The sequence below is a fragment of the Cyprinus carpio genome, chromosome B9 (genome assembly GCF_018340385.1).
Source record: "Cyprinus carpio isolate SPL01 chromosome B9, ASM1834038v1, whole genome shotgun sequence".
Classification (NCBI taxonomy): Eukaryota; Metazoa; Chordata; class Actinopteri; order Cypriniformes; family Cyprinidae; genus Cyprinus; species Cyprinus carpio.
This window is the reverse complement of record NC_056605.1, coordinates 26,011,741-26,588,456: the sequence shown is the minus strand read 5'-3', so window position 1 is coordinate 26,588,456 and position 576,716 is coordinate 26,011,741. Positions and strand designations below refer to the sequence as shown.

General features: G+C 35.7%; 9 protein-coding genes and 2 long non-coding RNA genes across 19 annotated transcripts; 8 read left to right on the top strand and 3 right to left on the bottom strand.

Moving 5' to 3' along the window:
- Positions 1-2,238: 2,238 nt before the first annotated feature.
- Positions 2,239-53,141, bottom strand: LOC109097552 (protein ITPRID2-like). 5 transcript variants are annotated; one of them, XM_042731754.1, is made up of 19 exons: positions 52,990-53,141; positions 33,900-34,098; positions 33,105-33,147; positions 30,544-30,593; positions 29,904-29,957; positions 28,135-28,177; positions 27,957-28,055; positions 27,155-27,363; positions 22,288-22,949; positions 20,570-20,630; positions 19,634-19,722; positions 17,197-18,774; positions 9,097-9,171; positions 8,824-8,939; positions 7,636-7,783; positions 6,422-6,487; positions 5,914-6,309; positions 3,678-3,781; positions 2,239-3,185 (listed from the first exon to the last, which is right to left on the bottom strand). In XM_042731754.1, exons 2-19 carry the CDS (start codon positions 34,054-34,056, stop codon positions 3,182-3,184), a joined length of 3,954 nt encoding a protein of 1,317 aa, XP_042587688.1. In that variant the 5' UTR covers positions 34,057-34,098; positions 52,990-53,141; the 3' UTR covers positions 2,239-3,181. The 5 variants fall into 5 exon arrangements, with proteins under 5 accessions (XP_042587688.1, XP_042587686.1, XP_042587691.1 ...); XM_042731752.1 differs by having other exon boundaries at positions 3,653-3,781; positions 52,990-53,140; XM_042731757.1 differs by lacking the exons at positions 33,900-34,098; positions 52,990-53,141 and adding an exon at positions 33,257-33,292 and having other exon boundaries at positions 3,653-3,781.
- Positions 53,142-59,604: 6,463 nt separating this feature from the next.
- Positions 59,605-62,678, top strand: LOC122138516 (neurogenic differentiation factor 1-like). Its single transcript, XM_042731751.1, has 2 exons — positions 59,605-59,763; positions 60,636-62,678. Exon 2 carries the CDS (start codon positions 60,645-60,647, stop codon positions 61,689-61,691), a length of 1,047 nt encoding a protein of 348 aa, XP_042587685.1. The 5' UTR covers positions 59,605-59,763; positions 60,636-60,644; the 3' UTR covers positions 61,692-62,678.
- Positions 62,679-64,487: 1,809 nt separating this feature from the next.
- On the top strand, positions 64,488-121,069 carry LOC109102378 (ceramide kinase-like protein). Its single transcript, XM_042731750.1, is given in 13 exon segments — positions 64,488-64,950; positions 77,394-77,627; positions 89,645-89,776; positions 94,826-94,889; positions 100,588-100,730; positions 109,201-109,275; positions 113,081-113,262; positions 113,494-113,549; positions 113,811-113,842; positions 114,494-114,602; positions 117,214-117,310; positions 119,639-119,838; positions 120,357-121,069. Coding segments are annotated over 13 exon segments (1,743 nt in total). The 5' UTR covers positions 64,488-64,613; the 3' UTR covers positions 120,439-121,069.
- Positions 121,070-121,372: 303 nt separating this feature from the next.
- LOC109063057 (integrin alpha-4-like) lies at positions 121,373-154,177 on the bottom strand. Of its 2 annotated transcripts, XM_042731748.1 has the most exons (32): positions 154,045-154,177; positions 153,129-153,359; positions 151,827-152,348; positions 150,479-150,658; positions 146,900-147,376; positions 146,061-146,173; positions 144,342-144,439; positions 143,351-143,480; positions 143,157-143,224; positions 142,948-143,077; positions 141,745-141,830; positions 141,145-141,207; positions 140,923-141,060; positions 139,675-139,783; positions 138,400-138,494; positions 137,460-137,550; positions 135,682-135,727; positions 134,493-134,647; positions 133,181-133,335; positions 128,927-129,079; positions 128,728-128,804; positions 126,929-127,076; positions 126,705-126,803; positions 126,555-126,631; positions 125,878-125,967; positions 125,694-125,781; positions 125,501-125,608; positions 123,669-123,794; positions 123,472-123,597; positions 123,255-123,353; positions 123,047-123,166; positions 121,373-122,659 (listed from the first exon to the last, which is right to left on the bottom strand). In XM_042731748.1, exons 5-32 carry the CDS (start codon positions 147,244-147,246, stop codon positions 122,573-122,575), a joined length of 3,222 nt encoding a protein of 1,073 aa, XP_042587682.1. In that variant the 5' UTR covers positions 147,247-147,376; positions 150,479-150,658; positions 151,827-152,348; positions 153,129-153,359; positions 154,045-154,177; the 3' UTR covers positions 121,373-122,572. The 2 variants fall into 2 exon arrangements, with proteins under 2 accessions (XP_042587682.1, XP_042587683.1); XM_042731749.1 differs by lacking the exons at positions 146,061-146,173; positions 146,900-147,376; positions 150,479-150,658; ... (1 more) ...; positions 153,129-153,359; positions 154,045-154,177 and adding an exon at positions 144,518-145,934.
- A 63,134-nt stretch (positions 154,178-217,311) lies between these two features.
- On the bottom strand, positions 217,312-260,210 carry LOC109096392 (ubiquitin-conjugating enzyme E2 E3). The gene is made up of 6 exons (XM_042731747.1): positions 260,062-260,210; positions 258,226-258,432; positions 257,194-257,244; positions 224,824-224,956; positions 220,562-220,709; positions 217,312-218,098 (listed from the first exon to the last, which is right to left on the bottom strand). Exons 2-6 carry the CDS (start codon positions 258,423-258,425, stop codon positions 218,001-218,003), a joined length of 630 nt encoding a protein of 209 aa, XP_042587681.1. The 5' UTR covers positions 258,426-258,432; positions 260,062-260,210; the 3' UTR covers positions 217,312-218,000.
- A 120-nt stretch (positions 260,211-260,330) lies between these two features.
- Positions 260,331-283,767, top strand: LOC122138515. Its single transcript, XR_006155644.1, has 3 exons — positions 260,331-260,497; positions 282,299-282,407; positions 283,218-283,767. It is a non-coding gene; the product is annotated as an uncharacterized LOC122138515 (long non-coding RNA).
- Positions 283,768-321,950: 38,183 nt separating this feature from the next.
- On the top strand, positions 321,951-370,049 carry LOC109093031 (pre-mRNA-splicing factor CWC22 homolog). The gene is made up of 21 exons (XM_042731746.1): positions 321,951-322,107; positions 326,623-326,719; positions 331,185-331,405; positions 331,888-331,940; positions 332,036-332,134; positions 332,253-332,513; positions 334,209-334,337; positions 337,073-337,241; positions 338,924-338,976; positions 339,061-339,197; positions 339,292-339,498; positions 341,150-341,212; positions 343,057-343,161; positions 344,802-344,886; positions 350,158-350,218; positions 363,962-364,039; positions 364,555-364,707; positions 364,891-365,018; positions 365,100-365,201; positions 365,284-365,492; positions 369,134-370,049. Exons 1-21 carry the CDS (start codon positions 322,045-322,047, stop codon positions 369,700-369,702), a joined length of 3,042 nt encoding a protein of 1,013 aa, XP_042587680.1. The 5' UTR covers positions 321,951-322,044; the 3' UTR covers positions 369,703-370,049.
- Positions 370,050-373,698: 3,649 nt separating this feature from the next.
- On the top strand, positions 373,699-495,700 carry LOC109096284 (zinc finger protein 385B). Of its 3 annotated transcripts, none has more exons than XM_042731742.1 (9): positions 373,699-373,840; positions 401,468-401,770; positions 462,877-463,019; positions 475,562-475,672; positions 486,191-486,371; positions 490,133-490,450; positions 492,312-492,496; positions 492,757-492,858; positions 494,376-495,700. In XM_042731742.1, the coding sequence occupies exons 2-9, from the start codon at positions 401,470-401,472 to the stop codon at positions 494,586-494,588; spliced, it is 1,554 nt and encodes a 517-aa protein (XP_042587676.1). In that variant the 5' UTR covers positions 373,699-373,840; positions 401,468-401,469; the 3' UTR covers positions 494,589-495,700. The 3 variants fall into 3 exon arrangements, with proteins under 3 accessions (XP_042587676.1, XP_042587677.1, XP_042587678.1); XM_042731743.1 differs by lacking the exon at positions 373,699-373,840 and adding an exon at positions 401,181-401,392; XM_042731744.1 differs by lacking the exons at positions 373,699-373,840; positions 401,468-401,770 and adding an exon at positions 436,961-437,305.
- A 9,143-nt stretch (positions 495,701-504,843) lies between these two features.
- LOC109096285 (SEC14 domain and spectrin repeat-containing protein 1) lies at positions 504,844-536,495 on the top strand. Of its 2 annotated transcripts, none has more exons than XM_042731740.1 (19): positions 504,844-504,976; positions 506,963-507,026; positions 507,650-507,735; positions 508,783-508,891; positions 510,173-510,263; positions 512,530-512,643; positions 519,068-519,181; positions 519,355-519,449; positions 519,677-519,732; positions 521,233-521,453; positions 524,709-524,831; positions 528,955-529,149; positions 531,925-532,039; positions 532,517-532,676; positions 532,777-532,858; positions 532,955-533,077; positions 533,312-533,503; positions 534,242-534,363; positions 535,303-536,495. In XM_042731740.1, the coding sequence occupies exons 3-19, from the start codon at positions 507,681-507,683 to the stop codon at positions 535,457-535,459; spliced, it is 2,124 nt and encodes a 707-aa protein (XP_042587674.1). In that variant the 5' UTR covers positions 504,844-504,976; positions 506,963-507,026; positions 507,650-507,680; the 3' UTR covers positions 535,460-536,495. The 2 variants fall into 2 exon arrangements, with proteins under 2 accessions (XP_042587674.1, XP_042587675.1); XM_042731741.1 differs by lacking the exon at positions 504,844-504,976 and adding an exon at positions 505,052-505,106.
- Positions 536,496-540,321: 3,826 nt separating this feature from the next.
- On the top strand, positions 540,322-564,937 carry LOC109090097 (coiled-coil domain-containing protein 141-like). The gene is made up of 27 exons (XM_042731739.1): positions 540,322-540,766; positions 542,890-543,012; positions 544,539-544,730; positions 546,365-546,473; positions 546,774-547,027; positions 548,308-548,427; positions 549,189-549,383; positions 550,728-550,900; positions 551,055-551,196; positions 551,967-552,086; positions 552,255-552,446; positions 552,545-552,724; positions 552,806-552,985; positions 553,138-553,263; positions 553,351-553,539; positions 554,119-554,280; positions 554,545-554,694; positions 556,459-556,599; positions 556,793-556,990; positions 557,275-557,458; positions 557,654-557,766; positions 557,883-557,945; positions 558,693-559,223; positions 560,136-560,959; positions 562,014-562,186; positions 564,327-564,467; positions 564,642-564,937. Exons 1-27 carry the CDS (start codon positions 540,635-540,637, stop codon positions 564,674-564,676), a joined length of 5,142 nt encoding a protein of 1,713 aa, XP_042587673.1. The 5' UTR covers positions 540,322-540,634; the 3' UTR covers positions 564,677-564,937.
- Positions 564,938-567,501: 2,564 nt separating this feature from the next.
- On the top strand, positions 567,502-569,907 carry LOC109090882. The gene is made up of 6 exons (XR_006155643.1): positions 567,502-568,087; positions 568,177-568,449; positions 568,546-568,809; positions 568,913-569,141; positions 569,221-569,479; positions 569,573-569,907. It is a non-coding gene; the product is annotated as an uncharacterized LOC109090882 (long non-coding RNA).
- Positions 569,908-576,716: the final 6,809 nt, after the last annotated feature.

The window sequence follows — 576,716 nt, the reverse complement described above, 5'->3', positions numbered from 1 at the left end:
CCTGCATTAAAAATGTTAAGCGCAAAGGACAAGCACGATCAGGACTAAAAAAAGAACAGTGTTACTGAAAAACGTAATCAAGCGTGATTAAAATACAGGATGGGTCTATTGGGTGCTTAATATTTGGAACCCTTAAAAAGGTTTTATATAAACTGGCTTTTAAAGGTTCCATCAAAAATGTTCTATATATGCAACATATAGAAACTTTTAGGGGTTCCAAACATGGAACACAGACTACTGTTCAAAGCTTTGCAGGCATGCAGTATGATTTTTTTTTTTTTTTTTTTTTTTTTTAAAGAAATTAACATTGTTAACCAAAAGTCACAGTAAAAACATTTGTAATGTTTTTAAAAATTCTGTTTCAAACAAATGCTGTTCTTTAGACCTTCCTATTCATCATAGAATCCTCAAAGAAATGCAACACAGCTTCTATGAAATATATGAATCAGCACAACTGTTTTCATCTTTGATAAGAAGAAATGTTTCTTGAGCATCAAATCAGCATATTAGAATACTTTCTGAAGGGTCATGTGACACTGAAGACTGAGTTAACGACGCTGAAAATTCAAAGTTGCATTCATATGAATAAATAAAAATTTTAAATATATTAAAACAGAAAACAGTTATTTTGAATTGTAATAATATTTCACAATATTATTTTTTTTTCTGTATTGCAGCCTTGGTGAGAATAAAATACTTCTTTCAAAAACATTTGTTACAAATCTTACCAACCCCAAACTTCTGAACAGTCATGTATATTATGGAATGTTTTATTGCCAAATTATATCATGGTTAATATTTTCCTGGATCAGCATCAACAAATGTACCCAAGATCAGATAAGAACATAATTAATACGATTTTAAGACATAAGAAACATAAGATTCAACACAAGTGTATGTTTACTCTCTGGAAGCAGAGTTACCTGATTAAACACTGTATATGGATTCCTGGACTGGGCAAGATTTTCAGTCATCTCTCAGAAGTTATATACACACACAGCGTGTAAAACTAATAAAAGATTAAAAACATGCTGTGAATAAATGCACTTGATTAAGAAGACTAATGAAATGTTGATGACACAATAAAAACAATCATTTGTAAATGTCATTTCAAACTCAATAAACCAGAAAGGAAAACATAATAATAATAATAAAAAGTAGGCATTGTAAATCCTTTTTATGGGGCAAGGCATACCGAAGGTTTGCAGAGCACAAATGTGCAGCTCATATTTTTACTGAAGTGCTTATATGAACACTTCTGTACAAACTTGAATGTTATTACAGCTGTAAAAGTGTCTAAATCATCCACACTACAGGGAATTTGCAGGGTAGAGAGGTAAACATTCCCTTTCCGGCATCCTTTCACATATCATTAAATAAGTTAAATGGTTTTAATAGTTAAAAATTGGGTGTAATTTTACATCGACAAAATTACTAAGCATTTAAAGGAATGGTTTCTGCAGAAGTAATAGTTACCCAAAAGTTAAAATTTGCTGAAAATGTACTCACCCTCAGGCCATAGATCAAAACAGATTTGGAGAATATGTGCATTACATCACTTGCTCACCAATGAATCCTCTACAGTGAATGGGTGCCGTCAGAATGAAACTTAAAAAAGCTGATAAAAACATCACAATAATCCACGAGTGATCTACAAAACTCCAGTCCATCAATTAACGTCTTGTGAAGTGAAAAGCTGTGTTTTTGAAAGAAACAAAACAAATTTTATTAACGTCAAACCTTTGTTTCTTGCTGAAGTACGAGTTCTCTATCCATCATATTGCTTTCTCCAGTGAAAATTTTGTCTCATCACCTACATCAGGAGAGAAATATGCACATATTTAGCACCGTTGATGAGCAAAATCGATCCAAAACCTTTCTAAACAAATAAGTCAGTAGATTTTTTATTTGAGAGGACAACAGGGGATGGATGCTTCTGCTGGAGGAAGCATTATTATGGATTATGGACTTTTGCCAGAAGCAACAGTTAAAACGCCATGGGGATGGATTTGTTTCATACAAATATGCTGCTTTTCACTTCTCAAGTTGTTAATTGATAGACTTTATTCGTGTGGACTATTGTGAAGTTTTTATCAGCTGTTTGGACTCTCATTCTGATGGCACCCATTAACTGCAGAGGATCCATTAGTGAGCAAGCGATGTAATGTTGAATTTCTCCAAATCGTACATAATACAAACACCATCCACCATCTCCAGGAACTCAAACAACTCAGCAAGTGTATGTATAAAATAAATAAATCTTTATTAATGATTTGCATTAAAGATTATCCCTCATGCATCCCAAGCGAAAAGGGAACATGTCCCCTTTGTCGCATAAATCAATTAGTATTACAGTTCATTACAGCTTAGATAAAAACAACAAAAAAAAAAAACTCATTCACACTGAGGAAAATTAAGTTGAACACTTTAAATCCTCATCAGAAGATTTGACAGACTATCCACTGCTGTTTGCAAGAATAAAAAAATATTTTATGGGCGTGCTGATGTGTATATGTGTGTATATATATATATATATATATATATATATATAAAATTAGTATTTAGTGCTTTTTCTTCTCACAGGACACTATGTTATGAATGTGCTTTGAAGTGTCTATACATACAGTATATGACAGACCATCAACAGGAAATGAAGACAGCGGTGTGCATTTGAGCAGAACAGTAGTTGTGATTGGTCAATTCAAGTTTGAGAGAAAAAAGTGAAATGTATTGCACAGTTAGTTTAGTTCCTCACAGAGGCTGAATTAGAAAACAAGTCTGATTACAGTAGACATTTTTGTCCTAGACAGACAAAGACACACTCACACAGAAAACTTTAGTCTCCCACAAATCTTTTCAACTGCTGCAAACATCCAATAAGACCTGCATCACATACTTAAATACATCCCAAAAGATTCTTTACATTGCAGTGATATGTACCAGATGGATACCACAATAAGCTGCGTGCCCTTTGTGGATTCGGACAGTGGAAGATCTCAACCACCGCAAACGTGGAATCTGGACTCAAACGCAGAAGCAGATTCCCTGCAGCTTTAAAGTCCAGAAGCAGTCGAGTCTGGAAGGGCTTCACAGACCGAACCAGAGAGAGGTGCTGGGCCGTTCTCAGTGCAAAGCTTTAACCAGTGTTCGTTGTGACTATTTCACAGGATTTACTTCTTCTTCACCTGCAGAACGAAACAAAACAGTGATATTGATTGATAAGATTGTTCCAAAACCCAGTGAGTTGCCTGCCTACTGCCTTCTACTGAAGGTAAAATTACACAGCCCATGCTCATAGTGGATAAAATGCTGAATATTTTTCAAGTGACTTTTTTAATATATTACTTTAACACCAAATCAGCATATTAGAATGATTTCTGATGGATCATGTGACAGTGAAGACTGGAGTAATGATGCTAAAAATTCAGCTTTGCCATCACAGGAATAAATTACATTTTAAAACATATTAAAATAGAAAACAGTCTTTTAAACTCTACTAATATGTCACAATACTATGTTTTACTGTGTTGTAATCAAATAAATGCAGATTTGGTAAGCATAAGAGACTTATTTCAAAAAGTTAACGTGTACATCTTACATTCAACAGATCAAAAGTTCTGTATTAAGCATAATGTGATCCATCAAAACCAACCTCCATCCTCTGTTATGATGCTTACACAGGGGGCTTCCTGGCTGGGAGAGGAGATCTATGCGGTGACACAGCAGCCAGAAGCTCGTTCACAATCTCCTGCCTGATTTCATGCGCAATACTTTCTTTAATCTGCAGGAGGATGAATAAGAAATGATGTTAGACTGCATTAAAGGCAGGAAATCAAACCTAAATCAAACATAAAATGTTGCATAGGGACTCATATCACTAAAAAATGTATCTTAATTTGTTTAACGTTTGGCAACACACCACTACTAATCCATCAAAAAAGTAGGTTCCACTTTATTTTAAGGTGTCCTTGTTACAGTGTAATTATACATTTAAGTACTGAGTAATATTTTACTAACTACATGTACTTACTACTGTATATGGTTAGGGTTGAGATTAGGATTTGGTTTAGGGTTACTTGCATGCAATTATGCATAATAAATTGTTATTATAACAGTTATTACATGTAACAAGGACACCTTAAAATAAAGTGTTACCAAAAAGTACTTTCTGGAATGTAAGTCTTTGCCAAGCATATTTGTGCCGAATGAGAGTGGTACACGAGCTAGTTCTGCATGAAATAAATTCATTTAGGCTTGGCGTTTAAAAGTCTTGTTACTAGAAAAGCAAAACTTTTTATTCTGAAAACAGTTAAACTGCTATCACACTGCTGATAAAGTTAAGTTACAACTTTAAGTTACAGACCAACATTGTTTGGGAACAGGTATCTACAGTATAAACATGCCATACAACAACAAGGTCATTTATGTTAAACAATTTGAACAGTTCTCCATATGTGAAATCCAAAGAACTGGCAGTGCTGTGCAGTGTCAAGTACATGTTGACACACCGATGAGGAACATCAGGTCTTGCCAGGCTGTTCCATCACTCCACAGGCCATGAAATTACCCAAGCGACTACAGGGATCCAATTCAGTCCAAGTTTCCCTTAGACCATCATGACAGTCTAGTCAATTTGCATAAACTGATGCATGATATTTCATGAGAAAATCTGTCAATCATCACAAACACCACCAAAAACCATTACGGCTACAAAGAACTCGCTCAAACAGTGCCAAAGACACAGTTATATATGCTTTTTCCGCTTTCTTTTGAGATGGAGAAGGAAAACATGCCGCTTTTGTGTTTTTTTCGTAGTTTTTTATTTATTTTTTGGAATATTATAGTAGTATGATTATTATAGCTTTTTCTTTTTGCGTTTATTTCCACAAAGGAACAAAAAATGAATGAATGAATAAATGAATAAGTACAGGTAATTATTAATTGTGACTTTTTATCTCACAATTTAGGAGTTAAAGCAAGATTAGCTGAATATTTTCCTCCAAATTTCGGAATCCAACAACCCTACTGACAAATGTTTATATCTCACAATTCAGACTTTTTTTTTTTCCTTCACAGATTTGAGTATTTATATCTCACAATTCAGACTTTTCTTCACTGAATTGTGAGTTTATATATTGCAATTAAGGCTTTTCCTCACAGAATTGGGTGTTTACATCTCGCAATTAAGACTTTTCCTCATAGAACTGAGTGTTAATATCTCACAAATCAAACCTTTCATCACAAATTAGTGTTTATATCCCACAATTCAGACTATTCTTCATAGAATTGTGAGTTAATATCTCGCCATTCAGGCTTTTCTTCAAAGAATTGATTGTTTATATCTCACAATTTAAACTTTTCTTCAAAGAATTGAGTGTTTATATCCCACAATTCAGACTATTCTTCACAGAATTGAGTGTTTATATCTCACAATTCAGGCTTTTCCTCATAGAATTGAGTGTTAATATCTCACAAATCAAACATTTCATTACAAATTAGTGTTTATGTCTTGCGATTCAGGCTTTTCTTCATAGAACAGAGTGTTTATGTCTTGCGATTCAGGCTTTTATTCACAGAATTGAGTGTTTGTATCTCGCAAATCAAAACTTTCCTTTCAGAATTGAGTCTTATGTCTCACAATTCAGGCTTTTCTTCTCTGTATGGCAATATAATATCCCACAATTCTGACTTTTTTTCTCAGAATTGTGAGCTACAAACTCAGAAGTGTAGAAAAAGTCAGAACTGTGAGATGAAAAGTCTCATCTTCTTTAAAAAAAATCTTTGGTGAAAAAAAGACCATACAATTCTGACTGGTCATTTGTGGCATTTAACTGTCAGATATTTCTTAATATTAGTTGTTGGCAATGCTGTATTTCAGTCCTCTTATCAGGGTAACTGTATTAGTTCTCTTACCTCCTGTATGAGATGTTGCAGGTCACCATTCCCTCCACTTCTACTCCTCCATTCGGTGGGACTGCAGACATCGGTCGTCCTGCTCCTGCGACCATCCAGTGACATCTCGTCCTCATCTCTGCTTAACTCCAAGGAAGCAGGTTTCATGCTCTCCTCCATCCTCTCTGGAGAAACGGGCCGAGCAACCTCCATTCCAGGCCGTGGAGGGACGGTGGGTGTGAGATTAAGGGTGGCCCGGTAAACACTGCCTCTCTGTGGGGAAGAAGAGCTAGACTCGAGTGTCCGGTTGAGTCTTCCAGGGCTGGACGCCCTCGATGAGCGGCCTGAACTGGGTGTGACAGCCTCATATCCCAGTTCAGACTGAAGGTACAATTGCTCCTTCAGGAGGTCCGTCACCTGTACATTCACATACAAGAATTTATAATGGATGAGAGGAAATTGAGAGTAGAATAAAGCATGCAGATGATATCTGATACAGGACCCTGTAACATGAGAATCATCCACTCACCGGCTCCATTGCCCGCAGTGCTGAAGAATTAGACAGGCTGTCCATGCTGTGACCTCTGTGCATGTCCTGCAAAACACATATCTGTCACTGAAGGTTCAAAAACATCAACAGTACCAATCAAAAGTTTGGAGTCTGTAAAATTGTTATTGTTTTTGAATGACGTCTCTTATGCTCTCCAAGGCTGTGTTTACTTACAAAAATATAGTAATAATGTGAAATATTATTACAGTTTAAAATAACTGCTTTCTATCCGAATACATTTTAAAATATAATTTATTCCTGTGACACAAAGCTGAATTTTCAGCATCATTACTCCAGTCTTCAGTGTCACAAGTTTCTCCAGCAACCATTCTAATATGCTTATTCACTGCTCACGAAACATTTCTAGTCAAGAAACTAGAAAAATTATTAGGTTACACTTAGGAATAGGGAACACTTATTCACTATTAACTACAAATTTTCCCTCAATAAATTCCTAGTTAGTAAGGTAGTTGTTAAGTTTAGGTATTGGGTGGGATTAGGAATGTAGAATAAGGTCATGTAGAATAAGGCATTAATATCTGCTTAATAACTTCTAATAAATGCCTAATATTCTAGTAATATGCAAGCTAATAAGCAACTAGTTAAGAGACCCTAAAATAAAGTGTTACCAATTATTATCAATGTTAAAAACAGATGTGCAGCTTAATATTTTTGTGAAAACTATAATACATTTGTTTTTAGGATTCTCTGATTAATAAAAAATATATAGTGTCTTCAAAGTAAAAAATTACAGAATTGCAGAATTGAGTGTTTATATTAAAAATTGAAAAAAACTTGAAAAGAAAGTGTACTCTTCACTTGACTAGTTTTGACATTTCAGTTTGCGCTAAGGGTGTGACCAAAATTGTGTATCACACTAACGTTTTAGCATCAATGTTTTAGCTATTACACAATCACAATGTAATGTCCGTTTATTGTTATTCTAAATATATCAGGTTTAGTGAAATTCACACTGGAATTCACATTTAGACTAGTCTGTACTTCCAATCCTGAGAGGAAACGATTTATGCTTCTAATAAAAAATGAGAAATAAATGTTTTATTCTATTACATTCTAACAGAAAAATACTTTAGGTTGCATATTAGGTAAAGCATAATAGGTCTAAGCTATGCTATTACATCATAATTACAGTATTAATTGATCATGTGGCAGTTGCAGTTACATGCACTGACCATGTGGTGTCGGTAGAGGTTGCTGTGCTGCGAGCTGCTGCGCATCTGTTCATTCAGGGAGAGCAGACGATCTTCCAACTGCAGCTCCAACTCTTGTAGCTCCTGCCTGACTGCAGTCCGCAGTGCTTGAAGTTGTTCTGCCTCCCGCCTGCAACATCACAAACCCAAATAAAAGATGTAAGGATTCAAGTTGATCATAGTTTGGCCAACAGTCAGTAAATACTTGACAAGTCGCTATTCGAGGAGGCAGAGATCATATGAATTTACGGTTGATACAGAAAAGCAATATAATATTATAACATTGTGATCATCCAGTACCAAACTGAAGGCCTTTATTTATTTTTCAACACTTTAGTATGCTTTAAAATCTCCACCTACTTCAACTACCACTTAATTTGGCTCTCATTTAAACTTAATTTACATTCATTTATTAAGTTGAATTCCATATAACTTCATTTTTTGTTAAAGTAATAAGAAAACTGCATTTTTTACAGTGTATTTATGTTTTGTTCACACATTTTTGGGTCATTTGTTTTACAATTGTTCAATTGATTGATTCAGTGCTACGGGAAATTAAAAACATAATATTGTAAAAACAGTGAAATATTATTCCAATTAAAAATATATATTTTAATATGTTTTAAAATATAATGTATTCCTGTGACGGCACAGCTAAATTTTTAGCATCATTATCCAGTCTTTAGTGTCACATGATTCTCCTTCAGGAATCATTCTGATATGCTGATAAATCATTAGCATTTATGATTTGTTTACACATTTTAGGGTCCTTTGTTTAATGATTAATTTATGGCTATATCCGCCTTTAGGCATGTAGTACAACAGGAAATTAATATAATATTTATATTTTCTTTAGACATTAGAACCGTGGTGCAAATATATACATAATCTTAAATTGAGTATTCACAGTTTGTTCTTTTTAAGGATTGAGTCTATTTATGTGAATGTTAAAAAATAAATAAATATTTACTTAACATCATTTACAGTACAAAATACATTTCGTATTATAATTTTGTGGTTCTCAGACCCCTGATACATGCCACAAAATAAGTATTTTTTTGCTTTCTAGACCAGAAAATCTTACAGTGTCTGAGATTTGGGCAAAAGGAGCCAGAGTGTTAAGCTTTTGCTCGTTGTGGCCTGTGATTTGGGAACCTATGAGTTCCTCACCTCTCATCTGGACTAAGATGTGTGAAGACCATTGACTGCTGTCTCATGAGAGCCAGCTCCAGATCCATCATCTGAGTCCGGAAGACATTCAGACTCCTGCGCCGCATCTGGAGCTCCTGCAGCACACAGCAAGTCAGCAGGGACAACAATAATGAGTTAAAGACTACTCTTGCACAAGCTATATGAGCATCTCGATTTCATTAGAGGCTTCTAGTGACGCAATTCAGGTTTATGAAAAAGAACTAGCTGCTTCATCTTTGGGAGATGATGTACCTCATAAAGCAGTTGGACAGAGCGCGGTGTACTGATCCTGTCAATGGGTGTGTGTCCTCCATGCACAGATGAGCTCTGCCAACAAAACCACAGATCGGTTATGACTTATGAGTCACACAGGAAAAGCATGTCTAAACTGAGACCAGGATAATGCAGAATGCTGACTTGGCTGATTATTTGCATTTCGGGTGGGATTCGCAAGAAACCGGAACACACTTCCTTGTTCTGCTTTATGCAGATATATGTTACTGTGCAGAACAAAACAGCTATTAAAGGTCAGAGGCTTACCAGACACGTATATGTATATATGTGTATGTATGTATGTATACACAGGGGTTAAATCGGGATTTGTTATGTGGGGGGGCTCTGTGGTTTCCGGCTTTTGAGGGGTGCACATGTGTATGCAAAGCCTACAAAATCAATTAACAAACAATTAACAATTACACTGTAATTATATTGTAACAATTAACAATTGACAAACTGTAAAATATAACAAATTGAGACAGCATTTTATTTATGAACACTAAAATGCAGATCAAAATTATTCTAGATGCTGGGAGTGTGCAAAGCTACATCTGTCTGCAGGATTTTTAAAATCAAATTTAAGAATTTTTAAGACCTTTTTTAAAATACAGGTTTTCACAAAAACAAAATATATATATAAAATGAGACACCTCACATTTCAGTTTTAAAACTATTTTTTTTTTTTTTTTAAGAAAAGAGACAGGTCAGAAGCATAAATTATTCTATTAATTTAAAATAGAGTTATATGGGCAGAAGGGGGAAACAGCAGACAGGCTTATTGAAAATCCAAAATCCAAACTGATTCTCTGCCAGTAGGGGGCGCTTCTGGAATGCCAAAAATATAGCATTTTCCACAATAACAGCTGTAAACAAAGCAGCACTGCCCTCATGAACGCTCCTTTATCAGATAAAGTGCAATCAAAACTTTTCTGATGACACTCGGTTCCTTTCAGCGATAGGCTACATATAAAAACACCCTCATCATATCATTGCTTGAATTAGTAAGAATAAGTAGTGTTTAAAACTATGGCCTATAGTCCTCTGATGAGTTACCAGGGTAATGTGCCGAGACGGCCCTGGCCAAATTTAACCCCTGCGTGTATATATATGTATATGTATGTGTGTATGTGTGTGTATAAGTGTATAAGGCAGATTATTTTAAATAAATCAATTTAATAAAGTAAGGATGCATTAATTTGACCAAAAGTAACATTTAAAACTTATAACATTGATACAAATGATTTCTAATTTACATTTAAAATAAACAGTATGTGTAGTGTTTGCATGTAGTCCTGTTCCATGTTTTATGTTCAACGATATAACTCTGATGTAAGCACGTCGTGGGAACAAGAAGCTAAGCCTGTGTGACGTGTACATGTTTGATAACAACTCTTCCCGTCTCCGCGATCTTTTTTCTCTTATGCCAAAAAGATGCTACAACTTGGCGACGAGTGATAAACAGATCTGAACCAAAACGCATAATAAACAATGGCTGGTTGTTCATCGCATCTCCGCAAGATGGCACTACGAGACGGCACAATGACGCTTCAACAATTACTAGATGCAGGAAGAGCTCAAGAAAAAGCAGATAAACAAGCAGCTGACATAGAAGAGATGCATGCAAAGTCGTCCAAATCATTTACAACACACGCAATAAGTAAAACAACTTTAAACAAACACAAGAAGAGAAATTATAAAACAAAGACTCTGTTTGAAAACACGAAATGCAACAATTGCGGAGGACATTTTCCACATGAAGGTGGGCAGAAAAATTGCCCAGCAAAAGGAAAAATCTGCAAAGGCTGTGGAAAGCTGAATCCTTTTCAAAAAATGCTGCAGGTCAACACGCTACACAAACAATAACTCAAATCCATCTAAGCCCAAGTTTCAAAAGGTAAACACTGTGCATACAGAGACACGGCACGCAAAACATGCCCTGCAGCATCAACAAGTTCAGATGAATACTACACACAGTTCAACATTCATAACAACCTCAGTCACAAGTAGAGATCGCAGAAGTGCCAGTGAAGGTCATCATTGATTCTGGTGCAAGCGTAAATATTGTCGATGCCACTGCATATCACAAACTAAAATGCAACATCACAATAAACTCATCTGATGTAAAGATTTTTGCAAATGGCTCTTCTGCTCCACTTCCACTAAAAGGAAAGTTTCAAGCCAAAATTAACTCCAACAACAAAGACAGTAACCACATTCTACGTAATCGAGTTACAGCACCACAACAGAACTTGGACTTCTTCAAATAGCGCAGTGTCTAACCAACTATCTGAAATTCCCACTGTAAATCAACTGCTAGAAGAGTACAAATAGCTTTTTCAAGGCATTGGAAAGCTGAAAGATCTTCAAGTGAAGCTACACATAGATGAGTCTGCAAAGCCAGTCATGCAACCACACCGATGAATTCCGTTCCATATCAAAAAGAAAGTGGAACAAGAACTTGAAGAACTTGAAAAACTTGAAAAACAAGGTATCATCAAAAAAGTCAGTGGTCCAATGCCCTGGGTATCACCTATAGTTGTGACACCGAAACCCAAAAATCCTGACAGTGTGCGCATATACTGCCCAATTGCGCCATCCAAAGAGAACGTTATATCACCCCGACAGTGGATGATCTGATCCATGATCTAAATGATCTAAATGCCGTATGTTTCACAAAACTGGATCTGAATGCTGGATATCATCAGCTTGAATTACATCCAGACTCCAGGTACATAACAACATTTACAACTCACGTAGGGCTCTGGAGGTACACTCGTTTGAATTTTGGAATTAGTTCAGCTGCCGAGGTGTTCCAAAATACAATTCAGCAAGTCCTTCATGGCATCCCAAATGTCAGGAACATGAGTGATGACATCATAGTCTATGGGAAAACACGAGACTAACACAACACCAGTCTGCAAGCTGTATTCTTAAGACTCACAAAGATAAGTGTGAGTACAGCTAGAAGAAATTAGATTTTTTTTGGATATGTGTTTTCAGACTAGGGCTGAACGATTTTGGAAAATAATCTAATTGCGATTTTTTTGACCAATATTGTGATTGCGATTTAATATGCAATTATTTTTTTAAAGCTCTTTATGTTCTGAATTATTCAACAAAGACGAGCTAAAAATCGTTGTATAGTATGACCAACACAATATTAGATAGATTAAACAGATATGTTCTTTTCTGTAGGCCAGGCCTATGTTACCATGAAATTAGGTAATGCATGAATTGATATGGATGACATTTTTATTAAACAACTACAATCACAGTAGTATATTGACTGATTTGTTGAACTTCCAACCTTGTAAGCATGTAATAATTATGACAACATAAAGCACTGACAAATAAGCCTGGTGTAAACATTAATATGAAAGTCAGTAACAAATCACACAAACTAAAGTTTATTGCAGAAATATAAAAACAAATCTGCTTTAACCCACTCAGTATTTAGGTAATTCAAAGTCACTATAATAAACATCTATAAACGTGTAATGTATTGCACTTTTTAAACACTGTCTGTTAAATTTAGACCAGTGGTTCTCAAACTTTTTTGGTTGCGCCAAATTATTTCACTAAACTTTATGAAAAATTATTTTTTTAATTTAAAAAACCTACAGGGAAAAAACACCTGCATCACACGAAACATTGAAAAATAGTATAGAGAGAATAACTGTTATTATTATTATTATTCTCTATGTTATTTATTTATTTTGGGTTTTATGTTATCTGCTAAGGCATAGGACACACACAGGCTTTCCTCCTCACCAACGACATTAAACACCGTGTCTACACCAGATGTGAGGGGCAAAATACAGTAGAACCCAGTGATGCTGTCTACACTGGATGCGGTGCGGTGCAACAAAACCCGACATTAAACTGATGCCTTGTTCTATTTATGACGTACTGACACAAAGTTAAAATCATTTTCAATGGTCGCTTTGTCGCATCCAGTGTACAGTAGAGCTGTTGCGGCGTGAGTCAACAACTGTAGTGTCCGTTATAGACACAGTGATTGAAGCAGAGAGCAAGATATGCCGCGTCATATTTTCTGCATTTAGTTTTTGAATGACCAGCATCTGCCTGGGTCTGTGCTACATCATATATGGCTTTTCTCTTTGCTTTCACAAACTGATCCATCTCCCATTCTAAGTTACGTCCTTTGGCTGTTTACTGTTTTATTTATTTTCTTTTCTGCTGATGGCCCATGCGCCCACACTTTGAGAACAAATGCTTTAGAAAGACTTTATAAAAAAAAAAAAAAAAAAAAAAAAAAAAAAAAAAAAAATTATATATTATATAATATATATATTACCTTATTATATATATATTATTTTAAGGTCGAAGTCTTCAGTAATGAAATGTCCCGTAACACTTACTGCTTGAGTAATTTCAATGTGCCGTTTTGAAGTACGTTTATTCATATTATATACACTTTCAAACATTTCCACGCGTAGCGTGCCAGGGTTGCCAGGTTTTCACAACAAAACCTGCCCAATTGCTACTCAAAACTAGCCCAATCGCGTTTCAAGGGGGGTCCACCGGTATTCCAGGGGGTAAAATACATGTTTTATAGAGGGGTTCCCCAAACTGCGGACTTGACAACACTGTAGCATGCTGACTTGATGCTTCCTCTGAAGACTGCTTACATATGTTCGACTTGAAGCAGCGCTAGACTGATCGGTCATGTCATCAAAGTACTGTGAGAGCTATAAGAGAGTAGAAGTCTCCTTATGCTTTCTCTCGCCATACTTTGATGTCATACACCGATCGATCTTCAAGTCAAACACACCTCTTTACTCTCGCGTGTCACATGACCGAGTGTAATCGCAGCCTCTGTGATTGAAAAATCATGTTTTTTCATATTGCGATATTATCGCAAATGCAATTAATCGTTCAGCCCTATTTCAGAAAAAGGAATTTCTGCAGATCCGGAAAAGATAATAGCCATCAAGAACCTTTCAGCCCCACAGAATGTGTCTGAAGTACGCAGTCTGCTTGGAGAGACAAAACACTGTTCACCTTTCGTTCAGGACTATGCAACGACCACACAGCCGCTGGTTGAACATATTTGTAAAGACCACACTTGGAACTGGGGACAAGAACAACAAGCAGCACTGGACAAGCTGAAATCTCAACTTATCCAGAATGCTACAATGTCATACTTTGATCCAAAGAAGACATCAACACTTCTTGTTGATGCAAGCCCAGTTGGTCTTGGGGCCATACTAAGTCAGCCAGGCACAGACAGTTCCGGTGAAGTAATTGCGTATGCCAGTAGAGCGCTCACATCTATAGAACAACGCTATTCACACACAGAAAGGGAAGCTCTAGCAATAGAGTCTTGGTATGTGAACACTTCCACGTATATCTGTATGGTTCACACTTCACAGTCATTATGAACCACAAACCACTGGAGCTCATTTTCTATAACCCTCGAGCATCTCCACCAGCCAGGCCTGAACGTTGGAGGCTAAGATTTCAACAGTACACATTTACAGTCCAGTAAAAAGTGGGAAAAAGCAATCCTGCTCATTACATGTCGAGGCATCCTGTGGACAGACAACACACAGACAACTGTTCAGAAAATGCAGAAAGTTACGCCAATTTCATAATTGACAACACAGATCCAAAAGCAATGACCTTGAATGAAGTACAATGTGAAACAGGAAAAGCCTACCTCGCTGTGTCAAAAAAACATCCAACTTGCGCATGTGGGACACATGGGCATCGTGAAGACTAAACAGCTGATAAGAAAAAAAGGTATGGTTCCTTGGTATCGATACAGAAGTGGAGAAAGCTATGCAAGGATGTATTCCATGTCAAGCAGCCACACTCCAACATCATACAGAACCCCTTAAGATGTCTGATCTGCCAGGAAAGCCATGGTTGGAAGTCTCAGTGGATTTCACTGGTCCTTTTACATCTGGTGACTACTTGCTGGTAGTAGTTGATGATCACTCCAGATATCAAGAAGTGGAGATAGTCAAGTCTACAGCAGCCAGTGCTGTGATTCCCAAACTGGACAAGATATTCTCAACTTTTGGCATACCCAAAATAGTCAAAACCGATAATGGCCCACCGTTCAATAATCACTGCTTTGCGGATTTCAGTTCGTATCTTGGTTTCAACACATTAAAGTAACTCCATATTGGCCTAAAGCGAACGGAGAACTTGAGTGGTTCATGCTAACACTCAAAAAGACAGTCATGACCACGAATGCAGAAGGCAAACCATGGAAGCAGTGCCTGTATAGTTTCCTGAGAAATTACAGAGCAACACCACATGGAACCAGCGAGAAGTCTCCCCCAGAACTACTATTCGGAAGAAAGATCATTACCACACTACCTTCAAACCCACAGTTCAGGCCAAAAACTGACCTTAGCGATACTGACCACATTGCAAAGCAAAGAATTAAAAGATATGCGGATCTTCGGAATGGAGCGAAAAAATTCAGGATCAAAGCAGGTGACACTGTACTCTGCTGACAACCTGTGACAGGAAAGCTGACAACTCTGTATGAGATGAAAGCGCACAAAGTGGTCAAGGTCAAAGGGTCGATGGTGACAGCAAGTCGCTCAGGAAGATGCATTACGAGAAATTCTTCATTTTTCAAAAGACTTTAATCTCATCTCACAGTTGAGCAGAATGAAACCTCTGATGACATTAGAGCACAAGCATCAGATTCAGACGTGTTCCAGGACAATGTGCCGCAAGGCACACGGCACATAACCACCAATCTGAGACACTCTGAACTTTCAAATACACCTCGATATTCCCTAAGACCCTTAGGGCACAAAGATATCTGATTAATGAAATGTGAAATGTTGTTTTTCAACATGCTACTACTTGTAGTTCATGAGTATTGATTTGCTTTATTGAACATTCCTGTCCTCAGGTTTTAACAGTGGTAGCTTGAGGTAATATAAAGACTTTAATCTTAGTTTGTCCTTCAGTGCGTTTGATTATAAAGAATGTAATTTGCAGTCTAAGATTCTGTGTTGCAAGTACATTCTCGTTCTCAAATAAGGGAGGGATGTAGTGTTTGCATGTAGTCCTGTTCCATGTTTTATGTTCAGCAATATAACTCTGACGCAAGTACGTAAACACGTCGAGAGAACAAGAAGCTAAGCCTGTGTGATTGCCATGGGGCAAGTGAACGGCATTAGAAAGTAAACTACACGTTTGATAACAACTTTCTGACGCCGTGATCTTTCTTTACTTATACCAAAAAAATGCTACAGTATGCTGTTTTTTTAATCAAAGAATCTTGACAAAAATATATTTCCACAAATATTAAGCAGCACAACAGTTTTCAATAGAGTGAAATATTATAAACACAAAACAAAAATTTATTTTAATGATTTTCTGTTTTTATTTTGAAATTATTTATAAATAATATATAAGAATAAATGTAATTGTATTTATGTAATAACAACATTATTATTATTATAATCATCATCATCATTAATAATAATAATAAAATACAACAAAAATGGCTAATTTTGATAATATTATATTAAAATTAATACTAGTTGCAACACTGCTTGGTAATCATAAACATCTAAATTCCACATTCCTTAAGAAGTTCTTTCTCATCTCGACTTGTTTGGGACACACCCCACTCTATGTTTCCCAATCACTGTTATGTGTAAATAACAGAACAGTTCAGCCCATGCAAATATATCTTCTGTGTTATAGCAAAAACCAGCTAACCTATTTCTACCATCAAATAGTGTATACTGTCATTCCACTCTGCTTTAACTCTTTCCCCGCCAGAATTTTTGAAAAAAAAATTGCCAGCCACCGCCAGCAATTTTGATAATTTTCACTAAAATTTGATGGCCTACATTATATTTTGCTGTATGAATATTTGAATATGCAATACACCAAAATAAAGATCAAAGCCTCTACTTAAAAAAAAATATGATTATCAAAGCATAAATCCAGTAAACTGGTTCCATCAACACCTCCAAAGCTCCAAAACATTTACCACAGGTTAAGATTATTTAGAGAGTCATGAAATCAGGTCATGTAATACGCAAGTATACAAAGAATTTTGGCAATTCTTACCTGACCAAGATTCTGCATCGTCCCACGAATGTCATGCAGGACCCTCCTGAGCTGCATCTCTGTGCTGCCCATCGCAGGTATGGGGGCAGGAGGCGTCTCAAAAGAGCAAGGGAATGGGGGAGATGGATAGTATGGATGACTGTAGGGGGCGCCAGGGTGATGAGGAGAACCGTTGTAGCCCAGACTGTAGGGGGCGCTGTGGGATTGCGCGAGAGGGTCGTGAGGTTGATACGGTCTGCTGTGCATGTTCAATGAGGGGCCGTAGGGAGCTCCCTGAGGAACGTGATAAGGTGAATAGAATGGGCTGTAAGGCGCACTGTGAGGATGAGCATAATGCATATTGTGCTGGGGTGTAAATGGGGCCCCCTGTGGTGGAGTAAATGTATTGCTCTGAAGAGGTTGAGGATTAGGTGAGCTCTGTGGTTGTGGGAAGGGGTTGTGGTGGGGAAGTCTGGTAGGGTATGAGGAGTGGTAGGCCACTCCTTGATGTGGAGAGTAGAAGGACCCATGAGTAGGAGGAGGAGGAGGAGGAGGGTGGCCCGGACCTGTAAATTGACTAAGGTTTGGGACGCTACATGTGCTCCAGTTTGGACCTTCTCCCAAGGGCCTCTGAGGCCAGTCTGCAGGGACGCTATAAAGCGAGCTGGAAGAACGAGTCAGATGCTGGGGTACGTTGAGAAGGTGTGGTGGTGTTCCCCTATCCATCTTTAAACCACCTGCTGGAGCAGAATTGAAGAGAATTGATTGGCCACCAGCATGATCTACTTCGTCTTCTTCCATAATGGAATCCACTTCTTCTCGGTCACTGCGATTCTCTCCGTCGTAGCGGTATGAGTATGAGGGTGGGGTACAGTGCTTGACCGAACCCTTTCCGAGTTGGATTCGCATGGAGGTGACCACTCGAGCTGGGCTGAGCGGAGATGTTGGGAGGGAGCTAGATCTCCTTAAAGGATTCCTCTCCAAGCTTTCCCTAAGCAAGTTCCTGTCCCTCACCCATACTCGGCCAGGACGTTCCTCGTCCACAGAGGATGACCTCTGATGGGCTGTTTGGAGGGCCATTTGTCTTCTTTGAGTCGTAGCGTGGCATTGCTTAAGATCTGAAGACTCTGGAAGATCTGAAGACTCTGGTCCAGAGGATGGACATAAATCCTCAGAGAAGTCTAGATCTATGCCTAAACCAGGCTGGGATATGTTGCCTTCATGAGCTACATCCAAGATGGAATCTGTTGCAGGATCTACCATTGTACTCAAATCCGCTTCTGGAGAGTCTGTGGTGGGTTTTTGCGATGTGGTGAAATTGGATTCAACTATGGAATCCCTATCAGAGTCAGGAGAAAGGAGCGGTCCATTGGTGCTAATATTGTCAGAGTCTGAATTGGGAATCTGGAGGCTGGTGATCTCAGGCACTTCTCGGTTGGCTCCACTCTGGCTAAATGTCCCTTTGTTGGACTGAGGATGGGCTTCCTCACCCTGCAACCTCTCAAAGTTGGGGTACTCTAATGCTATGGGTGTGCTGACTTCTCCTGCATGTGATGTCACTGTGGTTTCGCTGTCACAGCTATCTGAGCTTTCCTGTACCTAAGAAAATTCAAGAGAGAAGTTTCACTTCCATTATCCATGAAGGACTGGTTCTTAGAAACGTTGATGTTGAAAGAACCCAGAAATTTATTTTCATCCTCATTTATGTTTTGTAAATTGCCCTATGAACACATATGCCACAATTTTAAGTTCTGGTACATCTTAATTCATCACTTCAAGAACATTTTTCAAGATTTATTTTTATTTATTTATAGGGAGATACCAAGATTTCAGAAATACCAAATGCTGGGTGAGAATAATTAGATATTCCTATAAAACTTACTGAAGTCAATATTTTCACTGTTTGTATAACTAGTAGCTTGAAAGCATGTTCATAAATTACTAGACAATATTAATGAGGTTAGAAACATCCATTTTTAACAACATGTAGTTTAAACCAATAAGTATAATAAACATGCATTTTATTCTATAATATCTTTTTTTAATAACAGCTTAGTACAAATTTGGTTTATCTACATTTAATGGAATTTGAGATTTCTGCGGCAAATATATTCAGAAAAACACACTTGATTATGTTTCATTTAAATGGAGGCAATGCTAATTTATTTTATTATTATTCATGAAATGTGTATTTTAATAAATAAATTAATACATTTATAATGATTAAATAATTAAAAATAATATTTTTTTTAAATAATAATAATTTTCCTACTGTAAAATATTTTTTAAAAATACATTAAAAACTTTTAAATTATTCCAATTTTTTATACTTTTTACCATCAGTGCAAGCTAAATTCAAACATTTTTTTTTTTTTTTTTTACTGGGCTTGAGGAGAATGACAATTTTAGTATTCATAGGCTGTAGAGAGCCCAGATGGTTATGCCCACACTCACGTACCTTCAGGTGATTACCCGAACCGTCTGTGGATGGGTCCTCAGCAAACCCGCTGCTGTCAGACTGCTGGCTGGCAGTCCTCAAAAACCTCTCTGTAGGGAGACACAACGTGAGCACTAAAACTGAGTGTGACTGACTGATTTCCCAGCAGTCAAAGACTTTTCAAAATTCAAGCCAGTTATTATAATTCATGCTTATGAGTTTTAAGGCTTAGATCTCATTATTTAGGTCCAGTCTGCCACCTATTTTTGTTTTCCTATCACTGTTTTAGTGTAATGCCATAACCTACTTTGAGGAATGTTTGAATGTAGATGAAGCTTTGGTAGCTTTGGTTGCTTAAGACAGAACATAATAATGGCTCAACTATTTTATTTTGAAATTTTCATAATGACACACATGCTATTGATAAAACTTAACTTTAAGCCAGAATTCTTCTACATACTTGAATAGAGAACATCTACTGATTTCTACCACACGAGGGCAGACTTGATCCATACTTTATCTAAAACGCATATTAAAGTCTCCTCCAGCTCTTTAGGGCTGGGCCTTAAGGCAGCTTGATAAAACACATCACAGTTATGTTTAGTGTTTAAATAAGAAATGTCTTCCTCTGCATTCTTGGAAAAAGTGTCTGTGCTTTTCTTTGGGGAAATACAGCCAGATTTGATCACACGGTCATTGTGTTCTCAAGAGGAATGAGTCTGAAAGCATTTTTTTCTTAACTCAATCCCCCCCCCCACACACAAAACCTAATATAGCAATCCAAATCTCACAGATGTTGTGTACAATACCATAGCCAAACTAACAACACAACCTGTTGCTAAGAAGTCTCTTTTACATGATATTTGTTTTGACTCAAAATGGCAAATAGCTTTTGCCACTAATACAAATTCGGTTTCCTGGTAGCATGACTGATAACCGCAGTACGTCGACACTTACCGCTACCAGCTCGAGACATGCCACCAGGACCAGGAAGAGCTTCATCCTCATTACTCTGCAACTGCAAAGAAATCGATCTTTACCAGTCTGACAGATCACACTTGACACTTGAACATTGCACCAGTTTTATATACTCAAATTAAGCAACTCATGAGCCATCGTTAGAAAATGCAGTATGACCAGAGGCCAGCATATAAAATGTCCTGATAAATGTACTGGGTGGTTGGACAAACAGATAGTCACACCCCAAACTCACATTATAGGTCGAGCCAGTGTTACTACAGTATATCATACCCTGTCAGGATGCTCAGACAAATAGAGCTATAAGATACAAAGTACAGTGTAACAAGTGGTTTATTTGTAATTGTCTTAGTTTTTAAAGGGATAACTCCGCTAAAAATTAAAAGTGTCATTATTTACTCAATCTCATGAACTAATAAATAAATAAATAAGCAGTACCAATATTAATTGCACACTGATATTAAAAAGTATATTTATTATTACTATTGTTATTTTCTAATAATAGAAAATTACAATTATTATTTTTGATTATTCAATTCTTATAATATAATATATCACATAATAAATGCTTCCTGCTAAAAAAACTGTATAAAAATATTACTATTAAATGTATAAATAAGCAGTACCAATATTGATATACAAAAATGTTAATATAATATAATATATGCTTGCTGCTAAAAAATATACTGTATAAAAATATTACTAATAAATGAATAAATAAGCAGTACCAATATTGATATACAAAAAAAAATATTTAATAATATAATATAATATAATATAATATAATATAATATAATATAATATAATATAATATAATATAATATAATAATATATACTTCCTGCTAAAAAAATACTGTATAAATATAATACTAATAAATGAATAAATAAGCAGTACCAATATTGATATACAAAAAAAATAATATAATATAATATAATATAATATAATATAATATAATATAATATAATATAATATAATATAATATAATATAATATAATATAATATAATATATACTTCCTGCTAAAACAAAAATACTGTATAAAAATAATACTAATAAATGAATAAATAAGCAGTACCAATATTGATATACATAATGTTTTAGATAATATAATATAATAGTAGTATAGGGCTTTAAAAAAACTCTGTTAATATTTTTATTGAAACAATCGAATCGCATGATAAATCAGACTGAAATTAGTTCAGGAGTCATCTTCTAAATCATGGACAGAATCAGCTCAGATGATTCACTTGCTCAACTAAAGTGCATAATATAATATCAAACTCAAAATGAGTAAAGAACTTTTACTTTGTTATGTTGAAAGCAATGCTAAAATAGCAGAAAATGATAGGAGAAAATATTTTATCGTCAAAAACTGGACACGTAAGTTTTGGAGGCGATGGTGTTGGCCACTGATAAAGTTGCGGCAAGCCGGACTTGAGTATCACTGATGAACATTGTCTGCTATCAGGATCCAGCAGCATGGTTTAACATTATCAAAGACAAAACCATAATCCCCAGAACATCCTCCAGGCCCTCCACGTTCCCTACTTATTTTTAGCTCGGAGTGTCATGACCCTCTGCTGTTTTTACAACAAGAAAACTTTAGGAGAAGCTTGGAGATGATTGTCAGCATGAGAACTGGACAAGGAAAAGCAGGGAGGATTGTTTTGTTAAAGTGGAAGCAAGAGATAACCGTACCTCCTCCATTTCAAACGAGTCTCTGGGCTGGCTGAGTAGGTGGGCTATGTGTGGGTTGGGCAACAGGTTGGACGGTTCTTTATCTGGGGTGGAAGTGATGGTCTCATGGCGCTCAAGTTCCTTGAAGTCACTCTCGTCAGACACCCGACTGATGCTCACCTGGACAGGGGAATGTAGCATGTCTTTATCCAGAGCTGGTGTCTCAGTGGAGTGGTCACCATTCATTAACGTAGAGTCCTTGGGCAAAGGTTCTGGGACGTCTCCGTTGACTGAAGCCTCAGAGATACTTTGCTGGGCCTCCTCGGTCACTGTGGCCAGAGATGAATCTTTTTTCCTAAAGCCTTTCTGCTGTAGTTTGTGCTCGGTATCCATCAGTCCGGCCCGTACGTCAGAGTTTGCACCTTCTGTGTTGTCAGCTTCAGACTCTGAAAGCTGTTTGGCTGCTCCTTCCATGGCAGAGGCCAGCAGGTTCTGTTTCGTAATGTTCCGTTTTAGGATCTTGGCTACATTTAGAGCGGAATTATTCCTTTTTAATGGAGAGGGGGTTTTAGTCTCCGTGTCGCCGCTGCCGATTCTCTCCATGGGTCTTCCAGACACTTGGGAGTAGATCTCAGAGAAGACGTTTGCCACCGTGGCCAGAACTTCTGTTTGACGGAACCGACCTACAGAAAAAGAAGGAGAGCTTTAGAATAAGCCATTTCCTGCCTGTTTCCAACTGCAACTTTTATTTACTCGAGAAAAAAAGAGAAAAATTAAAGAAATTAAAGAAATTAAAACTGAAACGATAGAAAACAATAGAGAAATGTTCAATTTTAAACAGTGTTATCTATAATTGCTATGGCAATAAAAAAATAAAAAATAAACATAAATAAAAAATATTAATTGTACATTAATATACAAAAAATATAATAACAATAACAATAACCACAATTGTAATTAGGCTATATAATTTATTATATTATATTATATTATATTATATTATATTATATTATATTATATTATATTATATTATATTATATTATATTATATTCTTTTGTTGTTTTTGTTAATAAATGTAATATAATAATATATATATAAAATATATAATTGTTATTGTTAATATTGTATTTTTTCATATTAACACTCAATAAATAATAGATTGAATATAATATAATATAATATAATATAATATAATATAATATAATATAATATAATATAATATAATATAATATAATATAACATTCTGAATTGTATAGAACGTCAACAAATAAATGAATGAACAAACAAATTAATGATAACGGACAAATAAAATAATTTCTGAAATGGATTAACTGGATTACAAATTAGACTACTTTGACGGTAGGAATCATGGACAGAATTGGCTCAGATGATTCATTTGCTCACCAAAACCTGTCAGATTCAAAATGAGTCAAGAACCGTTTCTGTTTAAGGACTGGTCATATATATCGTTGCTCTACAAAATCGAGTCATTTCAATCAAAATCCATGCGATCTGGAAAATGAAAAAATTTCAGGGCTTCCTGTTGCAAAAAAAAATAAAAAATAAAAAATAATCCTGTACAAAACACGGCTTTTGTGTGACTTGAAGGTCTTTATCAACATCAAGCTCATCATTTGTTCTGACAGACATAAAGGAAAAGGATTTGACAATACTGCAGGCATGTAATGGAATGATAACAAGTGATATAAAGCCAGTGATGTGTGCTGTTCAGAAATCAATAGTCTTCATTTATCTCCTGCAATGCAGCCAGGCTGTCTGAGTCAGCGTTCAGGAACGGCTTGCAGGACATGTGCCAGAAAAAGAAAAGAGGAACAGAGAGCGTGGCTTTCTGTGAGAGAGGGACAAGCACGTCCAATTCAAGATCACAGCCCCCACAGATGACCATTTGGGGAGGAGGAAGCAAGACTTATGTAAGAAAAATCAACAAGACATGGGTGAATAAATCCTCAGAACACCTCACTGTAATGTGAATAAACGTTCACATACACTTCTTGGTTGGAATGCCCACCTAGTGGGTATTAGCACAAACAGTTGGCCTTAAGTGAATTAAAACAAGTGGCAGTAAAAAAAATAAATAAATAAATAAAATAAAGTCTCAAAACCTCTGCAGGGGTAAGCTAATAGGCCTGATGCTGTTAGTAATATTATTTGTTTGGTTACACTTTAATTTAAGTTGTCCTTATTACAATGTAATTATACATTTAAGTACAAAGTAATATTAATCAACTACATGTGCTAACTATATGTTTAGTGTTAGGATTAGGGTTATTTGCACTTAATTGCATAATTTATTGTTATTATAATAGTAAGTATATGTAATGTGTAACAAGAACACCTTCAAATAAAGTGTTACCATTTGTTCTATTGCTTGTAATTTGTTCCCTTCTTCATTATTTTATCATTTACTTTAATAATTGCTTTATTGTAATTACTTGTCATTTGTAACTTGTAATTAAATAAATAATAATTTCTTAAATAACTGCTGTAATAATTACTTAGTGTAATTACTAATATAATGTATTATGTAATAATTAGTTGTATCAATAACTTATTAATAACTATATTTACATGAGTGACAAATTGTTTGTTGATATTTTTATTAATATTTATAGATAAAGTTAGCAATAGCAATAAGAATAGATTAAGATTTTATTTTTCCCCATTTTATTTCATTTAACATTTTTTTTCTCTGAAATTATGAAAAATGCTTTTTTATGGTTTTAATTTCAGTTAACTATAATAACATACATATAAATAAAAATACAAAGACAGACAGACAGACAGACAGACAGATAGATAGATAGATAGATAGATGGATAGATGGATGGGATTCTTAAGTCATATGATAGTATGTGGGTTAGATGCAAGCTTTTATGGTTCTTTTCTTGGTTTGGAATGACATAAGGTTGAGTAAATTATAACCGGCATATTAATGATATTAAAATTGAAATTTTGGCCCAACAGTTCAAAGCCAGGCTAGTTAAAAAGTCGTTTTAGCTGCAAAACAATCCTGAAGCCAAAAGCAGTGCACTCCCAATCAAGCAGGCAAACAAAAACAGGCCTTTTTACAGACTTCACACATCCCTACTCTCACCCAGGTTCTTCCTGTTCCGCTGCTTTGTCTTGGCTCAGTGAGAATTATGCAAATGTAGGCCAATACACAAGCTGGCACAGAGCTGGCACACAGGCCGAATCCTGATGTGAGCGGATGGCAGAATCAGCTCTGCTTGACACTTTCTCTCTCCGTTGCCGTCTGTCTCTCCCTCTCGTTTCTGTGCCCATGGAGGACAATGGCTTCGTTGTGCTCTACTTCTATTGAGCTGAGTCTGTACAGCACTTGTAGTTGATCAGCGAGTGTTGGAAGGCTCAGAGCTCAGCGTTTGCTTGAAGATATATAGTTATTGAAAAATGAGCACAAGATCGTTCTGACTCCATGTTAACAACCAATAATGCAATTAAGGGTGAAGTGTTATTAAAATTATGTCTGATACCGATATGTAGATAAATATTTTCATGCAATGGCTGACAATAAAAATTCTACACTATTTTGTATTACGATTAAAACACTTATTTTAAATGCTACAAGTGAATTTGTATCATTATCTTACAATCTACAGTATAAAAACAAATGGATATTTACACAGTTAAATGATTATTTAAATGAATTTATATTAGGGAGACATTCCATTATAGTAATATTTTAATATTTAAATTTAAAGGTAAAGTGTGCAGTTTTCTGCACCACAAGTAGCATTAAATGGAAGCGCAATCTGTTTAAGTACATAAAATAATACAAATGTCACTACTATATCAAAAAAGTATTATTATAAAAATATTATCTAAAATTATAAAAATTAATTATAGTTACTGTTATTATTTTGAATTAGACTTTATATTTTTAGTTAAAGTCTGAGTAGTTTTGATGTTTTTGTAATTTTATTTTTTTTAAATATCTATGAAGTTATTAATTTTAATTTATTAGTTTAATTTTACTAATATTTGGTACTATATACTACTATAATACTTCATGTTAGTTAAAACATTTTAATATTTAAATATTTATAAAACTATTAACATTTTTGAAGATTAACTTTAAGCTTAAATGCACAATTAAATAATTGATGATAATAACAATAAAGAAAAAATGTGTAATACCAGTAATTAATACCAATGAAGAAAAAAAAAAAATACTGGTCAAAAGTTATAATTATCATTCATCGCTAAAATTGATTGCATGTCAGAAATATGCATCAACACTAATAGACTAGAAGCAAACCAAAATACAATAAAGATTTGTGAAACATTACAGAGATTATGAAAAATTATTCAGAAATACATAGTAGATCGGTAAATGCGCAAATTTTGCTTTCAAATATGAGTAGGGTGTGAGCGAGGAGCGAGAAATAGAAATCCCGGAGTGGAGTTATTGGAGAATGTTTTGCATGTGAGCCAAAAAGGAAAGTAATTTTGAAAATTAGACAAATGTATTAACTTTTTTATGATAAAAGATTTCTATGACAAACATTTTTTATTTGGTATGACATGCACAATAAGACTGAGAACGTGCATTAAGAAAGTAAACAGTCAATTTTGACTTTGTGTTGACTTAAAAGTTGTCCAGTTGCCTGGCTACAATGTTTTTTCTTCGCACCATGGCTAGCGAAACGAAACTATGATGTAATGATTATTATTTTTCCAATTAAAAACCGAGAGACAAACAGAAATTACTAAATGCTGTAAATGCTACACCCCTTCTTGCAGCATTTAATATTTCCTTTCATGCTTCCATGATTTTGAACGTGCACAGGCATGGTGGCTGAAGTACTATCAGATACCATGGATTGTGTTGACAGCACAGTCTACATACTTGTCAGGGCGTAGTTTGGGTTCTCCAGCTCCATGCGCTGAATCTGGGCTCCCAGGTAAACTTTGATGTCGATGCCCTTTGCACCAGAAGAGGAGTTGAAGAAACGAGAAGGGATTTTTGAGGCGATGTCGGGCTCCTCACGCCCAAAGCCAAGGTTGTACAAGATCTCCTCTGGATCCTCCTCATACAGGTCCAGAAGTTCTGACACACTGCAGGAAAAGCAGCAACTATTAAAGACACACACCTTCATCTACATGCAAACTGACAATCGATGTTTGCCAAAGCAATTCATTACAGTCACTGCATACAAAAGATCTTCAAAAAACTTTACCATGTGACCTTTCACAGAGTACATTTTAAATGTAAAAAAAAAAAAGTCAGCTAATATTTATATTAATATTTTGATATTAATATTGATTGATATTTATTGAAAAGGTAAAGTGTGCAATTTTCTGCACCATTAACAGTATCAAAAAGAATTACAATCCGTTTGTGAACATAAAATAAAACAAAACTAAGTAATCAAGTTACAGATCAAGGCTGCAAAATTAGTATTTGCTTTTTTATTATGTTGATATGTGAATCTAGCTCAGTTATGTAGGAAATAGGTTGCCATGGACCATATGGGTGTAGAATATATATGTATTCTACATTTTATATTATTACTATTTACTTAAATAGATTTACTTGTATGGCTAAAATTATTTTAAAATATATCAGATTCAGACTCCTTGCCCAATCACTGGTTCACTGGAGATTTTGCATGTGTCAATGACCGTAGTACATCATTCTTGTAAAGTACCTGGACACGGTGGTGCTGCTCTTTCCAGAGCCTGTGGAGTTCATACTTCTGCCCTTATGCTTGAACTGGCTCCTTTTGGCCTCGGCTGCGATTTCATAGCTGAGGAAAGAAGACATCGACCCACCTGTGACCAGACCAAAACAGAAAGAAATAGGAACATTTTGGAAGACCTACTTACCCATTAGCCGCTGTTTTTGTGCTGCTCTTCTGGAGGTGATTGGCTGTAGAGACGAGAGAGAAAGAGAAGCTTAACTGTGCTGGATTCCTACCTAATTTGATACCAAATTCCATTGAACCCACCTGTCGACCTTTGCCACAACAAGTGCAATTACCAAAAGCCCTGGCTGTCATTTTAGCATAGTGGGAGTTGTCAGAAATTCCTTACGAAAGAGCCTTACTCAACATTGTGACTGTGTTAATTTCCAAAAGTGATTTATTCAGCGGAGAACCATCCACTCCGGATGACAATCCACATTGTGGAACATTTTCCTCAGCACTTAGCACACAATGACAGAATTATATGAGCACACATCCTAACCTGCCAAACGATTCGTGTTACAAATCACATTAGACACCAGGTTTTAGTTCACTAAGGAGGACAGGATTGAACACAGAGACGCAGAGGACATTAGCCAGAGCTTTTCTGCCCTGAAGCGTTCCGTCTTACATGTACTCATCCATCAGCCTCAGGTAAAAATGCTCAACCTTAAATTTCCACAGAAATTCCAGCAACTGGTGCTGCCTGATTCCTGTGCTCTTGTCAATAAAAGCAAACAGAGTTTCAGTGGAACTAGTCTGGACTCGTTTCTTCACATACAGACACACTGAAGGGTGACATCTGCTCGACTGCAATAACACAATAGCTTGTGGAGAGTCTGTGAAGAACGTTTTCACTCGACTTGTTGTGTTGTTTAAACTAGTCATTCTAGGAACTGTAAAAAATACACCCACACATATAATATACTTTACCAAGAAAAAAAAAAAAAAAAAACTGTATTACCCAGGAAGCATAGCATCATAGAATGCAAGTTTATTTTTCCCTCTAGAAATGCTAGAAATGACATGTTAGTGTTTCACTGAGAAAACAAAACAAAACACACACACACACACACACATATACATATATATATATATATATTCATTGATTTATTTGGGTATATATTTTTATTATACACAACACACAATGACATGCATGCATCATTAGGGAATCAATTTTACATATATATATATAAAAAACTTTAATTTTAAAATATTTAAATACATAATATTTATTTGTTTTTAAACATTCTCTTTATAAAGTTAGTGGACATCATGTACAATATTAATCTAACAAATTAATTTATTTTTTAAACAAAAATTCAGCAAATCCTTTTAGATAAATAATTTAAAGGGGTGATGATAAATATTTATGATTGGAAAATGTTCCATTTTGGACCCTGATCATGCAACAAAAAAAAGGTGTAAAATAATTCCTGATTGCAAATAATTGTCAGCTAACAACAGACTTCTGCTACATTTCTGACATTGAGACCTTGTGGAATAAAAAGTGAGATGCAAAGTCACTTTTTTTTTTAAAGCGTTCCACACCCGCTAACACATGGGCCATTGGGTGCAAACCATGAAACCAGAGATAATTTATCTGATGTGCCAAGACCAGTCTTTTAACCTGAGTATCACATGCAAGTGTGTGCATGTCGCCCTGTGTCCTTGTACAAACTCAAAACAGCACATAATCCAAAGAGAAAACAAAGACTAATCAGCACAAAACTCGACAAATGATATACTACATTAACAACAAAACAACGGCAGCAGTCATTCTTGATTGTCGGTCGGTTCAACCTCAAAAAATCTATGTGGAATTCTTGAAATTATTTGTCAGATTCCTCACAAAGGAGCACACTTGAAAGCAATTACGTCAGATTGAGGCGGAAAGTGGAGAGTACTCACCCTCAGCTCCCAGGGACAGGTCATCTTCAAAGCTACAGCCATTCTTTAATGGTCCTAAAAAAAAGCAAAGAGAACAGCTTTAAGAGAGCAAACACTTTGCACTGACCCATTGTGCCAAACAAGTGATCATTTCCCCATTCTCTTCCCAATAAAAAACTCTCCAACACATCCAAGTAGCACTTCAAAGCCCGAATGTGGCTTTAGCTCGCACGCACTGAGAGGTTAACGGTAAATATTTACTCTTAAGTGCAATTGCCTTACCTAAGTAGTTATCTGAAATAATGCCAATGCAGTTTTGAACGACCTGATCCATAACACATTATCCTGCTCTTGGATTCGGTCCTGTTTAGCATTAAACTCTGAGGAAACATTCGTCTAATCAGGCACTTCTTTGCCTGGAGTGTGTGGGGGTCTGCTATTGGCCCCAAAGCAGTGTGCGTGTGTGTGTGCCAGTGAATGTGCATGCGCTGTAGTGCAATGTGAGAGACCTTGCTCCAAAGTTCACAAGGAGTGGTAGAGAAAAGAGTCAGCAGGCAGTTGAGTAACTTTTTGCAGTAAAACCTACTTCAGACTTACATAGAAAACATCTGTAAATGCAGATAAACACAGCAATTTCGTCTGAAGAAGATGATAGACTCACCTCTGGACGGACTGCCGCTTTGTTCGTCCAAAGAGGCCCCGAGAGGAGTCCTGTTGAAAGATCAATAACACGTCATATCCTCTTTCTACTCGCCAAATCTCTCCCTAAAAAATGTCACTCGAGCAGAAACACACAAACAAACTGCTTTCCCTCTCTTGAAGTATTATTTTACTTTAGCAAAGCGCTGACACAGATTCTCTTGGCATGAACTTGTCGTCTCGACACTTACAAAAGGCTGCCTTCGAAGTCCCCTGCCACTTTCATCTAGACACCTGGAGATCCGAACGGCGTGAGAAAAAACACACACCATGTAAAACGAGGCTAAGAATAGCTCGCGTTCTGCCGCACGCTGGCCATGTTTCACAACACCAGCGGCAGCACCACCGCTCCGGATATCGAGCAAACTCTCAGCAATAGAGACACTTACTTTTCCTGTCAGGCTGTAGGAGGATGTCTGTCTCGTGTGTGTTTAATGATAATGAGCAGGAATTGGGAATAGGACAAGCACGAGGTATTTTTATTGACCTAGTGTGTGGTGTTGATGCTCAAACATGCTGCATCTGGGTTCATTGGGGGCACTGACACTAGGAGCATTTGATTAAATCAACTGTGAAGGAAGAGATCAGCCCAAAAAATTAATTTTGCCATTATTTACTCTTAATGCCATCTCAAACTGGTTATTTACATTTAATAACAGGTAGTAGAACACAAAATGTGTATGAGTTTTGTTTTTAGTAAAAGTTATATATATATATATTTGTGTGTGTGTGTGTATTAGTGCTGTTATGTGTTTTGTCTGTTCATTTATTAAAGATTTTGTTTACATAATATATGTGTATGTACTGTGTATATTTATTATGTATAAATAAATACACACACATTCATGTATATATTTATTAAAAAAACTTGTTATATTTATACATTGAATATATTTATATATAATATAAATTATATGAATATAAATATATACATATAAATACATCTAAATAATTTCAAAATATATACTGTGTGTGTGTGTATTTATATATGCATAATGAATATGCACAGTGCACCCACATATATTATGTGAACAAAAAAAATATTTTATAATATTTTATAATATTGATGTAATCGTGATTAATCGTTTGACAGCACTAATATATAATATATATATATATATATATATAATATATATATATATATATATATATATATACACAGTATGATAAACAATTATATCCTACAATTTTATTACATATACTAAAGTTTCAAAAGTTTGGGGTATGTATGATCTTTTTTTTTCTTTTTTAATAAATAAATACAATAATACTTTTATCCAGCAAGGATGCATTAAATTGATCAACAGTGACAATAATGTTTTATAATGTTACTAACACTTTTATAATGTTACACAAAATAAGTGCTGTTCTTTTTAACTTTCTATTCATCAGAATTGATGATGATGATGATGATAAGAAATGTTTCTTTAGCACCAAATCAGCATATTAAAATGACTTCTTAAGGATCATGTGACACAGAAGACTGGAGTAATGGCTACTAAAAATTCAGCTATGCCATACAGGAATAAATTATATTTTAACATATAATCAAATAAAAAGTAGCTATTTTTAATTGTATAAATATTTCATAATATTTCATAACTTTTTTGTTAAAATAAATGCAGAATTGTTCAGCAGGAGGGACCTTTAAAAACATTTAAAAATTGATTTTTCAAACATGATGTGGGCCCATTTTAGTAATTTTCTTTACTCTGAAACAGCACCATAACTTAATTCTAAACAAGTTGTTTATTCCTTCACTGTACCAAAAAAAAAAAAAAAAAGAAAAAAAAAATACAGTGAGTACAGCACTTGGCAGTGGTCAAAATCACTTTTGGATTCATTCCAGCTTTTAAATTCAAAACTTCAAACAGCAATTAAATATGACATCATCAACAACAAACGGTGCTTACATGTTCTCTGTGAAAACGTGAGTAAGTGACGTTAAGCCAAATTACCTGCAAATTCAAACAAACATACGGCTTCCTTCTAGATCACGAGATGAAACGGATGACAGGGACACGTACCAGAAATTCTGGAATCTCTGTTTTGTTTTTCACATGGAAGGTTTATGTTGGTCATGGAGGACGTATATCTACTAAGTAAATCAATGGCTTTTTCCTCCTACGCTTCAGAGCTTAAAAAAACAAAAAGCAGCCTGGCAGTATAGAGAGAAAGACTAAAAACTCTCTGAGGAAAACTTCAGCAGTAATGGGCCCCAAAGGACTCAAACAAGCCACCAAAAAAACCCGGCAGCACAAAGAACAATAGTCAGTCCTCACAAGTAACGACTTTCCTGACTCTGGGAAAATCACGGTCTGAATCCACTGAACTATTCACACAAATCTCTCAAATTTACTGCTTGTCAGAGACACCAAAGACAAAGGACAGAATGCTTTTCTATGCCGCATCTGAGCGTTTTGTTTACTTACCAATTCACGTCATACTGTGGCGTGTACACAGATCATTCTCACACCATTTGCATTTGTATTTTATGAGCAGCGAGTTTGTTAGGTAACTCACCTGCAGGTCCTGAGCCAGTTCTCTACTTGATTTGGTTTACGACCTGAGGAGAAAAAAAATACAAGTAACTGTTCCGTGTAATAAACAAATTAATTTCCTTAAAAGCAAAAACAAGCAAAGAGTAAACAACAAATCTAACAGTGACGACTCACACAGAGTGGTTTTCTGAACTACCACTGTGGTCTGCGATTCTTTCGTTTTCCAGAAACCTTTACTTGCTCTTAATTGGTTTATTGTGACTTGAAATAAGAATCAAATGCCAAGCCCAGCAGCCAAACCTCTGTAATCTCTCCCTGCTGTGTTCAATACCGCATTACAGCTTCCAGTACACCTTCCCAAAGAGCTTCTAACCCCCAAAATCCCAGCATCGAGTTGGGAATCTCAGATATAAATGATAAAAATGACAACTGTATGGTTTGCATTTGAAAATAGAAATATCACGCCAATCTTTATAGTTCGATAAATGCTGACATTCACAAAATGCAGACTGTTATCTGTAGGCTTAATTCATGTAAAAGTATGGTAAAAGCAGCTCAGTTACATTTAAAGACAATACAATCCATAATAGGCAAATGTCCTGTTAAAATATTAGGTATTGGTATCAGCCCAAAATAAAAAGTTAATGACGTAAAAGCAATACACAATTGAATACACATTCTACTTATCTTAGTTCTTGCAATAAATATTTTGAATCTACATGGCTGCTCGATTAGTTTAATTTCTCTAGTATGTAGTATCTGTTAGTACAGAAACAAACAGATCTGAGCCGTTACGCCATTAACAGAAGCACAGTACCTGTTTCTGAGGCTGTCGAAGTCTTATCCTCCATAGGCTGGGCAGACAGCGGCTCCTCTGCGCCCTGGTCCTGAGACTCAGAAGCCTGCCAGGAGCCTCGGCTCTGAGCCCAGGCCCTCCTCTTGAATCTGGCAGGGGGGGACTCGCACTCCTCCATGTCCTTAGCTCGGACGGGATACTACAGTGGAGGACAGTTCACCTGCAGAGAAACGAAAAGGGACGGAGTCAGACCTGAATGACACGACAATAGCCAGCCCCCCTCTCTCCGGAGGGATTGATAGCAGGCCCAAAGAGCACTGTCTTGTGTTATATGAAGCAGATATGTAAGAATCTGAATGAAGTCACATTAACCAAAACGGTTCACAACAGAACTGCAAGAGCCAACATGTCTTTGATGCATTAGGGGTGAAAACACAATGTGTAACAGACCATGTGTCACACTGTCTGCAATCACACAGACACCCGAAATCAAGAGCCAAAATGACTGTACAGACAACGTTACCTAAGAAACGTGAATAGCATGATCCAAAACAGACTATAATAATATATATGCATTAGCCTAAATTTGTATGAATTCCAACATTCTGACTTTACATGATAATTAATGTGAATCTGTAATCTAGAGTGAGTGTAAAGGATATATCACAAAAGCAAAGTGTTAAAGGAAGAGCTCCCCCGAAAATGAAAATGTGCTGAAAGTTGTAGATGAGTTTATTTCTTTAGCGAAACAGATTTGGAGAAATGTAGCATTACATCACTTGCTCTGCAGTGAATGGGTGCCGTCAAACTGAGAGTCCAACAACTGAGAGTCCAAAAACATCACAATAATCCACAAGTCACACACATCAATGAAATAAACAAGAAACAATTCCATCATTAAGGCATTTAACTTTAATCTGTTACGTCTGGCCAAAATATGAAACCATAATCTACAATAATGCTTCCTCTAGTAAAAACGTTTATCACCTATTGTCCTCACACATCAAAACCCATGACATATTTCTTTAGAAATGTTTTGGAATTTGGAATGTTTACACTTGTAAACAGTGTTTTTATCTGTGCATATCTCTTGCCTGATTCAGACAAGATGACCTTTCGCCGGAGAAAGCAATACACTTGTATTTTAGCCAGAAGCAACAGTTTGAAATTAAAAACATCATAAAGATGTCAGATGTGTTGATTACTTGTGGATTTTTGTGATGTTTTTAATCAGCTGTTTGAACTCTGATTCTGACGGCACCTATTCACTGCAGAGGATCCTTTGGTGAGCATTTGACATAATATTAAATTTCTCCAAATTTGTTTTGATGAAGAAACAAACTCATCTACATCTTAGATGGCCTGAGGGTATGTACATTTTCAGCATATTTTCTTTTTTGGGTAAACTATTTCTTTAAAACAGCAATTATCTGTGGCATGCTTTTGTCCAATAATAGAAGATGGACATGCAGAAATGAGACACTGCAGAATTAAACAGCATAATCATCCTGACACAGTCAGCCTAAATAGTCTAAAGCGAACATTTTTTGCAATACATTTTATTTCTATATATAACATCACCAAAATGTGGTGATAACCCAAATAAACAACCTATGTCTGTCCAACAGAAATACATTTTGCTTAGCAAGAACAAAAAAATAGAGGGAACATTGATGCCAGAAATTACTGGAAAATCAAATAAGAGATGAAGGCCAAGTGAAGGCAGCAACAACAAATAACCAGCATGAGAAACTAATAACATCTACTGAGATTTCAGGATTTTTGTCCATAAGAAGCAAACCAAAGAAAGAGAGGGAAAAGGAGGGAGAGAGAGATGGGGGCGGAGCAGGGGTCTTAACTGGAATATATGGTAAAAAAGAAAGAGTCCAAAAAACAAGTTGAGCAGGAAATGTCTGTTTAGTTGAAAGATTACAAGCTGGTCCAGAGTCATTTCCTGTTTTGGATATGGCACTTTTTGAAGGAACAGATGAGCTTGATCAAATGGGATGGATTTATAAATCAGCGTTCTGATCTCCCAAAATTCACACACTACTATTAATAGCATGTGTCTATTTTCAGACTGATCATCGAAGTGTGACACATGTAAACCACCAGGAAACACCACCACATTTTATTACCAAAGTCTTGTGATAATAAGGAAACACATCAACACTGGGGAATATAGGCTACCTGCACGAATACACATTCCAGAATCAGAATCTACAGCAATGCTTCTCAAAATAAACCAAACAAGCATTAAAGTAAGCTTAAATCACTAAATCTTGAAAAATGCATATATGAGGCAGCCGAATTTGAAAAGATCTGGAAATGTCATGGAAAGCAATAAAACCTTATCATTTCAGGGGCATTTTTAAAATACATTTACTACTTATGTCAAGCTCCAAAATATTTATTGGGTAGAAACTGTGAGTAAAAAAAAATTTTTAAAATGTTATTTTGTGAGCACTAATGGCTTTGACTATACATCCGCCTCTTTAATAATTATATGGATACATTAAAAAAAGAAAGAAATGCACATGAAATATTAATGAGTGGATTTCCCCCCATTATTTTAGAAATAAAATTAGCAATACAAAAGAAACAAAACTACCACAGTTATGTCTGGAAATCATCTGACAGGAACAACAGTGAATACAATTATTTAACAGCCATCCTACAACAATATTTGACGGAAAAATACTGCAAAGCAACTAGTCACAATCAAGTATTCCATAGAGGCATGTCCTAATATTGTAGAATTGTCTACTAGGTTTTGATAAATAAGTCTAATAATGCAAACACAGTCTCAGTTTCAGCTGCATATCTGTTCACAGGTTCAAATCCCATCATAGGCTTGTTATTTTTGGACTCCTTCAACAGAATTGATGTCCAGTCTACTTGGTAAAAGTTAAAAGGAAGCAAACAGTATAGTACTCCAGAACGTAGACTCCCTAAAAACCATTTCAAACACCACTTTTCTCATTAAAAACAAATTGTTCACTCGCAACACACAATGATTAATTACATTACCACACAAACAGGCCCTCTCTAACATCATGTTAAGCGTAATTTATGCATCATTGAAATATTAATAAATACTGCAAGTATGAGTCCTACTACCAGTTTGATACATGGCTGCTCCAACAAAAAAGAACAAAATGCTAACCTAAATAGCGTGTTGATAAATTCAATAAAGAGACAACAAGAAAGTCTGTCAACAAGCCATGTAACAGCAGTCAAATATGAGAGTAACACGCTCCATTCCCTTTCACAAACAGCGTCGTTGTTTAATTCTATAAACACAGGAGGACTTGTGCTCTCCGCTCCATTTTGGACCTGCAATTTGTAAACAGTGCTGACTGAGTTACATACTCTGCTTTAAATGGATAGAGACTTCAGGAAGGAGGATGAGGAAAGCAGTGACTTTACATAAATAAGCGCTACTAAGCAACGTCAAGAATGCCGCTCATCCACCAATCACAGAACAGATGCAAAATGCTAACTAGGGGAAACCTCTGCAGTAAACCCCACACACAGCAAACAGTGTCCCAATATTCCCAGCAATCCAGCTGTTATGAACCTTGCATTAGATAAGATATATGCATTCATTCGGCTGTGATACAAAAACCCCAAAAAGTTGCATAAATTAAATTTCACCCTAACTATTTTAAAATGCATCTTAGTGTGAACAACTCATCTGTGCATATTATTTTTATTTATTTGTTTATTTTTAACTTTTTGACTTCGTAATGTTTAATCAAAACTAAACCTTCCATTTAAAATGACCTTCTCTGATGAATGCAGAACGTATGCAATCATAATTTAACCTTTAAGTAAAATAACCAAACTTAGACCCCTTAAAATGTAGTATATAAGTAAACATTTTGGTCCATATTGGTAGGGGTCACGTCTCAGTCCACTTTTTATTCATACTATGGCTTTGTGGAAACCAAAGAACTGTAATTTAATATTCAATACATTTATAATAATAAAAATAACAAGAAAAAGACAATATATGTATATATAGTGAACAGACTTTAATCAGATTTTTTTTAAAAACTGATTAAACCCTGATCCTTTGCCATTAAAGCGGACTAACCACTTCAAACACTGTAAACCAATAGAGTCTGTGATGAATAGCTGGATGTCAGAGATGTGAGGAAAATCAGTGGCCCCCTCAATTCCACAGAATAAACATTCTGTCGCTATCATCCTTCTCAAACTGGTCAACAAAAGCTTGTTTGGCTGAAAACGCTGACTATTTTTAAAATGCTGCATGCACCCCACACATGCTCCCGCTATGACCTCTTTTCTGTTGAAGTGAGGACGTCCCAGTTCCCACATCTCAATCCAGATTTGACCGGTTGCTCGATGTGTCCGTCCCCACGTCCCAAGGCCCCAAACAAAAACAGGACTGGGGCTCCAAGACAAACACGGCACAAACAACAGAACATCAAAACCCATCCTAAGAAACATCCCACAGTTAATGCATCATGCTTACACAGAGACCTAGTGATTTAAGACCATATCCGGTTCAAACAGGCTGATTCTCAGAAGAACCAGGCGATTTATTGAATATTCAGGATGACTTCACTGGAAATATAGCCTATATTTAAACATACATACTTTTGGATATTCAGGATATCACAATGTCATGATATTTTATTATGCTTTAAAAAGACAGTGTCATCAGACTAGTTTTCCGAATAATTCCTTGTCTCATGAGTATGAAAGCTTAAGACAGATGAAGTATTAGTGCTTCTAGTTATACATAAAGGTGACAGTATATAATGTATGTGCCACTAGCATCATCAAAAAAATTACAAAAATAAAACCATGTCCATTGGATGGACAAACTAGTAATTATTAAATATTCTTCAAGTGGAAAAAAGTGGTGGAAACACACTTTGATTAATGGCTGTTCGGTTGAAATTATGGTTCCAGACATAGCAAATGCCCAAATGTTGAAAATATATTTCATCATACATGTTGAAAAATATTGAAATGTAATTGCTTTTAGCAATTTTGCACAGCCATAAATCTCAGCACTATCTATTTTAACCTTTAAAAGGAGCTTAATCATTTTACAGACACCTACAGCTAAAACAATATCCTAGTGAGGAAAACACAACTAGCTTTAAGAAAGAATGGCCAGTGACCTGAAAGTAATGTTATCTTGCATCCATGCAGTGATATCATGAGCTTCAAAGCAGAACAAGATAAGTCTTACCCAGCAAGCTGCTCTTTTTGAACCACACCTGCAATGTTTTCTTCCCAAGTTAGAAACACAATATCCAGTTTGCGCCAGTGGCTTGGTGAACTGCCACCCTCAATGACCTTTGGTATTGGCTCTAAACACAAGCCCAAGGCCTAGCCTGTGAAATAACATTGCATTCTGACGAAGTCCTCCATTGTGATATTGTTTTAGAGACCACAGCATCTATGAAAGAAAAGGTTATTCTGTAGCCTTACCATAAGTCCCACGGGTGTGAGTGTGCTGCTGTTGACAAAATTTTAGGGCCAAATATAGAGCCCTGTGGTACGCCAAAAGCAAAACAATCCTATATTTCTCTAACTCAGCGTTTCTAAACTGATAATGTTCTACATATTACTATCACACAAATGTTTTTACAATAAGGTATTAATACTTCAGGATCTTTTATAATTTCTTTATTTCTTTCTTTCTTTATTTATTTTTTGCATTCAGGCATAGCATTTTCTACAGATCAATTGATGGTATGAAAATGGTGCATCACAGACTTCTATAAGATGCAACACTGGCCACAAGTGAAGCTAACCAAATGAGAGAGATTGAAAGTGATACCACAGATTCACTCTCTCTCCCACGCTTTAGGCCCAATGTCAATCCCAATCCAATTATGTAACTGTGATGCATCGCAATATTCTAAGTCGTGACACATGACGTGAATGATGAGGTAGTTGCTGATCCCCAAACATAATTTTAAGATAAGAACATTACATTGCATAGAGGACATTTCGGTAATTGTATAGACTATGTTTCTGGTCTTTCACATGCCGTGTGAATACCACAACATGTTGATATGGGCACCAAATTGTATGTGGTATGTGTCACATATGCACCACAGACAGGAAATACGTAGAACAGACCTAAACCTAAAACTGCCTCACTGCTTTCAGCTTAAAAAGAGATCAAGGGAAAATGTTTCCAAAACGTCTCTTTGTTATGCAAGTATTCACCGGAGGGCTAAAGTCTAAAATTCAGTCTCCTCTGAGGATGTGACAAGCTTTTGTTTTGAAAATGTGACAGTACTTACAGTAATGGCATTTTGGGTAATTCTCCCTCTCTGCTTACATTTGAGTCTTTTACCGCTTGTCTTCTGACAGCAAGTGAGAAGAAGGATCGTGACAATAAATTCAGACACCATCAAACTCAGAGTGTCCTCAAGAACCAGAACAGCTGGAAGTTTCCCTGGCACACACACACACATATAATGTGTGTTGTAAACAGTGAAGCACAATGAACTATATTTTTTAATGGATAGATAATATATTTAAAAGATATTTAATTAACAAAATATTTTTCAAAATGTATTTCAAAAAGAAAACATCTTCAGTCTTGCAGTATAGCCCACATTTAGGCTAAAAGTAAATCTTGATGGAATAGCTTACTAGTTATTATTTAAGTTTAATAATCTTATTTTTTTCATAAATTGCAATATTGCTTTTTTTTTGGGGGGGGGTTCCTCTATAATTGCACACACATTCATCACAGTTCTTTTACAGTGTTAGCAGACAAAAGCAAAATCATATCATGCAGTAATTGCATGTGTTATTACAGCCATTCTTAACAGTTTTTGCTTCAAGTTCCATTATAATTTCCACATCAAGTGGTGACCCAACAAATTAGCATAACTGTTTATGATACACAGGTAAACAAAACGGACAGTTTATAAACATTTATTTTACCTTGCATAGATTTTGTACGTTCTAATAAATCAGGCATCTGCCTAATTTGTCTAGTTTCTAAGCAACAGACGGACCAAAATTTTAATGTCAACATCAAAAGCCTACTCATTTTAAGATTGCTATCATAAATATTCCCCTTAAATCAGTGCAGAAAATGTGAGTACACCGATTCCATCTGGTCTTTCTCATTTTCCCCATTAGTTTAATGCTAAATATGTTTCTAATAGCAAGAGGCAGATAAAACACTGATTTGTGTTCCTCTCCCTTGCTGCACACTGATTAATGTTTTTTTAATCCAAGTGTGTTTTATGGCACACTTTGTATTCCAGACACTGTGTCCTGGAGCTTGGAAGCGAGCAAGGGTACAAGAGAGAAGGGGGTGCCAGGGTAACGCACAAGGTCAAACAAACCATTTGACAGCTCTTAATACTTTACAAGTGGCAAAAGCAACAGGACATTCTGTCACAGCTACTCTACCACCCAAGAAATGAGATGGGGAGATGTGGGATGTGATCTGTGTTTGGAGAGCTGATGATGTAACCTAATAATAACCTAACATAACCTACACAATCAACACAGTGCTTGTAATGCAGTGAAGTTAGTTATTATCTTAGACCTTAAACAACATACCTCAAGCTGTGTGAACCACTGCCGTCGTGCTACTTGTAGCAAAAATGAAGCCAAACGACATTGTTTCTTAACAGTTGATGTCCCTTAATGATTTGTTTAGTAGCCTACTTCAACAATAACTGATTGTATCATTCAAAAGTCTGGGGTCAGTAAGATTTTATTTTTTTTGTATTTTTTTTCTTTAAATTTTTTCCAGAAAGGATGCATTAAACTGATCAAAAGTGACAGTAAATAGATTTACGTATAATGTTAGAAATTATTTTTTTTTTTATTAAATGCTGTTCTTTTTAACTTTCTATTCATTAAATAATCCTGAGAAAAATACATTGCAGTTTCCATTAAAATATCAAGCAGCACAATTGTTTTCATTGTTGATAATAATAAGAAATGTTTTCTTGACCATCAAATCAGCATATTAGAATGATTTCGAATATGTTGATTTAAAAGAATATGGTATTTTCTTGTTAGGATTTTAATGTTTTTTTTAAGTGTTTAATTAAGCTACACTCTTTGAACAATTACTTACTCTAATTCAAGTGTCATAACACTTTAGTACACATAATACCATAATAGTCCTGGATTATTTAAGGTTGGACATGACGCAAGTAACGACATGCACCAAGACCGGAACCGTTTTGACTAGGGCTGCCCCTAATAGTCAACTAACCGTTAATCGTTCAGAAGAGGCTTGGTCGACCAAAATTTTATTAGACACTTAGTCGGAGAAAAAAAAAAAAAAAAAAGATGAAGTCACCCAGTCTGTGACGCACAGATCATTAATGATTGGTAAATTCAGTACATCAGACAGGATATCCAAATGCGCGTCTATCATTCATCGACCTCAAATATGGCTTGTCATCTGAAATATGTTAGTATTAGCAACTTTACATGGCTGCTCAATCTAATGTTAATCTTGAGAAATATGAGCTATTCAACTGTCTTACAGAGTGTGGAAGCTGAATAACGCTTCACAGGACAGATGGAAGCGCTGGTGCGCTCACTTGCTCTTAAAATACTCCCTCATTTTTGGTCATACAGATAAGAGCAAAACATCTCGAATTTGTAAAGACCCAACATTTATTTGTGTGCACTCACAATGGCAACAAAACATTGTGCTTTTTTAAAATAATGAAAGCAAACAGAATATGCGTTCTGCCGTCTCTGTCTTTGTGAACTTGAGCACAAAACTCTGTGTGTATTTGCCTTACAGATATGAAAACACACTGTAAAAAAATCCAATTAACAATGTTGGAAGGGCAAAAATATTTAAGTTGAACTAATTTTATTGCTTGTGCTTAGTTGAGAAGACATATTATATTAAGTCTGCACAAATATATTTTAAAAACATTAAATGAATGGTTATTTTCAAATCCAGTCAAATTCAGAATGCCAAAGTTTGACTGAACTTATTAAAATAAATCCAGCTAATGCTGAAATCATTCCGCACGTGCACGACCCTGAGTGACTTTGCGGGAGAAACAGCGCTGCCATCTTTCAAGTTCACGCGTTAGGTAAGTTCCACTAAATAAATGTTGTTTTTTAAACTAAACTTAACGAGAAAACCATGCAACATATTCAGTTTTTTGAGTGGATATTTAGAAAGTGTTTTATGAGTTGATGTGTGGATATTTAAGTGTATGTCAAGTTCAGGCGTCAGGTGAGTCAAGTGGCACTGAACAAATATTTGTACTTAGACTGAATTTATCAATAAATATATTAAAATGGTGTAAATGTTTTATTTAAAACATATATATTTATACACACATGTACAACAAATATAAAAACATCTAATAAGCATTGTATGATATGTCTGAGGGAAATTTAAGTTAAGGGACCGTTGTCTTCTTGTTTAATCCATAAAACACTTAAATGTCAAAAGCTGTTACTACAATGAATTTGAGCTTAATTTGGCTAAATTCACACCGGTTAAATAGTGCTTGTACTGCGCATTATTTTCGTCATTCCTGAAGGTTTCACGTTTTTTTTTAACTTAAAATGTACTTTTCGGTCTCCATCAGGGTATTAGCCAAAGTTTTCATTAGTGCTTTGTCATCATTGCAAGATTTCAAATGCAACCCAGTCAGTTTTTCCAAGGCACCAAACACCGACTATGTTTTGTTTTTAGTGATTGATAAACACCAGTTAATCATTTTTAATAATTTTGTTAAACTATAAAAATATATGAAAGCAACAACTAGGCCTAGTTCCCCAGCAATTTCTTATGATGCCCAAATAATAAATCTTAGTTGAGGTAACATATAAAACACATGGAGTAAATGGTTAAATTTTAATTGACATAACTTTCTGTAGTTTTTTAATGTTTGACCAATTAAAACATTTTAGCTGAATGGACTATAAAACTAGTTCAGTAAAGGTTGAGCAAACTAAAAAATAATTCAGGCAACACTTTGAAGTTAGAAATCGAATGAACGTAAAATTTCTGTGGAACTAATTACTAAATAATAATAATAAGTGGAAACAGCTTGAAATGTTTCACAGTGCATTTATAGAGAGCGAAATGTCTACTTTCAAATGAACCAATTCAAATGGAAAACAAATGCTCAGATGATGTAATCCGTATGAAACATGAATACAGGCGCATCACTACTGCGGAGATGACGAGTCAGTGTCACCGACTTCATCCCTTAAACCGAGAACAAAGAAAGCACTAGTTTATCAATGAATTAATAAAATGTTAATGCATTCTCCTTACTGTTTTTCCCCTGACACATTCATAATCATTACTTCTGCCGGTGTGATATCGCAAGCTTTATGAGTGCACTTGAGCGCTTATTAAGCTATGAAGGCAATTAAAAGCTTGGTATTATGATTTAAATGGTTTATTAATAAAAGTGTGATTAGTTGACTAATGCTTAAAATTAACGACTACTAGTCGACCAGAAAAAACTTTAGTCGGGGGCAGCCCTAGTTTTGACTGACTTAAATGATTCAAACTAATAACTGAATGGTCTTTGATTGATTCATTAAAAGAGAATCCGCTCAGAAGAGTCATTTGCTCATGAGATAGACTTTACTTAGTTGGTAAAACACAGTAAAGAAATCAAATAATAGAAACGGATTTCAGTTCCCAACCCAAATTGTTTCCTTATTTAAGGGCTGTATCAGATCTGTTGCACTACAATCATCCAAAAGAGGCACAATAGAAAAGCGACATACAAAAAAACTGATTATACAAGCCTGGGCCTCCTCATCGGCTGCCTGTTCCAGCAACAGAGACACACCATGTACCAGCATTACGATAAAACCGTTTAATCATTAGCCTGAACAAGGTCAGCGGTTCCCAGGGTTTCAATTTGCGCAGTGTGAAACAAACATATGGAGCGCCCAGGGTGTTATTGTTGGCATGCTAGCACAACAGACACCGGGATTCAGTCAGAAACAGGTGAGGCTCCGATTTCATACCTTTCAGCAGAAATCTCTGACTCACAGCACCTTACAGAGTAAAGCTTAAGTGAGTAATATTAATGTTTTATTTTTTCATAACATCACAAACGCACGCACACACACGCACACACACACACACACACACACTTGTGATGAATAGCACTGACATGGGACCCAGAGGAGGGCTGGCTGGAATCCCAGGAACTAGGCCTCGGCTAAGGATCTGATTATGAAAGAAATATGGAAAGCAATAAGAGGGAGTTGATGAGATAAACCAATGCGTGATCCATCAGACTACCACGCTTCTTCAGAACAGCCATGTAAACATCTCAACACATGGTCCTGATGGATTTATGAGCGCATTGCTTATCATTCCAGCTACTCTTAGATACTCAACGCGGAACCGCCTAGAGCACTGCCTGAAGTACACGTAGTGAATATTTAATGACAGCTCTTTCACATGAATTTCAAGCTTAGAGAGGGAGAAAAAAAACAAACAACAAAAAAACAAATGTCAAAGCTTAAATGTCATTATAAAACTTTAAATTCTGTTTAGAGGAGTCATTTTTAACGTCACTGGAAACTGTAGATAAACACTTGCGAATGCTGTTCTATTTTAATTAGTTTGGTGACAATAAACAATCTACAGTTAGGCTAATAAAATATATTCCTTGGCATTTTTATTATTAATAAACATAACTATTTGATGTTTCTTAATGGGAATGTTTACACATGAATGAAATTCTGCCATCAGTTGTGTCCACACAAAACTGAGCCCCATTGACTGTCAAAATGTGTTCCAAACATTTCTTGTATACATTTCAAATAAGTTAAATCATACAGGATTGGAATGACAAGAGGTTGAGTAAATAGTGAGAGAATTTTCATTTTCGGGCAAACTATCACTTTAATGTAATCCCATTTAAAAGCAATAAGCTTTACTCTGATTTTCCCACAGTAAAGGAGGTATAACATGCTCTGTTTTGCTTTAGCAAGCAGTACCCTAAGGGCTAAAAACTTTTGAGACCATGTAAACTAGTTCTCACTTTCCTGAAATGTCTCACCCGTCAGGATCACTGTCATCTAAAAAAATGTAGAAAACTGTGAGTGATGTGTCTTAGGCTAGCTCTGATGACATACAGTATACACCACTAAAAGCTGATATGATTAACATTTGGCAGATAAACCAACGCATAAAACTTTGGGGTAGGTAAGAGTGTTTTGGTAACACTTTACTTAAAGCCTTTATGTATAATGCATTATAAAAGTCTCATAAATAATTGTAACCACGGTTAATACATTATAACACTTGTCAATTCATTGTTACACTACACATTTTTAATTTGGTTATAATTATTTATGACAAGATGTTATGTATTATAAAACGCACATTATGAATACTTATAATACATTATACCCTTTAATAACCTTTATAATGCATTATACACAAAGGCTTTAAGTAAAGTGTTACCTTTTTTATGCTGATAAAAGAAGTCTCTTATACTCACTATGTCTGCATTTATTTAAAAAAACTGTAAAATCAGTGGTATTGTGAAATATTAGTACAATTTAAAATAATAGTTTTCTATATTAATATATTTTAAAATGTTTTTTTTTTCCTTTGATGGACACCTAAATTTTCAGTGTCACATGATCCTTCAGAAATCATTCTAATATGCTGATTTAGTGCTTAAGAAACATTTTTGGTCATTATTATTGGTAAAACTTTACAATAAGGTTCATAAGTTAATATTAGTTAACTACTTTAGTTAACGTGAACTAAGAATGAATAATACTTCTACAGCATTTATTCATCTTAATGTTAATTTCAACATCTACCAATACATTATTAAAATCAAAAGTCGTGCTTAACATTAGTTAGTAGTGCACTGTGAATTAACATGACCTAACAATGAAGGACTGTATTTTCATTAACTAAGATCAACAAAGATTAGTAAATACTCTAATAAATTAACTGTTCATTGTTTCTTCAGGTTAGTTAAAACATTAACTAACGTAACCTAATTTTAAAGTTTTACCTTATTATTAATATTGTAGGGATGCACAATAAATATCGGCATGATATTTAATGCACATCTCATCAGTAAAGCCAGTTCTGTAATCAGTGGCAAATCTCTACACGTGGGTGCTTTCACATGGAGCAGCATTTACTACACAGAGCCATTGTTCACTGACAAGCTGTGCAAAATCACAGTCGTATTTTGTGCATGTTTTGCGCAGCTTGTCAGTGAACTATGGCTCTGTGTAGTAAATGCTGCTCCATGTGAAAGCACGCACGTGTAGAGATTTGCCATTGAGATTCGGCTTTACTGATGAGATGTGCATTAAATATCATGCCGATATTTATCATGCATCCCTACAATACTGGAAACAGTTGCACAGACTAATATTATTTTTTGAAACCATGATACTTTTTTTTCAGGGTCTTTAATGAATAGAAAGTTTAAAGAAATATCATCTCTTTAGAACATCATAAATGTATTAACAATTTAATGCATCCTTGCTGAATAAACATACAATTTGTTTTGCCCTCACAATTCTGTATGGTAGCCTATATGCAGCATTCAAATATTAATAGCAAAATTAACCAAAAACATTAACACTCATGGATGTATCCATTTTTTAGCTTTCTAGAATGAGAATATCACTCCTTCTACATTTGACTAAAACTTCTAAAATTTCTAAAATCTAAAAACCTTGTCAAAAATTCAATTTCAATACATCCAAAAAGAAAAGAATTGTGTGTTGTAGTCATACCATTTGGGTTTATGAATTATTTGCCAAACCCTCATCTTACTTACAACTACTGAGTGAGTGATGCAAACTGTACAACACAACAGTGTCATTTCCCTCATGTCTCTTTGAAGCCTTTCTCTTGAGGTTTCAATAGGCCGGGTCTGTTTCAGGCCCCTAGCTGAATTCATTTCCTGCGGACAAAGCCCCCGATAGCATTCATAATTAGCCATATACGACCTTTTCTGGTTTGTTTTTATGCACATGGCTGAAACATAAGCCATTTAGGACTCGCTATTTTGTAAGATAGCTCTCTTAAGTGACAGACGGCTGCTAAAATGCACCAGAAAACTTTCTAACCTTCTTCGTTCTGTGTTACAGACTTCCTTCTCCATCATATAACAGTAATGCAGCATCAGTAGTTGGCGCGTAACAACAGTTTTGCATGTCTAATATGGGAAAATTACAGCTGATGGTTTAGAAAATTGTTCCTTGGATCTGAAACAGCAGGCATTAAGCCAAACTAATCTAGATGCCATCTAGACCTGGGAAGGAAATGCAAAATATAGTTGCAGTGACTGTTTTAAAAGCATCGATGGAAATGGTTCACTTTAATATAATCTAACTTCCCATTGTAAATAACAGTACTTTGCTAAAGAAACAGAGCCGCACCTTTTGTTTAGTTAGCGTGACACATTTTCCTCAAAAAGCAACTCGAGACCTGTTAACACAAAAACTCGGCTTACTTTTCCAACCACTAATACTGATTTCTCTTGTTAAAGAGATAGCTCACTCAAATGGAAATTTTACTGATTGCAATGCAGTGAGTTTGAATAACACAACCACAAATGATATTTCAGGGCTCTTCCAGTGAATGACGGCTTAAATTTCAGTCTATCCCTATAGTTGTAAATCTACAGAGGTGAGTAAATGTTTTTTTTCTTTTTGGATGAACTTTTCCTTTAAGAATGTGTTTACATGGTCTCTCCCTGTGGCAGGAATGCAGTAAATCATGCGACAACACGGATTCACCCGTGTTATCTCTGCAAATACACATCAGTATCTCTTGTTTGCTCAAACACACTCTTTTACACACACACACACACACACACACATATGTCAGCTGTGTTTACACCTGACCAATGTTATCTGAAGACACCCAGAAGACAGCACTCCTGCTTTTATGTTTGCATAGAACAGAGCTGCCCTACTTTTAATATTCACATAAAACTGTGGAAAAGTCACGAACATGAGAGAGTGCAATGAACTTTAAAGGAGACTTGAGAGCCACTAAATTTAACTAGGAAATCCTGACAATGGTTAAGAGCACTAAAGCGTCAGATCAAAAAAAAAAAATTCAAACTGCTGTCAGTGAAGCACTAGTGGTCCTTGAATGAGTATCTTAAAGTGCCCCTATTATGGGTAATAAAAAGTTAACATTTTGGTTTTGGGAGTCCTCAACAACAGGTTGACATGCATAGAAGGTCAAAAAACACTTTCATTGTCTTTTAATATGCATTTATTTTTACTTGCTCAACGACTCCCAAACGATTCGCTCGACGATTCATTTTTCCAAACCCCTCCTTTGCGTGACGCTAATCTATGGTGATTGGTCCGATTGGTCTCATTTTCATTTCATCATGTCTGTAATGCATGATAAAGCAGTGTTTGTGAGCGCAGTGCTGCTTTGTTTACAGCGTTACTAGGGAAACCACTATTTTTACCGCTTCAGTGGCACCTAGTGGTAAAGAATGAATTTGCATTTTCATTCAGACCAATGAGAAATGACCAACAAATATGCTAATGTTTCATGTTGATGTCAACATGAAATGGCTTGGGATTCGTTTTAAAAACGACTCGTTTCAGTGATTCAGATTTGACTCTTTCTTTTGAGAGACAATCCCTGTGTTCCTATCCATCCTAAATAGTATGTGAGAATAAAATAAGTGTGTCCCAAATAGGGCTGGACAATATATCGAACGATATGATCATGCGCATCTCGTCAGTAAAGCCGGTTCCATGATTAGCGGTAAATCCCCATCACCTGCTTTCAAATGGAGCTGCAGTTCATACACAGAGCCGTAGTTCACTGAGAAGCTACGCTATATCGAGTTCATTATTGAAGATGAATCGCCTTTGATAATGAACTCGATATAGCGTAGCTTCTCAGTAAACTACGGCTCTGTGTATTATCTGCAGCTCCATTTGAAAGCAGGTGATGGGGATTTACCGCTAATCATGGAACCGGCTTAACTGACGAGATGCGCATGATCATATCGTTCGATATATTGTCCAGCCCTAGTCCAAAAGCATAGTATGTTGTAAAGAGTATACCAGAAGTCCCTGGATGGTCTACTACTTTAGGTAGATTTTTGAAGTGTGGATCCGTGCACACTCTGATGGCTAATACTACCCACAAACCATTGCGCTATGACAAATGATTTGGTTCAGAACTACAAATACGAATTAAAAAAACTTTTAAAAACTACAAACATGGTAGATGTGCATGACTGACAGTTAAAGGGATAGTTCACCCAAAAATGAAAATTCATCATTTACTCACCCTCATGTTGTTCGTTCCAAACCTGTATTAGTTGCTTTCTTATGGTGAATGTAAAATAAGATATTTTGAAGATTGCTGGTAATCAAACAGTTGGTGGTTGCCATTGACTTCCATACTAGGAAAAAAAAAAATACTATGAAAGTCAATGGTAACCACCAATTGATTGATTACCAGCAATCTTCAAAATATCTTCTTATATTTTTTATTTTATATTATCTGTGTTAGGATATTGCATCTAGAACAACAATGTGAACTTTTATAAACATCCGTTTGCTCATTAACTTTTAAATGCATCATTATGCAAAAAATATGAACAGAGTTCTCTTCATAAAGACTCGCGACTGGCAGATCAACGTGCTACTTCATTTCTCTCCAATACGGTAGGAAGTTAAACGAAATGAAATGTGAAGGATGTTAACTGTGACAAGATGATTGACAGGCCAGTTTACGGTGACAGGGTGCGTGTAACTATGCGTCAGAGCGGTCTGTTAAAGACGCAATTGTATGACGTGATAGAATGTCCCAAAGCGTGCCTACTCTTTTACTACACACTCAAATGTTTACTTTTTTTTCACCAAAAGAGTACATACTTTAAGGGCGTAATACAAGTAGGCACACTGGGACGCAACAAATAACTTTATACATGGTGCAGTTTCAAATTTAAAACTAAAGTAAATGAATAAATAAGTAAATAAATAAATAAAAATAAAGCTGAACCATTCAAGGTTTTGGGGTCAGTAAAATTGTACGTTTTTGAAATAAGTCTTTGTCCACCAAGGCTGTGTTTATTTGTCCAAAAAAATACAGTTAAAATTTTAATATTGTCAAATATTAATACAATTTAAAATAAATGTTTTCTATTTTAATATATTTTAAAATGTAATTTATTCCTGTGATGACAAAGCTGAATTTTCAGCATCATTACTCCAGTCTTCAGTGTTCATTCAGAAATCGTTCTAATATCCTGAGCTTCTGCTAACATTTCTTATTATTATCAGCGTTGTGCTGTGTTATATTTTTGTGAAAACCATAATAACTTTTTTTTTTCAGGATGCTTTGATGAAGAGAAAGCTCAAAAAAAGCAGCATTTATTTGAAATAAAAAATTTGTGTAACATTCTAAACATTTTTACTGTCACTTTTGGTTAATTTCATGCATCACTGCAAAATAAATGTACTGACCGCAAACTTTTGAAAAGCAATTTACATAAAATAATTAAAGGTAACTGATAGGGAGCACCAACATTTAATGAATCAAGTGATTAACTCATAACAATAAATAACTGATCAAAAATAATTAATGATCAAGTGCTTTAGTTGTCTCACTTAATTAACATAACTGACAGTTATATGTCAGTCAGTGTACGAAAATGGTGGATCCAACTTCCAGCAACATTACGCATTCATAAAAGTAAGGCTATTTTGATTCAATAATGTAGTTTGCAAACTTATTTATACATTATGTAAGATAAACTGTTCTAGATGTTAAGTGGTCTGCAAGTTTGTGTGTATGTGTTTGATAGATAGATAGATAGATAGATAGATAGATAGATAGATAGATAGATAGATAGATAGATAGATAGATAGATAGATAGAAGTTTCATTTTGCCATTAATTGTAATAATCCAGTGAGATTTTTGTTTGCACAAGGAGCCAGTGCTCCAGACAGAGATCTGATCTGATCATCATCAGTCTGTCTGGAATGACATGAAGTAACAGAACAAACTGAGACAGATTCAGTCCAGAAGAACTGTGGCAACATCTCAAAGATGCTTTAAGAAACCTACCTACCTGAAAAACTATGCGCAAGTACACCTATAGGGAAAAATCTGCTTTAAACGTAAAGGTTTGTGACACCAAATGTTGATTTAATTTAGTTAACAGAAGTTAAGTGATGAAAAATCTATTTTTTTTTTTTTTTTACTGTTCAGTTGGTCCACCTTCAGAAAAAGTTTGAGATTCACTAATCAAAAAAAAACTAAGCTTCTTTTAACAGCACAAAGCATCAAATGAAGTACATTTTCCAAAAAAAAAAAAAAAAAAAAAGATCATCTGGGAAGGTCAACACAGCGTAACACAAGCATAAAGCCTATAACACTTCAGGTGAGAGCTTTGGGTGGCCCTAAATGAGTTCATATTTTCTTCTAGTCATCTAGCCTGATTAGCAATGGATCAAGAATGCAATAAGAAATATATCATCGTCTTTGAATGGCATGTCATTATCATTCCTATGAACATCACAAAAGCTCAAGCAAATCAACAGTATCTGATGAGGCTATAAACTCTACAGCTGGTCGCTTTCACAGCAGGTGACACGGACATGACCCACTAACATATCCATGATCATTCAAGAAAAGAAAGAGCAAATAATAATAATTATAATAATAATAATAATTATATATATATATATATATATATATATATATATATATATATATATCTATATATATATATATATATATATATATAGTTACGTCATCCGATTAGTTGCAAAACTGTTCCCCCGAACCTAAAAGTTCCCTTCACTTTGCTTTACAAAATATGAATACAAATATACCGTTTCGTTCACACGCGCATGCAAACCAACTCCATCAGACTCTGTAAATAAACTTTAGAAATGAACGCGAGCGTGCTGAAACGCCATATTACGCGTTAAACTAGCAAGAGCACTTAAATGTCTGTCTTTCAGTGAGCATCTGCGCGTAAAACAACTTCAATCCAGCAGCAAATACAGGAGAGCGCGCAAGATTAAAAACAAACACTAGAGAAAGAAACTGTTCCAGCCCTAAAATAGCAGAAAAATACATCTTACCATCTCACCGGGACGTGATGATGATCGCACGCTGATAGTTAGAAAGTATCTAGTACACTGAATCATCTGCCAAAACTATTCCAAAACTTCAAGTACCATGCTTCCGCTTCCGGAAAAAAAGAGTGAAAAGTAACAACATGGGCGAGACGGAGCCCAAAAATATGCCTGGCCTGAAACCTGCTGGAAGATGATATGCAGTGCACCATTCCTACCTCAAACTGAGCTGTCACATTTGACATTTGCAATGTGAAGTCTGAGTATTACACTGAAAGAAAAAAAAAAGACGTACAAACACTTTTCACTCACAAAAACAAAATACATTCAATTGAACGTGAAACTGAAAGAATGTGAAGTAGAAAGACTGAAACAGTATTTTCTGGTAAAAAATACTCTAATAATATTTGTTTTATTTACATTATTTAGACTAGTATTTACACTATTATTTAGACTACACTACAGATATGCAGACAGACAGATAGATAAAGTGTCTTCTTTGTGAATGTATAGCTACACTGTTTTGTTTCATTTTCTTTTTTCTGAGCAAAAATAATGACTATCATACATTTATACCATGATTTACAGAAGTTTTACTCATTCGTCTGCAAAATGTTTTTAATATATTTTAAAATGTAATAAAATTTGTATTATCTCTTTTTCTTTTATATATTTTAATAAGTACAGGTCCGAATAAGTATGTTGTTTCATTATTGTATGTTATGCTGAATGACAATGGAACATTATTTGCATTATCTGCTTTACCTGCATATAATATGCTTTCTTTGTAGTCACTTTCACACTCATATAATAGGATGTACGTCTGCTGTATCTATCTATCTATCTATCTATTTATCTATCTATCTATCTATCTATCTATCTATCTATCTATCTATCTATCTATCTATCTATCTATCTATCTATCTATCTATCTATCTATCTATCTATCTATCTATCTATCACACACGCACACACACACACACACACAAATATGTGTGTGTGTGTGTGTGTGTGTGTGTGTGTGTGTGATAGATAGATAGACGTTACAAGTTTGACACTTTCATATAAATGTATATATATATATGTGTGTGTGTGTGTGTGTGTTGAAAGTGTCACCTGAGCACTCTGCAAGATTAATATTAGACTCTCCTAGTAAATACGTCCATGAATACTGATTCTTTCAAGTTATGAATGTAAGTATACAACATTAATTTTCAGATTATTTTTTTAAGTCCGGCTGTTTGGTTATTGATTTTTTTTAACAAGATAGCTTTAAGGATAAATAAAGTAAAGATATGTTTATGAGAAAGTGCATGAAACCTTTAATGTCATACAGCCAAAAACAGATGTCTGTGAATCTACTGATAAGCTAAAAAGGAAGTTTCATCACTGAGCAAGGCTGGGAAGTGGTTAACCAACCACTCCATCTGTGATGAGGCACCTGTGATAGACATATAACCATGAGACTCCAAAACCATAATTTATCTTCTTCACTACCCTGCATGATGGTCAGTGTAAAAAATCTACTGCTGAAAAGGAGGCAGCTTATTTACAACACCCCTCAAGCTGTTATAAGAGCTATTCGTCAACAGAATAACACACTATGCTATGTTTCCAGAAGGGAAGACAAATATTAAAACATCTGTAATGTAGTTATTTCAGTTTATGTTAAGTGCTCCAGAATAATTCAAAAGATAAAAATGATTAACAATAAAATAAAATTTTTCGTATGTGATGCCTGTTTGTTTCAGCAAAATTAAAGTAATAGCTTATTCAACTCAATTGTATTGCCAACATTTCTCAGTGGAATCTTAATTACTGTTCTTTTGCCATAAAACAGATGGGAAGAGGTATTGTGTTCATGTTATTACCCAGTGGATGGTTACAACTTGATTTATAGAACACTGTCAGGATTTCTGAAGCAATATATCTCAGAGGTGCACAACAATGGTTATCCCTTTGATATTATGAATCCTAAATGTTTCCAAATATGATATATGAGCAGAATATGTTATCTGCCCCCTTAAAAAAGAAAAACATAATATACTTTATATTTACAGTGCTGGATAGATTTCATCTTAAATATCAGGTAAAACACTACTCATGGAAAAGGCAACATATGCTATAAAACTGCAGAACTGCATGAGTTTTCTAGAATTTTTGGACTGCCCAAATAATTATAATAATACATTTTTGCTTGTGAGGTAAAAACACAGTAGGTATTTAACAGTAAAATGGGTGTTCATGATTATTGAGGTAGGGGAGGCCAGGGCTAGTTGTCACACATGGACCAGACCTATATTTGAATTACTTTAGTAAGGTTTTCAGTTAATAGCCAAATTTTGCAAATGTTTGTTTGTTTTAGCAGTGGACTCTTATGTTACAAACACCTCTAAAGCTCTTTTAAATTACAATCAACTAATTTCAATATCAGCATTTTAACAGCTGTTGCATGAGTTAAAGCTTGAACTGTGTTTTCAGGACAAATGGGTTTAAGTCAGTTATTTCGAGTCTAATATCACTTTACATTTCCAAACATTCATTTTGCCATTAATTGTAATAATCCAGTGAGATTTTTGTTTGCACAAGGAGCCAGTGCTCCAGACAGAAGTAATAGAAGTTAAGTGATAAAGAAAATATATTTATGACATTCTTTTTGACAGCATCTTCATTTTACAGCATTTTTACACAAGTGCCTAAACCTTTTAACAGTACTTATATATATATATATATATATATATATATATATATATATATATATATATATATATATATATATATATATATATATATTTATATATATATTTCATGAATTATTGTATCAAGTATTCTATTCTAATTTAATGTTCAGACATTTTTAAAAAGAGAATACACTGTAGGAAATGATTTTATAATAAAATAAAAATAAATAAAATCATTAGATTACGTTTGACAAGAAAACACTATTTCAGTCTATTTAAATTTTTCACATTTACTTCAGCGTTACTTACCTTTTTTCTCTCAGTGTAGTTTCTCCATTTAATCAGAAGATGGCGCTCGTGACCATATTTAGACTCTTCAGACTCGTTGCTTGACTCTTCCGATCTCACACACAGGGTCCCTAAGTAAATATACCAGCATATTAAACGTAAAATGCGTTGACTTATAAGCATTTTAAATAATATAATATATTTACAGTACATTTAAATATAATAAGGTGAAAGCCAAATTAGCTGTTTATTTATTTTTATGTAGGCTAATTGAATGCACTTGGAATTAATTCCATAAATGACTGCTAAATACATAGAATGTTTTTTGTTAAACCTGAATACAAATGTTTTATATATTATACACGATAACTTTAATACAACATTAATAAACTTTATTTCAATAGAATGCACAGATCATTATTTAAAGATGAATAGCCTACATTTATATGTTAACATGAGCTACATGATAGGGCTAGGCCTACTGATGTTTTTATTAGGCTATATAACATTAACGACTTGTTAAAGGAAATTATTTTACCCCTGTTAGCCATTTATTCTCTTGTTAAATATGTGTGAACTGAAATGCTGTTGAAGCGAGCAGCAGACTGCCTCAAGAGGCCGCACTGGCCCCATATGCAGCAGGTGGACTTACCTGCAACCCAAACGAGCCCTTGAACTACAGTACAGAAACACTGAATCTTGAACTACAGTACAGACACACTGAATCTTGAACTACAGCACAGAAACACTGAATCTTGAACTACAGTACAGACACACTGAATCTTGAACTACAGCACAGAAACACTGAATCTTGAACTACAGCACAGACGCACTGAATCTTGAACTACAGTACAGACGCACTGAATCTTGAACTACAGTACAGAAACACTGAATCTTGAACTACAGTACAGAAACACTGAATCTTGAACTACAGTACAGAAACACTGAATCTTGAACTACAGTACAGAAACACTGAATCTTGAACTACAGCACAGACGCACTGAATCTTGAACTACAGCACAGAAACACTGAATCTTGAACTACAGCACAGACGCACTGAATCTTGAACTACAGTACAGACGCACTGAATCTTGAACTACAGCACAGACGCACTGAATCTTGAACTACAGCACAGAAACACTGAATCTTGAACTACAGCACAGAAACACTGAATCTTGAACTACAGCACAGACACACTGAATCTTGAACTACAGCACAGAAACACTGAATCTTGAACTACGTACAGAAACACTGAAACACAGAGCTGCACAGATGGGTCACCAGCCAAAACGAGTGCCTCTGCATGATTTATTGCGCCAAAATACCACAGAACTAATCAGCGGACAAACTAATTAATACAAATCTGCATTTTTGCATAAGTAATTACAGCAACTCAATGAAATAAGAGACAGGGATTTATTCAGTCGGTAGAGCCATTCAAGCAGAGAGAGATTTGGTTTGGATCCACTGTCCCAGTCTGAGGAAATGTCTGTTGGTTTAAGCAGAGGGCGTTAAAGGTCAAATAATTAATAAATATAATTGGCGTGACCTCGTATTGTGTTGTGTCAAGAGCGGAAGCTTACAGGAAGCGTTAAAGAACGCGACCTACTTCTGTTCTTTTAATACCGGATAAAATGTTTTTTTTTTTTTTTTTTAATAGGCTACAGCATAAGTAGCCTGTTTTTTTTAACCTGTTTTTTCAAACACACCAAAGATAGAATACAAGATAATTATGCTAAGTGCGCCAAACGAACTAGAACTAGCCTTTCGATTACGATATTTTACGAAGTCGATCCCTCAAAGTCATTGAATAATGCCTAAATATATATAATCGCAAATACATTATTTTATATATCATCTTAAGTAATAATCTGAAATTTAGCCCTTTATTCATTCGCCTCAGTTTTAAGCCAGAGGAAATATCAGTATGTGGAAAGCAATCTAATATGACATCATACATAATCTGTATATTTTCATGCATGTAATTTGTAATAGCAGATAAAATAAAAAAGCGCCAGTGTGTGGGATGCTGAAGAAACGAGGACTGCAAAAGCATGAACTAAATGCGACACAAGTCCACTGAGTTGCTGTCAGAGGTGCTGAAATCACTCTCCTCACATCTCTCGGTTTGCATGGCAACAGCGAGATACACACAGGCAAACAGACGGCTCCCTTTCGGACCTTTGGCCGGCACAAACTTGTCGATTTTTATGAGAAAGATTAGCAGCACTCAGAGCCCATGAGTGTTCGTGGACACTTCACGGTTACCTGGTTATCAAATGTCTGCGGTAGGCCATTAACAGATGTCAGGAGAGATAAGCACAGATAAGCAAACAGTGGAAATGAAATATTTTCCACGCATGAACAAACAGCACGGGAGGATAGAGACGAGATACTCAACTCGAAAATAATTGCATTACCTCAACGAAACAAATGTAAAACCTGCATGCAAAAATCTTTAATATGCTCTTATGAATTGGATAAATTCAAAGCTGAGCAAGCCCAAATTATACTAGTTTTCTGAACTGATTCTAACGCAAAAATAAACACATAACTCAATATTTTAAAGACAATGCTCTCAAAACTAACAACTAGCCTAACTACCTGATTAATTGATGCATGATTAGATCATGCACCCACTTTTACGGTGAAAAGGGTTACTTGTCAAATAACTCCAGGGGAAAATATAATCTATTAGGCTATATCTAATTTCCTCAAAGCACAAACGCTCCACGCGCGTTTAAATGCCATTGTAGTTATCCCCTCGTTTATGTTCTCGCCTTTTCAACGGTCATCAAGTTGGTCTATCCTTTTTTTAGGGGGGTTGGAGGGGCAATGATATTAAATTGAATAGAAACCAGCAGATTTCGGACGCTGGATCAGGTTAGTGAGCCGTGAAACAGGCTTTTTGTCAGTGCGCGTGTGACTCGCGTGCCGACCGAGCAGCGTTGAAAAGAATGGGACTCATTACCGGGGTCTCGAGCGAGACTTTGCAATCACTGTTTACAATCAATATCACGAGATCTTTGTAAGAGATTAGCGACAAAAGCACCCCAACAAACCACACATTTCTCAAAAATCACATAGGCTGTAATTCAGCATGAAATTCGATTGTTTTATTTATTTATGTTTTTAAAATAGGCCTAATTAGTCAAGTCAAATAATAATAAGTACGAAAAGTAATGATAATATAACAATATCCAAATACTTAGAGTTGAATTTGAATATTATATAATTTAGGCGTATTTATATTCTTTTAGACAGGACCTATTTCCACTCATAATTAGTGACAAAACCTACTGAGTGATTATGAGCTAATTTATGGACACGCATAAGGAATTGTCCGCATTAAGACAACGGGATGTATCCTAGCTAAAGAAAGAGCCGGTCGTGATTGAATGTGTCCCACGCATGAAAGGGTTAACCCATCCTGCGGGTACAAACAGGTCCACGGAGTCTCTAACTGGCGACAGATGGCCACTTTCTTTCGGCCACAAAGGGACGGAATACGGAGCTCTGGCGAATACAAATGGAAGAGATCACGTGACGCTCGAGGCCGTTTTCCTGACGTAGCCGGCCATATGGCGCGTGCCGGGGGAAGGGGCGGGGCCAGATGCCAATCACGGGCGCAGGGTGGGACTGTAGAGGCAGCCACAGACAGACATCCACTCGCATCTTCCAGCATCAGCAGCACCGCTATATAACCAGAGCATCCCATCGGCGCAGCCACATTAGGCTTCAATCCGCAGGACTTCCCACACCACCACGAGGGGCATGAAACTATCATAACAAGACATTCAACAAATCCTAGGTATGTCATGTTTCTCTCTCTAATAAATCTGTCTGCATTTCACATATTTGTGTTGAACTATTTCGCATTCAGATCATTCTTATGATGATGATAACGTTGTGGTAAACTCAACTGATCAGACGTTTAATTTAGATTATGTTTAGCTGATCCACTATAATGAAGCATATACTTCGTAAAACCCACAAAACAACCTATAAAACCTGAAAACGTAAATTAATTGTTACATTAGATAGTCAAGAAGTGCTAACTTGCAATGACAAGTTAAGTGCGCGTTTCAATTTAATTGCTGATGAAGAAAACTAAGTAAAAATTTGATTCTGTTAACAACATAATGAAAACATTTTTTGCAATGCAATTATACACTTCGAATTTTCCTGTAAAGGGACTAATAAATACAATCTTTACGATCTTAATGTCTTAACTTCTGATGTTGCTACAATACTGTCTTTTAGGGATACAATTCAAAACTAGTTATATCTTGCTGTTCAGTCTGATCGGTTAGGCAGGAAGGTAATACCAATTTACTTATGAGAATTCAATGCAATAATTTATTCTAAATCTAACCAGAAATTTGATTTTGTTTCTGAATACCTATAGAATAAAAAGACATAAAGATATTCCTTATTAAATGCCTTTAGTTCAAAATGAACAACAAGGGCTCTATCTGATTAGTAAACACTGATGATGTTACATAATAAAGCTGCATAAAGTAAGTAGCTATGATTCATCCACAGGTCATGTGTTGTTGCATTTTGGACGTGCAGCGTAGCGCATTTAATTTCTTAATGGTTGCATGGCTCTCATTTGAAAGATAATACAAAAAAAAAAAATGACTGAATGGACGTTTAAAGGCTTTATTTATCGCTTTGCAGAGTTCCAACATGACGAAATCTTACACCGAGGAAAGCATGATGCTGGAGTCTCAAACCAGCACGACCTGGACCGACAAGTGTCAAAGCAGCTCCCAAGACGAGCGAGACGTGGAGAACAGCAGCGTGCCCATGCATAAAGATATGGAGGACGACGACGTGGAACTCAACCGACTCGAAGATGAGGACGACGAGGAGGAAGAGGAGGAGGAAGAAGACGGCGATGACACCAAGCCGAAAAGACGAGGACCCAAGAAGAAGAAGATGACCAAGGCGCGTCTGCAGAGGTTCAAAATGAGGCGCATGAAGGCGAACGCCCGGGAGAGGAACCGCATGCACGGCCTCAACGACGCGCTCGAGAGCCTGCGCAAAGTTGTGCCGTGCTACTCCAAAACGCAGAAGCTCTCCAAGATCGAAACGCTCCGACTGGCCAAGAACTACATTTGGGCGCTTTCGGAAACCCTGAGGTCGGGCAAGAGCCCGGATCTGATGTCTTTCGTGCAGGCCCTGTGCAAGGGCTTGTCCCAGCCAACGACCAATTTGGTTGCAGGATGCCTCCAACTGAACCCCAGAACTTTTCTCCCCGAGCAGAGCCAGGAGATGCCCCCTCATATGCAAACAGCAAGTGCTTCCTTTTCCGCTCTTCCCTACTCCTACCAGACGCCCGGTCTTCCCAGCCCTCCGTACGGTACAATGGACAGCTCTCACATCTTTCACGTCAAGCCGCACGCGTACGGGAGCGCACTGGAGCCGTTCTTTGACACCGCGCTCACAGACTGCACCAGTCCCTCGTTTGACGGACCCCTTAGCCCGCCTTTGAGCGTCAATGGGAACTTTTCCTTCAAACACGAGCATTCGTCGGAATTCGAGAAGAACTACGCCTTTACCATGCATTATCAGGCGGCGGGCTTGGCCGGCGCGCAGGGACACGCGTCTCTTTACGCGGGCTCCACGCAGCGCTGTGATGTACCCATGGAGAACATTATGTCGTACGAAGGGCACTCGCATCACGAGCGGGTCATGAACGCCCAGCTGAACGCGATATTTCACGACTCGTGATTCTAACGGACATTTGTGAGACTGCTCGTCACGGTCTTCTGTTATGACTGATGCAAAAAGAGCAACAACATTATATGCTTAATCTTATGTACGTATTTATTGTTGTTACTGCCTTTAGGAGAAGAGAGAATTCGTTTATTCTCGTTCACCTTATGTATTGTATTCTATAGCGCTTCTACGTTGCGGTCACACACAGGTGGGAACAGGCGTGACCTTCTTCAGAATGTGTTAATTACCCATGCTACAAAATCACAAGCAATAATTTGGAATCTATGCAATTTTTAATAAAATACTGGGCCAATTATAGAAATTAATAGAGATTGATATATTTTTCAACCTATTACATTTTACTACCTATCTATCCCATACTGAATTATTTTGTTGTGATTTTGTATAGAATTGTTAATTTTTATAATGTCAGATCCCTGCATCATTCCATGCAACCACTCATGTTAATGTTTTATAAAACTGATTTATCTCTTGTTTATACAGAACAGTACTCAATCTAGTAATAACCAGCAGGCAAGTGCTTAAAAATCTGTAATGTTGCCTTAGCAATGAATTACTGTAAAATCATGCAGAGTTGCACAATCCCCATCCTCTGAATCCCGTCTAATGTTACGTTCAATCAGTTATCCTTTGTGAAATTGCGAATTGCTTTGAGTGCTGGGGGGAAAAATTCGATGTTAGAGTCTCAGTGTTGTACATAAAAGCTTGACTATCACCTTTTAAATTCACCCTATGTAAAAGCTGATCGAGAGGCCTGTCTTTCTAAGATGGAAAATAAATAATGGACTGAATTAGTCCGCTCTAACTATTCGGATATTTTCGACTGGAAATTTTAATTGGTTGCGAAGAAGGTACAAACAACGAAGATGCAACCAAGAAGAGGTTGATTTCAAAGTGATTCTAGTTTTGAGACTGTTGTATGTGTGTATCAGTTCATGATGGAGGTTTAAGAAATAAAACAAATGGTTTTCAATTGAACATTATTACAGTCATTTATGCAATTAACTCCCAGCCATTCAGAATTATGATTTGTGTTTTCTTTTAAACACATACTTGCTCTAATCTGTTTATTCAGATAGAAACACAAATATGGATGAACAAATATGATTCTTGTTAGTCTCAAAATCTAGGCTACAGTAACAAAGGTTTCGTGTGATGAATAGACATTTGAAACTGTTAATATTAAATCTCGAGGTCATGTGAATTTATACCGTTGAATATGAATAAACACATAGCCTATGTCCTAAAGGATATTCACTGTTAGTATGCTTTAACTAACCTGTATCGATTTAGAGCGCAATAAGTGTTTCTTACCTGAGCGCATTGCCTAAAGCTAAAATAAATATTAAATCAGCAAAGAGGAGCACAACGCAGAGCCACGATATAAATGCACCTCATAAAAAGTCTGAAATTATTCAGGTTTATGTAAAACCAGACAGGGGTAAAAAAAAAATAAAAAATAAAATCTCCTCAAATAACATGACATGCAGCATCACGAAATGTTGCTTAATGTCAACATCGCTGTTGCGCATTTCGATACATCTGCAAAAGGTTTCCATCTCTAAAAACATATTTGGAATTTCTAAATACAGACTATATTACCAAATACCTAGAGGAAAAATTCACATCATACATCAGTGTAAATGAATTTGTCCTGCTCACGCCACGCCTGCAAATCTTCTTAAAATGTATCAGATATTTGTTTTATTGAAATGCAGAAAAGCCTTTGTTCACTAAATTAAGTTTAAGTTGTCACACACGCAAAATATAGATGATAAAGAATATGAAAAGATAATGGTGTAAAAGAGAGTTGTTGAAATGTTAAAGATAAATTAATAAAACAAAGTTCTGTGTGAAGATCATAGAATTTGAAGATATAATATAATACAAATATTAAAAAGCAAAATAAAAATCTCGTAAAATCCTGTAAATTAGGCACCTGTTCCCTGAGTGAAAGATTTTTGGAGGCTAGATGGGAGAAATACAAGACATCACGACTAACACCGTCCTTTAGAAATGTGTTTAATTTATACGACTTCATTGAGATTGTTGACAAAACCTTAAAAATAAAATAATTTGGCATATAAAAAGCGGAAACATCCACTGGGAGTAAAGTGCATAGCCTCAGAAGCGCTGGCCACATCCAGGAACTGTCCAAGGTGCTGTGTGAGGAAGACTTTTTCACACCTGTTCACCTAGTACTCGGGCTAATTGTTTAGCACACCAAATAAACCAGTTATGCAGTCATTAGTATAAGAAAACAAATTCAGCCGTCCAAGTCTGAGGCAACCTATATATTTGTTAACATGTAAATACTGTTACATAAGTGCCATCAGTGTTTGACAAAATTAAAATATTTTTGTTAACTCCTTTTCTATTGCAAGATGTTGTTTATTATTTAACTAACTAGTATCTATTTATATTACTTTTAAAATTACTAGTAATTAAAAGTAATGCAATAGTGACTTTTTAAAATTAAATTCTATAGGGAAATGTTCACATATCAGCTATAGCTATAGGTCTATGCCTATTCATTTCTAGCAACTACTAACTACTATCTAGTATTTTTTTTAAAGTTGGTTTTCCCATCTTTTTTCAGTTTTACTAGCACTTTAACTGTTCATTAGACACCAAACATTTTGATACTAGTTTTATAGTAACATAAAATGGATAGTTTAAAAGGAATACATGTTAAAACGGCTTGTCATATTCCCACATAAATGTTATGTATAGTGGAAATAGTAATAACAGACTAAATGGGAGTGAGGGCAGCGCGCGTGCTCGGCTACTAAAGCCCAGCGGGCGCGCGCGCTCTAGAGGTGCACGGAGACGGGGAAGTTCCTCAGGAGCCTAGCGACCAAGAGCCGGTAAATTAGTACACAAAGGCGAGTTTGCCCCGCGAGCTTTGACGTTATGTTTGAATCCCCGTGTAAATCGATAGATGTCCTCAACGCGTGGTCGGAGAGTCAGGAAGAGTTGCGCGAGACGCAACCGGTGTCTCCTCGCGGGACAAGAAAGCGAGTCAAGGCAAAAAAGAAAAAGCGAAAACAGCAGCAGCAAAACGAGAAACGCTCCGTCTCGGCCCCGCAGTTATGCACGGATGACGCCAATAAGGGGCGAACAGAAAAGAAACATAGACCGGACGAACCGATTGTGAGAGGAATCTTCCAAATCGGGAAGAAGAGCCACGACGTGGTTCTCACGGAGACGCGGGTAACATGGACGCCCATTCAGCCCGAGACCCCTACAGGTGAGCAGCGCCGCGCTCTGTTTGCTGCCGTTTCCATGGTGATTGCATGCTACTCCTCCTGTTTACTTCCTGTGTGTCTGGCGCTCGAAGTCATACAAACAAATGTATTCATTTATCGTGTTTACAGACACGACTGCGCCTCGTGTGCACTGCGCAAGTGCTTGCTGAGATTTATTAGCACGTGGACTCAAAATAAGCAATGACTGTAGGCTAGCCTCTAAACTTTTAGAATGTTAGAATGAATAATTTCATTCGAAATTTATAAGGAATCATTTGATTTTTATTCCAGTTTTCCTGTTTCGGTTATGTAGGCCTATATGTTTCTGTCTTGTACATGAATATAAAGAAGAGAAAAGTGCTTACTGAGATTTATTAAGACAGAGACTGTAGAAACTTGGTTTTATGAATGTTTTCTCTCACATACTTTGGTTATGTATATATAGGCCTAACACATGATGCACACTTAGGCCTACAATTAAAACACAAACTCTAGAGTGACCTCTAAAATGACATCATTGCTTCAATAACAAATGTTGATCTAAGAAAGGTTGCAGATATGTAGCCAATGAGAATACCTGAAATTATCACTTATATAGAGAGATAAAAAACTTAAATTTACATTTTGTGCATTTGGCAGACACTTTAATCTAAAGCGACTTACATTGCAACAAAGGTATATATTTAATTAAATTATGCATCCCTTGGGAATTTAACTCATGATCTTGGTGACGCTAGGCTCTACTGTTTGAGGGGTCGTTTACAAGACTTTTAAAACAGAAAACTTTTTATGTGTTTTGGCTGTTCAATTACATGACAAGGGCGTTTTGTGGGCCTGAAAATGCAAACTGCAAACCGGTTTTTGAAAACGATACCATTATTATTTCAGTGTAAACATATGAAAAAGCTGAATAAATACGCTTTCCATTGATGTATGGTGTTGTTAGGATAGGACAATATTTGGCTGAGATACAACTATTTGAAAATCTGGAATCTTGAGGGTGCAAAAAAAAAAAAAAAAAAAAAACCCTTTAAAGTTGTCCAAATTATGTTCTTAGCAATGCATATTACTAATCAAAATTTACGTTTTGATATACAGTATTTACAGTGGAAAATTTACAAAATATCTTCATGGAACATGATTTTTACTTAATATCCTAATGATTTTTGGAATAAAAGAAAAGTCTATAATTTGGACCCATACAATGTAATTTTGGCTATTGCTACAAATATCACCCAGCGACTTAAGACTGGTTTTGTGGTCCAGGCTCAGATTTGTGAAAATGGTGACGTCATGCATATGCGTATTATGTGTTCAGTATGGGGGCGTAATGTTTCTTTAGAAAAAGACATTGCCAACTACTGGCCTGGCATGCATAATACAGCATTTTTAGTAGTTTTCGTGGATCCGTGTGAATTAAAAAAGCCCCCTTGTTGCAACATTAAAAAGGCCCCAAAAGATCCCTTTTAAATACTTTTTAATAAAAATACACTCATTTATTTTCACAAAAAGTGTGCTGCTCCATCAATATTCAATAAAATATGTTTATCATTGTAAACCAGAAGTAAGCACACTGTGGGCGGCCTTTAGCTGCATTGTACCCTACTGTAATAATTACACAAACAAAAGAGGGCTACAACAATATTACAATCCAAATAAAGGGGGGAAAGGGGGTAATGTTAGTCCTGCCAGAAACTCATGTGTAACAGCTGTGTTGGTAATGGACTCCGGCTGACTGTTGTGACCACCTAAAGTAGGGCATCTGTCAGTCTTGTGGACAGTTAGCAAATGTCCAAGTAAATGATACTCAAAACTACCATCTGCATCATTACACTAAGAAGATAACCATATGACTTTAAGAAGGATTTGATTTCATTCAATATTAGTGAAACTCTAAGCAGTGTAATTTTTCATTTTGGGTTTTATTTAAGGAATCCACCTACATTTTGAGTAACTAGAAATATATGCAAACATGAGGGGGCCTTTATATGGAAAATGCAGCAGTGTCAAATATAAATGTGAAAATAAGACCACATTTGCCGTCATCTTTGAGGCATTCATTAAAAAGCCCCTCCAAAATTGCTCTTAAAGAGTGGATTCTTGATTTGTGTTGTTTGATTGATCAGGGAATTAAACCGAATTGGGAAAATGAAACAATTTTGAAACACGCCCAGCAGTTTGAAGCTGAGGCATGTACTTCCTGTCTTTGGCTGTTATTTTGTGCAGGCACTTCAAAGCGTGAGCGCTGCCGAGTGCAAGAGAGACTTTCAGTCAGCGTAAGCTTTATAGACAGTACTTTTCATCTGTGATCCAAGCTAATGTTATTAAGCCAGAGCTCTCATTACACAGAAAGCATTCATCTAATAACCCCCTATGGCCTTTACCAAATGTTCTCTTGAAAATGCCAAAAAATGACAGCGAGATCCCGATATGCTGGGGTTCTCTATTTGACGCTCATGTGCTTTTTTTTTTCTGCCAAGGGATAACAGATCAGAATATTGCCCGTGATCCCTCACTACAGACAACTGAGAGAGATTGAAGGACATTAACCAGCAGACAAACACAATATCAAATTACATGATTGCAATGTGGCATTTCAGTGCTTGTTTCTATGACAACACTGTGTGTTGGATTTCAGTGATGATGTGATACCTCTGTTTACATCTCCCGTTGCTTAATTTCTGATTATGTGTCTTATTTGCAATGTCACATGCTTTAGAGCTACAAAACAGAAACAGCTCTTATCAAATTTACTTCTTAACATTTTAAACAGCTATGGTTTTTTCTTTTAAATGAGCATTTATATCAGGCTTCTATGTTTAGGTTCAGTGATTTCACTTTAATGGCAAAGAAAAAGTTGTTGAATGACTTCTTTTCAAAAATTATCCAATGTTATTTTCATAGGAGCCTGATAAAAATACACATTTACAAAAGAATCTTCTTATCAGCCTTAGAGGTTTTTGCAACTGAAATCTTGAATCTTATATATATATATATATATATATATATATATATATATATATATATATATATATATATATATATATATATATATATATATATATATATATATATATATATATATATATATATAAGATTTAAGATTTCAGTTTCAAAAACTCCCATTCATAGCAAACATATGAGAGTGGAGCAGCGTATCTGAAATGGGAAATGTTTCCGTCAACGGGCAACCAGATGAGACACAGATCCCACGACTGATCTAAAATATCCAAATAGAAATTCTCAATGGGAAAGTGCCCAAGCAACGTTGATAAATATATATATATATATATATATATATATATATATATATATATATATATATATATATATAAATAATAATAATAAAAAAAATAATTATTCCAAACGTTTGATCAAACGTGTGTGTGTGTGTGTGTGTGTGTGTGTATATATATATATAATATATGTTTTTATATATATATATACACACACACACACACACGCACACACACACATTTATAGAAGTTACATACATTCTTGGCCTCCACTGTAAATTTTACTCAGAATATGAGGTTTGTTTTTGAATACTTTTGTGACCCTTTTTTGTCTTTTGTCAGAAGACAGTCATGTTGGTTTGGAGTGATATGAGTAAATCATGACAGAAGTTTCATTTTTGGGTGAACTGTCCCTTTAAGACGCCACTAGCCACGGAGCTGACAACAGGATGAACCGTAAATAATATATAGAGTTTTTTTTTTTAGAGGTTAGCACTTTTTCTACTGTATGTATTAAAAATACCACTGAATAATTCTCTCATTGCATCAGCCGATCCAGAGTAAACAACATGCCAGTTAGCTCACCTTTTAGAAATGAAAGTAGAGCCGGGTGAATTGGCCTCATATTCAGCCACAACCACAGAAGCGAGCGGGAGACTGGGATTGTTTGCCAAAGGGATCTGGGTTTGACTTTTTGAACCCTGAATTTGCTTAGCATTGGCCTTGGCTTTACTTCAGTTTGTCTGCTGAATGTACAAACACCGTGATTTGATCTGGGTGCCAGAGCAGTTCACGCCTCCAGTCCACGCAGTTCATTTAGATCACTCTGGTGGGTTCACTCCATGTGTGCGCTGATTTTACCTCTGGCTCTATAGACATATACAAACAAAGCTCCTGGGTCGGAGATTGCAAATGTACGCTTTTATTTATTTTTTTTAATCATAAAACTGGATGCAGAAGGCAACAGTTTAAGTAAATGATGCATGTTGTATAAATACTGAGTTGTATTCCATCGCTAAAATGTTTGCACTGAATTCTACTGATTAAATAATGCCTAATTTCAGGAGATGAACCTATAGGAAAAAAATCACACTTGAGATTGCTTCATTATCTCAACTGATTCTCCTGAGAGCAATGAGATTATATGAAAGTATTTTATTTCTCAGATTTTGTACTGACAAAACATGAAATAATCTCACATGTCTGAGTTTCAGAAGTCTCAAATACGTGTCGCCATGTGAAATCTGAGATTAATACGAAATCAGTCATTATTTAATATTAAAATTTGCATAAAACAAAACTATATCTGTTATAACTGTTGTGTCCTAAGCAATTATTAGGAGAAACATCTGACGAAAGTCAAGCTAAGAACTCAATTAGGTCTTCTGAGATATGAAGAGCAACCTCTGTGCAATAATAATAATAATAAAAAAGAACATGGTTGGATTAAACTGCTGTTTTTAAGTCCATAATCAGATATGACCACTGTAGGGATTTTCTGTCTACGATGAAAGAAAAGAGGGAATAATACTTTAGATGAGAGATGCACAGTGCCATTCTTCTTCTATATGCATTTTAAAATGATTTTGTTTCAGATTAGATCCTAACATATTGACTTTAGTTCTCAGCTTTTATTTCATTGATCAGTAGCAATTTACATGAGCGCTGAGCTGAACGAGCATGTCATGCAAGCAAATGCTAGATGGTTTACCATACACAAGCTGCGGTACTAGATCTTTTAAAATGACCTGTTTTTCCCAGAACTCGGAGGACTTTGGTTGACCATTGCGGTCTGCATGGAGCATCTGCCCCAGTGTAGCTCTCTGGAACTGGACTGACTGGCTCAGCCTCAGATTTCTGAGGCTAATTGCACCGCTGAGGTTATCTGATCCCATTTCACAGTACCGAGGGACAGAAGGGGGACATTTTTTAGTCCAGACACATTCTCCATCCTCCGCATGGAAAAATTCTGGGCAGAGTCAACGTCAGTTCTCCATAACGGTACACTCTTCAATAAATATCAATCAACCAACAAAAAACATGTTTTGCAACTTCAGATATGCTGATAAGTAATGTTAATTTAGTAATTTAGCTACGTTAATGAAGTTATGTTACACATTTAAGCTATTCAGTCTTACAGATCACATTTTTTCCCTCTTTCATATCCGTAAATTATTTTGGCCGGGAGCATAATGAAAAGTAGGTGACGATAATTGTTTATTTCTAGAGCCTGTTTAAAAATAATGAGCAGAACATCATTAGCATCAATAATGAGTCATTATGCTGAGACATGCTCAGCTCTTCTACTAACACCTGAGACTCGGAGTAGGAGCCTCTGGTTACAGACCCATCGAGATAGACGTACATGCTTCCAAAAGTGCATGACAGCATAAGAATGAGCATAAGAGCAGTTTTGCATTGCATGAAATGCATCTCGCTGTAAGCCTGCAGTGTTTTCACCAGGGCAAATTGTTATAAACACAAGTCATTCTAAATTTGTATGACTTTCATTCGTTTGCAAAACACAAAAGAAGATATTTTTAAATATTACAAACAACACAAAACAAAACAAAACAAAAGTGTCAAAAAACCAAAACAAAAAAATGTAAACAAAATGTGGCTAAACAAACAAAAAAAAAGTGGCTAAACAAAACCACAAAAAAATAAACACCAATATTATACAACAAAACAGAAATCAAAACAAAAACATCAAAAGTTCCAGGCCTGTCCAGAACCATAAATTGGATTCTGATTAACTTTTGACATTGATGGATAAATCAGTAAAATGTATTTAAACAGTAAAGTGAGAGTATTACACTTATTGCTAAAACATATTTAATTTAATTAAAAACACAAGGGACTGTATGGAATGATGGAAATCTGCATGCACAGACCAAAACCAAAATATACAGTAATAAGCTGCACTGCACATGCAAAGCAGTGTTTTGTTTTATAGATTCTTTAAAATGCTATTTATCAATCAGATTGTCCCACACATGCCACTCAGCTGGCTTGTGTACTGAACACAGTCAGAGTTCAAGTGTGTGACCCCTCTGTATTACAATAGGGATATACAGTGTCACAGTCTAATTGCACACAGGGAAAAAGCAGACGCTGTCTCCTTTGTTTGCATCCTGGGGGCTTGAAAACGGCAATATAAAAATGTAAATATTGGGTTTTGGTGTGTGGGTCTGGGCACACAGGCTTCCACAGGCACAGGTGGAAAATATGCTCTCGGACGCCATGCTGGGAACCACATGGCCCCACACAACATGGGGGCAAAGAGTGGCTTGCTGACCTGGCACAGGCTTTCCGCAGTTGGACCCTTTTCAAACCACGGTATTAGTTTCATCTGTGAGAGCGTTGCACGCATCAACAACGAGTAGGGAGAAGATGAGACAAAGAGACCCTCTGCCAAACTGCACCCTGTGAATGCAGGTGAACAGATGAGATTTAAAAGATATTCAGGGATATTTTCTATATGGAGAAGTTACTATAGATTTTTATATTTTCTGAAGGAAAGAGTGGTACTTGAGCAGATTTCACTAGCATGATACTGGGGTGTTGTAGGTGGTTACCAGGGTTTTGCTATGCAGTTTCTAGAGGTTTCTATGAGGTTACTTGCTGGTCCAAGTTGAATAGCCTACCTTAAAGTCTTCACACTGCAAAATCATGCTCTTAAAGTTACATTTTCCTGGTTAAAATATCTAAAAATCTATGAAACATGATTTTAATTTACTTGAAACGCAAGCATCATTAGATATTAAGAACTGTTTTGTTGTATCTTTAATACAAGTGTATTTTTATCTTACCGCACTGGCAGATTTTTTAATTTATTTTACCATCTGAAAACAACTTGTTTTAAAGTTAAAAACAAGAGGAAAAATATTTTATGCAGTGTTGCTTATCTTGTTATCTTGATTTTTACTGAAAAACAAGTCTAAAAGTCTCTAGATATGTCCAAAAGTCTCTAGATATGACTTTCAAAGTGAGATTTTTTGACTATTTTATTGTCTAACCCTCAAAAATGGTTAGTCTAATCACTTAAAAAAGTAACAAAACACTTTTCAGCTAGCCACAGGTATCATTTATGTCTGGCTCACAAACAGTATGAGATGAGTAACATAGTACTTAGCTTTTTCATATAACTGATGTTAAGTACGAGCAATAATAAAAGTGATTCTTCAAGCACTGCTATTAAAATCAATGCATATACACCAGTCCACATGCATATTGAAATCTCACTGTAATAAAATCTAACAGCTCAGATCACTGCCGGTGTAGAATTGATTCTATTTGTCCATACATTAGTCGCATGATGACATGACGTCGGGCCCCCTGCGTCTCGCCTTTGCCGGAGCGCTGCTGAGAGGAAGCTTGTATCCATCTGGAAGCAATAAAGTTTTCTAGAAGAGTGCACAGTTTTATTTAATCTCCCCGTGTCTTACTGTGCCTCAAATGAAGGGCTGTTCCCATCTTGTCATCTGAAATCAGCCTCATGTGCGCCAGAATATGACACTTGCCACGCTGGGGGCCACAGACACATTGTTCCCTGCTTTGTTTTCTGCTCTCTGGACCTTGCGAGGTTCAACAGAATTGGTATTTTCAAACTAATTAACAGTTTCCTAGCATGCAAAGCTTTTATGACAACCAATTCTTAATTCTTAACAGAAAAAGATCATTTAAAATGATATTTAAATTCTTTTTGTTTTGCATGCATGATGCACAGTGCAGTTGTCCATGCAATTTTGGTATTTAGGTTAATTTTTGCTAAGACAGGCATCACTAATAATATTTATCATATGTTAAGGATTTGTTTAGATCACTAACCGAAAAAGTAAGGTGTATTGGGCATGGATAATCTTTAATCATGTGGCTTGTTGAAGACATTATAGATACTTGTACCAGTAAACAACCACCATGCATTGTCTGGTAAAAATAAATAAATAAATAAATAAATAAATAAATTCTATATAACTCTGTAACTTAAAAATACGCTGAGTCATACAGTATATGTTATGACTATAACACTGGATTGGATTGGAACTGATTTATTTAATTTCTATATTAATGATAATAAATCTCAAAGATGTTTGAGGCACAATTCCAAAACTTTAGTCTAAACATTTTCAGAAAAAAATGAGCGAGTGTAATTACTCGTCCTACTCTACTGAGATTCATTTCATCCAGCCTGATTTCATAATAATCCAGAAAACATGAATCGGCAGCCGGTGAGTGTGATGAGAGCATGTGTGTGCGTGTGTGTGTCATCGCTGGCTGTGAGGGGTGTCTACACACAGACACGCATGTAATTGTCAATGAGAGAGATGACATCTCTGGAGACGACAGATCCATAGTCAGTCTTCAGGAAGGCTCTGTGTTATATGACCTCGTGTGTTACCAGACGTGTCATATTGATTTGGCCCCTTGCAGCCCCTTTAGACCAATGACCCTGAACATATGGCCCTTCTTATTTGTGAACTTGTGTGCCCTGCAGCAGAGGCACCAGCAGCCAAAATCTTCTTCAGCCCCCTTCTCCATCCAAACTTTGGGTTTCTGTATGGATTACTCTCAAATCCCTTTTAGATCACACAAAAGAGGCGTGAAGGCTTTTACAAGAAATCTACATATTCTGTCAATGCATCTTAAAGGTGTGTTTTGCCTTTTTTAATTACTGAAATATAGAATCTTTCAGATTATATACTGTATGAGGTTGTGAGTGTGTGTATATGCAACCGGTAATCACCATCCACATGATCACATGATTACCTGTGGCATACGAAGGGACAATTTATCCCAAAATTAAATTCCAGTCATCAATTACAGTTGAGGTCAAAAGTTTTCATCCCCTTTTCAGAATCTGCAAAATGTTCAGAAGTTGGGATCATACAAAATGCATGTTATTGTTTATTTAGTACTGACCTGAATAAGATATTTCACATAAAACATGTTTACATATAGTCCACAAGAGAAAATAATAGTTTCATTTATAAAAATGACCCCGTTCAAAAGTTTACACCCCTTGATTCTTAATACTGTGTTGTTACCTGAATAATCCACAGCTGTGTTTTTTTTTTTTTTTTTGAGTCCTTTGTTTGTCCTGAACAGTTAAACTGCCTGCTGTTCTTCAGAAAATCCTTCAGGTCCCACAAATTCTTTGGTTTTCCTGCATTTTTGTGTATTTGAACCCTTTCCAACAATGACTGTATGATTTTGAGATCCATCTTTTCACACCGAGGACAACTGAGGGACTCATATGCAACTATTACAGAAGGTTCAAACGCTCACTGATGCTCCAGAAGGAAAAACCATGCATTAAGAGCAGGGGGGTGAATTTTATTTTGAATTTGAACATCAGGGTAAATTTGATTTATTTTGTCTTCTGGTAAACATGTAACTATCTTCTGTAGCTTCCAAAGGGCAGTACTAAATGAAAAAATAAGATATTTAGGCAAAATAAGAAAAATGTACACATCCCCATTCACCCCCGGCTTTTAATCCAATGTTTTTCCTTCTGGAGTATCAGTAGGCGTTTGAACCTTATTTAATAGTTGCATATGACTGAGTCCCTCAGTTGTCCTCAGTGTGAAAAGATAGTAAAAATAACTATATCCCTATAGGCCCTATATATTAAATATAAGGCAGGTTTGATATCATTGTGTTTGGTTACAACTTCTAGACACTATTGCCTATATCACGAAAAGCTCCCATTATTACTTAAATATTCCAGTAAAATTGATATTCAGAATAAGTTATTTATGTGACACAGCATTTCTAATATAGGCATATGCAAGCTTTCTTTTTTAGGATTCTTAATTGGATCATGATAATTGATTAGCCACCTTCACATGATGCATACATAATTGGAATATGACCAAATTTAAATGAAATAATCATGAAGAAAAAAAAAACATTCAGTGACTTTTATTGTGCAATGCTTTGACACTTCCAGTTCTCATTGTACAGAGAAACTGCAACAATCATTCATGAGCAAGAAGTTTTTTATCTTGGTTTTTCTTTCTTTATAGCATAATTTCAGCTTACATCAGCTTTCTAATACTTGCGTTAGTTTTTTAATTGCATCAGCAAAGCCACGTCAAGAGATTAATTTTGCTGCCAATTTTAATGTAGTTGTTAAAGTTGCATCATTATTTCCTTAAAAATAGATTAGCAAGTGTGGAGCTGTAAAGTGGCTAAAATACAATAGAGATATATATAAAAAAAAGTTTGTGTAAGCAAAAATTTATGGGCTCCCAAAAATAGAGAGAGCACAGTATTAGCAAAAAGTAAAGTTCCAATTGTGTGGCCTGTTTTTTGAGCAGATCAGCAGGAAACACCAGTCAGACTCATGCTTTACCAGGTGTATTATCTCAATCTACATCTCATTGCTTCTACTTAGCGGGCCGCTCATTTAAACTCAATTTTCCTGCTCTTAATTGGAGGGACTAATTAGGTCCTATTGCCAAAGACTAAAAAAAAAAAAAGTCAGAGCCCAGACCAACCTGACTAGTGCACATGCTGATAAGCGCGGCCTGAAAAGGGCAGTTGCACAGCAGCATTTGGAGTCTCTCTATTAAAAGGGTGGACATGTGCAAAAACTGCAACACAATTAGCATCAAGCAGATAAGTCCTTCTCTAATCCTGTTTACGGTCGGCATTAGGCAGATGTGCCAAGATTGATTCGGACAAGGCGCAGGCTTACTGTAATGTAGCAAGGAGAAACCCCCCTTTTTAGCCTCGTCCTGGTCTCCACCTTCCCTTCAAGACCCTCCCTCGCCCCCTCGGAGGAAGCTTCCTGTACACGGCCGTTAACACGGGCCACTTTGTCATTTGCCCCGGCTCTCGGAAAGCTCTGCCGGGAGAGATTATCTCCAGTTCCCACTAATTCAATTGACTCAGGGTTTTTGTAGAGTGACCACAATGAAACGCAGCTTCGGAGTTAAATAAATAGAGTGGTGGAGGTATAGAGAGATTCAAGCAGAAGCCTGAGTAGGAACAGATGGCGGCGGGTGTCCTGCGCAGTAATGTGAGAGGGTAGTTAATGTTCTGAAACGCAGAGGTGCAGCTTGGGGTGCTCCTAATGAAGAAAGGCTTTCAAATGAGGAGAGAGACTGTCATTTAGAGAGGCAGCTACAGAACTCTGTCCATCTTGAGGCTCGGCGACAGATTTCAGTGTGGTTTAATTGGAGTTTGCCTGTGGGTAATGGTTTACAGCGGGGGGTCAGGGGAGAATAGGAAACTCATAGCCCAATGTAACGCTGGGGTATCAAGTGCGGCGCTGTTGAAAATCTGAATTCTCACCCATTAAACTTTATTGTGTTGCTTATTTCGGTTCTCGTAGAAGAATTAAAGGGATAGTTCACTCAAAAATGAAAAGTCTTGTCATTGAATCATCATTTTGTTGTTCCAAAGAAGACATGTTAAACTTATTTTGTCTATACATTGAAAGTCAAAGGGGTCTGATACTGAGACCCCACTGATCTTTCTTGAATGGGCAAAAACAGTTCAAAGGTTTGGAGTCAGTAGTGAATACTTTTATTTAACAAGGACACATTAAACTTATCAAAAGTGACAGCAAAGACGTTTACATTGTTAAAAATTTCAAATAAATGTTGTGAACGTTGCTATTCTGAACTTTCTATTCATCAAGGAATTCTGAAGAAAAAAAAAATCAGTTTCTACAAAAAATATTAAGCAGCACAACTGTTTTCAATGTTGGTAATAATAAAAAAATGTTTCTTGAGCTGCAAATCAACATATTAGAATGCTTTCTGAAGGATCATGTGACCCTGAAAGCTAACGATTGCCATTGCAAGAATAAATACATTTTAAAATATATTAAAATAGAAAACAATTCTTTAAAATAGTAATTAGGTTTAATTTTTTTTTTTTTTGGTGAACTATGCCGTTAAACCCATTTAATTGTCAAGTGCTGCTTCCCTGTTATCAAAAAAAAAAAAAAAAAGTCAAACTTAAATAAGCCGGTGTCATATTTTTCATAAATCATATTTACTTGTTGTTTTGAAATAAAACTTTCTCCCAAGCACATATGCTGAAAGTCATTTTACTAACCAGGCCTTTAAGGATCAATTAGGGTGGGTGAAAAAAAATACATTAAGTTTTGCCATAACGTTAAAACCCAACTCAGAAGGAAAAAATGTGTAATATGAAATATATATTTTTAAATATCTCTTGTGTGTTTGCTTTAGCTGACCTTGATGTGAAGAAGCAGGAAGAGTATGTGGAGCTTAAGGACGTGTTTGCTGTGAAGGTAAAGCGGCGGCGCTCTGCGGGGCAGCAGACGGGTGGAACTCTGCTGGGCATCACACTCTTCCAGTGCAAGAAGAAAGGGGTCAAACTCAAGGAACATGCCATCCACCTCAGCAACCTCAGTGCGGACCACTGTGAGATTTGGTTCAAGAGCCTCAAAGAGATCCTCAGCGGTACGTTCACACACCAAAGCTGCTCAACATCCACCAGACACTGAAAAAATAAGGTCACAAATCAAACATTAGGCATTTTAGAATTACTTTATCTTGGAGCTTCAGTGAATTTTATGACATGCAAACATTAACCTGGTCAACATTTGCTACATTTTATTGTGTTTGCTGACATTTATTGAATAAAGATAGCCCAACCCAGTAATGAATCGGATACAATTACTCTGTACCTAAACCTAGTGCGTGTAGCATTTTAAGTGTGCTCTTGATGCAAGACAGTGTTAATTATGCTGTTTTCTAAGATACTTTTTTATGCCAAATTCTGTGGCAACATTACTCATTTGCAGTGAGGGCAATCTCATAATGCACTGAAGAGAAACAAATACTGTATATTGAAAATGATAGAGAAACTCAGGGAAATACAACAACCTTTAATTAATAAATATGAACCAATTTACCCAGTATTTTTGTGTGCTGTGTTCACTACAGCTCAAAAGTGTGAGGTCTTTTTTTGAATGCTTCAAATTGATAAAAAGTGACAATAAAGATGGTTCTAGCAAATAATTAAATATCTCAACTGTTTCAACATTGATGATAAGAAATGTTTCTTAAGCACCAAATCAGCATATTAGAATGATTTCTGAAGGATCATGTGACACTGAAGACTGGAGTAATGATGCTGAAAATTCAGCTTTGCATTACAGGAATTTAAACAGAAAACAATTATTTTCAGTTGCACTAATATTTCACAATTATACTGTTCATACTGTGATCAAATAAATGCATAACAGATTTTGTCAAATGTTTCTGACAAAATCTGTTATGCATTTATTTGATCACTAGAATCTTACTAGACAAACTTTTGAACATTTTGTGTATTTTTATGCTTGTTAAGAGTACTGTTTAGCAACGTGAACACCAAACTCAAATCAAGTTAGCTATTTGTATAACTCATTGAGCTGCTTATGTAGAGCATTAGACTCACTTGCTCATTAGGTTTTGGAACAGAGCCTTTGTATCACAATGAAATGATTTCTCAAGTATGCATCAGACCTACAAATATGATGTGAAATGATGTTCTAGGTGTGTCAGCAACATCCTGACTACACAAAACAGTCATGAATAAACTCCACGGACTGGATTATAAGGTACTCTTGTTGAGAAAACCGAGGGGCACCATCTCTTTTGTGTGATGACCGTATCATTGTGTGGTGTGCCTGAAGGGGGGGTGGGGGGTCGGAGGGGGTCTTGAAAGAGGTGGTGTTGGCCGCAAGGACCTGCTGGATCAAACTAGAGGAACAGGTTGGTCCTATGGCCTCCCTGGAGTTTGTAATTATCTGTGCTCCTCTCGCAAGCGTTCACTGCCAAGACGGGCCAGCGGCCTGCCTGGCGCTTCGCTGTGCTGCACGGGAGACAGGTGTCCTTCCAAATGCGTCAGAACTCTTCGTTCTCCGGTTCTCTAAAACTTGGGGGAGGGATGCAAGGAGGAGATTTCATAGCGGGGGATTCAGTAAAAGCCCGTCTGAGACTCTCCCGAGGACCAACAAAATGATTTAGTATAAACTTCCTTCGTCAGCTAAACAAGCGTTGAGCATTCAGATGATGCCTTTGTGAAAATGAGCATGTGTAATCTCTGTTAATCCTGGTCTGCAGAAAATGCAGTGCTGCACATTTTCACTGATTTAATCTAGCGTCACAATTAGGCTGAAAGTTCAATTTCAGAAATCCTTCTTTGCCCGCTGTGCACCCCACATAAATACCGGACACCATACAAGTAGTAGGCTATATTTAAAACCGGATTGGATGTGAGATGTGAGTTTGGGACTAGATAATGGTGTGGGGGAAATCTCTGGAAAGTGTTTTTGTCCGACGAGGGCCTAGTCATAATGCTGTATTAATGCCAGCTAATCCTTGGAATTTCAGTTACAGCACTGAATAAGAGGTGATGTAACAGCAGCAGTGCTCAGGAGGTGCATTACTCACTGGGATTTAAGGAGGGGATTGTCCAGGCCTCACAAGTTTATACTATCAAACCCTTCCCCCAGCTTGATGAAACAATGTTAACATTATGGCCATGTAACTTCTTTGCACGAAAGTTATTCTAAGCTTTAGACCTTTAAAGATTGAAATGCTGGCTTTTTGCTGGTAATTGTGAGTGAGGGCTGCATGTACTGTGGGTAGAATATGAATTAATTAACATAATTAAAGAATATGCCTTGAGGGAGCCCAGAGGAGAGAGGACATGCTTATTTAGTGCTGTGAGGAGAAAAATTAATAAGCAAAGATGAGATTCATTGTGGTGTTTCACAATTGAATTTTTGAGACATTTCAAAACCATTCAAATACAGTGTTTGAAAAAGTATATAGCCTGTAGATTTAAACTGTATATGTGTTGGCATAAAATTAGAATCACTTCTGGATCTTGTCTTTGTAAAGTTACACCCAGTCTTTGATATTCAAGACCTTGTAATGCTGTTAAACTTGGTCATTTTCCTCTCATAGGGATTGTGTCCACCTAGTAAAATAGCCACACTTTACACAGCTAAAAATTACTTCTTAATTAGATTAATCTTTAGTGAAAATATCTAAAAGTTAAATCTTAAAATAACATAAATTGACTTTTTTACTTTTACATCAGATATTAAGACTTGAAAAAAATCTACCTGAAAACACTTTCTATCTATAGGGATATAGTCACTATTCTCTGAAAACACATAATATCATAATACTTTTATATCCTATACAATGTGCTTTGAATGTAAATGTAAGGAGTTTTAGATATTTCAACTAGAAGATTTGATCAGCATTAGGATTTTTTGCAGTGCAGATCAAATAATAAACAGGTTTTTACTGAATAATTAATTTACAGATGAGGTAATTTCAGTGATAACCAAACAGAATTACAAAAGCAAATAAAAATACATAAAAAACGTGCATTGACTTGCAACCTGAGGAAGGTTGTTTGACAGATATGTTGCTAAAAAATATATGATGATGACACAAGTTTGAGTAGTGCAACAATATCATAGTAGCAATAGCATATTAGCAATAACATAGGCAGAAACAGTAAGGGTATAATGATAGTATGTTTTCCTGATTTCAGCCACAGAATTAAAACTCAAGTAAACATGCAATTGGCTGAACAAGCAATAAAAAAAATCTTACTTCACATATTCAGCTGAATTGTGCATCAGGTGTTTCTTTTTTAAAAAAAATTATGGATTTGTTTAACTAAACTCCAGAGCTATGACACATTTTTTTTGTAAGTCTGATTATTTAATGAGCAATATTTGATCATTATTCATTGTAAATGAAAAATTTCAATAATTTTGGGTCATGATAAATCCGTATATCAGTACATTCCCTCTTCTATATGTGACGCTGGGCCACAAAACCAGTCATAAGGGTCAATTTTCTAAAACTGAGATTTGAATAAATAAGCTTTCCATTGACGTATGGTTTGTTAGGTTAGGAAAATATTTGGCAGAGATAAAACTATTTGAAAATCTGGAATCTGAGGGTGCAAAAAGTCCAAATATTGAGAAAATTGCCTTTAAAGTTGTCCAAATGAAGTTCATAGCAATGCATATTACTAATCAAAAATTAAGTTTTGATATATTTACGGTAGGAAATTTACAAAATATCTTCATGGAACATGAATATCCTTATGATTTTTGGCTTAAAAGAAAAGTCTATAATTTTGACCCATACAATATATTGTTGGCTATTGCTACAAACATACCAGTGCTACTTATGACTGGTTTTGTGGTCCAGGGTCACATATATGTAATAAAGGAACATTGATTAGGGCCTGTATCTTTCCTTCTCTGGGTTCTGATAAGCAGCAGCACAGTTGTCATGTTCTACACAATCACCAGCTAAATTTATACCTTCACAAACTCATACAGTTGTTAATAAAGCGTGGCAGTTTGTTTGGACCTCATGGAAACCTCCACCCCACCCCCTGCATCCCATGCACATGGTCTCTCACGTACATGGACGCATGTTTTCCATAGCTGGATTATCTCTGTTATTTTATTGGCTGTTAAGCGAGTGCTGCCGAATCATTCGGCCTGAGGGGGGAGGGGAGAGCAGCCACACTGGATTACAGGGGTGCTCACCTGTTACAGTGGTGTTTCCCAGGGAGGCAGCACAATGGAGGGTGTGTCCCAGCTGACACTCGGCACAAAAGGTGAACGGTCCAAAAAAGAAACCCCAGACCCTCAATCCCTAGTGTGATTTTATTCAAGGTGAGCTGTGAATGCTGTCCGCAGCATCGCCGTGTTTTTCTGACAAGCCATGTGATGTGTGCTGACACATGAGGTGCGGCCGCCCAGCTGACAGATTAAACCCTGCGGTCTGAGAGCGAGCGCTCGGGCCAGGCCGCAGACCAAACGTGTGGGGAGACGGACGGCAACAATAGTAGCACCTGTACTACAGTCTACTCGGGTCCGACATAGTCATCGAGTCGAACTGGAATAGACTCCTTGTGTCCTTAAACCCTCTTTTGAAAGATTAGTCTAGGCAGGTCAATCATAGCCCGGGAAGCCCTCCGCGCTCCGCTCCGGACACATAATGCTCTTGGTGCTCTTGTCAAAGCGCGTGGTCACACTCCTGCGTCAAGCAGGACTTTATTGTTGCAGCCCCAAAGGGAGGAGAAAAGACAAACAGAGAGAGGAGAGAATTCAAGGGTCAAGCACCGGGTCCATCTCATTCCTCCAAAGGCTTTTGTGACCCATCTGAATTCATATGTGCATTTGGCATAAAGCACAACAGTGGCTATTGTGCCCCGTGCATGAAATTGCTTTGAGTTGTTTAACAAGATAATAGGGAAAGCGAAATCTCCCTCGGAACGCGATTTTAAAAAACGCGTTCGGCATTTGAAGGAAGCAGGGCCTTGCGCGGCCTTTACGTGAGCTGATGTACAATAGCTCGATAGCCGAGTGGATAATGTTACACATTAACAGGGTTTCCATTAAGTCAACCTGCGTATCCATGGTGACTCTTTCCCCTTGGCTCCTTGGAAACGGATCAGTCTGTGTATCTTATTGACTGGAGCACTCTTACTTCAGCTGGGATATTTTCTGGCCAGCCCATACTCTGTTTAAAGTCGCTTGCTTTGATCCTGTTTTACATTAAAGGCAAAAAAGGTTAATAAAGAGTTAAAGGTTTAGTTCAAGTCCACAGTGACAGAGTTAAAGGAAAGATAATTCTGGAATAATTTACTTACCTTCATATCGTTGCAAACTCGTACAATCTTCCTTCTGTGGAAGAGTAAATATCACAAGATATCACAATTTCAAATTGAATAATAAAACTGAAGTGTATAATATCTGCACCACCAGCACTGCCAAACAGAACTAACATTATTTTTTTTAATTAAAATGACAAGTTTCTAACACTTCCCTGTCTTCCATTATTCAGAAAAGTCAGTTTTCCTGCTCAACATGAATGTTATGTGCATCCTAATCATGCCACTCAAAGAGACTGCAATTCATGTTGGCACTACTAGTGGAGTAAAAAATAACAGACTTGACCTTTAAAAATTATGTTCAATGTAGCACATCAGTGCATTTGCATAGGCTTCACTTGAAAGTTGAACATGGTCATGCATGCATGACTACAGAAAATACGATGCTAATGAACAAGTCTGCTAAAAATCTAATCTTTAGTAAGTATTTAAGTCCTATTTTACACTTACAGTGTACACTTGTTTATAAATACAAATACAAAACATTTAAAAACTATGTCAGTGTAGTAAGACAAAATATACTTATGAAAGGAACAATCTTTGAAAACAAGTCTTAATGTCTTTTACAGCATTTCTTCTCAAGGAAAATTCAACTTATAAGGATTTTACCTGAAAAACAAGTCTAATTTAACTGAAAGTCTAATTCATATAGACTATATTTTTAAATTAATTTTCCTTTTTGCAGTTGAAGTTTGCTCATAAACTGTTTCTCATAATCTGTTTATAGCCTTTGTACCTTTAGTGTTACAACAACTTATCACTTGGGCAGGAGCCTTAAAGGGAGAACTTTGTGTCTTATCTACCTTTAAAATGTGCATATTTGTACCTTAGAGTAGTAATGTATATCCTAAAGGTACTACTATGAGCCCTTTAGGGGTAAATAAGAAACAAAGATGTCCCTTTTAGGGTACTGTCCAAGCTGTTAGTGACAAGCTGTTGTAACCCTAAAGGCACATTTTTAAAATTATTTTCCTGAGAGTGTCCAAATTAAATCAAATCTTGAGGTGCCTAAAGATTCCCACCCCTAAATGCCGCTGTGAGAGGTATCTGGGGCTCTGTCGGGATGTCTCAGGGTGGACAGATGCTCCTGTGGGCTCTGCTGTAGGTACGACTGCAGTATCACTTTCACTGAGTGCTGCTTGTGGATTTTTTCTGCGTATTCCCAACGGATCTTCCCCATTTCTCTGTCTGTCACACCCACCCCCAGATAGACGTGTATGCAGACATAATGGAGGCACCTAACACATGGTGTTGTTTTTTCCCCTCTCTGCCTAATATTAAGAAAGGTGTTATTGTCCACACCGAGAACTGCAATGGCTCTAATTGAACAATATGCATGTGCGTCCCACGATTTAACATGGAATAATTAATAGAATGCATTGCACACTTAATTTTCTTCTCCGAGCATCTCCGTTCGTCTCATTATATAGCGCCTGTGTGAATTAATTGTTCCAATGAAAGCAAGTGTATTGATTTGAAGCCCAAACCTCCACCGCAGTTCCCCACCTCGTCTAGCGGTTGGAGCAGCTCCTGCCTGGTGATGCCCCTGCTGGAGGGGACAAATCTGGAGAGGGCTGGGTCTCCCCCACTGCTAATGCGCGCTAATGCCAGTCCCTGACACCATGCCAGATGCTCCGCTCTTGGCAGAGGATCTAAGGAAATGTTGAAGCACTCGTCCCCCGTATGGAGATCTCACGGCCGGTAGGAAAGCGGGACGGGACACTCTTTTTCTCTCTCCCGTTCCATCTCCTGTATGGCCCCCAGATCTCTTACCTCCCCTCAGGCCTGCCGGATCCAGCTCCTCTCCGATCCTGACCTTTCCCACTGCAAGGCCCCAATCTGGGCTTATCCGTTGGAGGGCTCACTCCCCTCGCCAGCCAGCCAGGGATTTCAGGGCAAAAATAAGACATCTGTTCTTGAGGATTAGCAAATATTCCGTGCTCCCCAGAAAGCCCGTTTGGGTATTGTGGGCTCAGGGAGTGGAACGGTTTATGGGTTACTTAAGTGCAGTTTGATGGCTGTGTTATGTATGTTGTGACTCTCTTGTCCTGTATGTGCCTTTTTAAGTGGTCTTGGCCAAATTAACATACTGGTATTGTATAAAAATATACTTATTTTTCAAAATCTATCTATCTATCTATCTATCTATCTATCTATCTATCTATCTATCTATCTATCTATCTATCTATCTATCTATCTATCTATCTATCTATCTATCTATCTATCGAGTTGTTTTTATTTATTTATTTATATATGCTTCTCAAATCTTCTCAAAAGGCCTTTTTCCTCAAAATTTTCAAACAAGGATTTTTCAAGCTAATATTTAAAGTTTGACTTTATGAATTTCAATTTATTTTAATTCTACTTCCTTACATTTAAAACCAAGCAATTTATTTGGAATTCAAAAGCATTCTCCTTCTGAATTTTGCAGGGCACATAACCCAGAAAACAGAATGAATTCACAGTCACACCAATTATGCTGCACTGTAATATGAAGCATTAATGCCTTGCAATCAAACCATGACTGGACCGCATGGTCAATCCTCTCATTAGCGCAGTGGACGAGTGTTTACGGGCAGTCCTGGGGCTTTGTTTGTCTCTGAAATCAATGTGTAACCTGACCCTGCTTTCAGGTAATTTACCCCTGATTATGGGAAAAGTGCTCCCCTGTGCCGAATCATCTTCTCCACAGGGAGACCCTCTCCATTCAGATGCTCCTTACCTTTCCCATCAGCACCCTCTGTGCCCTGAGATGGGGGCTGGACAGAGACAGATGTAGCTACTGTGTTGGGTGACATTAGCCAGTCTTGATAGCCCTCAGGGGTAAAACAGCCTTAAGCCTCTGAGTCATAAGGCGGCTGTATCACCGCAGAACGTGCTGACCTCATGGAATGTCCGCAGGTGGCAGAGACACATGTCTGAAATGTGGACGTCACTACAAAGCTATTGAGAGGACAAACAGAACCAACTTGCTCACATGAAGGGCATAATACATTTAGGTGAATGTCAACAAAAACATGCCCAGGTCATATTTCATCAAGATCATATACAGTTTCAGAAAACAAGACATAAAGATTTCACTGAACAGTACCCTACGGTAAAAAAGCTAAAAAGTACATATTTTGTACCTTATTTACCTGTAAATGGTACATATTAGTACCTTAAAAGTATATATTAGTACCTAAAGTTTACACTATGTACCGTTTAGGGGAAAATGAGGTTCAAATATGTTCTTTTTAGCTTTTGTACCTTAGGGGACATAACCTAAGTGACACTGACAGTATATATATACATTTATTGATTTATTTATTTATTAATGGTAACATTTGTTATACAGACTTTTAATTTCTTATTTTTTTTTAATATACACTCTTACATACAATTTGTATTTTCTGGAATAAAAATAATTATTACTATTAATATTACTTGTTTTATTATAAATATTTATATTTTAACAACGAATTACTTATATAATATTACTTTTTTGTGAAATGTGACCCAGGCACGTTCTAAACATGTTTCGTGAAATTCACACATTTAATTGAAAAACAGGAATACCTTAAAGCTTTACCTCAAGACAGACTACAGAATTGATTAATGTCAGAACACAATATTTAGATGAGTCGTCTGGTGTCCCCACAAAGCTTATAATTAACGTGTGAACACAGGTTGTCTGAAGTCTTTCAGGCTGCTAATCACAGTGGCATTTTGCGGGAACACAAACAGTACTCATGGAGGTGAAACCTGAGTGTGGCCCCTTCGTCTGGATTGTCTTTCAGCGAGCTCCTGGGAGCCACTGTGCATCGCTCACACAAACATGGGATTATGTGCCATAGTAACACGGTATCGCGCATGCAGACGGGTTACGTCCCCACTCTCCCTTCTATGGTGTTTAGATTTACTGTATCCTGAACTCCAGCTCAGATATGATCATTAAAACAACAGAAACACAAGTTTCCTGTTTCAGTGTAATGAATTAATAAGAGATGAGAGCTCTGTTTCAATGCCTTGTGAGCTGTCTCACTGTCTGCTGCCTACATAGACAGCTACCTAGCAGGATCCTAACTGGAATAGAACCTACTGTAAACTGATTTGGAACATTATACATACAACTTTGGTCTTAGCATGTTGCTAAGCTAACAATGTAATATGCTGATAAACAAAAATTCATATACAATAAACTCTAATAAACTGAATAAAAAAAATCCAAAGTCAAGCACCAATACCATTCTTGCAAAAGAGGGAATAAATCCTGAAATTAATGAATGAATGAATAAACATGGTCATTATATATATATATATATATATATATATATATATATATATATATATATGTTTATATGTATATGTATATGTATATGTATATATATATATATATACATTATTTTATATATATATATATATATATATATATATATATATATATATATATATATATATATATATATATCATATATACATTTGTAAAAATCATTTATCTAATTTTTGTCAGCAATAATTTCACCAAGTTCACTTTTTGGGTAACATTAACAGTATGGTTATGCTACCTACCTTTTAGCATAGCCATTGCCTCATAACTATATAATATAATATATAATAAATAATGCTGTCTATACAGGTAGCACACAAGGTTTTGGAACAGAGAGCATCTTGGGAAAACCAGAGACTAAAAGGAGACTTTACAAATAGCATGATTTGTGTTGGTATTTTGAACTACCTTTATGAAACGATGATGCAAATGTGGCCACTACATCTGATGTAATAGTTGAGCGTTTCCTCACAGCGTTGTTTTCATGTGTCGTGTGGTGGGCCCGAAGCCCCCTCAGTGAGGATGAGGGTTACTGAGCCTCCTGAGCCCCATTCACAGTTATAACAGCAGCGGTGGTGCCTCCCCCCTGCACCTGCTCCCCGCGTGGACCCCACCGTCCCGGCACCGCGGCCCCCAAGAGCCACATAGTGGGAGATGGGATCAGCATCCCCACGCTGAGCGAGACTCGCAACCTTCTTTCAAGATACCAAATCCCCCCCAGCCTCCCCACCTCACATCCTGCATCTACTTTGGTGCACGTTTTGTGTCTATTTGAACTGTGACCTTGGGCACCCCCTGGAACTCCTGCACTGTGATGTCAGCAGGGGGTATGGCGGAGGGCAAGCCGAGGGTAGCGGCTCGTTAGCAGGTCGAGGGTCGAGAGCTTCAGGGGCCGGATTAGAGTAATGAGGGAGATGATGGAGGAAGGAGAGAGAGCGTTGAGCTTCACCTCAGCTTCCATCGATCTCAGGCACTCCAGGAAGGCCGGGAGAGATAGCAGCTCCCTAATTTCTGCTAATTATGATCCACTGTTACTCAATACTGGATTCTCCCTGCGAAGAAGGAAGAAGTACAGAAAATGGTCCTGGAAAAAAAAGTATCACAGTTTTCACATAAATATTAAGCAGAAAAGCTGTTTTGTACATTGATAATAATCAGAAATGTTTCTTGAGCAGCAAATCAACATATTAGAATGATTTCTGAAGGATAATGTGACAATGAAGACTGGAGTAATGATGCTGAAAATTCAGCTTTGCATCACTGGAATAAATTACGTTTTAAAATATATGAAGAGTTAATTTGCAAAAACAGATTACTTAGTTTTTAAAAACGTTCAAAAATCATGTTGTTTTATTTTTATCCTGCATTCCAATTAATATCAATTAAACTGCAGCTGGGTTGTTTTGATTAAATAATAATAACTAAAAAAATACAGCTAACTAACACAATAAAACACAATAAAAACATGATAAAACAATAAAAAAATTATCTATGAAAATTAATAGAAATTGAGATATAGTTTTTTTTGGCAAATAAACTCTTCATATGAAAATATGAAAACAGTTATTTTTAATTAATTTTTTTTCTAAAACATTTTTTAAAATATTTTACCGACCCCAAACAGGCCAGGTGCACATGGACAAATCTGCTGTTTGGGATTGACTACAGTATTTACTGACAGGTGCAACTGTCAAACTGTCCTGTTTGTCCTCAGATTGACCTGTTATAAGAGCAGCTTAAAAACAGTCTGAATGAATGAATAACCGAAATCAAGCACCTCTTCTGTTCTCGCAAAAGCAGGTAATAACCCCTGTAAAAAAATGTAAAATAATAATAATAATAATGAAAATCAAATACATATAATAATAATAATTTGTATTTTATTTTATCATATATATATATATATATATATATATATAATATATATATATATATATATATATATATATATATATATATATATATATATATGCATGCAGTATATTTCAGATTTAGCTCAATTCTTGGTACAAATTTGTACCCGTATATTCACACTGACTACCCCACTTTATAGTTTTTGGTATCACTCATCAAAACCACATATCACATATCAATCGACCAATTCTCCCACCACAAAAACGTGAACAGAGAGAGCCTACATGGTGTATTTATTCAAGCTTTCTCCTCATTCTTGGCAGACGTTCAGCCGCTGTAAACAACAGACACTGATCTGACCTTTTCAGTTGGTGGAGACTGAACTCACACTGTGTGAGAGCCATTCTGCAGCAAGGGTGGCAGACAAAAGCTGAACTCACGACAAGAAATCGTTATTATGTAGGACAGGGGCTTTGGCTCACATTAACAGATGTGCACTTCTCTAAACTGGATGAGTATCAAGCACTTAAATGAATGCCCATGGGATTCATGACACAAGGGGATTGATGAATCTTCCCGCTCTTTGTTGTTTGTTTTGCTCTACAGGTTTTAAGTACCGTCCCAAGTCTCTCAAAGTCTTTGTGAACCCCATCAGCCACAAGAAAGAGGCGTACCAGCTCTACCTGGACGAAGTTGCCCCGCTCTTCAAGCTTGCTGACATAGAAGCCGATGTGACCAGTAAGTCTCATGCATCTGCGCTGTACAGGATAACAAATGGTTACATAGGTAGCTTTTCTTCACTGTTTCAGCTTGAAATCATCACGCACAGGTGATTGGCGCCCCCTCAGGCCTCACTCGAGGTCAAAGTGCATAAACGTCTGCCCTTAGGGTCTGTTCACTCATAGGATTCATCCCTCAGTGCTCAACAATTCCCTGTATGCTAACAAGCTGGTGCTTTACGCCATTAGGCATTGGCAGTGGATCATAGGAAATCAATATTTTAGGGTGAGGAATGTCAAGGTCCCTATGTTAATGCATCATTTGAATGCACACTTAAAAGCAAAATTAATCATGTTTACCATTGTAATTGCCATCTTTCCATGCAGTTTACTAAAAACCAACGTTAAAGGAAAAACAAATATTAGATTTGACATAATATATCAGAATGTCCTGCACTGACCATTTTTTTTATTCTAAAAAGGCTTGAAATTAAATAATTAAACTTGTTTTCATAGATTCATAGTATGAATTTAAATACATTTCGTCTTATTGCACTAGCAAAAAAAAATGTTTCACAGATTTTGAAACCTTGTTTATACTTAAAACAAGTGGATAGAAACTGCCATTACAGTAAAACAAAATACACTTGTGTTACTGATGCATGCTCCGAAAACATATTAATGTATTTAATATGCAGCAATGCTTTTTAATACATTTATCTTGTTTGATATTTTAACTAGAAAATTGGACAAAACATTGCTAAATAAAGGGGATTAGTGTAGAATATTAAGAGTGGGCCATCAAGTAACAACCCAGCAACCACTCAGAACATCCCGGCAACCACATAGCATCACACTAGCCAACTTTCCAAACTTTATTATAACTGTGTGCTGCAGTTACATCATCTGCTGCTTTAAATGCTCAAGCTTTTTAAAGTCAGTTGGATTCTGATTGGCTGTCAATTTTATCATACATCATCTGAAAAAAAACAAAAAAAACAAGGTTGTGAAAGTGATACCAGTAATTTCCTTCCTCTGTGTTATAGATGTGATATGGACTTCCCTATTCTCATTGAATTAGAATAATTTTCAAAACGTCATAGTTATTGTTGTCATTCTTATTGTTTGAACAGCCATTCATTTGAATGAATTTGTACAATCTTATTCTTACATTTTCATACTGCGATCTGCTTACGCCCCACTGGTGGTTACATTTAGGGGAGAACCCTCATGCTTGCTTTGTTCTAAAAATCCTTTGCTTTCGTACGAATACAGATGAGTTTATCAAGCAATTTTTTATTTTTTTTTTATTTGTGTTGGCTTGCACTTTTGATTTGGGTTGCTGTAGCTGAAACAGTACAGTTTGGTGTTAACAACTCCAAAAATCATTCCTAGGAAATACACATACTGATCAAATGTACTATCTACCAAGTGCATACATGTAATAGTGATGCTTATGAATATGCACAAATGTTACATACAATCTGCTTAGGCCACAGTTAGGTTTAGGGAGGGACATTAATGTTTTTTTCTAGAAATTGTTTGCTCCCATATTAAATCATATTACACAAATTCAGACAAATTCACCACCCCATATACTACATATAATAGTTATTTGATAAAATTGATAAAATGTATGCGTGTGAATATATGATAAAATGTATACTATACCGAGTGCATACATGTAAATGTGTATGAATATGCACAAATGTTTTGTACGATCTTCTTATGTCCTGCTAACAGTTAGGTTTAGGGGAAAACCTTAATGCTTTTTTTTTTTCTCAATCATACGTTCCCATACAAATCACATTGTACGAATTCAAATGAAATCACCACTTCGTAAAATAGTTACGTTTTCCCATGAACTGGATTGAGTTAATCAAATTACTTTGCTTTATTACATTTGGCTTGCTGTAGCAAAAACTGATTAAATGAATACCATCTACAATAGAGTTATTTTGCTTTTTAAAATTTGTGTTGCTGTAGCTCAAACAGTAGAGCATGGTGCTAGCAAAAACATTCTCAGGAAATGCATGAACTGATAAAATGCATACAGATGTGATTCTTATGAATATGCGCAAATGTTTGCACAACCGAGCTCTCCTTTTCTTTTATTCCCACCTCTCTTGATATCTCTCTGCAGTATGTTTGAGGTTGTGTATGTGTGTGTGCTCATACTGGAAGTAGCAGCTGTACAACACTGCTGTGGATGGTCCTAAATGCATCTCACACTGATAATGACAGGAGAAGTGTATCCTCCGTCAGTAACCTGACCCAAGGGGAGGGACTGCACCCATCTGTTCTAACACAGTGCGGGACTCCCCCCTCTCCTCCCCTTTACCCACCTCCTCACACACACACACACACAGGACCCCATACTATATACACATAGACATCCACACACTATTACACACACATCCGAACACACACCAAGCGCCCCCTGCTTTTGGGAAGGGGACTCCACAATCTGTGCTCTAATGAATGTGGCTACCTGATTCCAGAAGCCATTTAAACAGTAATAGAATCCGTTTCCTGATGATGTGCTCCCAAAGGCAGAGGCTGAGAGCTCGAGGTGGAGCCATTAAACAACATTTTACCTAATAGAAATTAAATATCTCATTCTGCCACTCGGAACGCAAAGCTTTGAGAATATACGTGATCGAATTAGCTCTATAGACTGAGAGATGAACAGGCAATATTAGCGAACTTTCACAATTGAGAGAAGCAATTACAGTGTGTAACTCAAGGCTATTTTCTGATAACTAAAGCTTATACATGGATATCTCATTTTTTGCACTTTTATGGTCATTTAAGAGTCTAATTTAGCATTTTATGTGATTAGACCAAGTAGAATGTGGCTCAGTCAGTTAAATGTGAGAAAGGTACCTGGGTTGTGGTTTTGTTTGGCAAGGTCAGGGCCACGTGATCCTTTAAGTTCACTTTAATTTGCAAGCTCTCCCCCTGCAGGTCAGCACTTAGAATTGAACTCAGAATGTCTGAAACAGCATACTAACATATTGCTATTTCTAAAGGTTTGAAGTCAGTATATATATTTTTAATTAATTGTTTTATTCAGCAAGGACATGTTAAATTGATTACAACTTTTTATCATTTTTACAAAATTCTTTATATATATATATATATATATATATATATATATATATATATATATATATATATATATATAATAATAAATTATGTTCTTTTGAACTATTTATTAGGGCTGTGCAATATATCAAAATTATCGAAATATCGCAAATGTACATATTGCAATATGCATATCGCTACAGCTTGCAATATTTGGGGCCATGAACAAAAGACAAAGAGAAAATCACTCACTGCTCTTACCTAAATAACTTTTGTAGCTTAAATAAAATCAGTGCATATTGAATTCATAGAGTAAATACTAAGCAGTGTTTTATTTTTCGTTTTTATTATTCAGTTCCTAAAATTATTACACTAATGCTAAAATGACATTTTTATGTAATGCTAGAGTAAAACACTACTGTTCACTTTCAGAAGTTGTTGTAGGGGTGCTTTCTTATTAGAATCAGAATCAGAATGAGCTTTATTCACCACTTAAATATGTGCAAACACAAGGAATTTGTTGTGGTTTTACAGGAACTCTTGGTACATACATACATAAATACAAATAAACATATATATATATATATATATATATATATATATATATATATATATATATATATATATATATACATATATATATATATATATATGACACAAGATAGTTATAGAAGTTCACAGAACTGACTCAGCAACAGCTGAGTATAACTGTTTCATCTGAGCATGTGGCACTTTAAGCATTATCGTATCGCATATCAAATATTGCATTATTTAATGAGTTATCACATATTGCTTTTATCTTCAATATCACACTGCCCTACTATTTATTTATCAAAGAATCCTAATCAAATCAAATGAAATTATCGTTTCTTGAGCAGCAAATCAGCACATTAGAAGGATTTCTGAAGGATCATGTGACAATGAAGACTGAAGTAATGAAAATTTATTTTTTTCCAACACATGATCCAATAACTCACAATAAATACATTTTAAAATCTATTAAAATAGAAAAGTAATTTTATGTGTAGTATTATTTCACAGTATTGCTGTTTTACAGTATTTTTGATCAAATAAATGCTGCCTGGGTGAAACACCTTTCAAAAACATAAAAAATTCTTAGTAACCCCAAATGTAATATGTGAGTTTCAGAAATGAATAAAACTCATACAGAAAAAAAAAATAAACAGTTTAATTTAAAGCTATAATCACATGACCTTCTGTCCCCACAATTGTGCGCAGGTTCTGTAGTCTGTGTGCTTCTTGTTTTGGAGCTGGTACCAGGAATAGCCAGGCATGTCATAATGAACAGACACAGCACTTGCATCTCTGTGTGCATCGTGAAACACATTCTTAAACAACAAAAAAACATCCATCTGCAAGTGTCACATCAGCCACGGTGAGCCCTTTGATGGTTGGTCACAGCTGGGACCCGCTCCATGGCGGAGGTGCCCCAGAAAATGCTAAGTGGGGCACGGGCGTGCACAATACCATCTGCGGCATGCCACCCCTCTTCCCCCGCATTCAGTGGCCTTCTTCCGTGCCACACAGGCCAGGGGTTACTGCCACACAACACCAAACCTGAATCCACAATTCTACTGGATCAAGCCTTAATCCAACAAACTGACCACATTTAACCCTATTTTTTTGGACCCGTGACCCTCTGATTATCTTGTTACTCAAGTTATGTCACAGCACTGCAGTTGGACACAGTGGATGCTGGGAACAATCTTGACCTTGTTTTGTACAGCTTGAGCAAGCTAAACACAAGAGCGGTCGCCTCTTTGTACCACAACTCATATTCTTGATTAAAAATGCAAACAGCATGCAAGTATAAATTCTGCTTTACAGCCAGGACCATATGTTCGGCTTAAGCCATTTGCCAATGCCTGGAAAAGGGTACTAAAGGCAGTTTGGAATGCTTTGGTTTAAAAAAAAAAAAAAAAAAAGAAAAAGAAAAACATTAACTCTTTCTTTTCCACAGTCACCAAAAGAAAGGGCCACGCACTGTCCATTCTGAAAGACTGCAGCTTGGAAGACTATGATGGGTATGTATACTTCATGACAACAACAAAATAATCTCCAATAGTATGATTCAGTCTATGAAAAAATTTAGCAGTGGGTTGGAGCAGTGCATTTTAACGATCATAAATATATGCTTTGCTTTTAAAACAGATATATTCTTTTTAAATCTTGTGTGTTTTATATATATATATATATATATATATATATATATATATATATATATATATATATATATATATATATGCATGCTAATAATTTACAGCAATACAATTTTTTTTTTCTCATGGGGTAATTCTAGCTAAGTAAAACTAAAACCAAGTAAATTAAATAAATAAAAAATACAATAAAAAAAAAGAAATAAAAGAAATGTTAACTTAAATATTAAAAAAATAATAATTAAACTAGGTAGCTCAGCTATTTGCCAAGGAAATATTTAACATTTTTATTTTAACGTGATGTACTAAAAATAACAAGTCAAATTATAAGTCAATTTATAAGTAAATTATAAGTATAAGTATAAGTATATATAAGTATAAGTCAAATTATAAGTAAATTATAAGTCAATTAATGAAATATACAAAGTCATATTTAAAAACAAAACTAATAAAAATGATAAATACGACAAAATGAAAATAGACAAATAAAAACTAATTTAAAGTAATAAAAAAATAGCAAAAGTAAACTGAACTAATTAAAGCGATAGAATTCTGTCATGAAAAGTGTCATTTATGGTAGTTTATGTCCAAGTTGCTCTTTTCCATACAGTAAAAGTAAATGGTGTCAGTCAAGATTTTGGTCACACTTTAGTTTGGGGACCAGTGCTCACTATTAACTAGCTATTAATTATGACTTTTACCTCAATAAACTCCTAATTTACTGGTAGTTCTAAACTAGTTAGTACAGTTGTTCAGTTTAGGTATGGGGTAGGATTCAGGGATCTAAAATACAGTCATGCAGAATAAAACATTAATATGTGCTTTATTAGTACTAATAAACAGCCAATATACCAGTAATATGCATGCTAATAAGCAACTACTTAATAGTTAAAAGTGGTCCCTAAACTAAAATGTTACCAAGATTTTTATTTAATTTTTCCCATGCATTTTATGCCTTTACTGGATAGGACAATATAGAGATCAGCCATAAAAGTGGTGAACAGAATCGGCAAAGGACTCGAGCCAGAAAACAAACTCAGGTCACTGTAGGTATGATTGCGCTGTATGTCAGAGTGCAGCTCAAGAGACTTTTGTTTCCGATGGGATTTATAATGAATAAATACATTTTAGTCTATTCATCACAGAAAGCTATCATACGGTTTCAGGAATATTTGTAATATAGCGCACAAGTTGCATGAAATGCATGTAGTCCTTTTGGGAGTTTGTCAACCTATGGTCACTATTCACTCTATGGAAGAGAACGGTCATTCTTTTATATAAGACAGCAAGGAAGAAAAAGGATGACAAAAGGAGAACTATGCCTTTAAAGGCTGTTTTATGATGTGAGTGAAGATGGCATGGATTCAAAGCCAGATGACAGAGTAATCCTGCCTCTCTCGAGGTGACATTTAGCCTTAATAAATAAAGTAGTGTTTGGGACAGAGAGAAGAGAGAGAGAGAGAGAGAGAGAGAGAGAGAGAGAGAGAGAGAGAGAGAGAGAGAGAGAGAGAGAGAGAGAAAGGCAGAGGTGGATTTTTGCAAAATGAGTGATAATACTTTGATTGGAGCGGCGTGCCACAGGGCCCAGTGCGGAGCTCTCCGGTAGAGCAGGTCTCTCCGGTGCGGCTCGGCAGGTGGCTCCTTAATTACCTGTTCTGGAAGCAGTGATGAAGTACCGCCATCCAGCCGACCGCGGGTGCGGGGCATCGCTCACACCACATCGTACGGTCTCTCTCCGTGTGCTCCAGTACTTCTCACAATTAGCTCCTCTTAAATATCTCCGGCCCCGGCTTAACGCTCATCCGTTACTGCTGCCCTACTGTTCCACTGCATCCTCTGGGCTCAGTGGGAGGGGACATGCTGGGTCTGGCACAGTGGTCTTTGATTAAAAACACAGCGTGCAGGTTCACGGCAATGACATAGGGGCAAGGGCAAGCGCCGAGTGAAGAACACATTCACGTTGAATGGTGATTAATCTGTGGTGTATGAAGGTGGGAAGAGGGCTTGGTGGCCGGGTTCTTGCGAATCTAGAAATAAAGAGATCAGACACTGTAAGAGGTCGAAGTGGAACTTCAACAGTAAGATGAAGTTTGCACAGGAAGACGTAAAACCACAGGGTTGAGGATCAAAGACATGGTGTCGGTATTACTGTGAGGCCTGTAGGGCTGGGTGGTATCACAATATATTTACTGACGATAGAGATGTGTGCGGGACTGCTTTATATAATTTATATGTGAGAGTGATGAAGAAACATGGAGGGACGAGAAAATAGAGAGCATGAAGTATTCTAGATGAAGTCCAGATGAGGAAAAACGGGTCGATTTTTGTGGTTTATAGCAATTTGCCACATTAATATTCAATTTAACTGATGTGAAGCTGTTTTTTGCACCAAGTGCAGAAAAAAAGAGTGGAACATTTTTTTTGAAAAGAGAAAATATTTATGATTACTTTCTGCTTTAATATTAATAGAAATACATATTTCTAAAATTATCTTTTTGTTACTATTTGGGGTCTGTTTTTTTTTCTTTAATGTTAAAGTTTCTTAGGCTCACCATGGCTGTATTTATTTTATCAAAATGAAGTAAAAACTTTAATACTGTGAAATATTATTACTATTTAAAATAACTATTTTCTGTTTGAATATATTATAAATGTAATTTATTCCTGAGAGGGTAAGGCAAATTGACTGACTTGTACTGAAATGTACTGATATATAATTTAATACAAATTCTGATCAGATTATATAACTGCCTAAAAAAGAGCAATATTAAATCACAGATTAATGTAATCGATAAAAGTGATTACATTAAACCTACAGAATAAAAAAAAAAAAACCTCAACTCAAAGTAATGCTACTAAAAAATGTACTTATAGGTGAAGTGTGTAAAAATACAGTAACTGCAAATGTTTTTTCTAACACTGAACAAACAGAAACATCCACCTTGGCTGAGCCAATTTTACTGTGTAGAGCTGCTCAAACACTTCAACCAACAAATACCTTGTAGTTTTCTCTGCATGTTTAGCTGAAATGAGAGAAAACATTTTAACATTAAGTTAGTAGCAATACTGCTTTAGTTACTCCTCACTGTTATGACCTTGTGGCATCATACATCATATCTTTGCACTTATGCTAATAGATTTCATTACAGATAATAGATTTCTCTTGTTCCTGTACAGCTTAACGCTGACGATAATGCCTGGAATTTCGACATCAGTCATGATCTGTCTGTGTATTCCAATTTCACAAAGCTTATTCTTTATCGAGGATTATAGAAATGATGCTCTGATGATTTTTGTTGAAATTTAATTTTCTGTCAGCATGACAAATCACTGAGGATATCTAAGCTACTTAACCCGAGGGGAGGAAAAAAGAGAGAAAAAAAGATCACACTTTCTGTTGTTTGCTAAACAGGATAATCTTCAAGCAGGGAATTTGTCAGTACAATTGTTACAGCAACATGGGGCATGTTTCAATCACATGCTACTGCCACACATAGCGGTCTTCACAAGGATAGTTCACTCAAAAAATAAAAATTGTCATCATTTAGTCACTCTCATGTTGTTCCAAATCTGTATGACTTTCTTTCTACTGTAGAACACAAAAGAAGATATTTTGAAAAGTCAGTTATTGTACATACACACACACACACACACACACACACACACACACACACACACACACACACACACACACACACACACACACACACACACACATATATATATATATATATATATATATATTTCAGTAAGCTTTATCAAGGGGATAATACTAGCCCAGATTTTACATAACAGCTTGGCAAGAACAATTCATAGTGTTTTTTTATTAGAAACATTAAAACACACCATCTTCAACACCTCAGCAAAAGCAAAAGAAAAGAAACTTTAATAATTCCCCTCATCCCATTTTTCCCTGTCTAGGAAATGTGTTACAGCGCTCTAAACTCAGTCCCCTGTCCTCATTCCTCTGAACTCGATTAATTAACCTCTGAAGAATTAATTCTGCAAAGGTAATACTAATCACACGTTTTTTCATTAATAGATCATCACTCATTAATTACTTCAGCAACTGATGCTTCCACCAGTTTAAATGGAGTGCTGTTTCAGTTATGTCTCACGTGCCACACACAATAGACGTTAAAGTGATGGCACATCAGCGATAGATGCAATTATTCCCCTCACACATTTATGGTAATTATCAGCACCCTGAATGGAAAGACCTTATTTGTGCAAATTTTAATGCCGTCACATTGACTGCTGATAGATGTGAAGTGAGATAAGTGCCGCAATATTAGACTGACATACAGCGTTGAGGAACGTTACTTTTATGTAATCAGTGTGTTACGTTACTTTTGCATTAGTTTTCCTAACCTTCAGCTCTCCAATACTCCCTTTCCTTCAAAATGGAAGCCGTATGCTTGACTTTCAGGCATTTTTATATTGAAAATTATATTATATATTTTATAATATGCTCTCAGACAAAAAACAAAAGTACAAAACTGGGGCAGTACACTTTCAAAAGTTACTAATATGTACCATTGGGGAGTAAATAAAGTATCTCGATTTACCTTTGTACCATTGCAAAATCGTGTAATTGATCTAATTAACATTCATAATCAGTTGACTGCCCTACATGCAACATGTTAACTTCAACAGTGAACCTTGGTTAATGTGGAATGGGACTTGTTCATCTCGACCTCATCCGTCATTCCCATAAAGCTCTGCATTGTCTCTGCATGTCGTGTGTTTGGTGAGGCCTCTAGGTTGAAGCTTTAACCTCTACAGATGAAGATAAGGCACAGTCTCTGACACCTGCCAAAAGGATCACAGTTAGTCCCTTCCACTCCTCCATAAAATAACCCAAAGGTGAATAGGTGAGCTTTGATGTATCGCTTAATATTTACTATCCCGATTTGGTAGATTCGCAGCGTCCTTCGAGGCTTAACATATATGTCGGATCAAAACATTGCAGTCAGATTTATCCCAAACACCTGCGACTGCAAGGTCACAGAACTCATTTTGTGAGTGGCATGACTACTTGCTTATTAGTGCTGGCCGTGTCTGCTAAACAAATCTATTTGTGAGATTGTACAGTATTGCTAAAGGGCATTTCTGAATTAAATGTAATCAGCTTTACTAGGCTGTGTTCATTTATTAGTAATGTGCTTAAAGCAGATTAGTGGGCTCAGCCGTTTTTAATTATTTATTTTGCTGCTGAGATCTGACAGATTTTCTGCTATTCTTGAAAAAAAAAAGGACATTTCCCAATTAGAAAACACGCCTTCCACGGTTTAATCTATTGTTCAATACGACGTAATGGGAATTATGGTTTTCATTAATTGAAATGGATTCCTCTAATAAAGACTTGCTAGGAAATTTTAATCATATTTAAGGAATAACTGTGCCATGTGTTATCTGTATATTCAATCAAATACTCGTCCATATGGATTTACATTTATCCACATATGAGTGAACAACAGCCTAATTGTTACATGTGTGTTAGCCAGCCCTTGGCCATGAGTTTGGGTCACATGACTCACTGCCCATCCGTTTGCTTTCTCTCTAGTGTGGTATGTGTTGGGGGAGATGGCTCTGTAGCTGAGGTGGCCCACGGGTTGCTTCTCCGGGCCCAGATGGACGCTGGGAGGGACACAGATTCCATCTTCACGCCTGTCCAAGCAGCACTTCCTCTCGGCATAATACCAGCAGGTGAGGATCAGGGGTGGTGTATCTCTTTCTCCTGCAGCTGTCCCCAGTACAGCCCAAAACGTCCAGCTCTTCTCAAGAGAGTGCATGCGAATCAGCTCTCGGTCCTCGCTGAGTCAACACGAATTCAAAATTGACCCAATTTGCTTTTATTACACACGTTTCTGATCTTCCTGTGCATAATTCATCATATGCATTAAACACTTTACATATACAGTACATGTTATTCTGAAAGTAAGAAAAATTTTTTAGTTTTGCATATTTATATCAATATATCTCTGGCTTTTTCCAGATGATGTCACAAAACCAAATCTTTAACCCCTCCCCCTCAAACCGCCCGGCTCTATTCTAGTATGTTACACTCACTTTCCAAAACACAAATTCCCAGTGGTTATTCCTGTTGAATATCATGTTTCAGAAGTACAGCAGAGTATGGAAGTAAATACCAATTTTACTTGCATAATCTGTAAAAGTATTTTTATATATATATATAAATTAAGTTAAATATTAAAAACAAAAAAAATAATCATAATATAAATTATATATAATAGTTTCTGATACAATTGTCTATGTGCGTGTATATGAACACACACACACACACACACACACCAATTATACTTGAATAATCTGTAAATTTCATATTTCTAATAACAAATGTAATTTTCACCAAATAAATAAATACAAAAAATAACTAAATAATAATAATAATAGTTTCTTGTCTTTAAGATCAAGTATAAATTCTGTAAAATTATATTATACTATATTATCAGATTGAAACTAATTATACTTGAATAATCTGTAAATTACATATTTCTTGTAACACATATGTCATTTTCACCAAATAAATTAATACATAAATATAAAAAATGTAATACAACAACAACAACAATTATTATTATTATTACTATTATTATTATTATTATTATTATTATTATTATTATTATTATTATATGATTATTATTATTATATAAACACATTAATTATATCTTATGTTTTATATTATACAGTATTATTTATTTGAAGCCAACTTCACTTGAATAATCTTAAAAATGACATATTTTTAATGACATTTATTTTTTTATCAAATAAATACAAAAATACTTAATAATAATAATAATAATAAGTTTATTGTCTTATTGTATACTTAGATTAATTAATTATAAATTATGTAACATATTATACTATATTATCAGATCAAAACTAATTTTACTTGAATAATCTGTCAAATTAATTTTATTATTAAACTTAAAAAAAAAAAAAATTATGAGAACACTAGCATACGTTTACATCCTCAAAAAAGACAAAGACTAAAAGCCACAAACAATTTTGAGGTACTTAAATACATTCATGAGGTTTTTAAATGAAGAAACTAAAATAAAACCTATAATTGATAATCACAGCATGTCAAAATATGAGTAAAACATGATAATGTATAGCAACAGCCTTGTGGGTAAACCATGCGACTTTTTATGCTTCATTCCGACACTAAAACAATCAGAGGCGTGCTGCCAATTAAAAATCGAACCCTGTAGTAATTTCGGTCTCTAGTTTCTGTGCTGTCAGAATTATTTAGTTTGATTGTGTTCTGAAACTCCTCTAGCAAAAACAAACAGGCAGCTCATAACAGCAGCAAGCGAGTGTATCATTATCAAATTGATTTAATCACAGTCAGGCCTCTGAATGGCCCACTCGCACACTGAGTTAATTGCCTTCAAGAGTGTCTGAAATGGAGCATCCTCTATTTGACTCTCCTTTGCTGCCTTTGAAACGGACTCCATTGGCCTTGGATCAGCGGCCCAGAGCCCTGCGTATTGCACACACTCACACAGGACTGACTAAGCTCAGATATTTTCTCTTTTTTTGCGGGAGTGTGGCACAAACCAACCCCAAAGAGCTGCCAAACTGGGCTGGGAAGAGGAGGGGAGAGCAGGGTAGATGGGTACGGTAGCGGCCCGTACTTTTTTGGCCAAGAGATTGACCTTCACTTGTCATTTCAGGCACAGCAAAATGGAGTGCTGTTGTTAGGAGCAATGGAAGCCCTCCAACTCCACACCCCCTGCAAACTGACCGTACCAGGGTCATGCTTTCTCTTCATTAGTGCCGAATCCCAAGGGAGTATTTGTAAACAGTTTCCTGTCACAAATGCATAGGGGAAAAAAACGACCCCCTGCTTCTGCAGTTTTTTCTGTGCAGGTTTGGATGTGTCGTTTGGTGTGACATCAGACCCAGGTCAATCCTCAGGGATAGAGGAAATGGAGTCAAATTGCCTCTCTTTGTTACAGCTTTGCAAAAACACCCATGTAAACTCTTAAAAATAAAGGTTTCCAAAAGGGGGCTTTCACAGCGTTCCCTTAGAAGAACCATTACTGGACTTCTTCATTAATCAGATCCTAAAAGAACCATGATATTCTTGGTGTGAACAATATTTTAATAAGCTACATTCTTTAAGACAAAAGTTCCAAAAGGTTTTTTTTTTTTTTGCAGTAGAAGAACCATTTTGGGTTCTTCAAAGAACCTTTCGATTTTCTTCAAAGAACCTTTTTTTTTTTTTTTTTTTTTTTTTGTTAGTGTGAAGAACATTTTATAATCTAAAAAAAACTTTTTCCACTATAAAGATCCTTTTGTATAATGAAAAGTTTCCATGGATGTTAAAGGTTCTACATGGAAACATCAATGCCAATGAAGAACCTTTATTTCAAGAATTGAACAAACCTTTTGTGCAGTCGAAACATTCAATGGACATTAAAGCAATAGTTCACCCAAAAAAGAAAATTTGATGCCCAGGGCATCCAAGATGTAGGTGACTTTATTATGATTTTTAGCTTCAGGCGTTGCAGTCTCTCAGTTGTACAATGCTTGGCAAATTGTAACAGAATCTATGAGAGAGAAAAAAAGCATGCACAGAAAAATCCAAATTAAACCCTGTGGCTCGTGACAATACATTGATGTGTAAAGACACAAAACAATCGGTCTGTGCAAGAAACTGAACAGTATTTATATTGTTTTTTTACCTCTGATTCACGCAATGTCCGAACTGTTTTTGAAGGGATTTGAAGAGTATTTATTTTGTTTTTTCATCTTATTCTTGTTTGCTTTACGGTGGATCGCAGACTAGTAAGTGCATTACCGCCACCTATCTCTCAAGTGGACCATTGACACTGTGTTAATGGGCCATTTGAGAGATAGGTGGCGGTAATGCACTTATAAGTATGCGATCCGCCATAAAGTAACCAAGAAGAAGATATCTCACGCACCTGCTGCTGTGAAGTGTATTCACAAAAGTTCTAACAGTTCAGACATTGCGGGAATCAGTCTTTACACATCAATGTTTAATATGGATTTGTTTGTGCATGTTTTTTTTTACTCTTTTAGATTCTATTACCATTACCAAATATTGTACTGCTGAGAGACTGCAATGACTGGAGCTAAAAATCATAATTTGTGTTCTACTGAAGAAACAAAATCACCTACATCTTTGATGCCCTGGGGGTAAGCAGATAAACATCAAATTTTCATTTTTGGTTGAACTATCCCTTTAAAGGTTCCTAATGGAACCATTGATGAAAAGGTACCATGGATGTTAAAGATTCTACATGGAAAAATTGATGCCAATGAAGAAACTTTATTTTTAAGAATGTAAAATTTTGTGCAATGGAAAGGTTCAATGGAGGTTAAAGGTTCTTCATGGAAGGATCTATGCCAATAAAGAACCTGAATCAGCTATAGTGATTTACTGCAAGTAATTACCATGTGCACATCAATAAAATATACAAGAAATAAAATAATTATCTTAGCTGGAAAACAGACTAGCTTCTTTAACAATTTAATTAGTAATTTTTAAGCTCCTTTTTGTCAGTATCCATAACACAAGTCAAGTTGAACAAACATTCGAGTTTTTCTTTTTCGAAAGACTAATCTAATTACAAAGAGCGTTTCAAATATACCTTCTGTACACAATGCAGGATAAACATGCAAAAATACAGCACCCAGCCCAATTAAAGGCTTTCCCACTGCACCATAGTATATACTCCTCCTTGGTACGTATAGCATATAAATTGCAGGCTTCTAATTAATTTGCCTGCTTTTAAGGGTTTCAGGGGGACTGTTAATTTCTTTGATATTCCAGGCAAAGAACCAAAATGTTGGTGCAGTTTCCACGAGACTCTTAGACATGCTTGACTAGCGAGTCATTGCATCACATTCATCTGCCTGGATGAGGGAGACATTAACTGCCTTATGAATATTCATGCTGTCTGCTTAATTAAGTTAATTGTTCTGCAGAAGTGCTCGCACTTCCAAGGACAATTTTTTCTCTCTCTCTCTCTCTCTGTTTCTCCCCCACATCTCTCTCTTTCAAAGCCCCCTTCCTTCCTATTCGCCCCCCTACTCTAATATCTGGGCGCTACTACCATTCGTCACCGGGTTCTGGAATGGAGATGGGTAATATATGGAACTCCCGATGATGTTGGCACAGGCTGTTGCTCTGAGCCTTGCGGGAGAGACAGATGCACAGATGCTTGAAATATAGTGTTACTGCACGGCAGCAGTGCTACAGACACCACCCAACAACAAAAGAACAAAACGATCAATGTCAAACACCAAAAAACATTGTCTTACGTGCAGTAAATACAATGTGGAATGCAACAAAACTTGGGCAAACCTCAAGTGGGCTTTACCAGATCTCTGTTAGAAATGCTAATTTTAGCATTCAGATAATGAGTTTTTAATATCACACTCACTGAGACTGTTAAGTAACCGCATTCATTATATTTCTTTTAATTGGCGGTAGACCAAGCGCTCCTTATATTACAGATTCTCACATGCCTATTGCTTGCACTGGAATTTATCCCTGCAGAACTCACTTTGCTAAAGCCACAGCTTGACGTTTACGATGGGGAGTGATATCAGCTCTGTTCCGAAACCTAGTGAGCTGCCTACGTAGGCAGTATTTTAAGATGTAATATGCATGCTCCTGATGTGAAGGCTGTTTCAAAACGAAACTATGTGCATCAGGCCAAATTCTGAAGCATCTTCATGCTGAGAAGGCTAACCCATAAATGAGAGAAAAAAAATAAAAAAAATAAAATAAAAAAAAAATAAGATGGGGTATACTATATTATACTTTAAATATAACACTGTAAAAAATTGTGATCAATACTTCATGGTAACATGTTTTTCTATTATTTTAACTCTTCAATTTCACCTTTTTTTATACAAGATTCAGCTCAATTTTTTAAGTCAGTTTAATATGTCAAATTTATATAGCTATTGTGATTGTACTTAAAAATTTGAGGCAGCAACTGAACTTAAGTTAAGTAGGTGGGAATTTTTTACAGTGTACAGAAAACTATTTACAGTAAAATGTGAATTCGATTAAAAATTATTAAAATTATATTTAATTGTATTCAATTATTTTATTTTATATATTTTTTTCCAAATCAGTGTGCTATGTCTTTGTTGTTGACATTTTCATGACAATTAAGCACATTTTTCAAAACAATTGCATAATGACATTTTGTTTTCATTGCCAAACATTTTTTTTAAAGCTAGAATTAGGATTAATTCATTTCAGTACAATAAAACTACAATATCATCTACATAACATTTAAATAACTATTTGGGGAGAAAATGATCTTAATTGTATAAAAAAATAAAAATCAATCCTCATTATCACAATACAATAAATCTAATCATTACTGCAATGAGGGTGGGGGGGGGGGGTATAATTTTCATTCTCACAGACACTGTAATAAAAAGCACTTTTTTAAGGCAGCATGAATGAAATAAAAATTTGATTAACAGTCATGAAAACATCACGATACTCAAACAGCATTTGAATGGAATCCACTGAAGGGCCTACTGCGCTCATTATCAATTACCACTAAACACAAAAACATTAAATGCTCTGAAAGTTTATTAATTTAATATGGGGCAAATATCTCTTCTGCAGAAGGCTCAGAGATACAAATTTTCTGAGTGTTTTATTGAGTTTGGCAACAAGTATTGCCTTATGTTTTACCTTTTGTTTTAATTTTAATGGGACATATAATAATAAATATACAAAACACTTCTGAAAAAAAAAAGTCACGACTCGTGAAACAATGCCATGTCTGACGCATACAGGATGTACTCATCTGATTAATCTACTGAGTACTCATGTAAACAAAATGACTAAAATGTCCATCCCTAGTAGCTAGTAGACAGTACAGCAGCTCACTGTTTTGGAAGTCAGTCCGTCAGACGCTGTTACCTTTCCCGAGTCGAGGCTCAGAGCCGGGCTTTTGTGTTGAAATCATCACAACATATGGAAACTCCCGGAGAGGCCAGGAAGCATCATGGATGTGTTTGTGAGGGAGGGCTACATTACCAGTGACCTGGTAGGTGGGAAGAGGCACATGTACTTGCAGCCAAATTCAGTTGGAGTGTGAGTGTGTGTCCAGCACTGTAGGCCTGGCTGTCTCTATCGGCAGAAAGGGAGGGAACGGTTTCATCCAACACCTCCGTCCTGTTCTCATTTACAGACATTTGCTTTCATACCCTGTTGATCTGAGCAAACACACTGGCCAGATAACTGCATGAAAGGAAATGCCTACTCACCCGACAAGGACAAGCCTCTCTCTGCTGTTTGTCTCTGGTAGTAATCAGTACAAATACACACACCTGTTCTCCCTTCGCAAGCTGCCAGCAAGGTAAACCACCTTAATTGGCACAAGGCGATATTAACTTAAATTAATGCCCTTTAACAAAGTCCTCATCCTGTAATGATTAACTTTATCTCACTCATTAGATGGGCGAAGCTGCTGCTGTTTTTAAATCAATGCTGCGTCCCAACTCACATACAATCTAAACAGTGTGCCAGACGAGATTTAGTGTGTCCCAAATCACAGGACATTGACAATAATATTGCAAACTTGCCTGATATTTCCTAATGGGTGAATCTTAAGACCGTAAGACCTTTATTTCCTGTTTAACCTTAAAAACAAATATGTGGCACAGTATTCAAATGATCTCATAGACTCAGCATTTGTCTAATGAGAAAGCTTTATTTATGAAACAACATTGTGAAATTGACAAATCAAGTCTTGTGTACAATATTGTGATTATAATGGATAAAATATTGTTATTTTAATATACACTGTAATACAATTATCTACTGTTTGGACACAAAGGCAGCATACATTACATTACATTAATAAAACGTCTGTCATATTTATATACTGAATTCAAAAGGAAAAATATCTTCAGAAATAGTTGCATTTTTAGGATCATAATATAATATAATATAATATAATATAATATAATATAATATAATATTTTCTGCTTTTTTGTTGGTGGGGTTACAACCATTGGTCGACACAAGTTTTTAAAATTAAAGGCAACATAAATTATATATAAAAAAAATTATGATTATGTGTACTTACAAATTTCATATTTGACTATTAAAATAATATAATATAATATAATATAATATAATATAATATAATATAATATAATATAATATAATATAATATAATATAATATAATATAATATAATTAGCCTAATATTGCCCATAACTTCTTTTGCTATGACATTTGTGGACAAGTGAACAAGTATTTTTTTTGCAGTATGTCACAACAGCGTCACTACAGATTCATAAGCACTTTTCAAAGTACATGGTTTTAGTGCATAGTGTATCAATTTAATAGAAATAATTTCAAAATCAGCTGAAATGTATCTTTTAATATTGTTATGCTCTGAAAAGAAAACATGCTAAACAAAGAAAACTGCAATTAGAGAATATAAAGGCCATAGATTGTTGTTCACTTTAAATGAGCCGTGATTGGTCGAACAGAAATTGAATGGACAGGTTCCCATTCTGTTCCCTGTAGCAGGTGCTGGAGAACATTGATATGCAGAGGAGAGAGTCTACTATAATAAAGCAAAGCTACATTTTTTCACATTTCTGTAGCCATTCTTAATGGAATCTCATCACTCACTGAGAGTAAACAGTGTCTGTGCAGGGATACACACTATAGCAAACATCATGGGACCATATGCCACAGCATTCAGATGGTCTCATAGCATCAGCATCAGTGTGTGTCTAACGAGAAAAAGCTTTATCACAAAATCACCTGTGCGGAGAACAGAATTTATCCAAATAGAAAGCTTGCTTGTTTATGAAATGCACAAGTCCATTTAAAGGAACAGTTTACCCCAAAAGCAAATCCAAATCTGAATGCTGTGTCTGTGGCACACAAGAAAAATACTGATGAATCTTAACTCAAGTTATTTTCTTACCAAGACTCAAGCTCCAAAAAAAAAAAAAAAAAAAAAAAAAAAAAAAAAAACCACAATGCAAGTCAATGGGGACTATCTCTTTAAGTAATAATATTGTCGTATGAACTACGTTTTTGGTTCTTTTAGTGTGTTTTGGGGCTAAATCGCTATAAACTATTACACAGTGTTAAAATGTGTTTAATTATCCCTCTATAGGTTCTACTGATGTGGTGGCCTGCTCCGTGCATGGGATAAGACGAGCTGTGACTGCAGCCTTGCACATCATCATGGGTATGTTTTTTTTTTTTTAATTTTACATTTTCTTTCTCTCCTTCATGCATGAGCTTCTAGTTATTCTCTAGCCTGTACGCTAACAGTAAGGCCTCGAGGAACCATGGGACTCAATGGAGCACAAATATACATGACAATAATACGTAAATGGGATTCATATTTACTTTTCAATTCCACTGAGTTATGTGTGTAGGGGCAACGGTTTCATTTTCACCCATTAGAAGTCTCTCTCCCTCTTTTTAGTGTATCATAATGGCGGCGCATGCGGTGGCTCTCTGTAATCTGTTGTTTAATTAGAGTGCACAGACTGTTGTTATGGGGGCCGAGAGAAGACAAACCCCCCGCACGGGCTCTGCCTCTCCAGCTTTGGAGATCATGGTTAACAGGTCCCATGGAACGAGAGACAGTCCCGGGAGAGGTGGAGATACGTCTGTCGTCAATCACCCGTACGGTCCCGCCACAAACACTGAGTTTCTTTGACGTTGCTGTGGGCCGTCGTTGGAAGTGTTACTTCTGGCTGGCAGTGTTCACTTTGGCTTTAGTGCTGCGTGTTCCTGTCTGTCTGTCTTTCTGCGAGGCGTTTTTGAAGTTAGCACCAATATGTCTGGGCCATTGTGTCGACTGTGCAAGCTCTCCTGGGCTTAGCTTAACAGACAAGCGGATTTGGCTTGTGTCAGGGGATTACATGCACAAGCTAAGCTTGCATCCTCCAAAAAAAGAAAAAGAACATGTACTGGCAAAAAATTTTCTTTACAGCTGAATTACGACTGGGATGAACGCAATCAGAACCGCACAATAGAATTAGAGAATCAGTTGTGTGTCAGTTGAGCGAGTTAATGAGGATTTTTTTTGTTGTCACTGTATCGTTTTTTTTTTTTTTCTTTGTGGATTATTGAGAAATGATTATCTGGTTATATTTTTGTTTTCCAATAACAGGCTTCATATGAAGTTCCATGTTGCGTTAAATGAATGGTTCCCCCAAAAATGAAAATCCTGTCATCATTTACTCACCCTCATGTTGTTCCAGAACGCTTCTGGAGAAGACAAAAGGAGCATTTTAGGGAACCGTCATATTGTTAAATTTTCATACAATGACAATCAAACTTCAAAATGTACAAAAACAGCATAAAAAGCAACATTACCATTAGTCCAAATGACTCATCTAAAGCTTTGGGTGAAGAACAGGCTGACAGTTCACCCAAAAATTAAAACCCTGTCATTTACTCACTCTCATGTCATTACAGAATGCTGTATGCAGTTAGTTTCTTCTGCAGAAGACAAAAGAAGAATTGTTAGTGAATTTTCACAGGTCTTTTCCATAAAATGACAACCAGGGTTCAAAATTTACAAAAAACAAATATAAAAAGCACCATAAAAGTGGTCCATATGACACAAACACTATTCATTTGTCATTTGAAGTCATATTATTTATCATTTATCATTATCATTTAATTTAATTTAATTTAATATTATAGCTTTGTGTGAAAACAGACTGAATTAAAGGGATAAATGAAAATTCTATAATTATTTACTCACTCTTCCAGAATGATATATGCATATTTACATCTGTAGAAGACAAAAAGGAGATTTTAGGGAATCTTCACATAGCTTTTTTTAATACAATGACAATTAATATGACTCATGCACTATATTCTAAGACTTATAAGATATCTAAGACAGTTAACCCAAAAAAGATAATATTCTGTCATAATTTACCCTCATTTTGTTCCAAATACTTGACGTTGTTTCTTCCGTGGAACACAGATATATTGAAGAATGTCTGTGTTTTTGGAGTTCTATGTTGTTCTTTCATTGTATGGACAAAAAACGGTTAAAACATTCATATTTTTTTGGTGTGTTTCACAAAAAGAAAAAAAAAAGAGTCATGCATGTTTGTATAAACCCTTTAAAAGCACAAAACTGGATTGTGTGACAAAATGGGATGACAAACCCTCAGAACCGGTGCTGCCTAAAACTCTGTGGCCCATTTTTGTTCTCGCTTGGCTACAGACTCGGATGATTAACCGCAATCTGACCTCCACGTGTGCGAGAATGCGTCTCATCATTAAGTCCTAAGAATTGAGCCATATGGTATTGTAACTCATAGCTTTTGACTAAAGGGAGGTGTGAGTTTTAAGAACGAGTGCTGAATTTCTTTTGTTCGCTGAGATTGGCACCTTCTCTATGCACCGCGGTACGCTCGCCATCTCAGCAGGAACGTTCAGAAACATCCTCGTACGTCGTGATTAATTGCTCCATCAAAACATTGTGGCTCTCGGTACGAACCGCTGAGCTAAGTGTAGGCACTCGCTCAACAAAAGACAGCTTTTCCTTAGAAGACATTCTGACTTGCAGGCATTTGGTGTCTTATGTTAAGCGAACTGAATGAAAACCACGTTTTCCCCTTTCTGTACTACACAAAATGTCTGGCTTTTGTCGCTGCGAGGCACAAGAGAAACATCAACAGCACATAAGACACCTGACACGAATGAGAGCGTAATGCCCATTTAGGAGGACCAATATAGGGCTTGTTCATTTCTAATTAAGCAATATTTACGCATGTGAATAAGGCCAACTGGCGGGATTTGGAAGGATCGGATGAATAATTCATTAGCGGGGAGAGTGTATGCATAGGGAGACAGAAGGAGGTCAGGAATGCGCCGGGCTACGGGGACTGGACTCAACCAATGGGCCACCAGATCCAGTCATTCCTGTTCACTTCGACATATGCAGTGAATTAACTCAAGAGATGTCCCATTGACACTTGATAGATGACTCTATTGTTTCTAATGGACTAGAATTAAATTAGCTGATCATAGGATAAATACATGCATATACTTACTGATTGTACACTACCATTCAAAAGTTTGCTCAAAGGTTTGTCTTTTTTCTTTTGAAAGAAATAATAGTTCTGTTCAGGAAGGACACAATAAATTAATCAAAAGTGACAGTAAACTATATAAAAAAAAATGCTGTTCTTTTCTCATCAAAGTTAACAAAAACTGTATCAGAGTATCCTCAAAAATATCAAGCAGCACAACTGTTTTCAACATCGATCATAATAAGAAATGCTTCTTCAGTGCCAAATCAGCATAAAAGTATCAGAATGATTTCTGAAGGATCATGTGACACTAAAGACTGGAGTAATGATGCTGAAAATTCATCTTGGCCTCACAGAAATAAAATAAATTTTAAAATACATTTAAAATACAAAACAGTTGTTTTAAATTGGAATACTATTTCACAATATTCCTGTTTTTACTGTATTTTTGATGCAGCCTTTGGTGAGCAGAAAAGTTGTCTTTCAAAAATCTTACCATATATATATATATATATATGTTTGCATCAGTTATTATCATGCTCTCAATGGCTCTGTTTCAAAGCCTCATTGTCTACTACCCACATAGATAGCTACCTTTTAAGGCAGCATCTTAAGTGACCCATTTCATTTACTAGCAAAGTAGCGCTCCTCTCATGAAGTGCACAGGACACTCAACTGAGAAAATCAACAGAGTATATAATGGGGTAAAACTGTCAAATCTTGGGTGTACTTTTTGATATGGAATCCAATGCATTTCAAATTAACACCCAATCTCTTATCATATTTTTTCATCGCAATGCTTTATGAGATGCTATACTGCTTTCGAATTTGGTCTATTGTAACAGAACTATAATCTTCATTTGTAATGGGTTTGTGTTTAGCCCTCCTGTGGCTCTAGTATTCATTGTTCCTAGCGGTTTGTACTTTTTTAGGGCAGTGCCTTGGTACCTCAGCATACTGACTGCATTACGTGGCTTGTTCTAGGTCATCATCAGCCGGTGGACGTGTGCAGCTTTAGCTCTATGGGTCGCCTGCTGAGGTTCGGCTTCTCTGCCATGTTTGGTTTCGGTGGGCGGACGCTCGCACTGGCAGAGAGACACCGCTGGATGCCACCCAGCCAGCGTCGCGAGTTCGCTCTCATTAAAACACTGGCAAACCTCAAGTAAGCGCTCTTTCTTTCTCAGTTGTGTTGTCAGCTGTAGCTGTCTCTCATCTGGTGGGCTCCAAGGGACTGGCTGGTGCTCTATCAAATCTGGGATTAGTGTCAGAGCAGCCTGGCACAGCACACATGGGCAGCGTCTCTTAGAAATCACCCTCTTCTTATCATAACACTCCACCTAACGTGTTTGTTCTCTCTCCTCGTGTCCCTCCCCGATCGAACAACGGTGCCTGTGAAGCCTGAAGACTGCGAACTGTCCTTTATAACCAGCAGAGGAGCCGAGGATCAGACAAAGTGTGTTAAAGCACATTTTTAAGGTTTTCTCTCCCCTCATCCCCATCCAACTTTGAGCGTAATTATTTGAATGCTATTTTAAATAAACCACCCCTGCTTAATTGGCCACTGGAAAGAAATCAAAATGCTGGTGATGCTGAAGGTCACCCAGCTAATGCTAATAAGGCAGGATGCCCCTCACTGTGAGGTGCCCATGCAACTCTATAATTACCCAAATTCAGATAATGGTTGTGCACTAAAAACATCTCTTCTTTTACACAGAGCTGAGCGAAATGGAGATGGAGGAGACATTTGTGAGTACAGCTAAATTAGAAGATACTCTGAAGATATTGCACCACTAGATATCTGCTTCATTGGGCAGCAAATGGTCTTGGATAATAAGTGCCTCCTATGAACAAACAAAAGGGGTGTTTACCGGCCAAATTAAAGGCTGAATTCTCCAATGAGCTGCATTCAAATTTTAGGATATTTTTTTTTTTTTTTTTTTTTTGGAGACTGGAGATTTATACACAGTACAAATCTGAAAATGATTGAATAAAATAGCCTGTTATCACAAATGACTGTGATCGGTTCTGTATGGTCCATCTCTAGCAGCGCTGAGAATAGTAACATGCACCATGTGACAAAAATGTTTTACATTTTAGTTCAGCAGTGGTCTGGATGATAATCCCTTGCAATTAAATAATAATATAATATATACAGCATGTTAATTGCATTATATTACATTATATCATATTCTATTTTATTTTATTTTTTTTAATTAAGCTTCATCATAACTGACCATTTAGAAAAATCATCCAGATGGCTGCTCGACCCCCGCTTCAATGCTAGCTGCCATTCTACCATTCTTTCCTATTTCGATGAAAGTTTTCACATTAAAGACATTCAAGCGCACCTAAGAGTATTACATACACATGAAAAACTCTCTCTCCATTCTTTGATAGGTGAGGATGGATCCTGGCAGACCAGACAAGGCCTGTACCTGAATATCAGCATCATGGCTATTCCCTGCCTGTGCTCCATGGCCCCCAGGGGCCTGGCCCCAACCACCAGGTCAGAACTTCCTCCACACCACCTCAATCCCTTCATGGGAAAACGTTTTTTTTTTTGCAGTGATCATGGCAATATTCTTCTAAGTTTCTTATACTCACAGAGCCTGCATTTATTTGATTTAAAGTACAGTAAAGTATTTTTCTTTGCAATTTAAAACACATTCTCTATTTGAATATATTTTACAGTGTAATTTATTCCAGTGATGCAAAGCTGAATTTTCAGCATCATTACTCCCAGTCTTCAGTGTCACATGATTCTTCAGAAATCATTCTAATATGCTGCTTTGATGCTCAATAAACATTTCCAATCATTATCAATGTTGAAAATTCCTTTTTCAGATTTCTTTGATGAATAGAAAGATTTTAGTAGAAATCTATTGCAAAAATATAATTCTTTGCTGTAACTTTTGATCAGCTAAGGGCATCCTTGCTAAACAAAAGTATTACTGTCTTAAAACAAAAATCTTACTGACCTGTATATATTGGAAATTGATCTGATCACAAAATTGGCCTGTTTTTTTGTTTAAAAAAAATCTGGCACCTACTGTACACAATTAAATTCATCTATAATCTACATCTACTAATATGCCTCTGAAAGAAATGCAATGACCTACACATATGTTTCATTAATAACTTAAAAATCCTTATAAAAAGGAAAACAACAAGTAGTGATGTAGTAGCCTATAGCACATTTGCATGCACAAACTCAAGCTGTTAAGAGTCCATCTCACTTGTGTTTTTTACATCTTCCTTATTAGCAAAACAATCTGACTTATACATTAATTTGCCATAGTTTTTGCCAAAATTTTGCCAAAGATTTTGCCATTTTGCCAAATCATTGGGAAACTCACCACCAGTAATGTAGCAGTATATCAATGCATCTGTTCTACTGAATCTACATTACAAGCGACCATTGCAACTTAACAAAACCAGATCAGTCCCACTATGTTCAGTGAAATTTTCTACATTGCAAGTGCCCAAAAGCTATGTTAAATGTCAATAGAGTTTTTTTTTTTTTTTATTATTGTTGATTCTGTTTAAAACACTGTTTATGTACAGTAGTCAACATTCCAAGTGGATAAAAAAAGTTCAACACAGTTGTCCTAAGACAAGAACGGGTATTGTTTTGGTTTTAGGACAACTTTGATGAAAGGTTTTGATCCAGTTTAAATGTTGACTACTACATTTATGGTCTTGGTTCTTGTTCTGGAACCTCATAATGTACAAACAAGGCACTGCCCTCAATCCTTCAGACAGTACGGCTTAAAAGCAAGTAAGCTGATGTGAGTGTAGACTGTAAAACCTTGAGACCAGGTCAGTGTGTCAGCAACACGCAAGGCCAACGGAGTCTCCTGACTGTTTTTTGGTCCGTGTTGTGGGTGTTTGGTGCATGAAGCCGGCTAGAGTAGGCCATCATAATCCAGAAGATTGGAATCAGTGGTTGGATCAGACTCGTAAGGTCAAAGCCACCTAACTGAACTAATCAGCACATAACTACTCTGATTAAAGGGAGTGGCCGGATAGACTTAAGGACCGAGCATCTGTCCACGAGTGCTCAACAACCCTCTCTCCTTCCTGTCTTTACAGAGCGACACAAGTTAAGCTCAGCTTCTCATAAGCAGCATCTTTAGTGGGGGACAGAGTCCATGCGGTCACAGAGTTCACCCTGCAAGAAATCATTTCTTTATTTGATATTGTCTTGTTTTCCAGTACAAAAATCTAAACAACCCCAAAATCTAAATTTATTTGAAGGACATTGCATAAAATATGAAGACGAGCTTATTGAAAATATATCTTGACTTATTCTTAGCTCATTCACAATTTTTTTCTTCTTCTTCTTGTTTTAAGCAGAAATTGGACACAATTTTGTGATGCTTATGCAGAAAACAAGAAAAATGGAAAAATCAAATCTAAAAAAACTACATAACACATGACTTTTATATATATATATATATATAAACAAGTCTTAATATTTTGCCAACTTTTACAACTTTAATAAATGTTAATAAATGTGTGAACAGAATTTCTTTGGCAAAAAAAAAAAAAAAAAAAAAAAACTTTTCATGAAGATACCTCCACATGGTTCATATTTACAAGTCATCATTTTGTTTGGACACTCAAAATTGTACTATTTTTCACTTCAAGTTCCAAAATATCTTCCATATAGCTATAGATAACAGAACAACTGTAATATATATACTATATATATATATATATATATATATATAAATAAAGGTCAGAGCCATCCTTATAGCTAAAGACGACACTGGTCAAATCAATTGGATTAACTACATGTATAGTATAATAGATTCTATCAGGACCTGTTTATACCTTGAAGCTTCCATTTACATTTTCCTGTGACGTGTAGATATGGAACAGTACAAGTGTGAGTTACATCTATTTATAGACCTGTGGTAAAACAGAAGAGAAACTGGTTTTATTAAATCAACAACTCTCATTTCCATATGAAAAGAGTGTGGGCTTATTATAATGTTGAACTGGCTTTCTGGTCATACCACAGACTTTCCATACAGGACAGGCACAGAAGATTTTATTAACAAATGTACCACCTTAGCACAATAAACACAAATAACCTTTTCTGTCTACCGCAGGTTGAACAATGGCAGTATGGCACTGATAGCTGTTGGAAACACCTCCAGGTCAGAGTTCATCAAGCACTTGAAGAGATACAGCAGCACAAACAACCAGGTGAGCTCACCTGCCTACTGAGGGAACTTACTTACTTTACATAAGCCAGACACGTAGGAAATTCAGCCCACGCAAATGGAGTTAACAACCTCCCCAGCTTAAGCAGAATTAGCATACTGTCAAGTCAAATTAGTCGCTGATTGTCAGCTTCCCACAAAACACTTTTCAGGCTAATACAGATTAGCCCATTTCAGATCCTGTCTCTTCTTTTTTCTTAAGCAATCCAATCTAGTGCTGTTTGTTAACCCACATTCTATAAATAATCTGTGTACTGTAGGTTGCGGCATTGAGGTACTGTTCTTCATTCTCGCGTGAGATGTCATTGTGCCGCAGAGTAAAGTGGTGCCAGTGGTGGGTTTCGGTGCTGTACTAATGGGCCTTTATTGCCCATTTTAAAAGAGCCTGTGTTGTGTGTGTTCACCTCATTTACTTGTAGAAAGTCGTTAATTTAAATGTGGTTGAATCTCAAAAAGAAAAGAAAAAGTTTCATGCCTCAAGAAATGTATTCAAATGAAGTCTATTTTTAAAACTTGTTGCAAAAAAAAAAAAAAAAAAAAAAAAAAAAAAAAAAAAAACCCTTCTTATTTCAGTGTTGTGATTTATATATATTATTTACATTTTTAAATATTTATAAATCCTGGTAGTATTTTTTAAATAATTTAAACATGAAATAAAATTAATTATATTAAATTCATGTGTATCAGCATTGAGAGTTAAAGTCAAAAAGGGTAAAAACTGAAATATAAAACATCATTTACTTTCAACATAATATATTATTATAATGGGAAAATGTAATTAAAAGAGAAAATGTGCTTAATGCTTAAACATATGCTTCATATTATGTAGAGAAAGAGAGAGATCATTGTTTTCTCTCGCTCATGTTTTAAATAATATATTTATGATTGTTAGTCGATTAAAATGTTTAATCTAATTAATTACGTTTCGAATAATTTAATTAAGTACAAAATACATATGATAAGCTATTTTTGTTTTCAATGAGAAAATATCAAGTAGACATTAAAAATTTTAGCTTTAGAAAGAAATATTTTATTTGATTCAACATAAAAGTTATTACACATAAACATAAACTAAATCTGCCAGCAGGTGGAGGTAAATGTCGTATGAGTCATTCATTCATTTGAATGGCTAATTCATTCAGGAATGAAGTAAATGGCTCACTTTATGAATGGGGCTTTGAATCATTGATTCACACGATTCGTTCAAAACTCGGATTTATTCAGAAACTAAACATCGCTGTATTGCTCAGAGACGCACAACAATTCTGCTACGTCTTTAAAGGTAATATGTTCTCTGCAAAATCAAGTAAAAACATAATATTGTGTTTAAAATATAACTGTTGTATTAAATCACATTTAAACTCATGATATTTGGGACAAAATCAGAACTCGTCTGATATTACTCTCGCTGCTGGTGTGATATCACTTATCATATAAATGTGAGACAAAAACTTATATAGGGGCATTTTGTGCCAATATCTTGAATTTTAGGGCAGAACTGCATATATTGAGTTGTTGCCCTGCAACATATTTGTGTCAACTATATGAAATGTAATGTACAGATTTGGGATTCTGTATTAATGTACAGAATGTGTCCAGGTCACATTCCACCCCTGAATGATAGCAAAATGTAATTTCCTATCATTCGGGGGAGGAATGTGAACTGGAAAGGTTTTTTTTTTTTTTTTGATTTACAGTCAAATCAATTTGCATGTGAACTCATCACCCACTAAGACCCTAAACAGGAACATTCCTGTAGTTGATGCACATTGTCTGGGTCAAGCTTTACATCATGACTGCTGCGAGGATTTGGGTCAGAGCCAGTATTATTCCACCAAAGCACTAGGGTTAATATACATACTTTACATTTACATTAGATAAATGGTGCTCACATAAGACCTCTGCATGCACTTAAGAATTATAATGACTGCTAAGCCATTTATCTAATTAAGAATTTGATGGACATACCTGGTTATCTGAATAAAAGGACATATGATGTGATGGACTGAAAGGCCTGTCCTGGCCTGGTTCTGTATCCAGGTTCACTCCAGGTCACACACACACAGGACTGAGGTAAACCGAAGAGGATCAGCTGTTCATTACTGCCTCCTTGTGGACCTAAATTAAACTACAGCCTCAAATAAAACCAATTCAAAAAGAACAATAAAATAAATAAAAATGATGCGGTACAGTAAAATGTACTGTAGTGCATTATTAGAATCTAATACACTCATTTTTGATATATATATCGCTTAAGGTTTGGTAATTGCCAAAAACATGAAATGAGAGATTGTTCTTTATCCCTCTGCAGTTTGGATTCTCATTTATTGATATAATAAATTTATTTTTTGTGTATATGTGGCTTCGCTCTCAGGGAAGTTGGGCTGATGACGTTTCAGAGGAGAATGAGGAGTGCGAGTCAAAAATGGTGCCCATGATCTCCTCTGAAGGGACATACCCCTGGAACATTGACGGAGATCTCTTGGAGGTCCCATCTGAACTCCTGATAAGGTAAAATGTCAGTCAAACACAAATGTACATAAGTAATCCATTAGAGGACTGTGATTTCAGTGTTTCTGACTCATAACCATAGTAAAATCACTGTAATACATAACCTTGAGTGTCTTTTGCAAATTGCAAATACAGCAATATCATAAAAGACAAATATTCAATGTCCTAAAAGTATTACAAAACTAGCCCAAGTCAGAATTTTCCATTTCAAATCACTGAATTAGTCCCATCCCTATTTATTTGCAAAACAGTAGTCAAGATAGCCAGTGTATACTTGCAGAAGCTGAACTTCAGATGACCTGTGTAAGCACAGGCCATGTTGTTTGAAGACACTGCAAACATTATATGAGCAGAACTTGATAAAAAAATCTCAATTCATCTTCTTATAGGTGCAGAAATAGTGACAGAAGAATAAACAGAACAGTGTTGAGCTTCTAAGGAAAAGGGAGGGACGTGTGCGTATATCAGATAAATCCTTGTAATGTTTAAATGTCCTGACAGCTCTGTTTATTTTCCAGAGTTCACCCTCAGCTTCTCACACTTTTTGGAGCAGACATGGAGGAGGCGGAGGAGGCACCGGTTAAATGCAGCTGTATCTGAACACACACACAACCACATTAAAGAGAGATGGTGCTAGATAGTAGAGCTATGAGAAACTGAATGAACAAACTGCACAGAGCAAAGCTTTAACATTTATATAGAACATTTTATGACAGAGCAAAAACATATGACACATAGTACATTCCAGTGCATAAAAAATTAAATTAAAATTAAAGTTTTTTTTTTCTTTTTTACAAAAACTTGTATAACTTTTGAAGAGACAGGAAATAAAATGAAAACATTAACTTATTAAAAATAGTGATTTAAAAAAAAAAAATTATAATAATGTGCTTTTTTGTACACCATTCCCTGAACATTAGAGATTTGTTTTTCTTTTTTTTTTCTCTCCTTATATTTTATATAAAAAGCATGGACAAGCATCCCATCCGATGTGACTTCCCAAATCTAAAGATTATTTCCCACTTTTTTAGCTTTGATTATTTTTATTCATACACCAACACACTTTTTTGACCAGGCCCAAGCAAAACCAGCTGACTTTTCCATATTTTATGCATTTATTTTTGGAAAAAGGGATTTGTAAAATAATTTATAAATGTTTTATAATCTAGCTTAGAATATAAATCAAATGATAAAATGTTTTATTATTAACAACAGCAACAATAATAATTATATATATATATATATATATATATATATATATATATATATATATATATATATATCAGTTTAGTTAATAATTTTGTTTGTTTAAATATTCAGGAAAAAATTTATTCATAAAATGTCAGTACATTTTAGTTTTAGTTTCTTATAACAGCACCAAAATCATTTTGCATATGATGACACATTTGACATAATCAGGTTTGGAAAATTAAATTTAATTGAAAATACAAAAACTAACTTTCTCTGTAATTTTGTAGATTTTTTTTCTCTCTGTAATTTCTCTTTTTTTTAATTACTCTGCTGTTTTTTTTTCCAAATGTTTTCAGTTATAACCTTAAATATATATTGTATTGAATATAATTTTTCACTAATGTTTGAATTTGCCCGAGAGATTTCTGCAAGTGCGGATTCGCTATGAGCCTCCATATGAGTGAGCTGTGATGGTGCTTTGTATATTTGTGGATTTCATGCCCTATAAATAACCCCCCCCCCACACACACACACACACACTCTCTTAAGCAATGGCTGGGAGCCAGACACATGCCAATCCTGTCACTCTTTTGTAGCACAGTATAGACACACAACAGCAGCCTCCTTTGCCCCGTTTCCATGGCACCCAGCCAGAGCACACAGCAAACACTCGCTCCTTCCATCTGGTGTCTCAGTTAAACTTCTAACTATTGAACTCTGCAGTGAGAGTTTGGGAGGAGAGAGAGAATGCGTGTCATTTCTTCTTTTTTGCAAGAAGAACCGATACTGCAGTGATGCAAAGGTGTGAAAACCCCTATCGCAGCAATGTTCTGCTTCACAAAGGGTGATGGAAAGTGCCAGAAAATGTGTCACCTCTGTGGAGGGTATACTAACTTGCGGGCGTAAAAGAGCGAGACTCTCTTCGGATAAACACAGGAATAACCTTAGTAAGAAAAGCTACAGCAGTGCAATTTCTCCTCTACAGCAGGCAATCAGCCAATGTTCAGTGATCATAGGCAAACCTGTGATGAAACACTTAGGCTCCGTACCAAAACCTAGTGAGCTGCCTTGTTATCTACAGCCTAAATAAGCAGCTGTTAAGGCAGAATCCGAAATCAAATAGCACCTTATAAATTGTAATGCTGCCTTAAAATTTGGCCACGCTTCCTACCTTTAGGAACCGCCTCCAAAGTAATGCTGCCTACATAGGTTGCTCACAAGGTTTTGGAACAGAGCTGTAATGTTCTGTAGCGACAGTACATTCTGAATCCTTTTCTCCCTTGGCACAGTCCCGGAGCGATTCATTGAGCTCATTTAGTATGTTCCAATCTCTAAAGTGCATTGGCTTCATCCTGCTGACAGAAAATGCAGATTGTTTTAAAAGTCTTTGTACTCTTCATCGCTTTGTGATGAATGTTCTCAGCCATTACGGTTCATGGCCATAGGTTATAATGAGTCCAGCGCTCGATGTTGACAGAGCAGTAGTCCTTCATGGTTTGTCCCTTCTACTCTGACTGGTTTCGTCTGTGGTGTAAATCCCTTATTATGACACACTCTCTTTCTTAGGTACATAGTCCCAGCTGTCCCGGTCAAACTGCTCCTCCTTCAGCTTCCGCTCAAAGAATCCACACTAATAAAAGCAAGAGATTGCACGATGGTCAGTAAGCAAAAGTATATCTCAATATCAAACCCAACAAGTTAGATTTGTTACTCTTTGCTGATTTATTTGCTTAGTAGGGTACTAATTGGTAGATTGTCTCAATGACTGTTCAGTTTTAATTAACAACCATATATAATCGCGCTGGATTAGAACTGATTCACTTTCACCAGAAACCAATCAGAGAAGTTTCTTAACTACATTCTTGCATTGAAAAACAGCTAGTTAAACCATCTGTGAGATGGTGTATCTCTAAAAAAGCCATATCTTCGGATATTTCAGGTCTAGTTTTAGTGAAATGTATAAGTAATTCCTAAGAGTCTTGCATTAGAATATGACATTAAGTCATATGATACATACCTTCCAGAGGGCAAGGACAAGCAGTGCTAAAATGATCAGTCCAACGATCAGACTGGATACTAATAGAAAAATCTGCACAGCCATCACAGGATTATTGCTGTACAGAGCCTCCAAGAACACCTGAAACATTTCAAAAATTCAAGTTTAACAAAAAGCTGTAAATGCAGCATCTTATGTATGTCTGGCATTAGAGATTCAGACTACTTACTCTAGCAGAAACGTCGTCCCGTAGTAGGATGGTGTCGGCGTCCTTCACTGGTGAAATAAGGTCAATCATGCCATGTATCATCATGACATTGTGTCTGCCCTGTAGGAAATATACATGTATAAGGTCATGTGTTTTAGTTATTAAATTCAGGTAATCCATCTGTCAAACAATGGTTGATTGGGCCATATTATTTTTCTCATCTCTAACAAATACTCACTGGACTCATCTGGAGAACCCTGGGATTGAGCTCCACTTCCATAGTGATGGTAACTTCCTTTCCAACCTCCAAATCACCGAAATGACACTCCACCATCCTACAGGTCTTATCTTCAGGACCACAGAACTGCAGAACAACAGAGCGTCAGATATTTACACTAAACACACCAGAACTCAATACTATGACTATTATCTTACCATTATGCGCTTGCTTTTTGGGGAGAAAAAGAAAACAATTTCTTTAATATAGGAGGCTTTTGGGATGTCACAGTCATCAATAATCTGGACTGAATTGTTCCTCTGGAAGCAATGCCCAAGAGTTGTCTGCAAAACAAAAAGCAACTTAAGTTTAAGTAAAGAAAAAGATGTGTATATATAGATCATGTATAGTATATATTACAAGCTAAGTTAGAGGCACTGTTAGGAATAGTTTGTGTGTTTCTTCTGTGAATAAAGCCAGAGTTTTTCATAAAAGGTAAGCAGATTGTGATTTATAATACCAAGCTCCAGAAAGAATAATAAAACTTATTTAATTAATAATAAAGTGCTATATCTGACGCCTTCTGAAGTTGAACAACAGCTCTGTGTGAGGAACAGATGAAATTTAAGCCAGTGTTTACTAATAATCTTCCAAATTTAGAGCTTTTCAAACTTGACATGTCATGATTGTCACAATTCAATTTGGCTTTAAAGATGTCAAATATGCCATGAAAACACTAAAGCTGACTCATTTTTAACTAATACTTTTGTTCTTTTTTATCTTATACCATAAATCGCAATCCATTTTATTCTGCTTTCATTGTTTCCAAAGCAGAAGCACAAACATTCTGACTAACATCTCGTTTTGTGAAAGAAAAAAAATAAATGGATGGAATGACAGTGAATATAAAAAATAAAGACCATTTAAATTTTGGGGTGAAATATTCCTTTAAAATAATGTATATAATACACAATACACCAGTTAAGATTTACTGTAAGGTAAGGTTTTATTTTTATCATTATTATTTTTTTTAACAAGTCTCAATAAGTCTGTGTTAACTTGATCAAAGATACAGTGAAAACAGTAATATTGTAAAATATTACAATTAAAAAAATATGTTTCTCTTTTAATTTAATAATGTAATTTATTCCTGTGATGGCAAAGCTAAATTTTCCAGTCTTTAGTGTCACATGATCTTGATTTGCTTCTCAAGAATAATTTATTATTATTATCAATGTCGAAAATATGCTTAATATTTTTGTTCAGTATTACTATCAGTAACATTTGTAACAATATAAATGTCTTTACTATCACATCTATGGAAGTAAAATAATGCCATATGTCTTTGAAACAAAAAAGCATAGGCTACGGGAAACAGCGGAGATGTTGAATTAAACACACACACAATCATCTTTTCCATGTTTATACTGGCCCCGATAATCAAAACTACTACTTAGTGCTTGCTCCATTTCTCCAGATCAGTTTTTGTAAATGAATGACTTTATCCACCTGTTGCTTTAGTCTTCATCAACAGCCGCTTGCGCCACCTGCTGGTGAGCGACTGACAGCAGCTGGAGCCGAATTTTAACCACTGAATTTGTGGAAGCGAATTTGGAAAGTGAAATAAAATGGCCTGAAATTTGCCTGTCGAATATTAAACATCGTATTTTTAAACAGATTGAATATTTTGAAAGTGAATTCTGGAAGGTGAATATGAATTATTGAATTTTTAATTATGAAAGTGTGTGTGAAATATTTTGAATTGAAATATTCACAGCTTAAATAAACAACTATGCTAGATTTCAGGACCTAAAAATGCAAGCCCTGAAAATACAAGGCATTAAAATACAAGCACTGTTAATGCAATGCATTCTTTTTTCAGTTACAGCTATTCAACATGCTTTTTTTGTTTCAAAGACTTTTGGCATTATTTTACTTCCATACACATCTAATCATTTTAATGCATCCTCGCTGAATAAAAGCATTAATTTCATTCATTCAGAAACAATCTTACTGACCCCAAATGCATATTTGCATATGTAAATCTCACCTGTAAATCGGTGATCCTGATTAGCTGGTATTTGTATGGCACCAGCATCAGAGGCAGGCCAATCTTTACTCTCGCATCAAGAGCTTTACTAGGACCCATATTCATCACCTGCGATGAATCATAAAACAAATCATCTCAAATGATTCATTAGTGCTTAATGACATTGTTGTCTGTCTGATGAGTCCTAAAATACCTTGTACGTATAATTGAACTTCTCAGGATAGCAGTCGACCGGCATTGACTCTTCTTCTCCAATCAGAAATGAAGTCGGAGAGACAAATCTGCAGCAGAGGGATGAAGAGAAGCGTCCCGTTATTTGGCCTGTTATTCTTCCAACATCTACGGATTCACATTCATTAGCAAAACAGACAACTTACGCGTGGATATTGAGGTCAACTGCATATCTTAAGGGCAACGTAAGAACAGCCACATTGTCGTGCTGAAGATCTGTGTTCTCAAAGTTCTCGCTGAAAAACACACATTAGATTGGTTAACATTCACTATTAAGGAAACATACAATAGCAACAAAAATTAACTGGCCATTTTCTCGAATTTATGCATTTTTAAAAGTTAAAAATGGTCCTTAAAAGGGTGAAGTTAGTTCTGAGGAAAGCTCTAGCAGCATTTATTTGCAGACGCCACTTAGTTTGATAGTGCCCTATCTAATGAAATGTCATGTTAAGTGCAGTTTAAGTGTACAAATGCTTTTTGGGGTCATTGTATATGTGGGAAAATGGTTAATGAGTTTAATTATCGGAGTACAACCCTCATATACCCTGAGATTTCATTATAGGAACTCATTACACAGGCTATGTAGGCATCCATCTTTAGATCCACAGTTTTTCTTGTTTCTAACAGTAACACTGAAAGCACACAGTGTGCTGTTTATTGCCTTTGTTTGTCTTTTGCATTCTGATGTCAATTTACAACCATAAGCAGTAGTGAGATGCTCTCCACAAATGTTTACATTTGACTCAGATGTTTTTGTATTTGTGTAAACCATCGTTTGTAATGAATTCTTCAGATCTATGGCTGAGATCTCTAGATCTCTCACCTCGTCGCATTGATGTTAATGCTAAGGTTTCCAGCGCTGCTGTTCTGCATCACATCCAGTAAAAAGGTGATGTTGATCTGGAAGAAAGCAAGGAGATGTTTATATTCCAACAAGCAAATTCGTATATCTACCATTGCTAAAGACATTTACCTTTGAGAAAGGGGAGATGTATAAATTCCCAACATTGCAATCCACTCCAATGGCCACTTTATCCTCCTCTGCGATTTCACAGCTGATGTATTTATCTTCCTGAAATAATATCACAAATATTAAAGCACATCAAAGGCAAGATTGAAGTGAAGTGCATCAGAAATACATAGAGCTAAAAGCTGGCTGTCAGAAATCCAAGACAAAATCAAACAAAATTAAATTACCTCCAGCACTTTGATGAAATGCAGGTTACTGGGAAACCTCAGGTAAAGTTTGGGTAGTAAAGCATCATCTCCAATGTTGACCAGTGTGGTGTTTAACATGATGCTTTTTCCATTACCCAGCGCAAAGTATGGCATGTTCCTGTAGGACCTGTTGGGAAAACAGTTATTTAAAACATAAATTAAGCATTTTTATTCATTTTATAAATGAAGCATTTTTAATCCATTGTTTAGTTTCTTTAATTCTTAACTCAGAGTGAAGAAAAGATTCAGAAAAAAAAGTTGCAAATAATAATAATAGCTATTATTATTATTATTATTATTATTATTATTATTATGGTTTGAGCATAATTTTAACCACAGAAAATGTTGAGTATAAAATACCATTTTCAATATTTGAAAAATATTACACAACATTTTAAAAGATGCCAAATGAAGGAAGAACAATATCAGTTAGGGAAGAAAAAAAATACACAAGAAAAGACAATTTTGGTAATTTAAAATTAGCATTTTGCATCATTAATAAAATTATAAGATTTATAATTGAATAATAATTTTATGGCAAATGATGTGCAAGACAATTAAATACTTTAATATAAAAATTTAAACTGGGGCAAAAGCAAAAATTTTGTGTCACTGCAACCGTAATCAGCTCCTTGCAATCAACTCCTCTTTATTTCATCCCACTTTAAAATTTGAACTTAAAATAAAAATATACACATTTAAAATATTTGATCTGATCAATTAACTAAACTGACATAATTGTTAAAAAAAAAAAAATATATATATATATATATATATATATATATATATATATATATATATATATAATAGTTTATGTTCATTTTAGAATATTTGAAAGACTCATTATTGTAGAATTTAATGGGAAAATGTGCCAGTGTTTTTCCTGCATGTATTTGTGTACCTTGTGCAGTGAGGGCTAAAGCCTGATGTTTCTCATCTAAAGGCACCAGGTGCATCTGGGAGAGTGACAAGACACTCTCCCCCTCACTCACTTTCTTTCTCTCATACACACACACACACACGGGCCTTATAAATAATCAGATCATGTATTATCACCAATGGGTGGGTGGGGGTTTCCATAAATTAGTTTGCATACGGCTGCAAACATGATCCAAAATGCTAATGTGCACACTCACGCTTTCGCCTCAGTTGGTTGAGTCCAAGAAATGTGATGCATAAAATGCATCGATATAAAGCTTTGGCTGCTGTGCATGCTGGTTTAATGGGTGTATTCATGAGGACAGCAGATAATCTCAAAAGTCCTCCTGTTAGTCACGAACAACACCAGCACAACTAGAATATTTAGAGAGGTCTGTACCTGTTCACCGTGCACTTGAAAAGAAAAACAACTCAAGAAAACTATAAGTATTAAAGCTTAAGCTGTTGTATAACAGTATACATGTACAACATGTAATACAGTTGAGTAAATATCCTCATTTTATCCCACAATCAAAAGAAAGATTTTTTTCTTAGTAATTTTTAAGATGTTTTGTATTGTGACATTATAAATGTCATTTTTTTCTTTATGACAATTAAACATAATGCAAAAATTTTATGAAATAATACAGTAATGAAAACCATCATGTCTGAATGCAATTCTTTTTTTTTTTTATGAAAATCAGCATAAATTGAATTTAGTACATTAAACAACTTCTAAGATATATATGTACAATTGTAACTTTTGTATCATTTAAATCATATTAAATAACAAACAGAAATTTCTCTTCAATTTCCAAGAGATCCATCCACTTTGCACAGGATATATGTTGATGACTTACTGTGGTAAAACCAGATGAGCAGAAACCTGTAGGTTGGTCGAACAGTTTTCCCAGGAGCAATATCTGGCAAAGACGGTCTACAGAAACAGAGAAAGATTTCAAATCAAGACACATTGTGACCTACAATGAGGTTAATAAAGTGGCCACAGAAATTATCCACAATAACAAAACAAAGATTGAGAAATAAAGAAAAACATACATTGTTTTTCACAACGTTGCCATCTTCATCCTTCTGCTGTAGAATGGGTTTGAGGGAAGGCAAGCCCCCGGAGTCCCCCTGTAGCACGCGGTGCTCTCCAAGTTCATATTTCACCTCAAAATGGATGGGTGTGAAGATATCCCGGATGTCTTTCTGCACACATGAGAAATAAAACATAAACAAGATGTTCTGAAGAAAATGACTGGTGTTTGTCCATCCAAATTTTACCACTACCAATGCAAGGTGTTCCAATAGACTCTTAAAAATAAAGGTTCTTCACAGCGATGACATAAAAGAACCATTTTTTGTTCCACAAAGAACCATTCAGAACCATCTCTTTCTTACCGTTTTATAATCTGAAAAACCTTCTTTTGCCACAAAGAATCTGTTCTTCAAGGTTCTTCAGATGTTAAAGGTTCTTTATGGAACCATTTAGACAAAAAGGTCCTTCTATGGCATCGTGAAGCACCTTTATTTTTAAGAGTGTATGGTTGCTAAGGTGTTGCTAAGGAGTTTTTTGTTTTGTTCTTTCCTTTGGAATTTAATACTTTGATTCAGCAAGGATGCATTAAATTTGTCAAAAGTGACAGTAAAGACATTTATAATGTTACAAATGATTTTTGAATTGTTTCCAAACAGGTTTCCGAATCATTCCTGTTATTTGCTATTTGGTCAAAAAACCCACGTTTCAGTATCAAACTGGTTGGGGTCAGGGCTCAAGCTTTGGTTATTTCACATGATTCGATAGTTTCTACTGGTACACTAGTACTGTTCGAAAATCCGGAACCAGTACAATTTATTTATTTATCTTTGGAAGGAAATTAATACTTTTAATTCAGTAATACAGAAAATAAATGTTTGACATCACAAAATATTTCTATTTAAAATAAATGCTGTTCTTTTTAACTTTCTACTCAATAAAATCAGGACAAAAATACATCATGGTATCCACAAAAATATGAAGCACAAATGTTTCCAACATTGATAATAATTTACCAGCATATTAATATTATTTCTGAAGGATTGTGTAACACAGACGACTGGAGCAATGATGCTTTGCATTACAGGAATAAAATACATTTTAAAATATAACAAAACAGAAAACAGATATTTTATATTATAGTAATATTTCACAATATTACTGTTTTTACTGTATTTTTGAGCAAACAAATGCAGCCTTGGTGAACATAAGAGACTTTGTTTAAAAACATCAAAAAATCTTACCGACCCCAAACTTATGTTTGACCACTTTTTATTCCTCCCATCTTAATTTTCCTAACCTAAGTGCAGATAATTAATGCAGGTTTGCTCTGTCAGCTGTGATGGCCGTCCCTAATTGGGGGCTCAGTGGTTGGGAGTTGTCCTGTGGGGTCTCTCGGGCCTGTATTTAGCTGCAGGGGAGATGTGTGACCGGGGTTTTGGAACGCTCTTCCATGGCCAGTGTAAATGAGCTGGTCTCCAGCCACAACAACAACCTCACAGAGACACTAATTTCTGCATCAAAGGCTAAATGCAAAGTCAACGCTGTGAACTTGCATCCTTTGTCAGGATGTGGCTGCTAAATTCAGTTGTCCAAATGTGCGCATACGCATCTAGTGTGTCACTGGCATGTCTTATTTCATGGGTACAACCCATATAGACGAGTGATATTTAAAGGAACCCGTAGAATGATTTTATGAGAAAACTGCTGTGGTTCACCATAGGCAGTGAAAATGGCTTTACATGGCCATGAGAAAGACTGGGTGTTTCCTTCACACCTTTATTCAGCTCAAAGTTTATTTCACTCAAAACAAGAACTGTTCAAAAATTCAGGCCTGGTACATTTGCAACTCACAGTAACACACTATCAAAACAACAGCACTTTAACAAGGGTTCCATTCGTTTTGGGTGGAGGGGTGTTAAATGCAACTTGATTACCACACAAAATGATAGTGCACTATACGGTATTTAAAACCAGAAATGGAAAGCACTTTAATGAATTGTATAGTAAATAAAAACTATAGTAAAGCTGCCTAGACCACCATTCTGAGGTTGGACTCCTTTAACTTCACTTACAGTGCATCTCTATTTATGCATTTGGCAGACATTTTTATCAAAAGCAACTTACATTGCACTCAAGGTACAGAATACATTTGATCAGTTCATTAACTGCCTAGGAGTCAAGCCCATAGCTACATGAGATAAAAGTGCCTGCCAAATGCATAAAATGTAAATGTAGATGTCAAATTTCTTCCTGGTATTCTCACGTCAATATCACTTTTAAAACAGAGGCACTTAGAAAAATAATTTACTGGCCTTTCATTGCAATTAAATTATTCAAAATGTTTGTTTTTACAAATTGAAGGACAAGACTGAATAGTTTACTGTGTTAATCAACAGCACAAAGTGTCACTATTCAAAGCCCATCTATATGACATGTAAAAGTGGACAAATTACTTTACACAAAGTATTCTCTGTCCTCTAGGAAAGCATACTAAAAACTGATGATGAATCTTACACTAACAGAAATACACTACTATTCAAATGGGGTCAGTATTATTATTATTTTTTTTTAATATTGAGGAGCACAACGGTTGTCAACATTATTTATGATGAGAATTTAAATAAGACAAAGATTTCCTGAAGAATAAATCAGCATATCAGAATGATTTCTGAAGGACTATGTGACTTTGCCATTACATAAAATAAATCACATTTAAAATATATTAAAATAGAAAACATTTATTTTGAATTGAACTAATATCTAATAATATTACTGGTTTTGCTGTGCTGTATTTGTGATCAAATAAATGCAGCCTTGGTTAGCATAAGAGACTTTTTCCAAAACATTTTCAACAACATCTCTCTCACCAATACCCCCTGCATATTAGCAAGTAGCAAGCGACATAAACAAGACTACTGGCTATTTTTAAAAATGAACACACCATTCGATACGCCCATCTCAAACTTCCTGTTTCAATAATAAATAGTAAATATGAGAAAATATAACAGGGCTCGACTTGCTCCTCCGTCATTTTTTTAAAACACAGCACAAGGCGTCCGCCACATCTGCTTTGTTTTCCATTCATTACTCTTATTGCTCATTAATAATTAAGCTCTAAAAATACCTCAAATATAGCAACCTCCTTGTTTGGGTTTACCTCTGACAGATAATCACACTTGTTTATGGCCATCGTCTCCATCAGCGGCCCATTAATAACAGCGAAGCTATACACAGGCCTCCATTAATTACTGTGTAAAACATGAGCTGGATCAGATGGCCCTGATTACAGGAAGAGACAGAGGGAGAGGCGTCCAGAGGGGCCCACCAAACACCTGGAACATTCACTCATATTCACAGAGCCATCTATCCACACTTTATCAACTGTCTAGGTGTCTTTCTGTACCGTCCTCCCCCGTGCCATCCTGCCTGGCTCTTCCAGCAGCGACAACCTGCTATCGACTCCAACAAACTATCTGTAAGAGCCTCTTTATCATCCCGGCCTCCTGCGTGGAGCCCTGCTGTAAACCTAGAGAGAGTCACACCACCTGGACCTCTCAGAGAGGCTGATTAACTCGAGCATGAAGAGCAGAGTGACGTGGGCGAATCACAGCTGTGAAGTCCACAGGCTTCAGTCTGAGTCAGCACTCAGCACTTTCATATAAAGTATTTAAGTTTGGGACAAACAACAGGGGCGATCTAAGAAAACATCAAGACACATCTGGCTTTTTAGATGAATTCCATCCATACACTGAAATGCTGGAAGAGATTTCTGTACCTAAGGGATTTTCGTTCCTGTGCTCAGTCTAACTAAAGTTTCTCACTAGAGAATGGTAAAAGAACGGCAACATAAAAAATGGTATAAAGTAACTATAAGAAAGAAATTTTAACCCTCAGTGATGCAAGTGATAAAGCAAAAATCGAAAACTTCAAAGACAAAAATCAAAATCTAAGACATACAATCAAGTGATTAAAAAACATGTCCTACAACTTGCACGTTCGAATCACTTTAACCTTCAGAACTCTTTAATAAGTTCTCATGTTTCCATTTAGCTTTAATAAATTAAAGCTAAATGGAAACATGAAAAGTTTATAAAAAACAAAAAACACAAAAATCCAAAAAACAGTCAGGGTAACTTCTAAAACAAACATAATTATGAATCTGCCTTTGTCATAAAATGCACAGTAATTTGTTTAAGACTAAAGTCACAATGTGACAGTGTTAAAAGTAACATCCCCCAACACAGGTAAAGAAGATAAACAGAGTCTCGCACCTTCATGAAGGCCTGATGGGTGGCACAAGTGAGCTGCTCATGCTTGGCATTCACTCTGCCCACTGTAACATTGGATGTGCCATTTCCACTGAAATAAAATCGGTAAGGGAAGCCATCTTTGTGGTGAACATCAGCTGTAATGTTGTACTTCAGCTCTGCACAAGAAGAATATTGCATTCAGAGACAAAGTTACAGTTAGGCAAAGACAACCAGTTAAATCTTCAGAACAGTTCAGAATCTCATCTTATGATGAAGGAACATCAGGAGAGACGTGTAAGATGCTGAAAAACAGATTGTTCATGCAAAACTAAATTAAATAGTAAATATTTTAATTGCATTAAATGCAAAAAAAAAAAAAAAACATTTGAGCACTGAGGTCATACAGATTTTGCGGACAGAAAGGCTCTATGCAAATTCAACAAAAATTGGTCATAAATAACACCCGTTTTAGATAATCAAGTGAATTCAATGCTTTACAAATGATAAGTACAGTATCTCATTTAATTGTTTTCTTTTTAATGAATGCTAATCATTACAAATAAATGAAAGCGTGGCATCAGGGTAAAAACAGTACAACTAATAATATAAAATGGATATTTTTGATTATGAATTCAGATTGGATGAGCTGCAGTCAAAGCCATTATGATGTTCCTGTGTGACTGTTAATTAACAACGAAACTAAACAGTTCTACTCTTGTTTGGGACATCCCGCTCTTTATTATCTCACTTTTAAATAACACATGCAGCGGTCCTGTAAACTGACAGATATACTGTATCAATCTACTGTTGTATTAACGCTATAGCAAAATCTCTGGGCGGCACATTTTTGCTGCCGCTACTTCATATCAGTTTCAAGATTATGAGTATTTGTCATCAAGCACGGCTCTGCTGTTTACTATTTGGACAGAGAGCGTCGATCTATCAGTGAAGGCAGGCCTTGACACACACCCTGAGCCCTCCAACCGCCACAACAAAAGAGGGGATGTGGGGCCGAGATAAAGAGCTGGGAAAGATGTCTGAAACACAGCGAACTGCCACTGCCTTCAACACGTGCTGATAAGACCAGCCAACACACAACCTCTCGCAAACAAACGCTCATCCTTGAACTCTGAGAGCACGTGTGGGGAGCTCAGAACATCAGAGGTCACTTCACATCATGTCTAAAAAGTCAGATAGCACTGGAGGAAGTTGTTAAATGGTCTTGTATCACTATAGGGTTTTATTAAACAAATACTGTTGATTTGGAAGGAATTTTAAGTCAAAAGTACAGTTTTCAAAACACTTTTTAGTTCAGTGGGTATTACGGTCTTACCTATATTTCCTGGGATTGGTTTCCCTCCGACTCTAAAGCACACCTCAACTTTGACACATACAGCAGGAAGACCGTTTTCAGTGCACTGGGCTATGGACCGGTTCAAGCTCTCAGGCAGCAACATGACAGCATCCACCTTCAATACTGGACGCGTCCTGAAACAATTGGGTTATTGGGTTAGTTGACAAGTCAAAAAATTACCATGGGAGGCCAGGGCTATCCAGAGAATCTGTCATACATATTGTGATTAATTATTGGTATATTTTTTTCATTGTACTGTATTTTTTAAAATAAGAACTTTATCTTTTCCATTTAAAGTGTTGGTAACACATTACTTAAAGCGTTTATGCATAATGCATTACAAAAGTAGTTTTAATGCATTAATTATGCCTTGTAATGCACCTTACAATGCATTATATTGTCTCATGAATAATTGTAACCACAGTTAATACACCATCAATTCATTGTTACACTATGCATTTTAAATTTGGTTATTATTATTTACAACAAGATATAATGTATTGCACATTATGAATCATTATATTGCATTATACCCCTTTAATAACCCTTTATAATGCATGGTACAAAAAGGCTTGAAGTAAAATGTTACCAAAGTGTTTATTTTTTTTTTTTTCTTGATAAAACTTAGTTGAATTAGATGAATTAAGATAAATTATTAGATTTTTAATGGCAGGTTCCCATTATAACAGCTTGTCCCATACAATAACATCCCATGCCTGCTGAAGTGACTTTCCTCCATTTCAAAACAGTAACATTTAATGTTTCTTTCAATACTGTTTATACAGACTTAAACAAAACAGTCTCTGTGAATAATATTCATTGGGATAAAAAAAATGTGACAGCTAGCCCCAGTCTCCATTATAGCTAGGCCTTTTATGAAATACGCTACATAATATTTAGATCTTTTTGCATTTTCCATGCTGATTTTAGAAGATAATTAACATAATTCTATGGACTGTATTTAAATGTGCTAAATAGAGTTCTATAGTCTTATTGAAAACTGAAAACATCATAAAATTAGCTTAAGTAAACATTAGGAATGGAAGATGTATAGAATTGAATGATGGGCATTCACATTCAGTTATGCAGAAATAAATTCCTACAGACAATACCAAATCTTAAAAGTCACCAAAGCAATGTGTGAGAAAGATTCATCTGCTGTTTTTACCTGAACACCACAGCTGAGTCTGACAGGAAAGCTCCCACTGCAACATCTGAGTGAACCATAAAACACACCTGACTTGGTTATTCTTTCACACATTCCTAACTCACAAGTGCACTAATATTCTTTAAAATATTAAAAGTTCTATAAACAAGACTTCAGAAGTTTCAGAACTCAAAACTTCTCATTCGTCTAAAAACAGCTTATATTGAAGCTAGACTGCCAAAATGACAGATTGTGGAATGTACCACTCTGTGACGTAATAGTGTGGCTAAACACCACCTCCACAGAAGAAGATCAACGCCTCCTTCTACATCGCTGCCTCTTTAGCCCCGCTTACCAATTCATACATATACTGTAGTGCAAATAACAAGAGGCACGATAACATTATAAATGGACCTCAGAGAACAGTACAAAATAATAAATCAACCCCTTTAAATCAAATAGCGAGCCAGAAAACAGACTGCAGTTTGTTCTTAATGAAATTAAAGCTCAAGTTGAGCACATCGTATTGTGGGACACAGTATTCCACACACTGTGCTTTAATTGCATAATTGAGAAAAAGTACTAGGCTAGGTAATCAGGGTATATTATTCATACAGAAGATTTGCATACTGCTCACAGTATACATACTATTACTTTCTTTCAAAACAGTGTGTAGTACTTGTCCATTCTGGTACTGTGCATATTTTTCTGCCTTCAAAAAGTTTACTCTTCAAGACAGGAAACAGAGTCTGAGAACAAGAAGTTCTGACACATCTGAGAACAAAAATAAATAAATGTGTCAGCTTTATTTTGTGTCTCTTTTTGATTTGTGATACATACTCAGGAAGTACATCACAGCTGACACCCAGAGCATAGTTGATAAAAAAAAAATGATGGTCTGAAAACATGTCGCACCACGTCATTTCTTCTAAAGAGGTGTTATGATATGGCCATGTACACACACTAGCTTGCTGCTCTTCATTTGTGCATGCAGAGTTTGGTTGTTTACGGAAAGAGAAACCACATTTGACTAGTGAATAAACTCCCAAAATGTCAGGGAGTGATGACCACATTTACATAAAATACAAGTAGTGTGCACAAAACTGAACAACTATACAGTATGTCGAGGCAATAACACCACTCTCTTAGACACTAATATTTTGTCTGAGGTCTAATTTGCGATATATACTGCAAAAAATAGCTAATACCAAACAGTTACACTACCCTTCAAAGATTAGGGAAAGTAAGATTTTACTTAATGTTTTTAAGTCTCTTACACTAACCAAGACTGCATTTATTTGATCAAAAATACAGTAAAAACAGTAATATTGTGAAATATTATTACAATTTAAAATAAGTTTTCTCTTTTAATATATTATATATATTTTCAATTGTAATTTATTCCTGCGATGCAAAGCTGAGTTTTCAGCAGCCATTACAACAGTCTTTAGTGTCACAGGATCCTTCAGAAATTAGTCTAATATGCCTAATGTTAAAAAAAGCTTTATGCAGTGCTTTTTAATATTTTTGTGGATACTATGATACTTTTTTCAGGATTCCTTCAGGAATAAATATCTCAAAAGAACACCATTTATTTAAAATAAATATTTTGTAACATTATAAATATGTTTTTTGTGTCAATTTAAAAAAAATGCACACTTTCTGAAAAAAAATATTAATTAAAAAAAAAATAAAAATACTACTGACCCCAAACTTTTGAAAATAGTGTAGGTTGAACATGCTTCCTGTTTCCAGAGAAAACATATGCTGCTTATGTTTTTTTGTGCTAAAAGCGTTACCTGGGTAATTGTTGCTATCAACATCAACTCCTCCAGACACTGATTGGCCAAACATCCTGAAGTTGTTGCCCAACAAAGAGCCCGTTATTCTCTGCATTGAAGAAAGCACAAAGACAGCATTCAGAAGATATTTAGATTCCAAATTTGACATATTAAATGCCAATGGAGTTGCACCGTACTCCAAGAGACATGCAAATGATCTAATTTATGAACGTTCTTACATCTTTTTCAAGAGATCACATGTTAATATAATACTTAAACCGGAGGAAGGTAAACTAATTTGGCAATCCATAATGGAGCGCTACATTACTAGAAAGTTAGTCAAATGAGAAATGTTTTCTAATTGTTTTTGGCAAATTTAAATGCACATGCTCTCTGGAATACTTGATTTTGAAAGGTCAGTGACAGTTTATTTTGCAATAATGACAAGTTGCATGCAAATTATAGCCTTTTTTACTTTTTATAGAGTGACTTACATTTAAGTTCTACATTTAATTAGTTTGTACAACACTTGAATCAAACCCATGACCTTTGACCTTCATCATGCTCTACAATTACTGGAAAACCACAGTACTATCACAAGGCCACAAGAGCTGCTGCTGATCACTTCAAACATCCTGTATGTAATCATTTTGGCCTTAAGTTAATATAATTAGATGACGTTCTTCCTAAACATTTGTTTTTAATAACTGGATTCTCATGATTTGGATTTGTCCTGTTCACTGATTGAAATTAGACATGAAGAGAGAGGGATTTCTGAAAATTACTGCAATTAGACTGAACACTTAGTACTCCAGTGTGGAAGAGAGAAGAATAAAGACTCAATACAATAGGGCAGTTTGCACAGGATGGGTAGGACTGCTCAGGTCTGACCTTTCCCGCCTCCGTTTCATTCTTCCCTGCCCATAATATCAGCATAAACAGCAGCTGGGAAACGTACTTGAGAGAAACTCTGTGCAATACCACTTGTCCTCCCATTGTAGATATATATAGCACCACGCAGATCATCCTCCTGAGGGGCTCCGATGGCCACATCTGAAACACAAGCACTGTTGTGTCAGCTTTGTTCCAAAACCTAGTGTTCAGTCTAATTAGACAACATTTTAAGAGTGCTGCAAAATGTAGGAAGCATAGATGAGCAACCTTTTAAGGTATAGCAGTCAAAAGATTTTTAAAATGTTTTTGAAAAAAGCCTCACCAAGGCTGCATTTATTGGATAGAAATATAGTAAAAACAGCAATACTGAAAAAAATATTATTGCATTTTTTTAAATACTGTTTTGTATTTTAATATAATTTGTAAGTATTCCTGTGATGACAAAGCAACAATTAAATTTCAACAGCAACTACTCAGAAGTCACACAATCATTTAGAAATCATTTTAATATACTGTTTTGGAATTTAAGAATTATTAAGAAGAAAAATTATTATAAATGTTGTGGAAAAAGGAAAACGTTTGTTGATTAATAGAAAGAGATTAATTTGTTTATAAAATATGAATAAAAAACAGCACATATATATTTGAAATCTTTTGAATGTCTTTACTGTCACTTTTCGATCAATTTAATGCATCCTTGCCTAATACAAATATTAATTTCTTTAAAAACAAATGACAAAAAACAAACTGATTTTAGTCAAATGGTCAAATTGCATATATTATATAATATAAATAGCCTATGTGATCTTAGACCACAAAACCAGTCATAAGGCTCTTTTTTTTTAAGTGATATTTATATATCATCTGAAAGCTGAAGATGTGTGATTGTTCTTTCTAACCATGCTCTGTCTATAAACCACACCCACCGCTCTACCGAGAATTATCAAAATCATCTTTAAATCTGATTCAGAGATTAACAAATATCTAGCCATGAAACTACTCTAATGTCAAGATTGGGTTTCTATGACAGGAAACAGGCTTTGAAATATAAAAAAGATACAAAATGAGGAAGTGAAACATTGAGGTTTACCATGAATTTCACTCACCAAGGCACATGTGCTGTGGTGATGTGACAATAAAAAGTGACTTGACTTGAAATCTTGTTTGAGGAAAAAACAAACCCTTATAAGTACTATTTTTAAAATCCAGCAAACTATGATACAGTACACTTGGCCAGTCACATAAAGCAATTCAGCGTGCGAAACGTACAAAACTGAAGTGGTTTATAAAGGATCCATACTCAGACATTGATGTGTCAGTCAGACATATAGTACTGTACCTGGATATCCATCATCATCAATATCACCAAGGTTCATGATGGTTTCTCCAAAACGTGCTGCGTAAGAGTCACTGCCAACTAACTCAAAATCTGCCTCTTTCAATTTAGCCTGAGAAAGAGACACAGTTATACTGAGGATATTTTCAAGAGAAGTATGGTGTTAATTACTAAAAGCAGAAACACAATTGACCACAGTTGACCAAACTGTTTTTGTGCTTCAACTGTGACCAGAAAATGTGCAAACTATGGTTTGAGGTATCATAAAACAACACAGTAAGTGGTTGATCTTCAAGCAGTCATATGTGAAGTGCAAAAAGCATGGTGCTTTTTGGAATAGGTGGTTAATTTTTGACATTATGGGAAAAGGAAACCTGTTCTATTGATGTGGCCTTGGTGGTCACAATCAAAGCTAGAATACATACTTCTACACTGAACAAACACAGTAAGATAAAACAGTTCTAAATATATGCAGATGTAATTTCACCAGATGCATTACAATGGAACTTACCAATATAGTTAGGAACAAATGGGTGAATTGCATCAAACCCATCAAGGACACATACTAGTCATATTCCACCCAAAAAGCTTTATGGTTTAAAAAATTAAGCACAATTTCTCATCATCCCTTAACAATTTTTTAACGATGCAAATTTTCTAAATAATATATAGTATATATATATATTATTGTAATAACATATTATTTAGAAAAATAATGAAATAATGAAATATTATATAATATAAAATAATATACAGTTAAATAAACATAAAATAATATAATGTATATTAAAATTATAGATTTATTTATTATAAAATAAATATAATTGACTTCATTATTATATAAAAATACAATTAAATTTAGAAACAAATAATTTAAAAATCTAAACTGAAATGTATTAATGTTTACATCTTGGTAGAATTTGATCTAATGTCTTTCATTTATGCTGATTTTCATATAAAACAATAAAATAATATTATTTATTTATTTATTATTTTTTAATTTTATAAAAAAATTTATGCATGCTTATGTTTAGGTCTATTAAAACCACTTTTAAAAATTAATTTATGTGTGTATGTGTATACACAAAATTAGTTTTAGAAGTACTTTTGGTGGTCCTAAAAATAAACAAACAAACAAACAAACAAACATTATTTTATTGCTTTTATTTTTAGGCTAAACTATTTTTTGTGAGAATAACCCATAGGTATGTATCAAAACATAATGAAATGTATATCATGTCACTGTCTCACCTCTCCCTGGTTTATGTAGACATGAACACGTCCCTCCTCCCTGACTGAGCTGAACATAGGAGCTCCAACCAGCAGATCGGACAGTCCGTCTGCATTCAGGTCAACAGCACATACACTAGCTCCATAATAAGAGCCAATCTGTAAACAGGAGCAAACATCACTATTGTGTTCATTCAGCAGGAACATCCCCTAGGAACACTTCAAATTCTTGAAATTTCTTACCTTCTTGCCTTTGGTTTTGGCAACGATTTTCAAAGTGTTGCCCTCAATCCTGAATATGTAGGCCTGGAGTAAAAGAAAACACAGGAATTAGGAAATGGGAACTACAACACACAGCAGCCTAACAATGGATTGTTTATGCTGGTGAATGAAATACATTTTCGTATAGTTTCAACACAAATATGAATGGTAGCTCACTGATAAGCTTTTTTCCAGTCTCTGTTTCTTTGGTAAAATCATCAGACAGACACCATAATGTTACTCACAAAACTCTTAAACACTGCAAACTCAGCACATCTGCAAATAAAAACCTACTTCCTCTTCCGCACAGATGGAAGAAGAGTTCAGTTTAACTGTTTTACCGTTTCCAACTGCCTACAGAGTATAGATGCAAAGAGGGTCTCAAATCTGAATCCATTTATACACAACTACTGATATTCAGTATAGTGTATTCAGAAGATTGCTATTAAACTACAAAAACCTACAGACTGTGTCAAACAGTCTAACCGAACCAGAGAAATGTGACATTAAACTACTTCAAAATTGGGTCTGTTCTCATAATCAGATGATGATGGTGGCAGTGGTTGTGGTGTTAACCCTTACTTTGCCAGTCTGTTCATGCTGGGGAGCACCACCCACTACCTCATTGCTCTGAGGATCTAGAAAGTGTCCAGCACTAACAGCATAACCTGAAGGGAAGAAAAGCATACATTGTGGTGAAATGTCCCAGCTGCTCATTTTAAAGTTCACAAAAACACCGTAAAAATTGTAACAAAAAAAAAAGTAAAAAGCAATTATTTAAAGACCAAATCGTCCTAATCTACAGAGTTATTATGGTTAACTAAAATGTGAAATAAAATAAACATTAACTGAAATAAAACAAAATCTTAAAATTGTATTGAATATAAAATTTTTATATTTTATTTCAGCTAGTTGCCAAGTCAACATTTCTTATTTTTATGTAGTTTAACATGATGAACTAAAAAACTACATTTTAAATTTAAAAAATTGTATTACTGTATTCATGTTTTAAAAAATAATGATATAAATGACAAGATATTAAGATATTAAATATAAACATTTACATTGTTACATTATTATTATTAGTTGCTTATAGCTATACAAATAAATTTGATTTGACTGACTAGGAACCCACAAAATCACATGTGCAAAATACAATATCTATGACTAAAATGAGATATTGCTGATATGTATGTTTGTTTAGAAAGTATAAATAGGTTGCCGTGAGATCAAAACAAAGTGACACAAATGCCATATTTAAGCAACAATCTGATGCTCATAGATTTCCCAACGGTGTCTGTTTCCTGTTTAAATAGAAAAATGTAATGCCATATAACAGCAAAAGTCTGTATTCAGCTGCACGTCTTAAGAAGCTGATGATCCCTGGATTATATTTATCTTTTTACATGCTTAATAATAAACAATTTAGCAAAATTAGACGGCTGTATCTCTAAATCCCAAAAGGAAAGCACTTACTTCCTACCAACATGACCTAATACACAACTCTTAAAAAAACAGGCCATATAGTATTTCTGTTCCAAAACCTACACGGGCAGCAATTCACATACACACGCCTGCCATTATGGATGTAATGATCTTGTTATGCAAAAAGGATCTGCACACTGTCGTTCTCCCTTTATTTAGAAAAGTTAAAAGTGTCTTTTAACTTTTTGAAATAAAGGGAGAACAACAGTATGCTGATGCAGTCTGATACCTTATAACCTTGCCTATATGCTTACTTGGATTTGTAACAAAGAATACAACGTTATCAATTTCAGAACTCACCTAAATAGCTGCCATAGAGAACTTCACTGTCATCATTCACATAAGCAGCTAAACTGTTGCTTGTGGTGTTGTAGACAAGAACGGATCCGGTCCAGTATGAGGTACCAGGGGCTCCCATGACCATCATGTCCTACAAATACAATGTATTGTTACCAAATCGATTGAATTCAATGTCAGCTCAACCAAAATGTCATAAAAGCTCCATATACCTCTGTGAATAAATTTGATATTCCTGCTTGACATGACCCATAACCTTCACCAAACTTCTTTTGATGATCTAAGAAGAGAAAATTAACACTGGTGCTCATTTGACATTAAGCGACAATTAGTTTGCTATAGGATATGCTAGGTTTAAACCTGTGAACCACAACCTAACCAATACAGAAGTAATAGATATCTGTACCTTTATAGCAGGGGATAATATGACTGGCACGTTTCAAATCTGGGCTGAAACGGAAGCAAACACCATGCGGCAGCTTGTTCTGATTGTCTCTACTAGAGTAGTAGACATTCTTCCACCGATGTCCACATGCCTAAAGTTTAAACAGAATAGAGTGAACCAAACAATTATTTACTTACCATACCCTTCATCATACATATTCCAGACGAAACTATCATGAAACAATTTAATTCATTAACATTTCTGACTAAGAAGAAAGCATGAGATTTTTCATTTAAAATGAATAATTGTAGTGCATTTACTCACAACGTAACACCATAAAATTTTTTACCATCAGTTAAAATCTTAGAATAATTAAGATTTTTTTAAAGCATTTTTGAAAGAACTTGTGCTTACCAAAAGCTGTATTTATTAGATCAAAATACAATAAAACAATACTGTGAAATATAATAATTTAAGATAGCTGTTTTCTATTTATTATATCTTAACATCTTATTTATTACTCCAGTTCCTAGTGAATTTATTACTAATTCACTACTCCAGTCTTCTGATATACTGATTTGGTGCTTAATTACTATCAATTATTATTGGTGCTCCATTATAAATAATGTTTCTTATTATGACCAATGGTAAAAAACAGTTTTTGCTGCTTCTTCTTTTTTTTTTTTTTACATTCTACACCAAACATTTGAATGTTAGCATGTCACAGTTTCCATAAACACACACACATTTAGTGGCAACTGTTTTCACCATTTAAAATATTAAGGAATGTTTCTTGAGCACCATATTAGACTGATTTCTGAAAGATTCAGTGAGATATTTGGAGTAAAGGCTGATAAAAATTCAACTTTGTCATCACAGGAATAAATGACATTTCAAAACGAATTAAAATAGAAAACAGTTATTCTAACTTGCAATAATATTACAGCTGTATTTTTGATCAAATAAATGCAGACTTGGTGAATGAAGTGCATGCTTTGACCAAAAGACATACCAAAATGTGGCCTTTTGAGGGCTGCCGGGACAGACTGACACCGAGCCACTGGTTATCATTCTCTGCCAAACAGGTTTTTCCACATTGCTGTACACCTCCTGAAAGCATGCAGTCAAATTAATACACTTAATATGCCTAAATGAATACACAATCAATCAAGAGTCCAACCCGCTTACTTTGGGGAAATGTTAGAGACATGCAGTGCAAATGATTTTCATTTCAAGCAAATTCACACCTGTGGCTCACAAGCTCAATTCTGAATGACACAGGATGAGAAGCATGTGGTGAAACTTGCAAAAACAAGGCTACAGACATCTCTGAAAGTATCATGTTGTGATGTAAAAAGAAAGTGCTTTGAAACTGGGGTTTTCTGAGCATCACTTATGAACCATGTCCATTCCACACCATATTAAATCTTCTTGTAAAACTATTAACAGCAACTAGATTCTGACATTTGTGGCTTTTTTGCTCATGCAAAACTACACAGTGCGGTCTTTTAGATGGTTGCCAGGGTATTGCATGTGGTCGCTAAGGTATTTTGAGTGTTTTTAGCCTGTGGTTGCCACCCGGCCCAAGTGAAGAGGTCTCTAAGAACCAAATCTGGTCCCTGTGTATGGCTCAGTCACTCAATGAAAGTCTATTATAGTTCTTCTCTGTCATTTTATTATTGCCAGGGTAAACTCATATAAGCCTGATTGGCTAGAAAAGTAACAGCGCACAACTCCTCAAAAACCCATCTATAGCACATGTATCGCAGTGAATTATATGCTAAAGTTACAGTAGATAATATCAATTTGGTCAAACCAGTACAAGTAATAATAAAAGTGATACCTCTCTTAGCAAATGCTACTAATAATGAAACTTTCTCAGACACATCGACAATATCGAAACGAACGTGTTTGCACTCCAGCATGGCTTTTGGTGGAAATTATTTGTTTAATGCAATTTCCCGCTTTTTATTTGCGATCTATATATATCCTGTAGCTTGAACTAAAAAGAAGATTATCCCCCATCCCTTGTTTCGGGCTGGGAATATAAGCATCCTCTTCTTGACAGGAGGAAACCCTCCACAGTCTGGCTGACCCTGCATGGGGAATTTATTCACAGGACATTTTCACAGTCTACAAGGCAACACACAAGTTCAATCAGAGTGCTTTCAGAAAGTGTGAAGTCTAAACGGCACATCCTGGTCAAATGGAAATGCTGGATTGTTTAGAGTTGGTCTACAGCAAACAGAAGGACAAAAACGAGGGAAATCCACAGGAATCTAAGTACATGATGAAATGTCATTAACCGATTTATATTACATTGGTATGTTCTATGTTGTCTGAGACTACTATTGATTATATTTTAAATATATGATCAGGCTTTGGTTTGGTTATTTTCTTTGTCCCCTTTAGCATTAATGGCTGGAGCTGAAATGGACACAACCTGATGATCAAGTTCTCCATCATGATTTGAGAGCAATTTTTTTCAGGTTTAAATGGGATTTTAAAGTTTTGGTGAACTTTTGGACCCCACATGAACTGCTGATCTCTTAAGCATTGTATAAAAGTTTACTGATGCAAATTGTTGTTACTCCAAACTCATTGACAAATAACCACATATTACAAAACCTTTTTAAAAATGAACCTCTTACACAACTCTACCTTTCAGATCATTGATAAAAACATCATTCAGAAAAGCTGAATTTCTGAAGGTAAGGGAGGGAAGACCTACCAACAGGCAGCTGCTCACATTGGGAGCTCCACACACTGCAGTTGTAGATGGCTCCGGGATTTTTGGTATTAGGATAAAAGCTGGAATCTGCCACAGGCGCTCCAACTATCAGCTTAACAATAAATATGACATAAAACAAGTGTGTTTTGCCACTTTTGAAACCAACATCAAGATTTTAGAATGAATGATTCATGATAAACTGTCCATCAGTGTGACAAATGAATTTAAGTACAAATATTTGTATAGTCACTGAATTAATAAGATGTCATTAAAGCAGCAAGCATAAAATGCAGATTAAAAGAGTTTTAGATTGAGAAAAGCATGGATCCAGAGTCTAAAGATAATCGGGGCTCGGGGCAAAATAAACTCTCACAGATATGCTCATGTGAGATGCTCATATGAGCAAGTTCTTTTGCAAAATTTGATGCATTTCACAATATTCCGCTAGGCCTATCTAGGCTTCTCTATCAGTTCAGACTTTGAATTAAAAACTTAGAATAAAGTCATCTCTGAGACAATAAATGTGAAAAACCACTTCCCACAACTCTAAAGCTTGACACAGTGATTATTACATACTGTGTCAGTAGTAGACAGCTAATAGCTGACGAATGTATAAAATGTATGCTGGCAGAAAGTTTGATTGTAAAGGTGAAAGCCATAATTATTCACACGTGAGAATATATTTTATTTAATTGATTCAACTTGGCTTAGAAATACAAATGCACTAAAACTGTAGAAAATGCTCCTGAAAATCAGTCAAAGAGGGCAGACATTACAGTAGTTTAAATCACCAATGAATTACAACACCAAAACTTCTCAAGCATCTTTAATGCACTTACCATGAGTCCTCAGCATGCTGATGAAGCAGAACCGAGTATCCGAATAATGATCCATTGGGTCCATGAAAAATTAAAGGATGCTCCACATCCAGATTGTAGCAGTCACAGCGAACCAACAGGTACCACAGGATCCCAACTAAAGATCTCCACTTTAGCGAATCTCTAAGGAGTAGTGATGCATTCATCTCGTCAGCAGTCATAGCACCACACAGAACACAAAAGAAAGCCAATGCTGCCTTAGAACGAAAGTGCAAAGAGGTCGAATAAACTTTTAGTAAAGATATCAGGAATTCTTTGCAGTAGTGAGCTCGCGATGTGTGCTCGCCTGTTGCGCTCCTGCATCTCATCTGCTAGAGCGCGCCTCGCGTTTCATGACGTCACAGCGCTCTGAGTCAAGGGAAGCCTTTGAAGTGAGTGCTGGCGCGCCGCAGGGGCAGGAATGCGCGGACCCTTCTCACACGCTCCAGACTCTGGAAACTGAGGAAATGATGAAGAACACAATGTATAAACCGTCACATGTTCTGTTTGACCCCCCCAAACCACAGTGAACATCTCAAAAGTAACGCTTTTTCCCAACATTTAACCAGATTACTTGGATTTTTTCTTCTTATTTTAATGCTATAATTAATTTTAGTGTCACTGGGCCACCGGTGGGCCCAATTGTGCATTCGTTGTCTTTTTTTTCTCTTATCACATGTTTGAGTAGACTTATCATAATACATTCTGTGTCATTTAAAGCTGCAGTCGGTAACTTTTGGGGGTCGCGTCAGGCGGAAGAACATTGTAGCCAGAGCTACTTCTCTCCAATATAAACAAAATCCACTTCTGGTCCAATCAGCGCAGGACTGTGCCACAGTGTTGTTTTGTGTTGAAAATGTAAAAATATATAATGAGCGAGTACATCATGAATCCATTTTCCTTATCCTGAATCACTACGGTACACCTATAATAAGTGTTTATATTCGGAGTATTTTAGTCTGGTTGGGGTCGGCAACGCTGCAGAGTAGCACAGTACCTGCGTGACTCGAGCTCCGGCTACAATGTTCTTCCGCCAGACGCGAGCCCCAAAAGTTACCGACTGCAGCTTTAAAAGCTTAAAAACGCAGAATTCAACTTAGAATTCAAAATTAGAATCACAATTTTCTGGAGAGGTCTCAGTATTCCATATTTGGTGGTTATTTTTTGACAGAAGTAATACTAAAGAGAAATCTTTGGTTTGAAGAGACATTTGTGACACGAAAACGCATCAAGAAAATTCAGTGAGAGTATTGATGGCACTCGGTGGCTATTCGTGGTATAAATTAATGCCCTAAATAAAATCTCACAGGAACCTCTTTTTTTTTTTATTTAGTTTTTTTATCAACTTCAAATGTGTAACATAACTTATTTAAACATACTGTACGGCTTTCATTTTAAAGGAATTTCGGATTCAAAAATATTTTGTAAAATATTTATTTTATATAGGCTAAAAAAAAAAAGTACAGTGCATTTTCCGCATTACAAGGATGCACTGTTTCTACGTGTATTTAGCTTTGATTTGAAAGAAAACAGCGCATCCCTGTGGCGTGGATGATACAGAAGAGCATACGGTGATATGGAGAGACACAGAGGAGACTGTTCACAAAGGAATTGTTGAATAAAGTCATTATTTTTGTTTTCTTCGCCTACAAAGAGTGTTCCTGTCGCTTCATATAACCCAGATTGCACATCTGATGGCAGATGGAGTATTCTGACCACGACTTTCATACCTTTTATGGACCTTGACACTGTTATTTATTTGGCAGTCTATGGGACAGTCACAGGCCTTCCGGTTTTCATCCAAATTATCTTAAATTGTGTTCCGAAGATGAACAAAGCTTTTACAGGTTTGGAACAACATGGTGGTAAGTGATTAATGACAAAATTTTCATTCTGGGGTGGAGTATCCCTTTAAAGAAGAGTTCAACCAAGACAAGAGTCTGTATTCCAAAGCGTTCATGAATTATAACAGTTTAAGTTTGGATAGTGCACTTTCACGTCTATGTTCAAAAATGGAGGTTGACACTAATTCAAAAATAAACGAAATAAGAAAATATGTAGGTAATTATATTTTACTGTATATTTGGAATTACACTGCATAAGTGAATGATTAACCCTAAAAAGAGAATGTTAATGCTTGATAATCACCTTTTTTAAAATGACATGACTTATTGTGGTAAAACGTAGAGTAGAGAATTCTCAGTAGAGAATATTAAAAGAATTTGAAAAGTGAAAAATATTATTTTGATATACAGGATATTTTTCAAAACAATGGGAAAGTCCATTTTAACAGCACTTGTAATGTAGCACTAAAAATACTTTCAGAAAGATTTTTCAAGTTATATGGTTGACTTGAGACAAACTGCATACATTTGTTTATACAGTACATAAACTTTAGATTTGCACGTCAGGGAAGCAATTATAGAGGAATGCAATGGGTTTTATGGACAGATGGTAATGTCTTGCAGCACAAACAATGTACACAAATAAAGTAGTACTTTTTAAAGGCTTTGTGAAAGCTTGTTTAGTTTGGGTGATGTCTGTCTACTACCGGTCTATCTGACAATCTATCAGATTATTACGCACACACACGGCCTTATTAAATGTGTGAGTCTCAGGATGCCTCAGACACAATTCCCCTCTGAGTGATAATAGCGAGTGCACATGTGCTGTGGATAAGGAGCACAGTGTGAGTCCTGGGACATCATCAAGTCTCTCAGACACTCTTTAAGCACATTTGTGTGTCACTTTTTTTGCTCTGAGACTCACAGTTTGTGTGTGCATTTCTTTCAGTACCTATCAATAGTTACAGCCGCTCTCTCCTTCCTCCATAGGGAGGAATCCACAGAGACTCTTTAATAAGTGTGAAAGAGAGTCTTGTCTCTCTCTCTCTCTCTCTCTCTGTTTTTGAGAATGAGAGGCAATGAATGACCAGTCAGCTGCATCACTCACTTGGTTATTCTGGATGATGTATTTCACGTCTTAAAAGCGTTTTTATTTATCCTTTTACCTTAAGATATTTGATATTTTGAATAGCCATCAACAGAGAATTTAGCTTTTTCCACCCTTCATTTGTTTTAAAATAGGCCTCCAGTAAAAACAGCAATATTGTGAAATAATTTTACAATAAAAAAAAAATGCTTTTTATTTGAATATATTTTAAAATGTAACATTTCTGTGATACAAAGCTGAATTTTCAGCATTATTACTCCAGTCTTCAGTGTCACATGATCCTTCAGAAGTCATTCTAATATGCTGATTTGGTGTCCAATTAACATTTCTTATTATCTGTTGAAAACATTTTTGCTGCTTCATATTTTTGTGGAAATCGTGACAATTTTTCCTTCAGGTTTCTTGGATGATACTTGGTTTCTTGGTGATATTTCTGTCACTTTTGATCAGTTTAATGTATCTTTGTAAATTATACATTCCCAGCTTGATATTGCAACACTGGCTGTTTGTTTGACCAATGGCAAATATTAGGAGTATCTGGGAAACCTATTTGAAAACAATCAATATTTTTTACATTTACAGTAGAGGTGCTGAAATTATATGCTGCACCTTTAACTATGCTGAGAGTCGAATGCTTTAAAAAAAACATCTGTTCTGTCCAAGAGAGAGGCCCTGATATTTTCACCCTTGCTGATGGAGTTTATGAAATAAGTTTTTGGATAAACAAACAATCCTTAAAGTGTGTTGGGGGACAAAATGGGGCTGATTTGTGGAAACTTCTGGGAGGTCCTGAAAAAAAGAGAGAGAAAGGAATGAACAGAATTTTCAGAGGTGCAATAGTTGTTAAATTTACTAACACTTGCAAATGCAAAGAGCAAAAAAAAAAAAAAAAAAAAAAAAAAAAAGAGCAAAGGTCATAGAAGGGATGACTAGTTCTTCATGGGTATTTTGCATGGACATTGCGATGCATATTGCTGATGTTTGCGCAAGACACCACATGCAAAGCATGAAAAACACAAGCACATATACAGAATATATGGTTACACATTCAGCCAAATGCATTTCACAACTTCACTTTTCATGTTCCCCTCAACATCACAGTTCATAAACACCAGACACAACTTTCCTACATTGATTTAAGGGGAAAGTCTGCAAAGTGATGTTTAAAAAAAATATTTTCTTTTATCGCAACTTCAGCAAAACAAATAGATAAATTACATTTAATTATATGATATTTAAAAATTAGAAAATATTGTTAAATTATTATTATTATTATTATAATTATTACTGTTTGGTTGGCAGTGTTGTTACCAACTAATACACACACACACACACACACACACACACACACACACATACATATACATATATATATATATATATATATATATATATATATATATATATATATATATATATATATATATATATATATATATATATATATAGGAATAAAAAATATATAATTATTTGTTTTTAAGCACTAAAATGACTATAACTAAAAAACCTCAACCAAACTCTAGAGCACTTTCAAACAAGTGGTTTTAAACAAGTTACATTTTAATTTTAGTTTACATTAAAATGAAAATGACATTATAAAAAGATAATTAAAAATATTAATAAATACTATAACAGTACATAAATAATAATAAATTAACACATCCCAACCAGCCCAATAGCATTATCTTAACTAATTGCAGGATTATTGGCAGATATATGGCAGGCTGGTAAAACTGTAATTACACACTTCACATTTAAACATCCTAAAATGTGTTAAATGGAGTACAACAATCATATCAGTAGCTGATCGAATTAAATTAACTAATATATATTTAATAAACTATCATGTAAATGGGTGCACATAAAAAGGTACATTTATTAACATGCAAATTACAATAAACCAGTTTGTGCCATAGCCATGTTGTAGTAAACATTAATATTAAACAAAAAGCTTTACCATCACAGATTCCCTCCATTGCCCTGTAGGTCATGATCCTTCCAGTGATTCACAACCAGTTTGGGAAAAATGTCCATGCTAACACCAGCCAGATGGACCGCTGAACGTTTCCACAGTTGTGCTTATACGAACTATTACATGTATTGCAAATAAAAGCCATACATAATTATATAAAGGGTTATTACAGCATTAGGGGATTATTTTGAATCTGCAGATTAGTTAAAGTAGCACATGAGTGGAGTTATTATAAAATGTGACCCAAATTCCTCTATCTTTTGGAAAGCTCCCATTTTGAACACATTGAGGGCCTGCTATCTGATGTTGCAAACAAAGTGGAAAGAGAATGGATTTGTTAAGATAAAATAAGGATTATATTGTGCAATCCTGATAAGAGTCCATTTTCCTCTTTGCTCTGTGCTGTTATGGCCTCTGGGAGCAGAAGTAATGCTTGATGAATTGCCTTTAACATCAAAACGTCCTTGTTATGTGAAACACCTCATGACCCGGGTGACGTCTCTGGAGCTGTGATAGAAAAAATGGTTTTGCTAATCAGCAGGACAACAGAATTTGTAACTTTTATCTCACAATTTTGAGATTATTTCTTGCCATTCTAAATGTATAGTTAGAATTACAAGATGTAAACTTAAAAATGTGAAACATAAACTGCAAGTTCTTATCTCACAGTACTTACTTAGTTTGCATCTCACACTTGAAGTTTTGCTGAAATTTTGTAATTTTGAAACTTTTTATATAGCATATTTATGTTTATATCTCAATTACGGAGCTGCAAGTTAATGTCTACATCTATATATATTATATACTGTATATGAGACCTTTTTTATCCTATGGCGGATAGAAGCTTCCATATTTACATCATAATCATAATATTACACATATAACACACAAAGCATAATATATACACATAACAAAACTGATAAAACAAGCTGAAATTAAAGTAAACACTGAAAGTATAAAAATAAAAGAACAATTAAAATACTAATAAATACTACATAAACAATACTAAAATAACATCCCAACCAGCTCAACTGCATTAGCTTAACTGATTAAAGGACTGTCTGTTTGTCCAATTTATGAGAGATGGGGGTATTGTGGTGTGTTAGTGGAATAGAAATGTTATAAAAGGACCAGAACTAACTGTTTTATAATAAATATGTTTGGCTAATGCTTTTAGCCACCCATACAACTGTAGCATTCGCACCTTCATTTAACACATTTTAGCATGTTTAAATCCATTAGAAATCAGCGGAGAATGCCCATAACATGCATAGATTTCACACTGACCTGCTAATCAGTCTACAACGAGGCTTCAGATTTCTCAAAGCAGCAGAGATTCTGCAGGAGGCTGTTCTTGGCAGATATTGCTATCAGCAGAAATGCTAATGGGATTCACCTCTTACCTATGCAGAGCCAAGAATGTGGCCTCACAGTGGGATAGAGACCTTCCCTCCTTCCCCCGCTACCGTTCCAGAAACTCTTCCCAATGAGATCACTACCTTCATCACCTCTTAATTACTGACAGCAACATGTAAGGAGACATAAAAACATTATAGAGGATGTTAAAGTTAAGACCATTCAGACTTGCTGCCTGTTTGCATTTTACAATATGAGCTCTAGTTATTTACATTTACATGAAGAAAAATTTAAATGTTCTTGAGTTCCATTTCCAGTATGAACATAAAACATATGACCGGAAACCTTGTTTTGGATATATATATATATATATATATATATATATATATATATATATATATATATATATATATATATATATATATATATATATATATATATATATATATATATGAAAAGAATGTAGAACTTCCTGTGTGTTGATGGCCCTGACCTCCATGAAGAAACTATAACAAAGACTTAAATCAAAGACAAACCCACTTAGTTTTATCATTAAAAAATAATTTTCAAGGCATAAACTCTAATATCCATACAGCAAAAAAAAATTATTCTGGCCAAAACACACTTCATACAGTACATATGGTAAATATATCAAATTGAAATTTAAAATTGTAAATATATTTCAATTAAACCTCTGAATGATAAAATATATCAAAAAATGCATGTCAAGTGGCAAGAAAATACATTTTCAATCTAAAGATGCATTTTAGGTTAATGATAAATTTATGTATGGACAATATACAAACAAACAAAAAAATAAAACATCTGAGACAAAGTTAATACTTACATGAGACAAAACTGAGAAACCATTACATTTATGATAGAAATAGCTCAGAGCACTACGGTTTTACTCTGTTTGGGAGGTTTGGGGAGCTCAGGAGAGATATGATAAGAGGCAACATCAGTGATGGCACCCAAAGCTATCAGTAAAGATGAAGCCCAGCTGTGGCCGTGGCATGCCGTGTCCCAGGGGGCTTCAAATCTCTAAATCTTTCTATTTTTCTCTCTCTACGATGTGTTTGTTTAAGAGATTTAGGAGAAAAAGTGTTTTAGTGTTTTAATGAGTTGATCAGTTGTCCAAATGTTGTATCATCAAATGTAAACTCTATACAATAAATGACAAAAAAATGAGAATAAAACAACAACAACAAACACCTAAAATGAAATATAAAAAGTGATTTATATATAACCATGAACTATGCAAAATCAATAACATGACACATTAATTATTAGTCATACTACCAAGTGTTGGATGCACAGTCTTTTTCACTTCCCTTTGCTATCTACTGTAGCTAGATTTTACCAGAATTAAGCATTGTTTTTTCCCTTCTCTCTGTGGCCATTTTTGGTTTGCAACACACTGACAGAGAACCACTGGCTTAGGATTTTTAGTAGGCCGCCCAGCATCTCAAGAAAAAAGGGCAGCATGAAGTCATTTCTGAGAAACTATTTCTATGTAAAAATTTTATAATTCCAAAAAAGCCAGTAACAAACTAATCAAGAAAAATAAAAACGGATGTACAAAACCAGGCAACTCCAGGACCTTTGGGCAAACAAACGGTCACTAAATCGTCCACAGGCACATATACAGCCCAGCTAATTGAATCCATCAGCACATGAGCACAGCCATGGAGAATGTGAACCACAGCCATGGGAATAAGAACTATTTAAATCTTATGACGTTATGCTGCCGGGGACCGGGGCAGATCTCTCACGTGGGACTGTAATTAGTCATCATTACTTTTGAATCACTGGCTGTCGTTTTGAATTGACATGAGGGACTTTTCAGTTATAACTGTACTATCATTGGCCCCTGTTTCACCTTGCATTAAATGAATCATTGTTTCACCATATTCTATTACATCAGAGGTTACAGTTCCTTAAAATGTTCTGTCAGCTACCAACTTTAAATTTTTTTTTTTTTAAATAAATAAAAAAATAAATGCAGAAAATTCAAAATGCTTCCCCTTTCATTTTGATAGATAAACACAAGGTATCTGGTCTTTTATGCTTTGTAACTTTAAAAACATTCCCACAGTAAAGGATGCTATAGAGATATGAAAATGTGGAGAAAATTGCTCCACAAAAATAGATAAAATGGTGTGGTACATTAGCATTTACATTTCTCTATTAAAAAGTTTTTATAAATTGTAGATGACAAATTCAAAGTTTATACAAAGTTTAAAGAAACAAGTTTATAGGTTTAAAAAATAAAGTTAAAAAAGTTAGACATAACCAAAAACAATGATGATTTCACATAATGGAAACAAAAGTGTGCAAAATCTTAGATTAAAAAAAAACAACCTCTGAATTAATTACTTGAATTTATTAATATGTTAATAAAATGAAGAGCATTGGACAAATGTAGTATCGAAAAAAAATATTAAATTAATTCTTTGTTGACAATGTGCAATATTAAAAAAAAAAGATTCTTCACTTGATGCTTATAATGAGTGATTTAGTAATTATTGTGTCTAAAAGAAGAAACATGACAATAATTAAAGACTTGAATATCATAAAAAAAACAGTATCATTTGATTCCTAATGTGGTTTCAATGATCTAACCACAATCCAACTTGGATTTATTAAATGCAATCCAGTTGTGATCCTGAACAGAAAGCACATGTTAACTCTGATGTCACAATATCCATGTCTCTTTCTACCGGTTTCTTTCCACTCTCCAACTTCTCCGATCCAGCTTCCTCCCCTTCCTTCGTTCTCAGCTCGCCTCAGCTGGGACGTACCCAGCTGAAGGCGTGCAGCGGGCTGCTTCATCATCCGATCCTCTCATCTCATCTGATCTCCAGGCTGTGGAGACATTTGGCATGCGGCTCGCAGAGAGTTGCCGTTTCGGCTCGGCCCCCCTGATGAAGATGTCAGGGTGAGGGGCCCAGCCGAAACGGCAACTCTCTGGTTTCGGTGCAAGGCATTGCCGCCGGGAGGCCTCTCGCCCTTTCGGGAAGGTTACAACGCCCCGGTAAGCCCCGCAGTGGAGAGGGAGGCAGCGCCGGCCCTAGAGGTGCAGCCAGCCAGAGGAGCTCAGCTGTGGCAGAGCATTGGCACCAACCACTCGCCATATACCTGCACCATCCTGTGAATCTAATTGGCATTCAGTGGCTTGATAAATGAATTGGTATAATGGGACAATATACTTGACATATGTGGGGCTCTCTTGAGAAATAGGATTCATCTTTTGTACTTCACACGTCGACATGCTGCAGATACCGACACAGGCTCTTCCAAAACAGCTGCGGCCCTCACACTGACAGCCCCCTACCCATCACCTCGGCAGCCAATCAGCTCACAGCCAGGTTCACGGCCCAGTGCTTCCCTCCACGGGGGATGAGATTAGAGAAGAGAGGAGCCAAAGCTCTACCTCTCGCTTTCGCAGCTGCTTTCGATGCGACCCTCGAAAAATCCACATTCGTTTTCAGCCCTGTTGAAACATCCAGCGATCTGTGTCGCCGTTTCTTCCCGGGACTAAAGGCAGACAGCAAATACACAAACAGAATCAACCTCATTTGTCTCAGGGGCAGTGAATAACAATGAGCATTGGATCAACACATTTGCATATCCAATGAATACAATCCGGTCACATCTGTGAGCGGGACGCATCAAGGCTCTCTCGTAGGTTGCCATGGTGATGAATAACAGACGTGATATCGCAATAAATGAGGCGGTTTGAGTGCTCCGCTTTCCCCTTTTGTTTTTATTTATGTTTATTTGCTGGGAAATCATTGCGACTGCCATTAATTCAATTCAATTCTGGTTCTCAGTGGAACTGCCACTCGGAATTCGACCTTTGCATGTTCCTGGGGTCAAAGTTCGCAGCAGGTATTTGGTTTGGTTTGGATGATCCGTCGCTGTATAATCGGTTCAGGCCTCAGCGGATGGCGGTCTGAGAACAGACGCATCATCAGAAGAACTGACCGGAATAATGACATCATATGTGTCAGTAGATCTTATAGAGGAAACACAAGAGAAGCCTTTAAATCAGTGTTTGTTCATATATGTGTGTGTGAGAGAAAAAGCATAGGACAGATTCTAATTACTATGTAAAAACAACATATGGAAACTTCATTGTCCATTTCATCCTTCAATGTGTGCCATCAAATCGTATTTTTCTTGCTCAATCATCTTCAGCAGTGGGAGGGGCTTTCTTGCGGCGGGCCGATGATCTTATTTACTGTGGCTACCATTACACTTCAATTGATCCAACAACATTTCATACAGGTTTATTCTATCTATCCATATTGGAAACACATATAAAATAAGCCTGAACCACTTGTGATATTCCAATCCCGTTTTCCCCTCTTCTTCCTGTTATTTTTCAATACAAATATGATATCAGTATCAATAAATTGGAAATAAACACAAAAGAAAATTAAGGAACCTATAGGCCTATATATTGACCTATGTATACTGACAGAATATTTCCAACTAGTCCTTCATTAACTAATTAAATAAATAAAATAACCATCCTGTTCTCGGCCTGTTCATTTTATTAGTTTTTCTTTTTATTATTTTCATTTAGCTTTCATTTATTTTTATTTCAATTTTTGTAATTTTAGTTATACTATGGTACTAGTTGGTAAATTAATAGTTAGTAATATAACTTTAGTCCATTGCCGATGGACCATTTCTATTTCCCATTTTCATCTAATATTTATATGTCATTTCAGCTTTATTTAAATTAACAAACTTTTTAATAATTGCATTTGTTGTCTTTTGAAATGGTGTGTATACATGTTAATGTACATTTATTTTACTTCCATTGTAAGTATAATATGAAGATGAGATAAAATTTGTTACAAATTGTAATAAAAAGTGTAATATGAGGCATACATTTTAAAAAGTCAAAATACTTTGTGGAAACTGATATTTTACCACAAATACTGCAGAATTTGATAGAGCTAAACTTGTGTTGAACCTGATCTCAAATAGGTGTCATCTATTCCCATGGTCTATAGTTAACAAACTGATGAGTAAGAACACACTCATTTAACAAGGACTTTCCATTGAGACACACACACGCACACAGAGAGAGAGAAAGAGAGAGAACATATCCCAGGGAGCATCACATATACACCCATGTCTCTTGGTAAACCCAACCCCTCTTTCCCTCCCCCCCACTCCAGCACCACAACCTCCCCTCAAATATCTACCGTAAACCCCTCTGGCCACTGCAACTACGTCAGTTAATGAATCAGAAAAGAAGCTGGTTACCAGATGTCCCAGCTTATTAACACACACTATGTCTCCAGCGTACAATGTAATGGCATTCAGGGTTTAGAGAGAGACTGAGAGAAAAAAGTCCAAACAGAGAAAAACAAAGCGAGTAGGAGAAATGGGCAAAGACATAATCTTTGTTCCAAAAACTAGTGAGCTGCCTACCTAGAACTCATGCTTATCCTGCTTTTTTAGATAAAGTCTTTTGTCCAAATACTAAGGCAGTGCATGCATCAGTCACAAACCTGGTAAAGGTAATCTTATAATGCATTGTGCATCCACAAGTCAAGTCAAGTCACCTGTATTTATATGGTGCTTTATACAATACAGATTGTTGCAGCTGTAAAGCAGCTTTACAGTGTTAGACAGGAAAACAGTGTGTGAATAATGCAAACAAAATTCAATTATGCTGTAAAGCAGCTCTAAAAAGAGGACAATAGTAAACAGTCAATTTTTCAGTTAAAATCAGCTCATCGTTGATTCAGTGATGTCATTGTCCAGCTCGGTTCAGTTCTCTTCAAAAATGTCTGTGCAATCATGCAAGTCATCAATATTGACAAAAATGAAGTGTCTCCAACTACGCAAGCCAAAGGCAACAGTGGCAAGGAACCTAAACTCCATCAGTGACAGAAATGGAGAAAAAAACCTTGGGAGAAACTCAGTCGGGTTGCCAGTTCATAATGTATTCAAGGTGGTGGATAAAGCAAAATAAACATGTCGGCGCACTGCCCATGAGACTATCGCACCATCATGTAATGCAAAATTAAATTGACAGTTCACCCCAAAAATTAAGCATTTTGTCATCATTTATTCACCCTCATGTCTTAAGACTTACTTTCTTCCTTGAAAAACAACACTGGACCCCATTGACGTCCATTTTACCCAAAGATATTTTTAAAACTATCATCTTTTGTGTTCCGCAGATAACAGCCAATCATATGGGGTTGGAAGTAAATGAGTAAATCATCACAGAATTTTCATATTTGGCTGAACTATCCCTTTAAAGTTTCAAACTGAAGTTTTAAACTGAAGTCTGACACATTTCTAAATGCATGAAATCAAATTTGCACAACTAAATTCTAATGTTCAGCCTTGGAAGGTAACTGACATTAGGCAGGATACAGTATGAACTACTGTACGTTTGTGAGTACTATAGAGCTAATTTAAAACATGGGAACATGATTACAATTTTTTTAGGGATCCGAACCCCATATGTTCATAACCTGGGCCTGTCATATAGTCCTGGTCCTCCTCTACCACACTATACTGCTCATTGTGTAAGAGGCTATAAAACAGTCAAGCAACATCTTCACAAGTTTATTAAGACCTTCTCAGAAAAGTTCTCTTGTGTTTATTGGATTCTGAGGGTCAAAGTCATGGAGAACTACCCTGGGAGGTCAAAATGAAGTAGACGACAAGGGATGCAGGAAAGAATTGTGGTTAGCTGATGACTGTTTTCTCAGTACAAGATAAATGGAATGACATTGCTCAACTGCATTTGCAACACTGTCCACAAAATAACATAAAGCCAGTTTAACAAGTTCAATGACATGAAGTTACTCAACATCATCCATTAGAACAAAGAATGCGCAGTCACAGTTGGTCTATTAAGTACAGATGTCATTTAAACCACCCCAAAGACTTACAGTAGACCATCTTTGCTTAACAGTTTACCTTAAACTGCATGTCCAAATAAACAGGATGGGAATCTGACCTCGCACTGGTTTCTTTTGGGGGTGCTCAGTCAAGCACACACTGAAACCACCAAGGATTTTCTAGGTCTGTATACAAAGTCAGGGATGTGAGGGGAACACTAACTAGTGATACATCAATGACCTACTTGTGTCTTGTCTAAATAAACTGGCAGTCAGCAGGATCTGAATGCCGTTTAACCCCCCCAAGTCCAAAGCTGAAATATTCCCCAAAGATTACAGCTTCCTTCCTGACCATCGCAGACCACTGCACTAGATATGATATGCTTAGCTTTTGAAATTCTCAGCAAAACATTGAGAAACTGCTACATTCACCAGTGCTTAACCACTTAAGCACAGTGTTTCAATGAGTTCGGTCATAATACCATTTTTTAAATGTGCATAAATGCATAAAGCAATTTGCATCCTGTAGTGTTTCTGAAAAGAACAACATCATTATGGTTCAGAATTGGTACTAAAGTTGTCCAGTATACAAAAAGCCACATAACAACCATAGTAATGACTGTGAATGTGATTTATGAGCAAATCTGCAGGGAAACAAATTCAAATATAATTCAATGCCGCAGGTTAATAAAATTGCAGCAAGTAAATCCCCAGAAAGAATGTAATATGAATGCTGTGAAAGATTAAAGGCAAGTAAAAGCAAATGTAATCCCAGACTCACTGACTTTATAAAAGCGGAGGGATTGTGGGATATTGCAATTCAATTTGAAAAATGATTATTTGGGTTTTTGTGTCAGTATAGGGCAGGGAGCCCTAATATTATAGATTTTAGAATAAAGACAAGTTGGTGTGCTACTGTGTAAATGCGAGTTAAATTAATAATTAATTCCGTTATTTACATTCCAAACTTATTTTTGTTTCTATGCAAGGCCATAGGAGAAAATAACTTGGAAAAAACATGGAGCAACATGGCGTGATGTAATAACAATTAATGTTATTAGGTGAACTATTTATTTAGTTCTACACAGGAAGAGACTGGCTTCCTCGTTTTTTTGTGGGGTCATATCACTGTGATTTGTCGTAATACAGGACACTGACCTTTCAGAATTACAAAATCTCAGAAAAGAAGAAAATAATGTGCTAAATCAGTAGCGTCTGATTCAGCAGTTGTGGTTAAATTTTACATGATCAAGCAATATCATTAAATATCTTACTGTCACCCAAAATGGAAGTTTCAGAAAGAAATCAATTTTAAACACCCGCTCAACAGTTCACCAGAATATAGAGATTATTGCTTTTTTACACAAAAACAATTAAAAATGTCTTCTTGTATTTAGTTTTCTCATTTGTTCACATTTGCAAATGTGTATATATGTATATATATATGTGTACACAATAAATCAATCCATTTTTAAATACACTGATTATGCATCGATATTAATTTTTATACACTCTCAAAAAAAAGGTACAAAAGTTGTCACTGGAGCAGTACCTTTTCAAATATGTGCAAATATGTAAGATTTAGATACTACATTTTTCTTCAATTGCTAACAAGCGTTTACCAATACTTAAAGTACTTTTTTTTTAAACTGTTAACACAGCAACACACCTACATCACACAAATAGCCAAATAGTTAATTTTCTGGCCAAAACCAAATTTTGTTAAATAAATACAAACTCTACATTTCAAAATGCTGAATACCTTTTTCTAAATATACTAACTCTATCAAAACACGGCAAACCCGATTCAGAATCGAGTCATTCGGCCAAAATATTAGCACTAGTTTCTATCCAACAGAAACATATAGTCAATCATAGCACAGTGGCTGTCAAAATACTAACAGTTGAGATTTTGGCTTTACAAAAACTGCATTACTTGTCATGTTTCAGTTCTACCTGCATTAATAGACGATATAATAGATCCAGAACACCTGAGAAGAGATGATGCCAACCCCTCAGAGGACTTCAGATGATGCTAACCCAGAGACAACATGCAGAACTACCACATTTTGCTATAAGTTTGATTGCATAATTGCTGTTAATAGTGTTAATCGTCTGTTTGTTTACGTCTTTTATTGATTTTTCAGAACATTTCTGCCGTATGCACATAAACTGACAGTCATCACTGATAAGCTATTACTAAATATTGTAGAAACTTAATTTTCTGTAAAGTTGCTTTGCAATGATTTGTATCGTAAAAAGTGCTATACAAATAAACTTGACTTGACTTGACTCCATTGTTTTTTTTTTTACCTTCAACTGAAACCCACATTTCTAAGTGTCGAATGTGTTCTTTCTGGGCAACATACTATCTAAAACTGAATGAGTCATTACTTCATGGAATATACAATAGAAAAAAATAGGGTCCCCTATGAAGAAATTCAATGGGAACCTTGATTGAAATTGCTTTCCAGTGGGTAGGGGTTGGATGTGGATGGTGCCCCAATGGTATGATGCCAGTGATCAACAAAAATACCAACATACATGGCCTTTGGTTACTATGCAAGCTTGTTTCCCTCACAGAATAAAAAAGACCTTTTAATTGTGACCTTTTTATATCACAATTCTATTATTGGAATTGCGAGTTTATATCTTGCAATTAAGACTTTATCAGAATTGTGAGATACTGTAAATTCACAATTTCAAGAAAAAAGTCAGAATTCTGAGATTACCTTTACCCTTCATATTCCATGGTAGAAATAAGCTTTCATAGGTTCCACATGTGCAAGGGGAAAAACAAACAAGCATAAAAAATGCACAGTCCAACACACACAACACACATACTCCTCTCCCTCCTACCATTATTCCTCTCCCTCTCCCAGGCATTATTTTTTTTTGTTGATGTTCTGCATCTACAAATCCAATTCAAATAGGTCTTTTTTACTCTATGTTGTTGATGTAATGGAAAGAGCTTCAACACCTGACTGGAATCAGCTATTTCTATATATTTCAGTGATCTGTTACTTAAAAATGCTTATCAGTTGTTACAATATTTTATATAGAGGGACTTTTTCAATACTTTTGAGCCACTGTTGTTTCAGAAGTAGAAGCTTTATACTACATTTAAGGTGTGAAACATTAGGTCTTCATTTCTGGCATGCAGTGTTTAAGCATTTGTAAATAAGACTAAAAAGATCCATGGTTTTGGGTAACCTTGAATAAAAAGAAAATGTAAGCATTTTAGAAACATGGCAACTGCATGACTGCATATTGCGTGAAAACAACACATATTGTGTTAATGGTATGGTCACAACAGACTGATGTTATGCTAATTGTGTTTAGAGTTTTGAAAATGTGACTAGTGATTGGACAAAAGGATGCTAGAAACTGTAAAAAACTAAACTTTAGGTACTAATATGTACCATTAAGGTAACAAGATGCACGTTTTAGTGGTAAATAAGGTACAAAAGTGTCCCAGTCAGAGTGTAGGTGTAAAGACTGTTGGAAAAAATAAAACTGTAGCTTAAAATATGCATCTCTCAAAATGGCGCTATTAAAATCGAACAAACAAACATGAAAATATGTAACATGCATTACATGTTAAACTACAAAATTATTACTTAAATTGTTAATCGCATGGAAAGTCTTTTAGAAAGACCTTGTAGTGAATGGATTTAATTGCTCAAGTTCTTTTGCAATGACTATACGATTACAATATCCTTTCCCAGTGCCCTTCTAAGCCGCCAAAACACCATTTGGAATTCACACCGAGACTATCAGCTTAAAAATGGATAAATTGTGTCTGTTCTTCTGACTAGAGGACAAAAATCTTATAACCACACTACAAAGAGGTTACAAAAGTATCTTGACAGACCCTCTGTCATTTTTATATTATAAAATGGCATCATAACTTTTCCAAAGTGACAATCAGTCTTCTTTATTACAGAGTCAGATACCCTACAGAGATATTGCGTGCTGTCAATGTGGCAGGCTAACATCCAGCTTTAAGTAATGTGTACAAATGACCATACATGCATATTTCTCCCATGTTCTGATTTTATTATACATCTCTCACCTGCTTATTATTTCATGCAGTTCACAGGGATTTCACACAATGGTCTCAGCCTGTCGTTTATAATTTATTTCATGACAGCACAGCACAAATTCACTAAAGCATTATTCATTCGAGTGTTCATTAATTATGCAAATGAGTTGCAATTAACTAATCTCTTCATAAGACGCCATTTGCATGTTAATGAACTGCATGGTTGTGACATTATTTAATTGGGTAGATAGATACATTAAATGCACAGTGTGAGTCTCCAACTGATATTACAGTCGATGCTTTAAAACAAGTAAAAATTAATAATGTGTGTCACCAGAATTTGATCAGAAAAACACAAACGTTTATCTGCATCTTTAAAGAAATTATTTAGTACTCTGAAGATTTCTTTAACAGTGTCTATAATAAATACATACAGGATTTATGCACTACTGTAGAATTATATAGGGTTGTAAAGTCTCACTTGCCCTGGAGAGCTTAGGTTACAGGCCAGAGGGATACAGACAGACTAAACATGTCTTTGAATAAAGCGGGATATCTCCATGTTATCAGAGGTCTTTTGAAGAACATCTGCATTTGGAGAGTTTGTGCGGATTTCAGCTAGGCTGCTGTTTCTCAGCCCTGATCTTATTATCTCCAAGGACCTCCACCCACTAACAGACATTTCCGTTCATCTCCTCAGCAACCTTGCTGCTGAAAAACTTCCACCTTCCCCTTGACCTGACCTACACCCCCGTCTGCACTGAAGTGTTCCTGTCAGTTGGGAAGTGATGTGTTTCCTCAGGAAAATTAGGAGACATCATGGATCTGTGAACTGGGAAAGGTCTGGAGAACCAATATGGTCTGCTACCTGGAGAAACTGTCTAACATTCCCATACATCTCAACGGCAGTTGGTGAGACAGCCAGTTTCTGAACCAGCCACTTACTCCTAAACTAAAAATTAATTTCACACATTTAAAGGGATCGTTTACCCAAAAATGAGCTTTCTGTCATCATTTACTCATACTCATTTCCTTCTATGAAACACAAAATAATTTTGAACAATGCTGATGTTCAAATAACATCGACGGACAAGTAAACAAAGACATTTTTCAAAATATCTTCTTTTGTGCTCCACAAAACAAAGTAAACCAGAGCTGTTTGGAGCAACATGAGTGAATTATTAAGAGTCCTCCAAAGAAAAAAAAAACAAGAAAGAAAACATGAAAATGTTTGCAAATAATGCCCTAAAAATTCAATCACATCATTACAAACCTGTTTGATTTTCTTTGTTCTATGAAACACAAAAGAATATTTTAAGAACTTTGAAATTCAAACAACACTGGAATTTATTAGCTTACGTTTTATGGATCAAAAAACAAAGACATTTTTCAAAATATCTTCTGTTGTGTTCCACAGAACAAAGAGAGACATGAGTGAATTATTAAGAGTCCTGAAAATGTTTGCAAATAATGTCCTTATAATTCACTAAATATTTAATGTCCTTATATTTCACTTATATTTCCTTATATATCTTTCATTTGATGTTCTTTGTTCTGTGGACTCAAAAGAACATATTTTGAAAAATGCTTGGTTTTGTTTTGTCCATACAATAAACATCAATCAAGATGCTTACAAAAATCTTAACATTTCTCCGTTGTTCATTTCCGAAACAATGGAGAAATAGGCTTTTGCCTACATATTGGCCTAATTATGGTATATACCAGAAAATTAACCCCTGAAATTAACTACTAGTTAGATTTGATCATCAATCAGTGGCACATATTGTAAACACTTGCTAATATAAATGTTACTCTTGATACTCTTGAACAGACTATTTGTCAGTCTGCTTTTTCACCAAAGCTGAAACATACTGCACAACTAAAAAGGCAACTTAAAAATCTAGAAAGTAAGAAAGCCCTTTTTGCACGTTTCGCATTTAAGTAAAGTGTTGGAAATGACTCGGCTTGCCAAATGAACCCTGACTTCCTAGGGGTTTGGAAAACCTGGCTTAAATCCCCTCTCTCCAGATATCAACGAGGTCGGTGCTGTGACGTGTGGATGCATAATTAGCAGCAGCATGAGAGCGAAGTGGTATTAATTATTACGATTAAAACATTAGCCATGCAGCTCATGCGTTCATTGTGATGAAATGGGCCTGCGTCCCTCTGACCTACAAACCACTGCGCACAGGCACCAGAAGGAAGATGCGTAATTGTGTTTCCAGTTCTCCTTAAGACGCTGGCATAATTAGTGTGCTTCTCGCCTGAAAGAATAGAGGTGATTTGGAAAGTGTCCAAATTGCAAGCCTTAATGAAAACGCGCCGTCGGTGAAGGGTAGTCTGTCAAAGGAAGCAAACTTCTCTAGGGCGAATGCGTTCGTGTGACTTGGCCGTGTTTAAATGGGATCTAGCGGTCCCGTGAGACGTGGGAGACAGGGTGGTTTTGGGGGGGAGGGGTGCTGGATTTGGGGCTAAACTAAACAGATTTTGAGCCAGAAGGGCTCTTCAGTTAAAGTTTAATGAAACCGTACACACAATGAGGCATGAGTGTATGCACATAGTCCATGTAGTGTCCTCACACCCCCTAAACAAAACCAAAATGCTCTGTCAGAACAAATGGCTTTTATCTCCACTGATGTCCCTCCTGATCAAACGGCACACCCTGAAATCTGAGTTTATTATTAAAGAAATAAACCAAAAGAGCCCATGCATTACAGTGCGGCTGCAACGGTAATACAACAAAAGATAATAAAGTTCAATAAAATGTATTATTGACCTTCATTGTTTTGTTTTGGGTTTCATAGACTCTTTTTTCAATTTTAATATATAACATTGCTTTGAAGTAGAACATTTTCAACATTTCTAGGTAATTTTTGCTCAATTAAGTGCATTTTTTTTCATTCAACAATTCTTTCAGGGGTAGTGTATGTATATTTAAATAGAATAAAAACACAAAACACTGAAACATATTTGTTTATTATAATTAAAAATAACAACAAAAAAAATCTATGGTGCCTCTTTTCAGATATTTATGGTCAATTTCAAAGGACAGCAAGCCTATTAATTCTGGCTGTGTGAATTATCCAGAGACACTGAATGAGGATAAATCTGTAATGACTTTAAATTAAGTAATCGGCTTTTGAAAATAAAGATGTGAACTGAATTAATCACCATGGAAATCAAAAAAGTGCCCATGAGTGCAGCTGCGCCCAATGAAAGAGTTTCAGTTAAATGCTAAAAAATGTACATAATTTATCCACCCTTCTGAAAGGGCCTCAGCTTGGAGACCAGCATGAAAAAAGCGCCATGTAAGTGGTACAATAAAACGCACACGCTCGTACACGCAGGCAGTGACGAGTTTCACTTAAGGATCTATGCGCTAATGAAGATGCTCTAAACATAACCCGCAACTCTCTAGTTCTGACACCTACCAATTAACACTCCACAGTATGAAGCCTTCCATTACCAATAAACTGAGCAGGCAAAACACTGCCGTGGCTCCCCTGTAATGGAAAATAATTGAAGAGTTAAGTGGGTCTTATTACTTATCCACCAAGACTCTGCATGCTAACACACACTAGCTAATACCAGAGTTCATTGCCCAAAATGCCTTTGAAGATCATTTAATTGGCCCCCAACCGATGATTATTCTTTAGCTAGCCATTCAGCTCTTTCTTTTTGGAAAATAATGGAGAATCTGCAAAATAACAGTGCTGCAAGCTAGATCTTTTTACACAAACTGAAACAGGTTGTTGACATCATGGAAGTTGCTGCTAACCATATTTTTACAAGTAAAGCTTGGAAAATAAAAGAAAATATGACGTAACCCTCAAGCAAAGGCTAACGGTGCACTTCTGAACTTTAAAATGCTCAGAGGAACATTTACAGTTATTCATTTGGTAAAAACTATTAAAATCAACTTACAGTGCATTTAAGGCATACATATCATTCAATATAAATTAAATCTATGACCATTGCTAGTTACGGCTACAGGAAAATCGATGGAAGATAAATAGGGATTTAATGTAGACAAACAAGTTCATGATTATCAAATAGTCTTATAACAATCCTAAACATGCAATTTTATCACCAGACACAAAAACATTGCGTGAAAGCTGAGGGTGGAGCCCCCATGCTGCAGTAGTCATTGAAAGCCCAATTCATTAGTAGTCATCTAGGGACTTTCAGATGGCTTCTTGCCAATTCCCAAAACACATGTTTGCCTACATATACTAGCTGTCTGTGGTATCATGCTCTTTTGCATTAAACATATAGACAACACAGAAGGGTTCTGACTGATATGACAGACCAACACAATGACAGCTCATTTTATTCATTGTTTTTCATTTGTTTCCTGCTGATCTCAGTACTCTGTGGAATTGTTTGGGAATTTCTTGTGATTCACATATCACTACTATTTAATTAGAAAAGTACAATCATAACTACTGGAAAGTAGAAGATCCAAGAAACACTATAAAGTTAGGCTATAACTAGAAGTCTTGTTCCTGGCAAACAACTACTGAGTGAGTCAGGGTAATTCCCTTGGCTCTTTAAGAATTTTTAAGTTTGCTTTTTCCTCAAAAGGGATGTCAATCATTTCAATCGGCTAAAGCCTAAAGACTGTTGAATATTGAATTTTAGTACAAAAACTGCAAAATGAAAGCAGACTCAAAATAAACAAGTGGTATAAATCAGAACAGCACAAATAACGACTGCTTTCAAACACATCCAATGCAAAGTTTATTGTGACATTTTTAACCTTATTTTGACATTTTGATATTAGCAAACTGAAATCTGTCATATTATCTAACAGGATGCAATGTGTTAAAATTAGACAAACTAATACCATAAAACAAGAAAAAAATCCATTGAATACTCACTGATGTTTGTGCTGCTGGTTTCCCCCAATATGATGTCACTTCCTGCATGGTGATGTCATTAAGCAAGAGTCTTTTGTTGTATTACAAAAGACAAACAGGATGGAATAAGGTAACATCTGCTTTACCTAAACAATAACAAATAATAGTTGAATATTTCTAATATATATTACACATTTATTTTTTTATTTTTTAAAAAACGTTAAAGATACGGTGGATGCATGGGAATGTACTGCATAGCAGGAATGAATGATCTAGTAATTTATTGCAATTATAAATCCATATTAATGTTTCTTAAGGATACAAAATATGCTGTCTTATGGTATTAACATCAAAGATTATTCGATTATTTATGATTAATTGTATTTTTTGTTACATCATTAATTAAATTAGAATTTTAATTATCTTAATTAAATTACGTTTATTTTAGTATGAAAAATTCTACAAATTATCATTCATTTTCCACACAGAGGCTTGGACCAGATGCAGCTGTCACAGGTGCATTTATTTTGCCTAATATGTTTCGCTCGAGTTTGACAGTGATTTTCATCTGTGCTTGGTTGTTGTTACCCTGGCTCGCCCCGGTGCCCCGGCAACAGATGTGTGCTGCTGACTCAGTTTCCTCACATCCGCGTTTCCCTCTTTCCTCTCCTCCATCAAGGGGTCTGTCACGGCCTCTGTCAGGCTTCTAATGGATAGAGAGGTTTGTGCTGTCAGTGCTCTTGATGGGCCGTCAGATGATCCATAACACAATACCTCCTACGACACCACACGCTGTCAAACACAACAGAAATTTCACACTGACTGAGGATAATTCACAGCCGTGAAACAGACTTTCTGCTCTGATCAGCGGCGCTGTACATTCACGGCCACCCTGTCACCCTGTCATTCCCTCTGAAATGTGTGAAGTTACCGTGTTCAGCGCTCATGGCACACTTTGATAGCGCTGCTGTCGTGCTGATACTTCTTCACTAAATTGAATATACAGCAATAATACACGAAAGGGTCTACATTTTAGAGTGATTTTTTACCACAGATAAGCAGTGATTTTAGGCATGATGTGATGCATTGTGACTAACCGGTGGTAAAAACCATTGTGACATTTGAGCCTTAAGTGCTTTATTGCTTTAAAGAAGTTCAAATGATGCAAGAGAAATATCATAAGGTAGTCATTAAAAAATGTAAAATGTATATTAATAATCAGGATAAATTTATATAGCCTAATATATACATCACTGTTCAGAGGTTTGAGGTCAGTAAGATTATTTTAATGAAATACTTTTATTCAGCAAGCACACACAACATTGATATTAAAGACATTTAAAAGATTACAAAAGATATATATTGCCAATAAATTCTTTTTTACTAGTCAAGAAACAAAATCTGCTTCAAATTACAGTCACAGCTATAATATCCTTGAAAATTTGATCAATTTTTGATTATCTTTTCATTTAGTTCCTGTCATGCATGTTCTGCATATTTCTGTCACACAGGGCAAATAGACAACAAAACCTCCATTGATTCTTTAACATTGCTTTTAATTATATATGTTGTCATGTGATGTCTACACGAGGTTTACGTGACACCTAAATTATGATTAATAATGTGCTTGGCCTATACTTATTTGGTGTTTGTTATTATTTTGATTTGAATTTTTTTTTTTTTTATGTCTTTTGGTTTTTGTTTATTTATTTTATGTTTATATATATTTTTCCTATGTGAACCCTTATGAAACAAATATATATATATATATATATATTTATATATATATCATCCTATCAGCATTCACTGATCTCATTTCCGTGTCATGAACTCTACTGCATAGTCCAGTTATGTCCTCACTACTGCTCAGCTAAATAAAGTGGCTAAAGGTTGGTCTTTAGCATAACTAATGGCGGGTCGCACGGGGTGAGACACGCGACACTGTGGGTCTATTGAGCTGAGGGTGAGAGAGAGCTCTGTGGATGAATTGAACCAGAGCACGCTTTCGAAAATGTGCGTTTTATCTCTGTCCGGGTCCGTCTGAAGAGGATTAAGCACAACAATGAGAGCCTTGAGGAGGTTTCCTCTCACTCCTCTCATTTTCAATGGACTGGAGGAAAAGCTGGCCAAACAAGCAAACACGTTCAGAACTGAGACCTACATTTGTACATTAAATACATAAAGCTCAATGTTTGTGTAAAATGAATATTTTCAGAGACTGTGGCTATTGTTTAAGATGCACTTTTGTCTGTTTTTAGTCTCAGTTGTCCTACTGATTTCCTTTTTATTTTACTCAGAAACATAAACCAAATCTCATGGCCCAAATATATTTTTTTTTTGTAACAACTTATCAAGACAAACACAGAATGTTGGCTTGATAGAACCTTGCCTAAAAGATAAAAAGACGGACAGACTGAAAGACTGATAGATAGACAGACAGTTTTGGTGTAGATGAAACGCTTTTAAGTAAGTTTTGCTCCAGTAAGTCTTTTTAAATTTTTGAGTTGAGTATCCCTAGCATCGGTGTTGCACATCATTTAATACTTATTGATTCGATGATAATTAATATAAAATACAAAGACATTTCTTTTATTAGCCCCATCTGGATTTCATTTATAAATACATTTTCTATTAAAAAGACCCTTTTCTGACAGAATTTCTCCATCATTTACTGATAAATGAACCTGTGTCTGAAACCATAGACAGCTGCCTTGCTGCCTCACTGCCCAGTCAGTCACTGATTTAACAGACAGTGTTTTAGTACAAAGACACCTTTTAAAGAAACTAAGATACCATACCATCATGTCTAATGATCAAGAACAAATTCAGTTGAGCTTTAAAGATAACCAACCAAACATTTAATGACTGCTATGCTTTTTTCTTATTAGAAAATAAGTCATAAGTTAATGAAAATAAACATTTATGCCATACAGTATTTATTCTTTCAACCAAAAGGATGCTGTCAAAACTTTGTAATGTTTTAGTGTCTATCCAGCATACAAGCATGTACACCCTACATACTTACAAACAAAAATAAGAGGACCCTGAGTAAATATATAAATTATAAACTTATTAATTCATTCATTTATTTAAAGTTTTCTAAGCATATCTGGCATAGCCCCAACCTCTGCTAACCCCTGCAGTAATGACTGGGTCTTGCAAGGCGTGCCAAAAGCATTCGAGTCTTTCAGATAATTTGGGTAATTGCTGAGTCGTTGGCATTCAAGATTTGAGATTCTGTTTAAAGGGGGTGGTGGGGCATGCCTCATAGGAACAAGCTCTCAAAGTGCCTTTTCCTTTGATGTGTGTCTTGTAATGGAGTGTGTGTGTCTATAATTATCTCTCTGTTAGATTTTGCTGTGTCCATCACATGTCCCGATTCATTAGCAGGCGCGTGGACCACCCATATCAGCAGCTCAGAGTCTTTCATTACATCTTCAGAAGAGGTTTACTGGACGGTGACACCAAGGTGTGACCAAGTTTTACATGATGTTATTTCTTTATATCACATGAAAGCAAATCAATATGCATACATTCCCAAGAGGAAGAGAATAAACAGCACTGTGGTGCCATCCGCTCGAAAAACTCATAAGAAGTGTAAATTTATCCATAATGGATGAATTTGCCTGTTTACAAGGAAACGGTCATGTATTATAAAAAGACTAATTGAGGGCAAAACAAACTTGAAAGTGGTTTATCTACAGCAATCTGTCTCTCTATCAATGTATCTCTCTGTCTGCCTATCTATCTTTCTATCTGTCTGTCTATATGTCTATCAATCTATCTGCATGTTTGTCTATCTATCAATACATCTGTCTGTCTGGAATATATAAAATAAAAGAGAAACATACAAAATGTATTAGCATGGATATTACATGCAAAAAAACTGTGTTTGACGTTAACAGTGATAAAAACTATTTTAATAATGAAAGCACTGGGCCATAAAATAAGATTAAAATACACACAACTTCAACTTGTGAGGGATTAAAAGGACAAAGCAACTTCTCAAAAGCTCAAATAATGAAAGTATGATTACTGAATAGTTCATGCCAGTGCAAAAAACTGAGTTTCACATTTCTGCTTTTGAAACTTCTGGAACAAGTGTTTCTGAAACTGCAAATTTGATGTCTTTTATTTTTAATTAGGGGTGAGTTAACATTTTTTGAACTTTAAAACATCACTTCTGGACAAAATTCTAATAAATAATAGTTTACAAACTTCCTCCAGTGAAAATGTTCATCCCCTTTTGTCCTTTCACATTAAAAAAATAAAAATAAAATAAAAATTGTTTAGAACTTTGGACTGTTTTCGCTTGCTTGATCTGTGCATATTTCTTTTCTGATTCAGAGATGACTTTTTCACTAGAGAAAGCAATTACTATGATTAGAGGACTCATATTTTATCCATAGCAACTGTTTAAAGTTCTAATGATGTATTTGTTTAGTTTCTTACAAACACAGAGCACTTCCCTTCGAAGGACGTTAATTGATAGACGGGAGTCGTGTGAATTACTGTGATGTTTTATCAGCTTTTCAGAGTTTGGACTCTCATTCTGATGGCACCCATTCACTGCATGGGATCCACTGGTGAGCAACTGATGTAATGCAAAATTTCTCCAAATCTGTTCTGATGAAGAAATAAACTCAATTACATCTTGGGTGGCCTAGGGGTGAGTGAATTTTCAGCATATTTTCAATTTTTGAGTGAACTACTCCTTTAACTGTTCTTCCATCTCCACTCACAGTTTACAGAACAGAAAACTCTCTTAAATAAACGTATCGACTACAATATCTTAGTGAGCCAGATGCAATGGAAACATTGTTTCATGGGTGTGGTGCATCTGACTCAGCAGTTGAATAAGAAACAGACTCTTTCTTTCTCTTTATCCTTGACTGCTGCTTTCTTTCGCAGCTTTCCTCATCTGATCAGCCACAATGTAATTAGCACACATGTGTTTTCTTTCCTAAGCATCTCCTTAGACACAAAGCCATGACGCTGTCACAACAGTAACATAACATAAGAGGAACCGCAAAACAATAATCTACCATCAGCAAATTTAACAGCCGGTGCATAGGAGGAACCGATGCCTGTGAGGTCATCTCCAGTAACTGGGTCTGCTGAGTGTTGGCAGTGCTTGTTTTAACCATCAAAGATCAAGACTGGGGGGTTTGAGGGAGGAAGAATGCCAGATGTGGGCCAGAAAGCTGTGATTATGGATCAGATCACCCAGATCCCTGCAGGCTCAACAAAGAGGAAGGGTCAAGAGAGAGATGGATCCTGCGGAGAGAGACTGCAGTAGGGTACTGACAGCTTAGAGGACAGACTCAAAGACAAACAGGAAGCTGGAGCGATGCACAGAGAGTGGCCACTCTTTTCAGCTTGCACAACTGGGCACAAAGCCACAGGGTCAAAAGACTCCAAATTAAAATCAGAGCACTGGTTGAAAACTTTTAAGCTCTTGCTTTCCAGCACTAAAGGTTGAAAGGTGAATCCACTTGGATGATAAGTTGGGATTCGGTTATTCCAAACTTGGGCTGGTTTAAACTAAACATTGAAGGTGCATTTAGTTTGGTGTTGGATGTGGGTTAGATAATGTAGGCTTGCAAATTTCCATAGATTTGATTTACAAAATATATGCGTTTTGTAATGAGGGTGCTGGTTGAATAAAATTAAGTGTACGAGTTATCAGACCTGTCTCTTGTTCAAAGAACAGCTATATCCTGTAATTTGTGGTCATGAGTAATACTGACTAACTGTTGGACCTCAAAGAGGAAATGTGCTTGTAACAGAAAATCGTCTAGGACTATAAATCAAGTTTTCCTTAATGATTTGCCAAAAAGTTATATTTGTTAAAATGTACTTTAACTTACTGTATGCTAGACTAGACATTAACTCATAAGCTTGCTTCTCCTAAATCATAACAAAATGTACTACATTCTTGTGTAAAATACTGCATGCTTTTTAGACTCATTCATGTCTCCCATGGAGACATTTTAGCTCACGTAAATAATATGTGTGCAACTTGATTTTTTTTTTTTAGGTTTTTGAAGGAAGTTTCTTATGCTCATCAAGGCTGTAGTTATTACATTAAAATACAGTCAAAACAATAATATTGCGAAATATGATTACAAATAGTTTTAACAACTTGGATAAATAAATCACAGTTTGTTATACTGTAATTCTTTTCTTCTCTTGTATTTTTATGTAAATGAGCTGATGGAGACATGTCAAGGTCAATTGAATGTAGTAAAAATGTCAGTGTAAGCTCTCTTAAGCACACTTACAGCTCTATCCTGTACATTATAAGTTCCTGTTCTGGTATCCGAGAAGAGGCTATTTCCTATTCACTTCAAACTCTGCTCTCTCTCTGGGGCCTCTTCCTGACACACGGCCCTGGCCTCTGCTCCTTTTACCCATGCTGTCTTACACAATCCTTGGACCCCGGAACAACGGTCAATACAGATTGGGAAATAAGAACTGGGATATAAGAACAATTCAAACATATTTTACGAGGTGGCTAATTAATCGTACATATTTATATTTTTAATCGTACAATTCATATGACTTTATACAAATGACCTACCCCTAAACCTACCCCTTACTGGGGTCTAGAAAAATCTTACAAAATCATACAAATTAGCCACATAATAAAAAAAAAAAAAAAACTACAAATTGGACTTGTGATAGCTTTGCCATTTCTAAGTCATGTAGCAGTTAAGTAACGCTAAGAAAGCAGTTAAGTAACGTAAGAAATACAACCTTTTTCTAAAGTGATTTAAAATTATTTATATTTCTACATAAAAAAAAAAAAAAACATAACTATTTTACAAACAACACTGATGATAACTGTCAAGCCAGCACTACATTTCTCAAACTTAATATCTCAGCAATGGTAATACACAAAGAAAAGCAGCAATATTACAGTCAACTCTTTGCCAGCAACTAACAAAGAACACATTTTGCAAACCCATTTTATAAAAATAAAAATAAAAATAATAATTTCTTTGAGTAATTAGACACAAACCTGTTCAGAATTCACCTTGATGCAAAGTATGCTGGGTAGCCAGTAGCACTAATAGATTACCAATTATTAATCTGTACTTTTTATTGGACATTCAAGTCATGTACAACAGGTAAACACACCTTTTGCAAACACATTTACATTTATTACTGTAATTATCTTATTATTTGACAATAGATTTTCTAAGTTTATTCCTTACAAGTAAAATAATTGTTAATGGAACCATTAAAAAATTGGAATCGTTAAAACAAATGAGAATTAAAATCATTCAGTTCTATTAAGATTCTCATCCCTAATACAGTGTGTTAACAGGCTCAAACCTTTTACCATTTACTACTATACCTCTGATGTCATGCAGAAATTTCACAAATGTTTATTTCACCCTGTTCCCAAAAATATTCACTGAAGCATAAGAGCCAAAGTTCCATTGCTAAAATTCATGACCATATGTTGGAAATATTTGATATTCGGTTTCTGTCTATCACACCACTGCTTGACAGATGTGGGCCAAACTGCTGTGCTTCAGAGGAGGAGGTGTTCCCCGTGCACCATGGGAATTCAGCATACATTCAGGTGCCTAATGGGATATATGAGAATTTAAGTAACTGCATGGCTAACTCTCCGCTCTGCAGCGAGCAGAGGAAGTATTTTGTCTTAAGCTCGTGCAATGAGGAACAATAATCCTGCAGCAGAAAAGTGTTTGCCTTCAGCATGCAAGGCCTTGCTTTGTTTCAATGAAGCTGTCATTTCCTACAGAAGTTAGGGAAAATGGAGTGAAGGAAGTGAGGGAGGTGACTGACTTCCTGTTGTAGGGACACAACAATAGTACATGGCCCGACTGCACTGGATCAAATTACAGTAGATTAAAATGACCAAAATAGATTGGAAACCTTTGACTTGAAGGATTAGCTCATCCAAAAAAAATGAAAATTTTGTCATTATTTATTGGTCACTATGAACAAAATCCATACATTATTAATTATTGAAATAGATTACCACAGTGGTTCACTAAAAGGCCTCCTACTGTACTGACCCTCCCCCCCACCAAATATAAGATAATGTATTTCCTCATTTCAGAAACATCAGAAACTGGACATGTTGATATATTAATTTAATAAACCAAGATTTATTTTGTGATCCCAGAAGTTTCAAGAACTGCTTCTTCTTCAATAAAAATAATAGTTACTGAGGGGACAAATGATACACAGAAATATGATTTTTAATTTAGCTTAAGGTTATTTTAATAACAGCATTAATATTAATTGTATTAATAATATATCAAAGTACATTTAAGCCATTCTGTAGCCCCTTGATAAAAAAATGTGGTTTGGAAAGGCAAGAAGTTTAGTAAATGACAAGTAAGGTAAAGTACATCTCATTTACTGTATAGGGTGGTCTTGTTAGTTCAAGATTGTTGGCAAACAAACTGGAGTCTTTATCTCAAGGTTGTGTCAGTGAACCAGAAGCTGTAGATTTGAAATGTCTTTGGCCTTGAACACAACATCTTACAATAAACGACTCCCTGTAATTTAGTCATAAATCATTTCACATTCAATTTTCTCTGAAAATTACATTATCAGGCTGTTGCTGGCCTTAAGTTTGGAATTCACATGGCTTTTAAAATCTGATCTTAAAACACTAGGCATTTTACACTTACAGACTGTAGTCATCATACACTATCAGACTTTTTAGTTTTTCCAAACACTGCTAACATAGAAACAAACATGCGCCTCATAGGAGACACATGACAAAGGAAAACAAATATCAGCACAAATTATCAGACATGTTTGATATCCTCCGACTGGATGAAATCATATGTTGTGACCCAAAAGCAGCCGCAGCAAGACAATAGACAATGTCATTACTTACCTCAAATCAGTTCAGTGTTGGTTCAATTCAATAACTGTGTAAAGTTCATTCATTTTGAAAAAGTTCAGTTGAAAAGCTAATCTACTGAAGAGAGTCTAGTTATTCAGCTCAAGTCAGTTTGATGTTGATTCAGTTTATTCAGTAGCTTTATTTCAAGGCGTCCTTGTTACACGTTACATGTACTTCCTATTATAGTAACAATACATTATGCATAATTACATGTAAGTAACCCTAAACCAAACCCTAACCCTAATCCTAACCATATAGTAAGTACATGTAGTTAAATAATATTACTCAGTATTGAAATTACACTGTAACAAGGATACCTTAAAATAAAGTGTAACCAGCTCATCAATAATGAACAAACCGTTTTATCAAAACCTCTCTACTTAGCCACTGGTCTTGCTCAATCTTCATGCTTGTAGTTTTTTCATGCTTTTAATTCATGTTTGTAGTTTACAAGCCAAATTCTCCTCCAAAGCGTAATGGGTTGCAGGCAATACACCTGAGTGTGCATGGACCTGCACTTTTAAATTTTCATTGAATTTTGGAGATAGTATATAGACTATTAATGTACCTTTGGAATACTCAATTCAGCATACTACAATTTGGAACACATTAATTCTAGTTTTAATTTCTTAATTCTATTTAGGATGGATAGTATATCAATTGTGATGCAGCAAAAGTCTTAAACTAAAAAAAAAAAAAAAAAAAAAAAATCAGTGCCCATCATACACAACGTGTTTTTCTGTAAAAATCTGTCAACTCTGATTGCCCAAAATCTGCAGTCTGGCTCTGACTTTGAGCAACTGGAGTCAACTTGTCCAGGCTGCAAATCAGAGCTAAAATCTGGGCAAAACTCTTGTAGTGTATTCCAGCTTTTAGTATTTATTTGCAAAAGAGTTCGATAGCCAACAGTGTTGTCATCGAAGGCTGACAGATTTTAGGAACAACTGGATTCTACAGAATAATAAAAAAAAAGAAGTATGAATTGAATTAGCCAAATAAATGAAAACACAAATATATGTACATTTTTTAAAGAAAATGTTGCAGTAACAGTAATCTGCTGAATTTTCTACAGGCTCAGATTTCGTGTGGGCCTGTCTGCTGCAGAAATGATCCTTGTAAAGTAATCAGTGAGCTGACTGACTGTGTCCCATGGGTTGTATTTTGGAAACTGTCTTGCCATCTTTCAGTGAGGGAAGAGTGCTGACTGATTTTCATTGTGCAATATATCACATCCACCCAGAGGACTGAAAACCACGTTTTCTACACATTCAAGTGTGTAGCTCTTTATTACCAAAGCAACTCACAAGAAGAAGCCCTGCGATGAAGTTTTGCTGGAGTTTTTCTGCATGGAGAGTGGCAGCTGTGCTGAGGATGAGCATGACTGGCAGCGGTGCCCCAGTGCTGTGTACCCAGAATCCTCAGCCTCTGCAACAGCTGTTCCAGCCACAGGCAAAGAGATGGAGTCAGGACCGAAGAAACAAGGAGGGGCTGCTTCCACCCCTGGAGAGAGGAGAGAGAGAGAGAACAAGAGAGACAGATACCTTAATTGTGTATGTGTGTGTAAAGATGTCTGAACCACATTAAACACTTTAAAAAGTTACATTTAATATCTCTAGTATTCATCTTCAAATAAAAGATGCAAGACATTGTTTGTAATGACAACCAGCTGGTGTCAAGCTGATGTTTAGTAGATGTATGAAGTCAGCTCCCTTTAAGTTTAAAGCGTAGAAAATCCAGGTGTATTTCATCACATTAATTACAAGTTAACGTTTAATCAGTAAGTGTGAAAATGTTCACCTTAATTTAAAACTGCATATACTTCCACCTAGTTCCAATCGTTAAACAATTTTGTTTAAAAATTAAATGGTGTGTGTATATATATATATATATATATATATATATATATATATATATATATATATATATATATATATATATATATATATATATATATATATATATATATATTCATAATAAGTATATATATATATATATATATATATATATATATATATATATATATATATAGTATTGTATTGTATTGTATTTTTACATTTAAGGAAATTCTGAAAATTATGTTTAATCTAAGCAAAACAGGGTACAAGCTTATGTGCCTCCCAAAAGCACTTCAATAAAGGAGAGCAGAACAAAATATGGCAAAATAATGCTTTGCAGATAGCAGCCAACCAGAACTATATACTTATTTATGCTGTGAGACATTTTTAAACTGAATAGTATAAATATAATAATTAGTCATAATAATTCAGAAAGCTTTGTCAGTGCTAAGTCAAAATACCATGTCAATCAATCTTCTAGAATCAGAATCTTGATTCAAATCTTAACTGAATGTAAATGTAAATCAGTTTCCAAATCTAAAATGAAAAGAATCTTAAAGGTAACCCAAATCTTTATTGGAATCCACATTCACTTCCAAATCAAAATCTAAATGAATTTGAATTCAAATCTTGAAAAATTTAAAGCTCTCTTATTGTTTTAAAATAAATAAATAGCACTAAATAGATGGAACACATGCCTACATACATTTGAAGAGGCCACTCCTTGTAACAACAGAACATGCTTAACTCTGAACTTCCTCAGAGCGCAAAAAAAGGAGATCTTGAGTCATTTTGAGAGCTCATTCATGACATCATCAAAGTTTTGTATCCTCTTTTCCATTTACAACACCATAATAAAGCTGCTTATAGCTAGTACATATACAGTATCTTCTGATACCCTGATACATTTTCTCACATCATCAGCGATTCAAAAACACACCCATTGTTTATTTTGTCCACCCACGTTGTGACCAAGTTAAGCAAAAACCCATTTTAAACATTATATGTTGATACAGCTGGAAGCATGTTAGTGTGTGAGCTTCAAGTGTTCTGTACTATCTGTATGAATATATGTGCAGGAACTACACTAATTACTCTCCTAATTAGACACTGTATGGAGAGTAGGTGAGTCTATATTGTGATATGATCCTACTAGCTGATTTTTCTGCCAATTTTCAGTCAAATGCTTAATTTACATAGTAGTCTGAGAATTGAGTTAGCTTGTGGGATGCTGTCTTTTGGTTACGTGTTGTAAATTACATATTCACACTCAATAGAGTACAGTGGGTTTATTAATGTGCTAAAGAATGCAGACAGACAAGGAAGCGTGAAACAGTGGGAGTAAAAACTGGCACATGATCCCATTAGTGTAGCCCTTTAGTGTCACAGTCTGGCCCTCGTGGTAAAAAAGAGGGATGCTGTTACTGGAGTTTAAAATCACATCAGTGATTAGATATCTATATTTGATATCAGAGATCTATATTTATGTGCTGCTGTCCTTTCAGCATACACTCAGAAATGTACGACTTCATGAAAACATGAAACTGCCATGTAAACTTACACATTCGCAGAACCTGATTTTAGTAAGTGAGACATGTTCCTGGAACAACATCTTTGTTGATCCTGGAACAACATTGTGATTAACAAATCAGATTTGAAGAATCAGTTTATAGTTTTTGTGAAGTTTACACTTACAATCACTGTTTGGTGCTTGTACATCAGTGTCATTCATCTATCATTTCCTCTGATTTTAGGGATTACTCATTGTTGGGGTTAGGTTTAGGTGTAGGAATATGGTCAAGACCACATTTTTGGAGTAAAATGTTGTTCCAGGGTCAACAAAATATGTTGACCTAGGAACACATCTAACTCAGCAAAATCAGGACGTGCTTACACATTCTGTGGCAGAGATTAAGTACACTCCTAAAAAATAAAGGAACCAATTTGGAGTTTTCACAGCGATTACATTGAAGAAACATTTTGGGTTTCCCAAATAAGTTTTCGGTGTACTATTTTTCTTAGTGTGAAGAACATTTCAGATTGAAAGAACCTTTTTGTTCCGTTGATGTTGAATGCTTTTCATGGAGCCATAGATTAAAATAAAGAACTGTTATTTTTAAGAATTTACTGCGATCAATCCAATAAAATGTGATATCAAAGCAAAATAATCTCTTCCAGTTCATAATAAGCTAAACTTGGTAAAAGCCATTTTTCTTGAATTATATAAAGATGCATAGCATTCTTACAATAAGCACTCACCGGTAAAGCACTTTATATTTTAAGTTTTCCATAGTTCTTCAACATAATGGTAACCCCAGAAATTATTCTACTGTGCATCCCAACATAACAGAACATTGAACACTAACAAACTTCCCCTTTTTCATTTTGCTCAAGAAGGCACACAGAAAGACTCAATTTTATTTATTTTATTTTATTTTATTTTATTTTATTTTATTTTATTTTATTTTATTTTATTACAAGAGCAGACAAAACCTTACGATGAAGAAAGAGTTACAAAAAAATTTACAAAATACAAAGAAAAGGTTAATCAGAAAATAATTAATATAGATTAAGAACAACAAAGAAGTACCTATCTATAAGGAAGATTTATTATTATTATTATTATTATTATTATTATTATTATTATTATTATTATTTTCTCATTTCTATGTAGGCTATGTAGAAAACTAGAGAGGAGAGTACATTTTGAAAAAAAGGCCCGGTTTCACTGACAGGGCTTAGGTTTAGACAGGATTAGGCTATAGTTAAATTAGCACAATTAAGTAGCTTTTATAAACATGATTTAGATAAAAAAAACACTTCATGCATCTTGAGACAAAACAATATGGCACTGATACATTTCAAGATCAGTTAGGGCAAGTTTCTTTCAGTTAAGAAAAGCCCAGGCATGCATTTTAGTCTAGGACTAGGCTCAATTTCAAGTCTATGAAACCAGGAGTAAATGTTTTTGTATGCATTCTTGAGCAAGATAAAAAGTATTAAAATATATTTTGTATATATATTTTATTTGATTTATTTCCAGTTTATCTTGCTCTGTGAAAACACGATTCTCAAAGTACACTGAACAGAGTTCAATTGCTTGTATTCTAAACATGCTATTGAGGTGAATGGGATGCATAGCGATGTCCTTTGTCATGTTGTCATTGTATAATGTGTACATGGCTAAAGTCAGAAAGGCAGTATGGGTCACAAGGCTATAGACAACACGCCTCATTTATAATGAACTCTGCCTGCAGCACTGAAGGGAAAGAGAGAGGATCTGGAACAGGAAATAAGTGGACGCATAGCTCATTTAACACTCCTTCCTCTCCACCACACTTTAGTGAGATGGTATATCACAGGAAGGAGTGGGACATACCCCTGAGTGCTGGGCAGAGCTTGGGCAGGGCTGGGCTCGGAGTGGGCAGTCTGCCAGCTCATAAACATGATTAGAAGCCATTTATATTTGGCCAGTTGTCATCTCTGCAAACAATCTCACTTCCATACAAAAGACCTTAGAAGCAAGCCTACATCGTACATCATAGATGTTCATGATATAAATGGAAGCTTTAATTGTTTTCCAAATTCTCTCTTCCGGTTGGAGACGGCTGGTTCCCATGCTTTTTATTTAATGCTTGCATGCTCCGCAGTATATTTTCCCAGCAGTTATTAAAAACTCCTTCTATTCAGAGTGTTGTCTTATTTACCCCCAAAATAATCTCCACTTCTTTTTGATGCAGTTTAAATGATGGTGTATTTGGACTTAATAATTATAGCTGGATTGTCTCCAATGTGAATCTAATGTGATACTGCATTATGTAGCAGTTTAATTTTGATGAACTAAAATTCTCTGTTTCTCTGGATCAGTGATTGACAGCTTATGGGTTCTTTAAACAGAGCTTTAAAATATGCTTATTGATGCTGTGTTTTAAGCATATAATGACACAGACAGGCTCCCGTGTGCGTCATGCTTTTGACTGTTGAGATATATGTAAATTAAAATTAATGCAGGTATTAATTAACGTGAAACCTGCATAGATTTTATGTAATCTTTATGTAATGCATCATTTATACATTATGTATATAGGACAACAGGGGATGGACTTTTTCATAACAAGAAGCATTATTATGGATTATGGACTCGTATCTTGGCCAGAAGCAACAGTCTGAAGATAAAAACATCCTAATGTTGGATTTGTTTATTGCAAACACACAGCTTTTTACTTCATAAAACATTCATTGAGCAACTGGAGTCATGCGGATTACTTGTGGGATATTGTGATGTTTTTATCAGCTGTTTGGACTCTCATTCTGACGGCACCCATTCACTGCAGTAGATCCATTGGTAAGCAAGTGATGTAGTGCTGAATTCCTCCAAATCGTTTCCAATAAAGAAACAAACTCATCTACATTTTGGAAGGGTGAGTAAATTTTCAGCAAATTCTCATTTTTGTGTAAACGCTACTATAAACTATAAATACATATTGCATTACATTTACAGGCAAGTTGCATGCATGTGAATGTCTCAGTCTAATTGGGTGTTTGGGTGTTTAACAGTGTACATAATGGCATCTTCTAGCCTTGAGTGTTGAGGCAAACAGTATACTTATGGGAGGTGCGGGTGAGCATGTGTAGGCCTACATGCACATGTGTTTATGTGTGCATGTGCATTTGTGTGCATTCACGGAGGACGCGGTGCAGCTGTTAGCTCGCTGACACTGGAGGATCTGGGCTCTGGCCTCTGGAGGAGGGAAGTAGAGCATTAAAGCTGATGTGACGTGTTCGCCTCTCCCAGGCAGAGTGGTTCCAGCGGGGGCTGCCAGGTGGGAGCAGGGCTGCTGACTTCATGAGCTTTGTGCTGAAGAGCCACTGTCTTCTGAACCTGAATCTCAACCAGCTGCAGCCATGTCGAACACACTGCCACCACCATATCTTCTTCTGCTGCACAATACACTCACACATCAGCCAAGCGTGAACACACACTCATCAGTAATTATTTCAAAACAATGGCATATGCGTACATTCAAGTTAATGTTATTTTAATGTCACAGATTTACTACTGAAATTAATGAAACTATATTTTACTATAGTTTTATTCATATTTTTAATTAGTTTTCATTTTTATATTGTTTTTATTTTTCATTACATTTTAGTAACTTTTTAGTCATATATATATATATATATTTATATATATATATATATATATATATATATATATATATATATATATATATATATATATATATATATATATATATGTTTGTATTATTATTATTTTTATTATTATTATTATTATTATTATTATTATTATTATTTTAAAAATTATTATGAAAACCTAAAACAAAAATGAGAATTGTTGGCTTGGTAACTATAGCTGAAATAAAAGAAGTTAAAGATTTTTTATGTTCTTTTATTTCAGTTAACATTTATTTCATATATATATATATATATACGTATATACTGTATATACGTATATACAGTATACATATATATACATACATACATACATACATATATATATATATATATATATATATATATATATATATATATGTATGTATGTATGTATGTATGTATGTATGTATGTATGTATGGTATGTATGTATGTATATATATATATATATGTATGTATGTATATATATATATATATGTATGTATATATATATATATGTGTGTGTGTGTGTGTGAACAGTGTAAACATAAGGAATCAGTGTTATTTTAGTATCACTGATACACTGTAATGGTTTTAATCAATATTTTGAATTAGTTTACAGTTTAATATTTTCTGTTTTTATTTTTTAGTAAAATTGTTTTTTAATTTTGTTGTGTTTTTGTATTTTTAAAAATATCCCTAGGCTTTTTTTGTTATTGTTGTTGTTTTATTTCAGTTTTAGAATTTCATTTCCTAAACTAAACTTAAACTAAACAGTTTAGTTTTATATATATTTTACTTTATTTCACATTTATTTCATTTCCAATATATAAAGATTTTTTTTTTTTTTTTATGGTTTTAGGTTTAGTAAACAATAATAACCCTGATTTGAGTCTCTATTATGGGCCGTGTAAATTCTGAAATCATTTAGATTTAGTTGAATGATTCTATCAACTGATTTGTAGAGGGAAAAAAAAACACTGATTCATTCAGAAATGAAAAGTTACTCTATCTATGAACGAGTCATTGAATCATTCAGTCAACTTATTTGTTCAAAACTCTGATTCATTCAGGAACAAAACAAGTGAGACTGCAGTATGACAAATTTGAAGCTCAAATATAAGAGAGTTTTCATTTTTTTAACATTTATTTAACCCTACATAATTCCTATTCTTCTTTGTGTTATTACATAAATAAGATTTTGTATTCATCTAAAACGAGGACAACTGTAACAGTAACGAATAAGATGTTTATAGCTGCACATGCACTTTATAACCAATACAGCATGAAACATCTTGAGATTTTAATCTACATCTATTGTTCTTTTTTTAATACATTTCAGACGACTTCCCTACAGATTACAAAGTTTCAGATCAGCTTCCAACTCAATTGTGTGTGATACACAGAGAGATGATGTTTGTGACAGGGTGTGTTCATTACAGATATGTCAGGGGTTTTCATGCAACTCCTCTCTCTTCTGCTTTTCTTGCTTTCCTTTCCTTTCCTTCTGTACTGTGTACTGTAAGTCTGTGCTGGACTGCCTAATAAGGCAAGATAGTGAGAGAACAAGGGTCAGAGTGTTTTCCCACGCTTGCCTACAGAGTGAACTGCAAACTAGACATTCAACATTGTACTGTAACACCTCATTACCGACATCAACATGATTAGTCAAATCTTTTCTGATCAAGGGTGCAAATACCATTTAAATGTTTGGACCAATACAATCTTTTAATCATGCACACCAAGTCTTTTGTTGTTGTTGTTGTTATTTTCTATTGAATCTGAATTTTCAGCAGCCAATATTCCAGTCTTCGGTGGCACATGATCCTTCAGAAATTATTCTAATATTCTGATTCTAATATTCCTAAATCATTCCTTATTATCATCATCAATGTTGAAAACAGTCTTGAAACCTTTTTTTTTCAGGACTCCTTGATGAATAGAAAGATCTGAAGAACAGCATTTAAAAAATTTTTTGTAACAACGTGAAGGTCTATATTGTCACTTTCAAATAGTTTAATACATCCTTGCTGAATAAAAGCATTACTTTCTTTAAAAAAAAAAATTCTGACCCCCAAACTTGAATTAAACAATCAATTTTGATACTGTTTTTAATTGTTGTCTATCGTAAAATCTTGGCTCAACATAAATAAACTATTATTTTTGCCAAATAATTTACTCGTTAGTTTAAAAACAGACTGTTAACAGCTATCAAACAGCGTAGCAACAAGTATGTGTAGAATTTAAAAAATGAACCATTTTATAATAAATAATAACAATTAACTTTACATTTGTGCAGATGATTATGCATCACTTTGATACTACATGCAGCAAAGCATACTGGATAGTAACCAGGTCAAGGTTTTTTCTCCGCAGTCTGCATTTGCTCAGTTTTATGCCTCCAGTGACACTGCTGGGGCCAGTGCTTGGTCAATTCTAAGTGATGAAAACCTGAGCTACAACAAGGCAAAACCACAACAAGGGGCTGCAAACTCATGCTCTCTGTTGGAGTGTGGGTTTATTCGCACATACACTAGCATACACACACACACACACACACACACACACACACACACACACACACACACACACACACACACACACACACACACACACACACACACACACAGGCCCATTCCTGCATGATGTCCCATTCTGCTGAGGTGTGAAACTCACTCACATCATACTTTTGTCTTTATTCTAGCACATTTTATTTTTACGCTTTTGTTCAGAGCTGTTTTGGAATTTTGGTTATCATGCTGTTCGAACTCTGTATTATTTTCTTTCTCCCTTAAAATACAAAATGAAATGTTTTTCTGCAAATTAGATGATAATTTGTAGTCCAAAAGCAAAAACGCACCATAAAATTGTCATAAAGGTAGTCCACACAACTCCTTCCAAGTCTTCTGAAGTCATACATTATAGCTGAGAGGAATATGCAATTGCAAAAGACATTCAAAGAAAAGATCATCAATAAACACTTCAAATTTTCATATATTTCTCATATGCGCTTATATTATGGAACATTGTTTCTGCAACAGAAGAAAGGTCAGAATTCTGAGATAAAAAGTCATATAGTTACCTTTTTTTATTCCATGGAGGAAAAAAACTGAATTGTAAGATGTAAACTTGAATTCTAAGAAAACAATTTTATATCTCACTATTCAGATGCATTTCTCACAATTATGGGAATTCTCAGAATTGTGAAATAAGTCTGGAATGTGATATGTAAACTCAAAATTGTGAGAAAAAAACTCATAATTTTTTAAACATGGCGGAAACATTTTTCATATTTTAGGCATTGCAATGGCTTTGAACACGGCTCATCTAATGAGAATTTAGAGTAAGAATAATCAGTTATATTATAAATAATAGGAACTTGCTTTACATTTGTGGAATGGAGAACGTTTGAAACTAGCATGCAATCTGCATCACATTAGAGTAACCAGGTCATGTTTGGAAACTGTCCGATCAAGAGTCATACTGCCAAAGAAAAAGAAAACCATAAAAAGTGTCATTTGAAAAGTCCATACAACTTTTGCACTATATTCCAATTCTTCTGAAGTCATACATCAGCTTCATCTGAGGAACATGCAATTGCAAATGACATTCATACAGTAGAGGTGATCAATGAACACTTTAAAGACACTTTTTAGCTTCAGAAGACTCGAAATGTTGAAATGCGCTACATTTACGGTGCTTTTTAAATCTTGGCAGTTTAAATTCATCTTCCTTGTATGGAAAGAGCATCTTCAACATCCGGCCTCAGACTTGCTTTTGTGGATGACTAAACAATGAGAAATTTTATCTTTTTGGGTGAACTATTACTTTGAATTCACAACATTCCAATGGGAGACACTGACCATTACACCAGTGACTGATGCGTCTGTACATATTACTTTGTTTATTTGGAAACCGAGGAGTAATTTACTCACTACTTCAATTTGTCACAGGGTTATAAATGCGCTTCTTGTGAAATGACAGCAATAACATAAACAAATGAGGGGTCCTGAGGCAAGGCACTGAGACATGGCAGTCCAGCGCACACCCAGGTCGGCCCCAGCTGTTCTCGGGAGGAGCAGGAGGAGGAGAAAAAAGAAGGAGAAAAGAAGGAGGGGGAAACGATGGAAGAACATATGGAATATGCTGCCGACCGCTGTGTCCCTCAGAAAAGCTGCGAGCCATCACTGATCCGACAGCTGGAGGTCATTAGCCCGAGGGCCCAGTGCTACACACCACTACACGCACATAAAACACACTATCTGAAGTATGCACTGACAGAGAGGTATGCTGTAGCATGTGAGTGGAAAGAATGAGATAGAGACAGTGGCTGGTGTTCTGCCGTTCCCCTGCTGTTTAATGGAAGACTGTGAATATCTGGAATAGTTTTAGAAAGTTGTGTTAAACAGGGGCTAAGGAATTAGTTTGGCTCATGAATATTAATTAGGTGATGTAACATTTAGCTTAAAGGTCCCCTGAAGTGCCTTGAAACATGCAGCATTATTATATGTGGTGACGTAACTTCAACTGAAACAGGAAGAGAGGGTTGGACATATCATGCAGCGTCTTTTTATAGTGCCTTGGATTCTAGAGAGCATTTGACTAGTCAGAAGATTTGGTGAGAAGCTGAAGTACGAGGTGACGTCAAAAAAATCCTTGAGCCGTTTTGGCAGAAGTGACGAACTGCAAGCTTTGAATGTTTATATCTTCTAAATGTAAAATTTGTCACTGTTTTGGAGCACACTGCCTTATAGATAACCTTAAGACTAACATATTGATACTAACACCCAAAAAAAATTAAATTTGATTTCATGGGGACTTTAATAATGCTAACTGCTATTCTAGCCCATTCATTCAGGTTATTGTTGATGTATCCAGTTGTAAGAGGTTTCTTCTCATTCTGAGAGTAGCTAGTAAAGGGAAAGCTACAATTTTTGTCTTTGCATGTTGGCCAAATAAAAATGTAATATTATTTTCTATTTACGTAAAAAAAAAAAAAAAAATATATATATATATATATATATATATATATATATATATATATATATATATTAAATTATGTATACATTATAATATATAATAGTTTAATATAGTTCATATTAATATATAATAAATAGTAAATTAATCTACCATCATGTTTATATTATATAATATATATATATAATATATATATATATATATATATATATATATATATATATATATATATATAAAATAGTTCAATAGTTTATACAAATCTATAATAAAAAAATTATGTAATGCAAGCACACACACACACAAACACACACACACACACACACACACACACACACACACATATATATATATATATATAGATATATATATATATATATATATATATATATATATATATATATATAAATGTTCCAAATTAAGTAGATAAAAATAAATAAATAAAAAACTGATGACAGATTTCACATCTAATTTGAACTTGCTTCTCATTTAAAGTGGTTTATCTTACTAAAAGAAAAAGTTAATTTACATAATTTAGGCATAAATCATTTTGAATTTTTTGATAATTTAGTTGCTATCAGCAAATGAGGCTTTAACACATGGCAAAGTCAAAATTCAAAGCTTATGTAACTATCATCTGTAGGACTTCACACAAATCTTTTGCACAAGCAGGGGATTCAAAGAGCTGTAACGGGATATAATGCATGTCCTGACTCAAAGAAGGGTCTTTTCATTCCTAATTACTTCTCTTTCATATGCCATATGATCAAACAGACATGGGCCTGCTCCCTGTTTAGGAGGCTGTGGTCGATAGCCTCCAGCTTTGAAATAGAGGAAATGCAAACCATGCCCACCTCCTCCTTCAGTGCCCACCGAGGTCACCCAGCAGGGATCGGTCTGATCGGGGCCCACAGCTTGAATCTCAAACAAAACTGTGGATACACAAACAGCATCAACCTTTCTGAGATGCAAATGTTCCTAAAAAAAAAGCTGTTACAATTTGACTTAATATAGACAGCTGCAATGCAACTTACACAGGCCCAACAATATGCAAAATGAATAACATCACAAAGAAAAAAAAATCAGTTTATGAATGACTCTTGAATTTGTATTTTTTATGCCATCCATTTTACTTTCATAATGCTTAAGGCCACTCCATGACAGTAATATAATAAATAAAAATAATATATCATAATAAATACAAATAGATAGATGGATGGATGGATGGATGGATGGATGGATGGATGGATAGATGGATAGATGGATAGATGGATAGATAGATAGATAGATAGATAGATAGATAGATAGATAGATAGATAGATAGATAGATAGATAGATAGATAGATAGATAGATAGATAGATAGATAGATAGATATTATTAATACATTTTGGAAAATAATAAAATGAATGACATTAATGATACAAGACAGTGAAAAAAATAATGATACAAGACAGTGAAAAAATACATAATAATTAAAACTAATAATATCAAAATAATTGTATTATTTTATTTATTATTCCATACATTTGAATATGTAATAACATTGTATTATATAGTAGAATTATTTCTCAGTGCCTAAAAAAAAAGAATTAAGTAAACATACAATAAGAAAAACATGCACAAAACAAGTGATCAACACAACATTAGTACACACACATACACACAAACAGCGGTTTCAGTCAAAGGTTTCAGTTCTTACAAACTATCTTTAGTGCTTTGGTTTAAGTTAATAGGCCTATTTATTTTTCTGTCCAAACTATGGATGCTTCTACAGTTCATCAGCACTGTTTTTCCCATGCTATCCAAGATCAGAGTTGACCTATGACCCTCCACCGTCACAGACAATCTTTCAGTATGAGGGTCTTAGTTTTATGCAAAGAAGTTTGAGCAGCTTAAATGAGGCAGCAAACACTGTAATTTCATGTTGTGTTGACAGCATGGCTTTAAGGCAAGCTTATCTCCATGCAGAAGGAGCCCCATCTGAGCCAATGATGGAGTTCCAGACCCAAAACGGGGCATAATCCGGCTCCACGGGGAGCCTCAGCAGGACTGATTCACTTAACATTTACTTCCATTCAAATGAGGCCTACAGCCACTGCTTCAGGAGACACCATCATTAAGAGCGACTCCCTTAAATATAGGAAGTGTACGGCAAGTATTGCTGCAGGTGCAGCGAAACAGGATGAAACCGGCAGAAAGGGCGAAAGCCATACTGAGTTTGCACTGACCTTGCCTCAATGCTAGGTGTGAAATGAGGTCTTCAGGTCTGACCCCCTCATTCCTCCCTCGGCCTGGAATAATAATCATAAAAAAGGAAAAATGCAACCAAAAGCAGCAGCCCTGACAATGGCGCTCTATTATCCTGTCTGTTTGTTATACAAATGTACCACAGGGACGTAACAAAACAATGCTAACCTGTACCCACAGCGTTTCCCACTGTCAGCGGCCCTAAAGTAAGAGTAATCTAAATGAAATACCCCTGTGTGGATGAGAAGCAGCGGCTCGTTTATCACCGCGATCAAAAAGCAGGATGGCTGGTGCTGTCAGGGCCGCGCCACTGTACCGCCTGCTCCGTAATGACGGCAATAATGTGTTTATTTTGTGAGGAGAGCATGTGAGGGCACGAGTTTATTAATGTGCGCTCAGGTGAGAGATCGATGAGTAAGAGAAATACAAAAGAAGCACGGTCAGGCTGACGCTAAAATAAAGGAGACTGTTTCTAATTCATCAAACGTGAGGATGAGTAGGCGGAAGGATGTTCCGTTTGTGTGAGTGTGACTTGAACCTTCTGTGCTAATTGGTCCCTTGCAAAAGCGCAAACAATGTGTGTGGAAGTCATAGGACTGGTACAGCAGGACACACCAGCGGTTCCCAGGGACAATGCTAAATCTGGCCCCTGCACACATTAGAAGGAAGTAGATCTCTTGTTTGGGACAAATCTTGTCCTCCCACACTCTAATTTGAGACTCCTGCTGTTTTTAGACTTAATTAAATGACTTTGCCACATTTACATAGTATTAAAATATCTCCAGAAGCTATGTTTGGGTAAAAAGTAAGTCAGCAAAACAAAACAAGCATCTTTGTTTTAATATATCATCATCCCTTCGGCTTAAGAGCTCACATCAGAAATGCAGAAATGATTTTGTAGGTTGCTACGCCCAATTATTTTGTTTGTAAATCTAAATAATTCTTGCATGACAAAATACGCCTGCTGATGGGTAGAAGTGATCATTTATAACCATTTCAGAAAGCAATGCAACCACATTCATATTAAATGTTTTTAAGCATTAGAGCCACAAATCCCATGATTTAATAGTGAAAATTATTAAATATGAATTTGTCCTCAGAGGTCTTGACCTTTTAACAGAATCCAACATTTAAAATCAATTAAAGTGAACAACAAAGTTTGAAATAAAATTTTATTTATATTGAATTAATTGTGGGAAGTTTTCAGTTACTAACCAGTTTTAATAATACTTCCCTATTTCCCACATTTCTTTCCCATTGCAAAGATTTTAACATTACTTAAGTTTTTACAACATTTACAATTATTATCAATAATAATAAATATATTCATTCTTTTTATTTTAATTTTAACTTGTAGGAAATAACAGGGTTATAAAAGAAGAAAATATTTAGACTTATTTTGACTGTAATGTGTCTTCACTCAGAGTTTAATGTTAAACCTGACGAAAGAATAAAAGAATGGTAACAACACCCACACATTTTCTGATAAACAACTGAATTTATGATCTTAAGCAAGTTCTTAACCTTTCATTTGAGCACAAGCATATGGTACATTTAATGTTATTTAGCTCGTTTGGATTCAGAAGGTAGGCTGTGCAATTTTAATAGTGATAAAAGCAATCATATCCAGTCATGATGTCATTTTCCCCTTGAGAGATAGAGCTAGATGTTTGAGGATTTCTAAAAGGAGCTGTTTGTTTTACCAGAGTATACATAAGCAGGCTCATATTACTGCAAAAAGATGCATCAGACGCTAATATAAACATGACTCAGGGCAGGCTGTTCCTAAGAGAGCTGTCCCACAGACTGGGGCGCTGTAAAGGGGGGGTAAACGATGACGATTCTCGGGGCCCATGACTAAGAGGGGGCCCAGAGAAGCCCCCAATAAAATTGTGGTGCTAAAAAAAAATATTTGATAGTAAAAATTATTAACTTTAAATTATTCTATTTGCTGTTTCCTGGTTTCAAAAAAAGTTATTTGTTTAGGAAACACAAACGTCCGTGGGCCCCTCTCCCCCTCTCGATTATCATAAAATGGTTCAGTCCGCCCAAATTGTATCCAGTAACCAAGGCAACACAAACAGCTTGACTTCACTTATAGCGATGTGAAAATGCCTCAAAAATCTGGAAGTCAAAAACGGAAAGAGAAAAAAATAAGAGAAGTGAAAGAGGCAAAGGGTCGACAGTATGTTACCCAATATTTCACAAGAAAAGGTGGGTTTGTAAGTAGGTCTAAATTGTTAGTGGACCGCTCGTGACAATGATCGTAGCCTACGGCACTTTTCTGTGCGTACGCACGCTTTGTACATGAGGCCCTAGGTCTCTACGGTAGCATTTTTCGATAAGTTAGGACGTTTCGATAGAGCCGGGTGCAGCGGGTGCACGGCTTTGCCTCACATGCAGCCGGTGTCGGCATCTTTGTACGAGGCGGCGCCCACTTTCAGCACCCTGCTGCGGTCGACGCTGTTGCACCTGTCTTGCAAGCAGCCTAACTTCATGAACTCTGATAAAAATCCTCTGCCAGCTACTGTACAAACTACTATCAGCTGTTTGTGAGGTTTCAGTGCATCTCTTGAAGATGATGTGGAGTTGTATTACTACAATGTCCCCTATATTGTCAAATACAGCATGATTCATCTCTGCCAACCATCTTCACATAATACTTTCACATTATCTGATCCAGACCGTCGGCAAAACTCAATTTAAACAGCGCAAAATGACTGCCTGTGGACGTTATAGGTAGAAATGATTATATTTCTGTTTTTATTCACACAATAAATATTTAAACTAGTTTTTAATGAAAATTCATGTAGTTTTAGGAAAAGTCAGGGAGCAGCAAGGCTTTGTGATTTATTTAGACAAAGTTATTGACTATGCAAATTTCAAAACGGTCAAAATGATGCCTTGTTCATTCTAGTGTTAAAGATAATTACCATAAGTTTAAATGTTGCAGTTAAAATGACTGCTGGTGGCCGTTGTAGTGTTAAAAGTGCATGATAAGGGAACTCAATTTTCTCCCCATGTTAGGTCAAGAAAACGCTGGAAAAAATAACAATACACAGTTTTAGTTAAACGTTCAATGCAGTCAAATGCACTTTGTCAAAATCATGCCTCGTTCCAAACAGAGTCAAATGAACCAGCAGCAGCAACTGGTCCGGCTGTCTCCCAACCCCTAACTCCAGCATCCCCTGAATCAGCCTCTGCGATCCCACATGAAGAAGAAGGTGAGCGGCTATTAGTATTGGTTTAATGGCAACACATTAATGTCTGAAAGTGATACACACAAAATATAAGAGGCATCTGTAGAGTGGAAAAGATTGGCTATAGGAAATGCTATATACTTTGTCAGTTCCAGGACCCTCTTCCTGTTTGTCAGGGAGAACTGAGGAAGTGGAGGAAGAGATAGAAGAGGGTTCAGATGCAAGTGAGAGAAAGATGGCAGAGAGTGAAGATGGAGATGAGAATTCAGATGCCGAGGATGGACTGAATGTTGAGGGATTTGAAAGGGAAGAAAATATTGTGACAAACGACCCTGGTTTGTGGCCAGCAGTTTGTACTGATCAGGATAGGGAGGACATAGTCAGAAAATTGGCTGTGACCATGAGAGAAAAGAAAGTGGAAATGCCATCCGATTCAGGGGGGAAGCCGTTCCCTGAATACTTGAATTATACAAAGTCAGCCAATAAGAGAGAAAAAATTAAGAGAGACTGGCTTACTTTTAGTCAAAGCAATCAGTCACTTTATTGCATACCATGTGTGCTTTTCTCCAGTGTACAAAAAAAGCCTTCCTGTAGTGCACTGGCCAGTCAAAATGGGTTTAAAATGTGTCATGTGAAGTGGCGTCACATGTACAATAAACTCCCAATCCATGAGAGGAGTGATGCACACAGAGACTGCTACTTAAGATGGAAAAATCTGCAAAGATCTTTTGTCCAAGATAAAGGTATAGACTCTCTGTTAAACAGTGAGTTCCAAACAGAAATTGAGAAAAATAGGGCCATCCTGGAGAGACTGTTAGATGTTACCCCACACCTGGCCTCAAGAAACCTGCCTTTCAGAGGCAAAACAAGCGACTTAGATGACGTTCATAATGGCAATTTCCTAGGCACACTGAAGCTTTTGTCACATTATGATCCTCTGCTGAAAGAGCACTTTCAAAAAATCAGGGACAACAAACAAAAAAAAGAAGGAAAACAAACCAGGCTAACACATTATCTTAGCTCTGAAAGTCAAAATGAGTTCATCAACTTATGTGGCAGACGAGTTCTGAAAAGAATTCTACAGGAAAGGGAGGATGCCATCTATTATGCAGTCATCGCCGATGCCACACCAGACATTTCTCATACAGAGCAAAACGTGGTGGTACTACGGTATGTCAAATATGACAAAGAAAAAGACGAGTGGGAGATCACTGAGAGGTTCCTTGAATTCAAGGATTTTTACAAAAAGACAGGGAGTGAGATAGCAAAGATGATTGAGTCTGTTCTTTGTGAGCATGGGATTGACATCAGTGATTGCAGAGGACAGGGATATGACAATGGGGCAAATATGTCAGGGAAGGTAAAGGGAGTCCAAGCTGAAATACTGAGGAAAAAAACAAGCTAGCTACTTATTCACCTTGTGCCTCTCATACATTAAATCTTGTCGGCGTACATGCTGCACAATCAAGTCCAGATGTATCCACCTTTTTTGGCTGCATAAATCGCCTGTACACATTTGTAAGTAGCAGCCCAGAGCGCTGGGCAATCTACAAAGAGCAAACAGGTTCCTCATTGCATCAGCTATCTGATACCCGCTGGAGTGCAAGGATTGAGGCTGTTAAACCTGTGGCAAAGCACCTACCTTCTGTCATCAATGCACTTGATAGCATACTAATGACTTGCAGTCTCACCAATGAAGCAAGATCAGATGCTAATGGTCTCAGAAAATACTTCATGTCATTTGATGCTATTCTTCTTCTCACCATCTGGCTGAAAGTACTGCAAAGCATTGATGACAGGAATGTTATTCTCCAGTCAGGGAAAATCTCACTTGACATAGAGGCAGCCAATATCAGAGCCTTGACAGAAGAGATGCAGTCTCTGAGAGATGCATGGGGGTCTCTCCTAGCTGAGGCAAAGTTGATAGCTAGAGAAGCTCATGTTACTCCTCAGTTAAGCAAGGAGTGCAGTCGCAAGAAGAAAAGAAAGAGATTCCATGAGGAAACCTGTGAAGAGGAGACAACTCAGGAAGATTCAGAAACAGAGTTTCGGAATACTGTGTTTTACACTGCTATGGATAGTATCATCAGTGACTTAGACACTAGGTTCCAGAGAATTGCTGATATTGTGAACGAGTTTTATGCGGTTCTGAAAGTTGGGCAGATTAGTGAGGACAAAATCTCTTCTGTGTGCCAACCACTGATCACTAAGTATTCCAGTGATCTAACTCCTGATTTTGAAAATCAAGTAAGACACCTAAACCGTGTATATGCTTCCAACTTCCCCCCTAACCTGTCACCTCTTGAACTCCTAAATGCTATTTGTAAGCTGCAGCTGCAAAGCATCTTTGGAGAAGTGTGCATTGCTTTGCGTTTATTTAGCACACTGCCAGTGACTGTTGCTGGTGGGGAGAGGGCATTCAGCAAATTAAAACTGATAAAAAACTACTTGAGGTCTACAATGTCTCAAGAAAGGCTTTGCAGTCTTGCTATGCTTTCCATTGAGAGCGAGCTAGAGAGCTTGACTTCAAAGATTTGATTAATGATTTTGCAGCTGAAAAGGTCAGACGTTGGACTTTTGTTTTAGAAATGTTGAGCAAGTACAAGAGATTAGAAATGATGTGGAAAGAGTAACTCAGACTCATCTATGTTATACCTTGGCCATTCTTTGATATAGTATATTATGCAAGTTCTGCTTAAATTATTATAAATTTTATATGGCCATTTTGTTTTATGGTGGTGTTTTCTTGCTGAGATTTTTTTTTCACCACAGATTGTAATTCCTGTTTTTTTTAAATTGAAAAGTTCTATTTTTAAATTTCAGTATCAGTGTTGAAGCAAATAAATATAAATACATTTCATTGTATTAAGAGTGCTCAGTGTTTCCGTTACATTTCAACTGTCATGTTAAAAATATTAGGTTAGATTAGATTAACTTTATTGTCATTGCCAGTGTACAGTACAAATATGTACAGTACATTCATACACAAATATAAATATATGTGAATACACTATATGACACATGTACAGCTATGCACAGTATATACATTATACAGTACTGAAGTAGTGCAGTATTACAGAGGACAAATTACGGGTGGGGACATGGGATGGAGTTCAATTGTCTGATTGACTTAAATATATGAGAATGATAGTCAAAATACCATAAAAGCGCATGATTTTATGTAAATTAATATGAAAAAACTCTCAGCTGTGTTGGGGGCCCTGTCAAGATTCTTTTCATGGGGCCCAAAATCCTTAGCAGCGCCCCTGCCCACAGATCCAAGCCGTGCCTTCTCCTGCTGTGAACGTGGATGGGAATTTGTCCATATGAAGTAAGGCTTGAAATATGCATGTTCAAGACTCTGGACAGCTTAAGATCATACATTCATAACATACATGCTGGGAAAAAAACTCCTTGTACGACTCTAAAAACAACAACTAATCTAAACAAATTTATAGAAACTCTTTACTATGCCTGAAATGTGTGTTTTCTTTACTGAGAGAATTTGTAGACATTTATGTAATGGTCCCAGAAAGATCCCTGCCAGTTTCCACCCACTTTCAGCTTAAATTTCTTACCAAACCCACCCTTACTCCACGAAACCCCCCAGCTCCATTCCTAATGAAAGTATCTGAAGAAAAGATGGTCTGTGAAGGGAAAGACAAGCTAAATGATAAATAATCATTTGGATCACAATGCAAAAATGCAACAAAACAATGTTTCATGTTATTACATTTAATTTGTTCTTCCACCATGGGCTAAAATATAATATAATATAATATAATATAATATAATATAATATAATATATATAATATAATATAATAATATAATATAATATAATATAATATAATATAATATAATATAATATAATATAATATAATAATTTTATATTTTATTTTATTTTATTTTATTTTATTTTAATTTATTTTATAATTTTATTATTTAATTTTTTTTGTTTTTTATATTCTTGTAAGAGATGCTCTGTGAAGAGAAAGGCAAACTTGATGTCCTGGATCACAATGCAAAAAATAAAAAGAAAACATTTAATATGAACTTAGACATTTTGTCTTGTTTTTCATTCAAAATATTCTAAAAAGATATATGTACTTAGATAATTAATACGATAATAGATAATAAGATTTGTTTCCAAAGAATATATCTTGAATTAAGTTTATTTTTACAACACCATTTGCAAAATGAGAAAAAAAAAAACAGATTTTAATATTTCATGTAATTTTAATTGAAAAGCATCTTATCATCTTATCTATCTATCTATCTATCTATCTATCTATCTATCTATCTATCTATTATTACTATTATCATATTCATTATTTATTTTTAATAAAGAAATAACGCAATAATCCAAATCTTCTTTTGTTGTTTAGAAAAGAGCAGCTTGTTCATTTGGTCTGAAGTCTCCTTTTGTGTCCCACAGAAGAAGGACATTCATCTGGGTTTGAACATCATGAGAGTGAGTGACTTCCCTCAGCACGATTCTCTCATGTCCCACGGACACATTACTCCATTTGTATTTGTATTTTTATTAAAAGCTTACTTTTTTGTACTCTTCATAAAAGCCTCTCTGAGGGGTGTTACCCCAATCCCACTGAGTCTGTTTTCCCTTCTGTTCATGCTATTGTGTGTAAAACGCCTGTGGAAACAGGGCCACCGGAGCATTATTTATGTGGCTGTTGAAATATTCAATACCTCAGAGTATTGAGGTCTGTACAAACATACTGAAATCAAATAATGTTTTTACATCTGAGGAACAGCTACATTAAATCCACCGCATCTGCCTGCCGTCATACAAAGAAACCAATGATGTTGTGATTTTTATCATTATACTCAGCAAATTATTCATCTTTACTGAATTTGCATAAATGGAGCAAAAAAACAAAATAATGATCCATGCTTTTTTTTAGCATGGTCCATAAACCCTTTTAGTAATATTGTGAAATAATTTAATTTGTTTTAATATAAAATAATATTTGTGTATTTATGTATTATGTGTTTTATATATGCAGATTTTTATCATACATTTTTGTACAAAAAAGAAATATTTTTAAAAGTATTTAAATCTGTTTTGTATTTTTTCAAATATTATTCCATTTAAATTCTACTTGAATTAAAAATTCTAATTACAATTCTGCATTTGTTTTCTACTCTAGTTCAAATTTAAAAATCAAGGGAAATTCTTAGTTCATTTCAACGTAAGTTGATCATAAATTGATTACAAACCTAAAAGAGGCTGTGGATAGAGAAAGAGACAGAGCAGTCTGAGAAATCTGGATAAGGAAGTCCAGTGTTACCTTGCAAATAGACGTCTGGCACATTAAGCCGTTTTACGAACAGCAGCCATATGTAAAGGGAGTTGACTACATGTTTAAGTGAGAGTGGAAGGAAATGGGCTGTGGACCATCAGGGTCAGCAAGCTTTCATGAACCTCGTCTCCTTGGCACTTCCTGTTCGGTGAAGAATGCAGGGCTAAAGGAAAGGCCTGTTAGGACAGCTTCAGAAATACCATATACGACTTTGCAAAAGAGTAGTTTATGTAAAATATGCATGTTTACACATGCACAGCATTAGGGAGGATGCACATTTACAAGATAAGGGTGCAGGGATCTAGTGCAGAGGTCTAGTATCAACACTTGCAACATTTGAAATACACTGAAAGAGAGCGAGGTAAGATGGAAGTTTCAAATCACTTAATATTAGTCAACCTTTTTATGATAGAAATATGATCATTTTGAGAGGAGGGGGGGGGGTGAAAGTTGAGTGTGTGAATTACAGTACCTGCATCCGCATCTCTCTCTACAAACAATTAAGCTTTGAGTTTAAGTTAATTCAAAACAGCGATTTTACCTCCTCTTCGCAGAGAAATATAATGTACTGATTAATAAAAGTCGCACCGACAACAAGTTTCTGTGCTCCTGAATGTTTCTCTGTGCACATCAATGAAAGCAGCTTATACAGTATTTATATATCCATCTTGTTTTTCAAAGTGGAAGTAAGGCGTTTTCTGTGAATGTGCGAGACTTCCGGTTCATAGCCACTGTAGGGAAATAACGAGAACAATAACAAAGTGCAGTAAATGGTAGCATTGTTTGCACTACAAACCAGTGTCTCATTAAAAATTAATAAGGTGGATATGGTTCAAACAATTGCTACAGGTTTACAAGAGCAAGCAGTAATTCTACATTCATAAAGAATCAACAGGAAAAGTATTTGACTGGTAAGTTAAGTGCTAATCAGATGACAGATGTTCTGAAATGATTTCTGAGACAGGTGTCAGTGTGCAGCAGGACTGATCAGAAGGGGGGAACATGGATGGAGGACAGTGATATGATGACAGATTCATGACAACATGTCTAGCCCCTCATCTTCCACCCACACACGTTTAGAAAGGTGCCAAGGTTTGCACCTCATCTCATCTCTTCTCTTCTCCTTTTTTTTTTCCCAAGCACTTTGGCACGGCCTCTGATAGCGGATAGCTCACTGTTCTCATCACTTTATTCTCACAGGAAGGTGTCAAGGTTCCCACTGACGCTTTGACAGGCTTTGCCATTAGATGAGAGTGTGATCAGGGCGAGATCCAGTCGGAGGTGGTAATTAATGTACCAGTGCAGTTATTTATACCGTAATGTGCGGAGCTGTTCCATCAGTCATTTGCAGGACTCGGTTGGCTCCAGACATGTACAAGAGAGAGAATAATTAATTTTTTTTTTTGGATTTGGATTCCAATGCTAGGTGGTGTTTTATTTTTGATTGAGAGAGCAGAATGTATTCAGCTAGCTAGTGTGCATTAGCAAGCAGCAATCTTTCTCCAACTCCATGGGAAGCTTCTTCTTCATGAAGAAAAGTTCTGAGCAACAAACTGAGAAGTCTGTAACACCTGAAGAATATCCATTAGCATTCCTGTGCATTTCAGTGGATGTTGTTTGGCTAGTGCAGAACCGGCTTATGACCATCTTTGCTCATGGGCACTCAATTCTCGACACAGAAGTTCTTAAACCTATTACATCAGCCATAAATGTCATGTGACAATTCATGATGATCCAGTGCAAATAAATTCATTAACGGAAATAAAAATGTAAAAAATGCATAGTGATATAATATAATATAATATAATATAATATAATATAATATAATATAATATAATATAATATAATTGATATGATATATGATATGATATGATATGATATATGATATGATATAATAATGCACTAATAGAATAGAATAGAATAGAACAGAATAGAATAGAATAGAATAGAATACATGAAAACCATTATGTATTGTGTTATTTAATTTTCAGCAAAAAAAAAGAAAAAAAAATGCTGATAAAATATATTAAATAATCTCTAAAATAGTTTTTAATTCATTTATTAATTTAATTATAATGAATTTTTATTCATTTGCTTTTCAGAAAATATATATTACTGAATTTAGGTAACTGACACTCATAACAGTTTTACCGTTAGTAAAAAGAGGTAAAAATAAAAGAAATGTTTTTAAAATGATTAAATTATAAAATGATAAAATCTAAATTCTAGGGAGCAAATGTTGCACCCTCAAAACAAACAAACAAACCTAACATAACTGAGAAAAAAACTGACAACTGAATAAAAATGACAACTAATTTGATTAAGTTTGAAAACAAAAAAACAAAAACTGACACCTGTTCAACCCTCCTATATTATTATATTACATATAATTTACAATTTCCTGCTGGATTGACTAGTGAATATCTTGAGCTTTGACATCAAAGACTACAGCCAGGCAAAAAAAGTCTGGCAAAACTTAAACTACTATATAATTAAATCTTTATGATTTTTATTTGCTTACAAAGTTTTATTTCACCATTCAATGGAAAAAGATGCATTCTGGCAGCAGGAGCTCATACTAACCAGCCAAACCCTGACCTCTTAACAAAACAGATAGTAAGTTGTCAAGCCCTGCACCGAGGCCTCACTGCTGAAATACATCCAAACTAAACAAGGTAAAATAACTTGACGAAGGAGCAGTCTGTTAAAAATGCTAACTTCTGTGAAATCTCTCCTCACTGGCTTCTGTGGAGTGTCTACCTGACTTATCAGATGTCTCAGAGCAAGTCTTTGAGGCTGGACATTACACAGCACTGCTTCCCTGTCACGCTCAATTACAGAGTCCAGGAAAGCTGTAGTAGAGCAGTTTTACAGGCCTCTTCCCTCTTAAGCATGTCAAGATTAAAGCCGTGGCATATTAGCCCAAGCCTAACCTTTGGTTTAACCTTAAATGACATCAATAATCCACACAGAGCTAATGAGGACGACATCAAACAGAGCAACAGAACGGAACGGTGATTTGTTTATCTCAATGCATTCAAATAATAGGTTTTACTATTTTAGTGCTTTTTAGGCCAAAAACACATACTTTACAAATGTTTGCAAATGCAGATGTGAACAATCACTCAGTTTACTGAAAGTGTGTGGTCAAAAACCTCACCACAGACTTCTAGTGACATATTAGGAAATTTCCTAACAGTGAACTTACCAAAGTCAGTATTATTTTTAGAAGGTTCCCTTGAGAATAGGGTCAGAATTTAACAAGGGTGTGGGGCAAAAATGGCAAAAAAAAAATCATAATATTCAGTTTTGGTAACAGGGTTGTGCCGCTGACCGTATGCTTGCTGTCAGGTTTTGTACTTTTTTTTCTGTGTTTACAAATGTTGCTGAAAGAGGAACTGATAGGCACAGTTTTTTTTTTGCAGAAATATATAATTTAATATAATATAATATAATATAATATAATATAATATAATATAATATAATATAATATAATATATATATAATATAATATAATAAATAATAATCATAAACTTGTATATATATATGTATATATATAATATATATATATATATGTGTGTGTGTGTGTGTTTGTGTGTGTGTGTGTGTATAACTTTTTCACTCACTATTCTAATTCTGTTTAAAAAACAAATAAAAAATCTAACTACCTTTCTAATCTTTTTGTTTTCTATCTATTTTCTTCATTTAATATACAGTTATAAAAAAAAGACCTCTAACACTAGCTTGCTCTATTCTTTTTCTATTCTATCTGTTTTCTTTTTATTTATTATATTATTTAAAAGCCCTTGCTACATGTACTGCATTTAAGCTAACTGAGACTTCTTATATCACTTATATATCATTGCTCTTTTGTTGTTTTTGATTGCTTCCATTGTCCTCATTTGTAAGTCGCTTTGGAAAAAAGCGTCTGCTAAATGACTAAATGTAAATGTATATATATATATATATATATATATATATATATATATATATATATATATATATATATATATATATATATAGATAGATAGATAGATAGATATTTACATTTAGTTTAGTTTTTGAAAACATTCTAGCTTAAGAATAATAAATATTTTTGTAACAGAATTACATTTAGTCTATATTCTTTGTTAATTTTTATTATATTTGTTATTTTCTATTTATAAAAATAAATATAAAATATAATATAAATTAATAATTGTTAACCATATGTGTGTGTGTGTGTGTGTGTGTGTGTACATAGTTTACATTTTGAAAAAAGAGTTCTAATTTGCATTGTTTTAATATTAGAATTTATCAATTATGGAAATGTATATTATATTTACTTTTCAGCAAAAAAAAAAAAAAAAAATCATACCAATTCAACTGCCTTCATAACAATTTCAAATATTTGACTAAATTTGTATTGATGTTGATTAATTGATTTGTATGGATGATACATTGTTTTTATATTGTAAGAAAAAAAGCAGGGGAAAAGGTAAAAACAAAAAAATACTTGTAAAATCAGTTCTAAGGAACAAATATTGCACCCTGAAGAAAAAAAGTTCATTTCTGCCACTGCTTGACAATGTTTTTGCAACCCTCATTGCACTAATTCTATTACACCGTAATGTTCTTTGGGAATACAGTCTTTCAGTTGTGATATGCTGTTGTTTACTAAACAGGCAGTGCTTTGCTTTATCTCCCCAGTGATCTGCATTAACTTTAAGACTTGTACCCTGTGCTGCCAGCCTGCCACTGATGGCATTTATCGCAAGAGTAGCCAGGGGACCCGCGTGAAGCACATAAAGCTTGGCAATCTGCAGAAGTAATGTGCGGCTGAAACTCCAGGCTCCAGACATCCTGACACGCGTCCTCCTCTCTCAAAGTCATCAGCGCTGCTGGATTCAGTCGGCTGCTGAGATAGAAAGTGAAAAGTCTCTGCTAGACATCAGACTGTATTTTTCCCTGATAGTTTTAATGTCTTCTCACTGAAAGTGAGCTTGCTTTTAATTGCTCCTGAAATAATTTGGGGCTCTGCAGTTAGGCTAAATCAATCCAGGGAGCAGAAGGGGGAAATTATGATGGATTCCTTGTGTCTCCAGCATTTCCTCCTCTCTGATATTTCTCATTTTTCTACACGATTCACTCTCAATGAGTCATATGAGTTGATCTCAAGAGATACATGGTGTAAAGTGTGTCAGGAACATTCAGAAAACACTCTGTCATCAACTCATAGTCATAGAATGACTGAGCTGTAAAGGATTGGTTCACCCAAAAATGAATTCAAATTTTGTCATCATCTACTCAAGTTATTCCAAACTTGTTTGACTTTATTCTGTGGACCATACAATTTTTTCATATGAAATATAAATGTAATATAATGTAACAAAATAATTCAAATATTAAATAACAGTGTTTTTTTTAGTATCCTTTTTGAAGTCTTCCTTGTAACTGGACAGAAAATATCAACCAACAAGTATACAGTGGCATTTTAGTGCTATGGTAAAAAATAAAATAAAAATGTAAGATTATGAGAAAGTCGTAATATTTTGAGAATAAGTCAAATTTACGAGAATAAAGTCATAGCAATAAGAAAATAAAGAAAAATATATATATAATGTAACAAAATATGGATTAATAATATAATACAAAACAATACAATACAATATAATATAATAGTATAAAAAATATAAATATATAATATTGAATACAATATAATAATGTATTATTTTTTTATTTTTTTTAGTTTTTTTGTTTTTTTTTAATTTGTAAATGTAACAAATTAAGTAAAACATTAAATAATAGCATTTTTTATCCTTTTTGAAGCTTGAACACATCAGTCTTCATTCATTGTAACTGGACAGAAAATATCAACCAACAAATAAAGAAAATAAATGTTTTTAACATCATATATCATATCATATCATATCATATCATATCATATCATATCATATCATATCATATCATGTAAATGTATGCATTTGCATATGATGCCAGTAACTGGATAACATTTAATTTTTTAATAAACAATATAAATAAGAATAAATAAATAAAAACTGCATACCTTGAATGCAGTGTCACTTTTGACAAAAGTGTCTGCCAAATGCATACATTTTCTCCTTTTGTGTTCCTCAGAACAAAATCAAACAGGTTTGAAGTAGCATGAGGGTGAATATAGTGACAGATTCATTTTTGGGTGAACTATCTCTTTAAAACTCTGGTCATAACTGAGTGGAGGCTGACAGCATCTGGAAAGCTGGTAGTGCTGATGGATCCTGCACATGGCTGAGGTAATCCATGAAAAGCCGTTCTCTGTAATTGGCAGGATAGTGAGCTTCTCTCCGTGCTGAGCTGTGGGCTGCGGGTTTATTTATCTTCATGTGATTATATTTATAATCCTGAGCTATTCTGGAGCAAGTGGCTCATCCAACGTTAAGTACAGCGCGAGTCACCTGAGAGCGGAGCACACTAATTTAAAACACCAGCTCCAGTCTCTCAAAGACCTTAGGGTGCATTCGACTTCCTTTCAACTTTTATGAGGTGAGGTCATGAAGGGGTCGGAGCATCTTTTCTGTTTATGTCCTGTAGGTCTGCATCATGCATAGAGTGAGTCATACTTTAGTTAGTCTAAAACAAGCTTTCCCCTCAAAATGGCCCAGTGGACTCATTCCTTATGATGGAAACCATCTGCTTTCATTGGTTTGATGGGGTCACAGTGGTTTAGTGTGCTAATAGTGCTGACTTATTTGGCAAAAAGCATTTAAAGAGGGGTGGGGGGATGCCTTCTGTAAGAACAAAAGCAGGCAGGCCAGAAGCACACGGACGTTTCTGTCCTTATTTGGACATGCAGGCGATTCCTCTTCCTGCCGCCCTGTCTGTGTCTGAGATTCCTGTGTGATCTGAGCTCGACTCACACGCTCCCACACACTCCCAGTATCCTACATCAGAATACACTCAGGACCATTCAAATGGACTTCATAAAAAAGTGTGACTTAATCTTTCACATGATGGTGGTCTGCAGGACGGGTCTCTAATGCTCATTTGCAGGACTATTGCTGAAGGCCAGCACAGGAATGTGTGCAATGCCTGTGAGAGAAACCCTAATTTTTCTCTCGCTTCTTTGCCTCGTTTTTCTTTAGTAGTCACATTTTTTTTAACATTTTGGGCTCCCCAAAGAACCTTTCAGTAGACATTTCTTAAAAGAACCATTATATTCTTAGCGTAAAGAACATTTTAATAATCTAAAGATTGTTAAGGATCCTTTTGTATAAGAAAGATTTTGTTGATGGTTCTTCATGAAAACAAACCATCAATGCTAATCAAGAACCTTTCATTTTAATTATGTAATTTTTATGCAATAATGTAATGTTAAAAATGTATTTTGCATAATTGATCAAGTAAAGAGTATTCTCATCAATAGTTGAAATTAATGAAATAATAAATTAATTTTATTTCATATGAAATCATTTAAATTTTATATTATTTCATTTTAAACAAAAATAATGTGCAAGGAAAAATTTAAACTAAATTATATAATTGTACATTATAAACAATGTTGCATATTTCAAATAATATGCACAATTAAAAATAAGTTATAATATAATATATGTTTTTGTTTTCATTTACATTTTTTGTATGTACACACACACAATTATTACACACACACAACTAATTATTATGTTGCATATTATTCAAAATATAAAAATAATAAATAAAAATAATATATACTGTATACACACACAGACACACACATATAATGTGTCCTTTTTGAAGCTGGAAAGCATTTTTATTCCTTGTAACTGTACAGAAAAGGTCGACCTGCATATTATTTAAAATAAAGCATTTCAAAATATTTTTATATAATAATACAAATATTATATAAATAAATATGATACAGTATTGTGTACATTGAACATTTCTATTTAGAAAAATATTTGGTTAATTTTAGGTGAACTATCACTTTAAGTGACAATATTGCACATTTGGACATAATAAAAAAGGGGCATACTGCAAAAGTTACAAATCAGATAAACTAGGTGAAAGGATCTAGAGTGAGCTCATAGAGTTAACTCAGATGACACTGTGACTTTTTCACTTTATGATGGATGGCAGAGGAGCACACAGGCTTGGAAACTCCCACCATAAGACAAAGACAGAAAGAGAGAGCGAGAGACGGTGTTGTTGCCTTGTTTTGAACGCCAATTAGGGGCTAAAATAATTAGGAGGAGACTGTCTACCTGGTTCCTCACCACCAGCAGTCTGTGTGTTTGAAGCCCAGATGAGCCATTCTGCAAGCTCTCACAAAGACCCATTGTTTGGGGCATTCTGGACAAATGTGCCCTGACTAATTTGAAACATACTCTTTTAGGAATAAGATGCACTGGCTTTGAGTCAACAACAATGGAATCTGACCACAAGAAATCACTTTGGTGTCAGATGATGTTTGTCATCAACACAGATGCATTTTGACAGATTCATTTTGGAGTCTAAATTCCTCAAAGCCTCAAAGCCTGAGGATCAGTGTAGGTTGGCTGATAGTTGCTAAGGTTATGCAGACAGTTGTGTGTTGTGTGTGAGTGGAGAAGTGAGAGAGGTTCACTCTCACAATAACTATCACACAGAAGGTGACATGGATACATAAATCTGTATTTGTGTATCGTTAAATATCATAACACATTAAGAACATGGCCAGGTTTCAATTAAATGAAAGAAATTAGAAATAATTTTTGGATGGATGGATGGATAGGATCAGATCAGATAAATAAATAAAAAAATATTAAACAAAATAAAATTATAAATAAATATACATTTTTATTTATATAATATCTAAGTAACTATAAATTGTAAAGTTAGTATATTCATAGTTTTAATTAATTACTTATTATATATATATATATATATATATATATATATATATATATATATATATATATATATATATATATATATATATATATAAAAGAATCTTATTTAGGAATTAAGCTTTTACTGTTATGAAAACGTAAATGATGAAAAAAAAATCTGAAATACAAAATTCATGAAGTAGCAAAATGTTAAAAAATTTAATAAAATAACAAAATGTTGTTTTAGCCAATAGAAAGTATTTTTTTTTATTTAATTTAATTCATAATTTAAATGAATACATTTCAAACAGCTTTGTGTTTGTTTACCCAATAGCTAGTACAAATATATAATGATATATTGGGAATTAAGTGATTTACTGTTATGAAAATAATGTCACTGTACAAAAATGGTCCTAAAAATAGGTTGTTTATTTTATGCAAATTATTATTATTATTATTATTATTATTATTATTATTATTATTATTTTAATTATTATTATTATTATTATTTTAATTTGGGGCAAAATATGATCTGTAACAGCTACAGTAGTACAAAAAAATAATAAAATAAAGGGAATGAAGTGATTTACTGTTATAAAAATAATGTCACAGTGCAAAAAAGATCATAAAATAGGTTATTTTATGCAAATTATTGAATTGTATTTTTTTAATATATATGTATATTTATTTATTTATTGAATTTGGAGTGAAATATGATCTACAACAGCTAGTACAAAAATATAATAAAATGGGAATTAAGTGATTTATTGCTATGAAAAAAAAAGTCCTAAAAACAGATTGCTTATTTTTAAAATGCTTTTTTTTAAATTGTTGAGTGTGGGGGTGAAATGTGACCTAGACATGTTCTTGATGGGTTTGGTGAGATTCACCAATTTGCTCTTTGCTAGACTAAAAATGTTTCTTTCAGTCGATAAACATCTCCGTCAGTGAGAATTTTGCTAAGATTCTGAAGGAGCATTTCTAATAGTTGCACTGATGGTTTTTTTTCCCTGGCAGATAGAGAAGGGGGATCGCAGGCACTTCTTAAAGTTGACAGGTTAACAGTGCAGTAATCCCAGCAGCAGCTGCGATCTGTGGAAGCATCTAGTGTTGGTGTGTGACTGCTAAAACTGCCATTACAATAACCTCCCCGAGGAGCTACTTAGCGAGCTATCCCAGCATCATCATGAAGACAAAGGCTCTCCAATTTGAGGACTAGAAACCTCACACACGTGGAATCAGTGCCATCTGTTGGCTGCGACAGCTTTACACTTAAAGCTCAACCTATCGGCCAGAAGAAGACGGGAACAAAAGCACTGAGTCTTAAAACTCATGCCAATAACAGATTTTATTGAACATATAAGGAATTTGCTCAAGAGGGTGCAGATCTTAAGTCCAAAATATGTTTTATATAGTTGCACCATAAAGTCAAACCCAGAAATATGTACAGATTTACCAAGCTATATACATGGGAACATAGTAATGATTTAAAATAAACATTTATAATTACTTCACAATTATCCTAACCTAAATTCTTCACAACACATACAATTATAATTAAAAATAGTTTATTAATTTAAATATATATTTTTTTAGAATCAATTTTCTTAACAAGGTGTCCTCTGAAGGAGGTTTAGTCAGATTCTAGGAACATTGTAAGCAGTTTTAATAAAAATAATTTTAGAAACCCTCACCCTCTATGCAGTCAGCTGTCTCAAAACACACGGCTGATCTAAATATTATGATTCTGGAACATACTGGTTGGAGTGGGAGAGCTTCACACCTCTCAGTGCCTAAAATCAGAAGACTTGTTAATGAAAGAATGTGGTGAGACCTAATTGGGGTCTATAGGGATTGTATTTCATCTTGAATTGCTCGAGGTGCTTGCGTCTTGTACAAAAATAGAGTGTGGAGTATTACTGATGGAACGCAAAACTTTTAAGGTGTTAATGCAATATTATGTAAAATAAAAAGTGCAGCCAACTGTAGTTACCTAACTGACCATCATATATAGTATTATATATTATTTCTTTATTAATTTATTAATTCATTATTTAAAATAACACATTTTAGAAAATTACACCATATAAAATGTCTTTTAAAAAAATTACAAAAATATAATGACTGTGGAACTATACTTTGGAATAAAGAATAAAAAAACGAATTACTCTAATTGTTTTGATCTTCATTCCTGTTGAACATTTTGGGTCAGTAAGATTTATTTATTTATTTATTTATTTTACATCATATCAATGTTCAACTGTTTCAGTGCTATTCATGTGAACATTCTATTCATCAAAGAACTCTGAAAACATTGATCATGTTTTCACAAAATTATTAAGTAGCACAACTGTTTTCAAAATTGATGATAATGTTTAATGAGCGAAGAAACAGCATATTATAATGATTTTTAAAGGATCATGTGACATTGAAAAGTGGAGTAATGACTGCTCAAAATTCATCTTTGCATCACAGGAATAAATTAATTTTTTACATATATTAAATTAAATTATTATGTTAAATTGTATAAATATTTCACAAGTTTACTGTATTTTTAATCAAATAAATGCAGCCTTGTTGAGCATATGAGATGTCTTACAGACTCCAAACTTTTGAACATTAGTTCATGTATAAAACCATGCTAAAGGAAAAAAAAAACAATTTGCGCAACTGGATTTTTGCTTTTAACATTGCATTTGTCTTAGAAAAATGGCATTTCATATCTCTATATAATTTCCCCCCATTTTCTTAATGAAAAACCAACAAACCGACCCTGATTAACACTCACTCACATCCAGCCTAATTTGGACACGCTTTTAGCACTCAAGAATCGTCTGCGGTGCGAATGCTGTGTGGTTTGGTGGAGGCAAACACACGGGTCCTTGAAAAACAAAAGAGGAGGCTGGGTCATCTCAGCCGACGGGACCCCGTCAGAGGGCCTCCATTGTCATACAGGATAAGGGCATTTAGCAGCACCCATACTAATCCATGGCTCACTTCATCTCAATCAAGCCTTTGTGTTCTCCACTTGTAACCGCGCACAAGAGGCCTGTGATGCCCGATCAGCGTGGCTGGAGTTTACAGGCTACAACACACTTGAACTCACTGACTCAATGCCTCCACCCCTTCCTTTGTCTCACAGGTAATAACCAACACGGCCAAAGAGGGGTTAATAGGCAGAACACTGCTTATGAGAATGGAATGACAGCTTAAGAAAATCTGCTTAAAGCATGTTAACCCTTCTTATAAAGCAGAATCTGTTCTGATTGGATGAGCCATACAGTATCATCAAACAGTTATAAAGGCGCATGTGACTGAACATTTATGTATTAAGTCACTATGTAGCTTTTGTTTGACTAATGAACTGTATTAGTGGAAGAACCGCTTACTCTGATCATAATAATATTAATTAAAAATAATTTATTTATAATACACTAATACTAATATAATAACAACAACAAAATATTCAGTGTTCAATAATAATATATTAACAATAAATAATATTGTAATAATAAAGAATTAATATTGTCATGAATAATAAAAAGTGTTCAATAATTATTTATTAACAAATAAGTAATTTTTTTATATTATATATTTAGATAGATAGATTGATAAGCATAGATAGATCTAGATAGATAGATAGATAGATAGATAGATAGATAGATAGATAGATAGATAGATAGATAGATAGATAGATAGATAGATTTAAGTATGAACCAAAATTAACAATTTTTTTAGCATTTAGATAGATATTTACATTTCATTTCTAAACTAGATAAGTGGAAGAACTACTTTGAAGATGATGATGATTTATTAACAGTAATAAACTAATTCAACTTATATAATTCATTAATAATAATAATAATAATAATAATAATAATAATAATAATAATAATAATAATAATAATCATTAATAACAACAACATCAATCATATATTAACAATAAATAATAATAATAATTAGCAGTAGTAGTATTATGTCTACAATATGATTTAATGACAACACAAAGTAAATAATAATAATAATAATGTTAAATAAAAATGATTAATTAAAAAATGAACACATTTATAATAATGATTATATGTTGAAATCCTAATTAACTAATCATATCTTGCTAATAATTTAATATCTGTTTATTGTTCAGAAATATGAATTAAAAATGAACACATTTATAATCCTGGTTATTGTTAATCTCTGCTAAAGTCATATCTGCTAACATTAATATACTGTGTGGTGAAATATATTTTTATTTTTTTTTGTTCATGTTAATTAACACATTAATGTTAACAAATGAGATATAATAAAGTTAATGTATTATAAACAAACAAATTAAAAATTAATAATATTTATTACTTACCTTTTACCTGGATTTAAAAAAAGTAATGCTGTAAAAAGTTGTTCATTTTTAATTTATGATGCCTAATGCATTGATTTTAACTAAATAAAACACTAAATAAAACACTGGTAAGGGGCTGCAAATAAATGTTAAAATTATTGAACAATGTCCATTTCTATTGTTTTAAAAATCAATAAGCTACTTGTGAGCATCTGTGATGAGGCAGTTTTGTGTCATTAATGCACAGCCTCCGGTGGGTTGCTTTGGTAAACTTGATTAAACTATAGGACACATCTGAGCACCACGAACAGAAAATGGATCTACGTGCAAACCATCCCACACAAAACATCAATAATGCCACACAGAAACCATTTATGTAAGAAAACACACCTAAGAAAATCCTCAACCATAACACCTCAAGGCCAAGTAGTTTGAATTTAGTTTGAGTAGTTTGGGATGAAGCAAGGTGAGTGTGAGATATCATTTTTACTTCAACAGGCAGAACTTGCCAATATCAAAGAAAAATAAAATCACGTGCTTGAATGACTGGAGGCCCTTTGCTCTGACACCCATCTTCAGCAAGTGTTTTTTGAGAGACTCATCAGAAACTACATCTGCTCTGTGCTGCCTGCTTCACTGGATCCACTACAATTTGCATATTGTAGCAACCGTTCACCTTTCACCCTACACACTGCTCTCTCTCACCTGGAAAATAAGAACACCTATGTGAGAACGCTGTTTGTGGATTACAGCTCAGCATTTAACAACATAGTGCCTGCCACACTTGTTGCGAAGCTCCAGACTCTGGGACTAAACAGATCTCTGTGCAGCTGGAACCTGGACTTCCTGACAGGCAGAAGTCAGGTGGTCAGAATGGGCAACAATACTTCATCCCCACTGACCCTCAACACTGGTGCTCCTCAAGGCTGTGTCCTCAGCCCACTCCTGTACTCCCTGTACACAGATGATTGTGCAGCCACACACAGCTACAATGACATCGTCAAATTAGCTGAGGACACAACGGTGATAGGCCTGATCACCGACAACGATGTGACTGCCTACAAAGAGGAGGTGAGCACCCAGACTAAATGGTTTTAAGAGAACCAAATCTCACTTAACATCGACAAGACCAAGTAGCTGGTGGTGGATTTCAGGAGACAGAGCAGAGAACACACACCCATCAGCATCAACAAGACACCTGTGGAGCGGGTAAACAGCTTCAAGATTCCTCGGCGTTCACATCAGTGAGGATCTCACATGGTCCACTCACACAGATGCAGTGCTGAAGACTACACATCAAGGCCTCTTCTTTCTGAGACGGCTGAGGAAGTTTGGAATGAGCCCCAGCATCCTCAGAACATTCTACACCTGCACTGTGGAGAGCATCCTGACTGGCTGCATCACTGCCTGGTTTGGAAACAGCACCGCTGGCAACCGCAAAGCTCTGCAAAGGGTCGTTGCGAACAGCCCGCCTCATTGGAGGAGGTGAGCTTCCCTCCATTTCTAAACAAAGGAGACAGCGAGAGGAAGGGACGTTATGGTTTGTCTCCCTCATGTGGCTAAGATCCAGTTCTGTCTCCAACAGGTCCTTTATTAACACAAAGCTTTACAGATAAACTGCATTCAAGCAAAACTCTTTAACAACATGCTTTAACAACTGGAATTTGTGTCATTGCAATAAAATATTATTATAATTTTCCAAATTTTAAGTCATCAAATCTATCATCCAATCCAACTCATCAACAAAACAAAACAAAACACAAGAAAAATGTATTAATATTATTATTTCATGTATTGTTGTTATTATTATTTTTGTGGCAAATAATATTTTATAATAGTATTAATGTTTTATAAATATCGATATGTGGTAACCATGATGCATTTTCCAGGATCTTTGCTAAATTAAAAATAAAATAAAATAAATGAATCAAAAGAAGCATTGGTTATAAATAAAATAAAAATGTAAATTAAAACCATTTTTTATTAAATAAAGTAAAATAATGATGCATCATTGTATGCATACATTTTTTTTAAAGCAATTTTTTGGATTCCACTGAGACTCACAAAAATAGAAAAACATCAACACATATCATAAAATGGACGAGCAACTTGACAATCGAAAACCAAAAAAATAATCAATTCCTACACAACATCTCTATCTCCCTCCCAGCTAAATGTGATTAAGAAAGGTGCCACCAGGGGGCTGCAAACATTCAAGTTGGGCCCAACAGCAGCTGACATTCCCCTGCCCTTATGGGAGTAAATCTGACACTATCAACACAGGTCAGAATGAATCTCACTTCAATCACAGCGAAAGAGACTCGTGACGAATGTTCTTTTGGGAGCGACCCTAAAAAATCTTGTCTCACTCTGACTAGAGAAACATCCAGAAGGCAGAGCCAATATGAATGTGAGATGTGCACAGGAGACCAAGTGACCCCTCATGGATGCCAAAAATGACATAACAGTGCTAATGAATGTCATACCCACGTGTTTTGTGGAGTTAGCGAGTCTACAAGTCAGTGCTGTGGCCCAACATGACCCTTAATCAACAGTAGGCGTTCTTAAATAGGCAGTTTTTGATTGACAGCTGCTCGTGTCAATCATACATTTTAGTTTGCTGGTTAGCTTTGGCTGCATGATTATGCTGGCAAAAAGCCTGTTTCTCTTTTGTTTGCCATTTAAAAAGAGCCATATATTCTGATGAAATGCTTTGCAAGCAACATGCAAGCTGCAAGTATTTCAATATGTTACAGTAGATATTTTGCCAGTGCCGTTAAAAGCATGCGTAAAAGCATGACCAAAACTGAGACCCCAAAATATACAACTTAAAGATACAACAACAACAACAACTACTACTACTACTGCTTCCACTAATAAATACACAAATAAATAATAAAAGTAATGTAAACAGAGAATTGTATTTCTTCATATATGTGTGTGTGTGTGTGTGTGTGTGTATAAATATAATTTAGTGATTGAATGGTCATGCTGTGGAAAATGGTTTAAAACTTTGTATATACAATTGTTTTTGTTTTACACTGTGATGACTGTAAATGTTTTCCGATGAGATACAGAAAACATTGTTTGCATTTTTCCTGTAATTAGCTACAACAAAAAAAATCATCAGAAAGAGCACAAAAGAAAATGCCTTATATTAAAAAAAAAAAAAAGAAAAAAAAAGTGTGGAAAAAATGCCTGCTCAGCTTTGTTCTATTATTTCATGAAACCTTGTAAAAAAAATCTGTAAAATCAGGCATATGTACCATATGTACTACCATGCAAACATTTGGGTTTGGTGAGATTTTAATGTTTTTAAATACATTTCTACTTTGCACCAGTGTTAAGAACAGAAGTCCTGCCTAATATTTTTGTAGAAACCAGGATTTTTTTTTTCAAGATTCTTTGATGAATATAAAGATCATAAGAACATTTAATTAAAATTGAAAGCTTTTGTAGCATGCCCTAACTTTTGGCCAAAGAGTGCAGCACTCATCATTTGAGAAATCAGCACACACAAACACCTCACCCGGGGGACAGTTTTCTTTTTTTATTGTGTTGGAGGGGATCTTACAGTGGTTGCTCATTTCAGCTGAGCTACAAAACGTTCAATGAGATCGCTTCATTACAAACTGACAAAGGTATAACAGATTCACAACAGCATGTACCACAGAACTGGAAATGAGTGTGGGTCTCATATAAATGACATCATTTCTAATAATCTACAGCTTGTTTTTCTTTTTTTTTCATCTTTTTTTGTCGTTTTCTTTGACTTCATACAGATAATGAATTAGGCTAAAATGCACCATAATATTTGGTTGACTTTAGGAACATTTTCCTTATTACATCACAAAATACATTTTTTATATCCCAAAGAAGCAAGACTTGCAAGTAGGCTTTTAAACAGAACTAAATCTACAGCTACAAAATTCTACTCCTGCAGCCTTTACACCTTGGCGGGTCCTGTCTGCGCTCCCAGTCCGTATCAGGTAAAAACACGGGGTAGAATCAGTATGACATATACACAGAAGTCCATATTGTAAAGGCTATAAAGATTTGTTGCACGTTGTAAAGTTGCCTCTCCTGGATCTTTACACTCCTGCGGGTGATGGGAACTGGGGCGGCGCTGGAGAAGAGTGCAGGAAGGACGGGTGGACAAAGGGAAGCTGGGAAGAAGGGGGTGGTGCACGGGCGGGGGTGGATGGGAGGGCGAGCGGGCGCCGTCTATGTGGCGTATCTCTTGGTCCACTGTCGAGCTATCCTGTCATGCTCTGCTCTGTTGGTCAGGTACTGAGTAGCTATGCTTCCCACCAGAGGATCCGCTGAGAGACATATGATCTGTTGGTAAGGTAGTGAGTAGTTATGAGTATTCTGAAAGATGCAGACGGGCGCTGGGAAGGACACAGAGAGAGAGCAGTGGGAAGTGAGCCATCGTTGAGAGTAAATGAAAAAGCCGTGTGGGATTCAACAGACACATCTGTCATGTGCTGACTCAGCTGACACAACAATGTCAGAGATGTTTTCCAGACAAACACCGGGACGGCTTTACGGGATTCCAAACTGTAGGCCTCTTCCGAAAGGTCTGGTTTTTCTTACTTGCGACAAAACCTTCACTTCAAGCAACACAACAATGAACCTGACTAGAAACATGCAACATGAAGCTTTAACATCACCTTTTCTGGATTCAATGAATCCATTTTTTTTTAAATGTACAGGCAATGTTATTTTTGTATAATTTATATCATTTATTAATGTTTTAATTTTAGTGCTTCAACTTATTGTACTTCAGTTAATGGCCAAAGCAACATTTCTAATTTTCAATTCTTTTGGAGTATTTTTCATCTAATATGTCTGCTTTTTTTTCTTCAGTTTTTTTTTTTTTATTCTATTAATATTAGTTCAAAATAACAGCTGAATTTAGAACAATAACTGTATTTTACTGTAAACTCCATGCTGGCATAGCGGGTATTAAATAAAATAAATACGTTTTCATTTTTATTTATATTTTTATTTCCCTATGTATTTTCTATCACTTTCTGCTTCTGATTTTGCCAATTTGAGGTTAAAATGAACCCGACTAGAAATATGCAACATGCAGCCTAAAGTTCAGACTTCAGCTTCAACTTCACATACATATAATAAATATTCATAGCATTTATTCTTATGTTGAATTAGCCCTTTCAATTTTTTTATTATTATTATTATTTTTTATTTTTTTGACATTATGGAATGTCCTATTCAGCACTGTGAATACTGTTGAAATAATTTATTTCTCTATGTTTCTTCAGGAGTGTCCAGATCTGCTCCTAGAGGCCCACCTTCCTGCAGATTTTAACCTTTAAGTTTAATCATAATTTAGCACACTTGAACCGGCTAATCAAGGTTTTTAGGATTAATAGAAACATCAAGTAAGGTGTGTTGGAGCAGGCTGGAGCTGAACTCTGCAGGAAGGTGTCTCTCTCCAGGAGCAGGATCAGACACCCCTGCCTTAGGGCCTTCAGTGAAATAAATAAAGTATCAAAAGTGCAAATACTGTAAACGGGAAAATCCACATGGTCAGAATCATCATCTAATCCAATGGTTTTATTTTCATCTGATGGGTGCCGTCTTTCAGATATGCTGTGGTTGAGACCTTTAAGTGAACCCGAGTTATGCAATCAAGCATTAAGTATGAAATTAGAGCATGAATACTCCAACAGCTGTTCTGCAATTACTGATTTGTAGATAAACAAGAAAGTTATCCAATTTGCTCATTGCTTAGTATGTCAATAGCCTCTTTGGTACTACTACTTGGCTGTGACGTAAAGAATGCAATCAAGGATGTTCATAGGTTGTCCTATTTTGCATAGAAGGGCCAGACTTAAAGGTATAGCTCACCCAAATATGAAAATTATGTCATCATTCCCTCATACTCATGATTTTCAAAACCTGTCTTTGCTAATAATTGCATGGTTTATTTTGTATTTGTAAGCAAAGGAGAAATTCTCATGAAAAAAGATTCAACCAAAACATGAATTTGTTCTTAACCTCGTTAGGAGTTTGTCTCTCACAATTTGCAATTCTGAGAAAAAAAATTAAAGATATATATGCAAGACAAACTCCAAAGTTTAAATCTTTGCAGTTTGCTAGAATTGAGTGTATATCTCGCAATTCTGACTATTTTATTAGAACTGAGTTTACGTCTAGCAATTCTGACTTTTTTCTCTGACTTCTGAGTTTACAACTTGCAATTTTGTTTTTGTTGTTCCTGCTCACATAAAAAAACAGGTCATTGCAACTTTTTATCTCGCAATTCTGCCTCAGAATTGCAAGTTTATATCTAGCGATTGTGGGTTAACATTTCACAATTCTGAGCTTTATATCTCAATGTCAGAAAAATGTTGAAATTGAGAAAAGAAATTGAGAGAAAAAGTCACAACTACCTTTTAATGTTTTATTCCATGGTGGAAATGGGCTTTCATATGGTGGTTCCAACATTTATTCGTAGTTTAGATTACATTTTAGTATGAAAGGTATTTGGTGAATCATGATTTGTTCAAGAAAACATGCGTAAGGAAATCTGCATTTTCATGAATGAATCATATTTCACCAATAACTTTCCTGTAGTGAAAAATGCCCACTGAGTTTTACAGAACAAAGTGCATTTTTGGAATGACATTAGGATGAGTAAATGATGACAGGATTTTTAAATGAACTATCACTTTAAAATGCACATCTAATTATAGTCCTCTGATTTTACTAGTAAAGCTATGCTTGGGGCTTGGGCCTTGAATTGCTGTGCTCACCTGGATTGCAGTCTGTCAGCAGAGAACAGATGGAAAGCAGGACCTTCGAGATGGTCAGAGCTGGGCTCCAGTTATCCTTCAGGATGTCCAGGCAGATCACACCCTGACTGTTGATGTTGCAGTGATAGATCCTTGTGCGGAACGTGACCTGCACAGGAGGAGGAAACCAAAAGCATCACAAAACAAGTCTATCTAAAAAGGGATGATGTTAGCTCACCAGTCCAGAACCACGCTTTAATACTCTGGATGTGTTTTAACAGGGCTTTTATTATAGACGGGGCTTTTGAGAGCTGGATCACTCTCATTAACGGCTCTCTCAGAAACCAGGGCTGAACCCTGAAAGCTATCGATCCAGTGTGAAGAGAAAGCCAAGCAAACTTTACCTGACCCAGCTTCCCAACTGTGTGTCAGTAGCCCTTATCTAGAGTATTGACGACTTCTGGCCCCGGCTTACAGGACCAACGGGATGTATTGTGGGAGGGCAGAGTCTGCCGGATAAGGGTCATGAGATAGACTGGGTCAAGCATTAGTCTGCTCCCTTCTTGTTTGTTGACTGTGTCTCACTCTGCCCCCTGCAGCAGCTACTAAGACGTCTGTCACATGATGCAGCATAAACCGAGCGACTAAAATAACCCTGCCTGCCTGGCACAATGTGGGTATTATATGAACACGGTGGTCTTGGAGTCCGAAAACACAGCCAGCATGACACGGGCAGCCTGTGTGAGGCCTCACGGCCAATGCTGAGAAACAAAACAAGACAGAGTTCATGACATATGCCCCCTTTGGAGAAGAAGTGTGAGGAAAAACCTAGTGAGCTGACTATAAAGCATGAAAAGGCATCATAGTGACACTAGCAATACAAAGACTATTCCTAAAAATGGGAAGCTAGCATTTTTAGTCAAATGTAAGCTTACAATAAACAGAAATGCATTGTACTTCTGAAAAATAAAATACTGATAGGATATTTATTATCCTAAACTAATATCATTAAAAAACTATAACATACAATATTTACTGTTTTGGCCATCCCTTTGTCAAGCATTCCCGAGCAACATTTACACAAACATATTAATCCAAGAATGCTCAAGTTAAGAAAAATGTTAAATGTAAACAGTTACATAAGCATTTTTATATATAAAATACCAGTATAATGTTTCAAATACAGCACAATATTTACGATTTAATGCTACACACACATACACTTAATAAATATTGAGAAATGTTCCTACTTTACCCAATATTTTACTGTATGTGCTGTGAATTATTGGGTGAGATGTAAGTTTGAAGTTTAAAGTTTTAAGGCTGCTAAAATGTTAAACTTGCCCCAGAATTTTGGACTTTTGCAAGAAATTACAAATGTAATATTAATTAGTAGTATATTTAATGCAACACAGACACACACTTTATAAGCATAAAAATATAATTGAATATTAATATATTTTAATAAACAAATATTTAAATAAATTAATACAAATATTTTAATAAATAAAATGATATATAACATTTCATATGGTGAAAAGTATATATATATATATATATATGGAAAGTTTTTTTCCTTTGCATTTTTTATATGATTTGCATACAAACAACGACATTGCTAAAACAATCCCCATTCACATGAATCTGCAAAAATGACAAACGTTGTGTTATGCATGCCAGGCCAGTAGTTGGCAACGTCACTTTGTACAAAAACACTGCAAACACGTAATATGCTAAATTCACAAATTTGTGTTTTTGTAGATTACACAGAGACGATAATGCTATTGTTTTCAAAAACTTGCACTTTGAAATCCGTTTTTTAAAAACCCAAAACACCACATTTTCATATAAAACATTTTCAGGTTTTTGTTGAAAGCAATGTAATGTAAATGCCCCCTTAGTTAAGACATAAATGACAGCAAGTGAACTTGTTGATAGCTGAATTCATTTGAATGTTAATCAAAGCCATAATCAGATGTTTACTGAATTATCATCCTTTGGCATCATTAGCTTAGTAACAAAGGCATCTGTTTAGGCAGCAGACAGCCAGGTAGGGTTTTAAAGTTTCTTAACAGACAGACAGAAACAAAGAGACAAGACACAAAATAAAAGAGAAGGAGCCCTTTTTAAATGCACATTATGACCCAACCAAACTGCTCTGTAATAAAGTCAATGCATTAGAGCCTTTTAGAGCTCGATTTAATCGATACTCTTTTTTCTAGATAGACTTTTAGGATGAAGTCTCTCTGTCTTTTCTGCCCTGTTCCCAAACACAGACAGACTCATTCACAAAAGCACAGATTAGCGGAGCACAAACCAAGCCTCACGGGCAACAACTTCACAGAGCACTGGCCCAAACGAACGTAGGCGAGACCGGCCCCCAAGTTGCCCAGCGTTTCATCTGGTGACAAAAGAATGAGGGGGTGCGGGCCGCCGGCTCTGCCCGGCATCCACCACAGAGGATGAATCCTGTTCATAATTAGTGGATTAGAGCTTTGCAATGGCTTGATCTGAACAAAGAGCCCCCTCCAGCCCGTGAGCTTTATATAAACTTGTTGTTTACAGATGCCGCTGACGATCGAGATGAGGGCCAGACTGAGGCGGAGAGCCACTCACAGCGGCGCAAATTCCCAAACATGCTGAGGAAGGACATTCGGATACTAATTAATCCGAAATGCCGTGATTGACTTTTTCACCTTTATAGCTGAAGCCATAGTAAACCAGCTTCCCTAAACCACATCTCTGCCTTTCGGCATCTCGCTAATTGCTTTACGCTGGAAATAGCCGGTGTTTGAAGGAGTACGTTCATTTATGCAGCACTCAAAACAGACAAACATAATCGTTCAGCTTCACATTACCCTTAAGGTATTTTAACAGAGGTCAATCAATACCTGTTCTGAATGATCCGTTTCAGAGTGTCCTTGGTAGAGCTAATACTGTACATCTTAATTAAAATCCACTGCTCTTTGTGACGACTAGAGACTAATAATAGCAAAACACACATACACTGAAGGGTTCAACAGTCTACTTTTGAAAATGCTTCAACTTTGTATTTTACTATAATAGTTTAATAGCTTTTTCCCCAATACAAATTATATTGGCTGACACATTTTCAGTGAAAAGCTTTGTTCTCCATCTTGAATTTTAATGAAATTAAGAACATCTTACCATCTGTATAAAAGAAAAAAGAGAAAATTTACATCATAACATTTAGATTTTTACATTTATAAATTTTATAAAAAGCTTGAATAATTCCAGAATAAAACTACATTTTAAAAATAAGGACTTTTGTATGTGTGGATTATTGTACTACTATGTATATTTGTCTCATGTAATTATTACATTCTTCTATTTAATTCAGCTTTTTACAACATGCATCAGAGCTTGCACTGTAAAAAATGATTTTTTGATGTTGTAAAAAAAATGTTATGTTTAAAAGAAAATACTGTTTCAGTCTTTCTACTTTAAAAGTTCATGTTTAATTCAATGTGTTATTTTCCTACTAGCAATTGAAGTGAAAATTGTTTCAAAGCCAACCTTTTTTTTTCAGTGTGGTTGGGAAAACATTTTAACCATTGTCCCATATGGACACGCAACAAAAAACCCTTTAAATATCCAACAATAGTTGTTGATGTAGAATTAAAAACAGTGGAATACATAAATAAATGTAAATAACTTTCAGATTATACAGTATAATGCTTAAATGATCATTTACTTTCATATAGGTTAGAAATGTCATTAACTTCTATTCTGAAGAACAGCATTAAATGGCTGATACAGCTGTTTTATGTTCTGCCCCATATTCAAGAACAGCTTTGATGTACTGAGTCTGAAGTGCTTCCAAATATGTTCCAATGCATTTGATTTTGCATTTATATTGAGACCCTGTTGCGAAATGTAATGAGCTGCCTATGCAGCTTCTGAAAGCATGATGATGCTGCCTTCTAAGATGCCTTCTTCTGGCCAAGTTCTAAGGCATTCATAAGTATTTCATGCATCATTCACTTATATAAGCTGCTGTGTCGGTCAGAATTCTCTCTTAGAAGGCAGCAGCCTACATAGGCAGTAAAAATCATGACTGCTTACTAGGTTTTGAAACAGAGCCTTAAGAGTTTAGTTCCAAAACTCCATCCTGGTACACTTGCCTGTAATTTTCAAGACTTTGATTAGAGCTGTAAGTAACCAAAGTAGGAAGGAAGATCTCTAGAAGCAGGATTAAGCATCCCCTTTTTAAAACCTCAAAAAGAAAGAATAAAAAGGGAAGATGTTTTCCAATACTGTACCTTTGGTGGCTTGAAGGGGTAATCGGAAGAGAAGGTGATATCCAGAAAGAACACGCCTCCCTCATAGACTGAACCTGGAGGGCCCAGAATGGTGGATCTCCACTCATAGATATTGTCGCCCTTGGGTCCCGCACTGCAAAAAAACACACACATAAACCAAGGTGATTGAGCATCTTACACACAGACTGAAATACTGGCCAATATTTGCCATTGTAGAATACAAGCATTGGCTGATTGACAGAAGCATTGCATTCCAACATCCAAATATATAATGAACAATTTGTGTTTTAATTATTTTCACTGAATTGAGAAAACAATGTTTTACAAAATAATAATAATAAATAAAATAAATAAAATCAGATTTTCATATTAAGTGTAATTAATTCTGCGCATCAACAATGCATATAGTTTATATGACAAAATAAAACAGACTCTTGTCTTGGTGCATGATGCCACAACAGTTTTTAAAGCAGCACTGAGGTGGCATGAATATATTTACACATAGACCACGATCATAGGACACAATGTAACACTTACAAGTTGATCATTCTTGCTCACAGACAAAGAAACCAAGGCATGCACTAATTAACAATGACAAATAAAGGGTCACGCTAATGTGGCAACAAACAATATTAATAAAATCAAATAGCAAATAGATAAATTAAATACAAAAAATTGTAATAAAATAAATAAAAATTAAGTAGCAGGTTATTGAACTTTCTTATACTAATTTTACTGACAGGTCAGAAAGACCTGCACTATCGGTCAAAAGTTTGAGATTTGTAATTTTTTTTTTTTTATGAAGTCTCATGCTCAACAATGTTGGATTTATTTAATCAAAAATACATTAAAATAACAGTATTAATAATAATAATAATAATAATAATAATAATAATAATAATAATAATAATAATAAAAATAATAATAATAATAATAATAATAAATATTACAATTTCAATTGTTTAATCCATTACTCCAGTCTTTAGTATCACGATTCTTCAGAATTCATTACAATATGCTTGTTATTTTAGACCGCAACAATATTTCACAATATTACTGTTTTACTTTATTTTTGATCAAATGAACACAGCTTTTGCATAAAAAAAGAAGTCATTATTCATGAGAAATTAATTGTAAATATACAATTATTCTAAACTTTTGACCAGTAGAGAAAATGCATCAGAACTGAACTGAAATTGGATCAAATTGTGTTGTGCCTAAAGAGCAAGCTAAATATCTGCAACACAGGTCACAGAGAAGGACTGAGATAACAGGGACAAGCACACAAACATGGCTAATGGAGGAAAATAAGAGCAATGAAGGAAAAATAAAAGCCCACTCCTGTGATTCTGTGCTGGTGTAGAAGTGAGAGAGACCATGCTCTAATGAAAGAGACAGGTGAATGTAGCAGCCACAGCCGCAAGCAGGCACTTATCATCGGCATCTATTGCTCAATTAGCATGTGATGAAACGCTCGTCTCTGCCAGCGAGTAACCAGCCTACACACTTGTGCTTCAGAGCGAGAGAGGACGGCTGTCAAACTCAACTCTGCATAAAGTAAAGGGCCAAAAATAGGCAGGATTACAGCACAGTGGAACAATTCATTGCCGCCATGTAGCTTACTTAATTCTTTGAGCCTGATAAATTATCCGGGACTATTGGACTGCCTCTCGCCCAGCAGCGAGGAGGGAAAAATGCTTTGAATACAGTCGAGAGCAACAAATGGCAGATTTAGCAAGAGCAACCTGCTACAGAGATCATTTAACACCACAACAACATGTGGGGCTGTCTTTGGCCATCACTTATCGCCATAAAATCAACACATGACATTTAGAGAGGCTTTAGCTCACGTCAAAGTGAATCGTGTAACCGTAGCTTACAAGGGGGAAAAATGAGGGAAATAGAAAAATCTTTTCTGAACATAAATCTGACAGGCCTTCACCAGGGTGTTTTTAGTAAAGCGAGATGAGCCAGCGTAACGCTTTCCCTCGCCACTGTCAGGGGTTCTCAGCATTACCACAGAGCAACTAAATTCAAAAGGAAGTGTGCAACCTCATCATAAGGGTGTGAAAAACTACTTCATTTCAAAATCGACCAGTCAACCAAATGTCTTACAGAAACCGTTTAATTAGGCTGGTTTTAAGTTTGTCTGATCCCAAACAAAAGCTAAAGGTGTGTTTTAAGAAGTTGTAATAATTTTAATATAATGTCAGTCTTAAAAACACATTTTGCAAAAAACAAAAAATAATATACACAACTTAAAATATACACTATCATTTTATTCAGCAGTGACACATCAAAAGTGATTGTAAAAACATTTTTAATGTTACAACAGATTTCCATTTAAAACAAATACTGTATTTTGAACTCTGTTTACAAATAAATAAATAAACTATCAAGTTTACACAAAATGTTAAGCAGCATGCTTTATGTATAAAAATTAAACTGATATATAATCAATTTTTCTTAATATAAATTCTAAGGCTGGACCAGAATATTTGATTATTCGAATATTCGTTCGGTGGGTTGGCATTCGATTTTCAATTTTGAGATTCAAATATTCTTTTCTTTTCTTTTTTTCCTCGAACCCCTGGCAACCCCAGCGAAATGGTTCTCATTCGCTTGAATATGAATCACCCATGAGTGAACGTCATGATTCAGTTCCTCTGGAAGAGAAGACTAACATGCCGAAGACCTCAGCTATGTTGGAGCACTTTAAATTAAATGAGGACATGAAAGGCAGTGTGCCAAATTTGCGATTTGAAACTGGCCTACAACAACAGCACATCAAGTTTGAACAATCACCTAATTTCTATAAGTTGAATGCCTATAGTATATCGTTGGTGTAAAAAAAAAAACAAAAAACAAAAAAAAAAAAAACGAGTCACTTTTATCCGCCATGTTAATCAGTAATTTTACACATGATAAAAATGTGCAGTTAATTTGCTTGGGAAATACTTGCGAATACGGCAGTCATAAAAAACGTACAGTAGGCCATCCTAATAATAATTTGACTATATTAAAAGTATTGCTCTGTGTGTTTTGTATCACTAGTGCAGTGTCCGTTCTCGGAGCATATAAGCCCTGCCAGCGTGAGGTGCACCGCTTTCAGCTCGCGCTGTTCTGTAGTTCATTAATTCGGAACGTGTCGCGTGTCCATACTGCACCAAAACCTGACACTACACTCCCTTGAGTCCGCAGCAACGAGTGAAGTTGATTGGATGAACGGTTCCCGACATAATACAAATGCAAACAGACAGACACACAGAGATTCCTGCCTTTATTACACCATGTCCACATTGACAGTGACAGTTGTAGTGTTGTGCCATGCCGCAACAGCTAAAGTCCGTCTGCACTGGACGCGACAAAGCGACCGTTGAAAATAACTTGCAATGTGTGTCAGTAAGTCATAAATAGAACACAGCAGCAGTTTACTGTTGGGAATTTATCCCGCCACATCCAGTGTAGACAGCATAATATGTTCTATTGTATTTTGTCCGGTGTAGACACAGTGTTGAGAGAAGAATATGTTCAGCCCCCTCCCTCCGAAGCTTCGAATATTCGTTGTTGATTACTACCGAAGCTTCGAAGCACAAAAATTGGTATTCGGACCAGCCCTAATAAATTCTATATAAATTAAAATGAGAAAAATTAACTTAAAGGGATTTTTTTTTTTTGTAGTAGTAGTAGTAGTAGTAGTTGAAATAGTGAACCAATTAAATGAAGCACTGAAACAAACTTCTCAATGCTTTTTAAGAGACCAACACAGACAGAAGTGTAACATTTTGCTAATCTACAATATACAAATTGCCAGACATGGATGGCAAACCAAATCTCGTGAAAATCTTGAGAAAAGACTGCTACTGCTGCAGCTGTCAATTCACTTGCATGTGTTTAGAGTCTGATCATGACCTCTTCAATACGGTGGATGCACAGACGCATCACAGTAATGAGCAGCCGATGCTAATGTGGCTCGATGTATTACCATCCATGCTAAAGTGTCTGCCTGCGCTCTTGTTGCTGGACTGTGAAGATGTGAAGCAATTATGTTGACGTTGAAGAGCCACTCATAACAGATTTAGCAAACTCTTAACAAGAACATAACAGTGGCAAACGACTGAAAAAAGCCACTGTTAATAGCAGAACGAGTCCTCTAGACTCTAATGAATTCTTGGCAATCAAGTGGACAATCATGTTTGTTGAGACCAAGGGAGACACATGCTTCTCGGAAACACACAGTCACCTCCACATGGTTTCCAGCAAATACAAGAGATTTGTACAAGGACTGGAAAATATAAGGATCAGATCTACACAGAAACAATACAGAGCAGAGCAAAAAAAAAAAAAAAAAAAAAAAAAACTCATCGATTACACTCGCAATTCAGCAGAATATTCTGTCAGCCCCATTTTTTAGAGTGCTAAATATGTGCGTATGTTATAATGTATTTATGTTATTATAATAATATATTTATGTTTATGTATATATTCATAACCAAATATGGTTGTGTTTAGTTATTACTGAGCAGAACAATGTAAACATTTTTGTTGAAATACACCAAAGTAAAAAAAAAAAATAGTCATGACTGTAAAAATAATTAAAATAAAAAAAAGCAACAGATTATTTTTGATATAAAATTAAATTAAAACTTGAAACCAGAAAACAAAAATAAAAAGTAAAATAAAATAATAACAGAGTGAAAATGACAAAAACTAAATTTAATCAAAAACTGAATGAAATGAAATGAAAGGTGAAACTACAAAACCCTGGTCTGGGTGCAACTCTATGGAGAGGCATTTTTTTTTTTTTTTTTCCCCAATGCTTTTACATTATATATATATTAGGGCTGTCAGTTTAATAAGTCTTTTCTTAAGACTAAAATTGTTATCGTTCGTTTCAAACCTTTCTTTTGTGGAATATAAAGGAGGGCATTTTGAAGACTGTTGGTAACAAAGCTGTTTTGTTTACCAATGACTTTCACTGTATGAACAAACAATACTGAGATGTTTCACAAATTATCTTCTATTATGTTCCATAGTTTGTTATGACATTGTAGCCTAAATGTTTATGTGTAATACATTTTTTGTTGAATCAAATATTTCTAAAGCTACAATTTGTAATGTCTAATTGATACTTTCTTATTTAACACAAAAAAGCTTTAAAATAATAGTTTGTGGGTATTTTCAAAATCAAATTTATTTTGCGATTAATTAATCGAAACATAAGGTAATTAATTAGATTAAAAAATTTTAATCGACTGATAGCCCTAATAATAATAACAAATTTAAACTAAAGTCAACTGTGGCAAACCCAGCTTTTCTCAAATTCACTAGAAATGTCCTATTATTTGTAGGGGTTTTGGGGAAACCTAAAGCAGGTCCACCTACGATATTACCCACATTTATGATGCAATTACAACAAATACCCTGTGTCGATGTTATATAACCCGGAAAGTATGTTAGCGGTGAATTTCAGGCAATAATCCTGCTGAAAAACAGGGGCGACCTCAATAATCCAGCAGCTCTATGGTAGGCAGCTCTGCCACCGCTGCGATGGGCTCTGGGCTCGGGTATTGTGTAATCCAGCGCTCCCTCGAGGCGCACACACACTATAATCACCTCAAATGTGTTTGCAGTTCGCCCACTTCCTGTAGCACACATTTCTCTCTACAGAGACTGCTTTAATGACCAAGCAAGGACTTGTTATCCTTTAACGCTTCAGAGCAAACTCCTACCATTTAACAAAACAAGCTTCCGTTCAAATTCTTACACACTCTCTTGAAAGGAGCAAGCCTTTATGATATTAAGTTACCGCTGTGGCTGGGGAATCGAAGCCTGCTGGCTCACCAGTCTATCGGCTTGTCTGTGAAGAGCTCCGGGTGTAGCGGATTACACAGGGGATAGTCCTGAGAAGCTAATTAAGTTAACTTAAGCGTAAACATATACCATTTATCAATCTCCATCCGTCATTTCAGATAACCAAGAAAGATGGTGAGGGCCAGCAAAGCACTGGAGAATGGAGTCACAACACATGGTGGTTTTATATAAAAATTATATCAAAAGTCTACCTGAGAAACTCCTGCTTCTGTACACTCAAAGAAACCACAGTTAAATTGTTCCTGCATTTAATTTTTTATTACCACACTTTATTTTAAGATCCAATTTTCGCTATTAACAAACCATTAACTAAAACGTTTGCCTCCTAATTTGCTCCTTATTAATAGTTAGTAAGGTAGTTGTTAAGTTTAGGTATTGGGTAGGATTAGAGATGTATAATATGATCAAAACTTTGTCAACAAGAGTTTGATCAAGAGAGCACCAAAAGTTACCAAAACTTTAAAGTTATATTTAAACAGACAAAAGTTTTTAGCATTTTATTTCATATATAACACCACTGTCAAAACTCAATGTATGTCTTAAGAAAATACACAGATCTAGCAACACATAAAATTATTTTATAAATGGTCATTGATTCGGGTTTTGAAAAAAAAAAAAATATATCTGGTTTGGAATAAGAACCAGTTATTGGTTTCCAACTTTACAGGAAGAAAAAAAAAAATCACTACAAAAGGGATCTATCATTGAATGTAAATATCTGCAAGTGTATTTGATTTAAATTGATTGCTAAGAGTCAGAAACAGTAGGAATGCACATCCTCCAAATACATCAAAACCTGTTTTAAGAGCTCACCGGAGATATATGTGCATTGTAATAACAGTAATATCAGCAATTGGGAAAATATGTCTGTGCATGTGTGAACCGCTAAGCCATTGCACAAATCAATCAATTCATTTTACAGCAGCAACAGCAAAAATCTTCTTCATTCTTATAAATTACCATATGATGCATTACAGTTTGGAAACAACCATTCAAATATATGCTCTCACACTTCACAGAAGGGCACAGCGGAATTATGTCAGCAATTCAAACAGATTATTAATAAAACCACACTCGCTTTACATGCCATAGTAAATCAGCTGCCGCTCAACATTAAATCTCCCAGTGAACACACACAGAAATGTCAGGTAATATTCAGCAGCAGAGGCAATGACCTGATGCTGATTTTAAAATTGGCCACAATTAATGCGCTAACCTCTGGGGCTGGGCTTTATACTTTCTCTTTCAGCTATCAACCCCCCGTTCCTCCACTCCTGCTGGCATACACAACTATAATCAACTGCCTGCCAGTGTCCCACTCAGTTATTTATCTGACAATTGGAATAAAGTCATGGTCAGCCCTGCAATTATGATGACATTATATGAATAACTATAATTTCAGCTCTTAAAATGTCAAATTCAGGGCAATTTATTACCATACAAAGAGCAAAAGAGAAGAGAATCAAACAGAACAATGTCACTTGCCAACAGTATGCTACAAAACCGAGAGAGAAAAAAAAATACAGTATTGAGAAACGCAGTTTTACATTAAGTGTTCATATATAGCATATTTATGGCAAGCTGGTGACATATGGATGGGCTTGCCTCCTTTTTTAGGCTTTTGTTTACATCTCAGCTACTTGCCATTGCTAGTTAGAGGCAGGCATTATTTGGGGGAGAGAATTTCTTATTCTAGGACAAAATTATTATTTTGATTAGACACACAACAATATTTTTGTTTACATCTACAATTGCAAATTGATCCATATTTTAGTTCTTTCTTCAAAAATTTAACTTAGCAATGTTTACAAGTACTCTAGCATATACACTACCAAGTTTAGGGTCATTTTCTAAAAGTTTATACTTTTATTTTTGCAAGAAAGCAATAGATTGACCAATAATGACACTAAAGACATTCATACACTGTAAAAAATTACAAATTGTCTTGTTTTTAGGAAAAAAAAAAAAAGTCAAAATTAAGGGAGTTTTTGCTTAGAACATGCAATAGAATCTGCCAATGGGGTAAGCAAAATAATCTTATTTCAAACAGAAAACAAGATTATTTTTCTTACCCATTGGCAGATTATTTAGCTTGTTTCAAGAAGCTTGTTTTTTTTTCTGAAAACAAGACAATTCTTTTTACTTGCAGTGTAATGTTACCAAAGATTTAAATTTCAAATAAATGCTGTTCTTTTAAATGTTCTATTCATCAGAGAATCCCAAAAACATGCGTGATAGTTTTCCCAAAAATACTAAGCAGAACAACTGTTTCCTACATTGCATTAAATTGGAATATTAAAATGATTTCTGAATGATCATGAGACACAAAATGTTTTTTTTTGTTTTCTTTTTTTTTTTGATGTAGCAAATAAAATAAATATAATTTGAGTACAAGAACATATAATTCTTTTTTTACTTCAATATTTCATTTAATTCAGTGCATTTTTGAAATTGTTTGCTAAATTTACAATCAATTTCTGAATTAAATTGTTGATTTTAATACATTTTAATATGCATATTAAATTGTAATTATATTACAGTAATAAATATTACAGTTTTTACTGTATTTTTTAACAATTAGGCCTAAATACAGCCATGCCGAGCATTAGAATCTTCAAGAACATTTATAAAAAATAAAAAAATAAAAAATAAAAATCTTGCTAACCACAAACTTCTGAACAGTTGTTTAGAACTCCTCAAAACTAACATACATGGACTGAAAGCCACAAAATTACTATTTTGATATCATGAGACCAAATTTTCAATGACAAGCAATAACAATGAGGCCTTGTCCCAAATAATGTACTTGAAATGGACTTGCGGTCTTTGCACAAGAAGTCTACGAAACCGCATTGTTTACCATTTGTCATGCTATGACTCAAAAGGCTTCTAACAAGTGTCCTCTTTGTGGTTGTGAGCTTTCTTTATGACCTCCTTTGCGACCTGGTGTTCTATGGGGCATTACGTTTACAAAGTGTGGACAGCGGACAAACAAGAGACTGAAGAACACAAGAGTTGTATTGGGCACAGAGCCTGACAACAACTTCACTGCTAAGTCAGGAATATACATATAAAATCCAAGAAAATACATTAGGAAGAGCGTAAACATTGCTACCAGATAAATAACATTTTCACCAACACCTCCATCATTTTCATTTCACATCCTGTTCATATTCATGGTGTTATAAACACGATCCTCTTTGGAGGATAAGTGCTTGTTCATATGCTAATTCACTGCTGAGGAATTGTGTGGGATGTTTCTTAAAGCTTTTACTTTCCTCTGGAGCTATATGAAGGGATAATGTTGAGGAACAGGCTATAATTTAAGTCTTTACTTAAAAGACGTTTTTTCTTTTATCAGTCTCACTTGCCTTTACATATATTCAGATTTGCCAGGTGAAGATGTATTGCACCAGGATGGACATCAGTGTAGCCAAACCTCATTGGTTCTTGTGTGGCAAATCTGAATATGCATGAATGCAAATGAGACTTGTATGGAAGCCAGTTTCTGCCACGAAAAAAATTAAAGGGGTCATATGATGCGATTTCAAGTTTTCCTTTCTCTTTGGAGTGTTACAAGCTGTTTGTAAATAGATAAGAACCCTAAAGTTGCAAAGACTAAAGTCTCAAACCCAAAGAGATATTCTTTATAAAAGTTAAGACTCGTCCACGCCTTTTAAAACACCTCGTTTAAACACGCCCACACATGTCTACATCATGATGTAGGAATATTTACATAACGCCACCCAAACGCAAAGAAAGAAGGCGTAACTTTATTGTTGCTGCCATCGCTACCTCCATGTTGTGAAGATGCTGTGTGTTTCATTCCTTCCAAAACAGGACACGACTAGAAATGTATGTATGTATGTATGTATATACATACTGTATATATATATATATATATATATAGATATATATATATATATATATATATATATATATATATATATATATATATATATATATATTTTTTTTTTTTTTTTTTTTTTTTTTTTTTATATGTTTTCAACTGCAAGATTCAAGATTATATCTTGCGGTTGACTTTTTTTTCTTATAATTGCGAGAAAAAAGTGAAAAGTCGTAATTACCTTTTTCCATTTTGTTTCAGAAATGGACTTTTATATAAATGCTATTCTGGAGGGCAATATTATCAGTGAATAATCGTTTAAATTTTGGTCTATGGTTTCAGAAATATGGAAATATCTTTTTTTTTTTAGGGCTGGACACATCATTGAAGCATATTTTTCTTCTAGTGCAGGTAACATTATATGCGCCTCATTTAAATACAACATGAATCTGATAGAATTAAAAGTCTGGATCCTATGATCCACCCTGCACTGGAAAAACACCTTAAAATAATAAAATTATTCTACTGTAGTAGAATGACAAATCTGACAAAAGCTACTTAAAGATAAAAGATGGAGCTTATCTGAGAGATGCTTCCCAAAAGAGGTGTAATACAATCACATAAACTCACAAACATCCTGCAACATCAAATATAAGGCCTGTGTGTACTGTACACACACACAGTACACACACACACACACAGTACACACACACACGTTATATCGCTCTGGTGGTCTATTTATCAAGCAGAAAGCGTGAGATCTTCCTCTCTTTCAACACTATTCCTGCAGACATTGATTTAAAGCAGGTTATTGAAATGCAGCACTGTACTTGCTAACCTGTTCAGTAGGAATTGATGAGATACCCTCAGCGTTTCACTAAGACAGAATGCACACTGATGGTTGTGCTGTAATCTAATCAGCTGTGAATGTAAGTAGCAATGCTTTTCAGATGTGGTTGCAATCTTTCATTCAGACCATGACTGAGTTTATATTCCCTCTTTATTGACGTACATTATTTATCAGTAGACGCATTGTTTCACATCAACGAGCAAATGAAAAACTGCTCAGAGAAAATGAATGTAGGGAAAAGAACATAATGAACATAAATGGGAAAAAAATTAATCAATACCGACTGATACGTTTTATAATTTGTCAGCTTTAGCGAGAGCAATCCAGGTACGACTGTGGAGGAATAAACTCATATTTTCTGAGACAGGAGTAACAATCATGTTAGTTATGTTCTTAAAATCCATTTAGAATTTCTAAGTAGTATTTAAAAAAGTGTATTATGTAAACATAAATACACATATACATATTTTATATATACACATGTGTATAGTTATTTTAGTACATCGTATAGTTATATACAAGGGGTGGAATGATACATGTATTCGTACTGAACCGTCATGGTACGGGCATCTCGGTTCGGTGCATGAGGCCTTACAACGAATACATTCACCCCCAATCCAGAAGGGGGCGCCCACAGCAATGCAACGCTGTTTGATAACTGCCAGCAGGAGAACAGCAAATGCCATGAGTTGCGCACTTGAAAAAGCCCACTAGACAGTGACCATATGCTGATTCTGAATGCGTCTCTCACATAGACTGACAAAGGAGTACACTTTAAAGGCATGTGCAATCAACTGTTTGTGAAATGGAACTTTGTGCTCGTGTATCCTACCTCTCTCATTCGGCACAAATCCAAGCATTCCATAATATTTCCATATTTGCGATGTAACATATCTGAATGCTAAACTTTTATTTATTATGTAAATTATAGGCTTTGTGTTTCAGTCGCGACACAGAGGCGGGCACACTGATGTTATGTTCACTATATTTTATTTTGATAAAGTACCAACTGTGCTGTCAAGTTAGCAATGCTCAAACTGATTTGTTTTGTGTGTGTATGTGCCGGCGCAATCACTTGTTTCCTTATACCAGCAAAATCAACTTTAAACACTTATAGTCTTATTAATATTGCATCACTGTATAAAGGTTTCATTGTGTACACTCACAATGAGAACAAAACACTGTGCTTTTGTAAAATAAAGAAAGCAAATAGGATGTTGGTTTCTACCATTTGAGTTTCCTTTCTGTGAACAAATGAAGCGTGTCACAAAAATTTATATATAGGCTAGTTTACCTAACGGGAATAGCCTTCCTGATAATGTTCAGGGTTCAGACACACTCTCTCCATTTTTTATTTTTTTATGTATTTTATGTTTAGATATCAGTTTACTTGTAAAAATGTATACTGTACGTTAAATAAAAAAGTAAAAAATTAAACCAACATTGTGAAATGTGATTGTTGCTGATAGTACTATAAACAAAACAAAGAAAATCAGCAGCAATAATCAGGCTTCCAGTACACAGGTTGTTTGGTTGGCACCAATGTTGTGTGCCTTGGAATCCTTGCTATTGGTTGAGAAGGACCTATTGATTTCAGCGGTCTGAAGTGCATTGATAGAGGACCCCTGGACGAGCGCTGCCTCTCTTTGCTCAGCATGAAAAGCCACTATGGCAAAAATAAGCCCTGAGTCAATATGGCCTGTGTGTATAAATAAACCTGTGCTGAGACATCAGTAGGGGGAGCGTCAGCCTGCTGCATCTGCCTGTGATGATGATGATGTAGAGCAGATTGATGAAGGCTGACAGCTCAGATAAGCAGCGTGCTGGCTGGGTTGCCCTCTGCTGCGTAAACAGACAGGAAGTGGAATGAGCCAAGCTATGCCCAGTTGCCCACTCCACTCAACGTACAGAGCAGACAATGCTATATAGGGGATAAGAAATAGGATTACGGAGCTGCTGCAATCCAGTGCCCATTTTAAAACGTGAGGTGAAACAATAGAAATCAGATGATGGATTTATTCATATTAGGGGTGTAACAGTACACGCATTCATACCAAAATCTGGTACGGGTCTTTCAGTTTGGTACGAATGTGTACCACAAGATTGCCCAAAAACACAAAAGATGTTTTGAAGAAAGTTGGTAGCCAAACAGTTGCTGTAGTGGTAGCCACTGACTTTCATAGTAGGTAAAAAATATTAAATAAAAAAAATATATATTATGGATGTCAATGGCTACCAGCAAATCTTTGGTTACCAACATTCTTCAAAATATCTTCTTTTATGTTCAACACAAGAAAGAAACTCATACTTGAGGGTGAGTAAATGACAGAATTTTCATATTTGGGTGAACTTTCCCTTTATTAGTGAAGTTCTCTCAGCCAGACGTAAAGATTCCTCATGCTGGTTAAGAACTTGTGGGTGATTTGATGAAGATGTTCTGTCTGAGCTGAATGCTGACAGTGATTCATTACACTGAGCGTGAGTTTGCTTTGCGATGCTGATTGTGAGGTCTGGGAGCGCATGATGACAGAACTACAGGCAGAGCTTCAGAGACAGTGAGCAGCATAATAACACACTCAACAGTATCAAATTGTCTTTTAATATTTATGTATTGGCAAGAATGGTTGATTCTAAGATATTTTATAGCACAGTACAGTACAATCAAAACTCTTTAATGCAGGAAGTAAATTTTTATGGACATGTTGTCCACACCATTATTAACTAAATGAACGCAAGGGATAATAATACTGAATAATTTTTATTTATATGCATCAATAACAGTAAATAGTAATAAACATTTGACATTTATTTTTACTAAAAGTAAATAAATAATTTATCCACCTTTTTTAAATTTATGTACCCTCATAATCTTTATTCAAAAATCTATAACTTCCCCTACTCCTTGCAATGCATTATTATTATTTTTGTTCAAAAAGTCGCTGTACTTGGATATACCTCACAATGCAGAAGAAAAGGTGATCACAATTTACATTTCACACCGACTTCAACTTCACAGCCATATAAAAAGTGCATTAAAATCCTTGCAATATTGATAATGCTGCTGGTTAATTTTATATCAGAAACAATGTTGAATATAACATAAATATTCAATACATCTACAAGTCCCAGCATGCAAAAGTCAAAAGCATTTGATGCAAATGATTAAGCATTTTCCTGCAGATGAATTACAGCACCCCAAATATTCACAGTGAAATATTAGTTTAGACCAAATAATAACAGAAATCAGAAATTAAAACATTCCTCTGCCATTACCAAAAGTACAACATACCCAGTGTTAATCTGTTAATTAAATGTTTTGAGAACAGTATTATTATTGCTTTATTTTTTCCTATTATCCAAAAAGGAGGATTTTCATTTCAAGGCATTACTCAAATATTTCTGAATAAAGACGTTTCCATTGTTAGGCTACAATGAGCGTAAAATGCAATTACTCAAATCGTGATTACTGTAATTCTGTGCTTTATGGAGGAAACACAAACCCATTATTAAGCATCCCCCAGCATGCAGGTCTGATTCAGGATAACATCTGTAATAAACACCCGAGACCCCTGAGCGGGAGGTGTATCACCTCTATTATGATGCACTTGCTACAGGAAGTGGTTTTCTACACCTTGCAATATTTACAGCAGCTTTTAAGCACTAACCACATACAGTCCATGTCAGAGTCATGTTCAGAGCATGCTACCACACAATTTTGAGTGAGTGAGTGAGCGAGAGAGAGAGACATGGCAGCAAATGGCCTACACGTATTAGCACTTATTGTAAAATGATCTGTTTGCATGACCTCATAATGGGGTTGACAGTATGACCACATACTTATATCACAAGATATATCATTATAAATCACAGTAATGGTATATCACAATAATATAATTACCCCCCCCCCCCCCCCCATTTATATTGCACAACTATAATTGGATAAATAATGTGAAAACTTTTTGAATTTGAAGGTCAGGGTAAATTTAACTTATTTTTGTCTTTTGGGAAACATGTAAGTAACTTCTGTAGCTTCTGAAGGGCAGTACTACATTAAAAAAACATTATGATATTTAGGCAGAAGGTTTTTTATTCTGGAGCATCAGTGAGTGTTTGAACCTTCTGTAATAGATGCATATGAGTCCCTCAGTTGTCCTCAGTGTGGAAAAAATAGATCTTAAAATCTAAAAAAGACACGATGCGGCGCGGCTTTGGAGTGCTCGTCATTGGAAACAGTGTGCTAAGTAATTGAAGAGGCAGGGCGGTTTGTGACATCCTTTACGGGAAACGTTGACTCGTCAGAACACCGGCGTAAGGCTGCTCACAGCGCTTGGTCACATGTCACACCAGAACCGTTTTCGGAACCGAAACTTAGAAATTGCTCACGGTTCCGGTTCTTTTCAAAAAACTGAACTGATTCTGAATAACCATAATCACTAAACAAAAAAAACAAAACAAAACAAAACAAAAAACCCCGCTGTGGATTATTCAGGTAACAACACGGTATTAAGAATCAAGGGGGTGTAAACTTTTAAACGGGGTCAATTTTTATAAATTCAACTATTATTTTCTCTTGTGGACTGTATGCAAACATCTTTTATGTGAAATATCTTATTCAGGTCAGTAATAAATAAACAATAACATGCATTTTGTATGACCCCTCTTACTTTGGTAAAATAATTAACATTATGCAGATTCTGCAAGGTGTAGGTAAACTTTTGACTTCAACTGTATATAAACAATATAGGAAAAATCTCTAGCAGTTGACCCAGCATATCCCATTCTATGGAGACAAATTAGTCTCAAATATAATTCACGCAAAAAAACACGATTCACACATGCGTAAACAATTTCACATGCATGAAACCTAATTCACGTACACACACAAAAAAAATTTACGTGCGTGAAAAAAAAAAAATATATTCACAAAAAGCAATTCACATGCGCAAAATAAAATTATATATTCATAAAATACATTTCACAAATGCAAAACACAATTAGTAGATATACAACTGTGCACAAAAACCTTTGAATGTTTAAAATGTACGAATGTCTGAATGTACAAATCGTCATTTACTACGAATCCACTCGGATTTGTGTGTGTGTGTTTTTGAGACTTTCCTGGCAGAGCTCTCTTCCCACGTGGGTCTTTAGCCAATCAGATGCGAGCTTACCATTCAACCAATCATATCATAAGCCACCGAGAGTGCATTCAGAAGCTCGCAGGCAATCGGGGAGACGTCAAGAGAGAAGCCCATAGAAGCCCTGGCGTTACATTTTAAAATACTATACAAAATAATTAATCAGAATACTTACTCCTGCTCACTCACGCCAAAGAACTCCCCGCTCAAGCTCGCCGTCTCTGCAAGATTAACGATGGCAGTTTGCACGCACAGCTACTAGAAGATTTACATCTGTCAGACAGGTTGCTGACGTCATCAAGCTTAGTTTGAGTCTGCGCGGTCAGAAACGGAAGTTCTAAAAATCGCTAAAAATGGGCTTCACTTGTCTCAATTGAGTTCCAATTGGGTCGCTGTCTCCATTTCTTTTACTGTCTATGGGATTACTGATGTAAAGGCTTAATTTCCGTTCTAATTAATCCATATTGCGCAAAAGGTGCGCAGAATCGTGCTCCTTGAATGCAATCTCAGTGGCTTATGATATGATTGGTTGAATGGTAAGCTCGCATCTGATTGGCTAAAGAGTACGACAGACCCACGTGGGAAGAGAGCTCTGCCAGGAAAGTCTCAAAAACACACACACACACAAATCTGAGTGGATTCGTAGTAAATGACGATTTGTACATTAAGACACTCGTACATTTTAAACATTCAAAGGTTTTTGTGCACAGTTGTATATCTACGAATTGTGTTTTGCATTTGTGAAATGTATTTTATGAATATATATTTTTATTTTGCGCATGTGAATTGCTTTTTGTGATTTTTTTTTTTTTTTTTTCACGCACGTGATTTTTTTGTGTGTGTACGTGAATTAGGTTTCATGCATGTGAAATTGTCTACGCATGTGTGAATCGTGTTTTTTGCGTGAATTATATTTGAGACTAATCTGTCTCCATACCATTCAGCCCTCTCTTGTAACATGCAAAAGATCCACTTGCTTCATGATTGAGAACTTAATCCCATCTGCGGCAAGAAACCTTAGCAGGTTATGACACGGCAGGACCATGTGGTTTCCTGGGCTTACAGGACACATCCTGCTTCAGCGGTGCGTTTAAAGGCAGCTTCACCCCGCTGAACACGTCAAGCCCACTGCCAGCCTAAGATCTCACAATCATGAAATCAGCAGAGCACTAAACAAGCAGACTAAAAACAACCATGCTTCCATCCAGCAAAGGAGAAGAGAGGAGAGAGAAGACAAAGAATTACCGGCGTCATGCTTTGAGCTCCCTCAGCTGAGACTTGTTGCCATGGGATCTGTCAAGATTTTTAATAGTGGATTATGAGATATTTGACACCCATTAAGAGCCACTGAATTAACTTGGAGGTAAAATGGCACCGATGGAGCATTAAGAAAGATTGAATTAAGCTCATTTAGGCTACAGGAAGCATAAGTATGTCAGGATGAGAGATCTGGACACCAGTATAACAGTTTTAGTGTTTTACTGTAGAGGAGAGAAGAAGGCTTGTGCAGCCAGACGTTTGGCTACCAGAAGATGAAGAACAAGTTATCGCAGTTCCTTTTGTTTTTACACATCATTTAGAAATGGGTTTATCTCAAGTAGTTGATACCACAACCACAGACTTGCATGACAGAAACGCCTCCAAATAATGATTCAGCAGTGTAATATATGACTGTCTGCACAGAAAACAGACATAAAATCAAGAACTTACAGTACTTCTCAGGAAATCTAGATTACTTGCTTCAAATATTTCAGGCCACTTTGAGAAATTCACTGTGTAAATCTTCCTCAAAAGCACACATTGTATTATCTTGGATAAAGACAACTTTGTTTCCATGCAAACTGATGTTTCTCAACTCCTCATAAGTTTCCAAACTGGGGTTCACAAACTCCCAAGATGCATGGGGTTTCTAAAAAAGGTTGAAATATTAATTTAAAATCTCTGTGGGTACTTCAGGTAAATATTTTACAATACGACAAACAAGTTTGGGAAACCCTGCAATAGACAAGCGTACAGTCAGCCAATCAGATAAGAGCTTGCCAAATCAAGAAAACGCTTGCCACTTTTGAGAGAAATGTCCATCGGAAGGTCAGCAAAAGGATGTTGGGCGGCACATGGACTTGATGTGCAAGACAAGAATTCACTTGTTACAAAAGCAGACGATGCGTCATACATTAGCCTGCCATTTTAAGATTATCGGCATCTACAATGTCCATACTTGCTTGTGAAGTGTTACTTTCCCAAACGCAAAATATGAACACTGTCCATTTTCAAATATGTTTGGTGAATTAATTTCCTGTAAAATTAATTAATAATTAAATTCATTTATATTAATTTCAGCACTTTTGCTATTACTCTACTAAGGTTGCAAAGAGGCGGGAAAAATTCCAGTAAATTTCTGGAAACTTTACATGATATTTTGAAATCTTTCAGATAATTTAAGAAATTTTTGGAAACTCTTCCACCTCTTTGCGCTACATATCACTAAACAGCAAGCCTGCTCTCTAGAGATCACAAAAACCAAATCAGTGACATCCCTGATGATTCACTCTGTAGAATGGAAAACAATGTTCTTAGTTTTAGCTGTAATTATTAAAAAACTAACTGAAATAAGTTAAAGCTGAAACACTAACCTCTGGTTTCACAGACAAGTCTTAAGCCTAGTCCTAGACTAAAATGCAAGTCTGAGCTGTTTCAAATGAAAGAAACTTGCACTGACTGATCTTAAAATATATCAGTGCCTTTGTTTTGTCTCAAGATGGACACCAGTAATGTTTTTTCTAAGGCACATTTATAAAAATTACTTAAATGTCCTAATTGAACTATGGCCTAATCCTGGCATAGTCTAAGCCCTGTCTGTGAAACCAGGCCTAAAAGTACTAAAACTGAAATAAATATTTGTTAATATTTTATAACTAATAAAAATGTACTAAAACTAATATTAAAATGAATTAAAAGTTAATTCCAACTATTAATAAATACTATAATAATATATATTTATTTATATGATTTATTTGTTTGAAAATATTTTATTTTTATTTTAAGTTTTGGTTTAGTTTTTTTGATTTTAATCTTTTGTTATGAAATGTTTGTAAATAAATATAACAGAACAACATATGGGTTAGGAATTGATGACAGTTTTAATTTTTTTGGGTGAACTGTTCCTTTAAAATCAGCTCAGTACAAATAAGCAAATGCTTTAAAATAATTTTTTGTCCTACAAACACACATGCACACTCGATGTAAACGGTGTGCTAGTCTATAAGACATTCAGTCAGGTGAGCAAAACTCTGGAAATAAAAACATATGCTTATTCGACAGGAGGATTCCTTTTTTGAAGCTAAAGTAACACTCCTGACTTGATATTCAAATCCAATTGAAAGCTCCTACTTAAAAGCCTCAAGACTAAAAAAGCTTTCGCACAAGAATAGTGAAATTATCTTTAAACAAAATAGTTCACCCCCAAAAATGGAAATTGTCATCATTTACCCACCCTCACATTGTTTCAAAACCAGTTTCTTCAACAAAACAAATCAATTTCACAATCTCCAAGACTAAAATAAGTAATAAAGCAATGAACTGCCTCAATAAACTAAGTTGTTGTGACTCTGCATCAAGAAATCTGATAAGAATTTGGCTAAATATTTGCTGCCTTCACATAAGGACGAGTTGGCAGACTTACTGCAGCTGTCTGAAATAGTTCTTACTAAACCCGAGACTGTTTTATGTCACAAGACAGCATTAGAAACACACACGTTAAAAACCTCAGGATTTGTTTCTCCAGTGTAAGCAGGGGAAACCCGAACACCACAGGAAGATGAAAGGCGCCTAATCTGAGAAATGGGGCGAAAGTTGATTTCTGGCAGAGTTCATTTACACTACAAGTTACAGTAATAACTCATACAGTTTCGTTCTTGTTATATTGCTCATTAAATGTTACTCTGAACATTTATTAACTACAAACCCTTAAAAAAGAAGCTAACAAAACTGAAAACTGAATAGCAGCACTTTGTTATAAAAATTGACCCACAGGGACTCTGTATGAACAAACTGATTCAATAAAATGAATCGGATTTCTCAACTGTATATATGAGGGAAAAAGGAAAATATTAGAAGACTGCAATTCATTATCAAAACTGTACAGCTCCATGTAGCAAAGTGACAAAAGACGTACACTAACATTTAAACGTTTGGGGGCTTTTTTATGCAGCAAGAGGGCATTAAAATGGTCAAATGAGACATTAAAGACATTCATAATATAACAAAAGATTTCTATTTCAAATAAATGCTGTTCTTTTGAACTCCTTTAATAATAAAAAAAATAGCCCTGGTGAGCATCATAAATCTTACTGACCCTAAACTTTTCAACAGTATACAGTAGCTTTAAAGCTACACTATTTACTATGCAAGATATTCCCCCAAACTGCTCATTATTCATCATCTTTCATCCAAAACACCAGCCATTAAGGCAAATGAACAGTCCAGCTCTCACAAATGAAGAAATCAATGAGCTTTTTTGTGCGTTTTAAGTCTATTTTCAAGATAATTGTGAGATCATCTGAATAGGAGCTAATTTCATGTCACCACGGTGCAAATAACCCAGCAGCAGCCAGCGGCAGGCATCATAATACATAGCCCCAGAGAGCCCAAGCGTCATGGGGGCTATAGTGCAGCGGTAATGGCCTAACAAGGTTACGTCTCCATGGGAGACACAGCAAATGGGGGGCTGGTTTGAGAGCAAACAACACAGAGGGACCCTCTCAGATACCCACATATATGATTAAAGCAGCATGATCAAGTATTTGTTATAAATAATAAATGACTTTAACGAGCCTGAATGAGACACACCTTCATTTTCAGCTCAAACAGGTTCACAAAACCCTCATGATGAGACACAACACGTCTTTACACACCCCAACAAATCTGTGAAACACAGCATATGTGAACGCAACCATATTAACAGACGTGTATGGTGGATGTAATGGCGCTGGAGAACAAGGCTACTGTGTGTGTGTGTGTGTGTGTGTGTGTGTGTGTGTGTGTGTGTGTGTGTGTGTGTTTGTGTGTGTGTGTGTTTGAAAGAAAAAGACTCTGGTTATCACAGTCACAGTGTGAGGTGCTAGGGGGTGGTTATCTAAAGACCAGGCCAAACGGTCGAGCCATGACATGACTCTCCTGTCTTATCAGCCACGGGTGATGGAGCGATGGCCCTCGGTGGTGTGGGGGTTGGGGAGGATCATGCACCATTAATAGGCAGGGCAGACACAAGAATCCAAGAGACATGTCTGGTGTATGTACACACACATGCTTTGGACATCTAATGCAAGAACGGTGCTACATTTACATTTCCAAAAAAAAAGGCAGGTCTGGCCAGGCATGTGCAAAACTACATCTTTAAAGGGGTAATATGACGTTGCTAAAAAGAACATCATGTTGTGTATTTGGTGTAATGCAATGTGTTTATGCGGTTTAAGGTTAAAAAAACACATTTTTTCCACATAATGAACATTATTGTTTCTCCTCTATGCCCCGCCTTTCTGAAACACGTCGATTTTTACAAAGCTAATCGTTCTGAAAAGCGAGGTGTATGCTGATTGGCCAGCTATCTAGTGCATTGTGATTGGCTGAATACCTCAAGCGTATGACGGAAATGTTACGCCCCTTAACCGGCACGACAGGACAAAAACAATAAAACCCATTATAAACGAGGCATTTGTTGCATCCAGTGGGGACATAATTACTGATCATTATGACCTGTATATATAATAATTATTATAATGAGTTGCGTATCGTGCTGCGTAAACATAAAACCATGTTTGGAGAAACGACAAACAACAAGCGCTACTCTACACTGTTCAAAACTCTAGTTTGAATAATCAGTGGCAAATTCTTTAAATATAAAAAATATATTTTTAGATTTAGGAACGGCCGGTGGGCTTGAGAACGCTGCAGCCAGCGGGCAACCACATGTGATGAACCCGGGCTGGACTCCGCTTCGTCCACGGTGAAAGCCGATCTGGCGATTCACAGCATGAAGTTAATGTATTTTCTCAGCGACCAGCACGGATCAGCCCCAGGCATGACAAAGCGGATATCGTCCTCTTTTGGAAGGCCAAACAAAGTAGTTTCGCTTTCACAGTGAAACACACAGCATCTCTGCAACTGCAGCGGCAGCAACAATACTACAGCGAGAATCAAAGTTACGCCTCCTTTCTTTGGGTGAACATTTGGGCGGTGTTATGCAAATCTTTCCACATCGTGATGTAGAGATGTGGGGGCGTGTTAGAACGAGCCGTTTTAGGTAGGTGTGGTTGACTCTTAACTTTTATAAAGAATATCTCTTTGGATTTGAGACTTTAGTCTTTGCAACTTTACAGATCTGCTTTATGCACCAAGAGCTTGTAACACTCCAAAGAGAAAGGAAAAATTTAAATCGCATCATATGACCCCTTTAAAAAAAAACTGCTAATTGGTGGGTTGTATGAGAGAATACTAAAGTAATTGGTTTTATGGAAACCTTGCACAATTAGCCTGATTTAAGGTTCAACTGACGCAGATCTGAAGTGTTTTTAATGGGTCATTAACAAAAGATGTATTCATGCATTGAAAGAAAATAAAGTATTTTTGAAAGGAACTGATTTTTATGCTGTTAATTGAGCTTTTCATGAACATTTACTCTCACAACTAACTAACAATGAAATATTAAAAAATTATACAAATGTAATCATATTCAGAGCATGTTTTTCTAGTTTTTGAATAATAAAAACAGCCAGTCAGAATACACTCAGTTGTAAGGAGCTTGAGCATTTAAACAATCAAATGACAAAAAACTGCAGATGAATTAATGTGAAATTAAACATTGTGTATTAATGTGAACACTAATAAAGTTATTGTTACAGTTATCAATCTTGGTGTGAACAGGCCTTAACAATAGCCTGATTCCCAAAATGTTACAAAATCTACAACATAAATGCCAGTGTCAAATTAAAATAGTCTTTATATGTGTGTGTGTGTGTGTGTGTGTGTGTGTGTGTGTGTGTGTGTGTGTGTGTGTGTGTGTGTGTGTGTGTATAATATATAAATAAAGTTTTTTCATTTGACACATGGCACTGTTTGTGAAAAGCAGCTCAAAATTGCTTGTGAGGTTTCTCATTTGTAAGTCACTTTGCATAATGAATGAAATGAATGAGTGTCTGCTAAATGAATGAATGCAAATGCAAAAAAATACCTTGAGAAGTGACGAAAAGGCCACCTGAATGCTTTAAAAGAGATTCATTTAAAAAAAGATGCAAATTTTCCAAGAAAAAAAAAATCATCCGGCATATTTATCAATAAAATAAATAAATAAATAGTTCAAGCAGTAAACTTTGATTGGATTTGGTTACTAAAATAGATAATAAACAATATTCTTATTAATGGTTTCAACATTTTTTGATGGATACATATTTCTAGTCATTTGTAATTACTGGATCAATATTTTATACAATAAAAAACAAGCAAACAAACAAATAAATAAATAAATAAATAAATAAATAAGAGAGAAAAGAAAACACAGAAATTTCCAACACATATCTAGGTCTGAAAGCACCTTCTTTTTTTCTTTTTTTTTTAAAGGTACTGCCATGGCCGTGGGAGCTCTGTGTACAATAAATGCAATCACTCATCTAATCTCTTTTAGTTATTGCCTCATTTTTTTGAAAATCAGATGACTAGTACAAGATTTTGTTGTTCAACCTTGGTGCATGATATTCTGTGCACACTTCCATTCCCAGGAATCACGGCCTACAAGCACTCTGATAAGTGATTATCACAGTGAGGGCAAAACACTGGAAAAAAATTACAGCTTCAACAAAGAGAAGTCAAAGCACTAATACCGATCTGCAGAAATAAACAGACCAGCTTCCTCAGGCTGTCTCAGAGACGGGGCACGGGATATCACTGGCTATGGATAGATACGGCTCAGACCATTTCACCTCTTTGTGAGCGCTGACACAATAGGAGTAATGTCTGCAATTCCAGTCAAAGGAAATGACTGCCCTCCCATCCCCTTTATCAACACAAAAGACAGATTACACAACACTGTCGGCCACACTATTGCAACAACATGTAGAATTCTTCACTATTCCAGCCACTTATTTTTCATAAAACAGTGAGGAATAAGACATGGTTAGAAAGCTATATATTGTTAGAGCTGTGGCCTATCTGCATGCCTAAAGGAAACATGCAGATTTTTTTCTGCACTGATATTTGGGGGAAAAATATGCAAATAAGATTTATATATGGTAAAATATGTTAGACAAGAAAGTGCTGCACTCTTACTGGTAGCTAAAAGCATAATAAATTATACAAAAAATGTAAAATAATAAACACACAAAGGACAAAGGAAAAAGTAAGAATAAGGCCGAAAATAAATTAAAATTAAATTAAAATAAAAAAATGAGGGTCACCTATATGTAAACATTGTAAATTATATATATATATATATATATATATATATATATATATATATATATATATATATATATATATATATATATATATATATATATATATATATATATATATATATATATATATATGTAAGGGGTGTAAAGATACACGTATTCGTATTGAACTGTTTGGTACGAGGCTTTCGGTACGCGTTACAAACCAAATTATTTGATCTTATTTGGACTAATCCGATTACATTTGGAAAATAAAACAGCTTAAATTGTGTGAAATACAATGTTCTCAGTGCCACTGCACTCAACAAGACAGCCCAAACGACGTAACGGGCAACTTGCTGTCTGCCCCGCGGTGCATCAAAAGACGATGATCTTGTAGTGACGATAGCCAGAGATATTGTCAAAAACATCAATTGTTGGCAGTATTAGGATATTTGGCATTTCCAATTAATGTAGGCCTGTTACATTCTTATTTTCATTAGGCCTATTATTATTATTATTATTATTATTATTATTATTATTATTATTATTATTATTATTATTATGAAGTTACTTTTAATATGCCTATTAAATTAAAATTACAATTAATTTGCCCCGCAATAATTACCAAATAACTGACAAAAGACATAAAAAAAAGATTAGGCTATATATTTACTCCTTAATTAAAATGTTTTGTTTTTTTTTAAGGTATTTTAATACAGGTCTATTATACAATTTTTTATAGGCCTACAATTAAATTATTAACACTGCAGTCATCAATAAAAATCAATGAAATAAAAAGCTATCATTTCAAGCACCAAGTTTCAAAAACAACCTGTTTAAAATGAAATATGTTTCTTCTCATTCTTTTTCACTACGTAATATTAGAAATATTAAGGGACTAAATTAAAACAGTTAGTTATATACCGTTATCAGCATATGTTGAAGTAGATTCGTCTCGTCGTCTTTGAGAGAATATGCGGCGTTAGATGCCAAAAGCTCCGTCATTCCGTTTTTATTTTCACTTTCTGCACAGTGAATTGACTGAGATTAAGACGTTCATCGGCATAACCCTTGCGTAAAGTTTGCACTTTGCTTATCTGTGATATCCATTGGCTCGCCTTACTGGTTTAAAATAGAAATATTTCCAACATTGGACGTAACCAATTACCCCTGTACCAAACCGAACCGTGACACCACTGTGTCACCGAACTGTGAATTTTGTCGTTACACCCCTAAAATATATATACATTATATATACCCATTTTTATTATTTTGTGACATATTTCACATGAAATACATACATCACATAAAAGTAATAGGATGTGCATCTAAAATACATTTCTTGATGTTAAAAAAAAATAAATAGCGAAATAAATAGCTATTTGGCTACAGTAATATTAATTAAACATTATTACAAAAATATTTTCATGTTGACTTCAGTATACCACCTCCTTGATCGTTTCTGTTCTGTTTCGTGTGAAAGATGGGTGTCTTGTGACGGCTGCGAGGCTGTCTGCAGGACATTCTCTGACACAACACCAATAAAAAAAAAGCCCCACAGTGAATCTGACAGCTGGACCAGAGCCAGGCCATGATAAACGCTGTCACTGTCACAAGCCTGTAATAAATGTGAGCTTCACCAAGGGAAAGAGAAGAAAGAGAGATGCAGCGAGAGAAAGAAAGCGGGTTAAGGAAGACCCCCTGAGAAAACGAAGCACTGCTGAAGGGCTACCTTTCAATTTAGACAAAGGGTTGCTGAGCATTGAATACATTTGCAGGATTTTTTTGGTGTACAAACTGCCTGCGGAGAGCCTGACCCACTGAGAGCACCATCAGCACAAACTACATGAGAACCCAGGCCATAATTGGAGACGTGATTGCTTTCTGTGATTCATGAGTATGCATCTGATCTCAATTACACAATCTTGCCAAGAGTCCTCTTTAAATATTTACTCAGAGCATCTCAGCACGCAGGCCCTGGACTTGCATTGTGCACCGTTTCCCTTCATTGTCCTTGCGCTTCTTTATTCAGCCATAATGAAGGGGAGTTACTGCGGCAGTCTGCTATAATAACCACAATGATGATGGTATGTTTTGCCGTACAGGCTGCAAGGTTCTGAACCCTACATCTGTAATGAGTCTCTTCATTTGCCTAAACGCCCTAACTGTAGGACTCATTTAGTTTAAACGGCGTCTCTTTGGTGTAGCGTACAGACAGATATAAAAATAAAATTGCTTTCTACTGCCTAGTTTTTCAGTCCATAAATTTGATATTATTGCTCCAATATTTGCAGAGCAGAACAAAAAGACAGTGTGTGAAATCTACAGCAGTGGCCAGAATTAAAAATCAATAAGCGAGCACTTCCACATCAACAGAAGTATCTATCTACAGTAGACTATTAATAATAACAATAATAATAAATACCTTATAGGTAGGATATGGGCAAAATCATAGTGCAAGTCATTTTACATTAAGAACAGTTTATATATTAAATAAATATTATTTAATAATGTGCAAATCTTTTGGATAATTCAGTGAATTATATATTTTAAATAAATGATACTCCACCTTATACTATAATTTTTAACTGCAACTCAATAATTGCAAACTAAATATTATTTATTACAAGTGAAATAGAAGACTCACATTACACTACCACTCAAAAGTTTAGAGTCTGTGAGATTTTTGACAGAACTCGTTTATGCTCACAAAGGCTGCATTTTGTTGATAAAAATACAGTAAAATTCAATTTCAGTGTTCAATTTCACCGTTTTATTATTTTTACTAAAGAGTAAATTAACAAATGAGTCATTAGTGTCACAAGATCATTCAGATTCTTCAGATGTGCTGCTTAATATATTTGAGGAAACTGTCCTTTGATGAATAGAACCTATTTTTTTAAAACAAATATATATTTAAAATTGAAAAAAGCTGTTATTTTTAACCTTCTATTTTTATTTTATAACAAAGTAACTGTCTTTACTGTTACTTTTGATTAAATAATTATGTTCTTTTTTAATTTGTTTTTAATTTTTTAATGAAGGATCTTACTAACTCCAAATTTTTCAATGGTAGTGTGTATTGTGCTTGAGTTAAATAAAATACTCACTCTAGATTTACAAAACAAACAGTACAAGCTCAAACAGTACCAAGTCTCAAAATAGTTTTTCCGTTTTACCACACAGCTTAAAACACACAAATGTTCCTGCCAGTATACCTGCTTAACTACCTGGTTCACACACTGGTGATACTGTGCTCTAATGATGCAGAAGGTTTGGGTCAATCAATGGAAAGAGTCCATTAATAAAGTAGAGTAAATTATAAAGATTGAACCATACAAATAGTACACTCTTTAATAAATAACAAGAACAAAAAGAAACCAAGAAATCCCTGAACGGATTGTCTGCAGCGGGTGTTTCAAACTGTTGCATCAGGACCGTGTTAAACACCTTCATCCAGGGCTGCTGACATGTTCAACAAGTCGAACACTGTGGCACTGTAGCCGCGGGTCACGTAAACTCTACATCTATTCTGAGAGACGGATGAAAAAAAGCCACAACAGACGCATGAAAGCTCAATTCTCAAATGAGAGAGCTTTTATAATGAGGGCCAATATGGCAAATCTTCACTCTAAAGAAATTCTATCATCAAGAAGAAAATACAACTTTTAACGCTTTTATCGCTTCTAAGTTCAGAACATCTGAAATACACACACACACACACTAGAGTTGGTCGATATAAAATATTTACTGTATATGTAATATTATTTTGTTGGTAATATAGAATTCTACCAACACAGCAAAAATGCATCGATTTGTTCTTTAAAAGTTTTCAAACGGAATTTTATATGCTTCGGAATACATGCCTTCATTATTTATAACCACATTTACTCTTTTGAAATAAAATTAAATAATTAAATTAAATTAAAAATTAAATAAATATTATAAGAGATACAATTAATATCATCAAAAATGTAGAAAAATATTATTATATTTTTATAACTATATTGCCTAGGTTTAACACATACACAAGGCACAGCTGAACAGACATGCTATAACTCACCAAGCAAGCTCATGTCAAAGCCTCTTACTTCCTCAAACATACTCTGGTTATATTAAGAGCCTCAGGGGAATTATTCACAACTCGTATGTGTTATATTCTCACAAATGTGACAATTCAAACCGTAAACCATGACTGAAGTTACATAGTGGTCGCTGAGTATAAAAAAAACAAATGTGTTTTTTTCTGCAAGTTGCTTCGCAGGGACTACAGTGTGAGATCATTTTTTTCTTTCTTTTTGCAATGCTTCCTCTTTCTGCCTGTTCAGCATGGATGCACGGCTTCGACTAGTACCCATCATTCATCTTTAGAGGCGATATGAGCTTTACTGTTTATTTTTATGAAGACATGCAAATTCATGACGGGAAGCAATCGGCCTCTCGCTCCACGGCATGAATTTTAATAGATTGCTTAAAAACTCATAGAGAGCTCTCCACATCGCAGTTAAAAATCTGCTTCTTAGGATGGATCTAGTTTTAAATCACAGCTACGGGACAAGTGGCTGGACAGAGATTTGAGGGAAAATGCAGAAAGTCAGGCAGCACCTGAACACAGAAGCATTTGAATGTGTCTTTAAGTGAATCAGCATAAACATTTTCCTCTTTAGTCATGCTGGAACACATCATTTCAAACACGTTAGCATAACTGCGCCTGCCTAAACAGTTATTACAACAGCAGCGTGAAACCAGTGACAAAAGCGCAGTTTACGCTATCAATCTCTGAAGGATAGCTGACAGAAACACCAGCTGCACTGCCTGATTAAAAAGAAAATATCACCCAAAACATTTGTCTTGAGACCCCTTCATACTGTGCAAATGAGTCGTGCTCAATCTAGCTGATTTTGAATGTCCAAAGGGCTATAACAGATAGGCACTTTGTGATATGATTCTGAGTTTGTAATAGTCATATGCTAATGTTCTTTTGGTGTCAGGCCATCCAAATGTAAAGGAGTTTGTTTCTTCATCAGAACAGATTTGGAGAAATTTAGCATTGCATCAATTGCTCACCAATGGATGTGAATGGGTGCCGTCAGAATGAGAGTCCAAACAGCTGATAAAAACATCACAATAATCCACACCTCTTGTGAACATCTTGTGAAGTGAATTTCCATCAAGACTTTTTTCACTTCAAACTATACCTTCTAGCTAAAGTGTAAGTGTTCTAGCCATATTATTGGTATTACTAGCTGTTTGCACTCTCATTCTGACGGCACCCATTAACTGCAGAGGATCCACTGGTGAACAGGTCATGTAAGTTTCGATGAAGGTGCTCATTGCTGAAATAATGCTGTTCTAATCTACATCTAGGATGGCGTGAGGGTAAGTACATTTTCAGCAAATTTTCCTTTTTGGGTGAACTATTCCTTTTATCTTTTTGGCACTTGACAGCATCTGGTCAGCATAAACATCACTGTACTGCGATGAGATGCTTCAAATACGTCTACCTTTTTCCTCAGGAAAAATTGCAGCATACAGGTTTGGAATGACATGAATTTTCATTTCATTCAAGTAATGAAGGCCAGACCTGCTGTAAGAAATAAACTCAGAGCCATATGAAAGCCCAGAGTGATGTGCGATATGTTCCCACAGATACTATGTGATGTGGCACATTACCAACAAATCAGTATAATATGTCAGCCTCCAGGTAAACTGCGCTCAAGGGAAATGCTGTCTGAGAAAAGAACCAGTGAGGGAGCTAATGATGAACGTTACGGGATAAACATCTCAGTGTGCTGAACTGTGTGGCTGCACAGATCAGACCATGAAAAGCCACCAAATCCCTGCATTGTCAATTACCATTATCAGCATCTCTGGCTCGTGGCTCCAAGCTGCTGAACTGATCTCACGGATGGCAGAGCGCACGCTGTGTTGCGCCCTCTCAAAAAAAGCATGCCATTTTCGTTTCTGAACATTTGCACTTAGGAACAGTTCAAAAACTTACAATTATGAGACTTAGTTTCTTCAGTGGAACACAAAAGGGGACAAATTCTGATCCTGGCTGCTATTTTTATTTCACCCACAACAAATAGAGGCTCAAATTTTCAGGAAAAAAAAAAAAATTCACCATAAAAGAATCATAAAAGTGGTCAGTAAGACTCACGATTTCACAACAGTTCAGTTCTTTTAAAGCAATACAATTGTTTTGTGTCCTGTAAAAAATATTTTTAGAAGATTACTACAGTATGTTTGTCAAGAAAATACTACTTTAGTCTTTCATTCAATGTGTTACTTGCCATTTTTTGTAATTATTTGTGACATTTACTGAGTGAAAACGGTTTTTACACCAATTTGTTTCCAGTCTGTAATGACACACCAAAAGCCGTTATATTCCATACCATACTTACATGGTAATTAAAATCTGCCATGCAAAGAATACAAAAGTACACCAAATCTGAGATTAATACAATAAATCACAAAATGAAACTGGCAAATTTCAGCAAATGTATTACAAACATATGTCCGCATTGCTGTTACGCTTCATGTCACACTACCTAAACCGTGAAGAATAGCAGCACACTGTCATTCGGTTCAGGTGCTAAAATATGCAAAAACATAACATCATACCATAATACATTTTTGGATCCGCTGTGCTTTATCAACCCCAGTGTGTAAAGTCAGTAATGCATGACCTGTCAACCGAGCTGAGACCAGTTGCTGAAGAAGTTTCTGACATAATGCTGGATCAAATGAACATGCTGTATTCAATGCCTGCTTTTGGACATTGGACTTGCACTTGGCTTTATCTGATGTTGAGTAACTGAGACACTCTAACACTCTCCTTGACTGCTAAATTAACAAAAAAAACAACAAGGCCAAACGCATTTGTTGCACAGCTGTTTGACAAACATTTTGATTTAAATATAACACTCACCAGCCTATGTGGTTTTTCGATGCCAAAAACTAGAGCAGCTGAAATACTATTCAAAAGTCAGGGTCGGTACATTTTTTTAAAGGTTTTTGAAAGACTTCTCTTATGCTAGATGCATTGATTTAATCAAAATTACAGTAATATTGTGTGCAGTACTATAACAGTTTAAACTAACTTTTCTTTTTTATATTGTATTTCTATCTTAATGCATTTTAAAATGTAATTTATTCCTGCATTTTCAGCACCCATTACTCCAGTCATAACTCATATCATCCTCAGAAACATTTTTAATATACTGTAACGATTTGTCGTGCAAGAAATGTTTAATTTCTTTATCATCATCAATGTTGAAAACAGTTGTGCTGCTTTTTTCAGGATTATTTAAAGAAAAGACCATTTAAAAAACTGTTACAATAATCTTTCATAATGTTACGAAAGATTTCTGTCACTTTTGATCAATTTAATACATTCTTTCTGAAAAAAAAAAAGAATTAATTTCTTACTTGACTCAAAATGAACCGCAGACCTATTTCTGCCAAACGCTTAGTTGCCAATTAATGCTGACTGATATTCTCAAAATAACCAGTTTAATTACTAAAACATCAGTCTATCATGACATATATTTATGATTCCAATAAATGTAATCTCACACCACCTCAGACAGAGCCAATACATGACACAACGTCTATAAAATCTTGTTTGAGAGGCATAAATCAATAAGCATAAATCTCTTCCAATATTGCAGAAAGCCAAAACACACATCCAGCACAGAGTGTTAAGAATATTACCAACCAGAGGAGACTCCCCCAATAAAAATCCACCTAATGAAAAGACTTTAAAAAACACCATGAAGAAACAATCAGAAAACTGCTGTCCTTTAAAGCATAAAAAACATAAGAGCTACAGAGGGAATTTCAAAAGCTCCCTCGTCTTGTTCTGGCATCTCTAGGTCAGCTCATTAAAACAGATGGGGGTTCAGCAGTAAGTTCAGCGCATGAGGATGTGAAATCAAAGCCATATGCTTCGGAGCAGCATCTGCCATATTATTAAAAACACAACAGCGGCAAGACCACAGGAACATCAGCAACAATAATGCCCAGAGGGAGAGAAAAAAAAAAACGCTATCCTTCCTAACTCTTTGAAGCCGAGGAGCAAAATGTCACATCCATCCTGCACAAATCCATCAGTTTAAAACGAGTCTAAAAACTCCAACAGTTGGTGCTAAAAGTCAATTCTTTCCCACAGCCGTCCTGTCTCAAAGCAGCCCATAAAGGAATAATATATGACGGCACGCTTAAATCACATACCTGCAGTTGGGTGGAGGATCCAGAGTGATTTCTGCAAGCTCTTTCTGGATTCTGCGAGGGAGAGAAGAGAGAAAGGGAGAGATGGAGAGAAAGCTGTGAGAATTGCAAGCAGCCAGGGAATTACACTGCCCTCTACCTCTGCTGCGTTTACTGCACGGCTGGCTCTCCCTTCAGCACAGCTAACATGGCTGCTTCCTCTTTGTTCTCGGAGGCATAACCCGAATCCCATAACAGGAAAACTTTGCCGTGCTCGTTTCTGCCTTTCCCTCCATCGCACACCGTTGATCGTCCCCTCAGCTCAAAGCCCGCTCCCCTTAGCACACTCCCCGCCCCTCGTCGGCGGGTTTAAGTCACTTTAAGCACAAAAGATTTTCTTTTAAAGCTTATATGCAAATGAGGCAGAGGGAGGGAGGGGGGTGTTCTCGGGTATATTTGACAAGAGCTTTAATGCACAGCTCTGATGCTGTTACTAAAGCATTATCAACAGCGTGTAAAGGAGACATTTTTTGACATTTTCTAAGAATAAGAGTTTGTTTTTTTTGATCTGTCATTCCACCCACATTAAGAAAGTCTGTGGTGTTTTAATGAGCATTGATGCAGATTGATTGGTTACCGTTTTTTGTTTTTGTTTTTTAGTGCCAATGAAATTCGAGGGTGGAATCGCTGTATTTACTAGTCTCCACGAGGCAGAAGGATTCGATTCACTTCTCTTGTTCCTCAAACAACTTTACATAGAAGTTCTGGGATGCCTCAAAAGAACTTTTGCTAAGTAAACATGGTGTGGTTTGTTGAAATTAAATATAAACCGATCACACGGCTTCTTTGCTCATGCAGTTAAGTAATTATCTAAGCTTAGTGCTTCTATTCTCAAGTACAGAGCACAAACGCCAAAACTGTTAATTGGCACATTGCGAAAATGAACTTGAATGCACAAATAGTGATAATAAAAAGCAGTTAAATGTGTTGACAGGACTGAATTAAAAAATGTGATTTAATCCTCAATGGCAAAACAGATAGATTTGTCAGCTTTACCTCTTTGCACTGGAGGATAATTTGGCTGTTGTTTTGCTGGACAGTTTGGTGGACTTCTTCTGCTGTTGTGGAGGCGTGGGTTGTTTTCGCTCCTCTTGTTCTTCTGGTTCTGGCACCGGAGGATCTCTCTGATCCGCATCGGAACTGCCGCTGCTGGTGCTGGGACTTTCATCGTCTGACCGTTGTCTTTCACTGGACATTTTCCACCTTTGTAAAAGGACAACAAGAGGTTCTGAAGCAGGGCTGACTGTGATCACAGGAGTCTCCTGGGGTTTAAGCAAATCTCAAATTTGCTCAGTGGAAACTTAAACCCTTACATCAAGGCCGCCTGGAACCCTAACCCTTACGTTTCTAAATACAAACAGAAGCAATGCAAAGTGACATATCACAGAAACCTCATTTACAGACTATTTCTACAAGCATTAAGAATATCATGTCAAGCTCTTTTAAACACTTATTTCTGTATCGAATTTTATCAATTTCAGCTTTAATATGACATATTTTTAGATACACTAGAATCTACACCAGTTTCTACTGATAAAGTGATCATTAGCCACAATGGCTCATTTATGAGATTAAAGATGTTACTAGTGTAAGAACCTTGAATGCAGTCACTTTGGATAAAAGCATCCACCAAATCCATAAATCTAAATGTACTAGCAACAATTGTCTCTAATAAATAGACCTTTAAGATACAGTGAAATAGATAGTTGCAACTATCTGAATAAAATAATAAACACGGGTATCAGATAAACAGGTACTAGAAAAACTGGAATAGGTGCCTGCAACAGCTGGAATGCTTAGTAGTTGGAAGTGAATAGCTAATGTATGAATCACAGATTCCCATAGAATTGAATTGTAAAAAATATATATGTTAATGGAATAGTCACTTATCCCAACAGGAATGAATGCCAGTAAAGAATAAACACTAGCAAGTAGAATCTAATGAGGCTACTAGTCAGTGTTGGATTACTTACACTGGTAATTAAAAGAAGTTCCAGTAAACAAAAAAAAAAAAAAGGTATTTGTTAGTTTTAAGGAGTAAACACTGAAACGGCTTGCCGGGAGAGCAACAACCAAAATGTATCCACAGTATTTGGACTCTGAAAACACAAGCAAACGTACAGATGATCCGATCCAATTACATCAAACTGTTGTCATTCTGAAGGACAAAACGTCCACGTTTTCACACGTAAAGCCACACACACACCAACTTAAGCCATTAGCGACTGAGCTGATAGTATTTGTAAATAGCGCAGCGGCAACATTGATGCAACCATTATGACGTTTCACATGGATCCGCGATACATTGTATCAGTTTTGCGCTTAATGTTACAAGCTGCAGCGACCATCACACGTTCACAAAACCCTCCTCCGCGAAAAGAGCCTCGAGTTTTTTTCGCTTTCCATCTGCTGAATAGGTGCAAGTGGCTGAGCTTATGAGGGTAAACGAGAAAAAAACACGGCGGTTCCAGCAGAATCTGTCGCTGAGAAGAAGGGGATTTCAAGAGCTGCAAAGGAAAGCAATAATTGCACCTATTCGCAGCATGTCCACCCCCTTCACTTTAGGAGAACGAGGCGATATCACGAGCGGATTGCGAGGAAAAATCGAGTCGTTTAACGCACGCCGGGGCGAAAAGATTCAGATTGGATCTTTTAAAATCCTTTGTAAGAGGTTTGTTATGGTAGGAGGCACTCCAGTATCAGCATGGTGTACCAACTGATGCGTGAAGTCAGTTTCGAGCTCCCCTCTCTTCAGACCTGAAAACACTAAGAAAGGACGATGTTACTCCGCCTAATGTGGACTCTACGAGAGCCTTAGAGCTTCTTCTTTACCTTAGACGCGGTCCTGTCCTGATCTGGGGTGGTTAGGAGTGTTAAAAATCCAGTTGAAATGGAGCCGGGAAGACGACGGGCTCCGGCCGAGCTGTGAACATTGGAGAGTAGGAAGGAGAGGAGGCGCTGTAGTTTTACTCTGGGCCGACGGGTGGCGCTGTGCAGCGCTTGGACATAAGCGTCTACCGCCTCGGATGGTCCCACACAACCTTTAAACCAACGTGAAATTGTATCACCTCACGATATGCTCCATCTGAGCAGGATTTAAAACCCTGTCACCGTGCGTGTGAAGAAAACTCGTCGAGAGCGAGGGGGGATGTTGTGGCGTTGAGAGGAAGTTTTGACATGTTGTTGTTGTGAGGGCTCCATGGTGAGCGCAATCAGCTCACGGAAACTTTGAGCGTGGGTGAGAAGTTTGGCTGGAATTCTAGTGCAGGTGGGAGTCCCTGCACAGCACTGCATGACTTACTGCATGACTTTCCTATTGTCTGCTGCACTTCATTCCGTGCCGCTGTATAACTCCTCAGGAGTCAATAGTTTGTACTTCTCTGTTCTATATGGTCTTTCACTTCTCTGTAGTCTGTATTACTTTCTACTCTATAGTGTATTCTGCATGAGGTCGTTACAGTCTAAAATACATTCAGCTTTCTCTGTAGTCACCTCTTTTTAGTGTAGGCTACTGGATGTTTTATGTTGTTATAGTATATGACTTTAATGTACAGCGCACTACTGTAGTCGTTTTTACATTCTGCTCTATTATGTATACTACATGCCTTCTAGCCTAAAGTAAACTCTGCTTTATAATAATGCATGACTTAGTAGTTTATATGCACTGTATTGATTCTCTATGGTCAGTAAAGTGTACTTCTCTATTCTATGAGCTGTTTTACTTCTCAGTAGTAGCTATATTTTGCACAAATTCTGTATAGTATATAGTTTCTCTTCTGTGATACTACATGACTAATGCTTCACTTCTTTATTAACATTAGTATAGACCATTCTATGTTCTGTCTGTCATCTATGAAATATCTCTATTGTCTGTAGTGCTATATAATATATGACTACCATTGAATTTCTGTATAATCATTCATTTATACTCATTATACTCCAGAATATATGCTTACTTTAGTCTATATTACATTCAGCTAAACTGAATATACTTCATTACTTCTAGTCTTTAGTAATTGGATTTATAATATAAACCTTACTCAATAATACCTATATTAGCATGACTTATCTAGTTGTAGGCCAACATATTGCTCTATTATGTATAGACTTTTCCATATTGAATAATATACGGCTTTATAATACAATACATTCTGATTCTGTATGACCTTTCTTTATAGTACATACTGCTCTAAAGCATATACTGTTTTAGTTCACTATCACCTGTTTTCGGCCTCTATATTGTGCTGATTCTCAGCTAGTTGGTCTGGACGGATTGAATATGTACTTAACATAACCAAAAATTGTAATAGTATGTAGTTCATGGTGTAATAATACATTCTTTTTTCCCCTCAATGTAATGATTACACTCTGCAGTGCATGCTTAGTTCAAGTGTATCCATTTAAATTCTAAAGCTAGAGTTCATTCATTATATTTAATCTGTTTAGCTATATTTGAAACACTCCACTGTAGACAATAGCATCTGTTTTTTGTTTTTTTTGTAATAAGTGATTTGACATGTTAAGGAACATTGCCCAATTATTTCCCTTGCTGGATTGTTAGTCATCCTTCCTCTGACAGCATTTAAAAATAGCTCTGAGGTTGCATGTGTATTTCTGTACAGTAAGGCCACTCAGGTATCTCCAAAAGGCACGTTTTATTCTACATTACTGGTTAGCACCCAGATAGCTTTAGCAAACTTTACTGTTCAGTCCAAACTTTAAATGTGCACAGGCTTAGGATAATCACTTTACTGAGTCGCCTAATTGAACAGAATCATCTCTGAACTGATTTGAGCGGAATAATGACACTATTGTCTTTAGAGGAGAATTTGTCTCATATTTGAAGAAGTTTGCATGATTGGTCGAGCACGATTTGTTCAATTATTAAGCAAGTTCAATTCAGCACTAAACAGATTTATTGAAGACATTAGCGTCCTTATTAGGGCTGGGTAAAAAATATCTAAAATATCCTTGAAACAATTTTTCTAATTTTCAGTTAATAAACAGAATATTGTAGCGCACCTCCCATCCATTAACTCACAATAAGCTTTGTGCTTTGTTACTTTAACATGAAACCAAGTCTCAGATTTCAAATTCTGTACATTTTATTACAATATTCAAACAGTAGTTGCTGTTTTGGCGTGTTTAATGTGGAGTGACAGATTTAACCTGATTTAAAGTGAACTGATCATCTCCTCCACTTTATTACCAGGTACAGCACAAAATAAACATAAATGAACATCCAAAGGTCTGTTAAAAGAAAGAGTACTTTACCAAACTTACCAAAATCTATATCATGTCATTTCTCAATCTGTGTTTCAACTGCGGAAATACGCCAATAAAAAATCTTGTGAACAATGTCACATAATATCACATTTACCTCATTAAAAAAATAAAAAAAATAAATAAAACTTATTTGGTGACCATAAACTTGTTAGTCAGCATGAAAAATGAACTTCAGAGAGGAGCATTTTGCTAAATATGCACCATATATCAATTCAATTGTAAGTTTTACTTTTTTATATTTAATCTGTTTGAATAAAATTTTGTGACAGCCACCATTTAAATGTTTACATTTCAAAATCGCATCCCATTACTGAATATTAAGTGTCTCCGACAAAGCATCCCAAAGGGGGACAGTAGCAAAGAACCCAAACTCAGTCAGGTGACAGAAATGAAGGCAATTTCTTTTGCTTTGATATTAAGCTATCAGTGCCATTCAGACATTTTAAGTGTGACTTCATACTTTTTGAGAGGTCATATCCGTGAGATCTTTCAAACTATTGTTCTTTGTCAGTGGACTTAAATGTTAATCTCTGTATCATTTGTATTGCTCATACCAGCTCAGTTTCAGTTTCGCCTGCTTTGAATTGTTAGATTAAAGAACACTTTTGAAGCAAATGATGTCACGCTCCACTAAACTAGATCGCTGTGATGAGAGCAACACTGTTTTCCCGTCTGCTACAGGGCCGTCACTCTAAGCGCATTCTAAGTGATAATCTCCAGGTGAGATGGGAGCAGGGTAGGTTTAGGAGGCTGTATTAGTTTTTCCTTTTTTCCAGCATCTCGGCAGCGTGATATGTGCGGGTGTCTCACTTCTTGTGCTTATCGTGTGTGACAGCACATTGACAGCAAGGGGAAGGAAAAGAAAACAGAACCGTGTGGGTTTGTGCTTACCACTGTCAAAAAATGACATACGGGAGCTCAGAGTGAAATACAAAAGCCGTGATATGAATCAAATATAAGTGGAGAGATAAAACACTTTAGAAGGCTTGTGAGGACAGGAATGTTGATATTAAAAAACCGAGTAGAATTGACTCGTATCTAAACAGAAATTATGACCTTAGACAGTCTGTCAAAGGAAAAGTTTCATGGCTCTCCAAACCTGTTTGATTTTATGTCTTGTGTAGAACAGAAAATTACTTGGCAGAATGTCCAAGCTGCTGTTTTTTATATGAAGATGGATGGGGACAAGGGACTTTGGATTGTAATTGATAACAGAATTTACAATTTCATAGCTTAAATGTCCTCATAAGTATTTATTTAACCAAGCACCAAAAATGATACAATTGGATATTGTGAAATCTGTGATGTCACACATGAAAAAATGTATTTGCATATGAATGCTTCTTGAGCAAGACATTGACCAATCATTTTACATCATTGCATCATAGGCCCTGCCCACTGGTGTTCAATCACTTAATGGCTGACCAGATGCGAGCATCACTTCAAAAGCAGATAGAACCCGTTATAATCACTGACGTCATCTACTCTGTATACAGATACTTGATTAATTTCAGATGTACTCGACGCGCTTGAGCTACTCCCGACAAATGGAAGCCTATGAACGATTTAAACAGCATATTTGTGTCTGTACAGCCTTCAGAAATGAATGGATAGTTTATTTTGAATGGTGTCCCGGATTGCATCCGAGGGTGGTTTTTTTATTTATTTATTTTTTTCTGAAAATTTGACTTAAGATTATTTCGTAAACAAGGCACAGTGTAATCGAGAGTTTGCAAAGAAATGTTTGTTGAAAGATAAAGCAACTGTATTGGATCCGGCAGCAGCTGCAGTGTTTTCAAAGCATTAACATTTTTTTTTATCATGCATTTGCGTGAGCCAATCACAACAGTGGCCATTTACTGACAAGCCTTAAGGGCCTGTTTGAGTGTTTAAAAAGATACTTTTTGCGAAAAAAAAAAAAAATCCATGTTAGTCAGCATAAAATGCTGTTTGCAAGCCATTTTATTTCCAAAGCAAGAAAAAAATGTAGGATGTGCCTTGATTTTATCCATTGTGAATTGATTGAACTGTGAAGAGTATACACAACTGATGAATTATGGGCAGTAAGTCTCAGAATGTGCATTAGGAAAATAAAAAGGGTCAATTCTGATATCATGTTGACTTTAAATACAAGAATTATGATCATTTTATTTCATTTTCTCTGTGAATTTATAGCACAAGATGTCCTATAAATGCCATGTTGCATAGAGAAGCTGTATCTGATTTAATATGCTTGTGTGTGGTGAAAAATGCACGGAATGACATATACAGGAAGAAGAGTGCATTGGGACAGACAATTATAGTGCCTATAACAAGGGAGCTGTTATTGCTCTTGCCAAGAAAAATCCACTTTTTTTTTCTTCCCATCTATAACAATGAATGATACTGCATTTTGGAAACTAAAAATCCATGTGGGGTTGTGGTTGACCTATAACTGTTTGTGTAACAGTTTGAATGCAACAAATTGTCTGCTACTCGAAGCCGTTTAAAACCCGATCTAATGAAAAAAAGAGCTTTACAGTATGTTAAAAATCATCAAGTTTACTTTACCCAGAGCGTTGCTGATAAACATACAACATCGCCTCCACTAAAATCCACATTTTGTGCCTTAAAGGTTAAGCGAGAGTAAATTTTGCAATTGCTTTAACCCAAAATGATTGTGCACTTGAATATTAATGAGCTCCTAATTAGGCTGTCAGCATACAGAGGCAGAAATAAACATTAATATTTAATAGCACAGCTGGTTGATGTTCCTGTTGCAGTGAAGTTTTACTGATTCATGACAGCACTTAATAATAACAAAAGAGCACTGCTTTTAAAAGTCAACTTTGTTTTATACCATGTGTGTTTGGCTGACACTGTAGATGAGATGTGTTTGTGCATATTCAAAAATGTTGGAGGAGAGCCTCAATAACTAATTCAATTAGAATTGTTTAAATACCAATTTCTTGCAGCAACAGGGTGTTTTGCTCCAAATGCTTTTGTATGCAGATGCTAAGAGAGCAGCTGTGTGCAATCTGTTCTGCTTTTCCTGACCTCACAGGTTCAACGGTGGGCCGCTTTCTGTACGTACGGTGCTGTAGATGCGCTGAAGTGCGACACACTTATAAAAATGACTATAATACATGTTTACCATGATTTACAGAAGACTCCCACTAAAAGTGATTCAGTTTATCAATAGTTCATATACCCAAAAAAAAAAAAAAAAAAAAAAAAATAATATATATATATATATATAATATATATATATATATATTTATGTTACGTTCCCAGTTAGTCTAGGGCTATAGGACCACGTAACAGAATAAGAAAAGGTGATGTGTGGAGGCAGCAAGGTTCAATTCCCAAACCCCGGAGCTTTAACAAATGCCAACAATTGACTCAATATCAAAAACAAGTTATTTTATTTTACGAATATGGGAGGATGTCAACACTTCGAGAGGGGGCAAGGCCAACATAACAAACAAAAACCCTCTAACTATTAGGGAGAAACTAACCAAACTAACAAAGGAAAGAAACAAAAATACAATAAGAATAAACTAACTCCCTAACTCGCATAAACAGGAGAAAAACACCATAAACAAAATGGCACCCACCTCTCTACTAACATTCCCAATAAATTAACAACATAAGCTTAATAGATAAACAAACAATAACATAAGTACAGACAGACAAACGGGGAACGGGGAAAAAACAAAACAAATACGTCCTTGGACGTAACAATTTAGTACAAGAATCATTAGATGACATTAAAGGACTCACAGTGCAGCCCCAAAAATCTAATTTAATCTACTATCGTAATTTTAAATCGCTATCCTTCAAACCACTAGATTATACCTATCTGGCAGCAATTTTTTAATCATCTAAAATAAAATAAAATTTAGAATGATATGATCACTTTTTCTTTTATATATTTTATTAAGTATAAGTCAGAATAAGTATGTTGTTTTATTTTTACATATATCTGTTACACTGAATGATGTTGGAACGTTATTTCCCTCATATTTTGACAGCAACATTAAAGTAGACACTTTATTTGCATTTAATATGCTTTCTGTGCATATACAATACTTTTTGCAAATGTAATTTAATGTGGACACTAAATGTTGAGTATTTGCATGGAGCACCCTTATTTGGAGATGCTGTGGATGTGTATTATGCAAATTACTAACCACAGACACCCCTTCCTATATTTAGAATAATAAACAATCACCACTAAGCTTCCTTCTCAGCAAATTATTTCCCATTTTACTTTTAGTTTCCTCATTTGGTGGAAAGCAGTTGCGGCACCTGGCTCTGAAAACCTTGTATTCGTGAAAGTATTTTGTATTTTGACATCATAGCATGTCAGATAGCATTTGTACCCAGCATGCACCTGGTGGTGATCATTATGCATACAACTTGCTAATCTCAAACAAGCCTATTGTGTCAGCCTTATAAATAAAGCATTCGTGAGTGTGTTATTCTTTCTTTAGACAAAATCAGATGATCCCTGTCTAGTGTTCTAATAACAGCCATCTTTCTGATCTTTTTGATACAGTCACAGACAGGCACTGTACTCACTCACTGCTTTTGTAAACAACATTGGTTATGCTAAAAGTGAAAGAAAAAAAATCTATTATCTGCCAGCAGAAAGGAAACTGATAACTGGTCATTAATATATTGTCTTCTCTTTTTTTCTGTCTGTTAAACTGTGCCAGACTTGTGAGTGTGCGTGTTTGTTTGTGTTGTGCAAATTTACATGAAAATATGCCAAACACTTGCAGCAGAGATATGGTCCCTTTGATTGATGGGATTCCAATGAATGCTGCCCTGTAAGCAGTGGAAACTCTGGAATCTCTACTTTCGGCAAAAATACCACAGTGCTTCATCTGTTAGAAGCCACTGTTTTGATGCTTGTGTTTTCATTTAGCAGTCAATGGAAAATTTGCATGATGAGCCACTAGGATGGGAATTTTGGTCAAGCAAGGTCTAGGGAGTGGGGTGGTAGCACACATCAGCTCTATTTTTAATTGTTGGTGAATGTGCGTATGTGTCAGATGGACATTTTTAACCATTGCAACGTGTCTCTTGTGCCATAATCTTTTTTTGTAAGATGGTGTGTCATAACTTTTTTTATAAATACATCTTGAAACCTCTGCAAAATATCAATTGTGTCAAGGTTTGGCTGGTTAGGATGACCCTGTTAGCCCCCGTTGGATGAAAAGGCCTGTTTCTCCATTGACAGCCATTCAAAAATAGCTGTGTTTTTTATTTTCTTTAGTAATTGTTTTACCAGTAACAGCTAAATTTTGCATGGGTCTTCAAAGTGTGAAATGCACTTTATGTTTTTCCTTGTCTGCTCTCTTTGACATTACTTGGGATAGTTGCTAGTAAAAGCTCCTACTTTTTGCACAGTGTTATTTTAGTATAACTTATATACTATAATAGTACTTAGTCTTTATTTTCACATTTTATTTTACTTTTTGGTAATTTTATTACTTAAACATTTATTTCAGTTAGTTGTCAAGACAGAGTTTCTGATTTTCATTAAAATTTTGCATGTAATTTTACTGTTATTTCAGTTACCGAGAACAAATTTTTTTAGCTTTTTTTTTAGTTATATTAACACCACTGGGCTGTCGCCATCATGACATTCAACTGCATTTGTGACATCATTGTATTGCTTCTTCTAAACTGAATTGAAAGTGAAAAGTGACGTGACATTCAGCCAAGTATGGTGACCCATACTCAGAATTCGTGCTCTGCATTTAACCCATCCGAAGTGCACACACACAGAGCGGTGAACACACACACACACACACACTGTGAACACACACCCGGAGAAGTGGGCAGCCATTTTATGCTGCGGCGCCCGGGGAGCAGTTGGGGGTTTGATGCCTTGCTCAAGGGCACCTCAGTCGTGGTATTGAAGGTGGAGAGAGAACTGTACATGCACTCCCCCCACCCACAATTCCTGCCGGCCCGAGACTCAAACTCACAACCCTTCGATTGGGAGTCCGACTCTCTAACCATTAGGCCACGACTTCCCACTGCATATAGTGTTGATGCCATTTGCCATCAGACAAATCAGAGTTCATGCTAAACCACAAAATTAAATATGAGGGCCTTTTGTCAAATTCTGTCCAGTTTGGGTACAAAACCAGTAACACTTGTAGAATGGAGAGAAAAAAAAATCCACGCATCCAAAGTTGCACCAGAACAACAGCAATACTTTTGTAAAATTAATGGACTTCAATTGGTGTGAAACACTCAAGATGCGCAATTATTATGTTAGTATCACTGCTGATTACTCTTAATTTTCTCTAGAATTAACACGTTTTTCTTTCTATTTATTTGTGAATTCAAATCTGCTATGTGAAACTCTCTGGATAGAATCCTACACTGTCAGTCATTGGTGATATTCAAAGATTGGAAAGTGGTTTACAATGATGGAATGGAAACCTGATCTTGTGGGTGCCATCCAGGGGTGTTTTATAGTCTTTTATTCGCCTCTGGTATGATGCTTTAACATGCCGCTGAACTCAAATTATCAACACCCCCCTCCTGTTCCTCGCTCTTTTCTGCAACTCCACTGGGTCCATTGTCCTCTGACAGCACAATTGCTACGCTGCCACCGGCTGTGTGTTCAAATGGAAATAGACTGAATTAATATTGTTACTTATGAGTGCTGAAGAATTCCACACCTTTACTGCCTCACAATGACAAACAGGAATATACTTACTCCATAGTGTAACAAATGTGCTGTAGAATATATTACAATATGTAGCATTGCAGGTTAGAAAATGTTTGACTATGGCTCTCGAAATGTCCAGAAACTTTTCTCTATGCAACTATGTGAATGCAAATTTTGATCCTTGATCAGTATAAAATTAGTAGGGTTAGTACAGTTAGTAGGGCATGATAGAGAGATAGTTTTACTGGAATGGAAAAGTTGTAAATAGGGGTGTAATGAATTATAGTTAGTTTTTGCCATTTTAGAGTGAAAGTTTATCATTTGCACATTTTCAGGTCTTCTCATTTTACATTCAAACATAAGAAGAGGTGAAAGACAAGTCAATTCGGTAATCGCGCTGTTTTCTACACCGAGAGCTGCCTCAGACATTGTGCAATTAAAGAATACTGTTCTCTTTTGCATCTCTGTGTGCTTGAACGGACACATACACACAAACTGATCTCAAAATACCTGTCCCTGCAAATGTTCTCATAAACACTGCTGGTTATGTCCTAAGTGAAGTGAATGTAAACCGGATGTACATCATTATATTGGATCTGTATGTTATTACATATATTATTGACTGTTCACTTGCCTTTTTCTTTTACATACAGTACTGTTCAAAAGTTTGGGATCAATGATTTATTTAAATCTTTAAAGGATGTCTCTTACGCTTAGCAAGGCTGCAATTATTTCATACAGTAAAATAGTAATATAGTACAGTGATACACTATGGTAATACAGTAAAGTACAGTAAAGTCAGTAATATTGTAAAATAATATTTTAATATATATTTATTTCAAATTTAAAGAAATAAAATGAATAATTATAGAATTACAATTTAAAATAATAATAGTGACTGTTTTGCTATTTTCATATATTTTAAAATGTAATTAATTCTTTTATGGGCAAAGCAAAATTTTCAGCAGCTATTATTCCAGTCTTCAGTGCTGATTTGCTGCTCAAGGAAATTTTGTTTTGTTTTGTTTTCCCATTTATTGTCAATATTGAAAACAGATGTGCTGCTTAATATTTTTCCGGATCTTGTAATATATTAGGATTCTTTGAAAGTTCAGAATTTTTGCACTACATACTTGTGTTTTAGTTACAAGCGAACAACTCTTCAGCCAACTATTGAATAGGCCATCTTTAAAATGCAAAAGAAAACCATATCTGAAAAGGTGCATTTGCACATGTCTAAAGTGTCATTTACACCAGAATTACATGTGCAAAACAAAGTAGCATGTGAAATAAAATAAGCATTGAACAGCAAAGTTAATAGTAAAATATATCTGATTAAACAGCAAAGTTTGTTTATTACTTGTCAGAAATCCCTAAAGAAACAGCAGCTACTTAATTCAAATTGTAGAAGAAAGGGCTAGATTTTAATGCACAACTTCCATGCGTGACGTCACTTCTCTTGGGTGAGGGAACCTCAGAGATTTGCAGTACACTAGTGGTTCTGACACTTTTCAGAACATAGCAATGTGTGAAATCAAGCTTGTGTAGCTAGAAGCGCTTACGCTCTCTTACTTACACAGGGTAGGTTTGAAGCCTAAGAAACTGAGGAGCTATATTCCCATGTTAATTTGTACGTGTTCACTCTGTCTTTATGGGTTTAGCTGTGGCTCAGAGACTGCTTGGTAGAAGGTGTGCAGCAGTGGTAGTGGTGACAGTGAGAAGTCGGCGCTGGTTATTTATGTTGGCCGGTGCAGGCATTTCCCCAAGGCCACAGACAGACAGAGCGAGCTGACTCCAGCCCCTCTCCGTATGGAAGAGCAGCTGTATTATTCAGCTCCCACAAAGTGAAGTGCAGCCTCTCCTTTCTGACTGCTCACTGGCAGAGTTTGTTTTTAATCACTGCAATCTGCGGCCACTTCTTCCCTGGCTCCCATGATGGGTAATAGAATGTAATGGTGGCTTGATTCTAGGCTTGGCATGGCTAGCAACATTTTTGAGATTTAGCTCGCTCAGTCATGTAGGCTTCCACTTTTATAGCCTGTTTCTTTTGTGATTTCACTCCTTCACTTTTTTATTTTCTGTGGCAAAGATCTGCTTAAACCAGCATGAGTTTCCAGGCTGGTGTAGTTTGCTAGTTAGTCCTGCAGAACTAGCATGGGGCAGCTGGTTATGGTGTCCAACACATTTTGGTGACATTTTGTCTCTGTAATCCAATATATTTCCAATAAATCAGGATATTCAGTGATTAGAAACTGTATCCATAAGGAATTGATTCATTAGGTTTTGAGGAATAGATTCATAACGCGGTGATTTATCCATAAGGAATTTATTTGATTGTGAACCGCATTAAGCCTTCTACACACGATTTTAGCAATCCTAAGATCATTGCTGGTCACACTGTGCAACACGGATCTAATAAACTTGGATACGATATGCATGTAGACTGTACGATGATGACACCTAATTACTCGTAGGCCACGATGCACGTTTCTATAGAACAATAAAATATCATTAGCAGGAGCTTTGACAGTTGTAGTTTTTATGTGTGCTGAAAAAAAGTGGGTGTGACGAAAGTGGAAGAAATAAGAGCTTGAGGTAAGCAGTTTTATGTTTTAGCGCCATGTAGCATTGATTTCATGAAGCATTTTTACTGGTTGGTCAGTAAACGTGGGTCGTAGCTGCAAACACACTGATGAACATACTGAATTTCTGACCCTGCCAGAAAATTATCTTAGGCTATCTTTGGTCGCAAGACTGTGACAACGGCCATCTTTAAACCTCTAGAACCACCGATTAGGAGCCACGATTACAGAAATCGCCACAATTGTTTCACGATGACAATCTTTGGTCTGGGACAGCCGAAAATCATGCAGTGTGTCTCAGGCTTAACATGCCAGAATATGGCATCAATTTAAAATTGAATGTAGAATTTGTTTTGTATTGTCCTGAATTTAGATTGATTTTGAATTGAATTTGATGCATTCATTTCTATACATACTCAATTAAGGAGGACTGCCTCATGGACATTTTGCTTTCAGTTTTGTCAAGTTTGAATTGATAGCTCATTGTTTTTATCACTAATATTTTATGACACGAAATTTGTTCTTTCATAGTTTAAATAACATTGTCTTCAATGTTTAACCAGTGTTATTTTAGTATTATTTATGTAGTATTTCTACATATTTTTAATTAGCTTTTTTAGTTTTTTTTTTTTTCATTTTAATTTTAGTTTAAATTTGTCATTTTAGTATGTTTTGTCATTAACATTTTTATATATATTTTAAATATTTCTATTTAACTTAAGTTTTTTTCATTTCCAATTTAGTACTTTTTTCAACATAAGCATATCTATTTCAGGGTTTTTTTATTGATGTAGCAAACAATGCAGAATTTCAATTTGAAATTAAATTTAAGGATGTAGAAATTCATATAACTGCAATCATTGTCATTTTAAGACAAACTTTGCATGATGACTTTACATACTTTCTGAAATTTTAAAATAGTTTTTTTAAAAGCATAGAATTTTCAATATCACCTATAGAAATCTGCACTTAATTTATATGTATTTCTTCATATTTACTCATTTCTGAACCACAGTGGAAGAACAATTTATTTCCCACCTGTTTAATTTCTATGAACTGTAATTTGGTCAACTCCATTTTCTTTAATTCCAAGTCAACTTGTGGTGCTGCCAATTCAATTTAAAACCAACATTAAATATAAAAGTTGCCTTTTTATATAAAACAAGGCAGACTTGACTTGAGAAAGGCTTTTCAAGCGAGCTTCCTACAAGCTAAACATATCTAAACATTTTTTGGCTTAAAGTGAATGCGACCATCTTTTTCAAACATGGAGCCAAAAAAATGCTGAAGGAAATTGTTTTACAGTTCTATTGTGTACCACTGCTGCTTTTTTATTATCAGGTAAACATAATGTATGCAAGAGCTCACAACATCCTGTACTCCAGCCCTAATAGTATGTGTATCTTTTCTTCCTCTAGTTAAGCTATCATGTTCTGCAGGATGGGCTCTTTGCATCTGTGCAGACCTCAAGGTCGGTATGGCAGGGGTCAAAACGGCCCCTGGAGGAGCTGCATTTCCTGCGAGTGGCTGAAGGCATGCGTCCTTCCATTGTTTTCCCTGCCCAGGTTTTCTCCTGAATGCTGCATTTTAGAGGCCTCTGTGTCACTTCACAGTCATTTAAACAATGCTTTCTGCAAGAGGAAGATTATGACAGATTACTGTTCAGAACTCACGGCTCACCGCAGAGGTAGGAGCCACTTAGGTCACAGATTCATGCAGAAGCTTCTGCAACCTAAGGGACTTCAAAAACAAATGGCGTTTCTCTCACGACAAATGTATTTACAATCACCGCAGACTTCTCGCCAAAGAGCGGCGTTCAGTGAGAAATGGGTGTGAGCTGTGAATGCGATGAGTGTGTGCTCTCTTTGTTGTCTTTAGAGTGTCTAGGGACATTACTTCCAGTTTCTGCTGCTGAGGCCTGGGGCTAAAAGAGGGATTACAGGATATACACAAAGATAGCTGATTTTGTGTTTCGTTACCACAGTCTTTTTTCATCCCTTTTGTCTTCCTTTGTTCTGTTGATACATTTGTTTCTATGCACACTCAGTTAAGGAGGGCTTCCACATGGATAGTGTGCTTGCAGTTGTGTCGAGTTTGGATTGATAGCTGATTATATTTTCACTAACATTTAATGGTGCAAAGATTGCTCTTTTATAGTTTAAGAAGCATTTTCTCCAATGTATAATCAGTGTTATTTTAGTATTATTTATTTTGTTATAAACAGTATTATTGTTATTATTTTTTTTAATATTGAGAATAAGCTTTTATTTTATATATTTTCATTTTAAATTTGGTTTACGTTTTTGCAATTTTGGTATGTGCTTTTGTCATTTTTAATATTTAAAAAAATATATTTCTTTTTAGCTTTAATTTAATTCATTTTAGTTTTAGTCATTTTGTACTTATCTATTTCAGTTAGTTTAGTTTCATTAGGTTTATTTATTTATTTATTTATTTGTAGTCTTTGGGTTAATTCACCTTTATTTCAGTTTTCGTGTAGTTTTATTTTTTATTTATTTCCAGTTAGTAATTTAAGTGTTCCATCTCAAATTTATTTCATTTTATTTTTTTGCAAATATTATTTAATATTTATATTTTATTTCAGCAATGTTATGTGCAGTACATTATCTGTTCTGTGGTCTTTATTATTTAATGAATGTTTGCATAAATTTGCAGTGAAATTTTTTTTCATTGCAAGCACTGTATATGTTAATATATTTCAACAACAAATTGGAGAAGAAATATAATTATTTAATACAAAAAATTATACACACACATATTACATGCTTATATATAATTGCTTTTATTTAAATGCTGATTATCAAATAATATTTTTTTATTTCAGTTTTAGTCATTTTTGTACTTATCTATTTCAATTATTTAAGTTTTAACATGTTCAAGGCAATGTTTTAAGTTTTTCATCTAATTTTACTTTAATTATTTTAGTGTATGTTTGTTTTAGCAACAAAGTTGCTTTAGGATTTTTCAATGGCCTGAGGCTGAAGGTGAAGAAATATTACCAAATTATCATGTTTGGGTGAACTATTCCATTAAATATTGTATTACTGTGTCATAGCTCCAAAGAAAAAAAAAAAAACATTTTTGTGTTACAAATGTCAGTGGATTCTAATCATACATTCAACAAGCAATGTTTTTGTATCCCATAAGTCAACTTCAATATTCTCTTGAATGAAGAGTAAAGAGCCAGGCTATGATGAGGCTCACTTGTGTCACACCTGTTACTTTAATAAGAGGTGATGCAATGTGCCGTCCTGCAACTCTGTGAAATGTAGATCAAACCGCAGCGCCTGTGATTTGTGAGGCGGCTGGTGGTAAACGTCAGCTCCCTGTGGTCAGATGTGATAGAGGGAAGTGCTGCGGTGCATGCTGTTGCATTAAAGAGGCATGACCAGGCATGGTCAAGGCACATCACCAGAATGATTCCACACAAACATCAACAAGATTTTCTGTGGTATTTGCTTAATGTTCATAGAATATAAACTGACAAGTTATCATGTTTTTTAGTGAATTCCTTAATCAAACAGAAATCGTGTTGGTGAAGTTATTAAAATAGCTGCTCAAATATTACTCTCCCGTGTGGGAAGAATGGCTGTCTTAATAGAGCAGGAGCTAGTTTTGCACTATAACGCCTCTTGTTGTTGTATAATGTAGACTTAGGGAGGAATTTGCTGAATGAATGTCATGCACCCGCTGATTGTGCCATTTACTCACTCCCATGCCATTCCAACCCAGTTATGTTTTCTTTTCTTCAATGAACAACAAAATTATTAACCAAAATGTCCAAGCTAGTGATGCATTGAAATTTCATCAACTGAAAATCATTGTCATTTTGTCTTTTTTAAATATTTAAAAATAATAAAAAATATAATTTTATATATTTTTAAATATCCATAAATATCACTCTACAGGTTCATTTATTTTGAGTTCAGTTTTAGTTTTGAGTTATTTCCAGTTGGTAATTTTAGTGCTTCAACTTAAATTTATTTCAGTTAATTGTTAAGGTAACATTTCAAGTTTTATTTTAGTTTTTCATCTGATGTTTTTATTTCATTCAATTGTATTATTTTATTGCAACTATATGCACTATATTAATATTTTTTACTTTATTATTTCATGTTTGTGTAATTTGTTTTATTACAGCCACTGTACATGTTCAATTTCAACAACAAATTGGAGTAGAAACATTCATTATTTGATTATTTGAACACCATAATTAACATATAACATAATTCCAAATCTTTAAGTATACAACTCTGTTTTAATTTAAATGCTGATTATTAAATACATTTGTTTAGATAATTGATTATTTAATAAAAAATTTAAAAAAATGTTTAGGTATTCATCTAAATTAAATTTTTATTTCAGTTTCAGCATTTTAGTAATAAAATCAAGGAAAGTAAAATTATGTGTTTTCCACCTCAATAAAAAAATGACATAAATTTACTTTTGCCAAAGTCTTCTGAAGCAATATGATATCTTAGTGGACTGAAATATGTCAGAGCTACATATGGTAAATAAATGATGACAGTTTTTGGCTGAACTGTTCTTTTAACTGCTCTGCAAATCCCAAACCTGGATAAGTCTTCAACTTATTGTGAATTTGCAAACTTCAGGTTCATTACGGAGATAGGCACTGACAGCTCATCATTATATGTCAGAATAGCTCTCCATTACAGCAGGGTGGTTTCATGACTTCTGATATCTCATACATGACTGTGGCGCTGCATGCATGAAATATGCATGTTCAGGTGATTTGCATGCTTGTATTGTGAGATTTGAGTATTCCTCTATGCATTCATTTGCTCCATTTGTTTCAGTCAGACTACCGCTGACCTCAGGTTCTCATGAATACCTGATTGATGGCTTCTCACATCACCCATGCATGCAATGTATGCAAAAGTGATGCGCTTGATAGACCTCTGGAGAACCTGCCACAGAATTCAGTTTATACAGCAGCTTTTTTTCGTACCTGAACATTGTGAAACCAGTTATGATATGGTCTGACAAGTTGTTTAGTAAGGTCTACTAGTTTAAAGGGATACTCCACCCTAAAATGAAAATTTAGTTATTAATCACTTACCCCCATGTCGTTCCAAACCTGTAAAAGCTCTGTTCATCTTCGGAACACAATTTAAGATAATTTGGATGAAAACCTGGAGGCTTGAGACTGTCCCATAGACTGACAAGTAAATAACAGTGTCAAGGTCCATAAAAGGTGTGAAAGTTTTCGTCAGAATACTCCATCTGCCATCAGACGTGCAATCTGGGTTATATGAAGCGACAGGAACACTTTTTGTAAATCAAATCAAATAACTAAAATAAAAATTGAAATGTTGTCTTGACAACTAACTGGTTTCAGGTTGCTTTGGCTTAAAAGTGCCTGCTAATAAATAAAAAATGTAAATGTAATTTTTAAAAACCCAGGGTGCAAACTAGAAAAATGACACCTCAATTGGTTTATGTTTAAAAATGAAGAAATTAAGAAAATGTCGTTTTACAGTTGTAATGTAAATTATAATAATATTTCAATAATATTGCTACTTTGATATTCTAAATGAAAAATGCAAATTCTAAATGTAAAATGTACTTTGATATTCTTTTTTGATATTTGATATTTATTTTTATTATTGTTGTTGTCGTCATTGATATAATCTCAAGTTGTAATTATTATATTTCTTAGATAATTTGTTACAGTAAAATATTACAACTGTAATTTTGTTTGATATCCTTGTTAGATATTTTATTTTATTTAATAACAATAATGTTTTTGTTATGAATAACTATTATTTTCTTGCATAATTTTTACACTGAAATATTACAACTATCATTTTGTTTGATATTCTTGTTTGATATTTTTGTTATTATTATTATTATTTCAGCAAAGCATAAACAAGCACACTTAAAAATAAATGTTCTTTTTTTGGCATCAAACATTTTGACATTTTACATTGGAATCACAATACAAAGAAGCTTTAAGAATAAGACATTCTTTTTAGGTGTAAATATCTATACATTTAAATAAATAATTAGTGGCTAAATGGATGAGAAATCGCATTTTATTGAGGATGTAACCATAGCAACAATATACTGTTTGAGTGTTTTTACTCCCTGTAGGAATAGTACATTGACAAAACATTAATACGTCCATTATGTAAGATGTCTGTACATTCTCTAAGAAACATGCTTGATCACTGTGTGGTGGACTAGATAATAAAGAAAATGTGTAGTTTTGCACATCCTTAATTAAGAGGTACCCTCCACCTATATAATGTTGATGTCATCGGATTTGTGGAAATGTAATGATAAGAAATCAATCAGTTTCATTTAACTTCCAATCATAACGTGAGATAAAGTCGACCGGGACATTGTGCGTTCACAGATTATTGATTTCCCATCTTTCTGTAAGATCATCTCCTCCGCCGCATTCTGACAGCTGAATGAATGCTTCACTAAAAGGTTTCTTATGGTGAGCTACGGATCACTTTATCGACATCCGTGAGGGATGACCCGGTCTGTGTGAGCAATACCAGCGCGCTGTGATTCATTTAAAGAAAATTTCAACTCGGTACAAGATCCTTTATGGACTATTGAGAATGTGACGCGTGTCAGCTGAATTAATTTCCCTTTAAAAAGCGGCTGTCATTACCACCCCATTGGCCAGGTCCTGCTCCCATCATACCCAGGGCGCTCCGTCAGCTTGTTCAAGCTGGGAGAAGAGGTTAAACAGGCATTTCCGATGAGCTGACTACTCGATCGGTCCTCTTGTTAATGGGCATTCACAGGACACGAGTCAATGTCACTCAACATTAGCACACTCAGATGCGTTCAGATATGGCACTCAGGGGCTAATTGATTATCATCCAGCAAGCTATTAAAAAGATATTTTCCCTGCTGTGACGCTGGGGCTTTAAGCAAATGGAGCGCAGTGTGTTTAAAGCAGTGTTTGATTGTTTTATTGTGGTGCAGTCAGCCCACAGGCCAGTGTTGGGGAGTATCTGAGTAAAAGCAGTGACACAACTATGACTTAATCACAATTTCCAGTGCCTCGGATGTTTTTAGTGTGGCAGTTTTGTAACAAGCTACTTTGTCCTGCAATTAGAGGTGTAGCATGACTAATCATCAATTATCAAATGTGCTAAACTGATCCATTTCTCTCTCATTTGTAGGTTGGGTGCCATTTAGACTTGAATTGAGATTTTGTTTTTTTGGGGAATTGGAATTGAGTTTATGTTGCCCACAGAATACAGAATTTAATTTTGACTCAATTTGAATTTATTTATTTATAAAATTGTTGTTTGGGAATCTACACTTTTACTATCACACGATGTGGATCCTGTTGCATGAGTAAATGAAACTAACACCCTTGCATGTGCTGCAGTTTATCCAGCTTCTTTTTCTACGAGCTGCGGCATAGCACACCATCAGCTCTGATGTTACGACACGACTTTAGAGATGAGCTTACATATTCATTCACGGAAAGAGCTGTCGACACAGCACACACCTGCAACCTTTAAATCAAGAGTGCATGCCCAGGGGCAACGTCAAGATTCAGATTTCAGTGTGGAGTGACAGAGAGATAAAAAGCTTTTGGAAACAGTAATTTGAAAGGGGACTGCTCAACACCATCAGCGGAAAAAACAGCAACAGGAGGGCATGGAAATGATGGCTGTGTCCCTCTCCCACGCACATGATTGAGCCATTGGACCTAAATGCACTCTAAAAATACACTCAGCACAAAATGACTTCTCAGATTGCACTTGAGGAGGATTCCTGCACCTTGTGGTGGAATGGCGCTCTCTGTTTTTATGTAGGGTGGTGTGAGGACATTGCATGTGTAGTAGTTGTTTAATGGCTCAAAGATTTGATATGAAACCAGCTTTAAGCATTTACAAACCGAATAGGAAAACAGTGGAACTGGTTTCAGATCAGCAGTAAAAACAGCTTTAATCAACACCTGCTCTTCCAGCATGCTGTCCCAGTGGGCTCTGGTGATCTGAGAGATTTGGGTGAGCGTGGTTAAGATCTGCAGTCTAGTAATGCGAATATTCCTGCATGTCTCAGTACCTTCATTAGTCATAATGAGGTTCAGCCACTGCTGCTAATGACAGCCTGTTCCAAAGTGCAGGACAGAACACTGGGCGTTTGAGAGGCAGGCTCCAGGGGTTTCTGTGCTTTCTAATTGATGGATTTTTGTGAGGTTACAAATTTATTTGGCTCTAATTTTTTTTTTTTATTATTTGTGTGTGTGTGGGTTAAAGCATGTCTCTGTCATTTACCTTATCATTAATTCCGCCTAAAATATCCATCTTGGCACTGGCAGTTAATCACATTCCTGTTAAAGTTCCTCAGATTTTATGCAATGGATTTTCAAAAATGTTGAATATGATGAAAGCTATCTATTTTTTCTATCTATCTATCTATCTATCTATCTATCTATCTATCTATCTATCTATCTATCTATCTATCTATCTATCTATCTATCTATCTATCTATCTATCTATCTATCTATCTATCTGTCTGTCTGTCTGTCTGTCTGTCTGTCTGTCTGTCTGTCTGTCTGTCTGTCATTCTATCTATCTATCTATCTATCTATCTATCTATCTATCTATCTATCTATCTATTGATCTCTCTGTGATCTATCTATCTGTCTTGCTATCACTATCTATATATTGTATCTGTGTATAGTACTTTTTATCGCAGATAGTATCATACTATCTGTCATGCTATCTATCGATCATAGATTTTGTCTATCTGTCTATTTATCGTTCTCTTATTCTTTCTATTGTTCTGTCTATCTATCATTCTAGCTGTATATCGTGTCTGCTATTCTCCCTATTGTTCTGTCTGTCTTTCTATCCTTCTCTGTCGATCAGATCTATCATTCTGTCTGTCTGCCTATCTATCTTTCTATCTGTCTCTCTATTTATAATTCTGTCTATCATTCTATCTATCCTTCTATCTGTCTGTCTACCTGTCAACCTATTGTTCTATCGTTTTGCCTTTCTAGTTAATTGTATCTGTTGCTCTATCTGTTTCTATCATTATGTCTTTCTATCTAACGTTCTATCTGTCTATTATTCTATCTGTTGTTCTATCTTTGTGTCTACCTAGAGTTGTTACTATTTGTCTATCAAAAATAAAAACAGAGTTTATCCTCATCTTGACACTCCATTGACACTTCATGTATCTTCATTGCGTGTAATCATCATAAAGCAGTCCGGTCCACTGTTAGCTGTGTTGTTATACATATTATCCTACAAATGCTGTAGCAGAACCTCTACTGAATGACACATTTCTGCATATACCATCATTTCACATAGCTCTAGCTAACATTAGAGGACTTCATTGGAATACAGTGCAGCAGTGTAGAATATGGCCCCCTTAATCATTATTTTAAATAAAAGACACAAGCTGGTAGATGTGATCGCCCATTGTGCCGGATGTATTATAATTACCTACAAGGATGTCAGAGAACAGCCCAAACGTGCTGTCCTCCTACCATGCAAATTGTAGGCTATATTTACAGGTTATGTGATCCACCCTTCTTTTCTCTCCTCCATCTCTTTGTCTCCCTTTCTTTTCCTCTGACGTGCTGTAATAATGATGTAAGACTCTCTCTCTCTCCCCCCCCCCCCCCCTCCCCCCCCCTAAGACTCTCTCTCCCCCCCCCCCCCTCTCTCTCTATCTCTATCTCTCTCTCAAGCTCAATTCTTCCCAGCTGTTCCAAATGACTGCATTGCAAGCAATACATTTCTCTGTTCCTCACACACGTCAGGCACAGTGATTACAAACGAGAAACGAGACTGGAACGAATGTTTCAGAAACGTTCCCAATATTAGATTGTGTTGAACAAATCCCCCTCAGCAGTGGTCGCTGATAACAAACAAGTAGCAGCTTGAATGGATGGAGATGTTTCCTTTACAGTCAATGCATTATTCATTACAGAGGCTATTTTTCATTCACAAAATTTCAGTGTGAGGAAACCCTGCTGCCTTTCTCTGCTCACTACTTGACATGCAGAGGTTTTTCCACTGCCACAGCATCTTTTTTACATATGTTTACACTGTGGTTGTTCAGCAGCATGACAGCATTTACATGCTGGTTCCAAAAGGTCCTGAGCCAGACAAATAACACAAAAAAGGTTCTTACAGGTTTAATAGACGAAGATTATCTATCTATCTATCTATCTATCTATCTATCTATCGTTCTATCGTTCTATCGTTCTATCTAGTAGTAGTAGTATTTCTGATGAATATTTTATTTGCGCTAATAAAGCCAGGTTTTACTACAGTACTGTTTTATCTCGGTTGATTTGTTGTTACTTTAGAGTCGATAATAAGCTTGTTTCTCTGTCAGGGGTCTGTATGATGTCGGGGTCTTTAGCGGGTTCTTTGTGTGCTTGAGGTCCTGTGGGCTGCGTCTGCTAGCTGTGTAGGTAATGAAAATTGAAGCGGACCTGTGAAGAGGTGGATTATTGCTGGGCTTTTCTCTGTGATTCTCGCAGGAGGAGACACAGATGCTCTCTGACTGCTGAGATAGCAGCCGACCTCAGCTCCGCACTCTCTCACGAAACACTCACGGATGACGTGTCCGACAAAATCCTCTCCCAACAAGTCAGTATAGTTCATCTTCCATGTCTTAAGATTTTATTTCAACCTGAAAATCTTTCTGCTGAAACTAGTTAGATTTTTTTTTATGTTGTTACACTATCATCCCCAGCAATACTGTAAAGGATTTATTTATGCATACTATTCTCTGATTTAGAAATCAGAATATAATGAAAGAAAAGAATATAATGATTAAAAGTTATTTTATGTATAGGATTTGATTGGATTGCTATCAGATAGCTGTTCACCACTTTCCTTACCTAAGTTAAAAAATGAGGCTGAGAGAGTTATTATAGTTTGATTTAAAAAAAAAACATATTTTTACTTATAATAAACTCTGTTGATTAAAAATGCACAATACAGTGTTCGTATTGTCCTTATATAATTTCAGGTGCTAGGTTATCTGCTCTAAACTGGATTATTATAGTCAACTAAAACTGAAACTAAAATTAAAACCATTAAAATGGCATTACTTGAAATGAAATAAATGTTAATTTATTACTTAAAATATTTTAAAAAAATTAAATATTAAAGAAATATTTCAGCTAGTTGCCAATTTTTAGTTACATTTAAATTGATGTACTAAAATAACTAAAACTGAAATAAAAATGAATAAAAAATACATAGAGAGAAACACACACACACACACAAAACAAAAACTACTAATTATGACAAGAATGCACAAAATAACAATAAAATTAAAATGAAAAATATAAAAATAAATATTGATTTTCTTGTGTAAAATGAAACAAGATATATATTAAGAAATTTATTTATTTATTTTTCTTCTCGGGAAATCCACCATCCATTTGAAAGACTCCAGAGGCAGTCTGTGACCCGGTTTAAATAGATGGCATCATCTGGAGACTGATCGGCAGCTCTTATCTTTAGTTGGCCGCGACCCTGTGCTGCTTCTGTGTGATGGGCCTCATCCTTAACGCTGTGTGTTCGTATGCAGCCGGGAACAAACACTCAGCACCACTGCCTGCCTTTACAACAGACTGGACACCTTCCAATAACTCAGCCGCTCAAATCTCCACTTAGTTATGACAGCCTGTCATGTGATGTCAGATTGTAAAAATTGCTTAAATGGTTTAATGACAAGTGAGGAGCTGCACTATGTCTATCTCGTCTCTCGCTGTCTGTCCCTGCCTTCATCACCCCATCTCTCATTCTGCTCCTTTTCTCGCTTTGTCTCTCTTTCTCTCTCAATTTCATCTGGTTCGTTTTGACCTGATTTCGCTGATTAAGTGTAGCGAGTGCGTGGAGGGTCGCTGTTACAGTTTTGAGTTAGAATGGGAATTTAACGATTCCGATTTCATTTAATTTCTTTACTTTATTTTAGTACTTGGAAGACATGCTTCTCAATAATAATATCTCAATCTCAATAATGGACCTAAATAACAGGGATGGACCAATATTAAAATGAATATTTTCGTGTTATCGCTGATAGAGATTGCATAGCTCCTAAAGGGACATGGTGATGAAAAAAAAAAGAGATCAAAGGATAAATAATACTTTAATGCCTTTTTAATGTGTTCCCTCCTGCATATGTTTTGTGTTCCCCTGGGAAACTATTTTGACTTCTTTGTCAGCAAAAGCAAAGTTTTTCAGCAGAATGCACAAACAACACAAAAGCAATGAAATATAATTTATGATCACTATGTTCCTTGAAGGGCTTCATAAAAGACAAATGGCCGTTATTAATATATATATATATATATATGCTTTACGAATATAACAGCACCCTAATCAAAATGAATGGGAAAAATCAGCAATTTTTCATGCTACAAATTAATTTAGGCAACACAACATAATTTACTGTATCTGATGAAGGTTCATTTTAAGATTTGCTAAAGATAAACAAGTCATTAAATTATTATCATTAAAAATTATGAAGTGTCAACATTTGTCAACAAATTAAAAATGTCAACCTTTTTCTTTTCTTTTTTTTGAATGATGAAAGTTGAAATTGTCAGCATTTACTTTACTCTACATTTAACTATTGAACACAGAAGAAGAAATTAAAAAAAAAATGTTGACAACCAAGCAGTTGACAGTAGTATTGAAAAAAAAAACACTATGAAGGTCAATGGTTGCCATCAACTGTTTGGTTACCAATGTTATTAAAAATATCTTTGTGTGTGTGTGTGTTTGTGTTTGTGTGTGTGTGTGTGTGTGTGTGTGTGTGTGTGTGTGTGTGTGTGTGTGTGTGTGTGTGTGTGTGTGTGTGTGTGTGTGTGTGTGTGTGTGTGTGTGTGTGTGTGTGTGTGTGTGTGTGTTCAGCATAAGAAAGAAACTCATACAGGTTTGGAACAAGTGGAGGGTGAGTAAATGATTTTTTGCACGAACTATCCCTTTAATACAACTCTGATGAATTAAGTGAGTCATTAGACTTCATTAGACAAACCAGTGACTCATGAGTTCAAGACTGGTCTTTTTGTACGTTTCATTATAAAGAACCAAGTCATTTTTCACAATCAAACCATGCTGTTCATGCTGCATTTAACAAGACGGCAAGTGATCTAATTATTATCTTTGTATCATTTTTCATCCCACAGTATAAGACTTTAAGTCACAAAAATCATTATAACATAAAAATAGTTTACTTCCATTGACACACTGGCTCTGATTGATGTCTTCGGCTCTCCTGGTTTTGTTCCATTACAGTTTCTGCTCTTCACGCTCAACACTTTGGAGACTGATTGGACATCCTCCATGCTTAATGGCCGCCGGCGGTCTATTCATACAAGGTGTTTCCGTGAACGGCCTTTTGGAAGAATCCCATCAGGAAAATCCAAAACAAGGCACATTGTGTGGCGGCCCCTTGTGGCCGGTGTAATTTGAACGGACAGCGACGTGAATGAGGTCCATTCTGCCGTAGCCGCTTTCATTTGGCCGTGATGAATAGTTCTCTGTGCCACAGGAGAGCGGTCACTCACACTGAGGATCACGGCCGGCCGGCAGAGGGCTTTTCGTGTCGCTACAGGTTATTAATCGGCGGGTCGCTTCCCTCTGGTGCTTCTTGCCAGAGATGGGGGACTTGACATGGCCAGAGGTGCCATGCTGAAGGAGGGTATCGCAGTCTGGGAGCTGAGCCTTCACATTCAGCCTAGAACAAAAGGCTTTCTTGTGATAGATTGGCAGAGCTTTTCTCTACGCCTCTGCCTCCACAGGCCTCTTCTGCCCATTTCTTTAGTAATGCTCTTGTTAGTGCACCGCAGTTTCCTGACCGCTGGTTTCATTTCTGGTTGTGGTAAAAAGCTGTCACTGTTAGGCAAGAGCACGGCGCTACTTAAGAGTGATTCATTTGATGTCTTGTTGTGCTTTTTCAAGGTGATATGTGGTTTTTGATTTTGTATTTTTTTTTAAGCTCTAATCTAACTAGTGAATTGCTTTATGCTTTTTAGTTACACTACTGTTCTTTTATTTAATAATTTATTAAGAAATTCCTTGCCAATTTAAAGAAAATTCAATCTGGCAAGGATGCATTAGATTAAACTGATTAAAAGTGACTGTAAAAACTCTTATAGTGTTACAAAAAGTATCGTTGATGAAACTGAAAATGTAAATATATTAAACAAATATATACATTTTAAAATATATTAAAATAGAAAACAGTTATTTTAATATGTAATAATATTTCACAATATTACTGTTTTTAGTTTTGATTTTGTATTTTGATTTTGTATTTTTGATCAAATAAAAGAATTTAACAATAGTTTAATAAATATTTATTTGGTGTTTTTTACTCTGTTACTGCTCACAGGGAATGGCAGCATTGTGTTTTATTTTTTTAAATTTTTTAATTTTTTTAACTCACAATATATTTTACCAAATCGTTTGATATTAGACTTTATTTTATCAGTATCAGTCAATATTGTATATTATGCTCTATTTTTACATTTATATTAGTATTATTGTACAGTCTAATTTTTGTTTAAAATTAAATATTCCCTTTTAGCAATTAAAATGATTGGTTTATAATGTTTAATTTATTTAGTCAAATAAAGAACGTTAAAGGGTTAGTTCACCCAAAAATGAATATTCTGTTATTATTTACTCACCCTCGTGTCGTTCCAAACCCGTAAGACCTATAACACAATTAGACATGTGGCTTTTCCAGCATTGAACAGTTGAAAGTTTTATAGTAAATGTATGGGGCTTCGTAGACAGCAAGGGTACTATCACGATCAACGCACAGAAACGTAGCAAGGACATTTGTCCATGTGACATCAGGGGTTCAACCGTGAGTTTACAAAGAAGCGAAGAAAACTATGATAACATGATTTATTCAACAATTCTTCTCCCTGAGTTACCGTCTTCCACCATTCATACGTATTTTACGAGGTGGCTAATTTGTACGAATTCGTACGACCTCACTCATACGATTTTGTACGATTTGTCTAGACCCTAGTGATGGGAAGGTTTAGGGGCGGGGTTAGGTGTATGTCATTCATACAAATTTATACGAACTGTGCAACTCAACTCAACTTGTGCAAATCGTATGTATTTGTACGAGTGAGGTTGTACGAATTCGTCACATTAGCCACCTTGTAAAATATGTACAAACTGCCGTGAGATCAGGCTGGAATATAAGTGCATCACTTATTTTATTTTTAATACCATTAGTAGTGTCATAAAATTCAAAATTTATTTTCAGGAAATTTTCAGGAAACCTGTCTGAAAGCATTATTTTTGCAAAGGCATTTTTTGAAGCAGAAATTGACTATTTAATCTTAAGTAGGCAATCTTTATTAAGTAGCAGAATATTTGACAGCAGTCATCTTTTTATTTTTTAAACATGATACTTTTCCCCTCACTTGGTTTGCTGGGCAGCTTTCAGAGTGGTTCTGCTCATGGATCCGAGGCCTGCAGTGGCCGTGAGTGTGCAGCCGAGCGGAGAGGTTTGCGACTGAAGAATGTGGGTCATGTTTAAGTCGACTCGTGCACTGAACCCCATCATCCCATAAAGTCTTTATGCAATCCATCTGTGGCTGTCAGAGCAAGCCCGAGCATTTTGTTTGTCTCCCTGCCGCCACAAATTACTCTCCGTGCTCCCTTGGGGAGCCTCCATTAAACCTGGCTCTGAGATTTACACAAAGTCAATTTGTCTCAGTGTTTTAAAGTCCCGAATATCACCGTCGCACAGCGCCTCCGCTTTGTGTGAGAAACAAATCTGAGTTGAGTGGATCTTATCGGCCTCCTTTCTTCTTGTTTCCTCTCTCTCTCTCTCTCTGGTTGATATGAATGTGATTCTCTGGAGTGCAGTTGTGCCGTGTAAGCAGAGAGCTGTGTGTTCTGTGTGTGGTGTTTCACTGTGCAGCACTGTGGGGTTTTGCATGGCATGCGCATTCATTTATATATATATTTTTTTTTCACATTTATTCAACTCTGTATGCTATACAGCATAACCATATGACAAAGTATTATTTTCCTCACTTTCTCGCCATAAAGCACTACAGCTTTAAAGACTGCTGATTTATTTCCAACAATACATTAATGTAACCAATAATATGCTGTTGCTACATGACCTTTGATGTTTATTTTTATTTTTTTTATCCTTCAGGACCACAGATGAAACGCTCTGTTAAAAAACATTGGTATGTTTCTTCAGCATCATGATTTTTTTACTTAATTTTTTAATAAGTTAACTAGATGTTGTTGTTACAAAACAGTTTTTCACAGCTTTGCAAAAAAATGAGAACAATGAATTACGACTTATGGAAGAATTATGAATTTTGCCATATGACAATGCTGTACCACAATAGAAAACCTGCTGTGCTGCCATATGAATGTTATGCATACAATGGATCTTGTTCATATTATTACATTTACTGATTTCTTTTCAGACAAAATGAACATAAGAAATAGTGTGTGTGTGTGTGTGTGTGTGTGTGTGTGTGTGTGTGTGTGTGTGTGTGTGTGTGTGTGTGTGTGTGTGTGTGTGTGTCTTTATATTTTATCAAATTTCTTTTTATTTTATAATGGTGGTTTGACATAATGGTGTTTTTATTATTATTATTATTATTATTTTTTTAGTTCAGATAATAAGCAATTAATGAGAAGCATTTTAGTTAAAACTCAAATCTAAGTTTTGACTGCAGAACAATTTCCTTAATATGTGGCCCAAAATACATTGCTAATATAGATTTTAAAATAAATGTACATATTCACTAACTTATCTTTTGTCTCATATTTTTGGCCATTTAAAATATATTTTCTATTAGAATGCAGTTATATGCCCCTACAATTATGAGGGCAAAAATCTCACAAAATGTCACTTGCAATATCACACAAGCAAGAGTGTTGTTGTTTTCCTCCAGTTATCCAGACGATTGCAAATGTGATATTGATTTTATAAAACAGTTCAATAAACAAGTTATTTTAGACGCAATAAATTTTGTTTTCGCTCAATTAAATATATAAAAATAGTTCCAAAAAGCCACAGCAGAACTGATGTGCCTTTCTGAGCAAAACACAGTGGTGTTTTATATGAATCCATGTTTTTCCTAGTTTGCCCATTTTCAACCAGCTTTGTTTTGTTGCTAGTAGTATAAGTAAATACACAATGTGTATTCTTGTTCTGTTTCCCTGCCCCAGGACATTTCTGAAAACTACAAGTTTTCTACTGAATTTTTCATTCTTTTTTGTCCACAGCTCTTTTTCTCTGTTTTTGTCTGACTTGAGGAAAAAAGTCAGAATTGCAAGATGTAAATTAAAAAATAATAATAATTGTTTCATTGTTTTATTCAGTGGGGAAATGGGCTTCCATAGTTTTCTCTAGTAGTTTCTGTTATACTGCATTTAAAAATCACATTTCTACTGCATAAACAGCCCATTTTATTAAAACCTCATCATGCAAGTGATGAATTACCCCATTAATTTTTCCACCTGTGTCTGATCCTGTGGTAGTGGTCTATAGAGACTGTGGACGGCATTGTGTAGAGTTCTCTGCTTCCCTCTGGAGCTCCATGTTATTGGAGGCCGCATGGAATAGATGCCAAGTATTGAATGTTGAATGCAATGGGTCTTCAGACCCTGGCCAGTATCCCAGAGTTAGACAGTTGTGCTCCGCTTGTCCAGTCTCGGCCTCAGATGGCAAGGCCATGTTTGATGTGAATTGCCCTTAAAAATGGCAAGAGCTTCCTCAAAATGTCCAATCTGATCGGCTAGATTTATGCAGTTTCTAGGAATCAGTACACAGGTTTTTATCAGTCCTTCGGGAAACAGTCATGTTTACAAGTTCCCAGGCAGTGAACGCTTCCAGGGAAGAACAACTAGAATTTGCCAAAGTCTATGGCATCAAACCTCTTGACTCAAAGATTTGTTTGAGACACTTAGTAGAATGTAAACAAGGGTCTTGAGTGCAGCTTTGGCTGTTTAAATGGAATTTTGGCTATTTACTGAATACTTCACAGAAGATATTGTATGCTGCCTACAGTTATTTAAAAATAGAAGTGAAAGTGAGAGTTTTTTTCTTGATAAATGCTTGCAATACAGTATGCTACATTATTGTCACATGATCTTTTCACTTTGCCTGGACATGGCAATCCAGATGGCATATTGATTTTATTGTTTGTGTTATTTGTTGGTTATTTTGCATTAATTATAAATGACCTTGCACTTTCAGAAAGTACATAAATGCATTAATATATTAATATACACTAAAAATCAAAAGTTTGGAGTGATGCATTAAATTGGTCAAATGTCACGGTAAACACTTTTACATTGATACAAAACAATTATATTTGAAATAAATGTTGTTCTTTCTAAACTTTTATATGATAAAAAATGTTTTATGAACACCAAATCAGCATATTAGAATGATTTCTAAAGGATCACGGGACAATGACTGATGGAAATTCAGCTTTACATCACAGAAATAAGTAATGTTTTACGTATATTAAAATTGAGAAGTTCATTCAAATTATAATAATATTTTAAAATATTTATTTTAGAATTTTTGTTCAAATAAATGTAACCTTGGTGATGGTGAGCACAAGAGACTTTATTCAAAAACTTTAGAATATCTTAACTTTTTTGTTCTTTTTTAAAAAAACAGAATATATATATATATATATATAAAAAATAAGTTCTGTGTAAATAAAACTTTTATTTATTTATTTAAATGTCCTGATCAGTTAATCAGTCAAGAAAGAAGTGAAGTCACGGCTGGAAATGGAAGGCCAAACATTGCATTGTGGGATGCATTGTGCAAAGTATGATTTGTTGTATAAAATTTGAATTCTTCAGCATTTTCTATGCACAATTATTCCTGCTAATAGTGTATTACAACTATGAAAATGTTGCAAATTTCTTCTCTCTATTATCTGATTCTAGATTGGCCTTAAAGGCCTCATAAAACAAAGTGAAACTATGGTTGAAACTCTTCTTTGGACGTTCCTGACCAGAATCCTCTGCAGTGTGGATCTGTCTTTGTGCGATCCCAGTCTCAAGCTGAGGCTGTGGCCTTGCAATTTATTTAGTCTCCCTCCATTCCATTTCTCCTTCTTGAAGAGCAAAGGCCCGTCCCTAACAAGACTGTGCTGAGCAATGAGAAAGTGGGCGGTCAGCAGCTGGAGGCCGAGATGTCACGGCGGCTGAGCCCAGCTGGAACATCTGTCCCCTGCACTGGAGCTTCTCTGTCAGGGGACGGCTCTGCCTCTGTGTCACATTCAACCCCCTTCAGGGAGAAGAAAAGACCCTCTGTCCCACTGGGGGAAAGAGACGCAGCTCAGTCTTAAGTGTGAGGCATCTTTATTCTCACGTACTCTCTCCATCGCTCTCCCTCTCTCTCTCTCTCTCTCTCTCTCTCATTGCCGCAGTTCTCAGCTGGATTTAATTTGGGAGCAGATAGCAGTTTTGTCACGAATGGCGCTCTGTGGTCATCTGTAGTGTTGCTGTGGTTTCCACAGGGCCGAAGCCTTTTGAGATGATCTTTGTGCTGCTGTGGGGTGGGGTGTGCAGAAGAATAGCATTTCTCCATCTGTTGTCATGGTGTTGAATTGTGTGCAGATTCCACAGCGTAGCTTGAGAGATTTGCTGTCGGTTAATGGACTTCTTTTGCTTAAGGAAACACTGTCAGGGTATTTGTGTGCCCTTCAGGGGCCTTTTACTTTTATGGCTGCTTTAAAGTTATGTTTCAACTCAACTTCCTTTAAACATTTGTCTTTTTTATTGTATTTTGGGGCCTTTTGCTTCTTCTTTATTGTAAAGCAGCAGAGAAAAGACGAGAAATTATGGGATAGAATGAGAGAAGGGGAATTGGATGAGTCATTATTCTCAAGTTAACCCCTTCAGGGCTTCACATTGAGGTCCTGATCACCTTATCAGTGTCATTAGTTTTGTTTTGCAGTAATGACTGGCTGACTATAGATTATTTCTTACATAAATCTTAACATGAAAGGAAAATGTGGATTAGTATGCCAATGATCCTCAGTCAGCCTCAGTTCAGTACTATAATTTAACTGGTTTCGTCTTTTTATTATAATTTTATTAAATTTTTAATGGTTATTCATATTGCTGTTGTAGTCATTTATATAAAATATTCATGAAATATTAAAATAAAATATTTATTTTTTCATATTTATAAGTAATATTATAATGTAATGACGTAGCTGGTGTATAAATACATAATTTATTGCGTTTTATTACATTTATATATTAACCCTTTTTTCATTTCAAAGTGATGAGAATGAGACTCTTTATAAAAGTATTGACAGTTGGGGCTCAAACGAGTTTAGCCTAATAATCTTGAAAATTTAAAGGTTACTGCTACAATTTATATTTATTTGATCTGATTGTATTGGAAATTAATTTTAATTTAATTTTATTTTATATATTGACCCTATTTTTATATTATTTTATTTTTATACTCTTTTTATATCATAATATTTTTATTTTATTTTTATTTGTTATTTGTTATTTTTTATTCATTGTATCCATGACACCTCCTTGTTCTATGGCCAGACAGAAAAAAATCTGTTGAATATTTGGTTGCCTTGCCAGTGCTAGCATGCTCCATTTCATTCTTTTACTTGTATATTTAGTTGTTCATTTGACGGCAGCCATTTAAAATTCATTAAATAAATCCCATGCTTATGGGTCCAGTGCTTGAATGGCCTCTCTTGAAGATGAGCCTCTAATAAGAAGCCGTCTTTAATCCCTCACACCCAGCGTTCAGCTTCTTGAGGCCATGAGAGCTTTAAACTAATGTTACACATCACAGAGGTTGATAGATTGGTCTGCAAGGCTCCCGCTCAAATCAAATATGACCCTGGCTCATTTAGACTGACTCCAATTATGAATGGAGTGAATTAATTCAGTGATGCTTTGCCTAATGAAATGTGATTCATATGGTTGTTTTAAGGCAGAGATGGGACATTAATCAATGGCTCATCCACCTGATTGACTGTTTGTAAATCGGGCCGTGACCTCCCACTCATGAGTTTGGAATTGCTGGAGCTTTCCGCCGTATTCCGTCATAAAATATGGATATTCCTCCTCACTCCAGTATGTGATTTACAGAGCTCTTCTCCGCATGAACACACAACTTTACAGTCAAACAGAGCCTAAGGTAAAGTAGGACATCTTTCCAAGCCTCTATAGCAGTTAGATCTTGAAAAAAATGATCTGTAATACAGCATCATTACAGTGTCATTACAAAAAGCGTGCCATATAAAGACGCTTAAGTTTTTAATGTAACATCATTTGCATAGATCTCAACAACTTCTGGATAGGGGCCTTGGGAAATAGGCATACGCTTCTGCTTCTCAGCAAGGACCTTGTGTGTGTGTGTGTTTGAGACAAACCAGCTCACTGAAAGAAGTGCACCCCAAGGAAGCCAGTGCTGATTGCATGATTGCATTCAAAATCCTTCCTTGCTGCAACTGAGTCCCTCCCTTAAGCTCCTCTCTTTCCCTCCACCAGATGATCCAAATTAAATGTTGACTCTCCGTCTCTCCTTGAAGACAGTGCAGTGGAAACACATCTCTGGACTGTTGAATACGATGGCAGCTGGTGATTCTCAAGAGCTTGGAAACACAGATGTCACAATGGCGGCATAATGTGTCCTTGATTCTATTTTTATGTAGGTCAATTAGTCAGTTTATTATGTTGTCTGTTGTTCCCAAAAGCAAAACACACACATACACTGATGGTGAAAAAAAAAAAAAAAATCTGTTTATATATATATATATATATATATATATATATATATATATATATATATATATATATATATATATATATTCTTTTATGCTCACCAAGGCTGACCAAAAATACAGTAAAATAGTAATATTGCGAACTATTACTACAATTTAAAAGAACTATTTTCTGTTTTAATAAATATTAAAATGTTCTTGTAATTCCTGTGATGCACAGAATTTTTAGCATCATTACTCCATGTCTTCAGTGTCACATGATCCTTCAGAAATCATTCTAATATGCTGATTTGCTACTTAAGAAACATTATTATTATTATTATCAGTTCTGAAAACAGCTGCTGCTGCTGCTGCTTAGTATTTTTGTGGAAACTGTGATAGACTACTATACAGAAGTTAGAAAAAAATAAATTAATATTTTTATTCAAAGGATGCATTAAATTGATCAAAAATGACAGTAAAGACATGTATAATGTTATAAATGATTTCTATATAAAAATAAAATTATATATATTCTTTCTAAAATATTCTAAAAACCTGAAAAGAAGTAATACTGCTGGACGCTTCAACTGTTTCTAGCTAGGATAATAATAAACCTTTTACTTGACAGCAAATCAGCATATTAGAATGATTTAAAACTGATTGAATGATTTACAATTCAAATCATATTAAAATTAAAAAGTTGTAGTATTTCACAATATTATGTTTTTTTACTGTAGTTTTGATCAAATAAATGCAGCCTTTGTGAGCATTTCAAAAATCTTACCTACTCCAAACTTTCAAACTACCTTTTCTTCACTGGAATTGTGAGTGATGATGTGCATGGCCCCATATCAACAACAACAACAAAAAAAAAGGTACACCTACATTTGCCAAAATGCAAAAGTCTGTAATTAAATGATTTCATTATAAGTGTCTTGAATCTAATAATCCCAAAACCATAATCTGAGATAGTTTATCCAAATTAATTTTACATCTCTACTGTATGCCAACAGTCATCTCATTTGTTTCTATTTTTATTCCTCCTAAGGAGCAGACAGGCGGCAGCACACTCCCTGTGTTTTTCTCTGGGGGTTTTCATGGCTGTAAGTGAGAAGAACACTCTAATGAAGATAGCCAAAACAGTCTTGCTCAAAACCAAGCACAGCCCTCTTGGGTCTGAACTCTTATCAGAAAGAGCTTTATTGCCAAGTATGCTTGCGCATACAAGGAATTTGTTTTAGTGACATAAGCTTCCAGTACACAAAAGACAACAACACACAGTCAAAAAAATAAAAAAATAAAAAACCCTTTGCAGATAAATAAGTGTATAAACAATTGTGCTATAAATGATAATGGAATTGGATTGAGTAAGATGCAGGGATGTACTAGGATGAAGGGGTAACAAATAAATATAAGGATATTGCACATTTTTATTGTATAAGTGGGGAACATTTAACTGTTCATGAGGTAGATTGCCTGGGGGAAGAAACTGTTCTTGTGCCTGATTGTCCTGGTATTTGCGGCTCTGAAGCGCCGGCCAGATGGCAAGAGTTCAAAGATGGGGTAACTTGGGTGTGAGGGATCCAGAGTGATTTTCTGAGCCCTTTTCCTCACTCTGGATGTATACAGTTCTTGAAGGGTGGGCAGGGGAGTACCAATAATCCTTTCAGCAGTCCGAACCGTTCTCTGTAGTCTTCTGATGTCTGATTTTGTAGCTGAACCAAACCACACAGTTATTGAAGTGCACAGGACAGACTCAATGACGGCTGAGTAGAACTGTTTCAGCAGCTCCTGTGGCAGGTTAAACTTCCTCAGCTGGCGAAGGAAGTACAGCCTTTGTTGGGCCTTTTTAACAATGGAGTCAATGTGATTGTCCCACTTCATGTCCTGAGAGATTGTGGTTCCCAGGAATCTGAATGACTCCACTGCAGGCACAGTGCTGTTCAGGATGGTGAGTGGGGGGGAGTGCAGGGGGATTTCTCCTGAAGTCCACGATCATCTCCACTGTTTTGAGCGTGTTCAGCTCCAGGTTGTTAAGACTGCACCAGACAGCCAGCTGCTCAACCTCTTGTCTGTAAGCAGACTCGTCACCGTCCTGGATGAGACCGATGAGTGTGGTGTCGTCTGCAAACTTCAGGAGCTTGACAAAGGGGTCTTTTGAGGTGCAGTCGTTGGTGTACAGCGAGAAGAGCAGGGGGGAGAGAACACATCCCTGAGGGGCACATTATCACATTTACACTGACGTCTTACTGAATGCACGTAACCAAAATCTCAGCTTTATTCATTGTTTATAGCCAACAAGATCTTATCCAACATTTCTGAGATTTCTTCTCTCTCAAGCCAGTTTTAGATCTGGAGAGTGCGACTCTTTATTCTCCGTCTCAAATGTCTCCGAGGACTCTCCGGGGACGTAGACGCTGAATCCTGCCATGTTTCACAAGCGCTCGTGTCCTTGAGGGCTCATCATTTCAGTAAAGTTTAATGAAGTCTTTACAGTCATAGGGAATAAGTTGTCGCTCGTCTGCTCCCAAGTTCAGCGGAAAATATTATCTGCAAAATATTTACTTTGTATTAAGTTGACAGCATATTTTTAGTAGAATGATGTATAAACCTGAAGAGAAAGAGAATATTGCTTAAAAGGAATAGTTCTCCCAAAAGTAAAAATTTGCTGAAATTGTACTCACCCTCAGGCGATCCAAGATGTAAGTGCCGTCAGAATGAGAGTCCAAACAGTTGATAAGGACATCATAGTAATCCACATGACGCCGGTCCATCAACTGATGTATTGTGAAGTGAAAAGCTGCATGTTTGTAAGAACCAAATCCATCATAAAGAAGTTTTAACTTTAAACATTGCTTCTAGCCAAATTAGTAGTTCATTATCAATAATAACGCTTCCTGGAATGAAAAAGTCTATTCCCAACATATTTGTTTAGAACTGTTTTAGACTATTTTCACTTGTGAACACTGCTTGATCTGTGCATATTTATTTTCTGATTCAGACAAGATGGCTTTTTCACTCGAGAAAGCAATATTTTGGATAGAGGACTTGTATTTTAGCCAGAAGCAATGGCTTGAAGTTAAAAACATCCTAATGATGGATTTATTATAAACACATAGATTTTAGATTGCTTTACTTGTGGATTATTAGGATGTTTTTATCAGCTTTATCAGCTCGGACTCTCAATTTGAGAGCATCTATTCACTGCAGAGGATCCATTGGTGAACAAGTGATGTAATGCTTAATTTCTCCAAATCTGTTCCAAAAAAATAAAAATAAAAATCACATCTTGGATGGCCTAACGGTGAGTAAATGTTTAGCAAATTTTCATTTTGGCTTGAACCGTTCCTTTACAAACAGTTCAAACAGGTGGTGGGGGGAAACTCCTTAGAAAGATACAACAAATACTGTACTTGAATGTATGTGAATGTGTTTTTTTTTTTACACATATATTAAAGACCATGTCTGTCAAAAAAAAAAAAAAAAAAATGTTAATGATTTCATTTTAGTCTTTAAAAGGCATGATAATGTAAGAAAATATTAAATGTTAGCTTTTAATTTTTATTTGACTTTTTTTTTTCTTAACACATTTTATTCTCTGTTGTGCTTGTACATTTAAGCATTCAAAGCTATACATTAGATTCAAGGATTCAAAGATTCAAGTCTTACATTTCATGCATTCCCTGTTAATCAATCCCATGACCTTGTTTCTAGCACCAATGTTGTAGCAGGAATGGCTCGACAGAATTTCAATGGCATTTTTCTGCTTTACGCTCATCTAAATGCCCGTAAAATCAAAACAAACTGGTTAGTCACTTTACATGCTGTTCAACTACTTTTCTTCACAAGTAGGCAGTTTTTGTCTGTTTTCAGGCATGAATTCCACAGCTATCTGAAATCAGTTAGCCTATATCTGTTTAAACATAGATGTTAAGTATGTTTGTCCTCAGTCCCAAAACATGAACATGATCTCAATTTGCCAGAGGCTTTAAAGGGGTCATATGATGCGATTTCAATTTTTCCTTTCTCTTTGGAGTGTTACAGGCTCTTGGTGCAGAAGAAGATCTGTAAAGTTGCAAAGACTAAAGTCTCAAATCCAAAGAGATATTCCTTATAAAAATTAAGAGTTAACCATGCTACCCTAAAACATCCCCCCCAACATCTCTACGTCACTATGTGGGAAGATTTGCATAATGCCGCCCAGACGTTCACGCAAAGAAAAGAAGGGGTGACTTTTATTCTCTCTGCCCCAGCTGCCATGTTGAGGAGTTGCTGTGTTTCGATGAAGTGAACTTCGTTTGGCCTTCCAAAAGAGGACATGACTAGAAATCAGTGGTTAAGTTGTATTTCAACACTGTTCCAGTTCAACAGTTCAACCCAAATATTCTGATGTGTGCATCGCATTTTATGGAGGATGAGGACTGTTTCCTGAACCAGTAGCCTGCATTGCGTCTTTGGCACAATGGCTGTTTCTTATAAAGTTGGGCAGTTTCAACTTTGCAAGGACAGACTGGTGCTTCTGACACACAGCCTGTAGGTACGATTTTTATATTTAAATGATTTGCCAAGGATGATTCAAATGCGAATTTTGAGCAGTAGAGTAGGCTTGTTGTTTCTCAGATCACAAATGCAGACATGATTTTATGTTTACGCAGCGCGATACGCAACACAATGCGTAAAAAGACAGTATAAGTCATTATAATCAGTAATTATGTCCCCACTGGATGCAACAAATGTTATGTTTTATTGATTTTAATTGAATTGTGTGTGTATATTGTGATGAGTTTTGTTCATCAAACAACAAAAAGTTCTGGATTTGTATGTGTAGACTAGTGCAATTTTTTGTGCAGAATGCAGATCTTCTGCTCTCTGTGTCCTCTGTACTGTCTGTTCTTGGTCAAACAAGTGAAAAGGTCCCTTGAAGGCACATGCAATCTTGCATTTCTCTTTTCATTTTTCTGAGAGGGCGCTGTAACCACAGTCTCGTCTAGTGAATGAATTGACATGAAATAAATATGGAAGCTTTTAAACTGCAATCTCTCTGAAAGGCCGTGGACTTTAAGATCACATTACAGCTTGTGTAAAAGAGCTGTGCTCTTTACAAAGCTTACACATAATAGTGGATTCATTACGGTGATTCCAGCGCTGGGGGAGATAATGAAGAACATGACACAGGTTTATCACTTGACAAGATGATATAAGCTGGTGTGTAATAAGAGCCAGAATGAAAACGGCCTCGCTCAATCTACTGAGCTGCGTGTTAAACGTACAAGTGTTTTTTATTCAACTATGGCCATTTGGATTTTGGAATGAAACTCTCCTGAAGACATATTTACTCACTCTTATTTCTTGTGACAGAAATAAAAAAAGCTCAATATTTCAGTATTTGTAACAATGTCCAATATAGAAATACATCCATGCAAAACATCTGTCATAAACAATCATAATACTAATTTTGTGGTGGAAAAACTCCTTTGTATTGATAAGGCTAATTTTATAGCTTGCATTTATTTATCCTAAATATACACATTTAAATAATATTTACACTTTTTTTTCTTTGTAATTTCACAAAACTGTAAACAAGTAAATGCCATTTATTTATAACTTTATAGCATGTTTTTTTGTTTTTTTCTTTAAAATTTAAATTCTTCCCCATCACTGTTGTTTCCTGGTAAACAAGTACAGTACATAGCTTTTGAAAAACCTTTATTGATTGCAAAACTGTTGTGGAAATATAATTTAGTTATAATATAATAACATTATATAATATAATTTTTATGTAAAATAATAAACAGGTTTACCTTTATGTTTACATCTTAGCTTTAAAAATGTCTTTATTTAAGAATATCTGTATGATTGATTGATTTGGCTTTGTTTTTTTTTTGTTTTTTTCCAAGAGTTAAACAATACACAAGTTCTGAATAGTATCACAACTCAAGACAATATGGAAAAAAAAAACACAAGGAAAAAGAATAATCAAGACATTTTAAGAAACATTGTACATAAAAGCACCAATAAAAAAAGTGGGATTCACCAAACAGACCTTTAGACAATACAGCATGAGTGTAATGCAACATCATTACAGTTAAAAGACCTTCATGAAATGTAATCACCTACTCTTGTGTAATTTACCAGCTGTTCAATTATGCGTCCCTGCCTTTCTGATGGAGTCTGGCAGATCCAGCGCAAGTCTCTTTTAAGGAAACGAGCTGTTGTGACCCAAAGATGCTATAAAAAGTGTAGTGCTTTTATAAAGGAAAATAGAGATGTCAGCATCATGCAGTGAAATGAACAGTGTGCTTGATACATTTTTTTAGACAAGTAGGCCTCATTCATTTCACCAATTATTTCTTTTGTTCGTTTCACAAGCCGTTGTTGTGATGGAACCAACAGGAAGCGGGCGAGTTGAGGTGTGAGTGCCTGACTGCATCCATTTGGTGTTGGATGAAGACGGTAAGCCTGAAGATATCTTCTGTCAGCTCTTGCTTAGGAGCAGAGAGAGATTTCCCACAGCGACTGGTCGCATGAAATATTTATAAAGAGGAAGTGGACTGGATCGCAGACACTAAAGTGAGAATAAATTCCGGAGGGCTGAAAAACTAGATCTTGCTGAGATGCCGGTCTGTTCTGAAAATCAGATGGGAAATCTGGTCACCATGGCCTCCAAAGTAAAAATAAACAATAGCTAAATTAGCAAGGATATTGATTTCAAATGAATGAATGAGATAAGCTTTACTGTCCCCAAAAGGAAACTGTCTTGGATTCGTGGTGCGCACCCATACACAAAGACTTCTTGTTTCACACCATCTGTGAGAAAGGGAACTCCCTGTCAGTAAGGGAACAATAATACCACTTAAATCATCTCACAGTAGACATATAATAAAAATATAACTAGAAAACAACGTTCCTTACGAAAAAAAACTTTTTGCTCAAAGTCTAGTGAGCTGCTTACATAGACATCATTACTTACTATTATAGTTGCATTCTAGAAAGGAGGAACTTCTTTTGGCCACATCTTAAGGCAGCTTTGCATATATGCTTTGTGAAGAAAGACACTTCCATAATACATCATAACAGTATCAGTAAAAACCACTTAAAAAAAAGGGTGGAGAAAACAGGATGTGGCAACTCTAAATAAATGTAGAATTCATTCACTACTTGAAAAAATTGATCGGATGTTTTAGTGTTATCTAGAATTGACTGTTTTATTTTTAGTGTTATTAGAGTATCATGGCATTAGCTTAACAATATCATATGACCAAACTCTTAAAAAAATGTGACTGTGCAGTTAAGATGCTCTGCAAAATCCAGTCATTTTGATAGGAATTGTTTCAAGCAGATTTTGAATTGCAATTTTTTCACATAAATTTGCTGTGATAACCAACAGAATGCTATTTTTACACATTGACTTCTGTGTGAGAGGCACACTATTTACAATGGAAAATTTACTTTTTTATTTATATTTTTAATGATTCACTCTTATAGTGTTCCAAATAGGTATGAGATTTAATTTCAGTTATGATGTTGCTATTGAAGGTAGTTGTGTGTGGCTGCTCAGTAGTTTATAAACCAGAGCCATAGAGACATATGATATTGATCTCCTTTGCAAAACATCTTTCTTTGCAACAATTTGCCACTAATGTGTGGTTAATTTGCAGCAGCAATGTTTGCCAAATGTTTTCTAAAGGGATTTGGCACAACTCTCTAGTTTTGTAAGGGAGGCCATTTGTAAAGCGTTATTTAATCGATTTAAATATTTGATAAAAATAAAGGCCTGAATTTTTCACTGAAGCACATAAGTGCATTAAAATGTTATTCCGAAGAACTTGGTATTAGCACCAAGGTCATGGGTTCAATTCACAGGGACATACAGACTGATAAATTGAATATCCTAATATGTATACAGCATCTGCCAAATTAATTAATGTAATTAAGTGTTTTATTATTATTATTATTATTTTTTTTTTTTTTTTTTTTTTTTTAGAGAGAGAGAGATATTGTGATTTGTCCTCATATTACAGTACGGTTAAGTTGCTCTGCAAAATTGCCAGATGCACTTTAAATGTTTTTGTATGACGCTTAGAAATATTGTTCCATATAGGTATGAGATTTAATTTCAGTTACGATGTTGCCACAGAAGGTAGTTGCCTATGAGTGTTAGGTTTTAAACCACAGCCAAAGAGACTTATGATATTGGTTTTCTTTGCAAAACCTCAAAAAAAGTATTCTTTGAAACAATTTGCCATGTGTGGTTAATTAGCGGCAGCAAATGTTTTTTGAGTGGATTTGGCGAAACACTATTTTTATGTGTGTTATTTAATAGATTTAAATATTTTTTTTAAAAAAATTAAAAGGCCTGAATTAATCAATGAAGCACATGAAGATGTTATTCTATAGCTTAACTGGCAGAGCTTTGCATTGGCATCCAACGGTCATGGGTTCGATTCCCAGGGACATGCATACTGATAAACTGTAAATCATAATGTGTATAAAGCATCTACCAAATGAATTAATGTAATTTAATGTGTTTGTTTTCTATTTTCCGGTGATCCTGTCTCCCGCTCTGTTTGCTTCAAAATAAATATTTTATAAGATGAGGAAATATCCTTCTACATGTGAAATCCCTTTGAAAGCCTCAACGGCACCAAAGTGATGTACTTTTTACACCCAGTAATGTATTTGGCTTGAGAAACAATGGGTGCATTATACGGCGTGCCCCTGGAAAGGGGAAAGTGTGCTGGCTGTTGCGTGCGTCTGGTGTTCGGTGTGGCACATGGACACAGTCGTTGCCTGCAGCAGGCCAGCAGGCCAAGTAAAGCTGCTTTCACACTCAATCTTTCATGTCGGAATTGGATCATAGAGTTTATATAGTGTAAGATACTGTGGGGTCCAAAAGTCTGTCATTTTCTATCTGAAATTATATCATAAATAAAGTAATCTTTTTATATTTGTTTGTTTATATATTTATTTATGTTAATTTATATATATATATATAATCTATCTATCTATCGTTTTATATATGTATATATATATATATATATATATATATATATATATAAAGAGGTATTTAGTATTCTGCACCTTAACTACAAAACACTGATATGCATCTGCAAGGAAAATTATCTTGAGAGATGTGTTTTGTGGTTTTCAATAGTAGATCATTCATCTAACTGTTCATTATTCCTATGCAACAGCATAATTGATAAACAATTCAGCTGAAAGGAGTGCTAAATTCCCTTTTATGTTTTTGGCGTGAACAGACATGGTGTGCAAAACATGAGCCAGGAGCTTTTCACCGGCACCCTTCTCACTTTCTCTGTCTCTCCGACACACACACACACACACACACACACACACACACGCAGCAGTGACTCTGGGTCCTCATTGGTACCTCTGGCATTCAGAATGCGTCCTGCCCTCCTGTGGTGCTCAGAGCGGAGAACTTCTTTTCCATCCTCTCTGTTTACTGTTAACCTCTTTTTCCTCGAATTTATTTGTACTAGACACGAATCTCCATTTTAAGACACCATGACTGCATTTTTTGATCAAAAGTACAGTAAAAACAACACATTTGTGTTACAGTTATTACAGTTTATAATAACAGTTTTCTATTTGATTGTATTTTAAAATGTAATTTATTCCTGTGATTGCAATGCTGAATTTTCAGCATAATTACTCTAGTTTTCATTGTCATATGATCCTTCAGAAATTATTCTAATATGCTGATTTAATGCTCAGCATTCTTCAGTGCTTAAAATGAATTGCAATCTTTTGAAACATTCTAAATATCTTTGCTTTATCTTTGATTAATTTATTGCATCCTTGAAATAAAGTACTAATTACAAAAAAGAAGAAAAAAAAGAAAAAACATACTTAATGCTTCATGGGAGTTTTTTTTTTCTTCCACAAAAAAATATAAGTACACAGTCTTTTGCCTTTTACTCTTTTTTTTTGCTTTGCTTTGAATCAGATGTAATGGTCTTATTCTTCTTGATGCTGGTTGGTTTGTTTCTCTGAAGACTTTTTTTTTTTTTTTTTAATTCCCACTGGTGAAAATGAATGGGGAAAAATTACTTTCAGATCCAAAACTGCTAAAAACAGTTCCCCTTGTATAACAATAAAACGTCAAACCCGCTTGTAATTATGTTGTCTGCTTGCTTTAATATTTTTCTTATTCAATTTTTTTATGACACAATTGGTGGGCAAAGAGCAATTTCTCCAGGCTGTTTAAATCTCATCTCATTTATTTCAGGCCAGGTGGCTGTCATTGTGGACATTCTGCTTTGAATGCATTATGACAGCCTACAGCGAGCTGTTTAATACTCTATACCTAGTTTAAAGCTTACCTCAGGTTACACAGATCACACTACCCCGGGGCAATGCACTTCACTTAAAGATACATTACAATGCGCTGTCACTTAACAATGAGGATTAAGCTGGAAGTGTCTGTCTTTGTCCTTATCTCCACGCTGGCAGAATCAGGATTCTGTTTACTGCCTTGTTTTTAGCATCGATTAAGCAAATGAGTCTTATCTATCTATCTATCTATCTATCTATCTATCTATCTATCTATCTATCTATCTATCTGTCTATCTATCTGTCTATCTGTCTGTCTTTCTGTCTGTCTGTCTGTCTGTCTGTCTGTCTGTCTGTCTGTCTGTCTGTCTATCCATCATTTTATCATTCTATCTATCTATCTATCTATCTATCTATCTATCTATCTATCTATCTATCTATCTATCTATCTATCTATCTATCTATCTATCTATCTATCTGTCTGTCTGTCTATCTGTCTGTCTGTCTGTCTGTCTATCCATCATTCTATCTATCTATCTATCTATCTATCTATCTATCTATCTATCTATCTATCTATCTATCTGTATGTCTGTCTGTCTGTCTGTCTGTCTGTCTATCTGTCTGTCTGTCTGTCTGTCTGTCTGTCTGTCTGTCTGTCTATCCATCATTTTATCATTTTATCATTTTATCATTCTATCTATCTATCTATCTATCTATCTATCTATCTATCTATCTATCTATCTATCTATCTATCTATCTATCTATCTATCTATCTATCTATCTATCTATCTATCTATCTATCTATCATCGTTCTATTGTTCTATCTTTCTACTGTTTGTTCTATTTATCCATATAGCTGGTTTAAGTGAGTATTTTTTAGCAGAAAAACACAGAGCAATACCACACAGCAAGGCTTAAATTTCTTTCAATGTAATATCTCTTTAAATTGTTAAAATTTTTCAAGGCTTATAACCTTCAAATGTCAAACTAATCTTCAAACTTCCTTTTGTCAATCCAATATTCTAAGTTTGTTTTGACAGACCTTTCTAGTTTTTAATACAAATAACATCCTGTCAGTGCTATGTTATGATGGCGGATAGCTTGAATGAATAATTTGAAAGCAAATGTGGAGTATGTCTAATTCATCTAAAATTATTCTTGTGTAAGTTAATATTTCACGGTTAAATTTTTTTCTTTTTTGCATATTTCCCTCTCTCAGCACAATTATCAGATATGGAAGTGAGTGAAACCAGATCAGCGTAATTAGGAGGGTATGCTCCAGCGAGAACCTGCACTGTTCACCATGGGCGATTCCAGGTTTTTCATTTTAGGGGGGCTCAGCCCCCAGTGAGGGTATATATATATATATATATATACCCTCACTGGGGGCTGAGCCCCCCTAAAATGAAAAACCTGGAATCGCCCATGGTGAACAGTGCAGGTTCTCGCTGGAGCATACCCTCCTAATATATATATATATATATTCAAATGAAAATGGCAACATCGTTTTATACAGTATGTGTTTATATGTTTATATGTCTGGATTGAAGAACACGCTGAAAAATGGGGAGGAGCCGATCGAAGTCTGCCGCCGTTTTCATATGAAATATAAAGGGGACCGGGGCGATCACAAATTTATGTACAGTTTATATAATCTCAAAATTTTAGGGGGGCTGAGTGGTCATGTTAGGGGGGCTATAGCTCCCCTAAAAATGGCCTAGCGACGCCCATGCTGTTCACTCAAGCTGTATGATTATTCCAAGCTCACTACATGTGCTGCGACAATTGGTTCCTGCCCTGGACACTGGCCGACAACATACTGTTTGCGTTTAGCAGCTGTAACGAGAGCTGGTGTTTGAAAGAGATGTCATCCTGCATTACAGCCTCAGGCTTGTTTCCTCATAAGGGGCTGGATGATAGAGATGCACAAAAATGCACAATGTGCACAGTGTGTGCATGATAGTGGTTCCGGATGGTGCACATTTGTATGAAAAATGTTCAGTTCTAACAAACAGCTGCAAACAAGCTTTGTTGAAAAAAATTAATTAAATGAGTATTTCATCCAAAAAAAGTCAGCTGGTCATTGTCACAAAATACACCATGACAGCTGATTAAGACAACACTCTTTAGTTGTCCTTTTTAATACAACAGTTTAGGTCCTAAAACTGATTGAGATTTTTCAGTGAATCTTCATGCAGGTTTCACTGATACACCAGTAGGTGGCAACACGCTTCTCTCTTTATGTGTGAGTGACTGAATCACAGTCAATCGATTCATGCAAAATACTAATTTAGTTGGCGCCGATAGCCTAGTGGGCAGTCCCGAGTTTGAATCCCGGCTCAAGGAACTTTTTTCGATCCCCCAAATCATACGACTTTAGGCTGTGGAAATACAAATGGAATACAATGAGCGCAGCTCTGAAAAGGGGCAGAGAAATGTATAATCAGCCATGAAGGAAAATAACAGCATTGGTTGGAACAAAATGAGGGTGAGTAAACAATATTTTTAGAGTGAACTATATCTTTAACAGGATTTTTTTTTTTTTTAATTTATGGAGAACACTGATTGGCTGTTGTTTCTTTAGCTCAGATTTCCTGAATTGTGGTGGTCAGGGCAGGACTTAGGCAGGCGGGGACCCCTGGGCTTGAGGTTATGTTTGGGCCCTATACCTACACTACAAATGCCCTCAAATAGAACATCATTATGGAGTAACACAAAATGAACAAACATGCTTTGAGGTTTATAAACAGTACAATTAATATGCAACATGTCTAGGCTATAGTCATAATTTAAATGTAATATTAAATATTCATTATAATATAATAAACAGGATGTGTTCTCTCAGTTGAGAAATCAAAACACTGAAATAACTTTGAGCAAAAAAAAAAAACAGATGTTGGCTTATTAGTATTATAAAAGTTATTGTTATATCTGTGTCCTCTTATGTCAGGTTCTTATTTAATCAATAAATTCAATCAAATAAAAAGACATGCTGGCTATTAAAAATCAAATTAAGTCACTATCAACAAAATGTATAGATGGATTGTGCATAAATGTTAAGTTATAAATATTACATTTTAATGTAGAAATATTAAAAATATAAAAATAAGCTACTTTTATTTAAATATGAAACTACAACCACCATTAGGTGGCAGCAAGTGACTGTCTTAATGATTGAGTTGAATCAACCAATTCTTTTTAAAAAGCTGATTTATTTAACTTTGCAAACGACTACTTTGAATCATTTACTGGTCCGTGTAACCCTGAGGAACCAAAACACTTTGGAGATGCAGCGGTTCTGCTGTTTGTTCTATTTTCTTCTGACATAGCAAAACGGAATTCTGTAAGTTGTTGTTTACTATACATTTGTGATCTTGCACATATATATATATATCAGATAAATATATATATATATATACATAAATATATATAAACGGACTTGTTTGTGTGATAGGCTAAGTCCTATATCATAGGCATAGCTATGTAAAAACATAAACTCATTAAATAGTCATTTTTTATTTAAAATCATTTTAATGACATATCTTCCCCACTATGTGTAATGGCAGTAAGACAAGAAAGAGCGCTCAAAACTCATCAGATGATTGCATAATTTAGTGCAACATTAATATATTAATATAAAATCATCCTCTGTAAAGAAATGAGGTGTGGAACATTTGAGAATTTATGATTATCTTTATAAATGTGTGCTCTTCTGGGCTAAAAGCTTAATGGAGCTGAAGTAGCCATGTGATAACAAACCAGTTGATGCAAACGCGATTCAGTGTCCTTCTATGTGAAATGTCAGTTTATGAATACCAGTTTTATGCTGTTTTATTGTGAACTTGAAGGTCTAGTTGTAGTTATAAGCTGTAGTAGCCTCAGCTTGCCCGTTTAGATCTTGCGCTGCATGGTTGCCATGTTTTCACGACAAAACCTGCCCAATTGGTACTCAAAACTAGCCTAAACTAACCCAATCGCATTTCGAGAGGTCCCCTGGTAAAAATCGCATTTTAGGGAATAAAATCACGTTCTTGTGGTCGCTTTAAACCCGCGGACATGAAAATCAACCCGCAGAAAACAGTGTTAAAGTAGCCAAATTCCGCGGGGAAAACCGCTGACTTGGCAACACTGCTCGCCTGCGCAGTGGAAATGCGGTTAATAATGAATGAATTCTGAATAGCGTATAATAATGAACAAATCAAACAAACATAAACGGGCGAAGGAGGGGGGGCCTCCTAGGTGGTGGGGCATGTGGTGTGGAGCACTCTAGAGCAATGTTGTGTGTGGGGCAGGTGTTGTTGTTTTTTATTGTATTGAATTTCCAGGTTTACATCTTCAGGATATCGAATTGATAATTTTAAAATCCATGGATATTAAAGGTGTATTTGCAGGAATGTGGTTAAATCAAAATGAGATGCTTTCCAAGAACTTCAGATTACACAAATCTAGTTGTTTATGACAGGCGTTTCAACAGGGGCGCCCCCAAGGGGTGGCCAGGGGTGGCCGTGGCTACCCCTGTGGCCACCCCTAGGATGATTTGCAGTAGCTACTATTAATTTAAATCTATTAATTTTAGATCTATATAATTTATATATCATTTAATATAGTTACTATCACACGAAGAGTGACGTTTTTCCTCCAGAAGTCTGCATAATTGCAAATGTGACATTGATTTCATACAACAGTTCAATAAACAAGAAGTTAATATCAAGAGTTTTACGTTTTAGACAACATATTCACTTTTTGCGCTCTATTTCTAAAAACAAAAATCATTCCAAAGTGGCGGCTACTGGTCTGTCAGAGAGGGGAAGCTCATTTTCGGCCTACATCATAAAATTGTCTATTTATTTAAAAGTAAATTCTTAAAAGAAATCCGCGATGGGACTGAGCGCGAATAGCTTCAGTGATTCCTTATAGTACAGAATCGCTGTCAGTCAAAAGGAGATGCAGTCTTTCGACAGACCCTCCAATCATCACGCAGAAGCTCGGAGTCCGGGCCAACCCACTCCCCATTCACCCCCAGAGACGCTGAGCGTCCGTGGGCGGGACATAATCGCAGCGTTTATCCAATGACCGTCTAGTTTCGAAGCGCTGAAAAAAAACCGTTCAAAGCAGCCCCATTGAAGTCAATGGACGCTGGGCTTCAATAGGGAAATGCACTGTGACGCTGCGGGAATGTATGAGAAGGAAATCGAGTCAGCCGACCTGCTATATGTAACTGATTCTGAACGAACTCGTCTTTGAGATAATCGTTTTCTAACGCATTTTTAGTCAATAAAATGTTAACACAATAGTACATATTTGACCATTAATTTTGTGACATTATAAGGGAAGCCGAGCTTCCCTTGCAGTCTTAAAGAAAAACACAGCCACTGTTTTGCGTCTCTGAGCAACATGATAGTGTTTCGTTCCTGAATGAATCAACCGTTTAAATGATTCGGTTCAATCGCAATGACTCACTTATTAACAGTGACTCGCTGCCACCTAACGGCTGTTTTAATTTCACATTGGTACCATTTCATTTTTTTAAACAATTTCAAACATCAGTTTTTAATGTTTTATGTTTAAAATATCAAAAAACATTATTTATTAATTTGTAACTCCAGGTTTAAAGTATTCCATGTCCCTCAGAGCTCCATTAAACAGTGTGTAAAAACATCTAAATGGCACTTCAGATGCAGTTTCTGTTTTCTCTGCATTGCAAAGATCAATTTTGTTGATACTGATTGCATTTGCTTGGTAACAGCCCAAATGCAAATGTCTGACTTAAAAGATGGTGCACACTTTTAGAAAAAAATAAAAGCCTCAGCTGTCAGCACACTTAGAAATAAGATATCAGCACATTAACACACACAGCAAAATATTGTCTAATTTTCGTTATCGATAAAATCCCAGAAGTCACAGAGATATCATTTTTTGTCAATATTGCAACCCCTTTATTTATTTATTTATTTTTTGATGTGCCACCCCAAGATTTACTGTGGCCTCATCTGGCCACCCCTATTAAAATTTTCTGGGGGCGCCACTGCGTTTCAAGCAGTTTCAGTGAGAAAACAGTGTTTAAAAAGCTCCTCAGCCTGCTCAGCGATTTCCTTCATGTCAGCTCATCAAACAGAATCATCTATCAGCCTGTGTTGTCATAAGTGGATTAAACATTCTGTTCCAAGTCATTAACGTTATTATTCAAAACTAATGAAATCTATAGCCAGATTACTGTAATGCTTCTGAATTTACTGACATGAAATAAACCCCCTGTCACATCCGCTCAGAGCCGGGAAGCTAACGCGGCAGCCCTGTCTGTCATCTTAATTATGCTGATGGATAGTAATGCACTTTGAGGGTGGTTGATGTGTCGGTTAAGACTAAGATTGCTCCCTCCAATTACTCTGTGGTTATTTATGAAGATGATGATGATGAGGATGCTTATAGTGAGTACACAACAAAGCTAAAATTACCTCTGTCACGGATAATTACTGGCTGGACACTTTAACAGATTGTAAAGTTCCACTTGGTCCAAGTGGAAAATCTGTGGTTGTAATTTCATTTTAACCTTTAAAATATGATACTGGATAACAATTACTTTTTTTATTGTCAACTGGAGTACCATTTTCATTACCGCTAAGCTCCACCCCATTTATTGTTGCTAACGCTTAATGATCAATGATCGAACTCGCGGTTTCCGACTGAGAACAGTACAGTTTATGAATTCGTAAACATAGATATGTATAGATGATCAATGATCGAACATGTGGTTTCCAACTGAGAACAGCACGGTTTATGAATTCGTAAACATAGATATGTATAGATGCCACATTCGACCGCTCTAGATACGTTGACGTGCAAAATGCAACAACATTGTGCATCATCTGGTTGAAAATATCACGTAAATTTAAATTCCTAAAGAAACTGGATAACCTTTCACATGTAAGAATGTGTTAGTTTGTGTTTTTAATATGTATTAACTCAATATTACAGGTTTTTACACTAAATGCCTTGTTAGATAATGGCTTTTTCTTGTTTTATTGTGTTAGTTTAGCAAAAGCATCTTCTGAAGTATGCTGCAGATATAAATATTCATACATGCGTATAATACAATTGCAGTGCAGATGAACCGGCAACTTCTCGAATGTTCACGGACATTCCAATATGGTGGCCGGCTTGCATATAGCAGCCCATAGAAGCAGCCGCTAATAGGAATCTACCTATACATATCCATGTTCATAAAGTGGTAGAAAAATATCATTCTTTTGTGGGATGCAATGAAGTATAACAAACCTGCATTTTTTCTTTACATAACAGTACACAGTAACAAAATTGAAAACTCATGCAAAGCACAATTTAGAAAAAAAACAACAAAGCTTCATTTAAAAACTATTAAAAATGATAACATTGGTGTAAGTGAGCGCAACTGTTCCTAACCTTTCCACAATATATTCACTATGGTACAGTATGGTGCATTTTATTGCATTGTTATTTGGAATTAGTATGATAATATTTAACAATTATGAAAGATAATAATAGATGAATAATAATTCTGAAATAAAAGATATAAGAATAATTATGAAAAACACTTAAAAATAAAAAGACATAGCAATAAATTACAAATAAATAAATGCAGTTTTAATTGAAAATAAAAAATAAAAGTTTGATTTAAAATTCATTTCATTTCATTTCATGAAATTATATATATTATATATGTATGCATTTTGGTCATAACTACATTAGAAAATGCAAAAGCTTTGCTGATAATATTTTGGATAGCAACAGTTGCCAAGGAAGGACTAGTTAAAGGGAGGATAAATTTGCAGCTCAGCTGTACTGTAATTTTCTTTGGATACAAGCTGAATACCTGCTTCCTATCAACAGTTTCTCTTTACTTCTTGTGTGTAAATGTCAGAAGAATGTTTCACTCACTTCTCATTCTATTTGTTGATTTATTTTCACGCACATGAGCATATGTTTTGGTTCTGAAGGAACCTCGGGTGACCCTTCATAAACAGATCTGCATTCTTCAACACCCTGCTCTTTCTCATGTGTCAGGGTTTGGAATGACGGGACCCCCATTAACCTGCTCCTGATGGTTCACGATGACCTCTGAGTCATGGATACAGAGGGAATTCTTTCCACTCAAACCTGTTACTCAGCATTACACAATCATGGACAAAAACCAGTAAAGTTCCTCAGGCATTCAGAAGGGCACTCAAGGAGCCTGTTAATTACTAGAGGCTGGAGATCAGGGCCTTTCACTGATGAAAACAGAGCGTAGTTCATGGTCAAACGATGCTAACATGCGGTTTTCATTCCATTTGATGAGATTAAAGGAATAGTTCACCCAACACTGACAAGACTCAGGCCATCGAAGATGTAAAGTTTGTTTCTTCAACGGAACAGATTTTGGATTACATCACTTGCTCACCAACGGATCCTCTGCAGTGAATGAGTGCCATCAGAATGAGAGTCCAAACAGCTGATAACACAATTATCCACACGACTCAAGTGCAGCAATTAATGTGAAGCGAAAAGCTGTGTGTTCGTAAGAAACAAATCCCTCATTAAGGTACTTAAAGCTCACCAGAGCCGTCACTTCTAGCTAAAATATAATCCATAGTCCGTAATCCATCATAACGCTTCCTCCAGTAAAAAAAGTCCATCCCTAGTTGTCCTCCCACATCGAAATTCACCGACATATTTGTTAGATCTGTTTTGAACTGTTTTCACTCTTGTAAACACTGCTTGATCTGTGCATATTTATCTCCTGATTCAAATGAGACGAGAAAGCAATATTATGTATAGAGGACTTTTAGCTGGAAGCAATGGTTTAAAGTTAAAAAGCTTTTCAATTTAATTCAAGTTTATTTGTATAGCGCTTTTTACAATACAAATCATTGCAAAGCAACTTTACAGAAAATTAAGTTTCTACAATATTTAGTAGTAGCTTCTCAGTGGTGACTGTCAGTTTATGTGCATATGGCAGAAATTTTCGGAAAAAAATAATACAAGACGTAGTCAACCAGACGATGAACACTATTAACCGCAATTATTAGCTTTTCCCTTCAAAGGACATTAACTGTTGGACTCTCGTTCTGACGGCACCCATTCATTACAGAGCATCCACTGGTGAGGTGTAATGTTAATGCTAAATTTCTTCAAATCTATTCAGACTCATCTACATCTTGGATGAGAATACTTTCAGAGAACATTTTCAGCAAATTTTCACTTTTTTGGTGAACTATCCATTTAAACTTTTTTTTTTTTTTTGCTGACAGAAGCCTTTGTGCTAGTCAGGCCAGCATCTGTTATTTAAAAAATCCAATAAATGAGTTTGGAACAAAATGAGGGTCAGAAAACAATGACAGAATTTTCATTTTGGGGTGAACTATTCTCTTGACCATTGTAAAATGATGCAAAAAGTGTCTCATAACATTGAACTTGCTCCATTTCTCTGTCTTTGAATCTCCCTGAGCACACATTATGAATTAGGCAGCAACATAATGGGCCATTTTAATTATTTATGATAATTTTAACATTGTGTTCAGTGTCATAAGCAATATAGGTGTCAGCCGAGTGTGTGTTGTTGGATTAAAGCGGCGCTATCATCTAACCTGCTTTTGACAGGCAGGGCTGTGCTGCCTGAACAGACATGAATAGGCATTTATATCTGTATGAAAAAGCTAACTGCATCTGAACACACAATGCAGATAAGAGAAGTCTCATGGGCTTAACCGCAAAGATGATACTCCCTCCAGAAAAAGCTTTGCACGATGACACCACAAATTGTGTTAAATCATGTTTAATGAAAAGGTACCTCCGCAAGGCAGTCAAGTAAGATTACATAATTACAGGAAACTAGGGCATCAGCACAGCAGCCGCAACACACACGGCATACACCAGGAGACAAACACCTCAGGGGATGAAAGGCCCAGAAAACAAACAATGATTTATCATCCTTTCTCAATATTGCTTTTCTCCTCTCGCCTTTGCAGATTTTCATTAATAATCAACTGACCCTATTTACTGTCTTAATAAATAGTGTCTCATGGTGCACAATTTGTCGGTTTTAAAAAGCGTTTACAATCTTTCGTCGAAATGCAGTTGCCTCAGACTCTGCAACAACTTTTCTTTTGTGGATAACACCAAGAAGTCTTGCTTTTACAGCCCTGGTTGTACTAATGTCCACATAAATTCTTTGAAATGTTTCTAGTTATTTCTGTTTCAGACACACTATACTGTTTTCTATCGATCTAGATTTATTTCTCTTCTTAAGAAGTCCTCTTGTCTGAATCAGGAGAGAAATATGCACAGATCAAGTGCAAACAGTCCAAAAACATTCTAAACAAAGATGACGGTGAATTTAAACAACAGGGGATGGACCTTTTTCACTTGAGGAAACGATTTATGCACTTCGTATTTTAGCCAGAAGCAACTTTTTAACATTAAAACACCTTAATGATAGCTTTGTTTCTTACAAATAGCAACTTTTCACCTTACAAGAAGTTAACTGATGGACTGGAGTTATGTGGATTGCTTGTGGATTACTGTGATGTTTTTAATCAGCTGTTTGGACTCTCGTTCTGACGGCACCCATTCACTGCAGAGGATCCATTGGTGAGTGATGTAATGCTAAATTTCTCCAAATCTCTTCTGGTGAAGAAACAAACTCATCTACATCTTGGATGGCCTGAGAGTGAGTCCATTTTTAGCAACTTTTCTTTTATGGTTATGGTCTGCCGATTTCTTGATATTGTGCTGGACCTGCTTATCCCAGTTAGAATGGGATAAATTGAGCTCTTATTGCCCACTGTTCCCATCAGGTTTTCCTCAGCTTGATAATAACATAATTAGTCTTTTTCAGCAAGTTGTGTGTGTTTCTACTGCCTCTTGGTCTTTGAATGAACAGTTTTCACAGAAGTCAAAATCATAAACTGAATGTATTGCTCTTTGTCATACATCCAAAGCCATATGAGACATGCTGGGTTATCAGATGTTCGATAAACCAGGTAGCATTTTATTGTCATGTGCTGCAAATATTATGCGAAAAACATTGATACATCATGTGCAAAATGCTGCTGTTTCCTGAATTTAATTAAAATGTCTGCTAAATGTCGGCCTGTTCCTCCCACAGTTTCACCTCCTACTGCGTCACTTCATCACATCCCCCGTTCGTTAGAAAGAAGGGAATCGCTGCGGTTGTCCACAGAGTAGGTACTGTAGAGGTAGACTTCTAAATAAGCATTGCTATTCAGTTCAGATAGCAGCTGCATCCCCTCTGGTCCAATTGGCCACTATTCAATTTATACAAACACAAGGTTGCAGGGGTTACAAAAATTGTCAGTTCTCCCGCTTCTCAAACACAGCTTTGTCAGCTGTAAATGACAGACCAGCATTAGATGTCTGCCTCCCAGAGTCACGCATCCAGCAGCACCTCTTTTTAGGCGCTGTGATGTTTAATGGAGTGTAGAACATCTCAACAGGTCGGTCAAAAAAAACAAAAAAAAAAAACATTGTGAACTAAATCTTGGACTGTGTCTAATCTCACATAGAAAGATCTAGATATGGATTATTAACTAAATGACAAGTGGTCTGCTTATTTTGTGGATATTATGGTCTGCTAGTGAATGCTTATATTGGCTGTAACCATGCAGAGACTAACTTGACATGCATTATTATTTTTTTTTTTTTTACATGCATTTCATGGAATGACAGGCTGATGGTTATGTTTAGCAGTGGACTTTACTTTTTTCTAAATATTTTGTGTTCGTATGAATCGTATCTTATGAATTCATACGAAATCGCTAACCTCATGAAATAGAGATTGGTTTGGATGTGACTCATCGGTGTGTGTGTGTGTTTTTCTCAGCAATGCAATTTTGACCTGGTGTGATTTATAGTCAAGTGTGAAAATACGATAAATAGTATTATATATATATTTAAATCTAATGACAGCAGAGTCTCAATTAACAGTTGAACAGCAAACACCAGTAAAAACAGTGAATAAATGCTTCTATGCTGCCCTTTGAAAAGTACTAAGTAGTAAGTACAGATTCTGTTTAGAAGAAAGAAACATTTTAGAAAACAGATCGGAGAAAGTACTTTTGTGAGCAAAATCAAACAGTCATTGAACAGACAGAGACTATGGATCCGGCTCCCTCAATCCAGAGCCGAGATGTACTTTTCGTGGAACACCAGGAGCATGTCGATCAGTTTCTCTGTTGGCTCTGGGAACCCCAGAGAACAGTTCACTGGGATACAAACCAAAAATCACATTGTGTATCACGCCATTTATTTACTTTGAGAGCTCATCTCTCCCAAAGGCTCGCCGTGGCTCTGTTCCAAAACTTACCAAGCTGCCTTGCTATCTACTCGCTACATAGACAGCAGCCGTTTGAGGGAACATCCTGACTTAAATTAATCCTTGGAGAGCTTTGAAGAGGAGAGTTAACACACAGGAAGCTCAACTAAAATTGATTTCAGTAGAGTCTGACAAGTTAATAATGCAACACTTACTAAACAGAAAAACACATGACATAAGTAAAATAGCTGATTGTTTTTTATTTTATTAAACCATATTAAGATGCTATCATTTACAAACAGTTTAATATTTTTTACATGCTATGGAAGTCAATGGCTACCGTCATCTGTTTGGTTCCCTACATTTTTTTTTTGTGCTCAGCAGTAGAAAGAATCTCACACTGATTTGAAACAACTTGTGAGTGAGTAAATGATGACAGAAGTATTATTTTGGGGGAACTATCCCTTTTTAACTAACAGCACAATCCAGTAAAAAAAAAAAAAAAATCTTACTTTGAATGAATCTTTTTCCACTCTGTGTTTCTTAACATTAGGTGTCTTAGAAGGCTGCATGATTACTTTTGAAACAGTCTTTGTGTCTGACACACAATGCTTATAGCACACAAGCTTTTAGAGACTCTTTCTAACATTCTTTTGCTTTTTTCTTTTTACCATGGTATCCTCTTGTTATTCTTCCTGTCTCCTGTTGTGAAACCAGTCTTTGATTTCACATTCAAACATATAAAACTCTGAGCTGTGATAACCTGCACTCTAAACAATATTGTGTCTCATAACATCATGCAGGACCGTGGTAATGGCTTGAACTCATGTCAGCTAAAACCTATTAGTCACACTTAATGGAACAGAAAGGACATAAAACAGGCTAATCGTTTATTCATATCCTCCCCGGACAATGTGAAAAAAATCCAACCTCTTTTTTTATTATTTATTTGATCTGACTATGATATTGCATTTAGAAAGCATCCAACCCTTTCTATTTTTAATATCCATCTCATATCTGTGTTTGCAGTGCAATGAAAACATTTCTGCAAACATCCCGTGGATATTTGTTCTGGGTCACATTCTGTGACTTCAGCTATTGTGTCTACGTGGTGTGCTGTAAACTGTGAAGTCACTGGTGGATTGGCATAGAATATAGAATACAGGATCTGTTAAGGCTGTGGCATCACAAGGCTGCATTTATTTGATTAAAAATACAGTGAAAACTGTAATATTGTGAAATATCATTACAATTTAAAGTAACTGTTTCCTATTTTAATATATTTTAATATGTAATTTATTCCTTTAATGCCAAAACGTAATTTTCAGCAGCCCTTACTCCAGTCTTCAGTGTCCCATGATCCTTCAGAAACCATTGCTGATTTGCTGCTCAAGAAACATTTCTTATTATCAATGTTATCAAACAGTTGTGCTTAATATTTTTGTGGAAAGTGCGATACATTTTTCAGGATTTTGTTTTTAATGCATCTTTGCTGAATAGTAGTATTATAAAACTCTTAGTAATAATTTTTAAATGGTAGTTACATTTTATTTTTCTTTTGATTGTTAAGAGTGTGTGTGGTGTGTGTGTGTGTGTGTGTATGTTTATATATATATATATATATATATATATATATATATATATATATATATATTATTTATACTAATATATTTGGTTTTAAAGATAAATGTCATGCACAATTTTCAGGCACACTGTATGCATTCATGCAAAGAGTAGCCTATGTCTGTGTGTATGCACACACACGGTTTAGGTCAAAAGTTGACATCCCTCTTTCAGAATCTGCAAAATGTAAATTATTTTACCACAATACAAATACAAAATGCATGTCATGTTATTGTTTATTTAGTACTGTCCTGAATAAGGTATTTCACATAAAATATGTTTACATATAGTCCACAAGAGAAAATAATAGCTGAATTAATAAAAATGACACAGTTCAAAAGTTTACACCCCCTTGATTCTTAATACTGTGTTGTTACCTGAATGATCCACAGCGGTTTTTTTTTTTTTTTTTTTTGTTTGTTTGTTTTTTTTAAGTGATAGTTGTTCATGAGTCCCATGTTTGTCCTGAACAGTTAAACTGCCAGCTGTTCTTCAGAAAAATCCTTCAGGTCCCACAAATTCTTTGGTTTTCCAGCATTTTTAATACTACTATTCCACAACTGAGGGACTCATATGCAACTATTACAGAAAAACGCTCACTGATGCTCCAGAAGGAAAAAAAAAACATGCATTAAGAGCCGGGGGGTGAAAACATTTGAACAGAATGGAGATGTGTTTTCTTATTTTGCCTAAATATCTTTTTTCTTCTTCTTCTTCTTCTTCTTTTCTTCTCCATTTAGTACTGCCCTTTATAGGCTACAAAAGATAGTTACATGTTTCTCAGAAGACAAAATACAGTGTAAGTTAAAATTACCCTGATCTTCAAATTCAAGAAGTTTTCAGCTCTTTATGCAGGTACTTTAAAGGGACTCATTATGCTGTTTGTTTATCCTGTAGTTCATGGTCAACAGCACTTAAGGATATAATGTGTATTGCACATTAAGCAGAAGCATTAAACGTTTGGCTGCTGTGAGCAGCTCTATATCTACTGCTTCAGCTGACTCTGGACAGAATAAATGTCTCAAGTCATGTCAGCAGCACGTTAATCGTAAAATGAAAATCAAAGGGAGGCTGTCTGTTCAGGGTCGGGGTCAGTGACAGGACACTCATTTCTTGTCTGTTCAGGTGATTCAGGTGAGTCTTGATGTTTGGAGATGTTTGAAAGAAAAATGTCGAATTGAAAGTCTGAGTTTTAAAAAGCTTTTTATTTTTATTTTTTTTTAAAGGAAAATAATGTGTACACTTCTGTGTATTCACCAGAGAAATCATTTCATTACCTTTTACCATTACACCACTTAACATTTAAAGTGGTTACAGAAAGTCAAAACTTTAGTTCAAAAATGTATTGAACCAACATGAATACAAAGATGACATTTTCAAGAGCTTAATTAAACTAGATTTTAACTCTGCAGAGCCATATCAGGTATTCTGAACATGTGAATACTGTTATTTTAATATTTTAATTGTTTTAATAAATTGAGTACTTTATTTGTGCTCTAATTTTGAATGAAATGTATGAAGAGTCAATGATTTGTTTTAAGTACCAGTAGATGGCAGTGTTGTCTTTTGATTCAGAGACGCAATTAATTTCTATGGAGGGAAAAACCCTTCACCTAACTGTAGTTTTAACTCACCTTATATAATGAAAATGATAAATAGAAGCAGCATTTATTTAAAATGTTATTTTGTAACATTAAAGTCCTTTACTGTCACTTTTGATCAATTTAATGCATCCTTGCTAAATAATAAAAAAAAAACTTAAAAATAAAAAATCTTAAAATAAAAATCTTGCTGACCCTAAATATATTTAACATATTTAATGTTTACGATACATTTGTTTTTGTCTTTACGATAGATCCTAATTTAAGCATATTTTCATGATAATTTCATAATTTTTTTTCAAAGATAATTTTTTATGCAAAATTTTGTTAAATGAAACTGTAAGCTGAAAACATGATTTTTGTTTTTTCAATGGAAGCAAGATCTCCTAACCAATGTACATAGTGTAAATAGTTGATTCCGGTATCTGTTTACCAAAATAACGTTTTGATTGATATTTATTTATTGATATTTAATTGATATTTACATAACTGTTACACGCTGTAAAAATTTTCTTTGAAGATTATTGAAGTAAGTTCCACACGAAAATACCATTTCAGTCTTTCTACTTCCAGATTTCATGCCTAATTGTTAACTTTACATTCCTTTGTAATTATTTGAAAATTACTAGCTATTTCTGAGTGAAAATTGTATGTTTTTCAGCATATTGCCCTTTACCTTTTTGTTATGTCATACTGTAAATCATTTTGTGCTTCATAATTGTTTTACTGTAAACATTCTGCAAAAAAGTGTGACAACTAGCCCCTACTATGATACCCTCCCACACTTAATTGTGAAAAGCTCTGCTCCTGGAAGAGGAGGAGATGTCTTGAGTAGCCTGATTTTTCATGTCCCTTGACATTCACGCTTTTGCAGAATAACTGCTTTGAGAGAGTCAGAGGTGGAAATAACAACAACAGCAGGGAGGCAGTTCAGGTCACTTCACAACGGACGTGTCGTTTCGGTTAAAGAAAATGTCACATAAGCCCTTAAACAAACGCTGGGAAAATAAACCCCCTTCGGGGTGGAATAATATTTAAACAAAACCACTGTCTTAACCTTTACTAAACAAGAGCTGGACGGGTCACGAATGCTTTACATGAAGTTGTTAAAAGCTTATGAAGATCTTTTCTTTGTCATCGTACAGTATGTGCAGATAAATGCAGCTTATTTAGTGTGTCATGGTTTGAAAGCAGGTGTAGATCTTTTTTAAAACCGCAAGCTGTTCATGACTCATGCAGTATATGATGAGGCAGCATTTATCAGAATGATGCTTCTAAGAAAACATGCAGCCTGTACGGTTAAATGCTTACAGAGCCAGAGATTGTAGTTAATGTCAATAAACATGGATTTGTACAGTGGATCAAATGCAATCCTTGACATGATTACTGTAAACAATGATATAGAGCCTGCAAAATATGGACATTGTGTCATGGCCTGTAATTAAATTACAAGCTCTCATGGACATACAGTATCCAATCTGTTTTGCTCAAGGGGATTTTTCATGATGAGAGAAAGAAAAAGTTAAGCAGGTTATTGATGCATAATGGTTTTAAGCTTTAGACACATTTTTGAATTCACAAAGGATAACAATACATTCATGTTGTCTTTGTACTTCGTAAAAAAGAAACATAATTATTTAAATCATTAAACCCCATTAATCATAATCTGAGGGTCCAATGTGAATAAAGTTAATGATGAACTTTTTTGTCCCCTATGAGAAACAAGTTTTTAATGATAAAATATTATAGCCAAAATTATACATTATATATTGTGCCTTTTTAATTATCTATTTTTTTAATAAATGTGTAGAAATGTTAAATTAAATTGGTTAAATTACAATAATAATAATAAATAAATAAATAAATCAATCAATCAAATGGATGCAAATTGTAAAAAAATAAATAAAATAAAAATATAAATAAATAAATACCAACTATAAAAAATAAATAAATACATACATACATACATACATACATTTTCCATAAGAACCTATTTTTAGTTTATTTTATCATGCCAAACATTTTAGACAGCGTCTTTTAAACTCCCCCATAATAAATTGATGCAATTTAAATAAACTAATACATTTGAAAATTCTGATTTTGCATATTTTATTTTGTAGTGTGACAGTGTGAAGATCAGAATTGTTGTTCATTAAAATATTTTTTTTACTCTCATGATCTGAGGGTAGGTTTATTAGGTAACAAATATTTTGTTGTTATTTTTATTATTATTATTATTATTATTATTATTATTATTATTATTATTATTATTTGATAGCTGTGATAAAAAAAATAAAAAAAAAACACTAGGCAAAAGCTATGATTAGATCTTTATTCTAAGATCTGTGATAACTGAATGAAGACAGATGAAGTAGTCTAGTCAACAGTGCCACTAACTGAAGAATATGACATTTACACCTGACTCCTGGAAATGAAAAAAAATTATCTTTTTCTTAACATTAATCATTCAATTCCACTTACTTTGCCTCGGCGTGGACATTAGCCTCAAGACATTAATATAATGTAAAGTAATATCAAGACATCTGTTTCCTGGCGCAAAGTTGTTTTGTTCCATTAGTGACAATATGTTCAGTAATGCAGTGCGACTGCTGAGGGAAAACGCGCTGCGCGCCACTTCGGAGCCTCGCGGGCATCCGTAGCATCATTTCCGGAAGACGGCGGGAAAGATGGCGGCCGAGTCAAACGAGTCCGAAACGGCATTGAATATGAGTTCTGCATCCAGAGATGAGGTAGGAACATCATCATTCTACCCGCGGTAGAACACGAATGTGTATGTTTTCCACGGCGGGGCAGTTTAAAGCGGGTCGTGTTTGTGTTAGGTTGGGTTTACGGGCGTGGGCCTGCACACATGGAGCAGATGGCGCTGCTTTAGTGTGTGTGTGAGAGATTAGTTGATATACGCACTGACAAAAATACAATAATAAACACTCATTTTCTTTCATACAAGTGCACAAGTGTTTCATGGGTACCCTTGATACTCTAAAGTGAAATTATGTTTCCTAGACAGGTTATCAAAGGGACAAGGCTTAAAAAAATAACAACAACGTGATCAAATCACAAAAACAAATATATTTAAACGTTTAAGAAAATGTTAGGCATCATATAACCTGGTTATTAATTAAGTAGGTCTAATTGTTTCATATATAGTGGAAACCCCTTTGAAAACATTCAGATTACAAGCATAAACCATAATAGAAGATTTAGTTGAAATGATTGGTCTCTTCTTGTGGCCAATCATTGTTTACATAATGCAGATTATATTACACTTTGAGAAGAACCATGCAGTGTTTCGTTTACGTATTTGAGGGTTCATGTCATTATAAGTCTTTTGACTTGAAAGCTCACTGTTTGGCTGTGAATAATAACAGACAAACTGAATTGTTAGTGTGTGATTAACAAACTACCAGATGCCCTAATTTGTTAGTTTGGCATGAATTATGTTAAAGCATTTCATTGTTTTGATTTCGCTTGTATGCACCTTATTCTTTCAAGGCCATGAAACACATCAAGCTAGGGGTGCAGAATGTGACCATCTTATGAAACAGTTTGGAGCACGAACTGTTACAGTACAAAAGTTTGGGTTTGTTAAAAAAAGCTCTGATGCTTACCGAGGCTGCGTTTATTTGATCAACAAAACAATAAAAGCAGTAATATTTGTGATTAAAATGCCTCATGATGGCGAAGCTGAATTTTCCGTGTCGCATGATCTTTCAGAAATCATTCATGCTGATCAAGAAACATATCTCATCATCAGTGCACGGACCAGTGCAAGGGAGCACATCACACCTATCTTGGAAAAATTGGCTTCTTGTTAGTTTTCGTATTGATTTTAAAATTCTCATGCTCACTTATAAGGCCTTGAATAATTTGGCCCCTCAATATTTGTGTGAGCTTTTTACCCCCTACACTCCTACACGTGCTCTACGCTCTTCTGAAGCTGGTCTTTTAACTGTCCAAACAACACGGCTAAAATCTATGGGTGATCGGGCTTTCTCTTTGGCTACTGAGTTGTGCAGTTCCCTGCCCTCTGAGATCAGGAATGGAGAATCCCTAAGTGTTTTTGAATCGTCCCTTAAAACATACTATTTTAGGATAGCTTTTATGTGATTCATGTGATTACTTTGTTTGTTATTATATTGACTTTCTATTTTTTTTTGTTTTTTTTTTTTGATTAGTTTTTACAGCCTGCACTGTTATGTGTATCTTTTAATCTTTTTTTTTTTATGTGAAGTGCTTTGAGATGCTACTTTTAAAGGCGCTATATAAAATAAAGTTTATTATTATTATTATTATCGTTATTGTTGTAGCTGTGCTGCTTAATATGTTTGTGGAAAGCATGATACATATTGTTCAAGTTTTCTTGATAAAAAAGTTTGATAGGGAAAAAAAATTCATTTATTTGAAATAAATCTTTTGTAAGGTTTTAAATGTCTTGCTGTCAATTTTGATCAATTGAATATGTCCTTGCTGAAGAAAAGTACTAATTTCTTAAAAAAAAGAAAAAAAAAAAGGAACTAGATGTAAACCTAGACTGTAAGCCATCGTTATATATGATACTAAAATGACTCGACACAGTAAATTAAATATAATGTAACAAATTTGATGAAACTGAAATCTCATTCTAACCCTTAAGAACATGTTTGTGCATGTCTTGACTTGTTTGGGACATGTTCGTCTCTGTTTTCTCACATAATTTTGTTTAATTTTACATGTTACAGGTAATCCCAGCCCATATGGTATAAACCAAAGGTGTCCAGTCCCACTCCTGGAGTACAGCTAGGGCTGAACGATATGGACAAAATTTCATATCTCGATTTTCATGCCAGATATCTCGATATTGATACAATACGATATGACTACGTGTTTGGTGAAAACCAAGCATTTCTCAGAAAAATAAAAAGATCAAAATACAAAAAAATGTGGAAAGTATAGTTTTATTTTTAAGAACAAGTCATCAACATTAACATAAATTACCAAAAAATAAACTGGCACAAACTAACACGGCGGCGCCCATCGCGCATACAGCTCAACTAACGTGATCGTTATAAAGGTGTTTAAACAACAATATACTTCCACTTGCATGTATTTGACAATCGGAATATCAGATATTTCATGCCATAGCTAACACATTTGTGAATATTCTGAATAAAAAAGGAAAAATGACATAAAAGCAGATCATCATTCTTTCAGCGCTGTTGCTGCTGCGGTGTGTCACGTGACAAGCAATGACACGTCACCATGGAAACGCCGCCCCCCCTCTCACAATATAGTTCCCACGTCCCTGGTAGTGTGTGCGCGCTGGCTTTAGCGGTGCTTTCAAGGGCACTCATTATTATTATTATTATTTATTTTTTTTTTTTTTCCACAGTTTTAATTTTTCTAGATTTTGTTTTAATGGTTGAATAAAATTTGAATAGTAAAAAAAACAAACAAACAAAAAAACATGTCTATTCAACTGAACTCATTAATTCAACAGTTTAATAATTTATTAGCACTATTAATAGAGCCCTATGAAATGTTTTATTTATTTTTTCCAATAAATGGCCTCGTTCTATCAGAGTTTAGCTCCAGCCCCAATTAAACACACCTAAGCCACCAAATCAAGGTCTTCAGGGCCAAGAAAAACTTTGATGCAGGTGTGCTGGCCCTCCAGGAGCAGGATTGGACACCTCTGATATTACCCATGATCCAGCTATTCGTTATTTGCTGTATTTTTCTTTTTTAAATGAATGCTGCTCTGTTACTCTATTTGTTGCCACTGAAAGAAACTCCATTCTAGGTTTAGGCTTTGTAAAGTTCTGATATGGCTCTCGCTTCCCTCTTTTACTTATTATCCTTTTTTGTCGTTGACCAGGCACTGTGTTTCTGAATGATTTCTTCCTCAAGCGCTCAGCATTCTCAGTGTGTGTATAACTCTGAAATCCCAGTCTACCTGCTGAATGGCAGATCCAGGTTTGAAAGACCAGTTCCCCATAAGCTTGCCGAAATCACTTGAGTCGCCCACAGCGTACGTCCTGGGATTAGGCTCAGTGGGGACAGATAGGATGTCGAGTGCGAGACTGTTTTTTATACAGAGGAAAGCAAGCTCATGGTTATTCTTTGAGTGTCCCGCATCCGTCTGCAGCCAATGCAGAAACAGCACAGAGAGTTACGCATTACCAACACCCCAGAAAACACACATCTGCTTCCTGCCCGTCCTGCTGAAACAGCAAATTGAATTTTGATTGAAACCGTGGCAGTGGCAGCTGGGAGTGGCATATTCAGTGAAATCGAATTTAGAGAGTGATGTTTACTGCTGCTGGGATAGAATCAGGCTGTTACTGCAGCTCCAGATGTTAGGTCACTGATAGCTCCTCTGCTGTCTGATCGTTTCCCAGTGCTGCTTGGGATTGAAGTTTACTTCCCTACTGCAGAATACTGTATTACTGGATTCAGCGTCTCTGACCTCTGATAACAGACATTTTCAGGCTTCGTCATATTTCCACACAAATTTTTTGAAATTGATTGCGATGCGGTCAACTTCCAAAAATGCAGTAAAAACTGCAGGTATAATTCAGCAAAAAATTAAAATTGTCATTTGTTGTTCCAATTCTGAATGGCTTTCTTCTGTTGAACAAAAAATAAGATATTTTAAAGAACATGGGTAACCAAAACAGTTTCTGGTTCCCATTGACATTCCATAGTGTATTTTTATTTTTTTGGTCCATAGCCTTACTCTGGAAATCAGTGGGGACCAGAAACTGTTTGCTGTTTTAATCTAATATTTAAAGTTTATTTTGTTTCTTTTTTGGGGAGTAAACTGTCCCCTTTAAGTCATAAGGCCTCTCTCCCCATCTCCTCTGAATATTATGGTTAAAAATGTACTTACAATTTTAGAACGTCAACTCAAAATTATTTTTTAGTTAAGGCAGCATTTCTCATTTTTATTTGAGTTTAAGGTTTTCATCTGCTATTTATTTTATTTTATTTCAGCTTTATCAGTAGAATAATCGCTTGTGCAATAATTGCCAATTTAGTGTAAATTCAGTCCAAGATGTTTTCCCAACAGCTCAAACCTCATTCAGAGGTAGTCTTCAGAGAGGCTCAACTCAAAATCCTATCACCTGAGACAGTTCCTCTGCCTTTGGCCTTCTTTTTTAGCACACTGTTCTCATGGCGCACACTTATACACTTAGACCTACTGTACTTGTGCTTTGTTACAGCACTAGTGTGCTCTTACTCTGTGTCCTCTCTCTGTCTTCCAGCCTCCCAGCCCAGGAGAAATGGAGCAGCGTGAGAGAAAGGCCAGCACAAGTTCATCTGAGGATGGAGATAGTGATGATGACCGCAGGAGGGTTATTGGTAAGTCTGTTCTTTGATTTATTTTTTTATTTTTATTTTTTCTATTGCATTATAACAGTATTCACATAAATTGCAAATCATTGTAAATAATCTTAAATCACAGGGAAAGTTCACCCCAAAATTTACTCAATTTTATAATGTGGGTCCACTGTCTTTCAGTGCATTGACGGTTTTCTTTTCTTTTTGTTATTATATATATATATATATATCTATATATATCTATATATATATATATATATATATAATATATATATATATTATATGAAATATAATATGTCTGTTTAATTTTAGTAAACAAACATATTTTGTAATTTCATCAATTTTAATCAATTTTTTGTATTATTTTCCAGATTCATTTTAATAAATTAAAACATTTAACAGCATTTACATTTTTTTAAATGATTTTAGTTAAATGCAACAATGCAAATGTTTGTTTGTTTTTTTAATTAAAGAAAAATATTTAGTTTTTCTTAAATCAAATTTTTATAACAATTTTCATTGTCCTTTTCCATTATTAATAAAATTTCTAAAATATTAAATTAAATAAAATGTTTGGAATGATATGAGAGAGTAAATGATGAAAATGTCACTTTTTGGGTAAACTGTTCCTTTAAATCATAATGCCACTGACCCTATATCCTCTAAATATTATGGGTAAAAATAATTCAGCTCTGCTAGAACAAACCGTACATCCAATGGCCAGAAAACGGTTGCCTCAGCACTAAACTGGCACATAAGCCTGCTTGTTTCCTCACAGCTGAGACCTACTTCTAACACTTCCTAAGTCAGCACAAGGACGAGCACAGTGGCAGAGCAATGCTTCACTGTAGATGCACCTGTTGTGTTGCACCGGGTGAACACACAGTTTGTGTAGCTAGCACGTTTCATTTGACGTGAAAAATGGCCTCAAAAACAAAAGGTTTGTTTCTAACAACTATGAGGAATAAAATCACTTTTTGGTCAGATGTAAAATTAGGAATCATTGTGATTCTTTTTTAGTTCTTGGCATTTTGAGCAACTGCAGTTGAATCTGATTTGAAATGCCTTTAATATTATAGTTTTATAGTATTATAGTTTTCCGTCAGTAGTTTTTCAAGTCTCAAAGGAAATAGTTGTATTTTTCCATGTGTAGTGTGAATAAAACAGTGACTCGAAAGCAAATGTAATCATGACGGTCTTAGATGCAAGTCTTCCCTCAACCCTTAAAGACCTAGAACATTTTTGGGGCACCTGGCATACCTGCACTTTTCTTTGTTTATCAGACCTATTCTACTAGTCAGCATCAAGTGACATATTATTATAAACAGGAGAACTTAAAGTTTAAGTCTAACTTATTTAAAGTCCCAATTTTCCTTTTGTTTTCTCTAAGAATAAATTATATACATAAATTGTCTTCTGCAACAATACAAAAAGTGCAAATGATTCACAAACTATACACAAAATGAGTGAGAAATATAGTGCAACAGAAAAATAGTGCAACCTATCTTTATGAACTATATAAGAATTATTTACTTAATATACATAATATACATAATCTAAATGATCGATCCGCTGGCTGTAATCTGCGTCAGAATCGATTTTACCGGGACATTGCCTAGCGACCCGAAGACATAAATTCCGGTGCTTAATCAGATATGTACAACTGTTTCATCCTTGTTTTGATTTTTTTTATGTCAAAGTACTCTGTCGTGCTTTTTTTCTGTGCTTTTTCTGAGAGGTTTTTTTTTGTGTGTGTGTTATTTTGTGTTTGTATTCATGCACGCACGACAGACTTTACTTTCACTTTGTGTTCGTTCATATTTCCAAAGACATATATTAAATAGTAGTTCAAAAGAACACAACCTATGTTTATTGGCTGAATATGGGACGGTTTGAACCAATCTGGGCACGAGAGTGGGACTAAGTGTCAACAATCTTTCTTGTTTGGCTCAGAAGAACGAAATGCATTGGTTTCTTCTGACGAATCAATGTTGTCAAAATGTGATGACGTAATCATGTACACTACGGTGCCTCTGAATATCCAAATGAGAGAGATAGGATATTTTAGTCACTTTTTAAAGCATTCAGATAGGATTAGCGGTTCAAAAGTTATTAAACATTAAAGAACAACAGTTATTTTTAGCCGCAGGCAGCTGTCTCGGTCTTTGAGGGTTAATAGTACTGTTAGTATGTCCCTCAGGTGGCTCCTAAATCAACCTTGTACAGCAATGTCAAGTCAGTAATCAGTGTTTTCCCATAGAGGTCTGTATCTCAGGGCTCATCTGCATCCAGCCTCAGTGTAGCGCTGCAGACACACACAACCTTGCTGCTCATGCCTGTTTATCTGATCTATTGCTCCCCGGTCTCTAGAGCTCATCACCAACAGCTTTCAATCATCCCTTCTGCTGAGCTGTTGCAAATCCGAAATCTGACCCAGTGAAAACAGCAGTCTTTTTCCATCTCCTGACACCTGCACAAGGATACTTGACCACACATGAGTCTAATTTTTATGATTTGCCCTACAAAACCTAGGGGCACATCTCACCTGTTGTTGAGTGTGCAGTTAGAATATGTATTTCAGTACAGCGCATTTCACATTTGGCACAAAATTGAGGCACAGTTAGACCCTGATGTGCTCTTTTATTCAGCATTATATTGGAAAACAGAAGAATATTTGATATCGAAGAACTCCTCTGAGGTAATGAGGCCATTTCATGTCTCTCTAGAGTGTGTGTAGTGGGAATAAGTGCTTTTCTGAGCATGGATGTCATGTCTGATTTATCTTTTTAAAGTTGTTTTGTTTTTTCAGTAGAAAAAGCAGTTTTTCAGGAGACCACAGGGTCGCAGCATCTCGCATATTTCAACCGTACATATAAAGTATGTTGTGATATGTCAAAAATCATGGCTGTAAAGGCATTTGTTACAAATTCAAATAAATGCTTTTCTTTTGAACTTGCTATTCATCAAAGAAGCTTTAAAAATATTTCCAAACAAAAAGAAAGAAAAGAAAAAATAAGCAGCACAATAGTTTTTGACAGTGATGATAAAACATTTAAGCGTCAAATCAAAATATTGGATTTCTGATGGACCATGTGACACTGAAGACATGAGTAATGATGCTGCAAATTCAAGTTTGAAACTGTTTTTGCTGTATAATTGATCAAATGCAGTCTTGGTGAACATAAGAGGCTTCTTTCAAATACATAAAAAAAAATATGTCTGACCATAAAGTTTTGAATTGTTATTTTTTTTTTTAACTTTATTATTTTATTTTATTTATTTATTTTATTCTTTCATTAATGTATTTGTTTCTGGTATTCTAATTTAAATGTTTTGTTTCTAACAATATTTATACACCGTTGTAGGATTATAATGTAGTAATAATAATAATAATAATTATTATTATTATTATTATTATTTATTTTTTTGTTGCTTTTATTGAAATGCTTTTTTTTTTTTCAAGGAAAATTCCACTTATGTGGCACCATGAGAAAGAGAAAAAAAACTCTAGACTCTTTGAAATATTTAAAATGTTTATAAGAGTGATTGAGGTTTTTAGTCTTTGATTTGATTCATGCATATCACTTACCTTCATTCTTAGATTTTTACTTGCATACCATGTGGAGATACCTGCCAACTGGTTTAAGTTGCTTGCCAAAGCCAATTTTTTAGTCTCGTTTGGTGTGTGGCAATTGTTAATTTTAAGCCCTGGCTGCATTCGTTCCTCAAAGTCTTTCTAAAATGTCAGGATGATTGTTGAAGCTCGACATTAAGAGTGAAGCTGCCACAGAGACTGAGCTCCATATCTGGAAATAAGACCAGCTGTCTTGGAGCCACTTCACACTGCGACATCAGCCATTATATATTTCAAGATCATTTAACAAGAATCATCCTTTCATACATTTTTAAAACGCTGCGCTGTTGTGTGCGTGTTGTGATAAGTCATTATTGTAAATGCCTTCGAAGAAAGAGTGAAAACTGCATTGATAAAGGCTTCAGTGTTTTTGTTCTCTTTATTTGGTGGCTGTGTTTGAAGTGACAAAAGGATCCACAGGAAAACAGCAGGTGTTGAGTCGCAGGCCCATTCGCAAGCTTGGCAGAATGATCTGCTCTTTATGATTATTTCATGGGCTTTTATGCTCCCCGGCATTGATTCAACACCTCAGTTATTGAGCTTTGGCTTCTGTTGTTGTGAATGTCACTTCAGGTTTGCAAGAATCATGCACTGAATCATTCTCCCAGAAGCGATTTAACTTAAATAGAAATGTAAATCAGGATTTGATTCCAAGCCTGGGTGGTATGATGGCTTGTGTACCGTGTAACTGTAACTGAATACTTGAAATACTCTTGAATTGTATTCAAGAATTGTGTTCTTCTTCTCTTTATCATGCTTTTAAGAGAAGGTGGTCTCGTTTTCTGTCATCATCACTATGTTTTTGAATGATGGCAACTGTCTGAAAACCAAGTCTTAATGTTTTTTTTTCAGATGGCCAGCGTAACCCTGAAGCAGGTAGACCTGAGGGTTCAGCTCAACCTGAGGATGCTGGCTCCAGAGATGGGAGTCCACGAGCGGGCAGCCCTGTGGCGAGAGCATCGTCCAGGGCCCGGCACAATGAAGGGTCCAGCAGCTCAGACAGTGACAGCAGTGAAGATGACAGTGATGACGGTGTTATGCACAGGATGAAGAGCAGTGTCACACATATCAAGGTGAGTTACAATCATACAGCATTTTTATCATGTTAAAGGGGGGGATAGTTCCGATTGTAGATTCCGGATGTGCTGGTTATTTTTTGGCTATTATTCATTATAATACATATTACACATTGAGAGTAATTAACAGTCAGTTAAACAAATTAGTGTAAAACATAGCTGCATCTATTAAAAATTAATTGAATGACATTATTTACTTGTTTAAATGTAAATATCAAGTACTCAATCGGTTTAAGTTTAATAATAATTTATTGTCCATCAATTTAAAATTCCTAGTTTATATAAGCCACTGCCATCCAGTAAAATATTAGTGTGTGAATCAGATATGGCATTGTAGTTTACTATTACTGTCGCACTGTTGCCATGTATAGAGAAAGCACTAATAAAGTCATATAGCCTGTAAGTAGCTGACACAAATCCAGAGCTTGACTAATTGGTGCAACTACTATGCTTGGCTAATGTGATTATTTTTGTTTCAGCGTGCCTCTGAAGATGAGAGCAAAAACAGAGAAAGAAGCTCCTCACCTGATAGGTAAGTCTGTTATTAGTCTCAATAATTTTTTTTTTAAAAAAGCAATGTAAAATTCAGACCTTTCTGTAAACTGGTGTCTTTTGTCTGCATTTTAGGGACGAAAAGAAGTCACAGTCAAGATCCCGCTCTAGATCTCACTCCAGATCCCGCTCTAGATCTCGTTCTCCTCAAGAACGTTACGGAAGGGGTCGTAGGTGAGGGAATGTGTGTTTATGTTCTCGACAAATAGGCTGTTGCCTTTTTCATCCTGATGTAATATATTGCACCTTTCAGTTCTAATGTTTTCTTTGTTCTTCGTTGTCCTCGCATCAGGTCCAGGGAGCGTGAGCGAGATCGAGGCCGCTATGATGACCGGGATCGTTATGAAAGGCGCTCCAGCAGAGAGAGGGATTGGGAACATAGGAGGAGGGGAAGGTCAGCCTCCCCAGCCAAAAATGATAAACCTCCCAATGAAGAGCCTCCAGTGAAGAAGAGGAAGGAAGCGCTGGACCCCATCCTGACCCGCACCGGTGGGGCCTACATCCCACCGGCCAAACTGCGAATGATGCAGGGTCAGATCACTGACAAGAGCAGGTTGGTTTCACTTTGCTCAGCAGTCCTACATTTTGTATTTATGTATTTTTTTTTTATAGGGTTAATCATGGTGTACTGTTGTTGTTTGATATAAAGTTTATTTACCTTAGGCTATATATTTATTATATTGCACTTTGAAAATCCATCTTTGGGTTTGGAGGATACAAGAAAAAAAGGAAATTAATAAGAAGTAGGGCAATATATTGAATATTGACAATATTTTTGTGATTATTTTAATGATGATGTAAATAAAACATCTCTAATATGCATTTCAGTAATATAAATGTCACTAGAGGTGGTAAATTTGATTGTTCAAACCGTCCATTGCAATGAATGAATTAAAAGCACTAAAGAGAAATTCAGTCATTTTATTGCAAAAGATTATTTTGAAGTGGCAGTCTGCAGAAGTAAAGCATTTAGGTGTAGAATTTATCATAAAATATTTTTTTTAAAAATAATATATACACTATTGTTCAAAAGTTTGGATCCAGTGAGATTATTGTTATAAATAATAATTTTATTCAAGAAGGACAATGCTACAAAAGTTACAAATTTCTATTTCAAATAAAACAACTTTCTATTCAAAGAATCCTGAAAAAAATGATCATGGATTCCACAAAAATACAGCACGACTGTTGTATTATGAGAAAGTATATTAAAATAGAAAATTGTATTTTGCATTTTAATATTGTAATGTCTTATTGTACATTTTTTACTGTATTTTTGTTCAAATGAGTAAATAAAATAAATGCAAATGCAATATATATGTATAACTTTTGAACAGTAGTGTACATAGGTAAAATATTTGTTACTTTATTTTGGTGTGTCCCGGCTTTGTGGAAAACAGTGTAGGAGATTATACCTACATATTTATAGGAAAATCTGAGTTTATTTGTATCAGACTTTATCCGACTTTTATTTCTTCTAATCTAATAATAATCTAATCTTCAAATTACTATTGTTTAATGATCAGCCATTAAATCCATAAATAACATAAATGCATAAATACTCAAATATTGAAAACTGCCATAAAACCTTAAAATATAGAAATATAATTTTTAGATTTATTGCCCAGCTCTAATAAGGAGTGATCATCAGATAAGGAAGATGATCTTTGTTGATCCATCTTGAATCAGATTGATTTTGAAGTATTTTCAGACATTGTGATGAGAATAGATTGGGATTTATTGATGGTGGGAAACACATCCACATGAATTCAATGAAGGGGTCGATAAAATTTCCTCATGCAGCAGAATGGAGGTCACAAGCCAGGAAATATAGAGGTGTCCCTTAGGGATGTGGGATATCTTTAGCAGAAGGAGTGGAGCACTGGCCTGTGCTTGAGGCCAGACACTGGAAGATAGGTGATAGAGACAATACATCAGAGATCAGTCTCAAGAGCTAAGGGCAGGAAATTAGTTGTTGGGGAAAAATAGCAGTTCTCTAAGGAGCCGAGCATGACTTCAAAACTCCTTATCATCAGCATTTTCCAGCCTATTTCATGCTGAAGTACAGACTGAGAAGCAGACGGCGTTGAAGGTTTTGTCCTGCTATTACTGTTGTGTCAAATATGACCTTTAAAATGGTCTATTACTGGGCGCTAAAGACAAGTGTTTCAAGATCACTGCTGTGTTAACAGGCTGAAAGTGTTGTGTCGTTGGTTTTTCATCCGTTCTTTTCTTTTTTATTCCACAGTTTGGCGTATCAGAGGATGAGCTGGGAAGCCTTGAAGAAGTCCATCAATGGTCTGATCAACAAAGTAAACGTTTCCAACATCGCCAACATTATTCAAGAGCTGCTGCAGGAGAATATAGTGAGGGGCAGGTAAAGACCACAGCTCTTGTGTTTTACTCAGAATCAGAAACAGAAAGAGCTTTGTTGCCAGGTAGGTTTACCAGGAATTTGTTTTGGTGACAGACAGCTGACTTACTGACTTACTCTATGGCCATGCTCTAAGCTCTAAGCTCAGGGCTGCTGAAAGGGTATGGTGCAAATCAAAAAATCCTACTGAACTTAATGTATATCAGTCACTCCTCTCATCCTTCTCTGCTAATGTCTCCACTGCTAAAAGGACATACTTTTATAATAAAATTAACAATTCGTCTCACTTTCGCATTCTCTTTAAAACATTTTCCTCCCTCCTTTGTCCTCCTCCTCCCCTTCCTTCATCAACTCTAACAGCTGACTCATAATTTTCCACACCACAATCTGTCAAGCACATCTTACCAGCAAACATACACTTGTTCTCATTCTTCTCTTCATTCTCTGAGGCAACAGTCTCTAAACTCATCCTTTCTAATCATCCTACTACTTGTCTGCTTTATCCTATGCCATCTCATCTCCTTCAAACCATTTCTCCTGCAGTTGTACCTGCACTCAATCACATCATTAAAACATCCCTTAAAACTGGTGTTTTTCCCTCAGCATTTAGTCAGGCTTGTATAACTCCACTACTTAAGAAACCCACCCTCAACCCATCTCTTTTAGAGAACTACCAGACTGGTTTCCCTTCTTCCTTTCATTGCAAAAACACTTGGACGAGCTATGTTCAACCAAGTCTCTGCCTTTCTCACACAGAACAACCTCCTTGACAGCAACCAGTCTGGTTTCAGAAGTGGACATTCAACCGAAACTGCCTTTCTCTTAGTTTTTTGAGGCCTATGAGTGGCAAGAGCGGATTCCAAATATTTTTTATTTTTATTTTTGTGTATCTCTGTTGTTTTTTTGATGTTTTTAAACAAGATCCTTATGTCAACTTTATTTTGGAATGGGGTATCAGGAACCGCACTCCATTGTTTTGAGTCTTACCTCTCAGATAGGTCCTTTAAGGTATCTTGGAGAGGTGAGGTGTCCAAATCGCAACATCTGACTACTGGGGTGCCTCAGGGCTCAGTTTTTGAACCACTTCTCTTCTCTGTCTACATGGCATCATTAGGTTCTGTCATTCAGAAACATGGCTTTTCATCACTGCTATGCTGATGACACTCAACTCTACCTCTCTTTCCATCCTGATGATCCGATGATAGCTGCTCGCATCTCTGCTTGTCTAACAGACATTTCTTGCTGGATGAAGGACTATCACCTTCAACTCAAACTTACCAAGACAGAACTGCTTGTGGTTCCAGCAAACCCATCGTTTCATCACAATTTCACCATTGAGTTAGGCACATCAACCATAACTCCTTCAAAAACAGCCAGAAACCTTGGAGTTATGATTGATGATCAGCTGACTTTCTCAGACCACTTTGCTAAAACTGCCCGGTCCTGCAGATTTGCTTTATTCAGCATCAAGAACATCAGGCCCTTTCTTTCGGAAATGCTTCACAACTCCTTGTCCAAGCTCTTGTTTTGTCCAGGCTGGACTTTTGCAATGCTCTCATGGCAGGTGTTCCAGCCAATTCTATCAAACCTTTACAATTAATCAAGAATGCAGCAGTGAGATTGAATTTAATTTCACACCTCTGTTTATCAATTTGCTCTGGCTACCAATAGCTGTTCGCATAAAATTCAGGGTATTGATGTTTGCCTACAAAACCCCCTCTGGCTCTGTACACCTTTACCTAAATTCATTATTTCAGACTTATGTGCCCTCTAGAAGCTTGCATTCCACAAGTGAACGTTGCTTTATTGTGCCATCCCAAAGAGGCACAAAAGCACTTTCACTGACTTTTAAATAAAATGTTCCCTCCTGGAGGAATGACCTGCCCAACTCAATCTGAGCAGCTGAATTCTCCAAAAATCGGCTAAAAAACACATCTTTTCCATCTTTATTTGTCCCCCGTACTCTAGCACTCTCTATTCTATTCTTAAAAAAATAAACTTGCCCTTTTTAGACTTGCACTCTATTCATTTACTAACTGTTTGTTTTCTTAAGAAAACTTTTCTTTTTGTATTTTATTTCTTTTTATTTATTACACAATTAACAAAAGTAAAAAGGCCTAACACAAGCTTGCTCTGTTCTTTTTCAATTCTATCAGTTTTCTTTTTCTTTTTATATAATTAAAAAAACCTTGCTACGTGTACTACTACAAGTTAACTGAGACTTGTTATAGCACTTGCATATTATTGATCTTTTGTTGTTTTTGATTGCTTCCATTGTCCTCATTTGTTAGTCGATTTGGATAAAGCGACATTTGCTAAATGAATAAATGTAATTACTTTTGTGGAAACAGACACATTTTTTTCAAGAATCTTTAATGAACAGAAGAAAAAAAAACAGCATTTTTTTAAATTGAATTTTTTTGTAGCATTATAAATGTTTACTGTCAGGTTTAATGCATTTTATGGATTTTTGCTGAATAAAATGATCTTTTTCAAAAACAAAATTGCACTGACCCCAAATGTATGATAGTGTATACACCAAGTTCCATTGAAATCAGTTGTGAAGTTGAGTCTCCAATTATATTTGTATGATGGATGAGTTGATACCCATGTAAATGTCTAAACCAGTCACTTATGAGGTTTCATTTCAGTTAGGATGCTCCCTGTGTAGGCAGGAAACAGTAAGACAGCTCATATGTTTGACTAATTGTTATTGGTCCTGACGTGTCTCTCTCCAGGGGTCTTCTGGCCAGGTCTACACTTCAGGCCCAGGCTGCCTCTCCCATCTTCACCCATGTGTACGCTGCTGTGTTGGCCATCATCAACTCCAAGTTCCCTCAGATCGGAGAACTTATTCTCAAGAGACTTATCCTCAATTTCCGGAAAGGTTACAGGAGGAATGATAAAGTAAGTCTTCAGGAAGCTGGGTACTACAGGTGCTGGTCATATAATTAGAATATCATCAAAAAGTTGATTTATTTCACTAATTCCATTCAAAAAGTGAAACTTGTATATTATATTCATTCATTACACACAGACTGATATATTTCAGATGTTTATTTATTTTAATTTTGATGATTATAACTGACAACTAAGGAAAATCCCAAATTCAGTATCTCAGAAAAATAGAATATTACTTAAGACCAATACAAAGAAAGGATTTTTAGAAATCTTGGCCAACTGAAAAGTATGAACATAAAAAAGTATGAGCAAGTACAGCACTCAATACTTAGTTGGGGCTCCTTTTGCCTGAATTACTGCAGCAATGCGGCGTGGCATGGAGTCGATCAGTCTGTGGCACTGTTCAGGTGTTATGAGAGCCCAGGTTGCTCTGATAGTGGCCTTCAGCTCTTCTGCATTCTTGGGTCTGGCATATCGCATCTTCCTCTTCACAATACACCATAGATTTTCTATGGGGTTAAGGTCAGGCGAGTTTGCTGGCCAATTAAGAACAGAGATACCATGGTCCTTAAACCAGGTACTGGAAGCTTTGGCACTGTGTGCAGGTGCCAAGTCCTGTTGGAAAATGAAATCTTCATCTCCATAAAGTTGGTTAGCAGCAGGAAGCATGAAGTGCTCTAAAACTTCCTGGTATACGGCTGTGTTGACCTTGGACCTCAGAAAACACAGTGGACCAACACCAGCAGATGACATGGCACCCCAAACCATCACTGACTGTGGAAACTTTACACTGGAACTCAAGCAACGTGGAATGTGTGCCTCTCCTCTCTTCCTCCAGACTCTGGGACCCTGATTTTCAAAAGGAAATGCAGAATTTACTTTCATCAGAGAACATAACTTTGGACCACTCAGCAGCAGTCCAGTCCTTTTTGAAGCGAGATGCTTCTGACGCTGTCTGTTGTTCAAGAGTGGCTTGACACAAGAAATGCGACATCTGAAACCCATGTCTTGCATACGTCTTTGTGTAGTGGTTCTTGAAGCACTGACTCCAGCTGCAGTCCACTCTTTGTGAATCTCCCCCACATTTCTGAATGGGTTTTGTTTCACAATCCTCTCCAGGGTGCGGTTATCCCTATTGCTTGTACACTTTTTTTTTTCTACCACATCTTTTCCTTCCCTTCGCCTCTCTATTAATGTGCTTGGACACAGAGTTCTGTGAACAGCCAGCCTCTTTTGCAATGACCTTTTGTGTCTTGCCCTCCTTATGCAAGGTGTCAGTGGTCGTCTTTTGGACAACTGTCAAGTCAGCAGTTTTTCCCGTGATTGTGTAGCCTACAGAATTAGACTGAGAGACCATTTAAAGGCCATTGCAGGTGTTTTGAGTTAATTAGCTGATTAGAGTGTGGCACCAGGTGTCTTCAATATTGAACCTTTTCACAATATTCTAATTTTCTGAGATAATGAATTTGGGATTTTCCTTAGTTGTCAGTTATAATCATCAAAATTTAAAGAAATAAACATTTGAAATATATCAGCCTGTGTGTAATGAATGAATATAATATACAAGTTATCTTTTTGAATGGAATTAGTGAAATCAACTTTTTGATGATATTCTAATTATATGACCAGCACCTGTAAATGGAGCACCAATTTAAATAACATTCTCATTTTTATTTCTATCTTTTCAGCAACAATGTCTCACAGCATCCAAGTTCGTGGCTCATCTCATCAACCAGAATGTGGTATGTCCTTCTGGTCCTTTTAACAGATTTTTGTCTATAAACCACAGCTTATCGTGTAGTGCTTAATTGCATTTCTTTATCTCGGCTCATGAAGTCCTGTGTCTGGAGATGTTAACTCTGCTGTTGGAAAGACCCACTGATGACAGTGTGGAAGTGGCCATCAGCTTTCTAAAAGAGTGTGGTCTCAAACTGACAGAGGTCTCACCTCGAGGCATCAATGGTACATTACTTACTATTTTATTTATTTATTTTTTTGGTTATTATTGAATGGATGATTTTATCTTCTGTTATGTCTACATTGTCATATTTTTCAGCTATCTTTGAACGTCTGAGGAACATCTTGCATGAATCAGAGATAGATAAGCGTGTACAGTACATGATTGAGGTGATGTTTGCCATCAGGAAGGATGGGTTTAAGGACCACCCTATTATCCCAGATGGGCTTGACCTAGTGGAGGAAGAGGATCAGTTCACACACATGCTTCCTCTGGAGGATGATTACAACACAGAGGACATCTTAAGTAAGATCAGCTGCACTTATATATGCCATTTCAGAGTGTTTAAACCTTGTACCTTTATCCATATAAGGAATTGTCATGGGCAGATGACTGATTTTAGATTTCAGTAAAAATTTATTGGGGTTCTGAGAATTTAATAAACCACAGATTTTATATATATATATATATATATATATATATATATATATATATATATATATATATATATATATATATATATATAAAAATATATAAATTTTTATATATATATATATATATAAATATTATATTATATATATATATTTATATATATATATATATATATATATATATAAATATAAATGTAAAGATTTTATGTAGTCTCTTTTGCCAAACATTACCTCTTTTTTTTTTTCGCTTTGATATTTCAATAAAGCACTTATGTGAAAGTTCTATAATCTGTAAATTTGACGTTTTTAGTAACCACTGATTTGAGATTCCAGTAAACTACTGATTTAGGATTTCATTAAACTACAGATTTAAGGTTTCAGGAATATGAATTTCAGTTACTACCATTTTACCACCAAGTTTGGTCTTTAAGACTTTTTCATTATTTTAAAATAAGTCTCTTGCACCAAGGCTGCATTTTTTATAATAATAATACATCTTATTTGTAATCTGCCTTTCTCAAACTCAAATCCCCTTTTTGTCAGAAATAAAGTAAAAAAAACAAAAAAAAAAAAAAAAACAACACTTCTATTGTAAATGGTGCTTTGTATTTTAATGTATAAAATGTAATTTACTCCTGTGATGACAGCTAAATTTTCAGCAATGTCAGTCTTCCATGTCACATGATCCTTCAAGAAAAATTTCTTCTCATTAATATTTAAGAGTTGTGCTGTTAATATTTTTGTGGAGACTAATACATTCTTTCAGGATTCTTTAATGACTAGAAAGGTCAAAAGAATAGCATTAACTTGAAAATAGATTTCTTTGGTTTTCTTTACTGTCACTTTTGAGCAATTTAATGTATCCCTTTTGAACCAAAAGTATTTTCTTTCAAAGAAAATCCTACTGACCACAAACTTTCAAATGGTAATGTAGTTTTAATTCATAAATGTATCAGTCATGATGAAACGCATACTTTAAGTTTCTAATTTCCACTGTTTTGTTTAAAACCGTTCCTGTTTTCATCATTGTTGCTGAAGGTGTTGAGTGAGTATGATTCAGTACCTCTCTCACCTAACCTGCCAGGCCTCAATTTCTCATGTTTAGCAGCTAATTACCCTGATATGATCATAATGGATGACTTCCTTCTCTCTAAAGCCACCCACGAGGAAACGCTTGCTCTCAAACCAGAGGCTGCAGTCCTTGCTCTGCCTCTGTGTAATTGAGAGTTTTGCTCTCTCAGTTCTCATATTTAGCTACTGTCTGTACTGATGTTTGCGGATATGCATCTTTTCTGAGGCTTCTTAGACAAAGTGCACTAATTGAAAATCCATACAAGCGGCCCTTTGGGGAGCATGAACAGCCATTATCACATTAAGCTCTTTTTATGTATTATGGCTAATACACAGCAAATTCTTCTTTATGGGTAATTGCCTCTGATTACATCTCGTTGGCACTGACTTAATTGCTGCGTAACGTGTAATTGCAAACGAATGTCTGCTTTACATCAACAATATTCCTTTTGCAGATGTCTTCAAGTTGGATCCCAACTTCCTGGAGAATGAGGAGAAGTACAAAGCAATTAAACGGGGTGAGTTAATGACTCTTTTTCTGTACGCGTTCTCCGTTCTCCTCATTACTGCCTATTAAAAGAGATGCCCTTTGAATTTTAATTGTGTACTAATTGTACAACGGACTGGAGACAGCCATATGGTACAGGAAGCTGAAATGGTGGCACTTGATTGCGACAATTGGAGATGCTTGTTCTCTGATGCGGAGATGATTATTCCATTTACGGCTTGAGAAGCAAAGCTAATGGAATCGTTCAGCATTGGAGAAAGTGACAGAACATAGTTGTGACCTAAGATGCCAACGGGAGACCTGGGCAAAGACGAGAGAGTTTGTGTGTTACTTTTGTCATTTTTTCCTGAAGTCAAATCCAAATGAATCCCAAGTAGGGTGAAATTTTAATTGATCGGTACAGTTCTTTACGATAATGTAGCTCATATGTCCATTCACTTTTGCAGGCTCTCCACTACAAACATATATTAAAAGGAAAATATGGAAAATAAAATTAGCCAATAATATCTGTCACTATCACAATGATAATAAAAACATGGTGATGACTATCATCATGAAATCTGGTCCACTTTACAACTTTTTGTGGCCTAGAACCATTCAGTTAGATTGGAGGAACAAGGATAGTATTGTTATATATACTGTTATTTATATATATTAGGGGTATAACGGTTCACAAAATTCATGATTCGTTTCGATACGAAACAGTGGTGTCATGGTTCGGTATGTTTTCATTGGGGGTGGGGGGGGTGTAATTGCTTGCTTCGCAATGTTGGAAATAATTCTGTTTAAAACTATGAAGGCAAGCCAATGGATATCACATAGGCAACGTGCAAACTTTGCGCAAGAGTTATGCCAGTGAACGTCTTAATCTCTTAATTCTTAATTCACTGTGCAGAAAGTGAAAGTAAAAATAGAATGACGGAGTAATGATGGAGCTTTCGGCTTCTGATGCCACATTCTCTCAGAGACAACGAGACGAGTCCACTTAAACATATGCTGATAACGGTCTATAGCTAACTGTTTTAATTTAGTCCCTTTATATTTCTCTTTTGGCCCGTACATAGTGGAAAAAAAAAATGAGAAGAAAGGTATTTCGTGTTAAGCAGGTTGTTTTTGAAAGTCGGTGCTTGAAATAGGCTAAAGTTTTTTATTTCATTAATTTTTTTTTATTGATGACTGCAGTATTAATATTTGAATTATAAGCCTATAATTCATTGTATGATAGGCTAGACCTGTTTTGAAAGACTTTTTTTTTTTTTTTACAACATGGTAATTGAGGAGTAAAAAGCCTAATCTTTTGTTATCCTTGCAGCATGTTAGTTATGATGTATTATTATGGGGCAAATTTATTGTAATTTAAAATTAATAACAAAAGTAAGTACATAATAATAATACGCCTAATAAAAATAAGAATGTAACAGGCCTACATTAATTGGAAATGCCAAACCCTCTTTATATTATAATATTCCCAATAATTGATGTTCTTTACAATATCTCTGGCTATCGTTGATACAAGATCATAGTCTTTCGATGCACCCCAGCAAGACGAGGTTATCGCAGAACCGTCCGCTACACCGCTGGGCAGACAACAAGTTGCCTGTTACGTCATTTGGGCTTTCTTGTTGCGCGCAGTGGCACTGAGAACATTGTATTTTACACACTTTAAACTCTTTTATTTTCCAAATGTAATCGGATTAGTCCAACAATCGTTCAGTTTGTGATGCGTACCAAACCGAACAGTTCAATACAAATGTGTATCGTTACACACCTTTTTTATTTATATTTATGTAATGTAATTTTTTATTTAAAGTTTTATTTTAAATAGAATTTATCTGTCATGTTTTCATACCTCAGAAATTCTTGACGAAGGAAGCAGTGATTCTGGTGATGACGCTGGTGGCAGTGGAGATGACGAAGATGACGATGATGCTGAAGATGAAGAAGAGGCAGCTGGGGAAGGTATTTAAAATATTTATCAAGTGTCACATGCTCTACCATATGCTTATAAAAAATAGGCACAATTGTATTAATATTCAGTGTTATGATGTGGCTTGGTGGTGCTATACTTCACCTTGTTCTTATTTGAGTTGTTATGCAAGTGCCAGTGTTTGGGGACAATGCTTTGTGTTAGTTTCCCTATAGATAATCCTGCTCATATGGTCTCTCGGGTCTTGAGCTGAGGAGAAACTGCATAAAACACTACAGCTGTCAGGAGACTACCTGTTCCAGACTGTAGCACATTGTGTTTCAGGCATTAAAGGGATCATAACTTTTTTTCCCCTCTGAGGTCCAGTAACAATGTTTCTCAAACTTAAAACAGTTGTAATATAGTTAAAAGCCAGAAACATACTCTGCAGAAGTATGCAAATGCAGATGCTTGGGCAGTCCAACACAAGCATGTGGTCCTGCTGAACATTTGAGTTACTATTGGTGCTTTCCACTGCATGGTACGGCACGGTACGGTTTGGTACAGTTCACTTTTGGGGGGTTTCCACTGGGTGCAGTACCTGGTACCTCATACTTTTTTTAGTACCACCTCGGTTGAGGCTCCAAGTGAACCGTACTGTTACCAAAACATGATGTGTAAACTCTGCTGATTACTTATTGGCCAAAGAGAATAATCACTACCTGCGTCACTGAACCGTTTTGAATGAGTGCACCTTTTTTTAACAACCAAAAAATACCTGTCTGTTTGTTTATGCTAGTAACAAGCCTCAGTACCCAAATAGGCGATGGTTACTTTCTGATGTCTTATTTATCTGCTAAATATCTGTAGACATGCTCAGTACGATTGACTTCAAATTGTTGCTCTGTCAGTAAGTTTTGATCTTTTTTTTTTTCACTTTAATTTGAGTTTTGTTGTTATAATTTTTGACTGTAATATTGTCTGTATAATATTTATTAATTGTAGTTATTTTATTACTTAAACTAAATGAAAATTAGAAATTTTGGCAGCTAGATTATTTTTTTATTTTATGCTTTTAAAAAAAAATTTATTTCAAGTAACATTTTTTTAATGCTTCTAGTTTTATTTTAAGTTAATGTAACAATAATACTGAAATAATTATTTTTTTAATATATACATTAGTAATTTATTTTAATTGTTGTGTATTAAAGTATTATAAAATTATAGCATTATAAAAAGATTTAAACATTTATGTCATTGAGATGTGTACTATTTCAGTTAAATTCTTTTCTTTTTTTTTCCCCTAAAGATCAAATAAAATGATTTGTTCATGATATGACTCCTTAGCACAAAAAACATCATCAGCCACTGTACTGTTTTTAGATGTTCTTGAATTTGTCACTTCTGCCGGATGTCTCGTTGATTATAATTTGAAGGTTCAAGAGCTCCCTGTGGTTGAGTGCAGACGGTGTAAGCTGTGTGTCTCTCTGCTGTTCTTTAGTTCCGTTCCTGTGATCAGATTAGCTTAGCTGTGTTAATTGCTTCATCAAAGAAGGCTGTGAGCCTGTGAATTAAAATAACTCTACAAACAACAAGTGCTATTGACCTCTGGAGGGAGACATATCATATGACACAAACTTCAGCCATTCTCTGTCCTGTTTAACTGTACTGAGCTTGTCTTTTCTTTATTTAGAACAAGAGAAAGTCACCATCTTCGACCAGACAGAGGTGAACTTGGTTGCGTTCCGCCGAACGATTTACCTCGCCATCCAGTCAAGGTGAGTGTGTGCATCATGTGATCCAATGGTTCTGTGTCGTCTTTCATGCTTCCATCGGCAGAAAGGGAGCAGCTCTAAAAGCCACCAGAAATAGTCTGTGCAAAAGCTTATTTTGGCTGGAATTGAAAAACAACCTACTTTTGAGATCCCATGTGTAGAGATGAGTTTTTTCTTGTTTTTGAACCCAAGTTCCTGAAGCCCCTGAGGGCCACAGCATGCAGATTGAATTAATAACTTTTCAGATTAGTTGTTTTTAATGTAATTTTTCCGGCGCGGTGCAGCAGAAGTACCATAACGGATCAGAAATCGCTGTGGTGAAGGACTTCAAAATTAGTTATCCTTTAATATCAAGAGGGTTTGAAAAATGTTTAAACAACAATTCTGGGGCTGATTGATGAGAGTAGGAGGAAGGCAGCACTAGTCTATTTCCCTCGGCATCACAGAACCATTTCTCAGTATGATTGTCCTCCTCATGCACATGGAGCTGGAGTTTTACAGCTTTTTAATGATATTTAATGCATATTGATATTTGGGCTGTTGGAGCATGTGTTCATGAGTTTTTTTTATTTATTTATTATTTATTTATTTTTAAATCTCCAACATTTAATTTTAGATTTAGGAATTTCTTGTTGTAGGTTCTGTAACTGAATTATTTCTTTTATTTTATATTTTATTTTTTACCCATTTGGTTTTCCATTTTGTTTTCTATCGCATTTTTCTCTACTAGGTTGCTTTAAACGGTTTTTATTAATTATTTCTTAAATATGCCTATATATTATTTTTTTTTCTCCAGTTTTAGTTTAAGTACATGAAGTTAAAGGGTTAGTTCACCCAAAAAAGAAAATTCTGTCATTGATTACTCCCCTTCATGTTGTTTCACACCCGCAAGACCTTTGTTCATCTTCAGAACACAAATTAAGATATTTTTGATGAAATCTGAGAGCTTTCTGACCCTGCATAGACAGCAATGCAACTGACTGAAAATAGTCAATATGACATCAGTGGTTCAACTTAAATTTTATGAAGCAACAAGAACAACAAGTTTTTATATGCAAAGAAAGATGAACAAGGTTCTTGCGATTTTGGAGTGACATGAGGGGGGATAATTAATGTAATGTAATTTAAAGGGGTCATTGGATGCCCATTTTCCACAAGCTGATATGAGGTCTTGTATAGGTTCTTTAGGGTCTTAATGAAAAGTCTATAACATACTTTGGTTAAAATCTCTCAATGGTAGTGTAAAACAACACTTTTTTTACCCTGTCAAAATCAGCTCTGCAGACATCAACCCATTTTTTTGCATGTTGCTTTAAATGTTACATAAACACATTTAGGTAGATCGAGAGGTGCATTCCCTTCACAAACAAAAGCAATCCACTGGGTCTTCAGCGGCTCAGATATTGGGAGTAAATGACGATTGCTATGTTCATTATTACATCCAACAACAAAACACCTCAACTGATTGCTACGCTTGGGAGCCATTCTTTTCTATGTCCCTGCTCCAAACAATGGCGGACTGTTTACTGCTCACTCAGGGTGGGTCTAAGGTAAAACACCAGTGTCAATCAACAGTCGTGGGAGTGGCTTTCGTCCGTGTGACGTCACACAGACAAGAAGCTGAGAACAGCACCTACTATTTTTAGGGATTAAATAAAAAACACTGGGTGGATTTTTATCATTATAGAGTAGATGTGTACATGCACTGCCAACACACATTTATGTTCAAACAACATGTAAAAGTGAATTTAGCATCTGATGACCCTTTTAATAATGTATTTAAAAACATTTTTTTTACTAAAACATTGGAATAATTAGCAGAAACAGTTTAACAATTAACATGCAAAGTCTTATGAACAATTTACATTGTACATTTTTAAGTATGATCCAAAACAATTGTTAAATCAGAGTGCAGTTCACTCACATGGACAGTTTCTGCTGCTTCATGTAAAGGAACTGAACTTACAAACTTTACATATGAGTGCCATTTTTGCTACTGAAGTTTAAATCAGAGGTGCTACAACATCTGACTTCACACACTCATAATGATGAGACCTGAGGACGGGGGAATGTTTGCGAAATTGCTTAATGAGCCTTAAGGACACTTAATGGTTAAATAAAAAGTGCTTTAAAATAATTACAATGTGACTTAATTTTGTATCACCTGCAAAACTACTGTGAATCTAGCATGAATATTCATGCATTCCTAGCAGGCACCGAGTCACACTCTACTCTGTGTTTGTGTGTGTGTGTGTGTGTGTGTGTGTGTGTGTGTGTGTGTGTGTGTGTGTGTGTGTGTGTGTGTGTGTACTCACAGGCTTCCTCACAGCTCCCTTTTCCACTTCTGTTGCCTGAAGCTTAAAAAAAAACCTCTATTGTGGAGAATGTTTGAAAGCACTAAACCTCTGAGCGCCTTGGGGCTGCCGAGCACTCGCAAGTTAAAGATGCAGCAGAGGCTGATTCTGTATCTAGAACTCAGAGCAGTCAGAAGCAGGCTTTGGATGTGTACTAGCTTCATTTAACCTGTTTTTCTTTAAAATGCATGAACTCTGTATTTGATCACAGCTATATGTCTAACATGACACACAGCTTCCAATGAGGCTTCTTTCAATACATGCATCTGCTGTGTGACAAGCTTTAAAATATTTCATCAACTGACTTCCTTAATGTCTTTAAACTTGCCTGCTGGCAGCTGGAATCACCTTTTAAAACTAACCTGGTCTCTCGCAGCGCTCTATTGCAGCTCAGCGAGGGGTCGCCTGGTGCTGCGGTCTCTCTGTTAACTGGCCTGAGTGCAGAGCTAAAAGAGAAAGGCACTACAAAGGTTCTCACTCTGCCTTTCTACGAGCTGCCTTTGAGGCCAGGATGAAACTGATTTGGCCAACAAATCCTCCACCCGGAGGCGAGGCTGGTGTATGGACAGGAAAAAGTATGACCCAGTAGGAAATTAGATTAGCCCCAGCTATTTTTCTGTTGAAATCAAGTGCATTGGTTTTGTGGTGCAACCCTGTGAATCCCATTGTGGGGTTTTCTTTCTTTTTAAATAGAGAAGAAAGAAAATGATGAGTAGAGTGGAAAAACAGTGTTTGTAAGTTGGGAAATTTGTACGTTGTCATTAACAGTTTAAAAAATTTGGGGTCAGTAAGATTTTTTTGTTTTTGAAAACAAGTGTCTAAAGGCCTGTTCACATCGGGACGAATATCACGCACGATTATCACCGACGTTTAACGCCTCATGACTAAATAAATGGCGCCAATGTGAGTGTGCACACAGAAAATCGCTTGGGTATAAACACAAAAGAAAAACGTTGACGATAAGCGCACATGATAATTGTCCCGGTGTGTACGAGGCTTTAAGCTAACCATTTATTTGATCAGAAATAAAAACCGTAATATAGTGAAATATTATTGGCATTTAAAACAGCAGTTTTTAATTTTAATACATTTTAAAATGCCATTTATTGCTGTGATGCAAAGCTGAATTAGCAGCATCATTACTCCAGTCTTCAGTGTCACATGATCCTTCAGAAATCATTCTAATATGCTGATTTGCTGCTGAAGAAATATTTATTATAATGTTGAAAACAGTTGTGCTGTTACCTTTTTTTTTTTTTTTTTTTTTTTGGAAGCGGTGTTATTTTTTCTAGATTTTTTAAATAGAAAGTTCAAATAAGCAGAATAGTTTTAAAATAGAATTCTAATGTAACATTACACATTTATTTTTTGTCACTTTTTTTTTTGTACAAAAATCTTACTGAACTCAAACTTTTGAACAAACATGACTAGGAATGTTTATTAAAATGGTAAATGGGGGGGGGGGGGGGGGGGGGTTGATTTACTGGTGCACAGTATACAGTGTTGTACTGGCTGTGTACTGTTGTGTGTTGATGTAGATAGGGACTGGGTTGACTGACAGTCATATGAAGTTGTCCTTGTGGCTAACTATGCACCATGGGACCTGTAGTGTCAAGTCTAGCAATCATGTCCCTCTCTTTTTAGCTGCCCCTGCCCTTTGAAGTGGTCATGGCACAGCATTCAAACATTTAAGAAGTAGAGCAGAGTGAACTTTATTTAGTACAGAGATTCAAGTTTGGTCCAACTTAAGCAGGTTTCCACTCCATAAACTAAAGCATTAATCTGAGTTTGTTTCTCAGGGTGTGTTGGTTTGTGTGCAGGAGAGATTAGTATCTGTGGGCATCACATGACTGTGTTTGTCAGCAGTTTGTGAAACTAACTGATGGATGCAGAATTCTGGCAGAAATGTCTGAAAGAGATGCCAGACTAATGACCACTGATTTAGTTTGCTTTGCACTAGTAAAGAGTAGAAAGACTTGTCTAGCCAAACCCCATTTAATTTAAATGCCAGTATTATGTTAAACATATTAGCACTTACATGAATTTTCTATTTTATTTTTATTTTATTTTGGAGACCTCTTTCTTGAACATCTTGACTGATTCATACATCAAAGATTTAACTTATTACTTGAGTCAGGTTGACTGATTCATACATCATCAACATTTCTGTATTTTTTTTATGTTGAAAACATTTTTTGAATCAGACTGACTGATTCATACATCAAACCTTTCATTTGATTATTTATTATTTTTATTTAATTTGTTAGAGAGCTCTTTCTAGTTACCTTGACTGATTCATTATACAGAAATGGTCATAAGAGTCATTTGTGTGTGATTCTCATTACCCCGCTTAACACAACAGACAGATGTTTTCTATTTATTGTCTTCGTTCGCATTCGATTTAGACTGCAGATTCACAGCTCAGCTATAATATAATGTCTTCATCCATACTGATACAGATCCAACAGCTTTACAGTAAACATTGGCTCAAAATGTGTCCCAATAGGCTTTGGAGCGAGAGCGTCTTGGTCTGACCTTAAATGAAACACTGAAGAGTCAATACAATCCCTGGACAGTCAAAAGGGTCAGACTGCTTAAGATAGAAAGCCTCATTTCTCCTTAGATCAGACATATTTTGTAATATCTTTTGGGGATTAGGACTGCATTATTATTCTGATCATGGTCTTCCACTTGTTAACCTTCAACAGATGATGCCCTCTGGTGCTGTGATAGTTTTGCTTAATTTGGATGCAGTCTGGTTCATATTTAATGCATATTGCATTTGATTTATTATGTGCTGCAGTTGCATGTAATATATTAAAACTGAATGCACATCATGGAATCTGGTTAAACTCAATGTGTTATATTTCATTAGCACATGAGATGCAGAAGGTGACGTTTTCATGTTTTATTTTCACAGCTTGGACTTCGAAGAATGCGCCCACAAGTTGATAAAAATGGATTTCCCCGATAGCCAGACGGTACGTAAATAAACGCTGCTGTTTTCTCTAAAATCCTGCAGATCTGCGTTGCTTTCCGTGTCCCTGCACACAGCTGTTTATCGGAAGCTTTTAACTTCATCTAAATATTTGTTTTCAGTCTCAGAGGTAATTTGTGCTTTTGTGGTCACTTGGGAAGCATTTGTCATCTTAATATCCTTGTTTTTCAGTTTCACAGTGGGGAAAAATGGCTGTTTTGGCTAATTGCAACTGGGTGTTCCCTCCTGTTTAACTGATCAAATGTCTTTCTCCAGAAATGGCCCGTTTGTGATCGTCACCCTGCTGTTTCACAAAACGTGAAGTCAGTGCCAGCAGCTCATCAGTTTGATGGAAATTCCTTTATTTGTCAGCACCTGAGCTGTGCTTCGCAAATCTGCTGTTACAGCACTGGAATAGTGCTGGACGATATATTGAATATTACAAAATCTCTTAGCAATTTTAACTATAATGAGTGGTTATAGACTTTAAGATGAATTTAACAATTCCTTTTCTCTTCACAATGAGCATTGATAACATAAGTAGATATTTTTAAAACAATAATTAAAATTATTTATTTTGTATTCGAAACATTTAAAACAAGAAAAATGGTATATGTGAGTGAATTAAGCACATTTTTAGTTGAATAAGGGTCCGTTTACAGAGAACTAATTTTTCCATTCCACTTGCACTACTTATCCATTGTTTTTCTATATAAACGCAATAGATAGACATGTTCGAGTTTTGCGTTCACGTCTCGTGTCTTTTGCAGTGTCACGTGCAAATTTAGCTTTAGTGAAAATGTATTCACTTTTTATTCTTTTTGTATTTTTTTTTTTTTACTAATATTGTGAATCTAATTGGCTGCAATTAAACAAAATGATTCCTATGTTAAAAAAAAAACACGAATTTAAGCCATTTTAGAACAAATACATAAATAAGTTATATATCAGATGCATCGAATAGCTGAAATAAATATTTAGATAGATGTTCTTAGCTATAGCGCTCAGTCCTTCTCTGAACACATTGGTTTTCTTAGCTCTCAGCCTGTTAATCAGTCCGTTTGACCTTTTAAGAGAGATGTGGATGATAACTGGATTCGATCCCCTGGGTCTCCTCTGCCTTCTTATTCCAAATATGGACTGTCTTGTTTAGCTTGTGTCGCACAGATAAATCTGTATGTTTTCCCCGGAGCATATATGTAATGTCAACAAAATGCATGGCAGGGATCATCATGTTTTTTGACCCTTTTGAAATGACTTCCGCTAAGTCGAACTGTATCAAATAAGATGGGATTGTAAAAATGTCCCCAAATAGAATAGAGCCCCCTCACCCTCACCAGCGCATCTGCTGCTTTTGGCCATTTGAGAAAAGAGCCAGTGAGGTGCACAAGATGGAAACATTGTGTTTGCAGGCCTGAGGGAGATTGTGTAACAGGGGTAGCATCCTACAAATGTCGTCTTTATCGCGTCGCTGCAGCCCTCTGCCCAGGCTCAGGAGGGGGAGAGACATTACTCACTCCCCAGCATACATAAATTTGTGTGATGTGCTGAGGGTGTTTTAATTAAGGAAGGCTATCTCCTCCAAATAAATCTTTGCAATAAGGATTTTTAAATCTTTTTTTTCTGTTGATGCCAGTAGTTCAATTTTGTACTTCTCTTGCCAATATTTTAAGTCGACATCAAAAATGCCAAATTAACTTTTGTGTCAGATTTTATTTTCCTCACATTTTTATGCTTGTTTGGAAAAATCTCTGTTTTCATATATTTATTTAATTTAATTGTGTGTGTGTGTGTGTGTGTGTTTTATTTTTTTAATTGGTTAACTAATTAACTAAAAAATTAACTAATTAATGGCACATATTTTCTGAATTTAATCGTTTAAACATTTTTTTTTTAAAATATACCTTTATATTGCAAATTCCACATAAAATCTTCAAATTAATGTAAAAAACAACATACAGTGTATTTCTAATATTTGTTTAATGGCATCTTTTTTTTAATACTGAAGGCCATTATCACTGATACCAATACTACTGATGTCTCTATGAAATAGTTTTTCCCCTAATATTTTACCAGTGACTATAGCCATTCAACATTACAGTATAATTGAGAGCTATCAATTTTAACATTTATTAGACATTAATAACTTCCAATTTGAGTGAGCTTAAAACAATCTTCACATAAACCCATTATAATAAATGTCATATTTACCCGTGCCCTTCAGCAGAAATGTACAGAAATTGAAACTGAATTTATCAAACACTAAATTCTAAATTAAATATAGATGAATACTTAAAGCAATATTAGTTATTGATTTCTTCTTTTATTTTTCTCTTTGATGAACAGAGATCACAGCAGCTGGTTATTAGGTTTTTATGGCTGCTAATTCTTTAATAAGAGCTGCCGCTGCTGAACATGATCTGGATCTGCCACGCATCGTATTTTCTCTTAACCTTTTCTGAAGGGAAGTTGGAGTGCGTGTCTGAAACGTCTCCCATTTGATGTGCTCGTAAAGACATTCTGCGACTGAATAAATGCACTTCTTGCCAGGAGAAAAATGACAGAAACAGCAGTTGTGAAGTAGGGTGGCCAACCCTAGCTCCACCCCTGCATTAATTGCATTAAATATTTTTAACAAGTTAAACTGAAAAAATTAATCACCTGCACTAATTTTGACAGCACTAATAATAACCTAAATGCTTAATGTGTTTTTACATTTATTAAAATCAAATGGTGTATCTATTAAAATTATATCATGGGTGTGTGCTAACATTAACCAACAACAAACAGTTTTTTTGCTTACTAAAAGTAATAAAGACAAATTAAATACTGTAACAAATGTTTTACTCCTTGTTATTTCAGTTAATGCATTCATAGGCAAATAGGACCTTATTGTGAAGTGTTACTTGATTTATTTCATGAATATACATTTATATTCAGACTTCTATTTAATTATATTTATACTATATAATCCCTGGCTATTTGGTTATGTAATTTTATTTATTTTATCTGTTTTCCGTACATTGTTTAGAAGCGTTAAGCAAATTGACAAGACTGCTTTATTGAGCTGATAATGCAGCTCATAAGTGATTTAAATCATGAAATAAATACATTTACAAATGATTACCTCATTGTAAAGAAGTGCTCGTGTTTGCCAGTTTGTTAGCAGTGGGATGTACTCAGATCTGTCTCTGAAGCCAGAACTGGCAGAACATGGCTCCTGTCCAGACCTACCACAGTCCTCTGCGTCATCATACACACACACACACACACACACACACACCTGAGCCTGCCTCAAACCCCCCAGTGTCTTTGCAACATGAGGAAACATGTCGACTACTCTGGTTTCCTTAACATCACTGTTTGATAAATAAGTTATTATTGGAACTAGACATCTGAAACTGGGAATCTGAAAGTTTGGCTGGGGTTTCGTTCGGCCAATTAAGTGTACACTTTTACAGGCATCTCAATGACATTAACATATAACGTTACTTAAAACGAATACATTTTTGCCTGATTTGATTTGTCAGCCTGATTTCTTTTTAATCGTATGATTGATGTACTATGGCACATTTATCTTTAAAGGTCGTTCCCTTTAATGAGACGCAATGAACACAGTCCCTTGTTTAGAGCTCGTTTTAACATCACGGCATGCGCTGTGTTTCACACATATAGGTTCACGTCCTTGGAACCCATTGCATTTTGTCCCTCCTGAGTTGTCGCTCCAGAATAAACCGTCCTTGAGTGTTTAGTTATGGCTGTTTCTGCCCAGTGATCTGGCTTTGCTCCTAAATTGCAGGGTTTCCACAGTCTTGGAAAACCTGAAAATATAAGTGAATTGAAAATGGTCCATCTGAATGATTACTTAGTGATACAGTCTGATTTTGAATGGTGTCTATTTGTTGATGTTGCTTGTTCCCTTATCTGTATTTATTTATTAATTCATTTTCATGAAATTCATTAGTCAGAAAGTTTGGGAACCCTGTAAAACACCCAATTTGCCTAAAATTCATAGCTGTGATTTCAAGTTGAACTTTTACGGTGAACGTTTGTCATTAATAAGATAAGGAACTTTTCTATTTTAGGAAAATCCCTCGGGATGAGGTCATTCACTTTCACATGTTTTAAAGATGTCTATAAAAAGGTGGAATGTAGCTTTAAATTCCGTACAGCTGCTACTGATTGGCAGGTGTCTTCGTTAGGGTGGAGCTTGTTTATAGTCTGCAAGAAGTCCACCACATGTTTGGTTTCCAGTTTCCACACAAGATGTTGACAAGCTTTACAGAGCTGAAGATCTACTGAACCCCCATCATTGCCAAGGTTCTGCATGTCCTTGCCCCCTATGTGTTTAAATATTTTATTCTATTTTAATGTTTTAAATGGTAATTTATCCCTGTGATGCAAAGCTGAATTTTCAGCAGCCATTACTCTAGTCTTCAGTGTCACATGATCCTTCAGAAATCATTCTAATTTTCTGAATTGGTGCTCAGTTTTTTTTTTTAAATCATTGTGTTGAAAACAGTATAAAACCATGGAACATTTCTTTGATGAATACAAAATTCAAAAGAACAGCGTTTATTTGAAATAAGAATTGTTAACATTGTTAAAGTCTTTACTGTCACTTTTGATTAATTTAATGTAAATGTGAACAGTTTTTCATCAGTAGCTCAGTCCCTAACTTCTAGTGGAAGAAAAAAAATGTGGGCCTCATTTTCATTCATGTCACGTTAAATATTCTGTCTGCACTGAGGTCCATGAAGCGGAGGTGATTCACTCTTATTCAGCCTTCAGTTTAAAGAGATAATTTCATACTTCACCCTCAGAAAAGTGAAGGCCAAACATTGGCGTCTGAAAATATAAACGGTTTAACTTGCTGTGTTGATGTTTACATTGAAATGTCGAGGGCAGAATGTATTGAAAACAACACAGCCAGTCTCATCATTTCCATGTCGCCACATCAAAGTTTCAGCTTCAGAGGAGGATTGTAAAGTGTTTCATAGTGCACACTTTCGTCAAGGTTCGAGTGAAAATTAGCAAAGGCAACGACAATTGATACTGAGCAGCCGCTGTCTGGCAGTGAAGTTGATGGCGCGATTATTAGTCTTGTGAGCAATAAACACATCAGAAGTGCAGAATGAATCATGGGACTTCACAGATGGCCTGTTCATTATTCAGCCACATTTCTGCCTCCGCCAGCCTCAGCCACATGGTGTACAAACGTATGGACTGAGTGCATCAGAATGAATCACAACTACATTCAGTTAGCGGAGAGATAATTCAGCTGCATGAGATGCTAATCGAATAATGATTCATTTCACAAAGAGCTTCTGCTGCCATTGTGTTTGTTGCTGAGTGAGAATGCATTAAGTGCAGAGAGGGATATGGATGACCATTCAGCATTTTGTTTATTTGGTGTGTCTTATAGTATTTATGACTAGATTTCCTCTGTGGCCTGTTTTCATTTAGGATAATTGCCTCAACATTTTTTTTTTTTTCTTTTTTTTTTTTCTTTAATCTGAACAATACTGAGTCAGAAGAAACTGGATGTTGTAGTTGAATGACAGGATATTGCTATGCGTATGCTGGGGCGTTGTAGGTGGTTACTCAGTTGCTCCTTACTTTTCTTGAAGTTTCTGTGATATATTACCCATTTTTTTTCTATTATTGTCTCTCCATTAAAAATACTAAGATTAGTCACTTAAGGGTGCTGTATGTAGGAATGACACTGAGTGGTTGAGCTAGGCATTGCAGTCCAAATTCAAAATATTGGAGAGGGTTTTCACCCGGCCCCCCCTCCTCAGACTTGACGCAGGCTGCCAGATTGCTGACACCAACAAATTTTCACATTTTCCTTTCTCTTTGGAGTGTTACAAGCTCTTGGTGAATAAAGAAGATCTGTGAAGTTGCAAAGACTAAAGTCTCAAATCTAAAGAGATATTCTTTATAAAAGTTAACACTCGTCCACGCCCCCCTGAAACGGCTCGTTCTAACACGCCCCCACATATCTATGTCAGTATGTGGAAAGATTTGCATAACGCTGCCCACATGTTCACGCAAAGAAAGAAGGCATACCTTTTATTCTCGTTGTAGTATTGTTGTTGCCACCGACGCCGTATAGACGCTGTGCGTTTCACTGTGAAAGCGAAACTACTTTGTTTGGCCTTCCAAAAGAGGAGGATAACCGCTTTGTCATGCCTGGAGCTGATCCGTGCTGGTCGCTGAGGAAATACATCATCTTTGCACTGTGGCTCGCCGGCTCGGCTTTCACCGTGGATGAAGCGGAGTCCAGCCCGGGGTCGTCACATGTGGTTGCCACAAGCCCAACGGACGCCACTTCGTAGAATCCGTTCTCAAGCACCCCGCCTCTGCTCACTCTAGGTCTCCGCTCACTCAAGGGTGCGGTCTGTGACACTGTTTCGTTGAGAAAGGGAAACTCGCTGCTCCGGCCGGACAGGGCATAACAATATGTTAAGGGGCTTAACATTTCCGTCACACGCTTGAGGTATTCGGCCAATCACAACGCACTGGATAGCTGGCCAATCAGAGCACACCTCGTTTTTCAGACCAATGACCCTTGTAAAAATCGGCGTGTTTCAGAAGGAAAATGTGTTTTTTGAACCTTTAACCGCATAAACACATTTCATTACACCAAATACACAAAATAATGTTCTTTTTAGCAGCATCATATGACCCCTTTAAGGAGTTACACTACCGTTCAACACTCTTAAAATGAAAGGTTCTTGCAATGATGCCATAGAAACACAATTTTGTTTTTCCCAAGGAACATTTACCCACCCTCAGAAGGTACTTTAAAGAATGTAAACAGTTTCTGGTAGCCATTGGAAAAAATACCATGGAAGTCACTACCAGCAACTTGAATCATGTTGCAGTTACATTTTCAAGTTGACTAGTTAAAAAACTTAAACTTAAAAACAAAATCGAGATTTAAATTTTGTCATATCTCCATCCCTTTTAGAGTTTGGAGTGTGTTCAAATTCCTAACCCTCAGTATGATTCCAAAACCAGTGAAATTTCACAATTTGTAATATCACACTAAATACTAACAAAGATTTTGTTTGCTATTAATAGTTATGGTATTAATAGTTAATACCATTCTTTTTTTGTGTGTGTATTGAATCAACATGGTACTGGTGTGCCTGTGCTTTTGACATCTTTATAAAATTGCATGTAATATTTATTCAGCTTGTGCAGAGTATATTTCACACCCCATACAGGGGTAATGGAAAATACATTTCTCCTGCACTGTGCTCTTCACCTGAGCTTTCATTCCTTGGAGTTATTGATTGAATCCTCCAGCTTGTTCTTGATCTTCATCCTGACTTTTTCTGCCTGTCCCACAGGTAGATGCGTAAGACTCGGGCTGCACTCATTTACGCAAAAAGAAAAAGGTTATGTTGCTGAGCCCTGTGCGCTTAGGGAATGATGTTGTGCATCTGAACAAGTTCACTCAATGTCCCATGTGTGCCAGTGATTCAGTTGATCTGGTTTGTTTGTGAGGTTTCAGCTTCTAATTTTTTGATAATCGGGTTTTAGCAAAAGAAAGTTTCCTCCTTTTTTTTTTTATTTTTTTTATTTTTATTTTTTATTTTTTTGCTCTCAATATAGAAGTTTTATTGTATTGTGGATATACTTGTGGTAAGTGGATATTGATTGTCTGGGTTTCAGTCCTTGTGTTGGTTGTTTGTTCGATTTGACAGCGCTGCCAATTTCTTTTCAGAGGAAATGAAAAAGGCTGACATGGTTTAGAAGTTTCTTTAAATGGTAAAAGCCCTTCATTTGTTTCTTTTTGTTCTTTGTGCTGCTACTTTTATAAAACCTAATGGCATTTCGCCATTTCTTTTCCATCAGTCTTTGCAGAGCAGATGGCCGGTCATCTGTGGCAACAGTCTTGCTGTGCACGATTACAGATTTCACATCACGGATGCTCTCCTGCACGTCCTTCCTCTCATATCTCTCTTCAAAAATTACTAGTCTGTCCTGAGGGAAACACTTCTATCAGCTTCATGTCAATCACAATCCATCCATCATTCTGTGGTTTCTCTAGATATAATGTATCCTAGCAGTCAAAACAGAGGGGAGAGGGTGAGATGTTGCACTTATGGGGCTTTTCCACTGCATGGTACGGTACAATACGGCTCGGTACAGTTCACTTTTGGGGGGTTTTCCACTAGGTACAGTACCTGGTACTTTATTTAGTACCACCTCGGTTGAGGTTCCAAGTGAACCGTACCGTTAGCAAAACGTGACGTGTAAACTCTGCTGATCACTGCTGATTGGCCGGAGAAAATAGTCACTACCTGCGTCACTGAACTTGTGACCAGTGTTGCAAAGTCTGCGGTTTTTTAGCCCCTAAAATGCGTATTTTACCAGGGGAACCCCAGCAAAAACTTATATTTTACCCCACCCCAATATGATTTGTACCAGGGGATCCCCCTCGAAATGTGATTGGGCTAGTTTTGAGTAGCAATTAAGCTGGTTTTGTTGTGAAAACCTGGCAACCCTGCTTGCAACACAAATCAGCACAAAAAGTGGCTGTTTCGTTGTCTGTTGAGGAAGTAAAGAGCGGAGCGGAGAGCGAGAGCTTGATGGGGAGACGCAGAATAAAAAAAAATTTCAGGAGTCACGGCAGTAGAGGCGGCGCAACTATAACGACATGTGAATGATCCCGCCCACTCTAAAGAGGTACTGAACTGTAGTGGAAAAGTAAACCGAGTCGTACCACGCAGTGGAAAAGCACCATTACAGTGAGGGCATGCGGGAGCTCAACCGGGCCGCAGGTGCGAAAAAGGAAGGGCTAAAATGAGCGTGTAATCCCTCCACAAAGGGCCACTATGGGATTCCGGCCTTTTGGGCTGAAGAGATTTACCTGACATCTCCTTGACAGAATCTCTAAAGCTCAACTTTGGTTTCTTTGCTTGAGGCAATGAGGATGATGCTAATGAGCGAATCAGAGAGTGATTCACCAATGCCAAAACGTGGATTTGTGCTGCTGCTTGGTCTGTTGCACAGTAATGCTGCCGGTGCTATTAGAGCAGTTTAATTAGCAGGGATTTCCCTGTTCATACTTGAGGAATAGGTATTAGCTGAGTCAGAGAACCATAGTTGGATTTCTTCTGAAACTGGAAAGCTGTACTGACAGCTGCATTGGTAATATCTGAGATGTGTTGGTCTCAGAAATAAAGGCAAAACAAAAATTGTCATTGTTTACTCACCCTTGTTTTCAAATAATAACAACTGTCCAAAGTTAAGATTCAGTACTTTTTTTTTTTTTTTTGGGAAAGAAATTAATACTTTTATTCAGCAAGGATTAATCAGATGTGACAGTAAAGACTTGCATCACCATCAAATATTATGCATTATAACCCTTTTTAAAATTGTGATAAATTTTTCTTGAGCACCAAAAATTATTTCTGAAGGATTATGTGACACTGAAAACTGCAATAATGGCAGCGAAAAATTCAGCTTTGCATCACAGGAATAAATTAGAATTCAAAACATTTAAATAGAAAACAGTTATTTTAAATGGTAATAATATTTCACAAAATTACCCTGGGCTTTTGAATGGTATATATAATTTATAGTAAAAAACAAAAGTAATATTTAAGATTCATTTATTTCATACCAAGTATAATTAAAATCTATTAACATATATACTGACATATCGCTTGAGACTTACTAAAATAAAAAATCTAATTAGACTCTATTGGAGTACTACTTGTGGACAATGCACATTTCTTAATATTAAGCCTAAAATCTGTTTTAATGTCACTATTGGTGAGAATTATATGATCTTTGAATAATATTGGTCTTTAAATGCCAGATATTTCAAAAGTAACTGAAGTATACTTGCAATAGTACCATTCAAATACAATTTAGTATATCTTTAGTTGACTTAATTAGTTCCAGTTTAGTATAATAAAAGTAAAAATGCAGGGTAATTTTATTATCATCACATAGATATGTAAATGTATTTGTAGTATACTTAGCATGAAATAAATTCATTTCAGATACATTTTAGTATATTTGTTTTTCACTAGGGACACAAAATGCAACATGAAAGTTCTAATAAATAATCAGTTTTCTGAAATCTTAGTCATAATTCACCAAAAATCTCCCCCCTCCCCTCCTTTCCTCTAATGATATCACTCAAAGGAGAGAAAAGGTTTCTTATCAGCAATCAAGCACAGACTAGGCGATTTCACCTCCCTGAAATATATATACAGGGTGTTAATATGAGAGACTGGTGCCGTAGGGCTGAACCACCTTTCTGCTCCGCACTCCGTCTCAAACTGTTCTGTGATCAGAACACCTTACCGTCACACCTGGCACATGTGGCTCGCTGCCTGCAGGCACCTGTTAGAAGAGTCAGAACCGATCTCATCAGGGCTCAATACTTCATCTGCCTGGACACTCCACTTTTTGATATCCTTCAGTTGAAAGTGTTTTAGACCTCCTTAAGCTTTCCACTTCAACTCTAATTTGGTGCCAGCCTGTCGGGGTTTCATTTGTAAGTTGATCACAAGCATGCCATTCCTCCTTCTAATCTTGAGCTCCCTGATGAATAAATGTGGGGCTGAAATCAGTAGGCTTCTGGAGTGTTATAAGATATAAGTACAGAAGTGTGGCAGCTCTTGTATCCGTGCAGCAGGATGAGATGTTACATCTACAGCGAAGGGCAGCGCTGACCTCTGGAGCTCAGCTGAGCCAGCCGCAGGTGTGAAGTGGGTGTTTGGAGCGGCGAATTCGTCCTGTTTCCTATGAGGGGAGGAATGGGCATCTGAAGGCAGGATCACAGCAAGGACAGGCATGAGGAAAGGTTCAATTAGGGATTTCAAACTTTTACCCTGAACTGAATTACCTGACATCACCTCTCCACCATAGGTTTCTTTGCATGCCTCCAGTCACAGCAGACTTTTTGACATTTCTGCTCTAAATGCTTGGAATAACCTTCCTTAAAGTGATAGTTCACCCAAAAATGAAAATTGTCATGATTTACTCACCTTCAAGTTGTTCCAGACCTGTATGATTAAATTTCTTCAACTGAACACAGAAGAAGATATTTTGAAGTATGTGGATAACCAAGCAATTTCTGGTCCCCATTGACTTCAAAAGTATTTTTTGTTCCGTACTGTATTTGGAGTCGGCCAGTCTCTAACGCTCACTAAGACAAATGCAATAAAAACCTATTATTACTATGTAAAATAACCGTTTTCTATTTGAATATATTTTAAAATGTAATATATTCCTATGATGACAGATTAATTATTTCTCCAGTCTTCAGTATCACATGATCCTTTAAAAATCATTCTAATGTGTTGAATTGATGTTCAAAAAATGAAAAAAACATATAACTATCAATGTGGAAAACATTTCTTTAATATTTATGTGGAATCAGTGATAATTTTCTTTCACAACATTCTGCATAAATTACTTTCTAATGTCACTTCTGATCAGTTTAATGCATAGTTGCTGAATAAAAAGTATCAAATTCTTTCAAAATGTGTATGTACAGGTGCATCTCAATAAATTAGAATGTCGTGGAAAAGTTCATTTATTTCAGTAATTCAACTCAAATTGTGAAACCTGTGTATTAAATAAATTCAGTACGCACAGACTTAAGTAGTTTAAATCTTTGGTTCTTTTAATTGTGATGATTTTGGCTCACATTTAACAAAAAACCACCAATTCACTCAACAAATTAGAATATGGTGACATGCCAATCAGCTAATCAACTCAAAACACCTGCAAAGGTTTCCTGAGCCTTGAAAATGGTCTCTCAGTTTGGTTCATTAGGCTAAAGTACACAATCATGGCGAAGACTGCTGATCTGACAGTTGTCCAGAAGACAATCATTGACACCCTTCATAACGAGGGTAAGCCACAAATATTCACTGCCAAAGAAGCTGGCTGTTCACAGAGTGCTGTATCCAAGCATGTTAACAGAAAGTTGAGTGGAGAGGAAAAAGTGTGGAAGAAAAAGATGCACAACCAACTGAGAGAACCGCAGCCTTAGGATTGTCAAGCAAAATCGATTCAAGAATTTGAGTGAACTTCAAAAGGAATGGACTGAGGCTGGGGTCAAGGCATCAAGAGCCGCCACACAACTGGCTACAGTTGTAGTATTCCTCTTGTTAAGCCACTCCTGAACCACAGAAAATGTCAGAGGTGTCTTACCTGGGCTAAGGAGAAGAAGAACTGGACTTTTGCCCAGTGGTCCAAAGTCCTCTTTTCAGATGAGTGCAAGTTTTGTATTTCATTTGGAAACCAAGGTCCTAGAGTCTGGAGGAAGGGTGGAGAAGCTCATAGCCTAAGTTTTAAGTTTACAGTTACAGTTTACAGTTTTAAAGTTCAGTGTTAAGTTTCCACAGTCTGTGATGATTTGGAGTGCAATGTCATCTGCTGGTGTTGGTCCATTGTGTTTTTTGAAAACCAAAGTCACTGCACCCGTTTACCAATAAATTTTGGAGCACTTCATGCTTCCTTCTGCTGACCAGCTTTTTGAAGATGATGATTTCATTTTCCAGCAGGATTTGGCACCTGCCCACACTGCCAAAAGGCCATGGTGTTGGTGTGCTTCACTGGCCAGCAAACTCACCAGACCTGAACCCCATAGAGATGAACCCTGTAGAAATCAAGAGGAAAGTGAGAAACAAGATCCAAAAAATGCAGATGAGCTGAAGGCCACTGTCAAAGAAACCTGGGCTTCCATACCACCTCAGCAGTGCCTCATATTGATCACCTCCATGCCACGCCGAATTGAGGCAGTAATTTAAGCAAAAGGAGCCCCTACCAAGTATTGAGTACATGTAACAATTCACTAAAAAATTATTATTATTTATTTTTTTTTTTTATTGGTCTTATGAAGTATTCTGATTTGTTGAGATGGTGAATTGGTGGGTTTTTGTTAAATGTGAGCCAAAATCATCACAATTAAAAGAACTAAAGACTTGAACTACTTTAGTCTGTGTGCACTGAATTTATTTAATACACAAGTTTCACAATTTGAGTTTAGTTTGTGTGATTTGTGTTTTTTTAATTGACATTCTTATTTATTTGGATTTATTTGTTTTTGTGATTAAATTATATGAGGATATTTTGTAAGTTTGGGGTCAGACCTTTTTTGTTTTTTTTTCTTCGCTGCGTGCAGGCACTAACAAGGTTACTTTATTCACCTATATGTATTTTTATACCTGTATTGAATTGTAAAAATTTGTATAATGTCCTGGCAACTCTTTTGAATATAAGGAGTGTAAATGAGGCCTAAAGACCAAAATAACAAAAAGTATCATAAGAGTAGTCTGTATGAGTCTTCTGAAGCCGATGGCTTTGTGTGATCTTTTCATTAAGTAGTTTTTTCTATTTTACAAAAACCTCTGAATGATTAATCATATCTTAAGTGTTTCGTGCTTCATGTGCCTGGACCTGTATCCAGTGCACTTGAGGAAGGGGCCTTGAGAGTTCACCAGAGCAGTTTTTAGATCGTCTCATCTAATGCGTTCAGGTTTAATTTGTTAAATTGATCTTGAGGCTGTCTGTCTCAGATACCTAGGCTCCTTGGTGAAGATATGAGGTTATGAGATCAATAGGCATTAGTGGAGAAGTGCTGGGAATGGATGATCAGCCCCACACTTTTCCTTGATGTTTCTTTTAAAGTGCCATGCCCTGATGCTCAGTCTGTGTTTGGGATTTTTTTATTTTTTTCATGTGCATCTGTTTCTCTCCACAGAAAGAACTGTGCAACATGATCCTGGACTGTTGTGCCCAGCAAAGAACATACGAGAAGTTCTTTGGTCTCCTAGCTGGGGTGAGAATGTCTTTCACTTTTTAAATTTCTTTATTTTGCTTTATTAAAACTTTTTTTAATGTCATTTTGTAGTTGCATGTTGATTTTTAAAATTTATTTAGATTTTTTTTTAACCACACATACATACATACATGCATACACATAAATATAAATTTATTTCAGTTTAGTTTGCATATTAATTTCATTATAAGATGAACTGTTTATTTTATATCTCATTTTTAATTTTAGTTAATTTTTAATTAATTTATTTGTTCACTATTTTATTAATTTTTATATTTTTTTTCTTTAGTAATGTTATCATAAGATTATTTATTTACTTTTGTTTAAATGTAATTTTTTTTTTTTTGTAATTCATGGCTTAAAAAATTATTTGATTGAAGTGTTTATTTATAGATTCCAACATGACACAAGGCAGCATTCTTTTCTCTCTAGATTTACGAATATTTAATTTGACATGCACCTCATCTGCACTATTGGTGCAAGATCACAACAGTTGTGTTTGTTTCTTCATGTAGAGGTTTTGCCTGCTGAAGAAAGAATATATGGAGAGTTTTGAAGCCATCTTCCAGGAACAGTATGAAACCATCCACCGGCTTGAAACCAACAAATTGCGTAATGTTTCTCGAATGTTTGCTCATCTCCTCTACACAGACTCCATTCCATGGAGTGTGAGTAACTTTTATTACTTCTTTCATTACATTCACCACATCAGCATTTAGACATGGCTAATAAACGAATGCATCCCGCAAGCTGTAAATACGTTTTAGACAAGAACACATCAATATGGCCAGACACATTATTGGTTTCCTGATGTAGTAAAATAGTATTATTTTTTTCTCTCTCTCTCTCAGGTCCTTGAATGTGTTAAAATGAGTGAAGACACAACAACATCCTCCAGTCGTATCTTTGTGAAGATTTTGTTCCAGGAACTTTGTGCTTATATGGGTTTGCCAAAACTGAATGAGAGACTGAAGGACATGTACGTGCTTTCCTTTGTGTTGCATTGAATACAGTTAATCGATAATTAATTAATGGACCATATCTTTTGTTTATTCTTCAGGACTCTTCAGTCTTTCTTCGAGGGTCTTTTCCCACGTGACAACCCGAGGAACACGAGATTTGCCATTAATTTCTTCACATCAATTGGCCTTGGAGGACTGACGTACGTACCTGTGAAATCTCTCCTTTTGGGTCGGCTCCCATTATTGAGAACAAATGAGTACTGAACTTTTATTTTCTTTCAGGGATGAGTTGAGAGAACATCTGAAGAACGCTCCTAAGATGATCATGACCCAGAATCAGGAAGTGGAGTCATCGGATTCTTCCTCATCTTCCTCTTCTTCTTCAGACTCCTCCTCATCTTCAGATTCGTCATCTGACAGTGACAGCAGTGACAGTGACTCGGATTCGTCCAGCGACTCAGACTCCTCCTCCAGCAGTGACAGCTCCTCAGGTAGCGAAACCATCTGAATTATCAGTTTATTATCTGTTATGATTGGCTAACCTACTTTATTTGAAGTACTAAAATAATTTAAGTTGAATCAGATACAGAGTTGATTAAACTAGTTAAATGTTCCTTATAATTAAGGCTGCATGATGTTGGAAAAAAATGGCACTGCGATATTTTGTATTTCTGTCATATTGTGATATGAAAAGAATACAGGACTTTTCTGTGAATTTGGAAAGAATGAATCGTTCTTAAATGATTGGGGTGATTTTAAGGACCATAAAAAAATAAAAAAAAATGATTTGCTTTGAAAACTTTTTTGAGTGTGAACTATCCTTTTAGGGATGAACTATTGGATTACTATTAAATTACAGCCTTCACTATCACACTAAGCAATATTGTGATATGGATGTTATTTTTTTATCATGCAGCCCTACTTTATTCCCAACTTGAACATTACTTTTATCTGCTTATGATTTTGTTGACATAACCAAAACTAAATGTCCCATTTTTATGGTTTAGATTGAATGGAAAGATTTGGATTGTTGATGTTACATTGTGTCTGCGTTGTAGACTAAACTGTTGTATTGAACAAGAGCGCAGGCAATCCTGTTTTCCATCATAACTTTAAAACCTCATTAAGTGTGAAAGAAAGTGTGGCGATTGGCCCAGTGCCTAATTATTCATGCCGTTCATGTCTGGACTTGACGTGAGATCCGTTTTGTGTTTGTGTTTGTTTTTCTTCCTTAATTATTCTGCTTGTTATGGAGTGTTTTCCCCCTCCCTTCCTGAGCTCTGATGACCGGTCACTCATCAGCCTGCATCAGGATGGAGTGACCAATTTGTAGATCCCATCACATACATTCTCAAATTTAGCCAAAACTGGCTTTCAAATTCTGTTGAGTTTCAGCTATTAAGGATCTCTGCAATAATGGAAAACCTGTAAAAATCAGCATTTTTAAAGTTTCCAGGCCTAGAAACAATATGAAATTCTCTTTTTGTTTTACTCAATTTTAAAATATTTGTTTTTATGAGTACAATCTATATAACATGAAAGCCATAGATTGATTGATCAATAGGGCAAAACCTCGATTTATTTAATAGATCGAATTTCCAGGGCAGAAAAATCTTCATCCCAGCCAGAAATTGCTCATAAATAGCTTGTTTTGAATTACGGCGTGATGACAAACACTGTTATAAACACTTCCCCTCCCAATCTGCATGAAAATAGACACTTTTTGTGGTTTCAGCACTGTGTAAAAAGTGATTATAATTAGATTTGAGAACATGCAGATTCTGACAGGAGTCTGTGAGCCGCAGCCATTCAAGTGCAGTAATTTGTTCTCGAGGCTGTTAATGAAGTTACATTTTTAGAAAAGATGTGATGTCAGGCCTCTCTCATCTCCTCTGCTACCGTTTAATGATTGTTAATTGATGTTTATTGCTGCTTTTCAAGGAAGACATACTTCCTGTTCTCTAACAGTTCCCTGATACGTGTGCATGTGCAAACATATTTAACACTGCTCATTTTTTATAGGTGTAAACAAGTTAGTGGTTTGATCTTACTGGGCTTAGTGAAATAGGCCAGATTGAGTGATGTAGTTCATCAAATCTCACACTGCTCGTCGCAAAAATGACTCTTATGAGTTGATCAGTTAAAGATGTCACTATTCAAGATATAGGCCTATCACAATTTTAAGGCCTGTGATTAATCACAAAAGTGGTGTCGGATATGGTAGAATATAGAAAATCTGTTGTTTTTTTTGTTACATTGCAACTTAAAGGCCAGTGTATAAATGTAAAGTTAGAATCACATATGGAAGAATATGTGAGAAAAGATCTGTTTGTTATTGTTACATCATAACTTTAAGGCCAGTGCATAATCGCAAAAGTGGAATCAGACATGGAAGATCATGTCTGTTGCTATTTAAGATATATCGCAACTTTTAAGACTAGTGCTAAATGGCAAAAGTGGAATCAGAATTGGAAAATATTGAGGAAAAGATCTGTTGCTATTAACGTTTCATCACGCAAATCAAAACAGTAGGGCTGTCAAAAAAACAAAAAACTTGAATTTCGAATATTCGTCGAATTTAAAATAAAAATCCACATTCGAATGCAACGATTTTATGTGATTCCAAATTTTAGGTGAGCGTCAGGCAGCCTTATCAGTGGTGCACGAGATGCGATGACGATGTAATGTTTTTGTTAGCCTATCTAGTTGAACCCACTAGACGCAGTGCTGCTACATTGTTCATTCAGAATATTGCAGAAAAAAGAGAACAATCAATGGAAGATGTTGTTTACGTCAAAACCGAAACCAAGCTGTTCACACAGAATGCATATTCATTGCATTTTCTAGAGGGACATCTGTCACCGCTGCACTCGCGTCTCACCCAAGAGTCACATGTTTAGAAAGCCATGTAAAATCAATCTTTCAAAAGTTCAACTTTTAAAAAACATGTCTCGAGCCTTTATGGCGGTTTTCCCCATCCCACTGCATCTCAAGTTTTTAAATGAAGAAAGTACTCTTTGTGATTGATTTTTGGTTCTTTATATTAAACTATACTTACATGCACGATGCTGTTTTGTTTCTAATTGTTTAAGCAACTTTATTAATTATATATGGTTTATAAACATAATTTTAAACATTATGCACATTTTTCAAAGATAGTAGTGTTATTTTATTATGCTTTGAAGAAATGTGCATAATATATTGCTCGATCCGCCCTCTTGTGGCCTCAGGAGAGAAGCTAAAAGCTTTTTTCCCCCTAACTGAAATTATGCCTTTTAAATTCGAATACAACTCTAATATTGATAATATTTAAATACAATTTCGAATTTAGTTTTTCAGCCACTTTGACAGCGCTACAAGACATGAGAGTAGATTAACTTTGGTGGACTTAAACTTAAAAAAATTATTGACATCTTTCTGTGGTTGAAATAAAATACGTTCTGATGTTCATTCTTGTTTTTTCGTGCTTTAAGTAAAGATGATTGGTTCATGTGTGCTGCTTGGACTACTAAAGTAGTACCACAAAATGGTATTTATTGTTTGAATTCCTTTAAAAAAATGACAAAATTTAAAGGCTGAGACCATGTTTCATACCTAAAGTAACCTGCTCAGTCTTGATTGTCAGTGTGTTGTTAGTTTCCGCTTTGCTCCACGATGTATTTTTTACTACGTGAGAACGTGTAGTGTGAGAAAGACATGGCTTGTCGGAAATAGCAACAGTAACTAAGGAGGGCAGGTTTTTGCAAAGGGGCGATTGCCATGCCAGCTTGCTACTATAAACAAAAGCCTGCAACGCTTGCTCCGCCTCCAGGGTCTTCTGATTGGTCCGTTGACTTGGAACCGACATTGAATACTGCTGCATGTAAAAGTTGAACTTGACACAGCGTCTTAATGCGCCACTCATATGCAAGACACTGAAAAAGACACATTATATGAGCGCAATGGTCATACACGTCTTGTCTAGTGTATGTTTACGTAGAAAAACAATAGAAAATTAGTGCATTAGAAAGGAAGAATGAGTTCTTTCTGAATGGCTTCTAAGGTATAATTGCAAAAGTGCAATCAGAACCAGAATTACAGATTTATGTTTGGTTCCTCCGAATACTTATGAAATTCTTCTTTCCCTTCACAGACTCTGACTCAAGGCGTAAGAAGGCCTCAGGCAAGAAAAAGGACAAGAACAAGGAAAAGAAGAGTTCCAGCAAGTCAGCAAACCAGCGATCTCCTCTGGAGGAGCGGCCCAGCAAGAGACTTGAGAACCGGCGGCAAGACGACAGCAACGAAGACCACCACGGTTCCGACAAGCACCACAAAGATTCTCGCCGCCGGGCGCATGAGGACGAGTCGCCCCCTGCTCGACAGCGAGGAGAACCTGAGCGCGGGAGAGGACATAAAGAGGAGCAGCATGCTCCGGACCACGAGGACCGACAGCCGGATTCACGCAGGCACAGGGATGATGGCAAACACTCCAGAGCGGACAAGGACAAAGATAGACGCAGAAGCAGAGAGAAGGAGCCTCTGCGACGGAGCCGGGACAGGTCAAAGTCACGAGAGAGGAGCCGCAAAGAGATCGACTCCAGGGGCTCGTACAAGAACGGCTTGGAGAGGGTGGACAAAGAGAACAGGAATTCTGACCGATACAAAGAGCCCAGGAGGAAAGACGAGAGGAGCAGGGATAGCTCACCAAGGAGACACAGATAGCCGCCTGAAGGAAGACGGAATAAGATCATGATATCGTACCAGTTTTGAGCCGTTCCTCGTTCACTGTGGCTTTCACCCTTGTGCTTTTGCTTAGCCTCTGTGTTGTTATACAGTAAAACATAATGATTTCTGAGCAGCTGTTGAGAACACTTGTGGAAATGTACCGTACACACACTGATGCTGTGTAAGGTGTTTCTGAAACTATTTTAGCGGTTAAACGAGGCTGTGTTCATATGGTCGGGGACATTTTGTATTTTATGTATCCTTGCCCAATAGTATTTTTGCTGTTGTTTTGGAAGTAATTGGGAAAAGCAAGATTAAAGATGACATTTGCTATAAATATAAAAGGTTCACTGTGATTATTAAAGCCGCAGTTGATTCAAACTAATTAGGCAAATATTAAAGATGTATTGTGAGGATTTTGCTAGCAATATAAAATATATAAACTTCCATTCAAATGTTTGGAGTCGGTAAGATTTTTTTTGAGGGGGGCTAAATTTATTTGCTCAAAAATACAGTAAAAACAGTAATTTTGTTAAATAACAATACAACTTAAGTATATTTAAAAATGTAATTAAAACTGTATTGCAAAGCTGAATTTTCAGCTTTTCTTCAGTGTTGCATGATACTTCAGAAATTATTTTAAAATGCTGATTAAGAAACATCTTTTCAATGTTGAGCTGTTTAATATTTTTGATAATCAGATTTTTGAAGTTACATTTTTAATATCAGCACATCCCTAAGCAAATATGGTATTTCCAAGATTGATTTTGTCAGTTTTCATGAATTGATTCAGTTTTCTGAATGTCTTGGAAATGTTTACAGAAATAGAATATTGCTTTTAAATTAAAAATATTTATATATTAATGGCAATTTGATGGTTTTCAAGAATATCAAGATAAGTTTATTTTTCAGTGTTTCACCTAGCCCTAACTGTTCTGATTTTCACTTTACAGATAAAATTACAAATGAAAAATCAGGGTTTTCTTTCTCGATGGCTTTTGTCAGTGTTAGAGCTTAATCGAGTAACATTTCTGTGGTACACAATCTGTTTGGTGTTGCGCCTAGTGTAATGCACCACATGCGAATTCTGTCACATCTCATTTCAGATGCACTGAAATTTCATTGCAGTGTTTCGAACAGCACGGCAGCATTGGACGAGAAGCTACTTTGCTTTCGCTGATTTCTGCCGTGCTGCCTTATAGGATTCACATCTGCCGTGACCTTCAGGGGTAACTGAGCCTAGACTTCATAAGTGAAGCCCGATATAGAAACAGCCCTTTTCTTTGTAGCCGATGTTAATGGGATGCAGGACAAGCCCACTGGGATTGTAAAGCAGCGAAACGCATATGAATTAAAGGTCATCAATAGAGAGCTGCCAGTCATTTCAGAGAGGAAGGATCCCAGGTTTGCTGTATGATACAAAAACGTATTCAGGTTATTTGTACTTTTTTTTTCCCATTTATACTATATATATATACACACACACACACACATAACTAATGACTTGTTTCTGCACTTAAATGTCTTGTTTATCATCAGTTTCTGCTTGAGACAGGCTCTTGACTGTATCAGAGTACATGAACTTGATTCTCTCTACAAAAGAAGCGGAAGAGTGCTCTGGAGGGAAAAGCTTGCCTGTTTCATTATCAGTGGAGCAAGAGATAGACTGGTTATTTCCAACTCTTTCGACACCACACTGTCAGAGTCACTTCTGGAAAAGCTCCTTCTTCGTCACCAGCATCTCTGCAGGAATTTTGCACCTTGGTATCACGAGACATTTTTGTAAGCAGACCCCTTCCATTCACAGCTAACTGCCAGTTTGCACACCTAACTCAAGATTCACTTTGCTTCATGTGGTCTTTATTGCAGAACGTTTGGTTTTTGTGCATAGATGCATCTGATCTTCTTCTGTTGGTGTCAGCATTTATACATAAATGCATTATTGTGGTTATGAAATGAGGTGAGATAATTGAGTGCATTCAGAGATTTGGGAATAGCAGCTTTTATCAGACCTGACTTAATCCTGGGACACATGAGATAGACTTGACACCAACATCCGATGTACTTAAGATTCATGCATCCATGTCTATTAAACGAATAGTTGACTCAAAAACTTCAAATCTGCTAAAAATGTAGTCACCCTCAGGCCATCTAACATGTACAGTAGATGAGTTTGTTGCTTTATTGGAGCAACAGATTTGGAGACATTTAGCATTATTTCACTTGCTCACTTGCAGGATCCTCTACAGTGAATGGGTGCCGTCAGAATGAGAGTCCAAACAGTTGATAAAAACATCACAGTAATCCACATGACTCCATTCATCTGTCCAGATTCTTTTTAACTTCAAACCACTGCTTCTGGCTAATATGTGAGTCCTGTCTATAATATAGTTTTCTCCAGTAAAAGTCATCTTGTCTGAATCAGGAGAGGAATATGCACAGATCAAGCACTATTTACAAGCAAAAAGAGTCCAAGAGAGTTTGAAAACAAATATGTTGGCTAAAAGTTAAAACCTCTTGACTGATTTGTTTCTTACAAACACAGCTTTTCCCTTCACAGGATGGTAACTGATAGACTGGAGTGGTGTGGATTATTGTGATGTTTTTATCAGATGTTTGGACTCTCATTCTGATGGCACCCATTCACTGCAGAAAATCCATTGGTGAGCGATGTCGAATTTCTTCAAATCTGTTGAAAACCCAAACCTCATCTATGTATTGGATGGGCTGAGGGTGAGTAAATTGTCAGCGATTTTCATTTTTGGGTGAACTATTCCTTTAATGTCTGTGCATGCATGTTTTTATTTAGGATTATTAATGGAAAAATTCATTTACACCTACCGCTCTCATCTACCTCCTGCCGCTACAGACATCCCGCTGAAAAATGTGGCCCATGTATTTCATACTCATGCTGTCAGTGTGAGAATGGGCAGTACTGTGAACGCCTGGAAAGAAAATATCTCTATGAAGGGAAGCTCTGCCCAACGTCACCACAGGAAGTGAATGAACGGGTGGAGTGCAGTGTGGGTGCTTCCTCATACCCTGTTTTTAAATTCTAAAATAGATTTTATTTTGTAGATCACTATTACTGTAGCGTGCAATTAGGGGTCTATACGTTCTGGCAGACCATCTCACCACAGCAGACATCTTAAACTTCATTCGAACCTTGTTTACTGAAGTCCAACTTGACTCAAGCTGCCCCCGCTTAAAGAATGAGAGCCATTGGTTTTATTAGGGAATGGGTTTCAGATGTTCAAAGATGGTTCCTCGAACCAGATCTTTCCGTAAAATAGAGCAAAATTGTGATAAATTCTTATTTTAAATCTGAAACTTCATATAACATGCACAGGACCATTGCTTAAATTCATGTAACCAGGACAATTGTTATGAATGGGCCCAGGATAACATTCCCAGTTGTCCTTCCACAGAGAGAGAGAGAGAGAGATCAGTTCAAAAAAGGGGTAGTGTATTTATTTATGTATTTATTATTTTTAAGACTTTAGTTTATTTTCTTTGATCAGTTTATCTTACATTTTTTAGGATAGTATTAAATAGTAAAGGCATAGCAATATCCCAATATAAATGTTTATTTTATTTTTTTATTATTGGCATATAATTGCAAAATGAATGCTTCCCATAGGGAGACTGAGAGGAAGGCAGTGTACAGACAGTGAAAGTAGGGCATACAGTATGTGCTCTCAGGTAGCGCTGCCCCTGAGGTATCGGGATGAGCATGCGTGATGATTTCTAAAAATTACGAATTCTATATAAATACTATGGCGAAGTTTCAGTTTATCAATATTACTCACGCCTTGCTGACGTCGCGTGGCTGCCATCCAATAGCGAAGGATCACTTCATGAATATTAATGACACCACGCAGACGTTCTAGTTAACGCTCCAATGGCGAAACGCCAGTGGTGAATATTAATTAGTTGAGGTTGACGTTGTTTAGTAACCTGCCAATGGCGAAGGCTTGTGTCATGAATAATACTCCAGTAACCACAGCCATAGTAGGATTCGTAAACTCGAGTCAGGACGCGGCGCATCGCCTCACAGTCCGTGTGCGCCGTGCAACCTGCAACACAGAGCCACGCCAAGTCTGTTCAAGTTTACCGGCAAACATCGGCTGTTCAGGTAAGTGAACCTCAGGAGAATTCATATGCAAATGTGCTTTTGACAGCTTTAATACTGACAGCCGCTCAGTCTGAGACAACTTCATTATAGTGAGAGAAAGACAGCAACTTGAAGCATCAAGCCAGTATTTGATAGTCCATCTCCTGTTTGTGATTTATTAATGTTTTAGATAGAAATCTCGCGTAAGCGCGTCTTTCTTCAATGGTTTTGGAGTCTCTGCGTAACCAGAGCGCATATTTCATTAACAACTTTGGCAAACACTTTCACCTTAACGTTACCTGCTCGCGCCGCTTTCTAACTCAGCGTCGAAGCAGTTGTCATTCATCACAGGCGTAATATCTCTCTAGTGACCGCAATAAAAAAACTAACAAACAAGACATTTGAGACATTGTCTCCGTATAAGAGTCGTTTATAAGATTTAAAGGGCAAGTTCACTTATAAAACAAAAGACTATCATGATTTACTCATCATCATACAGTTCAAAATAACTTACTTTCTTTTGCTGAAGAATGTACTGTGATGTAATCCATGTGAAAGTAGTCCATATGACTCGTTTCCTATGTTCCAGGTTTTTGTAAGACATGATAGTTTGCTGGACAAACAGTTTAAGTTGTTATTCACTGATAATCTTGAATTGCGTTCTTGTCATTTGAGAAGTAAGTTACAATGTCCGATTGATGAATAAATGATTCGTTTGAATCGGATCTTCTCAATTAATCGCCTATTGATAAATCCAATGTACTGTAAAGGATTCGTTCACGAATCAAACTGATCCGCATCTTTATTATTTGAGAAAAACATTGTTAAATAATTATTTAAAATGTTTTATCAATAAATATTAATAAATAAACAATATTTATAAATAAATAGACAAATAAACAAATATAAAAATAAACTATTATTAAAACTATATAAATTAATTATTAAAATATATTTTGTCAGTATATATCAATTTGTTTTGTGGTGTAAAGCATCAGAAATCCTCATACCTGTATATTGATTATAGCTGTATTTATGTATTTTGATGGAAATGTGGGGAAAATAGAACAGACAAATGAGGATAGTGACAGTGAAATGGAAATGCATGTATGCCAGTAATATGGGATTGAGTGTCTTTCCCAGTTTGATGTCATGTTTAAAAATATATTTCTGTCTAAATAATCCTCTCATATTTGTAATTCTACAATAGACCTCATAATATATGCAACCTAAAGGTCTTTATGCTGACTTTAAGCTCTGGTCTTTGTGTGTTCAGACAACATTTGTTCATTTATTAATTTAAATAGTTGTAAATATATTAGAAATGTCCTAAATGGAAATACAAAATGAACAGCTGAATATGATTGCATGCTGGTTAGAAAGTGTTTTTTTATTGATGTTTTTTTTAAAAAATTTTTTTTTTTTTTTGTGGAGAGAGGGTTTTTGAATGTGTGACCTTTTATGTCAGTTTCTGTGTGGGGTTGTTGCGCTCTCTCTCTCTCTTTCTTTCTTTCTCTTTCTTTCTGTGTAATGTGAACATAAGGCAGAAGGTGTGGCTTCTCACATATTCTCCCTGAAGTGTGGTCTACCTGTACATAATTAATAGAGCACTTAAGTCCTTTCCTCATCAGGACTAATTTGTTCAGCAGTGTTGCGTCATGCCTTGAAAAGCAAAACACATCGTAGAAAGTTTTTTTTTTTTTTTTTTTTTTTTTTTTTTTTTTTTTTTAACCTCTTTACATAAACTCATATTAGTCCACCTTTGTTCTAGGCGTCCTGAAGATAAATGTACCAACAGTGACAATAAGTGAGTGTTTGCAGGCACAGTATAGTACAGTGCACATGCTTATTTTCCCCCTTCTTTCCCTGCTTCCTTCCTTCCTTCTCCATTTCATTATTCCCACACATCCTTTCATCTTGGAGGAGTTTCTAGAACGTTTAATATGTCAGAAATATTGTATTATGGAACTCTGATCTATACATTTTTATTTTATTTTATTTTTTTTTTAAGTAAAGAGATCTGTCTAATTCGACTTTGAGATTGTACTACAGCTCAGCACACAATTGTAACCCAGAGCTCTCAAATGTTCACAGGGCTGTTATTATACCTGCTGTCTCCGTTAGAAATCTAGGAGCTGGTGATGTGCACTTGCTTGCTCAATAAGAGTGGAGTAGCACTTGTAGAGAGAACCGTCAATGAGTTCCCTTTCTGCACGGCAGCGTTACAGCGTCTCTTTGCTGCTGTTTAATATTTGTGTTAATCACACTCATAAAATTTCAATCAACATCATGCTGCTTCTTGTTATACAGAAGACCTGATGTAAGATCCAGAGAGAAAATACAGTATTTAACCTCCTCACCTCCACTAATGGTTATACAAGGTTAACAAGAACATCTTGCCAATTTCAATGGTATCTTCAAATGAAAAACCGCAGCCCTTTGGGGTTATTCAAGGTCAATACGAATATCTCAACAATGTCATAGATTTCCTTAAAATTTAAGTGTGTCATTTCTGTGCCACTAGAAACACTACATAGAATTGGAAAAAAATACGGTTTGTTTTCATGCAGTTTTCCTGAATGCTCTTCCTTACTGTCATTGGGTGGTTTAATAAATATGATGTTACTTCATACACTGTCATCTATTTAAAAGTAAGGTTGATACCCTGGAGATTTGGCGCTGGCATGAGAATTTTAATGTGTAACTCACAGGTTTACGTCAGAAATCGAGCTTCCTGATGAGAACTGAACAGCGTGTGTCATCTTGTAGTGTGATATGTGTCTGCAGCAGGAAAGCAAACTTGTCACCTTTTGGTGAACTTTGCTGTTTTGAATCCAAAATAGGTTATTTGTGTGATTTGCATAGATCTAATGAGTTTTAAAAATTGGGGGAGTGGTGTCAAACTGAAACTAAACTTGGCCCCATTAATTTTTCATGTTCTGGGTTTTACCGCGCATGATTCAAATTGCTTAAAATAAAATAGTGTTTGTTTTGTTCTTTAATTATATGTAATATGTTTCCCTGCCTCTGAAAACTTTTTTTTTTTTTTTTTTTTTTTTTTTTTTTTTTTTTTTTTTTTTTACTGACATCATAAATTCCTTCTTCTTTTTTTATCATAAGGTAAGGGGTCAGTAAGATTATTATTATTTTTTTTTTAAAGAAATTACTACTTTTACATAGGAAGGACGCATTAAATTGATAAAAAATGACATAATAAAGATATTTATAATGTTACAAAAAATTCTGTTTCAAATTAAATACTGTTCTTTTGAATTTTTTATTCACAAAAAAAGTTTCCACAGAAGTAAGCGGCAAAACTGTTCTCATCGTTGATAATATATATATATATATATATATATATATATATATATATATATATATATATATTTTTTTTTTTTTTTTTTTTTAACATCAGCATATTAGAATGATCATGTGACACTGAAGACTAGAGTAATGACTGCTGAAAGTTCAGCTTTGCATCACAGGAATAAATTACATTTTGAAATATGTTTAAATAGAAAGGAGTTCTTTTAAAATGCAATAATATTTCACAACATTACTGCTTTTACTGCAGTTTTGATCAAATACAGCCTTGGTTAGACTTCTTTCAAAAATATAAAAAAATCTCAGTTTTTACAAGTTTTTTTTCATTGAATATCCTGTTTTTTTTTTCTCTGAAATGCATCATATTATGTCAACAGAACAGGTTGCAAATGGCAACATGTTCTCATTAAATGAATAATGTATAGGCCTAGTTAGCATGTTGTCATGATCACTGGAAACCGAGTTGCAGAGCTCACCCACGTACAATTCCAGAAAAATGTTGTTTCCTAATATTTCCCAAGTATTGGTTGCAGACCATACATTGTGCATTATTTACAGTAAACACCTCACATGGGCCATTCTCAGTAATTTGTTTCATACTCCACATGAATGTTATTGTTTGCCTCATATTTTTTTTTTTTCTTCTTCTCCAGACACTGACTCTATTGTGATTGGATATCTTTTCCGTGTGTTGCACAAAAGCCTTGCTGTCATGCCACCATAAAGGCTGCTTTTGTGGTATAGCTTGTCCCCCCTGCAGCTGTGAGATGCCTGTATAGGTGACTGGTAATTAGTCCCATTCTGTCTGCAGTGATTTATGGAGCTCACCATCATGCGTTAAAGTGATCCACGAGCCAAAGAGACAGACGTTCTGCACAAGCGAGCTAGTTATAATTTAATATTTTAGTAAAATTATTTAAGTTAACCTGATACAAACTCAAACCATTAATTGGCCATTTACATTTTAATATCTTAATAGTATATTTTTGTGGCCTTTTTTGGTTGCACATTCTTACTACCATAATAGATTTCTCTTTATAAAGTCTAAGGATGACCCAATGTTCTTCCTCAAGTTATTTGAGACACACCTGACTCTATTGTTTGATGTAATTCCATGTTTTTGATGCAAATATTTCTACCACGGTAGAATCTGACACATTTCTACTGTCACGCAGTGCATGCCATCATCTCGCCGCACCCCAGTAATGTCTATTAACATATGTCTCAGTTGGTCTAATAGTCATTTTGTCATACTACCAAGAGTCTGTTATCAGCTAAATTATATAAAAACTCATTTGCTGTTAAGGCCACGACTACTGTGGAGTGACATGCAATTGTGACGTGACCTGAATTAGCGTGTATATTACTGTCAGTATACACACACGCATGTACGCATACCTTCGTCATTGTGTGCGTAGCTCCTTTGACCTTACATTTATTTTTACTGACGGAAAAGCCCGGGAGGGGCCTGCTGCTCCTGGCTGGGTATGGAATGGGGCAGAAATAAATTGCCTCCACATCTCTTGCGTCTCTGCGGAGTTTAACGAATGAAAACGTAGCTGGGAAACTAGGATATTGGGAAGGTCAGCTAGTTCTCATAATTAGCAGGAGGGATGAAGATGGAAGGTGAAAGAGGGAGAGGGGAAATATTCCTCTTTTGTAATGAATCACTCTTACTGTATTTTTTCTGACAGAACTGGGGATATTGTGAGTGACTTATCAAATAATTGGGATGGGACAATTGGGAAGACAACAACAATATGGTTCCAGAAGTAAACGTCTTGTTTATTTTCTCCAGAGGGAAATGTGTTTTAAGATTAACTTCTAAACCTTTCAACACCACCTTGAAAGATCTACCATGAGCAAAAGAACCGCTCTCTATTATATTGCTTATAATCAAATGTTATAATTCATCTCAGAGCCTTCTGGTTTGGTTCCTGTTTTAGGAAAAAAAAAATGTTTAAGTCCTCTGTATTTCTGTAACCCCCAACCCCCAATATTATTATAATTTGTGGATCACTGTTGTGCTGTATGAATCATTTGCTCTCTGAATGCTTCATTGGCTTTCCCTGTGGCCTGGACCTGCCTCGTCTTCTGGTCCATATCCCAAGTGTGGATGTCTCTTAAGCTTCTTTGATTCGTTATCCATTTATTTTGTTCTTGCATTCAACAGTCAAATTCTGAGCTACTGTAGGGATCCCATTGAGCTGATGCTGAGTTGGCCAGTTCCCACTTGTTAAAGCCCCAGTTTGTCACGTGCGTTTATATTTGTAATGTATCTGTGAGAAATCACACCGCGTGCCGATGATAAGGGACTGATGCGATGGGTACCGTGAGAGAGAGCAGCACAGGGACTGAGACTACATTACATTTACCAAAGAGAGACAGACAGTTACAGTGTCCTTTGCATTGTGAAATACTACACAACACGAATGTGAATTGACATGACAGATTTTACATGGCAGATGCATAACAGATCATTTCTGTTGTGTCTTCAAAAGTCCTATGGATGCCGCAAATGTACAGTTGTATGTGTCTGAAAGAGAATTAGGATTTTTGAGAAAAAATGCAGGCGAGATTTTGTCAGTACACTGACTGGATTGTGAAAAATGTAAAAGCCAGGTGATCAGGGAGATACTGAGAAGTTTTCACGGGGTTCATGATATCACCCAAAAAGGAGAGTTGTTTCAGTTAAAGGGATAGTTTACCCAAAAAATGAAAATTCTGTCATCGTTTTAAAAAAGAAGATATTTTGAAGATTGCTGGTAATGAAACAGTTGGTGGTTCCCATTGACTTCCATAGTATTTATTTTCCTACTATGGAAGTCAGTGAGAACCACCAACTGTGTGATTACCAGCAATCTTCAAAATATCTTCTTTTATGTTCAACATAAGACAGAAATTCATATAGGTTTGGAACAACATGAGGGTGAGTAAATGATGACAGAATTTTTATTTTTGGTAAACTATCCCTTTAATATAATCCATTTAAATAAAACAGTTGAAGTTTTGTAATGAGATTTATTTGGTATCACATGCACCAATAAATTAGTCAGTTTTGACTTTGTTGACTGTATGATTTATGGTGAACTGTGGTGCTTTTTGTGGCTGACTTATTGTCCCCATTGTTTCCTCTCTTTTATAAAAAGAAAAAAAAATAATAGAAAGTTTAAATCTGGAGGTAAAGGAGTCAGCAATTTCAAACGATCCCTCTGTGGCATCCAATTAGATTCTCTTCAGCAACAGACCTAAAACTGTTACTCTGCATCAGCAAAATGAGGTGCAATTTTCTTACTGTGGTGCACACAGAAATCAATTAACACTCATAGTCGAACCTCTTTGACTGACAGTAACTGAATTCATTCACACAGTTTATACTGCACTTAAACTGTTGAAGTCAGTGTTAATGATGTCAATGCTTATGAAGTCCTCATCTTTTTAAATTTTCCCAATATCTAAGATGTATCCCTGATGTCAAAATGGCTTAGATCAGTAGCTCCTACTGTCCTAGTCTAGAAGCGAGGACAGAGTGGCCAGAAACCGCTTTGAGCTTCGTAACGGGTGACAAATACTGAGTCCTACTGTTTGGCTGTGTTCTGATTCAGGGTCCCTACACAGCATTCACTGCTCCTCACATGTCACGTGTTTGTACAGTTTGAAATCAAATTTAGATTCTTTCTTTTCTAACGTTTAAGAAATCAGTTCAGGTAAGTGCTGAGTCTGCATCCACTAATTCAGTTCAACTCTACTCTGCCTCTTAAAACTCTTGGCTCAACTGGGCTTTTGCTGATCTCCTTTTGATTGGCTACTGGCACGAGGTGTCTGTCTCACATAGACTTCTAGGTTCTTTAGATTTCCTGTCAATCAGCTGTGGCTAGTGGGATGGAACCTTCCTCCCACTGCTAAAATCCAGGTCTGAGTAATGGACCTAAGAAAGGAACTGAACTGTAACAGCTGCCCAGACTGTAGTGGTTTATTTAGCATCGCCTCAGGTTAAATGTAACCCTGCAAAAATCTGATAAAAGCCCCTCTTCTCTATTTATATTTCAACATGTGCATTAATGATTTAAGTCATGAGTGTAGCTCATGTTGGAATATCACCATGTACCTAGTCCCAGATAATGGCATGCATGTAACTCAATCAGAGAGGATCCAGCACCAGACAGACTAGCCACCTTGCTGCCAACACTCTTAAATATAAAGGTTCTTTATTGGAATCTGTCCGTGGTTATATGAAGACATCCATTTGACATTCCCATTGCACAAAAGATTCTTTATAGTCAAAAATGGTTCTTTAGAACATTAAATTCTTTAGATAAAATGTTCTTTACATTAATGAAAAAAAAAGGTTGTTTTAAGGAAGGTTCAATATAAGGTTCTTTGGAGAACCCTAAATGGTTCTTCCATGGCAACTGCAATAACCAACTTTTGGATTATTATTATTATTATTATTATTATTATTATTATTATTATTATTATTGTGTATGGTATATATTTTGTTCACATACATTTGTATATGGTCTACAGTATTATATATTATGTATGAATTAATTAATATATTAAGAATCAACATTTTTATGTGTGTTTTTAAAATTTTGTTTTGTAATGCATTGTAGGATTGCCTTCTCTGTGAAGAACAGTTAGGGCCCTATGAAATATGATTTATTTCATACAAATTTATCAGTGGCAATCAAACATTAATCAAAGGCATAAAACATAAAAAAAATTAATTAATTTAAAACTGTAGCAGTTTTATTTTTGACAACATCATAGATTTCCTGTTAAAATTAGAACAGAAGAAAAAATGTGTAATATTCTTAAATAATAAAGTTTTAATTATATTTGAAAATTCTGCTGTACAGTAGTAATGTATTTCCGTTGCAATTTCTTTAAGTTAAACCAAACTTTTTTTATCAGGTTGTTGTGAAGATGAGTTTCTGTGTTTACACTATATGACAGTGTTTTTGTAAAATAAAATTGAAATTGTTATAAAACTAAACTTTCAGAGGAGCTCTGGAGATGAAGTTAATGTGGCGATTCCTCATATATTGAGATGCAGAATCTGAAAACACCATGAGTAAGGGCAGTAGACGAAACTGTGCTGCTCATTCACACTGAGACATGCAGAAGATGCAGACTTCATATTCAATCACAGTCTCTTTGTACTTTTTATAATCATATTGGAATTTAGTTTGTTGTATAACCCTGCTTTTGATTTTCATTCAGTTTTTGTGACATTGCCTGTCATAGTGTAAATTCTATTTTTATAACTGGATTCTGAGATTCTGTCCACATTTTCCACATTGCGGAAATCCTAGGGCCTTAGACACATGCTGTCTTAGAATGAATCCAAATGAAAATATCTTACAAGGCAGCGTAATCATGTTACGTGTGCCCATGATGCCTTAAAATGCTGCCTACATAGTTTTTGGAAGAGCTGTTGGGTCTTTTTGTAGGTCTGCACAGGTGGTATATGCGCATGTGGCCCAGAAAGTGATAAAAAAAAGAAGATAACAGAACTAAAAGTTAGGTAAATATTGACGTAGAATGTACTAGATTTATAATATACGGACTGTGGATTAAAACAGGATCTAGACTTTAATCAGAGAGCGAGGAGTCATTTGTTAAATGTGATTTTGAGGAAGGAAGCAGCTTGCGGATCAGATGAGCAGAGGGACGTTTGGCTCAGTGACAGATGGGAAACATTAGGGCTCCTCTAATCCTTTCAACATTGACACCGAGTGTGAGAGAGGTAACTCACACCCACAGCGCCTGAAACCTATGCACAAAGCAGAAGACCTTACGCAGAATATCTCTTAAAGCTACCAAAGGAGCAGAACTGCTGCATGGGTCAATGACCCGCTCTGTTTGAATGGAGAGCATTCAGTGCAGCTTTATACATACACTGGAGGCAGAATTAATGCAGTTCTATCAAGGGGTCAAAGTTTGGGGTTAGCATGACCCAGTTAGCCCCTGCTGGCAGATGTTGTAACTGCACTGTAAGGTGGCAAAAAGCATGTTCTTTGCTGAATGCCAATTAAAAGTTATTATTCAATCTGATAAATTAACCCTTTTTTTTTTTTTTTTGCAAGCAGCACATAAATCACTAGCCGCGTTTCCACTGTCGGGCCAAAAGCAGGCGTGCTAGTGCATGCCAGGGCCAGTTGCATTTCCACTGTCACTTCCGGGGCTTGATCGTGCCTCGTCAGTGCTTCCTCGGGGGCAACGGCCCGGGTTTTTTGGCCCGATGAAAACCTTGGGCCAAAGTGGACCAGCTGGGGCTAGAGGAGTGGTTATGAACAAAGGCGGAGTTTCTCCACGTCTGGAGAGCGTCAGTGCCGCTGATCATTTCATAAATCTAACAGCTATAACACCAGCATTAAATACTTTTTAAAATAAGTCGAGCTCAAAACTCACTTTCAGTCAGCAGCGAGTATTTGAAATAACTTGATCCAATGTGGATTATAATCACCATACGCAGAAATATTTATAAGCGATGCAAAAGACTGCTTGATCGCCATTAACGTTACCATAGTAAACATGATAAATGCGACCATTTGAAGAATGGTCAGACGTCAGCTTCTTATTCTCTATCATAATCGTGTATTTATTTAGTAACATATTTTATCCGTCATAAGTCTAGTCTCGAGAGTTTAGCTCCGTGTAGCCTATGTCATAGAAATATAACAATGTTTTTTTGTTCGGGAGCTTTTATAGAAATATAGAAATTATCATTCTTTCTAAATGTGATATATAGGCTACTGTGACTACAAATAGCCTAAACAGACCTGACAGTGGAAAAGTGGCTACTCCTATATTAGCACAATATTTTGTTATAACAGATGACTTACCAGTGCCTGAGCCTTTTGGGGGCTGTGGAAAGCCTGAGATATGGTTTTTAGGCTATATTTTCCCCGTCTGCTGCCTGTAATGTCGCTGAGCAAGATCACTACTGAAGGGTTTGTGAAAGTGCATGTTCCTGTAGTACCATCAGCCAATCAGCACACATTGCTATATTCATATTACTGTCTGTCTGTCTGTCTGTCGGCCTATCTATCTATCTGTCTATTATTCTTTCTGTCTGTCTATCTACCATGTTATGTCTGCTGTTCTGTCTATGTGTCTATCATTCTGTCTGTTGTTCCGTCTGCCTGACTCTCTATCCTTTTGTCTGTCTGTCTTTCTATCATTCTGTCAGTCTGTTTTTCTGTCGTTTTGTCTGTCTGTCTGTTGTTCTGTCTGCTTGTCTATCTCGGTCTGTCTGCCTGTCTATTGTTAATTTTGCCTGTCTGTCTGTCTTTCTGTTTTCCTGTCTGTCTGTCTTTCTATCATTTTGTCTGTCTGTCTATTGCTCTGTCTGTCTGTCATTCTGTCTGCTGGTCTGTCATTCTGTGTATTTTTCTGTTATTCTTTGTCTGCCTGTCTGTCGTTCATTTTGCCTGTCTGTTCTGTCTGTCTGCCTGTCTTTCTTTTTGCCTGTCTGTAGTTCTGTCTTTCTGTCTGACTGTCTGTAGTTCTGTCTTTGTTATTTTGTCTGTCGTTCTGTCTTCCTATCTGTCGCTCTGTATGGCTGTCTATTGTTCAATCTGCCTGTCTGTCTGTCATTCTTTTTATGTCATCCTGTCTTTCTATTGTTCTGTTTGTCATTCTGTCTGTCTTATTTTTACTGTATGTTTTTCTATCTATCATTCTGTCGCTCTATCACTGTCATATCTTTTTTATTGCAAACCTTTACCCTGTTTGTTACCTTAATATAAATTCAGCTGAAGGAAATAAACAACTGCCATGATTGGTAATGCTAATGGATAGTTTCTCCAGGTATTGTAGGTCTTCTTGATTATTACCTACAAAGGAAGCTTTTAATGATCAGCTGCACTAGCTTCTGGACCGACCCTGGGCTGCACCTCACTGGACCACTTCTCTCTCACTGTCAGGTGTTAGTGGATGTGATGTAAGAAGCTGCTGGTTAATCTTTCATGAATCATCTCCTATAAAGGAAACCATTGCAATTGAGCCTACTTTACCACCCTTCCTGATTTATATCTTAGCATGAGATATCATTTCATTTTTACATTTCTGCTGAAGGGAAGGGACCATACTGATTCAGTTTTCCTTCTCCTTGGATTTTTGCTGGTTTAGGATGCCGTTCACATGAATTAAATTTTTCATCAGGCATCTCCTAGAGGTATTTTTCTACTGTAAGATATTTTATGAAAACAAGTAAAGAATGAAATGCATTTGAATTATGTAATTTATCATCAGCCATGCTTATTTTATGTGGAGTCCCATGTTCACTCATTCTTGGAACATGAAGCTTAAAGATTATCTGTCCAGCGAGGACGCAAGTCATTTAGATTAAGAGTAATCTGATTGCATAGTAGGTACAAATTATAGCATAAAGGGCCATACAAGTAGGGTAACAGCCGGCCTTTGTAAGCACCATCTCTCAGATGATTGGTCAGCGATGGATTACTAACTCGTAGATAATTATGCGGGTAAATCCCAAATCCTGAATACACAGCAGCTGTACAGACAAACATGGCCTTTTTTCGTGTACTGTTATGATATTCAAAATACTCTCAGCCCCTTTCTTCCTCTCCCTCTGTGTGGTATGATTGTAAATCGGTTATGACTGCTAATCCAGTTGCTTTTTCAGTACACAAATATGAATGATATTGCACTATGCCTCATCCTATAATTAAATGCCCTATTCCTGACCCCCTAGTAAAATATTCGGAAAACAAAGTTGAGGGGATTTGGCTGTGTATTATCTGATAACAGAGAAAGCATTTATTTATTGCTCATTTTTCAACGTTGAGTAATTGTGTATTCAAATTTGGGGGTCAAATTTGCCCCCTTTTTTCCCCACTTAGTTTTCTATGTTCTTTGTTTTTTTTCACTGTTTTTATTGCAAAATTGCTTTGTCTTAGTTAAAAACTATCTGCAGCCCAATCAGCATTGGCATAGCATGACTTAAATCAAGTCATTGATGTTCTTTTCTAGACAAACTTTAAATAAGGTTTTTTGGTTATATATTGTTCGCCCTCCTCTGGGCTCTTTACATTGCCGCAACTTAAGTCTGTTGATAAAATGTCCACCTTGTCCTTTCTTTGGACCCTTTTTAATAATTCATCTGTCATCTTGGTTTACGGCACGTATAGGTAGGCCAGGTTCATTAGGATGTCCCGCAGCAAGGTGAGTCAAACCTGAAAACCTTTACTCCTTCAGAAAACCAGCCTACTTCTCCTGATCTCTTTCTCACCTAAAAAACACTGGTGCCTTCTGAAAAATGTTAGTGGTCAGTCTGACCAGGCAAATTTCCACCTCCAGCCAAGGAATCTGTCAGGCATGCTGTCTTACTAGAACTCTGTGTTATGAGCATTTATCTATCTGTGTCAGGGTTCAAACACTTTTCAGTGACCATTCTAATTTGTTTATGATTACTAGAAAAGAACGTGTCTAAATCTGACTGATTCGCTAATGAATCATTCAGACCAATTTGTGATTCAGTATGAATGATTAAATGAAATTGCAGACTTGAATGATTGGCTTATAAATTGTCAATATGGAGAAGTAAAAAGAAAGAGTGACCACTTTTGGCTTTTTTCCCCACTCGCATAGCATCTAATGAATTATTTTGAAGCAAAACATGAAAGCAGAAAAATAAATTTAATAATATTCATTTCCATGACTTCTACCACCTTCATGACTTTTCTAGGCTTTAAAAACACATGACTGTTTTGTGTGTTTCGTATTTGTGATGATGCATGTGTGTGCAGGTGTGCTTATGCATCTTTCCTCTTTGCTTTACCCCCCAGCTCTCAAACCCCAGTGACAGGAAGTGCCACTAATGCGAGGAACCGTCTCCTTGCGTGCTTTCAAATAGGGTGGTTTTTCTTCAGGCTGAAGGGCAAAAGGAGACATTTTTCTCCTCCTTTGGCTCAGTGAGAGAGCTGACAGCCTGGTTCTGTCAGGCGATGAACTGTCAGGTAGAGTCTTTTCTCGTTTTTCTTGCTCATAGAGCATGTGGCTCTTATTCATCAGTAACAGCATCACGTTCTTCTCCTGTCTAAGCAGCCTGTGAACTTCTGGGCTAAATACAATGACCTTGACCTATATCAGGCTCTTTGGCAGAGCAGCCACACTACTATGCTCTGATCTGTGACCAAATAAACATGCATAAGCTATTAGCATATCAGTTATATACTTTTTGCATTACAGTTCTTTCAAGGGGCCCAAACATTAAAATTTTTATGCTGTTTTACTCCAAAAATTTCTGACTAATTCAGCCCAAACTAAACCTACAGACAGTTTAATTTATTTATAACTAATTCTTCAATGGGTGTTCACACTGAATAAGAGCAAAGCAACTTGAAATCATTGATTTTGACTGTTGACGAGGATATGTGTGTGTTCCAGTGACTATGGGCGTAAAATACATGTAAATTCGTCCCCCACACTTTTTTGGGCAAGTGTGTTTACATAGGTTTTCAAGAGCCAGTGTGAATAAATCTAGATTTAAATTCAAACAGATGGGATAATCTGTGCATGACCTGATATTTTTATTCATATCCAGAATGAGGTGATGTGAACATGGAGCGCTCAACACTCTCATGCAATTTATGTTTCATTCAAACTCGAAGCCTGATGGCGCTCTCATGTAGTCTAAAACAGACTAAGTTATAACTTAGAATAGAAGTAATAACTTATGACGTGCCAGGAAATCCCTAATATGGTAAAAAAAAAATAAAAAAAAGATAATTTCTTAACAAAAAATATCTTGACCCTAAAATAATTTCTTAACAAAAAATGAAATGTGAAGATGTTTTATGTGTGTTTTTAAAGTCATCTTCAGGTAATAAAGTATATGAATAATGCAGTGCTAATTGAAATAGCATTTATTACAGTATGCAAACTATTCTGCTGCCTTCTGTGATAAAAATTTAAAAAAGTTTTATATATAAACCAATCATACAATTGTCATATAAGAAAAATTGCATACAAATACAAATTACTATTTATTGTCCAGCAGTGTATTTGATTTCTTAGCCAATTAAAGAAAAGAGAAAAATAAAACTTGTGAATAAAAAAATAGATATTAGTATATTTTACATTTCTGTCACCCTGAAAAGTTTACATGATGGCTAAACCCCTGCCAGTGACTGTTTATGTTGTAGAATAAAACGTGAAAATATATTGACGTTGTCACCACGGACCTTATTTCAGGCATTTAACCAGCAATACATTTAAAAAGCAACTGATTCCAGGATGTGCTAAAATGTTAACTCATTTCTGGATTTTGGCCTACAAAAATGTGTCATCCTTGCATCACTTCATCTGTCAGTCAACTGTGACATTGCAAAAATAATTTTTTGACAAAGTACTGGTACTTTTGACATCCTCAGTGCAGAAAACCTGTGTTAGCCCAATAGTTGATTCACATGCACAGAGAAAGACACATTCTTAATGTCATGACAATGGTCTAAACGGCATTTCCTCTGCAAATGCAGATCTAGCTTCTATAATACAGCACAGCTTTCAACTAAGTGTGTCTTCTCAGCTGCCTCATATACCGTTGCATTTTCGTCATCATCACCTTCTGCCCTAAATAGCTCAGCTATATTGACATTCATAAGCAATCGACGGATGCTGTCGTCAAGGTGATGCCCTGCCTATGAAACACAACTCATCGGACACATATACCATTACACGTTTGGCAGACGTGATCGTGATTGCAAGGGCACGCATGCTTTCCATGGGCTCTCTGTAATGGTACACTCCAACTGTTTGCATGCTGCTGCAGCGCACATGTGAATGCCGTAGGGACTTTAAGGGTGGAAATGTTTGTATCACTCTGCTCTGGTTTCGAGGTCTGAGGTGTGGTTGTTTTGTTGCGCTGGTGCTGGATAGGGAATTTGGTTTCAAGGGATTATAGCATCTTGATCCCCATCTAGATTGGTGATGGTCCACAGGGCAGTTCATACAGGATGCATTTTTGCATTGAAACAAATGCAGTTCAGCAGTGTTTTTATTCCCATATATCTCCTGTTCCCATAATTCACATGCATCTTGTATACATACATGGAGTGTAGGCTATATATATGTGTATATATATATACATATATATATATATATATATATATATATATATATATATATATATATATATATACACACACACACACACACACCACTATCATTCAAAAGATTTGAGTTGGTAAGATTTTTTTTTCTATGTTGTCAAAAGGAGTATCTCATGTTCTCCAAGGTTGCATTATTTTATAAAAAATACAGTAAAACAGTAATATTGCTAAATTATTTTTACAATGTTATACAACTGTTTTCTGTATTAATATATTTTAAAATGCTATTTATTCCAGTGATTGAAAAGCTGAATTTTCAGCAGCCGTTCCTCTAGTCTTCGGTGTAACATATATTATCCTTCAGAAATCATGTGTTGATTTGGTGCTCAAGACAAAATTCTTCAGTATTGAAAACGGTTTTGCTGTTTTATATTTATTAAAAAATAATATGCTAGAATTTGTTTTTAATATAGGGTTGTTGTAGGCTAGTTCTCTCTGTCAGAGGTCAACACGTTCGTTCATTCTCTGTGTACAGTCAAGCAATAACTCCTGGAATTGAACTGGGTTCTGTGTGGGTTTGTGAATGCAGCTACTGTGTGTGGAGAGCTGGCACACGGTGAGGTCTGCATAGAAAGCTGGACATGAAGTTTGGTTTGACAGAAAAAAATAAAACTGTCTAAAATACAGCTTTCAACAGATTATTTCAATTCATTTTCACTTAACTTTTCTTTTTTTTTTTTACCTAAAATCTGTATTCTAGCATAAGTTTTGTCTGTACACTCTCGGAAAATAAGGTATTTTCAAAGCACTAATATGCATCTTTAAAGTACTTCTTTGTACTATTTAGGATAGAAAAATAGTACAAAGATGTGCCTTTTGGACTTTAGAGTACCACCGCAGTGACAGCTTTGTATCTTTTTTCTGAGCGTGTAATATTCTGTATATTTTATATTTAAGCATTTTAAAAAAATATGCAACATATACTTTATCGACAGTATATGTGGCAATTGGCCGTGCACTTTTTAATTCTTCACATTAGGGATGTGACGAGACACTTATTCCACAAGACAAGATGAGACACGAGACTGGGTTCATGAGAATGATACAAGACGCGATTTTTAGACTTTTTAAAAGAAATCATCAGTGATGAATTATATAGGGGGGAAAAAGATTTTATTCAACTGAAAACAGAATTTTTTTTTTTTTGTTTTTTGAAATGAATTTTTAATTTATACTTGTACTTTTTTTTTATTGAATTATATTTTGTTGTAATGAAGTTGTAAACTAGAGCTGCACGATTCCAGATAAATTGAGAATCATGTTTTTTATATATAAATTGGAGATCAGGATTCTCTCACAATTCAGAAGAAAATTGTGAAAAAAAAATTGAAAACTAAACAAAATAGCATAATTTACTAGTGGTTCTGACAAAATGTTCATTGCTTAAGTCTTTTTAAAAAATATATTCATTTGAACAAAATGAAAAATAAATAAATAAAAAAATTAAATGAAGGAGTCAGTGTCTCAATTCATAAAGAATTGGAATCTCCTGAATGAATGATTCAATGACAAATACTTTTTTTAAACGGGCAGTTGTCGCCACCTCCTGGCGGAAGAGGATAAACGTTACAATACATACACATGTTAAGATACTTTCATTTTGAACGCTACTGTAGAGAATAAGTGTTTATACCCAGACTGTAAACACTGATCCCAGTACTTATGTTATTAAAATGTCTGTAAAACAGAAATAATGATGTGTGGTTGAAAAGACTGTGTTGCTCTTTCTGGATCAGCAGCAGCATGAATGATTCGTTAACATGGGCAACGACAAAACATGCTTCTCACGCTCAAGATTTACAACAGTCATGAAAGACATAGCTGAATCGTTGTCATTCAGGAATAAGATTCCATGGGTGTTTAAATCGAGATTGCGATCTTTAAATGATTAATCATGTAGCTCTAATGTTTTGTGAGGATATTGTCACGTTCTCACGAGACCAGTTGGATCTCACGAGATGCATCAGATCTCGCGAGATCTCGTCACAGCCCTACTCGTCACCTATCTCGTCACAGCCCTACACATACAAATAGGTTTTTTTTTTGTGCTGTAAAGTTTCTAAATCACCGTTTAATGGTGTCACTGCTGGTTATGTGCTGTCGATTTGCTCCATGTAAGAATTCATTTCATGGCACATATATTGCATCTCTTTCTGGTATCCTTGCGCACATAATGTAGAAGTTACATGGCTTGTTTAAAAAAATGTTTAGTGGATTGAGATTGGCTTTTTCTGTAGTTTTACAAACTGAGGGTTGAATCAAAATATTTTTCTATGATTATCAACAGAGTTCATACTTAATCTAGAACATTCCCTTAACTTCAGAGTCCTTTAAACTGAATGTTGTCCTCAAATCAAGGTCATGAAATGGAATCATTAAAATCTCCTGTGTTTTCTCTTGAATTTCATTTGTACTTTCCCCTTGAACATCCTGAATGCATTTCTACCTCCTCTGGTTTGGAGAGACCGTCTGCTGGTGTTGAGTCTAACCTTGCTCTGTTGCAAATGTCGAGAATGTCACACTTTCCCATTCAGATTGCCCACTGAGAAAGTACCCACAAATGTTGTTGTTGTTTTTCTTAGACGTGCCAGCTAAACCAAGAGAAGGGTTTACTCAAGTCTGGAATATTTAAGAGCATCTCAGACGGTGAAACATGTGCGTGACAAATGACAGGACATGTACCTCCAAACAAGTTGCGTCCTTTCCTTTCGTTTGCTCTCTCTCTCCTTTAGATGGTATTGCATGAATCAGCTGCAAATGTTGTTGTTTTTCCCAGACATGCCAGCTAAAGCAAGAGAATGAAGTCCAAATTAGTCAAATGCACCAGACACATTTTCAGACAGCCCAATGCGTCCATACTTAGTCACAGAATTGGAGAAAAACATGATTACAACGCTTTACCATCAAGCAGCTTGTGCCTGAGTTTCAGTATGTGACACAGTCATGAAATGCATACTTTGGGCCACGATGGAGTCACAGTTGAGTGAGTTTTACAGTAAGTCTGCAGTGAGAGGGTGAGATTACATGGAAATGGCATGTGTGATGGTTTCTGTAAGCGGCGCATGAGCTATGTCACTAAGTTGGCAGCATGGTGCCCAAAGGCCTTCTGTGTGCCTCAGCCACTCAACTCACATTCAGTCATAGTTTTGAGAATGGAGAACCAGTTTGTAGTTTTTGAAGAAATGCAGTAACCACATTGATTTTATTGAAGTTTAGTTTTTTTCACTGGTTCTAGTTTCGTAATTTACATTTTTATTTCATTATTTAGTAAATAGTTTGTATAACAGTTACTTTTTCTACAGGTTACATTTTTACGCAAATAGGTGACTTGCTTATGAGTGATTCAGTTAATCATTTATTAAATGATTTGTTTAAAAACATTGATTTATTTTGATATTAAGAAACTAGTTATTTGTATTTTTGAGCGAGTCGTTGAATCATTCATTCAGCCGATTGATTAAAACACTGATTCATTCAGAAACTAAACTAGTGATTGTCTTTATAAGTAAGCCATTGAGCCATTCATTCAGCTCATTTATTCAAAAACACCAAATCATGAATGGTTAACCAGAATATTAAAGTAATAATTGTATAAATGTAGTTAAAAATGCAATTTTTTTTTAGCAGACAATACGCTCGTCTTCAGTGTCACATGATCCTTCAGAAATGATTCTAATATGAGGATATACTGCTCAAGAAACATTTCTTCTTATCAATGCTGAAATATTTCTGTAGAAGCCATGCTAATTTTATTTTTTCCTGAGTTCTTTGATGAATGGAAAGTTCAAAATACAGGATCCATTTTAAAAGAGAAATTTTTGTAACATTATACATTTCTTTACTGTCACAGTTTAATGCATTCTTTTTGAATGAAATAATTAATTTATTTAAAAAGAAAACGAAAATCTTATTGACCCCAAACATTTAGATGTCATGTAGATCTGGGAACAGCTGTGTGGGCATGTACAGACCTGTATCCTATTTTCTCTCCTTCTCTAATTCTGTCTTTCTTATTTGCAATATGCATCCTCTACTGATCTAACTCTCACAGCCCCACTTTTTTATTTCTGTCTCTTTCACTCTATTTTCCCAACTTTGCTTCAGTGCCCTCTTCACTCTCTCTGTCTGTCTCTTTCTTCATCAGCTTGTCTCTCCATGGATCTCTTTGATAATGAGTGTAAATACAGTCAAGTCTCATCACTGTTATTTATAGTCTGTGTGTGTGTGTGTGTGTGTGTGTGTGTGTGTGTGTGTGTGTGTTTGTGTGTGTTTGTGTGTGTGTGTGTGTGTGCTCATGTGCGTGTGACTGTCCATGCGATAGCCTGTTTTATTTTCTCATTGATCATTTTGTTTTTCTTCAGTGATATGCTCTCTGTTTTATAGGTGTGAATTGCTTAATGAATTTCTTTGTTTCTGACTGTTTACTTGAAATATTCAATGACAAACTGGTGATATTTAACTGAACAGTACAGCTGTTTTCCTCATTGATTCAGTAAATATTACGCGAGCACCATATCAGCATATTAGAATGATTTCTGAAGGCTCATGTGACACTTAAGACTGAAGTAATGACTGCTAAAAATTTATGCCATCACAGGAATAAATTACAAAACTTGTTTTTTTAATTGCAATAATATTTCACAATATTACTGTTTTTACTGCTTCTTTTCCAGAACATTTTCTTTGGTGCATTGTAGTATTAGAATTGACTACTGAAAGTCTGACAACCTTTCACCCAAGCCAATATATGAATATAAATTCCAAATTTCCCTGCTTTTATTATTGTTACGTAACACAGGTCAAAATGTTCCTACACTGTTAGTTCATATGTAAGTGCAAACACAACTGACATTTTGTGTAGGAAATGAAAAAAAAACTATATTCTGCAGCTCTTTCATAACACCATCTTTCATTAAAAAGCTTGATGGAGAGGAGAAATCCAATAAGTTTGGTGAATTATAAAATTTCACATTGCTCATGCTCAGTTTCCAATTAGGGAAGTCGAAAATACCGGTACCAAGTTAAAAGAGGTGAAATATGAATGTTCTGCTTTATTGAGTTACTGCTGTTGAAGCTGAGATGGATAATGTTAGAGGAAATGTTCCTTCCCTCATAGTTTCTTCATGTGCTGAATCTGAGAGGCCACTCATCAGGAACGCAGGCTGCGTGTAACCGGCAGAGCAGGTGCAGTGATATCAGACCCCTTTGTAAGCAGATTTATCTCTTGTATTTCCACACGCTTCAGCATTGTGAAAGACCCCCATCAACACAACTAATGCCGATCCAATGCTCTACTTAACTACGGTCTCTATGTCTGCTCTGTCAGCTTTTAAGGGCCATCGTATATTTTTTGTCAGCGCCACAAGGTCAAACGCAAGCCAACATATGTCTGCTGAGCTCACGATCTTATCAGCACAAGAATTTTCCGTAAAAAACTGCTTATAGTGGATTGGCATAAATGGCAATATAATATCCACGTGCCCTGGTCAAAGGCACATTGAGGACATCTGTGAACAGCTTAGCAATTGAGACTCTCCAGTCCTCACCTGACACTGCTGTAAGTTGCCGACCCTCCATTAACAGACCGCTTCCTGTCCAGATGTTACACATGTGCGTGCCAAGCCCTCCCTGTGTGTGACAGACGCACATGGAGTGGAAAACTTTCACATTCATTTTCTTTTTCTGTGTTTCTGCTAAGAGCTTCCACTGAAAGGCATTAGCGTGGAATTAGGCTGCAGAAACACGTCCGTGGCCTTTCCATCTGTGAGATTTTAGCTGTGGGTTTCGTAATGGGCCGTAAGTTTGAAATAGGCATGGCTGACCGGGTGCGACACGTGTGTCTCTCCATCTTTACGATTCCTGGGAGAGCTTTAAAGTCAATTCTTACTTTTCTGATGTGCTTTCTAGCATTTGCACCATGTCCTAACCAGGTGCAGTGTGAAAAGCTAAAAATTTGTCTGTCATACTTAAAGGGAAAATATATATTTAGAAATATATATTTGATTTTTAATATGCAATAATTTGGAGTGGTATTTTTGACCATTGAGATTTGCGGGCTTTTTTTTTTTTATGATCAATCAATTTTAGAGCACAAATTTCATGTTCAACTGTCCAGATATGCATATATTTTTTTGCTTTTGATATAGGTTTAATAAATAATAAATGATTAAAATACAATATGCATTATGAATATTTTCATTATTTAAAATCAGTTAATTATTATTTTAATTATTGTTCATTACTAAGCCATTTATATTTATGCAAAGTTGTTTGGCCATCCAAATGGTTACACATTTATGTATTTAAAATACATGTTAAAAATCATGAACCAGATCTCGGTCTGTCTGCTGTTTCTTGGTCTTGAATATATTCTTTTTTTTTTTTTTTTTTTTTTTTTTTTTTTTTTTAGAAATTGCAATTAAGAGATGAAGCTCATAATTAGCAGTGATTGCTGATGAAAGCATACTATTGCTAATCCATTGGATTAGATTTTTTTTTTTTTTTTTTTTTTAAGAAGTTGTGGCATTACTTTTTAAAGTTCCAGTGATGCATACTTTGGAAGACTTCAGTTATTTAAATAGGAATGAATAATTGAATAATGAATACATCACAAGCATGTTACTATTGTTAATATATTATTATTATTTTTTTTTAAGAAGTTGTGCCATTACTTTTTAAGGTTCCAGTGACACAAATACATACAGATTCAATGGTTTAAATAGGATTAAATAATCAATAAAATACCCTGCAAAAACTGAGCATTTCTGATTGACTTTTTTGCTGTTATAGACACTAGTGTTATAACAGAGACAAGTGTGATTTTCCCAGGACATGCATTTTAGATATCTGAAGGATTGACTTTTTATGTGTAGCATTCCAAAAAAAAAAAAAAAGAAAGTTTCATATTCATCTTTTTCTCTTTCCATCTCTATTTTCTATCTTCTCTCTCTCTCTCTCTCTGTCTCTCTCTATCACTGTCTGTGGTCTCTAGATGAACAGTGATTTTTAGTTACTGTTGCTATTTTTATTCCACTCCCACAACCTGGCATAGAACTCAATATCTGGGTAAAGCTGGTAATTAAGCCCAAACTGTTATAGAAGCTAAGGGTGCCAAAGCATTAACATTTACCTTCTGTGGCTCTTAAATATTGCCTGCAGTATATTCATCAGCACCTGCCCACACAAAGGTCACCCATTCAAACTCTGTGCCAAGGGCCACAAACCATTATACTTCAGACATGTGTTTAGTGCTGATTCCTGATTCATTATTGAACCACAGACATGCCCCTGTTTGGATATTATCATCTCTAAACAGAGAGTAGATAAACTCTCGTATTTCCCTCATGTACATTCTATGAGTGCAGTGCAACAAAACTAGATCACCCCCATTATAATCAGCAAAGCTGTCTAGACTGGAAGCACCAATTCTGTCGTATCGTGTCACAACGTGAAGCGCCTTCACTTAATAAAAGGACTCTAGCTACTCTACATAGAAAGATACTGCGGGTACTGCTCTGTATGAGATATAATCACATGAGTGTATAGTATAAGATGTAATCACATGATTATTCACATGACACAGCTGATTGGTCTCTTTTCAAGTCAGCAGGTGATGAGCTTACTGCTCAGCATTCAAATATTCATCTAGTGCTTGCTGTAGCAGTTGCAGCATGCTTCAGAATCCCTCCACCTTCCCCAGCTCCACCTGTCTAGATCTGCTATGGATGGATTTGATGTATGTTATATATAGGGGTTATTTCATATGTTATATGTGCAGCAGCGTGTCTGTGGATGTATTGGCAGTAGCAAGTCTCGGTACTTGCTCTGCCGTGGCAGCAACAGCGTAGCAGGTCTATTCTGCCAAGACCAAACACATTAACATTGTATATTACTATGAATAACTCTCTGACCTCTTTAGTAGCTTCAGTGGAGAACTGGGCTCTTTTTTTTCTCTTTTGATGTTTTTTTTTTTTTTTTTTTTTTTTTTTTGCATCAAGTGTCTCCCTTTATTACCATTTGCTTGATTGGATTGACCTGTGAGCACCTGATTAACTTCCTGTTGTCTGACAGAATCTCAACATTGATTGCACATGTCATGCCTGAGTGCACAGCTCTCCATCTTAAAGCTGAGGGAGGAGAGCAGTCAGGAAGGGAGTATGTTTCATTGAGTCTAACATGAAAACAAGAGTTTCCTCAGCCGGCGGTCTCACCTTTGCCCTCAGGCATCCATCTGACATGACCACAGCTTGACACCTATCATATCGCATTTGTTTTAATGCAATAATCACCTGACCTTTAGGAGTTATATCTCTGGTGTGCAAGAGAAATAGAGGCAGGTTAATAGTATGTGGATGTGTTGGGAATGATTTCAGGGTACGAAATGTTCAAGAACAGATAACTACAAAGAATGTGGAATGAAACGAACGCGCTAATCAGTCAAAGCTCTGCCAACATCACATTCAGCTTCCACATTCTGCATACTAATATAATGCATTTGCAATGAATGCTCTCACACTATTTTAAACCTCTCAGTCTGTCATATCTTGCATCAAAAATTTGCATTTGCTCTGCTACTTGGCTTAATGAGTAAGCGAAACTTTGAATTTTGATACACATTTAGACTTTATCATAGAACAATCAAGTGTTTTCCTAAGAAACAAAGCCTTTTGACCTGTTTTGAATGGTCCACTTCAGTCTGTGTTTCTCTGTACTGGAGTGCTGTAATGGATGTTTTGTGGAAATTCAGGATCAGGATCAAAGCACTCTTTATTTTTTACTCTATGTATCAAATGCATTTTCCGGAAAGACCTTCAGAGAAAGGTCTGAGAAATGTTTGCACTTGTCAAACTGCTTCATAAATTTCAAAAGGCCACTTACACAAAGTCACTGTGTTCCACTGATCAGTCACATTGATAACGTTTTATAGTTCTTGGGCTGCTGCTTTGATCTATGATCTGCTTCAAGATTACTGCATTTATGGCCTTCCTATTATATATAGAAAGGACACAGCATTTAATAAGCAATTCAATATTTTCTAGTACTAATTTATCTGTTGTCTTGAATAAACTATAAATCTGGTTTGGTTCAGTTTTGTCTGTTGTGTGATTCAGTTTAGATGATTCAAAAGATTCAAATAATAATACATTTATAAATTATAAATAATCACTCTTGTTATTTTGTACAGGCATGTGACAAACCATTTGACACCAAATTTCATATCATATTTTATATATTTTTATATATAATGCAAGCAGTTTTACAAAAAATGTTCCTGTACAGTAGGTAATATCACTTGAGATTGCAAGATAGTGAAATAAAGCGACACATGTTCAGCATATATGTGCGGCATAATATTCTCTTTAAATGATAAAGCTGTCTGTTGCATGTTTGATCATTTACACCTAGTATTGTGTATATACACCAGAATTCTTCAACTAATCAAATTATTTTTATTTCCTAGTTTAATCTGGATTATTTCTTAATTTATTTGCATCAATTGGAAATGGAAACCTGTTTTCTTTATGGAATATAAAAATGGTAACTTTTTAAAACTATTAAACTTTTTTTTTAAAAACTTTTTAAAATACTTTTTTATCACACAACTCCAGTTATTTTTCTAGCAATTATGGGTTTATAACTTACTATATCATCACAGTTCTGAGAAAAAAAGTCAGAATTGCGAGATATAAACTATATAAAAAAATAAAAGTCTTCATTATAATATATAAGGTTTCAGTTACCTTTTTTATTTATGTTGTAAAAAAAAAAAAAAAAAAAAAGAAATTGCGAGACTTTCAGAAGTGTGACACGTAAACTTGCAAGAATTACAGACTTTATATTTCTTAAAAACAAACAAACAAACAAAAACCCCTCAGAACCGTGAGGGGATAAAAAAAGTCAGGATTTTGTGAGATAAAAAGTTGCCATTACCTTTTTCTGTGGCAGAAACACAAGCAGTCATTTTCATACTTTTTAAAAATGTTCATTGTTTAATAACACACAAATAGTATGCCCCATACTATTTTTTAAAAAGCAGTATACAGTGCACATTGTATAGTAAGTTTGAGTCCCAAGTGTTGGAGATGGCACTGGAGGAAAGTAGAGGACCCTGGCTGGTTGATTAGTTGACTGCTAAATTAACAGATGTGTCTGTGATGTGAACTGAGGATCACAGGCGGCTTACTTCCTCCAAACCCCAGGACACAAATCACACAACATATCTGGAAACCCTGCCTGCGAATACAGGTCACCAAAACCACTGCAGCTTCTCTCTCTTTTTTAGTCACTGGCCTCATTTCCACCGCAAAGTAGAGCAAAGCTCAAGCTTAAGTAATAGCAGGGAGTTAGAGAAATAGATTCACAACACTGAAAGAAAGTGATTAACATCAGGGATTTTCACTTACAGTTTTTCTTTCTCTGAATACAATAGATTCTTGAGAAAGTGCTATGGAATGGATGAGAGCTGAATGGCCTGAGAGGCAGAGGAAGTTAGAGGAAGTTTATCTGCAGGGATTAGAGTATGCAGCTGCCCACAGAGATTACTGAGACAGTGTCAGGAGGATTACTGGACAGACCCAAACATGTACTCCATGTGTGCAGCCTTTATACTTGCATCCATGGCTGGGTTATTGCACCCTAAAATCAAAAGGAAGAAACAAGAAATGTTATTTCACTTAAATAAAATGAATTTGTATTATGAAATTGTCGTGATAATTCAGTATATTTCCCCTGCAATCCTGAAATAAGGTAAAATTAAATTAAATGAATAAATAAATAACACATTTATAATACCACATTTTTATATAGAGTATTTTCAGTAAACTACAGAAATAATTGTATATTTAAACACCATTTAAATCACAAAACCACTGTATAAGTATTATTGCATAAAATGATAATATTTAATATACATTTAGTATTATTTAATATATAACATGTGTATATATATACACTATATACAGTATGTACAATTTTTATTTTATATATTATTTCTTGTCTATTTGTCTAGATTATGCATTTGAAAAATGGTTGCACATCTTGTTGTCCATCATATTTGTTGCATTGCCTTTTATTTATGAGGAGATTCCCCCCTTCTATGTAAAGCGTTTTGAGTGTCCAGAAAAGCACTATATATATGTTTTATATAAATGAAATAAAAAATGTCTAAAAGTATTAATATTATTATTTTACTGTAAATTACAATATAGTGTACTGAATACTGTACTGAAATTGCAATAATACTCAATAATATGCAAGACTCAGTAATAAGTCTTGACACAATATAATAATAATAATAATAATAATTTTTAGTGGTGAAATGTAGACATGTTTTCATGAGATTCAACTGGCTGAGCTTAGCAGCGATCTATCTGTTCTCACACTCATGTACACACGCATACGTGAGCACAGCGATGGGTATTTCATCCCCAGCATGCTCTCAAAAGTGCAGCTGACTCAATTGGTATCTTTATGCTCCTTTATCCTTTATCATCCAGCCCAGGAAGCCTCCAGTCGTGGCATTAGTGCAGACTGGGTAGATGTGCAGTTTTTGCAATTTTCAGATTAAAGAGATCACCGTTTCCCAGAGCGCAACACTCCCCTTTTGCAGCTATCCATTACACCGGCCATTCAATTGTAGTGCTTGAGAGGTCGAGGCTCAGGAGGGAGGTTTTATGTAATTTATTCAGTCTTACAGACCCCAAGACACACAATAGATGTTTTGGCGTCTGCTGCCACTGACTGGAATAAGCCCTTCGTAGCTGCTCATGCCCCCCTAGGCTGACTGTCTTCACGATGGTTGTGTAAGAACCGTGGGCATGAGGTATGCAAGTCGGGTCTCTTACCAAAGGCAACAGATGGGCACAGGAGGTCAGTCCGTAGCTCTGTGCCCGTTCCATAAGTGGGGAAGCTTGGCTTGAGCGTGAGGAGGGGAGGAGTCAGATCTCAGGGAGATGACAACATTCAGCCACCCGTGTAGCCCACACAAGCGCTCCAGACATCCTCACTCACACACGTTTTGGGTTCTCTACCTTGGTGGTTTTAGGATGTAAACTCTCCCCACCTGGTTTTCAAAAAGCTCTGTGTGGGGTGATGCAGAATTCAGAAGGTGAGTCATCACCAATCCTGGTTTGCATTAAACACTTTCTACATTTCAATCCCTCGTCTCTTTGTTGTCCCGCAGGTATGAAGACCCCCTTGAGCCCCACCCAGCTGATAGAAAATGGAAAACTGTGCTTCGCCATCCCAGGCTGCGTGGAGGTAAAGGACTCCAACATGCAGCTCCAGCAGGAGAAGAAGAAGCTGCTCTACTCGCTCTGCGAAGTCTGCAACATCCAGCTGCACTCGGCTGCACAGGCCCAGGTCCACTACAATGGAAAGTCTCACCTCAAGAGGGTCAAACAGTTGAATAATGGAGAGCTGCCCACGCCGAGTGCCAGCTCGGCTCCTACTCCTCTGCACTCTCTCAACAGCAGCGGCAGTCAAGGTAAGACCTCCATAACCCAGAGGAGAGAATCCTCTGATGCTTTGAGATGACATGCTTTTTTGTGCAGATGTAAACAGCTCTGATGGTAATGCGCCCTGAGTTAGCGTTTGACTCAGAGGGCCCGACTTGTCATTTCATGTGGCGTTTTTGTTCTTATTAAAGCCATAGTTCACCCAGAAATGAATATTCTGTCATCATTTCCTTACCCTCATGTGATTTCCAAATCCATTTGACTTTCTTCTGTGAAATACAAAAGGAGTTTTTTTTTTTTAAGAATATCCTGGCAAGTTTTGGGGATGTCAAACTACAAAAATGACAAAAGGCCATCATAAAAGGGATCATGAACATTGTCTACTTCTACATATTGACTCTTATTTCCAGTCTTCTTAAAGCCATAGGATTCATATGTGTAAGGTACAGACCGACATTGAAGTCGTTATTCACCAAAAATTCGATTTAATGAGTTATGTGAACTAATGACTTATTTTGAGTCCATTTTTTTTAAGTTTTATTTTTGCCATTATTATGATAGGACTATGTAGAGGAGAGAGGAAATGAAGTGAGAGAGCGAGAGGGAAAGGAATTTTCGTACTTTGGGAAAGGTCCTCGAACTGGGATTCGAACTCGGGACACTCATAACGCAGCGTCATCACATATCGGCACACTGCCCACTAGGCTATCAGTGCCAATGAGTCAAATCTTTTTATTGAATCAGTTGATCCATTTCACAGAACCAACTGGGGTGTGTTTCGCATTCAACGTGTGGCGTTACAGTATGATATATTGTTGAAGAAATCAAGGAGCTCATCAAAAATGTTTCTTGATACTCAAATAACTCGCACATGCAACGTTGGTTAAACAACATAGAACCGTCAGTATTGATGTCTGGCAAATTTTTTGTTTCTTGCAGGTGGTGGATTTAAAAACGTTTGCCAACTAGTTTGAGATTAAATTAATGTCAGATTATTGCTGTAAACAATGAAATGGCATCTGAGGACTATTTTGTTTACTAACAAGAAACTGTGCTTGTAAACACAGGTGGAGAGCTGAGTTCCAACAAAACAAGTTTTCGATGCTGTTTGCAAATGTTTGTTGGAACTGGTTTTGGGATGCACTGAATTGTTGTACTATGTTGGTAACAAGAGAACTGTAGTACGCTAACAATGCTTTTGGGAAACACACCTCTGAACGATCTGTTCTTGAGTTTGGAGCACTAATTTGAACTGTCACATAGGTCACAGTAACAGCTCACTGAATTTATCAGTGAATATTGACTTTTTTGAAGAAAAAGTCCATACATGTTTGGAACAACAATGAATGATGCTGACAACCTTTCATTTCTGAGTAAGCTATTTCTTTAATTGTTTTTAAATGCAAACAATCATATTAGGTGCCTTCCTAAGGCCACAGGGGTCTTGTTTTGTGGGGCTCAACCCACCTTTCTGTAGTATTTTTGTTGGAAGCCCTGGTTAATTTCTGTTTCTGGAAATAGCAGAACCGAGACATTTGCATCATCTTTGTAACCTCTTGGGTGTCTCTGTCAAATTCCTGAAGTATGCTTCTCACATGGGCCTTCGAGGATAACGTGTCTCTTTAACAGGCCTGTGGTGGTGCTGGCATGTGTTACTGGTGCGAATGGCAGCACCTGCACTTGACCAGTAAGTGACAATTTATCAGTGTGTTCACAGTCTGGTTGGTGGGTGGAACAAAGCTATTTGCACTGTTGAGACTAAAGATGTACCTGTATTAACAGCTCATTCAGTTTATGAGTAGGAACCACATGCATGCTAGGTTCCCTTTATATTTAAACACACATGCTCTTGTTTTGAATGTTACCTGGGAAACTGTTTGGGTTGCACTGGTGGAAGATGGGCAGAGGAAGCGTGAGAAGTTGGTACGGGACTGGCAGGCGAGACTCTGGCTGTCAGAGCGGTGGTGACCAAACTTTCATTAGATTGGTGGAAAAATAGCATATAGCCTACAGACATTAGACAGACTGTGTTAGTCCATGGGAAAATTGTTGCCTCTTTTGAAGGGGCGGCCAGAGCAAAATGGAAATTTTTATTCAGTTTGAAGAGCTTATTGCACTGTTAGAAGGTCTGCTATGTCATAGTGAATTTCATGACTTTATGAATGCTGGTAAAATAATCTCTGTGCTTTCCCTCATGAAGAATCCCAGAAAAGATTTTTCCCACCATGATGTAACTACTATTAAATGTAAAAGTTGTATGTCATAATTTCTGGCCACATACACATAGACCATTTGGGGAATGAAAAAATCTTTAAAAATGGCCTAAATGATCATTCTGTTTGTCTACAGAAGTGTTCATTTTTGTAACTTCTGTAAACTAGAAATATGAATGTTAGTTAGACATTTGTCGCAAGAAATCAGAGGTCTGGCAGGGATGGAAATTTGTCCATATCGAATTACATTGACTTCTGAGTCACAGTGTAAGTTCTTGTGATTTGTTTATGTTGTTTATGTCTATATTGAATCTTATATTATAAACTATTATATACCATACTATCATATAAACTTTCAAAAGTGTGAAAAATTATTTTATTGCGCAAGGATGCATTAAATTGATCAAAAGTGACAATAAAGAAATGTATAGTTACAAAAGAATTATATTTTAAATAAATGCTGTTCTTATGAACTTTCTGTTCATCAAAGAATAACAAATAAATAAAATGTACCATGGTTTCTACAAAAATACTAAGCAGCACAACTATTTTACTTAACTATAACACAAGAGTTGCAGTTAAAGCTGGTGGTAGAACCTACCGGTGAATAGTCTGATATTAAAAACTATTGATGTCAGGACACTTATCTCTTTTTCTTAGTTTTTTTTTTTTTTCCATAGCAACTTGGATAGCTCTTCAATCCATAGCTCTTCTGTCCAAAACAGTGATGTCATTTGCATTTGCAAGTAGTTGTTCAGTTCAGTTTTGTACAGACAGTGCAGATTTAATATGCAGTTGTCACTTCCTGAACTTTTCCATAGTGAATTTGGTTTTTAAATGCAGTTTCCACTCTGGAAAATAACCAAGCTCAGTGTGAACAGAACAGGATTAAGCACTCAGTAGAGGTGTGACAAGCATATTCACTTTTCATCTATAACGTGATGTAAGTGCATAGGTTGTAAGCGTGTCATCAAGTTTTCCACGTGTTTGTCAGATCATGTTTGGCTGGTGTTATGTACGTCAGCCCACATGCGCATGTCGATGTGAGAGTGATATATATATATATTTATATATATATATATATATATATATATATATATATATATATATATATATATATATATATTATATATATATATATAATAATTTTTTTTTATTATTTTATTTTTTTAACTATATGAGTGTGTGAAAAGCAGAGGTGATGTTTGATCTGCCCCGCACAGCTGCTGCTCCTGCAGGGATGTCTGGGAGTGAAAGCTCACGTGTTTTCATCTTTCTCTCTCTGTGGGAGAGTCTCTGGTGCTCCATGGAGCTTCAGTAAACAGCAATAAGAGCTGCAGGGGCCGGTGCATTTGGGCAGTCATCTGTAAACACCTCAACTGCCATTTTAAAAGAACAGGTTAGCTAGGGCTAGGCCAAAGAGCCAAAGAAACTCAATATTTTCAGATTTATGCAATAATTTTTGTGATTTTATGAGATTTTCTATGTATTTCAATAGACTTAGAAAACCATCATTTTGTACCAAACAATCATTGTCATGATACACATCATATATAGTGCTATATTTTACAGCACAAAATATTTAATTTTTATATCACACGTGAAATCATATTGAATTGATTGTGAATATTTGAAATTCTAAATCTGCAATAGAAATATATATGCATATATACTGTATGTTAAATAATAATGATTAAATAGTATGTTTTTCATAATAGCTAGTGCTGTCAAGCGATTAACTGGATTAATCGCATCCAAAATAAAAGTTTTTGTTTACATAATATATTTGTGTACTGTTTATTTTTTATGTATATATATATATATATATATAAATATACACTTTCAGTATATATTTTGAAAACATTTACGTGTATATATATTTATATATTTATATTATGAAAATATTTGTGTATATACAGTTATATATTTATATTTTATATTATTTATAAATATTTTTATTATATAAACAACATATTTTCTTAAATATATATACGCATGTGTTTGAATTTATATATATATACATAATAAATACACAGTACACACTCATATATTATGTAAACAAAAACATTTATTTTGGATGTGATTAATCGTTTGACAGCACTAATAATAACATTAACATAAATGCCTTTTGCTGTGTTTGTAAAATGAATTACCATTCAGATGAATTCTTTGAGCGTTTGTGTTTGTGATTGAGTTGGACAGTGCCTCGCGCTGCAGGCGGTGTCAGTGGCTCTGAATCTTTAAGCAGGCTGCTCATTATTTGCTGTAGTCTGAGCCGGACATATGTAATTACAGCAGGAGGATGTGCTGCGCTTTAGCGTGGTGTCCTGTTGACTGACAGTAGATCAGTTCTGCTCAGACCGCCGAGGAAAAAAGCTGTGCTCACTCCTCACATCTGTGCGCTGACTTTGATGGATTATTTCTGCCAACGCAGCACTTCATTTGCTTACAATACACTGAGTACATTTCTGTAGTCCATGTGTGTGAAAGTGCATGTGTGTGTGACTGTAGGCCTACATGTGTATCACATTCTTGTTGTGGTCAAAGCAGTCGTGTCCACTAGATGGCAGTGCTATCATCTTAAAAAGAGACATTTTCGTCATTTTGGCTTGTTCATTGCAGGTGAAGATGGTAGTATTTTTTTTAACTAAGATTAATAATGTTTGTAAACATCATTAAAAAAAGTCAGACTTTGAGTTCAAGTCTAACAGACTCATATTTCCAAGTCCTGTTCCTATTCACCTTTATTTCCTTTCCATTTCTATTGATAAGCTGGCCAGAAAATGACTAATGACGTGAATAAGCCAGACAGTTTCACTCTTCCTGTTCTTTGAGTCATCGTAGCTTACGCATGTCTGCCCTGATTCTGTCTGAAGTACCTCAGATTAAAACAAACATAAGCTACATTCACAGCTGAGTGTGGCGCAAATGTAATTTTTCCCCCATCATATGCGTCACAGATCTTTTTTTCTTTTTTTGGGGGGGGATTATATTGTTACCAGCAATAGTACTGAACACTGCTGCCAGACATAAAATGTGCAAAAATTATACCTTTAGGGGTACAGCGGCTTTTCACTGGGGCACTACTATTAAAGGGACAACTTTTTAAACAATTACTTTTTTTTCTACACTTCTACACCTGTATATAGTGCATTATTTATTTTTGTTTTCTTATTAGAGTTATATTCCATCTATAAGCTGTTGTACCCCTAAAAATATTTTTTCTGCACTTTTTTTTTTCTGAGACTGAATCTGACCTTTTCATTTCTGATCTGGGTCACTGTCATGTCTGGAAATAAATTGGAAATGCATCCATTTATTTATTTATTTATTTTATTTTATTTTTTGCAGTGTGAACAATGAAGATTTTCTGTTTCATTGTGCAGTTTCAGTCAAACTTGACATTTATCATAAATGCATGTATGATATTTCCCTTGGCAGAAATCATAAAATATTGCATTGACTTGTTTAATACTGTATTTATTACCGAACTGTACAAAACATACAGTATTTGCTATATTACACAAGATTTTTGCACAGGAACAATAGAAGCTAAAATGTTAGTACTGATGTATAAATTTAAGATTAAGTTATTCTGATTGCATATAATGACAATATATCATATTAAATGACATTCTGAAAATTGTTGAGAACTTTATGATGAACATGTAATGGTTTTGCAAGTACATATTATCTTTTAAAAATTTGGGGTCAGTAAGGCTTGAAAGAAGGATCTTATATTCATAAGACTGAATTTATTTGATAAAATTAAATAAATAAAAAGATTGAAAACTTTTTGTAACATTGTCCTTGCTTAAAGTATTTATGTATTTATTTATTCAGAAAACAAACAAAAAAATCGCCCATGCGAACAGCCAAGCTGAAATTGTGTGCATTTATGCCAGTTTTAACTCAAAATCCTTCATAATTTGTAAGATTTGCAGAAAGATGCTGATATATAAAGTCGAAGTATGGCCTATTTTGAAATTCATTTTGTGTGAATGTGTTTAAAGTGTCCCATCTTTCCTGGTTCTGATCAGTCTTCCATCCGTTCTGCTTTTATTGAGGTCGTGTACGACTCCATAGAATGCATTATTCAAATTTTACCCTTTTTTACCTTCCTCCCTCATAATTAATCAACATGCAATTTGATGCCAGCCTTCACTGCACATCAGCTTCACCGGCATTGCCTCCTTTTATTTGTTTACTTCTGATGAAAGAGCCAGTGTGAGGTCTTTAAAGCATGCGGGTCAGTTTAGAAACCAAACCAGTGTATGGTTTGGGCCACATTTAAAAGGTAACGTGAACAACTTAACAAAAAAGGCCGGATATGAGACAAAAATTGAAATGCTCTCACAAATGTTTTTAGCTCAGGAGAGTTTTTTTGGAAATGAACTCATTAGTGAAACTGCTTGAATTATGCAGCATGTTGTTGAATAAATGTCATAAATCATTTGGCGAGTCGTCTGCCGTCTGGTGAAATGTGGTCGTCTCACAGTGATGTAGTCTCAGTTGATGAGTCATGACGTGTGCGTGAGGTACAGCCATCGACAGAATGAAACTTTAATGGTCTTGGTTAAAAGATTTATATTATTTAGAGCAGCAGGGGTGTGAGGCGGCATTTTCACATGATGTCCTGAACACAACCCTCCTCTCAACCTGGGAAAATTAGAGTGGAGCTGTGAGAGCGTGTTGCCCCGTGGGCTTCCCTCATGACTGAATACTTCAAACACAGAGGCCGCCTTTACACCTGCCATTAACATGCATCTCGTATCTGGATCGTATGTGGATATTCTTTAGCTGGATTACATTTTAGAATCCAATGCATCTCCAGTGTGATCAAGCAGAGTTCTGATCTTATTTACCAGCACAAAATAAAAAAGCCTGTTTTCTTTTTCTTTTTAACCTCCTTCTTTACCTTTTTCTTCTTTTTGCTATTTTTTTCATCTTCTTAACCTTCTTCTCTTTTAACCTCCTTCTTCTTCATCTTCTTCTTTAACCCTTCATCTTCTTAACAAACTTCTTCTCCTTTGTTTTTCATAACAATTTTCTTTAACCTCCTTATTCTTCTTTTTAACCTTTTTTTAAACCTCCTTTGTTTTTAAAATCAAAAGTCTCCTTCTTCTTCTTCTTCTTTAAATTCTTCTTCTTCACCTCCTTCTTCTTCTTTACCTTCTTCACCTCCTTCTGCTTCTTCACCTTCTTCTTCTTCTTTACCTTCTTCTTCACCTCCTTCTTCACCTTCTTTTTCTCCTTCTTCTTCTTCTTCTTCATCTTCACCTTCTTCTTTACCTTCTTCTTCACCACCTCCTTCTTCATCTTCTTCACCTTCTTAAAAATTGTCTTTTTCTATATTAATTTCTTTTTCTTAATCTTGATCTTAACCTCCTCCTCCTTTTCCTCCTCCTTCTCATTTTTCTTCTTCAGATTCTTCTTTTGATTTTCATCTTCAGATTCTTCACCTTCTTAACCTTCTTCTTCTTCTTTACAAATATCTTCTTCTTTACTGCTTTCTTTTTCTTAAACTTCTTGATCTTAACCTCTTCTGTCTTCTTCTCCTTCTTCTCCTCCTTTTTCTCCTTCTTTACAATTTTCTTCTTCTTCTTCTCCTTCTTTTTCTCCTCCTCCTCCTCCTCCTTGTTCTTCTTCTTCTTCTTCAAGTGTGGAATCCCTCACTGATGACAATTAAATTCATTGATCTGATTGCAATACATCTTAGTTTTTTTTTTTTTACCTTGCTTTTAATGTGGTCAAGCGCATCTGATTGTGAGCTACTGTATACCAGGTGTAGAGTAGGCAACATATGTGCTGTGAAAATGCCTCCTGTTGCAAAAAACCATCTCCTGTTTAAGCAAGAAAAATTATGCAAATATTCAGATCCAATTTTCCACGTGAGTGCAACGCTGCACGGACAATTTGCTATTCAAATGCCATCAAACGTGTTTCTGTCGAATAGACAGAGGGAGAGACAACCCACCCAACAGGCGTTTGATGAGTCTAGGACGGCCAGTGCATGCCTCCCAGCAGATGGCCTGTCCTTCCTGTAGGCCTGTTTTCCATGTGGGTTTACATTTGTCCGTGTGTCCGTGAACGAACTTGTCCCCCCGTCCAGCTCCTTTAGATTAACCTTCAAAATATATCCTGGAGAGTAATTGCTTGGGTCACACACACAGTATGACAAGTTATTCATGGCTGTGATGTTGTTGGGAACGTGTATGTGGCATGAATTTCTTGCTTTCTGTTTGTTTATATGCAGCGGGCACCTTATCTTCATTTGCCTCCCTGACCTGCCTCTCTGCATTTTAAAATAAGTAGCCTGGGATTAGTTTGGTGTGGGTTTTACTTTGAATATGCCGTGCCTTGTTCTTGAAAACAGCCTTTACTCGCCGTTTGAAGTTGAAAAATGGGCCCATATGTTTGGAGGTAAACAAGTGATATTTGAATTATTTTTCACTGCTGTTTATTTCTTTTTCTCTTTCTTCCGATGCATGAGCTCATCATTATGCTAAAAACATGTTTTGGAGAGAGATGCTGCTTTGTGTGACCACAAAGCTTCTAAACATCTAAAAGCACCATTTCACAAACTGGAGCAAGAGAATGAGAGACCCCTTTTTGTGTATAACTTTGTAAGTTATGCAGGTTTCCACCAAAAACCAAGGTCTGGAAAAAATGCTGACAAAATCTGGAAATCTGGAACCGTTAATAGCACTGGATAATGTTTTCAACACTTGAAGCATTCAAAACAACAGCTCAATCTGCCTAGACTGACATGATGAAACTAGATCACTTCCATTATAATCAACCAAACTGTCTGCTGTGGCCAATGGGGACACATCAATAGACAGATACCTGGTTCCTGTTTTTTTTTTTATGCTGCACAGCTACTCCAGACGCTTCACTTTCATCATCCCACTAAAATAAGAAAGTCAGCTGGTCATTATCGCAAAATAAACCCATGGTGATCAGGTCTTCCTGAAGGTGTTTATGTTGTGATAATGACCAGCTGACTGGACATTTCCTTGCATATTATACAGCTCTTTGCCAAATGAATGAATGCACATGACATATTGATTTGAAAGATACCAGAAAGCAGAGCAGTGACATAGAATTATTTAATTAACATGTGAATTGATTCTGTGAAATATGTTTATATTTAACATTAAAGCTGTTTATTTATTGATTTATTTATTTATGCAATTTCTAGGAAATGAAATTCTATTTTAAATAACAGAAAAAAAAATCACACATGATATATCCAATTATTATTTGCTTGAGTAAAGTGAATCATTGTTTCTTGTGGGGAGTCTATCGAGTGGAGCAACATGACTGGCTGTTTCAGTATTCTTGTCTGACTCCTGTCGCACAGAAAGCTCAAAGCTAGTGAGCTGGCCTGACCAGAGCACGGATTCAGATGAGATGGAGAGGAACGTAAATGAGGAACACAGCAGGACTCTACTCCAGAGGTGTGACATTTCATTAACAATGGATTTAAGCCTAATGGCTTTACCCTCGGCATTTCACCGGATGATTGCATGAATAATTTCCTCTCATGCTCCGGCAGATTTGTCTATGAGCAGTTGTTAGGTTGTTAGGCAGTTCATTGTTTAGATTATGTGGAGCCCTTGAGCTGGAGTGTGTGCAGTTCTGCTCTAAGGCCAGAAATATACTCTATGGATGTGTTTTGGCACAAATTCTAAGGCAACGTTGAATGTATCTTCCACTGATTATTTATTTATATATATATATATATATATATATGTGTGTGTAATATAAGAAATATCAAGTGAATAAATAAAAACAGTTAGCTATATGTAAGGGATAATGTACAGGTACATCCGGCCGGTTGTTCTCTCAGAATAAACCCCTTTCAGGCTGATACAAGACCTCTCCACGAATCCCGATTATTACACGGCTACTTGCCACATAAGTAAATTATCTAGGATTAACATACCTCGGAATGTTGTGACTGACCAATCAGAATCAAGTATTCCACAGAGCCGTGTAATAAACTATAATAAATACTATATAATACATAGAAAACAATTCAACCCGGCGCTCCGGTGAGATAAGAACTCGTAGTAGGTGCTCTGGGAATGGGGAAGCAGAATAGAATGAAAAAAATCACAGGTCCCAGGCACTCAAAAAGAATTCAGGTGGAGAAGGTAAACGTTAAAAAGCCTTTATTGTGGTATGGCCAATATCAAAATTAAAAAGCCGACATGTTTCGACCACAATGGTCTTCCTCAGGGCAAAGTGTGAAGGGAAGACCATTGTGGTCGAAACATGTCGGCTTTTTAATTTTGATATTGGCCATACCACAATAAAGGCTTTTTAACGTTTACCTTCTCCACCTGAATTCTTTTTCAGTGCCTGGGACCTGTGATTTTTTTTCATACTATATAATACATACTTTAATATAGTTAGCTATATACCGTTATCAGCATATGTTGAAGTAGATTGGTCTCTGAGAGAATATGCGGCGAAAGCGGCGAAAGCTCTGTCATTACGTTTTTTGCTTTCACTTTCTTTAAGACCTTAACTGGCGTAACCCTAAAGTTTGCATCACTGTGTCGTATCGAACTGAACTGAGAATTTTGTGAACTGTTACACCCCTTATATATATATATATATATATATATATATATATATATATACGCACACACACACACTTAATTAGATTAATTATTATTTATTTAACTAATTAATTAATAATTATTTATTATATCACAAGTGATGAAATATCAAGGTGAAACTGCAAGTTTGCAGTTGTAAGTTGAGTCGTCTCTGGGGTTTTAACTTAGGAGCACTATTTGTATGATCAACAGAGTTTCCATTTCAGTTACAGTCGCATCCTGTTTTAGACGCCCGTGTTCATCAGTGCAGTGCAATAGGTTTTGGACCAGAGCTTGTGTTTCATGTTCACTTAATATGTTTTGCATCACATGTTGAACTACTGTGCTGTGTATAGCTTAAATAAAGATTATTTTTACATCCATCTCATTCAGCCAGCGGTCATCAGTGAGACATTGTCACTGTTCTGTAATTAACACACACACACACACAAACAGGTGATGCTAGCCTTTGGAAATGAGTAGATGTAACCGTGATAGCTCAGTGTGACATTACTGGTGGCTTGTGTCGTCCAACCAGGGCTGAAATATTCATTTACCCGCAGTGTTAGTATGTCGTTTGGCAGCTGCTTGAAGCTTTCTGAGCCGTGGGGTAACGGGGCTCATCCGGTGACATACTCACACATTTATCTAAGCCAGCATGGCCGTTTACTCATGAGTGTCAGGTTGTGCAAGCCGCTTCTCCATTCATTTTGTCACCTCCGATGGCAGGACCCATCCATCTGATTCTCTCTCTCAGTGTCCCGGGTCCTTTCAGATCGCCAATCATTCTGATTTGTGACAAGTCCCTTCTGAGCGACGGGATGTCATGAATGTGTCATTTGGTTTAGTACAGTCATCAGCGGAGCCCTGTCATTGCTCCTTAGATACTTTCAGCAATGTGAAACTATTTCAGTGATGTGAATTTTTATTATTATTATTATTATTATTATTATTATTATTATTATTATTTTTTTTTTACTTTTTTTTTTTCGTTTTCTTGGATCTATTAAGTTATAAGTGTATATAACATAGTGTTTTACTATAATTAATTTTATTATTTGTTATTTTGTCTTTAGTATTCTGTTATTATTATTATTTTTTTATTTTATATTCAATATTTCAAAAGTTGAGTCAAATAATTTATTGCTGAATAATTTGGTCATATTTTTTTTTTGTTTTTTTTTGGAATAACCTCAAGAATAATGATATTATTGTAAAAAAATAAAAAAAATATATATGTGTGTGTGTGTGTGTGTGTGTGTGTGTGTGTGTGTGTGTGTTTTGCAAACATTTTTGCAACTTATTATTATGATATTTAAACTTGTGGGCTTTCTATGTGCAAGGAAATTATTCTATTACATTTTACCTGATGGTTATGTGGTTTTGTTTTTGGGACTTTTACTAAAAGCATAAGCAAAGAACATAAATATAAAGCTTACATTTCTGAGAACATGCTATTTACCTTTTAAACTAGATTTGACAAATATTTCACACTTTCATCATCTCTGATATTCTTATTTGTCACTGACAATTTTAATCATTGCATTTACAAATAAGCAGTCATTTAGCATAATTCATACTGCTGCCTTTGCTAGTCTATAGGAAGAAGAGAGATGGAAAAGGATGTGTTCTTGTCACTGAGTTATGCCTTATGGTGCAAAATATGTGGTCTGTGCATTAAAATGAATGAGCATCAGTGACCCGCAGTAATTAGCCGGGCTGACAGTTTTCCTCTCTCCCTCCTCCTCATGCAGATGGGTGTATGAATCTAAGTGTGCGTTTGTGTGCCAGAGACTCAGGGATTCCACAGAGAGGGGAAATGAAGCAGTGTCTGAGGAGGTGCATTGATCTTAAAGACTTTTGTCACACAGATGATAAGACACAAGGCTTAGCCGCTGTAGTGCTGCTCACAGCACAGTGCAATCTGTGGGATTCTCACTAATGGTTTTGATTTTGGCTTGTCATCCGAATACATTACTGTTTGTGAAAATGTGGACAAGCTTTCTCAACAGAGGTGAGCAGTCTTGTTTGCATTACAAATGTGCTGTGTGTTTTTTTTTTTACGTATTAATGTTCCTGTCAATTGGAGAATAAATAAACTCCCTGTTCTGTAATTAAGAATGACACTGTGGTCACATTTGCACTGCTGTTTTTTGACAAAAAGTGCTTTGAGAATAATCTTAATGATTTCTAGCAGCAGTATGCATAGCGAAGACAAATTGCAAATGAGATCTTTCAAATATTCAATTGTTTCTCCTAGACAGAAGCAAAATTAAATGAAGAGCAAATGGAGTTTTTGCGGTTATTTCTATTTCTTCTGAGAAAAAGATCACAGTGATCTCACTTAGAGTTTCAGAAAACATTTAAAAAATGTCTGTGCTCACATTTGTCACCAAAGACGTCAAATTCTGATCTAAATTGAGAGATCTTAATATGAAGTCAAATATTTTTGAAAAACATTCTTCTGAGACTTTGGTATCTGTTCATTTAGCGTGCATCAACAATTGTCTTTATTTTTTCTGGAGTTTAGGAGAAACATCTGAAACAATGTTGATATCTAAATGAAACCTAATCATAATTGAAGCATAACATTTTATTTAATATTTATTTTTGTTGTCATTGTTGTTTTTGTCATTTTGTATGTTTTATAATATATTATATTATATTTTTAAATTATTGAATATTTTTTTTATTAATTTATTTATATTTTTATTTATATTATTAATATTGAGTCATATTAATAAATGGAATCACCATAAGAGTACTTCACCATATTCATGATCAAAAAAATTATAACTGATCAGTTGTTCAATCTGAAGTGAGAGATCTCAGTATGAGCTCAAATATTTCTCAATAAATTCTTCCAAGACTGCATTTTCTGAGCTGTGATATCCATGTTAATTTAGTTTACTGTACACCTACTTTTGTCTTTTTCTGAGGAGACGCATCTGAAAAAGTTGATACCTAAATTAAACCTTAACATGGGTAACTGACAGTGTAGCATGTACATTCTGCTCATGATTATTGTTTGTGGCAGTTTTAATGTAGTAAATTATTATGGCGAGTCGAGTTGTGTTGCGATCATCCGTAAATCATCCGCAGCCTTCAGGTCAGCGTGAGGAATACATGAGGGGAGAAGGCAGGAGTTTTCCATGCCTGTGTCTGCATCTGCGGGGCATAACACACACACTCTCCTGTGTGTGTGAGGCAATGAAGTGTGACGTGCAGGAGATTGGAGGACGCTGGGATCATGTGAAATGGGAGAGAGAGAGAATTCAGCTTGTTTCACTCAATATGGAGCAAAACGTGGATTTGAGGCAGATTATAGTATGACTCGCTGCATGCAGATGAGGAGGTAATCTACAAGGAGAGGTGGATAAAACCTGGAGGAAGATTTCAGTTAGCATTGCCATCTCAGTGGCTTCTTTGAGACGATCACCTGAGCTGTGACTGTGACTAATCGTGTTGGAGCCACAGTATAATGCTAATTGGCAGTTGGCACTGCGTAAAAGACAGATCGATGTCAAAGACAGATATTATTAGTAGTAGGTGTTTGTTGTTCATTGGAATGGCACTACATAAAATACATAGTTTGAAACTATTGGTGGTATTGGTGGTAGTACTCAATATAATTCATTATTTATGTAATTGGTTGTTGGGACTGCATAAAATACGCACCATTCATTCTTTTAAACACTTTTAAGAAAAAAAATCAGTCACTGGTAAAACATCTATAACATACTATGAATTATTCATGGTTTATGTCATACGTTCAGTTCCCATGGAATGCGTAATGAAACGGATACCATGAAGTCACTTAAACTTCTTTAAAATGCATAAATGTAAATTCCTTCATTGAGAAAAATGTGAAATAATAGAAAAGAGTGAAAACTAATTTATTTAAATATATGAGCAATGTAATGTAATATAAATTCAGCGTTGAATCATCAAACATTCATACGGTCATGCCAAGCAAGGATGGCCTTTTTGATCATTTTTGTATTTTCCATAAAAGAATGAACCCCTGGTATACATCTGTGCTTTTTAATTCTTAATTTATTCACATAAAAGTCTTTGAATGTTGCATTGAGTTTCACTTTTTATAAGAGTCTCACGTTATGAGCATCTAATTTTTAGTGTTTCAGGTGTCTAGTTAAATCAAGTTCAACTTTTAAAAACATTCAGTTGTGCTTTGCCTTCTTTGATGGGATGAGTGCTACTGGCAGAAAATACCACAGACCACCAAAAATGGACTTTTTTCCACTTCTATTTAAGCGAAAAAGGTTATATATCTGGTATATAAAGATTGCATATCTGGTTTTATTGAAGAACCTGATTCTGAATGTAAGTTGTAGGTTACACTTGTAGTATTCAATCAGATTGTAGACTGATTATGTTGACATGCCGATGGCTAAAGCAAAATCAGGATGCTTTTCTAAAGGTTAGTTTATTGATATCACATTGAGTATCAAAGAAATAAATAAGTTTTCCCTATCAGACTTTTGAACTCCACACAGCTCTTATTGGGTTTTTGCAATGGGCTTTGAAGGCTTGAAATTGCATTTGATCCATGCTCTCTTTCCCCTGTTTACAGGCTCTTTTATTGCAATGGTCAGTTTATGGTTCATTGCCAGGATTGGCCATTTTCTGTTTCTAGCCCTGATGCGGTATCGAGACAGTCAAGGTGTCCGTGTGAGATAAAACAGCACAATGACACACCAGAGAGCAGGCTAACCATCCGACCGAGACGCCAAGGGCATTATTGCATTAATTCAGTAGGATCACTGTCAGTGCTGGGAAATGCACGATTCATTACTGCCATCTAATTTCTTATAATGGCTTTTTGTGCACTGTTTTGTGTTTATATGCGTGGATGTGTGTGTGCTCGTCTCCGAGAATCATTGTTGTGATGTGTGAGTTTGTTTTACAACCATCATGTGAGTGTGTGTGGCTGACAATGCACATGAAGTTTAACTTCCCTGACAGATCAATAAGCACTCGGCGTAAAGGAGCTGTATGTCAGCAGAGCCGCAGTGAGTCGGCTGGCTTTTAGAGCATGATTTTATTAGCTCCACTAATCGATTTCTCCCTTCAGACCACACAGCCGCCGCAAACCGATCTCTGCCTCTTTTCCTCCGTAATCGCTTGGCACGCTGAGTCCTTTTGTTTTTCCCCTTCACAAGAACTCTGATCCTGTCATTAATTACTTTTACCCTCATGTTGTTCCAGTCCTCTATGTAGAACACAAAAGGACAATCTTTTAAGGACACGTATGACCCTGGACCACAAAATCAGTCATAAGGGTCAAGGTTTTGAAACTGAGATTTATACATCATCTGAAAGCTGAATAAATTAGCTTTTATTCAGCAGTTTCTGCGGTTAAATCGGCAGAAAGTCTATAAAAGCAGGAATACTACTAATACAGTAAATGTAGTTTGCATGACTTGCATGCTGTATTTATAGTCTTAAGGAATACAAACAAAATGTGGTTCACCCAGGACAAGTTTGGGAGAGAACTGCTCTTTTTAAAGGTTCAGAGAGATTGGTTTTGACAGGACAGTGGCAGTTGTTTTTATCGCTTTTTGCTCTTCCTTAACTTGTTTTCTGTCTGGCTCGTGAATCTTCACAGAGAAAAGTATTCATTGCCAGTAGATATGAAGGACTGTTTTCTTGACTTAATCTGGGAGGGGAAAAAAGAATATAAAGCCAGTTGATAAAGATGACTTTCAGCCTTTTTTGTGTGAAGCAAATTCAAAGGTTTTTGCTCTAAGCTTGGCAGTTTTTTGTCCCATGACCTTTTCGCAGACTAATTCATACGATTTATTCCCGTATAATTGCTTCTTTTCATCTTATCAGCAGTTGTAAGAAGAAATCTCATAAAAAGCACTCTGGCCATGAGATAAAATATAAGTCAATAGCCATTAATGCTGCTATAGAATTAAGTAAATATGTAGTAATTAAGAAGCACCATGAAAGCAGCGTTCATTTAACTCCTCAATCCAATATCTGCTCACGTAAGAATGTTCCTTTGGTTTTTCACTTCAAGTTTCTGTTTTCATTTATTTTCCCAGTAGCCTTCATCCACCTTTTCAGTTTCATTAAATTGGATTAGCCTCATCACTTCATTTCACATGTCCTCAATTTAAAAAAATATGGTTTCTCCAGCGTGTCGAGTTGGTACAAGGCTCTTCTGTTTTCGCTGATTTTTGTTTGCCACACAGTCCTGCGAGGCCCCTGTCAAGCGTGTATCTCTGTCTTTTCATCTGCAGCATCTCTGGAGAAAACCATCTCTAATGTTGTTACTTCATCACCTTCAAGTAGTGCTGCAGCAATTAAGATTTCAGCGTTGATAGTGTGCAAACACAGATGCTGCACCAGTGTTACCGCTTTATTACTCTGCACGCTATCTCAGACATCTCAGATCACAGCAGATGTTAATTGATTCGGACATTCACACACATGCACATTACCACCTTAGAGGCTGTTCCTCCATTCATTATGAATGTGAACACATATATTAGCGGTCACTTGATTATTAAGAATTTACAAATCTGTATTTGCTGACCAAATACATTTTTGGTTGTGTATATGAAACATTAAATCATTGAGGTCATTTCATTAGTTTGTACCACAAATGCACCTAAAATCCATGAATTTGTGGTAACATTACTGTAATGAATAGCTTTAATTGAATGAATAACTTTCTCACAAAAGATTTCGTAATAATTTTACTTTCTACAACTATTTGTAAGGTGAAGAAGTCTTACAAGTATTATCCCTGAGGTAAAAAAAATAAAAACACAAAGACATTATTTCTCTCTTCCTCTGAGCTGGGTTACAACTATTTGTCCAAGATTCAGGAGCTTTATTGTCATATGTACTAGTGCAATGAAATTGTTTATTCCTCTTGAGAATGACAGGGTAGAAAGGTAACAGACATAACTTACAAGAACTATACAAAATACATAAAAATATAGAATACACAGTAAATTATTAAAAAAATTATAATAATAGCATAGAAAAAACAAAGTAATGAAAGAGAAGAAAAAGAAAAAGAGAACCTGTATGTTAATTAGAAAAACAACTAACAATAAAACAGTTCTTCACAGTATAAATGTGCAGTGCAGGTAGCAATAAAGTGACAATTTTAAAGTGTCAAGTGATGATAAAGTGTCAGTGTAAAGTCTAGTGTTTAAATTTTCCATGATTATCAGTGTATGATGGTCCAGCAGGTAAAGTGTAGAGTGTTTTTGGACAGGCTGAATTTACCCTGATGATACAGGTGGAAGTGGCAGTGGGTTTTGACTGTTTATCAGTCTAATGTCCTGGGGATTTAAACTGTTCTGGAGTCTGGATGTTCTGGCCGCAGTGCTCCGGTACCGCTTGCCAGATTTCATTAAGGTGAAGAAATTGTGGATGGGATGAGTGGTGTCCTTCGTGATGTTGTAAGCCCATTTGCAGATCCTTTTACTGTAGATGTCCTGCAGTGAGGGGAGATCTGTCCCTGTGATTTTCCAGGCCAGTTTTATCACTCTCTGAAATGCCGTTCTGTCATGTGTTGTGTTGTTGCCAAACCACAAAGCAATGCAGCAAGTTAGCACACTCTCCACAATGCATCTGTAGAAGTTATGGAGTATTTTTGGTGACATGCTTTGATTGGCCTTAATTAATAGTTTCACTGTGTTCTCTGTCCACTTGAGGTCCTCACAGATATGTTCACCAAGGAACTTATAGCTGCCCACTCTCTCAACCTCAGCATCTCTGATCAGTAGAGGCTGATTGACACGCTCACTCCTCCTCATGTCCACAACCATCTCCTTGGTCTTGCTGATGTTCAGTGTGAGATTGTTAGCCTCACACCATGTGACCAGTTCAGACACTTCTTTACGGTTTGCGGTCTCATCATTGTTTGTAATAAAACCAATGACTGTGGTGTCATCTGCAAATTTTATGATGATGTTGTTAGGATGGATAGCAACACAGTCAGCGTGAAAAGAGTGTACAACATTTGGCTGAATACATAGCCCTGAGGGGTGCCTGTGTTCATAATGATGGTGGTTTCCAGTCAAGACTTGGAGAAACTTTATCACCAGCAGGGTGGACTATTGTAATGGTCTCCTCACCAGCATTCCCAAGAAGACCATTAGACAGCTGCAGCTCATCTAGAACGCTGCTGCCAGGATTCTGACTAGAACCAGAAAATCTGAGCATATCACACCAGTCCTTAGGTCCTTACACTGGCTTCCAGTTACATTTAGGATTGATTTTTAAGTAATTTTGGTCATTTATAAATAACTATATGGTCTAGGACCTAATTACATTGCAGATATGTTCAATGAATATAAACCTAACGGAGCACTCAGATCATTAGGATCGAGTCAGTTAGAAATATCAAGGGTTCACACAAAACAAGGGGAGTCTGCTTTTAGTATTATGTATTATGCTGCCCGCAGTTGGAATCAGCTTCCAGAAGAGATCAGATGTGCTAAAACAATAGTCACATTTTATAGACTCAAAACTCATCTGTTTAGCTGTGCATTTATTGAATGAGCACTGTGCGATGTCCAAACTGATTGCACTATATTTTACGTATAATCATTTTCTATTCTTAACTGTTTTAAACTCATTTTAAACCTCTTAAATCAATTTTAAATTCCTTGTTTTATTGTTGTGATTATTTTTTTTCTTTTCTTTTATGTAAAGCACTTTGAATTACCATTTTGTAAAGAATGTGTTATATAAATAAACTTGCCTTGCCTAAACTTGCCTTGCCTTGAAGACATTATTTTATGCGTAATCTTGATTTCATTGTTAAAATTATGGCAAGTGACAAAAGAAAAGTTTTCTGCTACATCTGTGGGCACCTTACTACATCCAAACAGCGAAAGAATTTTGTGAAAAAAAAACTTTTGTACTTTTTGTAAAGTTTTGTAAAGTTCTTTGACATTAAATGGAGTATTTGAACACATTTTTACCACTTCTTTGCAGAAGTTAAATCTTTAAATTAAACTTTTTGTCATTAAAACTGAAACATTTAACTCTTCTTGTTATTTTGATGTGGTCTGTTCAAAACAATAAATAACAAATAAACATTATTAATAAATATTAAACACAATTTTATATATATACATACATACACATAATACAGAATTCAAAGATATTAAAAAATCTATTAGGTAAGAAGGAATATAATATGTATTTAATATATTATATTCCTTCTTTCCTTATAGATTTTTTTATATATCTTTGAATTCTGTATCATCAAATTAGGTAATAGTAGTTCTTTTTTTGCAAATCTGCAAAAGTGTCCTTTTATCCAAGATGCAGATCTGTGCTTATTAATAATCACAATAAGCAATTTTTATTTTTATTATAGTCTATTTTCATGATAGGTGTGTAGTCCGTAGTTTGATTTTTTTTGAATAAGATCATAGAACCAGACCTATATAGTTCTGTATTTTTGAAGAGCAGCAAATGTCTTTATTTAGTTTTGAAGACTGACGTAAATGGCTAAATGTGAGAGTTCAATGAGCTGTGTCGGTGTGTATTAAAGCGCTTAGAGCCACAGTGACACTGGTTTGGTGCTATTAGAAGACTTCACAAACTGACATGACTCTTTCCACCGCAGCATGGAGGTTGAGACCTGTGTGTGATGAACATCCTCTCTGCATTTTATTATAAACATTATGGCTTCATCCTCACCACAAATGTCTTTTCTTGATCCCTGATAGTGAAATTATGGTAAGAAAACAGCTGGTGGCTCATTCACATGCACTTTGCCAGTGTGGTTTTTCCTCAGTCAAATGAGACCTCCGCCATATGCAGGCCATTACTGTCAGTTTTTACTCTGCAAGATGCCTGAAAGAGCTTTAGATGCCCTTGGATTAGAGAATCACATTTGATTCATGTCATTTCAAAGCCTGCGTTAACATGGTGTTCAGCTTGTGTCCTCTGTGAGGAGGCCACCATGACAGTGGGCGTGATGAATGAAATCCTTGGCGTTGTCTGAAAGCTCCTTGCGGTAGTGGAGTTTTGTGATGCCAGTGTTCTTGAAACAATGCTTTAAAGAAAGTAAAAAACCTGATGTGTCAGATAAAACCTGCTTTGTAAATCATCTCTCCTTGAGTGCTATACTGATGTTTGCTCATCATAAAACCTTTGTTTAGACTCAAAACTTTGAACTGAGATGTCAGTTAAATACCAAGTTAAACAGTTTGCACTATTGGACTAGTTAATCTTATAAATGTCAAACTTTAGTCATAATCCTCCAACTAAAGTTTTGTTAAGATGAATATGTCATTGGTGCCGCAGCAATGACTGTTCTTCATGAAATCACTGTGAGAAATGAACCTCTTTTGTTAATGAGTTTCCTTCACTTTCATCCTCAAGAGACAGCGATAAAACTCAGATGCAAAGAAAGGATATTCATGTTCTTAAATTGGATGCATTCAATTTAAAAGGCTTAATTTCTGAAATAGACTTGAACAGCTGATAAGGTCTTCATTGTGGTGAGTTAATAAAGGGTTTTGCTACCTGGCCAGCTGCTTTGAATAATGAGCAGCTCAGCTGTTAAGGACTGACAGCCTTTATCTTCAGCTGATCACAGACACAATAGAGCGAGTCTATTCATAAAACTTAATGTCACCTTTTATAACCGCTGTATATGGATGGATTTAGTCAATCAGAACATCATCAGCTAATCAGAAGCCATTTTCTTCATGATAGCAACTATGTACATGTGTATGTATTAATAGAATTTCTGTAATATTTGCAAACTGTTCGATCTTTAAGATTTCATTGATTTTTACAATGCTTTTCGCAGCCGTATTTCAAAAATGTATGTAACTATTAATTTCTTTTCTGACATAATTATATACATGCATGCATGGTATTTTTCTACACTGGTATTGTGAGCACTGCAGCTGGACTGTTTTATCATTTTCATAAAGTGAACATTTTAAGTGCCTTTTTTCATTTTGTTCTGAATACATAAGGACTGGAGGAAGGAAGAGAGGATCATGTGTGTATAACCTGAAAAATTACTGTATGAAGGTCCGTTGAGTCCATCTCAATTCATATGAGAACTTGCATATTCTGCTCTCTCTGTTATTGCTTAGCAGGAGTGGCTATCCAAAATGAGTTAAGCGCCATATGAGCATCTAGAGGCTCTGGCTGTCAGGCTGTGTCGACTTCGTTCCCTATGGTGCATTTGAATGTAGCCCGAAGTTGCAGTTCACTGAACCAGAGCTTGAGTTCTTCCAGAGTAATACCATTTTGCATGAGCTTTCTGCATGACTGCGGGTCTTGCAAATGTAGATACATGATTTGTGAATAGTTTTCTTTGGAGGACCTCATCAACCTAGACAGAAGTGTTTCGCCCATTCAAACTTAGGGGTATGACTAGACTAACAGTACTCTTAAAGGAATAGTTCACCTGAAAAAACACATTTTGAAAGTCAATTTTGGACCCCATTGACTTTCATTGCTATTTTTCAAAATATCATCTTTTGTGTTTCACAGAAGAAAGAAAATCACAGGTTTGGAACTACACAAAGGTTATTAAGGCCCTGTTTACACTAGTGTGTTTTTGTGTTAAAACGCATAACTTTTGATATGGTTACGCATATCGTTTACACTACTCCAGTGTTTTCGACACTTGAAAATGGAGACTTTTGAAAACACTGCAGACCCCGTTTTAGTTTGAAAACTCCGGGGTTGCATTTCAGTGTTAACGGGCCAAAACGGAGACTTCTGAAAATTATGGCATTGCTGCCCCATTCGCTCTGCGTATCCTTGATGACCGTGTAAACAATAAAATCATGCGCATTGTTGTACCCATAGATGTATAGATAGATTCCCCATTCGATCGCTCCAAGCACTTTTGTGCGTATGGATGTTAAATAATAGGGAATCTACCTATTCATATCTATGGCTGTACCTGCATTAATGGTCACGTGACATGCGTTTTAGGATATGTAGTGTAAACGGAGATCGTTTCTGAAATGCAGCGGAAATGCCAGTGTAGATGAGGATCGTTTTCATTCTAAAACGCTGTTTTAAAATGAAAACGCACTAGTGTAAACTAGTGATTTAAACACCTTTAAATCATGAACTGCAAAGATATTAAAAAGTGTTGTTAAAATCTTTATAGTTTAATCTATAGTCTAAGGAACCAAATGAGCTAGGTTTGCCATTGGTACCCCCTCAAAATATAGGTGCCTGTCTCCAAATCCTGTTTTAAATACTCTGGAAATGCTGAGTGTTTCTGAGAAGAAGTGGTCGAGTCTCTGGAATGCTGGAGAGGTGTATGATAAATTCTTGGATGTAAATTCCAATCAGAGTCCACAAGAGAAAGCCAGTAGTTGTGGTTTCCCTTGGAAACTCACTCCAAGGGTTATCTGGAATCAATTTTCCTAAAACGATGTTATTCGGAGATGATGTCATGGTGAAAACCTGCAGCTGGACTCTGGAGTTCAGAGAATTGTACCTTTTGGCTCTTGATCACATTTCCAAGCCTCACGTCAAACCTCATCTTCATCCTTCCAATAAGTGTTACACATGGATTAGGTTAGCTGAAGAATTGGGAGATGCTGATAGAAAAAGAAGACAAAAGCCCACCAAATCTGCACCTGTTTTCCATACCGTGCTGTTTGGTCTCAAGGCTTTCTTTTGCAACTTGCTAGATTCAAGTGGGAAGTAATTATTGTACCATTAGTCTAATGAAACATCTGACTCTCAGGGGAACATGTCCGTCAACCAAGATTGATTTCCTTTTTTGTAGTACTGCAACATAAACATGAATTCACTTAGTGTATGGTTATGATTTATGATGTACCATGAAATATCTTTCCATGAGTTGCCAATATGTAGGAATAATCCTAAGCAATAATGTTGAGTCTAAAAGTGAAAATTTAGCCAAAAATGAAAGTACTGTCATCATTTCAGAGTTAAAATAGACTTTTATGATACATTTAAGAAAACCTTTTTGAATATGAGCATGTATAAATGTGTACCTTTTGTGTTTCACTGAAGAAAGAAACGACATGAGGGACCAAACATTGACAAAAGGTTCATTTTTAGCTGAACTGTTCCTGTAATGAGTGTTACATTACTGCAGTTAAAAACGGCATACTGCGTATTTCCTGCAGCCCCCAGACTGTCATTTCTATTGCTCTTTAAATAACAGATACGCTCCATATGCAAGTCCTCTCTCAGAGCCACGTAGCAAGTCGGAGTTTGTCTGTGCACATATTTTCTTTCTCAGCATAGAGCATCAAAAGTAATTGCCTCTGTCTCACAGTTTGTCTGCTTTTGTGTCATTTTGATTTGATATGTCTTTAATGTTTAGGATTGTGTCTATGCGCATATCTCACTGAGACGTGAGTTTTCCAACTGTGGCAGGTTAAAGACATTTTAGATGAAAACCACAGGGTTTCACCTATAAAGATGCTCTCGAGCTGGTGTGAAAGAGTTTCAGGCCATTTGGCTTGGCCAGTCATGCCAGTATGTTCTTATAATCCAACAATTTTACATTTGTTGATTATGTTCATGTATTGGTATGACTTGCTTAGTTTAAACATTTTTTGTCAATATTACAGAAATGATTCATGATTTTCTTGTAAGCATTCGTTTAAAATACATAAAATATGATAAATGAAAATATTCTGTTGGCAGAAAGTCAAAAAGATCCACCTAAAGTTGAGGAAAAGTAGAATACTCAACATATTTACAAAAAAAAGAGGAAATAAAAGGAGCTCCCAATATCTTCTTACAATAATGGCAACATGATTTCCCTAATACTACTACTACTACTACTACTACTACTACTACTACTACTACTAATAATAATAATAATAAAAAACCAACAAAAAAAACTAAGGCAACTGAATACATTAAGCTCGAAAATTAAAGTGCTTTTTACTTGAAAGGTAAACAGCTCCCCATGTTTTATACTATGTATTTACTGACAAGAAATTGGTATTTTTTTTAATTATTATTATGCCATTTAATTAAGACATTTCTTCTGTATGCATCACATAAGTTATCTTATTTGAAAATTTATTTATTTATTCATATTGGTATTTATTGGATGTTGTTATATATAATGACATTTATAAATTAGTACAGTTATGGTTGGGTCTGAAATGTCATAAAAACATATATCAACATAACTAGTAACTATAATATAAACTTTTTTTTTTTTTTAAATAAAAAGGTACCAAAAAATAAAATAAGCAAACAGAAAATGTTGCCCTGAACTAGGTTTACCACTGAAACATGAAAGCCATCAATTGCATTGGTAGAGACTCTGGGAAATCACATTGTCGTCATTATTGTAAATTGATCTTGGGAGCTCCTTTTATTAGCTCTTTTCATGGGCTCCCTGTTCATTACAGGTTGCAATTTAGCCTTTATTGCTCTTCGGTCCTTAAAACTGGGAATTGCATGTAGTTTTATAAGAGGTCATTGGAAGTCCTTTGTAGGTCGGCTCAGTGATTGTACTTCTGACTTCTAAAGGGGCCGACTCTTGTCTTCATTGCCAGGCTAATTCATTCTGACGCAGAGCTCATCTAATACTGAAAATATTTCACTAAGTGTCCCTTTAAGGATGTGATTTAGCCGTTGGAACTTAGGAACAAAGAGGACACAAATCAGGAAACCAAGAGACATCAGGGCTTCTTCCTGTATAAAAAAAATCAGTAAACGTGAATCTGGCAGTGGTGGCCATTACAGCGCTCCAGCAGGGGTTCGGCATAAAGGTTTTAATGTGGTGGTTGAGTTGAGAAGTGTTTGGAAGGAAAGAGAATCAGCATGAAGGACATCTCACTGGATGCTTCAGCAGAAGGAAAGTCCAGATGGAAAACGACAGCTTGGCCTGTCCATTGTGCAATGAAGTACACCCAGTTCTTCACAAGCAGAAGGTAAATTCTTGACTTTGACTGGCCTCGTCTGCTCCTCCAGACTATGACTGGCCACATACACCGCTCATTACCCGTTCCTCATGCACATGAGCGAAGATAAGTGTATGCAAATTCCCTTGAGAGTTGCAACCTAATTTCTGAAGCTGGCATAGCGGAATAAGACATGGTTCTGCACTGAGGGAATCACCGTGCCAGACACTTCAAGGCGTATTTGAGCCTTTATTTGGAAAAGACTTGATATGAAGGCCCTCTAATCTATTTTTGATGAGCTTCCTCTGATGGTGTGAAGCCGTCGTCCTTCCAACACTAGACGGAACTCTCCCTAAGAAGCCTCTGGGTAGCAGCTGGGTAGACTGACATTTTTGAGAGCCAATTATTGGATAAGTTAACTCTACAAGCATAATTAAAAACAGTCAGATGGGTAAATTGCAGTGAGTTGAGCACCATTCACTCTTGAGGCATTTTAGTGGTGTAACAATCAGGGCCTGTAGCTACTGTTCTTCAGAGAATTTCCCAGCAGGCCTCTGGTGCATGTCTGCGCTGATGTAGCGAGGCGTTTAAATGTATTTGATATTCTTACTTCAAAAGCTTCAAATGTGTACACTATTAGAGCAGTATGATTCAGTTCTCCACTATTGAAAAAAAAGTTCTGGGTGTAATACAAGGTAAGCTCTGTTTATTACTCAAATAATTTATCATTCTTCAGATTGTAAAAACAAACGGAAATTGTTTTTGCGATAATCCAAAGTTCTGTCATTAAACTCTAGAAGGCACTGTCTGATCTGACATAATGTATATTACCGTGCTAAACTGTCCGAGAGCAGTGTGTGTGTGTGTGTGTATATATATCTTAAAATATATTTCTTGAGCACCAAACCAGCATATCAGAATGATTCCTGAAGAATCATAAAGTCTTGAGAAATGGATGTTGAAAACTCAGCTTTGCATCACAGTAATAAATTAAATTTTTAAATGTTCTAGCATAGAAAACTATTATTTAAATTGCACAATGTTACTGTTTTGCTGTATTTTATTTAAATGAATGCAGTGTTGGTGAGAAAAAGACTTTTTAAAGAAATCACACTGACTCCAGACTGTTGCTTGGTAGTGTATGCCACAGATGCTGTCAATAAAGCTTAACTTGTATTGAACTCGAGGAATTCCCTTAACCTCATTCAGATTTTGACATGACTGGTGGTATTCGATATGAATACAAATATACTTGGGATGAAGCAAGTCATTATTTTCAAAACATCACTAATAATTTAATGTGAAGCTCAGCAATGAGATGGGAATCTATTAAAGGGGTCATTTCATGAGGGATCAAATTTCCCTTGATCTTTTGAGATAAAAGAGTTCATTGTACTACCAAAACATACTGAAACTTTCAGACCTCAAAACTCTCTTCACAGTGAAAAAATATGTATGTCAACAGCTGTTATTATGTTATCAGATACTTTACTTGATCAATCATGTTGATGTTATATATAGGAAGTAGATATAGATACTGAAATAAAACTTTGTTAATATACTAACTGTGTTTAGCACTTGCCGTTTTTTCATATATTTTGCAACTGAAGTTTACCAGGATGCCTGATCACTTCATGTCTGACCTTAACAGTTTGAGTGGCACATTCCATCAGAAATTTTAGTGTAGATCTTTTTCCGTATAATTCAGGCTTTGAAGAGGCTGTTATTGAAGGATCAGGCTGTTGGAATGAATCTGCTCTTTTCTGAGTGAACGCAACGTATCGGTTCCTCAATTCACACGCAAAGAGAGTGTTTACATCAGGTACTTATGAGGCAGATCATTTATCAAGACTTGCAGTATAACTGTAATAGCGAGACATTAATTAATTTGTTTTATTTGTTTGTTTATTTATGCATGCATGCCTTGTTTTGCAAGTGACGATCACTTGCTATTCAGTGTAATTCATCTTTTGCTTGTAGACTTTTGAACTTGCCAATCAGAGCACAGTTTGAGACATTGTTGAGATCTCTTATAAGATGCTTGTGAGATTATTGTAAGTTTACCTCAAGGGGAAAAATGTAATGACTGAAATGCATGATACGCCCCCAGAGATTATTGTAAATTTACATCAAAAGTAAAAATGTTATGATTAAAAATGCATGATATGACAGCTTTAAATGTCAGTGAACACTCAAATGTTGCACAGAAAAATTAAGAATTATATTTCTGTGTAAATATATAATTATATATATATATAGCCTAGAAGAGAGATTTTACACTATCAGACAGCAACAGCGATTGTGCAAATTGCCTTTTCTATTCTCATGCCCTGTGTTTCCATAGCCTGAGGGGCATGATTGGGATTGTATTTCGCCCCGGCCCGAAGAAATCACAGCAGGATTAAGCAGTTGTGCCGCACCTGACACGAGTGATCATTCCAGTCACCGTGGGGCTGCAGCTCAAATGGCGATGACAAACAACCAGTACCCAGGCGGTAATTCAATCAGCACTCTACTGGCATGAGAAGGAGCTCTCACAGCGAGATTGGCCCTGGCTTTGATAAGTTCCTCCTCAGAAGTCCTAAAATAAAGACGTTTAAGGAGAAACAAAGGGTGGTGAAGGACTCTGGGAGATTCAGGAGGGGTCAAGAAAACAGGATAGTGAGAGATAAAGATAGCTAGGGAGCCGGGCCTGAGGGGAGGGCTGAAAGAAATTAAAGAGGACCGGGTTTGAGACAGAACAGGCAGTCCACATTCCAACGTGTTTTGATGTCTAATGTGCAGAAGAATCCCGTTAGAGCCAGCAACAGCACCGAGTGATCCTGGGATTGGGCTCTCCCGCTGAGGTATGCAATCCACACTGGAGTTCATTAGTGACTTTGACATTTGGACTCTCTTAAGCAGATTTTATATTGTCTCGTGAGCTTATTTGATTTACAATCTGGTAGAGGTGGCTAGCCATGTTGAGTGAAATATTTGTGCCCCGGCTGCAGAGATTCCCAGCGTGCGACTTGTCCAAAAGCGTGAAGACGGCAGGGAATAAATCTTCAAATTGGGAAAATGTGAGCTTCCAGAAGTGGAATCTTTGTAGTGGTTGTCATCCTGATCTAATGCCAGGAGAGAAAACGATAAAATATTGTTTAATTTTGAACCGTGTGAAATCGGAAGGCCCAAAGGGTTCCCCCTGTGTGTTCCAGACACGAGACATGTCAGACACCAGATCGCCTCTGATTTAGCTAGTTTGCATGATTTTTTGCCTTTGCTCTTTTCAGCTGTTCTTTTAATGAGAGCTACCTCAGACTCGATCACAACCGCCCCTAAAGTTGACATGAAACCATTATTGCATATATTTACTTTTCTTGGTCTTAATGTGCATCATTCTTCAGTGCATGATATTCATATTCATATTTTTATTTAAGCATTTCAGAGCAAATAATAATAATAGTTATGTATTTATTACTTTCTTCTCATCTGTTAAATAATAATAAATTAGAGCAAATAATAACACTGATGTATTAGTATTTATAATTTATTATTATTATTATTTCAATGACAACTAGTACTACTGCTACTATTAGTAATAATGTTTTTTTATTACGTCTCCTGTTTAATAGTTATAAATTTAAATAAAATTAATATTAATTTCTTAGTATTTATTATTATTATTATTAATATTAATACTTCTACTACTACTACTACTACTACTACTACTACTACTACTACTACTAATAATAATAATAATAATAATAAATAGATAATAATAACAATAGTATTAGTTGTAGTAACAGGCACTGAAGAGTTATGGTCTCCATCTATACAGAAGTTAAGCAATGGATTTTCCCTGCAGAATTAAAATCACTGAACACTAGAGGAAAGTGTTCTTGTTTAGAATTTCTTCTAAACTCTGTTTTTAAGAGTTTCTTCTAAATTGCTTTAGGGGAACTAAAAAATAAATCAATACAAATTAAACAGTTGTTTGTGTACAGTAAGCCATGAAACCGATTTGAATTATAAAGCTCAGATCAGTTGCTCTTGGATGAATTTTGTGAGAAATATATGACTTGATTTGACTTTTGATTGAGGCTTTTTCTCTTCGGAGAACATTTTGAGACATTGCTGAGATGCACTTGAGATTACAAGGCTCGTTTCTCAGGAGAAAAGGAGAAGCAAGAGACTTGAACGAAATTGTCATTGCTCTCCATTTAATCTGATTGCTGTGTAGGAGAAACAGTGTAGATAATAAAAAATGTAATTTGCGATTTTTCTCGTTGGTTTATTCAGGCAAGATCTATTAAATTCGTTCAAGTGGAGTTAAGATTTATTCAATCTAGTTTTTCACCATTTTATGTGATAATGCCATTATTTATTCATCCCGACTGTATATCTAATGCTTTTGTGGAATAAATAAGAAACATTTTGCAGCATCTTCATACAGCTGTTTTCCATATAATCCTAAGTATTGTAAATAATGACAGAATTATAATTTTTGGGTAAACCGTCTTTTTAATTTTCATGTCAACTGATAAAAAGCTCAAAAAACTACATGCACTCGTCATCTCACGCAGTTTCTGGGTTTGTCCTTGTCTGGTGTCTGCTGGCTGCAACCCATCTTTTAGTCTATTAGCTTGCACAGTGTGCCATCCTCTCAAGGCTCAGTGCGCTCTGTACCTGATTTAACACTAATGTTCCTGTGACTCACTCAATCCCACCTCTTATCTTTGCTCTGCCCTTTACAGCATTAACAAATTGGAGATCTCGCCTAAACATCTTCATCCAGCTCATTAGCAAACTGTTGCCACAGGCTCTCTTTGTTTGTGTTGTACACCACCCACACTTTAAACATAGCCATGTAAAGGTCTGGCACCCTTGAGTCTAATGATATCTTAATGAAACACAGACACACCGTATGGCTCGTACAGCTGTACACTACACTGTACTGTACATTATGTGACGAATAAAATCTTGAATCTTGGATATAAATAAAATTGACAATGTCACCCCAGCACTGTGCCGGTTTTGTGAGGGCAAAAACTAAATGTAACAGTTTAGTTTTATGGCTGCTGTTTCTCTTCAACGCATTAAAAGATATCCTGCATTAAAAAATATTCATGAGTGAGGAAATTTCCAGACACTTCTGAGAGATGCTTTTATTTTGCCTGGCTAGACTTTCCATTTTATTTCTGTGCTGTATGTTCTTTTATTTTATTTTTTTATTTTTTTATTTTTTAAGCATATTGATCTGTCTCATGGGAAATGGCAGCTGAAATCTGGATATTATGAAACAGATTATGGCCATCTGAAGCAATTGACTCCCTGTAAGAAGACACAAACTGCGCGGTACTCTGCTTTTTTCTTCCACACTCGCTATTGTCCAGAAGAAAGATTATTTACAACTCTGAGGCCTGACAGCGTCCTTATAGAGGAAGCCATTATTTACTGCGATTCCTGACTGTTCACACATGCTATATTATCCTCGACAATGACGACAGGCCAAACAAGCGCTTAGGGCAGCAGTTCTCAAATGAATGTCTTTGACAGCACCAAGGTGAAATGGAGCAGTTTACTAAATGTCCCAAATGGCACCCTCAGCGCTCACAATCCTATACTTTGCTGTGTGGGCTGTTGGGTAATAGTCTCCCGTAAAGTCCCCAACAGTGTAAGCTTGACAAAAACAACACTAAATGATTTTTTTTTCTTTCTTTTTTGGTACACAAAGGTAGAATATTTTTACCAGAAGAATGTTTTTGCCCCATATAATGGGGTCCAAAACTGACAATTTTCAAAACATTTAATGTATCTACATTTAAAACTATTACAACTAAAACTATCAAAATAATTTTGTTCATTGAAATAAAGCTGAAATAAAATCAAATATAAATATTAGATCAGTTAGTTCTAATTTTTAAGAAGTACTAAAAATACTAAAACTGAGATGAAAATAAGTAACGATTAAGTAAAAAATAAAAACTCATAAAAATAACAAAAGCACATAACAAAACTTAAAACGTAAAAAATAAACTAATTCAGATCAGTACTATAATAATTTATTCTTTCATGCCTAATGGTGAAGTATGTTTTTTTTTTTTTTTTTAAACCAACAGTGTGAATTTGGGGTGACCAGTGGAAGACTGAAGGACCTCCTTAAAGTGATAAACCCAAAAAGTACAATTCTTTATCTATCATTTACTCACCCTCATGTCGTTCCACACCCATAAGACTTTGATTAATCTTTAAAACCCAAATAAAGGGGTTTTTCCAATTTAAATGGAACCTAAAAGAGGTTTCAGTCCCATCATTTAAAGTGCAGGTTACCAAATTTTAGAAGATCCAAAAAGGTCAAAAAAGTTAGTAAAATTAATTCACATGAATCAGGAGCCCTCAATTCAAATGGATTTGTTTTATGAAGTCTTTATGAACTTTTTGTATCTTCTAAGTTTTGGTTACCTGGATTGCATTATCATGCTGCAACATGAGGTGATGGTCGTGGAGGAATGGCAAAACGGAGCGACAGAAAAAATATCTCAATTTGTGTTTCGAAAAGAGTACCCAAAGCAATCCAAAGATTACACAAAAAAAAAATGACAGAATTTTCATTTTTGAGTAAACTGCCCCTTTAAATAATTTATTTTTGAGACAGAAGCAAACTTCACACTCTGCAACACTCCGATTTCAAAACTGCATTGTGTTGTCAATGGAAAGAATCCTTGATATGCTTCATATATTTATAGTTCCCCCTTAGCTTTGCATGTTGTTGTAAACAGAGAAAGGTTAGAGTAGTTTTCGGCACGTAATGGAGGCTGTCTGTTAAGTGATCAGCTCTTGTAAGGCCTCTCTATCCAGCACTGTAACCAGAGAAGGAGACAAACTTTGTTGCTGAAATGCTGCAAACAGATGCTGCTGTCCCTGTAAATCACATCAGCACCTCCGGGTTACCCTCATAACCTCCTATGCTCCGCGGGCACCGGCTGGATGCTGTAATATATAACGTGATGATCATGACAGCGGTGTTGGGAGAAGTGCGAACCGTTGTTCTCCAAAGCGGATTTCTGCTGAAAAAGAGATGGATATTGCTGCTGTGACAGGTCTGTCAGCTCATTGTATCTCTTATGGACTCTGCAACCAAATCTAAGACACTGAAATAATACTTCTGGTATGTTCGAGTGGACAGCGATTATGAGTTTCTATTCAGGGCGAATGTGTAGGTCGGAGACCAGATCAAAAACAAGGCTGTGTGAAAGTAGGAGTGGCTGAATGTATCTCATTTACCCATTTTGTTCTCTGCCATTCCTCAGCTGCAACCCTTGCCTGTCTCTCCTTTGTAAGCCCTGGTATTTACATGCCGTGAACCATTGTATTCATGAATGTGAGGTCTCACACTCATCGCGAGCCAGAAGGGTAACCTGATCTCAAGATAATTCTGTTTAATTTCTTTCAAAATGTTCCCTAGGAAACTCAATACCAGATGAAGGGCTTCGAGACCTGAAAAAAGACCACTCACAGATGTTTCACCCCCAGATTTGCACCTCCTTTTCACCTGTGTATTTATATATACACACACATTCAGAGCACTTCCTCCATGAAGTCATTGTGTGGACGGTTGTTTTCTCTTAGAGCGGATCTGGTTTCGTTAGCGCTCCTGCTGTATTTGCACATGCAGTGTCTGCTGTGACAGAATCATATTAGGATTTCTCTGCAAATGCGGCACATTGCTGCAGCTCAGTCACGATTTTGTTTTTGTTTTTTTCATTGTAGGTGTTGTCGCTCATCTTGGTGGCTGACGTGCGATTCGGTTCAGAGGTTTCTGTTGTTTGGTTGTATTTACCGGGTCTGTGCTTTGTCAAGGTTGCTTTCTTGGTTGTTTTCTTTTGGACACAGAGGACAGGTGGTCTGCCACAATATGTGTCTTTAAAGGATCTGATAACACATATATTTATAAGCAACCAGCTGATTTGAGATTTAAATAAGTGCTGATGTAAGATTTTATCAAACCACAGACTTTATATTTTTAGCATTTTTAGCAGTCTTTTTTGCTGAGCATCGTTGATTTATATATTGCAGATTAAAAGTTTAGGGACAGTGTTTTTTATAGAAATGAATACAAGTCAGATATGTGACATTAAATTGATGTTAAAGTTAAATTGACATTAAAGTGACAGTGAAAACTTATTGTAGAATAGAACTTTCTAATGAATGTTGTGCTTTAAAGACACTTAATGTGTAACAATTTTCACAAAAAAAAATTGTAAAATATTGGAAAGAAGTCTGCAAATAAAAAAAATAAAAAAATCACAAGCGAGATGAAAGCAATGCAGGCAATTTACTAAAAAGAGTGTGAACGTTTGGGCGGCATTATGCAAATCTTCCCACATCGTGACGTAGACGTGTGGGGGGGGGGTGTTAGAACGAGCTGTTTTAGGTAGGCGTGGTTGACTCTTAACTATAATAAAGAATATCTCTTTGGATTTGAGACTTTAGTCTTTGCAACTTTACAGATCTTCTTTATGCACCAAGAGCTTGTAACACTCCAAAGAGAAAATAAAAAATGAAATCGCATCATATGACCCATTTAAATATAGAGAGATTGTTTATATATACTATACAGTATGTGGGTTCACATTATCCTGTGAACAGGAATAATTAGTTAAAATGAAAATGTTCTGCTCTTACTGAATAAGTGAGTTCATTCAGTGGAGAATTCATCAGACTGATTCAAACCAGTAACTGAGTTTTTTTAATTAAAAAAAAAGTGACGTGACATACAGCCAAGTATGGTGACCCATACTCAGAATTCGTGCTCTGCATTTAGCCCATCCAAAGTGCACACAAACAGCAGTGAACACACACAAACCCGGAGCAGTGGACAGCCATTTATGCTGCGGCACCCGGGGAGCAGTTGGGGGTTTGGTGCCTTGCTCAAGGGCACCTCAGTCGTGGTATTGCCGGCCCGAGACTTGAACCCACAACCTTAGGGTTATGAGTCAAACTCTCTAACCACTAGGCCACGACTTCCCCAATTAATCATCACAAGAACCGACTCTAAGATTCATTTGTTCATTTATCATCTTGCATTGGTCACACTGTATGTTTGTTTTGACTTTCAATACAAGTGGACCCCTCAATAGACAAGTGTGTTAATTTTAAGCCTTTTAATATCATAACATTCAATTTAGACTGAAAAACTCATTCATAGTAATATGATTTTTTTTTTTTAATGCTATATACAATAGAAACCGATTTCTTTTTAAACAGGATTTCTTTTGCTTTGCACATTGGATATTTTTCAATTTATTAGTGCACCCCACATAACTGACATTTTACTTAATATTTCCTCCACATCTTAACTGGAGCCTTTATAGCACTCACTCTCCAACGCAGACTCTTTCTATATGATTTGAGTGACCAGTCTGTGTTCCAGCGTTCACAAAGTGAGCATGGGGTTGCCCCTGATTTATGAGATCCAGATTCCTACAAGCTGAATCACAGCCAGGTGCACGATTTCCAAAGCAGATCAGCCAGAACCCTGTCTGATCAGCTGCTCTGCTGATTTTACACAGCTTCTCGTGCCACATCCACAGCGCAGCGACCCAGATTTTCCCTTTTTCTCCACGCTCAGAGGGACTGTGGGAGCCGCATCTGCCGACTTCGTCTCTGGGTAGACTCTCTCTCTCTTTTCTCTCGCTCTCCCTCTCTCCGTTTCGTCTCAGCTGAGAGCAGCACACGTTCAGAGTGTATTCTCTCTCTGTGTCAGCGCTGTACTGCACGGACTGCTCTTACACGAGTGCTTCATCACTGAGCTTGACCGGCACAGAAACCCTCACCAGCTGTCCTAAACGCAAACATGCTCTTAGGTGAGTACGGTTTACGGCATCAGTTTGTCTGCATGCTTCTTTTTTTGTGCATCACAGTGGTAAACATCTCAAAGATTGTATCAGAATGGGAAAGCGGTTTGTGATTTCTTCTGTTTCGCTTTGCTGTTTGGAACTGAGCTTTGAAATACAACTGCGCTCTGGATTTATGTAAGAGATCCTGTCAGCACCATTGTTTTGTTTATGTGGGTTAAGTTTGGACCATCGCTAATACAGCGTGACACCTTAGGCTGACATTAACTTCTCTTAACAGACCCACTGTTTCCTTATTGTAATAAGGACAATCGATAGTTCATTTAAAGACAGACATTTGATATTATAATACCTGGCTTACAGTAAGACCAGATGTGCCTATTAATAGTTTTGTCTTTCACTGAGGGCACTAAATAATATTTCTTTTTTTATTTTAAAGTCTTAATTTGTCTTGGTTGTTTTTTTGTCACACTTTAAGTTCTCCTCAGCTGCTTTTAAAGCTGAACATATTTTATCCAGAATTTTTTCATGTCATATTCACACCTACCCGCTCTGAATGCATGCTGATCGCCCTTGTAGCGCGACATTGCGGTTTACACGCTCAAGCGCTGACGTGTGGGTGTTCGTGAGCAATCGGGCTCCATCAAAAGCTCATTGATACCAGCGCGATGGAAAGCCTCTCTCAGGAGCGTCTCGTTCGATGAAGTACTAATGCAGTGTCACATTCCAGAGGAGTGCGACTTGGAATAATCAGGCATGTCTGTGGGGAGCGAAGGCTTGAAATTGCTGTTGATGGTCGCTGTGCGGCTGTCTGCCAGTCTCCCGAAGCCCCCCGTGGAGAAGACCTGGGGGCTCAGTCTTTTGCCAGAACTTTAGCAGCTTCGTTAAGCTTGCAGCTCCATTGCACTAATAGAGTGACTAAAAGAAATGAGTTCAGTGCAAGCACTTTTTTATATACAGTACATGTTTATCCAAATACTTTTTTATGCCCCATTTTAATGTGCAGAGACTGTAAGTAAGCCATTTATGGGGTGATTTGACCGAAAAGAGTAAACACTGTGGCTCTGTGGCTATATCAAAACATTGTGCTGTTTGTTTAAGTATCCTGACATAGCATGGCATGAGTTTGGGGTGAGACGATCTGTTGGATTGGGGAAGACTCTGTGTGCTCAGGGAAACCTGTTTGAAAACAAAATTTTTACAGGGTGACTTTAGTGGCACGAAAATCACATACTTTATAGTTTGACAGCATTTGTGGTTTATTGTCAGTTACCACAGAAAATCATTATATCTCAACAAGCTATGTTTTTTTTTCTTCCAAAACTTTTTTTTTAAAATTTAACATTTTTGAATTTTTATTTATTTTATTTTATTTTATTTTATTTTATTTTATTTTATTTTATTTTATTTTATTTTATTTTATTTTATTTTATTTTATTTTATTTTATTTTATTTTATTTTATTTTATTTTATTTTATTTTATTCAAAATAGGAAAAAAAACATATATAATGCATTTAATAAATTGTTTATTTTTTCTTTGGTAATATTTATTTATTTATTCTTGTTTATTCTCTTTCACGCAAGTGCATCAGGTTTTTTTTTTTCACAGTGTGGAGGTGTAGTACATGACTTCTGATCTCATCAGTTGCTCAATACAGAATACTAATTGAAAACTGGTTTAGTTTTTTCATCCCCAAATGTTCTTCATCACCCACTACTACCATTTTTAGAAGTATTTATGCCCACACAGATATATTCAAACATTTACGACATTCTACATGCCCAAAATAATGTTTCAAAGCAGATTCTACATCATTTAATTTCTGGAAATAATGTCTCTCATTGAGGAGGCATTTGCATAATCAGGTTTCTTAAATTGGTATATATATGATTAAATATTTAAGCACTGTATTTGAGCATCATCCCCTGTGAGCAAAGGAGGTTTTGTTGATCTAGGGAGAAGCAAGAAGTGTGTGTGCTCTCATTCTCTCTCTCTCTCTCTCTCTCTCTCTCTCTCTCTCTCTCTCTCTCTCTCTCTCTCTCTCTCCTCTCTCTCCTCTCTCTCTCTCTCTCTCTCTCTCTCTCTCTCTCTCTCTCTCTCTCTCTCTCTCTCTCTCTCTCTCTCTCTCTCTCTCTCTGTCTGTCTGTTGTAAATAAAAGCCTTTGTAAATAAAAATAAAAAAATCTGTGTGTCTCTCTCTCTCTCTCTCACCGTTTCCTCTTTCTGTCAGAGGAATCTGATAGTTGAGTGTTGAAAGAAGGAATGCTCTTTGGCTAGCTGTACTAGCCTTCATGAGACAGAATAGGCCATCTTAATTATGATTCATACTCTCCAGTCCTGTTGTGCTGCCCTTTTGGCCAGTTGTGCAGTTGTTAAATGTTAAATACAGCTTGAAATTAAAATCATCATAAAATACTGACTCACGTGTGTGAAATAAGTCTCTTAATCTTACCAAGGATGCATTTATTTGATTAAATCTACACTAATATTGTGAAATATTATTGCAATTTAAAAGAACTGTTTTCTGTTTTAATATATGTTTAAATTTCATTTATTCATGTGATTGCAAAGCTGAAATTTCAGCATCATTACTCCATTCTTCAGTGTTGCATGATCCTTCAGAAATCATTCCAATATGCTGATTTGGTGCTCAAAAAATGATAAAATAAAATAAAATAAATAAATAATATTGTTATTAAGTTTGAAATCGGTTGTGCTATTATTAATTATTTGTCTAATAATGTTTGTGGATTCTGTAATACGTTTTTCAAGATTATTTGAATAAAATGTTCGAAAGACCAGCATAATAGACATTTTTGCAACAAATGTGAAAGTCTTTTGAAAGCTGTTTGACCAAATGAATGCATCCTTGCTGAATAACGTTTTAAGTGTTAAATATTAAATGTATTTTTTACTTCACCTCTGAAATGACTTCTCTTTTTCTTTGAAGTCACCAAACTCCTTTACTTTTGTTTTTTACTTTTACATTTGTTTTGGAGTCCCACTGTAGAATGTTGAATTTAAATTTCCTGTGGGCAAATACATTTTTATTGCAGACAAGTGACCAAAGACTGACCAATCAGAATTAAGTGGAAAAAAATTGAAGTATAAATAAAGGCTCATGACAAGCTTTTAGTTCAAGCACATCTCACCCTGTGAGCATAACTTTGGTTTCTTGACCGATGTTGTAAACTTTAACTTGATGAAACAGCTTTCTGGAATACTTGATTCTGACTGGCCAATCACTATGTTCTTTGGTCAGATATATTTGTATTATGACTGCTGCTAAACCATATGACTGTACGACTTAATTAAGTGACTTTATAGACACATGATTACTAAAATGTCTTACTTCTGTGAAGATTTTCTTTCCACAAAAAAGCCAGTGGCGTAAAATGTTATTTGGACCTTGAAAATATCATATTTTTTGTTCCGCATAAGAATTCATACAGGTTCAGAATAATATAAGGTTAAGTAAATGATAGTAAGTAAATAAGAAACGACAGAAACTTTGTTTCTGGGTGGACTGTCCACCAAATCATTAAGGGAAATAAATTTGCAGGTACCAAATGTCTTGTGTTGCCATGGTAGACTGCACTGATATGAATGACAATTACCCTGGTCACCATTTGTGGACCTGATCTGTCTTCTCTTATCTGTAATTAGAGTCGAAGCGCTCTTCCACGCTTCACTGCGAAGTAATCGTAATTGTAAACATTTGTTATAGCAAACAACTCTGTCAGCAGTAACAGTGATAAATCTACAGGCCTCTCTCATTGACCCTAGGTTAATACAGCCGCCGTTTTGGTTTTAATTGATGCAAAAGCGTAACTCCTGCCCAGGAGGAACGGTGCAGCACGGCACGGTACGGCAGGCATACATAGCGAATATGTCAGCCATAGCTTTGAGCAATGCAATAATCCCCTTGACAGGATTTGATTTGCATGCACTTCCATGCTTCTCACTGCACTGAATATTAATGCCCAATATTGTTTGATAAAGTAAAATCAGAGAATACATCAGGGAGAGAGAGAGAAGTCACTTGGATCATCGGCCCACACGGCGCAGGAGCAAACCTACTGGGGCCAACGCAAGGTACATTTCCAACCAGCCCTGGGGGTTTTGGACCAACGTGCGAAGTTGATAACACTCAGAGCTGGCTTTTAGCAGGCATTTGAGATTCTTTGACAAAAAAAACACCCAAAGCACATTAACATGGGTGGCTGGAGGGGGCGTTCAGTCTGTATATGTGTCTGTCAGCTCAAGGGATGTTGTTACCAGAGGGAGCCAGGCTTGGAAACAAGCATTAGGGATGGAGTTTGGGCTCGAGCGTGACAAGAGGTTCTCCTGTTCCTGCTGTTCCTTAGTCTCCATGGAAACCGCAGAGCTGAAACAACAAGTACTGCCGCTGGTAAAATCACTTTATGAAAGTAATTTGCACAGCAAGAGTGTTGCGTTCGGATACGAGCTCGAGCAAACCCACATGTATTCTTAATAGAGTGATATTTCCGTTTCCGTTATTGACCGTCCTTGTGTTAAATACAAATACAGGTCCTCTTGGATACAGTGTTATCTTACGCTGAGCCACATGAAAGCATTTGATCATATGATCCTGGCCCGGCTGATGCTCTTATACGACAATCAGGTGAACACGCGCAGCCCTAATTGTATCGCTCGCACTTTACAGGAGGTTTGTTAATGCAGATCTGTTTCCGACAGGGGGTCTTGTGTTGCTCCGCTTGCTGATTGTGACAGGGTTTGTTCTTAGTGTGAATAATGAAACATGCTCCCGGAGTCATGTGCGAGAGATCCAGTGACAGCCCGCTTTAATGATCTTGTTATTGTTCTTTGCAGAACAGATGTTGGTGACTTAACGATCGTTTGTGTTTTGTGATCTCCCACTTTTCCAAACATTACCATCCCGTGAATCTCTGTGTTTGATTTGCGCTGCATCTATTTGCATTTTTGTAAGCTTTTAATTATCAGTGCTTCTTGCTAAGTCAGACATTACCGTTAGTGTTGTTCATACTTGGGGGAGAGTTTTTTTGGGCTTTAGTGAGTAACTCGCTATACATTTTTGCTGCAGTCAAGTAAGCCTTTAAATTTGTGTGTTTAGATCCTCTTTTGGTCAAATAAATGTCTTTGTGCTTTGAAGGTGTTACTTCCTGCATTGGTGTACCACATATTCACCTTATTCCTGATGAGCCTACTGCATTCTGAATTATGGGTTGGTGGCACTTTCGGTTTGGGGAACTTTCATTCAAAAACACTGAAACGAATAATTTTTAAATCATAAGGTTCCCCTACGAATAAAGCTTATCCGTCTGTTTGACTGAATGAGCTGTTTTATTTTCAGACAACATCAGAATAATGTAATGCTTGGTATTGGTATAACGTGATATGTTATAACTAGAATATCTATGGCAAGAGCCCTTTTCAGTGGATGCATTCTTTTCCTCATGATTGTTTTCTTTTTTTCTCTTTGCATTCCGCTGTAATAGTATGAAAAAGGACAACGTATACTGCTGTCTTGTGGTCTGTTCTCCCGATTTAATTTCTGATATAAACCATGAATAATTCACTGGAATGCATGAAGAATCTCTTGTTTTTCTCTTCAAATCTCTCAAATGAAAATTTGTTCTCATATATCATACATCTTGAGCATTTTTGATTAAGGCAGTATATGTTACATAATACAGATGTAATGTATATTACTGCAGTGATATTTCACCTGCCCATTTTTGCCGTAGAAAGAATCATGCCTTTGGTGTTCACAATGAATTTAGAAAAGCTGAGGGACATTGTTTGGCATGACGTGAAGCGGTGCTAATGTCCAAAAACAACTTTAGTTTTTTGTTTCAAGTGCACTTTGAACGCTTCAGAAACACCTTCACAACCACCCAGAACACCCTGTTGACTACCTAACAACCACCTATAGAACACCACATAGCATTGCGTTAAAACATTAGCAACCACACAGAACACCCTGGTAACCATTTAGAACACCTTAGCAACGGTGTTAAACCCCATTCAGAGCATCTTAGCAATCACAGAGCAACAAACCACTCATATTTTCTTTTGGAAGTATAAATATTTAGTTTGACTTTACTCTTCCCCTTTCTTCATCAGAGCTTTTAACAGTTTAGTGTGATATTGAGGGGACTGAATGTTTTTTCTTTTTCTTTTTTTGTCTAGATGCAGTCTTCAGAAACTGCCTAGGGCAACTAGTAATCATATTATTGACAAGCTGCCAACATGTCAGCCATTCTCGGCTGACGTGTTGTAGCTGAATAAATGTACACAGTCTATTTTATCTCATTGCTTTCTTTCTTTCTTTCTTTCTTTCTTTCTTTCTTTCTTTCTTTCTTTCTTTCTTTCTTTCTTTCTTTCTTTCTTTCTTTCTTTCTTTCTTTCTTTCTTTCTTTCTTCCTTCCTCTTTCTTTTCTTCCTTCCTTCCTTCCTTCCTTCCTTCCTTCCTTCCTTCCTTCCTTGCTTCCTTGCTTCCTTGCTTCCTTCCTTCCTTCCTTCTGGTGGTGGTTTTTGGTGTTTTTTATGTTTTGTATTTTATTTTTTATTGTTGTGTGGAGTTTGGGGCTTGGGGTGGTTTTTGTTTTTTGGGCTTGTTTTTCGCCAGCGTTACGTATCTGATGCATGTCTCTCAGAGGGCCAAATGTTTCCTTTCCCATCCTCCCCAGAGTGGATATGGATTTAGCTGCGGTCCCATTACTGGCATGTCTCAGTGCGGTGAGTTCACAGGTGCCCAGAAAGCAGGCGATGGATCTCTTGAATGTTCCCAGAGCATTGTCTCCCAGCCAGTATCCTCCAGAGAACCTCTAATCCTTCTGTCAACATGAGAGTATATCTCACCAAATGATCCATCCGCAGACACGCACATCTCCTGCACTTCATTCTGATGGTGAAGGTCTGACAGCTGTGGATTTTGGCGGTGGGATGCATTGCATCTTCCGAGCATCCAAACACAAGAAGTTGGCTCCAGTTTTTGCCCTTTGATTCCACCCTCATCCTCCTCCATCTTCTTCCAGCCTTTATCTCTCTTTCCATCCGTCATCTCTTGCAGGTGGATTGAGTCAATCTCGGTGAGTCACTCCGGTGTACATATATAGAGTAAAATAAGAGTAAAAGATTCACCACCCACTATTCCACAGGGTGACTGAGAGAGCAAGAGTAACCTTTCTCAGTATAGCTGAAATGCATCTGCTCATTTGCACTTTCACTCAAGGACCTCGCTTCCATTTGCACGCTCACTTTTAATAGGTATGTCCGCCTCCTCTCAGGAGAACAAACACCACACTACTTCTCACACACAAATGCACACTTACACTTGAGGGTGGGGGCGAAACTTTACCATTGTCTCCCACAAAATGTGTTACGAAACAATCTGTAGCGGTCTGGTTCTTGTATATGTAATACTCAAAAGCCAGTATTTCAGATAAGTGAACCCATTTTATTGTGAAGTGCACTAAACAGATGGTAGACGGAAGCGACACTTTGAGAATGAGATGATGTGTTTTGTAACATTATCTTTGTGTTCATTCAGCTAAAGCCAGAAACATTTTTATTCCAAGTATGTAAAGTCATTGCAGGCAAGGTACTGTTGTATAGTATTGTTGGTAGTAATAAACCTCAGAACTCAAGGGGACGATAGAGTCACCTTTAATTGTGTGCGTTAGAAATCCAAGGAGTTTTTATATATTTGAATTTTAATGAGATGTATTTGAAAGTGACTATTAGTCATCAATAACAGTTGTGCTTTTTAAGAAATCTGTGTAAACAGTGATTCTTACATTTTTCAGGATTCTTTGAAAATTATAATGTTCAACAAAAGCATTCAAATAAAAAAAAAGTTAACTGAGACTTACACAATTTAGACTTTATTTCTCGCAAATCTGAGAAAAAACATACAACTGTGAGATATAAACTCATAAAGTAATCGCAAGATGTGAACTCAGAATTCAGAAGGAAAAAAAAGTCTTAAAGGGGTCCTATTATGCTCTTTTACAAGGTCTTGATTTTGTTTTGGGGGTGTACTAGAACAGGCTCTCATACTAGGTTGTTCGAAAAACATATTTTTCACGTATTTTACATTATTACATCACCTCTCTCCCCAGTCTGCCATGAACGGCTGGAATAGTTCCTGTATCAAATGAAGGCCCCCCTTCAGAAACACGCTGTGATTGGTTAGCTGTGCCAGTGTGTGTTGTGATTGACAGCACTCGGCGCCTGGTCGGGAAATGTCATTCCCCTTATCCACCTGCTGTGAGGTTCAGTGTAAATATTCCGTCAAAATCAAATTAATTTGAGCGCAATTTAAACCCGGATGATTGTAGCCACTCTTAAGTTCGTCTGCCTTGGGAAAGCTAGCGTGTCTCTGACATAGTGATAACACTTGTTGGGTTCTCTAGTGCAGCTCAACCAGGTCTCGTCCCATTCGTCGATCTTTGTTGTGTTACAAATCCTGGAAAATATGCGTTGTAGTCCAAACGAGTCGTTAGTTGTAGTTTTTGAAAAGTGATTTCTGTTAAATAAAATATCTCCTTTTTGTATTGGACTTTGAGTTTTGTAACTTTGCAGATCTTTTTTATGCTCAAACAGCAACATTACAGACTAACTTAAGTTGAAAAAGTGAAAAAAGCATAATCGCACCCCTTAAAATTAAAGAAAAAAGTCAGAATTGGGAGACTTTTTTTTTCTCAGAATTCTGACGTTACTACTTGCTTTTTTTTTCGCCATATAATTAAATATGAAAGGTAATTTTACGTCTTTATTTTGGAAAGTTAATTGGAAAAAAATCAAGTTAACCTTGAGTTGTAATCTTGTAACTACCTATACATTTTTAGACATCTGCCCACAAACACGTCAGTCTATTTCTTAACCAATCCATAGTGTATTTCCATGGAAAGACTGTGAGAAAAACAGTGCAGCGTGAGAACGCTCCATTGTGACCTGTAGATGCTCTCGTAATTCCAAGCTGTTCATTGCATCACCTGACAATTTCTGGCAATCTAATCATTCCCTGTTGCACAAGGACACATGCTCATTGTGAGGCATGATTTCATTTACCCCGTTGTCAGGAGATTTTTATTAGAAGCCACACCAACTTCGTTTTCACAAATTGTGTTTAAAGGCACAGACTGAGCCCGCTCTGTCTCGCTCTAAAGCGGACCTGAAGCACTGGCTTGTGAATCTGCATTTAAATTGAATTTAGGACATTATTAGATTTGCTTGAAATAGTGATGGCTTTGCATGCGTCGTCTACATGTGAATGTCTCCACTGAAGAACACATTTGAGCAGCTGCGTCGCATTAAGTAGTTTCATCCGACCGCGGTCACTATGCAGTCTAAAGACACTGTCTCATTATACCTGCGTCTAGCTGCAATGGACAGTCTGTATCACCCTTTGTGTCATCTATTCTGAGGGAGAATGTGCCAGAATTATGCCTTCTGTTTTCTTTTCAGCACCACTCATGATCTATGACTGACTTCATAAAGCCATGTAAGCTGGCTAATAGTTGGTCTATTTCAGTATCATATCCATTTACACTAGACAGACAGTCAATACCAAGCCCAGACTTATTAAATCCAAAAATATGTTTTGAAGTCAACATGAAATCAAAATTGATCCCATCTACTGTTTTTCTTTGTCGCCCTATTGCAACTCTGTCACAATATGAATTTATCTCACAAATCTAATTTCACTTTCTTACCATGTGACTTTATATCTCTTTTTGTCACATACATGCAACTTTATAACACAGAATGTGACTTTATATCTCAAAATTGTTACTTTGTGCTATATGCTGTTTTACAAAGTGCATTTATATCTTAATTGTAACTTTGTATGCCACAATATTACTAATCTTCAGGGTCACATGAACCTTCAGAAATCATTCCAATATGCTGATTTGGTGCACAAGAAACATTTTTTGAAACAGTTGTGCTGCTTAGATTTTGTTGTGGAAATCATATGTTCTTACAGATACTTTGATAAATAGAAAGGTCAAAAGAACAGCATTTTTTTAAATATAATTATTTTGTAACATTATCTCTGTCACTTTCAATCAGTTTTCATGCATCCTTGCTGAATAAAAAGTATTAATTTCTTTAAAAAAGTTTTTGAAACAAAGAACTTTTGACCCCAAACATTTGAATGGTAGTGTACATGTTAAAATTGAGACAACTGTGACTTTAAATGCCTTTTCTCAGTACCAAATCCCATCATTTATCAGGTTATGGAATTAAATGGGTTGCAAACTACATTTCATGTTGACATTAAAACGTGTGTGTGACCTACCCTGTAGCATTTAGTGCACATGCTCTGAAACATTGAGCCTTGGTGTACATGCAGACAATGCAGGCTTGATTCTGACACCGTTTCCAGATCTATCCACTCTCCATAAAAGTGGCCAGTGTTAGTGTGTTTTATTTCAGAGCCTCTCAATGATTCAAACCTGATAATTACCATATCCAATTATAATACAGAAGAGTCTTTTTGCATCAGTGAGCAGTTTTGCAGTGAGTAAATAATTTATTTAAGCAGCTTTTTTAATGTAGTGCTCTAACACATAATTCTCTCTTAATCTAATTACTATGAAAGAGCGGTTTTAGACACTGAGTGTACAGCTAGTTTGTAAACATGTAAACTTGCTGTGTGGGTGGTGGATCGAGAGCTGAATGCTGCTGTTATAATAGCACTGCGTTTATATGCTCTTATGGTTTAGTGCAGTACATTTCACATCATAATTTTTTTCATGACTCTCCTCTGTGTGGCTTTACATCAGATGAAGCTAATATCATTGACCTGCTGTCGTCTTACTAATGAATATCTTTGTGATGGAAGGAAGTTACTTGCCCTTAGCAGACAATTTCCCACTAATTACATGGACAGTCCCTCTGGAGGAACCACGGGTTAAGTGCTGTCCTCAAAAGCCTCACTGATGAATGAAAAGGATAGTGTGTTCAGTATTTATTCTGTTCTTGAGTCACCTGACTTGAACCTGAAACTTAGATGTTAGCAATCCTGATCCAAATTTAATGCTAATTTGAATAATTTAATGTGTAAAGTCACTTTTTTTATGGTATATAGCACTTTATACAATACAATGCAGCTTTATAGGAATGAAAAATAAATTATATTGTGTATTTTCAGTATATAAATGAAAAGGAAAACCTTTTATACATTTAGATGAGCTGAAAATGCAAACTTTCGAAAGTGAAAACTATGAAAATGCGAATTTGTGATAACTGTGTTGTCATGCGGATGCGTATTACGCATGTGACATCGCCAACTACTGGCCTGGTATGCATAACACAGTGTGTAAAGACATTTTCACGGATCCGTTCAAAAGGAAATCATTTTGACAACATCATTATGTGTACACAAAAAATGTAAAGGAAAGACATTTCCATTTTTAGCACACTGTTGTCGTACAAAACGTAACCTTAATCTACTTTACAGAAGAGAACAGTTATCATCCAGCTCATTTTAGTTCAAGTTTTGTTATCATCCAATGGTGTTAATGCAGATAAATTGATCATATTATTAAACATTGTGTTTTTAAACCCTAACTAAGCAAATCAAATGTGACGATGGCAAGGAACCCAAAGTCTGTCAAGTTAGATTAAAAGTCAGAAACCAGGCTACTTTGGTACCAGTACATGTCCATTACAAAATATTACAAAGGAATAGTTCAACCAAAAATGAAAACATCATTATTTTATGTTGCTTTAAACCCATAGTGGTTTACGTTCTTCTGTGGAATGCAAAAAAAAAAAAGGCTGATCTTTTCCGTACAATGACTGTTAAGCTCCATAAAGGACAAAAAAGCACTGTAAAAGTATGCCATAAAAGTGTGGCTTGTGCACTAGGCTTCTGAAGTTATACAACAGAATTTTTTTAGCTGTAACTCCACAATGCTCTCAAATTGGAGTCCCAAATTTTGCATTAAATGAAAAACACCCAGTTGCATAGAACTAGTGGTACTTGTAATATAGTGCATGAGTCGCATGGACCACTTGTGTATCTATGCTCTTTCACTGAATGAAATAAAATAAAATAAAAACAGCTTTGAAATTATGATGAATAATTTTGTAATTTCATGGTTGAAATAAAGTCATACATGAGGGTGGATAAATGATGACAGGATTTTCATTTCTATCTGAACTACAGCAGAAACAAACCATCATTGAGTTTAATCGTGCACCTGCTCGCGGATATTCTAAACACTGTAGATCACAGAGACAGTCTGCTGTTGGGCTGAATTATTTTCTCTCCTTGGAGATCTCCTTTATACGAGCAGAATCAAATTCAGATATGTGGGTTCGGCTGTGTTCTCAGAGAATAGCTGCAGCAATGAATGTTCATCGTTTATGGCAACGATGAATAAGCCCCTCTATGTCGGGCCTGATGTGTGTTCATTTAATCCCAACCATTTTCCTTTGTTGACGTAGGAAATTGTCCTCAAACTGTCAGCATTGAGTGTTTCTGCGATTCAGAGGGTTCTCCTGTTGTTTAATTCTGCAAGCTGCATCTCACCGCAGCTTTTCTTCAGTTTCCCGTTCAGTTGGTTTCTACACTTCCAATAGTAACAGCCAGAAAAAATATGAAGTCATAACCACAGTGTCTGTTTTCCCCTGTACAAAAGCTTAAGAAACATTATCCCAGTCTAATAACGTACACCCTTTGGAAGGCCTTTTTTAGGAATTAGCGATGAAATCATTCTCCGAGGGCCATTTAATAGGAAAAGTCACTCTCAGTTGGGTTTGGAAAGCCATCAAGGTTTGGGAGGGCTTAATTTGCTCAAAGTACTGGTCTTGCTTGTTTTTCCAGCTAGATCTGAAAAGCTTCACCTCCACCCTCATTTACTGTACTCTACTATAATTGCATAAATTCAGTTGTTATTTTGTCTTGTGGATGTAAATATCAGGGCAGTGCTATGTGAAAATACAACTGCAATGTTTATGATCTCTGAAAACACCCCTGCTGTAGTGTTTACTGAAGTGCAAAGATGTGGTTTTTCATTGCAGCTTGGTTTAGATTAGGTTTCAAATGACATCTGAGCCGGTGCAGGTCCAATATGATTTCTCTTTGCCGCTCATTTGTTGCACCAGGTGGCTAGAGACCTGCAGGGTGCGAGCGAGTGACCACATCTCAAGATCTCCCTCGCTCTCTCTATCTCTTTTTCTCAGCTTGGTTTCTTACTTCCAGTATAAGGATTAAACTGATTAAATCCCTCCTGCCACAGATGCACCCTCCCCCTGAGGAGACCCCCTTCCCCGAAACCTTCCTCACCTTTTCCATTCCTGCCTGGGAGAGATGGAGCGAAAACCTAGACCTGACAAACAGCCTGGACTCGGAGCCCACACAGTGTAGTGAATGAATCATTTCTTCCGAGTTGGATCTTTTCGGTGAATCAGTGTGCAAAAAAAACATTCAGAATCATTCAGTCATGAATCATTCACATATCACATTGCTTAAAATAAAGCATATTGGAAATATGACCACATAAATTAATAACATTTTAAAATGTATTGCAATAGAATTTTTTTTTTCAATTTTAGATTTTTACTATTATTTAACATTATTGCTGTTTTATTGTATTTTCAAGATCAAAAGGATACTTATAAAAAAAGAAAAAAAATACCAGCCCCAAACTTGTGAATGTGGTGTACACTAAACAATAAATTATTACAACTGAAATAAATGTACATCTCTTTGCTGTTTTTGCATATTAATAACTAAAAACCAAAAACATTGCAAAAAAAAAAGAATGTAATAAAATTTCATTTATGAAAACCATCTTTGTTGCATTGCAAGTGCTGTGCTTGTTACAAAGCATAAAAAAGCTTGTTACAGTTTTCATAAATAATTTTATGTTACATTGTTTAATAAATATTTATTTATTTAAATTTTTTGATGTGCAAATCATAATTTTTTAGTTTGAATAATTTATTTATAGTGTAAAATACACTACCTTTCATGTATCTTGTTCAAAATACAGTAAAACTGTACTATTGTTAAATATTATTATAATATAAAAATGTTTTCTGTTGTAATATATTTTAATGTTTAATTCATTCATGTGATGGCAAAGGTTCTTTTATCTATAGAAAGTTAAAATAAAGTAGTTTTTTTTTTTTTTTTTTAAATTGTTACTGTCACTTTTAAACAAATTTAATGAATCCTTGCTGGATAAAATTATAAATTTCTTTAAAAAAAATCATACTAATCCCAAACTTTTTAACAAAAATATACTTTCGAGTTATGTTTGGGTTCTAGTTTGTTCCTGCAATCTGAATCAGCAACAAATTGAACTAAGAAATATGAAATTGCTTTATTGGCTTTATTAGAACATTTTAGACCATGCTGGAATGTCACGGACCACTTGATGATGTAAATGAATCACTGAATGATTTTTTGAATTAGTTTATTATAACAAACTGTTCAATAGAAGCGAATGAGTCACAATTCCCTTCACTCAGGATGTTCATGTGTAGCTCTGATATTTTTCACAAAGCTGTCCAGTAGTGGGAGAATAAGACGCACAGAAAGTTCCCCAAACTTAGACTTTTGACTCCAAAAGCTCTGCTTGATTCCATGCGTTGTTCCAAAGCGTTACAGTTCAGTCACTGTGATTTATGCAGAGTGAATTTTTGGCAGTTGTTGTTCTGTATGCACTAAATGAAAGTTAGGACTCTATTCAAGGACACGTATCCCCTGTATTGTGCTACAGGCTTCTTTACACTGTCACATTTCTCTGATTCATCAAAAGGCATTTGTATAGTATTTCTTGCATTGTGTGCTTTGGAGGATACTTTGGATTTGGTTCACCAGTCAGTTAAAGGTAAAATATTCAAGATTTGTGTGTGGAAACTGGAAAGTCTCTATTCGTGTGGTGTTCTTCACTTATTTTTATCTCCCAGAGTGCCCCTGTGAGATAAGGTGCATGTTGGCTAACCTTTGGGAAAAGAGCAGCCTCACACAGCGCACCATTTGATTTGCCTTTGTCAAATACAATCAGACGGAGAGACTCAGAATTGCGAAAGGGTGAAGGTGAGCCAAGGGGTTCTCGCCAGCTCTCGTTCCTGCTCTGCGGGAGGATCCAACCTCTCACTAAATCAACACTGCAAATGTCACGGCGTCCCATCCTACAAGGCAAAGTACAGATAAGCACTTCGGTCCTGACCTACCGTGGCCCAAAAGGATTTTAGACACTTAAGTCACACTTAAAACTGTACAAATGTCACTGCTTTAGATAACAAAATAGGAAAGAAAGTATCTGCAAACAGCTTTAGCTGAAAACAAACTTTTTTGGCTGTTTTAAACTTTTGAATAATAGATTTGTTTTGTATCTTTTTGAAAGAACTCTTAAAACTCGCCAATGATAAAGACAGTAACATTGTGAGATATTATTACAATTTAAAACAAGTCTTGTTTAGTTTTAATTTATTTTAAATGTAATGCATTCCTGTGATGGCAAAGCGCATTCTAATATTCTGATTTGCTGCTCAAGAAGCAATAGATTTTTTGTCATTGTCGATGTTAAAAACGGGTGTGCCACCTAATATTTTTGTGAAAACTGATACACTATTATTTAATATTACAATAAATAAATAACTAATCGTATTCAGCAAGGATGTGTTAAATTATTCTAAAGTGACAGAAAATACATTTGTAATGTTAAAAAATGCTGTTTATTGAATGTTCTATTGATTAAAGAATTCTGAAAAAACTTTTTTCAATATAAGAAGAACCATTGAATAATTGAATAGTAATTGATAATAACTGCACCAAATCAGCATATTTGAATGATCACTGAAGAACCATGTGACAGTGAAAACAGGAGTTATGGCTGCTGAAAATTCAGCTTTTTGATCACAGAAATAAATTACATTTTAAAATATATTCAAATTAAAATTTTAATAATATTTCACAGAATTACTGTTTTTACTGTATTTTTTTAAATCAAATAAATGCAGCTTAAAAGCGCATAAGAGACTTCTTTTAAAAGCATTTCAAGTCCTAATTATTCCACACATTTGACCAGCTGTGTATTTTAACAAATTGACATTTTCAAAGCTTTTGAGAAGTGGAAAGTGTGTCCAATGTAGGTTTAGCTTGAAAAGTGTGTTTGTGCTATCTTTTGATATTTTACTACAGTGCATTGACATTCAAACATTTTGCAGTGTTGTTGAAGTGTCCAGATATTTTTTGGCCGCTGTATGTTGCAGTTGAATTAATGGCGCTGAAGTCTGCTGGCCGTTTGCTCAAAGAGCAAATCTCTGAGAGACAAGTGCCGCTGCCAGCTGCTGCTCAGGCGTTTCATTTCTCGAATCGGACTTGGAAGCACGTGGCTAGATGATGAAACTGAGTTGAAAGAGAAACTTGGGTCAAGGCTGATTTAAATATATATATATTTTTTATCTTCTCGATTTCAGACTTCATTCTCTGCAAAAAAAGCAGATGACTTTGAGTGCAAATATGTCATTCTTGTCACAAAAGATCTTTTGATCGCTTCTGTGAGCTTGGATTACAGACTCTTCAATCACTCTCAGTTAAATGGTAGTTAGACCCAGACTGACCTTTGAACTTGCTTTAATGGCTGTACACCTTGTACATCTTGAACAATAAGAAGTTGTCTGCGATGGTTTCTTTCTTTGTGATTCTGCAACTCAAGGTCTGACAAACCAGATATAGTCTCACGCCCCCATGGGCCGCTCACAGTCTGCTCGCTGATCGTCTGATGCATATTGCAAACACAAAACAGAAAGAGCTACATGAAATCTCAAGGTATTCTGATACTGTCTGCCAGTCCACCTGGAAACAAAGATACAATCATATAAGCACTTTCAAGGAAGAAAAGTGTATGTACATGAACAGAAAGTGTCTTTACACAAATTTGTTAAGAGTTTTCCAATTATTTGTTCCAGTACATTTTGTCCCGTGATGATTTAAGATTGCTTTATAAAATGAACAAACACTAAATGGCACATAATATGTCTTGTCACTTTTCATATAGGCAAGACAGACATTTCTATTTGGGCAGATCCTTGTCAGAATACATGATGCATATCTTCTCTTTGCACATGCAACAGATTTCCTTTTTAAATCCAGTTTGACAACAAGTTCAATGTTTGGGGTTGGTAAATGTTTTTTTGGGGAAAAAGTCTGTGTTTTGAAAGAAGTGCAAAAATACTGTAAAAACAGCAATCTTCTCAAATATAATAAAAAAAATTGTTTACTATTTTTATATATTTTAAAATATAATTAATTGCTGTGATGGCAAAGCTGAATTTTCAGCAGCTATTATTGCAGTCTTCAGGGTCACATAATCCATTTACGTTTCTTATTATTAGTGTTGAAAACAGGTCAAAAGACCAAAATTTATATGGAATGGAAATCTTTTGCAATGTTATAATGAATGCATCCTTGCTGAAACAAAAAGAAAAAAAAATCTTACTGTCCTCGAGCTTTTAGAACAATACTGTAGAAAATCACAGTTTTCTGAACTTCGTAATTGGCTTGACCTCAACCATCAAAATCTTCTCAAACCATTAATCATAAAGCTTTGTTCACATGTAACATAAATACAGACGTTTTCCATCCAGAAAGTTGCAGCTAAATGACAAATTAGCATTTTCGAAAGAAAGTAATAAATTACAAAACACAATGCAATACCATGTTTTGAAAATTGAGTTTTCTAAGGAACCTCGAGACTGTCTGCGGACACATTTTCAGCTTTGCTAACAAGCTATCAGAGAAGAGGCTAAAAACACTAGCGGGTCCATGAGGTTGTTAAAAAAACCTTGTTGTTTACCTGGCCGAGGTAGTTCAGCTTTGGGTTATATGCTGCAATTGATTCTAACCTTTCAGTTACCTTTACTAATGACATGCAGCTCGTAAGCTTCTGGTGGTGCAGCTGTTTTTTTTTACCGTCGTTAGGAGAAGCTAACCTTGGAAACAGCAAAATGGTATGATCATTACAGTGCTTTAACAACTGAATGCGGTATGTTGGAGTGCTTTGTGTGAGTTTAAGGCTCTTTAGCCTGTTGGAGGCTGATTGGAGATTGTTTGGTGCTGTTTTTCCCTTTTAAGAGGTTAATTACTATATCAACAGAACCAGATGCATAATAAACAGACATTTTTAAATAGCTTTTACCCACTGTTACCTGTTTTTTAACCTCCAAATAAAAACATAACCTATGTTCAGATTGAATTATTATCAGCATACGCAAACACCAAATAGGTTTAAAAAGGTAAATGAAGAGTTTATTTTTACCCTCTCTGTTATCAGGGTCATTGCAAACAAATCCTGATAGGACCTGTTAAAATCACATCCCCAGACACCATGTAAATTACGCAGATCTCCACATCTCCTCACAACATGTTCTCTGGCTGTCACAAGCGTTTCCCAGGTAACAGTCATTACTTTCATGAGTTTCATTCTCTGGATACTGATGTGGTTTAAGAGATGGTGCTTTTGAATCTATTTGAATGACACATACATTCAGGGCTCTGATAGACCTAATGACTGCTGCTCTAAGAGAAACAAATTGAATATCACATCAGAAGCTCACTGTTGATTCATGTTCCGAGTCTATAATCTTCTTGAACAGAATCAGCAGAATGGATGTTTTTGTCTTTTAGCCTCCAAAGAGTTTTTGGACAGGTACTATGGTAGAAGCATTATGGTAATTATTCATTTCCATAGCTACATGGTATGATTCATATGTCTATTTATTGTGCTATCTCATTATACCTCTGTTTGCACTGTTTGAGTCATAATGTCAATCTGTGTATATTAAGGCTGGAATACACTACATGACTTTTGCCCCGATTTTCTCTAAATTTTCAATCTGGAGAAGTTGACACTAGTTGCCAAAAGTCAAAGTCCTTCTGCATATTTGAGTTGACAGATTTCATAAAAAATTGTGAAGTGTATGATGGTCACAGACTTCAATTTTTTTTTTTTAGCTTCAGACTGTGATTCCATTCATTCATAGGACATCAAACAAGTTTGCTATTTTAAGCCAACTTTAGGGCACTTACTGTCTCCTAATGTGAGTTTGTTGAGATGCAGACAACTTGATGCCCAGATTTTCCTTGACTGTTTACAAAGTCAGTAAGTGTATGATGTCTAACGTTGTAGAATCTGTTCCGATTTTAAAATTTGTGTATTGTATTCCAAGTTTTATTGGTGCCGATTTTTTGGATTGAGAACTGTTGACTTGGTTGTTTCTGCAAGTTACAGTTATGCCAGTAGGTGGCAATAAATGACTGTTTATGAATGACTGATTAATTAATTCATTCAGTCAACTGATTTGTTCAAATACACTCAAATACACTCCTTTGAGAACGAAACACATGAATGTCTTTATAAGTTTATTGAATCATTCATTCAACCGATTCACTCAAACATCCAGACTTATGCATGAACAAAACGTGAATGTCTTCATGGCTGCATCCAAAATACTTCCCTACTATATAGTAAACGAAAAACAGTATGTGACAAAAGTACTATGTCGGTATACAAAAAGTAGTATATTAGTGGTTAAAGGGATCGTAGTTGATCCGTTATCCGTACGGACCAAGCCCCACGGTTCAGCACGCATATGATCCACGGATAAATTGCAAAATTTTATCATAATAGAGTATAAGTTTATCATTTGTTCATATTTACACAAGCAAGCTAATTTTAAACTATTCCAGAGAGAAAAGGCGAAAGGGAACTTGATTCCTTACTCGCACGCTGTTCTCTAAATGCACACTTGAAGTGCGCACACGCGTTTCAGACGGCGCGCGAACACTGAACTGAATCATCTTCTGAATCCTCTGAACAGATGCATTCACATAAAATTTTGACAAAATACCCATCTCGACAATCATTCAGGTAAACACAGTCAGTTATGTCTCAAGTGAATGAAAACAGCTGAGAAAGAAATCGGATGTGATTTGTATTATTATATCGGATCCCTGCATCAGATCTTAAAGGGACAGCAGCCTATAAATACTGCTGCTGACATTAATGATCATCAAACAACAAAACAGCTGTAATAAAAATCTATATTTATTTTATACAGTGAACACTCTGCAGTGTTATTTTCCCTAGTTATTACTTTTCTGTATTTGAATACTACCAACCTTATTTTATTTGTAACATTCTGTTGTATTAATCTATGCTTATAATTTGTGTATTTGTTCTTATTTTTACCGGCTGTTCTCTCTGTTATCCGAACCATGGGATTTGTGAGCCGTTGAAACACTATAGTATATGGTATACAAAAATTATGTTGTATTACCGTGTGTGTGTATAGCAATATATGATATGGTAATGGTACCATTAAAAGGATTTTACTGTAACATTTTTGACAGTGCATATCATAAATCACTGATTCTCATGCCGCTGTTTTCTCCCAGTGCTCTGTCTGCTTCATAACACCTGATCTGGCCAAACACAGCTCTTTGGCTGCAGAGTGCACAATGAAGAACAGTAATTACTGCGGCCTCTTTCACACACACATTTTATCCTGTCATCGGTTTTAGTGATTGGCCCTGACCACAGTCTTCAAACCACTGGCATGTCTGCCCTGCAACAGAGCTCATGTCTCTCTGTAATGATCTTCTAGTATTGTTCCCAGCAATTTAGGCTGGCACTTGAAGTAGAGTATAAGTGTGGTAAAATAAATAGAGAGAATCAAAAGAAACTGTTAGGGAAATGCATTCACTTCTTTTTTAAAGCTTTGATGCATGGCATCCATCACTTACTCCAGGGTTTAATGTTACATCCTGACCACCATGGCTGATGACCCCTTATCCAAAGTTCTGTGACTGTTGTCTTCATATGTCACAGTGACAGTGTCTAAAATCGCATACTCTCTGGGCCCTATCATACACGCGGCGCAAGTGTTTTTGATATAGTTTCAGCCCAACTCAGATCTCATTTTCACGTCCTGCGCCACGTTGTTTAAATAGCAAATGCATTTGCGCCCATTTGTGCACCCATGAGCGTGCTGGTCTGAAAAAGAGGTGTGTTCAGGCACATTGTTGGCTCATTGCTATTTTGAGGAACTGAAAATAGACTGCGACATAGACCAACTCAAACCTGGTCTAAAGTCTGGCGTAATATTTTTTTCTTTGTTATTTAAAGAGCACGATAGTAATATGCACCTATAGGTGGGTGCACAACACGCGTACGCTTTGATTATTACACAGACAGGGACGCGCAGCATACTACTCTTCACATACTGTTTTCATCTTCTGTATAGGGAAGTATGCGATTTTAGATGCAGCCTGTTAATTCTGAGATACTTCTCTTTTCACATACTGTTTTTCATCTATTATATACAAGGGAAGTATCAATTTTGGATGCAGAAAGTGAACGTGTACCTACTACTCTTCATACTATTTTTGCCTGTATAGTAGGGAAGTATGTGATTTTGGATGCAACCTGTGAATTCTAATATACTTTTCACATACTGTTTTTTACTTACTAGAAGGGAAGTACTGTATGTGATTTTGCATGCAGCCTGTGAATTTGTATACATTGCTCTTCATATACAGTTTTCACCTCTTTATAGTACGGAAGTATGCAATTTTGGATGCAGAATATGAATCTATATATACTACTGTTCAGATACTATTTTTGCCTACTGTATAGTAGGGAAGTATGTGATTTAAGATGCAGCCTGTGAATTCAGACATATTTCTCTTTTCACATACCATTTTTCACCTACTATATAGTATGGAAGTATGCAGTTTTGGATGCAGAACGTGAATCTGTAAATACTTCTCTTCACATACTGTTTTTACCTACTATATAGTATTGAAGTATGTGATTCTGGATGCAGCCTGTGAATTTGGACACTTTTATTTTCACATGCTGTATAGTATGCAAGTATGTGATTTTGGATGTAACCTGTGAATGTGTACCTACAACTCTTAACATACTGTTTTCACCTACTGTATAGTAGGGAAGTATGCAATTTCAGATGCAGCCTGTGTTTTTATTGTATGAAAAAGAATTTGCTGACAAACGTGATAATGCACAAATGAAATACTATCTTTTATTGCAATGGCCAGATGTGTAACTCTCTTAAAATGAATCATTTTGGCAGAGATAAATATTGGTAATGATTATAGTCTTGTTTTGGAGTAAAAAGGAATCGCTAAGAATATTTTCCTTTGCGATTAAACAATTCATGCATCAAAGCAGTTAAACTAATACAGTGAGTCAAAACCTTAATGATGAGGACAATCATTACCCATCTGAGTCTTTGCATCTCTGATGGTTTCATTAAGCTTTGAAATATGCAGCGTTTCGCCTCGTCTGAACCATGAAAACGCAGTTGTTTTATTGAAACTGAATGTTCTGGTCAGGCCACAGAGCTTCAAATCACGGCTATGAATTTTGATGCCAGTCAGAGGGCCAAGTTCAGTTATTGCATGTGGTTCTCATTAAACTCAGCAAATGGGAATAAAATAAGTCTGTTTCAGCACTCGGATGTACAGGTGGTGAGAGAGGCATCTGTCTAGTGATGGCGTGTGTGCATTTGTATTATACCGAAGTGGACTTGTTCTGGCCTGTGCATTGCAATCAGTGATGTTTTGGGAAAAAAAAGAACATGCATTTACACATAAATTAGAAGCGATTTTCTTGAAATGTTGACTCTGACAGTCTGAATACAGCGTAACCATAACAATTTTTCTTCATCTCCGTAATTTGATTTTGTTTTACAGCCACAAATGCAGTTTTATGTAACCAAATAATGCTTGTAAGGCAGCCACAAAACATACTACAAGATGCCTCATTGAGGGCGTCTAGTCAGCTTTGACTTGTTGGACGACATCTGAAAAGAAAGCCAAAAAGCATTCCTCATACACTGCCTTACTCCTTTTGCCGTTTGGCTCACTCTGACAGCCATTGATTCCTTGTTTATTTTTCGGACTTTTCTTCAGACACACCAAATGACAAGAAAAAAGCACATTTGCAGCTTGTTTTTTTTCTGCAAACAGCACAAATGTGCCATGCTAGCTTATGATTAAAGCAGCATTAGTGTGCATTATACCTCCCGGGGTGCTGTGCAGTAGCTTTAGATGTTCCTGTATCCCCTGCCATGCTAAAAGCATGTTTTCTTTAGCATCGTTTTTAGGAGCATTACAAGGATTGTTAACCATTACATACAGAAATTTAAGACTAAGACGACATAGCCATGGTCTGCAGTTTTTTCACAGCTTGACCTCTGATTCATACAACGAAGGATCGTGGATCTCTTTTAATCGTGCAGAGAACTGAAAATGACCCTTTCCCTTTCGTCACATACATGATTAGATATCTCCATGGCGCATTACACGAGATCCTTCTTCATTACACGTCCGATTGGAGCTGTCACTGTGTCATATAAATGGATGTGGTACTGCTCACGCTGATCAAAGCGCATTAGAGGCCAATTTATTCAGCGATGTTGCACTAGCATTATGACTCTCTTCTATTATAGTGGAAGTATGTGATCCAGATCTCCAGTCAGAATGAATAATTGTGAGTAAATGAAAAGAGACTAAGTTACTGGTTGTATAGAATTAAAAATGATTTAAATTGATGAGCTTACTTGTGACAAATATGCATGCTACAATGACAAGAAGTCATTTAGAAGATGCTTTTATTCAAACCCACTTACTATATAGACTTGTTATTGTCACAATAGTGGAAATTAATGGACTCAAACTATCAGTTTAACTATCAGTAATAACAAAGACTTGTCATTATTAATTTATAGGTCATTTTCACATTATCTTTTATTTTTATTTTCTGCTTTCATTTTAATTAAAGTTTTAGTAATTTTGTTATCTGCTTGCTATTTTTTATGTTATTTTAAGTTTATATATATATATATATATATATATATATATATATATACAGTACAGACCAATAGTTTGGAAACATTACTATTTTTAATGTTTTTGAAAGAAGTTTCTTCTGCTCATCAAGCCTGCATTTATTTGATCAAAAAATACAGAAAAAAAATTTAATATTGTGATATATTATTACAATTTAAAACAATTGTTTTTACATTTATTATACTTTAAATTATCATTTATTTCTGTGATCCAAAGCTGAATTTTTAGGATCATTATCACTTGATCCTTTAGAAATCATTCTAATATGATGATTCATTATCAAAGTTGGAAACAGTTCTGCTGCTTAATATTTTTATTTTTATTATGTGTTGTACTTTTTTAGGATACTTTGAGGAATAAAAGTAAAAAAAAAAAAAAAAAAAAAAAAAAAAAAAAGAAGCTATGTTTTTAAAAATATAAATATTTTGTAATAACAATATACACTACTGGTCCGTAATTTGGGGTCAGTAATTTTTTTTTTTTTTCCTTTTTTTTAAATAAAATCAATACTTTTATTCAGCAAGGATGTGTTAAATTGATAAAAAAGTGATAGTAAAGAAAATATATTATTAGAATATATATTATTATAATTTTTTTTTATTTTGAATAAATGCAGTTCTTTTTTAACCTTTTATTCATCAAATATATTAGACAGCAGAACTGTTTCCAACACTCATAATAAATCAGAATATTAGAATGATTTCTAAATGATCATGTGATAGACTGGATGTTACATGTGACACTGAAGGCTGGAGTAATGATGCTGAAAATTCAGCTTTGCATCACAGGAATAAATTACTTTTTTAAAGTATATTCAAATAGAAAACTATTATTTTAAGTTGTAATAATATTTCACAATATTACTGTTTTTTCTGTATTTTTGATCAAATAAATGCAGGCTTGATGAGCAGAAGAGACTTCTTTCAAAAACATTATATATATATATATATTATTTAGCTTTAGTTTTAGTGCTTTAGTTGACAAGACAGTTTGTAATTTTTATTTTACATTTACATTTTCTTACTTTTATATAATATTTAGCTTTATTTCAATTAATGTTTTCAATGAAAACAAATTTTAATAGTTTTAGTTAACATTAACAACACTGGTTTGGTGTAAGCATACTCTAATAAACCAATGTATAAACAGAATATTATAGGGTAAAATATTTAATTTATATGTATTTTTTTTATCAATACAATGATGTATTGAATGAAGTGAGCATATTATAATGTAAGCTTTTTTAATACTCAAGTTAATTAATTAAGAGATTTGTTTCTTTGCAAATAATATGCATGCCAATGATGTTTTATAGTGATAGTTCACCTAAAAATGAGGAAGAGTAAATGATGACAAAATTGTCATAGGTAAATTAACTAATTTTGCAACATTGCATAGCAGAACTAGTCTTTCCTGATCTGTTTTTCACCATCTGTCAAACTTTCTCTCTGTTTTGTCTCTGTTTGTGCCAGTCTTCCTCCCCAGAGTATTCTGCTTCTTTGGCCGATGATGTTGAGTTTCCTCTGATCACTGCCCGTTCTCTAACGCATCTTTTCTCGCTTTCCTCATCTGTGCATGAGTGGACGCAAAAGGGATATTTTGTCCCTAAAGCTTTGTAAGTTTTGTCTCTGTTGTGTCTTAATTCTCTCCCTCTTCTTCTTCTCCAGGAAGTTCCTGTCATAGCAACACACTCCCCACATTGGTTCGGACTCCTTCTCTAATGATGCAGTCCGGTCTGGACATGAAGCCTTTCATGACCTTCCCCGTGGAGAGCTCCTCTCCGGTCGGCCTGTTCCCTAATTTCAATACGGTAAGCATCTCTGCTTTCATCTCTCTGCTCTTGGCCGTCTGCCCCTTTAATGTTGGCCTCGTTCCTGTGTGTTGACACTGATGGAATTAAAACCTTCTCTGAAAATCATGGAGTGGGGAGGGATAATGTTCTTTGTTAGGTGTATATCGTCCTTCGCAAACTGCAGCATGTGTGGTTGTTTGGAAGAGGGTCTGATAATTGCGTGCTAGCGGCTATTTAGAATGGCATACTACACTGGAGGCTCGCCCAAAAATGAGCCATGAGGTTAGCAGACAGCAGGGAAAAAACAATGCTGAATGCAAATAACAAAATGCAACTAGCCATATAATCCTGCATAGTTAGGACAGCAAAATAAACGGCTTTTCGATGTTTAAAAGGTAATTAGAAATTTTGTGGCTTGCAGAAACCTAGAGCCATGCCAAATTAGCCAGGTTGTGCAAAATGCCCTCATCAAATATCTAAATATGGTAAAAATAAATAAATAAATAAAATTCACCCATCTTTTTTCTTTTTTTTTTTTCAGAATTTTTTTTTTTTTTTTTTAGGAAGGTAACATTAAATTGATCAAAAATGAAACTAAAGACATTTATAATGTTACAAAAGATAAATGCAAGTCTTTTGAACTTTCTGTTCACCAAAGAATCCTAAGGAATGTTTCTTGAGCTGCAGATCAGCACATTGATTTCTGAAGCTTCATGTTACATTGAAGACTTAAGTAATGATGCTGAAAATTCAGCTTTGCATCTCAGGAATAAATTATGTTTTAAAATATATTATTATAGAAAACAATTATTTTAATTTGTAATAATAGTTCACAGTGTTCCTGTTTTTACTGAAAAACTACAAAAAATGTTACAAGGATAAACAAGGTGTTTTTGTGCTGAATTATTGGTTGACAGGAGCATAAATCCAAATCTGATTAATTTTGTATATTGTTTGACCTAGTGGTTCAATGTTTTTTTAAGTCACGAATCGGATCATTTTTGAGTTCAGCAAGAAAAAAAATTATTCAATGTAACTTTGCTTTCCATTTATCATTTAACATACCTTCTTTGATACCACAACAAAAACTACTAGCCTTACTAAGAAAGTTCAAATATGATTAAAGACAAGTGAAGAGCCTGTAAAAAATAAGAGCAAATACACAAATTACAAGCATAGATAAATACAACAGGACAAAGTTACAAATAAATAAGGTTGACGGTATTCAGGTACAGAAATGTAATAATTGAGTGCAAAATAACACTGCATAGTGTTCACTGTATAGATTACATATATATTAATCTTTGTCAAATCTGTGTTTTATTGTTTGATTATAGCATTAATGACAGCATCAGATATTTATAGGCTGCTGTCCCTTTTAAGACCTAATGCACGGATCCAATGATACTCATACAGTTTATTTCTTACCACATTGATTGTCGAGATGAGTATTTTATCAGAATTTTATGTGTTTGTGTTTGTTAAAACACAAGGAGATGCGAAAGAGGATTCAGTTTGGTGTTCACACACATCTCTGCATATGTGCGCGAGTACCAAATCAATCTCTTTCGCATCTTCTTTGTGTTGGAGTAGTTTAAAATTGCTTGAGTCTGTAAACAAGTACAAATGATAAACTTTCACTGTATTATGGTTAAATTTTGCAATTAATCCGCGGATCACATGTGTGCCGAAGCATGGGGCCTGGTCTGTACGGATCACGGATCAACTACGATCCATTCAACTCTTAGTTGGGCCTATGCAGTTTATCGCAACATTAATAAATTTCAATGCGAATTCAATGTGAATAGTTTTTTTTATTTCCACATAATTATCTTCTGGATCAGCTGTTAGTGTTTGTTTTAAATGTCCTTAATTAAACACTTTCCATTCCTAGCAGACCGTAGGCAAGATATTAAAAAAGGTATAGCTGACAAGTTGGTCATTTTTGCTCACCCTGCTCAACATGAGATGATGTTTCACTTTTTATTTTCTGTGTTTCGTTCTTGTAGCCTTGATATTAAAACAGTAGCAATATCAGATGTTCAGTTTATTATATCCCAGTTAATGGCAGTTTTTTTTTTTTTTTTTTCTCAAGATATGCAGTCGTAGTATGTTCCGTTCTGAACGTCGCCAGTGTGCGTTCGAGGGAAAGTCTGCAGTCGTGTCGACCCCTCATGCATTGATTCCAGCCCCTGATCCAACCCCCAAAATGAGAGGGAGCAAAATCGATTTGTGCTTTTATCTCCACACCCAGACTGCTGTGGTGATGGCAATGAAGGGAGACAGAGAGAGAGAGGCTGATGGGATCTGAAATAGAAAGCAAGTCAGTCTGAATGTGGGGCTTGTTTAACTGCCGTGGTTTTATTGTGTGGCCCAAAACCTTTCTCCTTCTTTCTTTTCACTTTCTCCCTCTCTCTTTCACTTTCTTGTCACTCTTCTCACTCTCCACAATGCACCGTCTTGCTGTGACTGAAAGTGACAGTGCTCTTTAAAGCGGTTAGTAAAGGCCAAGTCTTGGGTCAGTGTGTCACAAAGATGGTGTGCCATTCCGAATTACAGAATTAAATTACAATGTCTTTTCAATTTCAATTCAATCTTATATATAAATAAGGGCTGGGCAATTTAACGTGTTATTGCGTCAACTAATTACTTAACGCCAACAATTATTTTATCGTGCATTAACGCGGTACGGAGCGATCACACTAGTCAAACGAACTGGGATTTGGGGGTCAAACGCACTCGGGCATGGTTAAGATTGTCTAGTGTGAGTACACCCTTATTTTCCCACATCCTGCACACACGAGTCTCTACCACCTTGTGTCTCCGCACTCTGTTGTGTTTGTTCCCGCGATAGTGCAGGTGTCTACTCGGAAGGTGCCTGTTATAATGTTATGATGGAGACTCTGAGCATAATTTGTTTTTCTATAACAAACTATAAAATATTTTCTGTGAAAACGTTAATGCCCTGGCAGGGGCAAATAGCTTTGATTTTATATTTAATTTGATTTAAATTCATGTTTAATTTGAGATTTACAATAAATATTTTAACTGCTATTATGTAAAACGAATACTGCTGTGAAAAAAGCACCTTATTTGTTTAGGTGTTTGCAAACCAAATGTTCATATTGCAGTACTTTTAAATGAAAAAAAGTGTGCAATACATTTCTTTTGAGTTCATCATTGAATTTTGTGCATAATGCGATTAATCTTGATTAATCGCAGAAAAATCATGCAGTTAATCGAGATTAAAGAAAAAAAAATCATTTTTGTCCAGCACTAATATATATATAAATATAAATATAAATATATATATATATATATATATATATATATATATATATATATATATATATATATATATATATATATATATATATATATATATTACACACACACACACACACACCCAATAGAATTCAGTACATTCTGCTTCCTGTTCTTCACATTTTATTTTAGCTTCATGTGTGTAAATTTGATTCTAATTCCAGTTAAAAGGAAGTAAATTCTTAAATTCTCACCGATCTGTCTGCAGTTGACCGCACTGTTTTTATGGACCAGCACCCAATGGATTTAAACCAAAAATAAACAAATAAACACGGCAGAAGCTGTCATAATTACTGCTTGACTGTTGGTGCAAATCAAGAGGTTCTCCGGGCTGCAATCACACCACCGCTAAATTAGCGTAATTATACCATCTCCCTACAAGGCCATCAAATGAATTATTTTCTCCTAATGAAACTAATCACAGTAGTCTCTGTTGAGCTTTCCAGGAATGGCATAGGCTAATTATAGTTAGTGGTGTGCATGATTTGCGGGTATTTTGGAGGTATCGCTTGATCAGCGCTGTTGTTTGTTTGTCCCTTATACTGAACTCACCTCTCCTACCGCTCTTGTCATGGTGACTCCCCTCTAATCAGCATCTATGCTTTTAAGACATCGTTTCTACTATGCAGTACATTTCCATGTGTAATATCTTGAATAAAACATTAAACTTTGAAATGAGTTTTCTTTCTTCAAGACATCATAAAGTGAGTATTTCACCAGTTTGGTTTGAGCATATGCTACATTTTAAGTTTTTGAAATTTAATTAAAATTGTTTTAACTAATAACCAATTATAAGGTTTTGTCCTAAGTTTCTCTTCACATCCAGTCAGTCTTTAGTACTATCCTTTCACATAACAAAAGCAATCATCTTTCAGAAAGTGACATCATTATGGAAGGTAAACAACAGCACAAGCTTTAGTGATATCATTTTAAAAATGAAAAAATATTAAAATGAACTTCAGTTGAATCCCTCACTTTTATCCCAGCATCTGTAGACAGTAAACAGTCAAATTTAAGTTTCTGGAAGTTTGGTATATCCTCTTTTAAATTACAGCATGAATATGATTATTGTTAAGTTACTGAGTTTTGAAAGTATACTGCATAACAAGCATGACTCAAGAGAGATTCAGAGGAAAGAGAACTGCCGTTGTGTCATAAAAACAAAGAGTTGTGCCCTGACATATGCCTCTCCTGGCACACCGTCAGAGCTCACTGTTTGTGGAACATCATGAGCAGGTGTCCTTATGTATAATTAGTGCTTCCTCCACTCCACATGCAGAGAAGCCTACAAGTCCTCCAAGCTGCTATTAACACAAGCCCACCATCTTACTGAACACGATATCTCAAAATACACATTCTGCCTCTTGCATGATGATAACAATATGATGCACACTAGGGATGAGAATCATGAAGAATTTAACAATTTGGTTGTTAATGGTTCCACTAAAGATTCAAAACCACAAATTTTTTAATTAATACTTTTATTCAGGAGGGGTAGTTAAAACAAATAAAAAAGTGTCTAAATATATATATATATATATATATATATATATATATATATATATATATATATATATATATATATATATATATATATATATATATACAGTATTTATATAAATATTATATATTTTTGTATTACATATTATATAATATTTATATAAATACTGTGTATATATATATTTGTTACTACAATTACAATTCCTTACAAATGCTGTTCTTTTGAACTTCCTATTCAAAGAATCCTAAGAATATATGTATCATGGTTTACACAAAAAGTTTTAAGCAGCACATCTGTTTTCTGCTTTGGCATTAATAGGAAATGGTGTTGTGCACCAAATAAACATATTAGAATGATTTATGAAAAATCATGTGACACTGAAGACTGGAGTAATGATGCTGATAATTCAGCTTTGCCATCACTGAAATAAATTACGTTATAAAATATATTTAAATCAATTTTTTGTTTTCATTTTAATTTGTAATATTTCACAATATTTATATTTTTAATCAAGTAAATGAGATATATTTATTTTTTTAGTTATAAACAAAAAGTAAACATATTGGTTACAAATTTGAAATACAACTTATTTCTTTTCATTTAAAGTCAGATAGTAATAACTTTCTGCATCTGTGACTCATTTATAATTTTTATAGTTTTTTTTTTTTTCAGAACTGGCTGTGAAATATAGTACACTTGCATGTGATTTTTATTTATTTTTTTATTGTTCCACATTGGCGGAAGAAAAATGTTAACCAAACTGATTGAAACCATTTCTGAATAAGAACCGATCCCTGACGCTAATGAATACAAATCATAACAACAGCAAGTGGAATCAGGCTAATTTGTCTCATGATTTGTGAAATATATTGAATAAATCTCTGCGGTGGAGGCAGTTGTGGCAGCATTGGATAAAGAGGAGTTAGTCATCAGTGTGATTGTGTTTATGTGCTTGAGAGCACTGCGCCCGATCAGGGATCCCAGCGTGATTACAGCGGGCGCATAGTCACGGCTCTCTCTCTCTGTGACTGAAATCAATGCTGCCAGAGTCACAACAGACTGAGGCCGGTTTGTGCTCAGCCAGGTGTTCTCAGCCATGAAGAGAAGCACCATATTATCCATCTGCTGTGCTTTCTGTGCTTCAGAGACCGTCTCTGGCCTTGGCAAGGTCACAGCTATTGACTCACTCCAAGATATTTCTGCTATTACAGAGCTACAGATATCATTGAGGGAGCTCATAAATAGGTTCAGAGACAGCCAGGGAAAGAAAGAAAAAGAAAGATTGTTGTATTGTGAGTGTTGTCCCTGAGAGATGCCACAGTGGACATTACAATGAACTCTTTGCTTCTTGTGCGGTTTTCTTTTTTTTTTTTGTTCCACTAAAGTCATGGCTTGGCAACAGATTGAAGAGAATTTTATAAGATTTGCATGTTTATATCAATCAATTAGTCAGTTTTTTTTTTTTTCTCTTTCATTTATTTGCTTCCTTGCCATTGCAGGTGATCTGTGTGAGTGCACTCTTTCTGAATGATATTACTCTTCAAATTTCATGTTTGTTTGCTTGTTAGATTTTTAATTATGTCAGAATGGAGGTGAATGGCAGGGAAGTGTAATTTATATTCATCTGACAGTGACTGAGAGCTCCCACTCAAGCTAATGTGATTAACAATGCATGATTGACAGGTAAATCTCATGAGATGGAGCTCCGCCCACAATGCCTGACATCATCATCTGTGTTTGTATGGGAGGTAAAAAAAAAAAGAAAAGAAAAAAAGATGGAGTGAAGAGTCAGAACAAACTTGAACAGAGACATAAATAAGAAAATCATATGCAAGATGTGGTGAATCTTGAAAGATCAAACATACGAAAGCAAACTTCACATTTGAATTTGTGTATTTTTAACTGGTTTAAAGATAAATTAATAAAAAATAAATGAAATTGTCACGCTCATGTGATCTTGTGAATAGAGTGAAAAGAACAAATTTATTTAAAAATTTCTGGAGGGAAAAATTATTGTTAAAATTGTAATAAATTATCAAATTGTTAAAGTCTTATGAATTTGATTGATCGGGCATCCGTTTTTATTATTAAAATTTTAATTACAAATTTCAAACTAAAAGCATAGAATTTGGGGGAAAGGAGTTTAATAGGGCACTACAATAACCATTTGGTGTACTTTTTACAGTTCTGATGGTTTATCATTTATTTATATTTTCATTTATGGTTTTGAATGTTATTTCTGATTTCATAGTATGACGTTTTGACGTTTGACGATTTGACGTTTGACATTTAAAAACTGATTGTCCATTTAATTTAAAATCACACTTTTGACATTTCAGATTTGTAATCTCTGAGCAATGTCAGTACAAACTAATTAATATTCATGAGCTCATATTTTGCCATATAAGGACACTGTAACCCATCCATCTTCAGTCTAATTTATTCCAGCGCCACAGGTTGAGCTGCGTACCATACAGCAGATTTTTAATACACATCAGGGCGCTCCAGCCACATGGCAAGGAAGAGCACAACAACAGTCCCACCAGCTGTATCTTCTCTCCTGACCCCTCCATCTCCCGCAGTCATTATATCTTTAGCCTGGAACTTCCCTGCACTGATAGCTGTTGTGCTTGTTGTGGTGGGAGAGCGAGATTTTAATTACAGATTACCGCTGTTCAACGTCATGCACAACAGGTAGCATGTCAGAGAGCTGACAGACTGCAACTATGGACCTTGGATTCTTTAAAAACAGAATGTTTGGGGGGTGGTAGGGGGCATTTTCTGTGCTGTTGGCCGAGTGGTGAGGAACTGCATTAGTGACCTGCAGAGGTCATGAATGGATGGCTGCTAGTCTACTTTACTGTCCCCTAATCAAATAAAAAGGAAGGAACTCTTATCCAAGGATAAAATGGAATCAGCAAAATGCAACCAAGTCCGCTAAAAAAGGTGGTATGGGTAGTATGGGTGGTGGACTCATATTTAGTTCAATAGCTATCTGACTTAACAGAAGTGAACTGTCATTGATTACATAATTTGCATATTTGTTGCATGATAACATGTTCCGAAAATTGTGTGTGTGTTTGTGTGTGTATAGTATTTTTATATGTATTTTTATTTTTTTAACAGATCTTACTTTTTACTTTTTGTGTGTTTTTGAAAGAAGTCTTTTATGCTTACAGAGGGTGCATTATTTAATCAAATATACAGTAAAAACCGTAATAATGGAATTTTTTACTTTTTATTTATAGATTTATTCCATTTTACTTTTTAAAATTGTATTTGTGTATATAGTTGAATATATGCATTTAATTTAACATTTTAACATAATGTCTATATACAGTGGTGGCCATAATTATTAGAACACTAGTATTTTTACCAGCTGAACAATGGTTTTAAGTCAGTTATCTTTGCTGTAGCATGTCAGAAATATCAGTTTACATTTCCAAACAATTTGCACAAGGAGTCTGACAACAGCTAGTGCTCCACACAGAGATCTGATCTCATCATCATCCAGTCTATATATATACATACACACACACACACATATATATATATATGTGTGTATGTGTGTGTGTGTGTATGTATAAAATTTTATGAATGATAGCTATGCATAAACTTTCTTAAGAGAAAAAAAACTGAATTTACTATGTATATGTATATTACTATGGAAATACTTAGATTTTCTGCATGAAATGAAAAAAAAGTATTATTTACTCAAAATACACAAATGAAATGAAGAAATTGGCTACTATCCCATTGACAAAGCTGTCAGTGCTAGAAACCAACAGCGCAGGGACTTGCTGATTTTCAGTGATCCAGTGATTTAATTGCTGTCGCTGTGAACGGGGCTTGATACGTCATTGAGCTAAACATCTAGCTGGTTAATGTGGAATTCAAAACATTTTAGTTAAATAAAGTCAAGGCTTTGGGTGTAATCCATCCAGCTCAAAGGGTAACTGTCGTAAATACTTAATGGACCAAGTTCATACAAACTCTTATCAGTAGTGAACAGATTTCGCTGTGTAGAGTTGACTCCTGTTTACCCAAGCTCATCAGTTATTCAGAGCTAATCAGCCTGAGATGTGAGGATCAGCGGGCAGGCAGGGTGACAGCGAGCGTGCGTGTGTGTTTGAGAGATGGAGTGAGAGAGAGTGAGAAAGAGAGGTGTTGCTGTGAGAACAGACCTCCACTGCATCGCTACTGGAGCACGCGCCACACCACGTCTGTGTCTGTCTCTGTCTCCGCTGGTCTCTCTTTCGCTTGTGATTCCACACAAAAGTGTGCTATGGACACTCTCCGTTTGCTCCAGGTAAAATATGCCAGGATTGTGTCTGAAGTTGAATATGCTGGGGTTTTTCTGTCTGTCTGTTAAGTGAGCTGTGAAATGCTTTCCTGCTTGGAGAGATGACCGTAGTGAGTGTGTGAAATGGTTAAATGACTTGGAGGCAAACTCAGAAGTCAGCTCTCTCGTGCCAGGGTTTCATGCATGGCTTCAAGAAGTAGTGAAACACTGTGCGTAATCCTGTTGGACGCTGCACAGCACATATTTTAGAGCTTGTTAAATTTTGTCCGTTTATTTTCTTGTCTCATTAAATTCTCAGATCCATGAGCATAGGTTTGGGACACCATATGAACGGAAACATGTCCCTACCACAGTTAGAAACTACTGAATACTCTGTATCATTATTGCTGCTGTAATTGTATGTAATTTAAACGTTACATGTTTGTGGCATATTTTTATTAGGTAAATTATTTGATTTACACAAAAAAAAGCAGCAAATCAGCACATTAGAATGTTTTTTGGGGTTTTTTGTTGAAGTGAAGGTTTGATTAATGTCTGTTAAAATTCATGTTTTAGTATTATTTAATAAATTACATTTTAAAATATATTCATAGTTCTTTTAACAGGCAATAATATTTAATATTGTACAGTTTTTACTTTTTGATCAAATAAATGCAGCCTAGGTGAGCGTAAGAGACTTAAAAATTCTGACAGCTTCGCTGATGACGTGGGTCATGTCAATGACATCACATGTTTACAAATTATTTAATTTTTATTGAAATGTTATCAAATGAAGTTTTAGAGCCTTGCTGGAAGCAAAATAGCACACAGATCTGATGAACTGATGGTAATTCTTCTATAGTGTTTTGGAGCTTGACAGTTGTGGTAACTATGAACTGTAAATGAGATGTGTGAAGATTATTCAAAAATATCCTTTTGTTAATTTCAGCAAAAAAATCTGGTTGGTAAATAATAACAGACTGTCACTTTAAACCTTGTTTTTGATTGACACATTCGCTCTGGCACAAACCAGATGTTTACTTTTAAGTGTCTTGTAATTGCTTTTAAACGTAAAAAAAATAAATATATTATTTCAAATCATCAAAACGAGTCTGTTTGGTAGTTTTTATTCAATGTTCAAAAGACAGAGGACAAATGTTGTTTTTTATATAAAAAGAACGGAGTCTTGAACAGACTCTTTTTCTTTTGTTTAGATGAAAATATTCATTTGATTTTAAAACATGCTGGTGAATGTTAAAACCAAACCTACGCTGAGCTATTCCTGGATCGCAGTAATAAAGTGGATTTGTTGTGTCATTTTGCTGTCACATTACAAGCATTCAGAACTTAATTGGAGAAAATGAGGACATATTTGTGAAGGTTTATAAAAGGCTTTTGTTTGCTTGAATTTCATTTTATTTGCTTGAATGAAGGATAACTAGCTGGCAGAACTTCAGAAGCTCCACAGAGGTGCTTGGATGCTCTCCTGTTCTGATGTGGCAGAGATCACATTTGCTTTCCTGTCTTCATCCTCCTGGGTTCAGTAATCAGACTATCTATTTTTATCAGTTAGAGCCCAGGAGACACCAGCAAGGCCGCCATTGATTCTCACCATTAAACAGCTGTCTTGCCTTCAGCTTGGGATCCTTATTGCTCTCATTTCCACCTACCGTTCAGGGTCGTAGAGACTGACTAATGCAGGGGACACTCTGCGTGTGTCTGATTCACACCTCACTAACTCTCTTTTCTAATGCTGATTCCACACTTTACAAATGATACTTTTTGGTGTGTTCATCAATGCGACTTTATTGTCCCACTGTTGTGTCCCATTGCAAGTAGGTAATGAGTCGTGACAAGAAGATGCCAGATTTACTGTTTTATTCGTGTTTTTGTCACTTTGAATTTACAACCAAACCTTTACGTGCACAGAACAAAGGCGCTTGCATCCTGATGATATATTGCAATAGAAGCAGCTGTTGAGCAGAGATGGAATCTCAAAGCTAGTTTGCAAAATCAACGTGACTCGACTCTGACTGGTCAGTGGACGTGGGCTTCAAATTAGAATCTTAAGAAATTCCAAAGAGGAATTATTATTATTATTTTTTTTTTGGTTGGTTGGTTTGTTTATGCTGTCATTTGGTCCTACATTACTCAATAATCTTATTCTAGTAAATCAGGAATTGTTTACCTACCTTATTTAACCCAAAATGGTGCATATTTGTACCTAAATAGTACATATGTGACCCTGGATCACAAAACCAGTCATGAGTAGCACGGGTATATTTGTAGCAATAGCCAAAAATACATTGTATGGGTCAAATTTAAAAAAAAAAAAAATCTCGTAAGACTAAAAATAATTAGGATATTAAGTAAGGATCATGTTACATTAAGAAAATTTCCTAATGTAAATATAGGAAAACTTAATTTTTGATTAGTAATATGCATTTCTTCATTTGGACAACTTTAAATGTGATTTTCTCAATATTGTGAATGTTTTTGTTTGATTGTTTTTTTGCACTCTCAGATTCCAGATTTTCAAATAGTTGTATCTTGTTCAAAAATGTTGTCCTATCCTAACAAATTTCACAAAATTGACCCTTATGACTGGTTTTGTGGTCCAAGGCCACATATAAGTACCTTTTGAAAGCATACCACCCTAGTAACAACATTTTTAATAATTTGAAATATGAAATAGTCCTGAAACAGGCTTTTTAGAACTAACCCAAAGCATATACATGTAACATACATGTTTTTATTTGATTAAAAATACAGTAAAAAATTATAATATTGCAAAATATTATTATAATTTAACATAACTGTTTTGTTTTAATATGTATTAAAATTTAATTTATTCCTCTATTGCAAAGCTGAATTTTAATCAGTATTTATTCAGTTTTCATGATTAGACAGTTTTCATTAGTCAGAAATCATTCTAATATGCTGATTTACTGCTCATGAAACATCTGTTGAATAATTTTGTGGATTCTGTGATACATGTTTTACAAGATTCTTTGTTAAATAGAAATTTGAAAAGAACAACATTTATTTGCAAACCAAATTTTTTTGTAACATTATTAATGTATTTGAAGTGTCATTTTTGATCGCTTTATTGCATCTTTTATGGATAATGGCATTTATTTATATCCCCAAATGACATAAACTTTGTGTCAGAAACATGTCAGGTTATGAGAAATGATTTATACAATTAAGTGTGACCATAAGCATAAAGAAAGCTGCTAAATTAACATCATTAATAGTAGACCAAATCCACAAATTAGACAGATTACCTTTATACCAATTGCAAACTGAACATTTTTTAGTGCACGCTCACTTCAGAAAACCGCTTTCACATCAGCCAAACGATTCAAACTCTGACAACAAACAGACTCTGTCCACGCCAGAATCTCTAATGTGAAAGCACCCTCAAGTGTTCCTCTGCTCTTTGTCTTCCAGATGGACCCCGTCCAGAAAGCAGTAATCAACCACACATTTGGAGTCTCCATTCCTCCCAAGAAAAAGCAAGTTATTTCTTGCAACATCTGTCAGCTTCGCTTTAATTCAGATGTGAGTACAAAAAAAACAAACTTTTCTCTGGTTATTTCTCTGTGTTTATATGAGGACGTGTAAATGTTTGTCTTTGGTTTGTGCATGTGCCGCATCTCCTTCCAGTGTACCCTTTTCACTTCAATATGGAAAGAGAAGTGATCTTAGCCCTTTCTAGTTCTGCCTGTGTAAAAGTGGCTGTTATAGTGCTGTGTTTCGCTCTGCACGCTGATGGCTGATTAAAAGTAGCCCCAGTACAGCCGTTTAGGGTTCAAGTGGCAACGCTCTTCATTAATCATACAAAACAAGGTAAGTGTGCTAATGTATGGTGATTTTAACAGACGTGATTCTGCCAGTTCCCTCAGCCAGCTTTTAATGAACACTTCTCAGCCATTTTCGACAAGATTCATGTTGGATCATTTGAATGTTTTCATTAAATCAATTGTTATTTTTGCTGATTTTCAGTGCTCTCTCATTCTCTTCCTTCACCTTTGTTGATTGCACTCTAAGTCATTGAGTCCATAATACACACAGCAATTCAACACAGATACCACAGTACGCCTTCAAAATACATTTTTGATGTTGTTAGTTGAATTTACAAAGCCTATGTTTTATATTCAGGGGAATCAAGGATCATTTCTTATTCAGAACCATTTCATTTTTAGCAAAAAAAAAAAAAAATTGTAATTAATTGTAATGGTCCAGTGAGATTTTTGTTTGCACAAGGAGTCTGACAGCAGCCAGTGCTCCACACAGAGATCTGATCTGATCATCATCAGTCTGTCTGGAATGACACGAAGAAACAGAACAAACTGAGACAGATTCAGTCCAGAAGAACTGTGGCAACATCTCCAAGATGCTTCAAGAAACCTACCTGCAAAGCTACCTGAAAAACTATGCGCAAGTGCACCTATAGGGCAAAATCTGCTTTAAACGCAAAGGTTTGTGACACCAAATGGTGATTTAATTTAGTTAATAGAAGTTAAGTGATAAAGAAAATCTACTTATGACATTATTTTTGACAGTATCCTCATTTTACAGCATTTTTACACAAGTGCCTAAAACTTTTAACAGTACTGTAGATTTGCAGGTAGTTTTCTTGAAATTGTTGCCACAGTTCTCTTGGATTGAGTCTGTCTCAGTTTGTTCTGTAAAAAAAATAAAAATAAATCTTCTTCTGGATTTAGTCTCTGGATTACAGATCTCTGTGTAGAGCACTGACTGTTGTCAAACTCATTGTGCAAACAAAAATCTGGATTATTACAATTAATGGCAAAATGAATTTTTGGGAATGTAAACTGATATTTCATACTGACACTACAACAAAAGATAGAAATAACTGACTTGACACCATTTTTTAGCTGGTGAATATACTAGTGTTCTTATAACTTCGGCCACAATGCTTATGTGTATGTACAGTATATAGTGCAACTAACATCAGTTTGTTGGTTTGTCACTCAGCTGCTGTTTATGATTTTCCTAACTTTTTGTAATCTATAATAGATTTTCATGCATAATGTCCCAAATAAAATGTGGCATTGTTTACTCACTGGCAGAGCAGTAAAATCCCAGCGGCTGCACAAAACAGTACCGTTATGTTTACAAGTGCGCATACAGGTGTAGGGTTCTGCACAGAGTCGCTTGTGTTGTGTTGTTCTCTATGGGAGAGGGGTAATTACTTACTGTACTGCCATGTTGTTCCACTCTGTCTTGGCATTGATTAAGCCATTTAATTTAAGATGAATGGCACAGGGTGGCAATAAGCCCTGGCTGACAGAGGGCTCCCACTGCGAACGGTAATTGAGAAAAGGTTTCTCTCAGAGTGGAAAACAGACGCAAGAGCACCATTGTGCATCTGTTTTGTCTCCTCCAGGTCTTTTTCATCTTTATCATGACAAACAGGCAGGAATGCAGCACAGGAACCAGGGGAACCCCTTTGGACTTCTGAGCAAAGGCAGACATGGTCCTGTTGTCTCAGTGGGGCGGCTGCTGGGTGTCCCAGCCGGCCTGTTGTTCCCTCCTGTGGTGCATAATTGCTTGATTGCTATCGAGTTTGAAACCGTTTTCCAACACAGTCAACGTGCTTCTGAATTGAAGCGACTGCTAGAGATTAACTTGTCTCAGCTTCCTGTTATCGTCTTCCCCCTCTCTCTCTCCCGCTCTCTCTCACTCCAAAAAAGCACAATAAAGCGGAAAGTGAAATGACTGCCTTTCTTGGGATAATTTAAAACAGTTTCCTCTTGCAATCTCCCATTTGAACAATGCTTTAAAGATTAAGCGGCGTATCTGAGCTAGCGTGGGGCGAACAGAAGTGTCAACGGATGTTCCCCAGACCGCCGAGCTCTTTGATGCTAATTCTGGGTGTATGTGTTGCCACGTTGTGATCTTCACCGATAGAGCTGTCTCTCCTGCTCTCCGTGCTCCCTGGAGATGCTCATCTGCAGGCCCAGTCCAAAGCACATCTTGCTTAAGTGGAAGTGATGCTCTGGTTGGCGTGTCAGAACGAATCAGCCCACGTCCCGTGTTTACCTTCGTTCTCTGTGGGCCTGAAGTTGCCGTGTTTGTCGAGCACTGTGCTGTTACCATTTTATGTTCCAGGGGAACATAGATTCGCACACGTTATACACAGGCAAAATGGCTCATATTGGTCTCACAGCTTGCTCATGTAGATTAGCCATCACCCTCGGAAGCTACAAACTTTATCCGTGGTTTTATTAAAGCTCAAACGCCTCTTTGTTTTGCCACAGTCCTGCGATGTAATTTAATCCCGTATTTAGTGCACGCTCTAGACTCACTGTGTCATCCAATCCTGTTGCCAGAGGGGAAAATACATTCTGTAACCAAAGGTTGAGCACATCCTCGGCCAAGCTCTAATGAAGTTTTGAGGAAAGCAGTAGTTCCACTCAGTGCTTTTGTTTCCATAATGAGTCCAAGTGTGCCGCTGTGAAGTGTCTAATGGGCATTTTTAATGAAAATACACCATAAACAGAAGAGATAAATAGGGTTTGATATTCCTCCCTGCTTGTTCTGTGAAATATTCCCATGGTGATGTAAAATAATAATGATATTCAGATTTGTTTGGACACTGTCTGATACATAGATTTTTTTTTTTATATAAAATCATATTTATGTAGTTCTTTACATAATTTATAGTATATTAGTATGTTGCTATAGTATTCATATATATATTTTTTTACATTTTATTCTGCTATTTCTATTATTTCTGTAAATCACTTATGTAATCTATTTATGTAATTTAATTAGATTACATGTAATCTATGTAATCAAATAACTTTTTTTATAAAATGTGTGTAGTGCATGCCTGTGCAAAACATCTGAGTAGTTGGTAAATTTTTTTCATGCATTCTAGGCAGTTGCTTGCATTTGTTGTTGCTGAATGTTTGGTTTTAATTCAAATTTAAATGTAAAATCATTGCATCCAAGCTTTCTATTCATCAAAACATCCTGAAAATAAAATGTATCATGGTTTCCACAAAAAATATTAAGCTGCACATCTGTATTCAATATTAATTATAATAAGAAATGTGACAGTAAAGACTGGAATGATGGATGCTGAAAATTCAGCTTTGCATCACAGGAAAAAATTACATTTTAAAATATATTAAAATGGAAAACTGTTATTTGAAATTGTAATAATATTTCACAATTTTACTGTTTTTACTATATCCTTGGTGAGCATGAGAGACTTTTAAATGGTCATGTAGCTGCTGTCACATTAAGTAGTTTAACTCCACATCATCAGGCGTCACGGATGTGACTTACTGGTGAGCATCACTGCTGTTGGGCTAATGTGTACTAATGGACACACTTGCACACATTACATGTTTCCCAAGTCACTATAGATTAGCACTAATTAATGGCTCAGATCAATGTGTGTAAAAGCCAAACCTTAAATGCCATTTATGTCCATTATGTTTTAAAACTTTGCCAGGCGTATAATTACAGCCTTTAACTGTTCAAACCCGCCACGCAATTTACTGACCCCGTGCAAGTTTATTGTTCAACTCCAGCCTCTGAAATGCCTCATATAAATGACCTTACCATTAATGTGTTCAGCATTTTATTTTATATGCTTTCCACAAACTAAGCATGCTCCCATTTTCTCTAGAATGCAACTTTTTTAAATGCCGTAATTACACTTCAGGCAGGGCCTGCAGGCAGCTGACAATTCTATAAATTGTTTTTGGTTTGATATGGTGTTTTTATTTCATATTTTAACTTGGAAATCTTGGCCCTCTGTTTAGCTGTTAAAATAAATTCTTGCAGATGTGGCCTGAATAAACTCTGCGAATGTGGGAAAATTGACGCTGAATATTCAGCTTTTCACTCTACTGCCTTTTACAAATACACAGAAACTGTTTATACTGAAACCTTTTGTTTCATGACAGCTTTGGGGGGGTTTTTTCAGTTACATTACATTGTCTGAGGTTTTTTTTTTTCCTAACCTTTGCAAGGTGTGTTCTTTTGAAGACTGCATTAAAGCAATGAGAATAATGGCTGGTGTGCGCTCTTAGGTTTCCCTTATCTCCTGTAAATGAGCTGTTTTATCTCCATTTGTGCTTATTGAAACAGAGAAGCCCCGACCATTTCATTTGAAGTTACCTGATCTAAAGGTGTGTGTCCTGCTGTGATGTGACATTAGGTGAAGTGGTGGCTTCCCTTCACACAGAGACTGAAGCCCCTTTCACACTGCACGTCGGACCCGGCAAATTGCTGGAACATTGCCGGGTCGACTTCTGTGTGAAAGCAAACACGTCCCGGGATGATTCTGGGATTGAACCCGGGTCGGGGACCTAGGTAACATTGCCGGGTTCAGTCCCGGAACGAGCGCTGTGTGAATAAAAGCCAGATCTAATGCCGTGTCGTAGTCATGATGCACGTTATCGCGCGACTCTTTTAGCGGGTGTTCTGAAGGCAGATCAACGTTCGCAACGAAAAAATATGTGCAAACTGTAACGAAGCAGAAATCAGTTGAGATTGTTCGCCAGCTTCAGTGAAAGTTAACGTGCCTAGCGTTTTCGACTCGTACATTACACGTCACACCCTGATATCACGTGGCTTTACGGTACCTTTACGGGTTGTGTGTTAATGCACACACATATTCCGGGTAATCACTGGCAGTGTGAAAGTGCAAAATCTAGCGACCCGGGTACAAATTACCCTTGTATTTGCCGGAATCGCAGTGTGAAAGGGGCTCTACTGTCCTTATGTGAGAACATGGCAATATGGCAGATAGCCAGCACATCTCATTAAAGCATAAGGAAATCCAAGTCTCAATTTTCCTGTTTACACCTGGTATTAAGATGGTGGACATTGCTAAATTTAAACAGACTCTTTCTTGTCACTTTTTCACTGTAATCTTTATATTTAATTGTATTCCATATTTGTATTATATGAATGATTTCTGATGGATCATGTGACACTGTAGACTGCTGAAAATGTAGTTTTGCCATCACAGAAATAAATTACATTTAAAATTATTTTATATCTTATATTGTAATAGTCTGCACAATATTTTGGTATTATTCAATTAATCGAGCTTTGGTGAGCTTTGGGTTTTAGAGATGTTTTATTTAGTTCTGGACAACGATCAATCGCACCCAAAATAAAAAATGTTGTGTACATAATATATGTATGTGTACTTTGTATATTTATAAATACACACACATACATGTATATATTTAATGTTATATATTACTATTATTTAATATTATGTTATATTAATATTAAAAATATGTTTTTTTATATAGTAAATATATTTATATGTTATATAAATTATATGAATATAAATATATACATGTTAATATTTTCAAAATATTTACTGTATGTGTGCATCTTTATATATATACATAATAAATATTTACAGTGCACATGCATATATAATATAAACAACAACTTTTATTTTGGATGCGATTAATCGCGATTAATCATTGCCCAGCACTAGCTGTATTATATCATGTCTAGGCCCTCAGAATGCCTGCCAGATTATAGGGGTTTTCCGCCTTCAAAACCTCAGTTTAAAACCATGCTAACAGTTGTTCAGAGCGATATTTCTCAGATGACTGCTCGTGATTGGATCACAGAGACAGATCTTAATACCACGTGTGTGCAGAGCTTACATGTGAGGAGATCAGAAAAAAGCTGGAAATAGGAATGTTTCACTGCATTGAGATCTGCAGAAATTCTTGTGAACTTTGTGTAAGATTGAGAATTGAGGATCAGTTCCAATAATACTGGTACTAGGGTAAAATGTTTAAAATGTCTGGGTTTTCCTATTGACATTTTCTATATAATTATATATATTTCTATATATTTCTATATAATTTGCATACGTTATATGTAAATGTATTTGCATTGCTTTTAGCATTTTCTTCTGTGTTTTTAAAGTGCCTAAAAGAATCAATAATGGAATCCTTAAGGAACTGAATCAGAGTCATTCAAGTACTTGCAGTTCCCGTCCCTAGTTAGAAAACACAGCTAATTATTTTGTCTTTTTAAAAGTAGTTATTTGGAAGATGGATTACCAGTGGGGGTTCAGATCAAGGCATGTTCTGCTAAAAGTCTTCTGATGTATTGAGCTGTAAGTTGTTGTTTTTTTTTTTTTTTTATGAAAATGAAGCACTTTTACAGTATCTGCACTCTGAGATAAAGCACTGAAGAATGGAAATTGGCTAATAATCAGACTTTTGGCATGTATTTTTTTCATCAAATTAAGGTTGTTATTGTACTTAAAATAATTTTAACAGCTGAAGTGAAGGGAAAGAGTATGTCATAATTGCTGTATGACTTCGTGCATTGAGGGAGTTTGTGAGCAGAGGTTTTGTGGCAGGGACCTGTGGCCTCGGAAAAACAACAGCAGTTGGCACTAATAATGCTTGTACTGCATAATTGGCTGAATCATTTGAAATTGTCAGTGCAAGACCCAATTTGTTGCATGCACAACTACAAGCACATATATGTTTAAAAGTTGACCATTAGCAGCAGCAAACCATTTCAGATATGACTGTTTCCAAACATGTTTTCTGGACAATACACCCATCTGCAGTTGTTTGGAAAAACAGGTAGTCCTACTACAAATGAAGTTTCAGATGGCTTTCTTATAGGCATTTCTACACACCAGTCTGTCCTGTATTTTAACACAGAGAAAAAGTATACGAGACACTTTTATGTGACATATTGAAGTGGGATCAGAGCATAACACAAAAAAACCCTATGAGAAATAGAAAAGCAAATACATTTCTGACAGTGATGCCCCATCTGAGGCCGGTCTGTTTATTGCATCAGCCAGCCTGTGAAAACCACAAAGACAAAGCATGTATGCATGAGAAAATAGGCTCCCTACAAGATACAAGATCAACTGTGTACTTTCATACAACAAGCTGTTACAATGTGTAGGTGTGTATGTCTTTGACAGGTTTCTTGTACAGTACATGAGCGCTGAACAGGAGGATACACAGACAGCTGTAGGGTAATGCACTGATATTGCTGGCAGCTCCTATTTGCAAATATCAGCAGAAAGGCTTACTGATGCTTATTGCATATGCAAGCCTTTTTTGTTTGCTCGTTCGTGTCCTGCTCCTGTTGCAAAGACATTTTTGCAACATAGCTATTAATAAAGAATGTATGTGGCTGAGTATTCACTGAGGATGTCATATACGCTTGTCAGGCCTTGTTCATGAAACACGAACAGAATGAATTTCTGTGTAAGAAGTTTGTTAAACTATTCTCAAGTAAACTGCAGAATTGGTAGAGTTCATGCAAAACTAGCAGAATACATTTTTATTTAAATTGTCTGGCAAAACTTTCTTGAATACAATTTTTATTAATTGTGATCATCTCTGTACACTGCTATTCAAAAGTTTGGGGTCAGTAAGATTTTTTTTAAATAATACTTTAATAATAAAAAATAACATTTATGTTTGGCAAGGATGCATTAAATATATCAAAAGTGACAGTAAATACATTTATAATGTTACAGATCATTTCTATTTGTATTTCTAAATTTATTATGGTTTCCACATAAATATTAAGCAGAGCAGCTATATTCAACATTATAATAAGAATAATAAGATTATAATAAGAAATGATTCTTGAAAGCCAAAAACAGCTTTACCATCACAGGAATAAATTACATTTTAATACATATAAATAAAAAACCTGTTTTTATTTTAATAGTATTATACAATATTAATGTTTTACCTTTTTGGTTAAATAAAACCAGACTTGTTGAGCATAAGAGACAAACCCCAAACTTTTAAATGGAAAGTCTTTTCAAATTTTTATTTATTTATTTATTTTTAATCAAATTTGATTCCAATTCCAGATTTATTTATTTTTTGCCAAATCAATGAAGCTGATTTCCAAGTGTCAGTTCCAAACTTTTAACAACTGGAATTTTACATTTATTTGTGACTATTTTTCGGTGGAACACAAAATAAGATATTTTGAAAAATGTCAGTGTGTTTTATTTCCAATGTTGTTTGGACCCCAACATTCTTCAGAATAACATCTTTTGTGTTTTACAGAAGAAAGGAATGAATACAGGTTTAGAACGACAAATGATGACAGAATTTTTTTCTGGTCGAACTTTCCCTTTAATGTTCCTGAAACATAAACAGTTTGGAAAATCCATTCTTAGTTTAAAACAATTTACAGAGAAATTTGTGCTGCTCGTGTTCCACGAATGAGGCCCCATGATTGCTAGAACTACGTTGGAAGACACTTGATGTTGTAAGGACTGAAATTACTGTCAGAGTGTGGATGTTTTTCTAAATATTAAAATGGATGCACACACTTAGCTTGAGAGAAAGTCAATTTATAAATGTCAAGTGCACTTAATCCAGGTCACAGGAGATGCTAACATTTGCACAGTGCAGAGAAGACAAAACGCCCCGGGTTGTCAAATCATTCTCTCCTGTCACTGTCTGCAGCAGCGTCCCGTGTGTCATTATGACTCTCAGGTCTGTCACTTGAACAAGCAATCTGTGCAGTTGGTTCGACGGACATTACGCACCTCATTTTCGCTTGGTCTGTCTCTCTCTTTCTTCTATCTTATCATATTTCATGTTTTCCCAGCTCTGGCTCAGATGGTTCAACACACATTCACAAGATCACAAGTGAACTGCAGCCATTATGTCTTTACGACAGAAAAGAGAAAGAAAAGAACTTTGACCACTCTTTAATCACAGCACCTGTGCGACATGCTGTTAGCCGCATGCTTTGTTATAGATATTCTTTCGTCTGTCTGTTTGTGTGTTTGTTTTGATCAAATGTATATATGTATTAACTAGTGAAGTTAATATGTTTCTTTCAATAGAGGCACATCCAATACTGTTCTGAAATCACTGAATTATTAAATCCATGTCCCCCAAAAACAGGTTCAGTAACGGTGTGTTCAGACTGACAGCGATTGAACTGACTGTTGGCACCAATAAATGGATAGATACATTTTATTTGCTTATTTAAAAGCCATAATTATGAAATAAATGTTATACAATATATATCAGAATATTTTAATGTATATTTTATTGTTATATAGAAATATGCATGCAATAAACATTGTATTAATTTGAAACATTAAAAAAATTGAGAAACAAATAAGCACACACACACACACACACACACACACACACACACATATATATATATATATATATGTATATATATATATGTAATTATATATAAATAAAATTATATATATTATATTATATTTATTAAATTATACATATATATTTATGTTTCGCAATCGTTGTTCTGAGAACAGTCTCTGTCAGTGTGAACAGCTCTTACTTGAGAACCTGATGATTTAAAATGAAAAACTTATTGCTTTAAATGTTTGTATCTTATTACTCAAGGACAATAATTCATACAAAGCAGTGACATTCCTGTAATTGCTATTTAAACACCTGGAATACCCCAAACTTTGAATAATCTGCAGTAAAAGCATCCATGAGCAGTGCTGTCTGGCTTTTCCCGGCACTGTCAGAAATCCCTTAAACTCGCAGTTAGTGAACGTGACAGAGTATCAGAGTTTGGTGAGAAAACCCATCTGCAGGTCTTTGGGGATTTTGTCACTTTTGATGTCATAAAAATGAGAAATTGAGCTCCTAATTCTTAGCAGTCAGATATTCAAAGGATCCTAATCCCTCATAAGCACTTTCTCTCTCCCGCTCCATCTCGTTCTGTTTAAGTGTGAAGTAGTCATTTTCCCTTTAAATCTTCACTTGGAAGTTGAACTGAAGATATGAGTAAACTCTCCATTAACGGCCTCAGTGAGTGCCGGCTATCGACGCACATTTAGTATTCTCCATTGACAATCAATTTCCTCCAAGCAAACAGTGTCCGGCTGTATTTCTTATGATCTGGAAAATTCCAGTTACCTTGATTGGAACAGTGCCTGCTATTGAAAGCATGTTTGAGATGTGTGTGTGTGTGTGTGTGTGTGATTGCCGTCCATGATGGTAGATGCTAGTGTGAGAAATGAGCCTGATTGGATGGTTCATTTGTTCTCCTTTGTAGAGCCAAGCCGAGGCGCACTACAAAGGCAGTAAACATGCCAAGAAGCTCAAAGCACAGGAGTCCACGAAAAATAAGCAGAAAAGTGCAGCCGCCCAGGACAGCGGCGCTAAGACAATCACCACCTCCACCACCACCACTTCCTCCTGCACTGCAGTCACTGCCAGCTGCTCTGACCAACCAGGTTAATAGCTCCTTTTGTTCTTGCTCCACATCACCTGTCCCATCCTCTTTCTCCACTCCTACCCTTTCCGTGTGTGTTTACTCCCATGCTTTTCTTCCCGCCGCTCTAACCCTGACCCCTGTTTTCGCTCCATCTATGTGCTTGTGTTTTTGTGTACTGTATGTAGTCGTATTTTTCCTTGTAAAAGCCCATTTAGGATGACCGGGGGCATCCGTCAAGCTCAAAAACGTGCTCGTTGCTCGTGTGCCGAGGTAAGGTACAGCCCTGCTGTGGCTGTAATCAGCCATATGCTTTATCATGCTAACAACAGATCACTTTTCCCACTGCTATGTTTGCTTGTTTCATCATTACCTGCATATTGAGTTTCCAGCACATGATCTTTTTGTCTGTTTTTGTGTTGCTTTTAAATGTTTAATTATGGAAAGCGCATACAGAATTGGAACAGGCGGTCGGATGCGTGCTGGGATTTTTTTTCTCCCTGGCCTTTGATTTGACTGAATTAGACTTGTGTTCCATTTCAAAGAACATAATCATATGATCTTTGCTTCACGCTGTGACCCACTCAATTTCAGGCCCTTGTGTCTGATTAAGAATCAAGACCTGGATGTATCAAGACACATGCCCTACGGGGTGCAAATCCGAGCCAGTGCATACTTTCCGAATTCACTCGTTCTCTAGCTGGAGACAGATTTGGGTGCGCCTCATTTATTAGGCAGTGGTGGTCCTCATTGATATTCAGTGTCTTTGCGCAAATCAGGCCAAATGAATGTCAGCCTGATTCACAGATGGCTTATGGGTCCTCGCTGTCACACCGTTGTATTAGCATGGCGTTGAGCTCGGCCCGAGACTCTGGAATGGGGCTGCTGTTGCCGTCTCTCCCTGAACCCTGGCAACGCACAATGCAGTCTGATTTAGTTAACATGGGAAAACTTCAAGCACTAAATCATTAAAATTGCTAGCTCCAGTGCTTTACATAAGAGCCCGCTTTATGTAATGTTTCAGAACTCGGTGTGTTGGATTATGTGCGCACAGTAATTGCTCTGGTTTTTTTTAAGATCCAAGAAATGTTCCGCACTCACTGACTTTCTCAGAAAGGATAGAGCTAAGGTCATTTCAACATAGCGGTCACTGCTTGATCTGCGTCCAAACAACAAGTGGCAATTGTTATCACTTTGGCTCTGTTCCAAAACCTAGGGAGCTGCCTGTGTAGGCTGTTTTAGGGAATTATTGGCACATTCTTGTTCCAAAGCTTTTCTGAGCTAAATTCTAAGTCAGATTTATATGATACCAATTTGAATTGATCAAAAGTGGCAGTAAAGACATTGTTATAAAACTTTCAGTGCTGATCTCATCACAGAATCCTGTAAAAATGTATTACTGTTTCCACAAAAATATTAAAAAATATATTTTGAGCATACTGGAAAATTACTTTTGAAGGATCATGTGACACTAATAATAGCTCCTGAAAATTCAGCTTCGCTAGCACAGAACAAAATTAAAATTAAAAATATATTAGATAATAGTTATCACAGTTTTAGTTATCACAGTTTTACTGTATTTATTTACTGTAAATAAATGCAGTCTTGGTGAGCATAAGAAATGTAAAAAAAAAAAACAATAATTAAAACATTTTACCAACCCCAAACTTTGGGAACTTTTGATTTATTACGAGCTATATTCAAGATATAAATATTATATTATATTATATTATATTATATTATATTATATTATATATGCATTCCCTGGGAATCAAAACTTTTGAGCTACTGGAATGACTTACAAATATATCATTGTAACTCAATTCTAGTCAATTAATTTAAAACCAAAAACTATAATTAAAGTTTAATCTAATTAAAAATGGACTGTTTTACCCAATATGTGTGTGTGCTGCTGTCTTTGTGTGCTTTATAATTTTTCTGAAGTAAAAACTGGCTAAGAAAGCTTACTAGGTTTTGAAACAGAGCCTGTATTTCTTTTAGTTTTGAAAAGTTTTCAAATAGTTGTACTTTATCTCTGATCTATTTTCTTATTCAGCTACAATAAGTTCTTTATGACTCACCGCAAAAATATTGAGAACAAGAACAAAGAGGCATATGTCTCGACATCTACCTACCACGCTTTGGAAGATTTGAAATATAAACTTAAACTTGGAGAGAGAGAGAAAATTGCAAAAGAGCAGCAGTTCCAGTCTAGAGGTTCAGGTTAGTGTCAGCGGGTGCAATGTCACTGTACGGGGAACATTAGACTGTTCTGGCTGCTTTGAGTCCTCCGGGAGAGAAAAAAAACCATGAGCAGAGTGACATTCATATAAAGCAGCAGAGTATTCCCTCAGAGGCCTGTACGAGAGTGGGTGGAGAGTACAGGCATCTGACATCAAGTGCTTGTAGGGCCTCCCGCGGCATGTAACGCTATGACAAGGGCGTAAGGGTGGTGGGCAAACCAGGGGTCACGTCCTATCACATTACAGCACGTGGGACCCCAGTAGGAGCCTGACCTGGTGTAACTCATCTGACATATAAACTAGAGCGCTTGCCTGCAGCGAAGGGCCTTATATCAAACCCAAACACACAAATAGGTTAAGAAAAAAAATAGACAGGAAGGAGTTAAAAAATATATAAATAAAACGATTTGTAAAGTAAAATAATTATTATAACATTCTTTTAAACCTTCAAGCTTTTATTTTGGTGAAATGAAGGAAAACATTTAAAGTTATTGTTGACTTTTTAATATGCGTATTATTCCATATCTAACAAAATCCATTAAATCTCAAAAGTACATGGTGCATGTAGACTATAGAGCTGAAACATGTGTAAAAATCCTATTAAAATATTAGTGCTGTCAAATCTGCTGTAAATATTTCTTAAATATGTACATGTATGTGTGTGTATTTATACAGTATATACATAAAAAGAAAAAAACACACATTATGTAAATGCAGACTTTTATTTTAGATGCGATTAATTGATTTGTCAGCACTATAAAATATATATATTTGAAACATTTTGAAATTATAATAAATAATAATAATTATTATTATTATTAGTATTACTGTTATTATTCGTATATGGATTCACTCAAGTCTAATTAAGCTTTTATAATTTTTTTATTTTAAAAAATCCATTAGACCTCAGAAGTACATAGAGTTCATAGTTGAAATTTGTGTAAAAAAAAAAAAAAAAGTAAATATTATTTAAACAATTAAAAATAGTTCTTCTTATTTGAAAAGTGTTAAAATAATAATAACTATTATTATTATTATTATTATTATATGCATTCACTCAAGTCCAATTAAACCTTCAAGCTTTTATTTTGGTGAACTGGTGCAGCACATTTGAGTTTCTGCTTATAATTGACTATTTTTAATATGTTTTTTATCCCCCCATAAAACCTAAAGATCCATAAAACCTAGGAAGAGTGTGCATATAGACTATATATGTTTCATTACATCTCAGCATTTTCTGGTTTATTAATCGCACTAAGTCATAAAATCAGTTCTCTTTTCAAATAAATGTGTAGCACTAATTTCTTTATTGACATACACACTGTTCTTGCTTCTTCACTTAAGTCATGTGACATAGAAACTAGAGCGCTTGCCTTGCAGCAAACGGCCTTACATCAAACCCTAAACCACAATACTTGAAAAAATAGACAGGAATGAGTTGAAAAATGTGCCAGTACACAATACAACATGCTGAGCCCTTCACCACTAACTGTCAGATTTGCTCTTTTCTTGTTTCTTTCTCTCTCTCTCATGTTCTCAGAGAAAAGCGCAGAGCCGCTGGCTGCGCACAAAGTCCCTGCCTCCCCGCAAGCCTTTGTGCCCCTTTGTGCTCCCGCTGTGCCTGCGGTGGCATTAGTGCCCAGCCCTTGCAAGACGGCACCCGCGCATGCCAGCCCACCCACTGAACCGACAGGACACGTGGCGGCCCTGAAGAACACCTCCAAACCAGCAGCGCTGCCAACGGCCCCGTCAGAGCCCAGCGTGGAGTCCGAGGAGGAGAAAGCCAAGAAGCTTCTGTACTGTTCGCTGTGCAAAGTGGCTGTCAACTCCCTCTCACAGCTGGAGGCGCACAACACAGGTGTGGCGAACATCTGCCTCTGCATCACAGTGTCTTTCCCATAGCTTTCTCTGCGTTATGCGTTCTTCTTTATCATAAATGTTTCAGTAAGTGACCCTCCGAGGCTTGGAAGTGTGGAAATGTACTTGCAGTTAAGACATAAATCAAACCCAGCGTAGCGATGTGAAGATCATCTTTTATAATGTATGAAGAACTGGAAAATGTAGATGGGGTTCCCACGGTCATGGGAAACCTGGAGATATTGTGGAATTTTAAAAAGGCAATTTCTAAGCCTGGAAAAGTCATGGAAACTAATCAAATATTAAAAAGTCATGGACATTTATGTAGTCGGTATGCATTTCTAAGCTTTAAAATATTTCATCTGAAAGAAATTGCCTTAGAAACATTATCCAGACACACTGGGAGGAATATGTTCAGATGTGTGGGCTGCAGTCAGACTAGTATTAATATATGAATGTTATTTTTTATGCTTTTGATGACATTCACTATATGTCTTGATATTTGCATATTTAAAAGCCAATCAATCATCGCACAGTGCTCATTCAATAAATGCACAGCTAAACAGATGAGTTTTGAGTCTGGATTTAAATGTGGCTAATGTTTTATCACATCTGATCTCTTCTGGAAGCTGATTCCAACTGCAGGCGGCATAATAACTAAAAGCAGACTCCCCTTGTTTTGTGTGAACCCTTGGTATTTCTTACTCGATCCTAATGATCTGAGTGCTCTGTTAGGTTTATATTCAGTGAGCATATCTGCAATGTATTTTGGTCCTAGGTCATTGAGTGATTTATTAACGAGTAAAAGTACTTTAAAATCAATCCTAATTGTAACTGGAAGCCAGTGTAAGGACCTGAGGACTGGTGTGATATGCTCAGATTTTCTGGTTCTAGTCAGAATCCTGGCAGCAGCGTTCTAGATGAGCTGCAGCTGTCTAACGGTCTTCTTGGGAATGCTGGTGAGGGGACCATTACAATATTCCACCCTGCTGGTGATAAAGGCATGAACAAGCTTCTCCAAGTCTTGACTGGAAACAAAACATCTAATTCTTGCAATGTTTTTGAGATGATAGTATGCTGATTTAGTTACTGCTTTGACATCACTACTGAAACTAAGGTCTGTCTCCAGAATCACACCAAGATTCTTCATTTGATTTTTAGTTGTTAGGCCCCTAGAGTCAAGGTATGCATTCACTTTGAGAACTACTTCTTTGTTTCCAAATGCAATGACTTCAGTTTTTTCCTTGTTTAACTGAAGAAAGTTCTGGCACATCCAACTGTTAATTTCATCAATGTATTGGCAGAGGGAGTCAATGGGGCTGTAGTCATTTGGCGATGTGGCTAGGTAAATCTGGGTATCATCAGCATAGCTGTGATAGACAATTTGGTGCTTTCTCGTTATTTGACTTTTTCCCAAAATAAAATCACCCAGACTAAATATAGACCAAACTTTTGAACAGTTGTGTAATTTTAATCTGATTAACTTCATCACAAATCAAACGGATTCATGGAAATGAATCAAACTTACAGTAGCAACACTAATGCCTTTGTTGCATCTGAATTGTCATTTAGAGACTCAACATCTCTTAATATTCTCATACTGGCAAAGAAAAAACATAATTAGTCTAATGAGTCTTTAGTAAAAACAGGGGCCAATAACATGCAAATTAAACCATAATATTGATATTATACCCACAACAAAATCACTGTGTACTAGTCTATTTCACAACCTTGTAAAAGCTGTAAAAAATAAGCACGTCAGTGACTGACATAATTCAAATATCCAGTGTTAGTTTGTATTGAATAAACAGATTTGTTTCTGTGAAGCCAGACAAAACAGTCTACTTTGTCTGTTTCATCAGGTTCAAAGCACAAAACCATGCTGGAGGCACGAAATGGAGCGGGTCCCATTAAAGCGTACCCCAGACCCGGGTCCAAACTCAAAGTTCAGGCCACACAACTGAACAAAGGCTCAGGCTTACAGAACAAGACGTTTCATTGTGAAATCTGTGATGTCCACGTCAACTCAGAAATCCAGCTTAAGCAGGTATTCAGTTCAGTTTGCATGCAATGATTCATTCGTCATGATCCTTATTTATGCAGTTGACAACAAACGTAGCGCGTACAGCGCTGAATAAAGAAAGCACTATAAATAGTAATGTGATTCTGTGGCTTGATCTTACCAAATTTGCAAGTTGTACTTCCTGTTATGCAGTTTAGGCTTTAATAATTCGGTTCAGTGTTACGTTTGGTCACAAATGTGTTTCAGTTGCATTAGAATGGTAATAAATGTGGTTTTCTTCACAGCATATCTCCAGTAGGCGGCACAAGGACAGAGTGGCAGGCAAACCCACCAAACCCAAATACAGCCCTTACAACAAGCAGCAGCGCAGCGCCGGCTCTCTGGCAGTAATGCATTATTTATGCTCTTTATAATCAAGCGCTTTCATCAAGTGTTACTCGCATCTCAAGTGTCAGTACTGTGAGGAGTTTGTTGCGCACTTTCTAGGCTGACAAATGCCTCTTTGATTTGTCATTTTTCAAGTTATATGCAAAATATGATGGAAACAACTCACTGGTTGTAGAACAGTTAACCCTTCGCTAAGCTCCACCTACCTTGCTTCCTGTTGCTATCTCAGACGAGCTTCAGAATGTCACATAGGAATGAATTTCTTTTTTTTCTTTTTTCTTCTAAGTGTTCCTCTGTTTGCCATATTTGTGAATTATTTATATAAATCCCATTTGAAACTATCCACAGACTTGCACTAGAAAAGACTTGTAATATTTTAATATTTTACATGACAAATACAACAATTTTTATTATTGTTTTTATCAGCAAAGTATTAAAATATGTCAATGATGATTATGATGATGATGATGATTATTAATAGTATAATAATAATTATTATAATAACTTATATAATTATTTAATTATATATAATTATAGTATATTAATAATTATAATAACATTAATAAAGTTGAGTATTGAACTATTAATGATGATGATGACTAAAAATAAAGTATTGTTAACTATTTATTAAAGTAATAATAATAATGTTATTAATAATTGCAGTTTTTATTGTTGTTGTTGTTATAGTAAATAAAAATAATTGTATTTATAATTATAATATTGATGATGATTTGTTTTATTATTATATTGTCTAATTATATTATTATTATCAGTAAACTATTAAAATATGTAGTAATAATAATAATAATAATAATAATAATAATAATAATAATAATAATAGTTGGTGTTGTTGTTGTAGTCTCTATCAGCAAAGTATTAAACCTGGTCAAATTATGATGATTATAAATAGTCATAATTATAAGAACATTAATAAAAATATATTTTTAAGTATTCAAATGTTAATTATAACACTAATATCAATAATAACAATAATTCATATTTGTTGAGTATTGAACTTTTAATGATGATGATGATGATTAACCGTAAAGTATTAAAATATTTACTTTTATAATTCTATTACTAAAATACTATTTAATAGTAAATGTAATAATGTTATTAATAATTGCAATTTTTGTTGTTGTTATTATAGTAAATAAAAATAATTGTATTTATAGATATAATATTTATTATTATAATTATTATTATTTAATAGTGAACTATTAAAATATGTATAAATAATAATAATTATAGCAACAATACTAAAATAATCATTGTTATTTTTAAAGTATTAAACTAATGCTATTATTGTTTTCACAAATCTGTAAGATATATTATAAAATAGAATCACTCAGTCTCAGTATTTAATTACATCTCAGGCTTTTGTGGTTTATTATTTGCTCTAGGCCATAAAATCAATTTCCTTTCGATTAATTCTGCAGCCCTAATTTGGTTATTGACATAGACACTGTTCTTCCTCCTCTGCCAAAGTGATTGAGTGTTTTTCTCTTTCCTCCAGGCCAAACTCGCCCTGCAGAACGACTTGGTGAAGCCCATTTCACCGGCTTTCCTCTCCACACCCTTCTGCCCCACCACAGTCCCGTCCATCTCCCTCCACGCTCGTCCCAACACCTCCATCTTTCAGACGGCCTCGCTTCCGCACTCCTTTCTCCGTGCCGCTCCGGGACCGATCCGACCCACCACGGGCTCCATCTTGTTTGCGCCTTACTGAGCGAGCAGCCACATCGGAGCTGAAGTTTCTCCAATTATGCCACGCTACGGCTGTATGCTTGAAACAGTGGTGTATTTATTAAAACTTTATCCTCAACTGTCCTCACCGTCACAAAACCCAGGAAGGATGTCGTCTTTGTGAGGGCTTTTGCATTTTAAACACTAAAAATAAACAAGAAAAAGTGTTGAACTGCTTCCTGAAAGACTTGAATTATCATGGTCTTCCTTTTCAACTCAACCAACCAACTCCAGACAAGCACATGTCTTGAGGCGCTGTCAGAAACCATCCCAAAATCTCACCGTGTTCAGTCAGCGGCTTGATGTTGTCAGGGAGCCTGTGATGCAGTTTTTGGCCTGTGTGCTGTCTTGTATCGTGTAGTCAATAAGCTCAATCACCAGTACTTCAGTGGCGCCCACTCTTTCCCTTTTAACAGGAAACACAGCATTTCTCTTCTCCACATGTGTTCGGGTTCCTCTTTTCAGCATAAAAGTAGATTCAAGCTGTTTTCATCATGAAACAAACTCTCTTTTGTGTATTAGAAAAACCGTGGGCCATTTTCATCTCTCTGTGATATCCTTATTTGTCACGAGACTGTACTCATCTGCAGCTCTCTGATGATGCAATAATGTACAGATCATTAAATATTGATATTCTCCATAGTGTATTTCATGTTTACCTAAAAGGTTGCAATACTAGTTGTATTTTATGCGCTGAAGGAGACACTAAGAGAACTAGGTACGATATTTGGTACATTATTTTTTGAGATCGAGAGAGAACAATTTCCATTCACTGAGAATTCTTTATTTGGCTGTGGAATTTCATCGTCCATAGTATAAACATATGTATGTTTGAGAGTCTGTACATAAAGATACTACATTTTCAATAAAATAATATATTTAAATGATTTCTTCATGAATTTATACTGTATATTACTTTTCACGAATCATTATTGCTCATTATTAAATGTTTAGAGAATTGATAAATCATCTTCGTATTTATTTTCAGATGCTTTTTTAATGGTTGTTTCTACTGTAATGTTTTCTTTGAGTTCATTTATTTGTGCAGGAGATTTGTTTGATGGATTTGATTAAAACCAGTTCAGTGTTGTGTAATTGATTATTAAATATAATGTGTTCCCCCTCATAGTCCCTAGTCTTTTCATGTGCATTCATCTCCTTGATGAATGACTCATTCGAATCTTGTTTGCTAATATATATAACAAGATAATATCTCAGCTCTGTGTTTGCACAATACAATTAATGGAAATTATGTATTCAACTTGATTCACCACATTCTTGATCTAAATAAATATATATATATATATATATATATATATATATATATATATATATATATATATATATATATATATATATATATATGCAATTATATTCAATTATGTATTTTTTATTTGTCAAGGATGTAATCAGTCAACGTGGGCTTTAAAAGACTAAAACCACTTGTGAAAACGTTTTGCTTATTATTAACAATTTTCAACTTTTTTTTTCATTACAAATTATTTTTCATCACAATTTGATGTCACCAATTAGTATTAGTAACCTAGTATTACTGTATCTTAAATATTTATTTTTCATTTTATATCAAAACATTATTATTTGAATTTCAGTGTATTAATAATATTATTAATTATGTTTTGCCTTTTATTTCCCAATCAAAGTGGTTTCAGACTTTTGCACCCCAATGTACATATATATAGTGATAATATTTGTGTTGTAAATGCCAAGCACGATGTGTCAGCACTATTTATTCGCTTGACATGATTCACCGCCTCATTATTTCTCCCATATTGTGACATCATTTTTCTGTGATTATGTATGCAATGACAACTGCAATAAGACACCGATCAGGACGTCTGGCCGGTGATTGCTGATATAATGGGACTGCCCTTCACCTCTGCTTTTCATTAGGATTGTGATAGTAATACTGGCTGACAGATGTCCAGCAGCTTAGAGACGCACAATCCTTTCTGACATACTCCCTTCAAACACTCAGAAGAGCCAATCAAAAGCACAGGCCGGATTCTGGTTCACCCCCACTGACCGGCATCAATGTCACCCTTGGCATTAATAAAATGATGCTGCTACATTCCATGTACAGTACATTTAGAGAGGTAAGTCGGAGGTTATATTTCAATTGACCAGGGTAAGATATTAACCATAAATGTCACAAAAAGTGGGAAAAAAATCACTTCAAAATACATTTCTCTGTTTTATTAACATTCTGCATGTTTGATTATATTCTGTTGTAGGCATATCTGTTATGAGTTTGATGCTTCAGCAATGTAGTCACCTGTAGCTGTCAGATTCAGGTGTGTATTGTTGAATATAGAGCTTTGAAATTGTTTTGATAAAAAATAAAACTAAAATCAGCTCTGAAGAGCCAGAACTTAGATAAATAGTATTTATATACATAAAAAAACACAAAAATCTACCAGTAAAGATCTGTGTAGTCTAATAGAGCCAAGATATTATAAATAGTGTATGAAATCAAATTTATTGTGAATTATTTACTGCTGCATGGACCTGTGATTTAAGAAATAGTAGTCAAGATTATTATTATTATTATTTTTAATGGAACAGTTTATCAAACTAAAATATTACAAGGGGGAAAAAAGAGTTTTACATTTTTGATGAGTATTGTATTTGACACATCAGGCTTTTATGGCTTATATAGTGTGATGTACATTTGAGGAGCAAAAAACACCCAAACTGAAAAGCAAAAAAAAAAAAAATTGGTGCAGTTACTGATGTTTTTATGGCCAAAAAGATATTCCGTTAGCTTTTAAATGAGATCTTTTTAGCAGTATAGCAGACTACTTACATAAATTCATATAAATATCCGTTTTATATCTCCCGATAATGTTTTAGTAAGATGCTATTTAAATGTTTAGTTTTATGATTAAAGCTCTGTAGTTTTTATTTTGGATACACAATGCAATAAATTAAAATAATGATTGAGTGATGTACAACTAAACCTTCCTCAAAAGCATCATATTTGATATTTTAACAAGATTTTAAAATGAAAAATGTAAGGATAGTGAAGTAAACCACTTATATCAGTCCAGTGTTCATCTTGAAATATTATAAAAAATATACTTTATCCTTATCCTATTTATAGTTATCTTATTTTTTTTATTGTTATAAGTATTTGTATGTATATAAGAAGTATGATTTTTTTATAGGGTTTTTCTTGTATTTTTAGTTTTTTTAAGTGATTTTTGTTTTTGTTAAATGATTAGGGTATAAAACAAATGTTCCCACATAAAAGCCCTGAAAATCAATTCTAGAGTGTAAATATTGTTCGTTTCTGTCATTGAAGTTGACTTTGTCAGTAATATATTTGGGTTGTATAACTTCGATGCCCCAAGAAAGTGCACAAATGAATCCCAACAGCAAAGGAGAGTCATTTTGAGAAGAATGGGCTCTGTGTGGAGCGGATGATTGGTAGGCGCCCGTCTCATCAATTCTACAATAGCTTTTTTGTCTTTTCTTGTATGTTTTTCATATTTTTCTATCCTACAGGCAGAAAGGTAGTGCGGCTGCTGATGCAAAAAGAAGGTTTGTTGAAAGGATTGAAGATTTTCCAGACGTTTCATCCACAAAAGCATTCATCTACAGTACAGGCCTACATCCAAAAACATATTTGTTTGTTAGATAAAGACATGTTTAACAGAATGCACACAATTTTCTCCATTGACTCATACAGCGCTTTTGATGCGGCAGCCAGATCATTTTAAGTGCCCCAATTATTCATGCCATTTTCTCATTTCAAAGTACTCTGAGAGCGTTTTGCATCAAAGTCGTTGGGTCCAGGTTGAGCTGTAACATTTTTGGTAAACCAGATTATGAAAGTGTAGGATAGATTGTGTTCAATGCCTGCATAGCTACACACACCGCTCTTGCATCTATGTATAGATTCTGTAATCAGCGTAAAAAAAGAACAGGAATTATTGTCAGAGGATATCACTGGCTACAGCGGCCCGGTCACTCCAGCCTTATCCGAAAATACATAAAGAACTGCTGGCAGTGAACTAATGTAATATGATACAGTACATGACCACTAATGCTGGCTGATTGTAAATCCTTTTGAGTGACAACGGGGGTCTATTTGAGCAGCTAGTGTATGTCCAGCTCATGCTTTGGTGTTTGAACTGGACTGAGACTCGAGTATAAATCAGCTGTAGAGATCTTAACATGGAGACAACATTGTGCCTTGGAGACTGAATCTGTTTCGTCACTCAGCTCAAATGAAAAGGGCAGCTAATCCTCACTGTTTGCTCAGCATTTCAATAAGAACTGAAATCATTTGTCTTCGCCAGGATCCGTCAAGGGAAGAATTACTTGTCATCTCCTGTGGCCCTCTTTGACATATTTGGAAAATGTTGTTATTCAGTGGTTGATCCTTCTTAGATCAGGAGGTCATTTGTTGCATTTAAATATCATTTTTGTATCAAATGTTCCAATGAGTTAATTACTGACAGTTAGAAAGCATACAAAGCTATAAAAAAATTTCGATGAATCCTTTGTTCTTTAGAGAATCTTGTGAGAAACATTTGGGTTCGAAATATTTGAAATGTTTAACATTAAATTGCAAACGTAGTGTAAAAAAAAAAACTAACGGTTTTACAGATTGAACCTAAATTTACAGTTTAACACAGTTTATTTCATTAATCAGAAAGACAAATGATCAAAGTTCATCATAAGTTGTTATGAAAGATAAATACTAAAATATGCAATTAACGTTCATGGTGTTATACTCCAAAATACAAAATCCCATCATGGCAACACTAAAACAACGCAGTAAACATTACTTTAACTGTAGGATGTAACGAAACCCTAATTTACATAACTGAGAAGAAAAATAAGAAGAAGAAACTGTGAAAAACTCTGTTACAGTTTAAGAGTAAGGCAATACTATTAACCAATGAAGAGGATTTTACCGTAGCAATTTTATACCGTCAAAATCACAATCATTTTTAGATTGTATATTGAGTATTATTATATTGTGTTGGTATCAAAGCAATTGTGAACACATGTTGAGACGCATGTGAGAATACCGAGGGATTTTTCTCAGGACAGTCATCTGTGGCCCTGTCCCAAAAGGCACCCTACACCCTCACGGTCTTCCTCTGAGTCCACACTTTGTGACATAATGCCACTATTATAATAACTCATTTCATAAGCTCATTTCATACAAACAATTCCTCTCTGCTACAAGCACAGCCTACGCAACTTGAAATTGCATGTATTCAGCTTTTCTCTGACAAGCACTCTCGAAATCCTTGTGTGCCAAAATGTTAACTAACTAAAGTACACTGACTATAGAGCTGTTAGTGTAAATCAAGCTCACCGTCACTTTCTGCAGTAAGAGACTTTACCATTTTTACAAGGGCTCTTTACTAATAAACATCAGTCAGCTCTGCTTCAGATCACACCATAAAAAATGCTTCACAGCAATAAAGCTTATAAAATAGCAATGCTTATGAAATGTATTTTGTTGAGGGTCTCATGTAAATCACGTTTTCCAACGCTACAAACCAGTTATTGACCATTTCCATAACTTTTACCACAGCTATATGCAGAGTTAATATACATTCCCTATATAAATCAACAGTCATCTCTCATGTGGCAAAATAAACGACTGCATTGGATTCTCAAAACAGCTTGCTTCTTTAGTCTTTAATGTAATTCATTTTACTTTGCAAAACTGATCAATACTAGTTTTTCTACGTTAAATGACCTATAATCCAGTGCCAGCTTTTAAAATTAAATTACATTTCTTCTGAAAGTCCCAACACACCGTCTATTTGCAAGGATGAATTGATTTCATTCATACTTGTTTGTGAATTTCCCATTTATTTTTGTAAATTAGATTTGTAAGATAAATTGGAATCTCGTGAGACTGCTGGAAACTGCAGAAACTTTGTCTGTAGTCATAAAGGCTTTAGTTTACATTCTACATTAATAGATAAAAGTGTTGTAAACAAATGACTTGTCGTCTGCATACACAACAAAGATCAATTTTAAGGTAAGTCAGTTCTTGGCAATCATCTCGGTAACAACCAAGGGTAGAGATTTTACACTCCAGTTTAGTGCCAATCTAGCTTCTTAATTGAGGCAAGAATATAAAACATTAAATAGAAGAATTTATTACAAACAGGCAGATGGCTATAAAAATGAGATTCGTTATTTTAACGGGGCGGGATTTTTCCCCAAAAAGTGCATGTGGCTCATTTACCTGTACATTTACCTTTGGCTCATTTACATTTACCTGTAAGGCGGGGCTTCTAATTTCATCAAAACGTCTCAAAACTGGGATTGAACTAGAATGCATTAGGCTACTATAGCCGCCATAATTAGTGTGATGATTTCTCTCTCGATTCATTTATAAATGACGCTTCTAATGGAGCGTCACCGTCCTTTTATTCTGTCTCTTAAAGCTACAAAAAAAAATAATAATAATAAAAATCTACCCAGAACATGTACCATGTGCTTAATTCCATGTACTGTATGGACATTGCATTCTCGCATCGCAGTTATGTAATGAATTAATTTCCATTGCTATTAGCATGTTAATTCACAACTGACTGAAAATACACTAAAATGTGCTGTTGATGGGGTGATGACTGAGCCACATAATTGCTATTAATTATGGCTATTTGGAGTCGCCAGGATCCTGCAACAGACAGAGGCTCTAGTGCTCCCTCTGTTGACTGCATTTAGTCTGCTGTTATTTGGGTGAGTGTTTTTAAACTACCTTCAAACTTTACTGAGAAACTTACAATAGGTTACTACAAGAGATCAGTATCAACACAAAAATGTATCAGCAAATCATGCATCCAAAAGAAGACGAGATCCAATTTAGCTGATGCCTAAGGAGAACAGGGACATCACTAATAGTGGCTGGACACACTGTCCTTGCATTGTGAGTTCCAGGAGAAACCCTGTGTGGGCAACACAGATGCCCTGCCAGTCTGCTCTTGTCAAACTGTCCCCAGGGGTGACAGGCAGTAATTACATATCAGCACAATTACTGTGCACTGCCATGAGAACAATACGCTGAGCTGGCTGTATCTTTGCATCTGCTCATTACCGCAGTAAAACTCATTGTGTAATCCAGCGGCAACCGTCTCACTGTAGTGATTGCATATCATTTCCACCGCCATTCCATTCCACCCAACAGCTTTATTTGACTAACAGCTTTATCTAGCCAAATCATTGAAATTCAAGCCAACAAAGTGTATTTATCGAATGCACCAGTGGCCAAACAACCTGTTCAAAGTTTTGAGACAAAGGTGATTTCTAAAACAGAACTGTTCAGTCATGATGGAAATTTGTAGGTTGACCTGAAACATTTTCTGTCTCAACTGAAGAGTCAAATATGTCCAGGCCTGACATATTTCCAATGATTTATATCTACGTAGCTTGTTTGTGGTAATCTTTAGAACAGCAGTGAAAGGAGCCTATATATAAAAAGTTACTGGACTGAAACTTATAATTTTATTGAAATGGTGCTCTTTTGTTCCAAGAGACATTTTGAAACATAGATTCACAGTGTAGGCTACTTTCATTTTTGCCGCACAGACCTTTTATGTTCTACAGGCTAAATGTGTCATATTTATCCATGATAATCAATGCAGCTTTCACTGGGAGGGGCTTTTTGATTATATTAATAAATAAAAATGGATGAATGAGAAAGTAAAAAGCAGGGTGTGTTTGATGTTAAAAAGTAATATTAAAAGTGCAATAAGCTATGAAAGAGAACAGTTTCTGTTTACAATGTGAAATCTGTTGATTTCTTGAACGCAATGATCAATCAGACGTTTATTAAGTTAGAATCACTAAAAGCTCAACAAGCATTTCTTATTTCTTTTTAATTATATATATATATATATATATATATATATATATATATATATATATATATATATATATATATATATTATTATTATTATTATTCTTTTTTTTCCAGTACTGAGTTCTACACGAACTCTAAATTGAGGTCCCCATGGGTAAACAACCTGATGAATCATACAAAATGAGATAATTATTATTATAATTCTTTTTTTTTTTTTGGAGAATGTAATAATGCAGAAAGTTTTATGCCTATATAACGTTATGCCTATGGAGAATCCCCACAAGGATAGCAAACCAGTGTGTGTGTGTGTGGAAAATTTCATCAGCCAAAAATGAAAGAAAAATTCTCTGGTCAAAAAAAATGTTCTTGACTCCTGGTGTAGACTAAGCTAGAAATGATTCATTGACACAAGTGACAAGCCAGAGCAGTTTCCAGAAGTGACTCAATGAGCAAACAGAGACATCTAGTGGCATCTTTCTACGCCTCTTTAAACCTCGATAATTAGGCTACTCTGAGCTAATATTATTACCATAGCAACTGAATCTATCCATGTTTCTTCTATTTTTGGAACCCACACAACATAGGATGTGAACCACTTATCTTCATTTCCCTTTCGTGTATCTTAAAGGGAATTTAGATGAGTCTGTCATCAGTTAAAGCATGATATTTCTATCATATGCATTAGTTTGTATATTATGTTTATTATTAAAATTATGGGAGTGACACTGTAGTACTCAATGCAAATAAGCAGGTTTCCCATATACACTACAAAATCATTTATAAATGCCTCTTACATTACTGTTTACAATCCACAACATCATGTTTTCATCTTGAGCCAAAATTCTTGAGAAGAGCAAGTGCTGTTTTATAATAGCACTTAGCAGAGGTTTTTCGACTGCTTGTCAGTGTTCCACTAACTGATTGTCAGTTGCACTATAGATAGATGATAGAGGGTAATGAACAGCATGTGGTTGTGATGAATATGTATACTCTTTGTTTTATTTAATTGTATTCACAGATATGGCGAACAATATAGTTTGTATAATTATTACTCAAAGAAAAAAAAATGGCAATGAGCATTTTTTAAGCCCTAAGATTAGCAAGTACTTTAACGGCATTTAAGTCAGCACAGTCAACAGCATGTGTGGAGTGGCAGGATAGCAATATACAGTACCAAAAAATACATTTATTTTTGAAATCCAAATTGAGCAGAAAAGTAAAAAAAAGAAACATAAATATGCATAAATGTAGGCTTGTATAACAACTATGTACTGTAGGAAAGAATGGGGTTTGCACTTTGAAGTGAATGTTACTTGGTTTATTTGAAATGTCAATATATTTCATACTTCAAAACAGATACAGATAGTATTGGTCACAGAAAATATATGAAATATGTCCACTTTTATTGCCACTGCAAAATATTTTTATTTTATTATTATTATTATTATTATTATTATTATTATTATTATTATTATTATTATTATTATTTTAACAATATCAATTTACAATCTCAAATGGGGAACAAAAAAATGCATATGAAAAAATATACACTTTTCCAATAACATCTCCATTATACAAGCCACTGCAAAAGATACATTTCTTTAAATACATGTTATGCAATATCTTTGGAACTTTTGTGACATTTATAAATATGCTTGTCTTGTAATTTAAGGTGTTATTTCACTGGACTTCAGTAGAATGATCCTCTCAATATTAGACACTATTAAACCATCTTTTACAATTTAAAGCCATCACATACAGATTTCTGTCATTTATTAAACAGAATGTGATGTTCTAAAGTGAGACAACAAAACAACAGCAACCACGAAACACCACAGATTCCTTTATTAAGTCTATTTCTAATACTAGCTCAATTGTGTAATGTCAGTAACCAGTATACCAAAGAAAACTGGTTGGGTTTAACCTAAAGAAGCCAGATGATGGAGTATGAACTTCTAGATTCTGCATGCCAAATAATATATTCACCATATATTTAAATATTTATTTGTCTAACATCTGTCTGTTTCGACATTTTGTAACTTTCAACTGATTTCCTAAAATAAAATATGTTTAGTTTGAAACATTTTGATAAGAGAAGGTAAAAAACTAAACAAAATAAAACAAAACAAAAAAACAGAAACCTCCAGATGTTATTTTATTATATGGACAGTTTTCCTATGGCAAAAATGACAACATCGCTCCAACCAGAAATTCACTTCAAATTCATGTTCACTTACTGTTCGTTTTTGCATGGTCCATTTGATGTCAGCGTTCCTCTCAATCACCGTACTAATATTAATTTCATTTATTTAAAAAATGCACTGTGTGTTTAAAGGAACTCTAGACCCCGCCCATTACAGTGTGAGACACGCCTTGCCCGTCATGTGGGAGGGGCTATATGAACAGGACAGCCCCTTTCTAACAAAATACAACGCCGAGTCTCTCTCTTCTCGGTATCAAAAGCGATTATCAATAACATAGATCGACTCCGGGGCCCAATACGGAGAAAGGTAATTTTATTTTTCATATAATCCATGAATGTGATTATGCTGTGAGGTTCTGAGCGAAAGCACATGGATCATGCATCCGCGTCTTTAGCAGGGCTAACAATCACAGCGTTATTATCGACGTTCATCTAAGGTAAGTTAGTCAGGGATTGTCCTTATATTCAACCCCGAAACGTACAGCATTCGTGTTAGTCATGCATTAACCTCCATAGTATGAAATATAGGTCATTGCATGCGGATCTGCGGCTCGCGCGTGCCAGCAGCCATGCACGCTGCCAGAAAATATGGTTCATGCTAATGTGAAATGAATGCCAGACTGCATTTAAGTATGTATTTTCCCATGACACCCCAGCCTTGTAAGTTGTCTTTAGTAGGGGGATTGTTTCACTGCGCAGATGACCTGTAATCATAATAATATGTAGGCCATAAAGGTGGATCCCGTCTTTGTCTTGCGCCTGAGCACCAAAGCACGAGCGACTCATTCCTGCAACTCTCAGCCAGCTGTTGGTTCGAGGCCAGACACTGATTCCCAGGACTAGCCAACTGTTGTCTTTATGTGTCCAGAAATGAGTCCCAAAGACCACAGTATGAATTTTAATGCTTAAACTGCCCAAGTTTATGTTTATAGAGCTGCACTGACATGCACCAATAGAGTGAATCTCATAAGAGCTGTCAAGAGCATATCCAAGTCCTGTCTCTTCATTTAATTAAAGGAATTGAATTTCGAAAATGACGCTTTGCTTAAAGAAAATATATGACGTTGTTTAGGACTTGTAATCAAATCCTCTGATTCTCATTACTGTAATCCAAAACAGCTTAATCATGAATTTATGCTCATCTAGATTAAAGCATTGCATCATAGTGTTGGTTGTACTGAGTGCAGCACTATAACTGACTATTACAGTAAAGAGAATCTTGTGACTGACTTTTACAGCCGTGAGAAAGAATGTGAAATGCATTGTGAATTTTGATGGGAAAAGAAGCATATTCCTCATGAAATTGGCATGATGCAAAGAAATGGACCAGTGGTTTTGTTGTGAAATACAATGATTAGATTTTTGTTCTAGAGTTCTGACATTTTCATGACAACTTGCATATTAAAAGACAAAACAATAGAGAAACATCCAGATGTATTTTGATTATGAGAATCTGAGGGAAAGTGGTTATGAAAATCTTTCACAATCCTTAATGGACCTAAAAGTCATAATGTTTGTGCTTTCTCTTTTGGATTGAATTATTTGTTCTTTTAGTGTTACAGTAACTCATTTTATTCATTGTAAATGCAAAATATGCCAGCTCTTACATATTGAAGCTGAAGTTGTTGTTGAAATCAGTTTTTGTATGCAGTGACAGTGCAGAATGATTATTATATCCTAGAACCATTTGGAGAGATTTGCAGTAACATGGGCATTGGCAGGCATTTGCATTGGGTTTGGCCTGTGGGTTGCATGGTTCTTTGTGCAGGAGTGCAATGTAATACTTCTAAAGGTCCAAACGCCCTTTTTTTTGTGCTAGCACTCATTTCTGGTTTGCAGACACATCAGCAAACCTTGTAATCGCTGCTGAGCTGTACTTTTCTAAATGATGTGGCGCTTTTCTGTGCATAAGCTTATGCTAAAATGAGTTTGCCAAGCCATGTTTCCTTTGCAATCCTCCCTAAATCTTTTATTGCCATTAAAGAGGTTGCTGATAATCTTCTTTTTGATGGACATTTAGTTAGTATGACTTTTACTAGCAATTGATTGTTGCTGGTTAATTATTGGATGCTTATATTACCACTTCCATTCTCAGCAGCATATGAAGAGGTTTTTACCACTCAAATGAATTCTGATGTATTCAGATCGGTCAAACTGTGATTGCTATAAGCTGCTGGATGCCAGAATCCAAATCACCTAAGAAGGTCTTAAAGTAGATTTTTCTTCTTCATTCTCCCTCACTATCTGTAACTCTCACTATCTCCTCCTCCTGCATCTTTCTGCCTCTCTGCAGATCATGGACCAGGAGGGAATCGCATGAGATGGAATGTTCTTGATGTGCTGCATCACTGTTGAAGGTGAGTGAGACTGTCAGCGTTTTGAAATCTAGATCGGCCTGCATTTGAGGGCTCTGTGTAGTTGGATCATGCTGTGAACGCTCCAGTGTTGCCTAATTCTAGTGATTTTAACCTTGTTTTGACAGTTGTTGTGTTTTTGTATCATTCTGGTATTTCTGGCATGGTGAATGTTGCTCTGTTAAGTGTTTTGTTGGAAGCCTCTTTTGTTTGAAATTGTGCTTGTGTGTTTATTATAAAAAAGAACAGGAATGTTCCTTTAATTTACATAAAAGCAGTTTTTGTGTTTAATATCTGCCAAACAACTGCATGTTACATCTGCCTGGAGAGTATTGGTATGTGTCATATAGGCACATATGTAGTTTTATTTAATCTGTGGGACATTTTGGGACTATAATCATGAAAATGCAGGTATTTTCCCTCTAAATGATCACATATGACGTCTCAATCGAATCATAAAGGGATAAATAATTCAGCCAAAGATTAAAATTCTATCATTTACTCCCCCTCAAGTTGTTCCAACCCGGATTAATTTTCTGATGAGCACAAAAGAATTAAATTTTTTTGGCGAGAATCTATTTTTCAATGTGTTCTTAACACGATACTATGTTGTCAACTTCTTGCAGTTGCATAAGTAGAAAATAGTCTCATTCCAAGATGGAGGCCTCCAAGATACTGCCAATGCTGAAGAAGAAGCTGGCCTTCCTGTCAGGTAAATTCCAGTAATACAAAGTATTTTGCGATTTGTGTCTCATAGCGTTACAGGATGTGTTTGCTGCAGGCCTCGCTCCTCTCCAGTGTAGTCTGTGATGTGAATACTCTTCGCATTTCATGATTAGATGGGACTATAGCGATGAGTCAGAAATAAACTGCTATCCGATAAAACAGCGCCAAGTGATGATTTGAAACCCTTAACTTTCTTTCTTGTTTGCTGTGATCGACTGTGTCTCAGGCAGCTGTTTGCTTTACGTATTTGTTTCAGAGAATGTTAGCAAGGCATTTTTGGGGGACAAGTAATTATTTTATTTTATTAATGATGTATGCAAGCTGGACTCCAAAGTCCCATTCATACCAAGGATAACTAAAATGATAATAAAGTTATTGGTTTTAAATCGTTCTATATCAATTATAACTACATGACAACTACCACAACGGCTCAACATGTCAAGTCCCTCAGACCTCATCTCGGACAGCGATGCCACCTTTGGAAAAATGACTTTCACTTATATGTTCTGTATCTTATTTTATATGCCTTCCAAAATTCAGTATTATCAGGGTATGAGGCTGCTTTGTCTATTAGCATAGCATAATGGTTGTATTCTTGTGTCAGTATGGTTCTTGCTTTGAAAAAAGTCTTCTGAATGCCACTTACATGTCAACAAGAACACTGGCAAAATGGACTATGAGAAGTTCTTTGATTTTTGTCATTTTGTTGATATGCACTGTGCCTCAACAATATTTATTTCTGCGCTAAATTGGATAATGAAAGCTTCTAGGAAAGGAATTACTGAAGCATTTCATGCTTGGTGTCCTTGAGACGGCGCATGTTCCCAAAGTCAGCATACTGTGAATTAATTGTAGGTTGCAATGTCACGAGGAACTACTCCTGAAATAGCTTTTTGTATTACTTCAGTAATGTTTTTGTCAGTCTTTTCCTTAAAGCCTCACACTCTGACACTCTCTCTTTTTTTTCCATTTGCACATCATATTTGACTGGATTTTCTGCATATTTCCTGACTCGGTCTGTTTGGTTTTCCAGGAGGCAAGGACAGGCGCAGTGGTTTGATCCTGACCATCCCACTGTGCACCGAACAGACCAGCATGGAGGAGCTCAGTGCCACCCTGGATTACCTACTGGGCATTCCCAGGTAAACACAGCTTTGGAAACCTTTCTTGAAATGAATGTGTTACTCCATTGCTAAGACTGCATATAAAGCTAGCAGCTGTCAAAGCATTGAGAGCAGAAATGGAGCATTAGTCTGATCACTGTAATTATAATGCACACAGTTACGGTATTCACACATGGAATGGAAAGTGGCCATAATTCACAGTCAGACTGTGGTTAGAAGTTATAAAGAATGCTATTATTGATTACTCCAGACCTTTGAAGGTCTTTTAGGTTCTAAGGCTCTGGAAAGATGTTGCTGTATGTTTGTTCTTTTGTATTTTACTGTATGATTTTTATATTAAATGAATTCTGATTGGATGAAGCATGTCCTAAACCACTGGATAATTATACACATTCTGTATTCATACCAAGTTGCTGTGTTGTTTTGCAGCCACAGGTTATATAATGAATAATTGTATTCTAATTCTTGGGGTTGATTGATATTTTTATTGAACCGTTCTTTTATCATTGCTGTTGCAAATTTATAGTATGTGTAGTATGAAAATGGATATTAGAGATGGATATTAATTTTGCTTTTGATTACAAGTGTTTTTAAAGATGAGCTGAGCATTATTTGATATAAAATATAGTATAGTAAAAATGGGGACATGCGTGTGAACAATTAAACATTCATTGTTTCATGATACTAATAAATAATAAGTCTTATATTAGTCAATTACAAATGTAGTAACAATGTATTTTACATCTTGAATTTTTACCTTAGAAAAATGTTTAGGTAATTAGCATGTGCTTCATGTACATTAGCCATGGTAAAAATCAAGCTAACTCACAGTATCTATTGCTTTAATCTGATCTATTATTGAAGATATAGAAGTTAAAGTCTGACAGTAAGACCGTCTCTGGTTCTGTAGTCCCTTATGTTTTTCAATGCTTTTATAGTGACCTTCTCCAAATTAATTTCTGGTGACATTTTTAGAGGGATTTTACAGCTTGAGTTGGCTGTTCTCTTCCCTCAAAGAATGAAAAGAAGTGTTGTTCAACCCTAAAAAGTTTTTTTTTCTTCTTTTTACAAACCAAAATAGTAACTGTATGATTAAATACATGTTTCTTGGAATCTGTGACTCACACAAACTCAGTTTATTCATTTTTAAAATGCCACCACAGAACAAACAAATGAATCTGTTTAACAACACAGCCACAGTGGAGTCACTGTAATTGATTCATTGTATGTGAACTGACTACATGTATTCGTGTTATGTAACTGAATTAAATGTCATGTTTTTCTGTTGTATCTCTGTAGCGAGAAGTGCAAAGCTCGTGGTTTCACTGTCATCGTCGACGGTAGGAAGTCTCAGTGGAATATAGTGAAGACTGTGGTTCTGATGTTGCAGGTAGGAAAATAGATTTTTGGGTTTGGTTTTTATTTGCCAGAAAACAGCAAGGGAGAAGTAGTTTATGTGAAACGTATGTTCTTGTTTCTTTGACATCTGGTTTTTGTTTTTTTCTTCTCCACTAATGAACCCCATTTAATATTTGTGGTGATTATTTAATGAGTGCTTAACTCCCCTCTAATCACTAATCACAAGTCACTTCTGAAGCAATACCTGTAAATAATGAGGTTTCAGTGGTGTTATGAGAAGCCCATGCGGTTGTGTGTTGGCGGTCTTCCCTGGTTTTGTGAGGGCATTGTGTTGTTGGAAATCGTTGACTGAGCTTTGTTGAACAGAATGTTATTTTCTCCTGTTTATGGGACACACCACTGAATTGCTGCTGTAAACTTGGGCTTTTATTTTATATTATGACTTATTCTGCGTTCCATCAAAGTCCCAAAATGCAAGTCCAGTCACTAAGTGGCCATCTTGGCAGTGCCTCTGGACCGCTATTTTCTAGGCAATAGCAATAAAATGTTGGCGACAGTGTAGCTGAAATTGTGCTAAAATGCTTTCTTCAGGATGTGCCAGCTAAGACGCATGTTTTGATGTGAAAAACAGGTGGTTGGCTCTTTTAATTGAAAGGGGAGATATCCTATAGCCCCTGTATTAATCGTTTCAGTTTTATTTATTTTTTTTGAATAGTCCAAATCCTATACTTTATCCAAGTCAGAGTTTCTAATCCCAAAGATTAGAGGATCACAACTGAATGCCACTTGAAGCTAAACTTCCAACTTGGAGATGTGTGTTGTGAATTGATGCTGGTAGTGTATGACGTTGCACAAACATGGCGATACTCCGGGCAATGAACATAGTTAATGAGAAACGGTCACTTTTAAACAAATTAACTGCATCAGTGAATTTCCCCCCAGACATTACAGTGAAGTGTTTTTAGAGACAGATGTGTTGAACATAAGTGACCCTCTCTGTTTATAATGGTACACTTAATACACACACTAGCATAACTGTGTAATTTACACTACTGTTCAAAAGTTAGGAATGTCTTTAAAGAAAGTGATATTTTTATTCAACAAGGATGCGTTAAATTGATCGAAAGGGACAGTAAAGATATGCATAATTTAACAAAAGATTTTTATATTGAGTAAATGATGGTTTGAAAACACATAGGCTTTTTATAAATGTTTTTTGAGCAGCAAATCAGCCTATTGGAATGATTTCTGAAGGATCACATGACAATGAAGACTGGTGTAAACTCCGCTTTGCCTCACATGAATAAATGACATTTTAAAATATAGTCAAGCAGTTATATAATATTTCATAATATTATTATTATTACTGTATTTTTGATTAAATAAATGCAGCCTTGGTGAGTATATAAACAGTATTGTTTTTGTTCTTTCAAAAACTTAATTTAAAAGAAAAAAGACTGATCCTAAACTGAACGTTTTTTTTTTTTTTTTTTTTTTTTTTTTTTTGCAATTGAATTATTAAAAAGACCCCTTGTTGGCATACAAACATTTGCATTTTTGCACTTGTCATATTGTTTCAGGCATTAGATTTCCTGAAGGAAATAGAAGCTTGAAGGCAACATTAAAACAGCATTAGCTTCAGGCTTAGGATGAAATTTATTCATTAAGTTTGATTGTATTGCTAATTTGAAAGTCACTGTTGGATTTATTGAATATATTTGTGAAGAAAAACTATGTTTGAGGAACAAAAACAAGACCTTGTAACATCCACTTTGAATAGAATGTAGCATATGGTCTATTTTATCATAAATTGCAATATTGATTTGTAAAAGAAAGCTCCTGAATCGTTCAACATATTATAGTGGATTTGTATAATTTAGCTTAGACTATTGGTGGTGGAGATGGCAAAGCCTCACCCCGTTCTCTGCTTGACGTGTCCCCCGCATGACCTGCAGTTTTCAGTTGAGTGCGCTGTACGTTTGCTGTGTGCAGATTTAAAAATAGAATGCAGTACTTCTATCTCTAAGCCTTTTCACCATTTGTGAGCTTTAGGCATGAGAATTATCTAAAGTATGAGAATTTGTCCTTCAGACCAGGAGGTTCAGGTTCAGTAGAATTCATCAGTGGATTTTACCTTATGTTGAGTAAACTCAAACTGAAAGGTCTGTGTTCCCTCTATCCCCTTTTATATCTGTATATTAATGATTGATCCATCACTATTGTTGAATAAAAAGAAAATGCACCTTTGTGCGAGTGTGAACTGTGATGTTTTTTTTTGTTTTTTCTCTCTCTCTTAGAATGTGATCCCAGCTGAGGTCTCTCTTGTCTGTGTGGTGAAACCTGACGAATTCTGGGACAAAAAAGTGACCCATTTCTGCTTCTGGAAGGAGAAGGACAGGCTTGGCTTTGAGGCAAGTATACTAGAGGTGTTTTGTTTTGGTGGACGGACAAAGAGCCTCACTTTGACTTATCTGTGTTTGACATTAGGGATGGGTACAAGTACACATGAAAATGTAACTCCTTAACTTTTAATTTTGTGACTGGTTGCAGTGGCATGTTGAGTGGTATCTTGTGGTCCGATTGGTTAGAGGTTGGAAGCGCAAATGTATACAGACACTGTTGCAACAGTTTTATTTGTACATTGATCTCACAATACATATTGTCCAAAACAGCTGTACAGGAAGTGGTACCTTTAAATAATCTCTAAATTAAACATTAAAGTTGTGAGGAAAATGCCACAAAATAAACAGGATCCACTTCCACGTTTGGACATGCTGATGTTATTGTTAATTTTTTTTTCTTTTCTTCACATTTTAGCAATTTCAGCACTCAGTTATTTAATTAAACATTTTCTTTTTTGTTTTTTCCCCGCCAAAATGTATTTTTTAAAACCTCAGCTTTTGTGTTCATCCTAAATGGACTATTCATTCCGTATACATCAGACCACTGCATCATCACTTTGTATAACTGCGCATAAAACAATCTCACAGACTGTGTATTTAATTAGTAAAGGCTGAAGGATCTCATGCGTATAAGTAGGTAATTTCCGGCATTCGCTGTGAATAATGAAGCTTCAAATACAGAAGTTGCACATCTTCATTTACAGTGGTCTGGGGCTTCACTGTGAGACTATAGAGCTCCGGACGTCACGTGACCCATTCTGTTTACACCACCATGCTGGCAGGCAGGGACAGCCGGGAGCGAATATGAAATGAATGGCGCCAGCATGAGTTTCAAGGCAACAGAGTTCACTGCGCACTTTAATTCAAAAGACATAGACCTGTACATAGCAAAACTTAATAGATTAAACAAAACATATCCCTATAATGCCCCTGGGGTGCTTTTAACATACATATCAATAAAGGAACGGATAGGTTTCCTGACCTGCTGTATTCTGATCCAGGTACCTCATCAACTTTCCCTCGTCCTACCCAGGAGACTAAAAGCCTACAAAAGTAAATGTAATCGACCCTAGCTGTCATTGTAAATAGCCAGTATAGCTATATCACTGTGAGAACAGTTGACATCATAAGATTTTGATTTTGTTTATATAAAATCAAATTAGTGATATAGCTATACTGGCTATTTACAATATAATGTTTATTTTATTTCCTTTAATGTCATGAAATCTTTAATCCCAAATCTCATCACATTTAATCCCAAATTTTGTGTTGGTTTGCACGTTTCCCACGCTGAGGAAGTCGTGGCTTAGTGGTTAGAGAGTTTGTGGGTTCGAGTCTCGAGCCGGCAATACCACGACTGAGGTGCCCTTGAGCAAGGCACCGAACCCCCAACTGCTCCCCGGGTGCCGCAGCATAAATGGCTGCCCACTGCTCCGGGTGTGTGTGTGTTCACGGTGTGTGTGTGTGTGTGTGTGTGTGTGTGTGTGTGTGTGTGTGTTCACTGCTGTGTGTGTGCACTTTGGATGGGTTAAATGCAGAGCATGAATTCTGAGTATGGGTCACCATACTTGGCTGTATGCCACTTCACTTTCACTTTCACGTTTTATTGCAGTGAACCATTTTAGTCATCTAGAAAAAGAGAAAATGATTTCCCCTTTGCTTTATGGGACAATTGCGGATATATATTTCAATTAAAGATAACTTAGATGTAATATGGGCTGCTTTTGGGACATTTTCTGTTTAGTTTGTGTGTTTTATGAATAAAATGGGCTACAAGGTTAAGAAGCTATTAGTTACTTAAATGTAAAATGTGTTTTCTCTATTTTGCAATCGTGAAAGACAGCTTCCCTTATTGATCACGTATCAGATTGATTGCATGTTTTCTTGCGCGTCAAAACACGGACGGAATTGGCGTTAGCGTGGTCGCCGCTTGATGTGAAGCGGGAGCGACCTGTCGGTGTTCAAAATCTTCAGACACTTAACTCCATAAATGTAATCATCTTTAGCAGAGCTCAAAATAATTTCATAGTTTAACTTGCAGAATCTATAAAATTGTTGTTTTTATAATAATAATAATAATAAAAGTATAATTATTTTTTAAATGTATAACAATTATTTATACAAATAATAAATAACTATTTAACTTAAATATTGAATATTATAAATTGCATTTACTTACATGAATATTTAGTACAATAATTATACATATGTAAATTATTTTTATTTGCAATAAAAATGCATATTTAGGTTTTTCAAAATTGTCTTCTTAATATTGGTATTTTTAATGTATGTATTTAGTTGAATTTGTATTGGTGCATCCCTAATGAGTAGTACATTAAGCATGTAGTAAGTGTTTAAATCACTATATAAGGGACTGTTTCAAATGGGTTGGTTTGAGGATCACTTTAATAGATCTTTCCATTTCATCAACTCTTCTGTAATGTCATACATTTTTCTCCAAATTGGGCCATGAAGAAAATGGGTGAAGTTGGCAGCTGTACAAAATGTGGCTGTATGTGAATGTAACCGTAACACGATCATGCAGATGTGCACTATAGTGCGCAGCCGTGCACAGTATGTACGCTGATGAGGCCTGGCCTCGAACCGCACACTCATTTGTCTGGCTGTCTTACTCCGTGCCCTCACTGGGCATGAACCAATAACGGCATGTTGCCTGGAAACCATCACACAGATCCTGCCAAGAGCTGGATGACGTGTTTCGAAGAACAGTTGAACCACTGTCTCCTAAACAGAAAACTCTGTATGTGTATGTTTGTTGGGGTCATTGTGTTGTTTGTGCTGTGATCTGGGCCAGCAGTCCCCTCTAGCTGCCTGCAACAACCAGATGGCACAGTTTTGGCTGAATGGAGGTCAGTGTATCAGCATTAAGAAGTGGAGGCTTGAATACGGAGACTAGTGATACGGTCATTACCATACTCTTGACCTACTTGAGGATCCATACTTGAATGGGGGTTTTGTACATGCGGCCACTCGCTGAGGTGCACGAGGACCGTACGCTCCGCATTAATCATTCTGCCCAAGAACCTCTTCATCACTGATGCTTGGCCAGGCATAAGTGAGCATATGGGAAGGGAAAGACCCGGAGGCCTTATTAAATAAGAGGATCCTCTTTCACTGCCACTTAGGGTCCATACGACCATCTGTTACTGGACTGCACATTTTTTTATGCTTATTATTGCTGATTTTTCTTTCCTTTAAGGAGTTCAAGATGCTGAGATTCACTTTCCATTAAAACAAAGGGAGTTGATAGCGATTGACTGATATCAAAGAGGTCTTTGATACCTGGAATATGCTGTCTGGGAGAATTTTCACTTTTAATTTTTGATTAATACATTGCTTGCTGAAAGAGCAAGGCCTTCAGTGACAAAAAGCTGCTTTTTCAGCCAGTTGTTGTATTATTGACATCTGCCAGCAGGGGCAGAAGTGGATCCAGCTAATCAGCCAAATCTTGACCCATTGATTTATTTATTGACAAGGTCAGTTTTTTACATTTTGAATCACATCGCATTAGCTGATTACTTTATTGGTAGCCATTGACAGTTTGAAAGACATGAAGGAATAAATAAAAATTTTTAAAAAGTCTTACGGACCCCAAAATTTATGAGATATTTGAAAAAAAAAAAATCCCCTTCTGTTTAATGCACCTGAGAGTGTAGCATTTTTTTTCTGTTTTTGCTTGTGCTTTTTAAAAATTGTTATATATACTTGCAAGGTAACCAGAATGCTAGCTTCTTTAGGGGGCTGTATTGATCAGAGAGCTTTAGCATACGCAGTGTTTAATCTCCTCCAGCTAACCTTGCAGATGTGAGGGCACCACTGGCACACGTCCAGGCTATTGCGTCCCTGCACTCAGGGTCACTGTGTGTGAGGAGGATTTCAAAGAGCACACATTACTTTGATTAAATAGACAGATTAAAAGTTTGGTGAGCAGATGGTTTTTAAAAGACTTAGTACACCCCAAATGAAAATAGTAATTTATTTACCCACATACTGCACTTATAAGGTTTTTATTTATTTTTTATTTTTCTGACACCGATAGTTCAAATTAACCACAGATGTCAAGGCCCAAAAAGGCTTCTGAAATCATATGACAGCTTTATGCAATCATTTCACTAAGAATTTTCTCCTCTGCCATAGCTCTTAAATCTTATTCTCCACACTTTGTCCTGTTACAATATATGCACGAATCAATGGTGTCAATGACACCAAACCTGCTATTAAACTTTTAATGCCTTTATTTAAAAATAACAAAACGGGAAACAAAAATATGAATGTGATTTGAGAGTTCATCACACAATTAATGGATGATTTCAGATAGATATTGTAGAAATAATGGGGCGTATTTTTAAGGGTTCTTCTCTTTATCTTTTCTTTATTGGTTTATTTCTTTCTTTTTGCTTTGTTTTGTTTTAATGAAAAAATAACCGCTTACATATTTGGAATATGAGTGGTGGCAGCATTGTTATTTTTTGAGGGGAATTTGAGAAAGGTGTTGGATTTTTTTTCTTCTTTAGTTTTCTGTCTTTTTTTTATTTTGTCTGCACACCTTCCATCTGTGGATTTGCAGTGATGTCATGGCAGAAGGAGATAAGACGAAATACAGTTCAAAAGCTTTTCTGCTCAAACTGCATTTAGTATCTGCCATGGAAACTTCACAGCTCAAAACAAGGCTTTTTTTTCCTGTTAGAGAGAATTTGTGAAACTGACATGAAACAAACCTCACTGTGGCTCATACTTGAAGAGGCTTTTTTCTCAAACTGTCCCAGGCAGACAGCCACACGGCAGAGGCTAACACACCCCTGACATCCTGTGAGTAATGTACCCCAGATATTATGAATCCAAAATATTTTCCCCTCTCTCCTCTACGCTGGAACGCAGGCCGGATTTGTTTGCAGCGTGGCCTTGTCCCTCCGTCCCATGTGTTGACTCAGCTGAACATATTTGTAAAGCCAGCTGTGCTGTCTGTCTCTTCCTGTTCACACACCAAAGTGCAGGGCGGAGGGGTCTCATCATTTTTGAGACAGCACACATAAAGCACAGACATAGTAATGATTAACATTTGCATTTAAAGCATAACATAAGCTTCCACCTCTAAATTCTGATTTAATGAGCCTCCTTCTCATCTTAATGCACCATGTTGTTACACTCCTTGGCAGCTGTAAACGGTTCTGTTTTGCATTAATGACCAGCCGATTGTACATTTGTCCTTATTACATGGCTTATTACATGGTTACATACCAATTAAATAAGTAAATAGACATGAAATATTGATTGAAGCTGGTTATCTGAAAAGAAAGACCGCTGAGTGGTGTGAGGGACATCAGTTTCCCACACTGTGCTAGTTTATGTAAAGCAGTCAAAACAGTCAAATATATAGGTTATTCATCATTGTAAAGAATTTATTAATAATAATAATGTATTCATTCATTATTATTGATATTATTGATATTATTGTCAGATATTGTTATAGTATTTAATTTGAACACCAGTTTCTTACGCTGTAGTATTTTGTTTAAACAGTCAAATGTCTAGTTTATTCGTCATCATATGGAATATAACAACAACAACGTCATATACATTATATTTGTCATCAATTGTCATTATACAGAAATAATCAATTGTCAGATATATTTATTTATTTATTTATTTATTTATTTATTTATTTATTAAACTACTTAATTTGGACGTCAGACAGTCTTTACACTGTATTTTATGTCGAAGGAAAGCAGTCAAAATAGTTTATTTGTAATAGGAATAATAATAATAATAATAGTAATAATAATAACAATAAAATATTGTTTTTTTTTTATCTAATGTCTTATATATTTTAATGGTTATCATACACAAATAATAATAATAGTAGTAGAAGTTGTTGTTGCGATGTTACAAAAGCAATAATTCAAGTGTCTATTACATGTTTTTTTTTAAAGTGTATTATTAAAAAAATTATTATGCTCATAATTATTAATTATTTGGCTGTGTAAACCCTTCATATGTTATATTTTTATTTATATATATATAATGTAATATAATAGAATGTTATAATCATCCCCTTGTTTTTAATAGTTTTTGATGACTGACACTAAGTGACCCAGCAGAAGGGTTGCATCACCTGCAGAGTTTGTCCTATGTTCCTTCAAATATCAAATAAATTATTCATGGATATTAACCTTGCATAACATTTCTGCTGCAGAAGGTCTTGTGTGGTTTTAGATCACGCTACATTACGTGCACAGATGCCTGTTTAATTAGAAACATTAGTGAATGCTGCACTTTGCCCTCTGTTACTACCATTTCTTTTCCAAAATGGGTCGGGATGGTTTTAGATTCTGGTCTATTAATATTCTAAGCACAGATGCTGAAATAGCTTTGGTTTTCAGTCATACCTGAGAGTTAATTTTCTCCATTTCAGGTGATTCTGGTTTCTGCCAATAAACTCACACGCTACATTGAACCATGCCAGCTTACAGATGAATTTGGCGGGAGTCTGGTTTATGATCATTTGGACTGGCTCAACAAAAGATTGGTGAGAACAAAATCCCTGATTTTCATTTTTAAATCGCTTTCTTTACTGGTAAACCTCAGGATATTGACTATCATCAAAAGGCTGAAAAATAATTGCAGTGTTTATCTAAATCACCCTGTCCAAGTGTGACATTTTTAACTTGAGGTCTTATTTGCCATTTGTTGTTCATCTAGGTCTTTGAAAAATTCACAAAGGAATCCACGTCCCTTCTGGATGAACTTACCGTCATCAATGAAAATGAGAAAGGAAGCCAGGCAGAGAAGGACAGGTACTTTGTCTCATTATCTCCAGGCATGAGCTCCTAATTAAGAATGTCATTTCAAGGGCCAGTGTTATTCTGTTAGCTATTAGCCATTCCTAAAGGTGTAATTAAAATGTTTAGTGCATTTAAAAAGCAATCAAATATCCAGAGAAACCAACATGTTTGTTTCATTAAATGGTCGTGATTTTATAGTCGAAAGCTCAGAAACAACATATTGTATCATCCACTCACAGGTCTTCAGAGAGCAACATCCTGCCTTCATTTGATCCTGAAACGGTCCTTCAGACTGGTGAGTGTCAATCTGTGCTGTCTGTGTTTGTAATGCATATAGACTGTGCTTCCAAATTGCAAAACTGCCTAAGTTATTTCTGCAATATTTTGGGTTCATTTGTAAAACTGGTTGCAAAAGCAGATTTTGGTTTGGGAATTTTAACTGCATTGCTCTATCCAGCATGTGATGTCAACAGTGAAACTGTTTTTCCAGCTGGCCTGTAACTCCATTCAGTTTTATTGGTGGGGTAGAGCTAAGAACTTGGCTTTAGTGTTGTTTAACACTCCAAAGCGATTTCACAGCTTTTGTATTTGAAGCTGGTTTGTAAAGTGTGTTGACTCTGCCCTGATCAGTATGTCTCTGACACCATGCCCTACTCTAAAGAATGGCTCCAATGAATTTCTGCTCACTGTAAGTGACTCTGCTTTGAATTAACAATTACAGGCAGGCTTGTGCACCATTTACAATTGAATTGTGAATGCCTTTTAAATGCCTTAAAATTCAAATTGCAGGCTGAATTGTTTTTAAAGTGGAATTAGAATGCAATTAAATTTATAATTGCTCTTCTTCTTTTTTCTGTATGAAATAAACGTGCTTGATTGTTTCATTATAAATGTATTTTAAAATGTCAAACAATATAAATTAAATATTTTATGTATTTATTTTCACGTTAATCAGCACTCTTCTGCTATCCCTGCATTGTTTGAATGCAAATTTGAATGCACATTTGAAATGGATGTAAATGAACTTTAAAAAAATAAAATAAATATAAACAAATGTTAAGGTAAATTTGTAAATGAAATATAATTGACCAAATATTACATGTGTAATAAAGGATGATATATAAAAAGAAAAAGCTTGAATATTTTGGAACTTAACTTTGTAATGTGAATATTTATTATTGAATGTTTATTGAAGTTTTGTATGAAATATTTAGATTGGTGCGATTTTTTTTTTTTTTTTTTTTTTTTTTTTTTTGGTCCTCAACATACTTACATTTTTTGCCTATTTTGTTTTTGTTTTGGCTAATTCAGTTCCTCTAAGTTTCTGTTTTGCTTTAAATCTTTGCCTATTAAATTCCTATTCCTGTCATTATGTTCATGATGTCATGAGTTGTTCATGTTCATCATGTTCATGAGTTGAAAAGCAACAAATTCTCAATGAATCCTGAATTTTGCCTAACCTTGTTAAGAATAATTCACAAGTATTGGCACAAATAAAAAGGTGCAAAATTAGTTTTCCCTCTGTTCCTTTCTTCTGTATTTGAGTATGTGACTTTGTGTGTAATTTAGGTGACATACTGGCTTAATATATTCATACTGCATCAATTCAATCTGTACTGCTTGACAGATGGGAAAATTTGCCATCGCATTTGCATTCATCATTTTCTTTCTGCTTGATACTTTTTTCTTATGAAACATTTTATTAACGTTTACTGCATTCAGTTTTCAAATGACTTAAACCTCGATTTCTTTCCTGAATGTAGTTTTTCTTCCCTGATATCTTCCTCTCTTACAGGACACGAGTTGCTCTCGGAGCTGCAGCAGAGGCGTTTCAATGGCTCTGAGGGTGGAGGGGGTGGCACAGCCTGGTCACCCATGGACGATGAGCTGCTGGCTCAGCCTCAGGTGATGAAGCTCCTGGACTCTCTGAGGGAGCAGTACACAAAGTATCAGGAAGTTTGCCGACAGCGCAGCAAACGCTCCCAGCTAGAGGAAATCCAAACCAAGGTCATGCAGGTAAAACACTGGGCAGGGAGGGTTTATAAGGCTGTGTTGTAGAAGAACTGTCTTTAGGTTGCCTTTGGTGCTTTTCAGCTGGCAGACATTCCTGTTCTCTTTCTTTGAGCCAAGAAGCAAAACTGGGTTGTACTTAAGTTTTGCCAAATTCATTCGAGATATCTTTGCACAGTCATCTTTTATGAACACCACATGATGTATGTAGTGGAGTGTGAGTTTCAATTTCATCTGTCCACCATTTTGCTTTTATTTGTATGTCTAAATTTCAGTGAGGTTTAGAAGAAGACATCTTGCTCCACAGTGTCAGTTCAGACTGTGGCTGGGTTTTAGTACTTTGGTGAATCAGCAGTCTTGGTCCAGAAATAGAGCCATTTTTGGTGGTTCTTCACACCATACAATCTTTGAGTCTCTCCACAGAAAAGATTTGTCACGTAATTCTTTCACAAGCGGTGCTGCGCTGTCTTCTTGGAAGGCTTACAAAATGCACTCCCACAAAATTCCCACTGAGAATCCGATTACCATAGAGAGTCACTGGTAGAGAGCAAGGCTATGCCGATGCAGTCATACATCTATGTATCTATATCTTGCACTTTTGTTTTCTTTTATTCGATATCAATTTAGTTAGTTAAAATCAGTTGGTTTAGATCATTGCATCATGGTTTAGAACTTTTAAACTTTCTATTTATAAAAGAATCCTGGACAAATATCATGATTTCCACAAAAATATTAAGGAGCTGTTTTCAACATTGATAATAATAATAAAATGTTTCATAAACACCAAATCAGCATATTAGACTGATTTCTGAATGAAAATTCAGCTTTGCCATCACTGGTAATGTTAATGTTTTTATGTTTATATATGGATTTGTTTTTTTTTTATTTTATTTTAATTTTATTTTTATTTTATTAATTATTTAAATTGTTAAATATTTTGCAGTATTGTGTTTTTCAGATTTTTGCAAATCCGTTTCGAGCTACATTCATGTGGTTTGAAATCCTATTCAAATCGCATTCCTGCAAATCCGTTTTAGTCTGACCGGCCAGATCGGATTTAGCTTCGTTTTTTTTTACGTTTTCATGCTACAGAAAAAACGTCAGACATCGAAAACATAATGAAAGTCTTTGCAGAAACAATTTTGTGTTGCGAACTGCAAGTCAAGCGGAAAAAAATACAATATGCTGCTAGTATATGCATTTCTTTGAGTTTTAAAACCAGTGGAGACGGCAGCACAGAATAAAGCCGTACATTCCAGCTTCCTGTGTTTCTGCCGCTCCCTCATAAGACGAAATCCATAATAATAATAATCCAGCGCAACTGCAACATGTTGTCATGTTGTAAGACAACATCTAATTGCAAACTGTATTGCTGTTATTGTTGTTTGTAGCATTGGCAGAACAAAGCAATGGCATTGCCATAGAAACCAACGCACATTCCGTAAAACAAAAGTGTGCTTAAGGACACACAAATCGGACATGAACAGTTGCGATACACTGTGTGGACAGTCAGTCGTCTAGATCGGATTCCATCTGGATATGCACGAAATCAGATTTGGGCTGACAGTCTGAACGAGGCTAAAGTGTATAAATGGAACACAGTTCATTGATGGAGCTGATGATCTGAATCAGAAGAGAGAGAGAGATGTAGTGCAGAGCAGGGAAACGCCAGGAACAGAATTAAGAAACGCTGCTTTAGAGCATTGATTTTGAAACGTGTGAATCCATTAGAATCGTTAGAAGACAGAATCGCGATTCATATACAAGTGTATATATATATATTTTTTTTGTGCAACCCTAGTTCTGACGACAACACTTCCTCTTCTCTAAAGCCGTGCAGCATGGCCTTACCCTCCCCCCTCGGATGTTCCCTAGGTGGGGTTTATGTAAATTTCAGGGTTTGTGATGTCACTAACCCGGCAAGTAATTTGTTGTAGTCCCTTCTAGCCATAACTGTAGGCAGTAAACGGACATAATTTAAAAAATTTCAAATATCTCCATTTGCATTGAACTTAGAACATCATAACTTAGCAGATATTGTTTATGCTCAAACAGCAACATTACACTCTAGTGAAATCACAATCAACCACCCCTTTAAAATCCCATTGGTAAACCTCTGATGGCTATAATTTATAGTAATTTTTGTTTGTACATTTCATATAAATTCTTGGTTTAATTTTAATGACGAATGTCTACGTTTAAACTCTGCAACCAGTATTTCTTAGTTGGTTAGTGTAACATCTGCAGTCACCAAGTGTAGAGTTTAGGTTATGTTAGGTTTAGGTTAATTTGATGGTGAAATCAGAGGTTGTGTATCGTATGAAAGTCTCTCAGAGTCACTCTTGTTTGATGAAACAAAAATGTCTGTTTCCATGGTGATCAGGATATTGGGAGGTGCACATCTTGTGTGTCGGAAAATAGTTGTGGCCTACTTCCCTTCTGTGAAAAATTGCGCAGGGAAGGGGGGGATCATTTGTAAGCCGCAGTGCCTGAAGCAGTTAAAGACAGGAAGGCGAGCTAAGCAGCGGTTCTTAAAAAGTTCATTCACCTCAGCATTGGACAAATTAATGACTTTCTTCACAAAGCAGGTTCTCTTGCTGCTGTTCCAGACTTTGCATTTGCTCCCCTAGTTCATTAAACAACAAAAGTGAAATTAATTTGTCTGCCATTTCGGTTGTTATTCCCATTTTTACCTCTCAGCTGTTGAATTGAGACTGAACATGCTTATCAAGCTAGTTAATTAAATGATTAGTTCACCCATAATTTAACATTTTGTATTTTTTTCGTCATGTTGTTCCAAACCTGTATGCTTTTCTTTCCATGCAACACAAAAGGATGAATTTTAAAGAACAAAACACCATAAAATTAATTTGACATTTGAAAAGACAATATTTGTGTGAGGAAACAGACTGAAATACAAGTCATTATTCACTGACAATCTTCCGTTTTGCTGCAGCTCTGAAATCCCATTTGTTCTCTGATACTGATGTTCTTTCAAAATCTGACAGCTGAAAGATTGTGCAGCCCTCCAGACATGCAACCCACATTTGTCTTTTTGTAAATTAGTAAATATCTGATTTAGTAAATCTCTAATTTGGGCTCTCATCGACCTGATCCTGTCATTTAGATAATTAGATTTGCGCTGTGTTCTTCCTGATTTCTTTCCGGTTAAAGTCTGCTCAGTGGCTAGGGGTCAAATGTGGTAGTGATTCACTAATTAAAGGTTTCTTTTGTCTGTGTTTATGTTTTGTGTGTGAGCAGGTTGTGAATTGGCTGGAGGGTCCTGGCACAGAGCAGCTCCGCACACAGTGGGGGATTGGAGACTCCATTCGTGCTTCTCAGGCCTTGCAGCAGAAACATGAGGAGATCGAGAGTCAACACAGTGTAAATACAACCATAATCTCTAATGCATGTTTTTTTTTAAGATATGTATAGGCTTTGTGAAATGGGGACTTTTTGAAGAGTTTTTACATAGGTCTGTTCAATACAATAACGGTTTAGAGTGACCGTGTCAATAAAGATCCAAAAATGACACAAAATAGTGTGAAAGTCATCCATATGGCTCATGCACTGTAGGGTTGGATGATATCTACAGTGAAACATCATGATGGACGATGACATCGGGGAATGGGGGGGCCCAAATGTAATGCACTGTATTCCAAGTGTTCTCACATTTGCTGTATCGAGTCAAATCAATGCCACATATACTTGCAAAAGAATTGAAGTATTGCAAAAAAAAAAAAAAAAAGTTTTGCAAATGAAAATAAGAGTATTAAAGTTTTTTTTATTATTTTGCTTTTTGCAAACAAAAATAAAGAATTGCTAAAGTAAATTAAGTATTGTGAGAAAAGAAAAAGTTTTGCAAACAAAAATAAAGGATTGCAAAATATAAATGAAATCGAGGAAAAGCAGTGATTTTGCAACACATATTTTTCATGAGCATAGCTGCTAATTTATTTGCAACACTGCTTTTATTTTGTTTGTCAAGTGTGAACTCGCGATAAACATTTGTTTTTTTCAAAATACTTTAATTTTCTTTCACTATACTTCAATTCTTTTGCAAGTGTATGTGGCATTAATTTGACTCCATATCACTGTTTTTTTATAAATATAAAAGCAAACTTGTTTAAAAAAAATGAACACTTGAACATACATCAGTGTGATTAAAAACTACCTAAAATGATAGAAACCATCTTTAGGAAAAGTTTATTTGAAGTGTAATATTTTTTTTTTTTTTTTTTTTTTTTTTTTGCCTTACATCCCATTCATTTACATAGAGAGGGAGGGGTTTATGACCTATACTGCAGGCAGACACCAGATGGCGATCGAAATGGTTTGGCTTCACTTTTCAGGGCATGTGTGGCACAACTGAGCTAAACAGCCATGTGCACTGGTACATGTAGTCTTTTAACCAGTGAATTGAAAATAGTGTACGTTGAATACTGGCAGTCAGAACGTAGAACTCAAACAGTCAGAGCTGCTGAAAGAAAAATGATCTGTGATGTGTCAAATCAACTGAAGTTAGGTCAGATGACACTAAAGTGCTTCATGCTGCAGTTTAAGTCCTGTCAGTAGGCTGTGTTATTGATGTATTGTGCTTGCAATCACATGCTGCTCTTCTAGAATATCTGTGCTTCTGATTATGCACACTTTGTTAGAGGAAGTAAAAATCTTGTGTTTAGGTTCATTTTGCATCTTTGATTCAGACTATCTGGGAGATTTAAGTACATAAAGTCATCAATAAAAGCTTTGTTTACAGTCTTGGAAAATGCATTTCATTTATTTTAAAGATGCGGTTTTCACCCACAGATTTGCACAGTTTTCCTGAAGGTCAGCTGTTTGGGCATCTGTCTCAGGAGTGGTTTGTGGTGTGCGTTTGGCTTGTCTGAAGTAGTTACTGCCTCTGTATTTCTTCAGTGTGGTTTGTGGCTCACTGAGATCACAGACAGCCTCTCTGATTTACAGGGATCTCTTTGACATAGAGTTGTTGGTATTGATGTTTTGTTACAGGAAGGTGATGTTTTGGAGTGTGTGTGTGTGACTCGGTAGCCTTATGGTTTGTTGAACAGTGCCCTCTTTGTCTGGTTGAGTCAGGAACTGAGCCAATTATAGACACTGTTCAAACCAAGTGATTTAGTGTAAGTCATCATGCAAAGTGTTGCCATAGTGGTGAGCTTTCTTGGAAGATGGTCTAGCAGTGGTGTTATTTCAACATTCTGTGAATAGGGATTTTGGACACAATAGTCATTTATCCTGAGCTAATCATTTTCAAAAGAACATGTGATTATAAAGTATATATATAGTATATATATACACATACATAAATTTCTATTTTAGCTATTTTGGTTGGGTATTGCGTTTGAGAGCGCAAGGTTGGGGGTTCGATTCCCTGGGAACACATGATAGGGTAAAAATTTATAGACTGAATGCACTGTAAGTCGCTTTGGATAAAAGCGTCTGCTAAATGCATAAATTTAATTTAATTTAATTTAATTTAATTTTAATTTAATTTTAATTTAATTTTTAATTTAATATTTTTATTTATTTTTAATTTAATTCGTGGCCTAATGGTTAGGGAGTTGGACTCCCAATCGAAGGGTTGTGAGTTCGAGTCTCGGGCCAGCAGGAATTGTGGGTGGGGGGAGTGCATGTACAGTTCTCTCTCCACCTTCAATACCATGACTTAGGTGCCCTTGAGCAAGGCATCAAACCCCCAACTGCTCCCCGGGCGCCGCAGCATAAAATGGCTGCCCACTGCTCCGGGTGTGTGTTCACAGTGTGTGTGTGTGTTCACTGCTGTGTGTGTGTGCACTTCGGATGGGTTAAATGCAGAGCAAGAATTCTGAGTATGGGTCACCATACTTGGCTGAATGTCACGTCACTTCACTTCACTTCACTTCATGTGTATACATACTTGGCTGAATGTCACGTCACTTCACTTCACTTCAATCTATATATATGTATATATGTATATATGTATATGTATATATGTATATGTATATGTATATGTGTATATATGTATATATATATGTGTATATATGTATATATATATGTATATATATATATATATATGTATGTATATGTGTGTGTGTGTGTGTGTGTGTGTGTATATATATGTATGTGTGTGTGTATATGTATGTGTATGTGTATATATATATATGTATATATATGTATGTATATATGTACACACACACACAGTACAGGTCAAAAGTTTGGAAACATTACTATTTTTAATGTTTTTGAAAGAAGTTTCTTCTGCTCATCAAGCCTGCATTTATTTGATCAAAAATACAGAAAAAAAAAAATGTAATATTGTGATATATTATTACAATTTAAAATAATTGTTTTTAAAATTTATTATACTTTAAATTATCATTTATTTCTGTGATGCAAAGCTGAATTTTTAGGATCATTATCACATGATCCTTTAGAAATCATTCTAATATGATGATTCATTATCAAAGTTGGAAACAGTTCTGCTGCTTAATATTTTTTCAGAACATGTGATACTTTTTTAGGATACTTTGATGAATAAAAAGTAAAAAAAAAAAAAAAAAAAAAAAAAAAAAGAAGCTATGTTTTTTAAAATATAAATATTTTGTAATAACAATATACACTACTGGTCAGTAATTTGGGGTCTGGTAATTTATTTTTTTTTTTTTTAAATAAAATCAATACTTTTATTCAGCAAGGATGTGTTAAATTGATAAAAAGTGATAGTATAGAAAATATATTATTAGAATATATATTATTAGAATTTTTTTTTTCTTTTGAATAAATGCAGTTCTTTTTAATCTTTTATTCATCAAATATATTAGACAGCAGAACTGTTTCCAACACTCGTAAAAAATCAGAATATTAGAATGATTTCTAAATGATCATGTGATAGACTGGATGTTACATGTGACACTGAAGGCTGGAGTAATGATGCTGAAAATTCAGCTTTGCATCACAGGAATAAATAATTTTTTTTAAGTAATAATATTTTTTTTAATGTAATAATATTTCACAATATTACTGTTTTTTCTGTATTTTTGATCAAATAAATGCAGGCTTGATGAACAGAAGAGACTTCTTTCAAAAACATTAAAAATAGTAATGTTTCCAAACCTTTGACCTGTACTGTATGTATGTGTGTGTATGTGTATGTATATATATATATGTATGTTAATTTTATGTAATAATTTTATTACGTTTAAGCCTAGTTTTCCTATGAAAATGTATGGGGGAATTAATGTGGTGTTAATTACAAAGAAACATTTGATTAGTTTGTTTGATACAGTTAATTTAATGGCCATGTCATCAGTCCATAAACTGCAAATGTTCTGCATTTTAGAGATTTTGAGGTGTTTGTGAATCTTTTGTGTATATTTATGTTTCATGGGAGCTGTTGTATCCATTTGACCTGCGGCATTGGTGTACTGTGTTTATGGACCTGAGGTCTTTATGAGTGCTGGTGGTTTGTTTAACTGTGTATTAACAGCTCACGTCATGCTGTTTGCTGCAGGAATGGTTTGCTGTTTATGTGGAGCTGAACCAGCAGATCGCAGCACTGCTGAGCGCAGGAGATGAAGAGGACCTGATGGAGCTCAAGGGTCTGCAGCAGCAGCTCAGTGACGTCTGCTACCGGCAGGCCAGCCAATTAGAGTTCAGACAGAACGTCCTGCAGTCTGCCCATGAGTTCCACATGACCGCACAAGATGTAAGACTCAATACGATCAGATGATATCACTAGATCTTCATGGAATCTGCACTCACAGAATTGCAATTAAAGCTCTGTAGAGTTCCACAGAACACAAACATATTGTGCATGTAGATACATGTAAATATTTTGGCTGGCTATTTTGATGCTTCCACTATCAGTACAGTGTAATACTATCAGTTCTGTTTAAAGTTGACAGAGTCAAATTTGATGATTTTTACTTTTCAAACATACAGTTCTGGGCCTGTATTCACAAAACATTTTATCTTACCACTAACAGTTCTCCTAAATAGCAGTAAAAGTTTTTAGCTAAGAGCTGTCTCTTGAAAACTATTCACAAAGCTTCTGAGACAAACTTTTACTAAGGAATAGAGATAAGTCTTAAGCTAAGAGTAAGGGCGGGGTTGACCTTGTTGCTATGGATGATGTATGCACACAGTGATTGGCTGATAGGGGAGGGGTCTCTGTCAGAGATTTATTCATAGAAATATTGCAGAGCAATATTATGTTGCCATATTCAAATAAAGGTTTAAAAATAAAAATGTTAACTGCCACATTCAAATAAAGATTTTAAAAAGCATTTAAGTGTCACTAATTAAACAATATAATATATATGTATGCGTTCAGGTAATTTTCAGCCTGTATGCTTCTCGTAAAAAAAAACAAAAAAAACAAATAGTGATTTATGCATATATACAGCCCTTTTAATTAACAGAGTAGAATAATCATGGCTGATAGCAAGACATGCAAACTAAAAAGAAAAAACCAAACTGGACACAAGAACAGTTACTTCTTGCCCAATTGGGTTAATGAAAACAAGCATATAATCAAAGGAAAATTTGGAGTTGGGATAACCTCCAAAACCAAAGGCGATACCTTTTTAAAAGCACATTATCATCAAATGTTTACGTTCCGAGGCAGTTGTCAGCAACAGCTATTTTAAGATAGTTTGTGGTGTAAGGTCCACGCACACGGTCCAAGGACGGTATCCGGTGCTGGCTGAAGGTTTCCTGTGTGTTCAGTCTTTTCAGCACGTAGAGTTATTCAATTTAGATTAAACTCAAATCTGACTCCATTTAATGATCTAATCTGACTCCATTTTAGTATGACCTCGAATTTGGGTTGAAAGGCAAATTGGTTGTTTTGTCTATCTCTAATTATTATTATTTTCACATTTGATTATTCTATTTATTCTTTAATATTATTGTGCTCATGTCGCTAGCAAGGATACAACGTAATCTACTAGAGTCAATAATTACAGAATAACACCGAATAAAATCAAATGTAACAATTTATTATCAGTCAGGTAAATATGTATTCTGCCAATTACATACCCAATTCAAAGATATTAAATCAATACAAGACATCAAATTCTCAAAGATGAATCTAGGAGTGAAAGATGCATACCTGACTTCTAGTGAAATACATAGTATGAAGTGAAGAGACACACACCACACTAAGGGCTTTCTGGTTACAGAATCGCCCTGATCCTTTTGCTGCAATCCTTTAAATACCTCAGACCAAGACAAACATCCCCCGAGATGAAGACAGAAACTAACAATTGGAATTTTGATTAAGTCAGGTTCCAGACCAGTGTAGTTTACACCTCAAAGGGAACAGAAGGTAATTTACATGGAAGACCCTGGAAAAGGGCACTCCCATTACAGTAATCAAAATATCTCTTGACTCTTAGGATCTGTATTATCTTTTAGTCTACTTTTGTAAGGTTGAGACCATTGTACCAGGCAAACTGAGACATTTCAAATGATACCAAACATATATATATATAGTCACTTGTTGTATACACTTAACATTGCATAGATTTAGAGTGAGTTTCAGGTGAGGGAGAAAGGATGGGGATCATAGTGTGAGGAGGGAGTGTGATGGTGAGGTGTGAACTGCTAGGCGTGGTGCATCTCCGATGGCACTGTTACTTATGCAGGAGGGTGTTCGAGAGAGTGTTCAAATGTTAATTATCAGGAAAGTCCTTTGTTCTCTTAATGAGAAGTCGTCCCTTAGTCCAGACGGTCCGACTCCACCCTTACAGTGGCTTGGTCTTAGTGACTTAGGAGTCCTCTTCACTACTCCTAATGTTTCACAGATTTTGGAGCTAGTTTTATTGCTAAAACGCTTTGTAAAATACTCTTAGAGCAAAAATTTAGAAGTCCTAAATTTAGCACTGACACGCCTATTAGTTTTAGGATTTAATCCTAAATTGGCGAGTTATGAGCTACTTTTACCCTTAAGATGTTTCGTGAATAAAGCCCTGATTTTTTTTGTGCACAGTTCATCTGGGCCCGTTATTCTGAATGAAATCTGATTAAAATGCAGTAACTTGCTCAGCCTCTGAAATAAATGTTCTTTTCATTTAATGATATGAATCCCTCTTAGATTTTCATCCTGTGCCCTCTATTCATCTGACTCCATTGTGGTATTTAACACCCGCTTTTTGCAATCCTATCCAAATTCCAGAAGGATAAAAATCAAGCCTCGCCCTACTTTCTGTTTTTCTTTTGTTGAATATTCTGTTCCCCTTGGGTGTTTGTCAAAGTACAGAAATAAAATGTCTTGAAGTCAACATAAAATGCCATTTGCGCACATTTAAAGCCACAGATTTCCTCACCAGGCAGCACAGAAAATCAGTGTACATATTCATTGTGAGCCTACGTATTACTTTAAATAATTATTTTTTTGCTTATTGTTTCAACTGTATGTGAATATATACATCTATAGAAAGCTGCTTTCTGATGCCACTGTCATATGTGTTTGTCACAGATGTCCCAGCAGTTAGACGGGCTGTTAGGCATGCTGTGTGCAGACGTCGCCCCTGCAGATGGAGCTGCAATCCAGCAAACTCTAAAACATCTGGAGGAGAAACTCAAGAGCGTGGGTAGGAACTGCTGTTGTCCTACTCATGCATCTGATCCTGGTTCATGTAATTAAAGTTTGATAAACCAGAACTTTTGGTGCTTATGCATCATATAACCGGATGTCTGATTTTCAAGAACCACCCAAGACATACAAATAAAATAAATTGTGGCTGGTTGTCTTGTCAATTAGAAGTGTTTGATCATGAAACATTTTTTTGGTGAATGCATTTGCATTTAGCAGACACTAGTATTTAAAGTAGCTAATTGCAAAAATAATAATAATAATACTTAAACTGACATAAAACATTCATTAAAACAAAGTGAAATATGCTTCTCCACTTTTTAATTAGTGCTTTAAACAACATATTTCAATTGTTTTATCAAATATATGCCTTGTTAATGCAACTTTTTCAGAATCTTTGGCACCAGAATCTTAAAAAATCCACATAGAGAAGTTTCTTCTCTTTCTGTGTATTGATTCTCTTACTGTTTTTCAGAGGGTGCCTTGCAAAGCTTGAGAGAAAAAGGCCAAGTACTGCTTGACCAGATGTCTACCCAGACGTCCTTTTCCTATGGCAAGGATGTAGGCATTGAGAACAAGGAGAATATCGACCACATTCACAGCGTCATGGAGGACATGCAGCTCCGCAAACAGAGGTTCCTCTTCTCTTTTCATGATTTTTAATCATGGAAATAGCACTTCTGGTGTACCAAAAGAAAGCAATGATAGTCTGATGTGTTTGCTTGTGTTTTATAGGTGTGAGGACATGGTTGATGTCAGGAGACTCAAGATGCTGCAGATGGTACAGCTCTTCAAGTGCGAGGAAGATGCTTCACAGGTCAGAGCTTGAAATTCAAATGGAGAGACTCTTAGAAGTGGGTTTGTAGTTCCTGAGGGGCTGTAAGTGACTTTTTTTTTCATGTTTTTTTCACAGGCAGTGGAGTGGTTAGGAGAGTTGCTCGATGCTTTGTTGAAGACCCACATTCGACTGGGAGATGATTCACAGGAAACCAAAGTGCTGCTGGAGAAACACAAGAAGTTTGTGGATGTTGCACAGGTGTTTTGAATTTCCTCTGCTGGCACACCCATCAGCAAATTTAGTTTTATTTAATGAGCAGCTAGACAATGTGAAATCCCAGTGAAAAAAAAATCAATTTTGCATATATATATATATATATATATATATATATATAAAATTATTTGTATATATAATTGTGTTTTTTAATTGTTGGAGTATCCAACCCATGTTTTGTTATCGGTTCGCAGTAACCCCTTCCTTTTCTGCTTTCAGAGCACCTATGATTACGGCCGCCAGCTGCTGCAGGCCACAGTGGTGCTGTGCCAGTCTCTGCGCTGTACCACCCGCTCCTCAGGGGACACGCTGCCCAGACTCAACCGTGTGTGGAAACAGTTCACAGTCACGTCTGACGAGAGGCAGCACAGGCTGGAGATGGCCAGTGCATTCCACACAGCTGCGGAGAAGGTTGGTACAGTTCTGCAAAACTAATGTCATACCAAATCTAAAGGAGCAGTTTAAGGAAAACTGTCACCATTTACTCACCCTCTTGTCGTTCCAAACCTGTATGAGTTTCCCTCTTCGATGGAACACCATGAGAGAAATTTGGGGGGCTAACAGCATTATTTTCTCATTTTTGTTCCACGGAAAATATAATAGCAAATGGGTCTGCCCCAACACGAGGAGATATAAATAATTTTTGTGCGAATTATTCCTTTAAAATGTATTGTTTGAGTTAATTTATCATGAAGAACCATTGTTAGCTTAATTCTATTTATTATGACCTCATAAATAACTGCCTGTTGGCAGCACTAATATTTTTGATGGTGGAGAAAATCTGGATATTTATGTCTATTTTTAGCAAAGTCAAATGAAAGCAAACACATTTATACACTTACAATGGGGTTCAAAAGACTGTGAATTTGCATTTTGTTTTTCCTTTATCATCCTCATCATCATCAAAAAAAAAAAAAAGTTTGGGAATATTTTATTCAGGTAGCTTTGGATGCCACACTCTATCCAAAGCCTGATGATTTTGATGTAGACTTTTGGACCCCACTGTATGTTCAACTAATTTCTCATTAATGATAATAATAATAGAGTTTTAGAGAAAACTAGTGTGTTTCAGTGATGTGGTCACATGTACTGTCTACAAACTTCCCAGCTGTAATATCAGACAGTAACTGGCTTTCTCCCTGCCTTCAGATTCTGAGAGAAAGCCCTGAATTAGCTGAGCTGATGGTGGATGTAGAGGCATATGAAGAGGTGGAGACTGTGGGGAAAGGTCTGCTGGACAGGCTCACTGTGCCAGTCATTTTCCCTGATGGGTAAGGACCGAAAGGCCTAAGTACAGCACACTTACAAAGTTCTGCTACTCTCTATTTTCTCTTAACTATCGTTAGTCTAAGTACTCATACCCTTGCATGTTCATCTTTTTTTCATTTATTTTTGGCATTTATGAGCTTTAATTTAATAGGACAGTCGGTAGACTGGAAGCAAAGTGGGATAGAGAGGGGGTTGGATTAGGCAAAATCAGCGAGCCGGGACTTGAACTTGGGATGCACATAGTGCAACAGCATTATATGTTGATGCGCTGCCCGTTAGGCTATCACCACGACATGTTCAACTTAAATTCTATATGGATCAGCATGCACAGGATTTATTCATTTATTAATTTTTTGAAAAATCTTAACCATCATCATCATTATTATTGTTATTGTTATTATTATTATTATTATTATTACAATTAATAATGGTTATGAATTGACTGAATGTATAGCTTGAATCCCATGTCACTTTGAATAAAGTGTCTGCCAAATACATAAACGTTGGCTGCTTTTCCTTCACTCATTTATGTATATATGCTTATCAATTTTCGTTTACTTATTTATACTTATGTACTTATTAATTTATTTGTTTATCCACATGCAAAATCCTGTGTGTAGATTTTGTTGTAGTAGTAGTAGTCATTTATGATGTTTTCATACATTTATTTAAAATTGGATTCTTTTCAATAGAATTTAATTTTTCTTTTACTATCTGTTCTAATTTATTAAAATTAAAATACTAAATTTCCTTGTGTAAAGAAATTCATATGTAAGCAGATTTGTCTCAAACTAATTTAACCTATTTAAGCATAAACTTTTGATATTTACTTCCTTAATTGGATTGCTTTATCATCTTGGGCTGTTATTTAACAATCACTAAGATGGAAATGTTTTGTTTTTGTCATCATTTCCCTCCATCCCCATTCGCCCCGGTTGCAGGAGCGAGCAGTTCTTCGGCAGCCCGGGTGACATGGCCTCCTCGGCCGAAAGCATCCGTGAACGGATGAAACTGGTGGAGGAAAAGAGATTCTTACAGGAAGAGGCGGAGCAGCGGCTGGATGAGGAGTCTCTGGAGGCGGGGCCCAGGGAGAGTTAAGCAGCCGATACCCCTCATGCCCTCCTGCAGGAAGCGTTGCAGATGGCAGCACAGCGCCTGATCCTCACGTGCATCTCGCTGCTCTACCGGCCCGGTCCAAATGTGACCCAGATCACCCACAGTCTCTGTTGTACTCCACCTCACCAAGCCATCTTAACTTACCGAGCGACTTAAAGATAGACTCCACGGGCTCATGTTGCATTGCCTGCGTGGACAGCTGAATACTAAATCGACCACACTACTTTGAACTCTCGCCTCCCTATAAAGCTTTACCTTACTTGACTCTTTCTCCTCCCAGCGAGGCGTCTTGAGCTTGTAATGGTGCTACTAAACCTATAGAATGTACATAGAGCGGCATCTTTATCCCATTTGTATCTGGTGCTCTAGATTTGTAGGCCTTTCCTGACCGTAAGCATTGTATTTTCGATTTCTTTCCTTCGGTTGCTTTCTTTTCAGAATTACCAAACCTTCTCTCTTGTGCCAGTATAAATATCCATCCGCAAGGCCTTTGCTGAAGATGGTGTTTAATGTAGAAACGGGACATGACAGCACATCAGAAACTGAAGCTGTTGTAGTTCAACAATGAAGGTACAAACAAAGCAAAGCTTTAAGGTCCAATGTTGAATTGTTGTTTAGAGCTTTGTTTTGACAGTAAAATGTGAAACGGAGCTATGTTTCATCTCATAAATTGTCAGTCTAATGCGTACGCTGCTTGCATATGGATGCTTGTCATAAAATATTAATTTCATATTTATTTTCCTTTTTTTGTACCTTGCATACCATTCAAATTGTATAATGCTTTTGCCATTTTTAAAGGCTATAGTGTATTTTATGAAAATATCAGTTGTATAAAATAAATGAAGAAAATAAGACAGAAGAGGAAAGGCTGTCTCTTTTACAACATCATAAAGCTGGCAGGTTGTTACAGATTACAGGACTTTGTTACTGTATGTGTGCTTTGCATAAATCTGCCTCATATTGTCCATTGCTGTACAGAAATATTCTACCACCCTCAATAAACATGGGCAATATTGGATTTTTTATTTTATTTTTGTCAGTGCATTTCTGGCTGATTATACCAGTTGTTTGCATACTAATTTACTACACTAGTGTTCAAAAGTTTTGGGTCAGTAAGAGTTTAAAATGTTTTAAAAGAAGTCTCATGCTATTTGATCAAAGATACAGTAAAAACAGTGAACTATTAAAATTCAGATCCTATAGAAAGCATTCCTATGTGCTGATTTAATGCAAGAGTGTCAAGAAACATTTCTTTATATTATCTTTGTGGAAACCATGATTCTTTTTTTGGGCTGTTGGCTGGTTTGTGCAGTGTGTATTTCTAAAAAAAATTCTTCGTGCATATTGCATGAACTCTGTCTTGTTTTTATATAAATGGTTTCTTATAACTTCCCAAGATTCCAGGCTGTGAGTGCGTAAGTCAAGCAGGTCATTGTCGGCGGCGTTGCTATTCGTTTACATTCTCTCTGCTCTGTGCAGCGTTTCAGGAGAAAGTCTTTGTCAATTTTGTATCATTTTAGACTAGGTTAAGATATTTTTATCTTTTTATATTTCATACTGCATCAAAGTTTTTCTCCAGACTTCAGCTGCTCGCCTCAAACTCTGCTTTTTCGTTATTTTACAGGCTCTAAATGATTCACTTAGTTTGTACTGAGAACCACTGACAAAGTTGGACAGTAGTGTTTAGGTCATGTTTTCCCTCAAAAATATTAATTAAATTTTGCATGGAGAAAATTGTCTAATTTATTTATTTGGTATTGATATAGCGTAGTATCTTAATTGTAATCATTTTATTAAGTGATGTTCTTATGTTATTCAAGGCATCCTCACAGCAAAAAATCCTGTGACAACTCAATGTTCATCTTTTTATTCAGATTTTTTAAAGATATAAAGGGTGTCAGTTTTAACATACATGCTTGTAATGTTTCCAGAAAGCTTAGTCACAGAGTTTGTGTGATGACTGGCCTGAGAATCAGTTTTCTGTCTAATAATTACCTTCTGAGTTTATCAGGGCCCTTGACAGATGGCATGGGTGTCGTCCAGGGCCACAGCGCCCTTCTTACTTAGTCCTGCTCTGCCCATTGGTGCTCTCTAAAGTTGATTTGATTTCTCAGCTGTCTTAGCAGCTGCTGCCTCTTGTACTGGTTTTGGGAGGACTGCTGGGATGTCTGTAATGGTGGAAAAAGACAGACCCTCTGTGACAGTTTCCTGGAAAGCTTTATAATAGTTTTAACTGGCAGCCTTTTAAACAGTTCTCAGTCTGCACTGAAGTCTAAATTGGAATGATTTAAATAAAAATAAAAAAAATTCTTATACTAAAATCTTATACTGGAAATCACATGGTCATAGAAATTCACTCATGGATAACCTGTTTAAAAGATGATGGTGAAGTGTATTATAATACATATTATTGTCTATTCTGTAAAGAACCTGTAGATTAGTTTTTTTCTTTTACCAAAGAGCTTTGTACATAAAATGGCATCACTGTGTCTATAATCTTCCTCACGTGTTCTCTGTGATGGGTGTCCTACATTGTAAAATCATCTGTGTAAAATGCACAGCTGAATTGCTCTTCTAATACTGCCCTGTTGTTATAAACGTCCCCTCTTTATCTCAAAACATTTCCTCCATCAGGCTTTGGTAGGAAGACCCCATAGGAGGACCTCAGGATGTTCTGCAGACACTATTGTCCTCAATGGAAAAGACAACATTACTTCAGCAGTATGTGGTGTGATGCTGAACTAAAGGTAACTTTTTTTCCCCCACTGTTTCACAGTGATCATTCCAGAAAGTGTTTTTTTATTCTAGGAATGCCAAGTATAAATTGTCCATATTAAAGTATGATGCACGTCACTGAAATATACTACTGTTCAAAAGTTTTTGAAAGAAATTTCTTATGTATCAAGACTGCAATTATTTGATTAAAAAATACAGTAAAAACAGTAATATTGAAATTTATAACAATTTGCTGGCAAAGCTGAATTTTCAGCATTATTACTCCAGTCTTCAGTGAACTTTCAGAAATCATTCTAATATGATGATTTGGTGCTTAAGAAACATTTCTTAATGTGGAAAACAGTTGGGCTGCTTAATGTTTTTGTGAACCCTGTCATAAATTGCTATTCTTTGATGGATAGATCAGTTCAATAAAAATCAAACATAAAAACTCTGACATTTACTTTATAGTCATTCTAAACCTGTTTGACATTATCTGTGGAACATAAAGGATCATCGGTAACCAAACTGCTCATTGATTCCATTGACATTTCTCAAAATATCAATATCATCTTTTATGTTCCGCGGAAAAAAAGAAATGGACACAGTTTTGGAATGACATGAGAGTAAATTTTCATTTTTTGGTTGTACTATCCCTTTAAGAATTTGGGGACTGTTTTTCTTGGGACTGGTCATTATCAGAGTCTCTCTGGCCTTTTCCTTCCTTTATGCTGTGGTTGACTGATACACATTAAAATCTGCCACCTTCAAATAACCTTTTATTCATTGATTTCTTTATTTATTAATTGCTTTCATCACTGTTTGTATCATTGTTCATTTGCATAAATCTATACTAAATAAATGTATAAACAACTTGTAGTGTAGGTATATACAAATTGCAGGTCTGTCAAGAATACTTGACTCGGGTGATAGTGTATCTGTCCTTTACTTTATGTGTAGGACTGTTTATAGTTGCACGTTGTTGTTTGGTGGAATAATGTGTTAGAAAGAAATATAAGGGATTTCTAAAAGCAGTTATTTGAATAATTTAGTAGCCATTACATTTAATAGGAAGGAACGTAATGTGGCTTTCTGGTGGTACTGTATGTGGTTTGGAAAATACATTTAAGGACAGAACAAGCCTCTTCCATGCTCCTGCTCATTTTAAACACATACTACAACATGGAAAGATGCCATGCGGGGACGCTGAGAATGCCTTTCTATCATTTCTTACCATTTAATTATGCTGATGACAAAGTATAGTTTCAGTGAAAATAAACACTTCTGATGGGATTAGTTCACTAAAAAATGAACATTCTATAATTTATTTTCCCCTAACGTTGGTCAAATGCTGGAACACAAAAGATGTTTAATAAGAAAAATAGTATCTGGTTTCAACATATATTAGTTTAGCCTCGAGCACTGAATCTGCATGTTAAAATGATTTCTGAAGGATCATGTGACACTGAAGACTGGAGTAATGATGCTGAAAATTCAGCTTTACATCACAGGAATAAATCACATTTTAAAAAAGACTAAAATAGAAAACAGTTATGATAAAATAAATGCAGCATTGGTGAGCAAAAGAGGCTTATTTCAAAAACATTAAGGGAAAAAAAAAATCTAAAAACTTTACATGGCTTGTGTGGTATATTCAAAGTGTTTTGAAGCTGTATCATAATGTGACAGACAAAAATGTAAAATATTCTTGCCCTCCATTTCAGGTTTTGTGAATTGGATCATTGAAAAGATTCAAGTAAGATTAAATGAATTGTTCAAGAGTAAGATGTTGTTGCCTTGCTCCTGAAAGCAGCAGATGAATGACTTGCAGTGCTTTTCAGTCATGACTTATGTTTTCAATATTGGAATATAGTATTTGCATGGACTATGTGCTTATTTTGTCCTTTTGACAAAATGAGACGAAATGACTAAATAATGGCAAAATGGTGTGCTATTTTTCTAAGTATAATTGTTTCCAATATGCTCTATTGTGATGAAAAGCAAAGGTTAGTCATAGGGAGACATGCAAGGGGAGGGGAGAGAGCAACAGACTCACCAAAGCAACCAAACGGGGGGTGTGTCAAATAGCTCTCTGCACAGTGTGATAAACTTAGTGGATATTTCTATTTTTAACACGCCTCTCTCTGCCCTGTCAACATAGACGGCTGTGTTTGCACCATACTGTTCATTCAGGCTAGTGGACCCCGTGGAGCCTGTAAGAGCCCAGCAATGCTGAAAGACCTTTGAGGGGTTGCAGAGTTTACCTGCAGGGCAAGTGGATCTTTGAAGTGGACGTGGGCTGTGTCACTTTAAAAACCCCAGAGACTTCACTCTGGGTTTAGCCGCCTGTCGGGACAGTTGTGGACTTTTGAAAAGGGGAGATTTGGATTACAGCACAAACCTGTGTGTGCTGAGCTTTGTTCTGACCTTTCTGGTTCTTGGATGTGTGGACTCGAGGGGACAATGTCCACAATGTCCAGTGAAGGTGATGCTGGAGGTCAGCCTTCCACAACAACAATCAGCACTGTGGCCGTACAGGCTGGAACTTCCCAGATTGTTGTAGCAGTACTCAAGGTAGGCTATTTGAACTATTCTACTTTCCAATGCAAAACTTTATGTAAACTGTATGTTTGTCACTGGAAATGTAGTATATACATTTTTAATTCTTTCAGATGCATTACTGTGCAGTTAATAAGAACATTCTTTGGTGATTGAGGTTGACTTGCAATGTAGTGTTAGTTTGTCTATATCTATAGACTATATCTTCTGTGGAACACAAAAGAAGACATTTAGCAGAATATACCAGCTAAAGTGTTATTGTAGTATTATTTATATATAATTATAGTATTTATTTAGAAGTTTTAGCTTTTATTTTTATCTTTTCAGTTGTCTTTGTAATGTTTGTTTTTCTATTTAGCTTTTTTTTAGTATTAGTGATTTTTATTTTCAGTAAGTTGCCAATGAAAAAAAAAATCATTAAGTTTTTAAATCTAATATTCTATTTTATTTCATTATTTCTATTTATTCAATTACTGAAATGACCTTTAATAGTTTTAGTAATTTTAGTACAAATACATTTCTTCAGCTAATTTCAGTTAGTTGCCAAGGCAGCTTTTCGAATTTGTTTTAATTTGCATCTAATAGTTATAGTTTATTAATATGTGTATAAAATATATTTTAAATTATATATTTAATTACCAAAAACAATTACAGATTTTTATTTTTAGTTTACCAATAACAACACTGCCTAGTAAACTATTCCTTTCCTGATAATATCTTTGAATTAATAATATTGTATGGCTGCATGCAGTGTTAAATTCACAATGTTGAAGTCACGTCATTGCTTTATCCAAAAGCACTGCTACAATCATGGAAGGAAACTGCTCTCACCAGTGATGTTATGGGCACACAGTTTGGGGTATTCAACAGATTCTTGGCTTGGGCTATCAATACAACCTTATTGTTTTTCTGTGAGAGGATTCCATGGAATGTGAATATTCCATAATGCCTGACGCGGTGACTCAATGGGGAGGCAAAAACAGCTGTGAGAAAAACACAGAGAAAAGCTCTGTGATGGTCCAAACTCCTGATGGCCTGAATTATTCATTAAGAGTCTCTGTGACAGGTCATCCTTATGTCTAGTTTTAAGAGTTCTATTATTGCCTGATGTATGCTTGCTCCTGCTGTTGTTTCAAGGAATGGTTCAGCCCAAAATGAAAGTCTGCTGTTTTGTACTTTTCCTATACACTCCTAAAATTGTTTATGGCTTATATGTCTGTGTCAGACTCTGAAAAGCTCCATAAATGTATCCAGTGCTTCCAATCCTCCAAGTTCAGTCATTTGATAGGAGAAAACAGTGAATTTAAGTTATTTACTGACAATCTTCCCTCACCCAGAGCTATCAAATCTCATTTTTATTTACATATTACTCCTATATTCAATTCAATTCAATTCAAGTTTATTTGTATAGTGCTTTTTAAGATACAAATCATTGCAAAGCAACTTTACAGAAAATTAAGTTTCTACAATATTTAGTTTATATATATATATGCTATATATGTTGCAAATTTGAAATAGTTGATTTTTAGATGTATTATTCACCTCATTCCTTGTTTATATGGCTGGTTCTTCATACACAAAGCAGTTAATGCGTGTTAGTATTAAAAACCAGCAGATGCCTGCAATAGACCCTGTAAGCAGCCTTAATGTATACAGAAATGATAATTAGCCATCAGTCCGCATACCTTAAACTGTATTTTTTGCAGTTGTTTAACAAACATGACAGGCTGTGGCAGCTGTGGCAGCTCCACATTTCATACACTCTCAGAATGGCTCTTCCCATACATGTAAATTGCAACGCGATTTTAAGATCAGCGCAATTTGCATGCCAAAGTTTGCATTGGGACTTGCAATTGATCGGATGAGAATTCACTGAGGGGGCTTTGCATTGAAATCAAAGTGCTCTTTGGCCAGGGGCCAGTGGAGGACCTTCTTTCAGTCTTGTTTACAATCTGTGAAATGCACTTGAGGCCACGTGGGTACAAGAAGTGCATGTGCTGAAGCACAGCCATACATTAACATGTTCTCGGGTGTGTGGATTGTGTGTGTGTGTGTGTGTGTGTTTGTGTGTGTGTGTGTGTGTGTGTGTGTGTGTGTGTGTGTGTGTGTGTGTGTGTGTGTGTGTGTGTGTTTTAAAGTGTGTGTGTGTGTGTGTGTGTGTGTGTGTGTGTGTGTGTTTTAACCTGCTGGAGATTGGAAACAACCAGGATGAGACCAGAAAGCTTCTAGAAGAACATGAGCAGCTCCTTGCTAAACTTAAGGTAATCTGTACTGTACCAATTCAAAATAAAAATGTTTTGATCTTAAAATACAGGACCAGACAAAAGTTTGGACACAGCTACAGCAACTGAATTTACATTTCACATGATCGTTAAATCCTTTTTTTTTTTTTTTTTTTTAAAGCTTATTCTGAAATGCAGTTTTGTTTTGTAGACAAATATAAATAGTTTGTAAATACATTTCCAGCATTTGTAATTTTTTTGATCACAAAATCATCCAATAAGAATGATTTCTGAAGGATCATGCCATGCTGAAGATTGGAGTAATGGATGAAAATTCAGCTTTGCCACCACAGGAAGAAATTATATTTTAAAATATATTCAAAAAGAAAATAGTTATTTTAAATTGTAACTATTTCACAGTATTTACTGTTTTTACTTTATTTTTGATCAAATAAATGCTGCCTTGTTGATAAAATAAAGCAATAAATCTTGGTCTTTCAAAAACAAACTTTTGAAGAGTGGTGTAATATATATAGTTTTTATTTATTTATTTAAGATGAGTATTAAAAATTGCCTAAAGAACATCCCAGGATGCACCTTGTGAAGTTTAATGAGAGAATGGAATTTAGACAAATGGTGGTGAAAAAAGTTTTGATCATTTCTAAACTTCATTTGTGTGATTTTGTAGGATTGAATAATTTTATTCTAAAAAGTGAAAATAGTAGCTGTGTTCCACCTTTTGGTATGTATTTGTATAGTTGTCTATGCTTTATCTTAAGCACAATGTCCTTCTCACAGAACCATGAGGAGACGATTCATGGGATTTTCACAGATGTTTTTTGGTGCCGTTGTTGGAGGCATCATTATAGCTCCTGAACTTTAATATCTGTTTAAGACCCACAACTCTATTTAACTTCAAGGTTCTTCAACGTTTCATTTGAGCCTTTGAAATACAATTGTTATAAATCTGCTCTGTTCAGTGGGATGATTCCATTCATGGTGAATGTTTTGACGTTGAATTATAAAGATATTTGCAGGGTAGAAATAAAAGATTTAATGAAGATAAATTAATAACAGATGTTAAACATTTTGTGTATAGTTTCATAAAACATTTTGTACACTTTTATATTGCCAGATCCAGATAGCTGGCGTTACATCAGACATATGCCACAAAGCAATGCTTTCAGACCTTACAAGGAGAGGTCCTTGCTTCTTTGAACTGTCTTCAAAATATTGATTCGAAAATACAATTATATGCTACAGAAGCATTTCCGTGCTATATTTGAAAGTGAAAAACCATCAGAGCTGCTATCTGACCAAAAGTAACTACAGGCTCAGAATGAAGAGTACAGCCTTTAATCAGAACAAAATCCTCCACCACAGTTAAAGCATATTGCATGTTACCAAACATTTCATCATGTACTTATGTGCATCTGCCCACCAGACGTGTCTAAACACCATGGGGGCTGCTTTTTATTTAGAGTTTAAATAAAAGTAAGAGCTGTGTACACTTTCATGCTAGGGCAATGTGTTATGTCTAATATTTGAATTTCAATTTTACACAGAAAAATGAAGGCGGCGTGTGGGCTTTGCTGGAGGAGGCTGATAAAACAGCAGCTCAGAAGGAAGGAGAGGAGCTGGTTTATGAGGCCATGGCTGTCTCTCTCAGCGAGGCTTGGAAAACACTGGTGGCCCACCTGGAGAAGAGGAGATCACTCCTGATCTTGGCATGCCATTTTTTTGAGTGTGCTCTGGAGGTAATGTGGTTTACCCATAGAACCTGCTGAAGTGCTATCAGAAACTCGCTGTAGGAAAATTGCAATTGTTGTTTAATGCCTTATCGTAAGGAATCTAATTTAACTTCATCTTTTGGTAGCATGATTAACTGCAGGTGTATATAGTTCATCACATTAACAAGAAAGCATCTCAGTACTGTACTTTGTTTTAATTTTGAACAGTAAAATGCTAAACAAATGCAGCAGCACACAGTTCCCACAAAATGCAAGCAGCTTCCATCAAAAACTTGAACTACTAATTCTTGATCAAGTGGATTCTTATTGAAATGACAAGATTTCTCTCATCGAAATTCTAATTTGTTTGTTTGTGATGTGTTTTGCTTGTTGATTGTTTGTGTGGCTTAAGCATTCACATTTAAAGGCTGGCTTCATGTTGAAAGCAACTTTAAAAGCACATTGTTACAATTTTGCAACATTTTCCAAACAAGACATGATTATTTTCATAACCAGTGGCTTTTAAAAACTATTCTGTCCCTGATGGTTAGACGTGCCACAGGGAGTGTGCTACACTGTGTACTGTACAAAACAATGTTTTTGTTTAGAATTACAATGGATGGTTTTTGTTTTTACAGCTTTAAAGTTGGGAAACATGGTGTTATTTGATACTGGCTGAACATGCAATGTTGTGTTTTTTTTATACAGTGAACAATTGTTTCCATTTATCTTCAGCAATCTGAAGCAAGTCAGTCACATTACTTTGATATCTGCTTCAGTTATTCTAAAGAAGATGATTCATCATCAAGGTCACGGAAAATGGTGGTTGTGCAAATAAACTCAAGCTTGAGCATGTTTCAGAACAATATTTGTTTTGCTGATAACATTTCAACAGACATGCTTCCTGTTAAATTACCATTATGATGATGTACATAGAGTCGACTGCCTTCATCTGCTGAAGGTTGCTGCTGTCATTTATGTAACATAATGGAGTTGTCATTCACCAGAAGCTGGTTATGCAGAGTAAACACAGTGTTTCTGAGCAGTTGTTGAAAAGAATGTGTGACACCAGATCTCAGATATCAGTCATTATAAGATACCGGCCTTCACTGTTTGTTGTTGCATACAAATTCTGTTAAATGCAATACATATATATACTTTTCACTTTGATATTATGTTTTTATTTTACACTATCCTTGAAATGTTTGGGGTCAGTAAATATATATACATTTTTTAAATACTTTAATTCAGCAGTGATTCATTAAATTGATCAAAAGTGGCAGTAAGGACTTTTATAATTTCCCTAAAGATTTCTGTTTCCATAAATATATGAAGCAACCCTTCATATATTTTCAGCATTGATAATAATAAAAAATGTGTTTGAAAAAATGTGCAGCAAACCAGCATATTAGAATGATTTCTGGAGGATCTTGAAAATTTTGCTTTGCCATGAGTGGAATAGATTAAATTTTAAACTTCTTTTTATTTCAGTTTGTAGTAGTATTTCACAATAGTTTATTTTTAATTAAATACATGCAGCATTTGTAAGATTTAGATTGTAGATTTAGAATATATTCATCTGCCCATTTTTATTTGAAATTTATATTGGCCTTTCAATCTTGCCTTTTTTTCAGCTGCTTTTGAAACTTTTTCAATTACAGTTTGCCATCAGGATAGATGAAGCTGAAGACTTTCAGAGTATTGTTCAGAAATCCACCACTGCAGACAACATGAATGAACTGCTTCAGAGACACAGCACTATTAGAAGAGGTAAGAGCTTTGTTCCCTACTTCTGTCATTCTGAACACCTTTGGTTTAAGATGCCCTGGAACCCCTTAGCAGCACCCAAAGCAGGAGACTCTGTGATGGCATAGGAGCCATGCAGATATAAACCTAATGAATGAAGCAGAACTGTTCTCAGACTGGCCTTTGGGAGCTTATATCAGGAATGTTTGCAATTCTCACCACAAAATATCTTTCAAATATGTGAATAGAGTTTGTTGTTATCTGTCATAAACACTGTAAAATAAAACACACCAGTGTAATTACAAAGTTGTTCTCTATCCTCAGGGATGTTGGTGAAGTCAATGCTGGTGTTGAATAAGAGTCGTGAGTTGCTGGAATTTTTGAAGGACTTCCAGTCCCAGCAGTCCCTGAAGTATGGCAGAGCTTCTCACGGTGCCTGGAGCAGCTTTGGAAAGGTGGAAGGTTTAATGGAGATTCTGCAGGACAGACGCCAGCAAGTGGACCTTTGCATGAGACAACAAAAGCATGAGCTGGAAACGATTTACCGTATTCGACAGTGGGAGAGACAGGAACAGGAGGTAAGTCACTCTTGCAAAGAAAATTTCATTATTATAGAAACTGGATGTACTGGCATCAGTGGCATCAGTTTCTATTCATTGAATCTTGAAAAAAAATACTGTATCCACAAAAATATTACACAGAACTGTTTTCAGCATTGATGATAATAATAAAAAATGTTTCTTAAACACTAAATCAACATGTTAGAATGATTTCTAAAGGATCATGTGACACTAAAGACTGGAGTAATGATGCTGAAAATTCAGCTTTGCGTCACAGGAAAAAATTACATTTTGAAATAAAATAGAAAACAATTATTGTAAATTGAAATAATATTTCAAAATATCACTGTTTTTACTGTTTTTTTTTTTTTGTTTGTTTTTTTACTTAAAAAAAAATCATAGTAACCCCAAATTTCCTAAAGAGTAGTTTATGTTTGAAATCATGCTTAAACATAATTTTATTTTCTATGACACTACATATACACCGCCAGGACCAAGACTACTGTTATAATGGCTCGAGCAACTTTAAAAATTCTTGATTGCTTTTTTTAAAGAGATCTACTACATGATAACAGCATCACAATCCTGAAAAACAAAATTATCATTGTCTAATGGAATACAGTATGACAAATATAGCTATCATAAGTTGCTTTTTGTGTTTATGTTAGATTGTCCAAACTCTCACATGGTAAAGGATATTCAAGCATTCTCGAAGACACTCAGCATGAAAACACGTTGATGACCGGCTGCCTTTTTAAAAATGTTAAACTAAAATAACTGGCCAGCATACTTAGCATGCTGAGAGGGGACAGGGCACATGCTTGTGTTTGATATGATCCCTGTGGAAAACCCACTTTGCTTACATTAAAGGGCACTAATGCTTTGCATATCAATGTTAAATTTAAAATATTATTAAATGTTAAACTGCTAATCTTCTTTTTTTTTTTTAATCACTGTGAATTTAATCCATAAATGACTTATATTTTTTATTATTGTCAAAATATTTTTTTTTTCATTAAAATAAATAATGTTAAATGAAGAAAATATATTTAAGATAAACTAGCCTATTTCTAGGTATAATAAAAAAGAAAAGAAGAAAAAAGTATTTTATTCACGACAGATCCAATACTGCTGTTATTAAGGACATACCAAATAATAAAATATGTTTTGTTTTCTACTTTAGATCATTTATAATTAGAACTTTGTATTAAACCGGACAAATGCAAAGTAGAAGCATTTTCACGTGAGGTCTCACTTTTAGACGCTATTGCATATGTGTCATATGTGCTTTTAAACAGGTAACACAGTGGTTTAAGGAAAAGGCTACTCTGTTCTTGGAAAACAGTCAGCTGGGTTCATCTCTGTCAGAAAATGAGGACTTACTACGTGAATACATAGAGTTTGAACAGAAATCCAAGGTAAGAGATCACTAGGCTGTTCAGTGAACAGATAAAATATAACTTAATATATTGTATACAATATTAAACTCTCCTTTTTCAAGATGAATTAATCAGAATAGTTTTCCTTTCAAAAATATTATAATTAAGTAAATATATAGATACATTTTAAATAATTTCAGTTCTTTGGTTTGAGTGGGGATATTGCCATTTGTGCTCAAGCATTATTGACTAACTGCTATGCAACTTGAAAAACTGATTTATCAAAAATATTACAGGTGGGTTTTTTTTGTCCTCATGTCTTTGTGTTTCTACCCTGTTCAATTTTTGCAAAATCACTTTCAATCAGGACATCATTTGTGACATAATTTTGGTGGGAAAACAACATCGCACACATAGTAAATGACAACAATGTAATCATTTCTTAAATATAATTACATAAACGTGTATGGTATTGTATAGTTTTTAAAATGAACTTTAAGCTGGACCATCATGTAAGCTTATTCTCACTCCTCTTACTCAGCAACAGCTGTAACATTAGATCTCTATTTCTGTACTGTTAATCTTTGTGCCATTGTGTAAATAATCAAGTTATAATTAACAAAGTGTAAGTGCCAGAGTTTGACCACAGCACATTACTGAAAGTCTGATACCCTTGTAGAAATACTTTCTAATATTAAAACACATTTTCTTAAAATATAATAAAATATATATTTCAAGTTAAAAAGGTTTACTTCAGTTGGTATCTAAAGCTTTTTTATGGTTCATGTACCTTCCTTCAGGACTGGGGTGTGCTGATTGAGAGGTTGATACAGCAGGCGTCAGATCTGCTTTCCTCGAATGAGTGCACACAACTTCAACGCTTGTCAGAGAAGAGTGAAAAACTCAAAGCTACACACGAGCAGTTCTGGAGCCTCATGATGAATCGTCTGGCTCATCTGCAGGAGAGCAATGCCTTTTACAGCAGTGCTAATAAAGTACGTAATATAATAGCACTTGACATGCTTTGACTAAGTTGAGGTTGGGATAACTGAGCTGATAGAGCCCTAACTCTTGGTAAACACTTCAGCAGCTATATTTCTTCTGACCACACTCGTGTGACTTGCGTGTCATTTGTTTTTGTGGTTGAAGGTAGTACCCCCTACTGGAGATGTATAATGTGAGTGATTTATGGAGTGTGTTGCAAAAATGTATATAGCATACATTGTCATGACATCAATTTGTATCCAACCCAAAGGATTCATTCTCCATGGGTTCCCTTGGGAATTTGATATGCATTTATTTAGTTATTTAGAAGGCTTTGAGTTAAATAAGCTCTGACATTAATATTACTTGCAGAAAATTTTACATTTTGTTCTACAAAGAAATTACACTGTGAACTTGTATTAATATTTATAATAATCAATATACATTTCTATATATATATATATATATATATATATATATATATATACCATTATTCCAATATTAAGTGTCACATAATTCTTAAGAAATCATTCTAATATGCTGATTTATTTTAAGAATTATCAATGTTGGCAACAGTTGCACTGCCAAATATATATACAGGTTGAGGAACTTTTTTTTTGGAAATGGCAATACTTTTTTTCAGGATTCTTTGATGAATAAAAAGTTAAAAAGAACAGCATTTTTTTCAAAATATTAATCTTTTCTAACAATAGAAATCTTTGCTATCACTTCTGAACAATTTAACACATCCTTGCTGAATAAAAAAAAAGGAATAAAAATTAACTGGTCCCAAACTTTTGAACTGTAGTGTATATTGTTAGAAAAGATTTTTATTTGCTCTTCTTTTTAAATTTTATTCATCAAAGAATCCTGAAAAAAAAGTACCACTGGCTCCAACAAAATATTAAGCAGCACAACAGTTTCTAGCACTGATAATAAATCAGCATATTAGAATGATTTCTGAAGGGTCATGTGACACTGAAGACTAGAGTAATGATGCTGACAAATTCAGCTTTGCATCACAGGGATAAATTAGATTTTAATGTATATTAATATAGAAAAACGTTATTTTACATCATAATAATATTTCACAATATTATTTTTTTCCTGTATTTTTGATCAAATAAATCCAGCCTTGATGAGCAGAAGAGACTCCTGTAAAAAACATTAAATTTTTTTCTGTTTTTCTGATTAAATAAATGCAGCCTTGATGAGCAGAATATATATATATATATATATATATATATATATATATATATATATATATATATATATATATATATATATATATATATATATATATATATATATATATTTATACACACACACACACATAACAGATATTTTTTTTCCAGGCATTTGAGGTGTTGGGCACTATAGAGATTGCTATAAAGGAACTGAAGAATCAACCTCTGCCATTACCTGAACTGGCCAGGAAACATGATGAGTATTCACGGAGTATAAAAGACGCATCTGTCGAGCCTCTTCAGAGAGGTCAGCTGTTACTTCAGAAGCTTTACCCACAAAGGTGAGAAGACGAAGAGCAGATGCTACAGTGTGTTAAAAATAGACCCTATCAGAGCAGATATTCAGACTCTGGGTTTTCAGAGGATTGATAAAAGGGTTGAGATGTTCTGTGTAGTGTCAGGCATCCATGGCGCGCATGTGTGTTTGTTTGTTAGTGCCCAAGTTGGAGGGCTGCAAAGGATGCTGGGATACATCAATGAGAGAATCGATGCTCTGAGCCATGAGTGTCACGCCCACAGAGAGTTAACAGGCAAACGGCAGCAGCTGGTCTCTTCATTTGAAGAACTGGTGGACAAGGTATAGAAAAATCTCTGTATGTAGCTGACACCAAAACACCTGGATCACAAAACCAGTCATAAGTAGCAAGGGTATATTTGTAGCAATAGCCAACTATACATTGTATGGGTCAAAATTATCGATTTTTCTTATGCCAAAGATCATTAGAATATTAAGTAAATATCATGTTCCATGAAGATATTTTGTAAATGTCCTACTGTAATATGTATTTGATAAGAGTTTCATTTGGATAACGATTTTCTCAATATTTAGATTTTTTTTGCACCTTCAGATTCCAGATTTTCAAATAGTTGTATCTCAGCCAGATATTATCCTCACAATCCACACATAAATGGAAAGCTTATTTATTCAGCTGATGTATAAATCTCAATTTCAAAAAAATGACCCTCATGACTGGTTTTGTGTTCCCGGATCACATATATGTAATGCCATGAAATGTCAATTTCTTGTCAAATATTTCCATCCAATAATAAAAATAATAATAATAATAAATCAATGACATAAGAACTATAAAGTGTTTATTTATTTATTTATGTAATGCCATGAAATTATTATTTTTGTTTGTCTTTATTTATGCTATTAGAAACAAAGCAAATGCACTATTTATTTATTTATTTGTTTGTTTGTTTTTTCCTTCAGCTTTTTCTATTTTTAAATGCATAATTAGGTTATTTGTTATACATTGATAAATGTACCTTAATACTCTAACTTGATGAAAAGCGCATATATTTCGTCATAGTGATTCATCTCAAACTCCTGAATCTCCACAGGTCTCTGCTTGGATTAAGAGCAGCAACAGTGTCCTCTCTTCCAGCACAGAGCCTGGTTCATCTCTAACTGAGGCTGAGGACACTCTTAACAAGCATGTTGAGCTACTCTCACAGTCTCAGGTGACTTCATACTTACCTAGACTGAGAATATAATATGATATGAAAAGTTCAAAGTTATTTTACCATTTTATACAATCCCTAAAAAGTAAAAGTGCTATGAAGATCTTCTCATATTGAGATCTTCTCACAGTAATCAGGTCTTTCTTTGAATGTTGTTTTTTTCTGCAGGATGCTATGAGAGACTCAGAGGCGATAGCTGGTTTTATAAAGGAACTAAAGAGGCTGGAATCCTCAGATGCAGTTGAGTTGTCTAACAAAGCTTCACTTTTGGCAGAGGAGATGAAAACACTGCTCAGAAACATTTCATCTCATGTGGAAGGCCTTAGACCCTACGTGGACTTTCTGCGCAGTGCAGATGAGGTATGGTTATATATTTAGAACATATATTTATAGTATTGATGTATCCAGTTAGACTGAAACCAATATACCAATGAGGATATTTTTGTGTGGTGGCACAGGTTGAGGAACAGATAAGGACACTTGAGGAATGCTATAAGAAAAGGCAAGAGGAAGTGGAGGAAAATGAAGGAGCAGGTGCAACGATGAAGGAGATGTTGGATGCTAAGTGGCAGTTATTGTTGCAGAAGTTTTTCACCATGCAGGACCTGGGCAACAATTTTATTAACTCCTCTAACATGGTAAGAGACACTGCAGTCTTGCATCTTTGCAAATCTATGGCAGTGTCTTGGGGTTTAAAACTTAATATATTTTTATTGCAGATCAGTGGCAACCTGAATCTTAACATTAAAGCAGCAGGGCATGTTGTAGAAAAATATATGGAGACACTGACCAAAAAGAAATCTGAACTAGCAGACTTATGGACGACCTGGCAACTGCATTATAGTCAGATGAAATCTGTGAAGAAGCAGTGGAAAAAATTTAAGGATCAACTTAAAAAGGTAACTTTTGATTTTGCTCATAAATACATCAGTTTATGGAAGCAAAAATAGTTATGAAATGCTCCATATTATTTAAAATAACTATTTAAGCATTTAAAAAGGATGCTATTTTATTTCTTCCTGCAAAACATTAATAGCATTATTGCCTGCAGGTTCTTCATGATTTAAAGGCAATGGAGGAGATTTTTGCTCCAGCTTCAAAGGTTGATTTGGGGGGTGATTCTCAGTCTGTGTCTAAGCTACAGGATAACTTCAATGCTGTAAAGCCAGGATTCCTGGTAAGACTACTCTTTTTGCTTTCTCATTATTGAAAATGCTTTGTTTTAACAACTGTATAACTAACCTCAATTTTAAAAACTTCACAGCAACTGAATGCAGAAGTGGAATTCCTGGTTAAGACGTCCGAGCTGCTTGGCTTGAAGGGAATACCGGTGAAAGAGAAGAACGAGAGAGTGTCCGAGCTCCTGCAGCTACATCAGCGTGTCAGAGATAAAATCAGAGAGTATGAAACCATTCTCATTATGGCCAGTAAATTTCATCAGCTTTATCAAGAGGTAAAGTCTCATTTCTGTCAGAACACTTTAAAGAATCATTTGAAAAGATATCGTAATGGATTTACAAACCAGAATTAATATGCACTGTTAAAAGTCAGCCACAGACTCATTCTAATGGATTATTCAAAATAATAGGATTATGAGAATTAAATAGTGCTGAATAAAAATGAAAAGCATTTTTAAACACAGTCTCTAGATAACAGCTTTGCAGAACGTGTTCATTTATTTAGCCAATGTCACGAGTTGCATCCTGACAGCTATACAGTACATTGTGACTAAACACTAGTAACAGTATTAATCATCATCATCATCATCATCATTATTTAATAATTGGGTGCAATTGTTTTAAACAATACTGAATGAGTGGACATTTGTTGAGTGTTTTTCTTTACCTCAACTACCTTGGAGAGCTAAAAAATAATATTAAAATTTTGTGTTATTAATTTGTTAATTTAATAAATGTAAGTTTTGTAGACAAATATAAATTGTCAATAATTATTATATTATATTATATTACATTACATTATATTATATTATGAAAATTTGTTGCCTAAGCATACTTTGTTTTGTTTTTTCCAGCTGGACACTGTATTACATGCAGAACCAGTGACTGTGTACAGTGACACCAGCCAGGCCAGGACTCAGTTGACTCAGCACCAAGAGAGGCAGAGGCACATCCACTATCTGTACAAACTCGCCCTCTCGCTGGGTGCGGATCTCACCAGCACTGTGCAGCAGTCGGTGTGTCAATTACTTAAAAATATTGCATGCTCTCATTACCTTCAAAAGATTTCATGCATTCTCTGGATTTCCTTACCAGAACCTGACAAATTTCTTTGCACAGTATGATGTGAACAGAACCTGTGGAACAATCATGTTGATAATTGTTTTACTTTGTCATGCATAAATACATAACAATACTTGTTGCTTTGATAGAAATGGTATGAAACAAGTGCCATAAATGAGCATTCTTCTCCATTTTCCCCCCTTTCTTTATGCTCCAAGCGTCTGCTGGTGTTGTCAGTGCAGCAGTTAAAGGAGAAACTGGAAAAATTGGAAAGAGGAAGCGTTGAATGGATTGCTGAGGCTAACAAGTGTGAAGAGAGTTTGATGAGCATTGTCCACTTCTGCCTTTATAAAGAAGAGATTGGTGAGGTAAGTGTGTGTCAGTCAGGGTTTGAATCAATCATTAATTTCTTGTAATTTCTATTAATCTCATCTGAAGCACAATCCAGGAAAAAACATTGTGCCATGGAAAAACAATGTCGTTGTGTCTTGATTTCATAATGTGATGTTAATAGTGGTCTTTTAGGTCCACTTAAATATTTCTGTGCCCTAAACAATCATAAGACCATTTTCCACTATCTCTGACTAACTCAGAGGGTCATTATTTGCTGCTGTGCCATTAAGAGTGCAAACGGCACCTATGGATGTGAAACAAGACTGTTGGGTCCAATATAGTTTTTAATGTTCATAGCCTCTTTTCAAAGCCTGCATTGCATTGTACAAGAGTGATGGGTTTAAATATGCAAAAATAGTTGGTCATATTTTCAGATGTATTCTAAATCATGGTTATAATCGGAAAGATGTTGCAAAAGTACAGAACAAGCCATTTTAGCAGCTTAAGTTTCATGCTCCTGTTTTCACTGGGGAATAAATTGAGTGTTGAAGGTTAGTATGTTTTCATAGTACACATTTTTTTATATATATATATTTTAAAAGATCACTGAAGCTTTGATTCTTTATGCCCTTATTCCCTGTAATTTTCCTTAGAGATGTGTTACCTCTTTTTCCCAGCATACAGATCCAGGGCTCAAAAGCATACTTGTTGGTCTTTTGTGGCTGACTCTTATTGTCTCTCTCCCTGAATTATTTATAGCTTGTCTGCCCTTGTTAAATTTAGTCTGTGAACTGCAGGGTTTGTCTCTCCCTGTGTTGACTGAGGGATCCTGCCATTTGTCTCTCATCACTTCAGATAGCAGGAAGGATTCCACCCTTATCACATACTTACTGCCCCACAGCCACAAAATCCAACATTCAATCCCTAGGATTACACTGCAAACCTCACAGGCCACAGAACATCAGATAGTTTTCCTTCCTTATGACTTAGTTTCATGATGTCCTTTATGATTTTTGATTACTGCACAAATTGGTTTCTGAGTATAAGGATAATACAGCCATTTTTGTTTTTCGTCTTTTTTTGTTGTTTACTGACATGTTGATTGCAAGTAATGTTAATAAAAGTTTAATTTTATAGTTTGGTGAGAGATACCAGAATTCATTACAAGTATTTTAGAATGTCTTAGAACGTCTTAAAAACAGTATGTTACTATTGTGATAATATTGTAATCTCTGTCTCCCTCTAGAGGATAATAATCATACTTTTTTCACTCGCCAAATCAATAAGCACAGGCATTTAGACCAGTGATTCTTAACTGGGAGGTCAGGGGCCACTAGGGGGGCTCAGCAAATGTTTAAGCGTGCCTCAAGATGACCACATTTAAAATAAAGACAAAACAAGCATTAATGTAAGCTAAAATAGCTAAGAGTCAATATACACTGAACAAAATTATAAATGCAACACTTTTGTTTTTGCCCCCATTTTTCATGAGCTGAACTCAAAGATCTAAGACTTTTTCTATGTACACAAAAGGCCTTTTTTTCTCAAATATTGTCTACAAATCTGTCTAAATCTGTGTTAGTGAGCACTTCTCCTTTGCCGAGATAATCCATCCATCTCACAGGTGTGGCATATCAGGATGCTGATAGACAGCATGATTATTGCAATGGTGTGCCTTAGGCTGGCCACAATAAAAGGCCACTCTAAAATGTGCAGTTTTACTGTATAGTCTTTCAGTGGTTTTTGCATGATTTTCTATTGCTGTATTAACATGTTTTTCCTGATTTTTATTTTTTTTGATGAGAGAGTCCTTTAAAGATCTCAAAAAGAAATTCAACAATTTAAAATTCAACTACATGAAGAAAAATGAGAAGTCGAGAAACTTAAAGGCAGTAAAAAATCAGATCCAGCAAATTGAGATTTACATTGAAAAGCTACAGGTAATAAGCTCTCTTTTAATCTGCTTGCAAGTTTTATTTTTATATATGTTTTTTTTTGTTGTTGTTTTTTTTTTAGGATCTCAGCAGTGAGAGAATTATACAGACTCATACCTGCAGGAGATTTCTTTGACTTTTAATGTTTTGACAGTTGTCTATTTATAAAATATGATATCCAAATACCTCCCTGTTGTAGGTTTTGAAGAAGAAGCTGCAAGCCTTCACTCTGAAAGTATCCAGCAGCAGTGAGAGGCATTTAATTGGCAACAGCCTTAGAGAGATTGAGGATGCCTTAAATGAGCTGCAGAGACAGGTGGGCGATTTTGACAGGGCAGTGGAGGAGTACAAACAGAACCTGGACATGAATGTCAAGCTCCAGCAAGCCTTAGAGGAGGTGGGTGCACCAGGAACATATAATGAGCCAATAGGAGCTACTATCACAATTTTACTTGTTATTTTATAATCCTGATGTGGAATTTCTGGATTTTTTAATTCATTTATTCCAAAGTTTTATGTTTACTTTCAGATCTTTCCATTTATAATGCTGCTAAATGAAGCAGAAAACTGTTAAATATGCTTTGCTCTCACAAATGTATTACATTAAAGCAGTACCACAGTAAATGGCTATAAATAGTCTCTGAAAATAGTCTATTCTCTCACCTTTCATTTTAAACACAGTATCAGTTCTGGTGCGACGAAGCAAGCTCCACAATTGTACGTGTGGGTAAATATTCCTCTCAATGTAAGACCAAGGAAGCAGTCAGCTCTCTCTACAAACAGTTTGAAAAATTTGTGTGGCCCACAATACCACAGCAAGAGGAGAGAATTAGCCAGATCACAGAGCTGGCAGTACGGCTACATGGTGAGAAATTAACAATGCATTCTGAAATATTGCTTTAAAGGAATTTATTTTTTACCCTTTTACTGAACAGAACAAATGGCTTCATAGAGACCCTAGTGTATAAAAGTAATTGCAGCAACCCCTTAAAATCCTTTATAATGTTACTCTAACCCAAGAGTTGCTGGCCTCAAAGCATGACTGCTGTTTTTAATGTAGGTGCTGAAGAAGGAAAGAAATATATGGAGAAAACAATCAATAAACACCATGAAATTGTAGAATCGATAAAAGAACTGTCAAATGGACTGCTGGACCTTGAAGCCAAACTTCAGGTGATAAAAATGTCAAACCTAATTATTTTACTTAGTAGAACTAATCTGACAGTTGTATTTATCTAAAAATATAAATATACTACTATTAATATTTGTATATGATTTTTTTTATGTAGTTGGAGACCTTGAAGCAGTCTCTAACACCTGAAGACAACAATAAACGAGACACCATTGATACGGTAAACACCAGTAACACTTTAAATAGCAATTGCAAAGAGGCCAGAAATAAAGTACGTTATCTTTTATATTGTACATTCAAAATTATTAATTAGTTACATTACAATTAAAGATCAATTTCAGTAAAATATAGTACAAATAATCAAGCTTTCCACCCTGTCAAGATTGTTATTTAATAAAATCTGTCAACATAATTACTGTATGTGAATATTTGATGTATTTGACCTGAAAGAATCAATAGATCAGATATCATATCATATATAATATCATTAAATGATATTGATTCATTAAACACATTCACAGAAATGAATCACAACTTACTTACAAACTCTAACACCATATTTGCTGCTAAAGTTTAAAGGGACACTCCACCCCAAAATGAAAATTTTGTCATTAATCATCAGTCACAGGCCTCCCGGTTTTTATCCAAAATATCTTAAATTGTGTTCCGAAGACGAACAAAGCTTTTAGGGGTTTGGAACGACATGGGGGTAAGTGATTAATGACAAATTTTCATTTTGAGGTGGAGTATCCCTTTAAATTGGAGATAAATCACAAGACAAGGAACACAAAACTAGTGTATTGACGGTTTTAAGGAAACATAGTAAACAAAAACTAGAGCATTTAAATCATTGCGTTATTCAGCATAGTTTAATTTTATATAATCAGCAAAAACACTGCAAATGTATCATGAATATTTAAAAAATCATCCAACCCTAAGCCATAGTTTTTTTCTGTTTCTATTTCAGCCTGAACCAAAGGAAAGTGGACATACCCCTGAGATGACAGGCCCACACTGTACTAAAGAGATGCCTGTCAGCAAGAATGCAGAAAACAAGAAACCTCTGCTTCGTCAAAAAACACGAAGCCAAGATCTGCCAGACAAACATCATCCAGAGCATCAAAAAGTGCTGTCAGAGACCAGGTTGTACACACAGGAGGCCTGTTCCAAGACCAGCAAAGTGGAGACTATCACAAGCAAATCTACTATAGAGAGGAGAGAAGAGATGCACACCTCTTTCTCTCACTCTCACACCATTAATGTAAGCCATGCCCCTGCAGAACGGGATAAGAGAAGTCACATTCTGCAGCAAACCAAGAGAGACTCACAAGAAACCCCACCTCCCCCACCTCCTCCTCCACCTCCGCGGGATCCAGGCGTATCACGTCTCAGCATCATAGACATTCAAAGAGAGCTGCAGTGTGCTGTTCAGAAGACCAACTCTGAGGACAAGTATCAGGCCTGTAGTAGAAATCATCCTTTTCACTTATATTCCAAGGTGAGCTTTCTTTTGACAAGGAGTCATTTTCTATTTATTTATTCAGCAAATTTCAAGTAGGTATGATTTTAATCATTTTATTAGGCAAAGAATAGTCCTATTTTGAAGTGCTACTAAATTACATTGCGAGGTAAGTAAATATGTTGGGATAATATGAACATGTGACAGGGTGGAACATTTAAAACCAAAAAGGCTACATTCTACAATAAACAATATGACAATTTGGCTCCTCTGAAAATTCTTAAAATTATAGTAATAGTTAATTACAGTGGAATATGCTTATTTGGTGCTCAAGAAACAGTTAATTTCTAATTGTCAATGTTGAAAACAGTTTAGTGTCTTCCTTATTCCTTATTTTCTAATTGTAAATGTTGAAAACAGTTTAGTGTCTTCCTTATACACTTTAAGGATTCTTTGATGAATATAGTTTAAGAGAACAGCATTTATTTGAAATAGAGATCATTTGTAACATTATAAATGTATTCACTGTCACTTTTGATTAATTTAATGTCCTTGCTGATTCAAAAAATAATTACTGACCCCAAACCTTTGAAATTTTAAATTATACATTTATACATGATTATTATATACATTTTTAAAAAAATTACATCAATATCTTGATGCTACAGTCACTTTAGAAATATTTTAATTTATTTCTATTGCTTCTGTGGACATGTCAAATGCATATTCTATGTATAAATAATGCACTATAATCACTATAATTGCATTGAATATTTTTAATATATCTAGGCTTACGAAACTCTTAATATTTTAAAGCAGATTTTTGTCTTTAGTGGATTTTCTAATGGTGCTTTTAAATGTTAACTAACAAAAAATGGCAAACAAAATTATATTACAGGGAGAATTACAGATTTTCTTTCCTCTTTATTTGTGTACGTTTTGTTTCTATAGACTTCTGCTCATCATTCTTTAGAGGAGGAATATTTGCCTCATGGGACACCAGAGCCAGCAGCTCCTGTACCTGAAGGTGACTTCCAGCCTGACCATCTAACTGAGGAATCGCTATCCAATGATGAGTACGAATGCACCTCCCCAGATGACATCTCCCTACCTCCTTTATCTGAGACTCCAGAATCCAACATCATTCAGTCAGAAAATGACCTTGATGACGGCTATTGCGTGAGCTCTCACAGCCTTCGCATTAACCAGCACAGCCATCAGTCCCACTCTCAGCACGGCGACACACTACACCAGAGGCAGCGGGAGTGGATGTCGAGTCAGGCCGAGAGCTACCCATCTCCCACCACTGGCTTGGGGGCTAGGTTCAGAGCAGAGTCGTCCTCTTTTGTTCAAAGCCCCCTCACAGTACCTGCCCCCAACCTTGTGTCAAGCACCATATCCAGCATCTTAAAAAGCAAACCTGGCAACCCACCACCAAGCAGCATCACTGAAACGCTTTACTCAGTGCATGAGAGTCATACTGAGAGGCAAAAGTGTGTGCATGATTCTAGTACGAGTCAGTGCCACATCGCACGAGCCAATAACACGCATGCTACCCCAATCCCATTAACCACAGAGCAGGACTCAGATCTCTGCAAGCCCACAGCCATCCGAGAGGAGATCAGGCGGGCATCTTCCAAAAAGGTTATGGGAAAACTGGCAGGTGGCACAGGCCCTAACTTCTCCAAACCCTTGCCTAATGCCACAGTAATGGAGGGCTCTCCGGTGACCCTGGAGGTGGAAGTCACTGGATTCCCTGAGCCTACTTTAACCTGGTGGGTAGCTTATAACAAACTTGACCCATAAATTAAATCATTCTTTGCTAATAGGAGGAAAAACTGGCTATTGTTTCTTAATATAATAGTCTACATTAATATATTGTTCTTAATATCTTTTAATAGTATATAGTATTAAACATTTAAATAATATAATATAATATTTTACTACAGTTCAAACAGTTCAGTAAGATTTTATCTTAAGAAATTTAGAAAGAAAGAAACTTTAACTTTATATAGCAATGATCTTTATATTACAATGTTCAAAAGTGATAGTAGAACATTAAAAAAGTAGTTCTTTTGAACTTTCTATTTATCAAAGAATAACAAAAAAGTATCATAGTTTCCACAAAAGTACTAAGCAGCACAACTGTCAACATTGATAATATTAACTGTCAACATTGATAATGTTTCTTTCTTGATCCCCAATCTGCAAATTAGAATGATTTATGAAGGATCATATGACACGTAAGATTGTTTTAACTGTATTTTTGATCAAATAAATTCAGGCTTGGTGAGCAGAAGAGAATTCTTTCAAAAACAATAAAATCTTATCAACCCCAAGCTTTTGAACGGTAGTGTAATATATAGAGATTATTCATTATCCGAATGCTGTTGCATCCAAATGGGTGGCAAATTCTTATTATACAACATTTTGATCGATATTCCAGTTTTTAAATACTTATAAAAACTTTTAAAAACATCCATCACAAAGCATGGTATTTGTAGTTCAGAAAGATTAACAAATATATACATATATATTTTTGTCTGCCTGCATGAAGCAGGTTTGTTGAGGAAAGTTGATGTTTTCTTCATTCATTTTGATCTCATTTCATTTGCACTATTTTTTTCACACTGTCATGCATATATTCCATGTATACTAACTTGTTAATCCACATTTCCATTCACTAACCTTTCCTTTTTATGTAACTTCTGTAGGACCTTCAACTTTAACATTACCTCTAATTTCTCTTTTTCATTGAGTGTGTATTAATGTGTGGCCTTTTTTTGCTGTGGTGTGATTGTGTAACATCATAATTCACTCTTTGTTCAGGTTCAAGAATGGACACAAACTGGCCAATGATGAGCACATAGAACTATCCCATAAAGAAGGCAAACATGCGTTGTTCATTCACAGCTCTGCAGTGAGAGACTCTGGGCAGTATGTGGTCACTGCCTCTAACTCAGATGGCACTGTCACATCCAGCTCCATGCTACAGGTCAAAGGTAACCACAGCCCTGACTTGGATGTTCTCAAACTGGACTGGCACACCTGCTTTGGCACCCTCTGTTTGTTCTTGTGGCTTCTCTATCTGCTGTTGTTATAATGAACACTGCCATTAACACAAGGAAAACACATGGATGTGGACTCTTCACTTTTGAACTTTCTTCACATCACATAACCACTGCTGTGTGCAGAATTAACTGTCTTTGATGACAGCACAAATGTAAGAGCACATGGGTAGTTGATATGAATCTTCATCTAAAACTATTTTAAACTAGCAGTTTAATTATTTTAGAACACAATCCATTTATAATGCATGCAGCTCTTATGATATTATTTGAAAGACTACATTTAAATATTTGTAGTTTTAAAAAAATGTCACACTGTAGGACCTTTCAGTGAACTAGTGAAGGCAAAAATAGTTTTGAAATGGTGGTTAGGCACAGGGCCTTAATATATATTTTATATATACAGTATACATTCATATAAATTTGAACGTAAAATGTGTGTGTGTGTGTGTGTGTGTGTGTGTGTGTGTGTGTGTGTGTGTGTGTGTGTGTGTGTGTGTGTTTTACATTGGCACATGCATCAACTACCCACAGATTTGTTAATTTTGGCTATGAACACTTAAATCACTATAATAATGTTTTGCAATATTCAAATTCAGCATGAACTGAATTATTGTGTATTTTTCCTATTATATTATGGAAGTAGCAGTGGATCTGCATGGAGTTCGCTTTGTGATGGTAATGAAACCTTGGTCAGCTCTGCAGGTATTTATAGTTGCAGTTCTGAAATGTTCAGTATTTTACAATAAAATTATTTATTTTTAAAGAGTTTGAGTGTTCTTTTTAAACAAAGCCACTTCTAGATCTAAAAGAAATGGTTCAGAAGGGAAAATTCAGGGATAATTTTACTCTCCCTGATGTGTTCAAATCTAGTTGATAAAGATGTTTTGAAGATTTTTCATTTTTTGGCCATTAAATGAAACTAAATGGGCTCCGAAACAATCAAATAAAATAAATACTGAGAGACATTTTTAGAACAGAATTGTGATGACAGAATTTAGTGGTCTGTGAGCGTATATGCGTTCATGGGGTGTGGCTTTGGACTGTGATTGCAGGGAGGGTGGGACGTTTGCTTTCAGGGCTATCAGGCTAAAGTTAGCATTTTCCAAAATCTAAAGCACCTTTAATCATTTTATACAAACAGTTATGTTTTTCATTGGTTTTGGTATTGGTTTTCAAAATGCTTCATATCAACATTAGCTTGGAAATGTGAGTATAGCAAATAAGGACTGTTGTAATCAGGGTGATGTCAGCTGTCTTTGGCATATGTATCCTTGGGTGCAACTTGCAAGAGAGTCTGTAAATTAATCTGAGGTAGGTGGTGACTGAGGTAAGTGCTGTATATTCAACTCACATGTTACTACCAGCTAGACACATCACAATTAACTTTGTTAAATGCATGCAAGTTGCTTGTCAGTGTTGTCTTAATATCCATATGCTTGAGTTTCTTTTCCGGGTGGTCTGATATTTCTGTTGATTCTAAGTACATTTCCTAATGATTTCTCCCATTTATAAATACTTACAATATTTTCTCTATTCCTAGGAAATACATTTTATTCAGAATAGGGCCTAATCCGCAAATACCTTTTGAAGTTTTAGTCCATTTTGGGTAAATATATATATATATAGAGAGAGAGAGAGAGGTTCTCTACTGAAGGAAAGTAATGATGACTATTAGTCAGTGGCATTTTACTGTTATCACACAGCATAACTCGGTGTTCTCAGGTTACCCCTTTGCTTCCCTGGTATGTCGCCCTACTGAGAAGGTGTCTGAGGTGTCATTCTGCACCCCAGCTGATTCCGATACAGCTGTCTCACAGACATGGGCCCTGAACTTTAAACTGGGCTTTATTATTCTTTACTTTTTTCCTTACTGCTTTTGTTTTCCAACAGTAAATGATAAAGGCAGCTTTGAAAAACCAAGACATGCTTAATGAGGCTCAGGCTGGAGTATGACAACCCTTTTTGAATTATAAAAGTTTTTGTAGCCTGTTTTTGTTTGAGATGATAATGTTATCATTTCTGCTTCATCTTTTCGGGTGCAATAAATCATAATGTAACCTGATTTCCTCAGTGCACAGGATCACTCCACCCTTCCCCTCCAGACCGGATGAGCAAAATTTATTAGTGGAAGAAGACCTCAGCTCACACTGCACTTATCCTCAAATGCTCTGCAAGAAAAATATTAAGGTTGCAGCATGTGACGACGAGCCAAGTGAGTCAAACAGCATAAAGTCTGACACCACTAGCATTCTGCTATTGTTTCGTGTTCACCATGCTTTTGAGAATGACACAATGGAAAGAAGAAAATGTGTCCATATACACATTAAAATAAATTAATAAATAATAATTTGTGTATTTTTTTTTTTTTTTTTTTTTTTTTTTACAGAAGCCAAAACAATAATAAAGGCCACAGATTATTGAACATACTGTATGAGAAGGATCTGGAAAACCCATTATCACTCATCACTGGCACAGATGCTGTTTAGGGGAAAAACTTTGGATATCAGAGTTCACTGAGCCTGATCTTCTAATTCTTTGTGAATTTGTGAATTATTCATAATTATAAAATCTGTAACACTACTGATAACTTTGTACACATTGCCTTGCAAAAGTATTCTGTATCCAATACCAACATATTGTCATATACACATTCTGAACAAAAATAAAAACAGCTGTGGTTAAGGTGTTGTTCAGTGCTTGTTGCTGAAAGTGGACAACTTTGCCAAGACCATCATGAATCGTTACTATCAAATTACTCCCACATATGACTGAAGACAAATAAGCTCCATAAAGCTATATAAATTGTTACAGTTATAGCTGTATCACATTTTTTGATTAGATTGTTGTCTCATTAAAATCAACATTTGCAAGTCCTTGTCAGTGCTATCACTAGTCATGCATCCACTCTCACATGTCACTGCCTAGCTTTAACATGGTCTCCTCTGTCAGTTTTAGTTCACTGCAAAACCAACTTGGTCCCACAATGATGGTAAAGTTCATAATCAACATCAGTTTCTTTTCTGATTTTCAAAGCATTAACAAAATCACTTCTACCAGATAAATGAAAGGAAAACAGATGGGTAAACACTGTCTCTGTGATCTAGGCTGGAGATGTTTATCTCGTCCACCCAGAGCCTGAGTGAAAGATATGAAAAAGATGAGAAAAAGCCAGTCAAGATTTCTTTTTTTATGAGGCGCATTTTCCTGTTTCTTTAGGTGTGGGGGTTCCAGCCACCCTGTGTAATGGGTGACGTGTGAGCTTGCATAAAATGGCTGCTACCTCCCATGATGCTTCTGGGGGGGACGGCCAATGGGGCATGGCAATGTAGTGATGATACTCAGTAACCAAGGGGTACATAAAGTAAAACCACCCTTTTAACACTTCTGACCAGCTGAAGCATTCCCAGCCTTGCCTTGGGTGTAGGGATTGTAAGGGGAAAAGCACAACTACACACATAAGACCCTGTTTTTGGGGATATTTTGAGGCTCAACCTGTGTTTTCTGAAATCGTATTTGGATAAGGATACAAGTAAGTACAAGTACGTACGCTTTGTGCTCTTGTACCCATGTGCCAGTGCAATGATTTCTAATAATATTTTGTTTAACTAATAATGCAAATAGCAATACCAAATGTGATGTTCACTTTGACAGATTAAGAAGGAGGGGGACAGATTTTAAGCAATTCAAATAATTTTTAATTTGCTTTTGACTTAAGACATTTCATTTCTAAAGGTTATTTAACTGTGGCTTTAGTAAAACCAAGAAAAGCCTGTGATAGCTTTAGAGTGGTGTCCTAGTTGGGCCATGGTGTATTTTAAGGGGATCAGCGGCAGAGATATCAGTTGCACCTCCAGCTATGTGTCACATGGTGATTGTCAATCAAGCTTATACTGACTATTTTTAGAGGATGCTTTTTGTGACACTAGGTTTTGTTCGCTAGGACAATATTTGCAGTTTAAATTGATTTTCCTAAAGTTGTTTTCTAGAAACTTCTGCCTTGTTGTATTGAGGATCTTAAAGGTACTGTATGTAAGATTTTGACTCTACTAGAATAAAAATACCATAATTTGTTTGCAGATATTTAAGAAACATGCTTAACATATTTGTTGGAAAACAATGCTACAGTCAGTTATTCTCCTTTGAAAATGTGCGTTCTGGCCGGAATGTCGATCTTTGTTTTGATTTGTGAAACCCACCCACTGCAAGTTTACCCAATTGTATTTCGGCACCCCGGGTTGCCAGTTGGTGGAAAACACAGCGTATTTCATTTCATTCATTGTCAAGTGCTCTCGTTCCTGTTTGTGTCATCAATCTGGCAACCTGTGTGTCAAGTCTGAGGAGGAGGGGCCGGGTGAAAAAAAAACACTCTCCAATATTTTGAATTTGGACTGCAATACCTAGTTCAACCACTCGGTGTCAATCCTAAATACAGCACCTTTATGTCTGTGATTTTCAGGTTGTGGTTCTTGAAGCTGATTTATGGGGTATTTGTTAACGTCAAAAAGAATTTTTATTTTGAGTTTTTGATATTAAACTTGGTTGTACGTTGAATTATTGCTATGGTAAAGCCATTCACAGTGTTAATTTTTATTTTATTGTACTTTATTTTACGTGTGTGTGCGCTTTAAATGAGAATGTATGTCAAAATATTCTCTATGAACATGAGATGCTAGTCATTTTAAAAAATGCAATAAAAGTACAGCAATGTTGTGGTTGTTTATTTCAGAGCCATGTTTTCATTTGAATTTTTCATTTTGATTTATCTTCAAGCTAAAGCTAAAGAATATCAGTGTTAAGGAAGAAAGCTTGGTTGAGTTGGCAGTAAAAGCCATTGGAAACCCCCTTTCCTGACATTGTCTGGCTGAAGAACAGTGACATCATCTATCCACATAAATACCCTCACATCAAGTAAGTGACTTGCCTTACAAATGATTGTTTAATTATGGTCTGTTTTGTGGTACTAATCTATGCAAACATAAACTCCAAAATTAGTATTTTAGAATTGAGGAAACCAAAGGACAGGCACATTTCCAGATTCCTCAGACTACTGGCTCTGACAGTGCGTGGTTCACAGCCACAGCCATTAACAAAGCTGGCAGAGATACCACTCGCTGCAGAGTCAACCTGAACCAGAAAGAAGACTCATCATTCCCAAAGGAACATATAAGGCTAAGGACGTTGCTCCACCAGAGACTGAACCACTGCATCTTCGCTATGGTCAGGGAGGGTGGGTGGGGGGTGGGTTATATGTATGGTAAGTAAAAAAAACAGAAGCCACACTTTAAAAAGAAGCTACTTCAGTCAGGCTGAAGCGATTTGGACCTGTGCACTTTGAGTACAGACTGACCCCTATTGGTGACCCAACTATGGTTGTTGAGTGGCTCCATGATAGCAAGCCACTGGAAGCTGCTAACACACTTCGTATGATCAATGAGTTTGGCTATTGCAGTCTTGATTATGAAGTTGATAAGTCTAGAGATAGCGGTGTCATTACTTGCAGAGCCACCAACAAATTTGGGGCTGACCAGACCTAGGCTACACTAATTGTGAAGGATGAAAAGAATCCAGTGAAGGATAGTCAGTTGCCAGAAGGTAAAATAGTACAGAGAATAGATGAAATGGAGTGAATTGCTCATGAGGGTGCACCCTCAGGGGTAACTGGAGATGACATGACAGAGAAGACCAAACCAGAACCCATAAAAGTATTTGAGGGTGAAACTGTAGAGTGACCGGTTATCCCACTCCCAAAGTTAACTGGTACCTCAATGGACCAAGCCAAATACACTTTTAAAGTAGGTGGTCTGAAAACAAGTGCCACACTTAAGATGAAATGTAAGTAGAATTTTAATATAACTTATATATTATTATATAATAATTCACATGTGATATGTAAATAATCGTATACTTTTGTTTTATTTCAGTGTGTCCTGTAACTCTAATGCCTGGCCTCTCTGATCTGACAGTTTGTGAGGGTGATATTGCACAGCTGGAGGTGCGATTCTCTTAGGAAAATGTGGAGGGAACATGGATGAAAAATCGCCATCCCATCTCTGCCACAGACAGAATTCACATTGTCATTGACAAACTTGTCCACAAACTTCTGGTTGAAAATGTCAACAGGGATGATGCTGGAATTTATTAATTTGTTGTTTCCATTCAAGACATTTCTACAAATGGAAAACTTTCTGTCCAAAGTAAGTTGGTTTTTGATGCTGATGCATAGACTTTGAAAACTGAAATACTGTACAAGAATGCAGAAATTTAACTTTTCCTTTCCCCCCTCTTCACAGCAATTGAAATCATATCACCTCTTAAGGATGTTCATTCTATTGAGGGTACAAAGGCAGTACTAGAAGCTAAAATCTCTGCCTCTGATGTTGCTGCTGTGAAATCGTACCAAAATGACAAGCTCCTTATAGCTAGTCTGAGAATCCAGATGGTTGCCAAAGGGATCAAACAGAGACTAATTTTGAATAGGTCCTCTGCTTCTGATGAAGGACATTATAAGATGGTTGTTGGCAGAGTGGAAACAGCTTTTAAACTGACTATTGAGAGTGAGTATTTCTGTTAATGAACCAATATAATGTCTGTCTTAGTGTTTGTTTAAAGTTAAGTTTAATTGGTTTCCATTATTGATCAGCATTTTATGTCTTACAGAGGTCAGTATCATCAAGCACATGCAGGACTGTGTGTGCACTGAAACTCAGAATGTCACCTTTGAAGTAGAATTATCCAACGCTGGTATAGATGCCTATTGGACCCAAATACAAAATTGAGTCCAAATAAGAGCACTATACCCTGACCATCAATGCCATGAAGGATGAAGAGGGCCAGTATACATTTGCAGCAGGTGAAAAGACTTCCAGTGCAAAACTAACTGTATCAGGTATGATTTTTGTCATTGGTCAAATATCTGTCAAGTTGATGCACAGATATTGCCTCACAATTATGTTTTCTTACACTAGGTGGAGCTATAAACAGACCACTCCATGATGGAACTGTAGCAGAATCCCAAACTGTTGTTCTGGTGTTTGAGATGGCAAACCCCACCTCTGAAGGCCAGTGGCTTAAGGATGGCCACTGTTACCTTTAGTGACAATGTCAGGAGTGAGGATATAGGTGCAGTTCGCCGACTTGTCTTTGTTATCACAAGACCACAAGATATTGGGAAGTACATCTATCAAGTGGCAAACTCCAAGACATCTGCCAGCCTAAGGGTTAAAGGTACTTTCTATCATGTTTTGAAGGCAGAATTTCATTTCTGTACTGAACTTATTTTCCTTTGTATGTAACTGATTGCAAATGTGTCTTTCACAGCTGTGAAGATCAAGAAAACACTGAAGAACCAAATAGTCACCAAAACCCAAGAGGCAGTGTTTAGTTTTGAACTCACTCATTTAGATGTGAAAGGATCCCAGTAATTCAAGAATGGAATAGAAATTGTTCCTAGTGACAAATATGATATAACAGTAGATGGATTGGTTCATACTTTAAAGATCAAGAATTGCAGGTCCCAAGATCAGTCTATGGATTTAAACTGGGAAAACTCCAATGGCCCAGTCATCCACTAAAATGTTTGTCTAACATGATGAACGTAACATGATGTAAATGTTATGTTATGTTATGTTTATGAATAAAATAACTCTCAAGAATTTTTTTTTTTTATGTAAATGGAAATATATTAAACATGCTCTATATTATAAATGCATTATATTTTACCTAACACTGGCATTTTATATTTCTAATTCTGTCAAAAAAAGTATTGAAATCATTTGGAATGTTTATGGCCATTTTCTCAAAATCAAGTTTTAATGACCATTTATTTTTCATTTATTTTTTATTTTTTATTTACCAGTATGATTTGGAGTAGAAACAGAGATAGCAGAGGAGGGCCAAGAAGCCCTTTTGGTATTCAGTGGTTAAAATTCAAAACTCTGTGTCAAAAAGACTCAGAATAATGGAGCATGTTTATTTTAGTCTGGATATTTTAACAAATTATGACAATGTGTTAATAAATTCTTAACATAAACTTTTATAGAGGAAAATAGAAATAAATTCAAAACATCCAAATTATAAGACAGAAGGTCAATATTCAGGATCATATGAGGATCATTTCTGTGCTTTCTATTAGAAATTAGGATTTTGTTTTCCATGTTCTCATATTTCTTTACTCACTAGAATCAGTTGGAGTTCTGAAGCATAAGAAGCATTGATATGGAGCAAATGTTTATAATTAACTCACTGCACACCACATCTGCATGAACTCTTGTGAGCTATGGGGAGAGTGGCCAGAACTCCTTCAAGCCACTACTTGAAGATAATCAGGTATGCTTTGGCTAATTCACTTGGTGGCTTCTTGGTGTTGGTGTTTAAGTGTACAGTATCTTTAGTGCTCATTGTCATTTAATGTCCTAACACCCCACCACAGGATGCATTTAAATACCTCATTATTACCATGGGAAAAGTACTGAGGAGCTTTTCCAAGACAGTCTGTTATGTTTGCTTGTGACAACAGAATTCACATAAGTCTACTCAGAAAATCTAAGATACATATTTGATGTTTTCACAAATTTTTTAACTGATGAGATGAAGCGTTTTAAAAGGTACACAGTTTTAAAGTTGATAGCTTGATTTTATATGACTGTAAATGCAGTAATTATCTGTAATAATTGAGCTGTAATTTCAGTGTGCAGACATTTTTCCCCCCACTTAGTTTAAATTGTGGTAAATATCCTATAATGAAGATATTGTTCTTGTTTTTCAATGCTATTGTCATATTTGACCACTGGATGGAGCAATATTTTAAAATACAATTTTCAAATAAACGCTACGGTGAAATCCTCTTTTTAAAATAAACAAACTGACCAAATAATAGGACAAATACACATAAATAAATAATTTTTTTTTTGTATTCCATATATATGTGGATATATAATGTATATATTCCATATATACAGTATATATGGAATACAGAAGTGGACAAAGTGATCGTCTTTTATAAGTTTCCCCCAAGGGTTGTCCACAAGGAGGCACCAGAATGCTGTACAGCTCCTCATGAAACTTGAAAATATTTGATTGACCACACAAACGAAGGAAATTATTATGAAATATATAGTATTGTACAGTATTATTGTAACTTTTATGTATTTATTTAATTTCTGCACGTTTTATTGTTTAGCTTACAAAGAAACATGACGCATAACTAAACCAATTAAAGTAATAGCCGTGACATAACATATGTGGTAAGATTTTGTGTAACAGCTTTCTAATTAAGCTATGTGGCAGGTCTCTTGATTTACTGCTGCTGAAGCTACCTTTTGAATATGCATGCATAAACATGCTGACAGCCAAGAGGTGCAGCTGCTGCTGCCTGTCATGTGACACAGCATGCTATTTTGACAGAAGAAGATGAGATTCTTTTGAGAATGTTTGCTAGGAAGGAATAACATTATAGTGTTATTATATAGTGTTAGTGTTATTTTGGACTATATAAATATCTTAATGCAATGCAGGAAAAATATATATTTTTTCTTTCTTCATTTATGGTATAAAATATCTAGGCATTCACTGTACTTTGCATTAGTTAGTCATAAAATAACTTGACCACAGTCACACTGTAGTACCTCTGAAGTGATTGTCTTTGGCGATGCAGCTGCCATTTATGTCACCCCCATCACCAAATGCCTTCCCAGGTGGTACAACCCTGTAATGACCTTATTTTGACACAAAGCCAGCAACACAAGCAGGAACTGTAGAGTCCAGTAGAAGCCTTCATGTTTGTGTTGCATGTAATGAGTCACAGACTCCACAACATCCAAAAACTTGGTGGCCTCTTCCTAACTTTTAGCTCCCAATACCCAAATTTTATCACTTTTGTAGCACATTAAGTGACAGTCCTGGGAATGAAAAACACCTCCCTGTTTTATTATAGGAAAAGAACCGAGTGACAGCACTAAGTTTCCCAAACTTTAATTTAGAAGGCCGCAGCTGTTGGTCTGTGACACATGAGCTTCCCTCTTGGAGACATGATACCATTGCCAACTCCCAGTGAGGGAGACAGAAATGGCTGCTGTTTAAATCACATCTTTAGACTACAGTGATTACCAAAATAAACCCATGTGTGCCATACAAGAGCAAGAAAACCTCACTCAGTGAGTGGAACACAACTTTCCATTTCCTCCATTTGTTTAAAAGAGTTTCAGGAAATGGTTTAATGTATTTGCATAGCTCTTGGCATTATTTGACTATTAAGAGACTTTCAAATATGAAAGCCATATCCAGGTAAATCTATATATGAAATTAATACTTCAGTGTTTCAGATACAAAAATAATAACATCCCTTTTAATATCTACAATGAAACATATTGCTGTATTTCTAGTTCCTGGCATCGTACCATAGCTGCCTGTAATATACATACATTTGGTGTTAGTTTATCTAGAAAGTCTGACACATTACTCAAATTATTTTAACATGAGTAATATTGGTTGTTAGACAATTATAAGTTATTGTCTTGTCACACTTTGTTCACTGTTTTGATTTCAGTCCTTCTGACACACACACACTGGTATTGCTTTGGCCAGTCTTCCCTACGGACATTAAGGCCTGAATGACTCGGGTCTAACAGTCCAGTATAAAGTGACTGTTCTGTTCCATAGCTAAACTGTCCTTGGATCATTCACTATGCAGTGCATTTAAATTTTTAATGTGAAAATTACCAATTTATTAAGACATTTTTCAAATGTTTCTTTTGTTTTTTTTTTGTTTTCTGTCTCTAATTGAAATTTGTTTTCTTGTGTAGTGAATTTATTGGTTTGTATTGTACCTGCTATATCCTACTAGTCTTTTGTGATATATTTTTAAGCAACACAAGCCAGTTCAATAATGACATCATCCTCTAGGAAGTGACATTTTTGGTGGGAAAATAAACTAAAATACTCTATCTATTATTGTATTATTCTATTGTTTGTTATTTATCATGCTCTTAAACCTATTTGATAAAATGACAGAAGATGTGATGGCTAACTTAAACTTTAATTGTCTTGTCATTGTGTAGATGCTAAAGTTCTAATGAAGTTTAAGAGCCTGACCAGAGTGTGTTTCTTGGTATACTTTCTCTGATTGGTTAGGATCAGGGATTTATCCCACAGCTCTTTCCCTGCCCACTGGTCCAAATTGACACAGACAGAGTGAAAGATTTTTTTTTTTTTCTTTGATCAAGTAGGGTAACGTTACAATGATTTAAAAACATTTCAGCCGGTTTATATACACCATGTATATATTATTTATGTTGTGTAAAATGCATTGGTTGAGCTGAGCTGCAGTAAAGCGCTTCATTGTACGGTGATTATCTCTTCAGCACGCAGTGCGAGCAGGACAAACAACAATGCAGAATATTAATAACTATGACTGGGACTGTCATATACATAACAATGAGATCACTATTATAATAAAACACTGTGATGACCCTCTTCACAAAACTGTGATGACGCGTTTAATGGTCTTCAGCATCGTAAATCCTCGAAAGTTTTTCATATTTGTATTTTTTTTAAATGTATGTACATTTATAACAATATTATTTGTATTATATCACCTTTGCATTAAAAAAAAAACAGTTAACGCTAATGCGAGGATGTTTGTAATGCAGCGTCATTAAATTTGGCATCCTTCTTCTGACTGCCTCAGTCACTCTCAATTTTTTTCCTTTTATTGAAAATCATGAAAACATTATCATGGAGTTTTTCTTTTGCTATTTGAGCAAATGGGAATGCAAAAAAAAAATATATTTGTGGTACTCTCCCATTCACTGCTCTTCAAGTTTACCCAACTATGACGACTTCCGCTGCTGAGAAACCCGGAAATGTGAGAAATGTCCATTGTTTCTGCACGTTGTTGCACGTTAAATCCCATTGATTAAAAACCTGCTGCTTCATTCTACTGGTCATCTTCAGCACACGGCTCAAAACAGAAATGCAGAACATTAATATTATTTACCCCTTTTGTATCTGCGAGGCGTTACACATTTTCCCTGTGTGCTAACTTATTTAAGACTGTCGAATGTCTGTCTTGACTCTTTGTAATGTATTTTGCCCCGCCCCCAAAATATATGATTAGACTATCAATCGAATATCGGAAAGATTCTATGAAAATCTTAGACTATGAAAATCCTTAGTTGGGGACACCCCTATCAAATATAAAATATCCAATCTCACCAATACTGTACTGGAGTCCACATCAACTTTTGACCAAAAGTTGAACAGTACATGGATCTTTCTTTTGTCTTTATTTATCACAATGAACAATGCTAAGAAAATTGTATTTATTATGATTGCAAGGCTTAAAGTTCTCCGGCACCGTGCCGGATTTCCAGCATGCAGCGTTTGGCTGTGGAGAAAAATAATCCTACATTAAAAAAAATATAATCTTGTTGATTGATTTCACTTAGAGTCCATGAGTTCGCCTACCAGTGGTATGAGAGGAGCAGCTTTCACTCTCAACCAATACTAGCCAATCAGAATGTTTTGCTTTTATAAATACTAGACGTGCATAATAGCATCCAAATGCAGAGTCGCAACCCTGATGAATGGAGAAGCGCTACAAAAAGCTCGAGGCGCAATGGTCAAAGATGTCCATCTAGCGCATATTTAAATAGAAAAGCTAATTATAAAGCAGCGGAGCTTTGTAAACAGCTCAGAGTAATCATCTCCATAAGAATGATATGATCGCCAGAACAAATATACAGAGATTTTTGAAAAGCTCCTGTTCACACATTATCTATTAATAACTTACTGGTAATTTACCAGTAAAGACTGTATGTGTGAAAGGGGCTAAACTCTTCCTCTGCATATGCTGTGAATTTAAATTGTTTATTACACGGCTCTGTGGAATACTTGATTCAGATTGGTCAATCGCACCATCCAGCGGTATGTTATTCCCAGATAACAACCGCCAAATTAAATAACACACTGCTCATCCGGGTACTACGTGTTATCTTGCCGGTACTACTTACATGCTTAACGAGTCACTCCCTTATCGTTGACTGCCTGGCGCCATCTTGTGACTGAAAACACTTATCCACCGCATGTTACAATGGAAGACTTCAACATTCATTTCAACATATATGGTAAAACAAATCTTTTTAGCCGTGTAATAAGCGGGATAATGTACATCCAGCCGGTTGTTATCTCAGAATAAACCCCGACAGGGTGATCAGGACTCGGCGGATGTACATTATGTCCCTTACTTAATGTTCATCTGGGAAAACAATGTGCGCATTATCTCACTAGATTTATAACGTAAATCATTTAATCAAAATAAACCTTTGCCAACACAGGAGAATACATCAACCTATGTCTTAATATGCCATGTATTGTACATCGCAATTTCATAATGAAAGTTTCTGCATGTGGCCAAATATTAAAATTTAATGGATTTAAACATTGTTTAATCATGCTTTAAAGAGAAACGTCACCGGGCCTCTTGGCGCCTTCTGCAGGTATTTGTTTTAATACATAATGGAAGTTGGTTATGGTCATATCATGAATAGGCATATTACATTATGTAGTTTTTAACAGTGTTGTCCAATACAATCATGTCATTTCTTGGTTTTGATATTTCATTGAACCAATTATTATTGCCTCATTGTTAGTTTATATATAAATAGTCATACTAAAGCCTGGTTTTCACTTAGGTCTGTTTGTGTTGCTAAAAAATATTGGATTACTCAAAAATCAGTAGATTACTTGATTACCAAAATAATCATTAGTTACAGCCCTAGAATAGTTAAAATATTTCTAAATACAACTTCACTGTTTTACTTTTTGTAATTAAAAGAAATATTTTGTCATTTCTTTAAAATAGTATTAAAATATTGTCACGTTCTAGTGAACCAAGTATGTTGAAAAGCAGTGATATAGCTCATAATTTTCCAAGTGTATGATACAGCTTTCATTCTTCAGTTCAACCATATATTCATGAAAAAGAAAATCAGTTTGAATAAAGAAAGCAATTACTTTGCCATAGTATCCTTTCAAATGTTAAAGTTGCCATAGTCATTGCATGCTTTGGATGTGCTGCCCCGCCCCCGGAAAAACAGTTCAGGCTCAGGATTTTTTTTTTTGCTTTAACTCCTGTGATTGTTTTTAATAGCTTGTAATATTTGGCTCACGTTTAAGGAAAATTAATTAAACACTGATGTATTTTTTTTCTTCCATTTTAGAACCACCAACTTTCCACAAAGTGCCAACACTGCGATGCTCACCTTTTGCAACAATCTGCTAAATGGTATAAAATAGTTAAAGCTTATACTACGGGGCAGTTGAATGCTTGAATCTGATTGGCTGACGAACGTTCTGAGGTGTGCAATTATATTCTGGAAACGCACTGCGAACGTAGTTCCAGGCAGCTCTCCTGACCGCATTAGTTCCATATCACTTCACATAGTAAAACTGTAATAACGGAAAT

Excerpts from the sequence above, each read along its gene's own strand:
- LOC109090097 (XM_042731739.1), top strand. The coding sequence starts at position 540,635 with ATGTGTGGACTCGAGGGGACAATGTCCACAATGTCCAGTGAAGGTGAT. Across the intron at positions 540,767-542,889 it reads TTGTTGTAGCAGTACTCAAG|TGTGTGTGTGTGTGTGTGTG; the intron begins GTAGGCTATTTG and ends TGTGTTTTAAAG. Across the intron at positions 552,725-552,805 it reads TTATTAACTCCTCTAACATG|ATCAGTGGCAACCTGAATCT; the intron begins GTAAGAGACACT and ends TTTTTATTGCAG.
- LOC109093031 (XM_042731746.1), top strand. The coding sequence starts at position 322,045 with ATGGCGGCCGAGTCAAACGAGTCCGAAACGGCATTGAATATGAGTTCT. Across the intron at positions 331,406-331,887 it reads GCAGTGTCACACATATCAAG|CGTGCCTCTGAAGATGAGAG; the intron begins GTGAGTTACAAT and ends TTTTTGTTTCAG. Across the intron at positions 337,242-338,923 it reads GTTACAGGAGGAATGATAAA|CAACAATGTCTCACAGCATC; the intron begins GTAAGTCTTCAG and ends CTATCTTTTCAG.
- LOC109063057 (XM_042731748.1), bottom strand. The coding sequence starts at position 147,246 with ATGAGATGCAGGAGCGCAACAGGCGAGCACACATCGCGAGCTCACTAC. Across the intron at positions 146,174-146,899 it reads CAGCATGCTGAGGACTCATG|GCTGATAGTTGGAGCGCCTG; the intron begins GTAAGTGCATTA and ends ATTTATTGTTAA. Across the intron at positions 135,728-137,459 it reads TGATAGCAACAATTACCCAG|ATGTTGCAGTGGGAGCTTTC; the intron begins GTAACGCTTTTA and ends TGGTTCACTCAG.
- LOC122138516 (XM_042731751.1), top strand. The coding sequence starts at position 60,645 with ATGACGAAATCTTACACCGAGGAAAGCATGATGCTGGAGTCTCAAACC.
- LOC109096285 (XM_042731740.1), top strand. The coding sequence starts at position 507,681 with ATGGAGGCCTCCAAGATACTGCCAATGCTGAAGAAGAAGCTGGCCTTC. Across the intron at positions 524,832-528,954 it reads AGATCGAGAGTCAACACAGT|GAATGGTTTGCTGTTTATGT; the intron begins GTAAATACAACC and ends TGTTTGCTGCAG. Across the intron at positions 532,859-532,954 it reads GCGAGGAAGATGCTTCACAG|GCAGTGGAGTGGTTAGGAGA; the intron begins GTCAGAGCTTGA and ends TTTTTTTCACAG.
- LOC109096284 (XM_042731743.1), top strand. Across the intron at positions 463,020-475,561 it reads TGTTCCCTAATTTCAATACG|ATGGACCCCGTCCAGAAAGC; the intron begins GTAAGCATCTCT and ends TTTGTCTTCCAG. Across the intron at positions 486,372-490,132 it reads CAGCTGCTCTGACCAACCAG|AGAAAAGCGCAGAGCCGCTG; the intron begins GTTAATAGCTCC and ends TCATGTTCTCAG.
- LOC109097552 (XM_042731754.1), bottom strand. The coding sequence starts at position 34,056 with ATGGAGGAGTGCGAGTCCCCCCCTGCCAGATTCAAGAGGAGGGCCTGG. Across the intron at positions 19,723-20,569 it reads CATGTCTCGAGCTGGTAGCG|AGAGGTTTTTGAGGACTGCC; the intron begins GTAAGTGTCGAC and ends GTCTCCCTACAG. Across the intron at positions 7,784-8,823 it reads CATCTTAGTCCAGATGAGAG|GCGGGAGGCAGAACAACTTC; the intron begins GTGAGGAACTCA and ends GTGATGTTGCAG.
- LOC109096392 (XM_042731747.1), bottom strand. The coding sequence starts at position 258,425 with ATGTCCAGTGAAAGACAACGGTCAGACGATGAAAGTCCCAGCACCAGC. Across the intron at positions 257,245-258,225 it reads TTATCCTCCAGTGCAAAGAG|AATCCAGAAAGAGCTTGCAG; the intron begins GTAAAGCTGACA and ends TCTCCCTCGCAG. Across the intron at positions 224,957-257,193 it reads GATCCTCCACCCAACTGCAG|TGCGGGACCCAAGGGCGACA; the intron begins GTATGTGATTTA and ends GTTTTTTTGCAG.